We start from the raw sequence: 506599 nt of genomic DNA, 5'->3' as shown, positions 1-506599 counted from the left end.
ACACGTACTGCAGAAACTCAAAGAACGCCAAGCCTCACATGATCCACAAAGAGAATCGGCTCGTGAAGAGGCGCGACTAGGTGCAGCGTTGTAGGCGCTGCGATCTCAAGGAAGCAGGTCGTTTCGAGGAACAGGCCTAATACCTCCATGAAGAGCTGACGGTGCCGCCCCGGGATGTACATCGTATCTACAGAGCCTCCGATAAGGCGTGTGTCTCCATTGGTGAATGCGGCAAGGCGTTCTCTCAAGTGCAGGGGCACCTTCTGGAATGCCTTCATGCAGACTTCGACTCCCACATGCGGATCACTATAGATGTGCGATACACATCAGATAAGCATAAGGGAACACGCTGTGAATCGACTTACCCCCACCTGCCAACAGATGATCAGAAATAATGAGAGCTTATCAGATTACCACGTACCACCAGTCTGGTCCCCATCCCCTCCAGGTCTCCGTGAGATTGACGGATGGATCCGGTGATACGTTGGCAGGGGGCGCATGCAGGCTGAGGTCAAGGCTATGCGTTGAATTCGACTGTGCGGGGTTAAAGACTGGCAAAGCCCACGGAGAGTGGTACCAAAAGAATTCCTGATTGAACTTCTCCAACCGTGGAATATTTAGCAGAGTGTCGAACGGCACCCATAGGTAGCCATCATAACAGTCATGCTCCTGGAGAGCGGTGAACAACATATGATGAGCCATCTATGGCACCATATGTGACTGATGAGCAACGCAGCACGTGGATTGAAAGCCTCGGAGTACCCACACGTCCTGCCATCTTATAAAATAATGGATCCCTTAGGTCCTCGTCAGAATGGTACGAGTCCACGAGTACGTCGTAGGAATGATCAAAGCCTGCATCCTCGCGAGAGGAAGGTCCAATGTAGAGAATCTAGTATCCACGATGTGAACCTCTCCAAAAGACTTGATCGCGCAGCACTCACATTTGGAAAGTAATCAGAATACACTTCTCGGTGGTAATCTAGATTAGCGCCGTAACGCGCGTGGCTGAAGAATACTACTAGTAATACGTTGTCGAAGCGACCGTAATTTTCCAGCGTCTGCCTATGCGAATGAGGCGGTAAAGGTCGCCGGTGACAAATGCTTGGATTGGACTCTGGGGGGAATCCCCATTGCAATTTCAGGGTGCGCGACCTCCACACACTCTCATGCGTTATTGCAAATGACACGTAAAGCAGAAATCCAATTAATACCACTGTAAATGCCACCGGGTAGCGGGGCTAGGCGTTTTGTATGAGCTCAAGAATGGGTCATATGAGGCATTGGCCTACCCGTGTCATGCATTCGGACCCGACATCTTCCTCCGCGGTCCGTCTTATACTGGAGATATAGATGCCCGCTGTTGTTAATGCGAGAAGGCACCCGATGAATACACCCGGTTGATTGAGGAAACCTGCAGTCAGGAGAAAAAGAACGACCGTTGAGGCGAGTGCGGTCACAGTGCTTCCCAAAATGACGTTGTAATCTGTAATGGCCTAAGCACGAGACACACATGAAACGCATCATACTCACAGTAAATGACATAGAGGGCAGATACGTCTCGACCGGCATCCGATAAACATGATAGAGCAAGTGCAATCGGGTCCGCGCGCCACCCCAAAACATGACTTTTGGTGCCAAGAAACGTCACGCTGAAAATATAGAGCGATAAATTGGAAAGACAACCGAATGCGAAGATGAGCAGATTGATGACATCGAAAGATGATGAATTGCGTGATTTGTATATCTGTGTGCACAGCCGGCTCTACTTTGAACCGTTGTTCAAGTGTGAGATTCTATGACTTACAACGTCGACCAGGGTGTCCGAAAACGAGATGATGAGCGCAGACGCAAGCAACGAAAGGTATGGCAAGTCGCTCGAGGGGCCAATAAGATCACTCTGAATAAAATCAGAGAAGGTTCAACTGCTGGCAGGAGTTGCTTTACCCGAACGATGAATAAGCCACAAAACTAAGTCTTATTAGTGCTCAGGAAGATTTCTATCTAACCAAATTCCTGGGATTGCGTACCTGTAGAAGAGCAGCATGCCACAGTTGTGGAGCATACGTTCTGCAAAAGAATGCACGCAGCACAAATAGCGAACAGAGACTCGCCGCGGGGATTACAAGGTGTTGCGCTAGTGGATCAATGTGTTCTCTGCTTTTAGAAATCTATGAGAAATATGCACGAGAGTAGTTGAAATCTCCCTGAGATGAAAAAGGGCCGGACATACCGCATAGGCCCGTAGCGAGTACAGCGCGGAAATAACAAGAATAGAGAGACTCGATCGCGCGCTAAGACTCGACCAGGTAGGCCTTAACCGAGGATATATTTGCGCAAGCTCGCTAAGTCGAATGTTCCTGGAGATAAAAGACTCATGACTGTCCTCGAGTGAGAGATTTATATTGTTCAACGGTTGATCTTCGTTGTTATGTCTGGAAGCATCAAATGAAGGGGACCAATCGGGGCGGAAGTATCTTCGTCTCACGGAGTATAAACCCAATGCAATGAACAATTTTATAGCTTCAGTGAAGGCGAGCTGAATGTGGACATCCACAGGAGTTCCAGACTTGTGGTCAACCAGAATTTCTGATGAGACCCAGAGAACAAAGAACCCAATCTAGTAACATTAATGAGCTGGGACATGATGACTCAGTCAGGCGTAGTAACTGACTGGAAGGAGAGCTTGATTCCGCGAAAAATTGTAGTGAAACGAGAATGAATGCATGTGCGGCAAGCGGGGAAGGACCAGCATGGTCCGTGCTTGGAGTTCGGTGCGCTGTCGATTGGAATTATGTCTGATCAGCGGATACTAGTATTGTAGTAGACCAGAGTTGTCGTAGGGTATACTTATGCTATACTAGATAGTCCCACGAGTCCGTGTGTCCCCAGAGTTCGCGCATTGACTCTAGCACACGCAATTCTGCACGGAATCCTTATGTATGTTGCATTTAGGTTCCCCCCAACACAATACACAGTGTCATGTTTTTTTTTGAAGAAAATCGAAGTAGATCTCGTCCCGTGGCCAACTTATTGGTGCTGGAGGCTAGTTTTGTGCATAGAAGGCTCGCTCTAAAGGTCAGATCACCACATAAAATTCTGGGATGCGGTATGATGGTTATACACGATGAGAGAATACTAAAACAAATTTCTCTGGGGCCACATGCTTGTCAGGATCATCTGCAATGAAAGAAATATGCCTCAGACGTGACAATCTATCCAAAGCGTTACATCGAGACTCTGTAAATCGAAACTCCGCAATGCCGGAATGCGGCACAAAAACACCAATGCCAAATTGAAGTCCGAGCCCACCCCAACAGCTGCATGGTCAAGTCCAAATCGAAACAATCCTGAACGTGTTTCCTTGATTCAAGCGCAGCTTGATGGCCACCCACAGCTGAAGGATGATCCAAAATTCACTGGCCTTTATGGCCGTCTCCCTCGTGGGCAGAAATGCATACATGCAAGTGTGATTGATGAAAACGCTGCACCAGCAGAGTCACTTCAGGTTGAGCGTCCTGCAATCCGTCGTCGACTCAACGAGTTGCAACGTTCGACGGGCTTACCAGTGTCATCCTCATCCACTAATCCGCATCATGTTCCTGCGCTGTCAATGTCTGATCCCCCCCTCGACTGTTTATTCTGGCGTTGCACATACTTTACTTCCCCATGGACACCAGCATCACTATTCTCTCCCCAGCATAATTTATATCATGCACCTAGCAATACACACTATCCCATCATTCTTTTTACAATTATCATATGCCTGCATAAGCTCAACCGAGTCCACCTTAAGTATTATTCATATTAGTTACTCTAAGTCTCTAAGTCAAGAGTCGAGATATAATACTACATATCTTACGGTCACATAATCAGTTCAATAGCATAAAATGCATGCTTCTGCCGCTTCATACAGATTGTTTCGTGTGCCATAGCCTCTAAGTAAGTACACAGCGCATGGCTTCGCAACACACTGTACGAATGGTTGCGGGCACTGCAGTGTGAAAAGGCATTGCGGCAGACGTGTGACATGGTGTGACAAGGTGCGCGAACTCTAGGGAAAATGCACTTTTATGCGCGGTAACTCTCCGCCGGACTTAACACGTCGAGTTTTGAAAAAAAAAAAACTAGCAGATATTGTACTTTCGATGTCAGGCTATCAAACTGTCAAAGAATTAATTTTTTATGTTTGTGCGTTGTGGAGTAATAGACGTTACCCCAAAAATGCGCGAACACTAGTGGACATCTAGTATTAAGTTCAAAAGTTGTTTGCTGTGGTAATCACTGATATTTGGTTCATTGGAATGGTTCCCGAAATTAATTATGACATGTACGCTTCGCCACGTAAGGTCGGCGGACAGCTGGCTGCTGCACGCCGTGACCTAAGAGCTCCAACCTACAACTTCGGATCCTCTATGATCTCCACCGATTTCTGAAATTATTCATTCACGATGAAGCTCATGAAGGCGTGACAGATTGGCTAAAGATATCATGCGATATTCAGTGACTATGCTTGTGAGTCGCAAACATGACCTCAAGATCTGATAAAGAATACACTGCTGAAAGACCGAACAAAAAAGTAGTTGACTGTATATCTATGCAATTGATAATAAAAATAGTACACAATGTGACATGCGATAATGAACAATTTGGTACACAGTACACAACCCACACTACATTAGTGGCCGTCGACGCCATTGACACCGTTCGCACCGTTGAGCTTCAGTTCCTTCAGGCCGTTGGCTGGAAGATCCAAGCCTTTGGCTTTTCGAGAAACTAACTCTCGGCGACCACGGACAGCTTCACGCAAACGCTCAAGGGCAGGGATGGTCATGTCCCAGGATATGCAAGCATCGGTGACCGACTGGCCATACTTGAGGGCAGTAGGACCGCCCGACAATATATCTTGCCGTCCCTCAACGAGATTAGACTCGAGCATGACACCCATGAGAGACGCCGAGGTGTCTTCACTCTCCAGTTGTTGCGCCTGAGTAAACAGTAAATATCAATATCAAAAAAGTCGGGGAATGCTCACGATGTCTTCTACAACTTCGATCTGCTTACGATGTTGTTTTTGGCTGTTTCCGTGACTGCAGTCGACCTGATTTTGAACCATATCAGCGATAGTGAGGTCGTGGGTATAACATCGTAAACTTACCATGATTTTGCAAGGAAGACCAGCTTTGGTAAGCTTTGCGCCACAGTCACGGACGTATTCCGCAGCGTAATTCGGGCCTTTAGAGCCACCCCGCAAGATTACATGGGTATCTGGGTTGCCCTACCAAAAGTTACTCGCTGCGGAGCCGTTAAAGGTCGAGTGGCTTACCTCGGTTTCAATGATACTGCTAAGGCCTTCTTTGCCCACACTGAGGAAGACATGGCCACTTCGAGCGGCACGACATGCATCAATCGCAATGCCGACCGATCCGTCAGTTGAATTCTTGAATCCAGTAGGCATTGACAGTGCAGAGGTCAGCTCTCGGTGCACTTGAGATTCCGTCGTGCGGGCGCCAATAGCTCCCCAGGAGACTAGATCGGCGGTGTACTGGGGCGATATTGTATCAAGGAACTCGCAGCCGGAGGGAAGACCAAGTTTAGCGATATCCAAAAGGAGGGTGCGCGCGATGCGCAAGCCCTTGTTAATTTGGAAACTAGAATTCATATCGCTATTTGCTTATTATTAGCATCTCATTGGTTCTAAATAATTGAAATGAGACGTACGGATCGTTAATCAAACCTTTCCATCCAAGAGTCGTCCGCGGTTTCTCAAAATACACACGCATGACGATGTGCAAGTCATCTTTAGCCACGTCTGCGTAGGATTTGAGCAGCTTGGCGTACTCGATGGCAGCATTGACGTCATGTACAGAGCAGGGACTAATGTCGATGTGTCAGTCAATATTCAATTGCGCATGGATATTTCATACCCAACCACTACCATGAGCCGGTCATCATCACCCCTAAGTATATTTTCGGTTGCCCGACGTCCCTCAAGGACGGTGTTCGCAGCAAGAAAGGTCCTGCATGTGCGTTAGAACATATCATGAAAAAGTAAAAGTCCATACAAAGGAAGATCTTCCTGCAGGATCTGAGGTGGAATCAACGGACGTGTCGCTCTGACACGACCGTTCTCAAGCCGTTGAAGGGCATCTTTGAAAGAGAGAGCCATCGAGAGATCCACTTGAAAATAAGGTGAATTGGTATCTGTTGAAGATGATACAATTCTCCGAGACTGCAGTACTTACTTTCTGACATGAGACTATATAGGTTTTTGGATGAAGGCGATGAGCGGAATCAATATCACTTGTCAGGCTATCTTGTGAGAATCACGATAGGCTTGAAGGGGCAGGATGAGAGAAACTCTTTGGTGGGCGAATGGGAGTCTGCTGAAGAGATCTTGGTCGAGTCATCGTGATCTCTGCAAATCTGCAAGCTGAAATCAAAAAAAGTAAATTACCGAGTTCACACCGGTGCACGTGTCACGGGGACTGTCCGTCGATTTCTCTTTTAGAGTTACTTCGTACTTTCGTTCAACCAACCAACCATTTACACAGACGACTCCAACGTTCTTCTGTCATTTACCTCGCCGCTGTCTCCAGTCATGGATTTCTCACAGCTCAACTCTGCTGAACAGGCACACATGACAAAAATTATTGAAAAAAAACAGGTATTGGTCACCTCATGTGCGCTTTAACACCAGAGTCTGAATGTCATCTTACCTGTCAGATGCAAGACTTCCTACGTCTATACTCAGGCCTCGTGGAAAGATGCTTTAGCTCATGCTGTAATGACTTCACGAGCAAAGCATTGTCTTCGAAAGAAGTAATACCTTCATACCTATCTTCACACAGTTCAAATTTAATCTTGGAGCAGGAGCAATGTGTTCTGAATTGCGCAGACAAATTTTTGAAGCACTCTGAGCGCGTGGGGCAGCGATTTGCCGAGCTGAATGCAGGTACGCTTCATCTTTGTCCAGGTCTGAATGCAAATAAACTTCTGATCCATGTCTTCAGAGTCCATGGGTCCCAAGCCATGAGAATAAATACATGCAATTTAATTCGTATGCTATGTCGATGCTATCGAGGTGCTATCATATTTTTGTGTTTGATTAGCATGGCGACTTCGTCGCAGTTGCTTCGTAAACCCAATGTCCTGGTTCATCCTACCGATTTGTGGCCGTCGGCGCTCCTTCACAACGATACTCCCAACTGTTATCTATGTATCCACAAGGTAGTTCATGGTTTCCTCGGCATTGGTTTATCGTTTTGTCTAGATGTTGTGTCCTCTCCTGTCATTTGCGTGAATGCGATTATCAGCGTTGTGAGAACGTTACTTCGGTCTCTCATGCGTGCATACCCAAAGCCATTGACACGGATTTGTCCCCTCCTACAGTTTTGGCTTTATTCCTCGGCTATTATCTGATATGCTCTCGATCTCATTCTCAGGCGCTTTCGTGTGCAAGCCGAAACAAGTAAGTACTTTCGATAACGAACTTTAAGAGGATGGAATTGGTGTGGTCAAAACAACTACATTTTAGGCTCTCGAATCCAACCCTGACAACCACTTAGACTGCGATTGCTTATCTGCGCGAACAATCGGATGCTAACACAGGCAGCATGCTCGATTGATGCTAGGTGATGGGCCTCACCCTGACTTATTTTCAGTCCGTCGGTCACTTCATGCGCCTGCTGATATCTTAAATATTTTCCTGATAGCTCACCGTTAGTCCCCCACTGTCATTAGACTCAATGCACATGAGATATTGATGCTACCTGTCACGGCGATGGTCTGAAGTTTGCAAAACAAAAGCTCATCGAGATGTGTCTGGTCTCACAGTATCGGCTTGGCTTCCTTAGTTATTATCCTTCTGCTTTCAGCCCATCAAGGCACCCACGCAAATATGTTTCCTGTAGATAATTTCCGGAAACTCTATCACAGATTAGAGAACAGTATGTAGATTTCCTGTACATGTCGACCTTGGCTCGAGATATGGGGTTGCGTGGGATAGGTCTTCAGGGGCTGCCTAAATTTGTCACTACGAAACTCGCACCGTCACCTCGGAGCTCCACTGAGTCCTCGTCAATCGTCCTTGTGCTCATTTTGATTAATTATTATGACACTTCATCCTCTTATCAATAAGCCAGCGCCAGAGTTTTCTGTCCCCGATGCGAACGGACAAATGTTCAAGTTTCCCCCTGAAGAACAGGGGCGGCGAGTGAACAAGCCTATTGCATTATTCTTCTACCCCGAGTCAGGTAAGCGCTCGTCTATTCGCGTACATCGGTCCCGGCGGTCCGAAGTATTCGTGTTCTTGCACAGGGTCGCTTGCCTGCACCCAGGAGGCTTGCCAATTCCGCGATGCATTGGTTGGTATGTATTCTCACCTTCTTTAGGGCATAGTTGTGTATTGAGCGTGAATATGCAGAGAAAGAGATCTTCAAGCGGACTAACGTCCAGGTCATCGGGATAAGCCCCGATTCTGTGCCAAAGCAGAAGCAATTTGTTGAAAGTCATAACCTCACAGTGAGTTGCCCTGCCTGAGATATTGGAACGTCACGGAATAACTGAACTTATTGCGTGCACAGTATCCTGTCTTGAGCGACGAGAAGCACGTCGCCTACGGGGCTTTCCAAGTCGGCAAGAGCTTTCTCGGATTTACCGATGCGAGAACAACTTTTGTCATCGACAGAGATGGCATAATCAGGTAAAGTCACATACGCTCACCTGGCAGAATTCAAGTGGAAGTAACCGGAATTGTATAGGGATTCATTGTCTGCAACAATGATATACAGAGCCCACGTCAAATTCGTTGTTAAGGCCTTGGAAAAACTGGCGTCTCAAGTCGAACCTTCTCCTCAGTCCTCGGCAGAAAGGCATGACACCGATGCAGCACGGTCCGATGTCCCGTCTTCAGCTGAACTGGGTCGAGTTGCGTGCGTGGTTGGTGCATGATGACGTCGTCCCATACTCTTACGTTCATTGTGATTTCGGGCGACTGTCTGTGAGTACCTGAGCATCTTGTGCGATAACCCGTTATGAATTTTAATGTACAATATGGTCGGTAACATAAAAACTGGAATGTAATGAGACCCTCCGATGGCTATGGCTAGGCCCAGTTAATGAAGGACATGCCATTAGCAAAATCCGCGGAGGCCATATGCGCGCCATCTGGTATCGGCTTGCCTTTTTGGTAAGCACGAACCATATCTTTCAGTTGTTTTTGCTGCTTGCATGCTGCGATCACAGCAGTTAAGTCGCGCAAGACACCATATCAAACTACAACTCACTTGGTTTATGAGCTTTCCAGTGGCTCTTCTGGCATTCCTGGGTACAGTAAACCACCTATACTGCTTGTCAGTAGCGAGTCACGGGCTCTTATTGGCGCGCTTACTTCTTTGCATGCCGCACATCGCTTGAACTGCGTAACATTCTGTTCGACAGCATTGCAGTTAACATTTGAACAACTCCTCAGAAGTTCTTTCTTGGCGTCCATGTTATTATTTGCCCACTCCCATACCACCGGGTCCATCCACAGGTTCTGGGTCAGCCAAAGATAATCCTGAGCCTCCTCGGGACTATTGAATCCACGAGGGTTGTGATTCAGGCTGCCTGCGAATAACTAGTGAGAATTCGGAATGAGATATATTGCTAGGGCCATACGAGGCTTTTCTATTTTTGCCAGAATTTTGGTCAGGATAATGGGGTTGGCACGAGCAGCTATTCGAAGGTACTGTCGAGCAACAGGGCAATCACCCCACAATCTAAAGCAGGCCAAAGCTGCTGTGTGCAGCATCGATCCATCGGCGCGTTTCAGCAGTGCTTGCTCGTGCTCGGATGTCAGGCAATCCGAGGAAGGAGTTTGAAATACGGTTCCACCTCGTGGAGGTGTCTGTCGCCGATTATGGGCAAGCCACTGTTTTACGAACGACAAGGCATCAGATGTTCGACCTGCACATAGGAGCATAGATCCGAGCCACGTTCGTTGTGACGTGTTATCTCCCGGGCACAGACGCAGCATCTCAATCATAGTGTCACTTCATAAATCAACGAGACATCAGAACTTGGCGAAGAGCGCATAAGGCGAGGGAACACATACGAAGATTTACCAAACTGGCCGGCTTCAAAATAAAGTCGGACTTGAGCCTGTAGGACGCGCATGTACGGGCGCGTTTCAAGGATGCTATGGAACTTTCCAACTTCCTTGCTGCCATCATCGAAACAGGTTGCGCCCAAAAGCTGTTTCAAGCCTTCTTTGCCTGTCCCAGAACAATGGATGGTCTCCAAAGCCAACGATTCCACGAGCAGACTCACCCTTGGCCTCAGCATTCTCCAGTGCCTTCAGCGCTTCCGGCAGAGGAAAAAGGTAAGCAGCCTGGATGAAAGCATCCAAGTTGTTCCCATCCTCCATAGCCTTTAGAAGGAAAGGCAAAGCTTTCCGTGGCTTCTTTCTGCGGCATAAATCTTCGGCTCTATCGAGACTGCATCGGTCGCAGTTGGTCAGCGGTTTATCAGATGCAAACGTTTTCATGATGATGTCCATACTTGTTCTGAGCCTCTATGCTAACTGTGCCGCCACCGACCCCGAGCTTGCTCTCCATTCCATGTCGTCGATTCATACCTGAAAGAAGTGGTCGCAGACAGAGAAGTGTAACCACGTGTTATACATAGCCCCAGTCAGTATGTCGGACGCGTTAAACGACGTAACGCACATGTCACGTGCCTTAGTGCACTTATTGCGAATGCAAGTCTCTGCAAGAGCGTTCAAAATTGTATGTACCCGCAATCATGTTAGTACGCATTCTTTACCATGCATCACAGTAAAAAATGTGTGTTTTGAAGCATTGTTGCTACCTGTGGGCCTCTGCAGCCACCAAACATCTCGTGCCGATTACTTATGTCAAACTCTCAACACTCAAGTGAACGTCCCAACCCCAACCTCAATGACTATGCAGGCAAAAAGTTGTTTCTTTTTGTGCTCAGAGGACCACCATATAGATTAGTCTCAAGCATTTGGGTATGACGAGATCGAAGGAATGCCAGCTAGCGCCGTGGTGGATGGTGTCGACAGTTGTGCGATTGGCAGCTCAAGCCGGTGAGTGGATGGTTTATTCCGAAACCCACCTCATTTAACCTTCAAGTACTAATGTGCTTCATCAATTGGCAAGAAGCTCAGGCGTGAGGACCTCCTGCTCTGCCTTATGACCCTGATAGCTTGGTGAGTTTGACACGTTTATGTGGCGGGTCTTGTCCATGCGGTCGATTCGAATCGTCCAGAACGGGGACTATGCGCTGGGTTGGTACTATCCAATGCAATGCCAGCAGAGCACAGAACGAGGTAGCCTGGTAGGCGAAGCTTTCTCACATGGTACAACGTCGACTTATTACAGGATTTCTTTCTCTTGGAATCCAATAGGGGCTCTTCACCGCAATCGGAAAATCGGCAGTTGTTAACGCGCCACTGAATAAACCTCAGAATAGCACTTTGACATGGACGGAATCCGTCGGTGTATGGGCGCATCTCTTCTGTGGTATATATGTATGTATGCGGTATATCTGATAGGCCCTGAATCTCACCCCTGCAAGATTCTGATACCAGCCTTCCGTCAACCATTTGAGTCGCCGTCATGAACTACCATCCCACGATCACCGATCAGGGCGTGACACGCACTGATACTATGCAGCAATGCTGTAAACGTGACTGTCAGTCCCTACGGCCTGCCACACTGGCAGCAAAGGTACGCAGACACACCTCCTCACTTACATAGATATTCACTGATTTTTTAAACGATACTTGAAGATAGCACGTCCCCCCCAGTTCACCATCTCTTGCTTTCACATGCTCGTCACTGAACGTCTGATTCTCCGCTCTTACGTCGAGAGTGACCTCGATGACCTCCTTCGCCTCTGGAACGATCCACTCGTCCAGCCCCTTGTTACCAACGCCAACGTCACTCTTCTTGGTCCGAGGTTCAAGGAGTCACTCCGAGCTCAGATGGAGCAGGCGACCTTTGGTGCCATAATTGTGCTTAAGGAGACCGGGGAATTCATGGGTCAGGGATCAGTAACCATTCTCGAACCAAAGAATCGCGATGGCACGCTTGGGATCTGCTTGCTTCCAAAATTTTGGAGCAATGGATATGGGACCGAGGCGACAAAATTTATGATCGATCATTCGTTCAAGTGGTTCGGTTTGAATAGAATGTCCCTGGGAGTCTTTGCGCATAATGCACGAGCAATTGCGCTCTATGAGAAACTGTGAGTTGTGTTGTTTCATCTGATTGACTCTTATGATTGCATCTGCAAATGATGGTTGATTGATGTGTTCTCCATCAGTGGGTTCGTAATGGAGGGCAGGAAGCGACAGGCAGTTTGGATGGACAATCGGTGGGAAGATGCTTTGACTATGGGCATATTGCGAGACGAATGGGAAAAAAAGCAACAGTGATAAGGAGTGTATGACATACTCGCTCTCGTAGGTGGGCTTCATGACTATGTGCACCTCTATATTTATATGTTCGTGTTCATCCCACTCATCCCACTCATTTACGTCTAATTCCAATCTATAATGTACCAAAGTTAATCAATTTGACGGGAAGTCTGCATCATAAATACGCTTGTCGGCAAAGGGACTTTGCTGACTTGGCAAATGCACAAAAGACTGACTCTGCATCACGCGCAGCGCACTTTTGTTACGGAGGGGGTTACCGATAACACTGAAGAGTTATTCGTTATCGTGCTAAGCAATATCGCAATCAGAATGATGGTAATGTATAGTAAATGTCAAGGCTGCCGTACAGTATCAAACCGACTCAGAACCAAAGTCATACGACATCCGTGAAGTAATCAGCCAAACTCTCTTGCACCTCCTTCACCTTCCCAGCCACAGCAGCCAAAACGTTGTCTTTGCACCATGGCATTCCATCTAGCATCCCCTGCGTAGGTATCTCTCGCTCCACAAGGGCCTTCGTTACACTCTCCGCAAGCATCAATTTGCCCACCACGTCCGCGTATTGTAATGGCAGGACCTGACGGCCCATGTCCAATGTCGAGCGCCATAGTGCAGCCCATGCTTGATTACACCGTACTTGCGCGCCCCCGGTGCACCGTGGGCTATGCGCGATAACAGGTGGTTCGCTTGGTAGACGTTCCCATAGCCGGCCAAGAGCGTAATGCCCAGAAAGAAGGCGGATGCGCTGTGCTCGCGTGAGTAACACATCGTTGTCCCAGACTTCCCGGCCTTGGAGCATCATAGCATAATATGCGGAACCAAGCAGGATGCGTAGGTTAAGTCGTTCTGCGACTCCCATGGCAAGTCCAATGTCCTTTCCCGATAAGAGGAGCCGTTTCCATCGCAGCGTGGCAGCGTCAAGAAGATCCCGTTGCTCACAAAGAGATGCCAGCTCCGTAAGTTGCACAAGGCTGGGCCCTTCGACGTCTTCAACTTGAACGCTGGGGGAGTGCAATGGACGCGTGTATATCGTTGTAAGAGCCCCAAGGGCCCATCCTTCGATCGAGCGGAATTCATACTTATGCGTGATGCGAGCGAGATTGAACAACTGGGACGTATTCGCTTTAGGCGTTAGCGCGAGGGTGAGCTCATGTGGCCTGCGTATCAATTACTCTCAATACAACTCCGTTTGGGGAAAGAGGTCGTGCAAACGTACGTACAAAGCGTATAAAGCCCACAGGAGAGCGCGGAATTCCTGCGCTGTGTCTCCGTGGAGCCTAATCGGGTTGTCGTCGCTTTCACCTTCGGGTCCCGCCGTGACACTCGGCATGCTGGAGCTTGAGCGTAGGTCTGAGTCCAGGGAGAACATACTGTCAAAGGTGGATTTGTCCTTTGTCAGTGTCGACCTATGGACCTAAGAGTGATGGCATCGGCGTCAGTGGCGCACAATTCGCTGTACACAACAACGAACCCTAAAAAGTGTGTTCTCTACAAGCAGAACAGTGTTTCCGTCAGGTATATAGTATGTTGGATCATGGTGAGGTATAGAGAGCTGGAGCTGGAGCTTCGGAGTTGTTGGACTGACGTCTCCCGAGTGCATGAAGCTGGTTGTGAGATAAACGTCAGACGGTAGATGCGCCATCAAAGTATCGAAAATATAGCAGAGGCTGTTGGTGTTGGGAGGAATGGTGAGAACTGTTGCTGGGCGGTGGTGGTCAAGGTTCCAAGATAAGATAACTGTCATTCAAGAAAGGCAACCTCCTGTCTACTAGATATCTCACAATTGAGTTTTGATTGACTTCCTCAATGTGACCACGGTTTAACAGCATTGTATTCCTACAACGTGATGCGGAGATATATACAAGCCGTACCATCTGGTCACCTGGCTAATAACCCCTCCAACTTTGGAGGGGATGTGAAAGTAGCAGTAAGAGATAGAGAATGAAGAACCGAAAAAGAGAAAAGGATATGCGGGTTCACAGCTAAGATAGCGAAGCGAGCGTGTAGGATGCTAAAAGTGCGAATGCGAGGAGGGAAAGGCGAATGAAGGAGTCTAGAACGAGGAGTACATGGGAAGGCATAGCGTAGGCGTACATACAAGTTGAAGGCTTGGTTCGAGTCGCATACAAAGACGTGGTGGTGTGCAATGAAAGATGACTGCGCTGGCGAATACAGTGTGCCGATGAGTTGAAATATTGAAAGTCGAGTGGAGACATCATGACTCGAGGGCTTTGAGCTCTGCTACCAGGCGCTGAGGTATGAAGATTAACATTGGATCCTAGACGCATGATCGATGAAGACATACCTCTGCTTCTTTGGCGAGATATTCCTGATCTATCTCGCCATTTTGAGCCTGCTGGCCCAATTTAATGCCATACTCAAGCAACTGCTTCATGTAGTAGGGATTAATGATGGTCTCGTCTTGCGCCAGCCGGGGCTTCGCTGCCGGGACCTCAGCTATAGAAAATGAGGTCACCACAAATTTCAGATAGTGCTTCAATCCTCACGTTCTTTCATCGCCAACCATTCTTGGTCAAGCAACTCAGGAATCGTTGCCCGCTCCTTCGAATTCCGCATCAAGCAGCTCTTAATGCCCTTGATAACGTCCGCTCTGACAGGTCGTTTCAAATGCTCGAGCTTTTTCCGTTCACCTGCCTTGTTCACGACGGTGGGTATGCTGTAGTCCGGATACTCGATGATGTGCGCTAAGTCGGGGATGGCCTTCATCTTCTGATATACAGAAAGATGCTGGAACGGCGGGTGACCATAGACCATCTGGTAGAGAATGCACCCGAGAGACCAGACGTCACTGGCTCGACCGACTTTGAGCCGCCGCATGCCGTCAGGAAGTTCGATGGCTTCGGGGGACATGTAGTTGACGGTTCCGATCTATAGACAGAAAACGCAATCAATAATGAAGAAGTGTACCTGAGGGAGAACTTGCCTGATGATCTCGCTGGATATTAGTAGTGTCGTTGGCGATAGCATTTGCAATACCGAAGTCAATAAGCTTCAGTTGGCCCCTCACAAGAACGAAGTTTGCGGGCTTCAAATCGGAATGGACGATTTTTTCCTCGTGGATGACGTGAACGGCTTGCAGCATCTGGTCGCTCACGTTAGTAACAGGGATGAACAAAGTGGCCGTGTCCTGACTGACCTGCTGCCAATAATATGATATCCAAACCATATTCATCGGTTCCTTCTGCTGCTCCTGCAGCAACTTTGCTAGATCAACCTCTCCACATTCCATTACAAGCATCAAATGCCCTTTTGTCCCTCCAGGACCCGCCTTCACCTCACTATCAAACAGCTGAATGATCCGATTATTCCCCTCGAGCCGCTTGAGCAACCCGATCTCATTCATGTATCCGCTCATAGTCTCCGCGTCTGTCTTATCCAGCGACACGCGCTTGATAGCATAGATTTCATTGTTCGCGTTCATCACGCGGTATACGCGAGATGAGCCGCCCTTTCCGATCAGATCGAGCCGTGCATACACTTTCTTGTTCACAACAATGTTGTGATTCCGGACGGGAGCTGGAGCTGGCACTGGCAAGGGTGGAGGGGGTGCCTGACGCACTCGCGACGCAGTCTTGGCCTCTGGTTCACTATCCGCAGGCTCGTCCCCCGCAGCCCAGGTCTTCCCGTTCTTCGATTTGCCAGGACCGGGGGGTGGTGCTAGCGACCCACTCGTAGTTGGTGGTTCGGGTGCTGTGGGATTGCGCCGGTGATACGCTTGTCCCTGTCCCTGTGACGACGACACATTCCGCGCAGACGGAGACAGTCTGCCTGGATTATGTTCGACTACTGTGGGTGAGGACGCAGTGGGAGGGTTATTGAGCGCGATGGAGCGGAGAGTGTCAGAGTCGCGCCGATGGTGCGTCTGTGCACGTATGTGCGCATGAGACATATGTGTTGGGGAGGGCGACTGGCGGGGTTGGGGGAAAGGTTCAGGCGCCTCTTCCGCTGCACGGCGGGCGTATTCTGCTGCGTATTCTGTAATCGTAAGGTCAATGAAGAGGCGCAGGCAAGTATGAGGATGTCAACGCACCATCTTGCTCGGACGTCACGCGTCTGACGCGTGCTGAGTTGAGGCCCAAGCTGGACCCTGGGCGCGGGGCGTACTGCTGTTGGTTTTGGCTTGGGAGCAGGCGGGGGGACAGCCGGTCTTCTGTTGCGCATAGTTGTTAAATACCATGATGAACTGGATAGAATATGGGAACACACCTCCAGAGGCATCACTTAGACTTGCTGAACGGCGAGGCCGTGTGCCACTCGATAGTGTAAGAGAAGTGACATGACTGCGATGGCGAAGCATGCCATTCGTGGGTTGTGGTTCATCTGCGTCTTCATAAATGGGTTGGATTGTGAGACTAGGGAAGACAAAGAGATACGAACTGGGATCGGTCTCATCGCCTGCATAGTCGGTAGCAAATTCGTTCTCACTACCCTCATTCTCGTTGATCTTGTCGAATCCACCCGAACCCACACCGTACTTGACGCCCATCAATACCCGCCCCGCGCGATTGGGCCCGGGCATGATCTGCCGGCCGGGCTGAAGCGGCTGGCGTGCGCCCGTTGATGGCGCATATGCGCGTGTGGGTAGGCCAGAAATTGCCCGTCCGTCTAGTTGGCTCACAGAGGCTGAACGAGCAGCTAGGCGAGGGGATGTTCGTTTCGTGGCGGCTCCATCTGACGACAGACCGTCTGCGTCAGAAGTAGTCATTAGATTTTCCTTTTCCTCCTGTACCCGCATCTCCCACTCCCCTCGCACTCGCAGCTCCTCCCGTTCATCCAGCGTAAGTGGAGGTTGTTCACGGTACTCGTCTCGAGGCACGCGTTGGGGGCGCCCTATTTTTCGACCGGTCCCACCAAGGCCACTCGACATCGGTGCCCGTAATGCCGATTGAGAGGCAGCAGGCGTCAATGCAGCAGGTCCAGACGCGACCCGTTGGAATGAACGAGCCGGATTACCTGTTGCTAATGACTGAGTTCGGTGCTGAGCTGCAAGTGGCAGTGGCTCAAGAGCGCTCCCGCTTTGAAGCAGCGGATGAGCGCTCTCTGACCGCGAGAGGGAATTCCGTCGTGGTGGTACTGGAGAATTGAGTAGTATAGGTGAAGGAGGCTTAGCATACGCATAGGAAATAGAGGTGCCCTGTGGTGGTGAGGACGAAGAGGGCTTAACAGCGCCGTCAAGTAGAGGGTCATTTGGTGTCGGCGGGCTCGAATTAGTTGACCTGGATGAACCTTTGGATATGCGGACATAGTTGCCCGCAGAGTCGAGCTCGTAATCAAATGAGAGCTCGATAATAGATGACTCGTCAGACGGGGAAGTTGATGACTGGCGATTCAAGTTCTTTGGGTCATCAAATGCAGTCATTGGTGGTGTTCGTGGTGGCGAGACACGGTGCTCGCGATGGGTTGGCGATATGGTTCGTGGTGAAGTTGAAGGAACCATCGATGACGAGAAAAGCTATTACGCCGAGAACAGGAGGTAAGCGCCGACGAGAAGGGTGTCGTCGTCGTCGTCGTCGGCGGCGACGGTGTCGAACTTGAGGGGATGAACGAAAGTTACACAAAACTCTTTGTGAACTTTGAAGACTTGAACAACACGAGGCAGATACGCGGTCACGTGCAAGTTGTAATTTGACCGCAGACCGCGTTGTTACAACCGTAGACCGCAGGACCACCTTCCATACTTCCACTTCCACAGAAGCATGGATTTTGTCAACATATTAGGTCAGTTCAATTATTTACACCGCAAACGATCGCAGATATAAATTGTGTGACAGCTGCACTATGTACACTGCGATCGTTCAATCTCTGGTCACATCTCTCTTGAGTGCTCGGTGTGCAGCATAGAAGAGTCCTACTACCACTAGTGACGGAGCTCAAAACCCTAGTTGAATTAACGCGGGCACTTGCGGCGAGGGAGCGGTGAAGCCGTAACTTGGTCGGAACATCCTTTTAAAGTTTTGATCTCGATGCGGGCAGTCGCAGCATGACCCTTCAGGTTGTTCCGTAAGTGCTTCACCAGACATAGCAGGGTCCCTAACGAGCCCTAACATCTCATTAGGCATATACCCGCGGAATGGTCATCAAGCTGACAGACCGCACATAAGAGCTAGCGCTGGCACTGGCACATTAGGTCAACCCGTAGTATCGTAGCAAAGACATGGCATCTTTTCTCTCTTTTCCGCCTCTCAAATCATTGACTCCAGAGTTGTTGACCCAGCTCAAAGAGCGCAGTGGAAGGTTTCTATTCGAGATCATCAGCATGAACTGGAAGCGCAAATTCTGCCAAACCGCCCACGAGCTGACCATCCGAGTCCGACACGGTCAAACCCCTCCACGAGGATGAGCAAGGATTTTTGCGCAACTTCCGCAAGTTGGTTTCACTCACTGTATACGATACCTATCAACTATTCGTGAGTCGGGTCTTTGATACGCCTTGTCAGGAATCTGAGATCGTCGATCTCTTTGTACTTGATTCCCCTGCTTTCATGCACCCAAGAGTATAGAGGAACAACCTGGCTTGCGACAGGCTCTCAGATTCAGAGTGTACACACCTATCACTTAAGCTATAGGGAGGTCTTGAATATCAAGGCATCGTTCGCAAAATTGTTGTCACTCCGTCGAGTGGTGGGTTACTGAGCACTCAGATGGGATGGAACCCCAAGCAAGACGAAGACAGAATATCATATGAGGGTGAGTGCCGTTCGAATTGATATCAATTACTCAGGCTGATCATTATTTTCACCTAACACAGTCTTGTTCTGCAAGACAGTTGAGCGTATGCAACGTGCAGGGAAAAGTGAAGTATTATCATGGTGATTGTGGGGTCGAACAAATCAAGAACACGTTGCGTCAGCAACTTAAAGAGTCAACATATGATACGAAAAGTACAGAGGTTTAAGTTGGTAATACTAATTGTTCATGCAGGCACTGCCAAAATACGAATACACTACAATATCTCTAGTGTCCCGATTTTCATCTTTGAATAAACAGCAGTCATGTCCTTGTCCCCTGTCATGCCCTTGACCCTCGCCATGATTTTGCGATCTGAAGCGATTCTCTTATATTCCCCACCACGCTGCTGCGCTAGCAAAAGCGCGCCAAAAGGCTGTCCAAGGCGAACGATCAACCTTGACTCTCGCAATTGAGAATCGACTGGCTCAATGTCTCCAGGATACCTGCGCTCGGACGAATCATCCTTGCTCCGAGGTGCATCATCCGCAAAGTCAGGCAGCCCGAAGTCATAACGATTCCACGGACGGACGAGGACGAATTTCTGCTGCGTAGGCTGCGCAGGCGAAAATTCAACGAGTTTGTCTTTCGTCGTAATTAGCAGGTCTCGGAGCCCCTTTGCCTTGACATTATACCGAGTATAGCTCGTCTCCTGGCCCTCTGAGTCAGCGCTCCGTGTGACTTCTGTGAGACGAAACGCGATGCAGGGCAGGTGCAGTCTGTTCTGTGCGAAACGAGGAGCAGAGAGAATGTCAAGGTCGTTATACAGCGCTGAAGCTGACTTCGCAGTCACAGCACTTTGCAGCTTGGAGACTGATGCTTGCATGTCACTCTCAGATAGAGATGGTAACGTGGATGGCGCAGCGTTGTAAAAAGCAATGTCGGCTGGGAGACAGCTATTGAACCCAGATGGTTTCCCGACCCAATCCAGGGCAGTAATATCGCCCGACCGAGCGATGACCTCCTGTAAGAGTCGCCCGAGCGCGTTTTCTTTTGTCTCGCCATAAAGGATATGTAAATGGATCCCGAAGATGCCGAACAATGAGTATGCGACATCTTCCGCCAATGTGGTGATACGCTTCGATACCCATCGAAGTTTCTCTCGCGCATCTGTCATGCCCGGACGGAATGTGAGGAGGGATCGTGCATCTATGCCTGTTGAATTCGCTAACTCCTGCATGATGGTGGCTGACTTCTTGTGGTTGGGAGAACAGTCTCCGAGATACGGAGTCCAATCTGCTTGGTAAAAGATGACAACTCCCGGAGCGAGGAACTCCTGAACAGTCCATCCTCGCGTGTTCCAAGCGCTCTTCGCCAGCGCGCCAGACTTCGACGAAGGTGGGACGTCCGACAAGTAGACTATCGTAAGAGCCGAGTTATGATACCAGACGAACATGGAGTTAACCGATCGTGAGAGCTCGGCGTTGTTTTTCTGGTCGATGCAGCATGTATCGCTCCATGCCCAGCGATGCCCAGCATCACGAGCAACTTCGCAGAACATCTGCAACTTCACCACGGTTCCCACCGGATCCAACGTGTACACATCCTTCTCCTGAATGTCGTGCAGCCCGGGCTCCTTGGTATCCCACCTATGCGATAACATGGCCCAACTGAAGTACACCGCAACCGCTTCTTTGATTGGCTCTATTGGGAGAGGCGCATGCGTGATCGATAATGATTTAATCTCCTTGTACTCTGCGCTCTCCATGAAGGTATTTATTTGCGCCTCTCGATCACATACATGGCCAGTGAATGTGTTGAGTAGACGAAGCGGGGCATTTTCCAGTTGGGCATCAATGGCCTGTTTAATAGCGTCTTCTATCTGAGATGGACTGTCATATTGCTGACCTGGAGAATGTGTTAATCATCATCAGTGAGCACGTGAGTCGTTCAGGGCTTACGTCCTGTCAGTTTGTCGAGTGCATAGTCCACCTTCAAGAGTGCAGCTTCGAAGGCCTCGATTACTTTATCATAGCATTGTATGCCAAGAAGCGCCACATGCTTCAGTTCGTGCCCAAGAACAGACGACGGGCTGAGTTTGATTATCTATGCATTGGTAATATCAGCACAGTTGAGAAAACAATAACGGAGATCGTAAGCACCTTTTCTGCATAGTGAAGGGCCTGTTTATAGAGGTTTCTTTTTAAATTTTCCTTACAGCGGTCCACAAAGAGGGAGACTTTGTCAGGTTCCGAGGCTTTGACAGGTTCCAATGCTTCGTCAGGGTCCAAAGCTTCGTCAGGCTTACGTCGCGTCTGTGCGTTAAATGCCTTCAAAGCCTCGATTGCTTCATTATAGCGTCGTTCGCCACGAAGCGCTACAAGCTTTAGTTCGGGCCCAAGAGCCGACGAGGGGTAGAGTTCGATAACCTATACATTAGCATTATCAGCACAGTTGGGAGAACGATGATGGAGATCGTCCACACCTTTTCTGCGTCGTGAAGCGCCTGCGTATAGAGGTTTCGTTTTAAATTTTCCTTGCAGCGGTACACGTAAAGGGAGTCTTCACTTCCAGCTTCAGCAGTTTCTGAGGCTTTGGCAAGCTTGCGTCGTGTCTGCGCGTCGAATACCTTCAACGCCTCAATTGCTTCATTATAGCGTTGTGCGCCAAGAAGTGTTGCATCCTTAAGTTTGTACCCAAGAACAGTAGAATGGTAGAGATCGGTAACCTAGTATGTGTTATCAGCGCAGTTGCGAGAAAAATGGCAGATCATCCGCACCTCTTCTGTGTCATGAAGAGCCTGCTTGTAGAGGTTTCGTTTTAAATTTGCCTGATACTGGTGCACAAAGAGAGAGTCATTGTTGTCACCGCCATAGGCTTCAACAGTTTCTGAGGCTTCATCAGGCTCTGAAGCTTTGTCAGGTTGTGAGGCTTCGTTCAGGCTTACGTTGTGTCTGCGCAGTATTGAATGCCTTCAGAGCTTCCATTGCTTCATTATAGCGTTGTTCGTCGAGAAGTGTTATATCCTTTACTTTGTACCCAAGATCAGTCGAAGGGTATGGTAACCTATACATTGGCATTATCAGCACAGTCGCAAGAAGAATGATGACAGAGTTCGTCCACACCTTTTCTGTGTTGGGAAGAGCCTGCTTATGTTTATTTTGTTTTAAGTTTGCCTTAGGGCGATGCACGGGGAGGGGGCCTCCGCTACCACTGGCATAGGCCCCAACAGTTCCCGAGGCCCCGTCACCTCTTGCACCCTCAGGCTGGCTCTTGACGCCGATGAATTGACCGGTAACATAGTTCGCGTACTGAGGATGAGCCTGCTCAAAGATTCGACCAGAACTATCCAAAAGGCTGGACGGCTCGCTCGCAGAGACGATGATTCCTGGTGTAAAAGCATTGGCTCCTGAATGTACATCTCCTTGACCCCACGAAGCAACTGGCGTTGTACCACCAGCAGGGACTGTGGTTCCACCTACAACACCGACTGCGGTTGGAACATTGCTCAGATTGATATTGTTGAGCATGAGGGGACCGGCCAGTTGACCTCCAGGCCCACGACTGCTTCCGCCAGGCCCACGAGGCCCCACAGGCCTACGACTGCCTCCACCAGGCCCACCTCCACTAGGTCCAACTTCACCAGGCCCACCTAAACAAGGAACACGACTGCCTCCGCCAGGCGCACGACTTCCTCCACCAGGAGCACGACTGCTTCCGTCAGGCGCACGACTACTCCCGCCAGGTGCACGACTTCCTCCACCAGGTGTACGACTGCTCCCGCCAGGTGCACGACTTCCTCCACCAGGAGCACGGCTGCTCCCGCCAGGTGCACGACTTCCTCCAATAGGAGCACGACTGCTCCCGCCAGGTGCACGACTTCCTCCAATAGGAGCACGACTGCTCCCGCCAGGTGCACGACTTCCTCCAATAGGAGCACGACTGCTCTCGCCAGGTGCACGACTTCCTCCGCCAGGTGCACGACTACTTCCGCCAGGAGCACGACCTCCTCCGCCAGGAGCACGACTGCTTCCGCCAGGAGCACGACTGCTCACGCCAGGCGCACGATTGCCTCCGCCAGGCCCACCAGGTGTACGCTGTGTCTGCGCATCGGATGCCTTCAAGGGTTTGATTGCTTTATTATAGTGTTGTGCGCCGGGAGGTGTTGCATTCTTTGGTTTGTGCCTAGGATCAGCCGAAGGGTGAGGTTTAGTAACCTATGCATTGGCAGTATCAGCACAGTTGCGAGAACAATGACAGAGATGGTCCGCACCTTTTCTGTGTGGGGAAGGGCCTGCTTATATTTGTTTCGTTCGGAATTTGCCTCACGACGGTGCACAAAGAGGGAGCCTCCGCCGCCACTACCATAGGCTGCAATGGCTTCGTCAGATTCCGTGTTGTCATCCGCGTCGATCTCATAGGTCAGCAACTCTTCAGTGGTACGGAGGTCCTCAGAAATGTATCCGGTCTGCATGAAGCAAGCTCAATTTACGTGATAAGTAGACACATGGAATGTGAAAGCTCACGTCAAGCACTGAGTGTTCGTCGTCACTGCCATAGACTTCGTCATCTTCGAAAGCTTGAGCTTCTTCAGTTTCCCAGGGTGCATATGTCCCTTCGGCCCCTTCAGTTTCTGAGAGATAAGGACTTGGGCTCTCGTGATCCGAAGCGCCAGAGTTGGTGGGGGGGCCGTCATCATCAGAGTCATCATCATAGGGATCAAGTTCATTAGCGTCCCAGTTGTCAGCGGGCTCGCTGCCAGAGTTGCTATAGTCACCACGGAGACCGTCATCGTCAGAGGGATCAGCTTGCTCGCTGCCAGAGTTGCCAGAGCCATCATGAGGACCGTCATCATCAGAGGGATCAGCTTCCCCAGCAGGCTCGCTGCCAGAGTTGCTAGAGTCATCACGGGAACCGTCATCATCGGATGGATCATCAGAGGGATCGGCTTCAGCAGCGGGCTCGCTGCCAAAGTTGCTAGAGACGTTACGGGGACCGTCATCATCAGAGGGATCACCCCCTTCAGCATCCCAGGTGTCAGCGGGCTCGCTGCCAGAGTTGCTAGAGTTATCACGGGGACCGTCATCATCAGAGGGATTAGATTCCCCAGCGGGCTCGCTGCTAGAGTTGCTAGAATCATCACGGGAACCGTCATCATCAGATGGATCGCCCCCCTCAGCGTCCCAGTTGTCACCGGGCTCGCTGCCAGAGTTGCTAGAGTCATCACGGGGACCGTCATCATCAGAGGGATTAGATTCTCCAGCGGGCTCGCTGCCAGGGTTGCTAGAATTATCACGGGAACCACCATCATCAGATGGATCGCCCCCCTCAGCGTCCCAGTTGTCACCGGGCTCAGGCTCGCTGCCAGAGCCGTTAAAGTCATCAGGGGGATCATCAGAGGGATCGCCCTCAGCGTCCCAGTTGTCACCGGGCTCAGGCTCATCGCCATAGTTATCAGGGTCATCAGGGAGACCGCCATCATCATAGGGATCATCGTAGGGATCAGCCCCCTCAGTGTCCCAGTTGTCAGCAGGCTCAGGCTCGTCGCCAAAGTTGCTAGAGTCGTCAGGGGCTTCATAATCCTCCCACTCGCCAAATTCATTGTAAGGCATGTCAAGCTGACCTAGACAGAGAGATAGATAGTCAGTTGCATTCGAGTTGAAGTTGACGAGGAGCACACTTTAGGGATATTGCAATCTTGTGGATATTGTGTGTAGTGAGTAGCAGTAGATAAGGTTCTGACCACAATTTGGCTCGTGGAGTCTTCCGTAGGCAGATAGAGAAGGAAGACAGGAAGTCGTTCGTTCTTTAAAGACTCGCGGAGGCGCTCATCCATTCACCCCGACTTCGTACATCTGTATTTGAACTCGTCTTGAGAGACACTTGAGAGCGATACTTTTGGGATAGTTCAGGGACACTGTCGCCCAAGTACCTCTCCACCAATGAGAGCGCGCACTTATGGCTGAATAAAGTTTCAAATATGAACGTAAACTAGGCCGTCTCTCAGATGTACTACTTACACGCTGTTACGGCTTCGATCTCACGTTGCAATTGGCTTGCTCCACCATCAGATATTGCCCCTTTTCATAAGCGCTGCATATACTACTGGGAATAGCACCTTCATTCTGTGCTCAGTGAAAGCCGAAACAATGTATGTTTGGTGGTATCACGTACCGCAGGCAATTCTGCAAGTAGATATCTCTTCTACTTAGCTCGTCTTTCATCATCCGTCGTAACACACCCTACTTCGCCGAAATATTGACGCGGTGTTCATATCAGGCACTCGAGCGGTGAAAATACATGACATCGGTGTCTGTTGATATACCCCTGTGAGCCTGTTTCCCCACATGATAGTCATAATGACGCGTACCTCTTGGCCAAGCGTTCCACGTCACCATATTTTATCAATGCGGCGTTCATATCAGGCGCTCGAGCGGTGAAAATGCATATTGCCGGTGTCTGTCGATGGACCCTTGTGGGTCTGTTTCCCCATTTTAATTATAATGATGCGTACCTCTCAGACAAACGTTCCATGCCATCGTATTTTGCAGTTTCACGATGTCTCTCTTTGACAGTTAGCGGAAGCTAAAAGACATGAAATCTCGAGCATTGGCTTCTCCCGGTCGATACCGAGCTTCGCTGGCATTGTGACCATGAAGTCGTGGTTGAAAATGAACAGGGTTATCGTCCGGGCACCGAGGGATGACGGTGTGGGAGATCCTGCAGATGCGAAGGTGATTGGACCCAATCATGCGAGGGAGGCGACGGATATCGCACAGGCAGCTCTTACGATTCCGCGTTCACGGGGACGCTGATTTAACAGGACGTGTGTAATCTAGTTTCGGAGCATGAGGGTGAGGCTCTTGACTCTTGGGATCCGTGTCAGGTCGGCGGTGCGAAAAGTGATGCTTTACGATTGATTTCTCCTAGTGGATTTCAATATAGCGAAGGTGGCGGATGCGAGGGCACAGGAATATCGGATACTGAGTAGCAGGAAGGCAATTCTTCTCACTGACGTCAGAACCTGCATGGGAATCATGGAGCTGTCGGTTAATAGACTTGCTGTAGAGCCAATTACGATGCTGAGCGCTGAATGATCGGTGCGGTCTCAAGATCAGCAACGCGCTTGTTATTCGATTCCCCACGGACCTCCCAAGCTCCTGAGATCCCAAACATACAAGTAGCCACCCAGCAACTAATAGAGACTCGCCACCTCGGAGATCGATGACGGGCAGTGATGTGAAGATGAGGTTGTAAGTAACAGAAGATAGAGCCATAATTGCATAGATAAGTCGCGTCGAAGCTCTCAAAAGTATGCTCAGCCAGCGAATACAAACCATTGAATGTGTTGACACTCACCGGTAGAATAGCATCAATCAAAGCATGGCCAACGTCCAGATGACGTTCTGAAACATGACTGAGTAATCATTAAGGACCTGAAATCCTAAAGACTCTGATAGTTAGTTAACTTAGTTGTAGGGGTCAACATACTATATTAATGCTGCGAAAATACAATATTGAATAAAATTAATTCTCAGCTATAGGTGAGGGACTCTCGAGTGGTGACTGGCCCAGAGCTATCGCCAGGCAGCTTGAGACATCCGATCCTGGGCCAATCGAGAGGGAAACAACTTGGAAAAGACGAGACGAGCCTCGACGCTAAACGAACGCGACGTGTAAGTCACGTGTCACATGTCTTTACGTGCAGCGACGAGTAGCATCTCATAGGTGTCCTTACTTGACAAGTAATCTTAAGTGCATCATGATCTATTTGACTTATCCAATTAATATTGTGATCAATGTATCTTCGTCATTTGGAGCGATACCATCATTGGAATTTCTATATCACCTTTACCGTCAGTCCCATCGCCCCAGGAGCTACCTGTAAGCACGCTGGCTTACCTGAGTTCCCATACTCAGTATATATACTGTCGCTGATACTGAAAGCTAAGCTTTCAGTATTCTACCTTTTGGTGTAACGGTTATGCGCGTGCGGCAGTCTGACCTACTTACACTACCACGCTGATATTTTCTTTCGCTTGTGGACGGTGCGCGTGAGTTTTAGAAGGATGAGGGTTCTGAGGTTGAGGTGTTGCAGCATGGGCTAGTGGTATGTCTGTCCCCACCCCATTCCCTTCCCACTCCCCTCACGCTTTATTCCTGCTCACGCTCGTTACAGACAGATACTTACCCTATCGCACTCTCTGCACCACCTCACCGGTCGTTGCATACATTTCACCCAAAAGTCCGGCAGGTTTCTAAAGACTCTGAGCAATCTCCTTCGTCTTCAAAGTCTTCCTTGACTTCGCCGTCGTTCGTAGTTTATCGCAAGTGCAAGTGCCCCTACAAGTCTACAGTCGTCTACCGCAGGAACTTTGTTCTCAAGGCCTTACTTCCAAGCTCACAGAAGCCACCATCCACCAGTTCCTCTCGCCCCACCACCGTTATCTCTATTCTCGCATATTTCGCTCTAGATTCGACTTATCCGCCAATTCAAGTCTGGCGACGCGCCTCTTCTTCATGCACTATCGACATTCACTGCCACCGACCTCACTTTGTACTTTCACCGTAGACCGTGTTGGTGCATTATGACTCCGCCGTGGACAGCGGGACTTCTTCCACTGACACATCAATCCACCCACTCTACTCCTACGCAGTGCCAACCAAGTCCCCTAGAACCATGGATTCTATCAATCGATCAATTAGTGGACTGGCAAGTGCAGCCGCACTATGCATGATCAATGCACATATTATCACACGGCGATTGTTCAATCTCTAGTCATACCTCATGGGTCTGAGTCCTACTAGTAATAACACGGAGAACAGAACCCTAGTTGGATTCACGCGGGCACTTGTGAGGGAGTGGGGAAGCCGTAACACGGTCAGAATACCCCTTTGAGTTTCATCATCATGGGACAGTCACAGCCTCCCGCAATCAGATGTGACAAGCTATGAGAACAACCAAGTACGATTCCGTGAGTGCATCACCCACCATATCAGACATAGCAGGGTCCCTAACGTAAAATTAGGCCCCCTGAGGAACGGCCATCAAGCTGACAGACCGCACATCAGAGCTAGCACTGGTACATCAGGTCAACTCGTAGCAAAAAGATGGCATCTTTTCTCTCTTCCCCGCCTCTCAAATCATTGACTCTAGAGTTGTTTACCCAGCTCAAAGGGCGCAGTGAAAAGTTTCTATTCGAGATCATCAACACGAACTGGAAGTGCAAGTTCTGCCGAACCGCCAACGAGCTGACTGTCTTTCGACACGCTGTCGAATAACTCCACGAATATGAACAGGGATCTTTGCGGAACTTTCGCGAGTTGATTCCACTCACCGTGTACGATACTATCAACCATTCGTGGCTCGGTTCTTTGATGTGCCCTGTCAGGAATCTGAGGTCATTGCACCTGGTTTCCCTGCCTTCATAACAGTTTCTAGTGTGACCTCGGGCAAGGAACCCGAATTTTTCGCGAACTATAGAGGAACAACCTGGCGTGCGGGAGGCCCTCAGATTCAGAGTGTATACACCTATCACTTAAGCTACAGAGAGGTCTTGAATGTCTTCCGTGGAGATCAAGGCATCGTTCACAAGATTGTTGTCACCCCAGCGAGTGGCGGCCTGTTGAGGACTCAAATGGGATGGACCCCGAGCAAGACGAAGACAGAATGTCGTATAAGGGTGAGTGCCGTCCGAATTGATGATCATTAAATCTGGGCACTAAAATTCGCGATTTTAGTCCCAGGGGAGACTGCTCTGCTCGCAGTGGTCATAGTCACACATCACCCCTAATTTCTTCTTCTGCACGCGCTGTTCGCGCTGGCCGATCGTAGTGTGGAGACTCTTAAGGTCCTTTTCTCAACAACATTGCTCGACATGTTTATGTACATCGAGTGTGATTAGTTCAATCTTGTGGACGCCATCGATAAAGGGACAATACCGGATTTCGAACATATTGAATACGTGCGAGATCACCTGGAGGTAAGCACAAGTTGATATTTCTCCTGTGACTACCTGATCAAATGCATAGTAGCACTTGCCTGCGAACCCTGTCCGCGCGACCGAGCTTCGTGCCGTCGGACCGCCTTCCAATATCATCGGGTGGGCAAAATAGGTCTGGCCAAATCTGAAGATAGCATTGAGCACCGGAAGTGGCCCTCTCTCGTCTGCTGTGCCAAAAGTCGGCTGGTTGACTTCTGCGTTTGTTCTTCAGCATTATGCTCATCAGGAACTATCAGGTGAAGCATATTCTTGACCCTGATGTGATACTCCAAACACCAAGATATGGTAGTAGTGAATGCGTCATTGGCCCCCCTTATCAGCCTGGGGACCTGAACCGGTTCAGGGTTTTGTTGGACGACGCATTCATTAAGTACCTCGACGTGGATACAGAGGAGGTGTCCAACAATCTATGCGCGGCGGTGTGTCCTTTTTGTCGAGTTGCATGAGCGGTAGCCTTGATCCATAGTAGTGGGAGGCTGAACCAGGGAGACTCTATGAACTTGTTCTGACCACTTGCAACGGATTGTGGCGGTACCGACTTGGTGATGTAGCTGAGCTGTTGGGCTTTGCTCCAGACGATGGTTCTCCCGTAGTGAGATTCGTTGAACGGCGGAAGTAAGTCATAGACTATCTTCGAGTGCCTGGTTGAGCTGAGTGAACCTTGCAGTGCGGTGATAAAATTCGATACCACATTTCTCACGGAAGCCCAACTGGTCCAATCGATATCTTCTGCAACCCAAGACACGATCGGTCAAGTTTTGGAGTTCACTTGCTTCAAGGACACCCGATAACTTCCCTCAACCCTTGGATTCTTTGTGGAACCAGCTCAGGAGTCATGTAAGCCTCTCATTTTCACATTAATGGTTTCTACAACTGCAGGTTTGCTAGGCAACTCTCCCCATCCCCTAAAGCTATGACTGCTTGATGCCCTTTCAGGTGTGAACAAGAATATTAAGCGCGCCTATGATACTGGGGCGTTCGGTATGCCCACAATACGCATCGTCAAGCCTGGAACATTCACGCAATACAGAAAATGGAAGGGCGAAGCGGTTGTGATTGGCACCTGTCAAGTGAAAGTGCCTGTGGTGAAGTCCGACACCACAGCTCAGGAATGGATAATGAACAGAGTAGAATTGGAAATCCAAATGTCCCCGACGTAGTCCCCTTACAAATGCGTCAACAACGATCACCTAGCTAAGCTTCAAAGTATGAAATGATGGTCATCATTGATATTGTTTTGAAAACAATTCTCAGCAGGCGTTATGTACTATTTCCACTTACAACTGACATGTCAAAGACGACCTGACGTAGAATCATAACTGAGATCGACGTATAAGCACACTAAGAGGAGGGTAGTGAAAAACTCCAGGAATCGTATGCGCCAACTTGTGCGAGTTCCGCAAAAATCCCTGTTCATCTTCGTGGAGCATTTGACAGCGTGTCGGAAGATGCTCAGCCGGTCGGCGGTAAGGCAGAACTTCCACTTTGTGCTGATAATATCAAAAAGAACATTTTCACTGCGCTCTTTGAGCTGGGTCAACAACTCTAGAATCTGGTGGAGAAGATAAAGAAGATGCCACGTCTTTATTACGAGTTGGCTTGATGTACCAATGTATCCCTGACGCATTTGGATGCATACAACATAGCCAAGGGCTGATGTTCGGCCCTTGATAGCTCGTAAGGGACAGTGATATTCCTGCGAGAATACCCTAAGACGATCTGGAACCAAATATAGCCGTCTTCGAATGGCCAATGGCGGCATGGCCACAGATCTCCCTAGGCTCGATCCTATTAGCGGATAAATATCGATACACTGGCGGGAAGATAGGACGCGACGAACGCGCCTATGTAATGACTGAAAGTGACACGTACAGCAAGAAGGAAAAGCCCGCCCTCTACAGAACCTTATCTCAAAATCAGCTTACTTGATCTGGGTCCTACGATGAGAGCGCGTGATTAATGGAACCTTTCGACGACTTTCAAGGTCTCCTGAAAGTGGTACTCACACTTCAGCGCGCTGTACAATCTTCTGCGTGGCACTTTCCACTGTGCAAAACATTTACAAGCATTAGTATTTCCTCTGCAAACGAAAACAAAGATGACGGCCAACGTAGTTTACTCCGACCTGTTAATTTACACCATACCACTCCACGTCCGAAGGGGAACGGATTGCTTGTACAACGCTAAGGTCATAAAACAACCAATCATAGAATTACGCCTGAGCATCAGCGAAATTATCACGATAAGTATACTTGAACGCATCTATAAAAATACATGCGAGATGCATCAGCGCGTCACAATCTGATATTCGAGAGCGACTGAAGCCATGGCTTTAAGTAGGAGAGGTAGGCAAACGTCATAAAGATGCTTGAGAAAGAGGCAAGTTAGAACGGGACTTGTCCATTCTAGCAGTGCACACTGCACATGTGAACAGCACATACATGCAAGCACCTGCAGTCAATCATCCACTTCCTCCCATTCCGACTCCGAACCCTCGTGTTCCTCTTCGATATCTGCTAGTGGCTCGAATTCATCGTCGCTGCCCTCAAAGCGATCAAACGTCTCCAAATTTTCTTTCAACCATTGCAAATCACAATCCGAGATATCATCGTTCTCCTCCATATACACAGCTTTTAGAGGGACACCTGCGTCCCTTCGCTTGTGCACCAACTCGCGTATTTTGTGTCCAGGGACGTCGGTAGTCGACAAAGTGGTAAGCGATGGGAGCCAGGCGTGACAAACGTCTTGATGGCCAGATATTGAGCAAGGGTGATCAAGTAACTGAAGGAACACAGGAGAGAGGTACGTCATCGATAAGTTGAGCGCCTTGAGGTTGCCAAGCTCTGCGTACATGAGTTCTACGCTACGGTCTGAGCAGGGAAGACCGGATATTTTGAGGGTGTCAAGTCCGCTGAGTAAACTGCGCTTCTTCTCTCCGTCTTTGGGTGCCACCGGGACTGCGGTCGTTGCAGGAGCAGCAAGTTGAACTACAAGATCCGTAAAATCTCCGTCGTCCAAGTCGAGTGTGAGGCTTTTGAGTGCGGGAAATGCCAGACGGCGGAGTAACCCGCTGGCGTAGACTGGCAAATGGAATGCCAGGACAAGATCTGTCAGTGAGCGCAACTCGATGACTCCGGTAGAGTCATCGCCATAGCTTCCTGAAATTCCTTCGTGACACCAGTCACTAGGAGCACCGAGGGGACCAGAACTGCATAGAGAGAGTGTTTCTAGCTTCGGTGCACCGCGAAGGATGCCAACAAACTGTGTCCATGATGGTCGCACATCATCGGTATGGTAAGCGAGCTCCAAATCCAAGAGATTGGACCCGCAAGATAACCATTCTTGGCACCAGTCGACGTGTACACCCCAAAACGCTACGCTCTTGAGACGCGGAGCAATGCCTCCAAACAACTTGAAATGCTGTACCAGGTCAGGACGTGCGAACGCTGTGGTGCTTTCTGCGTCTTCATGGTGATACAATTGGAGAGCCTCGAGCTGGGGAGCACCTGCTATGGAAGGATCGGAGACTGCAGAGAGGAAAATAAACATGTGCTTGTAACATGCAACCGCCACTTCGATAGATCCCCAGCGTGATATATGTGGAATAAGAAGGGACATGAGATTATCGAGATCGGAAAAGGACATTGAACGCGGGGACTGATCAAGCTCCGAGTCTTCAGAGCCTGAGTAATCCTCTTCTTCTTCGTCATCGTCATCATCGTCATCGGGAGGTTCACAGTCTATGTGGATGTCGATAGGGAGGCTCTTGCTGCGTTCAAGCAAAATCTGAACTCGTTCAAATGGGGGTGATTCGAGAGGTGATACGTCGATCTTCGTCCAGAGAGACGGGGTATTAAGGGCTACTGTGCGCCAATGCTGGCAGACATGCGATATGAGTACTTCAAATGGTGGTGCGGCCTCGAATGTCGAGTCGCTAGCCATCGATGGTTCCGATCCTTCGTCATCAACACCATCGTTAACATTCCCCGTCCCTCTGCTTTGTTGTAAGTGTGTCGTATCGCTGACTTCGTCTACACCGTCTTCCGCGCCCGCTTCCAAATTCCAGAACGCCGCCATTGCCTCGTCTTCCTCATCCTCATCCTCATCTTCCTCCGAAATGGATTGGGCACCAACCTCGAAGATGAGAGAAAGGAGCTCCGGAGGGATGTCATTCACGGGACAATATGTACCCTTTGGTGGGACAAAAGGGTTGTCTTTTAGTAGAACTTCTACATTTTCCATTCTTTACAAGATGGTTGATTAGCTTGTGCTACTTGATTTTGAGCAAAGAACGCACTTGAAGCACCGATTTGATGTGGAACGGCTTATAGAAAAACGAAAGAAGATGATCTGCCGTGATAACTTGATATACCAAATATGGAAAGTCAGTAATTCTCCCCGATCCTGTGTTCATTGCGTGTACCATTACTTGTACCATTGCTTGTAGCTCAATAGCAGCTATACACCCTCCCACAGACGTTTGTGAATCTAGAATGTCCGCTCCAGTCAAGATTTACCTTTATGATCTCAGCAACGGTCTCGCCGGCCAGCTCTCCTTGCCGCTCACCGGTAAGCAAATAGATGGTATCTGGTTAGTATCATCTGGCATTGACAACAATTCATGTGCTCACTGATGCACTCTACGTATAGGCACACCTCAGTCGTGGTCTTCGGGAAGGAAATCTTTTATGGACGAGGCATTTGTGAGACTGAGCCTGGCCGGTCCCATGTAAGCTGCCACGGTTGTGGTTTAATTTAAATATGTTGACGTGGTGAACTAGCACGGGTCGCCTCTGAGGGACATTGATATGGGCGAGACGTCTATAGATGAGCAGACATTTGAAGAATACCTCAGCCAGATGAAGGAGAGTTACACTGCAGACAAAGTAAGTTACTGCTCTGACATGAGGTAATTGTCTTGCTCACCGAACTCAGTACCATCTGTTAGGTGAGATAGCGGTGCAAGCTACTTAGGATCGTCACTCATTGATTGACATTAGAATTCAACTGCAACTCCTTTACTAACGATTGTCTCGGATTTTTGACTGGAGGCTCGCTTCCATCGTATATCAAAGGTATTGACCCTTACTTCACCTTTGGTTGAATATCATTATGAGAGTGCCTACAGATCTACCATCCGATTTCCTATCGACACCATTTGGTGCTGCCTTACGACCAACTATTGATGCCATGTTTAGAGGCAGGGCTTCTACCGGTGTACTAACACCTCCCCCAGATATTGGACCAGCCACAACTACTTCGCCCAATCTGGAACTGACTTCGTCCCTGCTGATGGCTGTCGCAGCTGATGCGACATCCGACGGCTCTGGAGCCCCTTCCTCATCCAGGAACTACCTTCCGACACCTGCGCCAACATCGCCCCCTACACCGACCCAGAGCAACACGCTTACAACACCCGTGCACATTGCTACAAACCCCTCATCTTTCCATAATGAGCTGCGCACACACCGGGCGGTGGTTGCATTCTTCACGAGCGCAACATGTGGGCCTTGCAGGATGATTGAGCCTGTGTTCGAAGACCTCGCAAGCAACAAGAGTCGAGCCAATGATGTCGCGTTTGTCAAGATAGATTTGAGCGTCGGAATGAGCAATGCGGTGGGCGGCGAGTATGGTGTAAGAGTGACGCCGACGTTCATTCTCTTCTTGGACGGGAACAAAGTAAGAAGGGATCACATAGCGTTCTCGTGACGACTAATGTGCTTTCGTAGACATATGAGATGAAAGGTGTCAATGGACCTGAATTACGCACACAGGTCGACTTGCTTATTTATCAGGCGTTTCCTCGTGAGTATACAGATATTCATTTTCTAGCGACAGCGAGCTAATAGCCATGGTGATCAGCACATCCGCACACAGCGACATCCCTTCCCGCGGTTGAAGCTATATCTCTCAATGCCATCTTGTTCTCTCAGGTTCCGAACCTCGATACTGCGCTTGCGAAAGTGACGGGGTTCATAGATGCTGTTTCTTCATGGTCCGGTTCCACTACGAAAGAAGATACGAAGCAGATTCTTGCTAAGAATATCATCCCATACCTCAAAGCACGAGGGTCTTCAGCACCTCCTAATATTTCTTTCGAGCCTTGGAAAAGCGCGACGATAAGCCTTGCGATAAACCTTTCTGCAGGAGAATTATTCCCTGTGGCAGATATGTGGCGCGTTGCACTGCTCGACGCAGCCGTATGCGGTTGGATTGCAACAAAGCTCGGTCCTGAAAGCCCAATTGTCGTCTTGCTATCCAAGGCCGAAGGCGCACCGAGGAATTATACGCTCACGCTCCTGCGAATGATTTCAAATGCGTTTGGGAACGAGGTCATAGCGCGAGAGCTTCTTCTCTCATCTCGAAGTAGCATTACAACGGTTCTAGTGGCTGCCTTGTTGCACGAAGATCCAACCGTCCGGACGGCAGCAGCCAGTCTAGCATTTAACATGGTTGCACACCTTCAGAGACTGAGAGTAGAGAAGGTGCGCGGGAATGCTGAAGGGAATGATGTAGACGAGAATGAAGACTGGGACGTTGAGATGACGAGCGGTCTTCTGGAAGCTATAGAGCGGGAGAAGGCGGCTGAGGAAATAGGTACGCCTCTGATAAATTCAATACCATCCCAGAGCTTGGCCATTGATCTTTCGTGACAGTTCACCGCATGACGGCGTCACTGGCCTTGCTGATCCGATTATCGCCGTCTCTTGAACAGCTGACTCTCTTGCTAGAGGTTCTACAGGCTCGGAGAATACTCAAGGAGAAATTGGAGAGAGGCGGATGCGGGGAAGCGGGGGTCGTAAAGCAGGAGGTCCGTAAGCTAATTGGGGAGGTTGCTGAGAAACTTTGTCCTTGATCATGAAGTGTCTTTTCCTCACTGTACTGGTATCATGTGTACACGTATCATCTAAGAATATAGATCCTATATAGTGAAGGAGGGCTATTCATATTCCACATTTATGGAGAGGGAGCTGGAGAATGAGTGCCCTCTCAAGGGCTTCAGCGGACGGCATTTCGCGCAAAATATCACAAGCACAACGAATAACCGGCCGGAAAGCCGACGGAAGTTGCGCCTTCAAAAACATGTTATCTGGGACAACACTGATGTTGCAATTTCCTTTTGTTTTGCATCTGCTGGATCACTCTTAGACGCAGCTAGCGACTGATACCATCTGATCAAATCAATAGACTCTAGAGGCTCCGACGAACTACCCTCTCTATCTCCACCTCTTAAAGCACCTGAACCGGCAGTGGATGCGTGAAGGACGAACATCCTTCCATCCTTTGTCGCTCAATCATTTCCCGTCGTTTCAAGTCCATGCTGAAGTTCTCGAGCAGATTAGCCTCCCGGTCGTTGCGTTATCCGGTACGTAATTTGCCGATTAGTGGCGTCACGTACTTCACGTTAACCCGGTTCACCAGCTTGTTCCACAAATGGCCACCAAGCGCAATTTCAAGTCCTCTGCTCCAAAGAAGTCTGATATTCCAGAGGGATATGCTGTCGATTCGACTGCGGGGAACATGTTGCGGTTCCAGGCGTCACTTCCTCAGCTTCCCATTCCGACGCTGTCCTCAACCGTGCACAAGTATCTTGAGACCATTCGGCCTCTTCTGACGGATGCGGAGTATGCTAAATCTCAGGCTACTGCGCAAGAGTTTCTCAAGTCGCCTCAGGCTGCTGAGCTTCAGAAACGCCTAGAAGCCCGTGCTGCAGATCCCTCCATCAAGAATTGGCTAGCGGACTGGTGGAATGACGTTGCATACATGGGCTATCGCGATCCTGTCGTGGTCTATGTCAGCTACTTCTACGTGCATCTTGATGATCCACGCAGACGTCACCCTGCGAAGAGGGCTGCTAGCCTGATCAAAGCCATGCTGCCCTTTAGAGATCTCACGGAGTCGTCAGTGTGCTGCATGTCTTTGGCCTTGTTTCATCGCTAATGCCGGCACGGAGCAGGAAACAATTGGAACCCGAAAAGGTTCGTGGGATGCCATTGTGCATGAATTCGTACAAATGGCTGTAAGTGTTTATTCCGTTTGTCACGCATCGCATTGAATTAAATCCTCGCAGCTTCCATGCATCTCGATACCCCACCAAACCATCCGACACTGCCAAGAAGTTTGATCCGAAGGCACATAATCACGTCGTGTTTGTGAGAAAGAACAAGTTTTACGAAGTCTCGCTCACAACTCCGGAAGGACATGAACTAAGTGAGGCTGAGCTTGAAGTGTCAGTGCTGCGTGTTGATTACTCTAAATTCATCGAACTTAACTTAACTTAACTTTGGAACTTAGGCAAGTGGAACGAGTCATTAAGATCGCCGGAGAGGAGAAGGGCGCTCCGGTTGGCGCGCTGACAGCAGAGAACCGAGATATTTGGACTGATGTAAGTATTGGTGGTGCTTTCAATCGCGTATGGTCTCATACCTTGATCCGTTCAGGCACGTTCTGCTCTGATTGCAGGCTCACCGGTGAACCAACAATCTCTGGAGCGGATAGAATCCTCCGCGATCGTCGTCTGCCTTGATGACACTACGCCCGTCTTGCGCGAAGATATTTCTTGGGCTTGCTGGGTTGGAGACGGCCGGAACCGTTTCTACGACAAGCACCAATGTATGTTGCCATCGAGTCTCGCAGTTTTCCAGATATGCTGATGTACTTTACTCGTGTCAGTGCTCGTCTTCGATAATGGGCGATCGGGTTTCATCGGGGAGCATTCTTGCTTGGATGGCACACCCACGCTTCGCCTGAATGAATTCATTCTTGCTTATCTTGCCCACAACAAGGTCGATCTCGGTGCGCCTAGGTCTAGCTCGACCGGGGCAAATCTCCCGCAGCCCACTGAATTGAAATTCGAGCTCGACGCCACATGCAAGAAATATATTGATGAGGCATGTCATCATTTTGACGAGCTCGTGGGTCAGCATGACATGGAGGTGAGTCCAGGGTCCAGTAGGATCTATAAGCGCTCCAGATTAATCAGCACCGTTCCTAGGTGCTCCACTACGAGGGCTATGGGAAAAATCTCATGAAGAAGTTCAAGGCTTCTCCTGATGCATGGGCTCAGCTTGTGAAACAGCTGGCATTCCACAAGATGTTTAATCGGCCTGGTGTGACATATGAAAGCTGTCAGACACGCAAATTCCAGCAAGGCCGCACGGAGGTCATCCGTAGTGTCAGCTCAGAAAGCAAAGAATGGGCCGAAGCCATGCTTAATCCAGAAGAATCTGTAAGTCTTCGTGCGGAAATCGCGTAACACTTTCCCATTCCAAATAGAGGCTAAATGGCATGCGTAATTCGCGTCTAGGATGAATGCCGCGCCGTGCTTTTCCGCCGCGCCGTCGCGCGCCACCTGCAGTATGCTGCTTGGGCCGCGGATGGGCAAGGGGTGGATCGGCATTTATTCGGTTTAAAGAAGATGGTCCGAGATGGCGAGTCCGTTCCGGCTATCTATTCGGATCCAGCATTTTCCAAGTCCAACCATTGGGAGTTGTCAACGTCTCAACTCTCTTCGAAGTACCTAGATGGATGGGGATACGGAGAAGGTACGTCTTGTCGTTGAAATTGTTTTTGCAATTGAGAGTTGTTAATTATCACACGCAGTCGTCACGGACGGGTATGGACTCTCATATTCCATCGATGACCATTACATCCGCTGGACCATCACATCACTCAAACGGAATACTGCTGAACTGAAGCACTATCTTGCGGAGGCTGCAACGGAGACGAGGTTCATGATGGAGAGAGCTGCTGCTGCTGAACAGAAGGCGAAGTTGTGATCACGTTGTGGCGCAGTTCCGTGTGTTATTTTATGGCATACTTTATTTTGACAGTCAATTACATCAGGGATCGATCGTTCACTTGCGTAAGTTACTAACAGTGTGACTGGGGGTGAGAAGAAGACATGAAGATGATGATTCCCTCCTTCTGTTTCCACATCATGGAGAATCTTGCGTGCGGTCGCAAGGGGATCTCCGAAACCCGATTTCTACGGAACGAAGGAGCTCCTTTTAATATCATTTATTTCCTATGATTTGATCCCTGCGGCACAGCGTTCACACTGAAGTTGGAAGGGTACCGCCGCTCTTGAACCCTGGCCCTGTGGCAGGTCCGGTACCAGCAGTACCGTCGGCGTCAGGAGGCTATCGCATCCGCTACAATGATACTCTGTTTTAGACGTCGAGCCCCATCAGCCCCCACGGAGTCTGATTGAGTTGTTTTTCACGCGATGACATTGAGGGACCGGCTCCGCATTGAAGCCTGAAGACCGACCGCGCATCTCTATCGCCTTTTGCTAAAGCCTGGGAGTATCATCGTTTCAGAAGTGCATGGCGGTTTTCTCTATCACCATAGCGGGCTGTATACTGCTGTATGTCCCACGAAGTATCGTCATCATCGACGAATACTTCCCATCGGCTGGCCTCATGGAAGGTACTGACTTTCCCAGGCGACGAAGGATTTTGCCTAGCGCTGCGGCGGAAGCTGCGCGAGCGCCTGAGGAAGACCCTGAAACCTCCTGAAACCCAGAGACACAAGCGGCCGGTTGATTCCGCGAACAGCTTTGTGCGAACCGTAAATCATCTCGCTCGTTTTGGCAGAAACTTTGTGAACATGCGAACGGGTGCGGCGCGATGTTCAGCCTTCGCTGAGTGCAAGCTTAGTGCAAGCCAAGTAAGGTTCGTGCACTTCACATCACGTTCGATTTATCCCCACATATTTTTGCTTTAACTCCCCTATGAGTGGTGAAGACTGCCTTCCTTGTCTTTCGGACTGCATGCCTTTGCAGGATGGCTAAATTTTTGATGCGAAACTTACGGACTGCGAAGTAACCGTGAGTCCTTTTCTGATCAAGCAAACAAAGGAAACTCTCTCCCGGAGGATAGAATCGTGATAAGAGCACCTTTACATCAAGGATGATGCGGTAAAATACCGTGGTTTCTTGGCCATTTCAGGTCGTTGGAAATCCTGCGGCTTTGTCTTTGCTGGCAGTTAGTTCCGGAGTCCGTAGTTTCCTGAGTCCATTATGATTTCAAGTACCCGCCAATGTATCGTTCTACGAAGCTATGCGACTGGTGGCGTAGGCGATTGCTAACAGTCTAGAATCTCACTAGACCGCATCACGAATAGCTCATAACCGGAGAATCCGAGTACTGAAGCCAAGGGGATTCGAAGTGGAGTTGAACGGCGAGAACTCAGATGAAGATAGTAAGTCAGGAGACTCGTGGTTTGATGCCGTAACCTATGGTGTGCACTGTGCTACATATATCTATCCTTTGAAACAATGAGTCCGTTTAATTCGGGGTCTCTTTTAAGCCGCACAAGCTCGTACACAAACGTCGATCTCTAGTACTGATAACATGCTCGCAGACGGCAGTGAGCATAGACAAACATCCACGAGGAGCCTTTCAGATGCTAGCACCGACGCCCGTGCGTCCAAGCGTGCTCGCAACGCACCCGGTGGCTCGTCTTTGGACGCGCCTGGGACTCCCCCTGAAGGATTTACTCCGACAGCCAGGAAAACACACAACAAGAAGCAGCCTCTATCGTGCGCAGAGTGCCGAAGGTGCGTTTCAATCCTCTGACCTGAACGCCCTAATCATAAGTACATCCTCAAGATTGAAACTGAAAGTATGTCCATTTTTCCCTCCGAATCTGCATGACCTCAAACTGAATGCGCTAGTGCGATCGTGTCTTTCCATGTCAGTCGTGCTCAAAACGAGGCTGCGCTGAAATATGTCCAGATGGTATTTAGCTCGCCATGTTTTCGAACATTCGATCTCACCGTGCTTTGTATTACAGGTGCTCTCACGTCTGGAAAAGGCAGCAGGTAAGTAGTGGGTTCTCTGGTGAGCCTTCCCACTGACGACCGATCAAGGTTCATTCTTGCCAATACTGAGCAGCTCCATTCCAAAATCATTCAGATGAGCGATCGTATACGACAGCTCGAAGACGCCTTGGAGACCGTGCAAGCCAAATGTTCATCTGACCCTCATCCACTCTTACACCAAGACTCCTTACGTATAAAAAATTCACTCGAGCTCTATAGTTCTCACGCGACCAGTGGACGGCATGCCCAGACTGAAGGGACAAGCAAAGAAAATCACGCAAGCAATTTCCAACTCTCTGTTGCCTCATCTTCAACACGAGACGCAGACAAAGTTCGTGATAGCCGATCGGAGGTGTCTGCTTTGTGCCCAGTTCGGAGGGTGGTCGCTGATCAGCTTTTCTAGGAGAGGTATTCTTCAGCGGAAGCTTTAATTTCAGATGTACCCGGATTGTCTCCCGAGATCGAAAAACTCAGTCAAACATTTCCTTATCCTTGGTTGCCCAATAATCCTATGCGACAACGGATTTATGAGATGTTGCCGTCTCGGCAAGAGGCAGAGTACCTTTGCACGCAAGCTCGACTGAACGCTTTATGGCAGTAAGTTTTCTTGTCACTGTCAATTCGTGGCGTGTTTATGGCGTACACACAAGGTACAACCTCGATCCAAGCGAAACTTGGCTCCCGAATCTAGTTCATCACGTATACACCACGCCAGTGTCAAGCCTTTGTTTCCGCCGTCTCTCTCTGCTATTCATTATGATGGCTATCGGGCTACTCGTTGATCTCAACCAACAGAACGAGTCTCCAAGAGCTGAGGTGTTCCATCGGCTGGCGCGAGCCTCCTTATGTGAGATGAATCTGATGGACGAACCTAGTTTAGATCTACTGCAGACTTTGGTGGGTTGGTCAAATTATCCGTCATGCGGTCGTGCTGACGAGACTGCAGTTCTACATGATTTGGTATCTTCTTATTTTCTCAGACAAGAGTCAAGCTGTAGCATATGCATGGAGTATCATGGGACTTGCCGTGAAGCTTGCTCAAAGCGTGGGTTTTTCCGAAGTAGTAACTCTCCACTCACCTAAAACATCTGTTACTCTAGTTAGGCCTACGTACGTCGGGCATCCATTACCGCCCTGAGATTTCCTCGTGTTCATTCATTTTCATAGACCGCGATGGCAATAGATGGAAGGTAATTCCCGAAGAGTCTCAGCGGCGACGAATGCTTTTCTGGGAACTTCTGAATTTAGATGCACGCCTGGTTAGTTCTGACTTTCAACTGATTGTACATGTGATATGTGTACTGAACCCTGATTTCCAGTCTCTATCTCTTGGTCGACCACCTTCTCTTTGCTTACAGCATGTGGACTGTCGGCGACCATCTTATGCTGCAGAGGGGATGTACATCGTCCCCGGAGCTCAGTCATGTTAGATAACTTATTCATCTACCTTTGTACCGGAGAAGCTAATCACTCCACAGACCATGAGTGGAAGCACGGGTTCTTCCTGCACTGTCTTACACCGGTCCTAGTCACTGCAATATCTGCACAACCGCAAACCTATTCTGGCATTCTGGATGTCGACAAAAAAATCCGAGACTTCCACATCCCCCCCACACTAAATATATTCAACTCAGAGGGCATCACGAATATCCGACAATTGACTATGCAGCAAGTGCTAGTAGCTAGCGGGCGAGAAATCGGTGAGCTGTTGCCGGGAATATTGTGTCCCCGGATGCTGAAGCTAGACACCCATAAGTCCTGCTGCAGCTTCATAGGAATTTTTTTACTGAGGCACTTAGTGATTTTGATACTTTCACGTATCAACACAAATATGCGCCGTCAGTTCTTGCAACATACCTTAGTGCCTCCCGCCTCGTTGCCACGTTAGGGACCATGCTACGTCGTGAGCCCCAGCTGAGCAAGCGGTTCATGTGTTTCTGGTTTAACGCATTCTCTGGCGCGGTAAGTGACCCCTGAATTACCCACCTGTTACATGTTGACTGGGCATTTTGACTCAGGTTGCATTATCATTGATCGTTTCCAGAATACCCTTCATCAGTCTAGCACCATTTGCGCTGAAGGAGTTAGATACTATTTACCGCATTTTTGCGAACGTGGCCGAGGAATGTTCAAAGGTCGCTCAAGCACTGGTTAGTGATGAAGACAACTTTTGGGAGATCCTTACTAAACAGACATACAGCCTTTACTCACAAAAATGGCAGAGAAGTCACGTCGGACCTACATCCAATGGCTCAAAACGTCCAGAGATACCTCAACCATGGATATCGACGAAGCGTCTCAGGAGACACCTGTCAGATCAGCTGTGTGCAGTACTGCAGGGGATTGTGCGAACCCTTTTGACGCTGCACACTCGTACTTACAGCAAACGCTACGAGAGATTGAGATAACTACTCCTCCAGCCATCCAGGAACTTCCTGCTTATACGCCTCAGCAGCCCAAGCCAATGCCAAGTTCACACATAGAACAAGTAGAGCAACCTGAAGAGCTGGTCCATACCCCCGACTTGTCCACGGACATGCTTTCACTTGCTTTAGGTTTGAATGAGGATCTGGTTGCGGCAACTTTGAGACACAGTGCAGACCCTTCGACTCCTGCGGGCCATACAGCTCAGAGGGTTGGGAACCATACATTCAACTTTGATTTTGGTGCACTAGCTTCAAACGTCGAGAACCAGAACAATACATATATGTCATGGTTTTGATGATTTGTACTCGAGTAATTCAATAACCTGTAGCTAGATGTCCTGAGAATATTACTTTCGAGCTCTCTGAACCCGTCAACTACAATGATTGCGCTTACGTAATAGACTTTGTACCGATATCTGAGCAAGCGACATAGACTTAGCGCCCGCCTTGCTGTATCTCTGCTTGAAACTGTCCACCGCGCTGCTATATCAGAAAGCACGGATTTTTAGCTATGTCCCGGATACGGGAGGTATGGGCGCCAAATCTTGAGGTAGAAATGCGGAACATACGAGACATGATCGACCAATACCCTTACGTTGCAATTGTGCGCAGTCCGATATCTCTTGTAAATGGATGCTCACGATACAATAGGACACAGAATTTCCGGGCGTAGTTGCACGACCAATAGGCAACTTCAAAACGTCTTCAGACTATCACTACCAGACAATGCGATGTAATGTCGACCTGCTCAAGCTAATCCAGGCCGGTATCACACTCGCGGATGAAGAGGGTAATCTCCCCCAGGATGTCACAACTTGGCAATTCAATTTCAAGTTCAGTATAAGGTGTGTCTTGGAAGCCAAAGTTGTCAGGCGTCGCATGTTGAGAATGAAACCCTAGTGAAGATATGTACGCGCCAGAATCAATCGATCTATTACAGAAGTCAGGCCTCGATTTTCAGCGGCACCAGGAGATGGGAATATCGCCGAATGACTTTGCTGAACTTTTGATCACATCGGGTCTAGTCCTTGCACCCGAGGCCAAGTGGATATCATTCCATAGGTGAGTGGCGCCAAATGCTCTTGAATGTTTCTTTTTGTACTGTCATTCAGCTCCATCCGTCGCGAAAGCCCACTATTCTAGCTGTTCTCATTCACTTCACTTACTCATTTACTCATTTACTCCATATTTCAGTGGCTATGACTTCGGCTACTTGGTCAGGTTATTGACTGCGATGTCTTTGCCGACGTCTGAAGAGCAATTCTTTGACTTGCTGCGTACTTGGTTCCCTTATTGCTACGATATCAAGTTCATGATGCGTGCCTCCAAGTCCCTCAAAGGAGGGCTACAGGAAGTCGCGGATGATCTTGGTGTGCGTGATCTCCCCTGTGATTAGTTGATCACCAGCTTATTATTGATTCCTACAGGTGATGCGTATTGGAACATCACATCAGGCAGGATCAGATTCCCTCCTTACCGCATCCACCTTCTTCAAAATGCGAGAGCTCTACTTCAATGATCAAATAGACGACGCCGAATATAACTGCAAACTGTATGGTCTAGGACAGACCTTTGCAGCATCCAACGGTATCACTGATACCGGCCGAGGTGGGGCTACCATCGCCGAACGAGAAGATCGGGGGATACCAAGGGATTCACAAAATCAGACTCCTGCCTTGTCCGTTCCCCAGAATCAGGGTGTGGTAATGGGTATGGGAGTGCCTTTACCTACTCCAGCACTTGGCGGGGCCCTGCCTACGCCACTGCCGTCTGGCACTTCATATGGGCCTATGGGAGCGAATGGCCCATTCATTCGGACGGCAATTGGGGTAGGGAGATAGCCTGAGGCACTTCATTTTCTCCCTTTTTGTATAATCGTTTTATGTAATTATTTTGTTGTATTGGGTTTCTTTCTATTCATTTCTGGGATAAATCGTCACTCATCCGGAAGGCCATGGGTTTACATCGACGTGTGTATGTGAGTACTCTACTCATCTACTCGAACTTACAATCATCACTGGGTCTACAGTAAGAGCTAATTGCAAATGCACAAGTCAAGGATAAGCAATTGATTATACTAAGTATAGTGCGTCTACTACATCACCGCTATTTCGACAGACTCGTCATGCCGCCAATGCTTTGTCCGTGATGAGATAGGTGTGGCTCGCTGAAGGAGTTGTACAACAATCCACTTCCCATGGATCGACGTCGCAGTCATCCATCGCAAGAACACACAGCCAACCTCGCCATCATCAAACGAGGGTCAGCAAATGCAATCGTTGCGTGGAGCTACGACGTCGATGCAGGTGAGAGAATAAGTGAAACAGCCTTTGAGCTCACAGTTTCCAGGAATGTAGGTCTGGAGGTGACCAGTGGTTGGGGGTGTTGTTGGTGGTCAGTGACAATGGGTAAGCTCTTTATACAATTCGGAGCGGTACAGGTCTACTCCGTGTATCCGCTAATTTTGACTAGACCTCGATCAGATAAGTCACTGCAGTTTCCTTATGGCCAAGTAGAAGCAAAGTTATGGAACGTTCACCTCAAATGTAAGAACCACAAATCACCATCGAGGTATATTGAACCTACGGAGAGCATCCGCCTACACCTCACCGCGGAGCCAAATTGCATCCTGACTTGGGAACGTCCAACTGTGTATTGGTGCCCTTATTCTTTGTGAAACACATGATCCTTCCATCCAGTCCCAGGCATGGCATGTAGGTGTTCCGACTCCGGAATCCCATTTTTTGATATATTCGTGCAGAGACAGATCTACGCTGTCACCAACATCGAGATGACATGTTTTATTCGAAGCTCTAACATTAGTCTCCGAGGCAATTTATCCGTGCTGAGGGAAGAGAAACAATATCACAGAGAAGCAGAGTTAACAGCTCTTTTAGAAGACCTTCAAAGGTGAACATGAACAAGGTTGCGTATGTCAGGCACTTGCTGATTTCAACATCCTCAGCAGGATATACGCCCAGACCTACTATCTGTTCAGATATGTTAATCTCCGGTCGTTCAGCGAAATCAGTGGCTTGCTCCCGATGCCAGGGCTTTGGTAACTATCGTTTGTTTAGGCTTGTCCTATGATGGCACGGTCGGCCGCAAGCAATTCTTCTTTGGATTCCCTGCTCATTCGTCTATTAACAGAAGAATAAGCCTTCTGCACTAGGCTCAAGTTGTCCCCCTGAGAAGATCTAGAAGTTTTTTTTGATTCCACACCTCCACTAGCGTGCAGTCCCTGGTCATGTACCCTGGCGGACTACTGTTAAATGACAAATTCATCAAAACACCGTCTACCTACCATGGTGCTAGCCGAGATCATGGTTAGCTGTATTCGTTGTAAATTGTGATGAGGACTGTGAACCACAGCTAAATTTGTATGTATGGCTGTCATAACTTCATGTCGCTGGCACATTGTAACGTACAATAGGGTCCTTTGACGGCATTCGTGGTCCTCGGCTATAGCCGCCGTTCAGACCATACCAATCCTACGAGACAATATAATCCTACGATACTGATTTGCCTGCATATAAACCCAAATCGATGGAGGCGAATATCTGCTCTTTAAGACATCATCCTGGACAATTTTAAACTCCTCGATTTATTAGATGGCGGTCTGCCTCCTGGCAAACTACTATGAAACCAGAATGGACTCAGGGCTAGCAATTACGATCAGGTGCAAACACTCCACTGGAACGGAGAAGTGCGGTGTCGCTCCATACCTTAAATGAACGAGGTAGTGTAGCTGGTTCTGTACACAGAGATAGGATTTGGTGGTTATCATACGGTACTCAGGGTTTTTTCGAAATCGTGATTAATGTATTGTCAACTGACGGCAGCGATAGCACCGCTGCGAGACAATCAGGCTAACTCCACCTGACACATGTTCAGCAACTTTATATTCTTGATTTGACAACCAGGTCCACGTACATAATTACTGGGAAATATCCCCTTCTTCCGGTCTCTGGAAAACCCTAAAATTATAATCAGTTGATCGTCACTGAAATGAAGACCATACGGTCCAATACCTTCCCACCAACCCTCCGCATAATTCTGACCTCCGCTTGCTCCAGAGGATAACTCAACAAAGTCCCCCTCATGTATCGTGAGCTCTTCTGATTCTTGGGCTCGATAGTCGTAGAGAGCCCGTACTGTTTATTGGGTTGAAGTGAGAAATTGACTGATTGGCGTACCAGAAAATAGGCGGTACTCGTACCGTATATGCCTGACGCTTGCTGAGAATTTTGTTGGGAGGGTGCAGTTGTTTCCAGCGGCAGTCCGCCTGCATGTTCCAGATAGGTCGCAGGAACCAGCCCTTTCTCACCACTGGAGTCAGCCACCTTTACCCATCCGGAACCATCGTCTTCCTCTAGCACACGCACAACACTACCCTCTTGAAACTATATCAGCACGTGCAATACGGATACATGTTGCCATGCAGACCTGTCACATTCAATTCGAAGGACGAGGAGGCCGCGAACTCGAAGATAACACGAGCCAATCGATGGCTTTCTTCCACATGTGGTGAGTTATTTGGTGCCACAGAAGTAGACGGTATCGAAGATTCTCTGGGGCTAGTGGATACCGATGCTGTGGATATTCTGTAAGTCCTACACCTTTTAGAGCTTGTCATTCACCCACATCTACTCCCCGATCTAGACAACTCAGAAGAGAGAGATTGCAAACTTTCCGAGGCTTTGTAATCCCCGTGAACGTTACTGCACTCCGCGGGCACCTAACGATGTTCATCAGCAATGCCCTTACATGGTTTAAGTTGGAATGAATCACTTTTAACTCGCATTTAGAGTGCACAGATAAGCCACAACCTTTACAGGTCTTTCCCTGCTTACTTAGGCCCCAGATCGATACCTAGGCAGTTGTTGGTCAAACAGTACAGGCACTCATCCACCAGCTTCCTTGAACATACCTTGCAATATCCGCATGTCGTAGGGTATCGAAAAGGCCGAGCTCTTGAAAACGTGTGGGCTTGAACCACCCTCATCGCCTTGCGCGCGAACATTAATTGATATATTCGTTTAACGTGTTACTTACCCCCCAGGACATCCGCGATTGTATTTACTTCTGTGGTCAAGACACATGCTGAAGTCGAGAGGGAAGTGACCTCATGGGCAGTGACAAGGTAGCTCTGCATGAAAGTTAATAAATGACTCATTGTCGTCGCATAGTGACTACACACGTTCACGGCACCACCCACATCTCCGAGTATATTGTCAGTGGCGTATGCTGTCACCAAGCCACGATATTTCTCGACCTCGGTCCCTGTACTCACGAGGGTGAGCACGACCAGCAGTCCATGGCGCAACATCGCACTTACGTTTTTGTTCGAGCGCAGGTTTAAGTTCTCTCGATTTAGCTCGCGCGTGCGCGAGTTTATTTTGTAAGAATACCTTTGGGGCCGGATCAATGCAAATATCTCCCTGCGATTTACACGTTCCTTAACATCGCGCATAGAACTCGGGTCGGTCAGGCCCACCGTATCGTAATGGTTCGAGCATGGTTCAAAAACCCAGTCGTCGGGTATGCTGAACGGACGGATGTTGCAGTCTACGAAAAGTGCTTGGTCCTTACCGGGTTGGACTTCGATCAAAGCGGCGTTAACTGTCGCAAGACGGTCCTTCAAGATATCTTGGTGTGACAATTGGATTCTCTGGGCCTCTGTCACAACGGCAACGAAATCCATCACTAGACGAGTCTGTAACTCCTCTGCAGACAGTCAGCTGAAGCAAGTGCACAGCGGTACCTGCTCACGGAATAACTTGATCAGGTTCGTCAGCAAGACACTATACCAAATAGAATAATGTTATCTAACTCACATCCTCAAGACTTGGCAGGTCCTCAGTATAGAACTTCATCTTCACGCTGTTGGCGGTTGCAACTGAGATAATATAGGCACTGCTGAAATTTGTACGAGTGTTCCACGCTTTTTTTTGGCACGTACTTCTTACTATTGAGCATGTCAAGCCTTTGCTGATCATATTGTTTTGCTGAGCGTTCCGCGTGTCGATCGTGAACATGACCAGACTTGAGAGGGTTATGACCGTGAGAATATTCTTGAGGAGTTTCCTTACCTGCTTCTGACGGTAAATTTCAACCTCGGTGCAGTCGGCGTCATACTTGATGCATGCTGTGGTCAGAAACGTTGCGTTATGGCGCCCAAGATCTTACTTTTTGCTTGCTCTGTATCGTGAGTGTCAAACGTGCAACACACGGAACCAATTTATCACCTTGCCTTGATGCGTTCAGCATAGATCTTATCGCGTCCAGCCACAATCTTGTGATAGAACTGCATTTGCTACATATATCGTCAGTAAGCATAGGAATGATTTGCCACGACAATGCAAAACCTTTTTCTTGTAATCGTCGCTTGCGACGCTCAATAGCCTTCAGATGTTCCGTAACTTGAGATGTCAAAGCTTCTGCTAAGTTGATGTGATCCTGAGCAGAAGTTGACATGGAGGATAAGATTTCAGAGTATGCGTGATTCAGGGTGCTGTGATCGGAACCATTGATGAGTACCTGGTCTAAAATTGGGAAGAAATGACCTGCTTCTGTTGATTCATACTTTCCGTGCAAACCTTGGTGGGGTTGTCTCCGACGACTAGTAAAAGTGCATTCTTGTTCTTCCTTTCGTTTGCTTTCTTCGCCAACTGCTGCAACTTGACTGCGTACTCGCGTTCTAGCACTGCTCTATCGCGGTACAGTTCGTGGACCTGTATGAGTCGAGCAGGTGGGCTCAGCTGTCGGAAATTTCGAGACTCAGAAGACGCACATCGGCCAATAAAACAAGGTGGGCATCAAAAAGACTGGATATACGATCTACCTGATCCTGATCATGAAACAAATATCAGCGATGAATGCAATGCTTAACAGCAGATTCAGTAGTTTACAGGCAATAGTTGACCATAGCTGTTGCTTTGTGTCTGCATTTTCTTGGTTCGAGATTAGCACGCCGCCTTGAGTGGCCAGGTGAAGAGCAAGCGTAGTAGTGCCTGCGGAACGGACTCGGATCGATGTGAAGTTGATCACCGGTCTCGTGCCAGAAAAGGGTCGATGACATCAGTTTCATCTCGTATAATGGTAATTATATATTTAGCATGAAGAACATCACCGTCGCAGATACTGTTTTTCCCAAAGTCTCAGCGGCGGAGAAGTTGCGAAGAAGCAGCTCAAATGTGGAGGGGTGTCAAAAATTTCGGCTACCTCACCGCCATCGAGCATCATCCAGCAGCGAGGATGTCGACAATTTGACCCCTTAAATTTCCGCCACAGATCTTTTTGAAAAACACGTTATAATTCAAGCTCAAGTAAAATTTTGATTACAAGTGCTGTACAAACATTACTTATATGCTATATAAAATTATGGCAGGGACAATTAATCTTTACCTTCCGGTCCACCCAGTCCGAATCAGCTGAGCAAAAGTGGAACGTGGGGCGGTGATTAAGTTGGAGGATAAATTTGACGAAGAACATACGTCGGCGATTGATCGACGGGTGAAGGGACGGCAAACTGCAAGGTTTGAAGGACTGTCTCATACGTGTGTCCACGCGCCATCGAATATGTCATGGTACGCTGGTGAGGGAACGTCGTCTTTACGTCGATGCCGCCACAGAAAACCACGAACCTCAGAAATTGATTTGTCGATTGGGATGTGCCCGAGAAGCTCTTTTATGTTTTCACTGACTGAAACCGTTTTCACCGGTCCGTGAAGCACATGAGCTGTCATGGGGTAGGTACTCTAGTTGTTGCTTGGCCATGGACGTCCGCATGCAGGTTCCAGGCTGTGCGCACTGCGTAGCATATTCAGTAGTAGCGGGGTGCGCTCGTGTTTTTTAAGCGTCGATAAAAAGGACTTCCAGAAGCGAGAAAATCTTGGTACGCGGAACTCTATCAATGCTCAACGTTCAACCATGACTAGCCATCAATGTTTGCTGGCCTGAACGGACGATCTCTGAAAATGGGGATTGGTGTTGACACGAGCTCCAGTTTGCAAAAGAAAAAAATGATTGCATTGCTTGGAACCTGAACCGATACCGAGGAGCTGCCTCCGCATCGCTTATTGGCGGGTAATCCCCGCGGTGAGAGAACGGTATGTTGGAGACCGAGAGCACGACAGAAGTTAGACAGTGGTGAGAAACGAAGTAGAAAAGCAATAACATCAGGTGCGGGGAAGGTGGCCCGAATTGCGGAGCCAAGACGGAGTGGAAGTTAGATGCGTGGGACAGAAAATGAATACTTCAAGCAACATTCAAGTCTCTTGAATTTTGGGTGACTGGTACACGAGGGCCGGATCAGCTAAATAACAGCCTTCATATCATCCGAGATGGGTACACACCTTAGCCTGCTCGCACCGGACGGCATTACTTTTGTCATGTGTATGTGTACCTGTGCTCCAGATTGACGTGATTCTTGTCTGTCCTCGACTCGGAAACAATAATCTGCCCTCAACTTCCGATGTACGTTGTTTTCGAAGTACGTATAGCTGTACCCTCTTTCTCTCGTCTAGACAACGCGACTCCAGTGCGGGACAATAATCTAAAACTGGCACAGCAATCAAATTACCTGAAGAGCACGTCTTAAGTGTGAGGTAAAAGCCTGTCTCTAGGTATATAAGGGCCTGTGTATTATGCATTGAAGTAAGCGCGAGTAGTGCTCCATCCCCCTAACGTCCCCGTCTTCCCGCTTTTCATCTCGTTCCCTCACTGACCGCCAACATGTATAGACTGACAACTGTCTTGATCACGCTATGCGCGATTACCTTCACCGTTCTGGCTGCACCAATACGGCTCAGTGGAACTGCGACAGTATCACTTGAAAAGCGCGTCACACATACAGGCGAGGTGTGTTGATGAGAGATAGTTTTTAGCTGCTTGCTAATTTCTCCTCAACAAAGGGTACCTGGTTTGAAGTTGGCGACGGCGCCTGCGGAAATACGGATACGGATAGTGATCCTGTAGTTGCCATTTCTGCCCAGATCTATGGTAGTGGAGGAAACTGCAATCAGGTAGGCCATCTCCTATTCCCGCAATACGGACATTGAATACTTACCGCTCGTAGTGGATTGAGATCACCAATACCGATAACGGATACACCGCGTACGGCCAGACGCGTGATGAATGCGAGTCTTGCGGTTCAGGTAGCCTAGGTTCGTTGTCTTTTTTAGGGTTTAAATCGTGCACTCGTTGAATCCGTTTCGCAGACATGTCTCCTAGCCTATTTGAGAAACTAAGCACACTCGACACCGGTGAAATCCCAATTTCATGGCACTTTATGAGCAAGGGCTGGTCGCCAAGTTAATCACGCATTTCAATCCCTACTTCTATAGGGCATACGATTTTCTCACGATTCCCATCACGAATTTTTAGATGATCATTATAGACGACGGCGTATCCTCTTCGCCAGGAAGGGGATCAGGAAATATTCATCTTCTGTATCATTAATTTTATTTCTGTTGCGTTTTATCACCTACGACTATAAAGTAGATGCGGGGCTCTGGTAGTCTACCATCGCTTTCTTGACCATATGTACATCTGATACGCTTCATGTTGTTTCTAGTAATCTGATTGGCATCTGATCTACACGTCTTGCTTGTCATTTGCACCTACAAGTGGGACCAATTCCTCTGTCAACTCCTGAAGGGCATGCACGTTTGAGATATTCAAACAAAGTCACCAGGTTCCTCGTCCTTGCGACTCGAAGACGTGTGGTGAGTGCAATACAATTCCATTCTAAACGAAAACCCAACAGCGTGGCATCTTAGCAGTCCACTTCGCTTATTGTGGTATAGAATTATACAATCCTTAAGGTTCGCAAGATTGCCAAACGTCGGAATTAGACCATGATGTGTACAGAATGAGTGCTTGAACCTTGAACCTGCCCATCGCCGTACCTTCGCAATGCCGCGATGATGCGGCTGATAGCTGTTATCTACATTCATGATACGCGTGTAACGCACAGCCTCGTGTTCTCCGCCGACCTGAAACTAACGTTTTCCGTGAGTGTCGGAGGCTCGCCATGAATATACGACATGCTTATGCACCGCGGGGACATCACACGAGGATTGTACGCGATTACGAGGTTGCCATCAGGGATGTGACACCTGACACATGTTCGCTAAGACTTATGACTCGTTTTGGTCCTCACCGCCGCCACCCAGGCTCACCACCCACGACAAGGCTACCCTAGTTTGGCAGCATAGCAGCTGTTTCTCTGAAAAGCACGGCATATCTAACAGTCACACACCTCTCGAGTGGCTACGACCGAATAACGTACAAAATTCAGAGGAAGCTGGCGAAAGTTTGCGCCCCGAATATCAATCTGAGAAAAGAACATATGGAGGCCACGGAAATGAGGTTGAATATACCAGACATCAGACGCTCTCGAAAGTGCTGCGTCATCAGAAGGTATCTCTGTCCCTTGGCAGCCCAAGGCGTCCCGCGAACGATCAAATCCCGAACGGGAAGATACTTTATTCCCTGAATGGTCTCAGCTAGCCTGCTAGCGAATAGCGTTGCTGCGCGCGCCATGCGGAAAGCGACATCTCATCATTGTGAAATGTAATTAACACGCCAGTACACGCGTCAGTTTCTAGATGTAAGAGGACCTCACATTCTCCTCCCCCTTCCTTCTGTCCATCTTGATTCTTGGAAGCCCTCATACTAGCAGCACTGTATTCCAGATCTAAATTTGCGAATTTCATCGTCGACGATTTGGATAGATACATGACCTTCGACTTGAGCACCAGACCATGGTCTGGCCTTCTGCAAGAGACCATGCCCGATTTCATCTGATGCGCAGGCTAGTACGCAATCACGGGGACCAGAGCAGCTCTTGCGTTACATTTTGCATTTTGCACGCTTCGTAACGAAAGTCGAGACTCAAGGTCGGGTGAACCTGTCATTCAATACTGTCACTTCTTTATACCCCTTATAACATGTCCCTAAAATCAATAGAAAAGGTAGCGAAACAAGGGACTTCATTCCCTTTCGAGATTTTTGGAGCAGCCTCTGACTTCGAGGGCATGCATTGATCATCCGGCAGTTCTCGCCAGGTACTGCGACTCAACCAACAGGGGCGGTCTTCGAAGTTCCGAAACCAAGATTCATTGCATTGCATTGAAATGAAAATGGTGTTCTGATAATGGTGAGGAGCGCTTCTAGACAGCCGACTACTGAGTACGGAGTTATCCAATTCGAACTGAGTATGTATGTGCCATAGGGCCACCTTTGGAAGCATGATGTCCGTCCTCGAGTTGCTCAGGTACTGGACGATCAACCTGCCTCCCTTCTTCGAAGTGGAGGCGACCATGGGTGTTCCCCTGACTGCCACCATGCTGAGCCTCATCTAGTGCTGGTACGCAAATTCACGGCGACCAGAGCAATTCTTTTCCATAGCGAATCATTTCTCACTACCTTGAATATAACACACTTCGTGATGAATGATGTCTAAGTTCAAGTTGGGTGACCCTTCATACCTTGCCCAAAATTCATGCGAAAAAGGACCTCTTTCATCTTTGGTAACTTTGAAACATCTGACTTTAAACACACAGTCTAGCGATGAGACGGCGGGCAGCGAAGATCTGCGAGATAGGCAACGAACGCTAAGGTTGACGGACTCGCAGCAGGGAAAGTGACATCCATTGCAGGAGGTGATGCATGAGGAAGTGTGGCCACTGATCAAGAATCTGCCTCGCGGGTTGACCCGCAGGGGCGCTCTTTTATAACCAACATTAGCTACATTCAATTTCATGTAAGTCATGCAGTGTCCAATAACAATGGTATCGTGAGGGGTACTAAAGTAGAGTAATTGAATGCCAACCAAGTATGTGTCGTAGATCACCTTCGTCATCAAAGTCGTACAATGGAAAAATGAGTAAGCAAGAGTTCATGAACACTAAATCACAATCGTCATTAACATGTCCTCGTAGAAATGCGTTCGGCGTCCATGGATGCCAGTCAAAGCTCATTAGAACTAGAGGATGTAGACCAGCGATACCAGGGCGAACATAATTGACGCGCCTGACGCGTGGTTCCTCCATGCAGCACCCGTGAGTGTAGTTTGTGTTGGCGCTAGGGTAGGACGTGACAACTGATGTCGTTGGGATCACACTAGAACTTAAAGTAGGCGTGATTGCCCCAGATGTTACGCTAGAAGTTGTTGTGGGAGCTGTTGCAGGAGTCGTATTAACAGGAGTTAATGTCGGGCTTTGCGTGGGAGCTTGACTTGTAGGGGATGCGCTGCCCGTAGAAGTAGTCGACAAAACTGAAGAAGATGTGGATGACGCAGAGGCGGATGAAGATGAGCTATCGTTGATAATGGTGAACTGTGGACTGGCATTGCCAGAGTCACCAAACACTTAATCAAATTATTAGATCCATCCCTCGCATAGACACGCCGCACTACTTACAAACGACGATATAATCTTCTCGTGTGTCCACATTAGGGACGGTGATCTGAACTTGACCGACCGTATAATTGATGTTCGTTGCAAGTGGTGAATCTAATAATATGCTATTTAGTAACAATAGAGCAAAACACTACATGTCATGGTTAACTCACCCAACATCAAGTTCTCGCTGTTGTTGTACATGTATCCCAGAACCAGCATCCCAACCGGATTGGTCATATTGACAGGCAAAGCATTAGTGCTCCTGTGATAAATCATAAATGTCTTATTCTCGAGGACGGATTAAATCACACCAGGATGTACAAACTTACCAAGTCACCAGCTGCTTCTCTCCAACATGCCATACAGTACCCGCCGTTGGACTAGTAACGGGCGGATCCACAACATCCCTCAACTTCAATGGCAGTGAGAGTGCCAATAATGCCAGAGACGATATAGTGAATAAGAGGTTCGTGAACGCAAACATCTTGTTGTAATCTGAACCCAAAGCAAGGGCAGGCAACTGAAGCTGGGGGCCTGAGCAGCTTCACCAGGTTCTGGGTGGACATGTTAATAACATAGCGCTCGTGAGAAAAATAGTTAAGTAAGCGATAGCATCGTGCCTCAGGCCCTCAGGGTACCCGGTACAAGTATCTTTCCCTATCTTTCCTCAGGACCTTGTGATTCATTATGGCTGTTGTGTGTCACTCGTTTATGTCAAGCTAATGTTGATTTGACAGTGGTGGCAAACATTTTATGAAGCCTGGGGTGAACCCTCAGTGCTCACTGTGCCCATGCTTCCTCATGCAACGGTCCCGTAAAAACATGAATGACAGCACCTAATGCACAGACTGCGGCCCATCCTTCAACGTTGTGAAGCTTCTAGTTCAATGTTCAAACATTCACCTGGGAATGAATTCGTCAAAGATAAAGATAGTTTTAGGAGTCGCTTAAAACTGCTTGATTCCATTTACTTATATGCTCGAACGTGACTCTCAACGTTAAGACAACTCAGATATTACTACTTATTAGCGTGGGCATTATAGAAAGGTAGACACGAGGAGCGCGGAAGTGAAGAACAGGCTGATAATAATATATGACGGCATACACTAGTGCCATTTAATTAATCACGTGTTCAGGATCGCCTCACAATTCCCATATTTGGGGAATATTGTACTGGAAAATCATCGCTTAAGTCAAAAATAGTTCATGCACGTCATCCTGCCTCGTTGTTTCCACTCTAGAATGTTCTGCACACTTTCAAGTATATTATTATCAACCATGAGTTGTCTGGACTGCAACAGGGGATCGATCCTTGAAGGCCAGCCCACCGGTTCATTTACCGATATCGATGGCGTCAAGGTCTATTTGGCCTCTAGTACGGGCAACGGGCGTCAGGGTGGTCGCGCGGTCATCCTCCTCGGCGATGGTTTTGGCTTACCGCTCGTGAACTCACATCTAACTCTCGAAGGAGCTGGCTTGTGACGTCTGGATCCCGGATCTTTTCGATGATACTTAATTTCTATTTGTAGAGCGCCATACATCTCCTAACAGAACATGCGGCATTAAGGACAGCCGCTTTTGGACGTGAATGGGATGACAGACAACCTCCTGCCGAAGCGACCGCCCCTCTGGGACAAGATAAAATTCGTTGTCATGATTCTACTGCCGCGCAGTGGGCTTATGCGTCGGTTATTGATCCGAGAAATATTGCTGTTAGGATGTTGCGGTTTAAACTGGCAGGGCCGCCCTGATTTCTTCGCAATTCATCAAGAGAATTCGTGAACAGTGGAAATACGACAGAATTGGTGCTGTCGGGTAAGTGTCGCTGCTTTTGAACGAGGAATATCATATTACTCAGGGAACAATCAAGATACTGTTTTGGAGGACCTCTCGGTGTGAGGCTAGCCCCACTCGATATCTTTGATAGCTTAGTAGTTTGCCATCCCGGGTGGGTCTCTGAGGCTGAAGTGAAGGCAATCAATGTGGGAACCTCGGTTATTCCCTTTTCATGGTGAGGGCATACATGGATATTTCCAGGTCCCTACTTCCTGGGTGTGTGCGGAAGGTTGGTGCATGTTTGGATGAAGAGAGGCAACTTACGCTAATTCCGTGAATCATACTATGACAGAGGATATAACTTTTGGTCCTGCTATCCGTAACCAGGCTGAAGCACTGCTCGCAGCTCGTGAAGGGAAGGATGATTTCGTCGATTACGAGTTCGTGGATTATAAAGGTTTGTGCTATTCGATTTACGATTTCGTTGCAGTACTTTTCACCTTACTTTGTCAGGTACCGTTCACGGATTTGCCTGCCAGCCCCCTTTAGAATTCCCTGATGTCAAGGAGGCGTTTGAGAAATCTATCGATCAGACCCTGAAGTGGTTTGAGAAAACACTCCTGGTGACCTAGGAGGCTTCGACGGTGGTATGATGTTTATGAAATTCTATAATTTCCTGTTCTGAGTTTCGCATCTTCTGAATCCGAGTCATGTTAATATCTTAGCTTCTTTTCTTTAAGTTGCTGTTCAATCCTTTTTAACACAAGTCTCATTGGTCCAATGCGTTTGAACTTTCATGGCCTACCTTGGGACTAGTCCCTTTACCTTTCGCGCTCCGCTCTCGACTTGTCGATCATGCCGAGTGATCTTAATGATCCCGAACGGTTGAGCATTTAGGGGGTAGTGCCTGCTCGTTGTCGTGCCAGGTACGTCGCTTGCGTTAGCTTTTGTGGCATCTCTTCTCATCTACTGGCGGTCGTGTCAGTGTATAGCATTTTCGCCATTATGGAGGCCTGGTCTCTCGAACGTCTCAATCATGAGCGTTCAATCAATCTCGCAATGACCCTCAAACGTTCTACCAACCACTCGTACTCCTCAGCTCCCAACTCCTACATAACATTCTGTGTTCTACATCATTTCTCCTTGGAACCCACACCAGATACACACCCCTACTTTGTCACCTTCATGTCTGCTCATATCAGTCCACAGTTCGTTAATAACTATCTGTCGGAAGTTTGTAGCCAGTTCGAGGAGTACCACCCAAGTTTTCACGTTCGCGTTTGATTGCACGGACTTTAAAAGGCGCAAAAAGGCGTTATGCAGTACCAGTTAATCGCAAACTTCCTCTCACATGTGCGGACTTGCAGCTCGTTCAAAATTGTCTCTCTCATCCACTTTCTCATGACGACAAGCTGTTCCTTGCTCAGCTCCTGGATGAATTTCATGCACTTCTTCGCCTCGGGGAATTAATGTGACCTGACAGCAGAAGTCTCCAACGCCAGAGGAAATTCACGTTGCGAACGTCTGTCGTTGTTGAAGAACAGCATCATTCCTTTGTCCTTCGCACACATAAGACAGATTCTCACTTCGGAGGACCCACTATTGTTGTTCGTCACTCCGACCTCTCGCTAGATCCCCATCAGGCTTTCAGAAGGTTCCTAAACTCCCGCGACTCCCTTTTCCCATTCTATTCAATTCTTTGGCTTTGGATGGACGGCTCAGTTCCAACTCGCAGTTGGTTCATCCTGAAACTGCGTCAAATTTTCCCCTCTGCAATAGCAGGACACTCGAGAGCGGGAGGTGCTACATCGCTTGCAGCCGGAGGGGTCCCAGCGAGTCACATCCAAGCAATTGGGTGCTGGTCGTCAGAAGCCTTTTGGGTCTATACACGGAAGAATGCTACGTTGCTCCACAGTCTCATTTTCAATGGTCGGTTCGCACATGATGTTCGCGATCTGTTCGCGTGCATCCCTTAATTATTTGGCTTGCCTCGTTCTATGTGCGTGTTTCCCATCATCTACACTCAAATCTTCATTTTTACTTATCAGCCTCTACTACCTCTACTTCCTCAGTCATCAATCCACTTCCTCCCTCCCAAAAGTCAAATTTCATAGGGTTCTTCGTTGCCCTCTTGTTGGCTAATCCTCGCGGTTTGTGCTATCGCGAGGCTAAGTGAGACCAATTTGATGTAACTTGGCTGAAGTGAATATAATGGTGTGACGTGTTTTCCTAGGGGAATCTATACAAAAGGCTTCTACATGAGTCAGTACCGCTGCCAGCGTTGTCGCCTAGCTCTACAAAAATGATTGTTTTCCATCGAGGAGATCCTAGTAGAGTTCTAACGATATGAACCTGACTACTCCTGAATACTCCCGTCGGACGATTGGAATCAAGTTGAAGTGGTCAACTGTGGGTTCCCGCTTCCGTGACTCTTCGATTAGCCTGAGGTGCGTCTCTATTCTTAGTGTCAGGTCCAATTTGTTGATGCGCACAAGACCACAAGACCATGAGAAAGTTTCGTCTGCGCTCCCCCAGTACGATTTCTGCGTAAGGCTTTGCCAGGTACCATAATGGCGAGTCCAAATGGTACGGTAATACGCAACGTTCGACTACCATGCGCAGAACGATATTCGGAGACTCCAGCGTGGGACGTAACCTGCATTGATGGCCGAGTACAGAGCATAACATCTTCAGGATCATGCACACCTCACGATGAAGCTACAGTCATCGAAGCAAACGGCGGAGTACTAGTCCCATCGTACGTTTGGCTTTGTCCATCAGCCGCGAGGTCTGGAGACTCAACTTGTGTGTAGGCTGTGTCACTCGCACATTCACCTCGACAAGTGCTTCATACTCGGTCAGTGTGACCCGTTGATTACTGGGTGCGTTACATTAGATTTATAAACGTCCTCAACAACACGAAGTGTTAACCATATCCAAGGTCTTTACCTGAAGCTCTTCAGGTAACAAATAAAGCTAAAGCAGATTTTCCAAAGGATGTCGATAATCTTCATGCCAGGGCGACTTATCTCATCCGAGAGAGCGTGGAGTCTGGCGTCACTGCGATGCGAGCCTTCGTTGAGGTGGATACAACAGTAGGATTCACATGTTTAGATATGGGTCTTCAGTTAGCCAAAGAATGGGCTGAGGTCTGTCATATCCAGATAGTTGGTCTGCTAGCTTTACTTTCCTTGCCGCATAGCGCTGATATTTGCTTTTAGCTTTTGCACAGGAGGCGCTCTATGCGCTTGAGGCTTCAATAGAACCTGGTCTAAACTACAACCTTCTCTGTGATGCAGCTTCTCGCCCGGGCGTTTCTGTCGTCGGCTCTGCGCCTTGGGTTGAACCTGACCGCGCACATGCTCTAAAGAACGTCGAACTCATATTATCTCTTGCTGAAAAACACGGCCTACACGCAGACTTTCACCTGGATTACAATCTGGATCCGCGTGCCACACCAATGGTCTGGGATGTACTGCAGCAGATGCGTCAGCGATCCTGGTGCAGAAGTAGTGGAAAACGTGTTACGATTGGGCATGCAACCAGGTTGGGACTCTTTTCGCCCGAAGAGTGGGCCGAATTGAAACGCGCCATGGACATGTTACCGTTGGAGATCGTTGCACTACCGCAAAGTGATATCTACATGATGGGTCGCACGGATCCTAGCGGAAAAGTTCCTGTCCCACTTGCAGGGCGTACGCTCAATGCGCCGCAGGTTTACCGCGATCACGGAGTTCGTGTTGCGCTTTCTGTGAATAACGTCGAGAATGCCTTCACGCCTCAGGGGTCACTCGATCCCCTCACACTTGCCAGTCTCGGTGTTGCACTCTTTCAAGTGGGCACAGAACCAGACTGGAGAGTACTTTTGGTGGGCGAACTGGGTGAAATTGGTTGCTGCCATGATCTGACGATAATCACAGCGATCGGTGTCGACAACATCTAAAGAAGCCATTGGCATCATGCCCGGGGGGGAAGCTAGTGGGAAATCTGCGGATGAAGGCGATGGGCTGGTCCCCCGCGTCGGTGATCCCGCCGATTTCGTTGTATTGCATGGGGCGCGTCGATGGCAATCTGCAGTGCTAAGCCCGGGATTCGACCGCACAACATTCTACAAAGGCAACGTCGTGGCAAGACGGAGGGCTCAGACATGGAACGCAAACATGGGTGGAGAGATCACCAACTAGTCACAATAGATAAATACTTCAATTGGTTTACACCTCAAGTCAGGGGATGACGGTCGTAATTCATGCATAACGAAGAGAGCTGGATATAGATCATCAATAAGTACATGCATTAGAAGCACGTTGTATTTCTACAACTGTACGAAGATAAAACACATATTCAAGTCTCCATTTATAAAAACCCGCTTTCTTGCAGCAGTCGAGCCATCTTCTCATCTTCTCTCTCGCGAGGTTCGCGTTCCAGACTGAGGTTCCAAAAGTAATCGCCTACATCAACTTGCTCGCTGAACTTAGCAAGTGATTCCTCAAGGTAAGTTTGCACGCTCGTAATAGGATTGAAATTATGCGGGAATGTTTGCCAGCGCTGGATATCTTGGATCACCTCCGAAGCTTTCTGTCGTTTTCGGAAGTTCACCAAGTTACCTGGAAGAGTGTCCTTGCTTCCATCTTGGATGAAGGTCAGTGTAGTAAGGAAGACGCCTTTACAAGCGAATGAATACAGCAGCCACGAAGAATCGAAACAGAAAGCTCACCAATGAAAGGCACACAAGGGGGAGATACCTTTGCGAGCGTCGAACGATAGTTATTGAAGTTCTTGCCTGAATCGATGGTCATCTCGCAAGTGCCAAGTTGAGCCATATGTCGCGCATTCACTTGCTCCCATGAGCGCTTGAGACGCCTTATAGGGGGCGAGTTCAGCCCAGATACTATAGCAACCATGCTCGAGTAATTGTGCATCGAGCGACATCGCTGAGGGAAGTAAGCATCGTACAGACGAGTTCCGTAGCGCGCCACTCACGTCGGCCACGCTTATGAACTGCTTCAAAATAGCAGAACGCTTCCTGGAATCCTCGTGGGTGAGAACTGAGTCAGCCACCCAGTTAGCAATCTGGCAACGCTATGAGCATATGATGGCTATTGAAGGGCCGGACCATACCCGATTACTTGTTTGGATGACCCGAGCGATATTATCGTTGTGGTCTGTCTTTTGCTCCCGCGAACGCTGCAGACATTCCACTGGCCGTATCTTCTGGTATAAGTAACTCTCCATAATTGTCAACTGTCGTGCCAACTCCAAGGGGTCTATGTCCAAAAGTTTTAACTTCTTGTTGGGCTTGGGTAAGATCGAGGCCGGTGGACTGCCTAAAGTAGGAGTCAAGCCCTTCTTGACCTCTCCTCCACGCTGTGGCGCCGGAGTCAGACAACCTAGATCATAGTAAGGACGCTGAACTTACTGCACGTTCGACAAGTGAAAGTAGCTGCTTCGCAGCTAAAATCTTACTAACATCCTCGTTCTGCAAGAACTCTTTCATTCGATTCAAGATGTACATATCCTCTTTCTCAAGGAAATCTTCATCCGAAACCATGGCCTTGAGAGTATTTAGGACACTGAAAACAACATTAGGACAATGCGGAAGAATCCACAACGACGTACCGCATCTGAATAATGTGCTGCTTGAGCTTTCTCCACTCTTCCGACTCAGTGAGACTCAGCCCTTCAGGAGTTTGGATGCGGAAGCGACGGACGAGATGGTCGAAGAAGTCATCAAGGGTGGTGAATGATTTGTACGTCATCAAGAACGTTTTGATGAACGTAGGGTCTAATAGGTCCAATACTGAATATGATGCCGTAGATTGATAAGTTATGAAGTGCCCTTACCTGAAGGGTCATGCGATGTCAGACGCTCGACCAAAGCTTGAACAGTTCCTGCTCGCACGCTTCCATCCACATCGATGACCATGTCATTCTTCGTGTAGTCGGGGCGTAGATACCAGGGTTTGGTGCTGATGATATGTTCAGGAGCGTCATCACCAAAGATTTTTTTGATCTTCGTTGCTGTTCTCGTGGTCGCGGCTGTACAGATCATAAGCAGAGAAAGAGAGGGAAACGAACATATGACGCTTACAGTCGTCATCAAGGATTGAAGCCGAGTCGCTCATCGACTAGGACATCCTGCGGTTTCTCAAACGTCGAAGGGACCAGGGTGTGTACAGACATAGTAGGGTCGTAGTTTGAAGCTCCCGTCCTAAGTGACCGATCGGTAAGGGTAATGGTGGTGTCAGACAATTGCGATTGACTTCGGAATGCTGGTGTTCGGTCGCCGAGGATGGCCGCAGACTTTTTCATTCCAGACGCACCCAAAGCAACTTCGATATCAACAATGTCTTCGCTCTCTGGATCTGTGGGGTCGAGGACCGACATGGGACGGGCGTCAAAGTTGCTGTCAATGATGCTTAACCGTGACATGCGCCACTCTATTGCACCTGTATATTCCCCTTGTGCCATGTCTGCTTGATCATGGCCGAGGGAAAGCAGTGTATCAAGGGTTTGCATGAGGAATTGGAGATTTGACTTGAGAGAGACGGAGATCGCGTCTAGGTACTCGCACTGCAAGTCGCGATCTTGCCGTGAGGCTCTGCAGGTAAGATGACGAATTCGCTGCATGGTGAGAAGCAGTGTAGCTGCGTCATCGTACAAAGCTTGTACTACTGCTTCGAGTGTGCGTATAAGCAAGCGAGCTTTGTCGACGGTTTGAGTATACTGAGCTGCACGCTCGGCATGTGCCATATCGGAGTAGAAACCATCAATGTCGACGTGACGAGCGATGTGGATATTGGCAACGAATAACAAGAGTGATGCAAGGCCGGACACAAGCTCACAGCCTGAAATCCACACTCGTTGCTCTGAAAATGTGTCAACGAATAAATCATAGAATGAATACTCATACACTCACGAGTCTCATCTCCGATAGTCTTGAGCGTGTTGTGGAAAGTTCCGAACCTTGCCTGCATTGACACCATGTGCGTCTTGAACTCAGAGAAGACGTCGCTGTCTAAAATTCTCTGAGGGGCTTCGTCATTATCGTCTAGTGGTACCCAGCCAAAACCCTTCCAAGTCCCTGCACACCCCGCACCAACTAGCCCCAGCCCAAGGTAGACTGTGGAGAAGCAACCTTGAACTCGTTTTGCTCCTACGCCACCAAGTTGTTCATTTTGACACCGCTGAACTTCAACAACGAATGTCACGATGGCACGATCAAGCTCCGCCGCGTCACTTTCAACACGCGATGCCGTTTCATGTGCCCCAGGACCCGAGTCATACTCCATTGCTCGAGCGGAAAGAACGAGCTTGGATAACGTGGCGGTTACTTTGCGTTGGGCTGGTTTCAAAAGCGTTTGTGATGCAGTAGTTTCGCGACGTCCACGGGCATCGCGCGGTATGAGATTACCGGGTATGTGACCAGGTGGCGCGGATATGTAAAGTAAATTACGGACGGTGATGACAACAGCTCTAATGAGGCTGTCAAGCACCTGACCGTGTTCTACTCTGCGAGATACACCGACCAGCGACTGGTTTTTCTGGACAACGGCGGAGATAGCGTTATGTGCGACATGAGAGAGGTCGGAAATGAGGTCAGGGGGTGGTGGTGATAATGATTGCTGGAGTGATTGGGCAATTTTCTCGGCTGCGGTCAGCTCAACGGAAGGCTTCTGAGCCAGTTGATCCGCAAATAGGTCCTGACCACTTTGAGAACGCCCACTAGCTGAAGGTGAATCGCCATGGTCTGGAGAGTAGAGACAGGAATCTTCAGAATCACTAATAAGCTCCGACTTGCTGTGGCTCCTGTCTTGCCCATGTCGGGTTTGGGATGTCGCTGAATCAGATCGAAATCGTGTTGGTGCCGAATCCTCATCCGGACTGCTGAATAACTCCGATGAGGCAGTGGAGGAACTGGTGAGAGCGCGGACTCCTGCCCTTCTGCGCAGCAGCCTCTGTCTCCGGAATTGTCCAGCTCACTTGACCAGTAAGCTTATTCCAGTAATAGTAAGACATGCCATCATCGGCAAGTCGTCTCACCCAAGGCTCAGGCGTCCCGGAGCGCTTTAGAACGCCAAACCCTGGGATCGAAGATTCCGCCAATGCGCTGAGTCCTAACCCTGCGCTTGTGCCTAATCGTGAACTCGGTGAAGAGGCAGTCAGTCCAGCAAGTTCACCAGCTGATACATCATCAACTTCTTGCGGCAAGTCCCGCGAATGTTGTCCGGTTTGGGTATTGACGTAGTAAATCTGGAGAAGCAGAAGAGATTGGTCTGCTGTGTAAAGAATCACAACGAGAAAAATACTCTGCTCACCTGACCATCCTGTGTGACTTGGGGCATCCAGAAGTCGCTTGACAAAGTTGCGCCGTGGTTCACAGCACTGCGTGATTCGACAAGACTGTTCGATGGAGCAGACTGGTCACGTTTATTTCGCGACCATTCGCTGTCTGATAAGTGGAGGTCCTGTGTCCGGGAGTGGATGTCATTCGAATGGGTATCAGGAGCCGCCACTTCATGTATTTGCTGAAGAGGACCTTGTTGGGTTGTAGTGTCATGGTTGGAAAGAGCGATCTCTGCCTCCTCATCAGAAAGTACTGCTACATAATTGGATGGAAACCATCCCCGTTCATCTCCAAGGAGTCCATCCCACCACCCTGACTCGAGCTGGGTGAGAACCTCGATGATGTCATTCTTGTGAAAGGAGAGGGATGAAGCATCTTGTGTCTGGTAGTCATATAGCGCTCGACAGAAGAATGTGGATATGTATTGCTCCTCCGGAAGTTGTGAAATCTGCTGTTCCTGTTCCATAGTGATCGTTGTGGTTTGGGAGGGATAGCCGTTGACACCACCGTACATGGCGAGGCCAATGGCAGCCATGGAAGAACTGACGTAGACTGCAAGAAAACGAATTAATGGATTGGCGGAAGCGGAGGGAAGTCGACTCAAGTAAGATGAGCCGTATGCCTTCACAACAACTTATTACGTAATAGCACAGTTCGTTATCAAGGTACTACTTAGCGAAGCCCACCAATCTCACCGCTTCAGCGTCCTTTGCTTCTCCGCAAACTCCACAATTTTTCTGTCCACAAACATGCCTTTCCGCTCTCGCACGCTGTCCATGTAACCTTTCGCGATATTGTCTCGATCAGCTTTCTCACCCAGGTCTTCCAGCTCTTCCTCAGTCGTTGGTATCCAAAAAGGATCTTGATCGAGCAATTCATACCTTGTGCTCCATTTCAATGATTTGCGAAAGCCCAACAGGTTACATCGCTTACCCGCTGAAAATTAGCTGTGGACTTGCAGCACCAGATGTTCGTTTGCGTATATCTGCATCACGGCGTGAGACTACCCTATCGCAGCTTGTACATGAAAGCTCACCGTCTGCGAAACCAAAACTCTCCACAACAGGAAGAAGGGCAGATACTGTGAAGAACGTAGTCCCCTCCTTCATCTCCTCAGCCACAATTCGACCACGTCGTTTCGCAACCACTCCATAAACTTTCCCAAGGACATCCGCTGAAAGATAAACTCTGATGAGTACAGGTTCTGGAACTGACCAGTTGATTACCTACTTGAGGCTTGAATATCACACGAATACATTGCCAACATAAGCCGAGGGGACCAATCAAGCAGTCCATTTCTGCAGGCATCTCTCACCGCCGATATCACAGAGCCTGTCACTTGTGACAACCTATTCTGGACTATTCAAAATGTCCAGCCGTCATATCTTGAGGTCAAACACTTGTAAAGAACGTACCGATCTCCTTCTGGACGCCGTCGGCATCAACGTCGATAGACTCGACGAAATAGGCCATCCCTTCGATAGGCTCGGCACACAAAGGTCCTTGGAACGTGGCTAGCTGGAAGCCTGTCTCAACGTAGCCCGTGAAATCAATGTCATTGCCGGATGTATCCGTGGACTGAGCTGATTGATTCCGTGAGAGACGACGCTTCAGCCTGAATACAAAGTTAATGACACCGCAGGTGACAACACAAGGTAACGCACGACAACGGTGTCGTATCTTTTCGACAATCAATAAGAACACAGCCCCCCGCGTGGCGAGGACCAAATGCCCATATTCTGTCGCACATGTTCACCCATTCCCCGCCAGCTTCATTGCACTTTTCTTCTAGTGCATTCCAGAATTGGTCCGCTCTAACACTTGGAGTATGAAGTACATCGCCTTGGGCACCAACCAATTCGCTCTCAGAAACAATATCGATACTGCTGGAGGTATCTCTGTTCGTTTGACCGTCCTCTTGCAATGCCCTGAGAGTCGTTAGATTATGCAGCAAGAATTGCAAGATGACATCAGGGACAGGCGCCGAGCGGATCGAAAAAGTGACCAAGTTCTGTGAGCTTGCACCCTTGATGGTTCCGCGGGGAGCGTTCTGCGTCTTTGGGGGCGCCATATCTATCCTCAAAAAGTGAGTAGCGAGACGATGCATAGGAGAGGATACATACCTTGGGCTTTCACAGCAGTTTCACGGAAAGGAACTATCGGTTTAGACGCCTGAATCTCTACGCGAGCAAATCTCTCCCGCAAGTCTTTCAGACATCTCTGTGAACAGGGTGAATGAAACGAGGCGACAATGAGTGATCAAATTGTACCTCCAAGTGTAGCTCTCCTGCGGTCAGGATGACATGTTCTCCGGTTTGTTGCTGAAATGTTTCAACGCAAGGATCAGCTTGAGCGAGGAGCTTCATCCCAGAGACAAGTTTTCGCATATCAGAAGGGATGACTGGTTCAAGCGCTACTCGCACTATAGGCGACACCTACGATAAAAACGCTGAACATTAGTGACACAAACACTTGTGTGACGCTTACCGTGCGAGTGACACCACCGAGGTTAATGAGACAATCTTGCACTTGGACAGAATCCGCGCCCTCTGGAGCGCCTATGCTTTGCGGTGCACACAGCGTCGCATTCCTATACACCTTTCCTGCCAAACCCTTGATTGCAAAGGTGTTCCCGGCCCTGACGCTCTCCACAGGGATAAGCTCCCGGCCCATCATAACGTACAATCCTTCGACCTTGGCTGGGATAAGATGTGCAACATTGTATGAGTGATTTGGAGGAAGGGAGGCGTTGTACTTGGGCAGCACACAGTATATAGTGGAGTCCGTGCGTATCGTCCCTGAATATAGTCGTGCAAAGCCAAGGATAATTTCAGACTCCTCAGAAGCGTCCAACGTTTCTTCTAGACCTAAATCAGGAGGGGATTCTGAGGCTGCGCTGGGATGGACTGGAGTCTCTGAGACTGGAACGCTGTTATCCCGTGCTTCTGTAGCTTCTCGCGCCCGCTGACGCAGCTCGTCCGCTGTCATAGGCCGCTTCTTGTTTTCTGGAAGGTTTTTGGCCGCAACAGCGAACGTTTTGCTTACATACGCAACCACAACCGCGTCTGGCGCGAAGTTGGACGTGAACAAATCCTGCTCTAACTTGTTCTTAGGCTGTATGCTCTTGTCGAATATATTAGGGTAAAGCATTTTTGGGATGCGAATTGCTTGGGCAACAGGAGGGGAAGGAACGACATCGATGGTCGCCTGAATGATGCATGTAGACAGTGAAAGCCACTGTGTAAAAATCGTGGACAGTAACTGCCGACTGTCTTTTGACCTCAAATCGCGAGGTAAAATCTTCAAATTGAGAGCTGTTACAATCTTTGTCACTTTCTCTATGTTCCTGGAGGTCTATTAGTATATCACGTGGCATCATATAAAAAGATAACGATTACGGGTTCATCACAGCGGCATCGTAGACCGCCCAGATGTTCTCCAGCACAAATTGGACAAACAACGGCTTCAGTGAGCGTCCGCGTAGATGCTTGTGGCTGATGACTTTCTTGGTTTTGGGATCGATGTAGAAGTCGCCCCACAAGACGCGCCTTAGATTGGCTTCCTTGAAGCCGAGCTTCGCAGAACAAAGTTGGGCGAATTTCCCGACTCTGAAACCCCAACCATCAATAGCAGACGCAAAGACGACGTTACCCCGCTCCGGTGCGAAGTAGATATCTTCATCGTCTTTCTCCTTGAACTCATCTGCTTCATTGACGGCTGCTTCAGCTTCATCTGCAAGCTGATCCTTCTTTTCAGCAAGCCGTCGATCGCGCTCTTCCCTCCATCGGAGATCGTCCTCCATCATTTCACTTGCAAAAAAGCTGCCCATCACCGCATTTACTTGTTCAATCAACCGCGAAAGGTGCTGGTAAGCTTCGATGGGCGCCAACTTCAGCTCCGTAATGAGTCTATCCATCTTGTTGATGACAAGTATCGGGCGAAGGCTATCCTCCCATGCTTGTCTAAGTACAGCAATAGTCTACACAAATGAGATTAGATATACTCTGTGTCAAAAATTAACTTGCCCACCTGCGTGCATACACCCTCAACGACGTCAACAAGGACTAGTGCACCATCACACAGCCGAGACGCTGTAGAGACTTCGCTCGAGAAATCGACGTGTCCTGGGGTGTCGATCATATTCACGATATACGTCTTTGGGGAGTTTCCTGGGTATGTCCATTACTGCTCTTTGGCATGGACATCATGGTGAGATAGATACCTTCGTCGGGTCGCCCCATGACCTGAAACTTAAGCGATACGGCGCTGCTTTCCATGGTAATCCCGCGCTCCTGCTCGTCCTCTCTACTATCAAGAAACCTCAGTTTCCCCGCCATCCGCTGAGAAATAATGTTGTTCGCCGCAAGAAGGGCATCCGTCAGCGTAGTCTTTCCGTGATCGACATGCCCGAGAGTCGTGATTATTCGAACGTTAGCTGGATCTGGAGCCTCCATCGATGTACCTGTTGAACCCATATGTACGCCTGCGTGAGCAAGAAAGAGGGTAGGATACGTGAGGAATGTGTTCTCCGCAGAAATAATCGCTATGACTCAAATATCTATTAGTATATGTATGACTTGCACGGACCGGTGCATCTTCGGAAACGAGATGGTCAACTGAATAAGGAAATCGTGAAGCGCTCGCAATTTGGGATTCTGGGAATACAGATAACGGCAGGATAACAAGCTAAGCTAGCAATCGCTCGAGGCTCTGCCTAACCGACTCGTCTAGACCCTTCCCAATCAACACCAACTTCCCTGAATCGGGGATTCCTGTAACATCCCCTTCTACTAAGGATAGGTCATACATACTCTGCACGCCCTGCAGAACGTACTGCTCCCCAGACACCATCACGAAAAGACCCTTACAGCGAAGGATCTTGAGTTCCGATGTTCCAGTCTGAGGGACATTGTCTGGTATTCGGTTCTCCCACAGAACCGTACGTATCCATGCATCTAGTTCTTCGAGACGATGGCGGGTTAACGTGGGAACGGTGACCTGCAGACTAGAAATACCACGCAATTCGTAGTGCTTAGCGGATACGCCGTACTCCGCGTGGTCATGATTGTCGTCGTCGCCATGTTGGTGTTGTGCGGATCGCAACCCCTTTGTCCCGCCTGCGTATGCGTTGATGTTCATGATATGCGCAAGATCGATCTGACCGCGAATAGTTCGGTGAATTGGAGCAGAGGGGTTAACCCTTTGTATCAGTTCTTCAGTCGAGGACAATTGCTCCTCTGATACTAGATCGACTTTGTTCAACAGGATAACATCTGAGCATGCTATCTGTCTGGATATGGTGTAAGTGACGGGCCAGATTGCAGATATAATCCATGATTACCTGAGACTTTCGCCAATGCCGTCGACAGAATGGTCCTCTTCCATTTGCTTGGGTGTGATTTAGCGAAGAAACTATACAAGTCAGAAAAGTGTGAATGTACCTGTTGGCCAAAGACAGCATCGACAACGCAGACAACGCCATCCAGGGAAATCTGTCGACCTAAACCAGCGGCATACTCTTCATTCAGCCAGAACATGGACGCGATGGGGCCTAGGAGATATGAAAAGTTATAAAATACGTAACACATCGTAAGCGGGTCATGGACTGCTTACCAGGATCAGCAAGACCAGTCGTTTCTAATAAGATATGGTCAAAGGCACCTTTCCTTTGCATAAGTTTCTCAATGGCAGCTACACCCGCGTCTTTGATGGAACAGCAGAGGCATCCATTTGCCAGCTCAAGGAGCTCCTGTGACTTCTCTGCTGTTGGGTCATCTTCCGAGGAGATATTGATGGCTTTCGCTAGACTTAATATTAGCGAAGAACTTCACACCGTTAGGAGAGTAACGGAAACCTTCGATGCTCTTCCGATGAATGTTCAATATAAGCGCTTATGAGCAGATTAGATCATTGCTCACTGAAGTATCACCAAATTCGTTCATGATCACGGCTATCCGATAACCGTGACGCTCTGTTAGAATACGCCTAATGAATGATAAGTACACAGTGCACATGATGCTGAGTACCTCGCATACCTCAACAAGGTAGATTTCCCTGCACCAAGAAAGCCACTGATGATTGTACATGGTACTCGATGGGTTGAGGCAGAATCGGGGATTGGAAGTACTTGATCATCATGCTCGATCAACGTCCTTGCGTTCATAAGCAGGCATTAGCAATGCAAGCGAGCGATAAACTAAAACATACCGCGAACATACGGTATATCATCATCGAGGTCCATGTCTTTGATATCAACTTTCGGATTCGCTCTAAGTGACCGTGTATGAGCAACCACTGTACGGAGGTGACTGTACCGAGTCGAGCGGATCAAATGAGGTTGTGCTACTAGAACGAAGGCGGGAGCAAAGCTTTGGTGCCGATGAGTACTGCTTCCGAACATTACGGTATACCGTCTTACATAGTCTGTTCTTTACTCTCCGTTTTATGGCACGCTCATCCGTCTAAATGGCTTTTCCATCCACAATGTCAACTCTGCCTGATAATGCGTTTCCGCTGACAGATGAACCACTCAAGAACCTAATTCAAGGTCCAGGAGACGTGGAGTGGAGGTATGCGCTCCACAAAGCCGTTCTTCTGTCATGGCTATAAATGTGCTGCCACTTATCAGGTATGAAATGCGTCGGGAGTGTCAAGAGATCCTTCCTGGCCTTCTACTAGGCCCTTTTCAAGCATCCAAATCGCTTGAGGTGCTCCAATCGCTCGGCGTCACCCACATGTGAAGTTCCAAAGCCTCTTTGGATCGCTGGCCCAACTGATTAATCGACGCGTTTCCTACCTGATGTCCCTTTTATGCCTTCATATTTTATTCCCAGAGTCTGTATACGCGATAAGAAGGAAGCCTTCTCCGTGAAAGCACGTTTCCCAGATCATTTCCGGTACCTGGTGCTAGATGTGGAGGATAGCGAAGACCAGAACGTTATTCGTCTATTCCCAGAGTATGTATTTACTGCACGATATTCCATGAACCTGCTAACAGTCTCGGATAGAGCTAATACATTCATTACCCAATCGTTGAGCGCAGGAGGCAAGGTTCTAGTTCACTGCAATGGTGCGCTCTGCGTTTAATTGTTCGTAGTGCCTACTCAGTCCATATACCATAAAGGCGGTATTTCCCTATCACCGGCCTTTGTTGTCATGTTCGTCATGCGTCATTGTCAGTTGTCATGGGAAGATGCACTTCATCTGGTACAAAATCGTCGCTATTGTATCTCGCCAAACGGTGGCTTCTTGACGCAGATCAAGGTGGGTTTCGTGTGTCCCTGAGCTTGTTCACCGTTGCATTCCCGTGCTTCGCACCTTTGTGTTGAACTACGTTCCAGCGCAACGGAGCATTACATTAGAGGCTTTATATTCTAATGAATTGTGCCACAGGAATATGAATCGATATACAAGGCATCTGTCGCTGTCGCGGGATTTCCGCAAGGGCAGATACAGCGGGTTGTATCCCGGAGGAAGAGAGATGATGACGACGACGACGAGTTCAGGTACGCCCATTTCTCAAAACCACCCCTGTCGGTTGCATCCTCTAACAATTTATTAGAGAGGATGACCGTAAAAGAGCACTAGTCGATGGAGAAGGGGACGACGCAATGGCAACAGATTTATAACCATACTTTCCAGGAGTTTTCTTCATTTCCTTTAGGTCAATCCAGTTTAGTCTACTGTTACCGTATATTTGCTTTTAGAAGCGTTTTCTGTTCCCTCACGATGAATGGTATAACTTGTTTTGTCGGGGTCCAATGTGACCTAGTTTCCAACTGGGTATGATCTATAGTGATTTGATCTTTGCCTTCTCTTTCTCCTGTAAAACGCGCTTCGCATGGACCTCTGGAGCATGCACATCAGTCTCAAGGCACAGTGAGGCAGCTGGAGCAATAGCCTCTGACCTTTGCGTTTTACCCACGCCTCAACTGAGATCCCTCCAAACACGATGCCCGCGCCTGCCCACTGCCCGAGGGTGAGTTTGTGGTCGTAAACTACCACAGAGAGAACCATGGTGAACATCTTTCTTGTCAACGTGATCATTCTGCCAATTTGCGATAAGCACAAGGTGTAACAGAAACGCCAGAGAAGGACTACGAACACTAAAGTGAGTGATCCAAAATGCTGTAACGTCTCGAAGATGAAAAGTTGCCCAAGAGCTCCAGTCAAAGAAAACTGGATTAGGGGTACAACGACAGAAGGATGCGTCTTTATAAACCCAATTGCGTTTGCGAACTCTGATTGTAAACCGCTCGAGGGGTGAATCACAGGGATATGCGGCAAGGGAAGGGTTCCAAGCGCGGTGCTCAACAGGGTGCAAAAGATATTAATCCAGAGCATCATCTGTTGCCCGGTCACCTTGTATCGAACGAACACCTCATCTTGCGTCGAGTTTACCGCGCCGTCGAGGATAAGATTGATAACAAGGTATAGGATGCCAATCAGCTGACCATGAGGCGCCTGCTCGCCATTGGATGAGGCTTTTGACGGCTTTTCATTTCCGAAGCCCATGAAGACACTGATGCCAGCTGTGACCATTGCGACGACGACATATTTATGCGGGGCAAAGCGCCTCCGGTACATGACGAAATTCATGAGCATCACTGGGACGAGCTTGCAGGACTTTCCCAAGACCATTGTAGGATAGGTGATATACGAGAGGGCCGCGAAGCCGAAGGGGGCGGCGAGTGTGATGAAAGCTGAGACTTGAAGGTAGCGTAGTAGGAGACCTTTGGGGGTGGATGAAGGATTATGTGATGGTGCTTTTGAGGGACGGGCATGGCCGTTGATGGAGACTTTAGTGCTCGAGGATCCATTTGTTTTGGAATTGGATGAATCTTTTGCCTGTGACATAGAGGCGAAGTCCAGACCCAGTAGAGATGATAGTGATGACCCTGATTTGCCACGGATTAATATGTATGCGAGGGCAGATAGCGAGCTCAGGAAGCTCTGGCAGGTCCCAATGAAGAGAGCAGACTTAAACTTGTCTGTTGATTGACCATCTATGTGTTGGAATGGAACCGATACTAAGAGGCTGTCTCAGTTGCTGCATTCGATGTTTGTGTGTTGTACCTACATCGTTCCTGCGCCACGGCCCATAGCTGCCAAGCATAACGCTAGTGAGCAAGTGTCATTCGTCAGAAGTAGCGAAATTGACATACTAGAAACATGGAGTAGACTCCGAGGATACATAGACCAAGCCTGGCGTTCAAAGCTCATGAACTCGGACAGAAATTCTTATAGTGCAAGGGCTTACCGAAGGACCGACATCGTGAGGGCACGAAAGGCAAACGTGCTGAAATTTAAACAAGTTGAGTGCAGTGCTGACGTTTGTACAGACTACGTGTCGGAATTAAGACCTAACCCTAAACTAGGGTATGATATCCAAGCCCAGTTGACCACTGAGTGTCATAATACCCTCCCTCAAACGGACTACATCCTCTCTAGTTGGTCTACCCTGCGATGGTGTACTTGGACTTCCAGCGGTGAGCCTCTGTAGCATGTCTTCTAACCCCTCCATCTCTTTCTTCTGCAAAAGTTCCTCACTCTGTCCGATTGGAGCGTCATCAAGATGTTCTCTCGCATGCTGCTCGGCTTCCTGATCGGGAGGGGCGATATCGGAAAAGCGAACACTTGCAAGAGAAGATGATATTTCGCGTGCGGTTGCGAGTGCTATAGCAGATTCTTCTCGGCTTTTTGAGCTCAAGAATGATGCGATGGCAGATATTACGCCACGCATTGATCCCAATTCGCGACCTATGGGAACTCCTACGTCGGCGAAACCCATATCGAAACCCTCTTGGATTGCGGATTCTTTCCCTGCGACTATCCCTTCTCGGTACCCTGACTGTGGATGGAAATATCAATGAACCGGGAAGAATAGATTGTAGGTGCTCGTACGTTTGTGAACTGATTAGATAGTTTTGCCCAGTCTGCTTCAGGGGCATAATCTGGTCGTGGGTCTTCCTCCCAAGGTGAATCCATGCTATATTACGTTAAACTGGACTCAGATGCTGACGAGAAACATATTTGAATTGTCCTCGTACGATGTGATAGATGATAGAGTCTGAATAACCACGTCTGAACTATACATATACGGGAGATATCATATAAGATTTCCTTTTCGGGTACGTTACTTGTTTCAAACCTACCTCCGTTGCGAAGTGCCACGTCGTAAGTACTAGCCCGAATCCTCGTTAGCAGCGCATTCGAATTTGATTGATCGGACATCAAGACTCCAGTTCATTCTACGACGTTCCTTGCTAAAGTGTTCGCTGTGACTTGATCAGCTGTTCAGGCGGCTCGCTCAGAATTTAATGATTTGAACCGTCGGATGCTTGTGGGCCCATAAATTTGCCGCTTGAATTTGACCGGATATTATGATATTGCCGAACAGAACGAAATCGGACAACTTCGGAACAAAAAAAAGCAGCGATTGCGCTGCGCCAGCTTCAGACTACCAGCACAGGTGGGTATCGCACTCTGATAATTAACTAAGCTAGTACAATAGTAGCACGGTTTCTATCCCCGACCTCAAACACCAACATTTGCACCACTCGCCGATTTACATATTTGGTGTATTTTCGTCAAATTTCCGTGGGAAGCGGACGACACGTCGACACATTTTAGTTGTCTCCTTTATTTAATTTCTGCTCTCTTTTTAACTTTTCTCGACTGACCCTCCTTGTTCTCTCCGCCTGCTCCCCTCCCCTCGGTTCTGCAATCATTTACTCCCGGTTTCGTTCACTAATGGCTGTCGCGTCCTCTTCGGACGCTGCAATCCTTGCATTAGGCGTCGTCCTAGCTGCTGCCTATCTTTTTCGTGATTCAATATTCTCTTCCTCAACGCCCAAAGCTGTCCCGGTTGCTCCTTCTAAACTCGCAAATGGCCATGGAAACCCTCGAGATTTTGTCGCTAAAATGAAGCAAGGGGTAAGCCCATCCGCTTCCAATTTTTATAATGTGTCATATCTCTGACATTTTTGTCAGAACAAACGTCTTATCATATTCTATGGCTCTCAAACTGGTACTGCAGAGGAATATGCTATCCGCATTGCTAAGGAGGCAAAGACAAAGTTTGGGCTTACATCTCTGGTTTGCGACCCCGAGGAGTACGACTTTGAGAATCTCGATCAAGTGCCTGAGGATAGCTGTGTCATCTTTGTCATGGCTACTTATGGCGAGGGCGAACCCACCGATAACGCAGTTCAACTCATGGAAAACTTGGCCGATGATTCATTTGAATTCAGTAACGGTCAACATAGACTTGAGGGCCTCAAATATATTGTTTTTAGTTTGGGTAACAAGACTTACGAACACTACAATGCCATAGGACGCCAGGTAGATGCCCAATTAACCAAAATGGGCGCAGTCAGAATTGGCGAGCGCGGTGAGGGAGATGACGATAAGAGTATGGAGGAGGACTACTTGGAAGTGGAAGGACGGTTTGTGGGCTTCCTTCGCTGAAGCCATGGGTGTAGAGGAGGGTCAGGGTGGTGATACCCCAGATTTCACTGTTACAGAATTAGAATCGCACCCTCCGGAAAAGGTATATCTCGGTAAGCACCTGTTGTCTATTTTGGTACATCCTCTCATTCTGCTCTCTAGGCGAACTTTCTGCACGTGCCCTTACGAAGACCAAAGGCATCCACGATGCCAAGAACCCTTATGCCTCCCCTGTCAAGATTGCTCGCGAACTCTTCGAAGTTGGCGGAGATCGTAACTGTGTCCATGTCGAACTTGACATCGAAAGCTCTGGGATCACATATCAACACGGAGATCATGTCGGCGTCTGGCCTATCAACCCTGATGTTGAGGTTGATCGTCTACTTTGTGCACTTGGACTCTACGACAAGAAAGATACCGTTATAAACGTCGATTCCCTCGACCCTGCTCTTGCTAAGGTTCCATTCCCCGTCCCTTCAACCTACATCACCGTCCTGCGTCATTATATTGACATCAGTGCTGTCGCTGGTCGTCAGATTCTCGGTGCTCTCGCAAAGTTTGCACCCTCTCCGGAGGCTGAGGCATTCTTGCGTAACCTTACCGTCGAACAAGGAGGACTATGCGGCCGTTGTCGCGAACGGGTGTCTCAAGCTTGGCGAAGTCCTTCAACTAGCTGCAGCCAACGACATCCATGCTCACCCTACACCTAAGAACACTACTACATGGGCCATACCCTTCGATATCGTTATCTCATCAATCCCTCGTTTGCAACCCCGCTACTACTCTATCTCGAGCAGTCCCAAGCTTCACCCGACCTCCGTGCACGTAACGGCTGTTGTTCTCAAATACGAGTCCATTGCCAACAACCTCGTTGCTCCTCGTTTGGTATATGGTGTTGGCTCAAATTTATTGCTCAATATCAAGCACGCTGCAAATGGCGAGACCGCTGTCACTGCCTCGGCGTATGCTATCGAGGGTCCCCGCGGGGCTCACAAGGTTGAAGACATTTACAAGATCCCTGTCCACGTCCGTCGTTCCACGTTCAGGCTCCCGACAAATCCCAAAACCCCCGTCATCATGGTTGGACCGGGCACTGTAAGTCTAATTGTCAAGATTCTTTGTGGCTTCGCTCACAGATACGGCTCAGGGTGTTGCGCCATTCCGAGGGTTCGTCCAAGAACGTGTTGCTCTTGCTCGCCGAACAATTGAGAAGAACGGCCCTGATGCTTTGGCGGACTGGGGTCAAGTCTCTCTCTTTTATGGTTGCCGTAAATCAACGGAAGACTTCCTCTACAAAGACGAATGGCCACAATACACTGCCGAGCTGAAGGGCAAGTTCACGATGCACTGCGCATTCTCACGGGAGCCGCCGTACAAGCCGGATGGTAGCAAGATCTACGTGCAGGATCTGATTTGGGATGACCGTAAGAACATTGCCGACGCTATCCTTAATGGGAAGGGATACGTGTACATTTGTGGTGATGCCAAAGCGATGAGCAAGGCAGTGGAGGAGGTTCTTGCGCGGGTTTTGGGTGAGGCCAAGGGTGGGAGTGAGGCAGATGGTGCGGCTGAGATCAAGCTGATGAAGGAGCGCTCACGGCTGATGTTGGACGTCTGGAGTTAGAGGAGATGATATGTTTGCATATGTTACTTTTGCGCTAGCTCATGACATGTCGATGCCCGACACTTCGATATTATATTGCAATAGATATACATACCTTGGGTGGTAAAGTTTGTCTATAATAAACCCACTTCACGAATTTATCCATCGTTGAGTTTTACTCATTGCAGCCCAGTGTCTGATTTGAAGCGTTGTCGCTGTCGTGGTTGTCGGCGAGGCTCGGGATATTTGTCCTCTTCCACTCCACCATTTTGGTCCAGGCATAATCATGCTAAGGAGCAGGGCATGGAGACCAGCCAACAACCTACGGGCGTTCTCCCATTCATGTCTGCGCCCTAATGCGCAATCAACGGACCCTCTGTCTCCGCGTCGATCAAATGATGGTGTAGAGGGCTCGCAAGCTCAACACCGCCAGGAAACTCATGCCAACGTGTCCGAGGGCGTTAAAGAATCACCCGGAACTGCGTCAGCTGGTTCAAACCTCCAGTCCGCTGAATCTCCTCGACCGCTCAATTCCAAGACATCCACATATGATCTAGACACCGTCAAACAGCGCTTGGGAGATTGGATGATACTTGCCTCTGCTGTATTCAAACAGCAAACGGAAGAACTCCGTCAACGCACAGATGTGCTCACACAGAAAACGTCCACAAAGTTCTTTCAATTGGGTTCTCAACTCAATCGTGTAACGGGTTACGAGCAGATCGAAGCGCTAAAACAACGGGTGGTTGAACAAGGTGTGCATTTGCTGTGTTTGTACTAAATCTAGAAAACTGAGACTTGTGTTTGCCCAAGAGGCTAGAATCACAGCTACTCGACAAGCAGCTCGAGAGGCTAAGACATCGTATGACGATGCTGTTTTGCAGCGCTCTCTCTCTCAGCGCCAAGTGAATGAGCTGTTGCAGCGCAAATCTTCGTGGTCAGACAGCGACGTCAGCGCCTTCACTTCTCTCGTGCGTGCAGATCATCAACTGGAACAACACGAGGTCGCGACGAAGGCCAAGGTCTCCGAGAATGAAGATGCGTTGGATAGGGAGTTTGGAGAGCTCATGCGCGCCATTCTGGCTAGGTATCACGAGGAGCAAGTTTGGAGTGACAAGATCCGAAGCGCCAGCACCTATGGGAGTATGATGGTGCTTGGGGTCAACGTGGTGGTGTTCATACTGGCCATCATGGTGGTTGAGCCATGGAAGCGGCGTAAACTGGCGCAAACGTTCGAAAAGAAAGTGGAAGAAATGGGCACGGAGACCAAAGTTTTAATAGAGTCTGGGAGTGCACAATTGGATGAACGGCTAGTGAAGCAGGAGAGGTTGATCTCAGAGATTGTGGAAAGGGCGGCATACGATGCTCGACACCTGCCTGGCTTGATGCCGGTGCCAGCTGTGGCAGTGTCTGTTGCTGAGGAAAAAGTAGGCATTCAGTCAGAGTCCACCGCGCTGTCATCAATCTGGTCACATCCGATAACACGAACTCTCCAAGATCGGGAGGTACTGCTTGCTGTTGGCAGTGCTATTGCAGGTAGTGCAATTACCCTTGTGGCCCGATGTCTTTTCGGAAGTTAGTATCGATTAGATAGATACACAAGGCTACATATTTAATCATTACAATATTGTACGTTGTCTCTTCTCTCGATAGAAATTTCCTAGATGCTTCATCGCCTGGCCAAAAGTCTCACAGGTTGTCACATCGTCTCTTAGCCATTGTGGTAATTTCCTGCGAATCGCGGCCGACGTGAACCGTCGATCAATAAGTACGAGGGAAGCCCAGTCCCCGCGGTGTCGAATGGCTCGGCCTTGGACAGCGCTTAGCAAGTGTTCCAAATATACAACGATCGGACGTACCTATACTCTGATTGACTGCGTTCATGCACATATTCTCATACATTTCGGCTGCTGCGTCTTTGCCACCAGCATGGTTCTTTACCCCAGATCGTGACTCTACTTGATTTGCATACCGCATCCGCTCCTGCAGCTCTGGAGAATTTTTGTTGGCAAAAGGTAACCCAATCACAACAACAGCACGAGCGAGATCATCCGAGAAGTTCAGCCCTTCTGAGAGCTTGGCGCCGATAACTGCAAATAGTACCGCGCCAGTCTTCTTATCTAGAGGTGTCTCCAAAAAAAGTTGTCACGATGGCGAGATGTTGTAACTCGTCAGACCTACATGTGTTTTGGCAGCTATAGCATACTCTCGCAGAATCGTTTCAACTCCTGAGCTCTCCCGAGGTTCCAAGAAGACCTGAGCGCATATTTAACAAGTTACATCCTGATACTTATAGACACTTACTTTCTTCTTCACACCGAATTTATCCAGTAATCTACTTTGACTCCAAACCTCTCTTGCGAAATTCAATGATGCATAGGAAGGAAAGAAGACCACCATTCCTCCAGGCACGACGTTGCAGAAGTTCAATATGATCTGACCCAACTCGGAAACGACTTGCCGATCGCTCTGCTGCGCGAACTTGAACTCCAGATCCGAGCCCGAAGGCCCTCTCGTGAGCAGCAATGTCTGCACGTTAGATGCAGGAATGATATGACCGCAGGAGAAAGTCGAGAGCCTGTCTTGAGGCAAATAGGTAAAAAGCTCGGATACCACAGCAGATATCTATCTCCGAGTTATTGTATTGCAAGGAACTGTCAATAGAAGCTGCTTACTGGTGACATGGTCCCACCAGCAAGCACAACTGAGCGTGCCACCTCCACAACGTCGCGGAATAACGCCGATGGGTTCAGCAACTGGTATTTGATCTCGACAGCATCTCCGATAATTGAGAAGATCAGTCGACCGTCTATAAACAATGATGAGCAAAGAAACAATCTCGGGTGCAGCTGAGCCCACCTTCGCTTGCCCCCGCCAGTCCCAGCATCAATGCTTCAATCGTATGCAGCGGCGGCGTGCCCACACTCGATGGGTGTTTCCTGGGCTTCTCGTCTACAAAATCAGTGATAATATTGTACCCTTGTCAGGGTGTACAAACCCTCAGAAACATCAATAGCATAGCGCGAGATCTTCCGCGCTATCTGCAAGTAATCAGAAAGACTCCTGATCGAGTCTGTAGAACATACTTTGCTGCGCTTCAGATACGACTCGATCTCCAGGAGATTAATACCCTCGATCTTTCGCCCGAGCCTGTGGATGAAATCTGGTACGGTCACCACTTCAGTATCTTGTCTTCTGGATTTGGCATTCGATTTCTCGGCCATCCAATCCATTACTACCTTTCGAAATGCATCCAGGAATCCAATAAGCCTCTTCAGATGCAATGCATGCATCGCAGACAGTCGATTGCGAAATTTTTGATAGTACACTGAGACCTGTTTTAATGAGGTCAACAGGAGATCGGATGTCAGGCGGACACTTGAAAGTGATAATAGAGTTGGTATCAAGTCTGAGGGAAGCCTTCAGCCACTATAGCAAGGCGGTCTGGGTGAGATCCCTACTATGCGCTTCATCAATGATGACAACCTGGTTAGTTAAGTCGATGCCCAGGGCTTCTCGGGCAGTTTTCTGCAGCAGCAGGTTATAGGGCAGAGTAACAAGCTAAAGATCCACCATGAAATCAGTAAGGCACACCAGTGGGATAAATTGCTGACCTCTGCCTGAGGTATCGCTCGTCTAGATCCGTAATAAGGGCAAGTCTGCATATTCTGCCCAGCAGTCGCAAGATCTTCTATATCTTTCGGAAATGCCTTTAAGGGAATCCATCAGCACCCATTCGCTCGAATACATCACCTTCACCAACCAGAATCTGATCTCGCAGATCAAGCATGCGGGTATCATCACTCGCTGGTGGCAAATATTGACACCGTTTGTTTTGCTTCCCTGCGAGTGTATCCGCCAGAGGTCAATGAATGCATGAGTGCCGATTAGTCTGCTACCTTCCATTAATTCGCGACATTTCTCGTCGATATCACCTGACCTTGACTTTGCGTCCTCGTTGATACATAACTGTTTGCGAGATCCAAGGGATACGGTCCGCCACTGACGCTGATCCGTTTCGCACTGATCATCGCCTACATCCTCGATGTCCCGTTTCTTTAGGGAGCAATGATCGTGACTAGCTCGGGACAAGTTTCCTGCATCTGGAACAGCATTGCCCAAGGCGAGATGCTTGAACTTGAGTTTGCTTAATTCAGGCAGGACCTGTGAAAGTTGTGAATGCGTGCGAGAAGCATAGTATATCTTTGTGCAGGACGGCTCGTCTCCTTGAGAGGCTGGATCACGTTTATTATTCTTGTCAATTCTGTTCATATATGTTAGTTCTGTCTCATATCAGCAAAGCTTTGCCCTGACTTTGCCATTAGAGCTCGAACGGCGGGGGAGAAGTTATCTTGGCTGTCTTCACAGTCATCGTCCGGAAGATATGCGTCCTCTTGAAGGTGGTCATGAGTAAGATCGCCTGCCATCCGCTACTTAGACGGTGTAAACAACCAATGAGCTCAACCGCGAGTGTTGGCGCACGCACTTGCTTCTTGGTAACCCGAGCCCGAGCCAGCATACGGAAATGAGCCTCGGTCTTCCGAGCTTTGGTGAGGCGTTCCTCATATTCTTGATCCTCTGACTCCAGCTCGCGCTTCCGAATATCGAGAGCCTGAGCTGCCACCCATGATGGCTCTGATGCAACTTTAGGATATTACTTGCAGGACCTACAGGGACCTACCACTGACCGGCACTTGGGAGAGACTGCTGCAATAGCTGGCCTTCGCGTGCGCGGTCTTTCTCGTCCACGAGCCATGACAGGCTCGAGCAAAGTAGGCTTAGCGTCTTACCCTGTTATTCCGCGTCAGAAACCCGCTGAACAGCCTTTACAAACACTCACAGTGCCCGTAGGACTCTCCACAATGGTGACCTGCCTCTTCTCGATGGACGTATAGACGTGGCGCATCAAGTCTGTCTGTATCGAATACGGTGGATCGTATGGGAATGTAGGGAAACTGCTGGGAGTCGGGAGGACGAGGTCATCGTTGTCCATGCCGAACAGTAGGCGCGACGCGTGACCTCACGCCTCGTCACAAAGTTCGCGAATGACCTTCAATTCACTGCAACAATAGCTACAAAACAGTGATATCGAAAAAGTGGAGCGTAAAACACGAGACAAAGCTTGGGTGGTTTAAGATGATGTGAAGATGTAGTACACTGCGTCTGGAACTAGTGCATAGTGGAACAGTGCGGTAAGTGGATGAAAACAAAGGATGGGTGTAGCCAAGCGTAAAGGTGTGGCAGTTACTTAGTAGATGGGTAGCTAGAGTACAGTGAAAATCATACAATCTGGACTCTTGGGTATGGCGTTGAGCATACAGCTCAGTAGAGGGTGTAATTGATTGATCGTTATCACGGCGGACACTGAGCCTCCAGTAGCAGCCATCTCTTTGCCGCACCGTATTCCTCCTTAACGCGTTTTAGTAACGACGTCACTTCCTCAAGGGTCTTGTCCGTAGGTGTACCCTTGGACATGTTCTGTATCTTCTCGCAAGTCGCGGATACCCGCCTCACGCCCAGCGCCGCTGATGAGCCCTTCAGAAAGTGCCCTAGTTGTGATATTTGCTTCAAGTCTTTAGTTTCCCTGCGTAAGAAAGTCAGATTCCATGGTAGTCGGTCAAATCACAAAAGCCTACATAGCCTGATCCATCTCATTAAATGTGTCCTCGACCTGGCCAAGGTACTCAGTCACCATCGCCGATACAAACGAGCGGTCCCCATCATCCAGCTCAAGTATCTGGTTGAAGACTTCCTCATCGATTACATCTCCTTTACTGGGCTGGTGGTGCGATGAGTGATTATCATCACACGGCGTACAAGATGACGAGATAGGCAGGCCCTGGCGAAGTCCGGGGTTCCCGGCGCACACGCTCTGATTCCAAGTGCCGCATACAAACAATCCACTTTAAGGGTGGGGACATACCTCGCTATCCTTCTTCTCAACCTCCTTCAGGTCGCTCTTCTCCTTGGGTGTAATAACAGGCGAGCCTGCCTTCGGCGTTGGCTCCTCCGAGACAGGTCGCGATTTGATGTCTAGCTTCTTCTGTGGTGGGGCCTTGTCGGAAGGAGACGGCGGTGGACGCTTGACAATCTCGTCAATGACATTTGGTGAACGAGCACGTAGAGCAGGAGACATGAAGACAGTCCTGGCCTTGTTTACTGACAAGGGGCAGCTTTCAATCGGGGTAGCGGCTCTAGGACGTCAAGCTGTAGGGATTCGGGGCTATGCTTAAAGTAGTCTACTGATTATCTGTTGCCGCCGCAGTGCCGCTGCCAAATAAGTAGCACCATTGACATATTCATCGCGAATGCACCATGGCTAGATCGACATGCCATTTTCTACAAAACATTCCCCTAGCCGGCGGACCCGCGCCCAAAACCCAAACTCTGAATCACATCGGTAAATCTATGCCTCAGATAATTTTTCGAGCCCTCAACTTGGCGATCTCATTCTGAGAGTACCCTAGTTCCAGCATCACCTAAAACCAATCGACCATCAGAAACCAAAATGCACAATGCACAATGCAATAAGAGGGTGGCGAAATAAACAACCCCAAGATGTCATGCACATACCTCCTGTGTATGCTGTGACAGCCAGGGCGGGGGTCGTCTCACCGGCATCCTCCTTCCATTGTAAGTCACAGGTGGAGCCACCATCCTCACTTTCCCCGCTCGTGGATGCTATTGAATTAATTCGACACAATCAGATTGAAGTCTATCACACGAGGACGGGACGACACGTACATCAACCTCCACCGTAGCCTGCCGTGCGCCAACTTGTGGGTGCGCGAATGACTGTTCGATATTATTGATCGGCCCAAACGGTACCCTGCACGGACATGCGCGTGTGAATACCTTGGCAATGGAACATACATAAGTAGACTGCACACTCACCCTAATCCTGTGAAGCGTTTAATCCAATGATCCCTTTCATGTCTTTGGAGCACTTGAGTAATGATGTCCACCAATGCCTCCCTGTTTGCTACCCGCGTAGCATTAGTAGCAAACCTTACATCGTCCACCAGCTCGGGCTTTTCCAATATCCTTTCGGCAAGGAGTCGGAACTGTGTCACATGTACCTCGGAGTCAGGTCGCATGGAACTGCTTATCAGTGGTGCTACCCACCTGCTTGTCGTTGCCCGCGCCAATCATGAGAAAGCCATCTTTGCATGGGAAGACTTGGTAAGGAACAATGGATGGGTGGGCGGTTCCGTGCCGGGAGGCTTCCTTTCCGGCGATGAGATAATTCGACGCTATATTCGCAAGACCCGCAAGCTAAGTATATACGAGAAAAATTATATCGATGTCGTGAGGCAAAATTAGCTCATCAAAAAATCAAGAACATGCATGTACTGGTCACCGCACCTGCGTCTCGAATAAGTTACAGTCTATCCAAACGCCTTCTCCCGTGTGCTGTACGGAACGCAAACCAGCAAGGATAGCGCCATGTGCGTAAAGACCTGTCATCAAGTCTGTCACTGCAACGCCTACTTTAGACGGTGGACGATCAGGTTCGCCAGTGCTATAATCCATGAAAGGCAAAACATAAGACTCAAGATATCAGCTAGAAATGCCTACAACACAGCACACATACATGTGCATCAGCCCAGCTTCGGCTTCAATGATAACATCGTAACCTGCAGCTTCGCGGAACGGGCCTGTCTGCCCATACCCTAATCGGATTAGTTAAATTGGGTACTGGTAGCGGAGAAAGTTAAGCTCAGACGAACCAGTAATGGAAGCGTACACAAGCCGCGGATTAAGCATCTTGCAGTCCTCCCAACCAAGACCCATCCCTGAGAGCTTTCCCGCAATAAAATTCTCCACGAGAACATCCGAACTGCGGATGAGCCTCTGGATGACCTCTAGTCCCGCAGGATCCTTGAAATTGACGGTGATAGAACGCTTGTTTCTATTCACAGCGAGGAAGTATGCAGATTCAGGAGGGAGGTGGGATGATTCTTTCGGAGAATGCGGGGAGACGGGAGCAGAAGGAGGAAGCCACGAGCCTGGCTTTTTTTTAGATGGACTACGGATAGGCTAGCACAGCACACTCACGAGTGTCGTCGCCGCGAGTGACCTCCTCGACTTTGATGACATCCGCACCCATATCTGCAAGAAGCATGGTGCATGACGGGCCTGCAAGAACTCGAGTGAGGTCGAGGACTCTGACGCCCGCAAGTGGGGGAGGAATGCCCTGGTCTTTAGACTGAGTAGAGATGAAAGAACGTCTGATGAGACGACGCTCAAGTCGGGTAACGGTGCTGAGCCTTCTATAGGTTGACAATAGCATCTCAGTTGACCGTCACCAGTGAGCAGTGCACCTAGAAAATAAAATTAGCAATTAGTAACGGTCAAGGCAATGATTTTTGAAATTTACAGATAGTCGTAGGCTTAAGCAGCAAAGACTATGTGATACTACTTACTAGTAAGCTACTAGTACATACATTGTGAACAAGGTGGCAGAAGTCCAAGTCTATTGTCCAAATCTCGACAATGACATCGCACCTGGCACCGCTCTGCATCCGCAATGCGCTAACACTGACAAGAAAACATATAGCAGAAAACGAAAACTAAAACATATCAACTTGTTTCATCTAACGTTCCTTACGGTTATTAACAACCATGGGTTTTTTCTCGTCGCGCAGGGCAGCTGACGAGTCCCAGTCGTACGTCCATAACGACAGTTCCGTGTCCATGTCAATGGTCCAGGTCATCCGTTCCCGGTTGGTGCGTAGTTCCTATCACTGTTCCGTTCTCCTCATGAACACTGACCATGATACGGGCCGTGAACTCTGCAGTCTGGAAAGTACAAAGGCAAGGAGCGCGAGACGCATCTTCCTTCAATGATCAGGCACAGTGACCACAATCTCCACCGTCTCAGCGCTGGGCGCTCCCCTCTCGGTACCGAGCAGGTCTTACAAGACACTCCTCATATACATACGGACGTGATCACGTATGTATTTTGTCAACCGCCATTTGTACTTCTTGCTCATGTTCTCTTGCTTACAGGGCCACCCTCGCACAACGCCTCGATGAACTTGCTGCTGCAAATTTACAGGGCTTGCTCGAGTGAGTTTCGTTTTTGCATAATTTTACCCTTCGGCCAGGGACGTGACTCGTGCATTGTGGTAGTGATCGTTGCACCTAGATGGGTTGACGCAATGTTTCCTCACCGAATTTGGTCTCCCATGTTCACGTTAAACCTACCACCGTGCTAATTTCGCTCACAGTGACGATGAATACCGTCTTCTGCGGCAAAACATCTTCGAACGGCTTGCTTCAGGGAGCTCAGTCCCGCAGGAAGCATCCCTTGTCCCCCTTGTTTCACACCCACCGAGCGGTGAGCTTTACCCTGTATTCTTTTTTGCAGAGACTGATTTCCAACCTCGTTGTCTACATCAGCAGTCTACAACCCGGCTTCTGTCAAAGTTCGCTCCCCGTCTGTCCGCTCCAAATCCTCCATTTCCTCCGCCATGAGCAGTCTCTTTAAGCGCTCTTCTCGAATTTCAGCTACCACTTCCCTCACCGCAACAGACGATGCGTCCATCTTCTCCAGCGCTACATCCCGACGGCCAATTCCCCGACAAATGCGAAGTAATGTTTCTCTGACGACGGAGAACCCGTCACGTACGGGTGACACGCAGTATTTAGGCGTGAACGGGAGTACTAGCAGTATCAATGTCAGTGTAAATGGGGGAAGAAGCAGCCCGTACCGCTCCCTTCGTCGCCTTCAAACAGGACCAGGAGCCACCCCTCCCCCGTCCTCCTTTCGTCTCAACAGCACTTCCGGCTCGCCTTCCACACTCATTTCCTCAACATCAACGACACCTCGCACGTCCTCACACACTCCCTCGCATTCGCAGACCCCATCACTCTCGCCATCTACAAACCCAGCTGACCCCGATAACCCCTCCTCATCAGAGCTGAAGCGCCAAATTGCAGAGCTTGAAGCCGAGGGCGGTCGGCTACTTGATGCGTTCAATGGGCTTGAGCTCACCACGCTAACTCGACGTCATCCGCCGCGAACGCCTTCTGTGCGTCGTGTCCGCGTGGGAGTAGGGGGGAGTGATTATGGTAGTAGAGGTGGAGGAAGTGAATATGGTGGTAAAGGCGGGGTCAGTGAATATGGAGGCAGTGGGTACCTAAGCACCGGGAGAGGAACACCCTGCGATACCGATGCTCAATCCGTGTGCTCCGCATCAGCGGCCTCCAGCGTTAGCCAACCCCGGTCTCAGCCGCAGTCATACCGGAATCCCTCGTTACGTGCTCCACCATCAACATTATCTGCGTCAGCAAGGAAGCGCAGTATGTCATCTATATCATCTCGCGCACGCGTCCCCACGAATGGCTCCATGCATGCTTCGCTCTCCTCGCCTGGACTGACCCACAGCAAGCTGCGGGAACTAGGCAGCGTCTCCTCTGTGAATCTGGCGCGAGACTCCTCCGTCCACCTCCCATCGACGCCGGTGCGTGAAGTACCCGATGATGATGCATCCATCTTAGCTCTCGAGAGCGAGCTGAGTGATATTCGACGCCGGCGAGGAGAGGTGACGGCACGATATCAATCACGGCTGGAGTATTTGCGGGCGCAGCTCCGGGGGGCAGAGCTGCGGGAGAAGTTGATGAGGAGGTAAGACTAGGGTATCGCTAGAGTTGGCGGGTTGTTTTTAGGGAGCATCATTTATGATTGGGATGTCATTATATATACCTTTGACGCTACTATTCTGTATTATGTGTGGATCATGCTGGCGGTTCTTTTTTCCATTGCAAAGGTTTTCCTGTGCATTCAGTAAAATAAATTAGGACAGGTGATGCCAAATGTGGGATTGAAGGATGAGGTAGCGCGTCCAATGTTAGCGTCACTTTTGCTAGTGGGGCTTTCTTCTGTTCATACCACCAACTCGGATGTCTACGAACATCAATTCCCCAAGTGGTAGCAGTCACATGGACGACCACGACAACCAAGAGCTCTCCACGACGCCCACTCCAGCTAGTCACCTCAACCGCAGTCGGAGCCATAGTTCGCATTGGTCGCCCATTGAGACACCAACGCATCATCATATAGGGACATCCTACTTTCCTTCCTCGTCACCGACACCACGGGCACCGTATCCCCAGTCATCCATAAGCCGTAGTCTATCCAACAGTCGCGCTCGTAGCACTAGCATAGGCAGTTCCCATGGTGCTCGCCGTCCAACTCGGGACAATGAAGGCATGCTCAGCGAAGACGAAGAGGATGGCTACGAAGACCACGTTAATGACAGAGGTGTTTTGGGCAGCAGAAACCGTGGCAAAGGCATTGCACCCTTACAAGACCGGGAAGAAGGGGAAGAAGAAGAAGGGGACAGCGAGGAACGAGAGACTGGTTCTGAACACGACGACACAGGCAGTAGAGATGACGACGATCCCATTACAGTCAAAGATCGTCAGTCGCTCATAAATGTTCAGCATCCGTTTGGTCTGCGCATCTGGAAACCTGCATTGTACAAGAAGTCGCGCTCTGTTACTCGCCATGCGGATGCTGCGCTGCACTCCGTCCCTTCTGCTCAAGCAGAGCGTCACCTCCTCCCGGGAAATATTTTCTGGGTTGTCTGCTTTGGCTGGTGGCTTGCGCTCGCCTGCTTTGTTGTTTCTGCTGTGCTGTCTCTCGTTCCACTTGGGGGCAGACGCTACGCCGTGCTCATGTTCGGTTTGGGCTGGTACGTTGCATGGCCATTTGGCAAGTATGTTAAAGGGGACGCTGAGGACGAGGATGAAGAAAGCATACTCCCCCCGGAGGATGTTGAACCTTGTGGTAGCGCTAGTACCATCAATGGCAACACGTCCTTCTCTCGTACGCCCACCATCACCCCCAACACCACCAGCGAACGAACTCTCCTCCGCCCTCCAGCTCCCTGCAAATCCTACGGGGCTGCCCCAAGCCCGACCGACCGCACGCCGTATGAAAATATTTCCATTGACTGGTTGGGCAGGGCCGTCTTCTGGATCCTGTTCATAACGCTCATCGCTCCACTCCTTCTCCTCACTTGTATTGCCTGCTGGGCACTTATAATCACTGTCCCAATGGCTAAGCTCAACTGGGCTCTCATCAAATTCATCTTCGCATCTCCTACCCGTATACGCTTCTGCGCTGCGCCCCTCGTTCCCCCAAGTGCAACCAAGACACCCCGCCTCGCGGCTGGTCAGGCTGTCCCCTCTATGTCTGGCCAGAAGAGCACCGTACTTTTGTGTGTTTATCGGGCTGTCGGATGGAAATACTACAAATACACTGTCGGAGGTGTTAACATCATTTTTGTCAACCTCCTTCCGCTCGTCTTCTTCGTTATCCTCGATGGATTGGTGCTCATGCCTTTCGCAGAGGATCTAGAGAAAGCAGGCGAGCATGTCCCTCGCATCCTCGCCCTCGTTACCTCGCAGGCACTCATCTTCCTCATGAGCCTTGCGAGCGTCATTCCCCTCTCTTACTTCATAGGTATGGCTGTAGCGAGCATCAGCGCCCAAAGCTCGATCGGTATGGGCGCCGTTATCAATGCTACATTCGGAAGCGTCATCGAAGTCATCCTCTATTCTATCGCGTTGACCCAAGGCAAGGGGCGCCTTGTTGAAGGGTCTATCGTGGGATCTTTGTTGGCGGGCGTACTGTTGATGCCCGGTATGAGCATGTGTGCGGGAGCGCTAAAGAAGAAAGAGATGAAGTTCAATGCCAAGAGCGCAGGCGTAACGAGCATGATGTTAATCATGGCGTTTATTGGAACGCTAACACCGACGTTGTTCTATCAGACATATGGGAATGTGAGCCCTTCGTGTTCTTTTCCGAAGCAAGCGAACTCTGATACTGCTTGCAGTTCCAGCTAATCTGTAGCGGATGTCCTGACGACTCCACCCGTGGCTCGACCGAGTGGAGATGTGACCAGTGTTATTACCAGCACCCCGACCCTGTTGAAGATCCATTCTATCAGTCTACTGTGAAGAGCCTCATGTACTTCTGCGCTGCGATTTTACTGTTTGTGAGTCCCCTCTCCATTTGGATGTGCTCAGCATTTATAACCCTTATGCTTGCCATAGTCGTATTTGATAGGCCTGTGGTTTTCTCTCCGCACACATGCGACTCAGATATGGCAGAACCCGCAACCGCTCCTGCAGCCCCTCGAGCTTCCGACCACACAACCATCTCGTCTCTCGCTTTACAATCATCCACGGCCTCACTCTGTTGCAACCACAGCGCAATCTCCACCACAATCGCAGGCTCCGCCGACCATTCGCGAGCCACGTCCTCGTCCTGAGTCCCGTGACCGGACACGAGCAGAGGATGATCCTCGGTTTCAGACCCCGGCCCCACGCCCTACCACGGCAATGACAGCGAATACGATGTCTCCCATTTCCCCTTCGCTGGCCCGGCGTGTCTCCTATGCCCCTGCTCCCCAGAATGCCCAATCTCAAGCACAATACACACCCCTTCTTGAGTCTGTTGATCACGCTATCAAGTCTACCGGTGCCCTCCCCCTGCCCTCTACTATGTCCAGCGACGATTTCACGCGTGCCGTAGCAGTCGCGACCGTCAGTGCCCTCCGGCACCAGCATGCGCATACTCGGGCGGCCCGTGCGAGCGTGGCTGAGGAAGAACATGCAGCAGCACATGGGCACGAGGCACCAGAGTGGAGCCGTACGACAAGTGCGGGGGTGTTGCTAGGGTGTACAGCTTTGTATGCCCTCATCGCTGGTAAGTTCAGATGTTCATTCGTCATTTTAAAACACGTGTTTTCTGATTGATTGGGGCACTAGAACTCCTTGTGGAGGTTGTGGATGTCGTGCTGCAAGACTCCGGGATTGAGGAAAAGTTCTTGGGTATCACTTTGTTCGCCCTCGTGCCCAATACCACGGAATTCATGAATGCTATCTCGTTTGCTCTGAACGGAAATATCTCATTAAGGTACACTTTAGCCCAGTCGCCGCTCTTCATACCTGACCTCTACCTTTTCCCCCAGCGTTGAGATTGGCTCTGCCTATGCCCTGCAGGTCTGTCTGCTCCAGATTCCAGCCATGGTTGCATTCTCCGCATGGTATGCGCCTGACAAAATGGGCGAGGTCGCAAACGCGTTTACGTGCGTATCGAAACATATTCTGAATGCTGTCAATATTAAAGTCTATCGTTATCTTTCCCCAGGCTCGTATTCCCGCGGTGGGATGTCATCGCGATCATCCTGTCCGTCTTTCTGATGACCTACACCTATATCGAGGCCAAGAGTAACTACCATCGTGGAAGTATTCTCATTTTGAGGTGGGTATCTATCCTGGGTTATATTGTACGATGTATTAATAGTGTGTTACAGCTATGTTGTCCTTGTTTCTGGATTCTATTTTGCCCCACGCAACTCTAATGATCAGGAGGACATGGTTGTGCGTGGAGATGTGGGGACTCTTTCTATCTTCTCACAGCTGTACGCGGTCCTCTGGTCGTAGGACGAGTACATCCGTATGGCTACCTACTCAGTTTCCTGGTCTCACTTACCATCCGTTCATTTGATAAACATCGCTGCTAGTAGTCGCAGCTGATTCTTATCCTCATACAGGAATATTCGCATTCGCTAGATACCAATACTAGTATTGATACATTGTGGCATCTCTGTGATGCGATGTTTAATGCAGCTGCCTGGTGTTTAGTGTGATATTCTAACTCGCTCTATCAATGCATGCTTTGCATGCTCTCGAGCACCTTCTGAATCTTATCTGCTGATATTGTGAGTTTTTCAGGTTCACTCTGCCCATGCACTATCTGCCTGAGCGCCTGCGGATTCCCCACAAACTGCAAGAAGCGTTCGAGGAAGTCACCGTCTAGGAATCCAAAGGACGACGCATCCGCATCGCTGCGGCCCCGAACATTCTTCGGCGTGCGGTACCTATGTGCCAAGTCAACTGGGTAATTATTAAGGGACAGGTTCACGACGTACTTTGTGTGATTCGGCCCTTCCTGCTTCTCAATAAAGTTGGACAGGTTGCGTTGAAGGCCGGTGAGGTCCAAGGCAAGATCGTCAGCAAGATCAATGATAACACCGATAAGCCCAGATGATGTGAAAAACAACTGTTGAGGCTGCATCGGCCCATCAAGCGCAACCTCCTGGGACGACAATGTGCCTGATACATGTGAATATGGGGAAGTTGCGATCAAGCGTACGCGTACCAGGCAGGAACTTGTTGACCAAGTCCCCAAGGAAGTAATTGCCGTCTCTCTCCAGGAGCTGCCGCGTGCCCGTGTTCTGGAGACTGAATGTATAAAGGTTGTATTCACTCTGAGCACAAGAGGATGTGAATGAGTACGCAACGTCGCACAAGGAACCTTGGCTTACATTCGCACCAATCAAGGTCGAGTTGCTCATGAGCTCAACACAGGTGGGCCATAGCGCGCCATAGTCTCTGGCAATCAAGTGCAGTCGGTTGTCCTCAAGCCGCAACATCGAGATCGAGCTTATTGCGTCGCCTAGCAGAATCCTATCGCCGCGAGACGCGAGACTTGTCACTAAATAGTTGTGGTTCCAGGTTGCCATCCTCGCCAGTGTCGTATTTCCACTCGCTGTGTCCATCTTGAATACAATGACCTACGGGGCAGGTGAGTGGTTGCGTATACGGTGTATGAGTTGATTCGTCACCATGCTATTGACTGCCGCAGCGATCAAAGAATTCACCGAAACCAAAGCGTAGGGGCATCCTTTGACGTCATGCGAGGTTACGACAGACGTGTTTACCTGCGATGGGGTTGACGTCATTGCCAAAACAAAAATGCGTCCCTTGGAGGCTTCGGTCTCTTCATCTTCGAGCGTCACAGCTGCTACACACAGATACGATGCGGAACCCGTTGTAAAGGGTAGCAATGATGTTGACTCCTCGCCTTGCTCCAGATTGAAATGCCCGACCTCTGTGATATCGTCAAGAAACCTTTCTGCGCATTGGACTAGACTCACTATTAAACGATATGTCGTCAAATAATTGTATAGAGCCCGTGATCTCCTCGAAATCTCCAATACGAGCCGGGTTTATGCGGCGACATGCGACGGCAAAAACTCTAAGTGCAGGGATATGCGTGATGCGCAAGGGATTGTCGAGGCCTAGAGGTATCTGAAAACTGACAGTCAGCTGGACACCAACAGATGACAAGTTTTTCGACCCACAGAACGAATGTGCAATTTATCGAAATTGTTCACGTTCCCGAGGATCAGGTCGTCAGAGTTAGAGAGGATTACGGATGATGGGTAAGCCCTTGTACTAAATTCCGCGGCAGCCGTCACATCCTACGAGCTCGTTGGTCACGAGGCCATTATGCACGAAGTGTCACCGACCTTCAGTATAAGCGGCGAATACGTCAGCCTCTCTTTCTCCCAGAATAAGATCGCCGTTCGACTTCCACATGCAAGCACTGTTTGTCTCGTCCCGATCTTACACGAACGCATCAATACGGGCAAACTTCCAATAGATACCAGTTTCTGGTCAAGCAGTTGATCATTTCGATACACGAATGACGCGACGGAACCATCCGTAAGACCGACGAGTAGGTGTGGGTGTGCACTTGACAACTTGGAGTCATCTGATGTGAAATTGTATAACAGCAGTGAGCGAGGTGTGGAGGAGAGTGCAGGAGTCTTTGAAATTGTGGGCATGCTTCCATCCGTAGGTTTCACTGAGAGTATTTCAACGTGCTTAGATGTCCAGAATCCGACCACGATATTGAGCGTGTATTCTTTAGTTGGATCCTGCGGTAGACATGACACTGCTGAAATCTCCGCATCGCGGTTATTGTGCACGAAATTGCGCTCCCTGAAATAACGAACATCAATCCTACAACCTTCGCTTAATTGCTAACACTCACCTCATCTTGATAAACCGACTTCCATCCAATGTCACCACTACCACCCTCCCCCAGTTGAGCGCCAGCACAAGCTGGCTTGCGTTAAGACTCGCAGCTACGATCTCTCGTCCCTTCCACAGTCCCTCACCAGGATTTGCGAACTTTTCCAAGGTCCACGGTTCACCAACTCTCGTGTACTGTCGTAGGCCAGGGTCGTACTCAAGTAATAGCAGGGCCTTCGAAACGACCTGTACAACAAGCCCAGAATCTGCATAATCAGACTTTCCTTGGGTTTGCGTACGTCGAAGGATATTTGAGATTGTGATGGTAGGTAAATTGGTGATAAAACCAGAGTTCTTGTCGCCATCGATGCTGGAGATGGATGAAGCGTCGTCGAAACGAAAAACGTGTGTTTCTTGCAGAGTCGAGACCGCGACGTGGGCATAATCGCTTGACCTCATCGTCAGTGGTTCTAGGAGATGTCGGGACGAATGAAAACTTACGGCGCGCGGTAACTCTCTTTTAATGGCCATATATTGGTGATATTCCCAAGCCCCTGAACTTTCGCTCTCTCGGAAAAGTCAGCGCCACTTCGTACGACTTTGATACTGCCTGTGCTTCTGCCACCAGAGCATGTCACAATTTCGTTCTGCATCGCTTCAGCCTCCGAGTCAGAACACAGTCATTTGACATACCTGTCCACTGCCATCCGTGTCAACCAAAACAGCATCAAGTATTGGAGCGAGATTGTTGAAGGACTCGATCTCGGTAAGATAACTCCCCTTTCCAACAACAATATAACCTTGTACATCAACATTTCTACCCATACCTCTCACAAGGGAGTTGAGCGCGTTCGGGCTGACAGTCGATATCGACGGTGAAACAGGTAGTGTAGGAGTTTTGAGCGCGGAAGATGGTGTAGCAGTAATCTGGAGTAATTGCGAGCTACCAAAGTGTGAGCCAAGGTAGAAAACTTGATTAGCAAGGTAGGTTAATGTGGTTGGTGAAGATGTCTTAGTTAACACGATCAGTACAAGAACGACCAGCGGGGCTTGAGCAGACCTACCTCTCCGAGCGCCATCAATGTCAGCGTCGTTCTTTCCGTAAGGTTTATCGAAAGTAAGGCGAGCCTTCCATACCGGTCCCCGATCAAGTACTTCCGTCCATTGCCGTCAATATCACACCACCTAACGGTGGGTGAGCCCGGAGTATCGGACCTACGAACGGAACTCACGCAGTGACTTCTGCCCATGGCCATTCTACTGCAGCTCTAGCTTTCCTCTTCTTCCACTCCTTCGCCTTCTCTTTAGCAATTGCTTCTGCATTTCCAGTGGTCTTCTTTTTATCCGCGCGTTTCTTCTTGCTCTCTCTCCTGTCCTGCGTGTCTCTGCTAACAAAGTCATACAGCATAATGTTACGCCCTCCGATAATGAGGATACCACCTTGAAAGTCGTCGTCGTCTTCCTGGTAGGAAGGGATGTGTATGATAGTGGGGGTTCCATCGTCGTCCATGGCTGTACTAAATAGTTTACCTGGGACAGGAAGTGAGGGAAGGAGTGGTGAGGGTGATGGGGAAAGTTGGAGGTCATCGATAGAAAGGTCGCGAGTAAGAATCTGAAGGCGTTGTTGGTAGTCAACGTGCATCATTGCCAGGATATACACATCTGGAGACGTTGATACAAAGGTGATATCCAGGAGGTTGAGCTCAATGATCCTGACGATAACGGGTGAGCACAATAGCGCGAACAAGGTCATGACCTACGATGCATCGAAATCACGGGAATAACCTCCGCTTTGGTCAAGTACCACGACTTTGAGCTTTCCCGTGTGTACACTTACGACAGCCACACGTCCTAACGGATGGACTAGAAGAGTGTGGCAGAATTCTGCTGGTCGAGCGCTGCGCTCAGACAACGAGATATATTTTGTGGCCTTGATCCCCGTCGATCCTGCGCCATTCAGAGTGAAAGATAGGAATATAAGTTCTGGCTCTGGGTGATCGGTGAGTACGAGCAGGCTGAAACTGCTTGGGCGCTAGAACACGAGCCCAAAATGTCTCAATATAACATGACGGACATGTTATACGCAGGCCGTTGCTCACCGCGATCGGGACAGCCTTAATGACTCTAACTCTTCCCCAAATATCAAGACCCTGTTGATGACGGAGCCCTTCTGGAAGTAGCGCATAGATGTCGAGCCTGTTTGACTTTGCGACGACGAGAAATTCCGATTCATGGTCGTCCGATAATTTAAATTTGAGTGAATCTACGACAGATGAAGCCGGGTGAAAGGTGGTAACGACCTTCATGGTGAATTGCACCAAGTACTATTAGCACAGCCACTTATGTATATTACACTGTGTGACGACATGGGAAGCGTGACTCGTGACGCGTGTTGGTCGCCGGGAGTAGCTCCGGTGCGCGGCCAGAATCGGCGCATTCCGGGCGCTAGCTTACTAACATATTTGCAACCTCTTTAACCTTCCAAATGCAGTAATAGAGTGGGGGTCACTTTGACTACAGACGCGACGTGGTCACGACTTTCAGTGCTCCAGCTCATCAAGATGGTAAGCACTAATCAATTTCGACGATACAGACACTAGATCTAACGAAAAAGCAGGTTGTTCTAGCAGCATCAATATGTACCAAAGGCGGGAAAGGCAAGTCTACTTGCCAAAGCTCCAAATTGATCCAGATCTAATGCACACCACCCGCAGCGGTACTCTCGCGCCAATTCCACCCAATGACACGCACCCACATCGAATCCCTCCTCGCCTCCTTCCCAAAGCTCATCCCAACAAACTCCCAACACACTTCCGTAGAAACTGCCCAAGTCCGCTACGTCTACCAGCCCCTCGAAGACCTCTACATCCTCCTCATCACTAACAAGGCTTCAAATATTCTTCAGGACATCGATACCCTCCACCTCTTCGCACGCGTCGTGTCTGATATCTGCCGCACCGCCGACGAACGTGAAATTCAGAAACAGAGTTTTGAGCTGCTTGGCGCTTTTGACGAGATCGTGAGCATGGGTTATCGGGAACAGGTCAATCTCATACAGGTGAGGAGCATATTGGAGATGGAGAGTCATGAGGAGAAGATTCAAGATATCATCGCAAGGGTCAGTGTCCTCCAGTCAAACTACCCGATCCGCCGCTCATTTTATAACAGAACAAAGAAGCAGAGGCAAAAGAAGAGCTCAAGCGTCGTGCACGGCAACTTGAGCTTCAGCGCCGCGAGCAGCAGAAGCGTGCTGCAGTATCTGGCAGCGGTGGCAGCTCATATCTTGGTGGAGGCATGTCTGGATACTCTTCCGTTCCTCAGCGTTTCGATGCTCCAGAGGTCCCGGCAGCACGTACTGCATCACCTGCACCTGCGGCCAGCACCCGCACCCAGTTCAAGAGCAGCGGTATGAAGCTCGGAAGCAAAAAGACCAGGCAAGCAGAGCTCCTAGACGCTCTCGGCGGCGAGCTAGTCTCTGAGGAGCTCTCTGGCCCACCCACGCCTTCTATATCCGAACCACCCTCAGCGCCAGCTCCCACAAGAGGCAGCCTGCCCTCCATCACAGCTGAAAGGTAAGCCCTCGCACCCTACAAATTCAAATCTCACTAACTCATCTCTAGCGTACACATCGTAATCAAGGAACAAATCTCCGCCTCCCTCATGCACGAAGGCGGCGTACAATCGATGGAGGTCAAGGGAGACATGAACCTCCAAGTCACCGACCCCGCTTTCGCGCACATCAAGCTCGCACTCTCGTCCCCCAACACCGACTTTGGCTCTGCCCTCCAATTCAAGCAGCACCCCAATGTCGCCAAGTTTGCCCCCGGCCAGAACCGCATCGTCGCGCTCAAAGATCCCTCCCGCGCTTTCCCAGTAGGTCAAGCACTCGCTGTACTCAAATGGCGCTATGCAGGGCACGATGAGTCATTGGTACCACTGTCCAGTAAGCTCTTCACCCTTCTCTCATTCGCACCCACACTCACTCACCCCATAAGTCAACTGCTGGCCCTCCCCTTCAAATGACGGCACTTGTGAAGTCAACATCGAATACGAGCTTGAAAACGAAAACGTCACACTGCACGACGTCGTCATTTCCATTCCACTCCCGTAAGTTCACCCTCCCCTCCACTCCCCCTACCAATCCCCCACTAACGCACCTCTAGCACCGGCTCCTACCCCAACATCACCCAAAGCGACTGCACCGTCAACCCCGCCACGCACTCGCTCGACTGGTCCATCCCGCTCGTCTCCCCTGAAGCGCGTACCGGCACGCTCGAGTTCGCCGTCGGCGGCGACGACCCAAGCATGTTCTTCCCCGTACGCGTGTCGTTTGTGGGTCAGGGGAGTATTGCTGGCATTGGTGTAGATGCTGTGTCGAGGGTAGATGGTGCTGAGGACCCGGCATTTTCTGTGGATGCTGTCGTCACGACGGAGGATTATCTCGTTATTTGAGCGTTTTGTCGTGTCTACTTGACTACATAATCAAACAACTTGGGCTCCTGCTGCATCGGATATAATAGGGGAGCTCAAAGTTCGACGCTCACGTTTATGCTTATGCTTACACCCCCCCATCGCACACCAAAGCTGATTATGTAATCTTGAGCAAATTCTCGATCACTGTGCAGCCACAGTGCGAGGCCGCTAGTACCATGGCACGAGTTCCTTTACATGATCAGTATCTCCATGCATATCTGTTGTCCATGGTCCTCCGCATCCTCGCCAATCCAGAATTGACACCAGAAAATGCTGCTTTGCTCCTTGATTGTGATATTGCTTGTGTCCTCATGATTCAACAAACATGCTATCTACAGCCTGAGGGACAATCACCTGTCACTAAAGCCCCCAGTATTCACCTTGCTTGGGAGTTTGCCCAGAATCCATCTGACCACCCTCAATTTGTCAACATGCTTCGGGTGTCACCAGAAGTATTCCATGTGTTGCTCGATCTGATTGAGGACCATGTCATTTTCCAAAATAATTCCAACAATGCACAAGCTCCAGTTCAATTACAGCTTGCTGTCACACTCTATCAGATGGATTGCTATGGAAATGGTGCATCATTGGAGGATATTGCTCACCCTACGCTTCCGCTCAACCGCTCAACCGGTCCCCTTCCATAACCTCTCCATTCAACTGGATCTCTTTCCCCTTTTAGATATATACCTTCCCCATTGGTACATAGACCCTTACTTCTGGATGACCGGTAATTCCTATTACCGCTCGATCACTGATCCAATGCGTACATATTGATATCCGCCCCGACTTATGTCTTCGCCTATGTAAAATACTTACAAACTATATCCTTGGTACATAGCTTTACTGCATAGTTATCCTGATCACTGCCTCATACATAGTAGTATATAACATATCATGTACTTAGATATTTTTCCTCAGTCTTAATATTACTTGTCTTCTTGCAGTTATATCTTGTGAGAATTCTCAGTAGGACCTTGCCTCCTCTGGACACAAGTCTCAACTTGTTGTCACCTCCGACCCTCCGACCCTCTGCTCCGACTTAGAGCTGTGCTCTAAGTCTTCCCCTTATTACTCCGCCCCTATCACATATCCTCCTTTGCCCCTCTGCATTATCCTCCGCCTTTCCCGCCCCTACCAAAATTCCCCTGCTCCTATCCCCTCTCCGCATCACTCCCCGCCTTCTCCGCTCCGCTCCTAGCCGGCCCACTGCTAGTAGCTCTTACTCCCCGACCCTCAGAGCGGACCAAAGCAGTCCAATCATCCTACCATCGGACAACATCGGACCTGCTCCAAATTCGGGGCACGTACTCGGCTAAGGGCACAGCGCAAGAGCTGAAGCCAAGCCCCGACCCCTCTGCTTCCTGAGTCGGCACGGTACCTAACAGATTCGTTGGATGGAGCGAATGATACTTGCGGATCGGACGGGATGTAAATCAAAGTTGAAGGAAGTTCATTAAAGGTTGGATGGATAGTGGGTATAAGTCAAAGCAATTTTCTGGTAAGGTGCAGGAAAAGTGGGAGGAAGTTACATGAAGTAAGTATTTTCAAGGAACACTTGGTATAGGTAGCAAGTCTAGACTGTGCCATAAGCTATCCGGAAAATAGTGGAGTGTGAGAGGATATGTCTGTGTTCAGTCAGTAACAAGGAAATGCGTGTGAGTACGTACCAATGAGGTAGAATGGACGTGGACAGGATGGATGTGGCGGATGCGCGAGCTATAGGGGGAGATCTGAAGGTATCCGCTTGTCATCCGAAAAGCAGATGGGTATCGGATGGAATGGATAGGTATCGGATGGGTGCCTGATGCATTGGAAAAGTGGTGGATACAAGCCTAGCATAGGGATACTCCCTACACTGTCCACTTCATTCCTCCTTCCCTGACAATGCACAAAGTGCATCTCAGCAGGACTGACCCTGCTACCTCCACCCGGCTCCCCTCCGCTCCTCAGATGCTACCCCTATTCCCTCCGACACCATACCCTTTCCATCCGACCCTATCTGGAGTTCCACTCCTCTGCCCTATTGGTCCGCCTGATCCTACTTCCTCTGCTTTTCTGACCCACTCAGTTCCTTCAGTTCCGCTCATATTGCCCCACCTGACTATTAGTCCACCCGACCGCCTCACCGGTCCACTCCTAGACTAGGAACCACTCAACTGGTCCTATTTCCGTTTAGTATCATAGTTCCTCCTTTGAGATCACCAGTAATCCCATACCCAAGTGATTATTGATCCGTTGCATACATACTATTCTCTGAGCCTCTTTCTCGTATGTCTCAGTCATCTCTCTTGTAATCCTGTACACTCAGCACATAGCCTTCTGCTATGCTATGCTACTTACTTAGAGTATATAAACATATGTACATCTGTCTGTAGATACTCAGTCTGAATATTACCTTTCCTAAGCCCTGCTCTCTTGTCCTTGTTCTTGGGCAAAACCCTTGACAACTCCTGTTTGCCAGCCTAGGGGATTGACTCCCTAGGTCAGCCGCCTTTTCCGCTTGTCCGACTTCCTGCGCCTCCGCCGCCTTTCCTGTGTGTGGGACTTGTGGCCAATCCTCTTGTACCTCTATCCTCCGCGTTTCCATTCTGCTTCAGACTTCGTCCAAGCAGTCTCCCCTGCTCCATTCCTACTGTTAGCTCCGACTGCAGTAGCCCTCTGACTCTCCCCTGTAGGGTGGACCAATCTCCACCTGTCATTCCCACACTTACCTAGTAGTCTGTCGGTCCTCCTTCAGAGGACCTCCACTCCGACGTTCTGTCAGAGCTTGTAGAACTCGAGTCGGACTACAATCCGAAATTAGGGGCATGTACTCGGGTAAGGGGTGCAGCGTACAAGCTGAAGCCAAGCCCCTCAGACTCCGTCTACCCCTGAGCATGGTCTTAACAATGAGCCTTACACTGCAGAAGCCTTCTGGGACTTTCAAGTATGTATTCGAGCGGTTTCGACTATGTAATGTTTTCAAATGTCATGTTTACCAGTTGTGTTAAGACCGTGCTCAGGGGTAAAGCAGAGTCTGAGGGGCTTGGCTTCAGCTCGTATGCTGTGCCCCTTACCTGAGTACGTGCCCCTAATTTCGGAATGTAGTCCGACACGAGTTCTAGGAGTTCTGACAGGGTGTCGGAATGGGGGTCCTCTGAAGGAGGACCGACGGACTACTAGGTGAGTGCAGGAAAGTTGGGCGGGGGTTGTTCCGCCCGACAGGAGGGAGGTGGGAGATTACTGTGGTCGGAACCAACAGTAGAAGCAGAGCGGAAGGGACTGCTTGGATGAAGTTCGATGCAGCATGGAACGGAGGGGATGGATGCGAGAGTGCAGGGTTTAGTTCCGACGCACGGGAAGTCGGAGGAGCAGAGGAATGGAGGGAACGGGGGAACGGGGGAACGGGGGAACGGGGGAACGGGGGAACGGGGGGAACGGGGGAACGGGGGAACGGGGGAACGGGGGAACGGGGGAACGGGGGAACGGGGGGAACGGGGGAACGGGGGAACGGGGGAACTGGGGAACGGGGGAACGGGGGAACGGGGGAACGGGGGAATGGAGGAATGTAGGAATGGGGGAACAATAGAACAGAGGAACAGCGGAACAACGGAACAGCGGAACCAGTGGGACAGAGGAACGGGGAAGCAGGGAAGCGGAGGATCGGAGACAGCCAACCTAGGGAGTCAATCCCCTAGGCCGGGAAACAGGAGTTTGACTTGGGATAAGCTTTAAGTCAAAGGGCAGAAGAGCAGGGCTTAGAAAAGGTAATATTCAGACTGAGTATCTACAGACAAATGTACATATGTTTATATACTCTAAGTGATGAGCATAACATAGCAGAGGGCTATGTGCTGAGTGTACAGGATTACAATAGGATGACTGAGACATACGAGAATAAGGCTCGGGGAACAGTATGTACGCGATGGATCAGAATCGCTAGGGTATAGGGATTACCGGTGATCCGAAAAGTGGAACTATGATACTAAATGGGGATAGGACCAGTTGAGTGGTTCCTAGTCTAGGAGTGGACCGGTGAGGCGGTCGGACAGACTAACAGTCGGGTGGGGGAATACGAGTGGAACTGAAGGACCCCCATGGGTTGGAAAAGCAGAGGGAGTAGGAGTAGGATCGGGTGGACCAATAGGGCGGAGGAGCGGAACCCCAGATAGGGTCAGATGGAAGAGGTATGGGGTCGGGGGACATAGGGGTAGTGTTGGAAAAGTGGAATGGGGTCGGGCGGAGGTAGCAGGGCTAATCCTGCTGAGATGCACTTCATGCATTGTCGGGGAAGGAGGAATGGAGCGGATGGGGAAACAGGGGGTCAGACCAGCAGTAGGGATGCTTATAGGTGGTACTGGGGGTACTCGGATCCGGTATATGACAAGTTGCAACTGCCTGAAGGTGCTAAGCCACTGACTTTCATACTATATGCCGACAAGACTAAGTTGTCAAGTTCCGATGCTGCGAAAGCTTATCCTGTCATCGCTTGGTTAGCAAACGTGCCTACAAACATATGCAATGGAGAGGGTATAGGTGGTGGTTATGTTGTTGGCTGGCTACCTAATTAATTGTATGCCAGGATCTTTGCCACTGTAAGAATGTGCAACATTGTACTGACATTAGCTTATTTGTTAATAGGTGAAGGAGGACAAAGAATTTGCGAAAAAGCCTGGTTGGGTTAATTTTAAAAATAAAGTCTGGCATGAGGCGTTTTCAAGGATCCTCTCATCATTAATGTTGAAATCAAAAACGGGACAATGGTTTGAATGCTTAGACCATCTCTCACAGCTGGTTCTTCCCATCAATTCTTATTTTGTCAGCTGATTACGAGGAACAGTAGGTATCAATAACTATAGCTATTTCTTTGTCACTGATGGACCATGGTTACTAAAAATTATAGATTTGTGATGTCGTTGATTTGAGGAGTATGAAGTCTGTGGCCATGCCCTATTTGCCTGGTCCCTCGAGACGCGCTCTCGGATGCATCAAAGAGATATCCTCTTTGAACAAGCAAAGGCTCACAGGCAATCGTCAACTTAGCACGAACAAAGCACACTTTGGAGGAGAGAGAGAAAACACTAAAGGAGTATGGACTTCGTGATGTGGGTGTGAGCATTTCTTGACCTTCCTGAATCTTCCTTTTGACTACATATATTGACAGAACTCACTGTGGCTAATACACCGCACAGATGTTCACCAAGCACTGTCATATGATAAGCTTCATTTCTGTGATGGTGGCTTTTTGATGACCATCTTTGGGTTGAGTTCCAGAAGTTCCTGAATGGCCTTGGGAGAGACACCAGTTTCTCAAATTGACAAGAGGTTTGGAATTTGTTCTTGCAACTTATTAAAGCTGACACGTCTTGCAGGTTTAAAGAATTTCTGTGCTGGCAGAATCAGAAGCACCCCAATCAGGTCATGGACATTGCATTTACTGACAGCTCCATACCTGAGAACATTTCGAAGGTTTGTGATCTTATGACTGTTCTATTTGAATGGTGCTGATGACTAGCCAGATGATACCATATGCTGCGCATGATGTTGTGACAGAGGAGGACTGTCTGCTTGGTTACCTGCTTCTTCAGTGCATACGTCTGTATATTGAAGTTGACATGTATGCATCGTTAGAAGTTCACACATCAAATATGATTCATGAAGGGAGAAATGTAGTTGACGTATTCTCTGTGTTCTTAAAGGTATGTTTCTGGCATTCCAACATCACATATCATTGACATATATACAGCAATATATTGACAAAACAGCGGATATTGAGGATAAGGGTTGGAACTTCCCAAAACTCCATATGGACATGCATCTGTTTGATGACATTGAAGTGACAGGAGTCACATGGAACTACAACACGAAGCCAAATGAGAAGATGCAAGGACCATTGAAGGATTCATATTTGCTGTGGACTAACTTCCAAAATGTTGCTGAGCAGGTCATGCTATTTTTTCATTGTACAATGTAATACTCTCTGAACTTGTATTTAATTACAGATTCTGTGCATAAATCACTGGCAACTGGTCGTGGAGGATATTCATTGTTGTCTGTCAGACTTCGATGAATATCATTGCTCACAAGCACAAAATCAATCCACTGATGACATGCTTGACACTGCAGACAACATGTTTGATGCTGCAGATGACCCGATTCCACTGACAGGTGTTCTCCATGTGAAAGTTGGGTCGAAACAACCCCCACAGACTTTTGACTCGGTCGAGAACATTTACCAGTAGTGACAATGCATTTTCAAACTTCCGCACCAGACTCAATGACTTTTTGAATGACTTCTTACCTGCTTCCAATATACCTCTACCACAAGGGAAACAGATTTGCCTCTGAGCAAGTGACGAGGTACAATTGTTTCATTCAGCGCTGTTATTTGCTACACTGATTTATGGCAAAGATAACAGAATTTCGCTTTTTGAAAGTCAACTACGAATCAATGGTCGATTGGTGGCAGCACACTGATTGTCTTCGCTGCAGTCCACAATTCTTCAGCACACCACATTTTGACTGTGTTTTCATTCAGATGACTCCAAAGAAAGTGATTTTTGGCCGCCTTCTCTTTGTGTTCGAGTGTACAGTTGGGAAACATACTTTGCCTCTTGCCTTGGTGCCCCCATTTGATGCTCCCACTGGTGTATGCCTTCGCAAGGATAAGAACTTCAATTTATTCAGAGTTTGAGCATGTGCATGAGCACAGTCGCAATTTTTCTTGGTCAGGTCAATAATATGTGGAGTGCTTCTGGTTCCAGATGGACCATTTGACCATCTGGTGGTTGACACTGTGGACACTGATATGTTTGTTCATATGAGGGAGATGCACTTGGAGGCAGAGCATCTGGTGCATGCTTGATGGATTTTGATGATTGGAACAGTGAGGTGCGGCACCTTCACACCAATATCAGTATATTTTCATGTTGATTGATGTGACCTCTGTAGGGATCTGCCAATAGGTGCTATGAGGCTATGTGACTCCATGTTAAGACCGTGCTCGGGGTAAAGCGGAGTCTGAGGGGCTTGGCTTCAGCTCGTACGCTGCGCCCCTTACCCAAGTATGTGCCCCTAATTTCAGGGTGTAGTCTGACATGAGTTCTAGGAGTTCCGACAGGACGTCGGAATGGGGGTCCTCTGAAGGAGGACCGACGGACTACTAGGTGAGTGTGGGAACATCGGGCGGGGGTTGTTCTGCCTGACAGGAGGGAGGTGGGAGACTACTGTGGTCGGAACCAACAGTAGAAGCGGAGGGGAAGGAACTGCTTGGACAAAGTCTGAAGCAGAGCGGAACGGAGGGGATGGATGCGAGAGTGTGGGGTCTAGTTCCGATGCATGGGAAGTCGGAGGAGCAGAGGGATGGAGGAACGGGGGAACAGGGGAGTGGGGAGAACGGGGAAACAGGGGAAACGGGGGAATGGAGGATTGGAGGATTGGAGGATTGGAGGATTGGAGGATTGGAGGATTGGAGGATTGGAGGATTGGAGGATTGGAGGATTGGAGGGTGGCTGACCTAGGGAGTCAATCCCCTAGGCCGGCTTTAACAGGAGTTGACTAGGATCAGGCCCAAGTCAGAGAACAGAAGAGCAGGGCTTAGAAAAGGTAATATTCAGACTGAGTATCTACAGACAAGTGTACATAGGTTTATATACTCTAAGTGATGAGCATAGCATAGCAGAAGGCTATGTGCTGAGTGTACAGGATTACAATAGGATGACTGAGACATACGAGAAAAGGCTTGGAGGAAAGTATGTACGCGACGGATCAGAACTCGCTAGGGTATAGGGATTACTGGGAACCCGAAAAGCGGAACTATAATACTAAACGGGGATAGGACCAGTTGAGTGGTTCCTAGTCTAGGAGTGGACCAGTGAGGCGGTCGGACGGACTAATGGTCGGGTGGGTCAATACGAGCGGAACCAAAGGATTTGAGCGGGGCGGAAAAGTGGAGGGAGTAGGAATAGGATCAGGCGGACCGATAGGGCGGAGGAGCGGAACCCCAGATAGGGTCGGATGGAAGGGGTATGGGGTCAGAGGACATAGGGGTAATGTCGGAAGAGCGGAATGGAGTTGGGTGGAGGTAGCAGGGCTAATCCTGCTGAGATGCACTTCGTGCATTGTTGGGGAAGGAGGAATGAAGCGGACGGGGAAACAGGGGGTCAGGCCAGCAGTGGGGATGCTCATAGGAGGTACTGGGGGTACTTGGATCTGGTATATGACACTCCACCACACTTCTCCATCTGTATTCTGCATCATTGATTGGTGTTGGTTGTTCTCCTGACAAGCTCTGCCGACATATACCTTGCCATCAAACAATTCGGCAACATTCACATTGGTCCTCACCATCAAACAATTCAGCGACATTCATGCTGATCCCTGCCATCAAACAATTCAGCGGCATTCACACTGGTCCTTGCCATCAAACAATTTGGCGACATTCACGTACTCTTATGTGACTCCAGTGTGCTTCTCCACCCTCCAGTATTCTGCATTGTTGCTTGCCATTGCTGCTCCATTAGACACTACCCTCCAACTCTTCTCCATCCAACCTCCAGCACTTCACCACCCTCCAATGCTTCACTACCTCCAGTGCTTCTTCATCCAACTACACCCTTCAGCACTCCCCATCATGTGTTCGTGCTTTGGTGAACATTGATGTGTCAACAGTGGTCATGTAAGCAGGCCCACCTTAACTGCTTCATCTCAGCACTTACAACTGCATTCTCATCCTCTAGTGCTTCCCCATCAAACACAAAACACTCTGAGCACATGCAGTCACCAATGATACCCTTTACATGCGAAGGTTTGTGCCCATACCTCTCTTTTTGGTCTAGCTGCTTACTACCAGCATACCTCATTACATGTATGTGATCACTCAAGTTTACCACTGACATAATATGACTGATGGTGTTCGTTATTAGGTGGTGCTGGATTCTGTCATAAAAGTCATGTAGGTGGCTAAATTCTCCTTGCACTTGTCATATACCTGATCCGACTGCTCCAATATTAATATCTGCTCTGCTTTCCGACCATCTCCGCTCCATCTATCCTCTGCTCTGTCCAAACATCATCCACATCCGCCCCTACGTTTCTGCTCGACCGCCCAACTGGTTCCCTTCCATAAACATCACCATTCAACTGGGACCGCTTCCCCCTTTTAGATATATACTTTCCCTTTCGGTACATAGACCCTTACTCCCGGATCACCAGTAATTCCTCTTACCACTCAATCACTGATCCAATGCGTACATATTGATATCCACTCCAACTTATGTCTTCACCTGTGTAAGTACTTACAAATTATATCCTTGGTACATAGCTTTACAACATAGTTATCCTGATCACTGCCTCATACATAGAAGTATATAACATATCCTGTACTTAGATATTTTTCCTCAGTCTTAATATTACTTGTCTTCTTGCAGTTACTACTTGTGAGAATTCTCAGTAGGACCTTGCCTCCTCCAGACACAAGTTTCACCTTGTTGTCACCTCCGACCCTCCAATCCTCCGCTCCAACTTAGAGCTGTGCTCTAAGTCTTCTCCTTACTTCTCCGCCTCTATCAAGTATTACCCCTGCTCCTCTCCACCATCTACACTATCCCCTGCCTTCTCTGCTCCGCTCCTAGTTGGCCTGCCGCTAGTAGCTCTTACCCCCCGACCCTGTTAAGACCAGTGCTCAGGGGTGAAGTGGAGTCTGAGGGGCTTGGCTTCAGCTCATACGCTGCACCCCTTACCCGAGTACATGCCCCTAATTTTGGAATGTAGTCCTGACACTGAATTCTATGAGTTCCAACAGGACCTGTGCCATGGCTTTCCAGCGCAGGTGCACATAGTTATGGAGAGCTCTTATTTCGCTGAGCTGGTGAGTAGTTTTCTTTGCTGGACTTATGTGCCTTATCTATACTATGGTAGGTACTTAAAAGTATCATGGACGCCTGCTCAAGTGAGATCAAGAAGCTACAGGAACATTGCTGGCATGATCTTTGACCTTCCCTCAAAATATTTTACCAACATCAGTTACGACCATGCTGGTGTCCCTGAAATCCAAAAGTTGCTTGGAGTCATGCCTGCAACCAACCCGATGTATACTGACATTCCCACCAGTTCTGTTTCCCAACTTGATTGAAGACAAGTCTCTCAAGACTGTGTTCGGAAATTTGAAACTGTTAGCATAGGTAAGACAGTTGTTCTTTTCTCATTTGCATGTCTCACAACACACTCAGATATTGAAAGCGGCATTGTGTGGTGTTACATCACTCTACCAGGGTACCAGTCATGGCGGTGGCGCTCACACAAATTTGCAGAAGTGGGATATCCGCCAAGTCATGCCAGGATCAATTGCATGGGCAGCCATCATTGTATGACAGAGTTATCTTGTCCTTGCTGTTGGATTCTCTCACTGACATAATGACACAGACAATATTTTTTCTCTCACCTGACACTGAGTTTTCTGGTTCAGGTGTAGGAAAGAAATCCAACATCAACTACAAGGAGCTTTTCTACAACTATAAGAGAGTTCTTGTCACAAAGTGGAAGAGTAAGCGCATTGAGGAGATTGTGACTAAGATCAACAACTATGTTTTTGGCGCCACCAGCATGAACTTCAACCATCGATGCTGATCATGAAGATCATACCTGTTAGGTACCGTGCCGACTCAGGAAGCAGAGGGGTCGGGGCTTGGCTTCAACTCTTGCGCTGTGCCCTTAGCCGAGTATGTGCCCCGAATTTGGAGCAGGGTCCTGACGTTGTCTGACAGTTGGACAAATGGACCGCTTTGGTCTGCTTTGAGGGTCGGGGAGTAAGAGCTGCTAGCGGCGGGCCAACTAGGAGTGGAGCGGAGAAGGTGAGGGGTGATGCGGAGAGGGGATAGGAGCAGGGGAATGATGGTAGGGGCAGGGAAGGCTGGAGGATAATGCGGAGGGGCGAAGGAGGATATTTGATAGGGGCAGAGTAATAAAGAGAGGACTTAGAGCACGGCTCTAAGTCGGAGCGGAGGGTCGGAGGGTCGGAGATGACAACAAGTTGAGACTTGTGTCCAGAGGAGGCAAGGTCCTACTGAGAATCCTCACAAGATGTAACTGCGAGAAGACAAGTAATATTAAGACTGAGGAAAAATATCTAAGTACATGATATGTTATGTACTACTATGTATGAGGCAGTGATCAGGATAACTACATAGTAAAGCTATGTACCAAGGATATAGTTTGTAAGTATTTTACATAGGCAAAGACATAAGTCAGGGCAAATATCAATATGTACGCATTGGATCAGTGATCAAGCGGTAATAGGAATTACCGGTCATCCAGAAGTAAGGGTCTATGTACCAATGGGGAAGGTACAGTGGCTCAAAAAAGTGTCTCAATGTTTGCACATTTTCATATAATTGCATCATTGTGAGCCAGGGTGTGGGAATATAATAGGGCTATAGGGACATGTCTGAATCCCTCGTATCCAGGCTTGAATCTGAGATATGCAGCGTGGGAAAGTGATGTCATGGAGCGGAGATATGGCTATTCTAGTTTAGTGACTCATTGAGACACTTATTTGACTTTATATCAAAATCATAGAATTAGACCACCTACACATGATGTGATCAATGACACATGTCTTAGAATATCATATGGGATGTGAAAGTATAAAAATAATAAAAATAAAGCCAAACATCAACCTTTTTTGGCATCTTTTATCACTGACTACACAAAATCAATTCAACACTCTTTCTACACAATTCAACCAAATTTTTATAGAATATCTCACATTATACTTGTGTCCACTAAAGTATTATAAATAAAACTTACTGTAGACACTATACAAGCCTTCAGAAGTTTATTGGTGATCACCATTCTATGCTTTTTACCTCTACTATTTAGTATGCTATTTGCTTAAACAGTACTGACAAGCCTGCAAATGCTGCTCAAGTGACAAAAAGACTGTATAATATCTAGAAGCAGCTTATTACATCACAGACACCATGTTGTGACTTGGGGGTAAGTGATATCAAGGCTAGAATTATGTAAAAACATCCTTTTCTTATTTAGCACTATAGAAGTAAGAGTAAACACTGCTATGTATCACTAGTGCTGTACTATGAATAGCTGAACAAAAATTATACAATTAGCAGATAGAACTGGAATTAATCATCTGAGGCCAAATGGATGGCAATAGTGAAGCTTATAATCTCCTCTTCTGTAGTGCTAGAAGAGAAAGGAATGTTTTTGCCTAATTCTAGCCTTGATATCACTTACCCCCAAGTCACAACATGGTGTCTGTGATGTAATAAGCTGCTTCTAGATATTATACAGTCTTTTTGTCACTTGAGCAGCATTTGCAGGCTTGTCAGTACTGTTTAAGCAAATAGCATACTAAATAGTAGAGGTAAAAAGCATAGAATGGTGATCACCAATAAACTTCTGAAGGCTTGTATAGTGTCTACAGTAAGTTTTATTTATAATACTTTAGTGGACACAAGTATAATGTGAGATATTCTATAAAAATTTGGTTGAATTGTGTAGAAAGAGTGTTGAATTGATTTTGTGTAGTCAGTGATAAAAGATGCCAAAAAAGGTTGATGTTTGGCTTTATTTTTATTATTTTTATACTTTCACATCCCATATGATATTCTAAGACATGTGTCATTGATCACATCATGTGTAGGTGGTCTAATTCTATGATTTTGATATAAAGTCAAATAAGTGTCTCAATGAGTCACTAAACTAGAATAGCCATATCTCCGCTCCATGACATCACTTTCCCACGCTGCATATCTCAGATTCAAGCCTGGATACGAGGGATTAAGACATGTCCCTATAGCCCTATTATATTCCCACACCCTGGCTCACAATGATGCAATTATATGAAAATGTGCAAACATTGAGACACTTTTTTGAGCCACTGTATATACCTAAAAGGGGAAAGAGGTCCAGTTGAATGGAGAGGTTATGGAAGGGGACCGGTTGAGCGGTTGAGCGGAAGCGTAGGGCGAAATGTGGACTTGTGATTGGACGGAGCAGAGGATGGATGGAGTGGAGGGGTTAGAGAGCGGAGCAGATATTAGTATTGGAGCGGTCGGATCAGGTGTATGACAATACCAATGCTATCAATTGGGCCATGGCCGCACTTGATGTGGATAGTGATGACGAGTCAGTGGATGCACCCGCTCATGGCACACCCAATACAGTTGCAGCTGCAGAGCCTGCCTCCATACCACAGCTCATTGAGAGTATCTTGGGGATGTCTGCCCTTAGCAACATTGATGAGAGCGGAACTGATATTGTGCCAGACACAGAGACTGATCCTGTTGTTCAGGAATTACAGGCTGCGGGAAGAGGTGAAGGCAGGGGAAGGGGAAGGGGAAGAAAGAAGAAGGCTGCTGCTGCATCTTCTGGAATCACAGTGACTTGTGAGACTCATTCTCGCAAATAGTACTATTATATCAGTTTCATTTGAATTGTGTCTTGTAATTGTTCCATAGTTACTTTGATTACACCGCACTTTTGGTATTACAAGTATTATGACTCAATTGCTATTCATATACAACCAGGGTTTACCTATATACAAGGCCCTATTGTGTAACAGAAACTATGCTCAAGGTAAGTACCAAATGTCACTATAATAAGGAAATATTAATTTGAATAAGTCTTAGGCCTTGAGTTTGAACCTCGATGACAACAAAGTATAAATGGTTGCAATAGGTAAGGTAACAAGGTAAGCTAGCTAAGATAAGATAATGGTACCCAAGGTAAGATAAGATAATTGAAAGTTGACTCGCCTCCCGACAAGATAACAGCAGAAATTGCAATATTCTATTTTTGTTACAATGCTTGCAGGCTATTTCAAGCCATTTACATCAGCAACCCAAATGAGCAATTTGTTAGGTACCGTGCCGACTCAGGAAGCGGAGGGGTTGGGGCTTGGCTTCAGCTCTTGCACTGCACCCTTAGCCGAGTATGTGCCCCGAATTTGGAGCAGGATCCAATGTTGTCTGACGATAGGACGAGTGGGCCGCTTAGGTCTGCTTTGAGGGTCGGGAGGTAAGTGCTACTAGCAGCGGGCCAACTAGGAGCGGAGCAGAGAAGGCAGAGGATAGTGCGGAGGGTGGATAGGAGCAGAGGGGGATGACTTGATAGGGGTGGAGAAGTAAAGGGGGAGACTTAGAGCACAGCTTTAAGTTGGAGTGGAAAGGTCAGAGGTGACAACAAGATGAAACTTGTGTCCGGAGGAGGCAAGGTCCTACTGAGAATTCTCACAAGTAGAGACTGCAAGAAGACAAGTAATATTAAGACTGGGGAAAATATCTAAGTACAGGATATGTTATATACTTCTAAGTGTGAGGCAGTGACTAGGAGACTATGTTGTAAAGCTATGTACCAAGGATATAATTTGTAAGTACTTACACAGGCGAAGACATAAGTCGGAGCGGATATCAATATGTATGCTGTTGATCAGTGATCAAGCGGTAAGGAGAATTACTGGTGATCCAGAAGTAAGGGTCTATGTACCAAAGGGGAAAGTATATATCTAAAAGGGAAAAGAGGTTCCAGTTGAATGGAGACGTTATGGAAGGGAACCGGTTAGGCGGTCGAGCGGGAGCATAGGGGCGGATGCGGATGATGATTGGACTGGAGCAGAGGTGGTCAGAAAGTGGAGTGGATATTAATATTGGAGCAGGTCAGATCAGGTATATGACATGATCCCAAGATGACTAAGGTCAGTTGCAATGCATTGCAACCATTAGTAACTGTTATTTACACGAGCATTTCAAGGACAACCTCTGTTAATACAAGTCATTTAAAGGTTCGCTCCCACTTTAGATGTTGCAAGGCCCTGCAAGGCCCTGAAATCCAAATTAGGAATTTGCGACAAATACCTCCAACAATGTCCACCACAGTGACATAGCCGACCAGCCCCAATCCAACATCATGATGTCCATCAAGCATAGATGCATCAAAGAGGATGTGGGTAGATCAGTCCAGAGTGCTACACTGTCCAAGGTAAGATATTCAATCTGATAATCTTGATGTCAACATTATGATATAACACAACCCATGCAGGAACATGCACTGGACTTAGTGCCTCATAATAACGATGCCAGTGGGATACAGTGTCATATACCGGATCCGAGTACCCCTAGTACCACCTATAAGCATCCCCACCCCTGGTCCGACCCCCTGTTTCCCCGTCCACTCCATTCCTCCTTCCCCGACAATGCATGAAGTGCATCTCAGCAGGATTAGCCCTGCTACCTCCACCCGACCCCGTTCCTCCACTTCTCATTCCTCCGTGCATCAGATCACCTAGTAGTCCGTCGGTCCTCCTTCAGAGGACCCCCATTCCGACGCCCTGTTGGAACTCCTAGAACTCATGTCGGACTACATTCCAAAATTAGGGGCATGTACTCGGGTAAGGGGCGCAGCATACAAGCTGAAGCCAAGCCCCTCAAACTCCGCTTTACCCCTGAGCACGGTCTTAACAGAAACCCACCTCAAAAGGTCCTTAGTGTCAATGTGTTAGGTACCGTGCTGGGCTCAAGAAGTGGAGGGGTCGGGGCTTGACTTCAGCTCTTGCGCTGCACCCTTAGCCAAGTATGTGCCCCAAATTTGGAGCGGGTCCGACGTTGTCCAACAATAGGATGGGTGGACTGCTTGGGGGACTATTGGTAGAGGCGGAGAGGTAAGGGGGAAGACTTAGAGCATGGCTCTAAGTCGGAGTGGAAAGTTGGAGGTGACAACAAGATGAAACTTGTGTCCGGAGGAGGCAAGGTCCTACTGAGAATTCTCACAAGTAGAGACTGCAAGAAGACAAGTAATATTAAGACTGGGGAAAATATCTAAGTACAGGATATGTTATATACTTCTAAGTGTGAGGCAGTGATTAGGAGACTTATGTTGTAAAGCTATGTACTGTTAAGACTGTGCTCAGGGGTAAGACGGAGTCTGGGGGGCTTGGCTTCAGCTTGTACACTGCACCCCTTACCTGAGTACATGCCCCTAATTTTGGATTGTAGTCTGACTCAAGTTCTATGAGCTCCGACAGGACTGTCAGAGCGGAGGTCCTCTGAAGGAGGACCGACAGACTACTAGATGAGCGTGGGAACATCGGGCGGAGATTGGTCCACCCTACAGGGGAGAGTCAGAGGGCTACTGCAGTCGGAACTAACAGTAGGAACAGGAGCGGGGTAGACTGCTCGGATGAAGTCCAAAGCAGAACAGAAACATGGAGGATAGAGGTATGAGAGGATTGGCCACAAGTCCGACACACAGGAAAGGCAGCGGAGGCGCAGGAAGTTGGATGAGTGGAGAAGGCAGCCGACCTAGGGAGTCAATCCCCTACGCCAGCAAACAGGAGTTGACTTGGGTTGAGCCTAAGTCAAAGGACAGAAGAGCAGGGCTTAGGAAAGGTAATATTCAGACTGAGTATCTACAGACAAATGTACATAGGTTTATATACTCTAAGTAATGAGCATAGCATAGCAGAAGGCTATGTGCTGAGTGTACAGGATTACAGGAGGATGACTGAGACATATGAGAATAAGGCTTGGAGAACAGTATGTACGCAACAGATCAGTAATCACTCCGGTATAGGAATTACCAGTGATCCTAAAGGAGGAACTATGATACTAAACAGAGATAGGACCAGTTGAGTGGTACCTAGTCTAGGAGTGGACCGGTGAAGCAGTCGGGCGAACTAATAGTTGGGTGAGGCAATACAAGAGAAACTGGAGGAACCGAGTGGGTCGGAAAAGCGGAGATGGTGGAGGGAGTAGGAGTAGGATTGGTCGGACCAATGGAGCAGAGGAGCAGAGCTCCAGATAGTGTCAAATGGTAGGGATATGGTGTTGGAGGAAATAGGGGTAGTGTTGGAGGAGCGGAGCAGAGTCAGGCGGAGGTAGCAGGGCTAGTCCTGCTGAGATGCACTTTGTGCATTGTCAGAGAAGGAGGGATGGAGTGGACAGGGAAACAGGGGGTCGGACCAATAGTAGGGATGTTTATGAGTGGTGTTGGGAGTGGCTGAATTGGGTACATGACATGCACCAAGGATATAGTTTGTAAGTACTTACACAGGCAAAGACATAAGTCAGAGCAGATATCAATATGTATGCGTCGGATCAGTGATCGAGTGGTAAGAGGAGTTACTGGTGATCTGGAAGTAAGGGTCTATGTACCAAAGGAGAATGTATATATCTAAAAGGGGAAAGAGGTTCCAGTTGAGTGGAGACGTTCTAGAAGGTGACCGGTCAGGCAGTCAAGCAGAAGCGTAGGAGTGGATGCAGACTGTGATTGGATGGAGCGGAGGATGAATGGGGCAGAGGTGGTTGGAAGGTGGAGCAGATATTGACATTGGAGCGGTCAGATCAGGTATATGACACAATGACCCTGATGTACTCTTATCACTCAAACTGTTTCTTGCTGATACTACTGAAGCTGCATACAACTTGATACGTAATGCCATCATGGAGCGATTTCCTGATTCTGAAATCCTCTTCGCATTATTAGATTCGCCATTGTGTCGCTTTACTGGGTGGAATAGAGCCCATTGTGCATGACATGTGCATAGACTTGTGTATAGCATTTTGCAGCCCATGGTGACATCATGACAATTGTCTGAAATGTGGGAAGGATCACTACAACCAGAACATCTTACACAAGAGCCAAGGGAGGAAGAAAGTGCCCATCCAAGTCTTTGAGACTATCCCTGTTGCAGATCAGATTCAGGTGCTTTGGAGGGACCCTAGCAGTGTGCAAAAGATGCAATATCAGGATGATGCTACCAATGTGCTTCTTGAGAAACTCAGGATGAATGGTGGGGTTATTGATGCTTATGAAGACTTCTTTGATGGCATGGACTATCTTGATGCTGTCCAATGGGGCAAGATCAAAGAAGGCGACCCTATCCTTATGCTTTCAATTGATTGCACTCAGTTGTACAAAAGCAAGCAATCCAACTGTTGGATATACATATGGGTAGTATTTGACCACCACCCACAGGAGCGCTACAAGAAGAAGTATGTTCTCCCTGGAGGATTTATTCCTGGTCCCAACAAGCCAAAGAATGTAGACTCCTTATTTCCTGGGTTATATCACCTTGCAGTTGTTCAGCATGAAGGGCTCACCATCTGGGATGCATCGTGAAATCACATTTTTGAATCAACTCCCTTTCTCACTCTCACAACTGCAGATGGTCCGGTGTAGGGAGTATCCCTACGCTAGGCTTGTATCCACCACTTTTCCGATGCATCAGGCATCCATCCGACACCTATCCATTCCATCCGATACCCATCCACTTTTCGGATGACAAGCGGATACCTTCGGATCTCCCCCTATAGCTCACGCATCCGCCGCATCCGTCCTGTCCATGTCCATTCTACCTCATTGGTACGTACTCACATGCATTTCCTTGTTACTGACTGAACACAGACATATCCTTTCACACTCCACTATTTTCCGGATAGCTTATGGCACAGTCTAGACTTGCTACCTATACCAAGTGTTCCTTGAAAATACTGTACCCTATAAGCACAGAAGTTTTCAGAAAATACTTACTTCATGTAACTTCCTCCCACTTTTCCTGCACCTTACCAGAAAATTGCTTTGACTTATACCCACTATCCATCCAACCTTCAATGAACTTCCTTCGACTTTGATTCGCATCCCATCCAATCAGCAAGTATCATTCGCTCCATCCGACGAATCCAGTACATTTCGCATCCTATCCGTTTCATCTGCTTTTGCGGATCCTTCATCCTATAGGGTCGCTTTAGACAGAGACTAGTGTTTCCCCAGTAGCAATCCCCTTAAGGGTCGAACTGTGCTTGTCCTCAAGTGAGGCAGTAGGCAGCAAAGACCCAACTGTGTGGTAGATCGATTTCTCGCTGCTGCACTTGTTGTTCACACACCGGGTATGGTTTATCTCAATGGCCTAGTGGGCTCACACAGAGGCAATGGCTGTCAGCTCTACTGTGGTATGAGAGGGTGCCATAAACCAAGTGCTGGTGGACACTATTACCCTGCACTTCTCAAGCCAAACAACTACAATCACCTGGGTTCTGACCATCTTGATATTGATGTTGAGCACCTTCCTCCTGCATCTTCAGGAAACTACCTTGACAACCTCAAGTACCTGATGCAGTCCCACACTCAGACTCAGTACGAGCAGTGTCGCCTTGAAACGGGTATATCCAAACCCACTATCTTTCTCAGTATACAAACCAACAACATCCTTGGTGTTCCTGGCTGTTTTGGATTGGATATCATGCACATTGCTACAATCAACATTGCCAATGAACTGATTCCAATATGGTGTGGCTCTTTTCAATTTGAGTCTACTGATGATAAGGACACATGGTACTGGGCTGTTTTCAAGAGTTGTGTCTGGCAAGACCATGGTAAAGCTGTTGTGGACACAACCCCTTACCTTCCTGGATCATTTGATCATCCACCTTGTAACCCCACACAAAAAATCAACAGTGGATACAAGGCTTGGGAGTTTCTACTCTGTCTCTTTGGCCTCGGGCCTGCAATCCTCTATGGTGTACTCCCCAATGTCTACTGGAAAAACTTTTGCAAGCTTGTTTGTGGGATATGAATCATGCAGCAACACAAGATCCTTGCAGCTGATTTGTGTGAAGCTCATGAGATGCTTACGCAGTTTGAAAAGGAGTTTGAACTCCTGTACTATCAGTGCCATATCAATTGACTCCATTTCATGCGACCATGGGCACATTCACTTGGACATCTTGCACCCAAGACTGTTGCAAAGGGCCCCCCAATCTGCTCCTCACAATGGACTATGGAACACATGATCAGGAACCTTGGCTGTGAGATTTGTTCACACTCCAAGCCATATGCTAACCTATCCAAATGAGGTGTGTGCTGTTGTCAAGTCAACACATTAAAAGTCATGGTTCCTGGCCTCAATCCACCAACAGACACCCTCCTGTGCTGCTCAATTGACTTGGGCCATGGATATGTACTCCTCACCAGGTGTGAATGGACTCCCCATTGTCTGGATGAATGTGAAGCAACAGCCCTTATTTCCTATCTTGCCACTCATGGGATCAACATCACTGTAGATCAATGCCCCTGCATCATTTGATGGGTGCATTTACAAATTCCAAATGGGCAGGTGGCACAATTGAGTTGGAAGGAAAATACCATGACATGTATGCCACACATGGCACACAACATCAAAGTGAGTGACTGTATGTTGTTCACTTGTGCTACAGCTCAACTCAACGTACACACCAGCTTTGCCTGAATGAACAGATACAATTTGATGAAGTTCAGTTTTATTTTCAGATCAATTTTAACGACAGTATCAAGACTCTCGCCCTGATATCCCTCTGTTCTGTGCCTGACTATGAACTTCTCCATGAGTCTTACAACACATTATACTCATGCACATATGAAGGCAATGAAGTGCTTGTCCTCATTGGGGTCTCCACAATTCAAGCTGTGGTCGCAATAGTCCCCCACAAGCTCCCCAACCACCCAGAACTCTGTTTCTTTCTTGTCAAAAAACCTGGCCTTGATGTTGCTCAATTTGCAGGCCATGTGGACCATGATGATGAAGGTGATGATGAAGATGACGGCAACTAGCTACAATGAGGGACACAACAGATGGATGGCAAACTGTCCAGAGTCTATTACACCTGTACTCAATACCAGGAATTTAAAGTATGGGTACTACAACTGATCATTGTCATATACCAGATCCAAGCACCTCCAATACCACCTGTATTGTGAGCAATATGGGTGTGGTGAGTTGAAACACTACCTTTGAAAAAGCATTGGTTGGAGGGTACATCATTGGCTCTCAAATTGAGGATGCAGTCTGCAGTTGTGGTGATGATGTCTTCTGGTTCTCCTGTTAGGGGGTTGAGTGTGACACCATAATGGATAAGGGGGTATCTGGCTGACAGTGGCAATGTCATATACCTAATCCAACTGCTCTAATATCAATATCCGCTCCGCTTTCTGACCGCCTCCGTTCCATCCATCCTCCGCTCTGTCCAATCATCATCCTGCTTCCGCCCCTATGCTTCTGCTCGACTGCCCAACCGGTCCCCTTCCATAAACGCCTCCATTCAACTGGAACCACTTTCCCCTTTTAGATATATACTTTCCCCTTCGGTACATAGACCCTTACTCCCGGATCACCGGTAATTCCTCTTACCGCTCGATCACTGATCCGACGCATACATATTGATATCTGCTCTGACTTATGTCTTCACCTGTGTAAGTACTTACAAATTATATCCTTGGTACATAGCTTTACAACATAGTTGTCCTGATCACTGCCTCATACATAGAAGTATATAACATATCCTGTACTTATATATTTTCCTCAGTCTTAATATTACTTGTCTTCTTGCAGTTACTACTTGTGAGAATTCTCAGTAAGACCTTGCCTCCTCTGGACACAAGTCTCAACTTGTTGTCACCTCCAACCCTCTGACCCTCCACTCCGACTTAGAGCTGTGCTCTAAGTCTCCCCCTTATTTCTCTGCCCCTTTCAATACTCCCCTCTGACCCTTTTCCATCCCCCACATTATCCTCCACCTTCCCCACTCCTACCAAACATTCCCCCTGCTCCTACCCACCCTCTGCATCACTCCCTGCCTTCTCTGCTCCACTCCTAGTTGGCCTGCCGCTAGTAGCTCTTACCTCCCAACCCTCAAAGCGGACCTAAGCGGTCCACTCGTCCTATTGTCGGACAACATCGGACCCACTCCAAATTCAGGGCACGTACTCGGCTAAGGGCACAGTGCAAGAGCTGAAGCCAAGCCCTGACCCCTCTGCTTCCTGAGCCAGCATGGTACCTAACAGGCAACCCAAGTGAGAAGAGGATGGTACTTCCCCTCTTACAATGAGCTTCCCTGCTAGGGGATATAGCATGGCCTGTTGGGTTGGGGATTGATAGGGGTTTGCATTCAGGGGTTTTTGGAGTGGGTGGTGGGGAATAATGCATGATAGATGGTGTGGCGGTTCCTTCTTCCTCTAGGAAGTCTCCTTCATATTTGCTTTCTTTAGTGATGGGGATAGTGATTTTCTCAGTTTTGGTGATAGGGGTTATGGGGTTAGTTTCTCTTTCTTCGGTGGGGGCTTCTGTGGGTATGAAAGGTACAACTAATTTGACATCTTGTTCATCAAATGGGTTTGGTTGGATGGGGGATGGATTGTGTTGGTTGTGCAGTGAACTTGCCACTGTTGATCTTATTGACTAATCTGCCAAATTTCTTTATGGCTAGGAGCTTCATTATGGCATTTTTAATTTTGTTTTGCACATAGTGGAGGGATACTGTTCCAAAGGTCCTGCACTTGCATGTCAATGATGCATGTGGTCAGAGTGTCTGCTGTTCTCAATGTGGCAATGAGTTCAAAAAGGATGGGGTCATCTTGGGCAATGATCAGTTTGTTGATTTCTATGGCATAGTGACTGTCTAGGATAAGTGCCTCCCAGAGGGTTTTGTCTTCTGCTACCAGTGAAAGGTGGGGATGGATGAGAAGAAGTTCAAGTCATTAGATGAGTTGGACATGTTTGATTGAGTGGATTTTTATTACAAAGTTATTGTTTGTACTCCTCTTGTGATTGTTAGGTACCGTGCTGGCTCAGGAGGCAGAGGGGTTGGGGCTTGGCTTCAGCTCTTGCGCTGCTGCCCTTAGCCTGAGTATGTGCCCCAAATTTGGAGTGGGTCTGACGTTGTCCGACAATAGGACGAGTGGACCACTTAGGTCCGCTTTGAGGGTCGGGAAGTAAGAGCTACTAGCGGCGAGCCGACTAGGAGCAGAGAAGGCGGGGAGTGATGCGGAGGGTGGATAGGAGCAGGGGGAAGGTTTGGTAGGAGCAGAGAAGGCAGAGGATGGGAAAAGGGGCAAGGGGAATATTGATAGGGGTGGAGGAATCAGGGGAACACTTAGAGCACAGCTCTAAGTCGGAGCAGAGGGTCAGAGGGTCGGAGGTGACAACAAGTTGAGACTTGTGTCCAGAGGAGGCAAGGTCCTACTGAGAATTCTCACAAGAGGTAACTGTGAGAAGACAAGTAATATTAAGACTGAGGTAAATATCTAAGTACAGGATATGTTATATACTTCTATGTATGAGGCAGTGACCAGGATAACTATGTTGTAAAGCTATGTACCAAGGATATAATTTGTAAGTACTTACACAGGTGATGACATAAGTCAGAGCGGATATCAATATGTACATGTCGGATCAGCGATCAGGCGGTAATAGGAATTACCAGTGATCCGGAAGTAAGAGTCTATGTACCGAAGGGGAAAGTGTATGTCTAAAAGGGGAAAGGGATCCAGTTGAATGGAGAGGTTTATGGAAGGGGACCGGTTGAACGGTCGAGCAGAAGCGTAGGGTGGAATGCGGGTTTTGTGATAGAGCGGAGCGGAGGATGGAGGGGGCGGAGGGGGTCAGAAAGCGGGGCGGATATCAGTATCAGAGCGGTCGGATCTGGTATATGACACTGACTTGGACTGCTGCAAGTTATCCGATTTGGGGTATCCTTTCCATGACACAAGGTATCAGCGACATTTTCTGATGCCCTTGTGCACCAGGATTGCTTTTATTTCATATTGTTCTTCTCTGTTGATAACATCAGGGGGTGGTTCTTCAAAGTTCAGCCTGTGGATCTCTGTTTCATGATAGGTAGATAGTTCTGAAGCATGGAAGGTGGAGTGAACTTTCCAGCTATCTGGGAGTTTGATTTTGAATGTGATAGGTGATAAGACTTCTTTGATGGGAGTTTTGTTAATAGATGGGTTGCAGATAGCCAGACCTTATCTCCTTTCTTCCATGGAGTGTACTTCCTTCCCAACGTTCTTTCTCCCATTTGTTGTTGGGTGATAGCATGGCAAGCTAGTGCTTCTTCTTGTATTTTTCCAAGGTGTTTAATTCATTCCTCTATAGTGGGTAAGGAGGTTTCAGGAAATACCTGGGGAAGGCTTTTCAGCTCATATCCCTTCATTAGGGCAAAGGGGGAAGTATTCCTGGCAGAGTGTTTTCTAGAGTTGTGAACAAACTTGGCCATGGGCAGGTGTTGCGACCATTCTGTAGGTACAGTTTGACAGTAGATAGAGGAGGTTCTTGTGGTTGGTGAATACAATGACAGGGTGGGAGTTCCCTTCTAGAAAGTGTCTCCAACTTTTTAATGTGTGTATGACAGCCAACAATTCTCAGTCATATATTTGGTAATTGCATTCAGCAGCATTAAACAATTGTGGCAAGTTGTTAGATACCATGTGCCAACTCAGGAAGCAGAGGGGTTGGGGCTTGGCTTCAGCTCTTGTGCTGCACCCTTAGCTGAGTATGTGCCCTGAATTTGGAGCGGGTCCGACATTGTCCAATGGTAGGACAATTGGACCCCTTTGGTCTGCTCTGAGGGTCGGGGAGTAAGAGCTCCTAGTGGTGGGCTGACTAGGAGCGGAGCGGAGAAGGCGGGGAGTGATGCAGAGAGGGGATAGGAGCAGGGGAATGTTTGGTAGGGGCAGGGAAAGGCAGAGGATAATGCAGAGGGGTGAAGGAGGATATTTGATAGGGGTGGAGTAATAAGGGGAAGACTTAGAGCACGGCTCTAAGTTGGAGCAGAGGGTCGGAGGGTCGGAGGTGACAACAAGTTGAGACTTGTGTCCAGAGGAGGCAGGGTTCTACTGAGAATTCTCACAAGATATAACTGCAAGAAGACAAGTAATATTAAGACTGAGGAAAAATATCTAAGTACATGATATGTTATATACTACTATGTATGAGGCAGTGATCAGGATAACTATGCAGTAAAGCTATGTACCAAGGATATAAGTTTGTAAGTATTTTACATAGGCAAAGACATAAGTCGGGGTGGATATCAATATGTACGCGTCAGATCAGCGATTGAGCGGTAATAGGAATTACCGGCCATCCGGAAGTAAGGGTCTATGTACCAATAGGGAAGGCATATATCTAAAAGGGGAAAGAGCTCTAGTTGAATGGAGAGGTTATGGAAGGGGACCGGTTGAGCGGTTGAGCAGAAGCATAGGGCGGAATGCAGGACTTGTGATTGGATGGAGCGGAGGATGAATGGGGCGGAGGGGTCGGAAAGCGGAGTGGATATCAGTGTCAGAGCGGTCGGATCAGGTATATGACACAAGTATCCACAGGGGTGGTAAGAACCATTTTTATCAGTCTGTAGCAGCACAGCTCCAGTTGTGTGTAGGGATGTGTTGGTAGCAAGAGTGAATTGATCATTGGGATCAGGGTTTTGAAGCACCAGTTCTGTGAGGAAGCATTCTTTGAGTTTGTCAAAGGCATTTTGACATGGTTCAGTCCATGCAAATATTAAGTCTTTCTTTGTTAGGTCAATCAAGTGTCTGTAGAAATTGCAGAATCCAAGAAATGAGCGCACTTCTTTGACAGTGTGTGGTGTCTGCCATTTGCTGATACCCTCAAGTTTAGCTGTATCCATTGCTACTTGGCCTGATTGAATGATCATTCCAAGATATCAACCTCCCGACCCTCAAAGCGGACCAAAGTGGTCCACTCATCCTATCATCAGACAACATCGGACCCACTCCAATTCGGGGCATGTACTCGGCTAAGGGCGCAGCGCAAGAGCTGAAGCCAAGCCCCAACCCCTCTGCTTCTTGAGCCCAGCATGGTACCTAACATCTGGTGGCAGGAGCAAACATCTGTATGCCCTTGTCTATCCTGCATGGTGCTCGACTACTTGTCGATTCCCAGTGAGCTACTAACTTATACTATGGCAATGGTGTTGTCTTATTAATGACATCAGTGATGTCAACCGATGTTGAGCATGTTTTCAGTCAGGGCCACCTCATTTTGTCTCATGTTCATAACTGGTTATCTGCACAGTCAACATGTGCTCTCCTCTGTCTCGGAAACTGGAGTCTGCTTGGCTATGTGAAGAACAAGGACATTACTGCTATCACAATTCTACCAGAGGTTGCAGGGGATGACGAGGAGCTTGAAGAAGGCTGGGACATCATAGATTAAATTTTTCAATTTGTTTTATGCTAGTAGCAACTCAGATAACTACAGACTCATGCTTAGTGTTATTGGTGTACCCGCGGGTTACCTGCTGCGGGTACAGGTGTGGGTACACACAAGGGTATGAACATCTGACCCATGAAAAAACCCCTACCCCTGGTATGGGTATGGGTTTTCACGGGTAAGGGTATGGGTATAGTCAAAAATACCCATGCAGAACACTACAGATGGAAGGCCACATTCTCAAAATTGTTTGGTCTCTTTGAACCAAAAGTGATGTTTTTTGGCCTATGTAACTCCCTGGCTGACATTCCAGGCATATATGAATCAAACATTCAAAGCAGAAATTGATGCCAGTTGGCTAATCGTCTATATGGACGACATCCTCATCTTCTCCAGTACATTGGAAAAAAACCAAGAACAGACAAAAACTGTACTACAAAAATTAAGTAAAGAAACCCTTTTCCTCAAACCAGAGAAATGCACCTTCGACGTGCAAGAGGTAAGTGCTACTAGCAGCAGGCCGACTAGGAGCGGAGCAGAGAAGGCAGAGGATAGTGCGGAGGGTGGATAGGAGTAGAGGGGGATGATTGATAGGGGCGGAGAAGTAAAGGGGGAGACTTAGAGCACAGCTCTAAGTTGGAGTGGAAAGTCAGAGGTGACAACAAGATGAAACTTGTGTCCGGAGGAGGCAAGGTCCTACTGAGAATTCTCACAAGTAGAAACTGCAAGAAGACAAGTAATATTAAGACTGGGGAAAATATCTAAGTACAGGATATGTTATATACTTCTAAGTGTGAGACAGTGATTAGGAGACTTATGTTGTAAAGCTATGTACCAAGGATATAATTTGTAAGTACTTACACAGGCAAAGACATAAGTTGGAGCGGATATCAATATGTACGCATTGGATCAGCAATCAAGCGGTAAGAGGAGTTACCAGTGATCCAGAAGTAAGGGTCTTATGTACCAAAGGGGAAAGAGGTTCCAGTTGAGTGGAGACGTTCTAGAAGGTGACTGGTCAGGCAGTCGAGCAGAAGCATAGGAGCGATGCGGACTGTGATTGGATGGGGGATGGATGGGTGGAGGTGGTCAGAAGGCAGAGCAGATATTGATATCGGAGCGGTTGGATCAGGTATATGACACCAGAGAAGGACATCCCTGGCTTGCTCTGGATTGTGCTGAGGTAGCATGAAACTTTGTTGAGCATTTCTGCAGCACAGTGGCACAGCAAGGGAGGGCAGATCATCGAATATATTAAGTACCTAGTATAGAAGATCAGCTACACACCAGCAGTATGAAAAGTGTTTGAAACAAAATGTACCTTGGCCTGCTCGTTTATGGGTGCGTGTATATCCTCATGTATACCAGATGCATGTAGTGTGGAATAGGATGTTTGAAGACATTCCTCACAATCTCCTCTGCAGTATCAATTCAGGCATGCTCCCAGCCAGCACACTTGAAGTATTTAAGTTTGTGTCAGGGATGTAATACTGTCAATAGATAGCATTATTATATTAGTAGTAAATAACCATTCTGAAAGAAAAAGACTTAGTACCCATAGCAATACAATATACTTCAGATTGATCTGTAGCATTGTAATAGTGGTTGAGTGTTTTCTTGGCAATCCCTAGGGCAGCACAAATTGATAATTGATAATCATGATTAAGGGAGTGGTGGGTGAGCATTTCGTCAATGTGATCCATTGCAGGGATCACAGTCACAAGACTGGGAGTGGAACAAGAGAAAAATAATGTGGCATCTTTGAATATCTAAGTCATAATGAGAACGCGGCGCAAGATCAATCCTAAAAATAGAAATGCATGCACCTTCAACGTGCTGTGCAGCTGTCCAGCAATGATCCACTCATTCTTATCCAACTCAAACTTGCGCAGGTTTGCACTTTTGTCTGCTGTAACACTGTCAATGGCTAACTGATACTCTATTGCGAACACCAGCATGTCAAAGGTCGAGTTCCACCGTGTTGCTACATCACGCAGTATTTTCTGTTCTGGTAGGCCAAGCTTCTGGAGCGTTCAAAACCACAAGGGCAGGAGAAGTGTTGTTGAGTGGAGGAGTGCAAATGCAATCTAACATATCTATGGAAGCATTCAGGTAAGTACAACAACACCTATAAGACTTTGGTTTGGTGACTGACTTTAACCAACACCAGCTTGACAGGCCTTATGTTTTCCTCAAGTTCATTATGGTCAGCCATGGGGAGTCTAGCTACCTCATTGATCCAGCCATCTGCAGTATCACCTATATCATCATTGTCATCTTCCTTCCCCTCCCATTCACCTCTGGTCTGCTCATCTTTGATATCAAGATCCTCAGCAAGATCTCTCAACTCCCTCTCTGCTTCGTCCAGTGCTGCATCTGCCATGCCTTTAGGGACATCAAATTGATGTATTGAACTTTTTGCTACAAGTGTGTGTTAGAATAACCAAGTGAACCAAGCCACAAGTGAGTTAATGAGAGTGAACAGGACTATAGTCCAGTGTCAGTTGCTATTGTGTTGTGTAAACTAATGAGTGTACTATACCTATAGTCCAGTGTCAGTTGCTGAAGAGCAAGCAACACAGGACTTGCTACCTATGGGCGAGTCTATGTAAACAAGTGTAAACACTGCCTAAGTAAGTAAGGAATTCACATCACATGCTAAGTGAGAGTCCAATAGAGGAAGCAACATCATAACACAAATAACTCGCACCATAAGGTGCTCAATCACCACAACTAACAGTTTCCCAGAGTCAAGATTGATGATACTGGTGGCATCGAAACCTTCACCGTCAAAAGAATCTGCTTTACTTGAACTGTCTTCTGCTATATCCTCAGGGTCAGCAACATCCAAGTCCGAGTCGTTGTTATCCTCGTCAGGCCCCGCTTCAAGTTCATCTGTGAAATTGTCGTCCACATCAGAAGTTTCATCATCATCATCATTTTCATCTTCCTTCCCTCGCTTGCGCTTGCCACCAAAAATGGTTGATGACATATTTCGCCATTTGACAGTTGGTTTCTTTTTTGGAGGTGGTGCCTAATGTTGATGTCAGTGAGTTGCAGATAGTCAATGAAAATATTGATGTACATACACTGGGATTGTGTTTGTACCAACTATGGATTTGGACAGTCCTGACAAGTGTTTTCACCTGCTGTTGACTGTGAAGTGGTGAGTTGAGCCAAGTGAATGTCGAGCCAGTCCATTTATCAGCCATTGAATTGGGTACAAGCGCAAAGATTCAAACAGCAAGCCTCTGGTTAGATTATGATCAGCTTTGGGACAATGTAATTGTAGGTTTGACATACCGCGAGTGGCTGAGCATCGCCAGAATGATCTTTATCCAGATAACTCCACCATTCATATGCCAACTCATCAGTTCGAAGTTCACAATTGAAAGGGTAAACCTTTTTCAAGTATTTTTTTTTACGAGGTCTTTCAACCGAGTGTTGGCCTCTGAGATACTCAGGTTTGCAATGGGAACCTTTCACTTCTCGTATTCGATATGAAGCATTGAAAGCAAAAACTTTCCTATACAACGAACTGAATCTGGGAGTTCTTTGTCCTGGGGGTGATTCATTTGGCCTCCGATCTTGATACGAGCAATGGCCAGTGGGTTCAAGTCCAGGAGAATATCTGCCCCTCTGAATTCTTTGAATGATGTTCGAGTCAGTTAAACAGCGAGTAATGTAACACAACAGAAAACTCATAAGGATCAAGAAGAAAACCAGTTAAATACACATCACACAGTGCATCATTTACCATTTGATTGAAGCAAAAATTGACACCTCATCAAATCTTCTCAGTGACCTCAGTTGGCAAACCAGTGATATCCTTGGTGATAATTTGGTGTATTGTCACAGTGACAGCAAACCAGAAGAGATATACGTCTGACACAGTGGAGTGAGTAGACTCAAGGCATGTTATAGCCTTCGCAATTGGAGCAAGCACTGTGAGAAGTTGTCGAAGTTCAACTTCAAATTTTTCAGTAGTGAAATGACCTTTGATAAAGTAATTGTTGACTTCCTGCAGGGTCTTCTTAGCATTTCACAAAACCACAATCCACCACACATACTGGTATGTTGATAATCTTTTCGGTGCACAATTGTCGGATAGGCTTGAGGCAACAATGGAGTGACTCTCCAGAATGATAAATGGTTCCGAAGCGTGTTTTACCAACTGACACGAGTCCTCTCTTGATTTGTAGATCCTTACAGCGACAACGGAGATGAGCACTGGCAATGTTTGAATTCTTGAAGTACTTGATTGTTTAACGTATCTTCTTGATCACCTGGAGTGAAAAGTCAGTAATTCAAATCAAGGAGTCCAAAGATCAGCCTCAATATCTTACTGGTCAAAAGAATGCAATGCTACCAATATCCTTGCATAATGAACTCATGCGATGACACGAGTCAGGGAGAATAATGATCCAACTAAATTCATCCTGCAAGAGTGAACAAGCCAATGTCGTATTTCCAGTGTTGTCCGAAGCCACACCACTAAAATGTTTGGCTCCAACCTGTAACATGACCTGTAAGTGGTGTTAATCCAGAACCATCATTATGAGATACTAGTAGCTCACCTTTTTCAATACTTCATGTATCTTTGCTCCAGTATGTGATACTTCCGATGACTCGTCACCTTCCACCAAAAAGACCCAATGCACTGGAGTGATCACATGTATGGTATAAACAGACTCAGGCAATTTTGTGGTGTTTCCATCGAAAGTGATGGTAAGGTTGTCACAGGTATGAAGGTGTTGCAATTGCAAATCTTCAATGCGAGCTGCCTCGTTCGGGATTTGTGATTTGGTGAGTACTGCACAAGATGCTGGTTCATAGTCAGGATTTCCGTGTTTCCACATTGTCTTCCATTCTGTTGAATCAACTTTTGTTAGTGGAATACCACCAATACAGATGAGTTTCAAGACATCGAAGTCAAGTTGGTCTTTAAGTGCTGAAATGCGTGCTTTACGCTGTGATGGATATATTGATTTTTGTTTCAGTGGTGCACTAGGAGTTCCTCATAATGAAACTGCGGAAGATGTGGGTGCGATGACAGGACTCAGAGGTTCACATTCAGCACTTGGAACTAGCAGGCTCTGACCTTCAACACGATCACCTAAAGATTCCTTGGCCATAGCAGTGCGAACACGATCCCATAGTGTTAAATTGATCTTGTTCAGTTTTCCACATGGTAATGCATGTCCAAATACTCGGGTCTTCCAATGAGGTGCAGCCCATGTTGTGGCACATCCGTATTCAGCTCCAGCACACCAAACGATCATTTTCTGGGGGTCCTTTTTAGGTACATATTGACAGAGAGAAGATCCATCAGAGGATCAACTTTTGCACCACCTTTCCCCTTTGCAGGTATCTGTTTGGTATCTGTGTATAGGTGCATGACAGATGTGTCAGACTCAATGTTGCTCTTTTTCTTCTTTGATGCCTTCATTGACTGACTCGACACAAGCTCTATGTCTGGATGGACATTTGACTGATGCGAAGACTTTGGTAACTGTATCCAGGCGAGTCAGTGATTCAGTTTTTCCGGCAAAGTAAATCTAATTCACAGCTTTTCCGGCAGCGAGAATGGCACCTCATGCAGCTTTAAGGATGTCATGCACCCACTTCTCGAGGATGATGTCACCTGGACATTTTTCAATCCATGTTTCCAAAACATCCACGACAGCCTCTGTTTCAGGTCCTCGCTCCATGAGTTTCAGGTCGTCAACACAACTGCCAAACCTAACTTCTAATTCTCGATTGACAGCACCAGCCTCGCCAATGTTCACAGCCCATTCGGCATCTGTGCTGAAGTCGGAGAATTTGTACCTGGATTCTGCTGCTAGTGGAACGGGGATGTCCATTGGCAGCACTTTGAGACATAGTTGCAGCTCAACTAATTGATCTTGGAGTTGTTGCTTCATGTAAGTTTGGTAGATCATGGATCTCAAAGGCTGGGGGGATGAATATCTCAAAGATCACAATAATGCATTCATTTTTCGTGTTGATGTTCAACCAAACAAACATTGCTTGACATCGCATGAAGTTATGCCAAAACAAGTAAGCTTGTAGACTTGCAATGTTCAACAATTGAGTTTTTTAAGTGTATTTAATGTTATTTAATGTGACCCCGTGCATGTACACTGTTTTTTGAGTTATTCACATAATCCACCCTATTGATTTTGGCCTTGAGTTATCCACGGTACACTACTCCAGAAGGTGGTATGCATGGCTAGAGCCCATTTCATCTTGAATAAAACACTTGATAGTGCGGTGTGTGACCTCACTGGAGGAAGGAACTAGTTGTGATGAAAGGTCAACTTGTGATAACCCAGAACTTGGGGCGAACCTGCTCTCGAGATCTGCCACCTTGTCGAACCAAGCACATGCAGATTGATGGAATGACCCCCTCAAGGGCCCTGCAACTTTCGCTGGTTGCAAAAAGTGCCAAGCCTTGATGGGGCAAAGATTTGTCAAAGCCTGGGTATTGTTTTCATTGGCCGAGAACAATGCACGCGTCGCCTCCATCCAATCCTCTTCACAATATCAAGAACCCAGGTGTGAAACAAGTTTCACTTCCATTTGAGGCAAGTTCATGTCCAAGGTGAGGTACTCCTCTAGGATGTCCCATGCTGCTTCGTCTTGCAGAGGGTCTGACAATGCTGGTGTGTGACTATCCTCAGAAGCCTGGTCATTTATGAAGGAACCACCCTCTGTACAGGAAGATGAGACAACTGGAGATAGAGACAAGATACAAGACTTACCATCTTCATCCTCTATACCCTCGTCATCCGAGTCAACGTCTGCCTCTGTATCAAGGTACTTTCTGGCATTGACGTATTTGGTGCACTTGATGTGTGCTTCTGGAGCGATTTCAGAAGTCACTGGTCATTTAGACATTGATCCTACTAATAGTGATGTAGTAACGCTAAATGTCTACTGATTGTGTAGGTATCAATCCTAGTCTTTCTTGCCTAAGTCATTTCTAATACCTATCAAAAACTATCATATTCCATAGTATGTATTATCTAGTTATGCTAGAGTCGAGAGAGAGAAATCAGAAAGAAAAGTCCTTGCGTGCAATGAGCCTATTTGTAGTGAATCCCATTTTGAGCTATTGGGGTTAATACATAACGACGGGCTTGTCGTTTTCAAGGAGCAAAGACTACAATAACATTGAGATGCTACACAAACCATAAGTATATAACATTAAGACTACATTACAACATGGTGGAATAAGAAAGTCTGTGAAATAAGGTTTTGAGTCCTAAGTAGTGAATGGGAGAATCAGACTCTGCCAGAGGTACCTGAAGTAGCTGAGTGGCTGAGTGGTTGAGTGGCTGCCAGCAAGTTCCATCAGAGTTTCAACTGATTTGAATTCACTACTTAGGCAGTGAATCCCTGTTTCATTGCTTTCTTTCCTCCGATCACAGTCATATACAATCATTATGTTAATCTTTTTACTTATGCAGACTGTAGAATTGTAGACTCATAGACTTATATCTTAAATTTCAGTTTGGCTGTGTAGTAGTTTTGTAAACTTTTGTAGCGCTGGTTCCAGTCTCCAACTGCATTTCGAAATGTTGCATAAGTCTTGAAAGAGACTAAAGTTGCCGTTCAGTGATAAAGATAAATCAAAGTTCAAGATAGATCATGCAGACCAAAAGGAAATGTCGAAATCTCCTGTCAAGCCTCACAGAATGTCCCTCCCTCCTGGTACCAACCATATATTGACATGTTGTTACAGTCGTGCTCAAGGGAAAGGTTACTCAAAGGGCTTTGGCTTCAGCTCATGCGCTGCACCCCTTACCTGAGTACGTGCCCTTTAATTTCCAAGAGGCAGAGGGGAAGTCCAATGGAAGTCCAGGGAAGTCCGGAGGTCAGACATGGGGGGAGTTCGGCGGAACTCTGGAAGGCTAGCAGGGAATGGAGTAAGGATACTGCAGATAAGTCCGGAGTAGAAGCAGGACAGAGTTAGATTATCCTAAGGTAGAGCTGGAGGATTAGTCCTAAGGTTTAACCCCTAAGACTCGGAGGTGGACAAGAGACTAGACTCAAATCTGGAGAAGCAGGAATGAGCAGAACTAAGATGATATTCAAACTGAGGAGTTCCGGAGTATTACAGGGGTTTATATACTGTAGGTATCATATAAGTAAATCAGTCAGCAAGGTAGAAGCTATGTAGGAAGCATGTGGAAAGTATTAGTAAGTGCATAACAGATCAAAGCAGTGAAGTCGGAGATGAAGTACAAACGGAACAGATCAGTAAGCATAACTGGTAGCTGGAGAACAGTTATTCTAAAAGGAGATAGGAGTGAGCCCAGAGATGAAAGTGGAGCGCCGGATGGAGAATAGGGTGAGGGAAGTGGACTTTCGTAGGGGAGATCCAGAATTCTGGATCTGGAGGTATGGGATATGACACATGTATGTACTACATCCCTTGCCTCTATCGCTCTCCTTATCCAAAAATTTACAGGGTCCAAAGTCACTTAGTGACTCTGACACTATCAAACTAACCACATCCTGCCAGCAATTGATGCATGCAGCTGATTGGCGTCCGTGCACCGCTAAATATATGATCTCATGGTGGTAAGCTCATATTTACCCGCTGTGGGGAATTCCCCCACTGTAGGTGTAAAACCCCGTCCTTTCCACATCGTCTCACATCAGTTCCGCATATTCCGCACATTCCGCGTTTCCCGCGCATCGTCCGATGGGTTCTGCATTCCCACGCATCCTTCGGAACCCACCTGCACTATCCAATATTCCCACGCATCGTCGGACAACCTTCGCATGTCCTGTCCCCATCCTTCCAGGCTCATTGGTATGCTGTATCTCTCTTCCCGTTGCTTCTAATGTTACCCGGATCACACTGACACATGCCCTTATGGCACGGACCCCTATTCCGGAGTATTGCGCCCATGTGCACTGCCTGCCTTCACTTCTGCTTCCTGAGAGACTTACTACCTGTACCTCAGTGTACCTTGAAAATAATCTTCCCTTTAAGTAGTGGTACTCAGGGCTTAGGGGTATTTGATTGAATCCCATCTTTTACCTTCCCACTTTTCCTTCACCTTACTAGAGGACTGCTTTGACTTATGCCCACTATCAATCTAACCTTGTGATATACTTCCTTTGACTTTGCCTGCGAGTTCCGACGAATCAGTACATTCCGCGCTTTATCCATTTGAGTTCTGTTTCATTCCTTTCCATTCCGCTCAGGTTCCGCTTGTTCTGTGCTTGTTCCGCTTGTTCCGCTTGTTCCGCATTTTTGCGGATCCTCATCCTACCTGCGGGAGAGTTGATTAGGGTCGTTTAGACAGAGACTAGTACTTCCCAGTAGCAATCCCCTTTAGGGTCGAATGTGCTTGCTCTCAAGTGAGGCAGTAGGCAGCAAAGACCCAACTGTGTAGTAGATCAATTTCTCTCCACTGCACTTGTTGTACCCACACCGCTCAAGTTTGTCTAATGAGTTATGCCCGAACGCGCTAGGCCTATTTGACACACACTGCTTGACACTATTTTATCATTTATCATGCACTATCAGTGTACAGTCACGTTTACAGTGTGTACCAGATCTGAGTACCAACTTATCATGTGCCAAAGTCCTACCAGGTAAGTTAGTACAGTAACAATCATGAATTCGCCAACAGCTCACCCTGTTCATTGGTTTAAGTACCAATTCAGATGTTCCCCACTGCATTGACGCAGTGTGACAAAGTCCCCTTGTGCACACCAGAACGATATCCAACTGGCTATTATAAGCACTACTCCATATCTGCATGCCAAAGTTGCTGTAGGCTAGAAAGGGATCTTTGTACCCTGCAGGCACTGGTAAGTAACCTCAGATTGCAATGTAGTAAACCCGATCATGATCTTGCCCTACAATGAACATGTGTTCAATGACACCAGGCACCAGAACATGCAACTATCCAGAGCAGAATAGTTGCAGCTGCAATATTGCAACCCTCCTATGTTCAGCTGTTTATACTCCATGATGTGGTCGCTCCCACAGAGGTGAGTTGTCCCTGTCTTGTCCCAGGTGTGTTGGAGGGCATCAGACATAGGGGCCTTGATGATATTGGTGTTATTGTGTGAGACATATGAGATTGATTCTGTAGCTGTGCATAGGATGCCGGTGTCTGTAAGAAATATTCCTTCTGTGAAAGGAGCACAGCATCACTGCAGAATATCAGCTGCTTTGTTGATAACATCGGGTGCCCCAGGCTCTTGAAGCATTGCCTTCACACTTGCAGCGACGCAGAATGTCTCTAGCATAGTTCTTTCCATCTCCCCTGTAAAGCCTTGTTCAATGTTTCTCTTTGTATTTCCGTTCTATGCTCACCAGTTTTGTGACTCATAATGGTCTTCTGCAGGCCTCCAATTATCCTTTCGAAGGGAAACATCCACCAGCCATGCATGGGTCTGTATCTCAAAAGGAACTTGTATAGGTGGAGGCATGTGTGGTGGTTGGGATGGAAAGAATAGCCTGGAAAGATGTCTCGAATGCATTCCAGGTAGGCCTTCATGTATTTCCTGTATTGCTGAGCGTGGTGTGTCGATGTTATATGTGACATTCCCCATTGTATTGCTATCACCAGCAGCATAGTGCTGTGAGCTAACTTCTGCCTCTGTTCTTCTCCACCACCATATTCCGCCCCCCAAATTTTTACTAGAGTCACTGGTAAGTCGAATTCAATTGCCGACCACCATTGCTCTGTCTTGAGCTTGCCATGCTCTGCATCTCCAATGTTTTTTTGGCGGCCCCCGGTGCCATGAAGGTCGCTTGATGCCACTTAGTTCTGCTTGAATTGTATTAATCTCCTCATCTGTCAGGGCTTCAGTAAATATGCCTTTCTGGTCATTTTTTTCTTCTATGTCGGCCGCATACTCCTTCCCCAATTCCTCTGCAACAAATGGTTCGCTATCCACTTGCATCTGATCCTCATTGTTCATTGGGACATTGTGGGTGGGTTTGGCCTATTGACTTATCAATCAGGTTTCTGACTGGTAAAAATGGACAGCGCACCAAAAATGCTTCAACCATCTTCTTTTTAGTGGTATGCCCCTAGCTCAACAATGTTACCCCTGTCTCTCGGACGAGAGCTTGAAGGACAGGCAGCCGTAAGTGGGTCATGGCGGAGGTGGTGGCCTGTGTTCCTCGCACGTATGTCGTTCCCACATGTCATAGTCAAAGTTCACAATGTCTGACTTTTTCTGCCAGCAAAGTCCACACATCTGATTCACAGTGGGACCTGCACGTCCCACGAGGTTGCGAGCAGCTGGTAGATCATTGACAGCTACTGCAATAACAGACCTTGAAAGTCTCCCTTCAGGATGCTCAAGTGTCCTGGTAAACCACATCCTGTCTTTCCAAGATGGTAGGAAGAATTCAATTACTGGATGAAGGAAATGATTTATCTCTTTGAGAGCTGGTTCTCTAGGTCTGGGGATAACACCGACCAAGTACATGTTTTTGGGTCTATATTGCAGACTGGGTGGGAGGTTGAGTAGCCCCATCGCAATCGACCCAACTGATTTATTCTTGCCAGAGGTCTCATTTCCATGAGGGTTGAACCAATCCATCAAGAGACTCCACTGCTAATCTCAGGTCCCTTCTCTTCAACCCATCCATGAATGGTTTCCTGTCGGGACCTAATATATCCTGCATCACAGTGCCATCTTTGATATCTCACAGGTGATACTTTTCGTTCATCATCATTCCATGGTCCATGGCTTCTTCTATTCCAGGCTGACTAAGCAAGCTAGCAAGGAAGGCATTGAAATCTTGAACAATGTATGGGTGCACTGGGTGCCCATGATTTTCGCCCTTCGTCCTTCATACACTTCATCAACAACTGACCACATGGCATGCTAGGTACTTTGTATAGGTGCAGCATTCCAGGTATGGTTATTTTGTTCTTGTGGTTACAGCTGGATACATGCACGAACATCTTGTGCAAGTAGCAAACATCTGAGTAATTGGTTCTAGGTCGAATTTTTTGCAGACTGGTAGGGATATTGGAAGGGATGGCCGGACCACTGGACTTTCTGAGTGTGGTCTCAAGGAGAAGGTTCAAAAGCCCGAGAACTGCATTGCACCATGGCCTGGTAATGTGTCCGAAAACATTCAGGATTAAGGCAATAAGATGGTCAGGAGTATGGCGGGGTTGGCATTGTGGAATCTTCGTCTGACATTAGGATCTGGTTATGATTCAGTATGCATTCCCATTTATCCAATATCTCTCACCTGTGTTGATGGTTGTTGATGCACTATTCAGGTCTTCCTTCGTTCTATGACCCACCATGTCCACAATACTCCCCACTGCCTCTCTGATCTCATGCAATGATTGAAGAGATGCATGCCGCAATTGTTCATTACAAACATCATCATCTACTCGCATAGCTCTTACCTCCTCCTGTGCTTTCTCCATCCAATTATACTCATTGGTAGGCATCATTAGGACCTGTTGTCCGTCAGCTGAGTCAAGTTGATTCACAGTATCAGTCACACCCCAAAGACTGAGCATGCATCTGAATATCAAGGAGGTATAAATCCCGCAGTAATCTTCCAATGCTTGATCCTGAATTTCCTGCTGAATGCTCCCTTGCAGCTCTGGTGGTATCATCTAATGTGCATCGGCTGTCAACCTGGATTGCTTCAGTAATGTGCCCATCCTGTGTCCTGTCTTCCAGTGTTAATTGGAAGATGCTTCTGACAGGGCTCCTCATTGTCCTATTCCTCTACTTGTTAACTGAATGCATGCATTAGATTACATCGTGTTGTGTGACCTACCCCTGAATTTGGCCTTTCCGACATCATTGGGTTATCTTCCTGGCATCGAAGGTGGAGATATAATTTGGACACCTGAAGAAGATATCAATGATTCATTCTGTTTTGTAGTGAACACAAGGTCACCATTGATTGAGAATTCTTTTCATTCAATGCATCTCTAATGATCTATATGTCACACAACCAAAAAACCGGATCTCACTAAATTCTCTTGTAGTTGTTTTAATTCATACTTCAGATGACAACTGAAAACCTGGATCAGGTTTAGATGTTAATGTTAGCAATTTGGCTGTCTTAACAACTTTGTAAACCTATTGTGTTGTAGTGTGATTGATATTGTAAACTCAAAGGAGGAGGGAGTATGCCACATGTGTTCAAGTGCTGCAGGTGGCTGTGAGACTGGGAATAATGAGTAATGAGTTGAAACCAAAATGTGGTGCAGGGGACGACACTGAATGACTGCTACTAGTAGCATTGATATTAGATGCATTGATATTAGGTGCAGAGTCCTTGCTGAGTGGCGCCTGGTTGCATGATCCTGTAGAGTCTGGAAAGAAACCTAAACAAAAGATGTGGGATCTTATTAAATATGCTGATTCATCGAAGCACAGATTATCCCAAATCTCACCTGATGAGCCTCTGCTGCTGCCCTATAGCTCTTATATGTTCCTCCTTGAACTCCAGCAAGGGCTTCTTGAATCTGCGACTCATGCTGGATCATTTTTCTTGGAGTTGGGGTATGGGCACCCCTGCCCCGAGCATGCCCCATGTGCTGTTCCGAGTCAAGACGAGCACAAATGCTAATGGTGAATAGTTTGGCAGATCTGAAACTCTGCTACGGCAGACTTGGCTCAGTGACAAGCAGACATGGACAAAATATGATTTGAAGCAGAGCTAAGTGAGATATTGCAAAGTGTCTGAACCAGTGGTTGACCGAAGTTGTGATTCTTGAGGTGTTGGCCCTACCAAGAGATAATGCTACTTTGGTGCATACCTATGACATATCTCCAGCTGGGTCTTGACAAGTCATACTCTAACACTCGTCAAATTTGCATAACAGTAGGACTACTCTTACTACAAAGTGTGTAATTCTAGTCCTGTGATGACAGCAAAAGATTGTGAAGGTACGACTCATAGAATGAAAATATTGATGTATCAGACACACAGACTGGAGGGAGAGCAAAGGACGGTGGCAGCCTCACCACTGTCGGGTTTAACAAAACAAGAATATTGCAATCTTGCCATCAGAACCATGTTCCGGCTCATACAACCAAAATTTGACTCAGATGTCAATAATGAGGCTTGAAGAACTTCCTCCGGAGGATGGGGCTCATCAACTGCTGCATGAGACACCCATGTGTTGAGGAGCCCCTCGATCTCCTCATGAGTAACACCACCATGCATCTGATTGGCATCAACATCAAGAAATTTGTAGTGCCATGCCTGAACTAGATCCCTGACTCCACCAAAGTAAGTCATCATGCGATTCATCAGCTCCTTGTCGTGCCGCAGCACGAGCACCAACCCCGATTTATATGGAGTGGTGGTGGCACCCATGCCCTCAAGGACTTCACCCCACCAGTCCGCCTTCCTCGGGTCTGTTCTACTGCCCTTTGGCCCATCGAACGAGGTATCAAATTCAATGAAAATGTAAAATAGGGACTTGAGATCATCACTAGCAGTATGTTCGACCATCACATTTCCCCAACCCTTGGCTCTCGCAATTGCAGTATGGTGCCCTTCCAACAATGATATTAGCCACTTATATTATATTAAATGCTGAACTTTGACTCACGGTACCAGGTGAATGAATACTAGTGCTGCCTTGTGTGATAATCTGGGCATGGTCAAAATCAATGAAGAAGCCATGCCCTTCATGAATAATTAGGTTGTTGGGGCTAAGGTCTCTGTGTAGGACTTTCTTCCTGATCATTGCCTTATGCGCTAAAAAAAAGAAATCAATGTAAAGATCAAGCTTAATTTGAACAGTCAAAGAACAAACCCACCGACTACGAGGTCTCGAAAAGCGCTTATTAGCTCTCATTTAGTCGAAAATGTCAACAGCAGCTCTCCACCAGGGGTCAAAAGCATGTGTCAGTGATATATACAGCAAAATCCAGGACTGAATTTCCTGTGGTGGTTATGGATGTGCAATGTAGAGTCGGGCTCTCCCTCATACTTGACATCCCAAGGGGCAATGAGAGTAACTACATTAGGAATGCCCCAGACCATCTCAAGAACCTTTTCTTCATGATCTTTCTTTGCCTCATCCATCCAACAATCCTTCAGTGCATATTCAACTCCATCCTTATCCTGAACGCAATAACAAATAGTCCTGCAGGAGAGAATACCCTGGCTTCTCCACAAAATAGCAATGATCAATAATTTCTGCTTTTCCTTGTCCTCTATCCAGCCAATTGCCTGGTCCCCCACTTCACATTGTGTTTGCTTGCAGGACTCATTGCACATGCGCATGGTGGTATCCATGCCATGGGCTTTACTGTTCCCCAGTGACATGGTGTTTAGCATGTCGACAAGACACATTGGGTTTGCTGTGATTAAGATGGGATGTGTGATGATGAGGCCTGAGCAGTCCATATAATGGGTGCGAAGATGTTTTGCTGCTAGGCTGAATAAGACGATGCACCAACACCAGGGCTGTTCTCACATCATGAGATAACCTTTGGTGATCACCCCCTTGCACAACGGTATGTCATGGTTTGCACCAAGATCAGATTCAGTGATCTCAACGCATGTGAGGACGTGTACCCAGCTTTTCGGTTGAATGTCACAATGAAGGACTAAGCCAAGCCTTTGGATGTTGGTTGCATCCAAAATAGGAGCAAGGCAGAACTCCAGTGACCACTGTCAAGGCAGGTGTTCGAGATATTTGGGCTCAAAAGGGAAGATAGATGAACGTTGAGGGCAAGTTAGATATGAGATGTGCATGGCCATATAGATGGTGTTGAAAAGAAGCACCCATTTTGGTTCTTGTGTGCGCACCTGTGGAGGCAGTTTTCTTGCCGGACTTGTTGGGTAGAATTCTTGGGAGAAGGAGTAGTGGCAGGGAGATCGATTTCTTCCCATAGGACATTACCTTCAAGACCTTTGTCCAAGAGCTTGTCTATACGTGACTGGTGGGGGGGGGGGGGGGTGAGGTGAATGCACTTGATGAGTTGAATGTTGGCAAGATGACAGATGTTGAGGTACTCATCATGGTGGTGGGAAGATGAAGTGCAGTGCCTCATCATTAAGATCTATATGTAGATATCATTTTTTCTTCATGGTCGTAAAGTGTGTCATCATACCAGATATCAAGATATGCCAGATAAGAGCCTATGCTGTTTGAGGAAATAATAATATGTACAACTATATGTATAAGTTGATTATATTTAGTAACAGCAGAGTCCACATACACATATAGTGGGAGAAAAAGAAAGTACACCAAGTGTTGTATTCGATAAGTAGTGAATCAGAATCAGACTCAGCAAGCTCTGCCAGAATACGCAAAGTCTAACTAATAACTAATTATACAAATCTACACATTCTCAAATTCAACAATGCTAGCAATAAGTGCAAAAGCAATATGAAGTACATGATATGGCTATAGACAAGAAATGCATATGACGCCCAGCTTAATCTTAGGCTCCAGTCTAATGAAGCCAATGCAGATGCAACATTTCATTGGGGTGGATTATGATAGGAGAAAGAAAATCAACAAAACAAGGATTCACTGCCTAAGTAGTGAATTAGACTCAGTCGAAGCTCCAATGGAACTTGCCAGCAGCCGCTCAACCACTCAGCCACTTTGGATACCTCCAGTGGAGTTTGATTCTCCCATTCACTACTTAAGCCTCGAAACATTGTTACTCAAGCTTTCTCTTTTGATGATCATGTTTATTTTGTGTAGCATTAATGTTAATGTTAATGTAGTCCTTGTTCCTTGAAAACAACAAGGCCATCATTATGAATGTCATAACCAGTTACCAAAATTGTATGTAACTACAAGGTAGTGACTTTGACTGCAACTAACTGCATTCCATCAGCATCAGGATGTGCACATTGCCAAAATATATAATGTCCTTGTTAGAATAACCAAGTGAAGCAAGCCACAAGTGAGCTAATGAGAGTGAACAGGACTAGAGTCCAGTGTCAGTTGCTTATATATTGTGTAAACTATGAAGTGACTTTACCTAGAGTCCAGTGTCAGTTGCTGAGGAACAACTGACCACTAGACTCACTACCTACAGTCGAAGATATGTAAACATATGTAAACACAGCTTAATAAGGTGAGTAAGTCAAGTCTGGCAATACAGGCAAGTCTGGAGCAATAGGTTATGATATAAGGCAAATAACTCGCACCATAAGGTGCTCAATCACCACAACTAACAGTCCTATTGATCGTAATGGTAAGCTCATTGTTTCTGGCTCAACAAGTTTGTCTAACTGAGCTATGCCTAAAGCTTCTAAATGGCGGTACTGTCGCCACTTCAAGCCACTCACCATTCATTGTGAGTTCCCCCCTGAATGCAGCTACACCCCTCCCCCATTGACACAACATCAACTGTTTTCATGCGACACAGACTTGTCAACCTCTGATGCCGCACAACCAATTACACCAGTGGCTCAGTGACCCATCTCTCTGCCAGCGAAGATTCTGAAACCACGAGGAGATATCTCCCGTATCAATTGAGGAGGATATAATTTACAGGAGGCACTTGGCTGGCCTGCCTCCGAATATGAAGAAACTCATGTGCATGTTCTTGTAGCTGTTGTATCTTGTCTGTTTAATTTTTTCCATGCAGGCTTTTGTTTCACAACTAGCCCATGAATATCTAAAAGTCAACAAGTCCTGGAAGCTCCAAGCACAGCCCAGATTAGCCATTGTGTATGCAGAGGTAGGTATCAGTCTGGTCAACAGTATTGGTTACTCATCTCTGGTAGGCTCAGAAATGATATCCTATCCTTGAATGTTATGATGGAAGTTGGGTTGTTGGCAATATGCTCCATATATATTTGAAAATAGTTGTAGCCATGATACTTAGGCATGGGAAATATTTATGAACACTTGTCCAACATTACCAATACCTGACAATACCAAGCAATCTCCCCAGGTTGAAAGAATATATAAAGCAGGTTGGTAAGTCAATCAATTGCCATTGTCATTGATCTACTCTTACCAGATCAATAGATGAGATTTGATTGATGTGGAGCACATGTCTTGTAACAAACAAATGATAAGCCTTCATTCATTATTTGCAGCAACCATATTGACACACTATTGTACAGGGGTACCAGTAGACTTTTAGATGTTCAAATAATCAGTCTGGAAACTGTCCTGGCATTGTGGCAGGATAACCTTCCTTTACATTAGGAATGATGGCGTTCTGGAAGGTTCATGAACTCACCTGTCTTATGGATGATACCTGGAATGGATGACTTTGTAGTTAGTGCAGTTCCGATGGATACCAGGCCACATTTCACTCCGTGGGGGATGATAAAATTGACTCCATTGAGGAATCATCGTGCAACCTCATGTGAGATGAGGTAGCCCTGTTGAAGCTCCTATAACAACAACATTATTCATACAAATTAATATTGCCAATAATCCGCCTTACACTATGTTTTCCAGCTTGGGCTTGGTGCAAACCCGCATCAGGCACCATGATATTATCAACATCCACATCGTCCAGCAATGCAGCTTGGAGCGCAATGTACATGCACTTGCGTAACTGGTCAGTATTGGCATGCTCCCTCTTGCAGTGATGATTGATATACTTGTTAATGCCTTTGTGCAGGCCACGAACAAGTTTCCTTTTTTTTGGCGACTGGTACTGGTACCACTGGGTGTTATGCCAAGTGTAATGCAGGCAAACAATAATCAACAAGACAGTTGGACTTGTGTTACGTTCTAGACAAGTGTCTAAAGAACGCCCAAAGTTTCAAATAAAGACTAAGAACCGAAGAGGTATCTTAGAGTCAAGTCAGAGATGTCAAAGGAAAATCAGTGTAGGTTAAGCTGAAGAATCAGCATCACCTAGCTAGGGTTTATATAGTAGACAGGGTACAGGGTGTGACATAATAATAGGTATGTATCAGTAAGCACATGCATAAGCAATGAGGTGTATGAGTGATACTGAACTAAATATAGCATGATAAGAGACATGTGTAGTAAGCGTGGATCAAGGGAAAAGGAAGAAAAGAAGTTTGATAAGCACAGCCGTAACATCACCCCCTTCTTACATGGAAAGTCCCAGACTTTCACTAAAGACCATGGTGACGACCATCCTCTGTTCCACCAAGCCCATCTAGTACCTCAAAGAAGCCCCTCTCTTGCATGACGATCAACGTCAATTGTTGGAGCTTCTCTTTGATGTCTCGGATGCTATAGTTGAGAGAGAAGAGCTCGTCTTCTCTGTATTTGGCATTATGCCTTTCCAAGGTGTTTTTGAGACAATCTCCGAGACGATAGAGGTCATAGAGGGCATTGAGCGTGGGTTCAGTATCGATAGCATCCTTGATGGGATTCTTGAAGAGTTTGGACAACAACAAGATCCTACGGTGAAGTCTACGATCTTCAAGATCAGACAAGTAGGGGTCGGTCACTACTCTCCAAGGAGCTGCTCGTCGACAAGCTGCAACACACTCACAATTTCTGATTGTAATGGGGCTGGTGGGAGTGTTGATAAAAGTAGGAATAATAGGTTTGTTGAAAATACGATATGGTGAAGGCGATCTAGTTGCTGGTAAAGGGAATGAAGGATGAGGGGGCTCAGGAGAATTTCTTTGACTGATGGTCATATAGTGTGGATGGGGAGAGAAGACAGGGAAGTGAAGATTGGGGATAGGAACATTGGGGTTGCTGTTGTGCGTGATGATAGTTCAAGTTGAGAGGGGAATGAGTCGATGTGCCTGCTTATATCTGTTCAAGATTTCAGTGGAGTTGGCTAAATCAGACTCTGACAACCATTCATTATCGGCCAATGGGTAACCCTTCCATTTAACGAGGAAGTGTTGTTGTGAGAGAGTTCCTTTATGTCCGAGGATAGTGTCATATACCTGATTCGACCACTCCGCTTTCCGACCACCTCTGCTCCATCCATCCTCTGCTCCTGTCATATACTGGATCCGAGTACCCCCAGTACCACCTATAAACATCCCTACTGCTGGTCCGACCCCCTGTTTCCCCGTCTGCTCCATTCCTCCTTCCCCGACAATGCATGAAGTGCATCTCAGCAGGATTAGCCCTGCTACCTCCGCCTGACCCCGTTCCGCTTTTCTGACACTACCCCTATGTCCCCCGACCCCACACCCCTTCCATCCGACCCTATCTGGGGTTCCGCTCCTCCACCCTATCGGTCCGCCTGATCCTACTCCTACTCCCTCCGCTTTTCCGACCCACGGGGGTCCTTCAGTTCCGCTCGTATTCCCCCACCCGACTGTTAGTCTGTCTGACCACCTCACCGGTCCACTCCTAGACTAGGAACCACTCAACTGGTCCTATCCCCATTTAGTATCATAGTTCCACTTTTCAGATCACCGGTAATCCCTATACCCTAGCGATTCTGATCCGTCGTGTACATACTGTTCCTCAAGCCTTATTCTCATATGTCTCAGTCATCCTATTGTAATCCTGTACACTCAGCACATAGCCCTCTGCCATGCTATGCTCATCACTTAGAGTATATAAACATATGTACATTTGTCTGTAGATACTCAGTCTGAATATTACCTTTTCTAAGCCCTGCTCTTCTGTTCTTTGACTTGGGACTGATCCTAGTCAACTCCTGTTGAGCCGGCCTAGGGGATTGACTCCCTAGGTTGGCCATCCTCCAATCCTCCAATCCTCCAATCCTCCAATCCTCCAATCCTCCAATCCTCCGTTCCCCCATTCCTCCGTTCCCCCACTCCTCCATTCCCCTATTCCCCTGTTCCCCCGTCCCTCCGCTCATCTGACTTCCCATGCGTCGGAACTAGACCCCACACTCTCGCGTCCATCCCCTCCGTTCCGCTCTGCTTCGGACTTCATCCAAGCAGTTCCCTCTGCTCCGCTACTACTGTTGGTTCTGATCATAGTAATCTCCTGCCCCCCTCCTGTCAGGCGGAACAACCCCTGCCCAACTTTCCTGCGCTCACCTGGTAGTCCGTCGGTCCTCCTTCAGAGGACCCCTGTTCCGACGCCCTGTTGGAACCCATAGAATTCATGTCGGACTACATTCTGAAATTAGGGGCATGTACTCAGGTAAGGGGTGCAGCGTACGAGCTGAAGCCAAGCCCCTCAGACTCCACTTTACCCCTGAGCATGGTCTTAACACTGCCGCTAGTAGCTCTTACCTCCTGACCCTCAAAGCGGACCTAAGCAGTCCACTCATCCTATCGTCGGACAATGTTGGACCCGCTCCAAATTCAGGGCACGTACTCGGCTAAGGGCACAGCGCAAGAGCTGAAGCCAAGCCCCGACCCCTCTGCCTCTTGAGCCGGCATGGTACCTAACAGATAGCTTCTACCTCATGTTCTTCTTCTCCATCGATAAGGTCAGGAAGTGGCGATGGGAAATTGGGACTATGTTCTTCATTTTCGTGATAAGGAGTAAGAAGCGCTGCATGGAATACCGGATGAACACACCATTGGTTCGGGAGTTTTAGGCAGTATGTGACTGGTCCGAGAACTTCTGAGATAGTGAAAGATCCTTCTCGCTTGGGTGCTAATTTCCTATTGGGGTAATTGAGATGAAGGTTCTTTGCTTCTAGCCAAACCTTGTCGCCTTTATTGAATGGTGTGAACGATCGAGTGATTCTTTGCCTCATGGTTTGTCTAGCGAGTTCATGTGATGATAAGGCTTCCTCTCAAGCCTTCTGGAGTTCTGATATTCTTCCTTCAATGGCTGGGAGATCCAATTTCTCGGTAGCCAGTGGTAGCACTTGAGGGTGATATCCCATCATGAGATAGAAGGGTGAAGTGTTTTGTGCAGAGTGATGTCGGGAGTTATGTATGAATTCTGCCATAGGAAGTTTTTCTGACCAAGAAATTTGATCGTTCGCACAGAAGATGTGGAGATACACTTCTAGTTCTTGGTTTACTCATTCTGTTTCTCCATCTGTCTGAGGGTGGAATGTGGTGGAAAGGGCAATTTTGTATCCTAAGAGTCGTCCTAGTTCTTGTGCAAACTTGGCTGCGAATTGAGGTCCCCTGTCAGAGATGATTTTGTCATAGAGGCCAAATCGTGTATAGACACGGTTGAAGAATACATCGGCGACTCCTTCTGCATCAATCGTCTTGTTGCAAGGTGTGAGCACCACCCCCTTCATAAGCCCATGGTCTACCACAACCATGATAGAATCGAAGCCATTGGAGAGGGGTAAGTCAACAATGAGATCAATGAAGCATTGAGCAAAGGGGCAGGTAGAAGAGGGAGCGGGAATAGGGAAAAGTGGTGGGGCCGTAGGGTGAGTGTTGACTTTATTCTGTTGACAAACAGCACAACCTTCAACAAATTTGCATACAAAGGTTGGAAGACCTGGCCACCAGTAATTGCATGATAGGAGTTCCTGAGTCTTAAAATGGCCAGAATGACCAGCGGTCGGAGTGTTGTGGTGAAGGGAAATGAGCTCTTTACGCAGAGGTCCAGGTGGAACGTAAGCATGGCCTTTGAAGGTTAGAATATCACCAGAGAAGGTCCAGTCAGAAAGAGTAGTTTTCATAGGGAGGGGTAGAGCAGGATTGGAAAGAGTATCAATGGTTTTCTGAACCACGACATCAACTGATGAGGAGATGCAAAGTTTGTCATGCATAGCGGTGTCAATAAGGTTGATAAACAACCTGTCTGGTAGCACAGTAACATCCAAATTGTCTGTGGCGTCGACTGGGACGTGATCAGGCCTGTGGGAAAGGGAATCGGGAATGGAAAGATCTTTGCCGGGTACATGTTGTAGTTGTAGATCAAAGCGAGAGAGGAAGAGGAGCCAACAGGCTTGTCTACGGTTCAGTTGTTGGGCTTGGTGGAAATAGGTCAGGTTTTTATGGTCAGTCATGACTAGAACTGGAAAAGGAGATCCTTCCAAATAATGGTGCCAAGCTTCTAGAACACAGATGATGGCGAGGAGTTCCCGATCAAATATCTGGTAGTTTTGTTCAGCAGGGGAGAAAGTCTGAGAGAGATAAGAGCAAGAGTGCCAATCGCCATTGGAATCTTTCTGCAGGAGGGCCACCCCCAGTGGCATAAAGAGAGGCATTGACTGCTATTGCAAATGGCGTATCTTTGTCAGGGATGGAAAGGACAGGGCGGATAGAGCTCTTGGAGTGAGCAATTGTTTGAATATTCAGACATTCTGTTCTTGAGTGAGTGGTGAGCAAGGGGATAATTGCGTGAAGGACAATTGCAATCCAAGAATGATCGAGTTGTGTTAGATAGCCAACTGAACAGCCATGACTATGAAGTGAAAGACCAGTGTTGCTTTGTGTGTTAACTAATGAGTGTACATACCAAGTCCGTGTCAGTTGCTGAGAGCAACCACACAGGATGCTACCTATGGCAAGTCTATGTAAACAAGTGTAAGCCTAAGTAGAAGATTCACTCACATGCTAATGGAGTCAAATGGAAACTCAAACACAAATAACTCGACCATAAGAATAACACTGTTGACAGTGGTAGGTTGTTCCCATTTGACAACACCGTCTCAACTGACTTTGTCCATTCAGATTGGCTGGGGCGAATAAGGAAGGCCTAGATATTTCAACTTCACTCGGAAGTCAAAAGACACACTTTTTGGGTTTGAGGGAGAGTTGGTGGTCACGTAATCGTTGTAGAACTCTAGTGGTTCGTTTATGGTGGGATTCAATGTCTTTAGAGAAAATAAGAATGTCCGTCCATATATATGACCATCCAACCTTTGTCAATCATGTCAGAAAAGATGTCATTCATCATTGCTTGGAAGGTTGCAGGAGCATTGCAAAGACCAAAGAACATGACAGTGGGTTCAAAGAGTCCTTGTGACATCTTGAACACCTGCTTTCCATCTATCTGATCCGTGAATATGAACATTGTTGTATCCTGTGCGAACATCCATCTTTGTGAAGATAGTAGCGCCTTTTAGTTTGTTGATGAGGTCAGGGAATATGGGGAAGAGAGGTAAGCATCTTTTACAGTTGCAGTCGTTGAGTTTGCGATAGTCTTGACATGGTCAAAGAGATCCTGTCTTTCTTTCCTATGAAGAAGAATGGGGAGGCTTGTGGGGATTGAGACAGGTACAATAGTTCCTTTCGCTAGGTGTTCGTCAACAAATTTGTTCATGGCTTTTTCTTCTGGTGCAGACAATGGATAGATTTTGCACGACCTGTGGTTCAAAATCAGGTTTGAGTTTTATCTTGTGGTCGAAAGGTCAAGATGGGGGAATAGTATCCAATTGCCGCTTTCTCAAAAACATCTTTATACATATGAAAGACCTTGGGCACAAGTTCTTCAAACCTCTTCGGCTTTTCTTTAGCATATGCTTCTTGTGCTAGTTGTTGTGCAATGTTTGCAGCCTTTTGAACAGGGAGAGGAGTGAAGATGAATCAAGCAGAGTTGGGGACTTGAGAAATTCTGGTTGTTCGGGATATGTGTCATATACCTGATCTGACCGCTCCGATATTGATATCCACTCTGCTTTCCAACCCCCTCCGCTCCATCCATCCTCCGCTCCGTCCAATCACAAGTCCACATTCCGCCCTATGCTTCCGCTCAACCACTCAACCGGTCCCCTTCCATATCCTCTCCATTCAACTGGATCTCTTTCCCCTTTTAGATATATACTTTCCCCTTTGGTACATAGACCCTTACTTCCGGATCACCAGTAATTCCTATTACCGCCCGATCGCTGATCTGATGCGTACATATTGATATCCGCTCCGACTTATGTCTTTGCCTATGTAAAATACTTACAAACTATATCCTTGGTACATAGCTTTACTACATAGTTATCCTGATCACTGCCTCATACATAGTAGTATATAACATATCATGTACTTAGATATTTTCCTCAGTCTTAATATTACTTGTCTTCTCGCAGTTACATCTTGTGAGAATTCTCAGTATGGCCTTGCCTCCTCTGGACACAAGTCTCAACTTGTTGTCACCTCCGACCCTCCGACCCTCTGCTCCGACTTAGAGCCGTACTCTAAGTCTTTCCCTTATACTCCGCCCCTATCAAATATTCTTCCTTGTCCCTCTGCATTATCCTCTGCCTTCCCTGCCCCTACCAAACATTCCCCTGCTCCTATCCACCCTCCACATCACTCCCTGCCTTCTCCGCTCTGCTCCTAGTCAGCCTGCCACTAGTAGCTCTTACTCCCCGACCCTCAAAGCAGACCAAAGCGGTCCACTCATCCTATCATCGGATAAACGTCGGACCTGCTCCAAATTTTGGGCACGTACTCGGCTAAGGGCACAGCGCAAGAGCTGAAGCCAAGCCCCGACCCCTCTGCTTCCTGAGTCGGCATGGTACCTAACAATATGAATGAGAACGTAGGGGGAATGTGTTCTTGAGTGAGTGGTGTATCAAAGTTTGTTTTCTCATAGACCCCTACAAATTCTTCGCCCTTGACATAAGCGATAAGAACTTCATCATCATCTAGATCTTCAATGATTTCTTCAGTATCTTCTTCTTCTTCGGGTATGAGTTCTGGTTGTTCCTTGGAGATTTCTTCCGAGGAGGTATATGCTTCTTTGCCAGGGATTTCTTCTATTCTGGGTTGCATAGAGGTGTGTTTTGCTCTATCAACGATAAGGGTTTGAATCATGACTGGATCTTCTTCCAGTGAGATTACGCTCTTAGTCCAGTCTATTTGTGGGTTTTCGTTCTTGAGCCATGGAAGTCCGAGGATGATATCTTCCCCTCCAAGGGATGTAATAAGGAAGGTAGTGAACATGGTTTGACCTCCTGCTAAGAAGAATAGATTGCAGGCTTTGGTAATGGTTCCTGCTTTATTCTTTGTTCCATCTACATTTTGGACTTCAATTTGTGAAGAGAGATGGTGAGTTGAGAAGTTGTTCTTTCATACGTATTTCCAATCAATGAATGTTCCAGCTGCACCCGAATCTATAAGGGCAGCTACTTTGGCGGTTTTATTGGACTTGCAGGATTTGATTGAAATAGGAATGTGCATGGAATTCGAATCACCTACAGAAGATACAATGAGTCCAATAGAAGTACTAGGGGTTTCCGACGCCAGTCTGGTCTCCCCATTTAGAAATCATTCTTAGAAGAAGAAGGTGTCTTTGACGCTTTTCAAGCTTTCCAAGTGAGGAATTCCTGGTACTCTGCGTCTTGATCATCTGGTTCGATCTTAGTCTCATGGACTGGTCATCCAGCTGGCTTTTGCCAACCAGGAGCGGAGTGTCTGTGGTTTGGGCAATCCTTCATAATCCCTTTCTTTCCACACTTGAAACAGAGTCTCATTTTGCAATGTCTGTCTTGCTTGGATTGTGAAAGCCTGGTGTTGTGTACTGGAGTAGACTCTTCTTCGTCTACTTTAATTTTGTCGATATCCATTGCATATGGATCGTCTTTCTTGGAGTAACTCCTATCTCTGGAGTGAATGAGTTGTCTTCTGGATTTGTATTCTCTTGCTGCATCAATCCAATCGTTGATGTTCTCGGGTATCTTCTCCCATACTAGAATTGCTTCCTGTACTTCCTTCTTCAATCCTTGTCTGAAACAGGTTGTTTCAACGTTGGCATCGACGCAAACAGCTTCTGCTGCAATTTGTTTGAAGTAGGTAATGTATGCGGAGATGGTCGACGTCTGCCTTGCTTTCATAAGCATATTTATTGCAGCCAATGTATTATTCTTTGGGAAGAAGACTGTCTTGAATTCAGTGGCAAATTCTCCCCACTTTCCTAATGTATGCATAGAGGGGTGCTTCTTATTGAGCCAAGCTGTGGCCCATTGTTGTGCGTGTCCTTTGTGCATGAACGAGGTGGCAAATGCAATACATTTTGTGTCTGTGTCATATACTGCATCATTGATAGCAATGTAAGTGGTGACTGATGTCCACCACACCTTGGATTGTTTCTGTGATCCTGTCAAAGAGAGCTGGTTTGTTCAAATTAATTTCGCCCATTTTCTTCACAGATGGAGGAGTTGGTGTGTGTGGTGGAGGTTGAACGGGTTCAGATGGTCCTGGTTGATCTGGTCCGTATCCTTCAAAGTATTCGTTCTGATCTTGTTGGATAGGTGAGCCTGGTTCAGAGATATGTTCTTGTTCTTGGTCTGACTCCAAGGAGTAATGTCTCTGCTCTCGATAAGCCATGATGTTTTGCGACGACTACTAAGGTAGCATCTTCTTGTGATAGAGCTTAACCTTTTGTTACGCCAAGTGTAACACAGACAAACAATAATCAACAAGACAGTCGGTCTTGTGTTACGTTCTAGACAAGTGTCTAAAGAACGCCCAAAGTTTCAAATAAAGACTAAGAACCGAAGAGGTATCTTAGAGTCAAGTCAGAGATGTCAAAGGAAAATCAGTGTTGGTTAAGCTGAAGAATCAGTGCCACATAGCTAGGGTTTATATAGTAGACAGGGTACAGGGTGTGACATAATAATAGGTATGTATCAGTAAGCACATGCATAAGCAATGAGGCCTCTGAGTAATACTGAACTAAATATAGCATGATAAGAGACATGTGTAGTAAGCAGTGGATCAAGGGAAAAGGAAGAAAAGAAGTTTGATAAGCACAGCCATAACACTGGGCCTCACCACAGTTGATCATCAGAATGATGGCCAGGGGTCCAATCTCCTTTACTTTACAGTAAGTTGCAGTGTTGACAGGCGGTGAGGAGTTACTAACCTCATTATTTGACCTTGTGCTATCTACACAGCCATATGTTCCATTCCCTGCACTGATAGGCAGGTCGAGATCAAGATCCATAGCAGACCCCATCCACACGTCCTGGAAATGTTTAGCAGGCAGGAATTGTAGGTAATTAACTTACTTACTTTGTCGTCTTCACATTGTCAAAGCTCACACTCATAGGACTTTATTGATGCCTTGATACCCCATTCCATTTCCTGCATCTCATATGCATTGACGGTTCCCATAAGGGAGTGCGGTGTAGGTCTGCCATACAGGTTGAACCGTGTATTGATGGTGCTGTGTTTGCGAGAAGGTATTTTCGATGTCATGAGTTTCATGGCTTGAGTTACTTACTTCCTGATTTAAAAGTAGGCCGGGCAGTCTTTATCAAACAATTAACGATCTCATCACCGATCAAGTCAGAATCCCCCCTATCAAACTCTAAATCTGTAAGCTTCTCCCATTTCCATGGTGGTGAATGGACAATTGGCCAATTGTCGACAATGCTTTTTGTTTATGAACTTCATGATCACTTTGGCTGTCAGTGCTAGGCAGATGGTTAAATACCACCAATTTGTCTCCTGCATGTCTCAATATTTTATCATGGATGTAAGTCCTTCAACTTCAGTTAAGTTATATTTTTGTTGATGGCAAAGTAGTTTTCTAGCAAATATACTCTCACTCACCACACTAAGGCAGTCAATGTATTGGCTGTGAGTATACATGGAGCATTGCTCCTTACTGAAGGTAATCACTCTATCTCTCTCACTTAACTTGTACTAAGAGCAAGATAGGCAATGATAGTCACAGAGCTTGGTATCCAGTGAAATGATTCAAGAAATCTTTACACCAGCAGCAGGTTATATCAGTGCCATTATCTGGATGGACATTGACAATCACAGTGAAACAATATTTGCTTTCAGGGGCTTCAGATGGCAACATTCAAGTATATGAAAGGAGCAATGATGTAAGTGATAGGGGTATTGTTATTGCTCTCGCTGATGATGGTTGATCACCTCAGGCACTGTTCACATTCCAGAGCACCACCATGGGCCACTCAGGTGCAGTGGAGTCGCTAGCTTGGGATCCTGTTCATTGGTGTCTGGTGAGTGCCACTGGTGGTCACCCGCATCTTTGGAACCTAACACCAGACAGTGGGCTGCCTACCTGTCAGTTATTGCATGGTGTTGATTTTTTTTTGGTCAGAAACCCTCACAACCATCGCCTTGCAGCCTGACAAACAGTTGTATGTTGCCCGCACAGTTCACTTCTACTACAATGGTGCTTCCCTCCTAGTGTCATATCTGGAAAGTGGTGAAATGTCGGCTGCCCATTCCATTCTTGATTTCACTGTAACCCTTATATTCAGATTCTGCTATTCTATCGAACCTTGGGATCTAAAGTGGCGCAAGAAGGTGCAAGGAAGAATGTAAGTAGGGGTTTTGTTTCGCATAACACATTATTCATGTGTATGCTGCAGTGGCAATGCTGTTCTTGAGGGCAGTTTCCTGCTTGTGAGCAATCTCAAAGACAGGGTGGATAAATACACTGTTCCTACCACCCAGTGCATACAGTCCTTTAACCATGTGATCCTCTGCAATGTTCCTCTGCAAATCTCTGTTGCTCAGCAGGTGGGACTTCCGATTTGATCTTGCCCCTGTTCTCTCCCTTGTATCTTCAATCGCGATCACAGGTGTAATGCAGTTAGGCTTGATTTTACTTTTCATGCCAAGTGAAATAATTGTTATATATCAGGCACATTTACATGCAAGTTGCTGTTCGGCACCAAACACCAAGCAACCCATGATTTTTTTTCATAGACAGTTGTTTGGACTTGGTAGGAATAGGAGTTTGGACTGGTGAGTCGACACACATGATATTGAAGAGTCTAGACTGATGCACTGTCACCTTATCCAGGATAAACTATTGTTTGCTAGGATAGATGGGAGTTTAGACTCATGAGTCGACCCATATGATATCTTGTTTGGACTTATGCACTGTCACCTCGTCCAGGATAAACTATTGTTTGCTAGGATAGATAGGAGTTTTGACTTGTGAGTCAACCACAATAGTATTGTTTTGACTATTTGACTTTATATTTTTCAGCGATACCCTCATGACACGACACATTGCATCCATTTGCTCATTTGATTTTTTAGTTCATTTCAGTCAGCGTGGGGGTAGGCCTATTGTCTAGCTTGTGAGCAGGCAACCCACAACTTGCAATAAATATGTTGCATAATTCTGCGTCATTCCCCATCATCCTCTAGCCATGGTTGCCACACAGGCTCTCAGATCTGTTCACCTGTACATGTTGTTTCATATGCAAAAACTGAATCATTGTTAGCCCCCTGTAATTTCAAAATGGAAGGCCATTGATGATTCTCTCAAAAAATTCATACTGCCATGTGAGAAGAAGTGCAGATTCCCTGCAGTGCAAGTCGAAATGTAAATCGCAATGAAGGAAATCCACATGGCTCCACTCCCTCCCAGTCGCAAGAAGCAATTCTCTCCTCTCCCATTGCATATGCAATTGCTGGACCTGTACAGTGAGTTAAAACCTTTCCCTAAGTCTGCACACCTCATGCTCCTCAAGTTATGTGACCTGTGGAGCTGCCGGTAAAATTCTCAATGTTAAGACCATGCTCAAGGGTAAGACAGAGTCTGAGGGGCTTGGCTTCAGCTCATATGCTGCGCCCCTTACCCGAGTACATGCCCCTAATTTTGGATTGTAGTCTAACTCAAGTTCTACGAGCTCTAACAGAGTTGGAGCAGAGGACCTCCGAAGGAGGACTGATGGACTACTAGGTGAGTGCAGGAATGTCGGGTGGAGATTGGTCCGCCCTATAGGGGAGAGTCAGAGGGTTACTGCAGTCGGAGCTAACAGTAGGAATGGAGCAGAGGACAGAGTACAGAGTATTGGCCACAAGTCCAACATGGGAAAGGTGGCGGAGGCATGGGAAGTCGGACAAGCGGAGAAGGCGGCCGACCTAGGGAGTCAATCCCCTAGGCTGGCAAACAGGAGTTATCAAGGGTTTTGCCCAAGAATAGGGACAAGAGAGCAGGGCTTTAGAAAGGTAATATTCAGACTGAGTATCTACAGACAAATGTACATATGTTTATATACTCTAAGTAATGAGCATAGCATATCAGAAGGCTATGTGCTGAGTGTACAGTATTACAAGAGGATGACTGAGACATATGAGAATAAGGCTCGGAGAACAGTATGTACACAACAGATCAATAATCACTTGGGTATAGTGGTTACCAGTGATCCGAAAGGAGGAACTATGATACTAAATGGAGATAGGACCAGTTGAGTGGTTCCTAGTCTAGGAGTGGAGCGGTGAGGCGGTCGGGCACGACTAATAGTTGGGTGGGGCAACACAGCGGAACTGAAGGAACCGAGTGGGTCAGAAAGTGGAGGAAGTAGGAGTAGGATTGGTGAACCAATAGGGGAGGAGCGGAACTCCAGATAGGGTCGGATGGGAGGGGTATAGTGTTGGAAACAATAGGGGTAGTGTCGGAGGAGTGGAGCAGAGTCAGGGTGGAGGTAGCAGGGCTAGTCCTGCTGAGATGTACTTTGTGCATTGTCGGAGAAGGAGGGATGGAGTGGACGGGGAAACAGGGGTAGAGATGTTCACAGGTGGTGTTGGGGGTGCTCGGATCCGGTATATGACACTCAAGCATTTGAAACACAAAGCATATGGAGACATGCCAGATGGTTCCTTCCCTCCCAGTTTCAAGAGGTGTACCCTCTCCTGTTCATAGTGTTGCCGATCTCACTGTGAGTTTAATCATTGACCAGTCTTCCACGCATGCCTCATTCGTTTTCAAAGCTCACTCAGCAACTGAAGAGTGGCAGCGTAGATCCTGTCCTTTTTTTGCATGTAAGTCAATCTTGAATCTTGAGGTGTTTTTAAACAAAATACCTGTCTTTTGCAGGGGATGCCATCACCTGTAGCTTTGACTGGACAAATCACTTTTTTGTATTGGTCCTTCCAAACAAGCTTGTATTGATGATCTTCCAACATCTGCCTGCGACACACCTGTGGTCGATCATGCAGGTGTCCTGCCTCTCAAAGGACATTGCATGCACCCTTATATCTGCATTCCATAGGCTTACATGTCGAGCAAACATGGTTGCGCATCAATGCTCAGACTTGCCTAGCTCTTCCATTGTATACTAGAACAACTTCTTTCTGCGCTCCTCGGTTTTCTACATTACAACCTCCATGGTACTGGTGACCATGATCTGACAGCACTCAAGATCTTTCATGCAGTCCTTGAAAGGTGTTCAGATCAAACCTATGTCATTGATTATGTGCTTCAACGCCCCCCAGGAGTGTTACAGTAACATGAGCATTACGGGTTATTTCATTCTCTTCATTCTGTCAACCACTGACATGTGGATAGACTGTGCAGACTCGTCCAGACCGGACCATGGTTACAATTCTATTCTTATCTCTTTTCTTTTTGATCTCGTTGTTCTGAAATATGAGAAGCTCTCACTTCTACCCCTAGATCATAGAAGCTGCGGCTTCTACCAAACCCTATGCCTTTACCATTGTATTGGTTCTATCTTTGATGGGGATTCCCCATGCCCTTTGCCCTTTGCCCTTACCGTTCAACTGGTACTACTTACCCTTTTCAGTATGTGACTCATACATACCCTTGACCCTTACCGATGATTCGGTACTGCCTCCCCTTACCCTGTACCCTTACCACTCAACTGGTACAGACACTTACATATATATATCACTTGTCTTGTAGATAGATTCTCTAACCTGAATCTACTTGGTTCTCATCTGATACTTGTCTTTGGGTCTGAACTTCTCTTACCTAAGAGAACTCCCTCTGTGCAAAGAACCATCTTTTCTTGAGACAATACTCTTGAGTTGAACTCCACTCTCTCTTGGATCGTATCCTTGAGAAACTCCAATTGACTCTACACAAGTAAGGGCCTCAACCTTTACTCAAGACTGAGCGCAAGCAAGCTCCTTGCTGGGCTAGTGCTGAAGGCCATGCTTCAAACACCCCTTGCTGGGTTTAGCATTGCCAGATCTCATCTGAGAGGTTTTGCATAACAAGGAGTAGATCTGGCATCTTTATTCCAGCTCATCAAGGATTTAGATTGCTCCAGTTTCAGTTATTCAAGCAGTGATGCGGACCACCCATGTACGGTTGTACCTGCTCCTGTCTCTGGATCAGACCCAAGCGCAGTATCTAGTCTTCAGTGATTGTCGGTGGACTCGCTCATGTTTTTCTCCCCATGTGTCGCCTTGCTCACCCTCACAACCTTGCAGGACTCCCCATTAACCAACCTCTCACTCACTTACACTGGATTGAGCAGCATTCAGTGGACTGCATTGCTGCAGAACGTCCACCTCCTGCTGCTTCGAATGTTGACAGTTGACATTGAGTGCCCCCCTGATGTCCTCACTGAATTTTTGATCCACCATCAGAATGTTGGCCAATTGTGGATTCATTCGGGGTCGACTCTTTCCCTGAAACTACCAAATCATGCCTTACAGAAGGTATCAAGACAAAAATTGCAGCACATCCCCAATTCCCATCTACTACACCTAAATGTTCTTGGCGGCCCACCTTGGTATCTTGTTTCCCTGCTAGCCATAATTCATTCAGGCCCTTGTATTCGAAACCTGAGCCTTCAGTTCAGAGAAAATTTGACTTCTAACCACTTGTTGGCCATTCTAGACATTACTCAACATTTCACAAGTATCCAGGCACTGCAGTTGAGCTTTTTCGATGCTTCCCATACTGCCAGCTACTTTAACGTCCCATATGATGATCGCACTGTACCATCAAAACACCTAACAATTTCTGTGCGTGGCCCTTATCCAGATGCTCTCCTCATGAGTTCCCTTTAATGTACATATATTAGCACTCACACTCATGTAGTTCTGCTGCCATCCTTGGCTTGACGCCTTCCATGAGCTGGAAAGCATTGAACTTCAGGCCAAATGCATGAGTTCATTTGAGAAGCTCACAGAGCTCTTTTCTCGTACAGACAATCCTTTTCAGCTGAAAATTAGCAGTGACTGGTAATTCATACATCTACAATATAAAGCACAACTTACTGGCGGCTCAGTGGCTATTCCGTCTATATATGTTATCATATTGCATATACTATATACCCTCTGTCAATCATATATTGTGGTCAAAATCCCAAATGTCTACATTGATTCTGCATTTACAGTTATTTCCAAATTGATAGACCAGATTCCATTTTGCACGACTCACTGCCTTTGTTTACTTTCAGAGTGGTTAGTTAGAGCACAGCTTCAGTTATTCTTGAGCTACACAGTTTCTGGGCAGGTGTGGCAAACTGGCGAAGCTGCTGAGGGAGTAAACTTTGAGATGGGGCAGTGAATTCCAGCATGGTCCCTGAAAGTCGAAGGGCGATTACTAGAGGCACATCTATTGCAGCAAGCATCAATGGATTGCTTTGACGGCTATGAAGCTTCCAAATCAATGTGCATGAGACAGCATAAAACAAATGATTATGGTTATTGCATGAGCATCAGGAAAATGTGGTAAGGCTATATAGCCACCCATAGCACTATAGACTGCTATACAGACTCCATAGCCCTATAGCTCATATAGCCAAGTGCCCAATTGTGCAGGCTTACTACACCAGTGTATAGTGCTATATAGCTCTATTAAAGTTGCTATAGCTGGGTGGAACATACCACAACTATTGTAACTATTGTAGCTCTTATAGCTCAAAACACAAAGCAAAAATTTCTCTTAATAGCTGTTTGTTGCCATGATAGTGTTCTCAAAATTAAAAATTAAAAAAAAGCGAAAATTCCAAATTATATTTCAACTACTACAATACATGTAAACTAATAACTACAAAACAGGCAAAAATGCGAAAATTACAGGAGGAAGAGGCAAGAGAACTAGAAGGAAGAATCAGAGAGGAAAGAACTTACCAAATAGTGAAAATTGCGAAAATTCTTGAGGGAAGAGGAGGGAAGGGAGCTAGAAGGAGAGGATTAGACAGGAGGAAGTGAGAGTCAGAGAAAAGACTTGCCAAATGGTCAAAAATGCGAAAATAGTTGGGGGGAGGAGGAGCAGGAGGGAAGAGAGCTAGAAGGAGAGGGTTAGAAAAAAGATTAGTCAAATAGTCAAAAATGCGAAAATTATGGAGGGAGACTTACCAGAGTTCAAAGCACCAGCACCAGTACCAGCACCAACAACATCAACACCAAGAGAAGGATAGAGAAGCAAGAAGAAGAGAAGAGAGGCAAAAACTCGAAAATTGTAAGAGAAATATGGAAGATAATCTAATGAGGGGGCAGTGGGGGGGAAGGAAAGAATGGGAAAAGACTTGTTGGTTGACCGCATTTTTGCTTCCATAAGCAGTGCCAAACAAAGCCACAACACAAGACTTGGTGAATTTTCGAGTTTTTGCTTATTAGGACTAGGATTATGACAGTAAGAAAAAGACAATGAAATTGACTGTTAGCATTAGGATTTTGAATACACATAAGGTGAATTTTCGCATTTTTGCTTACATAAATAAGGTGTACCTTAACACTTTTGAACCCTTCAATTTCAAGTATTTTCCTTATAACTCACTAAGATCTTGACCTATTGAAGTCATTAGACTATGGATAGACCTCCCTTGACAAGGACTACAACTTTGATTTAATCGAAAAAGGTTCCCACGGTCAAGTTGCTTTCTTGAACCCTTCGATTTCGAGTATTTTCCTTGTAACTCACTAGGATCTTAACCTATTGAAGTCATTAGACTATGGATAGACTTCCCTTGACAAGGACTACAACTTTGGTTTTCATCAAAAAAAGTTCCCACAGTCTACTGGGGTCTATAGTTGTTGAAATGTTTTACTTCTAAATACACTTACCAAACTTTATGGTAATATAGACTTTCATGATGTCTATACTGGTCTATAGTGCTGTGATAGCTTGCGATAGACTGTATAGAGCTGTGGTGTGCTATCGGGGCTATATAGAGGATGGTCCTCTATATAGAGATACAGTTTTTCCTGATGAGGGTCAGCATGGATGTTGGTTTCTTGACTCTAGAGAATAATTGATAAATTGAAGGACAGGAGGAGCTTTGTGTGCACTTAATTAGGTGTCATTCAAATTGCCAATAGACAGGCTGATTTTGGGTCATCTTGAGTGAAGCTGCTCATATGGGGGCAGAGTTCACGAATAATGATGTACTTCATAGGTATGTGTCAACAGTTACTAGTTACTCAGGAGTTCAGGAGTCGGGAGAGAATCTAACCTTCTGCAGGCTCAGTGGGTCTCCTGGGAGTCAACCGCTCACATATGAATATTCTATGCAGACCAAATATTCCCAGAGTCTCTGCAGAATCTCCTCAACTGTCCTGTATGCTCTGTTATTAAGTACTTCCATTATACCTGATCCCACTGTGACATTATGGTGTTGCAGTAGTTCTTGCCAGCAGATCCAAGCTGGCATTAACCATGCTTCACAAGGTGATTGTTAGGTACTGTGCCGACTCAGAAAGCAGAGGGGTCGGGGCTTGGCTTCAGCTCTTGCGCTGCGCCCTTAGCCGAGTACGTGCCCTGAATTTGGAGTGGGTCCGATGTTGTCCGATGGTAGGACGATTGGACTGCTTTGGTCCGCTCTAAGGGTCGGGGAGTAAGAGCTCCTAGCGGTGGGCTGACTAGGAGCGGAGTGGAGAAGGCAGGGAGTGATGCGGAGAGGGGATAGGAGCAGGGGAATGTTGGTAGGGGTGGGAAAGGCGGAGGATAATGCAGAGGGGCAAAGGAGGATATTTGATAGGGGCAGAGTAATAAGGGGAAGACTTAGAGCACAGCTCTAAGTCGGAGCAGAGGGTCGGAGGTGACAACAAGTTGAGACTTGTGTCCAGAGGAGGCAAGGTCCTACTGAGAATTCTCACAAGATATAACTGCGAGAAGACAAGTAATATTAAGACTGAGGAAAAATATCTAAGTACATGATATGTTATATACTACTATGTATGAGGCAGTGATCAGGATAACTATGTAGTAAAGCTAGTCATCCAGAAGTAAGGGTCTATGTACCAATGGGGAAGGTATATATCTAAAAGGGGAAAGAGATCCAGTTGAATGGAGAGGTTATAGAAGGGGACCGGTTGAGTGGTTGAGCGGAAGCGTAGGGCGGAATGCGGACTTGTGATTGGATGGAGCAGAGGATGGATGGGGTGGAAGGGTCAGAAAGCGGAGCGGATATCAGTATCGGAGCGGTTGGATCAGGTATATGACAGTGATATTTGTTCCATGTCAAATTGTCATTCAGGGGCTGGAGAAGCAGTGTAGTGCTGGGATGATCACAATGGCAGGATGCGGGCTCAACCAACCTGGCAACCTCCAAGGCCGAGTGACCCATTTCACACTGCCATCTCAGAGTTAATGTAGACCATACCCCAGATCTTTTTCTACATGAGCTTCAGCATGCACTGTGGGAAGCAAGGGATGTCAACAAGTAGCAGGTAGTAGGAGGCATCACAATAGCAGACGCATAACTTGATACTATAAAACATACAAAGGCAAGTATTGACGACATTACGGTCTCTTCACCAAGACAGTCTTCCTATTTGAACGACGAGGAACTGGGAGGGGTAAGATGCTGACTGGACTCAATGACAAGGCTTGAGTAACTGGAAGGGGCTCATCAGGAGCCTCATGATATATCCATTTCATGAGGACCTCTTCGATATCCTCGTGATGAATGCCACTCTCACCACTTTCTTCAACTGCCTGAAGAAATTTGAGGCGCCACTCCTGAACGAGATACTTGAGTTTGCCAAAGTAAGCTGTTGTACAGTTCATCAACTCCTTGTTGCGCTTTACAAGTAATAGCCCCAACTTGTACAAAACAGCCTTGGAGCCTATGTCCTCCAATAGATCAGCCCACTGTTCTGTCTTCAGGTATATTATCTTACCATGCAGCCCATCATATGTAGTCACAAATTCAACAAAAATGTAGAAAAGAGACTTGAGATCATTGCTGGCAGTCTGTCCTGTCATGACAAGATCCTTATCTGTCAGTTTAGATGCTGAATGGAGATAACGGAGAAGGTGGATATACATGTACAGCAAGGTGCCCTTCGAACATTGGGATCAGCCACTTATACCAGATTAACCTTCGAACTTGAACTTACGGTACCCCATGCATGAACACTAGTGTTGCATTGCATGATGATCTGGGCATGGTCAAAATCAATGAAGAAGCCACATCCTTCATAGATGATCAAGTTGTTGGGACTAAGGTCTCCATGGAGGACTTTCTTCTCAGTCATTGCCTTCAGCACTAAAAATAATTGTCAGTACCAAAGCTTCAAATTCAAAGATTTAAAGAAGAAACCCACTGACTATGAGGTCTCGAAAAGCGCTTATTAGCTCTTCTTTAGTCGAAAATGTCAACAGTGGCTCTCCACAAGGGGTTAAAAGCATGTGTCAGTGATATTTACAGCAAAATCCAAGACTAAATTTCCCATGGCGGTTACGGATGCGCAATGTAGAGTTAGGCTCTCCCTTGTACTCGACATCCCAAGGGGCAATGAGAGTAACTACATTAGGAATGCCCCAGACCATCTCAAGAACCTTTTCTTCATGATCTTTCTTTGCCTCATCCACCCAACAATCCTTCAGTGCATATTCAACTCCATCCTTATCCCAAACACGATAGCAAATAGTCCCACAAGAGAAAAGACCCTGGCTTCTCCACAGAATAGCAATGATCAATAATTTTCCGCTTCTCCTTGTCTTCTATCCAGCCAATTGCCTGGTCCCCCACTTCACATTGTGTTTGCTTGCAGGACTCATTGCACATGCGCATGGTGGAATCCATGCCATGGGATTTATTGTTCCCCAGTGACATAGTGTTTAGCATGTCAACAAGATGCATTGGGTTTGCGGTGATTAGAATAGGACATGTGATGATGAGGCCTGAGCAGTCCATGTAATGGGCGTGAAGATGGTTTGCTGCCAAACTAAATAGCACAACAAACCGACACCAGCACTGTTCTCGCATCATGAGATAATCTTTGGTGCGGTGACCATTGCCGATGTGGGCATTTGTGATCTGCAGGTTCAAAAGGGTACATGGGCGAGCAATGAGGGAACATTGCCCTATATGTCATGCGCATGGCCATATAGACAGTATTGAAGAGACACACCCATTTTTGCTCTGGTGTCCGCTTTGGGGTCGGCTTTCTGTTTGGTTGTTTAGGGTCGTATTGTCAAGAGTCCCAGCCCTGATCACTGGCATCAGGCGCGGCTGATGTGGAGGAACCTTCCTGCCCTGACGCAATCAGTATCATCTGGCGCCTGCTTCTGTTTCTGTTTCAGCATCTGCTCGTTCCGATGTTTATTGAGTTCCCACTTGTGATCGATGAATATTGGCACTCCAGTCGCATAAGTAATGTTCTCAATAACTGATCTGCGGATACTCAATTTTGGGATGATGTGATCCATGAGAGAAGAAGTGGTGGCGGGGAGATCAGTTTCTTCCCACAGGACATTACCTACAAGATCGTGTTGCAAGAGATTATCCATGCATGGCTGGAGGTGATGTGTAGGAAATGCGTTGGATGAGCTGACAGTTGGCAAGATCCCAGATGTGGAGGTGCTCGTCATGGTGATACCACATAAGAGGCTTATCCCCTTCTTGTGTTGGGAGAGGGGAAAGAAAAAGAAAAAGTCAGCGAGATTTAGCACCATAAGTAGTGAATTGGACTGAGTCACTGATGCTCCAGAACTCACTGGGGTGTTCTGTTAAGACCGTGCTCAGGGGTAAAGTGGAGTCAGAGGGGCTTGGCTTCAGCTCGTACGCTGCGCCCCTTACCCGAGTACGTGCCCCTAATTTTGGGATGTAGTCTGATATGAATTCTATGAGTTCCAACGGGACATTGGAACGGGGGTCCTCTGAAGGAGGACCAACGGACTACTACGTGAGCGTGGGAAAGTCAGGCGTGGGGGTTGTTCCGCCCAACAGGAGGGAGGCAGGAGACTACTGTGGTCAGAACTGTCATATACCAGATCCGAGCACCTCCAATACCACCTGTGAACATCCCCACGCCTGGTCCGACCCCCTGTTTCCCCATCCACTCCATTCCTCCTTCTCCGACAATGCATGAAGTACATCTCAGCAGGATTAGCCCTGCTACCTCCGCCCGACTCCGTTCCACTTTTCCAACATTACCCCTATGTCCTCCAACCCCATACCCCTTCCATCCAACCCTATCTGGGGTTCTGCTCCTCCGCCCTATCAGTCCACCCGACCCTACTCCTACTCCCTCCGCTTTTTCCGACCCGTTCGGTTCCGCTTGTGTTGTCCCACCCGAATATTAATCCGTCCGACCGCCTCACCGGTCCGCCCCTAGACTAGGAACTACTCAACTGGTCCTATCCCTGTTTAGTATCATAGTGTTAGAATAACCAAGTGAACCAAGCCACAAGTGAGCTAATGAGAGTGAACAGGACTATAGTCCAGTGTCAGTTGCTGTTGTGTTGTGTAAACTAATGAGTGTACTATACCTATAGTCCAGTGTCAGTTGCTGAAGAGCAACCAACACAGGACTTGCTACCTATGGGCGAGTCTATGTAAACAAGTGTAAACACTGCCTGAGTAAGTAAGGAATTCACATCACATGCTAAGTGAGAGTCCAATAGAGGAAGCAACATCATAACACAAATAACTCGCACCATAAGGTGCTCAATCACCACAACTAACACATAGTTCTACTTTTCAGGTACCCGGTAATCCCTATACCCTAGCGATTATTGATCCATCACATACATACTTTTCTCCGAGCCTTATTCTTGTATGTCTCGGACATCTTCTTATCCTGTACACTCAGCACATAGCCTCCTGCTATGCTATGCTAATTACTTAGAGTATATAAACATATGTACATCTGTCTGTAGATACTCAGTCTGAATATTACCTTTTCTAAGCCCTGCTCTTCTGTTCTTTGACTTGGGCCTGATCCTAGTCAACTTCTGTTAAGCCGGCCTAGGTGATTAACTCCCTAGGTCGGCCATCCTCCGATCCTCTGATCCTCCGCTCCTCTGTTCCCCCGTTCCTCCATCCCTCCATTCCCCCATTCCCCTGTTCCCCCGTTCCTCTGCTCCCCTGACCTCCCGTGTGTCGGAACTAGACCCTGCACTCTCGCATCTGTCCCCTCTGTTCCGCTCTGCTTCAGACTTCGTCCAAGCAGTTCCTTCCGCTCCACTTCTACTATTGGTTCCAACCGCAGTAGTCTCCCACCTCCCTCCTGTCGGGTGGAACAACCCCTGCCTGACTTTCCCATACTCACCTAGTAGTCCGTTGGTCCTCCTTCAGAGGGCCCCCATTCCGATGTCCTGTCGGAACTCATAGAACTCGTATCGGACTACATTCCAAAATTAGGGGCATGTACTCAGGTAAGGGGCGCAGTGCACAAGCTGAAGCCAAGCCCCTCAGACTCCGCTTTACCCCTGAGCACGGTCTTAACAAGAACCAACAGTAGAAGCGGAGTGGAAGGAACTGCTTGGACAAAAGTCCGAAGCAGAGCGGAATGGAGGGGACGGATGTGACAGTGCAGGGTCTAGTTCTGATGCACGGGAAGTCGGAGGAGCAGAGGGACAGAGGAATGGGGGAATGGGGGAATGGGGGAGCAGAGGAGCAGAACCCCAGATAGGGTCGGATGGAAGGGGTATGGGGTTGGAGGACATAGGGTAGTGTTGGAAGAGTGGAATGGGGTCGGGCAGTGGTAGCAGGGCTAATCCTGCTGAGATGCACTTTGTGCATTGTCGGAGAAGGAGCAATGGAGCGGATGGGGAAACAGGGGGGACCCCTTAGGACTAATCCTCCAGCTCTACCTTAGGGTAGTCTAACCTCTGTTCTGTTTCTACTCCGGACTTCCGTAGTAGCCTTACTCCATCCCCATATAGTCTTCCGGAGTTCCGCCGAACTCCACCGACTTCTGTCCTCCAGAACTCCCCGGACTTCCATCAGACTTCCCCTCTGTCCCCCAGAAATTAAGGGCACGTACTCGGGTAAGGGGCGCAGTGCACGAGCTGAAGCCGAAGCCCTTTGAGTAACCTCTCCCTTGAGCACGACCTTAACAGTCCATTACATTGTGGTGGAGCCCACTACCTCAGTTCTAAGTTATTGCTTAGACAACAAATGGTGTTTAAAGTTAGCAAATGAGCACGCAGGAAAGAGGGGGACTAGAAAATTGGTAGTTGATGTAGTTATGCACATTCTGATCTATGACAATATGGGAAGCCAGTAGCCTGTTTTTGAATTGTGTCAATGACAATAGCCGTCAAGCAAACAAGGGCACACAACAACCGTGACATAACCTTCAGGGATAGGGACAGTGCTTTGACCTTAAGATAAGTATAAGGACGTGGTGGAATCAAAGCACAGAAACTTGCCTGCTGTATCCTATATGAAAAATGATATCAAGTCGATCTGACAAGGTATGTGAGGCTTGGCAGGAGTGTTCGATGTTTCAATTTGGTCTGTATGATGATTTAACTTTAACATTGCTTTAATGGATGAAACGAAACGACCTACACAACAGCATATGCAGGGTATGTGCTAGACTTCAGTCTTTTGCAAGACTCACATAACATTTCAAAATGCAATTGAAGATCAGAACTGCTACCATAAGTTTACAAAACTACTATGCAGCCAAACTGAAATTTAAGATATAAGTCTATGAGTCTACAATTCTACAGTCTGCATAAGTAAAAAGATTAACATAATGATTGTATATGACTGTAATAGGAGGAAAGAAAGCAATGAAACAGGGATTCGCTGCCTAAGTAGTGAATTTGAGTCAGTTGAAACTCCAACAGAACCTGCCGGCAGCAGCTCAACCACTGAGCCACTGAGCTGCTTCAGGTACCTCCAGCGGAGTCTGATTCTCCCATTCACTACTTAGGACTTGAAACCTTATTTCACAGACTAAATGCGAAAATAGAAAGATGGGATTGGCAGGTGCTCACTGGCCCTCCATTTTGCACAACAACAATGATTTTATATGTACTGCAACTGTGATACATGATGATAAATAGTAAAATTTGAAGGACAAAAAGGGATTTTGGGATTTTTTTGGGGAAAAGATAAGAGAACGCCAAGCCAGTAGAAAAATGTGAAAAATGGAAAAATGCCAAACTGTGAAAATACGAAAATATAAAGATGGCAAAAATTGGCAATGGGTAAACAGGAGAATGGGAAGATGGAGAATGGAGAAATGGTAGGCAACAGAAGGATGGGAGAACAATGGGAGAATGGGAGGACAGGACAATGGGACATGGGACAATGGGACACAGGACAATGGGACATGGGACACGGGACATTAAATGTAAGATGTAAGAAATTATTGATTTCACATAACTAAATAATATTAAATAGTCAGCCTGTGTTGAGGACACAGTAAGACAAGGCACTGAAGGTGCCTCCAGCAGAGCGCTTTGCGCTCTGCTTGCTTCCTGTGCCGAAGGCACAATGGGCTTGGACTAGTTATGTATTAACCCCCAATTGTGACTGCTGATTAGATGATTCACAGTGTGTTCTTATTAGGACTTGTTCCTCTTGGCCTATTGTTATCTATTCTTATTTGAACTTGTTTTGTTTCATTTAGTTGTCAGGCAGATGAAGCAAGTGGATGCCATACAATTGCGGACTTTGTTGTGAGTATATCATGATGCTACATCGTGTGAGACCAACCAACCTATTTCTCTACCTGTGGTTATGGCTCAATGTGGAGACAACTTTATTCTGTGTGATAATTCAGAGATCAATCCAAGTCCTCAAAACCTTGTCACAGCACTCGTTGTAATCGGGTGGACCACCTGCAAGTACGTGACTGAGCAGGATGCACATACTAGCACTGATTTTGAGGTTGCAATCTTTTCTAGTTTTATCACTCACAGGACTCCCATTTTGCAAGGCCCAACTGTGCCAGAATATCACGCTAATTTAGAGAACAGGCTTAATACTTCATTGGCATACAGGCCATACAGGCCATACACCTCTTTCACTCCACGTGAACAGCATTCCAGCCACTCTCTGCACTGTGTGTGTGAGTCTATCCCTCAATCCCACCCATTAAATATTGCCTCCCTCCAATCCACTAGACTCACCAGCTCTTCATGTGGCCCCACCGAGTCTTTGTCCCCGCCTCCTGCTACCGTTTCATTCATGTCCCCTGGCCCTTCATCCATTCCAATAGCATCTCTAGATATCTCTGCTACACTCGTTCATCCATCTTCTCTGACAACTGCCCAGATAACCATCACCAACACTCAACAAAAAGATACTCCCATGGACGATACTCCTATAAACAATGAGCCACCTTCCCATGCCAATTGTGAAATTCCAATGGATCAAGATGTGCCAGCAGCCACTCCGCTCCCGCTCATCAGCCCTATAACCCATTCAGAACCAGCATCCAGTATTCCTACAAGTTCTGGACGACACAGAGCACTGTCCTTGCCGCTCATCACAGAAAATTATCTGGGACAGTTGGTAAATCAGCAATTTGCTCAACTGTCCAACAAGGTAGTTGTGCCTGCTCTCAGGAGTGCAGTTGACACTATGATACCAACAATTATTGAATGGATAACTGGTGAAACTATGAGCATCCATTCTACCTGCTCTCACACCACTCCACCTGCTCTCACACACACCTGGAAACATTGTGGGTCATCTGAAGATGACGATGCTAGCGAGCCTGATTGTGACGATAATCTAACACCTTCTCCTTGCAGGAAGCACCTGGGGAAGTGGGGCATCAAGAATAAATTACATGTACATCTGGGGTGTTCCAAGTGAACAGCGGCTGATCAATATCAATCCTAGCGCTCATTTCGGATATATCTATGGGAGAAATGTCTTCTACAATCACCTCCATCACAAACAGTTCACACTTTTACTCATTACAATGAAAGCCCCCCAAGTTTGGGCAACATCACCATCAACTGGCAAGACTCTTTAAGATCCTCTCTATGGAATACAGAGGCGATCAACTTGATGGTGGTGGACTTTCAAGAAAAAATTCAGACAGGTAGTCATCCATTGGTAATTTTCAACGAAGATACAATGAACCTCAGCAACTTGCACCTACTCTGCATCGACAAACTTCATCAAACTCAGCAAGCCTATCGACAGTGCAGCAAGATAGAAGAATTCAGAGATGTTCAAGAGAGGGAGGAAGCTACTCATGAACTGTCTTCTTGTAGCACTTGGAGGCAACATCTGGATAGGCTTAACAATCACAAGCACAGGGTAAGTGGGTATTGCTATTTCCCTCATTTTGTGCCTCATGTGCTTCCAGACACTCAAAAGATGTCAAAAAATTGCTGAACAAAATTGCCACCACAATCCTCAAACCTGGGACACAATCAAGCGCATCATTGATCGGTTGGATGTTGATGGCATGAGCGAGGATGAAACAGACACTGCTATAGGTGCGAAACTGAAGATTGTGAGGCATGTGGCTCTCCCGTGGATCAGCCCAGCAATCACTGATCTACTTCACACGGTTGAGTCCTATGTGTCTGCAACATACAAGGAAAATATGTCAGTTCCAGTTGGTAATACTTGTTAGTTGTGGTGATTGAGCACCTTATGGTGCGAGTTATTTGTGTTATGATGTTGCTTCCTCTATTGGACTCTCACTTAGCATGTGATGTGAATTCCTTACTTACTTAGGCAGTGTTTACACTTGTTTACATAGACTCGCCCATAGGTAGCAAGTCCTGTGTTGGTTGCTCTTCAGCAACTGACACTGGACTATAGGTATAGTACACTCATTAGTTTATACAACACAATAGCAACTGACACTGGACTATAGTCCTGTTCACTCTCATTAGCTCACTTGTGGCTTGGTTCACTTGGTTATTCTAACAGGTTATGAGCCCTGCGCTTTAAGGACCTCAAGTCATTCATTCCTCATCCAACTGCTGCTCCACTCCTTCCCTAGTGTATTCCATCGCATTCTACGCCCCAGGAAACCCTTATCTTTGTGTCTGAGCACCATTTGGACTGTTGGAACACCCATTGTGTTGCTTTTGAGTAGTTCAACCAAGTGGCTTTGTTGAAATTTTCCATAGCCCCTTTTGGTCATCTACCCCCTGTTGCTCCCTGTCCTATCCATTGCTTTCCTGAACGTCCTGCATCATCCTAGAACGTTCTACTTGCCACCCAATCCCTTGCTATGTCGCCCATGACTATTGCTCAACTCAGCTCTTCCAACTATCTTATCTGGAGATCAGAGATGGAGTCTTACCTGCGCTCCAAGGGCTTGTGGCTGCTTGTCAGTGGCTCTGAGAAGCGTCCTGCAGACTCACAGCCTGAGGCACAGGCTCTATGGGACCTTAAGGCTGACCAAGCTGCTGGGGAACTCTATCTGGCTTGCCCATTGGAGATGAGGTCCCAGATTGATGCTATTGAAGATCATCCTGTGCTTATCTGGTCTACCCTTGCCTCCCTGTACTCTAGACAGCGTTGTAGCAGGAGGAACAAGACCAAGAAGCTCTCCAGGAAGACTCAGAGTCTCACAGGCCCCACTGTATCGCCCTCTCCCACTTCCTTTCCTATTCCTATCAACTCTACTATCATTGAGTTTGCTGGCACTGCTTGTCTTCGCTCTTTTGACCCTTCAAGCACCTATCTGTCCCCTTCAACTTGATGCTACTGTCGACTGGAATGCAGACACAGGTGCCACATCCCACATGACCCCTCATCGTCACTGGCTTCGCAATTACACTCCCAATCGCATCCCTATCAAGCTAGCTGACAACACCTTTGTCTACTCTGCTGGTGTTGGCACTGTGGTCTTCAACCCAGTCATTGATGGCAAGAGCGTTAGACCTGTCGAGTTTTCAAGAGTCTTGCATGTCCCTGACCTTTGCAACAACCTGCTCTCTGTCCTCTACCTCACTTGGCACAGTGGCTTCCATGTCACCATTGACTCCACCAAGATGTCATTTCAGCGTCCTGCAGGCACCACATTGTTTGTTGCACCCATCAGCAGCAGCAATGCAGCATTCTTAGATGGCTCCACCAGTCCCTCTCTCTGAATATGCCTCTGCAGCGACCACTCTACCTCTGGACTTGGACCTATGGCACAGGAGACTCGCCCACCATCACTTAGCAGGTGTCAAGAAGCTTATTGATCATGACATGGTCACTGGACTCAAGCTAGATTCAAAGAAAATGCCAGATCCCATCTGTGAGCCATGCTTAGCTGGCAAGATGCATGCAAACCCATTCCCCTCATCTCAATGGCGTGCTACTCGACCTCTGGAGCTTGTCCACACCGATGTCCATAAGGTCCCCTACCCCAGCTTCTCTGGCTATCGCTATTGGGTCACGTTCATCGACGACTTCTCTCGATTTCGCTTTGTGCTCCCTATTAAAGCTAAGTCTGATGTCTTTGAGGCTTTCAAGACATTCAAGGCCTATGCTGAGAACCAGTCAGAGCGAAAGCTAAAGATCCTCAGAGATGACAAGGGAGGGGAGTACATGAGCAATGCCTTCATTGAATTCACCACCCAGTGCGGCATTGAGAGGCAGCACACATGTTCGTGCTAGACCACAGCAGAATGGGGTTGCTGAGAGAGCTAACAGAGTCCTCTCTGAGCGACTCACTGCTATGCTGGACGAGTCTGGGCTTCCCAAGGCCTTCTGGGGCGAGTGTCTTGCTGCTCTGGTCCATGTCTGGAACAGATGCCCTACCGAAGCTGTAGACAGCGCTACACCCTATGAGCTGTGGCATGGTAACAAGCCTGATGTCTCACATCTTCGAGTTTGGGGATGCACTGCCTATGTGCACATCCAGAGGGACAAGAGAGATGGACTTGGCTCCCACATGGAAAAGTGCGTCTTCATTGGCTACCCTGCTGGCTACAAGGGCTGGAAGTTCTACAACCCCACCTCCAAGAAGACAATCATCTGTGAAAGGGCTGACTTTGATGAAAGATACTTCCCTCTGTCCAAGCGCCCATCCAGTCCATCCATTCCAGCCCCCATCGCTCCAGCACCTCCTGTCGACGCTCCCCATCCTCCCAGACAGTCGAAGACTACCTCTGAGCCCCCAGCAGCGCCCTCCTATTACTATCCTCCTCATTCAGATGACTCTGACTCTGATTCTGACTCTGACTATGATGAGTCCAGTTCTGATGAGTCACTGGATCAAGGGGGAGATGTGGTCCCTCCAGCAGTTCCTGATGTCCCTCCTGTCGTCCCTGTTCCTGATCCAGTCACTCCTCCTCCTGCAGCTCGTCCCAATCCACCTCCTAGACCACCATCTCCCATAGGCATTGGTGCCAGACTCCCTCGACGCAATAGGCAACCTCCCAGAGACTGGTGGAAGCTCTCTCCAGCTCAGCTGACTGATGTTGTTGATGATGAGACTGAGGATGCTGACTTTGCTCAAGGATTTGAGCTTGCCTTGTCTACCAGCTCTTCCACCGAGCCATTGTCTTATAGGGAGGCATTGACTCGAGTTGATTCAGAGCAGTGGAACCAAGCAGCTCTTGAGGAACTCAATGCTCATCGAAGCAATGGAACTTGGAAACTTGTCCCTAGACCAGCTGGGATCAAGGTCATTGGCTCCAAGTGGATATTCAAGGTGAAGCGCAATGCTGATGGCTCTATTGAGCGCTACAAGGGCAGACTTGTTGCCAAGGGCTACAACCAGCGTCCTGGATTTGACTATGTCGAAATATTTGCTCCCACTGTGCGTATGCCCACCATTCGTGTTGTCCTTGCTATGGCTGCCATCCATGACCTCCACCTTCGCTCCATCGACATCTCACATGCCTATCTCAATGGGGAGATGGACTGTGACGTCTACATGGAACAACCTGAAGGCTTTGCTGAAGGTGATCCAAAGAAGATGGTCTGCTTGTTGCAGAAGAGCATCTATGGCACCAAGCAAGGTGGCAATCGCTGGAACAAGAAAATGCGCTCTGTTCTGGAGTCTATTGGATTCACCCAGTCCTACTCTGATGCCAGCATCTATATCTATGTCAAGGGTGAAGTCAGGATCATCTTGCCTGTCTTTGTTGATGACATGACCTTTGCATCGAAATCTGCTTCTGCAATTGATCAGATCATCAAGGACTTGTCTCAGCACTTCAAGCTTCGAGACTTGGGCCCTACCACCCAGCTTCTAGGCATCAAGATTGACAGGGATCGCTCCAAGCACTCCATCACCATCTCCCAGCAGCCAGTACTGCCTTGACATCCTTGATCGCTTCAGCATGGCTGATTGCAAGCCTGTCTCCACTCCCATGCAGCCCAATCTTCGACTCACTCGTGCTCAGTGTCCCCAGACTGCTGATGAGACTCAGGACATGCGATCCACTCCTTACCTTGAAGCTGTGGGTGCTCTGATGTATCTTGCCACCACCACTCGCCCAGACATTGCCTACACTGTTGGCTGCCTTGCTCGATTCAACTCCAACCCTGGCCCTGCCCATTGGCAAGCTGTCAAGCACCTGCTCCGCTATCTGAAAGGCACTGCAGACTACTCCATCACCTATGCTCCTGATCCCAATTCCATCGAACTCTTCTCCACATTCTCTGATGCTGATCATGGTGGATGCAAAGACACTGGTCGCTCCACTGGTGGCTACCTGGTCAAGATTGGCCTTGGTGCTGTCTCCTGGTCGTCGAAGCTTCAAAGCATTGTGGCCTTGTCCACCACTGAAGCTGAGTACATGGCTGCAGTTGAGGCAGGCAAGGAGATCCGCTGGATGCGAAATCTCTTGTTTGAGATGGGCTTCCCTGCCACTGCACCCTCTGTCCTTAGGATCGACAACCAGAGCGCCATCTCTGTGGCCAAGCACCCAGAGCACCATGGTCGGATGAAGCAGCTTGATCTCAGCTGGTATTGGCTTCGAGATGTGGTGCACAAGGAGATTATTGCACCAGTGTTTGTGCCCACTGCTGACCAGCCAGCTGACATCTTGACCAAGGCATTGGCTCGACCCAAGGTGCAGTTGTTCTGCCAGATGATGGGACTGAGTATGTTGAGGGGGAGCTGAGATGTGTAGAGGTGCACAATCAGGGGGGAGTGTTAGTTGTGGTGATTGAGCACCTTATGGTGCGAGTTATTTGTGTTATGATGTTGCTTCCTCTATTGGACTCTCACTTAGCATGTGATGTGAATTCCTTACTTACTTAGGCAGTGTTTACACTTGTTTACATAGACTCGCCCATAGGTAGCAAGTCCTGTGTTGGTTGCTCTTTAGCAACTGACACTGGACTATAGGTATAGTACACTCATTAGTTTATACAACACAATAGCAACTGACACTGGACTATAGTCCTGTTCACTCTCATTAGCTCACTTGTGGCTTGGTTCACTTGGTTATTCTAACAGCGAGTTATTTGTGTTATGATGTTGCTTCCTCTATTGGACTCTCACTTAGCATGTGATGTGAATTCCTTACTTACTTAGGCAGTGTTTACACTTGTTTACATAGACTCGCCCATAGGTAGCAAGTCCTGTGTTGGTTGCTCTTCAGCAACTGACACTGGACTATAGGTATAGTACACTCATTAGTTTATACAACACAATAGCAACTGACACTGGACTATAGTCCTGTTCACTCTCATTAGCTCACTTGTGGCTTGCTTCACTTGGTTATTCTAACAATACTTTGCTCCCCCGCTCCATGGAGGCAAAATGCACCTCTAACAATTCTATCACAATCATGCGGCTCCCTCGTAATTGGTACAATGACATGTTAGTTGTGGTGATTGAGCACCTTATGGTGCGAGTTATTTGTGTTATGATGTTGCTTCCTCTATTGGACTCTCACTTAGCATGTGATGTGAAATCCATTACTTACTTAGGCAGTGTTTACACTTGTTTACATAGACTCGTCCATAGGTAGCAAGTCCTGTGTTGGTTGCTCTTCAGCAACTGACACTGGACTATAGGTATAGTACACTCATTAGTTTACACAACACAATAGCAACTGACACTGGACTATAGTCCTGTTCACTCTCATTAGCTCACTTGTGGCTTGCTTCACTTGGTTATTCTAACATGACATTTGGTACAAAGACAATTCAAGCAGTGCTTGGGCATTTATTGACACTCACAAGGACTTTGAAGTACCGTGCTTGGTTTGTAGTTGCATCTTTGAATTTAAGGTTTACTGACCACTTGGTAGGATGTTTATCATTGTGCCAATGTCTATCGATGAAACCCATGATATGCACAGGGAGAGTTACTTATCAGACACAGTAAATACTCGTATGTTGCACAATTGCAGCGCAACTTTTATCTGCTTTGTTCAAATCGTGATTCAATATATAGTTCTCACCATCTCAATCAAACACCCCTATTTTCTCAAGTTCCTTGGTTGAGACTCTCAGCAATGGAGATACCCAAAACTTTTATGAGTGGTATTCCACCCCAGTGGACCTTTTAGTGGGGTACTCAGAGGGCCCCACGAGTACATATCTTCACCATATTCATAATTTGTAAACACATTTGTCACATCAGCAAATAATGATTATTTTTAGATTTATTTTTGAGCTTATTGTGGAGGCAGACCTGAAGTCTGATATGTAATTTGATGTTAAGTCTTCCCTTGGAAATGTCACCCTTCTCATCTGCTCATTGTTGTGTCAGGTACATCGCTAGTGCCAGTTTTAGTAGCGGCTCTTCTCATCTGCTTGTCATTGTGTCAGTGTTTAGCATTTCAACTACTAATCATATCATCGAAACCAGTTTCTCACCAATGACTGATAATGCTGGAGAATCATCGCAAACTCATTGCTCCTTGCCAGGAAGCGACCACCATTCCAACAGATCTCAATCCTTTAATTCAGAAGTCATTGAACAATGTATCAAATCTGTTGTTAACTACTGAAAGCAACAAATTTCCAAGGGAGAGGCAATTCTCTGGATTCATTGAGAACTTGCAGTTGCCGCCGAGAATGAAGATAGTCCAACCTTTAAATCAGGATTCAATCACTATCTTGAACTCCTTGACAATGCATGAAGTGTTAGAATAACCAAGTGAAGCAAGCCACAAGTGAGCTAATGAGAGTGAACAGGACTATAGTCCAGTGTCAGTTGCTATTGTGTTGTGTAAACTAATGAGTGTACTATACCTATAGTCCAGTGTCAGTTGCTGAAGAGCAACCAACACAGGACTTGCTACCTATGGGCGAGTCTATGTAAACAAGTGTAAACACTGCCTAAGTAAGTAAGGAATTCACATCACATGCTAAGTGAGAGTCCAATAGAGGAAGCAACATCATAACACAAATAACTCGCACCATAAGGTGCTCAATCACCACAACTAACATGAAGAGATGATGAAATTGAGGAGAACACCCAACAACTTGGAAAGATACATTTGGAACATGGTGACAAAATCTCTGAAAAGGGGTCAAGATCTCAGTGGAGTGTTTGAAGAGGGATTGTCAGTTCAACAGAGACAGAGGATGATGAGAACTCAGACATTGAATCTGGAGAGGAGTTCGTGCAGCAGAGGAAGAGAAGAAAGGAATCCAGCGACCAATTCAACCTCTACCCCTGGCTCAATCCTGACAAGTTCCGACACTGTCACCAGGCAAGAGTCTCAAACTCACCCTTGAGTGTTATGAGGAATGGTTGGAAGACCCAAAGTTCTATCACACCAAAGTCACAACTACCCCGGGATGTCCAAGCCTACCATCATTGCAATGGCTCCTACTCCTCGAAGGGTGAGCACTTGACCTTGACAAAGTCTTCTCAGGTCATTACTCAACCACCATTGATTCCAAGCAAACCCAAGTACTTGGGAGTGGATTTGAACTCACTCTATCCCAACTGGCAAGTACTCAAAGTGTCAAAACCTTTGGAGATTGGAGTATTGCCCCTGATCTCTGGAGCGAAGCCCTTGTTTTCATTATGCCCTGGAGGGAGTGAGAACTCAGGGAATTTTGCAAGTTCATGTCAGACATTTTTGGGACTATCCATTACTCAGCCCACAAGCGAGTTCTCAACTTTGATTGAGCCATTTGTCTCCTCATTGAACAGCAGAAGTTCTTGCATTTCGACAGCTTCAGGCGCTTCAAGGGGTTCCAAGCTAGTCACCTCTCATCCTTTGGGATGGTTGCCATCAACCAGCTCTCTAAGTCAGGAGCTGGTGCATCCAAACGAGCTGGAAGGTCTCAAGGTGGATCTAAATGGCCCAGCGGAAACTCTAGGTTTGGTGAACTCTGCCATAAATGGAACAGAGGTCAATGTGAAAAAGAGGTGAGAGAGTGTCTCTACTACTATGTCTGCAACAGGGGAAATTGTAAAGGGGTGCATAGGTGAGCAGAGTGTCCATTGGCAAGAGGAACTCAATGAGTGTATCACTAAGGGGGAGCGGTTTAGGCGATGGATGGTGTGGGGAGAGAACTCACCTGTTTTCAGTCATACTGCTGTTTGGATCGAAACTGCACAACCCTGACTGCGTCCGCCTCAAAGGGAATATGAAAACGAACAGGTTTTGCACACTATCACCACTCATTCTGATTAGTTCCAAGTTTCTACTCTGATTCATGTTGATGTGTTTGAATCTTTGCTTATCTCTTCGGGTCACCCTAATTTGCCTTTTTATCAGTCGGTCTGTACAGGATTATGAGAGGGCTTCTGGCCCTGGGCAGACACACATTACGGAACTTATCTGACTACTTTGGAAGTTCGTATGCCAGTGCTGAAGTCGCACAAGGAATTCTCTTTCCTTCATGATCAGATCTTAAATGTTAGGTACCGTGCCGACTCAGGAAGCAGAGGGGTCGGGGCTTGGCTTCAGCTCTTGCACTGCACCCTTAGCTGAGTATGTGCCCCGAATTTGGAGCGGGTCTGATGTTGTCCAACGATAGAACAAGTGGTCCGCTTAGGTCCACTTTGAGGGTTGGGGGGTAAGAGCTACTAGTGGCGGACCAACTAGGAGTGGAGCAGAGAAGATGGAGGATAATGGGGAGGGTGGAGAGGAGCAGGGGGAATACTTGATAGGAGTGGAGAAGGCAGAGGATAATGTGGAGAAGTAAAGAGAAGACTTAGAGCACGGCTCTAAGTCAGAGCGGAGGGTCGGAGGTGACAACAAGTTGAGACTTGTGTCCAGAGGAGGCAAGGTCCTACTGAGAATTCTCACAAGTAGTAACTGTTAGTTGTGGTGATTGAACACCTTATGGTGCGAGTTATTTGCCTTATATCATAACCTATTGCTCCAGACTTGTCTGTATTGCCAGACTTTACTTACTTACCTTATTAAGCTGTGTTTACATATGTTTACATATCGTCGACTGTAGGTAGTGAGTCTAGTGGTCAGTTGTTCCTCAGCAACTGACACTGGACTCTAGGTAAAGTCACTTCATAGTTTACACAATATATTAGCAACTGACACTGGACTATAGTCCTGTTCACTCTCATTAGCTCACTTGTGGCTTGGTTCACTTGGTTATTCTAACATAATGTCATTGCCAATCATCTTTCTCATAATAGGTGCCGGGAGGCCCTGAAGTGTAATGAATGCCATCCAGAATGGGTTACAGCCCCAAGCCCACTCAGGCGCTCTAACATCCCAAATGGTGTCAACCAGCCAACTTTCTACCTGCCTGGTGAGCACAGACCAGCTGGCCTCACACAAGGGATTGAAAGACAGCGGAAGTGGCAAGAAGGGTATCTACATGAATGTAAGGTTCAATGTGTGTCAGTGCTATGCACCCTTTGAGACTTACCATGAGCTGTGGGAAAGACTGCGACTTGACATTTGAAACCAATTCTATCCAGGAAATATGGCAAATTACGGGCATCACCTGCCCTCCAAATTCACGTGGTAGTTGAATTGTGACCTGTAGTGGCTAGTAGACAGGGTGAAGGGTGTCAAGGAATTTGAATAAAAAGAGTACTTACAATGGTACTAAAATTCAACAGTGCTGACTGCGCTGTACTTCCTTGGAAAGATATGGAGAGAGAAATAGGCATGAAGCTAATGCCTTCATTGGCTGGGAGAGGCGAGGCATGGATGATACTGGTGACAACAGACATGTGTCCATGTGGTAAGAGTTGTTCAATTGTGTTCCAAGTCGTGTTGATTGAAGATAAGGTAATATTCCCATGGATGATGGTCATTGAAGCTTGAAGGCCCCTGTGATCAATCAAGCCCAATCAAACATGTTTGCAGCATGTCACCTGTTTTTTTAACTCTGGCCTTTGCTTCATGTGCTCTGAAACATACCATGGCCAGGACAGGTTGTCAGCAGTCAATTCCCCTTGATCCCCAAGGTATGTATTCTTTTTATGCCAGTAACAGACTTACAGTGATATTCTTCAGTATTTTCATTGCAGGTGGACGTGTGGTATGATGTAGATAGTGCATATGTCATGTGAGAAATGACTAATCGTGCTGCAGAGGATCGCATCAACAATCAACTATGCATGGATGATTCCACATACCCATGGCCATCGAAAGCGGTATGTTTCATTTCATTTTTATCTACCAATGAATTTACAGAACCCTGCTAGACCTTTATCACAGACCTCCTCTTTGGTTCAATGCACCTACGATTTTCAGAGGCACAGAAAAAAGCTGTGCTTAGTTGGGCACATGAAATGGGCACTCAAAATGTGCCTACCTTGTATGCACTTCGCAAAGCTCAAGATCATGTCCATAGTTGCATCGGAAATCCAACTTGCAAGGTTACAGCATCTTCCAGTAACATCTTTTATATAAACTCAATCGACTCTGCAATCACTAAGGTACATGCATTTGCTTTAGTGTTGACCCTGATTGATCTGCCTCACCAGGACTATTCCAATCCTCTCACTTGCTTCTGCATGCATGACTATCCTGAAGATGGGAGAGGGAATATGTCTCAAGTGCACCATGGATCGAAGATGCTGCATGAGCTTCCTGAAGAACTACTTGTCCCATCTGTTTGCATCAACAACAACATCTACTTCCAGAATGAGCTGCTTCAGTCGACAACCAGATTTTTTATTGCTACACATTTCTTTCAAGGCAATATTTCTAGTCACAATGCTGAGCGATTATCATTGCAGGTCCTTGCATTGGGACATCCAGTTGTATGGACAGAGGTACAATCACCATCTGAGTCTAAATTCCAACATCTTATCCCTTCCCGGGCAGGCTTTGCAGTAGATCCTGAGCGCATCATATTGGAAGTTTCATCATTTAAGCGGACCTACATAGACTTGCAGACCAATGTGCATTTGTGCAGGTTTACATGTAGGTAACTTCTACTTTTGTTTAGGTGACTACTCATAGGTTTCTAGCGACATCACAGTCCTTTGCTGCAGAAATGCCCAACCCCCTGCACGAAAAGTCAAATGGTTGACTCATCCTCACCGTTCCCCTCATAATCTTCATGGACAATGTCTCTGGGAATGTGTTGAAGCAATGGAACAAAATCACACAGTGTACATGTCTAATGCCTCCATACTGCATGAGATGCTTGAAAAGGAATTCTGTGTTCGTTTTGTGTCATCCTTGCCGCATGCTTCACCCATGGAGATCATCAAAGGCGGCAAAGAGTCAATCAGGTTTGTTTCTTTCAATTTCTTCAGTCAATTTGTCATGTTGATGTGTCCGTCAGGGCTGCCGTGGATGAGGGCATTGTTGTGTATGACTGCAAATACAGAGATGAGGTGATGCTAATCCCTTATGGTCTATTCGAAGCTGGAGATAACCCCATGCAGGTGGAAGAGTGTAGCAACGGCACTTTACACTGCAATTACTTCTGTCGCACATGCAAAGTAGGAGGGACGATGTCTATGAAATAGTCTGATGGAGGGTATCTTAAACTATTTGAGACAAACCTTTGTATTTGCTGGTGATCAATTTTTTGAAGCGGTGCATCAGATTGGAGAGCTTCATCAACCAGAAGAAACAATTCAGCAGATTCTCGAGCAGATTGAGCTTTTGAAGTTGTCTGGTGGGACTACAAATGTCCAGAATGCTGTCTTGTCGACTGGCACCCGTGACACTACCTCCACATCAATTGTGAACCACCTCCTGGAACTCAGGAAGTGTCTGCAGAAATGAGAACCTGGGAAACCAGCAACCAATGAATGAGAAGTCTGACAGACATTGGAGAGGGAGTTCAAGGAAATGCTGGGAGGTCTCTCTGTGGAAGATCATATCAACCCTTTGCTTAGCATGACAGGCCTCAACATCCATCAAGACACGCCAACAGAGATTCTCCATACCATTCTCCTTGGTGTCGTGAAGTACTTTTGGGGTCAGACTTTCTGGATCCTCGACAAAGTGCTGTTAGTTGTGGTGATTGAGCACCTTATGGTGCGAGTTATTTGTGTTATGATGTTGCTTCCTCTATTGGACTCTCACTTAGCATGTGATGTGAATTCCTTACTTACTTAGGCAGTGTTTACACTTGTTTACATAGACTCGCCCATAGGTAGCAAGTCCTGTGTTGGTTGCTCTTCAGCAACTGACACTGGACTATAGGTATAGTACACTCATTAGTTTACACAACACAATAGCAACTGACACTGGACTATAGTCCTGTTCACTCTCATTAGCTCACTTGTGGCTTGCTTCACTTGGTTATTCTAACAAGTGCACCTTGTCAAGATATTCCAAACCAGATTGGACAATATCAACAAAGACGGCCTTAATTCACCCACTCTTGGCACAGAGTATATCTGTTGGTACAGTGTTAGCCTGATCGGCAAACACTTCAAGAGTCTCACTCAGCTCATGCCTTTTCTTATATATGATCTTGTTCCATCTACTGTCCTGAATGGATGGACCGTCATTGGACAGCTGGTGGTCTTGCTGTGGCATATGAGAATTGATGATGTCGACAAATATCTGGTATGCTACCTTCCCCAACCCATTTTTGCGATACCAGGCTCGTCTTACATGCACTATTGACGATTTCCTCAATATCTCAGTTCAGTGTGCACCTAGCATTATCCTCACCAAATCAAAATTTCATTTTTTACTCCATATTCCGGCCTGTATCTGAAGGTTTAGGCCACCTATCTCGTTCTCAACTGAACACTTTGAGTCCTTCAACCATGTCTTCCAACTCAGCTGTGTTCATAGCAACCATCAAGCTCTGAGTCGCGACTCATGCAATGTGTTTGCATATAATGATAAGCATGTCACTACTGGGGGTTTTTGGATGGAGTCAAAAAGCAAGCAGTGGGTGCACACTGCTTCAGGTGCCCTCAACTATATTGCCAATCACCCAGAGCAATGCTTGGGTGTTCCCACAGTGCACGAGAATCATCCAGGTGAGTTTGTCGCAACATGTCCGTTCTTAATTCTAATGAATTTTTGAGGCATGGCAACAGTTCCAACTTCATCAAAGACCTCGCCTGTGCCATGGACATCAACACACTCGAGCATGCTCCAGCCAGACACAAAGTTAAACAATGCTGTATTTCAAACGTCTTCAGTCATTGCTGTGAATGGGGACAAGGTCACCATTGAAAAATATGCAATTTTGCATGGCAATGGACAGACTCACGAATGGTTCATAAGCATGCTGCTCATCAACAGCAGAGAGTGTGCTGCTGAATACGCCAGGAGTGAAGGCTGAAGTGAAGGTCAAAGTGTCATAATTGGGTATCTGTGAAGTTGGCAGGAACTCCTGGAGAAATTCCCCAGCTGGCATCGGGCCAACAACATGACCTTTCATCTCATAGCCCATGGCATTGAGAGTTTCGAGCCGGCATTGTGTATGAGTTGTGTAGGGCAACATTGTGGAACTACCAAATTTAAAGGGAGTGTCAAAGATAGAGGGATCTAGGGATGATGCAGGAGAAGGCAGAGGCCCTACTGGTCGTGCAGCAGGGGTGTCGGTCCCATCACCAGGTACCTCTATGATGTCAGGCACAAGGAGCATGATATTTGTAGATACAGTATTACAACTATAGTACAGTGAAATTGATATATAGAATGATGTAACAGTGGGTGGGGAAACCGGACTGTATGTCCCGAATTAGATGAGGGAAGAAAAGAGACAAAACTAGTCATCATTCGAGCTTATATAGTGAATGACTCGGTCAGTCAGATGTTCCCGAAATTGGGTGCAGGCACTGAAGTCTGATAGGCAAATGCCAGTGAGCTGGACTCTAAAGTTAGCACCAGTGGGAAGCATGCTTCAAGGACCTGATCATGAGGGACAATGACGATCACCTACAAAGAAACACTTTTCATAATAACACTAGTATAACCATAATGAGTCTGACTCCCAAGAACACGTCATGATCACGCCTGTTCTTCAAGCTTCAGGTCAGAATGACTTTAACAACAAGACACTACTTACTACGGAACACGATAATTTCACACCTTGACTATTGTCGCATCGTTATCGCTAACACATGAGTGACAAAAGATCAGAAGTAAGGAACAAGGTTTCAATGCTTAAGTAGTGAATGACAGATTTAGACTCCGCCAGAGACACCCGAAGTGATTACAATCTTGCACCTCAGGTGTGATATAATGCACGCGAACGTGTCAAAGGCCTTACTGACATTCTGAGCCAGGTTGCCTGCTCAGCCTCCATCCACCACCTCAAGTCTCTTCCAGAGGTACCATACCCTTGTCCGTCTTTCTGTCCTTCAAAAAGCTACTTAACCCTAATGCAAAATGACAAATGTCACCCAAGAACCTACTAGACATTGGTATGGTAGAATTTTTCGTACATAATTGGCTGGTCAAGGTCTGCGCTGGATTGGACAGATTCACCTGAAGTATTGAATCTGACAAGGCATCATTACTACGGTACGTGTTAATTTTCAAATGTTCCTATCCACTACTCAGTGACTTGGATGGGTAGGACACTAAAGGAATCCGCATCTTCATTTCCCCCTGAATTTGTCTCTTACCACATTCTCCCATGCCTTGCCTCAGCAGCAACCATCGTTCCTCTCGTCCTCCCATTTAGAAAGAACATCGCACCCAATGACTTGTTAGAATAACCAAGTGAACCAAGCCACAAGTGAGCTAATGAGAGTGAACAGGACTATAGTCCAGTGTCAGTTGCTATTGTGTTGTATAAACTAATGAGTGTACTATACCTATAGTCCAGTGTCAGTTGCTGAAGAGCAACCAACACAGGACTTGCTACCTATGGGCGAGTCTATGTAAACAAGTGTAAACACTGCCTAAGTAAGTAATGGATTCACATCACATGCTAAGTGAGAGTCCGATAGAGGAAGCAACATCATAACACAAATAACTCGCACCATAAGGTGCTCAATCACCACAACTAACACTCCCCCCTGATTGTGCACCTCTACACATCTCAGCTCCCCCTCAAGCTACTCAGTCCCATCATCTGGCAGAACAACTGCACCTTGGGTCGAGCCAATGCCTTGGTCAGGATGTCAGCTGGCTGGTCAGCAGTGGGCACAAACACTGGTGCAATAATCTCCTTGTGCACCACATCTCGAAGCCAATACCAGCTGAGATCAAGCTGCTTCATCCGACCATGGTGCTCTGGGTGCTTGGCCACAGAGATGGCGCTCTGGTTGTCGATCCTAAGGACAGAGGGTGCAGTGGCAGGGAAGCCCATCTCAAACAAGAGATTTCGCATCCAGCGGATCTCCTTGCCTGCCTCAACTGCAGCCATGTACTCAGCTTCAGTGGTGGACAAGGCCACAATGCTTTGAAGCTTCGACGACCAGGAGACAGCACCAAGGCCAATCTTGACCAGGTAGCCACCAGTGGAGCGACCAGTGTCTTTGCATCCACCATGATCAGCATCAGAGAATGTGGAGAAGAGTTCGATGGAATTGGGATCAGGAGCATAGGTGATGGAGTAGTCTGCAGTGCCCTTCAGATAGCGAAGCAGGTGCTTGACAGCTTGCCAATGGGCAGGGCCAGGGTTGGAGTTGAATCGAGCTAAAGCAGCCAACAGCGTAGGCAATGTCTGGTCTGGTGGTGGTGGCAAGATACATCAGAGCACCCACAGCTTCAAGGTAAGGAGTGGATCGCATGTCCTGAGTCTCATCAGCAGTCTGGGGACACTGAGCACGAGTGAGTCGAAGATTGGGCTGCATGGGAGTGGAGACAGGCTTGCAATCAGCCATGCTGAAGCGATCAAGGATGTCAAGGCAGTACTGGCTGCTGGGAGATGGTGATGGAGTGCTTGGAGCGATCCCTGTCAATCTTGATGCCTAGAAGCTGGGTGGTAGGGCCTAAGTCTCGAAGCTTGAAGTGCTGAGACAAGTCCTTGATGATCTGATCAATTGCAGAAGCGGACTTCGATGCAAAGGTCATGTCATCAACAAAGACAGGCAAGATGATCCTGACTTCACCCTTGACATAGATATAGATGCTGGCATCAGAGTAGGACTGGGTGAATCCAATGGACTCCGAGAACAGAGCGCATTTTCTTGTTCCAGCGATTGCCACCTTGCTTGGTTCCATAGATGCTCTTCTGAAGAAGGCAGACCATCTTCTTTGGATCACCTTCAGCAAAGCCTTCAGGTTGTTCCATGTAGACGTCACAGTCCATCTCCCCATTGAGGTAGGCATGCGAGATGTCGATGGAGCGAAGGTGGAGGTCATGGATGGCAGCCATAGCAAGGACAACACGAATGGTGGGCATACGCACAGTTGGAGCAAATATTCGACATAGTCAAAGCCCGGACGCTGGTTGTAGCCCTTGGCAACAAGTCTGCCCTTGTAGCGCTCAATGGAGCCATCAGCATTGCGCTTCACCTTGAATATCCACTTGGAGCCAATGACCTGTTAGTTTGTTGGTGATTGAGCACCTTATGGTGCGAGTTATTTGTGTTATGATGTTGCTTCCTCTATTGGACTCTCACTTAGCATGTGATGTGAATTCCTTACTTACTTAGGCAGTGTTTACACTTGTTTACATAGACTCGCCCATAGGTAGCAAGTCCTGTGTTGGTTGCTCTTCAGCAACTGACACTGGACTATAGGTATAGTACACTCATTAGTTTATACAACACAATAGCAACTGACACTGGACTATAGTCCTGTTAACTCTCATCAGCTCACTTGTGGCTTGGTTCACTTGGTTATTCTAACAGGTTATGAGCCCTGCACTTTAAGGACCTCAAGTCATTCATTCCTCATCCAACTACTGCTCCACTCCTTCCCTTGTGTATTCCATCGCATTCTACGCCCCAGGAAACCCTTATCTTTGTGTCTGAGCACCATTTGGACTGTTGGAACACCCATTGTGTTGCTTTTGAGTAGTTCAACCAAGTGGCTTTGTTGAAATTTTCCATAGCCCCTTTTGGTCATCTACCCCCTGTTGCTCCCTGTCCTATCCATTGCTTTCCTGAACGTCCTGCATCATCCTAGACCGTCCTACTTGCCACCCAATCCCTTGCTATGTCGCCCATGACTATTACTCAACTCAGCTCTTCCAACTATCTTATCTGGAGATCAGAGATGGAGTCTTACCTGCGCTCCAAGGGCTTGTGGCTGCTTGTCAGTGGCTCTGAGAAGCGTCCTGCAGACTCACAGCCTGAGGCACAGGCTCTATGGGACCTTAAGGCTGACCAAGCTGCTGGGGAACTCTATCTGGCTTGCCCATTGGAGATGAGGTCCCAGATTGATGCTATTGAAGATCATCCTGTGCTTATCTGGTCTACCCTTGCCTCCCTGTACTCTAGACAGCGTCGTAGCAGGAGGAACAAGACCAAGAAGCTCTCCAGGAAGACTCAGAGTCTCACAGGCCCCACTGTATCGCCCTCTCCCACTTCCTTTCCTATTCCTATCAACTCTACTATCATTGAGTTTGCTGGCACTGCTTGTCTTCGCTCTTTTGACCCTTCAAGCACCATCTGTCCCCTTCAACTTGATGCTACTGTCGACTGGAATGCAGACACAGGTGCCACATCCCACATGACCCCTCATCGTCACTGGCTTCGCAATTACACTCCCAATCGCATCCCTATCAAGCTAGCTGACAACACCTTTGTCTACTCTGCTGGTGTTGGCACTGTGGTCTTCAACCCAGTCATTGATGGCAAGAGCGTTAGACCTGTCGAGTTTTCAAAAGTCTTGCATGTCCCTGACCTTCGCAACAACCTGCTCTCTGTCCTCTACCTCACTTGGCCACAGTGGCTTCCATGTCACCATTGACTCCACCAAGATGTCATTTCAGCGTCCTGCAGGCACCACATTGTTTGTTGCACCCATCAGCAGCAGCAATGCAGCATTCTTAGATGGCTCCACCGTCCCTCTCTCTGAATATGCCTCTGCAGCGACCACTCTACCTCTGGACTTGGACCTATGGCACAGGAGACTCGCCCACCATCACTTAGCAGGTGTCAAGAAGCTTATTGATCATGACATGGTCACTGGACTCAAGCTAGATTCAAAGAAAATGCCAGATCCCATCTGTGAGCCATGCTTAGCTGGCAAGATGCATGCAAACCCATTCCCCTCATCTCAATGGCGTGCTACTCGACCTCTGGAGCTTGTCCACACCGATGTCCATAAGGTCCCCTACCCCAGCTTCTCTGGCTATCGCTATTGGGTCACGTTCATCGACGACTTCTCTCGATTTCGCTTTGTGCTCCCTATTAAAGCCAAGTCTGATGTCTTTGAGGCTTTCAAGACATTCAAGGCCTATGCTGAGAACCAGTCAGAGCGAAAGCTCAAGATCCTCAGAGATGACAAGGGAGGGGAGTACATGAGCAATGCCTTCATTGAATTCACCACCCAGTGTGGCATTGAGAGGCAGCACACAGTTCGTGCTAGACCACAGCAGAATGGGGTTGCTGAGAGAGCTAACAGAGTCCTCTCTGAGCGACTCACTGCTATGCTGGACGAGTCTGGGCTTCCCAAGGCCTTCTGGGGCGAGTGTCTTGCTGCTCTGGTCCATGTCTGGAACAGATGCCCTACCGAAGCTGTAGACAGCGCTACACCCTATGAGCTGTGGCATGGTAACAAGCCTGATGTCTCACATCTTCGAGTTTGGGGATGCACAGCCTATGTGCACGTCCAGAGGGACAAGAGAGATGGACTTGGCTCCCACATGGAAAAGTGCGTCTTCATTGGCTACCCTGCTGGCTACAAGGGCTGGAAGTTCTACAACCCCACCTCCAAGAAGACAATCATCTGTGAAAGGGCTGACTTTGATGAAAGATACTTCCCTCTGTCCAAGCGCCCATCCAGTCCATCCATTCCAGCTCCCATCGCTCCAGCACCTCCTGTCGACGCTCCCCATCCTCCCAGACAGTCGAAGACTACCTCTGAGCCCCCAGCAGCGCCCTCCTATTACTATCCTCCTCATTCAGATGACTCTGACTCTGACTCTGACTCTGACTATGATGAGTCCAGTTCTGATGAGTCACTGGATCAAGGGGGAGATGTGGTCCCTCCAGCAGTTCCTGATGTCCCTCCTGTCGTCCCTGTTCCTGATCCAGTCACTCCTCCTCCTGCAGCTCGTCCCAATCCACCTCCTAGACCACCATCTCCCATAGGCATTGGTGCCAGACTCCCTCGACGCAACAGGCAACCTCCCAGAGACTGGTGGAAGCTCTCTCCAGCTCAGCTGACTGATGTTGTTGATGATGAGACTGAGGATGCTGACTTTGCTCAAGGATTTGAGCTTGCCTTGTCTACCAGCTCTTCCACCGAGCCATTGTCTTATAGGGAGGCATTGACTCGACTTGATGCAGAGCAGTGGAATCAAGCAGCTCTTGAGGAACTCAATGCTCATCGCAGCAATGGGACTTGGAAACTCGTACCTAGACCAGCTGGAATCAAGGTCATTGGCTCCAAGTGGATATTCAAGGTGAAGCGCAATGCTGATGGCTCTATTGAGCGCTACAAGGGCAGACTTGTTGCCAAGGGCTACAACCAGCGTCCTGGCTTTGACTATGTCGAAATATTTGCTCCAACTGTGCGTATGCCCACCATTCGCGTTGTCCTTGCTATGGCTGCCATCCATGACCTCCACCTTCGCTCCATCGACATCTCACATGCCTATCTCAATGGGGAGATGGACTGTGACGTCTACATGGAACAGCCTGAAGGCTTTGCTGAAGGTGATCCCAAGAAGATGGTCTGCCTTCTTCAGAAGAGCATCTATGGAACCAAGCAAGGTGGCAATCGCTGGAACAAGAAAATGCGCTCTGTTCTGGAGTCTATTGGATTCACCCAGTCCTACTCTGATGCCAGCATCTATATCTATGTCAAGGGTGAAGTCAGGATCATCTTGCCTGTCTTTGTTGATGACATGACCTTTGCATCAAAATCTGCTTCTGCAATTGATCAGATCATCAAGGACTTGTCTCAGCACTTCAAGCTTCGAGACTTGGGCCCTACCACCCAGCTTCTAGGCATCAAGATTGACAGGGATCGCTCCAAGCACTCCATCACCATCTCCCAGCGCCAGTACTGCCTTGACATCCTTGATCGCTTCAGCATGGCTGATTGCAAGCCTGTCTCCACTCCCATGCAGCCCAATCTTCGACTCACTCGTGCTCAGTGTCCCCAGACTGCTGATGAGACTCAGGACATGCGATCCACTCCTTACCTTGAAGCTGTGGGTGCTCTGATGTATCTTGCCACCACCACTCGCCCAGACATTGCCTACACTGTTGGCTGCCTTGCTCGATTCAACTCCAACCCTGGCCCTGCCCATTGGCAAGCTGTCAAGCACCTGCTCCGCTATCTGAAAGGCACTGCAGACTACTCCATCACCTATGCTCCTGATCCCAATTCCATCGAACTCTTCTCCACATTCTCTGATGCTGATCATGGTGGATGCAAAGACACTGGTCGCTCCACTGGTGGCTACCTGGTCAAGATTGGCCTTGGTGCTGTCTCCTGGTCGTCGAAGCTTCAAAGCATTGTGGCCTTGTCCACCACTGAAGCTGAGTACATGGCTGCAGTTGAGGCAGGCAAGGAGATCCGCTGGATGCGAAATCTCTTGTTTGAGATGGGCTTCCCTGCCTCTGCACCCTCTGTCCTTAGGATCGACAACCAGAGCGCCATCTCTGTGGCCAAGCACCCAGAGCACCATGGTCGGATGAAGCAGCTTGATCTCAGCTGGTATTGGCTTCGAGATGTGGTGCACAAGGAGATTATTGCGCCAGTGTTTGTGCCCACTGCTGACCAGCCAGCTGACATCCTGACCAAGGCATTGGCTCGACCCAAGGTGCAGTTGTTCTGCCAGATGATGGGACTGAGTAGCTTGAGGGGGAGCTGAGATGTGTAGAGGTGCACAATCAGGGGGGAGTGTTAGTTGTGGTGATTGAGCATCTCATGGTGCGAGTTATTTGTGTTATGATGTTGCTTCCTCTATCGGACTCTCACTTAGCATGTGATGTGAAATCCATTACTTACTTAGGCAGTGTTTACACTTGTTTACATAGACTCGCCCATAGGTAGCAAGTCCTGTGTTGGTTGCTCTTCAGCAACTGACACTGGACTATAGGTATAGTACACTCATTAGTTTACACAACACAATAGCAACTGACACTGGACTATAGTCCTGTTCACTCTCATTAGCTCACTTGTGGCTTGCTTCACTTGGTTATTCTAACAACTTTTCCATGTGGGAGCCAAGTCCATCTCTCTTGTCCCTCTGGACGTGCACATAGGCAGTGCATCCCCAAACTCGAAGATGTGAGACATCAGGCTTATTACCATGCCACAGCTCATAGGGTGTAGCGCTGTCTACAGCTTCAGTAGGGCATCTGTTCCAGACATGGACCAGAGCAGCAAGGCATTCGCCCCAGAAGGCCTTGGGAAGCCCAGACTCATCCAGCATAGCAGTGAGTCGCTCAGAGAGGACTCTGTTAGCTCTCTCAGCAACCCCATTCTGCTGTGGTCTAGCACGAACTGTGTGCTGCCTCTCAATGCCGCACTGGGTGGTGAATTCAATGAAGGCATTGCTCATGTACTCCCCTCCCTTGTCATCTCTGAGGATCTTTAGCTTTCGCTCTGACTGGTTCTCAGCATAGGCCTTGAATGTCTTGAAAGCCTCAAAGAGATCAGACTTAGCTTTAATAGGGAGCACAAAGCGAAATTGAGAGAAGTCATCGATGAACGTGACCCAATAGCGATAGCCAGAGAAGCTGGGGTAGGGGACCTTATGGACATCGGTGTGGACAAGCTCCAGAGGTCGGGTAGCACGCCATTGAGATGAGGGGAATGGGTTTGCATGCATCTTGCCAGCTAAGCATGGCTCACAGATGGGATCTGGCATCTTCTTTGAATCTAGCTTGAGTCCAGTGACCATGTCATGATCAATTAGCTTCTTGACACCTGCTAAGTGATGGTGGGCGAGTCTCCTGTGCCATAGGTCCAAGTCCAGAGGTAGAGTGGTCGCTGCAGAGGCATATTCAGAGAGAGGGACAGTGGAGCCATCTAAGAATGCTGCATTGCTGCTGCTGATGGGTGCAACAAACAATGTGGTGCCTGCAGGACACTGAAATGACATCTTGGTGGAGTCAATGGTGACATGGAAGCCACTGTGGCGAGTGAGGTAGAGGACAGAGAGCAGGTTGTTGCGAAGGTCAGGGACATGCAAGACTCTTGAAAACTCGACAGGTCTAACGCTCTTGCCATCAATGACTGGGTTAAAGACCACAGTGCCAACACCAGCAGAGTAGACAAAGGTGTTGTCAGCTAGCTTGATAGGGATGCGATTGGGAGTGTAATTGCGAAGCCAGTGACGATGGGGGGTCATGTGGGATGTGGCACCTGTGTTTGCATTCCAGTCGACAGTAGCATCAAGTTGAAGGGGACAGATAGTGCTTGAAGGGTCAAAAGAGCGAAGACAAGCAGTGCCAGCAAACTCAATGATAGTAGAGTTGATAGGAATAGGAAAGGAAGTGGGAGAGGGCGATGCAGTGGGGACTGTGAGACTCTGAGTCTTCCTGGAGAGCTTCTTGGTCTTGTTCCTCCTGCTACGACGCTGTCTAGAGTACAGGGAGGCAAGGGTAGACCAGATGAGCACAGGATGATCTTCAATGGCATCAATCTGTGACCTCGTCTCCACTGGGCAAGCCAGATAGAGTTCCCCAGCAGCTTGGTCAGCCTTAAGGTCCCATACAGCCTGTGCCTCAGGCTGTGAGTCTGCAGGACGCTTCTCAGAGCCACTGACAAGCAGCCACAAGCCCTTGGAGCGCAGGTAAGACTCCATCTCTGATCTCCAGATAAGATAGTTGGAAGAGCTGAGTTGAGTGATAGTTATGGGTGACATAGCAAGGGATTGGGTGGCAAGTAGGACGGTCTAGGATGATGCAGGACGTTCAGGAAAGCAATGGATAGGACAGGGAGCAACAGGGGGTAGATGACCAAAAGGGGCTATGGAAAATTTCAACAAAGCCACTTGGTTGAACTGCTCAAAAGCAACACAATGGGTGTTCCAACAGTCCAAATGGTGCTCAGACACAAAGATAAGGGTTTCCTGGGGCGTAGAATGCGATGGAATACACTAGGGAAGGAGTGGAGCAGTAGTTGGATGAGGAATGAATGACTTGAGGTCCTTAAAGCGCAGGGCTCATAACCTGTTAGAATAACCAAGTGAAGCAAGCCAAAAGTGAGCTAATGAGAGTGAACAGGACTATAGTCCAGTGTCAGTTGCTATTGTGTTGTGTAAACTAATGAGTGTACTATACCTATAGTCCAGTGTCAGTTGCTAAAGAGCAACCAACACAGGACTTGCTACCTATGGGCGAGTCTATGTAAACAAGTGTAAACACTACCAAAGTAAGTAAGGAATTCACATCACACGCTAAGTGAGAGTCCAATAGAGGAAGCAACATCATAACACAAATAACTCGCACCATAAGGTGCTCAATCACCACAAATAACATAGATGGAGGGGATGACTTGACACTTCCAGCTTGGTCCACTGGGAAGCATCTCTGCACAGCTTCGCAATTCTCTAGCATTGCTGGAATGAAAGGTGTAATTTTTGGACCTAAACAGGAGGTAAACTACTCTCAATGATGCAGAGTGCAAAGACCAGTACTTACCAGAGGAAGCTTCAAAAACACATCAATCGCTGCCATGCTAAGGGGTGAACACAGAAGGAAATCACCAATTTCCCACTCTTCCTTGGATGCCTTCCTGCACTCAGCAAATTTATCAGCGTTGAATAGATCTAAAAAGGTCAGTCCATCCTTAGAGTAACACATCCTGGCACTCTTGTACTGCTCCTCCAATGACCCTTCAGCCGCTCCAAAGCCATCCTTGATGAAATTAAAGTCGCCATTGAAGTTGGCATGTTCCTGATCGTCTGAATTGTACATATCAGTAGTCGGAACCCCTGCATCAGCTTGAAGTGAGGTGTGACATGACGGCAGTTCTACTTCTGTGAACTGCAAGTTGTTGACAATGTCCCAGATGGAGCTATGACAGGATGTTCGGGGTTGGCTGAGATGGCGAGTGACGCTGCTGTCCTTTGCGAAGATCTTCCTACAATTTGGACATGTTGGTACTGACATGAAAGGTTATCACACGCTTCACACAGTCGTCACATGCCTCATACTCTTGTATATTGATCACTTACCACATAGTATTTGTCATATCCATCCCATGAATTCCCTCAGCTCTTCTCCATCTTTAAACTTGCCTACATACAGTCACAAATCATATACAAGTCCAAATTTCACAAATATTGAATGCGGCTCAGTCATACCATCTGGGAGAGGAAGATTTTCCTTCCACCATGCACCTTGTGAGATCCCCCTTCTATTTTTCTTCTCCATCTCATCCATCTTTGATAGAGGGTCAATTACCTGTCTGTCCAAAAACTCTTACCTCCAATCCCCTTAATCCTATCAGCCTCCAACTTACTTCTTCTGCCTCATCTGCCCACCTACTTATTGTTCTGCCACTAGTAGTTGTTACTTCCCCAACCCTCAAGCAGATCAAAGTGGTCCTCTTGTCCTATCATTGTACAACATTGGTCCTACTCCAAATTCAGGGCACATATTCAGCTAAAGGTGCAGTGAATTCTCACAAGTAGTAACTGCGGGAAGAGAAGTAATATTAAGACTGGGGAAAATATCTAAGTACAGGATATGTTATATACTTCTAAGTATGAGGCAGTGATCAGGATAACTATGTTGTAAAGCTATGTACCAAGGATATAATTTGTAAGTACTTACACAGGTGAAGACATAAGTCGGAGCGGATATCAATATGTACACGTCAGATCAGTGATCGAGCGGTAAGAGGAATTACCGGTGATCCGGAAGTAAGGATCTATGTACCAAAGGGGAAAGTATATATCTAAAAGGGGAAAGCGGTTCCAGTTGAATGGAGGCATTATGGAAGGGGACCGGTTGGGCGGTTGAGCAGAAGCGTAGGAGCAGAACAATGACTGTGATTGGACGGAGCGGATGACAGATGGAGTGGAGGATGGTCGGAGAGTGGAGCAGGATATTCAGTATCGGAGCGGTCGGATCAGGTATATGACAGAAAGACACAGAAGGAATGAACTGCGTCATCACTTCAGTGCGTGCCCACCAAGCACATATTGCCCATCATCCATAATCATGTGCACATCTCACCTGCTATCAATGACATGTTGTCTTATAGTAACAGCGCACCTTTCGAGAAACAAGGCCAAGGTCCCTCAGCCACTCAAGAGGACATATGCACTCTACATGGAGAATGACAAAGAATCAGACAATGACCAACCACTGCAAGGTATTGACAATGTCCTTGCAAGCATCCATGCCCGCTACCCAGCTATGGAGTTTCTGCAGTATGCGGATAAGCCTGAAGGATCGTGGCATACTTTATCTGGTGACAGCAGCACATTTCAGTATTCAATTTGATGAGGAGAAAATCAGGGATGCCAGAGGGTGCTGCATACATGTTTCACACTGGTATTTACAAAGCTCATATGAAGGAGGAGCGCGTGAAGACAAGGAGGAAGGTGAAAGGGAAAAGGAAGGCACAAGTACAGCCTGACAACAAAGATGAAGAAAACATTCATACTCTCAAGTAACAGAAGGTGCAGCGTCACATATATTTTCCTTGCACGAACTTTTATTCACCTGCTGATTGCATTAGGGATATGGAATGAGGCAAGCTGACAAGCTGGTGAGTGCGATCAGCATCAGTACCATCACTGTTAAAACAAAATACGCATGTGACCGCATTTACAGTCTTGCTGAAGCTTACCAGTCAATGAAAAAGCAGGATCAGCTTTAAGATATCTTGGAATGTTGTGAAAATGGTACAACCATCTATGCACATATACGACTTTTGTCATTCATATGCTGCCATTGAGGGATGCTATACTGTAACCAATGTAGATACCAACTCAGCGCCATTTGTTATTATATACCACTGTCTGGATGTTGCCTTCTGCAACTTTGAATATTAGTGTGCTTTTTTGTTGAAGAATCCTGTAGGCACCTTCTCATAGTCAGGGCCATCAGCACAGCATACATGGGTACATGAATGAGCTCAAACTGGATTTTGCTGGAGCCCTATACATTTCACTTTCAAAGGCCCATGTCAGTGCAATTACTGATAGTATCAGTAAAGCTATTCTGCAAGTTTTTGTCCATGTTTGCTGCATAAGTATAACCAGCATCCCCACTAGCCACTGAGTTGGTCTACTGAATCCACTAGGCAAGTCCACCAGGGCTGACTCGAACTATGTTGACCCATTGAATAACAGGAGTGTTGCATGCAGTTTGATTTGCACTAGGTCTTGTTGCCAAAATATTTTCATGTCTACTCTTGAGCTCAATAATTTTGTGGTGCATCACACATCATTTGGACTTCATCATGATCCAGAATAATCTGTGTTCCAACTGGAGGCCTGCAAATTCATGTGGATGGCAAACACTCCTCAACTAGGCTTGCCACTGGAGGACTGTGATGTCATTGGCATCTGCCAACTTTAATAGTGTTAGTTGGCTCATTAGTATTGGCTTGTGGCTCAGCACTTAGTGAGCACTGACAAACTGCTAACCTTTCGACAGAATAAACTTGATGGCTGAGCACTGATTATGAAACAGGCCAGAGACTCACCAAGCAATGAATACCACTACCATTTTAGCATATAAACACCCAGAATCATGCCAGTGCTGCATTGGCCAATATCCATGGATCAACCTTCTTCACCTTTCATCTTCATCAGTTATAACTGCACCCCTGCACAATGAAGACAACATTTAGAGGTTAGCCAAGCAAGCTATGCTATGGACTTTTTCCCTCCTGCACTATGATGCAAAGTCAAAAACAATGATTGATTGGGATTGATATGATATCTTGATTATGTGTGTATTCAAATATCTTACCTAGGACTTGATGTGATACAGGCCTGCTGACAACCAGAATAACATGATTCCTCCAGATCAGTTTGAGAACTATAGAAAAAAGCGCCATCTCAAATATCCTTGCTGTCTTTGTGCTGATGAAACTCAACAAACCTATGTTGAGTCAATTGTATATCCTTGGTGGAATGTGACAACAGGAACTTGGGTTTGGATCACTAGATGTGCTACAGATAGTTGCACATATGAAGGTTTGTTTTTTGCTGGATGTCATACATCTTTCTGACCCTGACAATCATTCAGTAAAAATTGACAGATATTTTCAGCTATGGTCACAAAGCACTCATGTATATTGACACAGAGGTTGGCCTTACTCTACTACATAGATTGAATGTAGTACTGACTAAGTCACAGAATGTAAACCCCCAGCTATCTTGCAGACATGGTCTTGTCAAAAACAAGATATTTTGTTTTCTAGGCTTAGCTCATTTACTAGCGGTGGAATCAGCAAAGAGGAGTTCCAGAAATTGTTCAAAACTTGTGAGTTGTGCAATAGAGTGGGGACTAGGTGTGCTATAAGGTTCCACTAGTGCTCCAAGACTACTTTCAAATAAGAGTATCATATTAGATGATGACTTCTATTTGCCGAGCTGCTTTATTGATGCAGTTGGTACATGGTTTCTTATCTCAAATGAGTTCAACTCAAAAGTAAACCATCACACAAATTCCCATGTCCAAGCAGACTACATTCTGTACCATCAGCTCTGTACCTACATAATGATATCAAATCTCAAGAACCATCTTTCATCTCTCCTTCCACTGTCTGTAATTTCATGCAAAGGAGCTCTTGCTCTGTCCTCCTTCACTGTACTCAGTTGTCAGTATTTGATTGTTGATGATCTGTGCATTGTACTGACTACACGGTCATGGTGCTCAATAATCAGTACTCTTGGTGGATTCGGCTGACTACAATGACATGGAGATTGACTGGAATACAAAATGTTGTATGATGCAATTACTTCCCTGCCCTCACTCTAATGACTCTCCTAGTACTATCCCTCCTCAGTCACAGCTTCGTCTTTATGGTCAACTCCTTGGTTTGCACAAGTTGACCCAGCCAGGAGATCTCCCATCTGTGACCCCAGCAGTGCACTAGCAGCCTGTTGCACTGGCTTTGCTGGCCTCACCGGGCAAGCTTCGGAAGCAGGTGTTGCACTCCTTGCCTGATGTTCTGAGCTGACAGCGGTCCTGGTGCTACTCGAGCCACCTGCTGCACAGTTCTAGCATCATCCACATCCATGTCAGAGTCATCACCCTTCAGATCATCATCCCCTGATGACACTTGATTGTCTTTGAAGAGCCTGTGAGAATTGGCAGTGAGGGCATGGTGCAGCCAACCATCGATCTCAGATTCAGTCAATGAATCCTGCAGCCTCCTGATCATGATGCCCCGATGAGGGATGAAATCTTGAGACTCATCTGATCCCCTGGTCAAGACTGGTTTCACCATGTCACCATCTTTGTTCCTCCATGCTTTGAACAGGAACATCGGATCTCTACCTTTCTCCTGGCAAGCATACCAGAAGTTCAGCAAGGCTGTCGCATCTGAGTTTTGCAACTTCAAAGGCTCCTTCAAATGCACCTCGCTCGGAAGATACATGGGTAATATGAAGTCATTGTATGATGGTGCTCCATGGACGACAGCCTTGTTGATGCCAGAACAGAGTCCTGGGCACATCCAGTCAACTGATTCTCACAGGATGTTGTCAATGCAGACTCATGATAGTGTGTTGTAAGAAATGCCCTCACTATTGCCTTCTTGTTCTCGAGCTTTGTTTGCACGGTCTCCAGAAGCAAAGGCATGCCTTCCCCACACATACTACACTGACCAAACTCAGTCTTAAATGGGCCAGCTGAGGGACATAATACACCGTCTTAGACAGGTTAGCGGACCATGGGCCAATGTAATAATATCCTCATTGAAGATGGTGGGCCGAGAGGCAAATTATTCCCAATGGAGATGGGTGGGCCCATCTAGGTAATATCTAGAGTAGAATACAGTAGATGAGTTAGCCAAGGGAGATGGATCATAAGGATGAGTGGGCTGAGGTATTAGTATATTATATAGACAGATGGGCTGAGGTGGATGTGAATCATATGGATGGATGTGCCAAGATAGATGTATTATATAGACAGATGGGCCAAGATAGTGGTATATCATATGGACAGATGGGCCAAGGTAGATGTATATCTTATAGATGGGTGGGCCGAGAGAGATGCATATCATATGGATGGATGGGCTGAGGTAGATGAATCTCATATGTATGGATCGGCCAAGATCAATGTATATTGTATATGGGTGGGCTAAGGTAAGACATATATCATATAGACAGATGGGCTAAGATAGATGGATCTCATATGTATATAAGATGAACAGGTGGGCCAAGGTGAATGAATATTATATACACCGGTAGGCTGAGGTGTACCGAGGACCAAACCAAGTACTGAGTACCGAGTATGAAGCACCGACTATCAAGTATCAAGATCCCAGCATTGAACATCGGGTATTGAGGTTGAAGGGCTGAGGATTGAGGATCGAAAGCCGAGAAGGAAAGACCGAGTACCGAGCACTGGGATGCTCAGGACTCAGTTCTTGGGACTCTTAGAGCTTTGCACAATGGTGGGTATGCTGTACTGATTGATGAATACTCTACATTTCTATGGTACAAATGATTCACAGTATAGACACTATAGTACAATGAATGGTGGTATATCTACATCTGCATCACAACATCCTGCTCATCACTGGAATCATATTCCAGCAGGAGGTTGAGGGGTGACCCACTCTCAACAATGTCAGCGGCGCTCGGGACATCCTTGGGAGTCTCCAAAGGGGTGGGGTATATCGCTAGGGGGGCTGGAAGTGCAAAGGTGGATGCAAAGGTGGATACACCATCATCAGCTGGGCTGTGAACAGCATCAATGGGAACTGTTGATGCAATGGCAGTAGGAGGGTCCAATGCCACTTCAGTCTGAGAGGGCAGGATTGTTGGCTCCATTACCAGGGCAACAATAGTGGAGCATTCCTTTCCTGTAGTCAATGCTAAAGTCGATGAGGGGCAACGGTCCCAAGTGGTCATGGGACTGTGACCCGGGAGTGGCTTGATTGAGGAGTAGAGACAAAGGTGTGGTGGGAGGAGAATCTGGGAGGGGGAATGACAGATGCCTTTGCACTATCTCATGTTGAAGGCTCTCATGCAGCCTTTGGAGAGTATCGATCATACTCCACTGAGCAAGGACATGAGCCTCCAGAGCTGTGATGCGAGTTGTGCTCTCACAAATCGCCATCGACATCGAGTGGAGGTCCGGGATTGGGAGGTCCATGGCTGTATGTGGGGCAGCTGAACTCAATGATGCAATCACTGGAATTCAATCAATAACAGTCAATGTAGCATCAATTGAACTGACTTACCAGCTGCAGGGGGGACGAGCATTATTGCTGAGCCTGTGGGCTTGCTTTGGCCCTGGGACCGTGCCTTGGGCAGGTTGCCCTGAGGCTTGCTCGGAGCTACTGACAGCCCCTGGGATTGGCTTCGGGTGCGAACCTTCGACTGGAAGGTTGACGGGCCTGTCAATGAGGCCCTTGACCACTCAGCAGACCATCCTCGAGAGGTGGTGGCAAGGGTCCCGAGATGTGCCAAGATGCACTTCATGTTAGTTATGGTGATTGAGCACCTTATGGTGTGAGTTATTTGTCTTATCATGTTGCTTCCTCTATTGGACTCTTACTTAGCATGTGATGTGAATTCATTACTTACTTAGGTAGTGTTTACACTTGTTTACATAGACTTGCCCATAGGTAGCAAGTCCTGTGTTGGTTGCTCTTTAGCAACTGACACTGGACTATAGGTATAGTACACTCATTAGTTTACACAACACAACAGCAACGGACACTGGACTATAGTCCTATTCACTCTCATTAGCTCACTTGTGGCTTGGTCTTCACAGTTATTCTAACACTTCACCTTTTTTGTTGTGCACAGGACACACAACATGAGGGCTGTGCCCTTCCGCTTATTGAATCTGGTGGTGCATGGCAGCTCATACTGCATGCAACACCTGCATGGGTTGTTCTGCAGGGGATGGTTAGTCAGTCGGGACAGCCAGGAATATCTCTGAGGTACTCACTGGTCTGGGGATGAGGATGTCCCTAGCATCCACAACTGGGGGCACATCCCTCGGGCTCTCAGAATGTCACGAATCCCAAATACGAACTATTTTTCATTTCTCGGTTTTCCTTCGGCTACTTCCAGTACCCGAGCTGGTCATGTGACTCCTCGTCATAGATCACCTGTTGCTTCTCCGATTGGCTCCCCTACTCCACGGGCTAGAACAATCTCGCTTCCTAAAGAAGAACCGGTCGGATCTTGGGTTTCTATTTAGTAACCGTCTTACTCATTTTGCTTATATACCATGATGTCATACTTACTCATCCGCAGTATTGTACGACTCTTTTCTCATTGGCTGATTTCTTTCAGACTCCTACTCAATGTTATGTATAAAAGTAGGGTAGTTAGCATAAGTGCTCCTTAGACTTAACCTCTTCGTTTCTTACTGTTGTAGTGACCTAGACATTTACGCTCAATCCTATTGTGTTTCTCATCATCTTTGACCGAGTCCTAGTGGTCGTGAACTCTCCTTCATCATTATTGGTGAATGTGGGTCATAACACAGAAGTCACTTCAGACAATTTGAGGACATCCGGGCACATGAGCGGAGGTGTCTGCTAAATGTTAGAATTAGGGTCCCAAGGTAATGAGTATAGCTTACCATGCCAGGGCCAAATGGGGCCTTCTTCAGCAAGCCATGTGATCGGGGAGGCCTGGAGGGTCTTGGTAGTTGGGCGGGGGAAACCTGCTAGGTCACAATCACAGAGGATGTGTCTGAACAGGGCTACACCATGGCATGAGTAAACATGAGCACAGAAAAGACAGACCATACCTTGGATAAGCCATCCTCTTCCTCCTTCTCATCCAAAAAATCCAACGACTCCCTCAATTTCCGTTCCTGCCTCGATGTCCCCCTCTTCTGAGTCTTTATTGCCGACTTCAGGAGTGGCTTTGACATCCATGGAACCTTCCACTTCCTGCTCTCTTGGCTTCTCCCTCGCTGGCTCCGGGTCCACTTCCCTAGCCTTCCCTTTCCCCTTCTCCAAAGCATCACCATCCATGCTTGTTGAGGGACTGGGAGCATTGTTGCTGGCACCACCATCGACCTCATGTGCAAGATCAAATAAGGGGTCTCCCAAGGCTTGCCAGGTGATGGCCTTGCTGCGCCAGCTGTGCCACATGAGTTGAGGGTCATTATGGCCGATGCTGTCTGACGTTGTCCGATGATAGGACAAGTGGACCGCTTAGGTCCACTTTGAGGGTCAGGAGGTAAGAGCTACTAGCGGCGGGCTGACTAGGAGCAGAGCGGAGGAGGTGGAGGATAATGTGGAGGGTGGAGAGGAGCAGGGGGAATGCTTGATAGGAGTGGAGAGGTAATGAGAAGACTTAGAGTGCGGCTCTAAGTTGGAGTGGAGGGTTGGAGGTGACAACAAGGTGAAACTTGTGTCCAGAGAAGGCAAGGTCCTACTGAGAATTCTCACAAGTAGTAACTGCGAGAAGACAAGTAATATTAAGACTGAGCAAAATATCTAAGTACAGGATATGTTATATACTTCTAAGTATGAGGCAGGGGTCAGGATAACTATATTGTAAAGCTATGTACCAAGGATATAATTTGTAAGTACTTACACAGGTGAAGACATAAGTCGGAGCGGATATCAATATGTACATGTCAGATCAGTGATAGAGCGGTAAGAAGAATTACCGGTGATCCAGAAGTAAGGGTCTACGTACCAAAGGGGAAAGTATATATCTAAAAGGGGAAAGCGGCTCCAGTTAAATGGAGACGTTTATGGAAGGGGACCGGTTGGGCGGTCGAGTGGAAGCGTAGAAGTGGAATGCGGACTGTGATTGGACAGAGCGGAGGATGGATGGAGTGGAGGTGGTCAGAAAGCGGAGCGGATATCAGTATCAGAGCGGTCGGATCAGGTATATGACAGCTTGATTGGACATTAAAGATGAATAGATCAATAATATAAGTTGTGAAATGGAATAACAGCTGGTAAGGAAGCAGTTTTACACAAACACAAGTCAATTGAACTTCAGTCAATAAATATTTCATTGTTGTGGATTATTTGCACAATGTTCACATTTTGGGAGTTTTCAAATAATCCACACATTTGAAGAATCAAATTGTGAGATCTGTGGATCAGTTAGACCATCAAGCCCAATGAATTCTTACCCCACAGTGCAATTTATGGAACCACCGGTGACTGAAATCATCGAAATGGATATTGATGACACTAGTCAAGCACAATCATTGACAAGCTCAACAGGTCCTTGGATGAGAGAGAAATGTCCGATGTTTGGTAAGATGTCTTCCTACATGCTTCTATTGGTTAACACATGCAATCAGATGACTTGTATCTTGGCCTGGACTATGATGTGGAGTATGAATCCATGCCCCTGCAGATCAGTCAGGAGCTATATCTCAGCCCAGAAGACAACTTCAATGGTGTGATTGGTGTGCCTGAGCCTTCCCACTGTGCGAGCAGTGATCCCCCAGGCCAAGTCATCAGTCCAGCACTGTACCTTGGGCCAGATGACATGTCCGATGAACCCATGCAATCTTGTAAGTGCTTCTCGACACTGAGCCATCCATATCTGATTCATTTTTCCAGTGAATCCAACAACTGCCAAATGCCTTCCAGCATGTCCGGCCCTTGACAATGAAGAGCTCTAAGCTATGGTTCAGGAGTTCCAGCCTGTTGGGTCATACCATGACATGGGATGTGAGTATTAATTGCAGGTCTATGTCATCGTGTCGTTCTCATTGTTATTGTAGTGCAGAATCTTCAGACCTGACTGACCGACTTCACAAATACTCACGGAAGCCTTCCAGACCCGTCCATACCGCAGCTCCTGGAGGCAGAGCAACCATTTCGATCTGCTTGGGTGGAGACATTCAACAAGCTGGCATGGGCTGATCGGGAGCTTCAAAGGATGCAGAGGGCTGAGCAGGCGAGCATCGAAATGCTCAATGTCATGGATTCACTGATTCAACACTCTGAGACCCAAATTCACCAGGGTCAAAGTAGGATACCTGACAATGTAGATAGCATACAACTGTTAGAGACCGTGCTTGGATGGAGAAGCGGAGGGGTCGGGGCTTGGCTTCAGCTCTTGCGCTGTGCCCTTAGCCGAGTATGTGCCCCAAATTTGGAGCGGATCCGACAATGTCCGACGATAGGATGAGTAGGCCGCTTAGGTCCGCTTTGGTGGGTCAGGAGGTAAGAGCTGCTAGTGGTAATTCAACTAGGAGCGGAGAAGGCGGAGGAAGATTATTGGAATGGAGGGAGCAAGGGGACAATGGGGGAAGTTGGAGAAGTAAGAGCAAACACTTTAGAGCACGGCTCTAAAGTTGGAGTGGAGGGTTGGAGGTGATGACAAGGTAAACTTGTGTCCAGAGAGAGCAAAGTCCTACGGAGAATTCCCACTAGTAGAGACTGTGGGAAGACAAGTAATATTAAGACTGGGGTGTAGCTAAGTACAGGATATGTTTTATATACTTCTAAGTAGGAGGAGGCAGTGACTGGTTAGTCCTTGGTGGGAGGCTATGTACCAAGCATACAATTTGTAAGTGAACATAGGTGAAAAACATAAGTTGGGGCGGATATCAATATGTACACGTCGGATCAGTTAGTCGAGTGGTTATAGGAAGTACTAAGTGCAAATGGGGAAAGTATATTCTCAAATGGGGCAAGAGGATTTACAGTAGAATGGATGATGCGGAAGGCAATCAACGAGGCAGGTCGAGCGGAGCCATAGGAGTGGATGCGGAAGCTGACTGGGTCGTGCTGGAGGGTGGACGGAGTGGAGGTGGTAGGATAACAGGGGAAGTAGGATGTCGGGCGGAGCGGATATTAATATTGGCGGAGTGGTCAGATCAGATATATGACAACAACCATGATCCTTACATTAGTGTACCATCATCATATGTGACTTTGACCAGACACATGGAATAGGAGATTCACATTGACTTCACAACCTGGCCCAATTGAATAGAAATTCTTTGACCAATGACTGAGGACTTGATTCCCTGTGCATCAGAGAGTGTTTGTCGAGCATTGGATAACAAGTACCAATGGCATGGCATCAGCCATTGAACCTCAATGGTTGAGTACCAAGGACTGAGGACCACACCGGTATCTCCTCCTCAGGACCTCAGGATCATGCGCCGAACACCGAGTAGATGACATCAACGCCCAAGCCCAAACCATCATACACGCAACTGTTGATGATAAAATCCTGTAGGGCCAATTGCCGAGTGCTGACCACCATCCACCTACCAGCATGGCATTTGGTGTTTGGCCCTATGGACTCGGGACTCGGGACTTGATCTTCAGTTCTTTACTGTCCAATATGTGGTGTTCAACGGTTTTGTGCCAATGAAATGTTACTTGGCAGTTGATCATTGGTATTTGGTCATCGGCAGTCGATCACCGGTCATCAATTGTCGGCAGTCGGTTGTCGGCAGTCGGTCCTTGGTCCTCGGTACTTGGTACTTGGTCATCGGCAGTCAATCATCAGTACTCAGTCATCGGCAGTCGGTCATCAGTAATTGGCCGTCGGTATTCGGTCGTCAGTCATCAGGCAATTGATCTTTGGTACTTGGTAATTGGCATTTGATCGTTGATGATCTGTGTATTGCACTGACTACACAGGTCATTGTGCTTGATAATCAGTACTCTTGGTGGATTCAGCTGACTACAATGACATGAAGATCAACTGGAATACAACATGTGGTATGATGCAATTACTTCCCTGCCCTCGCTCTAGTGACTCTCCTAGTACTGTCCAATGGCTTTTCCATCGTCTTACTTCGAGTTCTCCTCAGAGGTCCCACAATCACCTGTTTCTGTCGCTGGATTCCCTTTGGCACCAGGGATGTGTTTGTCTCCTCCTCAGTCACAGCTTCATCTTCATGGTCGACTGCTCGATTTGCATGAGTCAACCCAGCCAGGAGATCTCCCATCTGTGACCCCAGTAGCGCACCAGCAGCCTGTTGCACTGGCTTTGCCGGCCTCACTGGGCGAGCTTCGGAAGCGGGTGTCCCACTCCTTGCCTGATGTTCTGAGCTGACAGTGGTCCTGGCGCTACCCGAGCCACCTGCTGCACAGTTCTAGCATCATCCGCATCCTATGTCAGAGTCATCATGCCCTGGATCATCATCCCCCTGATGACACTTGGTTGTCTTCAGAGAGCCTGTGAACATTGGCAGCAAGGGCATGGTGCAGCCAACCATCAATCTTGGATTCAGTTGATGAATCCCTGTGGCCTCCTGATCATGATGCCCCAATGAGGGATGAAATCATGAGACTCATCAGATGATGACTCGTCCAATCCCCCAGTCAAGACTGGTTCCATGATATCACCATCTTTGTTCTTCCATGCTTTGAACAGGAACATCAGATCTTCACCATTCTTCTGGCGAGCATACCAGCAGTTCAGCAAGGCTGTTGCATCCAAGTTTTGCAACTTTGAGGGGTCCTGTTAAGACTGTGCTCAGGGGTAAGACAAAGTCTGAGGGGCTTGGCTTCAGCTCGTATGCTGCACCCCTTACCCAAGTATGTGCCCCTAATTTTCGGATTGTAGTCCAACTTGAGTTCTATGTGCTCTGACAGGATGTTGGAGCGGAGGTCCTCCGAAGGAGGACCATTGGACTACTAGGTAAGCGCGGGAATGTTGGGCGGAGATTAGTCCGCCCTACAGGGGAGAGTTGGAGGGCTACTGCAGTCGGAGCTAACAGTAGGAGTGGAGCGGAGAAGACTGCTCAGACGAAATCCAATGCAGGATGGAAATGCAGAGGAGAGAGGTACAAGAGCATTAGCCACATGTCTGACGTGCAGGAAAGGCAGCACAGGCACAGGAAGTCAGACAAGCGGAGAAAGTGGCCGACCTAGGGAGTCAATCCCCTAGGCCGGCAAACAGGAGTTGACTTGGGTTGAGCCTAAGTCAAAGGACAGAAGAACAGGGCTTAGGAAAGGTAATATTCAGACTGAGTATCTACAGACAGATGTACATATGTTTATATACTCTAAGTAAGTAGCATAGCATAGCAGAAGGCTATGTGCTGAGTGTACAGGATTACTGTCATATCCCATACCTCCGGATCCGGAATTCCAGATCTACTTCATTAAAGTCCGGTTCTCCGTCCTGCTATTCCACCCGACGCTCCGCCTTCATCTCCACACTCACCCCTAACTCCTTTTAGATTAGCTATTGCTCCTGGTTACCAGCTATGTCCTATTCTGCTATGCTTACTGATCCGTCCATTCTTACTTCATTTCTGACTTCACTGCTTTGATCTGTTACACTTACTAATAGACTTTCCATATGCTTTGTACATAGCCCTTACCTTTGCTGACTGATTTACTTACATGATACCTACAGTATATAAACCCCTGTAATACTCCGGAATTCCTCAGTTCGAATATCATCTTAGTTCTGCTCATTCCTGCAATCTCTGGACTTGAGTCTCACCTCTTGTTCACCTCCAAGTCTTAGGGGTTAAACCTTAGGACTAATCCTCTGGCTCTACCTTAGGGTAGTCTAACCTCTGTTCCATTTCTACTCCAGATTTCCGTAGTAGCCTTACTCTGTCCCCACATAGTCTTCCGGAGTTCCACTGAACTCCACTGACATTTGTCCTCCGGAACTCCCCGGACTTCCATTGGACTTCCCCTCTGCCCACCGGAAATTAAGGGCATGTACTCAGGTAAGGGGCGCAGCACACAAACTGAAGCCGAAGCCCTTTGAGTAACCTCTCCCTTGAGCACGACCTTAACAATTACAAGAGAGATGACTGAGACATATGAGAAAGAGGCTCGGAGAATAGTATGTACACGACGGATCAATAATCACTTGGGTATGGGATTACTGGTGATCCAAAATGAGGAACTATGATACTAAATGGAGATAGGACCAGTTGAGTGGTTCCTAGTCTAGGAGTGGACCAGTCAGGCAGTCAGGCGGACTAATAGTCAGGCAGGGCAATACAAGCAGAACTGAAGGAACTGAGTGGGTCGGAAAAGTGGAGGGAGTAGGATTGGGCAGACTGATAGGGCGGGGGAGTGGAACCCCAGATAGGGTCGGATGGAAAGGGAATAGCATCGGAGGGAATAGGGGTAGCATCGGAGGAGCAGATCGGAGTTGGGTGGAGGTAGCAGAGCTAGTCCTGCTAAGATGCACTTTGTGCATTGTTGGGGAAGGAGGAATGAAGCGGACGGGGAAACAGGGGGTCAGACCAGCAATAGGGATGCTCACGGGTGGTGTTGGAGGTTCTCAGATCTGGTATATGACAGGTCCTTCAAATGCACTCCACTCGGAAGATACATTGGTGATACAAAGTCATCCTCACATTCTACGATGGTGCTCCATGGGACGACAGCCTTGTTGATGCCAGAATAGAATCCTGGGCACAGCCAGTCAACTGATTCTCACAGGATGTTTCCAATACAAACTCACAATAGTGTGTTGTAAGAAACACCCTTACTATTACCTTCTTGTCCTCGAGCTTTGTTTGCACGGACTCCGGAAGTGAAGGGATGCCTTCCCTGTTCATGTTGAGTTCAAAGGCTGGTTTCCTCAGTCTTTTTCAATGTCCCTTCTCCTGTTGTTTGCCTATCCCTTGCCTCAGCACCTATCACCAGAACCGTCAATGACTCCCTCTACATCCCAACAGCTGAAACACTCACCAAACTGTGCTTGTGCATACTCCTGCCACATTGGTTTGATATCCTCCCAGTTCTTTGTCTTCATAAAGCTGTCTCCATCTCCCAATGCCTCATTATCATTATGCCTATGGGAAATGTGTTGAGATATCAGGTCTAGGATGATATTTGCAATGTACTCATGTTCCAAATAGCACCTGTCCCTGCTCATTCTTCCAGGCTGACAATACAAACACTCTCATCCTACATTGTCTCCACATCTCATTGGAGAAGTTCTTCATGTATGCAGGTCCCTTCTTACTGGGGACTTGCACTTGGATCTCGGGAGGAGGAATGTTGTTGGATCATTTGTCAGCTGTTTCTTTTGCCTTCTCTAACTCTTCATCCAACAATTCCACAATCACCTTCCGGACAGTCGCCTGGTAATACTTGAACATATCTGAAGCTCCTGGCTTCCCCCGTAGTCCACCTCAATCCTCTTGAGCACGTCATCTCTGTTCTGCTGATAGACCACCATCCTAGGGGTCCATTTCATCCCATACTTTATCATGTCCTTCCTGTCCTTCTTTTTCTTGTTGTTAAACAACCAGGTTTTATACATCTGAGAGACCAACAAACAATCAGTGATCAAAACATTGATGTTTCAACCTGCATGGATGCATCACCTGCTTCCTCTTTTTCCATTATCCATGGTCGAGCTTCAGAGCAAAGAACCTTGCCACTCAAGCTATGGCTGTGAATATTCCTGGTTTCTCGTGCCATTTTGCGGCAGTCCACTCAGGAAGGTAGTTCTTGAGTTCCAAGATCTCTTGTTCCGTGAGCTTTTGTCTCAGTTGTAAACATTGTCCGTGTCTTCTGTCCGAGAAGTGAATAGAATCCCCTGATCTAGCCATGGTAAAATGGAGTGCAGAATGCACGGATGGGAGCCAACATTGAAGAAATAATTGTCCTGAGTTCAAATTTGAGCAAACCTTACATCTTGGTTCATCAATGAATTTCAGACGCACTGCCTTGCATCCAAATGAATTCGTAATAAGCCTACAACAAGACTGGATGACCCCATAATGGAATCAACCTGCCTCAGTGAAACCTCAGCCAACGACATCAGAACTAAGATGAAGATCACTCAATTGATTCCAGTGCAGAAATCATACAGGGTGGAAGCAAGGGGTAGGAAAGGTAGGAAGACATGGGTCATGGTCCCACTGGCCAGTGTGAGGAAATGTGCCAGTAGGTGCATGCCTACCTCCCCCCTGGAATCACCAACACTTGATCCTGTTCAGGCTCCACCTCTTTGGGAAGACATTGCCAATGATGCATATGAGCTCAACCAAGGATCATTTGAGCCCTTGCACCTGCCAACAACCATGGCAAGTTCATTGAAGATGTTGCAGCATCATTCAAAAAATGGCTAAATATATGAAATGCAGAGTCAGAACGATTACCTTAGACAATGGCTGCCAAAGCAGGAATCATATCTCCATCACCTCCTGGATCTGTTAGGTACTGTGCTGGCTCAAGAGGCAGAGGGGTCAGAGCTTGGCTTCAGCTCTTGCGCTGCACCCTTAGCCGAGTACGTGCCCCGAATTTGGAGCGGGTCCGACGTTGTCCGATGGTAGGATGGGTGGACCGCTAGGGTCCGCTTTGGGGGTCGGGGAGTAAGAGCTGCTAGTGGCGGACCAACTAGGAGCGGAGTGGAGAAGGCGGGGAATGATGCGGGGGGTGAATAGGAGCAGGGGGAATGTCTGGTGGGAGCGGAGAAGGCGAAGGATAATGCGGAGGATGGAAAAGGGTCAGAGGGGAATATTGAAAGGGGCGGAGAAATAAGGGAGAGACTTAGAGCATGGCTCTAAGTCAGAGTGGAGGGTCAGAGGGTCAGAGGTGACAACAAGCTGAAGCTTGTGTCCAGAGGAGGTGAGGTCCTACTGAGAATTCTCACAAGTAGTAACTGCGAGAAGATAAGTAATATTAAGACTAAGGGAAAATATCTAAGTACATGATATGTTATATACTTCTATGTATGAGGCAGTGACCAGGATAACTATGTAGTAAAGCAATGTACCAAGGACATCATTTGTAAGTACTTTACATAGGAAAGACATAAGTCAGGGCGGATATCAATATGTACGCGTCAGATCAGTGATCGAGTGGTAATAGGAATTACTGGTGATCCGGAAGTAATGGTCTAAGTACCGAAAAGGAAAGGCATATATCTAAAAGGGGAAAGAGGTCCAGTTGAATGGAGAGGTTTATGGAAGGTTGAGCAGTCGAGCGGAAGTGTAGGGTGGAATGCGGACTTGTGATAGGACAGAGCGGAGGATGAATGGGGCGGAGGGGTTGGAAAGCGGAGTGGATATTAGTATCGGAGCAGTCGAATCAGGTATATGACAGGATCGAGAAGCTCCCCCAGAAAATAGGAGGTGCTCTATCTGTGACCAGGATGGGGTATACAAATGTCAAGATTGTCTTGGGGAGCCCCTGTATTGCACAGGCTGCTGCAGGAGTCAACATCGATGCAATCTTTTCCACTGGATCAGTCAATGGAATGGTCAGTTCTTTGAGCAAAGTTGTCTCGCTCATGTCAGACTCGTGATACACCTCTGTCATGATGGAAAGCAATGTCTGGTTCTCATGGATAAGTGGGATTTGTTTGAAGAAGATGAATCCGACGACCACATCAAACCAGAAGATTTACCATCTGTCTTGGGCCCCAAGTTCCAGCTGAAGGACAATACCATGGTCATTGTCGACAGGTCTGGAGTTCACTGGCTCAAGGCTTAATGCTGCGGCTGTCCCAATGCCATGAATCTGGACATTCAAATGTTTCAACATGGCTTGTTTCCTGTATCTTTCAACAGGCTGAAGACCTTGTTCACATTCAGTGTTCTTAATGACTTTCTGCTGGACAACCTTGAATGTAGCACCTTGGCAATGAATTATTACAACAAGCTTCAGCGAATGACCTTGAGCACATTTCCACACCTTGTGCTGGTAGGGGACCGTCTATACCTTTTAAGGATCTTTATACTCACGGGAGATGTGGGCAGGATTGATACCAAGAGCTCATGAGGGTCTCCCAGCAGTGGAAACACTTGAAGAACATGAAGTGGCATGGCTTCGGCCATTATTCCAACCACCGCGAGCCAGGGGACCTCACATTATTCTGCCCAGCATGTCCTCAGCCTCGCATTAATCTATTGCTGACAAGAGAAGAATCACTTGATGAGTGAGTTGTGTTGAATATGCAATCAAGGAAGAGGATATTAAGAACTCCAAGCTGGAAATACACCAGGTCATTTGTGATGGATGGGAACTTCAAAGCAGAACACCTGCATCCTATCAACCCAGATGATGAAGTATGGCTGTCTGATGGATTTGGATTCATGGTTGGAAAGGAAAGGTACCAGAAGCATCTTGCAGTAGCTACTGATACTTTGGACAGGTCAAGCTGCAACAACCATTGAGCTGTCAATCCAGCGAATGCAGCTCAAAGCTGGAGTCCACCGGGATCAGGGGGGTGGTCTGTGCCCAACACAGTTGCTTTGTTCCACACTCAATCGTAGATTTTCAGAAAGGAGAAAGGTCAGTAGAAATCACCATTCAATGGCCTGGAAGTAACCATGAATTGATCTCAGACAGATGAACATGGATTATGCCCTGTGCGAGGCTGCGGCATACAACATGAAAGGCATCACCAAGGCTGTCACCTTCTACTACATCAACTGTCAGTACAACAAGCATTTTTACGCTCAAGTGAATCAAGGTCCATTCTTGACAATGGTTCTGGAGCTGACCATTGTTCCCAGAATCGGGCTTTGGCATGTGCATGGACATCAGGACAGCTGCTATGTGAGATATGCATTGAACTTCATTGAAGGCATCAGTCACATTGATGGAAAGATCATGGAGACCCTGTGGGCCCCCTCAACCTTATATCTCCTTCCACTTGGGGAATGTCTTCGCCACATAGGAAAGAATGTCTTGATTTTCAGATGAATGATTCCAATTTCTGCAAGATGATTTGTGTTAAGGTTGTGCTCAAGGGAAAGGTAACTCAAAGGGCTTGGCTTCTTTGGACAAGTCCGGAGTAGAAACAGAACAGAGGTAGACTACCCTAAGGTAGAGATGGAGATATAGTCTTAAGGATTAACCCTAAGACTCGGAGGTGGACAGGAGATTAGACTCAAGTCTGGAGAAGCAGGAATGAGCAGAACTAAGATGATATTCCAATTAAGGAGTACTGGAGCTTTACAGGAGTTTTGTCATATACTGGATCCAAGCACCTCCAATAGCACCTATGAACATTCCCACTGCTGGTTTAATCCCCTGTTTCCCTGTCCACTCCATCCTTCCTTCTCCGACAATGCACGAAGTGCATCTCAGCAGGACAAGCCCTGCTACCTCCGCTCCTCCAACACTACCCCTATTTCCTCCGACACCACATCCCTACCATCCGACCCTATCTGGGGCTCCACACCTCCACTCTGTCAGTCCACCCGATCCTATTCCTACTTCCTCCACCATCTCCGCTTTTCCAACCCACTTGGTTCCTCCATTTTCTCTCATATCAGTCCACCTGACTATTAGTCCGCCCAACTGCCTCACTGGTCCACTTCTTGACTAGGAACCACTCAACTGGTCCTACCTCCTTTTGGTATCATAGCTCCTCCTTTTGGATCACTGGTAATCCCTATACCGAGTGATTATTGATCCGCCACATACATACTATTCTCCAAGCCTCTTTCTTGTATGTCTCAATCATCTTTCTAGTAATTCTGTACACTCAGCACATAGCCTTCTGCTATGCTATGCTACTTACTTAGAGTATATAAACATATGTACATCTGTCTGTAGATCTTTAGTCTGAATATTACCTTTTCTAAGCCCTGCTCTCTTGTCCTTGCTCTTGGGCAATACCCTTGACAAACTCCTGTTTGCTGGCCTAGGGGATTGACTCCCTAGGTCGGCCACCTTCTCTGCTTGTCCAACTTCCCGTGCCTCCGCTGCCTTTCCTGCACATTGTTAAGACCATGCTCAGGGGTAAAGCGGAGTCTGAGGGGCTTGGCTTCAGCTCGTACGCTGCGCCCCTTACCTGAGTACATGCCCCTAATTTTGGAGTGTAGTCCGACATGAGTTCTATGAGTTCCGACAGGATGTCAGAATGGGGGTCCTCTGAAGGAGGACCAACGGACTACTAGGTGAGCATGGGAAAGTTGGGCAGGGGTTGTTCCGCCCAACAGGAGGGAGGCGGGAGACTACTGTGGTCAGAACCAACAGTAGAAGCGGAGCGGAAGGAACTGCTTGGACGAAGTCTGAAGCAGAGCAGAATGGAGGGGACAGATGCGAGAGTGCGGGGTCTAGTTCCAATGCACAGGAAGTCGGAGGAGCGGAGGGACAGAGGATCAGAGGATCGGAGGATGGCTGACCTAGGGAGTCAATCCCCTAGGCCAGCTTTTAACAGGGGTTGACGAGGATCAGGCCCAAGTCAGAGAACAGAAGAGCAGGGCTTAGAAAAGGTAATATTCAGACTGAGTATCTACAGACAGATGTACATATGTTTATATACTCTAAGTAATTAGCATAGAATAGCAGGAGGTTATGTGCTGAGTGTACAGGATAAGAAGATGACTGAGACATACGAGAATAAGGCTCGGAGAAAAGTATGTACACAACGGATCAATAATTCCTAGGGTATAGGGATTACCGGGTACCCGAAAAGCAGAACTATGATACTAAACGGGGATAGGACCAGTTGAGTGGTTCCTAGTCTAGGGGTGGACTGGTGAGGCGGTGAGGCGGACTGATAGTCGGGCGGGGCAATACGAGCAGAACTGAAGGACCCCCGTGGGTCGGAAAAGCGGAGGGAGTAGGAGTAGGATCAGGTGGACCAATAGGGCGGAGGAGCGGAACCCCAGATAGGGTTGGATGGAAGGGGTATGGGGATGGAGGACATAGGGGTAATGTCGGAAAAGCAGAACGGAGTTGGGCAGAGGTAGCAGGGCTAATCCTGCTGAGATGCACTTTGTGCATTATCGAGGAAGGAGGAATGAAGCGGACGGGGAAACAGGGGGTCGGACCAGGGGTGGGGATGTTTGTGGGTGGTATTGGAGGTGCTCGGATCCGGTATATGACACACATCAGACTTATGGCTAAAACTCTAGTACCTCTGTCCTCCATGTTTCCATTCTGCTTTGGACTTCGTCTGAGCAGTCTCCTCCACTCCATTCCTACTGTTAGCTCTGACTACAGTAGCCCTCCAACTCTCCCCTGTAGGGTGGACCAATCTCCTTCTGATATTCCGGCACTCATCCAGTAGTCCAACCTCCATTCCGATGTCTCGTCAGGGCTTGTAGAAACTTGGGTTGGACTACAACCTGAAATTAGGGGCACATACTTGGGTAAGGGGCGCAGTGCACGAGCTGAAGCCAAGCCCCTCAGACTCTGTCTTACCCCTGAGCATGGTCTTAACAAGTTTATATACTGTAGGTATCATGTAAGTAATCAGTCAGCAAAGTAAAAGCTATGCTGAAAGCATATGGAAAGTCTATTAGTAAGAGTATAACAGATCAAAGCAATGAAGTTGGAAATGAAGTACAAACAGATGGATCAGTAAGCAAAGTGGAAAGGCATACAACCGGTAGCTGGAGAGCAGTATTCTAAAAGGAGATAGTCGTGAGTATGGAGATGAAGGTGGAGTGCCAGGCAGACAATAGGACGGAGACCCAGACTTTTGTAGGGGAGTTCCAGAGTTCTGGGTCCAGAGGTATGGGATATGACAATTTGCATGCAAAGGACTCTTTGCCAGAAATTCAAGGGGGTGAAACATAGCATCGCTGAAAATGGGAAGGCATTTGATAGACTCAATGAGGCAGCACCTGAAAGCTCAAAGACATTGTGGTTGGTGAGTGAGAGGGTTGTGCAGTCCAACAGAATACATGATCCTGCTGCAATGGACATATATGAAATCAATATCTGGAAGGGTGAGATTATTCGATGACAATCAAAGTGTTTGAACTCATGGTGCCTACAGCACTGAGCAAGAAGGAGATCAAGCTCAGATTACCAGAGGAGAATCATATTCATCATGCATCACCTTCCCACCGATTTGTTGCAACATGGATATTAATGGGGTTGGTGATCAAAGAGGCTCAGATTGCATTGCTCATCAAGGTTTGAAGACAAAGACAAAGACCTACTGAGATACAGAGATTAGACATTGCCCGTCAATGTGATCAGGTGCAAGGAAAGATCAATGGATTCCCTCGGTCCACTCATGTGCAGCTCAGAGATGGATTTGATGGTAATGAAGATCCGGAGGACTTGAATTGTGCAATTTTCAATGATCTCGATGATGATCGAAGACTTGGGCATGGTCCCAGGTCATGTCGGTGGAGCAGGTCATGTCTCTGAATGCCAGTATATACAACAGGACACGGAAGCAAATGATGAACCTTGGTCCAGGGCAACACCAGCTTCAGAAATACCAACCTCTGCTCCAAGAGCAGCTCAAAATCAGCACTGCAGTCAGTGATCCAAATGCCCAAGGCCAGCAGAATGAGTCCCTTGCCTTGTTCTGGTCTCTCGACATCAATCTATTGGGACCAAGTGAGTTGTGGAATGACGAATGTGAGTCCAGGGATGTTCCACAAATGACAAGATGATCTGACACAGCCAATGTGAAGTTTACTGAGTTCATTGGCTTCAGGCGAAGGCGATGGCTGCATCATGCATCTGAGCATGCATAGCTCAATATCAGAGAGAGGCAGCTGAAATGGATTTGCTGTCTGTGTGAATCACCTACTTCAAAACTGGGCTTCAATGGGAGATCTCGGTGAGTACAGTGAATGATGGCTATGTTTTAATCAATCCTGACATCACCAACAGATCTTTGTGATGCCAGTCCAGCAGCATTCAGCTGCACACAACATGATTTCAGTCATGCTGATCCTGGTTACTCATCTGCTGCTCATGATCCCCCAGCAAACCTGGACTGAGGTTCCAGACCATGTTTTCATAGCACACCTGGCTTGGCTTCAAGATAGTGCAGCTCCTAGCGATCCCTCACACATCATTCCAGACTATGATACTCCATAGTGGATGGGGCACACCACAATTCTGAATGAACCTTGGTGATGGAATTGGGTCATGGAGTATTGTGGATTCCACAATGAGCATTGGCTGGTAAGCACTGAGTATCATTAATGACAGTTGATGAATCAAGACATCCAGGGTGGTGTTGAGGATGATAGTCTGATTCATCTGGAGATGGTGGATCAAACCTTGATCTCATTGCTTATGGGACTTTGGTGGATTTGAGAACACTTGGTGACATTGATCAAAGAGCAGTGGGAGGGTATCAGAGATAAGATGGGTGAGATACAAATGTACACTGGTATCCTCACCCGACTGCAGAGAGCCAGGGAGGTGTGCAGCACTGGATTGCAGGACTGATTGGGATCCATAGGAAGGTTGTAATGCTTCAGCATGCCACCATGTATATACTGTAGACATATTCAAATTCAGAGAGTCACCGAGTCCCACATATTGAGTGGGCACTGAGGACCAACCCATCAGCACTGTTTACTCAGTACTGAAGACTTGGTGAACTCCTTGGTAGTCAGTTGTTGCTCGGTATTCGGTCCACGATCCTGGACATCCCAACCCTCAGTACAGAGCATCGACTATGTGATACTGCATGAAAATGCTGACTTTGTTGGTACTTCTTTGTACTGAATCACCAGTACTCGGTGCATCTTTGATACTCAATGTTCAGTATTTGGTCATTGGTGCTCCATACCAAGATCATACATCATGTCACCCTATTTGATCCTCGCAATCTCCGCCACACTTGATCTGATATCCCCCTTAAAGCCAAACTGTAGACATCATCTTATACTTGCCATCAGATTTCCCACCGTCAACTACATCCCTTCATCATGAATGTGTCCCCAGACTCCAAGATTGAGATATCCTTCTGGATCTCTTGGGCCCTGACCATCGCTCATGAGGCGAGTGAATATACAGAACAGAAATTCAATGCAAACAAGATGGGAGGGGACCCGTTCATACCTTCTCCTCACCTAGACACCAATCTGGTGATGGCTTGTGATTGATTGGTCAATTGCCTGATAAAAGCATATCACAATCCTAGTGAGTCGGAATGCAGATCTGGATCTTCCATTTCATCAGTCAGATTCCTCAATCACAGTTCAGATGCAGATCAATATTGCAAGATACAGCAAATTGATATCCCCAAAGGACACTGGCCATAATGAAGAGAGAGAGAAGAAGCTGCTTGACAGGTCTCCTCCTGGCCATGAGGGTACCAAGTTTGTTGACATGCCCGCCACAGTTCTTGATGTCACTGGTGCCATTATTGTGTGGTATCTTCCAGGTGCACTCATGGACACTACCCAGGTATTTCAGATCCTTTATCGCCTGATGGATCTGGAATACTGAATATATGTTAAGACCATGCTCAGGGGTAAGGTGGAGTCTGAGGGGGTTGGCTTCAGCTCATGCGCTGTACCCCTTACCTGAGTATGTGCCCCTAATTTTGGATTGTAGTCTGACTCAAGTTCTATGAGCTCTGACAGGGCATCGGAGCAGAGGCTCTCCAAAGGAGGGCTGACGGACTACCAGGTGAGCACAGGAACATCAGGCAGAGGTTGGTCTGCCTGACAGGGGAGAGTTGGAGGACTACTGCAGTTGGAGCTAACAGTAGAAGCAGAGTGGAGGAGACTGCTCAGATGAAGTCCGAAGCAGAATGGAAATAAGGAGGACAGATGTACAAGAGTGTTGTGTTACGGCTGTGCTTATCTTGCTTCTTTTTCCCTTGAGACATGCTTTCTAAGCATGTCTCTTATCATGCTATATTTAATTCGGTATTACTCAGACACCTCATTGCTTACACATGTGCTTACTGATACATACCTATTATTACATCAGACCCTGTACCTTCTGTACTATATAAACCCTGGCTAGGTGACGCTGATTCTTCAGCTTAACCTACGCTGGTTTTCCTTTGAACATCTGACTCGACTCTAAGTTACCTCTTCGGTACTTAGTCTTTACTTGAACTTGGGCGTTCCTTAGACATTTGTCTAGGACGTATCGACAGACCAGCTCTATCACAAGACGACGCTACCCTAGTAGTCGTCACGATACATTGTGGCTTATAGAGAACAAAGAAGGTACTCCTTGGAGTCAGACCGAGAAGAAGAAGAAGAACACTTTTCTGAACCAGGTTCTCCTATCCAAGAGGATAAGAATGAATACTTTGAAGGATACAGACCTGATCAACCAGGACCATCGAACCCGCCACCACCATCACCACCTAGATTCCCAACACCTCCTCCACCACAGATACCTAGACCACCACCTAAGAAAATGGGTGAAATCAATCTGAACAGACCGGCCATTTTTGATGGTTCGCAGAAACAGGCCAAAGCCTGGTGGACGTCCGTTTCCACATACATAACCGTGAACAAAGACATCTACGACAACCATGAAAAATGCATTGCATTTGCAATGTTGTTCATGCAGAAAGGACACGCTCAACAATGGGCTACAGGATGGATTAACAAGAAACATGATACTGCGACCCCTATGGGGAAATGGGACGAATTCATTAAGGAATTCAAGGCAGTATTCTTCCCAAAGAACGATACACTCACTGCCATCAACATGTTGATGAAAGCGAAGCAAACTTCCACCATTTCGGCATACATTGCCTATTTCAAATGAATCTCGGCAGAAGCTGAATGCATAGATGCAGATGTCGAAACAACGTGTTTCAGACAAGGACTCAGAAAAGAAGTTCAAGAAGCAATCCTCATCAGGGAGAAAATGCCCGCAGATATCAAAGAGTGGATTGAAGCCACCAGAGAATACGAATCTAGGAGGCAGCTCATAAACTCTGGAAGCTTCTCAAAGAAGAACGACCCATACACGATGGACATAGACAAAGTCGACATCGATGACGAAGAAGCAACTCCAGTCCGCAACACTCGACTTTCTCGGTCTGAGCAAGACAGACGTCGCAAGTTGGGACTCTGCTTTAAGTGTGGAAAGAAAGGGCTTATGAAGGATTGCCCCAACCACAGAGACTCCGCTCCGGGTTGGCAGAAACCGGTCGGACGACCGGTCCGTGAAACAAAGATCGAACAAGATGATCAAGATGCTGAGTATCAGGAATTCCTCGCTTGGAAAGCTTGGAAGGTGTCGAAAGTACCTTCTTCTTCTAAGAAGGATTTCTAAATGGGGAGACCGGACCGGCGTTGGAAACCCCTAGTACATCTATCGGACTCATTGTATCTTCTGTAGGCGATTCGAATTCTATGCGCATTCCTATTTCGATCGAATCCTGCAAGTCCGATAAAACCGCCGAAGCAGCTGCCCTAATTGACTCGGGCGCTGCTGGAACATTCATTGACTGGAAATACATACGAAAGAACAATTTCTCAACTCACAATCTCTCTTCACAAATTGAAGTCCGGAATGTGGATGGAACAAAGAATAAAGCAGGAACCATTAGCAAAGCCTGCAATCTATTCTTCTCAGCAGGAGGCCGAACCATGTTTGCAACCTTCCTTATCACCTCGCTGGGAGGCGAAGACATCATCCTCGGACTTCCCTGGCTCAAGAATGAAAATCCAACAATAGACTGGGCTAAAAGCGAAATCTCGCTAGAAGAAGACCCAATCATGATTCAAACCCCTATCACTGATAGAAACAAACACGCTTCTATGCAACCAAGAATAGAAGAAATCCTAGACGAAGAAGTGTACATATCCTCGGAAGAAATTCCTGAAGAACAACAGGAACTTTTACCCAAAGAAGAAGAAGATGAAGAAGAAATAATAGAAGAACTACAAGACGATGAAGTTCTTATCGCCTACGTCAAAGGCGAAGAATTTGTGGGAGTCTACAAGAAAATCAACTTTGACTCACCACTCACTCAAGAACACATTCCTCCCACTTTCTCCTTTGTGTCCAGAATGAACAGAATCTCTAAAATTCCTAACTCTGCTCGATTCATGTTCTCCCCTCTTCCTGTTAGAAAAGCTGCCAATGTCGCCCAACAACTAGCACAGGAAGCGTATGCTAAAGAAAAGCCTAAGACGTTTGAAGAACTTGTACCCGAAGTCTTTCATATGTACAAAGACGTCTTCGACAAGGCAGCCATGGACACATTACCCCCATCTCGACCCTTTGACCATAAAATAAAACTGAAACCCGACTTCGAACCACGCTCTTGCAAAATCTACCCTCTATCTGCACCAGAAGAAAAGGCGATGAACGAATTCGTGGACAAACACCTAGCGAAAGGAACCATTGTGCCATCACAGTCCCCTCAAGCATCTCCCTTCTTCTTTGTAGGAAAGAAAGATGGATCACTCCGACCATGTCAAGACTATAGAAGACTTAACGATGCAACCGTAAAAGATGCATACCCACTTCCTCGAATCCCTGACCTCATCGACAAGTTAAAAGGCGCAACGATCTTCACTAAAATGGATGTTCACGCAGGATACAATAACGTCAGGATTCATGGTCCGGATAGATGGAAAGCAGCATTCAAAACATCAAGAGGACTCTTCGAACCAACAGTCATGTTCTTCGGTCTATGCAATGCCCCCGCAACATTCCAAGCAATGATGAACGACATTTTCTCTGACATGATAGATGAAGGATGGATGGTCATCTATATGGACAATATCTTAATCTTCTTCAAAGACCTCGAATCCCACCATCAGCGAACAATGCGAGTATTACAATGACTTCACGATCACCAGCTCTCCCTTAAACCCGAAAAATGTATCTTTGACACCACTGAAGTCGAATACCTTGGCCTCCTCATCCGTCCTGGACAGATTTGCATGGATAAAGTCAAATTAGACGGGGTGGTCAAATGGGAACAACCCACAACCGTAAAACATGTTCACTCGTTCCTGGGATTCGCCAACTTCTACCGACGTTTCATTGCTGATTATTCAACCATCGCACATTCACTTATCAACCTTACAAAGAAAGATTCCATCTTTGATTGGTCACCTGCTTGCGAAAAAGCATTCGCCGACCTAAAGAACTGATTCCTCTCTGCTCCCATGCTTTCTATTCCAGACAAAGACACCCCGTTCACTATTGCCGTGGATGCATCTCTCTATGCTACCGGTGGAGTACTCCTTCAAAAGGACTCCAATGGTGACTGGCACCCTTGTTCCTACCTCTCCCAAACTTTTCCCCCTGCAGAACAGAACTATCAAATCTTTGACCGCGAATTACTAGCTATTATTCGTGCTTTGGAAGCTTGGTGCCATTACCTAGAAGGTTCCCCTTTTCCGGTTCTTGTCATGACTGACCATAAGAACTTGACCTATTTCCACCAAGCGCAACAACTGAATCGTCAACAAGCCCGTTGGCTTCTATTCCTCTCCCAATTCGATTTACAACTCCAACACGTACCCGGCAAAGATCTTTCCATCCCCGATTCCCTGTCCCACCAACCTGATCATATTCCTGCTGACGCCACAGACAACTCGAATGTCACTGTCCTACCTGACGGACTGTTCATTAACCTCATTGACAGCACTATGCAGGAGAAACTTCATATCTCGTCTTCAGTTGACCCCGTGGTTCAACAAACCATCGATGCTCTTTTGAATCCCACCCTACCCCTCCCTATGAAATCTGCACTATCTGATTGGACCTTTTCCGATGCAATTCTCACTTTCAAAGGTCGCAATTACGTTCCCCCCGGTCCTTTGTGCAAGGAACTGATTTCCCTTCATCATGACTCTCCCACTGCTGGTCATCCTGGTCATTTTAAAACCCAGGAAATCATATCCCGCGACTATTGGTGGCCCGATCTTCCTACCTTCGTTCGCAAGTATGTCGAAGGTTGCGCCATTTGCCAACAAAACAAGGTCAATACCCACCCGACAGCGCCACCTCTTTGCCCCATCCCCGCCCCCACTTCATCCCACCCCTTTGCCCAATGCTCCATCAATCTCATTGTTGACCTTCCACCATCCAATGGCTTTGACTCTATCATGGTCGTGGTAGACCATGGGCTTATGAAGGGGGTGGTGCTCACGCCTTGCAACAAGATGATCGATGCAGAAGGAGTCGCCGACGTGTTCTTTAACCGCGTCTATACACGCTTCGGACTCTATGACAAGATCATCTCGGACAGAGGACCTCAATTCGCAGCTAAGTTCGCACAAGAACTAGGAAGACTTCTCGGATACAAAATCGCACTCTCCACTGCCTTTCACCCTCAAACGGATGGAGAAACAGAACGAGTAAATCAAGAGCTAGAAGTGTACCTCCGCATCTTCTGGATGAACGATCAAACCTTGTGGTCAGAAAAACTTCCCATGGCAGAATTCGTACACAACTCCCAACTCCACTCCGCACGCAATGCTTCTCCCTTTTATCTCATGATGGGATACCACCCTCAAGCATTACCATTGGCTACCGAAAAATCGGATCTTCCAGCCGTCGAAGTGACAATATCAGAACTCCAGAAAGCTCGAGAAGAAGCTCTATCTTCACATGAACTCGCTAGACAAACCATGAGACAAAGAATCACTTCGATCGTTCACACCCTTTAAAAAAGGCGACAAGGTTTGGCTAGAAGCAAAGAACCTCCATCTCAATTACCCCAATAGGAAATTAGCACCCAAGCGAGAAGGACCTTTCACTATCTCGGAAGTTCTCAGACCAGTCACATACCGCCTAAAGCTCCCGAACCAATGGCATGTTCACCCGGTATTTCATGCGGCGCTTCTTACCCCTTATCATGAAAATGAAGAACACAGTCCTAACTTCCCATCACCACCTCCTGACCTAATTGACAGAGAAGAAGAACACGAGGTAGAAGCAATCCTCGGACATAAAGGAACTCTCTCACGACGACACTTCCTTGTCAAATGGAAAGGTTACCCATCGGCCGATAATGAATGGTTGTCGGAGTCTGATTTAGCCAACTCTGCTGAAATCTTGAACAGATATAAGCAGGCACATCGACTCATTCCTCTTTCAACTTGAACCATCATCACTAAACCATTCAAACCATGCCCTCTACCGGTGGACGTAACTACATCTCCTCCAACGACGAGGATATAAACCTCATTATCAGCACAACAGCACCCCAAACATTCCCATTCCCAACTTAAGATTCCCAGTATTCTCACCTCGTCCTCACTATATGACTATTAGTCAAAGGAATTCTCCTGAACCCCCTTGTCCGATGTCTCCCATACCTGATTCTGGAACGTCATCTCCATATCATATTTTCAATGAACCTGTCATTCCCACATTCATCGACACTCCAGCTAGCCCCACCACTATCCGTACCCGTGAGCGTATTGCAGCTCGTCGACGAGCAGCCCCTTGGAAAGTAGCGACTGACCCCTACTTGTCCGATCTTGAAGATTGTAGACTCCGTCGTAGGATTATGCTGTCGTCCAAACTTTTCAAGAACCCTATCAAGGACGCCATTAACACCGAGCCTGCGCTCAATGCCCTCTATGACCTCTATCGTCTCGGAGATTGTCTCGAAAATACCTTGGAAAGGCATAATGCTGAGTACAGAGAAGAAGAACTCTTCTCACTCGACTATAGCATTTGAGACATCAAGGAGAAGCTTCAACAACTGACGTTGATCCTTATGGAGGAAAGAGGTTTCTTTGAGGCCCTAGACGGGCTAGGAGGAACCGAGGACGATCAGTGTCATGGTCTTGAGTGAAAGTCTGGGACTTTCCACATAAGAAGGGGGTGATGTTACGGCTGTGCTTATCTTGCTTCTTTTTCCCTTGATACATGCTTTCCAAGCATGTCTCTTATCATGCTATATTTAGTTCGGTATTACTCAGACACCTCATTGCTTACACATGTGCTTACTGATACATACCTATTATTACGTCAGACCCTGTACCTTCTGTACTATATAAACCCTGGCTAGGTGACGCTGATTCTTCAGCTTAACCTATGCTGGTTTTCCTTTGAACATCTGACTCGACTCTAAGTTACCTCTTCGGTACTTAGTCTTTACTTGAACTTGGGCATTCCTTAGACATTTGTCTAGGACGTATTGACAGACCTTTGGTCTTATTGGTTATTGTTTGCCTGTGTTATACTTCGGCGTAACATTTTGGTCATAAGTCCAATGTGGGTACAACAAGTGCAGCAGTGAGAAATTGATCTACTACACAGTTGGGTCTTTGCTGCCTGCTGCCTCACTTGAGAACAAGCACATTCGACCCTAAAGGGGATTGCTACTGGGGAGTACTAGTCTCTGTCTAAACGACCCTAATCAACCCTACCGCAGGTAGGATGAGGATCCGCAAAAATGTGGAACAAGCAGAACTCAAGTGGACGCAAGCAGAATGGAACAAAATGAAGCGGAACTCAACTGGATACAATGTGGAACATACAGAGTAGTCGGAACTTGCAGATCAAGTCAAAGGAAGTATATCACAAGGTTAGATTGATAGTGGGCATAAGTCAAAGTGGTCCTCTAGTAAGGTGAAGGGAAAGTGGGAGAAAAGTCAGAAGGTAAAAGATGGGATTCAATAATAAAAAAACACCCAAGCCCTGAGTACCACTACTTATAGGGAACATTATTTTCAAGGAACACTGAGGTACAGGTAGTAAACTTCTCAGGAAGCGGAAGTGAAGGCAGGCAGTGCACATGGGCGCAATACTCCAGAATAGGGGTCCATGCTATAAGGGCATGTGTCAGTGTGATCCGGATAATGTTAGAAGCAACGGGAAGAGAGATACAGTGTGTCAATGGACCTGGAAGGATGGGGACAGGACATGCGAAGGTTGTCCGATGATGCGTGGGAGTATCAGATAGTGCAGGTGGGTTCTGAAGGATGCGTGGGAATGCAGAACCCATCAGATGATGCGTGGGAAACACAGAACGTGCGGAATATGCGGAACTGATGTGAGATGATGCAGAAAGGACAGGGTTTTACACCTACAGTGGGAGAATTCCCCACACCAACACGCGGGAAGTTGGACGAGCGGAGAAGGCAGCTGACCTAGGGAGTCAATCCCCTAGGCCAGCAAACAGGAGTTTGTCAAGGGTATTGCCCAAGAGCAAGGACAAGAGAGCAGGGCTTAGAAAAGGTAATATTCAGACTAAAGATCTACAGACAGATGTACATATGTTTATATACTCTAAGTAAGTAGCATAGCATAGCAGAAGGCTATGTGCTGAGTGTACAGAATTACTAGAAAGATGATTGAGACATACAAGAAAGAGGCTTAGAGAATAGTATGTACGTGGCGGATCAATAATCACTCGGTATAGGGATTACCAGTGATCCAAAAGGAGGAGCTATGATACCAAAAGGAGGTAGGACCAGTGAGGCGGTTGGGCGGACTAATAGTCAGGTGGACTGATATGAGAGAAAATGGAGGAACCAAGTGGGTTGGAAAAGCAGAGATGGTGGAGGAAGTAGGAATAGGATCGGGTGGACTGACAGAGTGGAGGTGTGGAGCCCCAGATAGGGTCGGATGGTAGGGATATGGTGTCGAAGGAAATAGGGGTAGTGTCAGAGGAGCAGAGTGGAGTCAGGCAGAGGTAGCAGGGTTAGTCCTGCTGAGATGTACTTCATGCATTGTCAGAGAAGGAGGGATGGAGTGGATGGGGAAACAGGGGGTTGGACTAGCGGTGGGGATGTTCACAGGTGGTATTGGAGGTGCTCAGATCCAGTATATGACCATATACTGCAGGAAGAAATTTGGAAGGCCTTGCAATTTCCGACTCCCACACTTGAAAAAAAGTGTAAAAGTTGGGGGCAGTTGGAGGACTAATGAAGAGTGGTTCAACCAAGGCTCCAGGAATGGTGACATCACTGCCAGATGCATCAATATAAGATGCCATGACATGTCAATGTTCCTTGGTAGTTAAAGTCACCAATCCTGTAGACTGTCTCAGACCCGGAGGTATCTGCTTCATTGAAGGGTCCAGTTTCCAAGGATATCCTCAAGGCTATTGTGAGGCCAGCAGCTATTGCCTCAGCAGTACTCAGGGTCATAATCACATTTTCAGGAAGAACAGTCAGACATGGGGTTCATGAAGTAGCAGGGGATTGGGTTGCTTGGGCATGGTATATGAGGGATTCTGTCCATATTTATGCAGGTGTTCCTTCATGTGGATGGGCCATGATGGATTTGGTAAAGATTCCATTTGGTGAAACATCGGCCAGGCCAGGTCATTAGTATATTCATGAATTTCATACCTCTGACGAAGTGATCAAGCCCTGAGTACTGTTAGGTACCGTGCCGGCTCAAGAAGCGGAGGGGTCGGGGCTTGGCCACATAATGCAGTAACATATACCCGTCTCAGACGGGCAGCCGGGTGTGACAATGTGCCAATAGAGACGGGCCACCCAGTGCAGGCCCATGGCAATAATTGTGCCATCATAGACGAGTGGGCTGAGAGTGTAGTGTATCTGAGGCAAACAGATGGGCTGGGGGGTATATAGTATAGATGGTAGTATAGGAATGCACTATATAGGAGATTATGAATAGTAGTGAATCCAGTGTGTGATAGATGATTGGGCCGGTAAATAAGGCACAATGGAGATGAGTGGGCTGGTATAGCAGGTGCAATGGAGATGGGTGGGCCAGTAAATAAGGTGCAATGGAGACAAGTGGGCTGGTAAATGAGGTGCAATGGAGACAAGTGGGCCAGTACATAAGGTGCAATGACGAGGGGGCCAGAGAATAGGGTGCAATTGAGACAAGTGGGCCGGTATAGCAGGTGCAATGGAGATGGGTGGGCCAGTAAATAAGGTGCAATGAAGACAAGTGGGCCAGTATAGCAGGTGCAATGGAGACAGGTGGGCCAGTAAAGGAGGTGCAATGAGGACAAGTCGGCTGGCGTTATTGGGTGCAATGAAGACGAGTCAGCCAGTGATATGGGGTGCAATGAAGATGGGTGGGCTGGCATGATAGGGTGCAATGGAGATGGGTGGGCCAGTATTATGGGGTGCAACAACAACCGGTATTTATGTAACCGGTTGCTTGTGGTAACATAGCACTCAATCCGGCGATTCCACTGGTGGTCTGATCATGTAAAATGGTTAATATTTGACAATGTTATGAGCCTTACAACAAGAGAAAGTCACAAATTCAGAGCATATGTGATATCTGGACCATTGTGACTGGTATTTTTCAACCGGTATTTATGTGACTGGTTGCTTGTGGTAACATAGCACTCAATCTAGCAATTCCACTGGTGGTCTGACCATGCAAAATGGTTTAGATCTGACAAAGTTATTGTCATATACTGGATCTGAGTACCCCCAGTACCTCCTATGAGCATCCCCACTGCTGGCCTGACCCCCTGTTTCCCCGTACACTTCATTTCTCCTTCCCTGACAATGCATGAAGTGCATCTCAGCAGGATTAGCCCTGCTACCTCCGCCCAACTCTGTTCCGCTCTTCCGACATTACCCCTATGTCCTCTGACCCCATACCCCTTCCATCCGACCCTATCTGGGGTTCCACTCCTCTGCCCTATTGATCCACTCAATCCTATTCCTACTCCCTCCGCTTTTCCGCCCCGCTCAGATCCTTCGGTTCCGCTCGTATTGACCCACCCGACCATTAGTCCGTCCGACCGCCTCACCGGTCCACTCCTAGACTAGGAACCACTCAACTGGTCCTATCCCCATTTAGTATTATAGTTCCGCTTTTCAGGTTCCCAGTAATCCCTATACCCTAGCAAGTTCTGATCCATCACGTACATACTTTCCTCCAAGCCTTTTCTCGTATGTCTCAGTCATCCTATTGTAATCCTGTACACTCAGCACATAGCCTTCTGTTATGCTATGCTCATCACTTAGAGTATATAAACCTATGTACACTTGTCTGTATATACTCAGTCTGAATATTACCTTTTCTAAGCCCTGCTCTTCTGTCCTTTGACTTAAAAGTCTTTCCCAAGTCAAAACTCCTGTTCCCCGGCCTAGGGGATTGACTCCCTAGGTCGGCTGTCCTCTGATCCTCCGACCCTTCACTTCCCCGCTTCCCCGTTCCTCTGTCCCACTGGTTCTGCTGGTTCTGCTATTCCGCGGGTTCCGCTATTCCGTGAGTTCTGCTATTCTGTGGGTTCTGCTATCCTGCGGGTTCCACTGTTCCACTGTTCCTCCGTCCCCCTGTTCCTCCACTCATCCGACTCCCCGTGCATCGGATCCGATCCCTGCACTCCCTCATATCTGCCCCCTCCATTCCACTCTGCCTCGGACTTCATCCAAGCAGTTCCTCCCGCTCTGTTCCTACTGTGGGTTCCAACCCCAGTAGTCCCCCACCCGACTTTCCCACGCTCACCTAGTAGTCCGACAGTCCTCCTTCAGAGGATCCCCATTCCAACGTCCTGTCGGAACCCATAGAACTCGCATTGGACTACATCCCAAAATTAGGGGCACATACTCGGGTAAGGGGTGCAGTGTACGAGCTGAAGCCAAGCCCCCCAGACTCCGCTTTACCCCGAGCACGGTCTTAACAGTTATGAGCATTACAAAAGAAAGTTGCAGATTCAGAGGATAAATCATGTCTAGACCATTGTAACCGGGATTTATGTGACTGGTTGCTTGTGGTAATGTAGTACTCAATCTGGTGATTCCACCAGTGGTCTGACCATGTAAAATGGTTAAGATTTGACAATTTTATGAGCCTTACAACAAGAGAAAGTCACAAATTCAGAGCATATGTGATATCTAGACCATTGTGACTGGTATTTTTCAACCAGTATTGATGTGACTGGTTGCTTGTGGTAACATAGTACTAAATCCAGCCATTCCACCGGTGGTCTGATCATGTAAAATGGTTAAGATCTGACAAAGTTATGAGCCCTACATGAGAAAGCCATAAATTTAGAGGATATATGATATCTACACCATTGTGACCAGTATCTTTCAACTGGTATTTATTCAACTGGTTGCTTGTGGTAACACAGCCCTCAATCTGGTGATTATACTGGTGGTGTTAAGACCGTGCTCAGGGGTAAAGCGGAGTCTGAGGGGCTTGGCTTCAGCTCATATGCTGCGCCCCTTACCCAAGTACGCACCCCTAATTTTGGAGTGTAGTCCGACACAAGTTCTATGAGTTCTGACAGAACGTCGGAACGGGGTCCTCTGAAGGAGGACCAATGGACTACTAGGTGAGCGCAGGAAAGTTGGGCAGGGGTTGTTCTGCCCGACAGGAGGGAGGTGGGAGACTACTGTGGTCGGAACCAACAGTAGAAGCGGGGTGGAAGGGACTGCTTGGATGAAGTCCAAAGCAGAGCGGAACGGAGGGGGCGGATGCGAGAGTGCAGGGTTTAGTTCTGATGCACGGGAAGTCAGATGAGCAGAGGAATGGGGGAATGGGGGAACGGGGGAATGGGGGAACGGAGGTGCAGAGGGTCGGAGGATTGGAGGATTGGAGGGTGGCCGACCTAGGGAGTCAATCTCCTAGGCCAGCTAACAGGAGTTGACTAGGATCAGGCCCAAGTCAAGGAACAGAAGAGCAGGGCTTAGAAAAGGTAATATTCAGACTGAGTATCTACAGACAAATGTACATATGTTTATATACTCTAAGTGGTGAGCATAGCATAGCAGAAGGCTATGTGCTGAGTGTACAGCATTACAATAGGGTGACTGAGACATACGAGAATAAGGCTCGGGGAACAGTATGTATGCAACGGATCAGAATCGCTTGAGTATAGGGATTACCGGTGATCCAAAAAGCAGAACTATGATACTAAATGGAGATAGGACCAGTTGAGTGGTTCCTAGTCTAGGAGTGGACCAGTGAGGCAGTTGGATGGACTAATAGTTGGGTGGGACAAGACGAACGGAACCGAGCTGGTCGGAAAAGCGGAGGGAGTATGAGTAGGATCAGGCAGACCGATAGGGTGGAGGAGCAGAACCCCAGATAGGGTCGGATGGAAGGGGTATGGTGTCGGAGAACATAGGGGTAGTGTCAGAAGAGTGGAACAGGGTCAGGCAGAGGTAGCGGGGCTAATCCTGCTGAGATGCACTTCGTGCATTGTCGGGGAAGGAGAAATGGAGTGGACGGGGAAACAGGGGGTCGGAACAGGGGTGGGGATGTTCATGGGTGGTATTTGAGGTGCTCAGATCTTGTATATGACAGGTGGTCTGACCATGTAAAATGGTTAAGGTTTGACAAAGTTATGAGCCTTACAAGAGAAAGCCACACATTCAGAGGATATTATGATATATTGTATCTAGACCATTGTAACTGGTATTTTTTGACTGGTATTTATGTGACCGGTTGCTTGTGGTAACATAGCACTCAATCCGGTGATTCCACCAGTGGTCTGACCATGCAAAATCATTAAGATCTGACAAAGTTATGAGCCTTACAAGATAAAGTTGCAGATTTAGAGGATGTTATATCTAGACCATTGTGACCGGTATTTTTGTGAACGGTTGCTTGCAGTAATATAGTACTCAATCTGGTGATTCCACCGGTAGTCTGATCATGTAAAATGGTTAAGATTTGACAAAGTTCTGAGCCTTACAAGACAAAGTCATAAATTCAAAGGATACAGTGTTGTATCAGCTTATATCTGGACCATTGTAATCAGTATTTTTGCAACCGGTTGCTTGTGGTAATGTACCACTCAATCAGGGGATTCCATTTTGCCCCTTTGATAGGAGAGTGTTCTAGCACTGTCAAAACATATTTAGGAGTATATATTAACATATTCCGCCACTTAGGTGACCCCCTGAAGGGCTACATCAAACAATATAGCATATATACATGAAAACACAACTGATAAGAACCCTCCAACACTATCAAGGATGTTATTGGTGATCAGACACTTGGGATATAAGATAAGCAAAACAACATAGGCTTGACATATGACAATTTACCCCTGTCACTGAAAGTCACTGACATATATCATACAGATCAAAGATTTCATTAAAAATGCAGTAGTATGTATAGTAGACTACATAATGAACCTAAAATACACATTGCCCTGAAGGTAAAGTCTTTGTAGAAGAGTGTGGTGAAGAAATATTAGGATTGGTAAGTAAAAGTCCAACCACTACATATACACCAAACTGGTGAGTTTCGATATTTTGGGCTTTTGGACTTTCCCACACTCTATTTCAGAGATATTTCACTGCCCTAGCTCTCAACTGTTAGTGGATCCTTTTATAAATCTGAGACCATGATAAATCTGAGACCATGATATTGACCATGCTTAGAATATATTGCAAGCATCTGATTACTAGATTGTGTCCATTGGAGAATGTAGGCCCCTTATCAGTACACATACCCCCTTTCCCTTAGATAACAATATTATACCATATTTCTAACTGATCCTTGGGATGAGAAGTAGGTATATATGTAGTAAGGATAATATATGAGTAGTCTGGATCATTTATGCAATGGTAAAGTAGGGGAAAACACCAAAAATGCGACAACTGCAATCTTAGAAGTTTTAGCCTGTATGGAAGGATTCTGTAGGTATCCTGATGTACCAACCTGGTGGACATACTCTAAATATGTCTAGGAATGGTCCCCATATCTTTCTGCAGCTGTGTTCCTGCAGGAAAACCTTTCCCAGAGGATGGACCACCAGGAGAGGGTGAGTACACAAGATCACAAGGTTTTGTCTGTGGATGTTAAGGTCGTGCTCAAAGGAAGGAGAACTCAAAGGGCTTGACTTCAGCTTGTGTGCTGCTCCCCTTACCCGAGTATGTGCCCTTAATTTCCAAGAGGCAGGAGGGAAGTCCGACAAAGTTCAGAGGTTTCTGGAGGTCAGACACTGGGGGAGTTCAGTGGAACTCCGGAGGTTCAAGGAAGCCCAGAGTAAGACTGCTGTGGACAAGTCCAGAGTAGAAATGGAACAGAGGTAAACTACCCTAAGGTAGAGCTGGAGACACACTGGTCTAGATATAACATATCCTCTGAATTTATGACTTTCTCTTGTAGGGCTCATGACTTTGTCAAGTCTTAACCATCTTATATGATCAGACCACTGGTGGAATCGCCGGATTGTTACCACAAGCAACCGGTCACATCAATACTGGTTGAAAAATACCAGTCACAATGGTCTAGATATCACATATGCTCTGGATTTGTGACTTTCTCTTGTTGTAAGGCTCATAAAATTGTCAAATCTTAACCATTTTACATGGTCAGACCACCGGTGGAATCACCGGACTGAGTGCTATGTTACCACAAGCAACTGGTCACATAACTACCGGTTGAAAAATCCCGGTCACAATGGTCTAGATATCATATATCCTCTGACTTTGTGACTTTCTCTTGTAAGGCTCCTAACTTCGTCAAATCTCAACCATTTTACATGATCAGACCACTGGTGGAATCACCAGATTGAGTGCTATGTTACCACAAGAAACCGGTTACATAAATACTGGTTGTTGTTGCACCCCATAATACCGGCCCGCCCATCTCCATTGCACCCTATCATGCTGGCCCACCCGTCTTCATTGCACCCCATATCACCAGCCCACCCATCTCCATTGCGCCCTATAATACCGGCCCACCCGTCTTCATTGCACCCCATATCACCAGCTGACTCGTCTTCATTGCACCCAATAACGCCAGCCGACTTGTCCTCATTGCACCTCCTTTACTGGCCCACCCGTCTCCATTGCACCTGCTATACCGGCCCACTTGTCTTCATTGCACCTTATTTACTGGCCCACCCATCTCCATTGCACCTGCTATACCGGCCCACTTGTCTCAATTGCACCCTATTCTCTGGCCCCCTCATCTTCATTGCACCTTATGTACTGGCCCACTTGTCTCCATTGCACCTCATTTACCAGCCCACTTGTCTCCATTGCACCTTATTTACTGGCCCACCCATCTCCATTGCACCTGCTATACCGGCCCACTCGTCTCCATTGCGCCTTATTTACCGGCCCAATCATCTATCACACACCGGATTCACTACTATTCATAATCTCCTATATAGTACATTCCTATACTACCATCTATACTATATACCCCCTGGCCCATCCGTTTGCCTCGGATACACTACACTCTCAGCCCACTCATCTATGACGGCACAATTATTGCCATGGGCCTGCACTGGGTGGCCCATCTCTATTGGCACATTGTCACGCCCAGCTGCCCGTCTGAGACGGGTATATGTTACTGCATTATGTGTACAGGGAGCATTTTTTGCACAACTCCCATTCTCTGGGTGGTCCATGATGGTCTGTACAGACATGGACAAAGGAAGCCAGCTGTTAGGTACCGTGCTGGCTCAAGAGGCAGAGGGGTCGGGGCTTGGCTTCAGCTCTTGCACTGCGCCCTTAGCCGAGTACGTGCCCCAAATTTGGAGCGGATCCGACATTGTCCGATGATAGGATGAGTGGACCGCTTAGGTCCACTTTGAGGGTCGGGAAGTAAGAGTTGCTAGCAGCGGACCAACTAGGAGCGGAGCGGAGAAGGCGGGGAACGATGCAGAGGGTGGGTAGAAACCAGGGGGATATTGATAGGAGTGGAGATGGTGGAGGATAATGTAGAGGATAGGAAAAGGGGTGATAGGGGCGGGGTAATAAGGGAAAGACTTAGAGCACGGCTCTAAGTCAGAGTGGAGGGTCGGAGGGTCGGAGGTGACAACAAGTTGAGACTTGTGTCCAGAGGAGGCAAGGTCCTACTGAGAATTCCTGCAAGAGGTAACTGCGAGAAGACAAGTAATATTAAGACTAAGGGAAAATATCTAAGTACATGATATGTTATATACTTCTATGTATGAGGCAGTGACCAGGATAACTATGTAGTAAAGCTATGTACCAAGGATATCATTTGTAAGTACTTTACATAGGAAAGACATAGGTCAGGGCGGATATCAATATGTACACGTCGGATCAGTGATCGAGCGGTAATAGGAATTTACCGGTGATCCGGAAGTAATGGTCTAAGTACCGAAAAGGAAAGCATATATCTAAAAGGGGAAAGGGGTCCAGTTGAATGGAGATGCTATGGAAGGGGACCAGTTGAGCGGTCGAGCAGAGCAGATACGAATGATGATCGGGCGGAGCAGGATGATGAATGGAGTGGATAGGGTCAGAAAGCGGGGTGGATATCAGTATTGGGGTGGTCAGATCTGGTATATGACACCAGCACTATTTGAGAGCTATTTGGTGCTCACTGGGCATGTCTGTGGGTGTCTGTACAGAGATTGATAGAAAGGTCTGTTACTGTAGCAAGCTAGGTGGTAGGGACCAAGCTAGGGAGCTGGGATACTGTACAACTCTGTACAGGCCATTTTAGTTTACTTGATGTTCCTGTGCCAAAGGCACAACAGGCTTGGACTAGATTATGGTAGTGGGGGAAATTTTGCAGGGAATCTCCTTTACAGTGTTTACATTAGGTGTTCGCATATTCTCACAGTTAAACAGACTTTTCTGAACAGCAGGGCGAAAAATGCCCCGCCAATGCCACTGTGACTTCCCCTATTATGGTTTATATAGGTTACAAGTTATGTCACACAGGTGCCATAACGCGCCCCATTTATCCCCTCCGGCTGGGTTCCTCACCGCCCATAACCCTTCGGACGTTGCCGACCACGACGAGCGTCTACTGTGTGGGATCAGCGGACAGGCACGCGCTTAATCAGCCCACCTGTCATAACCCATCCACGACGACATCGTATAAAAGGAAATCATGACATAACTTATCAATAGAGTAAGTTCAGGTTGGCAATGTCCAATAAGATACAGTAATGCGGAGGGAAGTTGCATGTCTAACAAGTAGTCCCATGAAGCGTCAGGATAGCGCAGTCATGACAGTAATTTGGCTCAAAAGAAACCACTGTCATGTAGCATCCTGGCAAGTTTCTCTCTCTCTTCTTCCTTTTCGCGCGGCTCCCTTTCTAAGCTCAGCTGCCAGAAGACATCACTGACATCTTTGTCGCCAAACTGCCCTAGTGCTTCGTCCAAGTAGACAAGAACAGATGGGAGGGGATGGAAGTTGTGCAGCTGAGTCTGCCAGCGTTGAAGATCTTGGATGACCTCTGAAGCCTTCTGGCGTTTTCGAAAGTTCACTAGGTTGTTTGGAAGGAAATCCTTACTGCCATCTTGAATGTGTGTCAGTGCAGTAAGAAATACGCCTGGTTGGGGATCACTTCTCTCGTGTTCGCAGATGCAACTTCAATTACGTACCGACGAAGGGAACGCAAGGTGGAGAAACCTTCGCAAGAGCAGATCGATAGACATTATAGGTCTTGTAAGAATTAATTGTTGTCTCGCATGTCTCCAACTGCGACATGTATCTGGTGCCCACTTGCTCCCAGGAACGCTTAAGCCGATGGATGGGTGACGAGTTTAGGCCAGATACAATGGCTAACATAGTCGAAAAATTCTGGATGTGCCTGCAGCGCTATAGGAAAGCGTTAATAGAGTACGGAAGTCTAAAGAAATAAACAAACATCAGCAACAGCGATGAAGTGTTTCATGATGGAAGCGCGTCTGCGAGGTTCGTCTTTGCAAAGGATGGCATACGCAACCCAGTTGGCTACCTATATAAGAGCATCTGTTAGTCGCGAACCATGCAGAAGGTAAAAAAAACTTGCCCTGTTGCTGCGGCGAATGAAGTTCGCGATGTTGTCGTGGTGATCAGTTTTCGATTCCTTGGATCGCAGAAGGCATTCAGAAGGTCGAATCTTCTGGTATAATTGGCTTTCTGTGATGGTCAATTGCCTTGCTAGCTCCAAGGCGTCAATGTCAAGTAGCTCCATCCGTTTAGGGACTATTGGTGGAGGTGGCGGTTCCAGAGCCATGTTAATTGTCACTTTGTTTGGATCACGCCCTCGCTGCTATTTCACAAGTCAGTTGCTGCAAATCGTGACGCTAACCGAAGACGCACAGCACGTTTAATGATCACCAAAAGCTGCTTTGCCGCTGGTAGAGTAATAACTTCATCTCGGGACACGAATTCCATCATGCGGTCAAGAATGTACGTGTCGTCTCTCTCTAACACATCGTCATCTTGAACTATTGACTTGACTGTGTTGAGAACCCTGAAATAGTTCAGCCACAAGGTCTGAATCGAACGGCGTCCCTCACCTCATACGAATTATGTGTTGTTTAAGCTTCCGCCACTCTTCCAAGTCCTGATACTGTAGCCCTTCTGGAGGCTGTATCCAGAAACGCTCCACCAACAACCTGAACAATTCATCGAGGGTAGTGAAAGTCTTGTAAGTCATCAGGAAAGCTTTGCTGAACTTTGGATCTATGATCGAGAGTTAAAATGATCGAGATGTACTAGTGGAATCTTGCTTACCAGCATATTCATGAGCGGTTAGACGCTCAACTAGGACCCACAACAGTTCCCCCTCGCATGGTTCCATCAGGGTCAACTAGTACCTCTTTGGGATCGTACGTCGGTCTCAGATACCAAGGTTTGGTTTCGGCATTGAGGGTGATGAGATAGTGGGAAGGCGCATCGTCACCAAAGAACGCCCTTATCTTGTCCGGACGAGGGGGAGTTCTTATCAGGTGAAGATCTGTGGTTTCCGTCAGAGTATGCCGGGGGTTGCAAAACAGCAGAAAACCTGCCTTCAAGTTCAGTTGTTGTCCACGGTATATCGGGTATCGGGGGTATTAAAGTAGGTTTTCCGCTTGGTACAGGCGGAGCCAGTGTTTCTCCTATAGGTGTGGTATTCTCGATACTTGCAACGTTCCTGAGAATATCATCTGCGTCGTCATTATTCGAATCGTAGAGCTCGTTATTCGAGCCATTAAGTGCCTCCTCGACCAACATTGCCGTAATGAGGCTTCGTTGTGACATACGCCACTCGACGTGGCTCTTGTTACTCTGCTCGAGAATATCAGTCTGTTCCTGTACGATTTTGAGGAGACTTTCGAGAGTCTGTCGCAGAACCTGAAGGTTGAAGTCCAGTGAAGAGTTGAGCGCTTCGAGGTCATCATAATTTTCATCCCGATCACGCCATGCTTCGCATTCTTGACGGATCCGCTGGGTAGTGGTGAGTAGTGCCGCACCGTCGTCGTATACAGCCTGAGTCGTGGCTTCGAATGACCGTACGAGGACTCTGGCTTTCTCAATGGTCCGGAGATATTGAGCACCATTATTAAGTTCTTCCTGATTCACAGGCTCGATATCGACGTGCCGAGCGACGTGCAGGTCACCAAGGTAGAGGAGGAGGGAAGACAACTGATTCATCATTCGTAAGCCAGCTGGTGTTACGACGTCGGCTGTGAAGGCAGTTTTAAACCGATATATACGAACTTCTAGGACGTATACTCACCAGGTGCCGAAGCCCGTAAGCCTTCAACGAACGTATTCGACTTCTCTTGCACCTGCAGTACAAGCTCCACGATGTCGTCTAAGACTATGCTGTCCAAGCTTCGCCGGGGGGCCTCCTCATTATCATCGATGCTGACCCAACCAAATCCTTTCCAAGCTCCAGCAGCCCCAGCCCCAGCCTTTCCAAGTCCTGCGTATGGTGCTGAGAAGTACCCCTGCAGGTGTCTCGGACCCCTATCGGGATCTACCTCGTCACTGCGACAACGTTGCACGATTGACACGAAATCGACAACAGAACGCTCAAGTTCTGTGGCATCGATCGCAAGGTTGCTGATGTTATCACTTGTACTCCAGGGACCATCATTCAGAATCGCTCTGGCAGAGAGCAGAAATTTGGAGAGTGTTGCAATAGCTCGACGCTGTGCAGGAACAAGTAGCGTGTGCGATGCTGTGCTGGTTTTCCTTTGATCTTGTAATTCTTCCGGAACAAGATGACTTGGGATTTGTCCGAAAGAGGGGCCAGAGACGTAGAGTAAATCACGAACTGAAGTGATAGCGACATTGATGAGGCTATCGACGATTGCTTCGTCCTCTGCAACGCGAGGGATTCCAAACTGCTGCAGATGCGTGATGACAGAGCGAATGGCTTGTTGAGATCGATGTAGTAATTCAGAAATGAGCTCTGGTGGACGAGGAGAAAGCACTTCCTCCAGAGACGGTGGTGCAGTCAGAAGTTGACAAGGGTCTTCTGGCGAAAGTTCCTGGACTTGGGGAAGCATGGATAATGTGCCAGCTTCCCTTAACCGAGAGCCCTTTCTGACGACCGGCGGACGGTAGGCGTATGGGAAGTGACGAGCGTCGTGATCCGTGGAAAACGACTTCTGATGACCGGTAGATAAGCTCTCCCGCGTAGTAAGATTCCTCTTTATTAATTGATCAGTCTGTGAACCGGAAAGGACACTGGAAACACGGTATGAATGACGATTCGAGGGAGATACAAAAGAGTCTGTCTGGGAACAAGCGCGACTTGGTGGAAGGTCTGCAAGAAGAAAAGGCGAGAGTGGCGTTGTGGAAGCTGTCAGAGACGGCGGTGCACTATCTAGGTGATGATGTGATGACGTGGGCTCCGCTTGATTCGATTGTGACTGAGGAGGATCATTTGCGACAGATAAAGTGTCAAGATCACCGGAGGAAGCAAACCCGAGCCCAGCACCGGTACCAGCACGAGAGCTCAATTGTGATGAAGTCAACCCTGCAAGTTCATAATCAAACGTTTCATCCTCCGTGTCGTTCGGTAGATCACGAGATAGCTGCCCGGTGACAGTGTTGACGTAGCAAATCTATATGTAAAAAGGGCTGTCATCTGAAACTGAACACTGAAATTACGAAACGATATACCTGACCATCCCCGGAAAGATGAGGAATCCAAAAGTCAGCTGAAGAAGAGGGAGATTCCGACTTGGGTGGGGTTGTAGGAATTGCAGGAAGCCCCCTTACGCTCATCCGTGCGCCGAGTCCTTTGGAGACTTCGGGAAGACGCAAAGATGGACTCTCCATGATAAGTAAATGCCTGAAAAGATCAATAACGGATAATATGAAGGAGAGTTGAGGCGTTCGCATCTATTTTAATAGGTTGCATTGCCCTTATGATGTGCATGCATGAGCGAGATGATCATACATGTGCATGACGCATTATTATTGACCCCCATCAACAGTTCCTTGATCAGGAAGGTAGTTGCACAGCATATACTGCATCGCAACGACCGGATTCTTCGGGTCCAGTGAGAACCTGTTGCTTACAGACTGGTGCTAACATTGGTGTAGAACATGACACGCACAACGGAGTAGCGAGATCCATCAACATCGACAACAACAGCTATTCAGAAAACAAAAAACCTTGACCTCGGGTATTAGTAAAAATGATTCTCAAAAAGCATGTCCAGACAGTACACAAAGAACATATACTGTATACTGCCTCAGAAGGTGCAAGCCAGCCCGTGACGAGCAGTAATTAGTTATCAAAAAGATCGCAGGCGCTTAAAAAAGGACGAGCACCATCACGAACTCACCGCAGCCAGAACTACACAAACAACTTCAAAACGAGCGTACATCCAAAATCGCGTATCTGATGTGACCACAGGACCCTATGTAACTGGAGGGAAAGCTTCCTCTTCACCAGTTCATACTGCTCTCTCGCAGGATAGGTGCGGAAATAGCTCCAGGGTTGAGGATACGGCGCTCTCTCATGGCAGGTGTGACACGGCGGTCGTAGGCTTCGTCATCACGCCGGACACCTTGGTATCCACGCAAACTATCTTCGGCGTAGTAAAAGCTCCGCCTACGTTGTCCTCCGATGCTGTCCCGGTCAAATTCCTGACCCTCGGGGCGTACTCCTGCGGCACCACCATCGGGTTCAGAGAGACGGCGATGGGCGACCTCTTGTCTGCGCTTGTAGTACCGGTAAACGACAACAGCAAGAATGATGAGCGCGATGGCACCGAGCGATGTCACGACGCCGATGATCGCATCTTGGCGGACTGTAGAAGAACTTGAACTACTGGAGCTACTCCCGCCTGGAGTGGGACCTGAAATGGACGACAGATCGAGAGTGGGATCGACGCATTCGGCGAGCGCTGTGGGTATACTGCCCTCTTGTCCAGTATAGAACGAGGACTTTTTATTGGAAATAAGCGAGGCGAGTGTGGAGACCTGGTTAGAAGGGATATAACCCTCCCAGATGGTACCAAGCTGGGAAGCATCTTGAGGGCCCGTGTACGTCGAGGGTTCGTAGACCATCAGTTGGTAGTTTAGTACCACAGAAACTGTAATATATTGTCAGGACGGATACATGCATACCATATTGGGGAGCACGTACCATCAATTCCAAGTGCTGTCGCGATTACCTGGGGGAAGTACTCGAATATTTGTCCAGGGGTATCTGAATTTGTTGCAACCCACACCCAGTTAAGGGACTGATTGAACAGCACGCTGACCATGACATCGCTGGTTGGCACATCTTGGGTATTTAGCGCAGTTTGTGGCACGATGAACTGCGGGAGATATGTCGGGAAAGGTGCGGCAGATGGCTGACTGGTCGGCGCAGCGGATGCAAGCGACAACGTCGTCGTTGGAACATCAGGATTTACATTAGTTGGAACGACTGTGGATGTGGATGTGGCGGTATTAACCAGCAGAGATGAAATCGTGGACAAGTATTGGTAGTCGGAGTTCGTGGTCGTAGGCATATGGGTACTTGGCAATGAAACCGTGGATGTCTCGTTAAGAATGCCAGTAGAGGTCGTGGTCGTGCTATTTCCTGGGAAGCTGATGATGGTCGATGAAGCCGACATTGTGAACGTGCCGTTGGTGGAGCTTGTATCAGTTGTGACAGCAGTGGTAGCAGTTCTACGACGCAGTATGATGAAACAGGCTCAAGCACGATAAGATTCAAACCTACATGGTACCAGAGGTAGAACCAGTCGTGACAGCCGTGGTAGTAGTTCTGCGACGCAGTGTGAGCAAACGGTTTCAAGCACGATAGGATTTGAACTTACGCAGTATCAGAGGAACAGCTGCCCGAAACACACGTTTGAGTCGACGTCATCGACGTAGAGGGCGCAGTGCAACCAATTCCAAGACCCAGGAGCCCGCTGCAGTCAGTGGTCGTCGATGAAGTTGAGTCCGATGATGCCGAAGTGGTATATGTTGCTGCAGAGCTTGTTGAAGTTGATGCAGGACAGCCAATTCCAAGACCTAATAACCCAGAACAACCTGTGCTCGTGCTCGTGGGTGCTGGCATGCTCGAAGTATCCGACTGACTTGTAGTCGCGAAAGAGCTTGACGTGGGAGACGACACAGAGGTAATCGGGCAACCGATCCCTAGTCCCAGCAATCCACTGCATTGACTCGTGGTCGAAGCTGCCGAACTAATGGTAGGAGAGCCAGAAGTTAAGGGCGCACTCGAAGCTGGCTGGCTTGAAGCCGGGCAACCAATCCCTAGTCCCAGCAACCCATTGCACTGAGTCGTGGTCGAAGCAGCCTGAACTAATGGTAGGAGAACCAGAAGATACAAGCGCGCTCGAAGCTGGTTGGCTCGAAGCTGGCTGGCTCGAAGCTGGCTGGCTTGAAGCGGGACAACCAATCCCTAGTCCCAACAACCCGCTGCACTGAGTCGTGGTGGAAGCTGCCGAACTAATGGTAAAAGAACTAGAAGATACAGGCGCGCTCGAAACTGGCTGGCTCGAAGCTGGCTGGCTTGAAGCGGGGCAACCAATCCCTAGTCCCAGCAACCCACTGCACTGAGTCGTGGTGGAAGCTGCCGAACTGATGGTAAAAGAACCAGAAGATACAGGCGCGCTCGAAACTGGCTGACTCGAAGCTGGCTGGCTTGAAGCGGGGCAACCAATCCCTAGTCCCAGCAACCCACTACATTGAGTCGTGGTCGAAGCTGCCGAACTAATGGTAGGAGAACCAGAAGATACAAGCGCGCTCGAAGCTGGCTGGCTCGAAGTTGGCTGACTTGAAGCGGGGCAACCAATCCCCAGTCCCAGCAACCCATTGCACTGAGTCGTGGTCGAAGCAGCCGAACTAATGGTAGGAGAACCAGAAGATACAAGCACGCTCGAAACTAGCTGGCTTGAAGCGGGAGATGACGAGGTGGGAAGTGGGCAACCAAGACCGAGACCAAGAAGTCCATTGCAAGATGAGGTAGAAGCAGCCGAACTGGGGGTAGAAGAAGTTATAGGTGCGCTTGAAGCTGGCTGACTTGAAGTGGGAGACGAAGAAGGAGGTGGGCAACCAAGACCAAGCAATCCATCACAAGATGACGTTGTGGTGGATGCTGGGTTGGAGTTGGATGATGTGGCAGTCGAGGTAGACGACGATGATGATGAGGAAGAGGTAGATGATGACGAGGTAGACGGAGGGGGACATCCGACACCTAGCCCCAAGAGCCCGTTACATTGAGAACTCGTCGGCGGCGCGGAGACTGAAGTGCTGGAGCTCGTAGTAAACGTGCTAGCGCCTGTAGACGAGATTGCGGCACTGGAGAGCGCAGAGGACGTTAGCCCGCTTCCAAGCCCACCTAGTACACTACCTGGAGAGAACGTTAGAACACGATCCAAACTAGATTAAAAAAGACGCACCAAGACCTCCTAGAATATCATCGGGTGCTCTTTGCTTCAATACCAAAGATCGCCTTGCATGAGAATAAGATGAAGACGAGTGTCGCGCATCGACTTGGGGGACAAAAAGAGAGGATATTGCGATGAGAAAATAGATAACTGAATACATAGAGATGATAGGATATTTGCTGGATAGCAGGGACAGCGCGACTTTCAAGGGTCCGCCTATAGTTTAGGCGATGGAATGAGTGTGCGTTTTTGCTCTCAAAGAGCAAAAGTAAGTTCTAATTTGTTTTCTAAGCACGAACGTTCTTGATTCCTGGAAGCCAGTTGGCGGGTATTGACAAGACGTCGCCGGCAGCGTCGCAGGAGGTGGAAAATTGAAAGAGCCAGAAATCTCGAAGGGGAATAAACAAGACAGAAACCACGACAGGCGCAGGTTTCGACCCAATCGTGATCACACGTATGTAACAACGAAATGATCTCCACTTTTAGTTTTCCCCATCCAATCTTTAGTGTACTGGAATCTTGTTGGGTTTTTTTTGTAACTATGCAACAAAAACATCACAACTAGGAGTAACCTAGGCGCATATGATATATCTTGCATTGTGGAATGAGAGACTATAGGCATACACAACGAAATAGTAGAAAATGCAACGTCAAAACCAGACTTAGATGAATCCAATCTACAGTCAGTAGAATTAATAAAAACGTCGACGATACATCGACGGTGAATATTCACCTTGTTTGCGACGTCCAATGCGTCATGGTCGGCCGTGAGCCGCACGTATGCCTTCTTCTTTCCATCAGGTCTATGGAATATCAGGTTATAATCTTGCGTTCATTGCACGGAAACGAACCGAATCAGAGTGTTGATTTTAGCAGCCTGGACGTCATATAGTTTCTTCACGGCGTCCTTGATTTGACGCTTATTCGACTTTATGTCAACAATAAAGACGAGGGTGTTGTGCTCCTCAATCTTCTTCATCGCTGACTCCGTATTAAGTGGCCTGTCATTAGAAATTAGTGAACAGTCTTTCTGTTATATAGCTTAAAAACGCACGAGACGATGGTACGGAACTGGTCCATTCTTGGTGCATGGGGAATGGATTTGCGGGGGTACTTGGGATTCCTGGGCAGGCGAAGGGTCTTGGGGCGGTGGAAGGTCACAGAGTACCGCTGCTTCCGCGATGAATGCGAGTGCACACCCTGCAGGGCGGCCTTTTTGGCGGCCTTGGCCTTGACGTTTGTTGGGGCCATTTGGGTTTGAAGTTTGTCGCCGTCGTCAATAACACTAGGAGGCCGATGATCAGAATAATCGCCAATCCCCGAACCACTATACAGTTGCAATCGGAAAATGCCGATCGACGCCGTAATATTTGTCACGGCTGTGACTGAGTCAGGTGATACGTGACAGGCAACGCGTCACTCGCGCCTTGACTAACGGGTGCATACAGCACGCGTACGTGCTGCAATGTATATCAAGACCCTGACAATTCAGGGATTCAAATCTTGTAAGCTTGTTCATCTTTCATCCGGTCATATTCAACGCTCTTTCTACCAGACCGTGATCAAACACAGATAGAGCCCTTCTCTCCTCGCCATAATGTCGTCGTAGGTCGGAATGGCTCGGGAAAGAGTAACTTCTTTGCAGGTACCTATCACCCCTGAAATCTATCTCCCAATCTCACTCCTATCCCCTAGCCATTCGCTTTGTATTGTCCGATGCATATACATCCATGTCCAGAGAGGAGCGTCAGGCCCTCCTGCACGAAGGTGTTTCAGTCACAACCACACTATCTGCATACGGTGCGTTTCCAACTATAATCTTCCAGTACCCTTTCTCTCATACTTGCAACCAGTCGAGATCGTTTTCGACAACTCAGACAACCGCTTTCCAACTGGTCGCGAAGACGTCATACTAAGACGTACCATCGGTCTCAAGAAGGATGAATACAGTCTCGACAAGAAAAGCGCTAGCAAAGCCGACGTCATGAATCTCCTCGAGAGTGCTGGTTTTTCAAAGTCCAATCCTTATTACATCGTGCCGCAAGGACGAGTACGTGCCACCTATTCTCTTTTGCTTTCCTAACAGAATTCTCCAGATTACCGCCCTTACAAATGCGAAGGACCACGAACGTCTCGCCCTGTTGAAAGAAGTTGCCGGAACCAAAGTCTATGAACAGCGTCGTGCCGAATCTCTCCGTATCATGGCCGAAACTGACGCCAAGCGCACAAAAATCAACGAACTCATTGACTACATCGATTCTCGTCTCACGGAGCTAGAAGAGGAGAAGGAAGAGTTGCGTGAGTTTCAGGACAAGGACAAGGAACGCCGGTGTCTTGAGTATGCACTGTATCAGAGGGAGTTGGAGGAGGTTGGAGAGGCCTTGGAAGAGATTGACGAAGAGAGGAGAGGCGAAGTACACGGTGCCAACATGAGAAGGGAACAGTATGATACCAGAGAGAAGGATATTCAGGTTCGTTGAATGCCTTGTTCCATTCATTCCACCCTTACACAGTCATAGCGCCTAGAGCAACAAATCTCGCAAGCAAAACACTCCCTTCAATCTCTCCAGATATCACGCAAAGATGCACACTCAGAGCTCAACGAATTCATCCGCGCTCGTACAGAACTCGAATGCATCGTCGCCGATCTCCGTGCAACAGGCGAGCGCGATGACAGCGCTATCAAGCAAGAACTTGCGTCCGTGCAGCAAGCAACGCGGGGAAAGGAGCGCGAACTTCGCGGTTTGATTCCACAGTGGGAACAAGCCCGCACAAAAGAAAGTGCAGAAAAGCGAAAGATGGAGGAAGCTCGTACTCAGCTTAACGCACTCTTTGCAAAGCAAGGCCGCGTCAACCGCTTCCGGACAAAGGCGGAGCGCGACACGTACCTCAAGCAGGAGATCGCGAGTATGGAGGCCTATCAACGGACTCGCACTGCAGCCCTCGACTCCACCCGAAAGGACGTCGCCCAGAAAAAGCAGGATGTTGCTGGAATGGAGCGGAGGGTCGATGACATTCAGGGGAGCTTGGAAGACGGTAGAACACGCGTGAAAGATATTGGGGAGCAGCTTGCAGCACTCAAAGAACAGCAGAACGAACTTACTGAGCGCAGGAAGGAGTTATGGCGTGAGGACACCAAGCTGGATGGGTTACTAGCCCATGCTAGTGACGAGCTGCGGGGCGCTGAGCGTAATCTCGCGGGAATGATGGACAAAGTGAGTATATACCTCCATTCAATAGATGAATCTTCATTTATTGCTGTAGGACACCGGCTCTGGTCTCCGCGCCGTTGACAGGATTAGAGAGCGACACAACCTGGAGGGCGTGTATGGCCCATTGTACCGTCTTTTCGAGATACCAGACTCGACATTTAGCACTGCTATCGAACTTACCGCTGGAAACAGGTACACACCTCCATTTACATTGTTCTTTACTTATGCTCACATCCCACAAGTCTCTTCCACGTCGTCGTCGATACCGATGCAACAGCACAGAAGGTCCTCGACATCATGCTACGAGAGAAAACCGGTCGTGTGACCTTCATGCCTCTCAACCGCCTCAAACCAAAGCAGTCCAATATTCCTCCAAATCAAGACGCCCTCCCTCTCCTCGAGAAGCTCACGTATGATTCTTCGCACGCTAAGGCGTTCCAGCAGGTATTCGGCAAGACTTGGGTATGCCGCGACCTCACAGTTGCTGCTGCATACGTCAAGAGCCATGGTGTTAACACCATCACTTTGGACGGTGACAAGGTTGATCGCAAGGGTGCGCTTACGGGTGGTTACCACGACGTGCGCCGTTCGCGCATCGAGGCCATCAAGAATGTCGCGACATGGCGCTCCAAGTTTGACGCAGAGGATAAGCGTGCCAAAGAGATTAAAGCTGCCATCACGACGCTCGAGCAGGAGATCACAAAGGTGACAGGGAAGATCCAGGTTCTTAGCGTCCAGCAGGCTCAAGCTCGGGAAGCACGCGAGGTGCACCTCTCGGACTCGATATCGCTTTCAAGGGAACGCGAGAGATTGAGCGAGCGCATTGTGGCTCTGGAGAGTGAGGCGGATGAATTGGAGACAGAGCTCAGCGGCATTGTACAGAGGCTGCAGGGATACCGCACTGAGCTTGCGAGCCCTCTCACGCGGACACTGACAGATGATGAAGCCAATCTGATCGATACTCTTGGTCAAGAAGTGGATCAGAGGCGCAAGCAAGTGCTCGAGCTGAGCAAATCGAGAACAGAAGTGGGTGCACTATCAGGGTGCATGCTGGAACACAAAGCTAATATCACGCATAGCTTGATAGCCGCAAAAACCTTTTGGAAATTGAACTCAATGAAAGCCTCCGGCGGAAGGAGAAAGAGTTGCAGGTGACATTGGAGTCGTTGGGTGACTTGGAGAATGGAGAGGTGTCATCTGCCGATAATCTGGATGCGCGATTGCGCGAACTCAAGTCCCTTGACGCTTCTATAGCCACTTCCACAAAGCGTGCACAAGGTTCGCTCTTCCCCATTTTTATGTCGGCGCGTAATCAAACACGTTTCCACAGAAGCAGAAAAGGACTTCGACAAATTGACGGCTGACCTCCAGGAGCTTCGATCCAACTTGGAGAAGGCTCAGAATCAACAATCTGAGGACAGTCGCAGCGTCAACAAACTCCAAAAGAACACCGAGCGATACTTGGCCAAGAAACAGATGCTTGTCGGTCGTAAGGAGGAGTGCAACCGCAATATCAGAGATCTCGGCGTACTCCCCGAAGAAGCCTTTGAGAAGTATACGAACGAAAAGCTTGATCGAGTATGGTTTTATCAGCTGCTCATCTCCAAACTGCGCTAACAATCCAACCACGTAGCTGGTGAAGAAACTACACACTGTCAACGAAGGGCTGAAGAAGTTCGCGCATGTGAACAAAAAAGCTTTCGAACAATATAATTCTTTCACAAAGCAGCGGGACCAACTCTTGCAGCGCAGGGAAGATCTAGATAAGTCAGCCACATCGATCGAGGAGCTCGTACAAGTGCTGGACCAGCGAAAAGATGAAGCCATCGAACGAACATTCAAACAGGTCGCCAGCAACTTTGAGGAGGTGTTCGACAAACTAGTTCCTGCTGGTCGTGGGCGTTTGATCATCCAACGTCGGATAGACCAAGTAAACAAGCTGTTTAAGCGCGTAATAGCTTATCTCAAACTTCTTACAGGATGAAGATGACGCTATGGACGAAGGAGACGACACACAGCAAAGTAGCATCGACAACTACACTGGCATATCGATAAAGGTATATCGCTTTGTGACGGCTGTGCTGTTATATTCATCGTACGGCAGGTATCCTTCAACTCCAAGGTTGATGAGGGACTTCGGATACAACAGCTGTCAGGAGGTCAAAAATCCCTCGTCGCACTCGCGACTGGTAATTTGTATTTTTACCAAAGATATTATTTGTTAAAATTTCGTTTTCTCCAGTTTTCGCCATCCAGAAATGTGATCCAGCTCCTTTCTACTTATTCGACGAGGTGCGTTGAAACGATTTTACTAGGTATGCTGTTGGGTCATGTTGTTTCGCGTAGATCGACGCAAACCTGGACGCACAATATCGAACTGCTGTTGCAAGTAGGTCCACTGTGTTACACCACAAACCGAGGCTGATCCCTGTCCAGACATGATCAAATCTCTTTCGCATTCGGCTCAATTCATCACAACTACCTTCAGGCCGGAAATGTTGGTTACTGCAGACAAGTTCTATGGTGTGCTCTTCAACAACCAGAAGGTCAGTTCCATCAGGAGTATCAAGCGAGAAGAGGCCATGGAATTTGTTGACCAGGTTCGTCTTTAAACTTCTAACTCTCCAACCTGGACTGATCACTATTTTTGTTCAGGAGGCCCAAGCTCAATAGTGATCCACTTGACTTGGCGTTCTCAACCCGTCCTTTTACCATATGTTGTCGGATATTTCTTCGCTTCTCGTGTTAATCGTTATTGCTATCATCCCGAATGTAAAATTTGTGTTTGTAGACAAGGGGCCGTTTTGATCTCCAATAACCTGAAGGCCATCGGGCGTCAGCTCTGTCTTGTGCAATGAGTGAAGGCAAGACGAACAGTTTTTGGCTCATATGTACTACTTCCATGGATCAAACAATATCCTTACCGCATTTCCCTTTGTCAAAATCATCATATATCTGCACCGCGTCATCAAAGCCTGCTACTCTCTCCACCAAACTCGTTTCCCCACCCACTGATCCCAGTACGTCTTGCCTTTTCAGGAGCAGCTCCAGTGCCATTGGGAACATGGCACGCACTGGGCACCGACCAAAATCAAGTGACACGTTCTTGTCATAAAGTTCGACGCCTTTATATGGTACAGCATGATCGCTGTGAACACCGACAGAATTGATACAACCAAACGGCCGTACAAGCTCGTAAGCTAGTCGAAGCGCACTGGTGTTACCAACAACCTTCGAGTGGTAATTAGAGTCAAGGTCTACAAACAGGTTGCATTGAGCTCACTTCAATAACAGCGTTGCAACCAACTCCCTTGGTCAATTTTGCGACAAGGTCTTTGACATTGCTGGTATCTGCTACCTGAAATTCACCAAATGGTTGGTTGTCGCTGATGATAGAGTAGATTGACACCATTTTTGCTCTCCTGGCTTCATTCGGGTCAATGGCTATCACATTGAACTTCAGCTTCCGCGTGACCAGCATGTCAAGGAGAGCGATACAAGTGCACTAGTAAGAGCACGGCAAGCATATCAAATCGTGGCAAGACGTTGGGCATATATAGTGGACTCACCACCCCCACGGGGCCTAGCCCTATCACCGCCATGGTTAATGATTTGTCCTCTTCCAAGAAGGGTAGAAATGAAACGTCTCCCGCTTGCGACAGACTGGTGCTAAGCGGGTAAGGTTGTCTGGTTATAAATGGTAGAGTTTTTGCGTGACTGAGTGCCTGGAATGCGGCAAAAACTCCAGTTGGAAGGATATCGCACAGCAACAGCAAAGAGGAGTCAGCGAGCAAAGACCCATCAGGAATATCCTTCAAACTGTACAAGGTACCTCCGGCCCTGCAAACGCGGACATATTGAGCTTGTCCCCCTGGAGTCATAGGAGTGCCAAATAGACGGGACTCAGCGCAACGGCACGTGAATCCCACTCGGCAGAAACTGTAGCACATGAGAATACTGGTTGGAGACGGTGAAACGAAAGTGACGCACTGGCACTCCCCACAAGAAACGGTAAATGGCGAGACAACTTTATCGCCGACACGAAGCGTGGAGTACAAGGACGGTCGACCGGTAGAGCCAGAATGAAAGCTCGCGCCGAGAGCAACAACTTCACCGATAAACTCGTGACCCATGATGCAACTGGAAAGTGTCTCTTTAGTTTAGAAGACACTGATAAGTATTAGATTTATTTACGGTTCTGTGAGCCCCGCTGTTCCACGGTACATGTGTAAATCGCTGCCGCATAGCCCAGCAAGCTGCGAGGTGCGTCAAGACTGAAGAACATGTGGGATCTACCACATCTGCGGACCTGAACCTTTATTATCGCATCGTCTGGCTGTTCGATCCTTACAAAAACACGAGTCAGTGTGATGTGGCACGTTTTGAATGAAGGATCAATATACTCAGGAATGGGAAGAGTTTCGACACGAATATTATAAGAGGGTGGATACCAACGCACTGCGCGCTGTGAGCTTAACATGTCTGCCGCAGGAGTCATGGAAGGGGCCTAAGATGGCTTGTGAACTCCTTTGCGAGTCAAGGCTGCTAGAGTTTGCCTCGAAGCTAGTGCTGGCTACTCGTGAACACTGCACAGACCAGCACGGCCCTGGTCTCCTTGCGTGAATTTGCCACGGCACACTCGGGCTCCCGGGTATGGCGCTGTAAATAACGCAAGTCCCAGAAACCATTTACAAGGAGAGGTCAGCAGGTGCAAAACAGGCATATTTTTAGCCCAGTGCTGAGTACCGTTCGCAGGACTCGGAGTCCCGAATATCACTCTCGCTGGTACAACGTAGCAATCCTGCTACTTTGCAACGCAAGTCATCGAAACTAGATTTAGTGATACTCATATGGTACCTGCTGGATTTTTGTATCACTCGACAGATGAGCTGTAACACCAACATTCCATCATCTCTGTAGCTGAAGTTTTCAAGTCGTGGAATCAGAACATCTATGGAGTCTGGATGAGTTTCGAGTGGATGAATTACTAGCTTTGTCTGCTCTAGAGTAAGTCAGAGAGGAATATATCCTGTGAAGATACCAAGCCGTCACGGTCTCGCATAACAACTGCGTCCAATGTCTTGAGGGATCGTGAACCATCTATCATATGTCACTACCGTGACTAGCTCGCGGGGAGCATATAATCGGCTCGGCCTCGTTCCTCGGCCAGCCGACATGCTACCCATAACTTTCACGAGCTGGGCTAAGTAGGGTCGTGAGTCCTGAGCCGCAACTTGGAGAAGGGAACGCACACCCATTCACCTGAAACTTAAAGGAATGAGTCGGAAAAAAATCTTTAAACACCACACCAGACGATTTACAGTGTCGCAGGCTCCGCCATAGAGATCGTACAAAACTCGGCTGTCGCCATTCGCAGTCGGTGCTTGCTATGGCCCATCAGCGAAGACTAAGACCAAGTGGTAGACACATATCAAGCGAGAAGTTCCGTCTATTGCGGCCAGTGCTCCCGCCATGTTGTGGGTTGTGTTACGCGGAGAACGCAAGGCCCGATCGTGCGCATCGACGGTTTGAACCTAGCCGGCCTGAGTTCAAGACTGTCGAGGCAAATTATCCTAAGTACATGTTGCGTTTGGAGAGCTTGTAGAGGGTGGAAAATTCGCACAGCTTTCTGCAAGCAATCTAGATTGTCTGTCTATATGAGGCGCTGTCGATAGACAAAGTCATCCTTGTGTGGGGTTAACGCTTTCAAGTTGGAAGGAACTCTACTATTTGAACATCCTAAACTACCCACGCGTACATCGTAATGGCTTCAGGCAGCCCAGATGACTCTAGTCGGCAAGCTGCCCTTCCCTGGACACCAGGCGACGTGTCTGAGACTGCAACCGAAGCTCTCCAAGCATTGGATACATACAAGAAGAAGGATCCATCCAAAGGTCAGCATTGGTGTTGATCAGCCCGCCTATATCCATAACACATCCAATATGCAGTGGTGGTTCGCTTTAAGGCCGTCGGTAACGCACCGATCATGAGGCAGAACTTCTACAAGATTACTGCCTCCAACCGTTTCCAGGCTGTCATACAGTTTTTGAGGAAGGAGTTGGGCTGGAAAGCTGGGGATCCACTGGTTAGGATTGATAGCCTGTCTTTATTGTTGAGCTAACTCTCGTTCTAGTTCACATATATCAACCTCGCATTTTCTCCCGCTCCTGATGATACAGTGTCTAATTTGTACAAGGTAACGTGCCTCACTCTTGTCAAGGAACATCTTCTGATCGCTGTCGAAGTCGTTCGCTACGGAAGGACATCTGATAGTCAATTACAGGTCAGTTTCTCGATAGTTGCGTGCATGATGCGTTGATACAACTGTATGCTTCAGCACGACGGCGGCATGGGGGTAACACTCTTGCTAATGAGCGACATCTTGTGTCTTCTGTTTTGCGCACAATTTTGTCATCACCAAACCCTACACTCGCCAAGGTTTATTCGAATTTCGCTACCTCTCTTCGAAGGCTATGCACCAATCTTATCGAAGGGTATAGTGACAATACAGGAAACTCTTCGTCGACATGCGCGATACTACAAATACTCTAATTTATACTTTCCCTGGGTGATAGGAAATAAAGTCCTGCTACCACTAACGTGGGAGTTGGGGACTCCGTCATGTGTTCACGAAGTCTATCCATCTACAACTTGAATTTGCCTACTTAATGCAGTTCTGGTGTAATGATCAAGGTGCTCCGAATTCCGGACAATTGAGGTACATCCTCGGATAAAATTATCTCCGTTTCCAAACAGCGGGTCGTTCTACATCCTGCCAGTGGATGCCACAGTCGAAATGCTGCACAAGATGATCGGGCTGCCTACTAGTCATGGTGCACCGGATTCAGTGTAGGCCGACGCCACACAACCCATATATTATGTCAAGATTAGTCTCCTTGAATCGTGCCTTCATGTATTTCTAGTTGCTTGGCCGATGGCGAGATCTTCCTTCCTTTATCTGTTGTACCCTTGAGGCACTCGTGACTCAGTGATGAAGCACCTGAAATACCAAGCCCTTCATCATTCACCAAGTTTCAGAACGTAGTGAATATATAACCACATGTATTCAAAATATCGCCTAGCACGGCGAGGTCGGCGATGTCTAGTCTTTCGCACTGTATGGTTGCAGTCAACAAGCGCTTATCTACAAAAGCCTCATACAACATTTCAGAAAGAAAGATGAGGAGCGCAAGACATGTACATATCATGACCAAGTAGTTTACTCAGCCGGGGCGTGAATGTTTGTAGCTATCGATAGGAAACGCTTGATGACCGCCTTTCCTCTAGATAAATTATCCAGAGAAATGCGCTCATTAGGCAAATGGGCTTGATCCTTTATTGCCGGTTGTCAGCGTTAAGGGAGAAAATGGTTAAGACTGGACGCACGGTGCTTTGTCCCAGTGGAAGGTGAAGTGCAGGGCAGCCAAATTCCTTCTCTAGACAAGGAATTGATGGGATGGACTCCACAGACAGTGAGTAATGGGAAGCCTGATCCACGCAGATCACTCACGCCACCCTCCCGGATGAGTAATGGTTCCACGTTCCACTCGTCGCGCACAGCAGTTTCGAGTGCTTTGAACCAGGGGCCATCCAAATTGCCGAGCCACCAATCAGCTTTGCGGTCAATGCTCACCTACGAGATAATTTGAGCTGCAGAATCATGATCAAGCATGAAGCACGCACAGAAAACTGATTGGGTGATCGGAACTTGTCGAAGGTCCTTGTGAGGTGATCAACCAAAGACTGAGCGACATTGTCCAACTCCTGGTCTGGAACTATGCGTAGGGACACTTTTGCGGTAACCTTTCCCGGTATTACAGTCGAGTCTTGACGTAATGAGTAACGCTTAGGTGTGAGTAGAATGCGACTTACTCCCTGGCCCAGACACGTCTATGTTATGTACAGTCAAGGATGGCTCACTCCAGCGCGAAGATAGCACAGAGCCAGGCTTTTTAGTTACCTTGGACAAAATGTCATACAGCTGCTTTTCGGCCTCGGTCTGAGTGCGAACACTGTCGTCTGTAGATGTCGCATCAGCCCGGCCAAACAAAAATCGACGTGATTGGATGTGAACGAACAAAAACTCGGTATGGCCACCTTTCCATCTCCATCCCTCAGAGTTGCAAGAAGGCGAATCCTGAGTTGGACGCGAGTCTAGATCTAGCCATTTGTGAGGGGTGTTGTTGACGTACATATCAAACATTGGCTCCGGAGCGGCACCTCCTTCGACACCAGAGTGCAAGTCCGGCACACCACTTGCTATCTGCACCGCACATATGTAAGTTCGAGTCGCCTCCATAGTGAAAACCAGTACCTCCAGTGTTGATTGTACAACGCCGCGGAGACCATACGTAATACAAGGAGGATACTCAGAAATCCAGGTCGAGTTGCTGACCGCAGATGAATAAGGGGAAAAGGATATGATCGGCACTAATTTACCTGAGTAAGATGACATCTATGTTCCCGATCAGGTGCTGAAAAAGAATGGAAATGAGTGTGGGGGCATGTGAGCGCAACATGACGGGATCCCACTTTGTGCTCTTTGATGGCATTAACAAACCCAGCACTCCCAGTCTCCTCCTCACCCTCGATAAGGAAGACAAGATCAACGCCAAGAGCGCGGTCTTGGAGGAGTTCCGCAGCAGCGCAAGCTACAGCCATGATAGGACCTTTATCATCCGTTACCCCTCGTCCATAAAGGTAACCATTACGGCCCGACACAGTGAATGGGTCAGTGCCCCACCCTTCCGGCGGAGCTGAGATCACGTCGTAGTGCCTGTTGTTGAAATGATGAGGGGATATAAGTCCTGCGAAACAGTTGTAGTACCCGTAAAATAGTATTCTTGGCTTTGGATGTTCGCCTTGAGTTCCATAGAAAGTCCCTAGAACAAGTGGACTTCCGGCTTCATGCGTAGGTAGCTAACGCGCTGTATGTGAACAAAAGGGTAGGGGCGAATCGAGTAAATTCACCAGAGCCGACTGAGCACCCAGCTGGTTCAGGCACTTCTTCAACCAAATTGCGGCTTGACGGCAATCTTCTCTATGGCTCGGGTCGCTACTTACACTCGGAATTGATACGAACTTGGAGAGTGCATAGGTCATTGTATCTCCTACAAAAGTGAGTGTCCGAGGGGCGTGGACAGAAACACGACATGCCTTGGGTGGCATCCGAATCAGATATCAACGTGACCTCACGCATCTGAGAAAGATTGTCCTCGTCTTTTGGAACGATCGCCCAAACCTGTGGGGTTTCAGGTAAGTGTTCACAAGCTATTGACAAACACCACGACACCTTAACGAAACCATCGTTAGCCCCAGTAATGAGACAATACGACTTGGTATCGGAAGAACATGAGATAACAGAGGAGAGCACAATACCATCGTGAGCTTGCCACGACGCTGTGCAATCAAATGAAGACGACCATCTCTGAGGGGTACAAAGATGATTCAGGCGGCGGCAAAAAAAAGTGATTCTACGCCTACGTGAATATAACCATTGGCAGAGCATGTGTAGAGATCAGACTGCATGATCGATAGCGAAAGGACATCGACATTCTGGTATTCAAATATGAGGTTCTCGCACTAAATCGTAAATCGATGCGCCTACTTCTTGAACGATGATCGATCTGACAAGGGTCCGAGTTTCTACGTCAAGCACCTTCACGTGTCCATCTTGACATCCAGCGTAGATTGTCTCCCCGGAAGCAGCGAGAGAGAGTACAGCACCATGCTGACAATCGAAAGAGTGCATCATGTTGAGACCAGATGGGATACAGCGCCAAATCTGTCAACGGTACGAAGTCAGATGACGTGTATCTTGACTTGATACGAGACTAACCTTGACGGTTTCATCACCACTTCCAGTGACGAGATAACAGTTATTGGCCGGCTTTTGCGCGATTTCCCCCGCGCCTTCCCTTGTCGAAGGCACAAGAGCCATGCAATATATGTAGCCGAAATGAGCAGAATCGATGACATTTGTTGCTGGGATGTTTATCAAGGATATGGTTTCTGCGATTGCATCCTGACTGATTGAGGGAGACAGACTGAAGTTGTTGGCTTGAAGATCCGCGGGGCGATGGGTGTATTGCGGATAACTATCGAAGAATTTGTGAACTTTGCGAGAGGGAGTTGATGTGCCTGAGTCGATTTGCTCGTGGGTATGCCGACCGAGCTGAAACTTGGAAAACCCTTGCCATTGAAGTGAAGTGTTCTGACAACCAATGTAGATGGCCTGCATTACTGGGTTCCAGACGAGAGAAAAAAGATCGCCTGCTCCGGTTTCAAGATAAGGATTCAAAATGCAAACTGGTCGCAAAGTCACTGTAGACCAAACCTAACTTCCATCAGCAGAAGCCGATCTACCGAGGGGGATAGACATACTCTGACAGTACTGTCACCTAGCCATGGACCTAAGAAGACGGCAAATGATAATACGAGCCGACCTACCTGAAGCACTGAACAGCCAGCCTTTCTCTTCTGCAATCTCAAGCGCTAGTATACTTCCAGTATGACCACGAAGGGAGGTCTTGAGTGTAAATGTGTGTTTGTCCCAGACCTTGGATAACATAGCCTATGAGAGCAGGTACGTTATTGTTAATGGCTAGCACATACTCCGATATCTTGACATTGTCCACCAGTAAAGATATGGTCGGCATTTGCCATTAAACTGAGGACAGATTTGTTTTCATGTCCAAGGGAGTGAAGCAAGCGAGGAGGTGGTGCAGCTGAGCGGATGGGACGGCTGACGGATGCTTGTTCGTAGCGTGGAAGGTCAGGATAAGTCGACAGGGACATGATGGGGTAAACGTACGATGGGGTACAACAACCGCATCGACCATTATAAGAGGTGCTTGAGCGGCAGTCTAGACGCGCTCTTCAAGCACTCCAAGAAGCAAGTAATGTATACAAGCGGAATGGAAGCTGTGGTGCACATGCTCAGACAACATAATGGAAGGCATTGTCCTTACGAAAATAACGAAGGTACGTACATGCCTCGTCTTCAACAAGTACTTTGTAAGCGCTTGGTCGTGTGCAAGCCTACTTAAGCTTTCTGAGGATGATATCGAGCTCGGGTGATCCAGTGTAATGTTTGGGGATATGATTTATCGTTTATGTAGCATCATGACATTGATATATAACGTTTTGCGATTGGATTTCTCGTGGCGCTTTCGTTCAACCAATAAACTTTCACCAGCAGCACTTTTGACGCAAAATTCCATGGCATCAAATAAAGCAAAGATAGCGAAAGATGAGGTGAGTGTCGTCAACATGCTCGATTCAGGCGTCATCATCTTACAGCTTCCACGTTGCAGGGCAATACAGCCTTCAAGTCGGGTGATTACCCAGCCGCGATCGGCCATTATACATCTGCGATTCTTGCAGATGCTAAGGACCCGACGTTTCCTCTCAACCGCGCAGCAGCGTACTTGAAACTAGGCAAGTACGTTTACTCTGTTATCTGTCGCTGATGTCTACCATCGATAACCAACTTCTGGGTTTGTAGGAACGAGGATGCAGAACGAGATTGCACAACTGTTCTGAAGCTGAGCCCTAACAATGCCAAAGCTTTATTTCGAAGAGGTCAGGCTCGAACGGGTCTAGGTTACTTGAGTAGAGCTCGTGAAGGGGAGTACAACATTATCTACGCAGAAATGATTCAATAACCATCATATAGATTTCGTCAGAGCATCCGAACTAGAGCCGTCAAATCAATCTGTGAAGCAGGAACTTTTAGAAGTCGATAGGTTAATTCGACAGCAGCAGCAGCAGAAGCGTGACAGTACAGTAGGTACTTCAAACATTACAGTGTCGTGATTGTTGAAGCAACCGTTGATCCACAGAGCCCTTCTCGTCCAATAACCGTACCGTCAGTGCCTGCTCCAGCGATAAGGCGGAGGCGTGTTCCAATAGAGATCGTTGAGGACGGTTCTAAAGTATTACATCGTCATGATGCAGCCGAAGATGTGGAAACGCAGCCCAAAGAACTTGGGGACAATGGGTTTCTGCAGCCGGTTTCTTCACGAGCGCTACCTCGGAGTGACGAACCTAGCTCATCAGGCGTCAAACCAAATCAGAGCACTACCCAACCTCTACCGAGGCGAACTACTTCAACAAGAACGCAAACCTTCAAAGACGCAAAGCAGTTACGAGACACTGAAAAATCCTCACGCGTTGGTGGGGGGATATTCCGATCATCTGGCGATCATACACTATTCGCTAGGGACGAAAAAATGCCTGGCGCAGCCCCAGCGACGACTTCGCATTCAGCCACGGTTAATGGTACTGTCCCGAAAGCTTCCGTGACTCTCTTCAACTTCACAAAGATGTGGGAGTCACACATGAAAGACGAAGATCGTTGGAACATTCTTTCTGTATGTGATTCAACCCTCTTCTTACCACATTTCTAAACTGCTTTGTTTCAGGGAATACCACCAGTGTCCCTTCCCAAGATGTTCCAGGCGTCGCTGGAGCCAGTTTTGCTCTCATCAATGCTTCAGCATTTTGAACGAGTCATAGATCAACACATCGCGGCTCCGGCTGATGTGCGTGAATATCTGGTATCGCTGTCAAAAGTCCAGCGCTTCGGCACGATCATGCTATTCATGAACAAGGACGAGAAAACACTTCTAAAAAGGCTTTGGGAGACGTGTGGAAAGCTCGATAGCACTTGATTTCTCGCGTAGGATGCAACGTCGTACATGCGTTTGGTATATCATGCGGCTTTGTGATGACGGGGATTGAATATTGGATGGGGAGCTACTTATGTGTAGTTCAGAAACTACCCGTTCGGTTATCTTAGATCCAATTCGAATCCCCGCCGGTATATGTAGCGCTCTCACGTCAGTCTTCTTTCACCTGTCGATTCAGCTCTAGGGCACAAGATGTCAGACATATCTCATAGTACCCCTGAGCAACTTGTGGCAGCTATACCCGTGAGCGACGATCGAGGACAATCACTTGAAGCGTTCAAGTCAAAGCTTCATAACGCGGGATTATACCAGCCTCCCTCCGACGACACACCTGCATCTCATGATGACACAACTCTGCTGTACGTTCCACTCTGATACACCGTGTCATTGAGTGCGATTTAGGCTTCGTGTCTCAGGCGTTTCCTACGAGCTCGGCGGTATGACATAGACAAAGCACAAAAACAGTTCTCAGACACAGAAACCTGGCGCAAACAACATAACGTCGACGAGCTGTTTCGTACCTTTGAGACTAACGAGATGGAATCATCCAGGAGGTTCTACCCTCGATGGACAGGTCGTCGTGACAAGGTCAGATGGAATCTACTTTGGACATCGACAATCCGATGATAACATTCTGTTCCACAGACTGGCCTGCCGGTCTATGTATACCGTCTGGCATCCTTGGATACCCCGCTCCGGAAGGAACTTGAGTCTGTTTCTGCTGAGCGCCGATACCAGCGAATGTCAGTATACATTTGAATCGCGACACACGCAGCTGAAGCCATAGCTTGTACGTAGCGTTGCGCTTTACGAGGCAATGACGCTCTTTGTGCTGCCGTTGTGCTCCCATCTTTCTGCACCAACATCGATATCATCAGTGACTACTATAATCGATTTGGAGCAGGTAACCTTATCTGCTATGTGGTCTCTACGAAGCCATCTTCAGGTAGCTTCTACAATGGCTACGGCGAATTATCCAGAGACCCTCCATACAATCGCCATCGTGAATTCGCCATCTTTCTTTCCCACAATATGGAATTGGATCAAGGTCTGGGTTTTCATCTACAAATATATATGTTAGTATACTTATATGCCGACCTGTCCCGCAGACCTGGTTCGACGAAGGTACTCGCAGCAAAATTCATATCTTGGGCAAGAATCCAGGTCCTACATTGAGATCGCTAATTGATGAGAAGGATATTCCGCAGTCCTATGGTGGACAGCTGCCATGGAAATTTGAAGATGACCCAGACCTAGATGACGCAATTAAAGAAACTATTGGTGATATGCCCAAGGGCCCAGTACTCTTTGTAGACGGTTCCATCGTAAAGCCCTGACGTCTTCACGAGATATCATCAGTAATTAAAGGTCTTCTGACGTTGTATGCTACATTACAAGTGGGGATGTGCAACTTGTGTACGATGATATATAAGATAAGTCGACAGTGAGTGGAAAAAAATCTGCGTGCAGGGAATATACATCTATACATCGTCATCTTCAGGTTCTGCAGTGACACCATCCTCATTCCAAACTTCAATAAACTAGACAACTGTCAGCCTTACGAGAGGATGAAGGGGAAGAAGACTCACTGTCAGCCTGTGAGCCGTCAGGTCGTGCGCCTGGATGAGAGAAGTGGTGGCATAAGGGAGACGTGTCCACGTAATTGGAAGTTGATGACGTTTGATAGCAGGTTTGTCACCGATAGCGCTCTTCTTGCCGAGCACGAATTTGGAGCATTTCCTGAGAGCAAAGCAAAGGTTAGTAGGATGGAAAAACCTGCACCCAAAAGACCCACTCTTCTGAAAGCCCGTAAAGAGATTTAAGATGGGCTTTGAGAAGCATGACGATCCCAATGGTTATTGAGCTTCTCATGACAGCAACGTCAATATGAGGCATTTCAAGAGGGGCAGAGGCAGGTGGGGGATTTAGGATTTCCTGATCAATTGAATGTGTAGGAAAGCCTGAAGGTGATAACTGGTGAGGTGCATTATCGGGGGGTTGAGTATCGTGGAGCTGCGCTAGGAGGTGAGAAGGCGAGAGAAGGTCGATCACTTGCATGCCAGCGGTTGATAAGACGGAAGTCAAGTGTTTGATAACAGTGATGACTTCCTCTTGTGTTCTGTAGTCAAGAGAGGCAAAGTTCTCTGCCATGTATCTTGCGAAGTCAACATCATCCTGATGTCTCGTGAGCATCATCATGCAACATAAAGTAGTACATTACCTGTGATGATCTCAAAGAAGGATTGATATCAAAAGACTTCAACAAAGCCCTCAGGAAGTCTTGACGAGATGCTCTTTTCTCCCGTACAAGAGAATACCACCTCTGGAGCAGTGCCGTCGGTTCTGGTTGCGTTCGATAGCCTACACTAGAGTTCAGAATATTTCTTAGTAGATTACGATGTCAAACCTTTGACGGCGTCCACGGAGATCTTTTTCTGGTAGTCGAACGACTGTCTTGCACTAATGATATATCTAGCATTCAACAAAGACGCGTGTTTACTCCAGAGTATCGCGTGTAGAGCATTGGCTCGTGTGCTGATGGCGGCATTTGGACTAGTTTCCAATGCGACAATGACAGGGAAGGACTACCAAAAACTAGGTTTAATGGAAAATCGGAAGAAGACCGAACCACTTACTTGCAGAGGATGGGCAAGACCCTGTTTGATGGTGAAGCTGAGAATGTCAACAGCAACATTCTGGATCTGAGAATTTTGAGACAGGGCGGCATCCAGAATGGAAGATATGTATCGTTGAACAACGGCTGAAGCTGACACTGTACCCTTATTAGCAGATCCTTGCGAAGTCGACTGTTGGACCCACCCGGAGTCAGCAAAACCATCTGTGTTCCCTACCAATTCCGCCATATCTACCACATCTCCCTGCTTGCCTTTGGTCCCTCCTGCAGACGATAAGTATAGCGCAAGGGCACGAGACATGTATCTCACCCTTCTGCTCCTCGTGCTGCTTCATAGATTCGGACACTAAGAAGTCGTGCATGATCCGTAGAAGTCGCCCTCGGCTTTCGAGATCAGAGGAATGAAAGATGTCATCCATGATAGAAGCGGACCGCCCAAGCGTCATTAGTGTTGGTTGTGCACGGAACAAGAAACCTTCATGGAGTTGAGAATTCCACGAACCAGGGACTGTGACGGGGCTTACCAAGACACTGAAGAATGCGTCCCTTGAGACCGTTGTCGTCGTACTTCTCGTATAACTCCAGTAAACTCTTGTAAATGTGCTCCACGATAGGTCCCTGGAAATATGTACAATAAGTTCGGAAGTCAAATAACTAAACTAAAGAATGTTACTGAAGACACCGAATTCAAATCTGAGACGAAGTCTTGAATCAATGCATCAACTACTGGATTTGCAGACAGGTGCGGCAGGTTTACCTAGATGCTCATCGCGGAGGCGATCAAAGTCACAGTGTTCACCGAGTAAAGCGACAATAAATATAAGAATGGATAATGTTCTATTTTCGACTGCCGTCATTTGGTAAGAGGTTGGGCGAGCGATGGCCTGCTGCAATCGAGCTAGTGCGTATGTGAGCAAGAATCTGTCTGTGAAAAATGTCCTCGTACCATTGCAAGACTTGACTAGAGCTACCAGTCGATTGAAATCATGCGTGAGATGCTGCACTGCTCCGCACATGCAAGCTACACTTTCTTGCAGGCTCTATAGTCACAATGGGTCAATAGACGGTATCAAATCATGAGGCAACTTACCACGACTCCGCCGATGTGTGATGGTTTAACAATCATCGGCTGCAAGACAAGCTGTAGTTCCTGGCCAAACTTTACTGCAGTCTTGGGCATGTGAGGTATTGATATACGAAAGATCTTCAACAGATAATCGGAAACAACAAGCTCTTCGGACTGGTGCAAATATTAGACTTTAGTGTGTTTGCGACGGTGGGTTCTTACCGAGGAGGGGTTCTTCAGATACGGGAGCAGAGTAGAGGCGTTCGCTCCCGAGAGGACAGAAGGGTATGCTGTAGTGAATAGATATATAGTCCTGACGCAGTTGTGTACGGTCTGCCAACACAAGATGTCAACAATGTCGTTACAATAAAGCACTGCACGTACGAATCCCGGCAAGTCCGAGGCATCTACCAATCCATCGATGAGGACTTCGCAGATTTCAGAGTAATTACCTCGCAAATAGGATGCACTAGCAGCTTCTTGGCTGGATATTATTTTATGCAGCATATCCTCCAGGGGTGATTGCCTATCCTTAAAATTGGCAGACACGCCCATGATAACCGAGACCTTGGAGAGAAGCGGACCCTTGTCTTGACCGGGACCAGATGGCGGCACTGACCGGGTTTTAGGAACCCCACTCTGCGATGCAGCCTGGAACCATAGTTCCTCAACCGTCTTGATAGCCAAATCCTTCACTGTATCATCCTCGTCTAGCATACGAAGGACTAACTTTGTCGCGATATCTATGCGGCGACAAATATCCTCTGTGCCAGCGTAATATTGCTTGAGGAGTTTGATCACACGTTTCCGAACTCCAAGTCCCGTATCCTGAAAGAGTTAGCGAAAGGGGTTCTCCAACTAATGATATGCTCTTACTGCGATGCGGTCGGCAATTTTCGCGTAATAGTCCCCGACAACCTCCGGTGACTCTATCATGTATTTCCCAATCAGTTCTACAGCGGCATCACGCACAGCTGGGGAACTATCGAGCAGATGACTCTCGATCGCGCGACGGACATTTGGCTGGTGGGTTGTCAGTAAGTGCTGATTCAACGAACTGTTCACGTACTGCTGCTAGGATGCTGGAGTCACTGTTCACGATTTGCCCGAGTGCTCGTAATGCCTTTGTGCGCATGAAAACAGCAGGCGCATCAAGTGCAAGCAAGACGATATTAAGGATTGGTCCGAAGGAATTTCTTAGGGTCTGGATAGTCCCAACCTCTTCAGCATAACAATCAACCCTATTTACTTCCTCCTGCGAGCTACGAGAGTGTGGTAAGTCGAGCGACTCAGAAGTATCGTAAAAGCTTACCCGACATCAAAAACATCATTTGACATATCCTTCCAAACCTCCCTGAGGGCAGACTTCAGCTTGGCGTAAAGCTTGGGATGTAGACCCTTGCCCTCCTGCTGCTCTGAATTGCTGAGCTGCATGAGTGCCACTGCTAACTCTTGGCCCCAAGTAGCTGCTGTCAGATCATTGGCACTCTTTTGCATTTCAGCAGGAATGCAACTGTGAGACCGAGGTCACTCACGTCATACGCCTGGTCTTCAGAAGATTTTTTATAAAGATGCGAGAATATTGACTGGTGTCGCGATATGAGCGTATCCAAGTGTTTAACATCGCCGGAAGAGATAACCTGTGGGGTATGAGCAAATGATTGCTGACAACCAGACTCGGATCAAATACAAACCTCATCAAGAGAGTGGAGACCGTGCTTGTCATGGTCGCGAGCTTTTACCTTCAAAGAGCTTGAGCGTATGCGTGCGGCAATGACACCGAGGTGATCGAGTGCAATGCTTTTTGCAGCATTTGTGTCCGTTTGGGTGCTCGTCTTCACGTCATCTAGAGAAGATACCTGCGACAAATTGAAGAAGGATTCACAGCCAAGGGCTAAAAACTCACCATGAATTTACAAACAATGCTGAGTAAGAGACTCGCAGCCGGCCATTCGGGCCAGTACAGAACGACAAGAAGGTCAGAAATAAGGTTGTCAAAAATGGTTCGGTATTCGGCCTCGTTGGAATTCTTGGTCAATTTCCCTTTTCCAGATCTAGCAAAACAATTTTAACAATACTGGTGCCAACGGCACTTTGCTCACCTTTGTGTCAAATACACGACTATCGTCTTTGCAGCATTCATCGCGGACTCGAGCCCCGTGATATAAAGCTGCATTTCCTGCAGAGGCGGTTAGGTATGAGATATAGCCAACACCAACACTGACCTCCGCGTCCAACTCATCCATCATAGGCTCACTCGACCTCTCATTGGCCATGCTGTCTTGTCGACGAAGAGCTTGGCGACTCTGGCGACGTTTGGCAATCTTGCGCGCGGCAACACGGACATCATGGGCAGACGTTTGTACGAGCTGGAATAGAAGTGCGGAGACTGTTCGAATGGAACGACCGTCGCGTAAGCTGAACACGGCACGTCAATGTTGCTTGCGCTCAACATCTACAAGACTTCACCGACCGGAATTGCCCAGCTTTCTTATGACTGTTAGACAACTTAATGAGCGACGACAGAATTTCTTCTATGATCCAGGATCGCTGTTCCTCGTGTTTGGCAAAGATCTAGACGAACAATGAGTGGTAAATTCAAACACGGAAGATCGGCGTACACTTCGAATGACTGAGAGTGCATCCAACCGAAGACCTCTCATCGCGCTGTTGCCAAGTGTATTCAATACAACATTATCTTTCTTGCCCTTGACATCTCCTTCGCCTGATTCCACCACAAAGAACGGCCCAATTGCGATATACACGGTCTGAATAATGATTGCATCTGACATCACAATATTTTCACCAGAGAACAACACGTTGATGCGAGGGAGTACAGCTGAGACCGCCTGGAAAAGTTCGCTGAGCAATCGTCGAAGATCACCAGAATCTGGATGAGTGTTGCTGTGTATGCATTGGAGTTGTAGTGATGACAATCCACCGACACCTGCGGCCTCGACGAATGGGTATAGAATTATCGTTAGCTGGTTCTTGACAGTGCTCAGACAAGACGTTATGAGCTCCTCGGAGTAAAGCTGTGGTGCGAAGGTGGTGAGGAAGGAGAGATTGTCCGAGTCAGATCAATCTCAATATTGACCAGAAAGGCAAACCTGTTTAGTCAAGCCTTCTCCGCTTAATAACGCAACGCAACATTCCACAGCGAGGATACTATCGCGCGCAACTTCTAGTTGCCTTGATAAGTCGTGGAGATGGGATTCTGTCAGTTCTTGAGGCACATCAGTACTCTCTGACTCTAGCTCGCGTGTATCTTCCTCTGGAACGTTCAGTGAAGTAGATCCCGTGAAATTCCGATCTTGGTGAGCCACTTTTTGCGCCCTTGGACTCTTCTTCGGTTTCCGTGGAGAAGTATTTTTATCCGCGTGAGGAACATGTGTGGAGGCATGCAAGGGATCGAGAGCTTCCCCGGCTTTAATGCTGCGCTCCAGAATTTTCAGAAGTCTTGCAAGGATAGCGTTATCTATGTCGCCTAGAGCCTTCCTCGCTTTCGGGGTGTCTATGCTATCTCGGGCAGACCGCCTAGATCGTTTTGTAGGTCGAGCAAGCTGACTAAGATATTTCGTCAGTTTCCTGATCACGTTGGGTTGCAAGTGAGGATGGGAGCAATCTGTGGTGAGAACAGAAAAAAAATCTTTCGGAAGCTCTGCAATGTCGATGTCCACGGCCAATGAGTCTTCAGCTTCGAATATGTCCTCAATGAGCGCAGAGAGTTTTTCCAAAGGTGCTGAAGGGAACATCAGTGATCGACGAAACACCATTGCAGATTTCCTACCCCGTTCATCTCTATCACCTGTACGACGCGCAGACATCTTCACGCTAGCGTGAATGCCAAGCTTGTACCGGGCGTCGTCCTCTTCGTCAGATCCTGACGCATCGATGTTATCCGGAGGAGTTGACATGGAAGTTGGCAGAGACTGCTTCTTGGAAGGAGTCCTCCATACGCTTGGTAGAGGAGGGACCTCTACATATGCCATCACCTGGCGTGGCGTAACTCTGGATGAGGGTGTACTACTTTGTAAGGAACGAGATTGCATATTCGACTCTTCCTGAGGTTCTACCGATAGAGTGTGTACACGCTTCAGTGGAGAACCTTTGTCTTCACCAGCATATTTTCGCTTCTTGGGAGTCACGGTGTTTTCTCCGGGTGTCGACAGGACGGGAAGGCGATGAAGGCGAGCAGTAGAGCGCGGAGTGAGCTGTTGGGATGCATGGGTGCTTGGGGGAACATGAATTGGCGGCGATGGAATAGCTGGCTGTACGACTGAAGGAGAGTTGGATTGCAGGGACCGAGGGGTCACCTGAGACGGAGGTTGGTTAGAACGTGGTGGCTCCTCTCCTTTGACATCATGTTCAACTGGTTTCGTTTCTATGCTTCGATTTTTCTGAGCAATGAAGTCATTAAATGCCGCAACAGGCTCTTTGCGCTTATGAACGGGTTCAGTTTGATGGTTTCGGTTGGTTAGGATACGTCAGCGGATGTCCTAATGCAAATGCGAGAGAGGATGACGTGCTTCGAATGCCAGGCGGAGGTGGGGTGGGGTAGGCGGCAGGTGGGTTCATGCGTTGAATTAACGAATGAGCAAACGGAAGGGGATGATAGATTGACTGAGGCTGAGATTGCAGCCACGGAGATGCGAACTGAGAAGAAGCAAATCTGTGTACGCAGACTTAGCTATTGAGTTATCACACCGATTCAGCATTGAAACGTACGAGCCGCCTTGCGACAGTAACCTCACAGATTCGTCCCTTGCATTGTGCCAGTAACGCGAATCACCTGTGGGCATTGAAGATGCTGAAAGGTAGGAAAGTTCATGAGAGTACTCTGAGAACGGGGGAGGTGCTGGAGCTGGCTGGTATTGCGACCCAGAGTTATAGTCGAGATAGGATGGTTGCAAGTAGGTGGGGTTAGGTGTAGACACAGATAAATTGTTCATGTGTCTTGCCACTAGATAAATTGTCAGAAGAATTAGCATGTTAACGCGTATAAAATTCTGACCGTGCGTTGAGGGCGTCGCAGAAGCTGTCGGGTACGCGGCAAAGAGCCTGTGAGCTTCATAGGTCGAGTTGGGGGCATGACCATGTGCTATAGGGTCTGGCGAGAGTTGGCTGCGGGTACCGTGACCAGCCTGCTGCTGCTGCCAATGATGGCCGTTCATGATGAACGAGCTGATTAAAAGGCAACCGCGAACAGGAGCAGAACAGCCTCGTGCCAGTGGCCTTTCGGAAGACTGGACTTCGCTTGTGACGTGATTCCGGTCACGGTCACAGCGCGTCAAACGCGCTCAAATAGTGTATCATGACGTAATCACTACTTTAAGCACATCGCTTAGATATCAAGTACTACTACTAGTCTTTCTTCGTTTCCTTGATCTCCCTTCCTCTATATCGGCTTCCCTCTTGCTCTTCATCCCTGCAGCTCTCATATACACCTTCTTCTTCTCCTTCTCCTTTTCTGTGTCTTTCGCCTCGTCCTTCGCAACCTTCTTGCGATGCGTCTCTTTGCGTTCTTGTTGCTTTTCGCGACGCCGTGCTACTTGATCTTTACGTAGTGCCCTGATCTGTTGAAGTAGTGCAATTGCTTTCTTCTCCTCAGGCTCTAGTACGACAGCGCGCTTTTGCATGTAGGTTTGCTTGCTCTGAGGCTTCATAAGTTTGGGTTTTGAGGCGTACGGAAGTGTAGCTTGCAGCTTCTTCGGGACTTTGAGCGTGTTGAATCGTCGGGCAGGGCGGTCTATCGGCTTGTAGGTGGAGTTGACAGCCAGCGGGGTTTTCAGTCCTTCATCTCGTCGGATCTGACCTGTTAAGCGCATGCCAGACCAGCGTGACTTGTCGGACAGAAGGAGGGACGTGACAGGGTTGTAGAATCTGCGAGGCTGTATCGAATACCATGCTCTTAGGAAGACGATATCTAGGATTCGTAATTCAGAGTGAATCCTGTCTAAGTCGGAGTCCACTTACCGCTCATCAGCACTTTGTCCTCAAATGTCGCACGGAAGGCACCCTCTGGCTTGTTCAGCGCTTTCTTCACCTGACCCCTGATGCCAGACACCGTTCGGATGCTTGCACCCTCAAACTTTGCCACCTCCAGAGCGCTAGTAAACATGTCCCTGATGAATGCTGTATTCTTGAAAATTTTGAATGGCACGCCCGTAAGCTTCAACTTCTTTACGATTTTTGTCGACCGGTCGATGTCCAGGACTACGCCAGTTGCGCTTACTCTGAATGCAACACTCTCACCTGACAGCGCATTGAATGCACAAAAACCTGTGTTCGGGAGCGCAACTGGGCCATAGAACGACGCGAAGCAATGCATGTGCTCTGGCGTATATTTCAACATGCGCATCCTGATGGAATGGTCGTCGAGTGAATATATGGGGACACTCTGGAAGCGCCTCCAGCCAAGGGAAAAGATAAGAGGGTCGTTCGTCTTCAACGTGCGTGCGAACCAGCGGTGGCGCTTGATGCGGACTTGAAGGTACCCCATGCGCTCTTCTGCAGCTAACAGTCCACCGACGATGATAGGGTAGCGTGGGTCGAAATGTTCAATGAATTCGCAAGGGACTGAAGCGAGTTCTATGCGCACATATGATCCAGGCCGGTAGCCTGCGACGAGGGCACGAGTCTCAGTGTCAATGCCCTCGAACTCAGCGGGAGCAGACTGAGCTTTCCCAGCTTCTTGATCAACGAAGTTACTGCCTTCCAAGTTTTCGTGGACGTTCGTGTCCTGGTCTGCCTCACCGCTGTCATGATCGCCTGTGATAAACAGCGTCCTTAGAGAATCCAGGACTTCCTCATCCTCCCACTCCCTCAACGCAGCAGGAGATAGCACCTCTTTTGTCATGTCCAAGTCATCTTCGTTCGCCGCACCAGAGGAGTTCACCCGGAAGAAGTCGTCATCTATTTCGTCCGATTCAACCCCAGTTGTGTCGGTGCCACCAACAATCTCTTCCGGACTGAGCGAACTGGAATAAATCATTGCCATCCAGTCTTTACGCTGTTTCCGACGGTTGAGCTCATTGAAGGCAGCGGTTGCTTTCGCAGCAAGTCCAGATTTCCACGCTGGCGCGTCATCCTCGTCTTCTCCGTTGGACTCTTCGTCGACATCGCTTGGAATCTCCTTTTCATCAGCGGCATACATGACTTCACCTGCTCTGACAGGTCCTTCATCATCAGACAACCCAAGCTCGGAGTCAGAATCAGCAAAAGCAATATCTCCCGAGTCTTTCTCCTTGCTGGGAAAACCATGGGTCGAGCGCACGATCGTGCGTGCTGCGTGACGGCCCGTATCTCCTTTTGAAGGGTCCACGCGAGGCCGCTCGTCCTCTTCGTCACTCCCTTCGTCGTCCTGTTCATCTTCTGAGAATACCTCCTCTCCCTCCTCAAACTCACTGCCGCCCTCTGAAGCGTCCTCATCATCATCATCAGAGTCGCCGCTGCTTTCTCCGTCATAATGTTGGACATCGACAGTCAGTGGGTTCGACGAAGACCCAAAAAGGCGGATTTTGCTCCGGGCAACCGTGTCTTCAAGCGTCTCGTCGACGTCTTGTAGGTCGATGACCATTCTCTCACCCTCACCCTGGGGAACTACTCACGATAGTCAATAAGATGTAATTATGCAAAACAATATGCTCACCATCAGTGGCCCCTCTTGTAAAGTTACCGGGAACATTGATCCACACAGCGTCCTTGTCGTACATAACGCCACCAACATCGCTCATGGGTGCATGCACAAGGAGTTTCTTCTTTTCGCTCAACTTTCTCCGCTTCTCGGAATCTGCGTCTGGCAAGGGACAAGGGTCGCCGAGCATCGTCACGGTTTTGATGTCCATATCGCCTACACCAGGAATATGCACCTTGGTGCTTTGCCGCAGATTCGTTCCCCGCAGATAACCATACAGCGTTACAATGCGATCGCAACGGCCTTTTGATGTTCTCACTTCCTCGCGCGGCGTCAAGTCTTCTATTCTGTCCGCAAGGAGATATGGGTGAGTGTTTCTGAAGATCAGAGGCCGGAACTTCATGACGCTGATGAAACGGGAAAGATTGAGGATCTCAGTGTCCGGATAGCGACCATTGAGAACACCAGAGAGATAGAAAAGCTTTGCGCCTTGGTATATCTCATTCCAGAAGCGTTTTTTGAGCAACTTTTTGGTAGCCCTGAGGGTGGCTTGTTTTTTAATGAGGTCGAGATGACTGAGGATACCGATGACTTTTGGAAACCCATGAGCCTGGAGGATATTAAGGAATTCAAAGGTTTCCTGTCATAGGTCAAAGATAGTTAGGGTACATAAATTTCAGGTTAAAACAAGCGCACCATTTCAAAGCCATAGGAGCCGTCAATCATCAGGAGAACGAGATCCGCAACCTTGCCGATGTCGATCATAGAATTGAGGTCGCTATTACACTCGATAAATGTGAGTCTCCTTTTCTTAGCAGCTACCACGGTGATTGGACCCTTGGCCTCGGACAATGTCTGCTTCGAGTATCTCCTTACGAGACTTTTGAGTAGAGTGGTCTTGCCTACACCTGCAGGGCCAACGATTGCGATGATGACGGGCGGGGGTTCGTCATCAGGTGTTCGGTTTACAAGAGGAACATGAAGACGAGCTTCATCACGCTCGACATTTCGCCGGGCCTGACGATCAGCACGTCGACCAGATTTTGGTGCAAATGCCTAACAGAGAGTTAACAAGGAAATGCTAGAAAGTGGTTCGCACCTAGCACCTTTTCATTGAAACCCGTTTTTTGCTTTCCCTTGCCTTTTTTTTCAGCCTTTGAGCCAGACTGGGCTGGCCGATGAGGCTTATGGGTCTGTGTCTCCATCGGGTATTACTAGAAAACTGTATGGCAGAGCATGACAGGCCGAGTTGTGTGCTCGCTCACGTGACTGGCGCGTCCGTGTTGTTTTTTTGTGGACCGTGTCCGAGTCTCATTGAATTGGGCTGCGACTTTCTTCAATCTCTTCCTTCATATAGCTTTTCATCTTTTATTGCATTTTTGTCTTTTATTTCTATATAACTTGCGCTGCGTAACTGATGGCGCGACGTTCATCAACCACCTTTGAATTCTCTATTCCTGGTGACGAGCTTGAACAGTATCGCATTCAGCTCGAACAGCAGATTCAAAACACGGATTTATCCCTCCATCTTTCGTCTTCTCAAGGGGACGACGAAAGCGTCGAATACCCGAGGCACAATTCTAACCATTCCCTAGGCTTTGCATCATTCGAACAACCCAGTCAGCACTTTGACTACGATGCCCCCAGTGGCTTGCATGCATGGTCCTTGCATGAAGACGAGGGCGTTAATCCTTATGCCGGTGAGACGGTCTCCACAATTGGCCACCATGCTAGCGCTGTCACAATCGGCGCGGGTCTCGGCGGTCGTGGCCAACGGAGAGAAGTCAGTCTCAGTGGTGCGGAGTACGACCCAGAACGCCCGCTGCAAGACATGATTGCTGGTCTGGACAGTCGCATCAGCATCTTGGAGCCTCAGTCCATCTCCAAGTCCAGACAGACGGTGTGGTTCATCGGGCTCTTTCTGACACATGAACTAACATGCTGTTCAGCCCTGCTCTCGTGGGCCCCTCGATGCATCAGCCGAGTACGATCTATCTCAGGTTTCACACCCTGCGGCACTTGCAGCAAGACTTCGTTCTCCACCTCTTGACCTTGAGTCAGCCGAGTCAGAGGCAGACCACTCGTTGAACATCTCCCGCCGCAAGCTCTCCGACAACTTGCAGCGTGTTGGTTTCTCTCCCCGACGGCCACGCAATTTACAAAGTCGTGCCGCGGCGCAACAGTCTCCCTCCCGTAGCCGTTCATATGCACACGATCCACAGGATCCCTAAATACATTCCATCCTATTCCCGAAAAGCAACAACTCCGAAAGCACGCAAGATATCTCATTCCGTATCTTTTGACGTGGATGCGACGCCCGTGCGGCGGCACTGTATCTCAGCCGCAGGTGAATATCCAGCCGCCCACACCATCCGCATCTAGCTCCAAGTTTACACGTATGGCGAGGGGCCTCGCAAAGGATGTGCATGATGCCCAGGCCGAGGACGCTGCACTATTCCAGAACCAATCACAGACTACTACTACTACTACCCCTCGTGTGGCGCCTGCGGGTTCTCGTCGCGTCTCGACGAAGCACCACGACGCACTGAAACAACCCCTTCATGACGTCGCAGATCACAGTGCCGTTGATGTTAATGTAGAGATCTCCCAAACAAATCGATCATTTAGGAAAGCGAGTAGAGGACGAGTAAATCTCCCAGACCTAACTGGCCTCACGAGTGCCGTTGTCTCTCCCGCGAAGGCCAACCTTGAACGTTATGGCATCAAGACCGCCAGTTCATCGAAAGAGGTTGAATGTTAGTATTTCATTTATATTTTCCTCAGTGGACTAAACTCCTGTACAGCCCGTCTCATAGCATCCCTCAATGCCCTTCATGCAAAACTAGCTCATCTCGAAACGGAGAACGGCATCGCTCGCCGCCGTGTTCGGGAACTCGAACATGAGCTCCAACAGTGTAAACGTGATGTTGCTCGTGAACGCTCGAGAATCATGGAACAAGATGCAGGCGAGCCATCCTGGAAGAGAGGCAAAGAGGATCAACGAGAGAGAGAGGAAGAGCAGTCAAAGTATTTCGAGGTTGTGGAAGAAAAGAAAGGTTTGCTACAAAAAAAATTCGATGAATCTCATTTGACCAGCTTGTATAGCGCTCGAGTCCTTGATATCTACTCTCCGCTTGCATCTCACCCGCGTCACTGCAGACTTGACAGTGCAGCAGCAGCTCCTGGAGGACCTTAAGAGGTTCAGGGAGGACGATGTCAAGATGCTTGCCCAGAAAACAGATGAAATCGGTGCCCTTCGGCTCGAGGTTGAGAGGCTTGCTGGTGAAATTGAGGTACTCAGGAATGTGGTAGAAGAGGGCCTTAATGAGAGAAGAATGGCGAGGGAGCAGCAATCACAACTTGTGGAAGAGGAAGACGAGGTTTCTGTGCCGGACCAGTCGAATCAGGAGCTAAACCAATCGCATCAGGACCCGGACCCGGTGAACACACGCGCTAGTTTTCAGTCAACGAGAAGGTTTATTGACGTGGACGAGCTCACGCGGATATCAGAAGATCTAGAGGAACGAAGATCTGAACGGTCATCTTCTTGTGGAAGCCCTTCCGTGTCGTCACGACGTAGCTCGCACTCGCATCCAGGTGACATGACTCGGCTCACTGACTCCGACAACGGCAGGCGTCACCCCACTCGAAGGGAGCCTTCGGGCGATGATGAAGCTGCCCCTTTGCCGCATATATCGGAAGACCTTGAAGAACAGCAGTCTGAGGGATCCTCTTGTGGAAGTCCTTCCCTGTCATCCCGACATGGCTCGCGTCCAGGTGACATGACACACGCTCGGCTCACTGAATCCGAAGATGGGAGGCGGCCCGCCACTCGGGGGAAGACTGTGAAGGATGATGAAGCCGCTCCTTTCCCTCGTATCCGTTCAGGTCGCCTCGAGAACTTATTCTTCTCCGCGCCGAAACACAACTCTGGGACATGCACTCGGTGTAATCACCGTTCAGCACGTACTACGAGCCATGCAAACCCCAAGAACAGACGCCAAAGTCAGGGATGCGCCCAGGGCTCCGACGAACAAGTCAAAGACGATCCTCTTCAGCACCGAGCCAATGCCTTTGAAGCCGAAGGGATTGATTCCTACGAAGCCATCTTCCAGGGCGACAGATTACCACCACAGACTGTGCTCGCCAGAGTATTGCGAGAACTCGAAGAGGAATTCACACATCACAAAGGGTCTGCGATTTACCGTGTCATCTATCGTTCATCCACTCATTTATTCTGCACAGGATCTATAGCGAGCTAGCTGACGAGTACAAGGCCATGGACTCGATGGCACAAGCAGCGAGGCGGCGCATTGTCGCCGATCATCTTCGAGACATTATTGATCTGATCGAGCGCAAGGTTGTACATCAAACTCAGTCTAACATCCAACATAGCTAACTGCTCCACAGGGCGATCAAATTCAGTCACTATATGATCTTTTGAAATTCGAAGATAAACCATCTTCACTAAATCGGCAACGAACATCTTGACAATTCCGTCGGCAACTTCTGGGTAGATTGAAATTAAGTGTCGGGCAGCGTCTGTTTTATTGTACACACAATTGTAGCTTTCCGATCCAATTGCATTAATATGTGTTGCCTACGGTGACTTGTGCGGCGTTCACATAGCCCAAAAGAATAACACAAAGGCCTGCCTGGACTACCCTTCCATTCCGCATGTGTCTTTGAACCTTGTCCATCCTCAAACCCGTATGCAGTGTTTGTTAGTGGCATGACTTGCAACCGCCTTTCCAGACGCTGTATGCTGAATCTTGCCCTGCTTATCTACAATATATGAGCACGAAGCTCCTTTGGCACATGTCAATCGCTTCAAAGTCACTCGGCATTCGATAGCAGGTTTGTTAAATCGGAAACATGGCTCATGCTGCATTCTTTAGGGACAAATACAAGTGCAAAACACAGCTAGCGCTGCCCCTTGTACTTGTAAATATGTAAGCACGTGGTGCACTCCGGTGCCTGCGCGGACTCATCCGCTCTATGTATCTGCAACCATTAGTGAGGGCTTACCTATTCGACTACGACTAAAGGGCAGACTGAAGTTATATTTCAAGGTGGTGAAGCTGTGCGAAATGAGGGTACCATGAGTACCATTTTGCAATATACCTATCTTCTCGATGGTTCACTTGCTGCCTGGACTGTCGGAGGCATGATGACGAGAACACTAGAGGGCGTCTAACCGATTCAAGTCATTGTCCTGCAGACCTTCAACCACGGACGATTGCTCAGCCAAAAGATTGGTGCAATCGCGAATCGTACTCCTATGATAAGATACACAGTGGATAGCGACGTCTTACAGTAATGAAACAAGGCGTGGGTGTAAAAGGGCTGCGCATGCCACAATCACCGCCCATATCTATCGCATTCGAACTATGAGCACAAGTGGACCACAAAGAAGACAAAAACGCACTTCTGGAGCTCCCATTCACGATTATCAAGCGGACATACATTGCGCGTTTTGAGCCAACGTGAGATACAGTGGAAATGGAATGCGTGCTACGAAAGGAGTGGCGGTGTTAAGATCTAAAGGAGTCATCGAGTAGAGATAGACTCACATTGCATATACCCCATGCAGCATTACATTCGTCTGTAGATGCCGATACCTGATTTGCTTGACAGTCAATGCCTACATGATAGCGTGCATTGAGTGACGTTGGGATGAGATGTAGAAAAGTAGACGCACAGAGATCCATGATATGATTTCTGCAGATAGCGCAGTTGTCGACGACGATATCTATAGATATTATTGAGACTTCAACCGATTTCTGGAACAGCCAGCGTACCCCATGCCCAAAGAGATACTGCATTCCACTGAGGAACTATCAATGGTGGGAACGAGAGTGCAAGACAGACAAGTTCGTACCTTCTTTACTTCGAATCGTTGCTTCCCGTCATCCTTTGCTTCCTTCTTGGAAGGCGCAGGAGTATCAACGTCCATGTCTGCCATCTTGATCTCAAATAACTTTACAGATGGTTAAACGTGAGCGTTTCTTGTCACTTGTATGGTAGTACCGCTATTGGTGTCCTGACCTTTTCGGGGAGTCGTCGCCAAATATAGTATTCAGATTCACACACTGTAAGTCAGTGATGTCATCCCAGGAGCCCATAATCAGCTGCGACTTGGCTGCGAGCGACTCATCCGAGTTTATCTCTAACCACGTACAACGTCAACATCAACCATGTCTGCAGTCACGGTATACTGTATCAGTAGCATCTGTATTCTCTTTCACTGACTTCAGCTTTTCAGATCTCAAACATCTCCTCAAACACCACCCAGGAGAAGCTCCATGAATTCTTCAGGTAATAACAACACATTAATGATTACTGTTAACATCTCCTAAGTTTATTGTGCTTTCAGTTTCTGCGGCAGGTGAGTGTCGCGTGAATCCATCGCCCTGATCTCGTGGTTGACATTAATCCAGCATCCAGTCAATTGATCTCAAATCCGAGGGGGATTCGAAACAATCCGCAGTCGTTACCTTTGAGAAACCTTCGTCTGTCGGCACAGCGCTCATGGTAGGACTGCGCATTGTAAATTCAAAACCCGATTAACCATCACCTCATCTTCAGCTCAAAGGCGGTACTCTAGATGGTGAACAACTCCACATCACCTCAGACGTGAAAAACCACAATCATCAGGAGGGATCGCACCACTCTAGCGCCCCTTTCGAACAATCGGACAAGCCTAGAGCTGGAAGTACGTACGGCCCATTCGTTATGGCATAATATTGACATCTAGTCATAGTTGCCGCTGAGTATCTGGCAAAAGGCTACAAGCTCTCCGACCACATCTTGCAGCGAGCCATCGAAGTTGACCGTTAGTTGATTCGTGTACCAAGTTTAACCTCGGCTCACGCGTCCTTCTTGTCAGACAAGCATGGGATCTCCAAACGGTTCATAGACTATATGCACGGCCTCGACAAATCAGTTGGCCAGAAAGCTCTCGGTCCTGACCAAACGGTATCCGGGAAAGTGCATTCGACGCTCAAGGGTGCGCATACCAGGGCAATGACCATTGACGAACAGAAAGGTTATTCCAAGGCTGCCCACGAGGTTAGTAAATCAACGTTGTTTATTGAATGATCATAACGCACGCGATTGCAGTACTACTCAAAGGCGATCTCGTCTCCCTTTGGAAAGTCTGTCCTCGAGTTTTACACTACTACTTCCAAGCAAGTTCTCGACATTCATGAGGAAGCTCGTCGTATGGTCGACCAACAGTCAGGTACGGCTTCCACTCCGGGCAATACCGCAACCACTAGTAGTGGCGCGGCCGGACCTGATGCACAAGCTGGTCCCACGTCCCAAGCCGCTCCCACTGTTGTTTGAAGGCTATCATGATGGACGATAAGGACATTGGTGTCAATATTCTTCCTTCCGTAGGGTAGCATATTATATCACTACGTATTTCCAACGACTGAATTGTAATGTTACTGTACCATATATGATCTGGCTGACTCCACTGTGTAGTAAACGGGAGTCTTGATAGATACGCCACACAAGGAAGATCGGTAATCCCCACACTCATAGCCTACTCAAACGCGATGTGAAGTTTCCGTTGGACATTGGGACGCCAATGCGGTCGCAGAAGATGCAAGTATTGTTGTATGCGCTCATGATGAATGAGGTAATGCTTGATGAAATATTAACGGCACCGACACGGGTATACGGTGACTACAGAAGTCCTATGGACGAGTTTGGTGCATCATGCCGGTGAGCAATGGAACAAGATCATAGTGGGCCTGTATGGGGCAGAGTGTGGGTTTCTGCAAACCCCTGCACGCTTACTTACGTTGGCGGTAGACATAAAAGGATTGGTTGAAACTGTAGGTTGCGACGGTGGGAAGTGAAAGTAAGGTGAGAGCACTAGAATCAATGGATTCTCGGTACCTGCGATACGATCTGATACGTTCATCGGCAGTCAGCCATTTTTCCTGCAGAGCCGACGAGTATTAAAATATAGACTGAATGGACATACGAGACTATCTGTGTGGTCGCCACAACTAGGCAGAGAGAAACACCTCAATTGGGGGGGGTCTAAATTATAATATTACTCGGTGGACGTAGGAAGTTTCTACGCGCTGACTCCTGAGGATGGCCAATCTCTCGGCTCCGGTATCACGATACCGTGCGCCGGAAACCTACGTTGACTCGGTCCCTGAAGGCGCCGCACTGAAGATCGACCAAAAAAAAGTTTATGTACATCAGAAAAGGTTTGGGATACAAGATAACCCGACCATAGTACTTATCTTGCAGCCAATTCCCGCAGTCGTGACACACAATAAAAATGTCCGCGGAAAGAGTAACAATTACTTATACCAACTTCGACGGTGCAGATTTCGTGTCGCGACTGGATGGTACTTGGTATGAATGAATGGTAAATTCATTAATGAACGTTAATGAACCGCGAAGCCAAAGCCGAAGTAAATATTGTGGTACTATGTACTGTCAAATATAAACTCAGCCACACCAAAATTCTTCTACTTCTAATACTTACGTACTACCGCGGAGCAGTCCGAAACTCAATATTCAACCAACCGGTATTCAAAGGATCGCCTGCAGCCTTCAGGATCCGCCACAATTCTTGGTTCTATCCTACGAAGATACCATCGCCATAGCTCATTAAATATTGATAATTCTGTCGCGAAGACTTCTCGACGTGTCAATCTCCACACGGCGAATGCCCCGGGCGAAGCATGAGCGTATGCTTGGCTGACTCGAGCCAATGACCGATAGTGGTTCAACATTTGTGTGCCGCTTTCGGCCCGAGTCCGAGCTACATATCTATCACAAACGACCCAAATATGAAATAAGCGTGTTCGTCACTCACATGAACAACGACGTCGACGTGTTTCTCTAGTCCCCGACCCCGCGGTGCCGTATTGCGACAATGTACGGTGTGTACGATTGCCTACCCGATTGTAATTCACTTCTTTTGGTTTATAGACATTCTCAATATTTATCGTGATGGAAAATCATTAAACACATCAATCAGAGACAAGTCAGAAAAACTACGAATGCACTGATCGCCGATTCGAGCGCTACGTACCGCCTTGCATGATCGGCGTTTCAGAACTATGCCATGTGATCATGTAGAGAAGCTGGTAGAGTTCTCCTTCAGAGTCTCACTGGTCGATCCACCACTCTAATATCTGATTACTAAGCGAATGCTACTATCTAGCCTAAGGTAGTGGTCTGACGTCTGAAAAAGGTGTGTACAGACCGCGTCACGTATCTGTGTAGGTAACTATTACTTACCTGTCCTTGGACAATTCGGCCGATCGGTGTAATGCCGAAACTCCCTGAGTACATACATAGCACGAACATGAATTCAGGTCTGTTCAATAAAGAACTCTTCACCCTTGTAGTTCTGCAGCTGGTCGAAGGCATGTCTTCCCAAGACCCTATGTCAAACTCGGACTACTCCGCATCGGACTACAACCAAACAGCATCATTTGTATATTCTGCTGAGTACACTGCGCCCGTATTATCGGCCCTGAAACCTTCTGTCGGCGAACGAATCGTTGACTTCGGATGCGGGACCGGAGAATTGACCTTGCAGATCCAAGAAGCTGTTGGTGCGACTGGGTTGACAGTTGGTATTGACTATAACAACGACATGGTAAGATCACAGGGGTTTGATATGAAGTGAGTTTAAACTTAAGCGGTGTCTTTGACAGGTTTCTAAAGCTTTGACGAATGGCGTAAAACACGCATTCGTGTCTGACCTTCAAGATCTTCGGATACCTGCACATTTGTTCGAGGAGAACTCCTTCGATGCCGTCTTCAGTAATGCCGCACTACATTGGTGTAAGGAACATCCACGCGGAGTTCTGAATGGAGCAAAGCGGCTGCTTAAAGATGGCGGGCGGTTTGTATGTGAGATGGGTGGATTCATGAATTGTACCGGTAAGTCTACACTCTTGGGTAGGTACCTGTTTAATGACGACTAATGCAGGCGTCCGATTCGGTCTTCACCGGGCTGTCAAAAAGCGCGGTTACGAGCCCGATAAAATGGATCCATGGTACTTTCCGTCAATTGCAGAATATCAAGGGGTGCGGCATGTGTTAGAAGGGCTGTCAACGTCGCACTTAATTTCTTCATCATTGTTTAGCTATTGCAAAGCGCAGGTTTCCGTGTCAATGCCATTAGTTTGGTCCCAAGGCTGACGCCGCTGCGGAACGGTGGCCTACACGGATGGTTGCAGCTTTTTGCGCGCCGAACGTTCCTGAAGGAATTCAGTGATGAGGAGGCCGCTGCCATAATAGATGAGGTTATAGATATGTGCGAGGTTGACATGAAGGACAAAGAGGGGAATTGGGCTATCATGTACGTTCGACTGCGATTCTTGGCAACCCTTGATAGCCCTTGATGGAACTGGAGCCAAAGAATGATGCACAAAGTTCAAGTTCGTAAAGGCATAGATAAATAATTACGACGAATATGATCCAATAACCCTATGCTAGGTACTTCTAGTACTTATCCCCTCTGGGCAAGAGCTCCTGAAGAGAATGCAAACAAGGCCAAATGAAGGGCCACTTGGACCAACAACAATGAGAACGGTCACGTGGTAAAAACACGCCGCGGTTGCACAGCGTGAAACTCGGCTAAGAGTCTGGCAAGTTTCAACGCTGCAACTAACGCTCTTACTTTTTTAATGCCATGGCAGACGACCGTCCAGCATGGATGACAGACGACCTCGACGAAGAATGGATAGATGAAGATGAAGCCTCTTCCATGGGCACACAGTCCATCTCTCTAACAACTCCGTTACCCGGTTACTTGCGAACCCCAAGTCAAGCTCAAGAGGAAACTGAGCCACTTCCACCAGCATCCGAACCAGTTGGTACGTTTCTGATCCGCGAGGATATAGCTCCATCTCTCTTGCCAAAAACTCCCGGCCGACAACCCAAGAGGGGCATCATCAAAGACTTCTTCAGTCCACTAGCACTCGAGAAAATGTTCGAGCCACCTTCACCACCTCCTTCGAAGTCAACTGCACTTACACTCCAATCTGCTCCGACGGTTCCCTCTCGCCTATGTCAGACATACACGCCAAATGACTCACAGGTAGACCTCGAGCTACCAGGCCAGCCCACGGCGGTACCCTCCCTCAATTCACTGGCTCCGCCAGCCTCTAGCATGGAATGCAGATTTACTTTTGCTGTTCCCCACACCAATGGTAGTGTTCCCCAGGCAGAAAGCACGCCAGGTGTTTACAGCATCGCACGACCTCCCATGACAGACCCACGCCTACGTCTTTTTCAGCTTCAATACGACACATTCACGCGTGATCACCTATCGGCGATGGTTGATTCAATAGCGCCTTCTGGTGAAAGCACAGAAGGCAATGGTTCTTCCAGGAGCATTCCACGCTTAGCATTGGTGAACATACAAGAGGCCACCGTCTCAGATGACACACCTATTCGCAGCATTAAACGGGTGAAACTCAGCCCTCCAAGCCATTATGGTGAAGGCGATGGCGCGGGTGCTACCATTGCGAGGCCAATGGTTTCAAGTTCGAGGGTGGATTATGTCGGCGAGTCTCGTTCCCTCATGCAACAAATCAAGGCCGCACGCGATTTCTCAACGATATCTACTGCGGCAGGTTCGCAGTCCCCCTCAAGTCCAGCAGATAATAGAGCCGAGGCTCTTAACACGCAATCAAAGTCACCAGGTATGCACACATTGGCACATGCGCGGATTAATTGTGAATATTAGCACAGGAACTGGTACCTCTTTCCTCCGTGTCGCTGACGATCGCAGTGCAGCTACCACAAGTTCATCGACAGCCGTAACTGCTCCCAGCAACCATTCCTCTTTGGCATACCGTTATCAAGCAGCGACGTTGATGGAGCAGATTAAAAACGATATCCGAGGTTCTAAGCGTCTTTTCTCGGGTGCCACCGACGTATCCCATGTCACCCACGCAGATGAGGTCTCGCGTATCGAACGCTCATGCAGCAGCGCATGGTCTGTATCCGAAGTTAAGGACAATGCAGGCAAGAAGAAGGCCAATAAGTTTGGGTCTCCCCGAAGGACGTCCTCTTCCTCCAGGAGCTACCGCAGTCCCCGGAAAACATCGCGCCATACCATCATTGAGGATGCTGACCGAACCCTGGAGCACGAAATGTCCAATATGTCGATCGAAGCACCCTGGCAAGAGCCAGTTGCATTGATGTCTGTTACGCCCACCGTAGGCCTCGATAACGTCCCACACATTCGAATAACTCCTTCGACAAGCCAGGAATCTATTGTGCATCTATCTGCACAGATCCCTCCTTCGTATCTCTCATCCTCGATTCGCTCTGGCTCCAACGAAGATATTAACAGGATGGTATCCTCCAGTACAGCTTCTGGAACCATAACCACCACGAGCAGTGCACCCTCGTTCGTCAAACATGCTGGTCCGGTTCAGATCACCCAGCATCGCACCGTCGGATATACCAGCTCTTCCAGAGAGGGTTGGCCGCATGGTCTACGACAAGGACCTCATGAAGTGGGTGAGGGCAGCTTCGCGTGTGGTCTCAGATGCCGAGGACCAGCGCGATCAGACAAGTGGCACAGGTACAGATGGAGACAGTGAGGATCCATTCAAAGACATAGAGAGCCTGAAGGAAGATGACTCCAGGGATACACATAGGAGTGCGCGCGTCGATGTTGAAGTGGAGGTCCCTGAACCTGGAGGAGAGCAGGATGAAGTGGAAATGAGTCGTATCGAGGAGGACGTGGAGTTGAATGATCAGGAAGAAGTAGACCTAACGTCCTTCTCCTTCGACGGGCCATCGGTCGCAGCTATTCGCATTGTGCCATCGGACGATTCAGAAGACGACGGAGTGCAGACAAGCGATTCTGAGTCAGACGACCAGGATGGAGCTATCCTTGGAAGTGAAGGCGAGCACGCTGCTGCCGTCTTCGAATCGGAAGACGAATGCTCGCCTGAGCCGCAAGGTCCTTCACCTATTCGGACCTGCTTCAACTTCTTCCCTGGTAGCGGTTACCCCGGTTGCGCCACACTGCCGGTCATCATCCCTCATTACCCCAATGCCCCGCTCGGCACTGAAGAGCACCAGCGTCACCCCCATGTCAGCATTGAAGGACCCGAACCGCGAGCGGCACCGTACCCCAGCTCAACGTCTTGGCCACCGCCGTTCCGTAAGCTTTTCTGATGGAAAAAGAGATGGGCCCATTCGGGGTCTGAACCCGAAAGGCCACGAGAGTGATGACGACGTTGCTAGTCTTGGTACGAGCGCCTCAGAGCAGGACCCCGCACAGGGGCTATTCATACCCTCGGCAAGGTCCAGGCGCATAGCGGAGATGATGCAGAACCTAGAAAGTCCTGGTAAGTTTGTTTACTTGTTGGGGTCAGAGTTTACGGCGGTATTGATCATCAGTATGGCAGGCTTTGATAACGTCTCCCCGACCAAATCGTCGAATTCGGGCCGTCCGCCGACCGAAGAACTTCAGCCTTTTGCTGTGCGGCCGAATAGCCAGATGGCCGCTGGCGATTGCAGCGGATCAACGCGTCGAGTTTTCTCAATGTCGCAGAAGAGTCGTTTAAGTGGAAAAGATCAGAAGACGAACGCTACTTTCTTGACTGAGTGCTCCTTTGGATTGGCGCACGACCGACTGGTGCAGGTGATCACGGATGTACAGCCTTTTGAGCCATACTGGGAAGAATTGCACACTATTGATCTTTCCCGTAAGTCGTTGGATGGGGTGAGTCGGCTGAAGGAATTCCTACCGAAGCTGGATTCTCTTGTATTGTGAGTCCGACGACATCTGCGGAAGTAAATGCGACAGCTGTTGACAACCTGCGACCAGAAATTATAACCAGCTGTCATGGCTGAGCGGCATTCCCAATTCCGTGCGGACGCTTTCTGTCTCTCACAACTTGTAAGCTTTCTATGATATTGAGGTTTATATCACTGACATCATATCTCTGAAGACTGACAGGTGTCACTTCATTTAGTCACTTGCAGAATATCGAAAGTCTCGACATAAGTCATAATGACATAGATTCCTTAACACGTGGGTGCGGAGGACCGTATCAAAAACGTGGCTGATAAGCCTCCAGAATTACAGTGTCTTCGGCACTTGAGGGAGCTACGAGCTGATGGCAATGCTATCGCCAGCATGGACGGCCTTCAGAAATTAGATGGGCTGACGAAACTCAGTTTGCAAGGCAACCAAATACGAGACGCGGATTTTGGCAAGTTCCGATGGTATGAATAATCTTTCTGAGCCTCCTATTTATCGCTGCCCTGGTGACCAACAATGTTTGCAGGCCACGTTTGGAGATGCTAAACCTGAGCGGGAACCATATATGCAAGGTCCTGAACTTGGCATCAAGCCTACCTGCATTAATTGCGCTGAATATCGGTGCGTAATTTTAACTCCATATCGTATGCCCTGGATAGCGAGCACAGGTCTTTGAAGACAATAATACAGTGGATAATATTGATTCTGGTGGCTTAATGCCGAGGCTGCGCATCCTACGAGCGAGTAGCAACCGACTCAAGCGCCTGAACGTTGCTCCATTCCCAAACCTCCGCACGCTCTACGTGGACAATAATTCGCTTGACTCTCTCGTAAAGGCGGAACGCCTAGGAAAACTGGAAAACCTTAGCATGCGAAATCAGACTTCCTGCGCTTTGTGAGTGCATAGCTTTTCGGGTTTTTTAGTTCACGTGAATGACGAAACCTTTCATATTGTTCCTGATCCTGATTCTTGATGATGGCGATGGTGATGTGTGATCTGCAGCTATCTTTCAACGCGCCAGTTCCGCGATGTGAAACGACTATACCTCTCTGGTCCGTATAGCAAAGCTTGGATCCCTTGGTCACCCATTCATTTGTTTTCTAGGTAACAAACTCAATGGCTGACTTCATTGTAGAGCCATGTTACAATCTGGTGTACCTTGAGGTAGCCGGTTGCAGGTTGACCACTCTCCCACACGATCTCGCGCGTCTAGCGCCAAACCTGAGAGTCCTGAATCTCAACTATAACTTTTTGAACGACGCTGTTCCCTTGGAGGGACTCACTAGACTTAAGAAGCTCACCATGATTGGTTCTCGCTTGAAGGGGACTAAACCGCTGATCCGCATATTACAGCAGATGCCTGATGTGGAAATGCTCGATTTTAGGTGAGAATTTGGACCCTGTAGGTTTATATGCTCTCGACTTGGGCATTAACGTTCTTTGCCACCAGGATGAACCCCTGTACGCTTGGGTGGTATCTCCCACTTCTGGTGAAAGACCTACCAGGGGCATTGCAACCATCTGAGAGGAACGGTACTAGGGAGGAAGAGGACGGTCAGTCCAGGGGTGAGAAGGGAAGCACAGAATATGGATGGCAAGAACTGGACTCGAAGTTCCGCCGGGACCTCCCGGATGATGCATATGTCGGCCGCCTTGCATACCGAGGTTTGGTCATGCGCGCATGTCCCCGAATTGGGATGTTAGACGGTGTCGAGGTGTCGGAGAAGGAACGGACGAAGGCTGATCAACTGCTGCAGGGTGTGATGGCGAAGAGTAAAATTAAGGGGGCCAAGGGGAAGTCAGGGACGGCAGTGATAATCGGCGCTGGTGGCACAAAATGATTCCTAGCGACTGACTTCACTGCATGATCGATTTGGGAAGTTTGCTTTGGGTAGTACTATTTGCGGTGCGGTGTTTGTAGATAATCTATCATACGCTTGGTATCCTCCATCTAGTATTCTCTTGCGGAGCTTTGTTACGTAGAGGGAACGAGTTCGGAATTGAAGAAGCGATGATGGGATTGAGGCAGAGAATCTTTGAGGCAAACTTTTTGTATTGAACTGAGACTTTTGTCGATCCCGAAGGTGGTGGGTGACGATGATTTTAAGTTTTGAAATGTGAGGTGGAGGGTGGAGTCTGGACGGCGACGTATCGATACGGAAGGCCGCATCGGAAGTATGGAGAAGAGAGGATGCCAATTGCGGAATCCTGCCGACCGTTTGGCAGTGCAGAAAAACGTAATTGAACCCTATTAGAACGGCCCAAGGGGAGAAATCTAAGTCCGCGCACAGAAAAGAGTGCCTGAAATAGGAGTAGCGGCAAAGGAAGATGTGAAACTTGGGCCCTCGAGGCGAATGAAGGATTGGAGATTGAATAATATAACTATAAGTGGAGGGATGGGGGGGATTTCGTTATGCTAAGTATTGTATCTATGATACATATTTGATAGGCTGGGTAATAGCTTGGATGATACGGGTTGCGAAGCAGGGAGAGGAGGCGTGGATAAGTAGCTTGATTGACGAGAGAGTGAGTGAGACTCCGCGTGTGTATATCTAGAGTTATCTTACGGTACCGTTTATGATGTCGAGAACAAGGTTAAAGACAGGTTTGACAGGTTGAAGACACACACGGCAGCAACGTGAGATCGAAGGGGAATAGTAAACGGGGAACGGGACCGAGGAGGTTGCAATGTGTTATAACGAAATAAAAAAGTAGAGCAAAAAAAAAAACAATAAAAGTAAAGGCAATGAAAAAGAAGTAATATTCTTATTGGGTAGTTGTGAGCCAAAGTTGATTAATTGAGGTTCGCACAGCCTATCTTTTTTTACCCCGACATCAACTCGACAAGAGAGATCATTTTGGTTGGAATTTACTATTTCCACACGACAAAAATACATGTACCGGGTAAGTCCTTGTAGAAGGTACGCGGATAGTTGAGGAATACTGTTTACGTTGAAATCGGCGATATGTAAGTTAAGAGACGCTCGGAGAAATGACCGCTGGTGCCGAAGTCGTTCTTATTCGCTACCGACAAGCGTTCGGCGCAGAGAAGGAATGAAGAAGGATTATTATGATGACGCGCTGATGTCGGGATGAATGGGAAATGACCGGTTAACGGAAGGGTTAACGGCTTTTATTACTAATTGAGATTCGTTTCTGTATTCTTTTGGAATGTTTCCCATTGTTGTGCCTTGAGATCTTAAGATCAAGATTTAATTCCAAAAAAAGACAGTATCGCCAAGAATCAGCTATCGGTTTTTTTCATAGCTTATTCTAGCTTAATAATTTCATCTTGCCCTTATTTCTCCCAAATCGGATTCCTTGCCCTCTTAAAATCCCGTCGCATCACTTGTAACAATTCACTCCCCCATCTACTACAACTCCCCAACTTTCAATCTGCCTAATTATTTGTTCAAATGATTGAGCAAAAGGCAAATTCTCCCCTCGCTATAAACTCATACAACGTCGCTCAATTACAATTATCCTTGTCAGTACTATTTCTTTTTTTTTCTTTTATATGTCTTGGTACTACTAATCGGATTTCATAATCCGCTTGTCATACGTCAAGATCATGTCTTACTATCTTTCCCTTTCCCTTCTTCCTTTACATCAATCATCGACTGTACTCAATCCCTACTACCTTCAGACTTGATCCAAAACTCGACCCTGTCTCCTTCTCGGACGATTTATCAAATTGTGCCTCCCCGGCTATTGTGTGGGTCATTCGTGCCTTGCTTTACCGCGCCCCGATCACCATATCTGACTTATTATATTTACTCTCTGTCAAGTCCAACTGACTCGGACTTTGATTATTCTACTCGTCGCATGTCAAGCTCTACAGTCTCCGCAGAGACAGACAGCAGTGCAGCCTCTCGTCCTGAAAAGCGTCCTCTATCTCCTTCTAGTTCCCCTCAACCTACTAGACAGCGTCCCTCTTTCTCCTCCGAGCACCCTTCTTGGCATTTCGATTCTACAAATCATAGCCCACAACAAGACGATAAATCTCTCGAGACTGGTCTCGAAAATTCAAAGGTACAACTACCATCTATATTTACTACCTTTGAGGGTCCATTTCGCCGCGCTTCTCTACCGGCTCTTTCACCTGAAACACAGTCTCGCTACCGATCGGCTCCATACCCCCCTACCAATCCCCGTCGGCAATCGCACGCACCCACTAACCAGTCTAATCTGGGTTCATACCATTTCCCTCCTTCGGATACCTCAGAGTTTCCAGATAAATCCACTAGTCGTCCGCGCTTGACTGCTGACACCCACCTCAACTATCCCTACCCAGACTCTTCCTCATACCTCTCAAGCACAACTACCTCTAGTTCCCATTTTTCCTCCACTTTCACATCCCCCCTCACCCCTGATATCAAATCACACGCCGCCCCTACTTCTGCATACGTAGAAACCGATACTTGGAACGAGTCCCCATCAGGTATTGTTCGCCCGAGCTCGACCGGCCAATTACCAGCCAACCTTAACAAGTACGACGACAGCATTAGACACTCCTCCTATTCCCTTCCTCAGTCACAGATGTTTACCGCTGCTCCCCGTCATCCTGCTCAGCAGGATCGTAGACTTTACCCCGCCTCAGGTCCACCCAAGGATGACTGGAATTTTCCTAACCAGGATTATCCCTTTTCCTCCAATAGTACATCATTAAATACGACGAGCAGCCCCGTACCCTCCGCCGCACCACCACCAGCAACAACTTCGTCTCCTACGCGCTCCCCTCCAGCGCCTGCCCCATCATCTACATTAGTTGACCGCCCAATGCGAAAGAGGGGCAAGTTACCCAAGGAAACGACAGATTATTTAAAGGCCTGGTTGCATCGTCATTCAGACCATCCATACCCAAGCGAGGAGGAGAAAAAGCAGCTTTGCCATGCCACTGGGTTGAGCATGAGCCAAGTGTCCAACTGGATGATTAATGTCCGTATTATTTACTTGCCCTCCCCGCCATTCAATTAATTAACATAATTATACAGGCTCGTCGCAGGATTTTAGCACCCGCTCATCGAGCAGCGCAGGGACCTACCACCTCTGCACCATATCCATCTGCCACTCGCACAGTGCCTGCTTCCTCCCTTTTAGACCCCGTCGCGCGCCGTGCTTCGTTGCCCGCAGAGAGTTTACAGTTGTATCACCCCATGTCCCTTCAATCGCTGCCGGGAGGTCACGGTCACCAGTCAGCGTCTACGGAATATAGTGGAACGGGTCGACAGCTCCTTGCGCGCCCATCGCACTATGGTGGTAGTGGCGTCGGTGGCGGCGGCAGTGGCCTAGATTACTCCCAGAATAGGCTTGGGCTGTCCACGTACCATATAGGACACAGCCATCATTCTGGGAGCAGTGGCCAGTCCGGTTACCTTCCTTCGGGCGTTCCGATGTCTGCGCCTCCGTCCCTTCCCCCATCCAACCCATATGCACCTCACAACATGCACAATCAATCCTCGTTGTATCCTGCACAGCATCACCATTCGTCGCTGTCTCCTAGCTTCATTCCGAGTCCGTCGCATAGCTCGCCAAGGCTGCCAGCTCACTCGGCTGACTCGCAGTCGCATAACTATTATAACGATGGTCAATTGCATCCGTCTGTAAATCCAGGGTCCGCCTATTCAGCCCCGCAGTGAACACGATCGCTTGTAACATTGAATCCTATCTGGATGCCTTTGTTTTTTCGAAAACCCGTTCGTGTGTAACAATATTATTATACTGACTACCTAAAGCACCTAATCACTTGTACCACTCGTATTCGCTTTCTTGAAAACCATACACTCCAACCTTGCCCAATCATTCCCTAAAATTGCACACACACTCCGTTTCAATAGACAAGGAGATTTCTGGTCACCGGTTTTCGGGCGCAGTCTGTTGCGACATATTTCTCCCACTGTGGCATTGCACATGATCCTGTGGAACCTCTGCACCTCGTGTCCTTCGCTTGCATCCGGTCTGATTCCTGTGTTCTGGGGTTCTATCTCGCAGCAGAATGCTTCTTATCCTGGGCCCGGACCTCCCTTTTCATAATGAAATCTAGGTACTTCGCAGTCCTGTTGTAATCGAGCCGTTACCTGCATTATTTGATTATAACACCCCTTTTCGGATAGCTTCCGGCCCGCCTGTGGGCAGTGCGAAACGATTAAGTTGAGAACCGAGCACATTAAAACGGCGGTTTCCTAATTCAGGAGACCCCCACTTCATTTTACCTGCTCAGGAATACACGATCCGATGGCTTGCAGAAGGTGCCGTGGATCATATCCGCATACTGGACCGCTGAGGTCGACTCATCGCCGCGATCAACATGACCTAATTCGAACTAACCGCAAACGGATTACTGCTCATATGTACGACACGGTCGCGGTACACCATGAGAATGGGGAGAAAGTGCGGAAGGCCCAGATCATCATCTATGCACCTCCTTCGATTCACTGACCGGATCGCTACGACGCGGGGCGCTTTAACTTTATCAACTTAGGAGGCAAGACGTGCACATGCGCACGTGAGGTACAAAGCCTAGAATAAGCTCTCAAATGTGGCCACCGCCTTGTTGGGATGACTACGCATCGCCTCAATATCCATTCGAGGCCCTTCAGGAACTTCAACTCCGCACACAATGAGTACGAGAGTGATGTAAGTGCAGGAACAGTGCGTCACTTTAACCTTAGAGTCTTACTCTGGTTCATTTGTGTGGAGGGAATGCAACCAGTGATACGTACACACCTTATTGGTATATTGATTGTACAGCTGTCTAGAATGGAAACTGGGGAAAATCAGTGATAACCCTGAAAACAATATTGAAGAGGAGTTTTACAAAAACACACACAAAAAACATACATAGCAAGGCACTTCTCCCATCCTTCGCTTAGAAGTCGAGAACGAAGATCAGACGAAGCGCATACGACGTGACTTCCCGCGGATCTCATACACGAACTGGCCGCCGGGAATTGTTGCCAAGAGAGGCAGCCCTCGAGAGACGAACTGGCGAAATAGACGGTGGGTAATGTCTCGCAACCCTGGCGTGAATTTATGATGCCGTAGTTGATACGCGTGCAATGACATGATCAATGTCATCTTTCGATGTAGGCCGAACGATAAGTAGCGTGTGGTTTCCCGACATGGCCTCTGATTTTACCACAGGGCGAGCGACGATACTGCAAGAGGGAGATAGCTACGGTGTCAGCCAAATATTGTAGCGATCAAAACGAAGAAGCGAAGGGAAAAAATAAGAGAATTAAAAAATAGAATGGCGGGGGATGCCTTCGATCGAAGCAAACATTGTTATCCGAGGGAATTAAGAGAAACAGACGGAAACTGCCAGAGCACGGCATAGATGACGAGAAGTTTCCGACATGGAGTCCCAAAGGACAATAATCTGATGTCAAAAAAAATGATACTTACTTGAAGGTCTTCTCACCGACTGTTGGGGGGTCTATAGAAAACTCCAGCTCGCAAACTAGCGAGAACAGAAATGCCTTGATCCTGGGGAGCCAAAAATATCAATACAAGGTGCAATTAGACAAACGGGATGACACAGAGCGGAGTATAATTCAAGTAGAGATCCAAGAAAGGCTCCACCTATCTTGCCACTGTGCCTGACAGGTCAAGTTCGCGTGCTTAACAACGCATAGGAGAGCTCATGTGTGCGACCGCATGTTCATGGGAAAGTAAAGTGCAGGGCCCGCAGGTGAGCAGCGGTCCGCCTCAAACTGAAAACCCCAGAGGGAAAAAGGCACCGGGGAACACTTACTCTGCAAGGGCGAACCTGAAGCCGATGCATCCATGGCTCTCGCTAAGGAACGTAAGCATGTCGGAATAAGTTTGACTTGCTCAGGAGGGTTCCGCCATCGTTCAGGTCTGTCTCAATCTGTCAGGGAAAGTCAGATGGACCACGAGGGAACGTGCCTGAAGGAGCAAATACCTTCCCCCGATATGTCCTTCTTGTTAATGGCCTGAATGGGTATGGTGAAAATGTCATGCTTTCTGATCTTGATAGAATTCCTGTACTGCCCACTCTTGTCTAGAAAGGGTTCCGCCACTGATATTTCGGCATCCTTAGTCGCGACTCTCATTGCCCAGGTGACTGGCGCGTGCAATCTAGGCGTCTCACGAACAACCCAATCGAGATACTCTAGCTTTCCGACACCATCGTCTAGAGTCGGTGAATTGATAGGAATTGTTCGAAGAGCCTTGCGAAGCGTTCTCCGACTGTCTGGAAATTTGGCCGAAGCGTACAGACACCATGACAGTGTAGAGGACGTGGTTTCCTAGCCTGCGGTCAGAAAAGTCGAAATCTGACAGAGGATTTCGTCTGTGCTCATATGCCGCGAATTGGTCCCACTGGATCGACAGTAAGTTCCAGCTTCCATATTTCCAATCGCTGAAACACACTAACAACGGTCAAGAGAACCCTCTGTCTTGGAACATTCTTTGTGCAACCGTGCTTGGAAGGCGATCCTCGATAAGCTGGAGCCCGATGCAATTGAGATGCGCATGCGCTTGTGCCATCGTTGTACTATGACGCCGCTGATGGAGCATGATTAACAGCCCCGCCACAGGGCAAGATTTGTTAGCAGCGGGAAAGATGGCCCGCTCACCAAATGTCTTAGCAGGGGTACCCAAGTCTCGAATATGCTTCTGAGCGCTAACTGCCGCGCAGTAGTGAAGATTGGACGGTAGGCATTAGCCAATTCGTCGGTTTCCCTCGCCAGGGCGTTGAACTGGTACCCAAACCCTGGTAATGTTTAAAATACTTGGCGCCACATGACAAGCTTATAGAAAGCTACTAGCAAGTCCAATGACGTCCAAAGTTGCTTTCGACAACCAAACAATAACATCAATGGGTTTAGAACCATGCTCTTGGACGGCCTGAATATCGCGCAGCTAGAAAAAATGTGCTATGATTACTCCGTCAACGAGTTAATCTCTTACCTGATTGGCTTTATCCCAGAACACTGGATTCAGAGTTTTAATGTGCGCAGCCGTGAATACCGGAGCCTAAAGTGCGGAAGCAATTGGGACACGATCAGTAAGCCTGCACGCTGCAGTGCAAAGTTCGAGGTTCATCGAATGGGGGCAAATGTTTCCCGCGTACAGGCGCACCCCGGGCGGACCACAACAATGCTGCAGCTAATTTGACATAGTATCGGATAATATCATGACTGACCAGTATTCTCCGCTACAATCGTAACGAACGAGCCTGACCTGCCTTTTGTGAGTCTCCCCTTCTGCTATCAGTACTCCGAGTTCGCCGGCACCCATGCTGGCCAGCTTGTTGTGAATGAAGTCGGGTTTATAGTAAATGTCAGACTTATCCAGTAATAGCGGTTAAGTCGGTCATCATCAGCCGATATCCTCCAAAAAAACTTCCGTATGCATAAATCATTCCGTACCGAGCCTTCCAGTCAGCAAGGAGACCGTTGTCTTCTTGGTGGTACATCTCCGCAAGATTACCAAAAAGTAGCGACGGGCAGGGTGAACTGCGAAGCTCGTTCAAGGGGGACTGGTAGAGCAAAGAGAATTACGTCCTTCAAGACATAACCTGACAGCAGGGTACCACAGATACCAAGCTGAACAACGCCGGGCCTCCGACGCGGGGCTTGCAGGGACTCGTCACGAGCGGACCGTGAGAGATATTTCCCAATCATGGTCTTGACTTAAATCAAGTATATGAGGGTATGAATACGTCTTCTTCGCCAATCCAGTGAATTAATGTCGAAGCTCGAACTGATATATCAGCAGCTGTGTTCTCCCCCAGCTTCCGAGCTTCTCTCGATCCATCCGAACGACCTGGCTGCTTCTGGCTTCGAGCTTCCTGCAGGTTGGGAGGGTTGGTGGGAATGGGCCACATCGATAGACGATGAATCTACAACGTGCTTCCCGAGGTGGATGTCGCTTCTCCATTACTACTCTGCGTCCGATGACCAGCCGACGGGGAACCAAGTCCCAAGTAATAAATCTTCAGTAGGCCTGATTTATGCTAATCAGTGCGTGCACCCAGCATGCTCATCCTGCAATAGATCCCGCCCGATTTGAAAACTCTCATCGATATAATTATTCGCCTCCAATTGAAGAGAAATCTTGTTCCCGTCGGGAACACCTCCGAGTCGGGTTAGTCACACTCCGGAGACCTTCCGGGCGCACTAGTACTAAACGGCTTCCTCACTTATTCGGCTCATCATGCTGCTTTGCATATCCAGGGAATGCTCATCGAGCTGCTTCTCGATCGTATGGCATGTCACCAAAGAAAGATCATGAGGTCTCCAGGATGTCAGACTACATCAACCGACTTTTATACCCAGGTTCTGCGGACACACTGAAACATGTTGTTGATGTTGGTTCAGGACAAGTTAGTATCTTCTTTTGTATATCTTCCAACCTTCAAGTCACAGGAATGCATTATCCAATGATCAATGATTTTCTTCTCAGGGATATTTGTCTCGTGCGCTCCAAAATTTGGGTCACCATGTGTTAGCTCTTGATTTCAATGACATCCAGACCTCCGGGGCTGAGCGCTGGAAAGCAAAAGAAGCAGCAAGAAGGCAGAAGCAGCTTAAAAAGGGAAAGGATGCCCAGAGCCCGCCCGACTTAAACCATCACTGCAACGATCCCCTTTTCCAACCACACGTGCCCACCTCTGTGCCTTCGGCTTCCACTGCCAGCAAAAACGGGCGCATCGTGCATAGCCGTATTGGTTCTCTTACCCACCAGACCATCTGCATCAATCCCCGTACACTCGAATCGTCGATTCATGATTGGCTTCTCTCCGGTGAAGCCAACCAAATCGCTGGTAGTATGATCGGGGATTTACTTGTCGGCGGGGGTGAGCGAGACACACCTCAGGAGAAGCCAGTTCCTGTAATGATGGTTGCCCTTCACGCGTGCGGATCGCTCACACCTGATGTCCTTCGCACCTTCCTGTCTAATCACCGTAGACCCTCACCCCCCGATGTTCGCATTTGGACGGCGCAGGCACTCGTTGTAGTGGGATGCTGTTACAACTTGATGGCGCCTGAGGGTGAGCATCAGTTTTTACGACTGTTTTAGTCAAGGATTGTTACAGCTACATTGTAGATTTTCCGTTGTCCAGGTCGCTCCGTGAGCGAACACCAGTAGCAACACTTCCCCTTGCCTCTCGCCACCTGGCTGCACAGATTCCATCTCAATGGCTCCGCAATGAAACGTGTGCTCGAGAAGCAACTCTGGCGATACGCAAAGTGGTTTTTCGAGCCCTCCTTCAGCCTGTCCTTCAAGTAATAGGTGCAGGGGAAGCCTCTGCAAATCACACTGCAGAAGAGCTCCGTGGCGCAGGCCAAACACCAGAAAATAGGCGGTTGGGCAAGCTCCCTAATGCTGCGTACAAGGATTGGGAAACATTCCTGGATGGTGCGACGTCGAAGATCGGCGTCCGACTCGACCAATCTGCAACACAGCTTCCTGTTTATATTCACAATGAGCGCGTCCGAAGGCAGCTGGAAAGTGCCTTGTCGGTATTGCACGTGTTAAGGTGCATCATGGGGCCTCTAATAGAATCTCTCATCCTTCTCGATAGGCATGAATGGATTCGAGAAGAGTTGAGTGAAAGCAGTGAATCACCGGAGTCAAACGTAATGGACGTTGACCTGATAAACCTGTTTGACCAAGCAACAGGAAGTGGAAGGAACGTAGCTATTGTTATCAAGCCTCGCGAGTGGCTCAATATGATTTAACATTCTATGACCAACCGGAAGGCACCCTCGGTCTTTCTGTGGATCATAGTTGAACGTACATTAAGGATCGACTTGATTGACATCAGAGCCTCGGAATGGCCACGAAAAGATGTCCTTTCCGATCTTCACTGCGATAGTATCCGCGCCGAACCCTCCGGTGTGAGCGGATGAGACTTTAGCACCAAATTGCTGGTTTAGCGTAGGGATCAACACAGATGGAAAGTGGGGAATACGCGGAAAACACTCGGTCTGGAATTCTTTATTGGATTGCCCGATGTCCCCGCTACTGGACAAATTGTTGCCCGATGTGCCTTCTGCTGGTATGGCACTTTCATAGGCGAGAGGTTGTCCTTTAACGTCGACATCTCCGTTCACTGACGTGTCAGGATCCAGAAGAGCCCATGCTATCGAAACGTGGAACTTTGGTTGGCTGTAAAAATCTCGTTGGCGTAGGGACTGAAGGGTTGGGGATAGTGCAGATAGCAAATTCCTCAGCTACAATAGGTCAGTTTGGAATCAATTGAGGTGGCTGAGGACAAGGACGAACTTCATGATGACCGGCTCCTATCTCGAGGGAAAGGAACGCCCTCGTTCGCTCATCGTTTGTAAGCTCCGAAAACGTTGCGAATGAAGCCTGGAATCTTCATACGGACGGTGAGAGACCATAATCTATGCAATGAATGAATTGTAGGCGCACGGAGTTTGGCGCGAAGCGATAAGTTTTATGGCTTGTTTGAACTCTTCTCGTTGGTGGGCACGAAGGAATATCGGTCGAGTTAACGACAAGTGCAGCTCCCGCGCCCTGCGAGAGCTACCTACTACCACGCCACCACTATTCCTACTACACGAGACAATTTCCCCTATGGCATGAGCGGCTGGGACCATTTCCTTGGTGACATCAAGCACCTCTTCGACCAACGAGTACAATGCAGTTTTGGGCTGCACCACGAGGGGAATGTAAACATATGCGGCATATTGGCCCTCTACGTGCGGAGTTGCACGAATTCGTCCTTGGTGAAGAGAAGGATCATCGACGGGTACTGGTACGATCAAGGATGATGCAAGAGACGGTAGCTTTCCTGTGCGTACATTAAGTAGCCTCATGCAAAGAGACGATGAAATGGCTAACTTCTTCTTTCTCTCTGGAGCATTGGTTGGAGCTTCGTCTTCAGAGCTAGAGTAAGCTACAAGGGCCCCTGATGTGCGCTTCATGCACGACTGGTGTTTTGATGTTATGAATCTGGTACAGAACCGCTTCCGTCTCACTGCACCCGCCGGCAGACTCCGAGTTTCATGATCTACTGAGCGCTGATCGATGATCCGAGTCGCAATACTAGCTTATCTTGATCATGAGTGTTCAATTCATCAATAACCTGAATTCTTCTACCAACCAGCCAAGTCAAGCTCACTCGCACGAGCTTGGTGGTGCGCCCCACGATCATGGCGAACATGGTCATACACACGAGCACCTAGATCACCCAGGTCGGTTTCGTTATTGAGCCTATCTGATTGATTGTTACATTTGCTTTCTTGCAGGTAAATTCTCTGAGCGGGACCTTCCCGACTACTCTTTACGAAACTTCCAAGAAAGGGGCTTTACGGTCGGAATTGGGGGGTAAGTTGACAAGCTTGCGATACTACTTTTGCATGATAGCGATCACTCTACACAGACCTGTTGGTTCCGGTAAAACAGCCTTGACCCTTGCGTTATGCAGGAAGCTTCGTAGTAAATATAACATCGGTGAGAAAATATGGCATGATCTTCTGCATTCTGTGAAACTTCAATACACTTAGCTACTGTGACGAATGACATCTTCACCCGCGAAGACCAAGAATTCCTTATCAAGAACAAGGCTCTCCCAACGCCGCGTATTCTAGCTATTGAGACCGGTGGCTGCCCTCACGCGGCGATCCGCGAGGATATCAGTGCCAACATGGGCGCTTTGGAGACACTTCAAGCGAAGTTTGGCTGCCAGCTCCTTTTCGTGGAAAGCGGAGGGGATAACCTAGCTGCCAATTATTCCCGTGAATTAGCGGACTACATTATATACGTCATAGACGTAGCGGTATGTCCGTCAGACGCTCGATGATTTTCTGTCTCATGTGCATTTCCAGGGAGGAGACAAGATTCCCCGTAAAGGCGGACCAGGCATTTCGCAGTCTGACCTTTTGGTAATTAACAAGGTCGGTCAAAATTTGTTCTACATTTATAGACCTCCTCACTGTCGAGGTTCAAGGTCGACATCGCGCAGTATGTTGGCGCGTCTCTTGATGTGATGAGACGTGATTCGAAACTCATGCGCGGAGACGGTCCAACTATTTTTACGAGCATCAAGAACGACCAAGGCGTGGATGACATCGTAGAGCTTATCTTAGCTGCTTGGCGAACAGCCGGTGAGCCCGGGACACAAGGTGCAGTGGGTGATGATGAGTGAGGAGGTAATAAAAGAATGCTTGAAAGAATTGTAAGATGATGATGAATAAGGAAGTGATAAGAGCTGTAAAGAATCGTAAGCAACTTCCCTTGTACTATGAGGCTGCGTTAAGTATGATACCTTTATTTTGAACTTTAAAGTGCCAGGATTGTATTCCAGACTTGTGTGCGACTTTCGCGACTCAGTTACCTGACCCTCCTGAAAGATACCCTAGAAAGGTTACTAGTATGACTTGTCTCCGACTGCACGGAGCTGCTTGCCTGCACTGGTCGTAAAATATGATACTACTTACGTCGAAGCTTTAAATAAAGTGTAGCAATATTTGCTCACACACATCTATTTATTTATTTTGGAAGTTACCGGTACGCCGGCCTTAAGTATTTCAAACAGCCATACTTAAGTTTGAATGAAAAGCTCGAAGCATCGAGTGCTTCTGTCACTATGAAGTAGCGTCATCCCTGACTAGGACTTGACAACCAAAATTCGATATGATGACGTAATCACAGGATGCTCCAGGCTTCATTAAGCACCTTAAGCCTTGTGCCACCGCGCACAGCATACAGTGCTCCTTCGTTGATATTTCTTCTCCATTCAAACTACGATGAACGCTCAGTCGAACAACAACCCGTACACGATTGTGCGCATCAAGCGTAAACGTACCGATGAACCACTCGACGTGCTTGGTGTGTTGCTCATGCCACCGTTCGCGAAGTCAACTTCTGACAATGACATCAGTCGTCGAGTCTCGGGTACGCAGAAAGAAGTCAAAAGGTGGTCGCGATGTTTTCCAGTTTGTTCAAACTGTCGAAGAGACCGTCTGGGAGGATAAGCAACTGCAGGTGACGCTGCAGGTGAGTTAGCTTTAAGACTTGTCGCGCTCGCGTTTCATACGAGTTCTTTCATCCCTCCAGAACCAAATCTCGAAATTATCGCAAAACCATCATGAAAATAATATGCAGCCCTCAGCGCCTGCGGATGTTACGAATCTGCCTGGGGCACAACGCAGTCGGCAATCAGCTGATGAGGGGAGACGCTACACGATCGTTCCTACACGCGAGTCTGCTGAAAACACCAAGTTTGCTACCAGTCCGTGAGTTTACTGGTGATGTTGCCACATACTTGTCTCATCTGCGGTAGTCCAAAGGTCATATCTGTGAAGGACGTTCAATCTCCAAGTGACTTCAGGATGTATGATGCCGTTCCTGCTGATCAGAAGCCTACGTCTCCTATCTTCGATTCCGAAATGGAGAAATTCCTACCCATGCTGCAAAACTACTTACGCAGTAGGCATCTCTTCTCTTGATACCTCGCATCCTCATACCCAACCCTTCCAGTGAATGATGAGCCCTCGCAAGTTCTCTCAGCTGCTCCCCCAGCAGAGGATTATGTTTGGGACGTGTTCTACAGGCGTCCTGGCACACTCAGCGAATGGAACTCAGTTGCTAATATCGGAACACTGTAAGTTGCCTGGTTGAATCAGTAATAAAATCCTTGGCTAGAATGTTGTTGCGTTTACAGTGAAGGCCTTCCTCCGTCACTGGATGACCCTTACTCCAGTGACTCGGAGTCCGAGGAGGAGGATGAAGCCGACGAAGATTCAAATGGTATTTGCACGTTTCGGCACTAGATCTTTCATCTGACACGGCATTTCCCAGCCGAGGAATACTACAAGAACGACTATCCAGATGAGGATGATTCAAACGACAGCGAAGGGAGCGGTATGTTTTTCGTGGCCTCATTCTAGAGTCAGTCTGAAATCCGCTTGTAGATATATTTCATGAAAGTTCTGAGGCAGAAGACGATCTTCGGTATAACAATCTGAATGATGAAGACAACTATTGGAGGTAAGGAATTCGGTCATAGAGCATGGTTCTAGAATTTGCATTTCATGGCTTATGGACACACGACTCACACCTTGTACTACCAACTTTTTTCTACATCTATACATCTCCCTTGCTTCGCGACTTACAACGGCATTCGCTCTTAGTTTCTTCTTAGATTCCTCAGCATCATCATCTTCACATCGCCGAATCATGAACTTTCGCCGTCTTTGAGTTCAAACTATCATTTGCATTAAATCAATCGGAGCAAGCGCATATAGAGATCACATACCACGCCAGCATGCCTTGACCGCCGCCTCCCAAGCCTACCAACCGTCAACAGTCCAAGGAAACCCAGAGTGACAGCCATCAATGCAACAACTACAAGAGTCACACCCGCGCCAAGAACACCAGCTCCAGCTGGACTGATCTTAGGTCGAGCAGCAGCTTCTCCTTGATCTGTCGCAAGAGCAAGAGCAGCGCAGCCCCTATCTTGGGTGTTGGCACAAATATCGCACCAAGCTGCTGTAGTATTTACTGCGACAGGCTGGTGCAGGTACAGTCAACGAGGCAAGGCTAGATGAAGCTACCTTCACTCACAGCCATCGCATCAATGAAAGCAGATAACGGGACATCTCCTGTGCGGTTGAGGAAGTTGTATGTCACGAAGGTTGCGTCACTCCCATTTTTGAAGTTGAAACGGATGACAGGTTCACCACCCGCAGAAGATTGACGCAATTCCAAAGCAACGGTAGCAGCGTAGTTGACTAGCTGTGTGTCAGTCAAGCTCGCGACAAACATAAAACCAGTATACTGACCAATACCTGCAAGACTCGGGTTTGCAGAAGTGACGCCTGTCATATTAAAGAGGGAGAGGAAAGGTTTGTATGCGATGGCAGTAATCGACAACTTCAGAGGGTTTGTGGAGTTCGCGATGTCTGCGAATCCATTGAGAATCGATGGCAGAAGAGTCAAACCGGCAACTGGGGACGATCGTCACGAATGAATCAAAATTTCTCCAGAACTACACGTACTGTTCCCGATGCCTCCAATGGCCCGGTCACTAAAGACATTGTACTCGTGCCAGTTAGCCAAATCTTGTGCTTGCGCTAGGTATGTGGGAGGGAGAGCCTGGGCAAAGGTGGCATTGTGAATATCGTTCATATTCATAAAATCGAATATCTGCTGGCGCATTTAGCCTAGCGCTGCATCAACAGCAGGTGAGCATACGTTCCACTACAAATTGGGGTTAGGAACACGGACGAAATGCTACTCGCTCGGAGCGTACCATATTCTGCAACTGAACCGATCTTCCATTCAGATAAGGAGGCAGAGAGTCCAAGAAAGATGCGCTTTGTACAGCCATCTCTTGAAAGTTGGATGAATCGTAAAACGCTGTCGTATGAGTGGTGAAGGTCTGAAAGGTACCATCATTAGGGAAAAACGTTCCAGGGATTTTGTTTTGACAAACATTGCAATCAGTGAAACCTTCCAATGATACACTCAGGTTGGGATCCACAGACTCGACTACCCTGTGTGAGCGTTGGTTGCTTGTTGAAGTGTCTACAAGAGCTCACTAGGTATATACTTTGCAACATGCCAGTCAGGGGAAGCGAGACCGGTATTACATTAAACACATACCTGATACCCTCCAAGGGGAGCCGTAATCGTCGTCCCATTAGCGAGGGTGATATTGTTGGAGGGCGTAACAGGCCAAAGTCCCTGCGTTAGTGATACACAAGAATCATAAATAACTCCATCTTCGCCTCCAAGGTCTGCTTGAATGTACACCTGGGACTGATTGAACAATCCTGTACTTATGCCATCGATGTACGATGGCGATGACTGATTCAAGTACAATGAACGCAGGTAGTCTCCAAGCAGAAACTCTTGTTGCTAAAAGAAATTGATGAAAGTGCACATGGCTGAAAATTACTGACGTACGCTGCCCAGGGGGGTTATCTGCGTGGCTGTTGCAGTATAGGTTTGAGGGTTTTGATAAAATCCTTGTCGATCCCCGTGACGAACAAGCAATACGACGCCCAACAGTTGGCTGTTAGTATCTTGTGACATGATTGGGAGAAGAAGAGTGCCAGGGAGCAAACAATGACACTGGTCTGCCATTCATTTATACCATCGTGATGTCGCATCGTGCCCTGAGGTGCCAGGTTCACGCGTACCAATATCGCCGACGTCAAATTCTGTCAATCGTGTACTATCGAATTGGCAGACGATAGTCCGGTACCATCATCGTCATTTCTCTGGTACCTAGCCTAACGGGAACTTGAAGTGCCAGCGATTTTTTCAACTGCAGCTCTGAGCGGCGCTCGGCTGCAGCTGAAGTGCCAGTACAGGTCAACCCTTGGCAAAGTACTTAGTGCGCGAACCACGGTACTAAGTTGTGCCAGTTACTTGCTGACTTGATCATGTGGGATACGGCTTGATCGATTGATCATGCGGGATACGACTTGAGCTTATATCCACCAAACATTCACGCGATTATATATATAACGGATCTAGCCGTCACTTATGATCTTCTCCGCACGGCGCGACAAGTCACAACCACCGAACGTCTTTCTACTTTTTTAAAAAGATCTATAGCGGTTCGGGGTTCGGTCACGGTTCGAACAGGTCCGCATACGGTTCTCATATTCTATTATTCTCCGAACCTCGAACCCAACCACCTCTGGACCCTCCCGAACCTAACCGTAACTGGACCGAACCGTGGTTCGGTTCGGGGTTCAAAACTGGCTCGGTGGGTTCAGAACCGGACAGCGGCAACATTACCCTGGACACCTTTCCCTTGCCCTTTGGGTCAAGAAGGGCTGTAATGAAGATGTGCATCATGGGTAGAAACTTGATTCGAAGCAAACATGATCTGTCACTAGTCGCGCAAATCATATTTATCTGATTGGGTCGGACTCGTTCGCGTTCTCATTGACGCCGCCGCCGCTTGGCAATGGCAACCTGATCATTGCGCTTAGCCTAATAATTGTGCAGAGAAACTTGTATTGGACGGGTAAGGAGACTCTGTTCATCACGAACATCCCGGAGACTCGCCCAAGACCAGTAGCCTTCGTCTCACTTCTCAGGCTGTCCCCGCGGTACAGCACAGGTCTCCTTATCTTTAATATCAAAATCTGATCTACACTTTTGATTGGAATTCTGTACCAGTACTTGGTAATTGCGTCTCGAGTCTCGACTATGTGGCACGGTTAGTGATGTGCAAGGCCCGGCTTGAAGCCCCGGGCCGGCCCAAGCCGGGCCCAGCCCAGGCCTAAGTCACGGCCTGAGCAGGGCTTAGGCCTGGGCTTGGATTTAGAAAAGCCTAAGCCGGCGGCCCAAGCCGCGGCTTTGGTACATGACCGCGAACCAGCCTGGTCACGTCGGTGGCCACGTTCGCCAAACCAGGGAAGCATCATGATGACCAGGCAAGTACGCAGCGAACTGCCGTGTGTACTGCCCGATTGGGCGCTCGGCTCGGGCTGATCTCGGTCCTCTCTGTGACGGTCTCTTGTTCTTCCGCCCATGCACCACAACTGACACGACCATGATCAGCGCCCTTGTTGCCTGCAACTCATTGCACTGACGCTAACGCCAATGAGCGACGACTGGTGGGCTCGAAAGCCCTGGTGCTTTTCTATTTTTCTGTCTACCCATTAACTTATTCCTGTAACTCGTACTCTCGACGACGCGCTGATCTTGACCGACCCTTCCTGCCTAAGCTAAAATCAACTCGATCGCGCCCACTTCCCTTCGTATTTTCATTTTTCACGTGTCCACAAGCGGTCGCCGTTGTGTGTTCAGCAATTTCTGTGAATTCTGTGGTCACTCGATCGCAAGTGATGTTGTTTATCGTTGCAGCAGGCAACTAAGAAGAGCAGAGCCGGCGGTCTCAAGATGCTAATTCGCGAAGTCTTCAGTGACTCTGATGATGATTTATTGATCAACTGCTCACTGCAACTGTCCCTGCGGCTCGTCTGCTTGTTTGCACTGCAAGCTAGGTGCGTCTTTTTTCACTTATATCTATCACTGACAACTATTTACATATCTGTTAGTCACTGCTTGTTGTGTGCGCTATTTTAGATTTACAACTATAACTGATCATGTATACAGTATCCTTGCTCCTTGCTTTACTTGTCTCCGCATGCTGCCGCTCATTTGTGCTTACCTGCATTGTTCCTGGCATATAGGTGCATTTATATATATATCTATGTACATTGCATTGTCATCGCAGCAATTCAGTGCATGGGCCGCGGCTTGCTTGGGCCCAAGCCCCGGCTTTGGGCCGGCTTGGGCTCACGGCTCAGGCTTGAAATCTGGTGGGCCTAAGCCGGGGCTTTGAGCCCAAGCCGGGCCGGAACATCACTAGGCACGGTGCTCTGGCGAAGCAAGAACTTCAGTGAGTCACTTACTCACATGTCTTAAGAAGAAGTCGGATCCGAGTGTGGTCGGCCTCAAGGTTAAGAGTCGGATAGCCTGATGCATAGTATGTATGCACCCATGAATCGACGAGCAGATCAGTAGTATGGTATTTAGAACAATGTATAACGACATTAATCTGCTGACCGGGTATGTTTATTTGCAAGCATATCAGCTAGTAAAAGGTGCGCCTTTGTTGGTCTGCTGGGGACTGCACGAACATGGGATCTCAATGTCGATAAAAAGAGCACTTCGCTCGCTCCTTTGGAAATGTATCTAATAACGCTTACATGCACGAGCGTTGACTACGGTGTTGCTCGTACCCAGCGCAAGCCTGGCGTAATCACACAAGCCCACAGCTCCGAGAATGTAAGCAACCTGCTGGAGTATGCGTGCGCACTCTCCCCCCTAGATCCTCTTGCAGGTACCACTGCACTACCCACTCGTGCCCCCGCCAGTTGGCTTTCATTCCTCCATGCGTCTAATACCCTAACTGATATGAAGTGAGAGCCAACGGACATATTTTATACATAGATGTAGACAATACAACGAACGCACATTGTGTGTGCTGTCAATATACGTTGGGCAATACCCTCACGATTGCAATACACGAGAATTTGGTGAATAACAGCACAGCACTTCAGAATCAAACACGAGAGCAATGGACAGGGTCAGAGAATCATAGTCAAGTCATTTATAGAGATCCGCCAACAGATTCCATCGTCTGAGTCGAGTAGATGAGCTTACGAATGAACATAAGAGCGATGAACTCACAAATGGAGAAGCAGTGGGACCATCGAGGATCGAAAGTTCCTCCTGCGTGAAGGGGAGTCTTGGAATTACGTAGGTTCGAAGAGGAACAAGAAGCAAGATTATGACCGGAAAACTGATAGCAGCTGCATGGAAAGTAAGCAAGATCGCGACCAATAGTTGACTAACGATGTACCAATGGACTGAGTGACCACGAACGTCGCTCCGAAGCCCACAAGTTGGACAGCCACGAACATTGATAGTCGTGATTTCCTGACTTTGTGCAGTGGATCATCAGGCGAGGCGAGGGTCTTGTCGCGTATAAGGTACATGAGCTTGATCGTGATTCCGTTGCCCTTGAGCGCATCCGCACCCATGAACCAGCTACGCTGTGGTTAGCGAAATCAAATGCCAGTGGATAACCTTACAATAGGCCAGCCAGTACGCCTCTTGGGACGAGACCCAGGATATGCAGGAACGGACCGGTGAGTAACACAAGGCATAGTGCACCTTGTGCGAGATTGGAGACCCGTTGTTCAACGACGGCGATAGGGACTTCTCGCCGGCTGATGGAAGAGTCAAATGATTTTTCCGTTTTTGTAACTACTCCGTTGGAATCATTGCCGGATTGCGGGGATGATCTGATGATCTGTTCTTCATCTAAATCTTTCTGGGTTTGTTTTCCCATAACGAGCAACGAGGCGGTATGAATAGGTGCTTGGGGTATAAGTCCGTTGGGCGCAGGCAACCCAATGAGTCCCGCTATGAATGTTGTAATACCGAGAAGGAAGAAATCGTAGTGGAAACCGGGTGGCTTCCGCAAAGGAAACTGTGAACCCTGAGCCATCAGAGACTATCGAGCAATGAGCCTGAGTGTTGGTATGCAAGTAGCAGTACATACCGAAACGTTGTGATCAAAGAAAAACAGGATCCAAAGAATGATGCCAAAAGGAAGTGCGAAACCAACCCATTTTCCATCTAGCTCCCAAAATTTGACGAGCCATGCTCTTCCATTCGCAGCCTGGAACGCACTGCCTACTGGTAGCGTAGTAGGATTAGAAGCGTTAAAGCGACCCCAGTATGCCATGCTTGATGCTGCAACGAGGGAGATGGGCATTCCATAATCCGAGAAGAAGCGACGGATATGACGGTGGAACAACGTAGTCTCCGAAAGGCGTTGGAACAAGAATGATGTGACAAGCATCAAGAGGGCGAGGATGATGCCCACCAAAGCACCTTCGAAGTCCCCACTGAACTGTCGAGTAATCACTTGAACTCCGTATTGGAGGTACACCCAGGAGACGTAGAAGCCGAACGTGTCACAAGAGAAAAGTGTGACATATTTCAGGAAATTACACCCTTGAGAGCCGAGATCAACTGAGCGACATTTTCTCGAAGAGGAAGGGTCACCTACAGTTCAAGATGGCCTGTTATCCAGTGGATGATTGCAGCCCAGAAGTAAACCCAACCCATAAAATGCAGATAATTCGGTGCATTAGGCTGTTTGATGATGATATCATATATCGTCTTGTTAAAGACGGTAATCGGCCCTAAATAGTGCACTATGAATAGCCCGTCGAAGACCGGGACATTATCACATTATGATTGACGCTGATATTTGCACACCAGTGACGCCCGCGATTGTAAGCGGCTGTGCTCCGAATACGGAAAACACAAATGCTGCCATGAAGGAAGATATGAGGACCTCGGCAACTCCGTATTGCTGGGTTGTTTCTATTAGGTCTAGCGAAAATGCTATTCCAGGCAAAACACTGTATGTATCTGTGAGAACGAAGGTCATGAATAACGTTCCCTGACATACTTTGCAAAGAAAATGAGGGCGGTCGCGGGTACGACTCGGTAATTCCATGCATCTGTCCAGTCACTCAAATACCAAGGAATGCGAGCGCGGGCGTCTAGTATGATGCCAGCCCCAAGCTCACGAATGAACGAATGAATTTGGCGACGACCTGTAGTGGCATCGTGAAGCGTTCTACTCGATGCACCTGCGGAAGAGATTCCAGGTGTCTCTCTTGCTTGTTCTTCTATAGGCTCAACTTCGATTGGCATTTCGTTGGTATTCAAAGCCATAGTATCAGAGGTAGAAATAAGAACTGCTGGACGCTGGAGGAATCAGGGAAATCATGAACTACCCAGACACAAGTGCTACTGAGTCACTAAATGGAACAAAAAATTTCAAATCGGGGTAGAACGGATTACAGGAAGGGTGAAGGGTCGATTTCATGAAGTACGTGCTATTAGTACGTGGCACGATAATTGGATCTACGATCACTGAATGGAACCTAGTCATTATACCAAGCTCTTGGCTAAGGGTTACGGCTGGGTCTTACCGTACAGAACTTAGAAGTTCAGTCTCCCTATTTCTCCAACTCGGGGACACTCTGCTCGCACGTATTGGACGGTGATTACTGGCATCATTATCAATCGTGGGATCTCAGATGGACCTACCTCCAATCTCGTTACCTCCTGGTCGGACAAGTGTTCGGAAAGAGCCGCCGCCTCCAAATTCGCGTTGCCTCTTCGAGAGTCGTACTCGACAAAGCACTCCGGAATCGAGTGGGCTGCTGTCGCAACTACGAATGGTCTGACTCCCACTTTCTGCCAAGCGTGTAGCTGCGCCCTAAGTCTCCTCCCGAGCAAGACAGGCGCTGGTGTGCGTGCCGCCACAAAGTGTCACACGCGTCGCGTGGTGAGAGGTTTGGGTTTCTTGTAGCCTCCGCGCTTAGGTGCAATAAAGGTCTCGAAGTGCGTTGCATTCTTATTCCAAGCTAGAATGCCTACACAAAAACCCCTACCTGATCATCAGCAACAATCCATTTCACAAGCATAAGTAGCTCCCGCTGTTGATCTTTATCAATCTGAGACACCTCGGCAGTATTCTTGAGTCGTAGTTTGAGTCATAACATCCTGGGCATCATCTGGATGGTCGTGGTGAAGGTGTCGCGAATCCGTTTGTTTCGTACGTTTCCATGCCCGATCAATGCCACTGCTCATAGGTAATCAGACATTTAGTCTAGTAGTACGAGTTCGAAGAATTACTTCTATGCACATTCCCTCCCACAACTGAACATTTTTCTTTGGTAGAAAAGCTGGCTTGAGTTTCGGGTGCCAACGGACGCATGAAATATGACAGCGCGTGTTGCGCGTGCATAGCGACGTAATCCAATCTTACGGAGACCAGGTGCGCCTCCCGTGAAGATAGAAGACATCGGCGCAGATCGCTCGATGGAGCTATTTTATGCGTCCGGATCTAGAAAGGGTAGTCGTGTCGCAAGAAAGGTATCAACGGTGTGACTGGTGTGATCATAGAAGGGAACACAAGAAGCTTACAGTTACACATAGCCAGAATGCATAGCCAGAATACATAGATAATGAGATAGACCATGATGGGACGGAGAAGCTTGCGCAGTAGAATTTAGCCGCCGACCACTTCCATGCAGTGCTAGACTGCGACAACGCGTTACGAAGTGATGATCAAGCGACCTCGTGGCCGAGTTGTAAAATCCTTCGCTAGGGTTCACTAATGGCCCCCTGGCTCGAGTGCGTGTTTCAGGGTGAGGTTTGCTATATCTAAGATATCCAGCAATGTCAGCCCATACTGTCATTTTGATACATCCATACTGGACTATAAGCCTGATACATTATCCTGTCTTGTCGTTCACTGTCCACCTGGATGTATTCTCGAGGAGATCAGCATCGTAACTTCTCGGCCGGCACTGTGGTCATGATCATGCACTTGCTCCGAGACCTTCATCGTGTCATACAGCATACTTTCTGCCCGAAAGACATTTTGGATATTGCAAAACTCGCCCTCTGGACTTATTTTCAATGCTGGAGACACTAAAATCGTCGTGAAGCAGAAAAGGTATTGACTTTGAGGGCATTAATATTGGGCTCACTGACGTGTGCGCCGGCACGATCGCCGGTCCAACCACTTGAAAATTTAAACGGTACCCCAAAAAATTCCATTGAGGAGTCGAGGGGTGAATGAATAACGTCTTCGGCAGATACAGGACAAGAAGATAGAGCGGTTCAACAGCGCAATTCGAATCTCAACGCTCTTCACCGAGGTGGAAGTATTAAGATAGGTGCTCATCTCCGCCCTGATATTATGTAATTGGTTTATGGAAGCACCTATTAGATAATAGGTAACTTCCTCTCATACCAAGCGGCATGTCCATGGTACAAGATAATGAAGGTTTCCTTGCACGGATTAGAAAGGTTTTTGCGGTCCTCGGGTTTGTTTACCTGTTGGCAGTCATCCTTCTTGCAGTGCCCTGGATTCAGTCCCAGTAAGTCCAATCATCATATCCGACTTGCGCATGTAGAGCTCGAGGCGTAATTCAGCATCCTGTACATGAACGCCTTGAAGCTACCTTGGAATGCAAATTTTGATGCACCGGAAAGGCATGGTCTTGCACGTGAGTCCTACTCCATCGCGTCTATCTCTTTCCTAGAATAACCGTGAATACGTTAGCTGGAAAAACGGCGAATATCAAGATTCAAACCCCAGATAATCACACTCTTGGGGCATGGTTCATCCTATCAGACGCGGTATATCACGAGCTGCCCTTTCCACCGCCTTCACACGCTGCGGAATTGCACATCTCAGAGGCCGTGGCACGACGCCCGACTGTGCTCTTTTTCCACGGCAACGCCGCGACGCGGGCTCTAAGCATGCGCATCCGCCTATATTCTGCGTTTACCGCGCGTCTGAACACGAATGTCCTGGCAATAGATTATCGTGGATTCGGGGATAGTCCAGGCACGCCTACAGAGGACGGTTTGTCGACAGATGCAAGAGCTGCATGGGATTGGCTGATTGCACAAGGTGCTTCACCGCAAGATGTTCTTATAGTCGGGCACAGCTTGGGAACTGCAGTGGCGTCGACCCTTTCTGTCAGCCTCTCCGAAGATGGCGTAAAGTTCAGAGGGACTGTTCTCATGTCTCCTTTCTCGTCGCTCTACACCTTACTAGATACCTACCATATTTTTGGTCTATTTCCTGTCATGTTACCCATCAACATGATACCTCGAGCCGCCAGTAAGTCCGCCAAAAGTCACAAACCGCCGACATACGCTGACTTATGTGTGTCCCAAAGATGTTTATAAGAGTTTTCTCGTCCACAAGTTCGACACTTTGTCGGTGATATCGGTATGTAATGTTCCCGGGTTATCTAGCACCACATCAATTAGCATCCAGAAAGTCAAGGTACCACTATTAATACTACACGCGGAGGATGATTGGGATATCTCGCACACGCACTCCGACGCTTTGTTTGATGCACTCCTGGAACCATATCTCCCTCCCGTCTATTCCCCGCCAGAAAGCCAAGAGTCGTGGTCGAAACAGCAGTGGAACGAGTACCATTCTCAACTGGTCACGCGGAGGGAAATGCGCGAGTCGTTACTGACCCGTACCGTCATCCCCAACTTCGGGTTGATGGATCAGTTCGAGGGCTTTGGGGAGCGAATAGTTCTCCTCAAAACTTCCACTGGTTCTCACAACGAAGTTGGTACTCTTGAGGGTGTTCAGGACGTGATACGCGTGACGTTCTTCACACCCGAAAACTTGCATTGACAGGAGGTAGCGTATTCACCTGCCGCCACATCGAAACGAATTGACGCGATTGTTGTCTCTACAGGTTTTCGAACGGTCCGCACCAAGCTCCAGCGCACAGAGGAGAGTGACTGATAGTCTATTACCTAAAGTCGTTGCAAAAACCTAGGGATGTGAGGTAGTCGCATCATAGCGTACCAGACAATGCTTGTCCGGTTATAAGTCAATCACTCAGGGGCTTCTTCAGATCAGGAAGCTTGTAGAGACTGCAGAAAGTCATACATAAATCATAGACATACGAGTTTAAGAACAACACGTTCTGAACACACAGCTGAACCCCTCGCAAACCGATGACTAGGTTTCTGCCTGGCTCAATACACGCTCAGCATCCAGTGCTAGATGCAGGTCGTGCTCTAATTCCTCCTAATCATGTATGGTCAACAGTGAGGAATTTGAATGTATTCAAGTGATACTTGCCTGTATATACGACGATCGCCTCGACAACTGATGCACAGCTGGCGCCGCCATCCCAGTAGGTACATCGTCTCTTGCAGACTGATCACTGCTTTCACGACTCTGAGTGCTTGTACGTCTGCTTTCGTCTGACATCCCCTGTCCAGGCTGTTAGTCAGGTCAGGGACAGAGCTGTCCTGAATTGCCTACCTGTAGGAAGATACTATCTCCAGCTGCCAAATCTACACTACGAGATCTCTCCAGCTCCAGTGCTTCCGCATGTCGTCGAGGTGTTGAATGAGGCAGCTCGGTGAGTGCGACATCCTTTATTTGTTTGGGTAGCGGAGGGACAATTGGGGTATTTAGGAGGAGATTGACGGTATCAGTGATTGATGAGAGGACTGATTTTGGCATTGGTGGAATAGTGTGATGCAAGTCACAGATCTAGGGGAGTAAATCTAATGCTAGGATTCAAAAGACCAAGTGTTTCATGTTGAGGCAGAAGCGCAGGTGGAACCGGCCCGCATCAGAGAGTCGGATCCGGATGACATCACCAAGTAAACCACTGACCAATCGCCAGCCAATTACATAAGATCATTCAACAATAAAGGATAAATTTCCTTTAACAGCTTGTCATTAATTCATTCCCCAGTCCCAGACATATGATTAAAATCGATGTAGACCAATTAACCACAATTCTTCCCTCAACCAGCCAGGCTTTCAAAATTCCTGGGTAGCAGAAGAACAGGTGATGGACAGTCAGTGGAACGACGGAGTCTTCCAGTTCTGCCTCCGCCAAGGACGTGCTATCCTTCTGGGGCGGTAGAGTTCGTGCGCCATAGACCGAGTGTGTACGTGATATAGGAAGCTCTAGTCTCCCGTTCCAGCAACTAGTACCCCAAAAACAATGCCAACAATGGCACCAAGGGAAAATGCCACAACGGTAACGGAGTTGCGTGCTACCGGGAAGAAGCCTCGCACGAGGGCTGCCTGGGTCATGAAGTAGCGTACGAGGCCTACAGTGCTTATGAGAATGCATGAAGGCACTAGTAGAATTGTAGGACTCGCCATAAATTAGGATGAACAAGCCCAATAGCACCACCGTAGCACCAAGTGGTCGAGCAAACCGCTGTGGGTCAATGCCTCCTTGTCGAACATTCACGTTCGTGGAACTGGAAAGCGTGAACAGCTGTACAAGGGCTGCAAATTTACCTCTGCTGTAAGCGATTGTCATAGGCTGAGATACAAAGACACAGTCTCACCAACTCCAGCACTTGCGCATGCGAGACTGGTGCGAACATAGGCAAGATAGGTTCGCTCTGATGCAAGATGATCGCGAGCAACATTACCCTTGTTCTCGAGCACTAGACTCAGGGCCAGGGGAGCAGTGAACTGGCTGATAATTTCACCGAATTTACGGGGTTCTGTTGAAGATCGTTTGCCGGCTGTCTGGTGAGCAATGTGCGATTGAGAGCCCGACGCAGGCTCGGTGTGCACAGAGTTAGACATAGTAGATTCCGGGGGGACAGAGCGAGATCGTCGACTGCACGTTTCTTCGTACAAAACCCGCGTACGAGCACCATCATCTGATGAAATTTGCTGTCCCATTTTATGGTAATTGGAGTATCAATATTGGGTCTCCAATCGCATTTGATGAGGTAAAAAGCGTGGGTCTGATGCTGTCAATTAGAAGCGGTCTACGGAGGTTGTGTGGAGGGCTTCGGAAGTTCGGAAGAAACGATGGAATGGGCGTTGTGCGCACAGAGATACGTATTACATAAGTCAGCTCAAGCCTCATGATTCAGGTGATCCAAAGTTCATACGTAAGTACCACTTTTACTATCCTATAACGAGCCAGCTTGAGGCCAGGCAAGCCCCCATGGAGGCCCCTGGAAATCAGATTTGCACGTAAGAAGGTATGATACCTGATATCCAATTTGAATTTGAAGAATTAAGCCTTATGTAGCAATCCGGGCCCTTCGAGCCTGAGGCCAAGGCAATGCTACCCTTCGACTCGGACTTCGGTCGGAACCTTGCTCCATGGAAGTACGTCCCTAAGTATGACTGGCGAGTGACCCTTTTGTTTGTAGGACTTGGAGAAAAAGCTACGGTCTCAAAAGTGATTTGAGAAAATTCTCCCGTTTTGTATGTGCATCAGGATGAACAAAAGCCGCAGTTGTCTCGATTCTCTAGGTCGCTTCAATTTCCTGGTCATTTGCCTGCATGTCGGGCACCGTACAAGTTGTCGTATCCAGAGGCAACCCTGCGCAGGGAAGAGAAGGGCGAGTCAAATGTCCCGACGGTGTACATGTGAGCAAAGCAAGAGCATAGCCATATTGATGTTCGTGATTACTTCGCAGTGCCCAGACTCGGACCTCTGGCAGAACATGGGTAGTCCGGCAGATATTGCTTGTCGACAATACAAAGCACAAAATAAAGCTTAAGGTAATGACGATGGTGTAGGCGCGAATTTGCATATCCAGCCTGTGCGGAAATGTCGACCCTTAACATACAAAAGATGATGCGTCTGGAATATAGCTCGATGAGTTCGATGTCAATTACGCTCTCCTAAGACCAGACTCTATGGCAACAAATCTACGCTCACCCGTACCATCCAACTTCTTGGAACCATTCCCTCGACCATGTTCTTGACCAAACTGGTCCGTCCCTTCCCCATACCGCTTCCGCCCTGGCTGGCCGTCATGTCTCAACTCCTTGCTCGACATTCCCTGGCCGGGATGACCGAGACCGTTGTGGACGTCAGGTGAGGTAGCTCCGGTCAGCGTATCTGAAACCCGAGTTACAGGGGGTGGTGACGATGGAGTAGCCGACGCATCCCTGTTGACATAAGTGTCAAGGGTCACTGGCGCTGTGCGTGGTTGCTGGCCTGCAAAATTCATACTGTCGTCAGCCATTTGAGTAGCGTAACAAATTATTAGCAGGAAACCTTCTGGTCTGTTGCCAACGATGCCTTGGTTCACCTGCGCCGCAGGGTCTGTATAGTTTGCGTTGTGCAATTTACTGTTCCCCTCGAGAGAATGTCTTTGCGAGCTTTGTGCGTTTGACATGGTCGAGTAACGCGGTGTAAAGAGAGAGATTGTTGTTAAAAACGTTTGTGTATCTTCCTCCGTGTAATCGACCTTTTATAGGATTTCGTGATGATTGTCTCGGGTTGAACTCGATGAAGTCATGATGATGCGACGATATATCACAGGGGCCACCACTTTTTACACTGTTCGTTCGCAGTCATCCACCATCCGGCATAACTTATCGAACAGGTACCTGGTATTGTAGCCACTGAAAGTAGACAATATATCGTTCTCTATGGCTAAATAAGTACCCCCGAAGGGATGTATCAGTGTAGACCAAGTCTCTCAGGATATTTTGATGGGTTGAGAACGAGTGTCCTGAGGGAAGTACTTCTGACGATTATATGTGCGCCCACAGGGCGTCCAGCGCTGGCTCTTGGAAAGCTCGACAGGTTAACGCCAGGTCGTGCATGATGGTCGGACACTGCTCTCCGTGACGTGTGTCACTTCAGCGAATATAGCTTTCACAATCTCTGAGATCAGCAGGCAGGCGTGCATTGCGCAAATCACGACTGAGCATTGGGTGAATAGTGGAGCATCCAGTGTTACTCACCGAGGGACTCCGTGAAGGTCAGAACTATTGTGATAGAATGAACATTAAATATTCAGGGCTGTCAAATCAAGGTTTTGAGGACACTTTGACACTCGAGACTGTCCGGGATGGTAGTACTGTGGAGTATTGTACTGATTGATCGGAGAATCTGAGCGCGCCGGCGGCCTACTGCTTATGTAAGAGTAGGATCTGCAAGGCTCGAAGAAGCGAATTATAGGACCGCTACACACAATACTATCTAATAATAAGTACTTGAAAGTTGATACCTACTTCAAATCTCAGTTACAACACCACCGAAATTCAAAGCATAATAGCATATACAGCATCACTGGCAGTTATCTTGTACCAAAAATACCTCATTCGCTTGAGTAGCTTGCATCACACATCGTTGGTACTACACTGACACGTGAGAGCACGACTGCATGGATCTAAAGCGCACTCACCATTGTTCTCCTGCAGTTGCCTCGTTCTCTGAGTGATGAAATCTTCGACCTCTTTCCAGTCGTCTACCGCTTGAACCCATTCATCATAAAGACCACTGTCAAGACCTTCTGATCATAGTGAGGAGACATGCGCGATCGATCTGGTAGAAGTTGGGGCACATCGCGGCTAGCAGGCTGCCAGTGGCCTCAACATTGATACACTCCCCATGCCCAACGCTCAGGGAAGTAACTTTCTCCCTGGTGATGCCAGTGTACCGGCGATCAACACATAAGCCATGGCGGGCCGAGGTGTCTAGGTTGACCCCCAGGGATCGCAGGTTTTGGCAGCGCTCGAGGATACCCGCAAGGCCGCGAAATGTCACGCCCAAGCGGGGAACTCCCCACCCATCTCGTGCCAAGGTAAAGATATTCCATTTACGGCCATGCGGAAACGAGGTCTAGGGCTTCACCGTCGGTGATAGAGATATGCATTGAACCGAGATTAAGTCTGGTGAGCTCTGCGAAGGCCCGTAGCATTCGGAAGGCGGAAGCGGTCAATGGAAATGGCGCGTGATTGATGAACTCAGCGCGGTTTGGGCGAGACGCCAGAACATCCTAGCCATTCTAAAACACTGGGTTTGAAATGCCCTGTAAGGAAGGAAAGGAAGTGATCGAGATAAACAGCGTTTAGGGGCGTTTAGGTCTCCGACTGTACGTTCTTCGCAGAAATTTGCAAGGGCGCTAAAAAAAGCGAGAAGCAAATCGCTCCTTGGAGCAATTATGCGGAACCTGTCCAACGAAAATATGACCGAAGCCGGTTCCAGGTTGTGACCCTCTGGCACGAGTATCTCCAGCTCTCTCAGCTGTGTTAGAGATGCAAGATACTGCAATGCACGTGCGTTCACTGCTCCCGTCGTCAAGATCTCCAAATCACCCCAGCAAGTGACAAGGTCAGAAAGCATGGCGCATAAACTAGCGGGTGGTGTCGAACAACGAAATTCTTTGATTTTAGGGCAGGCCTTGCCCAAGCCTGCCACGAGATCAACTATTACCGGTGGCAAATGCTCCGAATCAATGACTAGTCGAGCAAGCATGGCAGAAATGCAGCGCTGCAGGCAAGGGACAAGTATATCACGCTCGTCATACCAGATCAGCTCTTGGAGCCGAGGAAACAGTGGGGACAGCAAAGCATGAGAGTCCAGGAGAGCAAGCGCAGCGCTATCATGCAGCCCAGGACGTGACATATTATATGTTTCGAAAGGGAGCGAGCGCACGCGACGCGCATACTTTTGGAAAGTCGCCCAATCATCATCGACCAAGGGTCCGGGAAGCCTCTGGGAATCGATGCACCATGAACCACGTTTAAAAAAGGAGGATAACACCAAACTCACCACCCTGCATGCTGCATGCTGCAGCCATTGTGGAGGGTGTGTATTCGAACTTGGTGGCATTCTTCAAATACACTTTGACAGGTTGAGAACGAGCGTCCTGAGGTAGACGTATGGCAAGCACTGCTGACAATTGTATGTGCGTCCATAGGGCATCCAGCGCTAGCTCTCGAAAAGCTCGATACGTCAATCAGAGTGGTGCATGATGGTTGGACGCCGCCCCATGTGACTTGTGTCACTTCCACGAATATGGCTTTTAAAATCTCTGAGATCAACAGGCGTGCATTGTGTGCAAATCACGACTGAGCATCGGGTGGTTGATCTTCCAGTGTAGCAGTATGTCTGGGTGACGATCTAATGCTACTCACCTGATTCCGTGAAAACCAGAACTTGATTGTGATAGCACGAGCGTCCGCCGTTGAATGCTCAAAGTCAGGGCTGTGATATTAAATGACAGGGTTTTGAGGACACTTCGACAATGGCTTCGCTCGAGGTCATTCTGGATTGTAGTACTTATCGACTGGAGAATCTGAGCGCGAAGCCTACTGCTTAATTATTACTAGGTAACTTGACAGGAGGATGATCTGTAAGGCTCGAAGAAACAAACTATCACCAAAGCCAGGGTAAAATCACAATCTAATAATAGTTCACAAAACCACCGAAATTCTGGCAGTCATCTTGCATCTTGTACCAAAAAAATTCGTTCGCTCAAGTAAGTAGCGATGATTTTTTGCATCACACACCAAGTACTGGGACATGTGAAAACACGACTGGGTGGGTATAAAGCGCTCACCATCGTTCTGCTGCGGTTGCCCCATTCTCCTGGGCCTCTGCGTGATAATCTTCGACCTCTTTCCATTTTCGCTCCATTCATCATTGTCAACACCTTCGTAAATCATCCGTAGGAGAGGTGCACGACGGATATCGCTCAAGTTGGGACACATGGCAGATAGCAGGTTGTCAATGGCCTCAACGTCGTTGCACTCTCCATACCCAACGCTCAGGTGGGTAAATTTCTCCCCGGTGATGTCAGTGTATCAGTGATCGATATAGATAGGTAACTGGGGGCCGAGGTATCTAGGTTGACTCCTAGGGAGCACAGATGTGGGCAGCGCTCGGAGATTCCCGCAAGTCCACGGAGTGTCACGCCCGAGTGAGGAACTCCCCAGTCAATTTTCGAGCCAAGGGAAAGCTGTCCCATTTGCGGCCACGCAGAAACGAGGACCAGAACTTCGTCATCGGTGATAGAGATATGCAATAAACAGAGATCACCCGTTTTAGAGATGCAAGATGCAAGATGCAGGTGTGTTCACTCCTCCCGTCTCCAAGATCTCCAAATCACCCCAGCAAGTGACAAGGTCAGAAAGCATGGTGCATGAATAGCGGGCAGTGTCAAACAACGAAATTCTTTGATTTTAGGGCAAGCCTTGCCAAGGCCTGCCATGAGATCAACCATTGCTGTTGGCCAATGCTCCGAATGGATGATCAGTCGAGTAAGGGTGGCAGAAATGCAGCGCTGCAGGCAAGGGACAAGTATATCACGCTCGTCATGTCAGTTCAGCTCTTGGAGCCGAGGAGACAGTGGGTACGACGAAGCATGAGCGTCCGTCAGATCAAGCGCGGCGCTATCATGCAGTCTAGGATGTGACGGATAATTTTTCGCAAAAGTGAGCGAGCACACGCGGCGTGCATACTATTGGAAAGTCGCCCATCCATCATCGACCAAGGGTCTGAGAAGGCTCTGGAATCGATACATGACGAACTACGCCCCAAAGGGGAGCATACCACCAAACTCACCACCCTGCACGCTGCAGCCATTTTGGAGGGCGTGAGCTTGATGGGATTCTTCCAGGCCATTTTGACGGGTTGAGAACGAGTGTCCTCAGGCAGGCAAATGGCAAGCGCGTCTGACGATTGTATGCACGCTCATAGGGCGTCTAGCGCTGACTCTCAGAAAGCTCCACGGGTCAACGCCAGGTGGTACAGAGTGATACATGATGGTTGGACACTGCCCCATGATTTGTGTCACTTGAGCGAATGTGGCTTCCAAAATCTCTGAGATCAGCAGGCAGGCGTACATTGTGTGTAAACCTCGACTCTCCTGGCAGCGCGCACCTTGCTCTGACGTACCAACCCCCTCCTGCCGTTACGTTTCCCCCAAGTAGTACTTGACGTCGTCGAACTTGGAATCGGGATGGTACTGACCGTCATTGAACTTCGAATCAGGGTGATACTGGCCATTGTCCGAACGTTTGCCTCCAGCGGTACTGACGTGGGACTTGCCGCCATCGAACTTGGAATCGGGATGGTACTGGCCATCGTCGGAGCGTTTGCCACCCACTGTAGTGGCTACGGCGCGTATTGCAGTTTCGGTGGGGGCGACAGCTGTTTTTGTGGTAGTGGAAGTGGTTGTTTCCGTTGCAGAGGCGGCAGCAGTAGATATTGTGTTCGTTGCAGATGCGGAGGAGGCTGGAGCTGACGAACTCATGGTCGTGGTACCATCATCATACCTCTTCGCCTTGCCCTGAGTAGGACTAGTTATAGCAGCGCTGTTATGGGACTGCTTATGTAGATTCAAGTCAGCGAAAAGGTGCTTTTAACGACGTATCGGCGTGTCTTGACTCTGGCTGGGTTTGACTTGAGCGTTCTTGTCCACGACAGCGTCGTGTCGCACGCTGGGGGTGTTCTGCACGCCGGGAAATACCGGAACTCGTCCCTTAGACTTCAGATAATCGCAGACTGGGTCATAGACCGATGTCTGTGTGGGTATGGCGTAGTAATTGTTGGTGACAGCGACAGCCCTAACTGCGTGGTTGCCGAACGTCTGATGCTCCCTAGGCCCGAGACAGGGATTCATGTGTGCACTGAGATATCCGTACGTACGAGAAGGGTATTTGACGCCACGGTGAACAACAGGAAGTAGCGGATACCAGGAAACAACAGGCGGGGAGGGCGGCGAAGCAAGGAGCTAGTGGGACCATGATGCTAGATAGTATGTGGATATAGAAAATAAGGAGCGTCTTGTGATTCTGATAGTGATGGAGGAACAGAGAAGAGGGAGGCGGGAGTTCGTATGTCCTAGCTAAGGATCATTTTTCGACGCAGCGGGCGCATACGTCGAGATCGTACGGCGTTGACGTTATCAGTGACTTCTAGAGGTTGCCATTTCACCATTATTCGAGGAGCGCAGTACCAGTACTTATTGTGAAAGTCAGGGATCTGACCAAGTACTCTGGGGCTATTGGGATTCCACGCGTGATGAGCGCAAGCCTCTCTTGCACCTAGGAATATAAGCCGTTGGCCGAAGCGATTTGGTTGTCTGTCGCGGACTAGTAAACGAGATCATGTCTCTCTAGGCGGGCGCGTGTGTAGTTTCGCGTGTAAACTCTCTACCTGTCATTGGGAGGTGACGCCATTCCCGATATCTTTGCCATTATAATCGTGTTTGCGCCAGTACTTCCCGCGCTTCAAAACAGGCTCGCGATGTCCATACTGATAAATCGTTGCTGTTGGAACAGCCAGAGGCGAAAGGGGGGCGGGATTAAGTATTGCAATAAGCGGGCCACTTCAACGCTAGCTTGCTTGCCTAAATATATAGCCATTGCTGAAACTGCTATTCAATATTGAATATCTAATGCAGCAGCTCGATTTGCACTCACTTGATCAAGGAAAATAGTTGAGCACCTTTGTTAGGTTGTATGTCTCCACCATACATGTTCAACGATTACTAATTTCCTCCGAAGTTAGGTCCTGGGTACGACCCACACTGACTTTTGCAAAGGCGAAGTAAGTCGCTTCGTTCTTCGCCACAGAAACCATCCAAACATGAAAGCATATGTGTTTGTTACCCGATACACTGCTGGAATACAAGTACACAACCTCTGGTACACAACTGAACTACACTGGGACGTGTTAGAACACGACTGCGTGGGTATAAAGCACACTCACCATTGCTCTTCTGCAGTTGCCCCATTCTCCTCTGAGTGATGACACATTTGACCTCTTTCCAGTTGTCTACCGCTTTGGCCATTTATCATAAAAAACATCACTTTCATGAACTAAACTTAAGAGGCACGCACGATCGATCTGGCGCAAGTTGGGACACATCGCACCTAGTAGGTTGCCAATGGCCTCCACAACGTTGCACTCCGCATACCCGACGCCCAGGAAAGTAACTTTCTCCCTGGTGATGCCAATGTACCGGTGATCGACATAGACAGGTAAGTCATGGGGGGCAGAGGTGTCTAGGTTGACCCTCAGCAATCGAAGATTTGGGCAGCGCTCGAGGATACCCCCAAGGCCGCGAAATGTCACGCCGAAGCGCAGAGCTCCCCAGTCCCACGTCGTGCCAAGGTAAAACTCTTCTATTTGAGGCCACGTAGAAATGAGGCCTAGAACTTCGTCGTCGGTGATAGAAATATACATGGAACCGAGATTGAGTCTGGTGAGCCCTGTGAAGGCACGTAGCCTTTGGAAGGCGGAAGCAGTCAATGGGGAAAGGGCGTAATTGTGGAACTCAGCGCGTCCCGGGCGAGAATCCTGAACATCCAACGATTCTAAAACATTGGGCTTGAAATGCTCTGTGAGGGAGGAAAGGAGGTGGTCGAGATGAACTGCGTTCAGAGCTGTTTTGATCTCCAGCTGAACGCTCCTCGCAGAAATTTTCAATGGCGTCAAAAAGCGAGAAGCGAGTCGCATCTTCGAGTGATTACATTGAACTCGTCCAACGAAAATATAACGCTGGACGTCGATGCCTGTTCCAGGCTGTGTCCTTCTGGCACGATTATCTCCAGCTCCCTCAGCTTCAATGCAGGTGCGTTCACTGCTCCCATCTCCAAGATCTCCAAATCACCCCAGCAAGTGACGAGGTCGGGGAGTGTGGCGCATGAACTAGCGGGTGGTGTCGAACAACGAAATTCTTTGATTTTAGGGCAAGTCTTGCCAAGGCCTGCCACGAGATCAACCATTGCTGTTGGCCAATGCTCCGAATGGATGATCAGTCGAATAAGGGTCGCGGAAATGCAGCACTGCAGGCAAGGGAAAAGTACATCACGCTTGTCGTACCACCTCAGCTCTCGGAGCAGAGGAAATAGTGGGGATGGTAAATCATGAGAATCCAGGAGAGTAAGCGCGGCGCTATCATGGAGCCCAGGGTATGACACATAATATGTTTCAAAAGTGAGTGAGCGCACGCGGCGCGCATACTCCTGGAAAGTCGACAGATCATTGTCGACCAAGGGTCTGAGAAGCCTCTGGAATCAATATACCATGAACCACATTCAAAAGGGGAGCATAACGCCAAACTCACTACCTTGCATGCTGCAGCCATTTCGGAAAGCGTGTCTGACATTCTCCCAGGACACTTTGACGGGTTGAGAACGAGCGTCCTGAGACAGGCACACTGCAAGCACATCTGGCGATTGTATGTGCGCCAATAGGGCATCCAGTGCTAGCTCTCGGAAACCTCGACAGGTCAACGCCAGGTGGTACGGAGTGATGTATGATGGTCGGACGCCGCCCTTCGTGACTTGTGTCACTTCAGCGAATATGCTTTTAAAATCTCTGAGATCAGCAGGCAGGCGTGCATTGCGTGTAAATCACGACTGGACATCGGGTGGTTATTAAATATTAATCTTCCAGTGGAGCAGTGTGTCTGGTACGATGCTACTCACCGAGGGACTCCCTAAAAGCCAACACGAGCGTCTTGAAATGCTGTCAAACGGCAAGGTTTGGAGGAGGCTTTGACAACAACTTCGCTGTGGTCGTTCGCGATGGTAGCTAGCTAGCTAGCATGAGGAGAATCTGTCGCAAGGCTCGAAGAAACGAACTGCGACCGATCAAGCCACGTACGACACGAAGACCTTACTTACGATTTACAGAGGAAATCATGTTGTCTAATAATAGTAGCAATAATACGTACATACTTGTGCAAAGGGGTCTGGGGTCAGTAGTATAGTAATACATAGTAGAAGACAATCGTTCCTTTTGTATTCGGGGTAGGAGGATTGGGGTGAAAGCAGCTCGAAGCGCACACGCCCAATTTCAACAAATGTTGAAGCCCGCGCGCTGGTCCTCACTAATCGCACATGCATGAATCAAAGAGTTTGTGTGAAGGAGTGACATTTGCATCAATAGCGTCTACACTTTCCTAATGTAAAGCTCTTCTCCTGGCAGCGCGTACCTTGCCCTGATGCACCAACCCCCTCCTGCTGTTATGTTTCCCCGAGTGGTGCTGGTCATCATTGAACTTCGAATCAGGGTGATACTGGCCATTGTCCGAACGTTTGCCTCCAGCGGGGCTGATGTGGTACTTGCCGTCGTCAAATACGGCATTGGGATGGTACTGACCGTCGTCAAAGATCGCATCAGAATGGTACTGGCCATCATCGGAGCGTTTGCCACCCGCTGTAGCGGCTACGGCGCGTATTGCTGTCTCGGTAGGGGCGACGGCTGTCGTGGAAGTGGAAGTGATCGTCTCCGTTGCAGAGGTGGCAGCGGTAGAGGTGGTGTCCGTTGCAGACGCGGAAGAGGCTGTCGTCCCCGGAGCTGATGAACTCATGGTCGCGGCCCCTGTTGCAGTGACGGGTAAGGGCGCAGGCACAGGAAGGGTGGGGAGCGCAGGCACAGGAAGGGTGGGGAGCACAGGCACAGAGACAGGGAGCGCGGGGAGCACAGGCACAGGCACAGGGAGCGCGGGGACGGCGTTCGGAATGATAGCATCAGAGCCGAGACGGTACTGGCCATCGTCATAGGCTGCATCGTCGTACGCTGTCATGGGATGGTACAGTCCATTGTCATACGAGGGGTTGAGGTTTGGGTGGTACTGACCTTCATCATACCTCTTCGTCTTGCCTTGAGTAGGACTTGCTGTAGCGGCGCCGCTATGGGACTGTTTCTCAAGTCAGCAAAAAGATGGTGCTTGCCAAACGCAATAACGCACCGGCTTGTCTTGACTCTGGCTGGGTTGGGCTTGAACATTCTTCTCCAAGACAACGTCGTGTTGCATGCTGGGGGTGTTCTGCACGCCGGAGGTAATCTGCACCACCGATTCAACAACATGACAATTTCAACAAAGCAGGACGACATACCGGACCTTGTCGCCGAGCCTGTTCATGGGACTGTGATGGGTATTGTTCGACGACAGATACGGGGTGATTGTTGGTGACAGCGACAGCCCTAGCTGTGTGGTTGCCGTGAGCGTCCGAGGTGTCGACCATGCGGTCCAAGTCTACGCTGGGAGATCCTACGCTTATCGGTTCTACGCTGATAGATACGTGTGGATCAAGAGCGCCGACGCCACGGTGAACGACGGGAGTAGCGGATACCAGGAAACAAAAGGCGAGGATGGCGGCGAAGCGAGGAGCTAGTTGGACCATGATGCTAGATAATAGTATGTGAATATTAAAGAGCGTCTTATAATTCTGATAACGATGAAAGAGAAACAGAGAAGAGTGAGGCGGGAGTTCGTACGTCCTGGCTGAGGACCGCTATTTATCATTTTTCGATGCAGCGGGCGGGGACCAATCATACGTCGACGTCATTGGCGACTTCCAGAGGCTGACATTTCGCCTTTAGTTCCGAAAGCCTATCCGAGGAGCGCAGTATTCCTGTCAGGCTTTGGGGACGCTTTGGCAATGATTTCGCTCGTGGTCGTTCGGGATCGTAGCTTGCACGTATCGAGAACGCACGGTCTACAGGCAAGTTAAGGAGGGTCTGCAAGGCTTAAGGAAACAAATTAAGACCACATCGGTTTCAAGTTGCGGGGTAAGCTTAATAATAGTAATACGTCTTGAGCAATGTGGCTTGCGCAAAGCGGGGGGGGCAGTCACCGACCGTCTCCCCTAGCCTGATAGAAGAAAGACAGTCGTTCCTTCTGTATTCGGGGGATTTGGGTGAAAGCGACTGGAGGCCGACACGCCCAATTTGTTAAAGTCCGGTAGGCTCATGACCAGCCTGGCGTATGCTACCACGGATGCTCGCTAGTAGTGTAGCGCTCAAGCTGGTTGATCCCGGGTGATTTGGCGGGAGAAGCACGGAGTTTGAAATTTTGTAGTTGCCGATGCGGGTCAACATCTCAAAAAGCGCGTGTAGGCAGACTAGTTACGAGTCTAAAAGCCTCACGTTCCCTTATCGCACGTGCATGAATGAAAGAGAACGAAAGAGTGTGACATTTGCATCAAAGTCCAATGAGTAGCGCCCACAACTTCCCAATGCCTAGTACTGCAGAGCTCTCCTGGCAGCGCGCACCTTGCCCTGATGCGCCAATCCCCTCCTGACATTATGCTTCCCTGGGTGGTATTTGCCATCGTCGATCTTGGGATCGGGATGGTACTGACCGTCGTTGAACTTGGGATCAGGGTGGTACTTGCCGTCGTTCGAACGTTTGCCTCTGGTGGTTTTGACGTGGTACTTGCCGTCGTCGAACTTAGAATCAGGGTGGTGCTGACCGTCGTCGAACTTGGAATCAGAATAGTACTGGCCGTCGTCAAACTTGGAATCAGGGTGGTACTGGCCGTCGTCGAACTTGGAATCAGAATGGTACTGGCCGTTGTCAAACTTGGAATCAGGGTGGTACTGGCCGTCGTCAAACTTGGAATCAGGGTGGTACTGGCCGTCGTCGAACTTGGAATCGGGATGGTACTGGCCGTCGTCCGAGCGTTTGCCACCCGCTGGGATGGCTACAGCGTGCATTGCAGTCTCGGCGGGGGCGACAGCTGTGGTGGAAGTGGAAGTGGTCGTCTCCGTTGCAGAGGTGGCTGTCGTCCCCGCAGCTGATGAACTCATGGTCGCGGTGGCAGTGGAGTCCGTTTGGGAGGTCGTGGTCCCTGTTGTGGTGCCCGGTAAGGCTAACAGATTGACTACGGGACCAGCCACAGACGTGACTTGGGCTGTGTTAACAGGGAGAGTGGGGAGCCCAGCAGCATCATTCGCAGGGGGGTGGTACTGGCCATCGTCAGTACGTCGGGCTGGGAGTAGGAGTAGGGCTGGACGTATCCGTGGAGCTGGGAGTGTACAACCCATTGTTATACGTGGGATTGGGGTGGTACTGGCCGTCGTCGTACGAGGTGTTTGGGTGGTACTGACCATCATCATACCTCTTGGCCTTGCCTTGAGTAGGACTGGCTGCAGTCTGTGGAGTCAAATCAGCGAAAAGATGGCGCTTGTCGAACACAACGACGTACCGGCTCGTTTTGACTCTGGCTGGACTTGGCCTGAGCGTTCTTTCCCACGACAACGTCGTGTTGCATACTGGGGGCGTTCTGCACGCCGGCAATCTGCACGACCAATTCAGCAACATGACGTTCTCGACAAAGTGGAACGACGTACCGGACCTTGTCCCTGAGCCTGTTCATGGGACTGCGATGGGTGTTGTTCGATGACGGATACGGGGACAGCCCTAGCTGTGTGGTTGGAGGAAGGGGTCTGGGAGGGTGTGATCACTACGGCAACAGACGCGTACACTGGGAGAACTGAGGGCCCGGAGTCACGGTGAACGACGGGAGTAGCGGATACAAGGAAACAAAAGGCGAGGAGGGCGGCGAAGCGAGGAGCTAGTTGGACCATGATGCTAAATAGTATGTGGATATAGATAATAAGGAGCGTCTTGTAATTCTGATAGCGATGTGAGAGAAAGAGAGAAGAGGGACACTGGAGTTCGTCCTGGCTGAGGACCGCTATTTATCATTTTTCGACGCAGCGGGCGGGGACCAATCATACATCGGGAAAAAACATCGTATATCGTCGACGTCATCAGTAACTTCCAGAGGCTGCCATTTCACCATGCCGAAATCCTATTCGAGAAACGCGGTATTCCTGTTAGGCTGGCATCCTGGCTGGCATTCTGGCCGCCGCACTGTGCACATGCATTTATCCTTGGCTTGATTTCGATTTCAGCGCTGTAATATGATCTAAAACGCACCAAGCAGACCCTTAGGTGTCAATTATAGGTACAAGTAATGCACGTGAAGTAGACTTGAGCTTGAGGCGCGTGGCTATCATGACCTGGAAGCTTGAAAACTCGATCGTCTCGAAGTCTATAGAAACGCGCAGAATTTGAATAGCTTTAGGTTGGACGGTGATAGTTGGCTGCTGAGGGTACTTGCTTCCCAGTCTTTGCTTTGCCGGACGCGACCAGCGATGTGATCAGGCTACCGCGGAAGGGCCACAGTAGTCTCCCGTAGTCAGACGTTGAATAAGTCGTTCAGAGAAGGCCCAGGCTGGGTTCTTGTGGGATTCGTTGAAGTGCAGTGGTATATAAGATGCAGTCTAACAGTACTTGAAATGACTGCTTACTGAAGACTCGGAGACTAAGTCGAAGTAACTGAACGTTCGAACGCTGAGCATGAGTTCACGTAATTCGATGCTTCTCCCGCTTCGTCACTATGCTCGCTTAAACTTGAACTTAGACCTTACGAATCCTAAGAGGCTCTACTCGCACTTTGGCCTCGCCCGCCTCCATATTATTGTAATTGCAACTCAGAGATGTTTCGCATGCAGCCACTATCGCACGCGACCTGCCCAGTATGTCAGTTTCTTCTAGCTGATACGACGACACTATTAACTCACATCTCAGTCTCTTGAAAGAAGCTGAGATGCGCCCGTGCTACTGCTAGCGATCTTATAGTAAGTTGTATAGAAGCGAAAAATATATCAATCGAAAAGGTAACATATTGCAGGACACGGGCCGACGTCAACACATCGCTCGTGAATGTCCATTTTGGCTTGGGCTTGGACCTGTTACTCTGCTCTCTCAGCTATCTCGAATCGTTCGGTCTTCTTCGTCTCGGATCGTTCGGAGTCCAACACCCAGCCAGCCAGGCCTCTGCCCTGTTCACGTTGTTCCAACTTCCAGTCCACTACATTTGTAGGACATCGACCTTTAATTTATGGGTGACGCCTAGCCCAGTGTTGAAGATATCTACGGGTCGCTCACCGAATATCCCGCGCTCTCATCGGATTTCTCGTCGTTCAGACTGTGCCTGCATCAAAAGCCCAATGGGGCTCGTGCCAGTGAAAATGTAAAGGCATAGGCTATAGCTACCTCCTGGCTCTGTTGCTCAGTAAAGTAGCAATCTTTGACAAAATATTTCATATCTTGCACAGCTGATGATGGCGTCTATCGCACACTAGCCATAAGCATCATTGACTTCATTCGTCCATCCGCCATCAATGCATCATGCTGTACTCATTGTCATGTCAATTCAGGTCCGGGTAACAAGAGGCGGCCGAAGTACCCAAACTGCGCTGTCTTGCTTACGCGCACATGTACGATAGGTAATGTGAAACACTCTGCTACTGTACTAGCTTAGTCTCCATACCTCATCTTCAGAGGCTGCTATCACATGACCCTGCTGTTATGGCATAATAGGTAATGTGAAGCCTCTGCTACTGTACTAGCCTACTGAGATGGTGTCTCCATAACTCATCTCCATAGGCCGCCCTCACATGTTCCCATTCCCACCGCCCTGGTGATATTTCTCCGAGCTCGCCTTGATGTTAAATATAGAGATAGACACCGACCGCACGTTCTCTCCTGACGCCGGCCATCATTGCAGTTTGAATGGAAAGCATACATTGGGACCATCGTGCCTCATTATCATCAATTTTTTCAAGCAGGCCACATGCAACTTATGCCCAATGCAGGTTCGTATCCGTGATGCATCGTAGTGTTAGTATGCTGATGGGCTTATTTGTTGCCAAAGCAGATGTTCTAATGCAACCAGTGCATTAACGTTTGGGCTCCCGCGGATTCTGGCCCCCACTCTGAAAGTATAAATATGCTTGGTGTGTTCGCTATTCTCTTACAAACCCACCTCACAAACCCGCTTCCTGACGTATCAGTTCACCATGTTGACGTCCGCCAGACTCGCAGTTGTAGCCCTCTTCGCGACCACCGTTCTGGCTGGGAAGCGCGGCCTATGCTGGACTTACTGTGAGTCTCACCTCGCATTACGAGTACAAGCCCATTTATTCATCATAACTGAACAGTCGATGGATCGCTGTAGGCTCGCATTTCATGCTTCATTATGTTCACTAACTCGTCTCTTTCCAGTGATCCTGGTGTTTTTAACAACGGAGATGGAGAAGTTGTCGCAATGTATGTTGAATGAACATCCATGTTCAGAGTCTCGTTAACAATAAGTAGCTATGATTATGAGACGTATGCTCCGCCTTCCACCAATGGAAACGGAGGCCTCGGATTCATCGGCATGCAGCGCTGCCTCGACTGTTCATCCAGTCCTATCGCAGATCTGGCGTCACGTCAGGCATCACAAGGCTGGGCTAGTTCGTCGCTACTCGTTGCTGGATGGACATTAGACTGACCCCTCTCATCATAGCTGTGTTTACGTTGAACGAACCTGATATCAACAGCATCACCCCAAGTCAGGCCGCTTCTTGGTACATCCAATACATCAACCCATTGGTAAGGTGTTATCGCATCGACTCTTTCCCTATGACCTATCACATTCTTGTCTTGATTTTAGGCCATCAAGAAGGCTCTCCCTGCTGTTACCTCCAGCACAACGAGTGGACAGGGTCTTAGCTGGGTCTCTCAAATGATCAGCGCTTGCGCAGGACAGTGCTACTTCGACTATATCAACTTGGTATGTGGTTGTATGCGGTCCTGTTCTGTTTGACGTTAAGGTTTTATCTTGCAGCACTGGTATGGGTACGTAGCAAGAGCTTTGTTTGGTGCATCTCGTAACCTCACTCCAATTTTGAAATACAGACAGACCTTTGCAGCTTTCCAGAGCTACGTAGAATCGGCCCACAGTCAATTCCCGGTCAGTCTTGTTTGCGCATGCGGTAGCTATATCTCACAACAACAAATATCCAGAACTACCAACTTGTCATCACGGAGTTTGCTCTGCAGAACCCCGCAGGTGGTCAAGCAGATCAGTAAGCCGTGATGCAGCACCCTCAATCAACCTGCTAACGCGCTTCTATGTATCGTGTAGGGTGACCTTCTTCCAACAGGCGTTCGCTTTCCTTGACGGGGCGTCATACGTTGAGCTTTACTTCCCCTTCTTGGCAACTTCGCCAGCGCTCTTCCAAGCGAACAACCCGTCTGGTGCCTCTTATGTCGGAACTGGGTCGTGCCTCTACAACAACGACGGAACTCCGTCTGCAGTTGGAAACCTCATGTACTAGTTGTCTTATCACCCCTTCTTGTACATGCCTTGGTGTAAAGACTCAGACCGAAGGGCATGAAAGTTGTCGCTCGCTTCTTTATTATATCATATTTATTGGTTCAGTCAATCTTGGAAGTTCCTGGTGTGTGATCAAACTGTATCCAGAATTATTATACAGAAATTGCATCGTCTGTATGATCGGCGGTGTACTTCGACTTACATATCGATGAAAGTAAACGTCTGGATCGCATTACGACAACCCTTAGACAAGTCAAGCACCACTGGTACACTAAGTACGAGCTACAAAACTGGTGATTTTCACCATTCCAATCACTGCCCGCTGGTCAGGTGGAAACAACCGCATTTTGCGTTGAACATCACTGAGTACTTGACAGGTCGCCACATTTGCAGAATTCGCAGAATTAGCAACCTCACCTGTTTGGACCGTGACACGCGTTACGGTCGCCTCCATACACAAAGGGACAGTAATATTATTGCATGCTCTAGAGTAGTAAAACGCTACATTGTACGACGGTCAGCCCTCCAACTTAACCACTTCGAATATTGCGAGAGAGTGCAAGAAGGTGTCAAGCGGGTGTGAGAAGGTGCCAAGGGGGTATAGGATGCTAGATTACATGATAGGCTATTAGAAGAAAAGACGAACGAGAAGGGAAGGAAAGGATACTAGCCAGATCACCTGTGACCCCTACTTCTGGCCCCCCCTTGTAGATTTCGGAATGGTAGAGGAGCATGGCCCATGATTGTCACTATAGTGTCATCTGCTCTGACATGCTGGCCTCCCAAAGTACTCGCAAGGATTCAGACTACTTCTGCGATGGCTTCAAGTCTGCCATCGGGGTGGCCAGTACTCAGTTACGTTCTGGCTCGTTTGGTACGTGTCCCTCCAACTCCCAGCGGAGTTCACGTACTCTCAGCGATCATCAATTCACGGCCCCGATTAGCATGTGTGCTTCTGCCGCTTGTCCTGCTAGGCATTATTCATGCGTCTGAAGGCCTTGTCTCCGCTGTGCCAATGCTACGTCAGTCCCATGTCAAACCCCATCCCGTGTACAAGTCTGCAATGAGTCCCTCGAGCTTTGGCTATCATAGTGCCAGGAGCCACATGCAATGTATGATATGTAAGCCTCTTCCTTCTATGCTTTCTTTCTTTCTTCTCACTATCAATAGTACAACCTCAGCTACCCGTTTTCGTACTCCTGCACTCGCTACCTGCCATACCATACTATACCCTGCAGCCGCCCCCCTCTTGCACCCTGCTACCCTCATTACTCACCCTCACCTGCCGGCATCCTCCTACGCCCTTTCACACCTTCTCGCACATGGGCCATCTTGGGAGTGCAGGCAGAGACTCACCTACACCGCTCGGCAGCTCCTCGTCCACCACAAATATAAAGCGGGAGCCCTCAGGCTGGTCAGAATAAGGATGTCGAGGTCCATTCTTGCTCTTCACGAGCATGGTAATGAATTGTAGCCATCCGATGCGAAGACAGTTACTGTGGACAACAAAAGAATAAGTAATGTAATAACTCCTGACAAGTAAGGTGATTGGGGGTCTGGCTGGGGGAAAGCCAAACAAAACCCTTTTTGGGCGAAGCTGATCACTCTGGACTCTCTACTACCGTAACATAGTAGTACTCTGCTTTGATCACTCTCATTGAACTGATCACTCTCGCTTTCCATACAGCCTAGACTCGTGACCAGTCCTTCTACTTCATATATAGACGGACTGGTCACCAGCATAATCTTAGCGCCTGCAACACAATCCACATAACACCACATAGCAAGGAGTCGCATTCCTTTTTGCTTCTATACACTGCGGGTAGTAAGTAAATTTAAATACATTATTTAGTTGCTGTAATCTCCCCTAGGCAGACCCTAGACGAAGGAATTTTCCCTTCTATGCTAAGTGACCGATTGGGCGTAGAGTCCTTTAACTAGTCACTGCTCAATCGTGTCAGTCGCGTCGATCATAATCGCTATCACGTTCCTTCAGGAATCGATATGTACTCTACTTTTTGATCGTTACTGACACTAATAATTGTTACTCTCGCTACGTCAAAGGACCCGCTTAGGTCTTTGTTCGAACGCTCGAGTCATGGCGCCAGCCGCTCTGATCTAACATCTTGGCTGCGACGCCATTGAGCCACTCGTAAGTCATCTGGGCCTCTCAGTATTTAAGTAGATGATTCATACATCCATTTTTTATCAAATTCTAGTCCTATTGGAAATCCGTATCGCGAGTCTCTACAGCGCGGAGTCTCACATATTACCGCAGCAGTTCCAAGTACTTAGATCATCGTTCGCTGGGACAAGGCGGACCAGCTCGACGCTGATCAGAAGAACATGAAGCCCAAAGCAGAATTCCTGTCTCTTCCTGAAGAACTTCTGTCTTACATTCTAAGCTTCCTTCCTTGGCGAGATATTCTTCGCTGTACATCCGTGAGCCATTAATTTCTATGTAATCGACCTTGATCTTACCGGATGACTTACAATTATCTTGCAGGTATGCAAGGCCCTTCGTCTGACTTACATTTCGTCCTCCGAGCTTCAGTACCTCGTAGAACTCGGTGGCCAATGCTTGCTCCCTGTCCCCGTCACGGATTTTGACAACTGTATTTCTATTTATGAGCGCCTACAGCTCCTGAGGGACAAAGCCCACACATGGTTCAAGTTTGACCTCCATTCCTTCCAAACAGTCTCTATACCAGAACAAATTTTTCATAGGGGAACATCCCTCGCCGATGGGCATCTTTGTGTCTGGGAGAAAGATGAAGACTTCCGCCACTCGGCCAGGGTCTTTCCAATACTGCCAAAGCCCTCACGGAAAGCAATCGAGTATCATTGGTCCCCAGGATCGCTGTGTTCGGTTCCCAATGCATGCATCGTCGATGTGCTCATGGAACCAATGCAAAACTTGATGGCCATCGCGTATGTCATTGATCATGATACTCTCCTGGAGAGAAGATTCTACGTTGATCTGAGAGCCCTGGATGGAGATGGTATTCACCCTCGAGCCGCTGGACAGACACTGTTCGTGTCGGTGCTTACTACACAAGACAATCGCTCTGCAACCGAGAACTTGAAGCTCAAGTGTTTTGGGAAGCATATCGCTCTCCAATGCTCCCCGCTGGTTTATGATGGCAGCGGGGCCATGTGGTGGTTGCAACTTTGGAACTGGCGACACTCAACAACGTCTAATGTGAGCCGCTATCAGAAATAGTTGAAAGACTCGACAGTTAACACTCGATTCATGTAGAGCAACCTCAGGGACACAATACTGTTTGACCAGTCAATTGGTTTTTGTTTCGTTGGAAACGATAGATTGCTGATTGCCAGCGATCATTTGAAGCTCTATTCAATTGAGGATATGTCCCGGGAGCCTCAATTGCTGGCATCTTACTTGATGCCTGTATCAGTAATGGGAATACAGTGCCACCTTGATGATATTGCACATAGCTCACAAGACCGGCAAACAATGTGGACGTCAGACCCTGAGAATCGATTGTTATCCCTCGTCACATACAAACCACGTTTCATCTTGGTTATTTCCACCAGGATTTTTTTCGATCTCTCCAGATTTGGTGAAACGCCAATTACAATACCATGGACATCTTGGGGCCCTCCAAACGCTCGTGCGTTCCAGGACCCCTGGGACGCTATCGTTTGCGGGAATCGAGTTGTACAGCCATTTCGTGTAGTCGACGAGATGCGTGTCTCCAGGGGGTATAGTTTATACATGATGGACTTCAGCCCATTAGCTGTTGAGCGCCACCGCGGTCTAGGACGAGTGGTGAAAGAGTCGATTATGACAAAAATCCCTGAATCGGAGGAGATAATAACGACGTCTATGCCTTATGTCGAGGTCGCGTCGGATAGAGTTTTCCCTCCCAGTATGGATTTAACCGTGGTGTGGGTCGAAAAGGATAGAATTTATCTGGCCAAGTTGGTGCGACTGCCAGCGGACATGGTAGGTTCTACCCATTTTCGAAGAAGTCCGATGTACTGATACTGATTTTTATCCAGCTAAGAATAGACCAATTTGAAATCGTCGAGGTATGAAGCAGCTAGTCGTGAAGATTGTCTGATCGTGGTGTGGCCGCGGCCTCGAATCGCGTACTTCGGTATCATTTTGCTGGCAAGTACAGCGTTCAAAGTCTCTCATGCAAAGTCGACTGTACTGTAAATTCATCGGTTTGTCGATTCATATCCTATCAGTAACTCCGCGATACCCACAAGCATTCAATATTCAACGACCACGCTTCCCGAAGGCAATTTTCGTGCATCGATCGGCCGCAAATGTAATGATACGGTTAATTCTAGTGTGTATGTAGTAATATCTATGGTCATTCTAATGCCCCTCATCCCTGGTCGATCGGAATTATGATCGTCTACTGTTTACTTAGCATCCAGCTTCTGCTTCTCCCTCTCAACACTAGGCTTCTCTCCACTTCCTGCCTTTGTACAATACCAGAAGAATTATACATTCGGTGACGACCATCAGGCCTGCCCAGAGAGTATACAAACCCCCATCGCCAATCGAATCCTAAACGAACCTCAGATTCGATATTCTGCAAGCTATCATGGATCGACTCACTTGTAGAGGAACGGCAATCTCAGCGGCAACAAAAGCAGACAGACCGCGGAAAGAACTATTAGTCGCTACTGCTGTCGATGAGCGACCAGTGTTTGCATCGACAATGTATGCCAGCGTGCTCGTGTAGATCCATCTATCACGAATGAGAGCAAAAGACAGTGTAAAATGAAATGAACGCACATCGATAAAAATCCAGCGAGGAATAGCATCACACACATAGCGGCAACATTGACCCGTTCTTGGCACACCCAGGCGTATCCGATCACGGACAGAGGTAACCACAGCATGGCGACTTTCGTACTCTCGAGGCGCATCTGCATGAATTCGCGTCAGGAACGTGGAGACGGAGGCAGAGCTGAAGATAGTAGTTCACCTCTGGGTAACTGATCCCTCCGTTCGCGGCCTTCAGCCGAGCAAGCGTCCGATCGGACCAACGACCACCCAATATGCTGCCGATTACACTGCCTGGGATACATGCGTCAGGGAGGTGCTCGCGGTTTGTTGTAATTCGCTCACCGATGCCATAGGCGAGCAAAACAAGGCCAGTCTTCAAGGCATTATAATTATAATACATCGACAATGTTCTTGCGCATGTATATGTGATGCTAAAGCTAAATGCAAATATTAAACCTAGGGAAAGAGGGCATAGACGTCGTTGGAAACGTTTCCAGTATGAATTACTGAGGGCACTCACCTGATGATACTAAGATAGCAAAGTTGTTCTTCCGGCTGATAATTGATAGGTATGGAGGGAAAGGGTTGACATCTGCAATGGATAACTTCACTTCTTTGATGGCTGATGCTGGTATAACCGTCTGTTGTGCTTCAATATCTTTCGAACTTGTCTGGTTTTCTCCATTCACTTCCGATTCCTTCTCTGAAATCTTTTGCGACTCATCCTTTGCTTCTGACAACTGTTGCTCTCCGAGCCTCCTCTTCAATACGTTCTGGTAAGTCATACTCCTCTCCTTCCGGAAAGTGTCCTTGAACAAGAAAAGGAATGCCGAAAAGATAATGCCTCCCCAAATGACCAAGAACCAGAAAACCGCCCGCCATCCGAGGCCCTGTGTGAGTGCACCACCAATTATTGGCCCCAATGAAGGACCGAGGAGAGGTGCAGAATAGTAGACACCCATCATCGTACCTCGTTGATGCGGCTCGTATATGTCAGCCAGAGTGGCAGCTCCGATAGCGATAACCGCGCTTGAGCTAATCCAGGTGAGCATGGTCGTTAGGCATTGGGAAACTGTCTTACCCTGCGCCTTGCAGAATTCGCATGCCAATTACCAAACCAATGGTTTTCGACACAGCCACGATTGTAGATCCAAGTGCAAAAAGTGCGACGGAACAAAGGTACACGAGCTGAGCTCGGTCATATCAGCAAATGACGCTCTCAAGGCAGCTAGAAATACAAACTTTGCGACCCTTTATCTCGCTAACTGCACTCCAAATGACAGGAAAATTGCCTTGAACGAGAATGAACAGAGACAAACTCAGGCTGATGTCTCCGCTGCTGGTGTGTAGCTGCTGCTCAATTTGAGCATTGGCGGCTGTTCCCCGGCTGTTCAACCGACATTGGTTACTATAGCATCAAGGACGCGACCTACGATTTTGTATATTGGCCGACAAACCCGCAATCATCGATGCTCCAGATATGATACACAGTATGGCGTTCTGTAGGTGTGTTCAACCAACTCCTACTCACACGTGAAGATGAAAGGACGCACCTTCTTCGCGTTTGACCACAGTCGAGGATCATCCTCAACCACTGCATGTTCTATGTCGAGCTTGATGGGCTCATTGGACAATTTTGAGCTGGAGGAGTGCGTCTGTGTGTCATTAGTATCCTTGAATTCCACATTCTGGACCTCCGTAGGCGTCAAAGTCGTACACTGGCTTTCTGCCATGGGCGTAAAAGGTCTTCCGATGCGGGAGTTTGAAGATTGTATGACAACGTAGCAGTATGATTTTATAGATGGCTCAGTGATAAAGCGGGCGCCAGAAAGCGCACATGGGTTTACCAGTGCCGATGCTAACATCTCACTGAATGAAATAACCGCACCGGACGGAATAAACATAGCGCGTCGGACAAAGTGGCCGATCGAGTGGCGAGGCAATAGAACCTTGTCTTCATTCTGGCTATCAGATAGCTACCGATCGAGGAAGGCCTGCGAGTTACATTTTGGATTGTAATCACTGCCTTTCTACGGAATGTCGGATGCCCGGTCAGTGGGAGGTAAAAGTCGAACTAATAATAGGAAGAGCTGACCATCCAAGTGAACACAGTTATCCGTACATTCTGTTATCAACTTATTAAGCACTAGTCTCACGAACAAATCACATATTGTAATTTGTTCTGAGAGGGAGGAACTTGAAGCTACTTCGGCTCTACGAAGTCCGAGTCAGTTATCCCGGCTAAGTATAAGTCCTCCATCAAGAAGTGGACACTTACAGTTACCCGTGTAAACTAGGGACCGATTGCAGGTGGGCCAGCTGACTACGGCGTACGCAGACCAAGTTAGTAAGTAGTATCGTGTGTCGGCGCAGGCTTACGTTATAAATAGTTACCTTCATTTCCGAGTTCCGATAACAGTACTCGCTTGGCGGCTTCGATCATTTGATTCTTTTGACTTTTCAGCAAGCGTCGAGGACAAGTTGAGGATGAGGCCTTCTGCCGTGCGGTTGCTCAACATTTTAGTCCCTATAAAGAGGTATGCATGAATTCAGTTCTTATCCTGCCAGTTCTCAAGATGCGTTTGGAAGGGCGGTAGACTATGCCGTGAAGATCCGTGTAAATCCTGAGCAGACGGGCATCGACCTCAATGTTAAACATTCCATGGTATGGCAAGCTCACAATCATAAACCAATCTAGCTCACACGAACATTTACAGAATCCATTCGATGAGATTGGTACGTTTGACGTTAGCATTCGGCGGACACCGTCATCTGACTTTGCAGTGTAGCTGTGGAGGAAGCCGTTCGGATACGAGAACGCCTCAAGGACGCAGTGAAATCTATCAAGGTAGTCACCATTGGTCCACCAAAGTCCGCAGAGACACTCCGTACCGCACTCGCCATGGGTGCCGACTCTGCCATCCACGTCGAAATCCCCGAATCTGCTCCGGCTCCAGAACCTCTCGGTGTTGCGAAGACTTTGAAGGCCCTCATCGAACGACAGAAAGAGGGTGTGGACGTAGTCATCATGGGTAAACAAGCCATTGATGACGACGCTGGCCAAACTGGACAAATGCTCGCTGGCCTCATGGGCTGGTCACAAGCAACGTTTGCGAGCAAGGTCGTAGTGGACCCAGAGCAGAAGGTTGCGAACGTCACTCGCGAGATCGACGGAGGCCTTGAGGAGCTTAGGTGCAAGCTTCCTGTCATTATAACAACGGATCTTCGGCAAGTTCATTTACGTGGATTCACAAGGCTCTCAGTGACTGACGAATACATTTAAATGCAGGCTTAATGGTATGTTTCAGTTTCAAATACAATACTTCATCAATACAACTTAATTTGGACCTATTCCAAGAACCACGGTATGCCTCGTTGCCCAATATCATGAAAGCCAAGAAGAAACCTGTGGAGAAGTTGACGGCTACGGACCTTGGAATCGACCTCACCCCTAGACTAGAAACCATTAAAGTCACAGAACCTCCAAAGCGTGTTGGGGGTGGCAAGGTGATCCTTCATTTATTCATAGTATATTCAAGTGTTTACAATTGCATCCAGGTGGCAAATGTTGACGAGCTTCTCGCCAAGCTCAAAGAGGTTGGTATCACTGGGAAGCGTGCATAGTAGTAGCTTTTGTGCTCCCGCACTCACCTGCATCACGAGTTGTATATCGTGCTAAGTACTGAGGCTTCTCAGTAATAAATGTCATTTTCTATGTGTCGTACAGTACAAATGATAGCGGGTGATTTTGATAAGTTGTATGGACGGATGATACTCAGCAGCATTATAATAGGCTGGAAAAACAAGGATGAAAGGATGAAATTGCTACATGCATCGCAAGACAAGTTTGTGACGATCGAGATGAAGGGAAGATGGTGCAAGAGAAAATACCGCTTAATAAAGAATGCGCACCATCACGCAGCTGCTGGCTGGGGCATTGCGGTTGAACTCGAAGCGGACGGTTCGGCGGATGGGCTAGTCTCATTTTCGACGCCCTGAAACAGATCGTCAATAACTGGTTACTTGCTGCCGTTTAAAACAGACGTACCTTCGAACGGCATGCAGGGCAGTTATTCCTTCCTGTCTGGAGCCACTTATCTACACAACCTTGGTGGAATGCATGTTTACAGCTCAACACACGTAAGTCCTCGTCCGGCACATAGTCATCGAGACATATGAGACACTATATGCAAGGTAAGCTTGGAGCATGAGAAAGGCAGGGTTACATACCCGGTCAACGCAGTTGTTAGCGACACGTCCGTCCTTTGCATACTCCTCAAGTGAATCTGCCTTGATGACCTCAAGTCCAGACTTAGCGATCTCCTCCTTGGAGACAGTAGGTGGTTTTACTTGGCCGAGCAACTCGGCCAGTTCCCTGCATGAAAGTGAGCCCAGCATTATGTCATACTCGCATCATATACGTACCACAATGCTTCAAAGGAATCCAAGTTCCCGCCTGTGATGATTTGGTGATCGGGTGGGTAATAGCCTTGAAACAAATTGTCTACATCTGAAAACAGGGCACAAAGGGTGAACTCACCACCAATGACATAAATGAGGAACGTCCTTGAGCCAGGCACTTCTGTCGCGGGGTTTCTTGTCACAGTGGCTCTGCGACCAGGACGTAAATTACGAATGGCATCTGCCGCACGAGACTGCCACGAGCGACCTCGAGATTGTCGTGTATCCTCAGGTGAAAACTCTGATGGAGCAGTAGGGGCCGTAGTTGATGGGGACATCCCAGATTCACTGCCAAAGTCCAAATCCATCATATCTCCTTCTGTGTGATGCTCGTCCACGAAATCGGCTGGATGATGATGAACGTGAGGATGGTGAAGGTGGTGAGGAGGGTGTGGAGGCATAGGCGGTTGACGTTCTGCGTGTACTGATTGCAAGCCCACAACGATGACGGGAATAACGACATTGCGTTGCTCATTACCGTTAGCATTGCCGTCACTTGACTGTACTCCAGCGTTCAGGTTAGCGTCTAGCGTTGCGTGCGCAGTATCCGACATTTCTGAGGGAGTAGAAGAAAGAGAGGGAGCTGCTGGTGCAGCACCTGTATTTTGTCCCTCTTGGTCGTCCACGTGTGGTTGTGGTTGTGGGGCAGATCCTTGCTGTACGATCGTGGGCCCCTGCGTACTGCGACTTGCAGGCGCGGTGATAGCGGGGAAACGGTACAATCGCCACCAGTTGATAGGTGTGTGCTCAGTACGCGACGCAGAACCGGGGGAGAATCGTGGAAGGCGGAATGGCATGTCTGTCTCAGACTCTTGTGCGGCAGTTGAGGACTCAGTGAAAGAACTCACACCCGGGGGAGGTCCTGATGATAAAGAAGAAAGAGGGTCTGTTACAGCCCCTCCGTGGAAACCAGATGAAGCTTCTTGAGACCCTATGCCTGTACTCGCCTCTCCAGAAAGGGTATCAGCGTGGGCAACGTGAGGCAAGGTTGCTGTGGTATCACGGACTGCGGCGTTGCGAATTTCCAAATCAGGGTCACCGCCATTTCCTAAACCATCACCGTTGGTGCCTGGGCTCTCGCGGGCAGTGTGGGCGTCAGAGATAGTAGACGCCTCATCGGAAACGCTTTGAAGTTCAGGCATGTTATCATCGATGTCGGATGCGGCGGTGTCGAAAGACTCGTTGTCACTAGCGCCATCTGGTACGTCTCCAGTCTCCTCATGATGTTCGCCTTCATGGCCGTCTTCATCACCCACATCTTCGTTATCGCCCTCAGTGTCAGCATCAGCAGGCACACTTTCTTGCGCAAGCGCAACCCTTAGATCCGATTGAAGATCAATGAGGAAACGCTCAAAGCTGCCAGGTGGGGGCATAACGGGAACGTCACTGATCCCACCCCCATTGACGGCAGCTGCTTCGGCTGCGGGCGGGGCGGGGACCGCTGGCATTGGCCACACCAGAAACTACAGGTGGTCTTCCTAGACCAAGACCCAGATTGAAAGCCCGAGCCATCTCCGTAAGCAGGACCTCCCGATGCGTCACGGGGACTGGGTCTACCTGCACCCTCATCAGTCCCAGACGCTCCCATTCCAGGCGTGCGTAGACCAAGACGGTCGCGTAAACTGCTCCAGACATGACGCATCCGCCCAGCATCACCTGTGGGCGTAGGAGATAGGGGTCTGTCGGACACACTTTGAGGAGGAGGCTGATTTGGTGACTGAGATAAGGGCGCAAGCCCAGAAGAGAAGATAGGCTCAGAAGTGCCTGTGAGAAGGGAAGCAGCCGTTGCTGCTGCTGCTACACTGGGATTGAAAGAGTCAGCATCGTTGTATGCAATTCGCACGAACCAGCCAAATAGTATGATGGGGTAGAGCATGACACAGGCATGTTGTGGAGTGAGTTAAATGCACACCTGAGCAATGTTCCCAATACATCAATACTACTCGGGGAAAGTGAACCGGGGTTAGATATTTCAGAGGTTGCTGGACCACCTCCTGTGTTGGAGCCTGTCCCCCCGGCCAAAGTGGCCGTACTTGACTGCGTGTCAACGGGCGGTTGTTGAGGATAATCAGCAGCAGTGCGGTCAACAGCTGTACCGTCTTCTGACATAAGCGGTACAGATGGCAGCATGCTGGAGGGGCGCGGTAAGATTCCAGACAAGCGATTGCGCATGCGATCTCCGGGGGTCGAAGACGATCTTTGGCGTGAAATAAGTGACCTGCCAATGCCCGGAGGCTCCAAACCACCATCGATTACGGAATTCGGATTGTTCGAGTTATTGTTGGCAGAGTTTGCTTCCAAGGCGCGGGACACGTCAGTAGTGTGCACAACACCTTGTACGACAACAAGTGTTCCCGCGGGTGGAAACTGGCGAACTGAAGGGCTGTGCAGTTGTGCCCTACGGGAGGCTGAGATCCAGCGGGTGCAATCGGGGGCATGAACGGCGGACCTTCGCTCTGATTTAATGGCGGGACTACGTGTGTTTGGGGGGATGAATCAACCAACTCGGTACTTGGAGCAATGACCACTTCATCCTGATCTTCCTCCGAGCACTGTCGAGAAGCTGTGGAGATAGGTTGAAACGGGATATCAGAATCCGGTTCAACAAATCTTCCACCCGAAGTAATTGAGGCCACAGCTTCTATAGGTGGACTGAGGGATGTCGATGCTTCTGGGGCTGACGGGAAGTCATCCACAGCTTCATCTTCCCTCGCCTTGCCCTTCCCGCTCTCTACTTCCACAGGAGAATCTTGAGATCTGCTTTGTTCGTCTTGAGATTCTGCAACCTCACGAATAGGGATGTCATTGGCTATTGGAGGTTTAGAGATGCGTCGGGAAAGTCGCCATTTTTTGCGCTGGGAAGACTGAGTAGCCGAACTGGTTGTACGGGTGCGTGGAGTTTCAGAAGTCGAAGTCTTGGGAGCAAGCGATGAAAGGAGGCGGTGCGGCAGGGAAGCACGACGACTACGCTTTGCTTCTGCGATACTTGCAGCTTGAGGTTCTGATACAGATGACGACGAAGGATTGGGAACGGAAGTTGAAAGTTCGGACGACGACTGCGATTCAGAGGATGGCATGTCAGATCTCGCCTTTGCAAGACCATTGCGACGGATCTGCATCCTGGATGGAGTTTGACCCATTTTATTGGTTTGACTTCAGAGAAAAAGTAAAGGAGTGAGAGTAGGAAATTGACGGGATATAGCGCCCAGCCTCTGCAAGAAAAGCAAGAAAGCCAAGTTGGATGGCAGCGTTGTTTACTGTTATGCGAACAAGAATGAAACAAAGGATGAAACTAAGTTACAATCTAGAAATTTGTTTGGTACAGAGCTCGACGTTGTCTGCAATGTCCCGGCGACGGCAAAGACGACGAGGACGACGTTGAATGGTGGTAGACGGCAGTGGTGAGTAAGTTCAGCCGCGGTGACCCCCAACTCGTGTCCCATTCGGAGACTTCCGTTCAACTACCCTTTTCTGGACAGCCAATAGACGACCACCTCCGTACTTATCTGCGAAGCTGTGTGTGCTGTGCACTCCAACGTGAATTTATGGTTATCAATTCCACAGGAAAGATGCCTTATTATGTAAATAAATTTCACAAATACAGCATACCCTTCAAGAGCTACAATGGTTCCATATCTACCAATCTTCCATGACGCTACGATCTCGGTCGTTCATCATCACAATCCGAGACGAACACCTCGTCTAGAGCTCTTTCCTATCTTCCTCTTCCCTCCAAGGTGTACGTTCACGTACGTGGCGGGCATAATTTTCCTTCAACAACACATTGCCGCTGCAAGGGTCTTCGAAACATCTTACCTTCATCCTGTCACCGTCTGGGAATATCCTGTGGTTGATCTGTCTAACAGCTTTGGACCTGAAAGCTCTCCCGCTGTATCTCAGCCGGTGAGTTGCCGATCTGCTAGATTGGGAACCTGTGTGACTCGTCGAGGATGAACTGATGTTCACAGATAATTCGTCTCTCCCCATCTGACTGTACAGGAGATTTGGATCTGCGAATAGTGTAAGCGACATCGACGTAGGAGCAAATGACGATAGCGACCTGGAGTGTCCCGCTGTCCCTCACACATCCGAATGGCTTGGTTCATGGTAGCTTCCGTGCCGTATGTCTCGCGCCACTGGTGGCGATGATATGGAACAAAAAGAGCAGCCTCATCCTGTAACGAAGTACGCATAACACCACTGTCATAATAAGAGTGGGTTTTAGACAGGCCATCCAACTCTTTAGTAGATTTTCCGGGAAGAAGAAAAGCGTGATGAGCAGAGCCATGAGCGTAATTTTGCTCCATCAGGTTTAGAAGGTAATGGTTGTCACAGTATGCGAGGCTAAATAGTAGAAGTAGAAATCAATATTTGTCCCCAAGAAAAGATGAAACAAATATACCTTTGTGGAGATGTGAAATAACCCATGCCAGAGTTCAAGAAGCCTTGGCTTGCAGCGTTGGGGCCAGGGAACTCAGCGAATGGTTCCTCGTGGGGGTCAGCAGCGTGTGCTCGTCCGTATTCAGTCGTCAGCGTCACTGACGATGGAGCATGAGCTGCCATCAAAATGAATTGATCGGTAGGGCGATTTTGATCCATTAATGAGGGATGTGGGTGGTTAATTCTGCTGTATCACTTTTTGAATACTCGATTCTTTATAGCTTGGCTACTGCAGCGTCAACAGGCGATCGGAAACGTTTGCGTCCTAACCCGAATATGATCCGGGAAAAATTTGACTTTGAGCTTGCCAACTGTTGGACCGTGAACTATGGCACGGGCGTTGCGCCCCATCTCTAAACCTAGTGAGAAAGTCGGAATGACGTCAGGAGGTTACTATCAAGTGATTGCCTTTTTCACCCCCACAGTTTTTTGACCTGAATATCATACACGCAGAACCATGCCTACGGCCAAGAGCGCTGCATGAGCGGCAATAGATATATCGTACACGCTGCTTACCACCGTCAAAGTTAAGATTGGCCGTAGATCTCGAAGAAATTTCGTTATGTGTTGGGAAAAAAGCAGATCAAAATTTTATCAGGTTTCGAGAGGTTTATCCCAATCCTTTTACCAGTGCACATGAGGTATGGATGCGGTGGTCATGGTGAAGCCGCGCGGAGTGTGGGGAGGAGCGACTATGTTGCCGGGGTGTGACACGTACAATTCGAGACCCTGAAAAGTGGATAAGCCTTCGTTACTTGAGACGCCATTCCGCAGTTCCTTCAGAATACTCTATGCATTCCTGTCCCGAAGCGGGTATTCATTATTGTGCAATCAAGTTGCCAGCGACCTCGCGGCTAGATCATCAACGAAATGGTGGATTTCCACAGATTACGAGTCAATAAGAATCACTGCCTCGTTATTGGGTGGAAATCAGAAACGATTCAAGGGTGCCAGGTCAGGTTTCGCTCCATACGGAACCTCTTACTTTCCAATGAATAATGTGAGGAAGTGCTGCTCTTGGATTTCAAAGGGCTACATACCAGGACTGAGTTGGAGCGGTCCTTGACAATATTCATACATGAGAAAAATATCAACACCCTTGTGACACGAAGTTACTTATCTTGTAAGAATACGAGAATGGTTTACATCACTCACAAACTTGGAGGGGAAAGGGTCTTCCGCAGTTTTCGCAGGAATGATTATCTAAATGTCACGAGTCACAAAGCTGTAGTGATTTTAGTGATCACCAGACCGGTGTCAAACAGCTCCCAGCCTTCAAAAGCCTTCAAATCAGAAATGGGTCGACCTTGAACGCTTCCTTCGACAATCGCTAAATGGGGTTAAGGTGAAAGTGGTGGGCTCTATGAAAAAGCCTGTGAGAAAAGCGTACATGTTCTAACTTCTGACGACTTCCCGGGGTGATGATTGCACCGTGCTGGGGGATGTACTAGTGGTGAAGCGGAAAGGTGAACATGATATTTGACATATTCCATCGTTGGCATTCGCAACGCTGAGCCTCCCGAGAACTCGCTGCGCCATCGGGCCTTTCAAGATCTGGTAATTCCCCTGGCGATAGAGCTGAAGTTGCACGCCAGTTAGGATACTTTCTACTCGGGTCCGGTTGATCATCGATCCCACAGGACCGAGGCCCAGTACTCGATCGGTTTGCATTTCAAGCACTCGGGAACCGCTGACCGCGTCGGCAGAATTGCTTGCAGCGTCTTTTTGTTGTAACGTTCAAAAGTTGTGCTGTGTTCCCGCTCGTATCCGAATGTATTGCAGTAGTCAAATGTAACGTCTAATCCACATACTATCTGTCACGTACCACTGTATAGAATTTCAGGTCCGGATTCGTAGAGTACTTATGTATGCGTGGTCGGTGGCGCGCGTAAGGTTTAGAAGAACATGCCACATGCGGCAAAAACGTAAGTCGTACGGTAAGTTGTACGCGGTGATGATGCATTTGAGCACATCTAGCGGCTATCTGAAGCTCAGCTATAGTAATACATGAAGGCGCAAGGAAAAGTAACGAAGAAGCAAGTAATCCACGAATTAATCCACGAGATATATGTAACACAATGATAACACCAGGTGTGGAGGGTATATGCTGGCTTATGACATTGCCTTGGTCATGTGCCTTAATTTTCGGGGTACAAGATAGTCTCGAAGCACCGCTGGGATTAGAAGAACCCGTTGTGGACGTCTGTGTCGAGGCTAGGTTCAGGATACATTGCGGGCAGGGCGATACATGTCTTATGACATCTGACTGCAGTGTTGGTTCCGTCATTTTGACGATGGCCAGCGGAGTTCAAAAGACGAGTGAGAATATAGACAATGAATCCAATCAGGAGAAACGGCGATGAATGATAAATGGATTTTCATTGGTGATGGCGTTCTATAGCTAAAGCGCTAATGGATAATGTATTAAACATATATACTAATATTAATATAGTCATAAGAATTTCGTCAGTTCCTTGGGGTAGAAAATGACAACACAATGGATGCTAGGAAAAATCAAGGTATCAATTGAGAACATACCTGTTGCATGTTTCCGCGAAACGGTGATTCTCAACAAAGACTCGGTAGTGGACTTGCACCCGAGATGACACCGTGGATGAATTTCCCAGAATGGTGAAATAAAGAGTGCCAGTGTCCAGCTGTCTGAAGGCAGGCGTTGAGCGTATATGTCAACGGATATTGTGGGTATGAGTAGTTGGAAGCGGATGGCAGGCGGTTTCGAACTTGCGAAAGTTCTCATCGGGAAGGTACCGCTACCCCAGCCGCTTCCTCTTCTGGAGTTGTATAGAGTACACTACTACCAAGCCTATGCGATCAGTGAGAGTAAATGGTCTGACAAAAACGTGACTGCCTTGAGTCCAAACAGTCCAAAACCAGACTCATAACCCATGGCCACCAACGGGGTGGGTTACGGTTAGGGAGTTGTTGGCAGGAAGGAAGCCTCTTCCCCGGTATCCAACGAGCTGGAGAACGTGACACTGCCCTTTCGGAACGGGTCTCGAACTTCTTCGTGAAGATGCAGGTGGCAGGACTTTGAAGGCAACTAACCAAGCGTGTGATGTGGTGGCGTTATGATGACCCTTACGTTGTTAGATTAAGCCTCCGAAAGATAAGTTTTCTGCCCGTACTGCATCAATATTAATGACAATTCAATGTCTTGTATACGGGCGTCCGGACCACTGTTTCCAATTCGAGCGCTATGGAAGTGTCTGCGGTTTAAGACACATAGACTGTCGCCCGATATATTAATGAACCCAAAATGGCACGGACGCATTCAAAGTTCTTGCCTGCACCAAAACAGCATAGAAATCTGGAACTAATGATAACAGAATTGTACGCTGCACCTTGGTGGTATTGCACTGGAGCGCCTTGAAGCATAGCTGTTGTACGTTGCCAGAGGAACAAGGAAGGTGTTATCGATTGTTGCACTGATCATGTATCGATGTAGTCATGCTTCGCCTGAATAAAGGAAATCCAAGACGGGACAGGATGCCATGTTCGGATACCACAGCGACGCGTGGCTAGAGCCCCTGCATAGAACGACCGTAAGTCACACGGCCAAAATAAATTGAAAGCCTGATAAATTGATCGAGTATTGATGGCTGTGGCTTGTTCCGTGCCCATGGAAAGAGAGCTCCACTGCCAGGAAGCGTACAGGACCAACTTTCTTCTTTGGTACCCTTTCTCAGCGGAAATACATTCTAAGAAGGGCCAAACAATGAAATTTCCATCAATGACCAGGACGTCGTTGTCAGGCATTGGCGGCGAAGGTTCATCACCGATGGAGCCTAGATTGGTGATAGCCCGTCAATGAGGCAAGTCATCGATAGGATGGAGTCAGGTGTTGCAATAAACAAAACAGGTGAGTTTCCATGCGTTGACTCCAAGTCCAAGGCCACTTCAGAGGATCTGATGTTAGATAGTACATTCATTCAGATGAGAGGAGCCTATTCTCACGAGGGACTCCTGTGGTGACACACTCATTGCCCCAGGGCTCGTGATGTGTGATGATGTGTATTTGTTCAATTGAACCGGGTCCTTCGTACCTTGGCGTCACTCGCGATGTCAACATGAATTCCTTTGAAGACGGACATCGCGTCAAATACTGATTGCTTATCGCAGTAAAGTTTTGGACTGGTGCGTTGCCATCCCAGCAGTTCCCCGCCTGTATGCCAAGTTGAATTAATGTCTTATGGTCTTATAAAACATAAACTTACCTTTCAAAAGTGTGATACCCTACCCTCCAGCACCAAGCGCAAGATTTTCTCAGATCGCGAACGTTTTATTTGATACTGGCAAACATCCACCAGTGGCCTGCTGACTTACTGAAACGAGTTTTCATTTTCTTTAGCATTGAACGAGAATGAAAAGTTGCGACGGATGATACCTGAATAAAAACATCGTAACCTATGTCAGTGAATGAGGAAACCTTTTCGGCACCAGCGACGAGAATGCTCTCGTGCTGGGCACCTTTATCATTGCCGTTCTTGTGAAGGCGGATCACTTTGCCGAGCCGGTAGTGGCCTTAAGAGCGTCACATGATCAGAGCACCAGCAGGATATATTTGCAATTCTAGGAGAACCAATGCAGATGGGGAAAATTGTCTGTGAGGAATTGAGAGCGATCAACAACTACACAATCGCAAGCGATTCTTCGGGAAGCGAACCTTCAATTTCCCAGAAGGCAAAGTTCCGTCGTAGTGGGTATTATCCAGCTGGTATGACTCGATTCGACGCGTGAGTAGCCTCCACACCCTTTATGTAGTATGAGGAACTTCTAAGTGCAGATTTATGTCGTTAACTGTGATTCGCTTTGGAAGAACATCATTTGGAGACACCTGGTAAAAGTTCAATGGATTTCTGCACTGAAAATGATACTGTTGCCATTCAGCGGCCAGGACTAGATTTGTGACATCCCAGCAAGCTCATCAAGTGCTCCAAGCGGTCTGCAGCTGCCCCTTCAAGTGCTTGACCCGAGAATACTTTCCGATACTGGACCTTGAGCATGAATGCGAAGCTTCTTCAACTCGTCTAACAAACAGCCAGCATGCTTTACCAGGACATTTCTGAGCGGGTTTCACTGAGGCTCAGAGTGGAAAAGACGGGTTTTGTTCAACTTGTAACATGGGCTTGCACTGCGAACTCTATATCTTGACTGCATGCCATTGATGAGGTCTAAGTGGTAGGTCATTTTATTGAGTACTGAGTGCCTGTTTAGGGCTACACGAATGTCGGTTAACGTACAATCGAGGGTAAGCAAGTTCTCCAAGGCTTTTTGGGGCGTACCGTCGGACATGGCGTATCGTATGGCCCATGAACTCCGAGACGCAACTTTTAGGACCATAGGATGAGTGATTTGGAGGCTCCTTGCTACCGGTGGACATGCGATATAGGGAGCAGCGAGGGTCCTGTGGTTGTACATAAAGACAACATTAATGTTAAATGTAGCAAGGCATGATCATCACGAGCAGTAAAGTAACATAAGGGTACTCTGGATGTCAAGCTGGAATATTAGACTTGATCTCCTCTAGCAAATCGTGTGCAATCTTCGCGTTTGAAACCTGGGAGAGGGTCACTATAGACGTTGTAAAAATAACACAAATGAAAACGACTTACTCTGAGATTGTAATGTGTCGTGACCCCATCTTCGATAACGCCCAACCGGATATATCGTGGATCCTGTGCAATAAAGCATTTCATTCCGGAGAACAGTGTAACATTCAGTATAACTGTGTAGACCGCTTCTTTGCGCATCACTGATACCCAACGTTAGTGAGATAAGCGGTGAAGACGACGTGACTTCCGTACAAAGACGAGCACCTCCACCGTCCGACCGTCGGACGTTGAGCTTGAGGAGGCCAGTACCCCGCTCCTTCCACTGGTTCTGGGGGCATAGAGCATAGAGCTTGGCGCGCACGTGGTGTATTGTTTCCTCATCTTCTTCGCCAGTTACAACTGCCATAGATATAGATTTAGACTTCTGCACAAAAAGAATTTGAGACCCCGCACCATCTTGTTCTTGCAGCTTCTCCTTCTCCTTCTCATCCTCGGGCTCGTTCTCTTCATCATCCCTACCTGCACGCAGTATCTCACCAAACGTTGAAGGTGGTCTCTCACGCTCCTGCTCCTCATCATCATCTTCCTCCCCACTTCCGCTGCCGTCCGCACTTTCATTCCATGCTGAATCAAATAAGTTCACTCTAGTGCTGCTCGTCCGTTCAAGCGAACTGCGCGACGACCCCCCGTTGGGCGACTCTGCCCTAGCACGCTTGGGATGGGGCGCAGAAAATAGAGCTTGCACGCCACCACTAGCATATGATGAGAATGCGTTGCTCATGCTGAGAGGGGTACGTCTCGGTGACCTGCTCCTTCCGAGAGCGCTCTTTCCGCTGGCACGTAATGGTGACTTGGGTCGAGAAGGGAAGGGAGAAACTCCTGCTGTTGCGAAAGGAGAAGTAGAGCCCATGAAGGCTTCGAAGCCTGTACGCTTGGTTGCCGTGCTAGCCGGCGTCTGCTGTACCGACCACTGCGAGGAGGCGAAGCCCACAAATGGAGAAGGCGTAGGGGCATTGGTCGTTAGCGGGGGGGTGGGTGATGGCGATGGTGATGGTGAAACAGATAGCTTTTTGGACGTGCTAGAACTAGCTCCTGAGAAGATGTTCTGACCTTTGACGGCAGCAAACGGAGATGCTGCGGCAGCATAGGCCATAAACCCTCCCTGATAAGAGACTCATTAGTGAAAGGCTATCGAGTAATAATAAGCGACGCACAAGTTTGAGTGTCGATGTCTCTGCCGCGACAGGTTTCTGTTCGGGGGGAGGCGATGGTCTCTTTGATTCGCGAGGGTTATCATCTTTGTCGGTATCATCTCTAGGACGCTTGGCGGGCTCGGCAGAGGGTAAGGGCACCAGGTTCTCCGGCCCCTGACTCGTGCCACGGTCAGCAAGCTTGCGCTTCAAACCCTTGTCCGATTCTCCACTATCAGAATCTGAAGGGGGACGGGCTGGAAGACCATAAGCTGCATCATGAGTCTCGCCAGCGTCAGGCTCAGCGTCTTGACTAGAAGAGACAGAAGACGACGTTATTTCAATCTCGCCTGCAACATCCCCTTGTTGGATCGACTCCACCGCGTCCTCCTTATCTTCAGGTATTACCTCGAAGTCATCAGCGCCCCCCTCGGGATCGCTCTCTTGACCACCAAACGGCGGGGACGCCCTTGGATCGTTATTGGGAGCAGCGACGTCGTTGACGCTGTTTGACATTGACGTTGGTGGTCTGTGCGTTGAAAAGAGATTGTCGGGCTGAGGAAAGCACGAACAACAACACGGTATACCCGGCCAAAACGGGAATTCAAGTACTTGCTTGCGAGGCCACTTGGCCCACATCCTAATTGTGGATTCGACAACAAGGACAAACAAGGACCATTTCAAGTCATGGTGTAAATCCGGAGTTTGCCTTTTTCCTATTGTTTGCATGTCCATCTGGAATCCGGTAATGACCGTTTCTCGCGGGTCATCCAACCTGGGGAACTTAATGCCAACTGGCTTGCACATCAAAGGGGAAGCTATCATGGACAAAACAACACATGAGAAACATGGTAAAACCAATCGCCAAAAGAGAGAGAAGACCTGAATGAATCACGACGTATAACTATAGAACCACGAGTGGCTAGTTTCCCAGAAGAAATTGAAAGACTCCACAACAGCCGCAGCCTGTGTCATGTCCAATGCAAGCGAGCTCGTCCACCAGGCAGCTTGCAGGACCAGCTTTCTTCCTTAGCACCTCTTCTCAATGTAAACCCATTCTCAGACCCAGCAACAAAAATTCCGTCAATTACCAGGACGTCCGTGTCAAGGACTGGTGATGGAGGCTCGTCACCGATGCAGTCAGGTGTCGCAATGAAGGAAAGGGACGCGTTTCCATGTGTTGACTCCAAGTTCAAGGCTATTTCATCCCTCCGTGGCAAATAGAGCATCTGTCGGGATCTTAGGTATATTCATTCGAATGACAGAAGACCCACTCTCATGACGGAGCCCGGTGGTGGCGCACTCGTTGTCTCGAGGGCTATGGTGCCGCGTGAAGGATCACCTGAGGTTATACGGTGTAATCGTTCTACCTTCGCTCATGATAATGTGCATTTGTTCAATTGAAAGTGGGCACTTCATACCTTGCCGTGACTCATGACGCCAACATAAAACTCTTGATCCTTGAGCAAGACGTCACGGCCGTCAAGGCCGTGTTTATTCATTGCAGCAAGGAGGAGACGTGTAGGGTTTCCATTATCAACCGTGAGTATAAGATTTCCCCCAGAACTCAAACCAATCAGCATACGACGGAGTGCAGGAGGGAGGGATGATTACCTTGTTATTTGCAATTCCGGAGTCAGATCCACCAGACCAGGAAACTCGACTGTCAGTGAAGTATGGCCCAGAGAAGGCTGAAGGGCAATTCCGATTGCTCCATCTGAATAGACCTCGCCATCGTGGAAAAGCGTCACTGGTCGACCTGTGATGAAAGGAGTCGAGGACGCCAAAAAACCTAACTAATCGGGGAAAGAGCATTAATATCTCGCTGTCTCAGATGTATGATGCACCCGCCTCATTTGAATGCGGAAAAGTGACCTTCAATGCCTTCGCGATGCCCTCCGGGGCTTTATCCGAGAAATAGAGTATAGAAGACACATCGTCAGGTCTGGAGGATGCATGAAGCCAAGACGTCATAGAAACAGGGCAACCTCATGCCCACCTCGCCATTCTCAGCTCCACAGGCAGTTCCTGAGCAGATCCGGCGCTCCTATCCCATATGTCCTCCCAGTTAACTCGGCCCAGATCTCCACTAAATTCGCCAAAAACGTTTGATTGTGCTGCGGGTAGTGGTTGTTGACTTGAGCGCCTTGCAGCATGCCATCGGCCAACCTGAGGAACAGCGCGACCAGCAATCGTCGATCGGAATGTGATTCCATCTAGCAGAGCGACAGCACACATGATGTGCGAACGGTACGCCGGTAGTGGTGACGATAGACATCCAATGTGGCGAGGAAAATGAGAATTCAAATGAGAAGTTATCACAGACAGAGTGTCTGAGGGAGCGGAAAGGGCAAAGAGGAGCGTACTACCTTTCGCTTTGGAGAGCAAATGAAAACGGTCAAGAGAGGCGAGAAGCGCAGTTGGTGTACGTGCCACGATAGTTTGCGCTCTAATCATTACGGACGGCGTGATACTCGCAAGTACTATCCAAAGCTAGAGGATATCCTGAGGCAAGCTAGGGCAATTTTCTGAACTTGTTCTTGAAAATAGCGCACCACGGCACATAAGGCCGTGTCACATACGCGACGCGTCTTTCACAATCGATCACGTGCCATGCCGCGGGTATATAGATACATTGTTACATATTTCGTCTCATGTGGTATTATACAGCTTGATTCTATCGCTCTATAGCTATCTAGATGGGCCCGCCCTGCATGATCCATACCTTTTTAATGTGTCAGAAAATGTGAATATTCATTTACTTAATATTTCGCGCTCATTCTCGCTCATTCTCCTTGCTCCACGATTCCCCCTTGTGCAACACCAATAAAATCAGTAGCTCCGAAACAACCAAGACACCAGCCCACGCCGTGAACAATTTGCCATCTCCTAAAGAATCCTGCGGCGAGAGCGAGCTAGCATCAGGAATTGCGAGACACGCCAGATAACATAGAAACTCACTTGAAGCGGTACAGCAATCACAAGCGAAACAAAAGCCAGGGTTCCTCGGAACGAGCTATTCGCGGCCACCGCTGAGCCCGAGCGACCAGGGTTAGCATCAACGAGGTATGCCACTGTACTTGCGTACATCCATCTGGAAGTAGATGTCAGGGAAATCATAACTATGAATAACTGTTCTGCACACATGGAGGAGAATCCAATAAGTGCGAGCATGACGCAAATACCGGCGATATTGACGTGCTTCTCGCACATCCAAGCATAACCGAGGACAGCCGGAGGTAGCCACAGCATCGCCAGTTTCGAGGCCTCTAATCGCATCTTCGTAAGAAGTCAATCAAGAGTTCTGGTGCAGGAACATAAAAAAGTTCACTTCTGCATACCACTGTCCTCCGTTCGCTTTCTTCATCTTCGCAAGTACCCGGTCAGACCAGCGCCCACCAATTATACTCCCAGCGATACTTCCTTCATAGGAATTAGTGCTCTGCCACGATCCAGATGGTGGGGATCTCACCAACGCCCTGACAAAGCAGGACCAAGCCTACGCTCAGCGCGCCATAGCCATATGCATTGGTGAGAGTGCGGGCGCACGTGTATGAAAGACAGTAGTTAAAACCGAAGACAAGTCCTAGTGAAGTCATTAACGACGTGCAATACAGGAGGGCAGCGTTCACCCACCATTAGCGGTAAGAATGACAACATTGTTCTTTCGCGACAAAATTCGAAAGTACGGTGGCAGGGGGTTGATATCTATTATTGATAACTTGATATCGTCCAGCCCTGGTGTAGAAGTCACAGCTGGTGTGCCATCTGGAACAATCGGGAGTTGGAGCTGCTTCTCAGGGTCCTTGACATGAGTTTGGTCCTTGCTGGACTCATACCCGCCAATGGAAGACTCGCTGAGACGCTGAATTGGTTCCTGGGTGGCAAGACGTCGTTGTAGAGCGGAGCGATACGTGAGACTTCGTTCCCGTCGGTATGTATCCTTGAACAGGATGAGGAAGGAGAAAAAGACAACACTTCCACAGATCATCAGGAAGTAGAAACTTGCACGCCAGTTGAAGCTTTGTGATAATAACCCTCCGAATATAGGGCCGAGTGCGGGTCCCACAAGAGGTGCAGCAAAGAAGACGCCCATCATAGTCCCGCGTTCATGAGTCTCGTAAATATCGGCTAGGGTCGCAGCCGAAATAGCCATGTAAGCGCTTGATCTGCAGGACATCAATTCGCGCTCAAGTTTATTGGATAAGAGCTCACCCCGCCGCTTGAAGTACTCGCATGCCGATCATCACCTCAATGGTCTTTGAAAGTGCTGAGACAGCACCCCCTACCACGAATACAACCGAAGCCACCAAATAGACAACCTATGATGCTCGAGATCCGCATTCCTCAAACAGATCAAGAAAGGGGACCAACCTTGCGGCCTTTAATCTCAGCTGCGGCGCTCCATATTAATGGAAAGTTTCCTTGTATCACCATAAACGCCGCTAACGACCAGCTAATCTGACTGCTGGTGGCGTGTAGATCTTCCTCTATCAGAGAGTTCGAGGCTGTGAGACGATATGTCAAATTCAAAACCGCTCATTAGGCAAATACATGCGACGAACGATTTTGGATGTTAGACGCTAACGTGCCCACCATTGTAGCCAGTGACACAATGCACAAAGTTGTGGTCTACGGGTGGTACACTGTCAGCCCGGCCAACTGAGAATATTGTGTCTTAAACGCACTTTTCTGGCAAAACTCCACTGACGGGGGTCGTTGTCGACCTGGAACATGTTCTATATCGAATTTATTATGTGCGTCAGGGGACGGCTTCAAATCAGAGTTTTTGGGTAGAGATTCGGATTTGGACACAAGGGGCGCTTTTGCTACGGTTAGAGTAGCCATGAATTGCAGATTGAAAAGACGAAGCAGGGGAAGTTTGAAGTCTGACCCAAGACACATTGCTTCTTATACAGTCAAAGGAGTTCACTCACAAGTCATCTTACGCTCTCCGATGGATATTGGGATATCGGTATGACGAAACTGCTACCGAAAAATTCGCCGTATACGCGTACGCACCTTTGTGCGTGAAGGTGACCCTAGCCTAGCGACCCACCGCCGGAGATTGTTCCGACAAAATACCAGGCAAGTCTGTTCTGGATTTCGAAAGATGCTACCAATTTGGTCCTTCTGCCGTGCTCACGCATCGACGGCTACAATTTGCGTTTGCCTCGTGGAATTGATGTTTCAAGTTTCAAGTCCAATAGCACAAAAGCAATCCCTGTTCGAAGACCTCAGTATGGTGCCCCCTCACACGAGAACAGAAGTCACTGGTGTTGTCCGGACCACACATAGGAGCGACGTAGTATATGAACAACACCTGTTAGGATGTGAAGGCAAAATAGCCTTACAGATACAACGTTATTCGGATGGATCGAGGTCATCTAAACGTATGTGTTTTGTTACCACTCTTAACCTCGCGCATATCTCGCGGTGGTGCGCGAAAATTGCCATACTCTATGACTCCAGTACCTGTTAACAGACAGGTAAGCATGCAGCATGTCGGCCGAAAGCAAAAGGGGTGCGACGATAATCTGCCAAAGAAGTAATATGGCGACGAAGGAAGATTCCGCACAATTGAAACAAAGGTGATAGAGAGAACAATTGATAGCGTACTTTTGACGTCTTTTTGCTTCTTTTTCTTCCTCGTATCAAGCTCCTCGGGGGCAGGCGGGACATCATCAAGGAGGTTTGGCACTGTCGTATAATCAAATACCTCATCCTCACCCGTGTCTTCCTGATCTCCGATTGGGGGTTTGCCCGATACTGTGGGTTTGATCCGCTTGCGCTTCTTCTGCCTGACCTGACCCACGAATACAATGGTATCGTCTGAAACAGGGGCGAGACGGGACTGCCGCTGATCGGAAGGAATAAACGGAATTTCTACTTGTCCCAAGATAGTAGCTCCGTCAGGCGCTTCTGCTGAAGTCACGGCAGGGGCGGGCGTTGCTGGATGTGTTGAGCCAGAACCCGAGAAGACGCTGGATTCGAAGATTGTCTGAGAACGAACTTGAGTAATCTAGATATTGGGATGAAGATAAGAACTGTGCGCGAATACAGGGATTGACTTGCCTGAGGTTGCTTAGGCGCAATGACGAGGGTCCGATGTATCTGCATCACGAGGTCATGGAATTTCTTGCTACTGGACGATATAATTGGCGCTGAGCTCTGGAAAAGATCTTCAGCATCATGGAGGTGTCCAGGCGAGTGGGCTGACTTACGTGAGGCGTCCTGCGGAACGGCAATGTGGCGCCGAATAATGAACTTCGCGAAGCCGAATATGAACTTCCTTCGGCGGCCGCTGCGCTCCGAGGGCCGAAAAGAGATGAGGACGACGCACGCTGAACAACCGAGGAAGAAGAAACTTCCACTGAACCCCATAGTCTAGATTTTGCAGTTTCTTCGCCTACAACAACTCCAGCCAAGGCAGCTGAGTCAGCTGTTTTGGCACTTGTAGTAACCGTGACAGCCTCAACAGTGACTTCTGAAGACCCCACTTGTTCCATGGTGGACTTGATGGCTTCCGCAAGTTCACTTGCTCTTCGTCGTAGGACGGGCGGAACGCTGGCGTGTGAGAAGAGCGCAAGGAGCTGAGCAGCGTTGGAAGGTGACCGCTCGGCTACAGTGAAAAGTTGGTGGTTTGGGAGAACATATCTGTGCACCAAGTCAGTCAATATACGAGCAGAAGAGGCTCGACAACTCCGGGGAACCACACCACCATGGTCCCCTGGATATGAAGGGTGTTCACCTCGTACTCTCATCCTCCTCCCTTGCTACATCCTCCCTCCACCGATGCACTGTCCTGTACACATCTCCAGTTACGCCACCTCGTACGCCATTAATCTCGCTAGCACTGTTGGTCAATGCACTCTTGTTCCATTTCCGTGCAAGCGTATCCCAGCCGCCGGTACCAATGCCAAGCTCAGCGTCGTATGCCTCGCGGTCATACAACCTTAGCGCAGTCCGAGTCGAACGTGCCAAGACATCATTCAGCAGCGCGTGTGATGGCTTGTCAGATATGCTGCCCTTGATGATACTAGATACCGTGCTTGACAAAGATGCTTCTGGAGCAGGCACTATCTGTGCACGCTCGATAAGGGAGAGTCGAAGTCGATCATAGATATATAGCAGGAAATGAGTATCGGAGCGTGCATACGTGAGCATCTCGTCTGGCAATGGACTTCGTAAAAGTTAGTTGTACATCCTTAAGAGACGATGGATAAAAACGGAGCTGAATCAAATTCGACAACATATACAGAAACGAAATAACATAGAACTCCTATGACGTGGAGCTCGCGTACCGCGGACGCGAACTGGTTCCATAGAACCAACGTTCCATTCTTACAATACCTCCAAGAGAAAACAAATGAAGATAGAAGTGGAGGGGATTTGACATTATGACAGGGATAAACCGGCTGGAAGAATTTTAATAGATAAATTTCAATGAAAACAGGCACGCATGGAACCCGAGGGCGTCATCGCATGTGCAATCATCCTGGAAACGAAGGAAGAGACGAGAAGATAAAGATGATTTCGACGTACCGAATGCGCCAATCAGCAAGTTGATACCGCTTATCGGGTGTGAAGTCGCAGAACGCCTCTAACAAGTTCGCAAGACCATGCTTCTGAAAGTCTAGGGCCTTTGAGGCATGATATGTGTCGAACAGTCCAACAACAAAAATATTGAAGTCTTGCTGAAGCCACACAATATCACTCTCAGCGCCATGGAAGACCTGAAAGTCATAAGAATTAATAGAGCACGAAAGTACCGCCTGCAAATTATGCAAGCGCACCTTGACAATCTCTGGATCGGCAAAAACTTCACTTAGTGCATTGCTTATCGAATCTCGCACACTTGGTACCAACAAGTCGATTATGAAATCCTCCTCGCGTGTGCTAATCTGCATTAAACAAAGAAACCCTCTGTATGTGCGGTATGAGTGGTGTTCAAGGTCGACAGCAATTTCTTTCGCTGCTTTGAGCTTTGTAGCCATTGACGAAAGAGCAGATGGAGTCGAGACATATATGTGCTTCGAGACGTCGGTACCTGTGAGAGAAGCAGGTAGAATGGTGGTAGAGGGTGGACAGAAGAGATGAGTAGGGAATGGTGGATGGGTGAGCTCATAATAGTAGGGGTGCGCCGATCTGCGAGAATTAAGACAGCAGTCGTGAAAAAATTAGAAAGGACGAACAGCTTTTGTTTTTCTTCCTCGTCCATGCCCTCACTCTGGTCTTCGTCGTGGAATATGTATCCAAGCGGGACACGGGCACACCACTTGTGTTCAAGGGTACGAGTCGGGATGTACGGCGTCTCATTTCGGTTATCCACTTTTGTATTGAACAGCAGTTGAGGCTTTGGTAAATGAGAAGCATGCTGTAGCGCAGGGTGCAGGCGTCCTCTTGGGGCTGGGGTTTTCTATACGACAATGAATACTTAGTACTTAATGAATCTCAAACATTGCTGGATGCACCTTTGATAGATTGTTACTCTGGTTTGGTAGAGCGGGAACAGCGATAGCAGGCTCTTTCTTATGCCCCATATAATCATCCAAACACATATCTGTCCTCTCAAAAAGTCTATCCACTGGATCAACGATCAGGGATTTAAAACCGTCCAATACATCATCCTCATCATCCAATGTGCCGCGCCCAGTAGCACCGCTATCCACAGAGCCTGCAAGTCGCACAAGCTTGTTGGTAAGCTGGAGAACTCGTGTGGAAAGCGAGTCAAGCTCTGCAGCGAATGATGCATGTATAGAACGGTGAAACTCTATGTCTTGTGGTAGTGTAGTAGCAGCAATACGAGTTGTAGCCAGTGCAGCCGATTGCACAGAGGTCGTGTAATCGGAGAATGTGCCGGGCGAGATCATAGTACGGCGGGGGTCAGACGACCCAGCCACGGTGTTCGTGCTCGCCATGTGTTACACGCGCACCAATATCTGTGCCACTCACCTTCTGTGCGTCGAAGGACTGTGTGTACAATGAACTCGAGGAGACCTCGAGGAGACGCAGCAAAAAGTTGCAATAAGTCACGTGAGAGATCAAAATAGCATGTTTTGATTATCTGGTATATACCTGCAGTATTATCTTGAATCGCATATTCTAACACTCCGAGTCTTCTTTATTCAATTTCCCTTGTATCCTGTAAGTCACAGAAAAATTTCGTTTCAATTTTAAAGGTTTTGTCATCAATGCAGTTCAAGCTGATGACTCTATGCTACACTGGATGTGTCACCTGGAAACTAAGACATGCCTTTGATCGCCCAAGCTGCTCACCAAAGTAAACCGGAAGACAGCCTTCAGCTTCAATATACACTCATTTTATTGATTGATTGACCTTCGTTGTCACCTCGCGGGTCTGTGCTTTGGCAGAGCACATTGCTTGAATGGTGTACTCGAGCTACAACGGCCAAAGTCTACCTTTCAGATTCCCTCGTTATCCTGAGCTTACCGCCCAAGTCATATTCTGTCGGAAATAGTGAGGCCTCTGAGTGCCAGATATAGTGTCTAGGTGTCAATTAAGCGTTGCAACGACTCACAACGTGTATCAGACGGCGCAGCATCATGTCCACTTTCTTTGCTAATGAATACATTGCTTAAGGTATGTTGCTGTGGATCGGTCTCTCATTAACCATTGCCGGTGCATTGCGTATCTTACCACTGTTCCGTATAAATTTGAAGTTCTGAACGTCTCCCATTGTAAGTCACCCGCCATGAATTCAAAGAGTCGCACCTTGGAAGAGCTGACAGCGAACTTCGACAGCTGTCAGATTGATACCAATGCGACAGTTGATTTCTTCAGTCAAAATTATGTTGACAATCCTATTCGTCCATGGGATTTTTATAGAAATGAAAACGAGGTGCTGTGAGTACGCTTGATCTGGTTCAACTGATGCCTTCTGACTCCTACATCACGCTAGCAAAAGCATCGATCACGTTGCACCAGCCGTCTCGCCTGTAAAATTGACCTCGGCCGTGGACTCGTCTCCATCCAATAGTTTCACAGAGCATCAGTAAGTTCCATCTTCTCTGACTTAGGCTCCAGTACTTGACCACTCCTCACAGATCATGGGATAACTTTGTTTTGAATCAGATTACTCCTACGGTCAACACACGGATGGCATCTTCTGTTGAAGCCTACCTTGTCCGTCTTCAGGCGGTATGCGGTCAGCAGCTAACAGTTGACCAGGCAATCTTGATTCTGAGGCATTACATTTGGTTAGCCAATCCGGCCTTGCATGTTGTAAACTCCGGACATTCTGCATCTCCCTCGATGCCCTTTGTCCCTCCTGTCGAGGTTGCTCCCACGTCTCCAGACGTAGTGAACACAGAGCCAGGCGCCAGCGCAAGTATTTCTATGGAAATACCGGCTGCATTTGACGCCGAAAGCACTCTTGGAGCTTGCGACATGGGTTCTCTCCGTCGTATCTTTCTAGATGGAGACCGCATTAAAGTGGAGTGTTTATGGCCTAACTGCGGGAGGACACTGATGAAAGACAACCACCCCCGTCATGTACGGGAGTGTCATCTGCATGCCAGGAGAGGAACCCTGCGCACGAATAGTGGCTGACTGATAGAGCATTTCTCTTCCACCGCTTGGCAACATGTTTGATAGTAAGTACTAAGCAGAACATACACACAAAGGATGTCGTACGATACAACATAGATGGTCCCTTGAAGGACTTGATAGTTTTCCCTCATACACAAAAGAATCTCGTACGATACAACAGAGTACTCAATAGTTAACCCCCCTGTACTTAGGCTACCAGCTCAGGTGTGCGAAGCATTAGTAAGCAGACAAGATCTGATCATGTGATCGAACGCGTGAGCGGGGCTCGAAAAGTCGAACCAAGTACCTAACTGCACGGCCACGCGTTTTACCGCATCCCTTCCTCACCCGCACCCAAAGTCAACTCCCTTGGAAATGGCGTCAATAGGCGCGGTCACGAAGCAGATCGCTGCCCTCGAAATCTCCTCCAAGAAGCACCAATCTTCTCGTCCCGGCCATACCAAGCAGCCCTCCCAAACAAACGTAGCCAAACTCCTCACAAAATATGCCGCACCCCATCCTCCTACAGCGAAACCAACTCAACCGTCTGCTCTCCGTAACCAGACGAACACAAATGCACCTGGAACTGCTCGAACTAGTAGAGCGGTAACTCCTTCAGAACCCCAACCCCAGCTTGACATCGGCAAGTATGATGGTGGCCTCGAGCTAGACAACGAGAAGAGGGGTGAAAAAGTCTTTGGAGAGGCAGCCGAAGCGCTCGCTCTCGATTCCAGCGTCTCAAGGTAAGTAAAGACAACCCCAGTGGCATCTCATCATTAACATCCCATGCAGAACACGTCCCACCCGAGAGTGGAGCCTCCCCTCATTTGAGATCGGTCGCCCCCTCGGCAAGGGAAAATTCGGGCGCGTCTACATGGTTCGCACCAAATGCGAACCACAATATATCCTCGCACTCAAAACCCTCTACAAATCCGAAATCATTCAGTCCCGCGTCGAGAAACAAATCCGACGAGAAATAGAGATTCAACAAAATCTCCGCCACCCAAACGTACTTCGCTTGTACGGTTACTTCCACGACGAGAAACGCATCTTCCTCATGCTCGAGTTCGCTGGTAAAGGCGAGCTGTACAAGCAGCTCTCCAAGCATGGCAGCTTTTCAGAGAAACGGAGCTCGAGGTATATCGACCAGATGGCGGATGCCTTGACCTACTTGCATGGCAAGCACGTCATTCATCGAGATATCAAGCCGGAGAATTTGTTGTTGGGGATCAATGGTGAGCTGAAGATAGGCGACTTTGGATGGAGCGTACACGCACCTGGAAATAGACGCATGACGCTATGTGGGACGCTCGATTACCTGCCACCTGAGATGGTCGAGGGAAGGGAACATAATGAGAAGGTAGATTACTGGGCCCTGGGTGTACTAACATACGAGTTTTTGGTTGGGAATCCTCCTTTTGAAGATCGGAACAGCGTGAATGGTGAGCAGCATGCTATACTTGCGCTTCTCTTAAGCTGACGCTTGTGATTCAAGCCACTTACCGTCGAATAGCTAAAGTCGACCTCAGAATACCACCACTCGTCTCTCCCGAGGCCAGAGATCTAATAACCCAGGTATGCTCACGATGTTACTCTGTGCTCCAGACTCTAATCGCCCTTGCAGCTACTCAAATATAACCCTGAAGAGCGTATCCCATTAACTGATGTCTCACGACACCCATGGATAGTGAAGCATCGGCCCAAAGGGACATCGAGAGGCGGAAGTGAGGCGTAGATATCGTTGATCTTTAATGTGCTAGTTGTTGCCTCTGGTGGTGTGCCGGACACCGTGTTTTGACTTGGACTATTGTATAACTTACAAGCACCTGTAAAATTGTCGTCGCGCGTCCAGCTCGTGTCGTTGTCATTTTCGCCGAAATGTGTCGACTAGTGGATTGGTCGAGTACAACAGTTCAAGCTGGTGGAGCAACAAACCTGCATTGACGTGACTAGGGTTCGATGATGCCGACTATCACCTTGTTTACACAAATCAGCATCACACGTTTAGTACATTGGCCAACCGCTGTGGTCAGGGGTTCAAGATCAAGTGCAATCGTAAAGTACTTATACGTCAACTAGTTTACATGCACATCGAACAACACAACAGAAAAATCTGATGATGTTGCACCGGTCAGTGAAGAAACGGGAAAAATAGACCTCTTGATGAGTGCGCTACACGCGCACTGAAAAGTTTTGAACAACCCCCTTAATGATGTAATAAATTGGTCGAGTACAATAGTTCAAGCTGGTGGAGGAACAAACCATTGATATAATTATCGACTACAGAATTTTGATCGAAACCCGCAAAAACCTCAGTCCATTCACTCGCAAGAAATTATGGTGGTATTAAAAGTCATTTATTCCGTGGTCTATTCGGAACGAACAACAGCGAACAGCATATCGTCTAGCTAGCGTCCAAACAACAATCGCACCTGAGCATCCCGCGACCGTCAATATATCATCACCTCACGCAAACAAAACAAAACAAAACAGACCTTTAATATATCATGGATGACATAGTCTGAGCGAATGCGGTTGTAGTCGAGGAGACCCTCGAGCGGGCCAAGAGCAGCGATGGCAATCTACAAACGAGTGATTGAGTGAATATGCCCAAAATCAGGTCCGAGAAAAAGCTCTTACATCCTTGTCCCACAGGTATTTCTGTGCAACACGCTTGATCTCATCTGTAGTCACAGCATCGACAGCAGACTCGATCTGCTGAGGAGTGAGACGGTGACCAGTGGTAACAAGTTGCCTTCCAATATCCTCTGCAATAGCAGTCGTCCCGTCAAGAGAGAGCAACAAACCGGCTTTGAGCTGGCTCTTGGCCCGCTCAACCTCGACATCAGTGGGAGCCATGGACATGCGGCACCATTCCTTGAGAGTGAAATGAGCCATGTCGTCAAGGTTCATGAGGTTCTCGGACACAAGGTAAATGCCCCAGAGACCGGTGTCGGAGTAAGACGTGGAGAAGGACATGAAGGAGTTGGCAAGGTTGTTGGAGGAGATGACATGGGAAAGACGAGATGAGAGGAGAGGGGAAGCGCCGAGAGAACGGTCCCAGTTGCCCATGATGCTCTGCATTACTTGCATGGGGAAGTAGTCGGGTGAGCTCCAACCGACACCCTCAACAGCAATGGCGACGTGTGCACAGGGAATGGCATCATCACGGAGACGAACGTCCGAACCAACAAAGTTTGAACGGGAGTGAGCAAGACGGCCAAGAGGGATGGGGTTCTGGGAGACGGGAAGCGAAGAGAAATGCTTTTCAGCAAGGTTCACCAGCTCCTGGTGGTCAACACCTCCTGCGCCAACAAGAACCATGCGGTCGGCGGTGTAGTTGGTTTTGATGTAGGAATCCAGGTCGTCACGCTTGATGGAGAGAATGTTGGCTTTAGGGCCAAGAATGGTACGGCCAAGCGGTTGATCTACAAAAGATTATGAATAAGTGTTGGGTGCGGATGTAAAGCGAGTATGAGACGAAAGCGAAATACGCACGTTGGAAAGCAACAGCATGGAGATGATCGAAGACAACCTCCTCAAGCTGCTTGTCAACCTCCTGCTGCTCTCGAAGAATGACATCACGTTCCCTCTCAACAGCTGCAGTCTCCAATTTGGAATTCTGCAGAATATCGGAAATAATATCAACGGCAACCGGAACATCCTTTCGGAAGCTCTTTGCATAGTATACGGTCTGCTCGCGAGAGGTATACGCATTTAGGTGTGCGCCAATATTCTCGACCTCGAGCTCCAATGCGTGTTGGTTACGACGGCTGGTGCCCTTGAAGGCCATATGCTCGAGGAAGTGGGCGGTACCATTAGTTTTGTCGGTCTCGGCACGCGAACCGGCATCGATCCAGACACCAATTGTTGCGGTCTGAGCATGAGGATGAGACTCGGTGGCGACAGTCAAGCCATTGGAGAGTGTGGTGGTTTGGGTGATGGGAGACGGAATGTTCACAGCTGTCGCAAATGACCGTAAAGGCCGCTACAAGCGTATGAACATCAAAACAAACGGTCTAGTAAAACATAGCAAACTTACAGGATTGCGCGCAGTAGTTCTGAGTGAACGAGCTAGCGACGCCGACAGTGTTCTCGAGACCATTCCGAAGAAGACAAAGTGAACGAAAGGCGCTGCTTGACCAAAATTATTCACCTCTTCGGGAGTTCTCGGTATCACGGCTTATCCCGATATATTTCAATCTCCGCTACCAAGTTCATTATTGATCTCGATGTTGGGTCCCGACACCAGGCCATGGTTTGGGAAATGATGCTGAGTGTTGCAGAGTTTCACAAATCATGTGCGAGACTCGCACGTGAGGTTTGTCAATGATCGCGTTAGCGTCACGATTCATCTTGTTTCTCGCGCGTGACGTCTGTGTTGTTTGCGGTACGTTTTCCCCGTAGGCTTACCTCGCGATGCAACAGCATTCACTGCTGGTACCCAGTTCTCGTTGTGGCTTCATTAGGTTGGCAGCGGAATGGTGCCGGAGTGAGAACAGGGTAACGCACACTCAGTGGATGCAGACTAATCTACCACATCCTGGTCTCGATCACAGTAACTTCCCGCTCATAGTTCACTCGTAAAATCTGTGGCAGAAACATGTCCCACGCGTCAGACCCCTGCAATCTGGCTGCTTCTCTGTGGATGTGGATGGCCGATGATTTACCTCGAGAGATCTTTCACGCTTCGATATCAGTGGCTGCCCTGATACTGCGATTGATTCTTCCTTCAAGCTAGGGAACGCAGCCCAAGTAAGCAAACATATACAAGTCTCAAATGACATTCGTGAACCAGCCCCCTTCAGACATCTATCGGCCTTTCAGGTCTAGCAGCTGCGTATACCCATTTTTTGAGGACAGGAAACATGCAAGACGTGAGCGTTGATGTACGTCATGCTATCTTAGATACAGCAACACACCGTCATTTGAGTTCGCAAATTTAAAACATCTGCCGCAACACAACCAGGCAAAATATTGTCAATCGCTCTTGGCAATAGGTTTTATATACATTTAGTCTTCTGCATAACAAGTTTTTAAGAAAATCGGTTGAGAAGTTACCACACGATGAAAATTCTGTCACTGAATGTTATCGTGCGTTCACCAGAATCACCACCATTTGAGTCAGGTAAATACAAGACCCGGTTGGTTAGATAAGATATTCGACGACGGGAATCGCGTCGATCAAATTAGGTTTTTATCTTTCTGTTGGTTAGATCTGATATTGGACTGCTTCAGACACCCTTGACCGGCATAATATTGCTGTGGCACAAGGATATGATAGCTGGGGGTCATGAACGCATATTCCATTGGTCAAGGAGTGAGATGGAAGGCAGTATATCATTTGTCACACAGAACAGTGAAATTTTCGCAACATCTTGCATTCAAATGAAGTGTTTTTAGTCTACAGGTATAATACTAGTATGTAGTTGCGCATAAAACAAAAAAGATAAAAGTATGGCTGCGATCAAGTGCTATGCGACCCAAACTCAAATAACGGTGTATTAGAGGTTACTGATTCCGTTAGTGGGAGCCGCCGAGCGAATGGATATGGTAAAGGACTCGCGTGATTGTGAAGCTTATTCTTGGTTACCAGCATCTGAGAGACGGCCTAGTTTACGTTCACATTTGAAACTTTCTTCAGTCATAAGCGTGCGCTCTCATATTGGTAGAGAGGTACTTGGGCGACACTAGGCGCTCGGCCACATACAGGCTTCTGTTGAAAACTTGTTTTGACCAGTTTGACTTTTTTAGATGCACCAGTTCGTGCATCCCGACGTGACACCACCTGTCCGAACACAGGAGAGCAAATCTAGATATACGACAGTATTCGGGGAAAAGCTCCTCTGGCGAGGCTATCCCCAGATTTAGATGCTACTCGTAGTGTAGATAGCCACATCACCATCATGATTCATGATCAAGATATCAAAGAAGATCCATCCTATCAGTAGTAAGTACGCATACATAGATGCCGTGTTTACTTAGACTAAGCACATCCTTGTCCCCCCGTTCATAGCTCACTCGTACAATCTGCGGCAGAAACATGTCCTACACGCCAGACGTCGCAGACCCCTGTAATCAGGCTACTTCTCTGTGGCTCGCCAATGGTTTGCCTCAAGAGATGCTTTCACACCTCAAACTCGGTGACTGCCCTGATACTGCAGTCAACTCCTCCTTCAAGGTAGGGAGCGCAGCCCAGGTAAGCAAACATATTCAAGCCTCGAATGCTATCACCGATCCAGCCCCCTTCAGACATCCATCGGCCTGTCAGGCCTAGCAGCTGCGTATATCCATTTTTTGAGGACAGGAAACATGCAAGACGTGAGCGTCGATGCACGTCATGCCGTCTTGGATATCTCGAGGTTACCTATTCTCTTCGTTTTGAATTAATCTTACTGACATCAAATAGTCAAGCTTGGTACACCATAGATGACCAGAAACCCACTAGATCGTGGAGTGACCTGGAGGGAATTTATAGAACCAAGGACAACAGTTTCGTTCTTCTGAAAACCTACTTTCCGCAGTCAGTTCTCATCAAAATTCTGAGCACATGTTTTATAAGTAGCTAACGATCACCGAAGCCACGCAGAAGGTATCCTCAATATTTTGCAGTGTGAACCCACTCGCTGAAGCCGTTCAAGTTGCCTTACTGCAATGGACCGCGAAAGATTTTGAAGATGAAGCGGAAAAGCAGAACATGTGTGTCTCTGCCTATAGGTCATTCGAGGAATGGGATAAGCATCCCCAAGCAAGCTGCATTGCGGGGAACCCCTCCCATCCAGCTCATTAAGATTGGAGACGCTCCCAAACGGGAAATCAAGGTGTCCCCACCGTTCCCTCTCGACGGAATTAGAGTGTTGGATCTGTCCCGAGTGCTTGCAGGACCAGTGTGCGGCCGAACGCTCGCAGGTATGTGCCAACATTCCTATCTCAAATCGATGCTCACAATCGATAATCTGCAAACATGACAGCGTATGGAGCTGATGTACTCCTGGTTACGTCCCCAAAGCTTCCCGATTTACCTTATCTCTACGCTGATACATCTCGTGGCAAGCGCACGACGCAGCTCGATCTCACAGAGCCCACTCACCACGACCGCCTGAAAGAATTGGTGAAGGATGCTGACGTATTCCTGCAAGCATACCGACCAGGTGGCCTTCGCGACAAAGGTTTTGGTCCTCACGAGCTCGCCAAAATTCGCCCTGGTATTGTATGCGCCAATTTGACAGCGTATGGTTGGGAAGGGCCCTGGAAGAACAAGCGCGGCGTAATACATTTTGGTTCTTCATTACTATGCTTTCTGACAATAACATATTAGTTCGACTCGCTCGTTCAGACTGCCACAGGCTTCAATTGGGCGGAGGGTGAAGCTTTTGCTGAATTTAATGGGCAGCCCGTCCTGGATAAGCCAAACCCTCGACCACTCCCTGTGCAAGTCCTAGATCACGTTGCAGGTTACTTCCTCGCTTTTGGCATTCAGGCCGCAATCGCAAGAACGATCACTGTGAGTCCTCGGCGGTATCTTTCTTCCGTAGTCAAAGTTCTCACAAACATGGTGCTGGTCAGGAGGGCAGCTCTTGGGAAGTTCGCGTTTCCTTAGCAGCAGTTGCGCAGTGGTTGCGATCACTTGGACAAATTCCGCCAAAGCTTGCGTTCGGAGATGGGAAGCCTCTTCCAAAACAAAGGATTCCACAAGATCCTGAGGTAGCTGCATTGTCGGTCACACTCCACGAGGCGACAGGTGACAAAAGGCAGGTTGAAGGGCCTCTCAGGACTTTGACGGCCATCCGACATGCAGCACAGCTATCCGTCACACCTGTTAAGGGACGTGGAAGCTCCAATAGGCTTGGATCGGCATGAATCTGTATGGTTGCCCCGTGTATGAGATGCGAGGATAAGAGATTCGGGGTAACACAATGAATGAGAGTGGCTGCTGGCGACAACCATTGCCGTCTATTTAAGTGCAATACGACAATACCTATCAATACTCGTATTTGAAGTCAATCCACGCTAATGTACCAACAAACACTTCCTCCAGTGTGAAGTTTTTGTCCACCTCCTCGGAAGTCAACACATGGTCTTGTGGTACACGTTTCGACGTGCTCCCTCCAGGACCTGCAAACAATGTAAGCATCCGGCACTGGCAGCATGAGTACACGAGGCTTACCATATGAATCAAACTCGGCGTAGTAAGTGGTGCTCGGAATGGTGCCAGTGTTTCTGTCGTAAACAAGTCAGCAATTGGTGCCGGTCTCTTACAATTGTGCTTACTTTGAAGCCCAGGGTCTGAAACCTACGGGGTGAATACTCTCATCCATGTAAGTGCGTAAGTATACAGAAATGGCCAGGTCATTCCATGGACGTCCTACAGGAGTCGTTGACAACTCAGCGTTACAATTGGAGTATGTACTCCGCTCTTTAGCTTACCGAGGTAGCAATGGGCATCAGTCACAGTGGTCGCACTAGCATCCGGGGACTGAATTGGAGATAGTCATCGAAGACTTGAGCACCAGATCAAAAAAACTGACCCGAATGATTTTGGAATCGGCGATGTATACCCCATTCTTGGTGCCGCTTGTTCCTTGCCAGGCGGTGAGGCCGCCACCACAAGCTCGATTGGCGAAAGTCACATTTTGGAACCATCTGTTCAAAAAGTCACTCGATGGATTTAATGTATGCATCAAGACGCTCTTACGCAGTGCCAAATCCGAACAGATCTTGTCACGATGTCAGTAGTTGCAACGCGCATGGGTCAAGAAAACATGACTCACAATCAGTTGAACCGTATACTATGCTGTCGACGGCATACGTGTATGCACCACTGCCGGTGTACCATGTGTCTTGATAGCTAGCGAAGGACGCAGCCATAGAAGGAAGCATTTGTATAGGCGAGGGAAGTGACGAGAGCTCGAGAAATCGCGTAGTTGGCCTGATCGGATGAGATTGTACATATGTCCAAATGGAAGGAAGGAGGCAACGCTTACAGCGCGATTCTCGAAGTCAATATTATACGCTCTGAAGTTAGTGTTGCCGAAGGACTGTCCAGAGACAGGTGCGACGGTGAGGGTTGCGGTTTCCTCGTCGGTCAACCCATCGCGAACATATAGATTGTTCCAAATATGCACAAGGTTGCGCTGAGAAACCGCTGCATTGTAAGCCGTATCAGGATTAAGCTGACCCTATAAACAAAATGTCTCGGAAATCGAACTTCAAACACCTTAGAAAGTGACTGATACCAGAAGAGTGAGCGGTGCAGACCGCGCGACATTAACCATTTCATTGTATTCTCCTTCTCCGATCAGAATGATTGCGTCACCCGTCTCTGGCCTGGGCAAATATCAACAGAACAGACAAGAAAACAATTCTGGCTGCTACTCACAGAGACTTTATTGCATCTTGGACTTTTTTGAAACTTGCTCTGTCATCTGTGGGCGACACAAAGATCGTTCCTGCTGGGCACCCAGTCAACGGGGACGTAGCCACGCTCTTTTGCAATTGGCACGCGGTATATTCCGGAGAGAGCGCATGAATCTGCACGCCTAAGCTGGTTAGAAATGTAAAAAGGACTGTAAGGTGTATCAAATATGATCCCATCGGTGTCGCTTGGGGGGGGGAGTATAGGTCATCTTCCTACTATCGCCCGTCCGACGCGCTTTATACTGTGTGGAGTCTCGTCAGCAAAACCATTTCTATAGTGACGCTGGGATGAGAACGGGGCGGATAGGTGGCAATCACCATATTGCAGAACATCAGGTAGATACGTTGAAATTCGCGAACTTAAATCCGAGAGAATATGCCAGTGAAAACCTACACCGGCTCAGCGCGGGAGAGCCCAAGTCATGATCTAAGCAGTGGGCTCATCACCAACGGGTCGCCGGCGAGTTAGTCTCCCGGACCAGCCAAATCAATTGAAGCAAGGCAGTCGTTCCTTCGGAGGTTCGTATGAAGCCAATCGTCACTTGTGAATGTAGTTTCCCGTACTTAGTCAGACCATAATATTAATAGAAGGAAGACAGTGGTTCCTTCTTGATGATGAAGACATATCATGGTTTGCTATAGAGTGCTTTCGTTGGCGGAGTCGAGACGTAAGTCCAAAAACCTGAAGGCTTCTGCCTGATCAGGGTGCCGTTGAGTTCGAATTCTAAGAGTTAACCTGAACCATTGGAGTCGACAGATTTAAGTTAAATGTGAGAACCTTATTTCCGTCCTACATCTTCGTCATCTCCTCCGCGTCGTCAACGCCGGGCGAGTCAAAGACATACAATGAGAGCTGGTCTGTGATAGTGTCGTGACGGGTTTGAAGAGCCAGGGCCCAGAAATGGCATCGGGGGGTTGACGTCGCGATCGGTTCATCACGTTGGTGGGCGGTCAATTTAACTTGGTACTTCGACTCGACATTTCCACCCATTTTACATTGTGAAATTCTCAAAAAGTCCTTAGCAAAAACACCCTAACTTGTCTAAAACTTTAGGACGAAAGGTCACCTAGACTCGTAACCATTCTGCCTACGTGCGTTTTTGAGATGTGTGTGAACTCGAGCATCCGTGGTAGTATACGCCAGGCTGGTCACGAGCCTAAAGGTCACCGGTTCACAAGCTTTTGACAATTCAAAATCTTGCTTTCGTCGCTGGTGCCCCACCCACCCTCAAGAAGTGTTACAAATTTAGCTCCATCGCAGCCGCCCTCCTTTTTCAGGTTTACCCACAGTGTGTGCTTTGCACGCATCTTGTTTCTTATCGCTTCGGTCACTTGTCGTCGACCTGTCGTCTTTGATGTTGAGAATCCGACGCCCGTATTAATTTGATACATCGTATTCTGGCGCTTCGCGCGATCGAGAAACTGCACTCGTCTGACCGTCCTTTATCAATTCGGACATGTTCTACATCAGCAATTTGAAGAATATGGAGTGTCGTAGCAACTTTTGCGTCTCTGGACACACGTTGATCCAAGATAAGTCTCTCGTCGACATAATCATTTCATCGAGTGTTTCACCTTAACGAGTTGGGCGATCTACACTTTCGTTGTGCCTAGATTTGTACGGCCCTAGCGCCTTGGGTATTTATTCTTGCACTCCTCGGGACGAGCTGGGACCACTCATGGACCTTTGAACCACTTCAGTGGAGCGCATGTGACCGCGTTGTATGGGTGACACTTCTCTTCTTTGTCATGCGAGACCGTGGCCACATGCTTTTTCCCCCCCTGGTACAAAAGTTTGCCAAAGTTCGATAGTATGTGATCCTCATAACACCTTATTTTTACTACCTGTGTACCTGCCTGCGCCGCTAGGTTTTGTATCCATGTCACAACGAGTCATTCATCTTATGCTCATTAACAGCCTGGCCCACAATCTCGATCCAGTCGTGGATCTTCCTTATATCCCTCCCGTCGAGTTCCACCCTCCCATCAACTTTGAGTACGACGCAGTTCTCCAAGTCGCGCCTACAATGGAACCCACTCCCTCCTCTTCCTTTGTTCCTCAACCGGCTCCCCAGCATGGATTTGCTACAGTGAACTACTCCTTGCCGTCTATCCCGCGTTCCACTCGTTCCTTCTCAAAGCGCAACGTTTCTGCTGTGCTACATGATTTAGATGACAATGCCGACGGGCAGAGTGATGCAGAGGAGACGGACGATGAATATGTCCCTTCATCTTCGCGTAATCCGAAGAAACGTCGTTGTTCCACGCGTAATACCAATGCGCCTGCCTACGCTCTTAGCAATGCCGCGCCCCAATACGCGTCGCCTTCCGCAAAACGTTCTCGCCCTGCCCCCCCTCCCCGGAACACTCGAGCAATCCCTGGCACTAATCTCAGCTCTGCGAGTAAATCCAACCCTTGGGCTTGTCCCTATTGCAAGTGGGTTCAGCGCAACCATCGTACGCCTGACCTTAAACGACATATCCGCACGCATACGCGTTTCGAAAGACCTGCACAATGGGTCTGCTGCGCGAATCGGCTACAATCTACAACATTCCGCACGGCGCGACTCCATACATTCATAACGGAAAACAAATGATTGGAGGATGTGGGAGAGAGTTCAGTCGGCGGGACGCGCTGAAACGCCATCTGGGCAATGACCACATCTCTTGTGTTGGAGATATCGACGCGTTCGCTAACGTCTACGACGACTGAATCACGAATTTTGATGATGAAACGATCCCCTTTGTGATGACCGTCAAGATCATCTGATAGGTAAGCTCAATGCGAGTCTTTGTCGTGAAACAGTTCGCTCACGAGTTTCCACAGCATTTACTTATATGTATTATCAAGTATACCAGACTTCGACCCTAATCTCTCTCATTCGAAACACGCGTGCTTATGCATATGTATGTATCACCTCCTGCCAGCTGCTGCTGCACCGAACTATTCTGTACATTCCTTACTGCATTTTCGTCGTAGTCCTTGTATCACCATGCAACCCTCCGTAGAAAAATTCGCATTCAACTAAATCTGATTTTCTCCGAACGAGCTCGAGGTCACTGAAAAGTGTACGATACAACAAACTGAGTATTTCATAGAATATCAACCCCGTATCTGTCTCAAACGCGGCGGTCGCTAGACGTATGAGTCAATGGAAGGGTTTGTTACATTTCGGTTCGCTGCGTAGCATAGTACGAGTAGCATGACCGCGCTCTGTTGCGAGGATGGCCGAGGCCTGCAAAGTGCGGTAGGCCGCGAACCTAGATCACAAAATCAGACGCGCGCCGTCAATGGTCATTACCGTGGTCGCGGTCTAGTTCATGAAGGCACATAGTGCTCCCGCCCCCGATAGTCTTAATTATCTCGTCTGCTTTCTGCACTCAAGCGGAGGACCTTGAATGTTAGTAGATACATCCGTGCCAGAGAATAAGTGAGATGAGCTGAAACCGACAGACATGCGATGATCAATCAATCACCTGCGTGTCACGCTCGACAGAATCTTTGGGCGAGAGGAATGTTGACTTTGAGAGGATAGGTGTATGATGTATCCATACTAGGCCGCTGTATAAGGCGCGCATGAAACCAAGAAGTTCAGATAGACTTCTGAATTATTGTCTGGAGGACCTCAAAAATACTCTCGATAAGGTTAGTGCAACCTTATCAAGAGCATTCTTGATGTCCCTGCATACGTCACCATCACAACACCACCCACGACCGCCCAATGGGGTTGAAACCTAACCACAAATACGACCAGCGCAACGATGTCACCCAAGAGTGCAAGCGGCACCGATGAAGGAGCACGGACATGCTTCGGTCGGAATGTGCATGAATGGGATTCAGAGAGCATCACAAACTAAATGCGCGGAAGGAAACGACGGGATGTGAAATGCTTCTTCCTGGTTGTGGGACAGGTGTATGTCGACATGGTAGAGCGAAGGAGAAAAACGCGCGAGAAAGGACGGGAACCGCGAGCAATATAAGAGCGTTAAGAAAGCCTCGGGCGTTGAGCCCACGCAAAAGACGTTTTCGTCGCCCTAGACGGCGCTCGTTGTAAGTCGGGATCCATGGCGGCTCGAGGCAAGAAGGCGCGGTAAAAGCCGAGCCGCCGACTCGTGACCCAGAGAGAAGGGCCATGCCTCAGGCCTCAGATCTCGCACCTCAGAAGGATCACAGCGAGCCCCATCAGCAATGTGATTATCAGTATGGGTGGCTCAAAGGATGCTGTGTTCGCAGGAGCGTACACAGTGAGGAAGGAGTCGACTTTCGGAAGACTCAGTATTCGAATCATAATTGAATCAAGTTTTTTTTCAGGGGAAGGATCAATGACTATCGGGCTGTAACATACATAAACATACGTACGGAAAGCTGAAATAAACAGCATGGATATTCAAGGAAGGAACAGCAGCATCAATTTTAAGACCGCAACCAAGAAGCTCAGGATATCCATACCTGTCAATGTCATGCACGTTCCGTGCAAACATGATTCCTACCCCAACAACATTCGTGCGCTGGGATTCTATGCCCCGAGTTCGACAAATAACATTGTATTGCAGCAGTTATACGTAACCTGCCGCCGCGCACTTGTACTGGACTGACTTGATATGTCAAGTTCCGTCGGCGTACTGGTCTTGGCACTTCACCCACTAGATGCCCCTGTGGATACACGGCAAGCTCAACTCTGCAATACATCTCCATAGTTTTTCTCACACCTGTTGTCTTACTTCGGCACCGCATCAAGGGCACAGCAGTTACGCACAGGTCTAACCCGACCATGGCCTATTGAGCTCCGTCGAGTTGTGCTAGCGTTACTTCCCTTCGGCCTTTGTGTTATGCCCCAGGTTTTTGTTTTGGCGGCTCTGGTGTGTACACCAGACAGAGCACTAGTACTCCCGGAGAACTACTCGTTTGCATATTTGCGACCCTAGCATGACGCCATGCTGGTAGACACCTCTCCATCCATCAAGACAGATTCAAACACTCGCCGTAAAATTATCTCGCAGTGATCCGTTATCCAGTGTATACCATCAATTAGCTAGAACCCTGTACTCGCATTGGTTGTCCTTTGGCACCATCCTCACCACTGCTTGTCGCGGATTCGATGTCTACTATGGGTTGGGCAAAATAAAATGTTTGTCCATATCGTACACACTTCACATCGCGAGCACCACGCTTCGCCTCTCGTTCTTACACTCTGACCGATGCGTCCGCCATACCCTTCATGCTCGTATTTATGCTTCAACCCTTCATGGTTGCCCCTCGCGTTCTGATAGTCTCTTCAATATAAGCTCACATGTATCTCTCGTATCTTCCGTCAATAAATTCCCATCATCCGGATCCGTTGGTACCACTATGACAGTCAGTTCGAACGAACTCGTCTATCAGTGTTTGTCCTCCCTCAATCAAAGTCTTCGACTTCCCCTTCGAAATCTTTGACATTTCGAACAGTGTAGTTTCAAGCTGCCCCTTAGCCGCGTGTATGAGATGCGATGGGCGAATAGCCTCGGGGTCAAGTAAAACGAACGGCAACTAGTCTGACGATTTTCCATCGCCAGAGTCTTTTTAGTACAATACGACAACACCTATCAATACTCGTATTTGAAGTCAATCCACGCTGGTGTACCGACAAACACTTCCTCCAGTGTGAAGTTTTTGTCCACCTCCTCGGAAGTCAACCTATGGTCTTGTGCTACACGTTTCGACGTGCCCCCTCCAGGACCTGCAAATAATGTAAGCATCCGACACTGACAGCATAAGTACATGAAACTTACCATACGAATCAAACTCGGCGTAGTAAGTGGTGCTCGGAATGGTGCCAGTACTTCGGCCGTAAACAAGTCAGCAATTGGCGCCGGTCTCTTACAATTGTGCTTACCTTGAAGTCCAGGGTCTGAAACCTGCGGGGTGAATACTCTCGTCCATGTAGGTGCGTAAGTATACAGAAATGGCCAGGCTATTCCATGGACGTCCTACAGGAGTCGTGGACAACTCAGCGTTACAATTGAAGTATGTGCTCCGCTCTTTAGCTTACCGAGGTAGCATTGGGCATTAGTCACAGTGGTAGCATTAGCATCCGGGGACTGAATTGGAGATAGTCATCGAAGACTTGAGCACCAGACCAAAAAAACTGACCCGAATGATTTTGGAATCGGCGATGTATACCCCATTCTTGGTGCCGCTTGTTCCTTGCCAGGCGGCAAGGCCGCCGCCACAAGCTCGATTGGCGAAAGTCACATTTTGGAACCATCTGTTCAAAAAGTCACTCGATGTATTTAGTGTATGCATCGAGACACTCTTACGCAGTGCCATATCCGAACAGATCTTGTTCACGACGTCAATAGATGCAACCTGCATGAGGCGAGACAGCATGACTCACAATCAGTTGAACCGTATACTATGCTGTCGACGGCATATGTGTATGCACCACTGCCGGTGTACCACGTGTCTTGATAGCTAGCGAAGACGCAGCCATAGAAGGAAGCATTTGTATAGGTGAGGGAGGTGACGAGGGCTTGAGCAATCGTGTAGTTGGCCTGATCGGGTGAGATTGTACATATGTCCAAATAGAAGGAAGGAGGAAACGCTTACAGCGCGATTCTCGAAGTCGATATTATATGCTCTGAAGTTAGTGTTGCCGAAGGACTGTCCAGAGGTCGCTGCGACGGTGAGGGTTGCGGTCTCCTCGTCGGTCAACCCATCGTGAACGTATAGATTGTTCCAAATATGAACAAGGTTGCGCTGAGAAGCATTCCCCGCTGAATCGTAAGCCGTATCAGGATCAAGCTGACCCTATACAACAGATGTCTCGGTAATCGAACTTCAAACACCTCAGAAAGTGACTGATACCAGAAGAGTGAGCGGTGCGGACCGCGCGACATTAACCATTTCATTGTATTCTCCTTTTCCGATCAGAATTATTGCGTCGCCCGTCTCTGGTCTGGGCAAATTTCAACAAAACAGATAAGAAAATAATTCTGGCTGCTACTCACAGAGACTTTATTGCATCTTGGACTTTTTTGAAACTTGCTCTGTCATCTGTGGGCGACACAAAGATTGTTCCTGCTGGGCACCCAGTCAACGGGGACGTAGCCGCGCTCTTTTGCAATTGGCACGCGGTATATTCCGGAGAGAGCGCATGAATTTGCACGCCTAAGCTGGTTAGAAATGCAAAAAGGACTGTAAGGTGTATCGAATATGATCCCATCGGTGTGTCGTCTTGGGGGGAGTATAGGTCATCTTCCTACTATCGCCCGTCGCGCTTATATACTGTGGATTCTCGTCAGAAAAATCATCTCTATAGTGATGCTAGGATGAGAATGAGACGGATAGATGGCAATCACCATATTGCGGAACATCAGGTACTAGATATGCCGAATACGAGAAATTTGCGAACTTATATCCGACAGAATATCCTAGCGAAAACCTACACCGACTTAGCGCGGGAGAGCGCCCAAGTCGTGATCTAAGCTAGTGAACTTATCAGTGGCATCACCAACCGTGACCAACGGGTCGTCAACGAATTAGTCTATTGAAGGAATGCAGTCCGAGTCGTCCCTTCGTATGAAAACAATCGTGAGCGTAGTCGGATCCCATACCTACATGGTCAGACATTAATATCCATAGAAGGAAGACCGTAGTTCAACATTCAACGTTCAACAGTGGTTCCTTCTTGATGATTAACATATATCATGGTCTGAGTAGTAGAGTGCTTTCGTTGGTGCCCACAACCGGTTGCCCTATTTGGAATGCCAAAACCTTCAGAATCCCGATTCCCGAGCGGAGAAAAAATAATGCAAGCGCTCCAAATATAAAATTTTATACCACTAGCGAATAGCATACACTTACTATGCCTTTGTTCATAAAGTATGTGTATTTGAGGCGCAACAGTTTTCATGAGGGACTGCTCGTAAATTAATATTAGTGAATAGAATACTCAAATGTGTTTCGTCATTTGCCGCCAGTTGAGATGCCCTTAGTTTGAGTAGGGTTGAGCACGGGTGAACCCGCGGGTCTCTGAAGCTACACCGCACCCGCCACGGTACGGGTCAAGCGACCGACCCGCCAATTCAAGCGAAAATTGCTGGTCGTGTCGTGCAGTTGACGATCGACTTTCCGTTTGTTGTGCAGGATGGATTGCCGACCGATGTTGTTTTGGGATCGAGACTGACAGGTATACTATCGGGACTCGTTGGCCACTTTTTGGTGTGCATCATTTCCACTGCCCGTAGCAAGTGATGAAGGTGCGTGGTTGCCTCCTTCTGCGATTAGATATTATACTCAACGCTCAGGATTAAATGGAACGCTTCAAATAGTTGACGATTTTTCGGATGATGTTGCCGTTCAGCCCCAGAGTTCCACCATGCAGGTTTTTGATGCTACCCAAGCGGGCTGCTCCTCCATGAGTCCAGTGGAGTGATACTGCCGGTCATTTATGCGAGAATGACGCAAGCAAGATTCGTCAAGTTTTGTATAGCCTACTTATTGGTGGTCGGAATGTGTTCCAGTCAGATCTACGGGGGGTCTTCGACGTTTCGGCGTTGCACGGATGCGAATCTCCGTTTTCACGGGTTGATGAACAAAATGTCTGTTCTCCACTATCAATGTTTCTCCTCCCTCGATCGAAGTCTTCGACTTCCCCTTCGAGATCGTTGACACTTTGAACAGCGTAGTCTCTAGCTGCTCTACAGCCACGTGTGTGAGATTCGAGGGACGAAGAGATTCGGAGTAAAGTAAAACGAACGACAACTAGTTATTCACATACTGTGGAGTCTCGCGACTAACAAATACTCGCCTGAACAGTGAAAGTTAGCATGTTAACGATGGCTTGGAGGACTCCATGTTTCATAAGTAGCTGTTACATTTTGACCGGGAATTGCTCATGGCTGGGTTGACAACTTGAGAAAGAGGAGGATTGCTGATAATCACCATGAGTCACCATGCAGACAATCAGGTAGATACGTCAAATCCTCGCGAACTTTTATCCGAGAGAATATCATTCCAGTGAAAACCTATCCAGACTCAGCGTGGGAGAGCGTCCAAGTCATGATCTGAGTTGATTTGAACAACGGGTCGCCAACGGACAAGTCTCCCCGAGCCAAACCAATGGAATGAAGGCAGTCGTTCCCTCGTATGAAACCAATCATGACGGGCCACAAATAAGGGCCTGAATGGCCTCAACACTGAAATGCGATTTGGTTCATTAGATCTAGCATACTCGAAATTCGCATATCATACGTAAGGACGAAGATGGACGTTGTTAGCTTAGCTATCATCTCGATGGTAGAAGTCACTTGCTCAGTCGCGAGCGCAACCATAGAGGAAGAAACTGGACTCATCGATGATATAATTGCGGTTGCAGTACATTTGCGTTTCAAGCTTGAACTGTGCGGTACTATTTCCTTTGCAGAAAGGTCCCGGGAAGCTCCAGCCAAGGTACACCTGCCCGACCAGCTGAAAACGTGCCAAAGGCAGCAATATCAGGACTCGGAACGGCGCGTTTGATAGATTGATGGTCGAGCATTCGAGCTGAGATAACAATGGAGGCGCCAGCAAATGGATGTAGTAAAGGAGTCGCTGTGCGGATGCATGAGTCTGAAACTCAAATGAGTACACGAGAACAGCAGAGAGTCGGTGCCCACACCTGTCCGAATACAGTAGTTAGGCTGTTTCTAAGGGCAAACAGAGGGAATCGAGATCAAATCTAGATCACGACAAACACATCGGATGACTCACGGGTATGGTATACCCCCAGTACGACAACATAAATGACAAGTAAAAGCTCCTCTAGCTCCTCTAGATCAGGCTACTCGTAGCGTAGATGGCCACATCATCATCAAGATATCAAAAAAGATCCATGTTATTGGTACATATTGAATACCCTATCTACTAAGCACATCCTACCAGTCCCCCCGTTCAAAGTTTACTTATCTGCAGCAGAAACATGTCCGACATAGGCGCTTCAGAGCCTTGGGACCAGGCTACTTCTCTGTGGCTCGCCAATGATTTGCCTCAAGAGATGCTTTCACACCTCAAACTCGGTGGCTCCCCTGACACTGCAATCAATTCTTCCTTCAAGCTAGGGAGCGCAGCCCAGGTAAGCAAACATATTCAAGCCTCGAATATCATCCGTGAACCAGCCCCTTTCAGACATCGATTGGCCTATCAGGCCTAGCAGCTGCGTATATCCATTCTTTGAGGACAGGAAATATGCAAGACGTAAGCGTCGATGCACGTCATGCTATCCTGGATATCTCGAGGTTACGTATTCCGTTGGTGTTGAGTTTATCTTACTGACATCCAGTAGTGAATATTGGCACTCCGTAGATGACCAGAGGGCCACTCCATTCCCATGGATGCAACTGGCGGGAATTTATAGAACCAAGGACAACAGTTTCGTTTGTTTGCAAACCTACTTTCCGCAGTCAGTTCGCATCATATTTATAAGCACACGTTTGATACCTAGCTAATGATCACCGAAGCCACGCAGAAGCCATCCTCAATATTCTGCAGTGCGAATCCACTCGTAAAGCCATTCAAGCTGCCTTACTGCAATGGAACGCGAAAGATTTTGAAGAAGAAGCAGAAAAGCAGAACATGTGTGTTTCTGCCTATAGGTCATTCGAGGAATGGGATAAGCATCCCCAAGCAGCTGCATTACGAGGAACCCCTCCCATTCAGCTCATAAAGATCGGAGACGCTCCCAAACGGGAAATCAAGGGGTCCCCACCGTTCCCTCTTGACGGAATTAGAGTGTTGGATCTGTCCCGAGTGCTTGCAGGACCGGTGTGCGGCCGAACGCTCGCAGGTATGTGCCAACATTCCTCTCTCAATTAGATGCGCCACACCGATCTGCAAACCTGATAGCATATGGCGCTGATGTACTCCTGGTTTCGTCCCCAAAGCTTCCTGACTTACCCTTCATCGACTTTGATACATCTCGTGGCAAGCGCACGACGCAACTCGACCTCACGGAGCCCACTCACCACGACCGCCTGAAAGAATTAGTGAAGGATGCTGACGTATTCCTGCAAGCATACCGTCCAGGGCAGCCTTCGAGACAAAGGTTTCGGGGCCCATGAGCTTGCCAAAATTCGCCCTGGTATTGTATGCGCCAATTTGACAACGTATGGCTGGGAAGGGCCCTGGAAGAACAAGCGCGGTGTAACACATTTTCTCTCTTCATTACTACGCTTTCTGACAATAACATATCTAGTTCGACTCGCTCGTGCAGACCGCTATGGGCTTCAATTGGGCGGAGGCTGAAGCTTTTGCTGAATTTAATGGACAACCCGTCGTGGATAAGCCAGAACCTCGAGCACTCCACATGCATGCCTTAGATCATGTCGCAGGGTACTTCCTCGCTTTTGGCATTCAAGCTGCGATCGCAAAAACGATCACGGTGAGTCCATCCTCAGCACCATCTTTCGCGTAGTAGTCAAAGTCTCAAAACATGTTACCGGTTCAGGAGGGCAGCTCTTGGGAAGTCCGTGTTTCTTTAGCAGCAGTTGCGCAGTGGCTGCGATCACTTGGGCAAATTCAGCCAAAGATTGCGTTCGGGGATGGGAAACCTCTTCCAAAACGAACAGATGCTGAGGTAGCCGCATTGTCGGTCACACTCCACGAGGCGACAGGTGACAAAAGGCAAGTTGAAGGGACCCCAAGGACGATGGTAGCCATGCGACATGCAGTGCAGCTATCCGCCACACCTGCTAAGAATGTGGAAGCTCCCCTAGGCTTGGATCGGCATGAACCTGTGTGGCTACTGCGTGTATGAGATGCGAGGGGACAAAGGGATTCGGGGTAAAGTATAACGAATGACAACCAGTCTGACGGATTTTGGTCGTCAGAGTCTTTTTCAGTACAATACGGCAACACCTATCAATACTTGTACTTAAAATCAATCCACGCTGGTGTTTCAAAAAACACTTCCTCCAATGTGAAGTATTTGTCTACCTCCTCGGAAGTCATGATATGGTCTTGTGCTACACGTTTCGACGTGCCCCCTCCAGGACCTGCAAACAATGTAAGCATCCCGCTCTAGCAGCATAAGTACACGAAGCTTACCATACTGAATCAAACTCGGCGTAGTAAGTGGTGCGTGGAATAGTGCCAGTATTTCTGTCGTAAACAAGTCAGCAATTGGTGCCGTTCTTACGATTGTGCTTACTTTGAAGCCCAGGGTCTAAAACCTACGGGGTGGAATACTCTCGTCCATGTAAGTGCGTAAGTATACAGCAATGGCCAGGTCATTCCATGGACGTCCTACAGGAGTCGTGGACAACTCAGCGTTACAATTGAAGTATGTGCTCCGCTCTTTAGCTTACCGAGGTAGCATTGGGCATTAGTCACAGTGGTCGCACTAGCATCCGGTGACTGAATTGGAGATAATCATCGAGGGCTTGAGCATCAGACCAAAAAAACTGACCCGAATGATTTTGGAATCGGCGATGTATAGCCCCATTCCTGGTGCCGCGTGTACCCTGCCAGGCTGTGATGCCGCCGCCACAAGCTCGATTGGCCAAAATCACATTTTGGAACCATCTGTTCAAAAAGTTACTCGATGGATTTAGTATACGCGTGAAGACACTCTTACGCAGTGCCATATCCGAAAAGATCTTATCACAACCTCAGCAGGTGCAACCCGCGTGATCCAAGACAACATGACTCACAATCAGTTGAACCATATATTATACTGTCGACGGCATATGTATATGCACCACTGCCGGTGTACCACGTGTCTTGATAGCTAGCGAAGGTGCAGCCATAGAAGGAAGCATTTACATGGTTGAGGGAGGTGACGAGGGCCTGAGAAATCGCGTAGTTGGCCTGATCGGGTGAGATTGTGCATATCTTCAAATGAAAGGAAGGAGGCAACGCTTACAGCGCGATTTTCAAAGTCGATATTATACGCTCTGAAGTTAGTGTTGCCGAAGTGCTCTCCAGAGGCAGGCGCGACGGTGAGGGTTGCGGTCTCCTCGTCGGTCAACCCATCGTGAACATATAAATTGTTCCAAATATGAACAAGGTTGCGTTGAGAAGCATTCCCCGCTGAATCGTAAGCCGTGTAAGGATCAAGCTGACCCTATACAACAGATGTCTCGGCAATCGAACTTCAAACACCTCAGAAAGTGACGGATACCAGAAGAGTGAGCGGTGCAGCCCGCGCGACATTAACCATTTCATTGTATTCTCCTTCTCCGATTAGGATGATTGCGTCGCCCGTCTCTGGCCTGGGCAAATATCAATACAGGAGACAAGGACATAGTTCTAGCTGCTACTCACAGAGACTTTATTGCATCTTGGACTTTTTTGAAACTTGCTCTGTCATCTGTGGGCGACACAAAGATCGTTCCTTTTGGGCACCCAGTCAACGGGGATGCGACCACGCTCTTTTGCAATTGGCACGCGGTATATTCTGGAGAGAGTGCATGAATTTGCACGCCCAAGCTGGTTAAAAATGCAAAAAGGACTGTAAGGTGTATCGAATATGATCCCATCGGTGTGCCGCCTAGGGGGGAGTGTAGGTCATTTTCCTACTATCGCCTGTCGCGCTTATATACTGTGAAGTCTCGTCAGAAAAATCATTTCAATAGTGCTGCTGGGATGAGAAAGAGGCGGATATGTGGCAATCACCATGCAGAAAACAGGGTAGATACGTCGAATCCGATGAATTTGCGAACTTTTATCCGAGAAAATAACCTAGTGAAAACCCACACCGACTCAGCGCGGGAGTGTCCAAGTCATAATCTGAGTGGACGTCACCAAGGGATTGCCAGTGGGTCAGTCTTTCCAAGTCAAATCGATTGAAGCCAGGCAGTCATTCCTTCGTATGAAGCCAACCGTGACGGGCTCTAACGGACTCCCATTACGAGCCACGGATAATGCGATGCCGTTGTGGCAGACCATGACAATGGGGATCGCCGTCATATCTACATACTTACACCAGGCCACGCCTGACTGCGGCATATGCTAAGAAGAGGGAGGACGTGATACTACCAAGTGATTGATATTGGTATCACGATCAAATCCAGGAGGGCTATCACCGTAACGGTAATTACATTACACAGCTGCCGCCGCTGTCAAGCTGCTAGAGGCTGCCGGATATTAGGCAATGGGCCTATTGACTGTTTGTGCAACCATGGGGCAAATAGCCGCAAGCTACATGATTGATATCTCAGCAATGATCACAAAAGAACATTTGAAGGACTAAGAGCTTACATCATGCACGAATTTAAGTCGGTCGGTCAGCATACGCGGCAGGACTTTCGTGCGCCCGTCAGAAGTGACGAAACTAGAACTAAGAACACAGACGAAGTTTCACGTCAGCCCACCGTGGATTACCTTTAACCTTCGGGCTCCTTCTGCTCTTTGTGGCATCAATGATTGTGGACACGCATGAGCGGCATTTGTCTAGCCACTCGTACATGTCGAAGAGCCTCAGGCTCCTTCCCATCAATTGTTTCGAGTAACTGGCAATGACTGGCGGTAGGGTTTAGTGCTAAGTGAGAATTTTTTGAATTTTTAGGTCGCGCAAGTGTTAAATAATATGCCTGTTAATAACCCCCGCGAGTGACGTGTTATATGGCCATGTTAATAACAGCTTGGAGACTTTCGTCCGTACCCTAGCCTTGAGCTTGAGTACCTAAGTTAGCACGATGTCCCCCTCAATTACCATCTACATCGCATAGGAAAAAGTGACACGCCAAGGGGAAGGAAGCTCGCAGGCCGAGCATCGCCGTAGGAACAGAGATTGTGGAAGGACGGAGGAAGTAGGCTTTGGACTGGAACAATATAACAACCAGACTATCGACCATCAGACGCCCATTCGATGCAATGCACAAATATCACATTCACCTCATCCACCGCTCTTATACATCTCACACCACGGACATGCCCCTGTATCATCAGTGAACTGATGAGCCGCAGATAAAGTCTTATATGACGATATATCGTCATATATAGAACTTCTTTCCTTTATATTTAAAGTCATGTAAAACGCCGTAATCGACATAAAGTATCCTGGGTAGACTCACGAGTTCTTTGATGACGACGTTGGCGTCGGCTTTTGCCCGACATACGCTAACGCAGTACGCATTGCATCATACTCTGCCAGATACTTTACACCTTCTACGATAGACAGCCGGGAGTAAGCCTCCCGCGAAAAGGGTTGTGTCCGACATAGGGTCTACGACCCCAAAGGACAATAAATTTGAATTTTTTTAAAAAGAAAGTACGAGGGTCGAGGCATTTTTCGGAATCGGAACGACTACATTCGTAATGATTTGTAAGCGCTTTTTCGTTAACTCCTTTGGGTACTGACTGCGCGGCAGCGTGAGGACCACAACCTTGCCGCTATTGTCCTCCCTCAGCTCTTCTGTGCCATTATGAGCTTCCAGGACATTGAAACTGGCCTTGCGCGTCCGGGACAATCAAGTTCGACAGCGCTCCAGCCCCGTGAAGAGTCTGCGTTTCTCTCCTTGCAATCGTCACTTTCACTCCAAGTGTTCAAGATAAATTCGAATGTACAGGGTATCCTCAAGCTCGTTGACCAACTTGGCACTACAAAGGACTCTGCCACACTAAGGAAGTCTTTGTGCGTCATTACTTGCTAGTCACCACCACAGTTACTGATTATATTCGGGACAGACATGACCTCACCGAGACGACTAGGGCTATGGCCAAGCGAGGCTCCGAGGACTTGAAAAAGATTGCCTCGACAGCTGCGACCAGCGTAAATCCGTATTCTGAACCGTACCTTCTTGTCGACTGATCAAACGTACCAGCCTCAACACAAGACCTCGGTTCAGAAGATATCACATGACTTGCAGCTGTCTTTGGTAGCATTTCAAAGAGCACAACAAGTTAGCGCAGAGCGCCAGAGAACAGTGGTAGAAGGGGTGAAGATAGCAGTAGAAGACGAGCACCATGATGACACGTACGTGACTGCAGCCTCGTGAAGGTGCTATTCCCTCATATATGCTTAGGCTGCGCCAACGAGAGCCAAGCGCATCTCCCCGACAACGCCAGGCTCAACTTCTTCAGTCACAGCTTTCTCCACACGAACTTGCGTACCAGGAGTCTTTGATCCAAGAACGAGAAGCAGAGATTCAAGAGATTGAGTCCGGTATACACGAACTATCGGAGATATTCCGCGACCTTGGAACACTGGTCAACCAACAAGGCGGCATGCTTGGTGTGTGACATACTTTAGTTATCAACACTGGCTTACTGGCTTCTACTGTTCTTCTTTGCAGACAACATTGAATCGAACGTGTATTCCATCGCTGTAGATACCCAAGGGGCAGCCGAGGAGCTTTCGACTGCATCCGAGCACCAGCGTAAAGCTGGGCGACGTGCAGCGTGTCTCATGATTATCATTGTCATCGTCGTTGCAGTTGTGCTTCTTGCCGTACGTGAAATGCCTGCTACTGCAGATAGACTTGGCTAACCCATATCCAGATTTTGTCATAGACACGGTGTTCCCTATGTCATCGGCTCTTATACCTTTGCTAGTTTTTTGTTGCCTACGAATTTTGGACATTGCTTCACCGAAGCTTTCCTATCATGTTCATGTTTTTATTTTTAACGTCTATTTTTGATATCAATGCATTTTGATGCCGACGTCGGAGAAGGTCAGTGTCGAGAAACCTTTCTACTTTGCCCCAAATCGGTTCCGAACAGTATGGGTATACATCATTTTTAAGCTTTCGCTTATGAATGCGGACTTCCCTGCGATAGTGTTGCCGCGAATTGAACCAAATCGAAACGAGGTGGGAGTTCGTTCCAGGTTCGATGGTCGAGGTGGAACGAACCGAAGTGTAACGAATACGGCTCGAAGCTCTAGCCAATGAGAATTGTTTGTAAAGTGAAGTAGATATGAATTGGCTGTGTTTCATTCTACGTTATCGTCGTCGACATTTTGTAATAGGTTAGCAAGCTCGTCAAACTTCCCCGTAACTATCAATTCCTCTGCAGCTCTTCGTGTCACAGGCCCCGAAATCTTGTAGTCACCCTCTTTTGCAATCAAATCACTAGTGAAACATAATCTCTCCTGTCTGTAAGAATTAAGAGTCTGGAGTGCTTGCATTACTCGTGGTGAGAATCTGCTTCGACGGAGTGTGCAAAGGATTTGTGTATATATGCAAAGGAGGGGGAGGTAGCTCCGTAGTATCTGTGTGCGTCGGCGCAGTCGATGGGCCAACACAACATACAGTTGCTGTTTGAATGTTTGAAGTCGTGTCGTCGTTCTTGTGTTTCTTCGCGCGGGATTTTGGTCCTGTCGCAGCCGCGTTTTTGCGTTCTCGTAGTAGTAGTTGGAGCGGTATTATTGACAGCCGTAGGAGTGATGTCGGTAAGTGGATTTGACGGTGTAAAGCTTGCTGCAGCTGGTGAATAAGGGGCTTGCACAAAGTGATGCATGTTTGCCAATGTATTTGCGACAGGCAATGGATGTGGGAGATGTGGAGATGCAGAAGTGTTGCTTGGGAGCCCATATGGTGTGTGAGGGTAAAATGGTGGACGTGCATGAGCGGCGGACCATGCCAGACTTGTATAGCCTGGGTGAGGGTGATGATGCTGTTGCTGAGATGCCGAAGGGATAGCAGAAGCTGCAGAACTGTTCCACTGGTGAAAACTCATGTTTTGGGAATATAATACTAAACTCACAGTACGACGCACGAATTTATACGATGACCTATACATCCGTCGCCTAACCACGCTTGAGGATTGCTCAACATTTGTATTGTACAGTATTGCAGGCGCCTGTCCTCCGGCGCTAAAGCAGTACTACGGTCCGACGAAAATACGTTCTATACCAAAAGGTTCGAGGACGGACAACGGAGGAGCAGAGTACATTGAGGAAATGCTAGAGATGTGAGGTTGCTGGAGTACTACTAGCTCTAATGAATCACCAAGTCACAGGCCAGATTTAGCATTTCATTTGGCAGTTCGTTCCTAATTCGATGCTTATCTACAACGAGGCATAAACGAATCGAGTTGTATCGAACTGCCTCAATTTCGAACCGAACCGAAGTTACCTCGAGGTCACCTTGGTTCGACGGCAACACTACCCTGCGATCATGGTGGGCAGGCTGTGGCCATGGTGGGCAGGTTGTGGCCATGGTGGGCAGGCTGTGGCCTGATTGCCGACACTCCACACTATTCCACACTGCTTACATCAATTAGCCAAGATGCTGTTTCATCGCAATGAATTTGGCTAGTCTAACTGCCCATATTCCTTCTGTACCAGTACTTTATCACTTTGCACTCAGTAGTGCTGTCGGCCATTCTGTTCTGATTCTTGAAGCACTTGGTCTAATAGTGAAACGATGTCGACTTCATCGGAGGCCCAAATCATCAGTGACGCACTGGAAGTGTGAGTGCTGCGATCGATGTTGACTTCCTTGGTTTCCTCACCCCTCGTATCAGTTTTCAAACTGTTGTGGGTTGTCAAGTGCATATACAGTGGTCCGAGCTGAGGAGACTCATCTGAAGGCTGTTGGCTTCTTTGGGTTCACAATTCTCGTGTGGGATCATGTTATCACTTTTGCAGACGAGGTCCGTCTTTGCTCTTCTGCTGGTGCATTGGCTAACCCACCACAGGTGGAGATCATATGGGGTCGTCCGAAGAACTTTTGTAAGTTCGTCCATGCATTATGCACTTCTCTGGGGTGACATCAACTTCAAAGTGGCATACTTATTCTTGCTTGTACGTTGACGACCAGAAAACGACCCTTTCGACCTAACTTTGGTGTAGAATCGATATCTTACCCCCCTCGGATTTATACTGAATCTTGTCGGTAGGTTCTGAATGTCTGTCATGCCGATGTGTAACACTTAATTATCATGAAGCATACCTGCCTTCTTTGTCGTTCATAGTCAGTGCTTTTCATTTCTCTCTGATAAGTATAAGCTAAAGAGACATCTAGAAGTAAGGCATCCCTTTAAAGATTTTAATGTATCATGACAAGTGCACAGATGCGAGCATTTTGTTCGGTACGAGGGGGCCATGACAGCGATTGGGATCGAAGTCGTGGCGTTGATGATGTTCCTGCGGTGAGCTCTCAATCAAGACGCGTCAATTATCGTCTTGCACAGCTTCTGAATCCCATCCATCAGCGTTCGAGCAATGTACCGCGATAATATATACGTTGTGGGCCTCGTAGCATCATTGTGGTTTGCTTGGGTGGCAGTTGACGCTTGGCTGTTGACGCACGGCGAAGGTGAGTCCCAAAGCCAATTGGGGTCGGATCGAGTTAATCCGTTGGTCAGCTGTCCCTCACTCTCTGTATACCGAATGTAAAATCATCTATCTCCATGCTTCTTATCTCATCTGCTCACAGTTTTCACATAGCTTGTGGCATGGAGTTCTCTGTTTCTGTGTATGTAATCAATGCCTTTCAGTAAGTGGGACGGCTGACAATGTACTCAGAACGGCGCTCGCATCCGCATGGGCATGGGTTCCTCTTTGCTATGACACAGTTGTGTTCGCCTTGACTTTCAACCGCACATTTTCCGGGATAAAAAACAGGGAGGCAGGGCATATTGTCCGCGCCCTATTTGCAGATGGAGTTTTATTCTACAGGTATGCTCCTGAATCGAACAGTTGCATTCTTTTTTACGTCTTAACAGTGTGATGTGTGCTATAAACCTCATCTTTACGATCATGGTCGTGAGAGCTCCGCCAGGTTTGAAGTACATAACTGGACAGTAAGTTCTCAGTCATTCTCATATGGTATTAATTCATTGACTCCGAGCCTCCGAAAACCAAATCTTATCAGACTTGAACTTATGTGAGTGTAGCTGATTGCGGATTTAGGAGCTGATTGTCGATGAACAAGAAATCAGATTACCAGTGAGTCTGGTTGTAGATCACGAATTTCTAGCTTCATCATATGATTCTTATCCCCGAATGAATTTGTTTACAAGGTCACAATAATGTCACGCATTACTCTAAGCTTAAAGAAGGAGTGCCTTGGTGGTCCTACATCACTCACCACACATTCGCAAAGTAGATCTCCCCTCTGCTTTGATTGCGAAAGGTCTGTCCCAGATGTCTTGGAGCTACAGCCCCTAGGTTGCAGTTCCCAGAATTCGTCAGCGAGGTCACAATTGTCCCGAATGCGAGGTCATACAGAAGCACTCGAAGGTGCTGTCTCCTCTCAAGGACAGCGAGATGACCAAGTTCGCATCTGCTTCGCCTGCCCTGCAGCGGCTGATGTATTCGAGGTTTTGGACGATGAACACAGTCGGTACCAGGAGCCAATAACTTCAACAATGATTGATGTACATCGGAGTATCGAATAAAACAGACCTGTGGAAGGTGCGTCGTTCAGCCTGTCACTTTCAGATTTCCCTCAATAGAATCGAGATGTTTACACAGATTCCAGAGGTCGTCACGCGTAATACGTATACCAACTGTAACTGTTTTCTTACCTTCGACGAGAAAAATCATCGACAGAAGAGATTCTCGAATTCCGTATATTGGACAGGAAGCTGCCATCTAGTTTACTCATGGCATTATATCACTCGTAGCTGCATAGTTCTCAAGCTTCAAGCTCGAGTATGTCCGAGGAAAGCTAATTGGAGGAATTTACGATTAGGTAGCCTGTATGTAATTAAATTGTAATGATATGTCGTGGCACTCAGACAACTTTGTTCCTTTGCTCATTCAATCCCTTGAATCCCCGCTTCAATTAAATCAAAAACTTTTGGTACGCAAGTCCATGCGGAGAATGCTGTGATTGAGCCTGACATCAACCCGACATTGTCGGGGACTATCGGGGAGATGCGCTTGTATCTGCTTGGCGCACCCTGCGTAATGCGCATATGAAGTGATAACACCCTCATAAGGGGAAAGGAACGTATTTCGTCACCTTGGAACGTTGGTCAATATGGTTCAGTCAACAAGGCGGCATGCTTGATATGTGATAGTGCACACAGCTTCAGTGGGCTCACTAGTACCTCCTGTTCTTTTTTTACTTTTTTTTGCAGACAACATTGAATCGATCATGCATTCCGTACCACAAATTGATTCTGTAGACACACAAGGGGCATCCGAGTGGCAATGCACGGCAGCGTATCTCATGATCAGTTGTCATCGTTGAAGGTTCTGAAGTTGTGCTTCTGGCTGTACGTCTCCGAAACGCCCACCATTGGCGGACCATATTTTTATATTATGGATACGGTCCCCGTATCGTAGCCTCTCATACATCTGCTTATTTTTCGTCGACCAACGGATCATGGATCCACCTTGTATTACGGTACTAAGTAGTAGTAGAAATGCTTCACAGCTTCTTTCAGTTCTTTTATCATGTCCTCATTCATACCATCTATTTTGATATGCACTTTGATGCGGACGGGTCGGCTCGGCGCTCAGCGCTGTCAGCACCTGCCTTGCTCAATGCTCAGATCACGATATAGGAAAACCTCCATGTTCTGCCCCAGCTCGGTTCCAAACTTTGGGGCGGTCGTCGCCGGTTTCCAGGGTTCCAGACTTCCAGTGACAGAAAACAGGAGAGTCGCCGTGGACTTTCCTGGGATCCCATAAAGTACAGACGCTAGCAGGCTGTGGCAGCGGCACATGCACATCGACAGCTGTCGTTTGATCATGGTCCCTTGGCGCCTTTGCAAGGTCTACGTGCTGGTAATATCCGATTTGCGAATTCTTTTAGGACTTTGCAGGCACATATTAATGAACAGTGAATTTGTGCTGGTCTGACTCCCTTGTGCGCTACTTCATTCCCTTGGGTACCATTGGCCATTCTGCTCGCCGCCAACTATTCGCAAACTGAAGCGGTTGGTCTAACAGTGACGCTCAGGCTGACAATGTCGACCCCACTGAAGACCGAAATCATCAGTGATGCACTGGAAGCGTAAGTGCTGTGTTTCATGCTAAGTCCATCGGTTTCCTCACCCTTCGTACCAGTTCGCAAACTATTGTGGGTTGTCAAGTACATATACAGGGGTTCAGGCTGAGGAGACATCTGAAGGCTATTGGCTTTGTTGGTTTGACAATTCTGGTGTGGGATCATGCAATCACTTTTGCAGACGAGGTCTGTTTTTATTATTATTCTGGTACATTGGCTTAAGGCTAACCCACCACAGGTGGAGATCATATGGGGTCGTCCGAAGAACTTTTGTAAGCTCGTCCGTAAATTATGCACGTTTTCTTGGTATTGACATCGATTTCAAGTGACGTGCTTATTCTTGCTCGTACGTTGTGGCCAGATAACGACCTTTCCGTCCTGACTTTGCCTTAGAATCGGTACCTCACACCCATTGGATTTGTAGTGAACCTTGTTGGTGAGTTCTGAAATGCCATGCCAACGTGTGACATTTTATTGTCATGAAGCATACAGCCTGCCTTCTTGGTCGTTCATAGTGAGTGCCATTCGTTTCTCCGTAATATGTATAATCTAAAGAGACATGTAGAAGTAAGGCATCCCTTTAAAAAAACTTTCCTGCGTTGTGATAGGTACACAGGTGCGAGCATTTCGTTCGGTACGAGGGGGCCATGACAGCAATTGGGATCCAAGTCGTGGCGCTGATGATGTTCCTGCGGTGAGCTCTCAAGCCGGACGTGTCAATTATCATCATACACAGCTTCTTAATCCCATACATCAGCGTTCGAGCCATGTATCGTAATAACAGATATACTATAAGCCTCGTGGCATCACTGTTGTTTGGTTGGGTGGCAGTTAGCGCTTGGCTGTTGTGTCACGGCGAAGGTGAGCGTCAAAGTTGGCGTGCGGTTCGGGTCGAGCTAATCCATTGGTCAGCTGTCCCTCACCCTTCTTATGTCCACTGTGAAACCGTCTTTCTGGATGTTCCTTATCTCATCTGCTCACATTTCTCGCACAGCTTGTCGCATGGAGTTCTTTGTTTCTGCGTATGTAATACATACTTTCCAGCCAGCGGAAGGGCTAACAGAGTGCTTAGAAAGGGGCTCGCATCCGCATGGGCATGGGTTCCTCTCTGCTATGACACCGTTGTATTCGCCTTGACTTTGAACCGCACATTGCCCTCGATACAAAATAAGGAGGCAGGACATGTCGTCCGCGCGCTTTTTGCAGATGGAGTTTTATTCTACAGGTACGCTCCTGGATCGAACAGTTGCAGACTTTTTACATGATTTAACAGTGTGATGTGTGCTATAAACCTCATCTTTACGATCATGATTGTGAGAGCTCCACAAGGCTTGAAGAACATTACTGGACAGTGAGTCTCCGATCTGTTTAAGTGGCATAGTTAACTGACCTCATTTGAACACCAAAGACTTGAACTGATGTGAGTAGTCAATTGGCGGATATTGTCGATCACCAAGCGATCAATTTGCAGATTAACAGTGAGTCCGGTTTACATCATGAATTGCCTGCTTCATCTTATTGCGATTTTCATAAACAATGACACTCTTCGAATGTGTAAAAATATATATTTTCGGAATTGGTCACCTGTTGCGTGTGGCATACAGCAGCGTACAGCCTCAGCCAGCATCTCGTGAGTCACACATTACTCTTCTCCACGATGGGCAATAGACGGATCAGCGACGACCTCAAAGATGCTGCATTGCGAATGGCGAACAAAGGATATGCAACCAAAGAAATCCTCTCCATCACACAGATCTCAAAGTCAACCATCTACCGCACACAACGTCGTAAACGAGCCACTGGCAGTGTAGCCAAAATTCAGGCAATTGGCAGGGGCAGGCCTCGTACTTTCACCCAGCATGATATCCAGTTCCTCATTCGGCTTGCTCGCCATAACCCCACCCTATTCCTCGATGAATACCAGCTGAGACTTCAGGATGGCCGGTTTCTACAGACATCACTATCCACCATTCACCGATCTTTTGAGCGTGCTGGCATCAATCTCAAGCACATTGAGAAGATTGCAGCTGAACGTGACTCTCTATGTCGCGCAGACTTCGTTCGTTGTGTCTCGCAATACTCGCCAGCTTCATTACTCTGTTTGGATGAAGTTTCAAAAGATGACCGTACATACTCACGTCGCTGGGGACGTGCTCCGCGAGGTGCATGTGCTGAGCAGCATCAACCATTTGTTCGGAAACGTCGGTTTTCAATGGTAGCAGGATTGGCTCTCGATGAGGGCATCATTGCTGCAAAAGTTGTTGAAGGATCATTCAATCGCAAGACTTTCATCGATTTTTTGCAAAATGATGTGGTTCATTTTCAAACTGTCAGTGTCGTTGTGATGTATCAGTAACCTGTTATTATTAGCTTCCTATCACGACTCCATTTCCAGGGCCACGGAGTGTGTTGGTTATGGACAATGCTCGTATTCACCATGTGGAGGAAATCGAAGAGCTTGTTCATGCTTATGGTCAGTATAATAAAGCTTGTGATACGGAGTTGTCTCACTATTTTGTCAGGGTGCCGCATTGAATACTTACCACCATATTCCCCGGATCTCAATCCTATTGAGCAAGCATTCTCCGCAATCAAGTCACATCTCCGTCGCCAAGGGTTAGGGTTCTATGGGCCTAAGGCTCCTTACTATGAGCTGTACACTGCATGTTCTGTCATAACACCCGAGATGACTTGGGGCTTCTTTCGTCACTCGGGTTATCTTGCTTGACCATAGCATTGTTACAATACAGTAGCATAATATTATGAATGGGTGTCTGTGAATACTGCAGCCGAAAAATACACTTTGAAAGCTCGGAGCCATACAAACTAAGCATCAAGCATCCACCGTTCCTCGGCATCACAAATATCTGCAAGCTCACCAAGAGACAGTCCAGCACCAAGCAAGTCAGCATTCTGAAGGAACCGAAGACAGTGTGGGCCTGTCATGTCAATGTTGTCCAACTTCTCACGTAGCCATAGCGATAGGTTGAAGCGTTCACAAAAATCAATCAAACTCAACTTCAGACGAAGAGCAGCAGGCTGTGGGATGTTGGCAGCGTGATCGGGTCCACGTTTGCCATGCAGGAGGCCCACAATATCCTTGAAGTCATTGTTGATGACAATACTTGGTGCGGAGGATTGGGTTTGGGTAACTGTATTGAGACGTCGACGTGAGAGAGTAGCAATATCAGTCGGGTCTGCGTATGTAACATCGAAAATCTTCGTGTTTGGCAGATTGTCTAAGTCGACACCTGGCTGCTTGTTCGGACCAACCTATTGTGTAATAACCCTGTTAGTGACACATGCAGATTACATACTTCAGAACATCACGCAGACCATCGCAGCAGCCCACGTGTTGAGATGTAATGGTGTCAGGTTGACGTGTTTGGCGTCTGGTGGAGCTGGCCAGCAGATACGGAAACCACATGCTCGGTCTTCGCAGGTATACTGACGAGTCAGATTTGCAATTGCCTCGTTTTGCTCTATCTCCTCATCAGTTGGACCTGTTGCAGCCTTCGCAACATGAGTGACAAGAAGACAATCGAAACACATATATCCCACCCTCTTACCCGCAGGTTCAGCTTCAGCTTCTTCATCTTCTTCAGCTTCTTCGCCATCATCATACTACCATGTATTTAGCTTACTGCAAATCACATACAAACACCCAAAATACATACCTTGGTCTTGATGATAGTCAATTTGAAGGCTGGTGACCGGTGTTCTTTGACTTCCTCCATGATTGTGTCGAAATCACTGAGGTTTGCGAGAACAATATTCTTATAGTTCGTGCGAAGGATTGTGTACGTGATCGTGAAGTTGGTAGCCGAGAGAAGACCTGATCGATTCCCAATACCGTACATCATTTTCTCAGAGATGTCATAGTGTTCGAATGTTGTATCGAGAAGGTCGCGGAGGGTTGAATCTTCGTGGATGAAGAAGGCACGGTTTATGGGTGGTGATTTAGCATTCTTGCGGCGTTTTTCTCCAGTTGCTGGAGGTGGTAGAAGTGGGGTAAATGTCACGGAGACTGCGATACCCTTGCCATTGTTATATGCGCTCTCCAAAGGTCCTATAATGACAACATAAGGTCCCTGGTGTTCACTGTTCAGTACTGCGATAAAAACATACCATTTTCATTGAAACCATTGCCATGGACTCTAGCGTCGTCGCGAGTATCATCGTCGGACCCGAGTTGACTCATAGTCGCGCATATACTCAGTTGAATGTTGTTGTGTAACGCGCGTCGGGTACTACTTAGAGTACTACTCAGCCACACTCGTTTGAAACTTTTTTCTTTTTAGGTGAGTTTCATTATATTTGTAAATTGCAATAACCTCGGACCTCTTTCGTTATAAGGTCACGATGATGTCACGCATCACCCTCAGCTTAAAGAAAGTTGGTTCTGCACCGATTGACACATATCTGGGGAGCAAATTTCCGCTCTGCTTTGATTGCCAAAAGCCAGCCCTAGATGTCTTGAAGCTACAACTACCAGCTTCCAGCTCCCAGACTTCACCTGTGAGAACAGAATTGTTCGGAATGCGAAGTCATGCAGGAGCTCTCGATGATGGTGTCTGCTCTTGAGGACAGCGAGACCGTAAATTTCGCACCTGCTTCACCTGTCCTGCAGTGGTTGGTGCATTCGATGTTGTGGACGATGGACGCAGTCGGTATTGCAACCCAATGGTTTCAACAAGGATTGATGTACAAACTATCGTATAACATAGACCTGCAAAAGTACGTTATTCAACTTGTCACATAATACATTGATTTAGGATACTCAAACCAACTCCTGGCAGAGGTTGTACTGCTACCAATCGCATTTCGATCTTCGCACCCACCGGGTAGCACTTTAGATCTAGAGCTGATGAAGAAATAAATAGATGGACTCTCGAATTCTACTCCGTTCGACAGCAGGCTGTCATATATACACAGTACTCATAGCATTATATCACTAGTAGCTGTATACTTCGAGTACATCCAAGGAGAGTAATTAGTAGATTTGTTGCACAGCCACTGATACCTCATGCACGCGACAATGACAACTTCAATTGCAATTCGCGAACTGCGACGAGTTCAATGCCATTTTTTCTTAGCTCAATGAACCCATTACGCCCCTTTGCGATCGGAGCCGTTTCCGAATGAATTGCGCATGTACGAGCCGTTGGGCACAATTCCGTCCAATTCCGTCCCTGGCGCTTAAGGACTCGCAATACGTGTTTTTCTCCGAGAAGCTCATGGCCTTGCTTCCGCAGACGCTGATCCAGCATGCACATCGCCCCTTGACGTAAAGTATCTATTATGGGATCCGCTATCTATATAAGAGAATCTCCAGTGGCTTTCCCGACCAAAGATCGCAACTGCAGGTCTCGCCTTGTCCGTTGCACTTTGACCCCCCATCAAGAATGGATAGTCTGACCACACAATCTGCGACTTTAGACTCACTCCAGGCGTAAGTGCCTATGTTGTCGTATTGTTTCGCATGCCTTCATGAACCATCTCCTGTCACTAGTCAACAGGCTGTCGTACGTCTTATTCCAATGATCCACTGTCGCACCGTCTGACATATCATTGGATGTCAAGTTTGTAGCTGTTGCGAGTTTTACGGTTCTGTGCTGGGATCACATAATCACCTTTGCGGATGAGGTATGCTCCAGAGCATTTTACCTCAATAGCGTGAATGATGTTGATCCAGGTAGCCCTTATCTGGTGTAAACGTAAAGGACCTCGTGAGTATAGGTTACACTTTGACATCTTCGTGCGCTCACATTTGTTCTAGTTGGGTACCTCTTTCTGCTGGTACGTGAAACCACATTTGACCCATTCTTGAAATTATATGTGCCTTTGAATTTAAGAATCGATACATCACGCCCCTGGGGTTTATCGTCAAGATCGTTGGTTGGCTCTCTCTTCTTGCATGATAGATTACTCTTTGTTGAAACATATTGCCAGCCTTGACCCTCCCCACTTGGTCCACAGAAGTAGGTAACTGCTTCGTACATTATCTCAAAATCTAATCATATGTATTATCTTTAGAGGTTTGTGGCCTCTGATCTAGAATGACTGGCATCAAACTGTTGTTAAGCTGCAGAAAATTTATCAGATTCGAAGGGGCCATGGCGACCATTGGTGTCAGTATAGCGGAATTGATTATGCTGTTGCGGTGAGCCACTCCAAGCGGGACGGTGGTCGGCACCTCTTACGAATTTTCTAGGGTTTATGCTTTGTGTTTGTGGCGAAGTCGCAGGCTCGCCACTGCGATCCCTTGTCTCATCTTCTTAGTCTGGGTTGCACTCGAGGCGTGTTTGATGACTCGTGGCGAAAGTGAGCACACCTGTTATTTGTGCAGACAGCAGTGATATCATACTATTCTAGTAGTTTCCCATGCTCAACAAGTACACTGTGAGCATTGTTTCCAGATGTAGTGACTTCTCGCTGATTTCCCTGTTAGCCTGCCGTGAGGTTTATGACTTGCCGCCGTAGGAACTCATCGTCATGCTAGTTTCTTATTCTTACTCACCATATCGTGACATCAGGGGGCTCTCTGCTGCTCGAGCGTGGCTGCCTTTGGCATACAACACTGTCATTTTTGTCATGACCCTATGGTCCATCTTGCCCAGTATTCGGAATAGAGAAGCTGGATGTATCTTGCATATACTTCTGTCAGATGGTACATTATACTATACGTACGTATGTTTCTCCATTCAAGTCAACCCCCTAATCTGTTGGTTGAGTAGCGTCATTTGTCCTGCCAATCTAGTACTGACTGTGATGATTATACGAGCGCCCCCAGGTCTGAAGGGCGTTGCGGCTCAGTAAGTCCATCTAGCTTTGTGCCCGTGATTACAGTCGCTCATACATGTTCACTAGATTAGTGTTCTTGTGAGATTCTCAGTTAGTCATTCTGCTGCCATGCTGAATAGCTCAACAATCGTCTCGTCAGGTTGACGGTAAGTTGATGGACAGGCGAAAAATATCCTCGATTGACGTTTTCGCTTACTGTAGGTAGTCATGACGTCGCGCGTCACACTAAATTTTAGAAAACAAGTAGAGCTGATGGTTAATCCGTCTTGTGAGTCGTGACCATCATCGACCTTGCTCTATTCACTCCCCACGCTGTCAATGTTTGCATCAGTGTCCGGACACCGGCAAATGCTCTTCGCGAACAATCCACAGCTACGATCACAATGCTTGACAGTTCTCTCAAGTACCCCTACGCCATCCATCTCAATGGATACTGATCTCACGGACGATGCCCAATCTTTCGAGAGTAGTCTGTGGCTCAATAGGACTTGTGCTGATGTGGAGTCTGCACGATATGAGCATATCTTGTTTCAATAATCTTACGGGATTCCCCTAGCCAGGGTGACGCCCTCCCGTCCTGCGTGCTGTGGCGGGGCGTTCAGGAAGCCTTGCCGTTCCTCACACCAGATAGGTGGATAGTATATTTCTTTCGCTCCTGTCAAATTTGTTTTGACCAGTGGCAGGAACATGCGCCTTGCTGTCATGGCCTCTTTTCGTATCAGTGTCACCGCATTTTGGATGACTGAAGGCCTATTCACTACCTCTGGTTAGGGTTGTACGCGCAGCCACATACTCACATTCCCACCTGTCGCAATATGTCATTTGTTATTGGACCAAGAATACATAACTGACATGTGCAGGATGCATAGCAAGTAACCGCTCTAGGATGGGACCTATTGGTGTTGAATCCTGTGTGCCCTGCCCTCTCAGCGTCTCTCATGCCCATGTCACGAGCGGGGGCGACAATCTGCATTCCCATCCCTGTGTACTGAACGTAGGCGCTCCGTATTACGATGCTTTATCTTGAAAATGCACACTAGTATGCGACCACATACGGCTTCACAAGGTCGCACCTTTAAAAGCAGGACGGGCCAGCCACTGGTTGAATCCGAGCGGCTTTGATAAATTTAGACTAAACCTGTGCAGTATATGCCATGGCTTGATCGCTGTCTGGTGGCGACGTTAGGCGACGTTTTATTTGGACGTCACTTGCGTCAAAAGTGGAGAACATATCAACTGAGATCCCGAGCTGTGTCGCTACGACAGAAGCACATACGAACGCCCATGCAGTGCTGCTGCATATAAATGCGTTCATTCAAACGTGCTTTGAACGTGTCGACTGTTTTTAACCATCCCTCACTTTCCATTCCGACAACCTTCCGGGTTAATAACCCTTGAGCGCACCACTAAGTTACTGGTTTTGGACTGCTGTTTTCGTCTCACCAATGACGGAGATCAATGTTGGCCAGGACTTGATAGATACGTGAGTTGTGCTTGCCTGTGTATGTCTTTGCATACTTGATACCTTTGACTTTCCAGACGGCAAACGATTGTACATTGTTTCCGACTAGTCTGCTGTTGCAGTGACTGATGTTGATTTATCATATGGTCTTAGTATGTTGGGATCGCAGGTTTCACCATATTGGTTTGGGATCACCTGATCACCAGCGCAAATGAGGTGCGACATCAGACAAACCAGACTTGCGTGAAGCTCAAATTTATTAACATACTCAGATCGAATTAATCTGGCAAGGCCCTAAAGGAATTAGTGAGTGGTCCAATCTCTCATATGGATATGCACTTGCAACTGAGCCTGCCTAGATGGATACTTGTTTCTACTGGTATGCACATATCAATCTCTGCCATTTTTAAAGTAATTTAAAGGTCCCAGAACCGGTATCTTACTCCTCTTGGCTTTATTGTTAACCTGGTTGGTGAGTGCTTCACTTTTGAGTCACAGTTTCACCCATGACCTCTACCAGCATACAACCTACCTACATGGGGCTACACAGTAGGTTTCGATATGTTATATCTATGATCTGTGATGAATCATATGAACTTGATTGCAGAGGTCAGCATTGCACTGCACTACTGGACTTGGTTGACGTTGTCTAAGTTGTGGGCATTTCGTTCGATACGAAGGGGCCATGACAGCCATAGGTATAGAGATAGCCGGGGTAATGATGCTATTACGGTGAAATTTGTTCGCCATCTCAGCAGGCAATTATTAATGATGGTGAATACAGTGTCTATGCGATGTATAAATATCAACGGGCTGCCATTGCTGTGGCGGTGTTCTTACTGCTAGCCTGGATTGTAGTGACTGCATGGCTAGTGTATCATGGTCAACGTATGCCAATTTCAGCTTCGCCACACAATATATTGAAATTATGCTCACAGCCGTTTATCACCCAAGCAATGTACACTGTGAGATCCTCATTTTTCACACACGACAACCTTGTTCATGTTTTCACAGCATGTACTATGGTGTTCGAATCGTAGGTTCTCGCCGCTGATACAGATGCGAGTTCTGACACCCTTTCCAGCGGCAAGATTGCTTCGGCTTCAGCTTGGTTACCTCTTCTGTATGACACTTATGTGTTTGGGTTGACGTTGTACCGCACGCTTCCTTCGATCCGCTATAAAGAAGCAGGGTATATTGTTCGCAGTCTCTTCGCAGACGGGCTACTGTACTACAGGTACGCGAACCATGTTCTCCGGGTAGCAGAGCTCATCAAGCATACAGCGTCATCTGCACTATCAATTTGATATTGACAATCATGCTCATCAGAGCTCCAGAGGGGGTTCAAAATATCGCAGTACAGTACGTGCATCTTGATTACAACACTTACTCAGATTGCATTGCTTACCATATGATATACATATACATAGGCTTGAGCTTTGGTGAGTCTATGGTATTAAACCACGAATGTCAGTGATTGACTGAGATTATTCCGTCAGTCTCACTGTGAGCAAGGAGGCTTCATCCTATCCGTTGTACTCTGACCGCATTCCGGCCAATAGGTCACAATGATGTCAAGGATCACTCTACACATCAAGAAGCAAGCATTTCATGGACCTAGTCCTCACCACTCGCAGATTGACAGTATCATTATGTCCACACGCAATGCCATACCCACACCCTCAGGGGGAGTTGTCATTCCCAGCCGATTACGATCCCATTATGTCTCCTCTGCGCGCGCCTCGAGTACCCGCGTGCGATCTGGCTCTGCAATTGTCCCTCCTGTGCGAACCATCACTTTTGCAGAGAATCCATCACTCTACACCACCCGGCCTTACTTGAACACAATATTTTCGGCTGCCAATACCCCAAGTGGCAGTCTAGTTAGCGAACATGCCGACTGGCCAGTCTCAAATTTCGACCATCAAAAGACTGCTGACATTGTATGATTTGAATCTTATCGATTTTCTACCTCGTTTATTATAATTTATGAGCATGTCTTGTCTCAATAACGGGATTGCCCTAGCCATGGTGACGCAATTTTGTCCTGCGTGCTGTGGCGGGGTGCTCAGGAAGCCTGTGCTGTTCCTCACACCAGATAGCTGGATGGTCCGATGTAGTGGGGGCCCTAGGAGCAGAAGCAGCAATGGTGTTTGGCGGTGTTTGTAGCAGAGTCAGCCGGAAGGGGTTAGAATCTCTCGAGTTCCTTCAGTATGTTTTCTTTCGCTCCTGTCAAATTTATTTATTCAAGTAGTAAACATATGCACATTGTTGTCGTGACCTCTTTTCGTACCAGCGTCAACCCGCATTTTGGATGATTGAAGGCGTGTTACCTCAGATTGTGGTTGTGCGCGCAGCCACATAGTCACGTTCCCGCCTGTCGCACATAGGTCATTTGATCTTGCACCAAGATAACTTACACGCACAGGATACATGGCAAGGTACATGATTGCTGTAGGATGAACATGAAACGTATCGGTGCTAAATCCTGTATGCCCTGTCCTCTTATTATCTCCGCTTTTTAAGCGAGCGGGGCAGCAAGCCATATGCCAACATCCTATGTCAGTCCCGTCCCCACGCACTCAAGGTAGGCCCTCGGATTGTGAAAAGCACTGTTTCTCCCCTCGAAGCGATACATGTGTAGATTTGAAAATGTACACTAGTATGCGACCGCATACTGCTTCACAAGGCTGCAACTTCAATGGCTTGATGGCTCGATGGTGTGGTCGTCTGATTGCCGTCCGCTGGAGGAAGTTTCTTTGGACGGCACTTGGTTAAAAGTGGAGAAACATCGAGGGCATACTTATGACCAATGGTTACTTATGACAGACTGGCACATATATTCAGCCCGAAACTCCCATGCGGTGCTACTGCGCGTAAATGCTCCATTCAAACGTGGTCGACTGTTTTTTTACCATCCTCCACCTTCCATTCAGACAACCTTCACGTTTAATATTCTAAAACCTTCCCTGAAGTACACCACCTTACCGATTTTGGACTGCTGTCTTCGCAAATAAATGGTACACTCACCAATGACGGAAGCAATGCAGGAGATGGTTCGCCAGGACTTGACAGAAACGCGAGTCACGCTTTCCTCTATGTACTTATGTCTTTACATACTTGATATTCAGACGCCAAACGATTGTACAGTTGCTATGCCTAGTCTCCTGTTGCAGTGGTTAATATTTATCATATGGTTTTAGTATGTTGGGATCCTAGGTTTCACCATATTGGTCTGGGATCACGTTGTTACCATCGTAGATGAGGTGCGACATGAGTCAGATGCTACCGGACTTGCGTGCAGCTCAAATTTACTCAGATTGAATTAATTTGGCAAGGCCCTAAAGGAATACGTGAGTGGCATCTCCGATATGGATGTGCACTATCAACTGAGCCTGCTTACTAGTTGTATACTTGTTTCTACTGGTATGCATGTGTCTCTGCCAGTTGTACGATAGAAACCGACATGTTCGGGTTTATGTCCCAGAACCGATATCTTACTCCTCTCGGCTTTATTGTTAACCTGGTTGGTGAGTACCTTACTTTTGACTTACAGTTTCACCTATGACCTCCACCAGCGTACAACCTACCTACATGGGGCTACACAGTGAGTTTCGATGTGTTATATCTACTATTTTCCAGTGATGAATCTGTTACTGCAGAGGTCAGCATTTCACTGCACCATTGGACTCGGTTGATGTTGTCCTAAGTTGTCAGCATTTTGTTCGATACGAAGGGGCCATGACAGCTATCGGCATCGAGATAGTCGGGTTAATGATGCTGTTACGGTGACACCTGTTCGACCTCTCAACAGGCATCTATTAATAATGATGGGAAACACAGTGTATTTGCGATGTACAGACATCAACAGGTTGCCATTGCGCTAGCGGTATTCTTGCTGCTAGCTTGGATTGTAGTGACTGCGTGGCTGTTGAGTCATGGCCAAGGTATGGTTCCACCTTCGCCACACAACATACAAGTTTATGATGTTCCCAGCTGTTTATCACTCAGACAAAGTTCACTGTGAGATACTCATTTTCACACACGGCAAACCTTACTCATGTTTCTCACAGCTTGCACTATGGTGTTCAATTCGTAGGTTCTTGCGACTGATATGCAGATGTGAGTTCTGAAACCCTTTCCAGTGGCAGCTCTGCTTCGGCTTCAGCTTGGTTACCTCTCCTCTACGATACATATGTGTTTGGGCTAACGTTGTATCGCACCCTCCCTTCGATCCGTAATAAAGAAGCAGGACATGTCGTTCGTGCCCTCTTCGCAGACGGGCTGCTGTACTACAGGTACGCGGAGCAGACTCTCCGGGTAACAGAGCTCACCAAGCATACAGCGTCATTTGTACCATCAATCTAATATTGACAGTCATGATCATCAGAGCTCCAGAGGGGTTGAGAAATATCGCCGCACAGTACGTACATCTTGATTGCAACAATCTCCCAGATTGTATTGCTTACCATATGATATATGCGATGTGCAAAGGCTTGGGCTTCTGTGAGTTTTGATAGTAAACCCAGGACTGTCAGTGATTGACTGAAATTATTCTATCATAGTCCTCACCGTGAGCGGCTCATGGCATCCTATCCATGATACTCTGATCGCATCACGATCGACAGGTCACAATGATGTCGCGGATTACTCTGAACCTCAAGAAGCAAGCGTTCCATGGGCCTAGTCCCCACCACTCGGAAGTGGACAGTATTATTATGTCCACACGCAATGCCATATCCACGCCCTCGGGGGGAGTTGTCGTTCTCGGCCGGTTGCGATCTGGCTCTGCAAGTTCTGTTCCTCCTGTGCGAACCATCACTTTTGCAGAGAATCCATCATTGTCGACTACTCGCCCTCGCTTGAGCACGATATGTTCAGCTACAAATACTCCAACTATTCTAAGTCCTATAGATGGTAGTCCAGTTAGCGACCACGCTGACTGGCCCCCAGCCTCAAAATCCGACCAGCGAAATACTGCTGGCATTGTATGACTTGAATCTTATCCATTCTCTACCTGTTCCGGTACGACAGAGGTTATATGTACTATTAGTTTAGCGTGGAGTACTTATTGAGCAGGCAATAGCTATCACTATAATTTTATGTAAGGGAGACCTGGTCACTCAAGGAGTGACAGTGACAGCTGAACAGAGAGGCCTTCCAAATCGGACTGTCACTGAATTGACTGCTTTTGGCTGGTTTCTGCTCAGTGGTGTTGGATCACTGAGCATTTCCTCGTCAGCGCAGGACGCGACACTCAGACTTAGAGAATCATTTACGGGCTCTCTTTTTGTTTTCCTGGTTTAAACGCCTCAGATATACCATTTAAAGTCCTCTGGACTGGGACGCCAGGTCCATTCCACCATAGGCCATTATTCTATACCCGCCTTGATACCGACCATATCCCATCCAAGGCTATGGCAACTCCTTCATCGACTTCAACCAGTCCCGGAAAGCGCGCAAGCACAGTCAAAGCTTCTCAATGACTATGTTTGTTTGACCGATTGCACATCGTGTTATTGTGTTGAATATGTTTGCAGCAACTCGGGGACTCTCTTGGAAAGGGCGCGTTTGGTCAAGTCTACCGTGAGTAACGAGGGATTCTTTGGAAATTAACTCCATGCAAAGCATTGATGCATGCAGGGGCACTTAACTGGGCCACTGGTGAGACCGTGGCCGTGAAGGAGATACAACTCAGCAATATACCAAAGGGAGAGCTCGGGCAGATAATGGTGAGTCCAGGACTCCCTTAGCACGGCATAGGGTGCATTTTTCAAGACTTCATTTTAGTCCGAAATCGACTTACTCAAGAATTTGAACGTATGTGGCTGTTGAAACTTAAGTATACTCTGATCGCTTACTTGATCATTCATTAGCACCCTAATATCGTCAAGTACAAGGGCTTTGTCAAGACTAGGGAGTACTTATACATTATCCTTGAGTTAGTCCTCATTCCACCTCAACCGAGAAATTGACTGAGCATGCACACCGTCTCAGGTTCTGCGAAAATGGATCATTGCATAATATTTGCAAACGTTTCGGTAAATTTCCAGAGAACCTAGTAGCGGTCTACATCTGTCAAGTCCTGGAGGGGCTCGTATACCTGCACGATCAAGGTGTCATCCATCGCGATATCAAGGGCGCGAATATTTTGACTAACAAGGATGGCTGTGTAAAGCTTGCCGACTTTGGAGTCGCTAGCTCTACTACAACTGGTGCTATCAATGATGACGCTGTTGTGGGCAGTCCCTATTGGAGTGAGTTGTCCATGGTACATGTCCTCGCCTCGACTTAACAGCGTTCTACGCCAGTGGCACCTGAGGTCATCGAACAATCTGGCGCAACCACTGCATCAGACATCTGGTATGTATAATCGCTCTGGTTGCGAATCGACACAAGTGCTGATATATCATTCAGGAGCGTCGGTTGTGTAGTTATCGAACTTCTGGAAGGAAAGCCTCCATATCACTTCCTGGACCCCATGCCCGCGCTCTTTCGCATCGTTCAGGATGATTGCCCTCCCATTCCTGATGGTGCATCTCCGATCGTCAAGGATTTTCTACTTCACTGTTTTCAGAAGGACTGCAACCTCCGAATTTCGGCCAAGAAGCTGCTTCGTCATCCTTGGATGATATCTGCGAAGAAGCAAATGAATGCGGCTGCGGGAAAGAGGTCTCCAGAAGGCGGGCCGCACGCAATCACAGACAGCAAGAGACCCACAAGCAACTATAACTACGACGAGGCTGTCCTCAAGGTACAGGAGTGGAATGAAGCTCTCAAATGTGATTTATCATTTTTTCAATCAATGCTTCGCTCATGCCCCATTAGCACCTACACGACCTACGAAGAAGAATGGTCGTAATTCCGTCTCAGAAGGTCAACCTCCATCCCCAACTCGTGGTAGTCGAGATAAGCCCGCAGTATCGCTCCTCCAGCATTCAGTCCTCGGTCTCCAGGCTTCGACCTCTGGGAACTCCGCTCTCAAAGGACCCACTTCTGCCCCAGGAAAGCCCTCTGCCCCCGTCGCTCTTGTGGAGAAGATTCGGGAGCCACTAGCCTTTGTCCTCCAGCCTCCAGAAGAGCAGACAGATAACTGGGATGATGACTTTGAGGATGGACCCTCATTCACCAAATTACAAGGTTTGTGCGCAATTGAGTGATCTTCATGATCTTACTTTGTTTTGCTATGCAGCCTCTGCCCTGGAGAAGACGTCCATTGAAGATGAAAAACCCGAGGGCGACGATAATGCGCAGACTATCAGACCAACCCGTAGCCCAGCTGGCCCCGGGACAATACCACTCGCAAAGGCACCGTCTGCCGATATCGTACCCATCGTCGAAGACTATTCCGACATCGCAACCGAGGAGGACGAGCTCCTGCTTCAAGAGAAAGTGGCAGATTTCAAGGTTAGTGCATTCCCATTTTTTCCTTGTTGCTGACTGAGAGCTCTCGTAATGTCGAAGATGAAGAATTCGGTGCGCAGGGGGCTCTTCCATCCTGACGATATCAAAGTCCTCGGACTCCTTTCTAGTTCTCCTGGTCCCATGTCTGCACCTCTTCCTAGTCTGACGCGGAAAGCATCCCGCCCAACCCTGAGTCCAATTTCTGGCATGGGTCCACCACCCACAGGTTCGATGCGGTCGCATTCACGCTCATCTTCTTTTGTTGGATCTGGTTCAAGTGCTTCCGGCTCTTTTGGTCGCTCAGAGGCGAAACGTACCGCTAGCCAGGCTGAATTTGGCAAGTATGCCGAGGAGGACGATGAGGACTACGATGATATCTTTGGAAAGCCTGGCGGAACTAGTAAGTAGTTTTATGCCAATGTATGGATGATTTCGACCTTTAGCTCTGTAGCTCTGGAACAGCCGATGCAAACCTTGCAACTCAATACAAGGTTGTCGAACAAGTCATGGGTAAGGCCTACTGTTTTATTCAATTATTGTGATTGATGTAGCTGCAGCTGGGAGACGACTCGGATGAAGATGATCCTTTCGCAGAGGCAAGTTTCTGTATACCATCCACGATGACTGGCTAACCGAATCCCTGCAGATTGACGAGGGTTTTGCTGAAGATGACCTGGAGACTAATCTTCAACGCGACAAACATGCTCGGTTATGCAACATGGTCAACCAACTCATTGATGAACTGACACCTTCGGCGCCTGACTTCCAATTGCGCGATGCTTGCGATCAACTGGTCAGTCCATTTTTATTAAATGGTTTATAGTCTGATACATTACCGTATTTCTAGATCAATATCATGGTAGAAAATCCAGATATGCTCGTGCAGTTGGTGTCTTCACATGGTATGCTGGCAATCTTGGAAGTACTGGAAGGCAAGTGCTCCAGGGACGTCCTCATGAAGCTTCTTCACATCATCAACTTGGTAAGTGTAATCATACAAACTCCTTCGCGTCCATAAATTAACGCCGTTGGCTAGTTGGTCACGAGCGATCTCGGGTTCTTAGAGAGCTTCTGCCTTATCGGAGGGATTCCGGTCATGATGGGTATGTCTCGTAGCCCCCATGGATGTTGATCATGAAGGATTGAAACGCTTCGCAGGCTTCACCTCAAAGAAATACCCTTCTGAGTGTCGTGTGGAGGCTTCCAACTTCATCCGGTTGCTCTGCCACACATCCGTGCTGACCTTGCAGATGTTCATCTCGTGCGTGCTTGCCTAACTTCTCTGTATGTACGTCCTCATCCCCAACAGATGTCGTGGCCTGAAAGTTCTTGTTGAACTCTTGGACGAGGACTACACCGACCAAACTGAACTCGTCGTCGACGCTCTCAACGGCATAGGAAGCGTGTTCGAATTGCAAAGTCCCACGACCAAGAATGATTTCTGTCGCATGTTCATTCGCGAAGGCCTCCTCGACCCCCTCTCATCCGCTTTACTCAACGTGATGGGCAATTCCAGTCCCAATGCGGTCGAGATGAAGCATAAGATCATTCAGATCCTTCTTGTGTTCTCCCAAGTGACGCAAAGCGATATTCACGTGCGTAACGCGATGGGGACGCGGAAGATCGTCAGACGTGAGATTTTCGTGTTAATCTTCAGATTTGATGGTTCTAACCGTAATGATGATGATGGCAGGGCTCTTACGCGCGTGCGAGCTTTTGGAGATGGAATGCCTAGTTCAAATGTTGAAGGCTGTGAAGCATTTGTCCATGAATGCTAACCTGCTCGAGGTGCTTCAAAACGCAAACGCCATTGAGATACTCATCAAACTGCTGGATGAAGAGAAGACTGATCCTCACAGCACAGTAAGCAATTCAAGATTACGAGTAGAGTGTCACTTATGTCAAATGGCATTCCAGGAAGTGTCAAATCACATTTTCCAGACCTGTTTTAACCTCTGCCGGCTGAATAAGTCGCGGCAAGAAGAGGCTGCTCAAGCTGGCATTATTCCGTGCTTGAAGCGAGTGATCGAGACCAGCTCACCTCTCAAACAATTCGCGCTGCCCATTCTGTGCGACTTGGCGAGCGCCGGGAAGAGTTGTAGATACCTCCTTTGGCAGCATAATGGCCTTGCGCTTTACTTGAAACTTCTAGAGGACCCATACTTCCAAGTCAGCGCCTTGGAGGCGATCTTGTCATGGTAGGAGAATGTTCTACCGCATTGTATGCTACGACTAATGTGAACTCAGGTTACAAGATGAAACGGCCAAGATTGAAGATGAGCTAGTCAGATCCGAATGTCTCGAGGCGTTGCTCAAATGCTTCGTATCCGCGAAAGCCAACTCCTTCGAGAACCTCCTTGACCCCCTCCTCAAAATCTGTCGTATCTCCACCCCACTCACCATCGGCCTCGCCAAATCCCAGTTCTTCAAGCGCATCATTGACAGGCTTAGCCACAGCCGTGCAGTCGTTCGTCTCAACCTCTTGCGTATCCTTCGAACCGTCTGCGACGTGCATCCGAACCGCGCGATGTTGGTGGAGCGCTACGGGTTGCATGAAATTGTCTTCAAACTTAGCAAGGACGACGGTGCTGTCCTGGTGCGCGAGTTGGCGAGAGAAATTCTGCCGGCGCTAGCCCCTGCGCTTAAACCTGCGGGTAACAGGTCGCTGCTCAAGGGGTATGATACTCCAAAGAGCAGCGTGATAGCGCCCAGGAAAGCCAGGCGGACGGCATCTGAAACGTCTGCAATCATGGGACCAAACTCGTCCATGCTGGGTCTTAGCATGGGTCCCCCTCCAACGTCGCGGACGGGGATAGAGAGATCGCAATCGTCATCCAGGCATAGACTTGGTGATATATCCTGGCAATCTTATGGTGGACAAAGATGATCTATTTATTGTTTGGTCTGACAGTACAGTGTGCTTTTATTTTATTATTTTATTGTTCGCTCTTTATCGTCAGTTTGGCATCGTTATCACAGACAGAACTCTCATTTGCACGTACCGTACATCACTCACTAATGATGGCATGCAGAGAACAAACAAATTGATTAACCAACGTAATCGGGACGTGAAATGTGAGCAAATTACTTCACTGACGACAGAGTAAGGTAACGGAAAAGTACAAGTAATCTACTTGCGAGCAAAGGGTATCTGGAAACCAGAGACCAGTGCCCTTGCACGATTTTGTGCACCAAGGCCCACCGCGTTGGTAACAAAATGTATGTGCATACCGTAAGACTTGGGATACGAGTCCAAGTTCACCTCGATTTGAGGGAAATAACCCATGGCTTCTGGCGGCAAGCCAAATGAAACGACACCAGCCACGCCGCTCGGAGATTTCATTGTTGAGGACGCGGGAGGCATGACTATACCTGGGAACTCTCGAATTCTCGGAAGTACAAATTCCCCCAGGGTGCTCAAGAAGTCGTACATCTTGGGACCCTTCAATTCGACTTTTGCACCCACTGGAAGACCTGGGCGCATCCATCCACCGACGTTCTTTTTCCCCTTCACGATCTGGACTCCATCGCTCGAAGGACGACCTCCCCCACCCTCAGTGTCTCCCGACAATGCACGGAACGCGGCAATGAGACCAAGTAAATTACTCCGGTTGGTGAGAGCCTCTTTGACCATGGAATGAATGACGATTTTTTCCAAGCGTACGACATTGTCTGAAGTCGTTGGAGGAGCCGGTTTCTTTCCTGCCTGGGAACCACCGACAGGAGGGTTATGACGGTTTTTAGTGTATGGGTCATTGGGGTCGTAGGTGAGACGAATTTTGCGAGGTGAAGGTGGTGTGCCAGACTCGTGATTGTATGTCATGTACATCAAGTCGTCTTGGAGGGTTGTATGATAATGGTCCATGAGACGACACGGGTGTGTGTCGCGGACAATGAGGTTCCTGACGTGCGGAATGGGAAGACCATTCTCGTCACGCTTGAGGAATTTACGAATTTTTGGTGGTTTCCTGAATGAACGAACTGCCTGCGCGCTATGTTGCGCGACGCGAACTGCTGCTGCACTCATCTGAAAAATATAATTTCGTGAGACGAGTTTAAATACTTAGAGAGTTGGAAAACGAACAGCAACTTGAGCGAGGACGCGAGGGTCGAAGTGAGGAAACAAGCGTTGGACAAGTAAGGAAATATTTATTTGGTGAATTATTTTTGTACTTGTTCTCGTCAGCCACTAATTGATCTTCGGTGAGATTACTACGGGTCTTCTTCAACGTCGCAGACGACGTCGAGGTCGACTTTTGTTTCTTTTCTTTTCGTTTCTTTGTTTACTTCTTTCGCCCCATGGCTTTGACTGCGACGGCGCAATCTGCTCTCCCAACATGGGACGATACGATAGTGCCAACTCTGCGCAACAGTACGTATATTAACGTTCCTTTCCAGAAGAGTTCGAGCGGCAGATTAACCCGCCTTCTCTTCCTTTTTTTTTCAGGACTAGAAAGCGAAAGCCGCATTCTTGCTAAACGCCTATCAGTGGCCTCTTTTTCTTCTACGGACGACACTCCCAGGTCAAACGCTCCTTCATTTTCTGGCCATACTCTGCGAGACCTGGCTCCCAGTTCACTTTATTCTTTAGAACCTAAGAAATCTAGTGCTATACCCAGACCAAGCCTCCAACAATCAAGAAGTCCTGCAGAAGCTTCCCGCATAAACGGTACTTCCTCGCACAATCCTCCCTATACACGCGCTCGCACGGTTTCTCAACCATACTTGTACGATTCTTCTCCACCTAACGCCTACGCGAACGGACACGCTCTCCCAACCCCAGATCATTCTCGCCCTACTTCTCCCCGCACATCCGACGTGAAACCTACCCGAATACCGATGGTCGCACGAGGAAGAACTACAAGCACTTCTAGTCATGTTCCGAGTGTCGCACCGCGCGCAGAAAGCCGTAATGGTGTTCTTCCCCACCAGACACCTACTCCTGATACGTCTCCTGATCTCTGGATTACCGATGAGACTGATCCCACTTTGTCAAATGCCACTATTCGACATCAACGATCAAATATCATGAACGAGCCTGCTCCATTTGGTGCAAGTTCTCTCAGTTCTTCTATTCTCTCCAAGCAGTCTCACCATGACGCTATCTTTGCGCCTCCGCGACCTTCTAACGAATCAGAGGAGCGTCCATTTGAACATTGGTATAGAGGAGACGTACATAGAAACGGTGGCGTCGGGGAGTTGCGTGTTGGTAAACGCATGGAGATGTTGCGCATCGCCAACTTCGGACATGACATGAAACCAACCACGCATCGTTTTGCACCCCGGGACATCTCTGCCGCTTTGGAGTACAGCCGTAGACGGAAGAGAGCTGATAGTGCTTCGGGCCTAGGAGAAAGAGAGAGTTTATATATGGATGAACAGAGGGCAAAGGAGACGGATATGGTATTGGACGAGGGCCCGCTCACGGACATTGAGGGTGATCCTGACACTGAACCGGAGGATGCCTATAACGCATACACTGGCAAAGATGACGTTACCATTCATCCTTCATTCAGCGCGTCTACACCTGGTCCCAGATCCTCTACGGAGAATACTCGCAGTGAAGCACCCGCTACTAGTACCCAATTACCACCCACTCGGATACCCGTCGCACGTACAGCCTCGGAACCTCTCCGAGCCAACACCTCCATTGAAACGACACGCAGTTCAGAAACACTAATTCCTTCACCTCCTGATTCTATCACAAGTTCTCGCCGGCGGACATATTCAAGATCACAAAGTCAATCGCCTGATAATCCCTCGACTAACAAACGCCGCATCAAAAGACCGGTGTCGCCTTCCCCGTCAACACCGAAGAAGTCCAAGTCGAAAGCGAAAACGCCACCTCCTGCTGCACATCGGAAGGATGATACTCGCGGTTCGGTCGCATCATATCCGACTCCCGAAGGAGATGGTATGGTTGACGCCATACCCACGTGGACCCAACCAGTTCAGAAGTCGGGCACCTGGGACGAGGTGATAAGATAAGGATAACTATATTGACTTGTTTCGCTGATTGCTTTTCAGGTGGTTCTACCGGTCGTGGCACGTAAGAAAGGTCTGGATGGTCAGTACGAGCAAGCGGATGGTAGCCCTCGTCCCAGACCTCCGGATCCCGTTGCTCCGGTAAGTTCACTTTTGAATCTCGTATCTGATCAATGGTTGATGATCTGTATAAGGCGCCTGGCACTTTTGGTTACGATTACTCCAAGTATCGTGCGCCTCGGGGAGAGGAGATACCTATGGATGAATTCGGCAAGCTACCGAGTGCGATTGAGGTGGCATCAGCACCTGCACCTGAAAGTGCCGCTCCAACACTAGCACCCCTTACCGAAGAACCAGAACGACCCATCCGTCCGGATCGTCGGAAGGGGGCAGGGCGTCCTCCTGAATCTCCCGCACCGTTCTCGCAATACCGGCGCACAGATATCCCGACCATCAACGTTACGCGACCATCCACTGATCTCGAACCAGCACAGCAACTCCCTCACGATGAGGAAGACAGCGCAGGGTGCTGCAAGTGCATTGTTATGTGATTACGACGATTCCGATTCTCGAAGCATTTGCTCGTTCCCTTCATCTTGTCCCATGTTTTCGTCTCCCTCTTTCTCATCAACACTTGTACATATGTCATCTTCATTCCTCTCTTATCCGCGTCGTTCTGATTTCATTGCATATTGGGTGTTCCTACGTTTTTTCCTCTCCGCATACCTTAGCACTCAAGACAACTGGAATGTCATGCCTCTCGTTCACTTTCCGCTTCGTCTCGTCGTCTACTCATATCATCGCAGCCCTATCGCAGAACACATCCGTCACTCTTCTTATGCCGCTCGTTTTACCTTGTGTACTATGGATCATGGCCACTATTCATCCTCAAACTATTCTAGTGCTCCAGTATTCTGAGGTAGTTGATTCGATTATTACATATACATCATCAGTGATATTGTCGTCATATATTGTGACTCTAAGAGCGAGTCTCAGCGTCTGGCTAGGGGAAATTTCACTGACACTGCACGATCTGTCTGCATCTGTCGAGGTAAAACGAGAAAGTCTAGCGATACAAATATCTAGTATATGAATATAGTGATGTCGTGTGGTAATGTCAGTGCTTGGATATCGTCCGTTCATCAAACTGGCTTTAGCTCGAGGTCCTTCTTCCCATCCATCGGTGAACTGAAGGAAGAGCTTTCACTAGTACTGTTTGGCCACAAGCAGTAACTTCGGTTAGCAAGCAAAAGATGAAATTAAAGAGAAAACTTACATAGTATGGTGGCGGAGCTCCTTGCTCATCTCCTGGTCTCGTCACATCCTGGTCGCCGGTACCAGATAAGTGAGGTAACGCAAAATGAGAATTCAACGGAAGTAGGGGGGACTGAGGAGCACGCCGATCCGGGGACTCGATAAAAAGGAGGAGTCGTAGGCACCTGATGGCGAAGACACATGGAATTGCAATAAGCGACTGTATGAGCGTCGAACCAGAGATAGTAATCGTTCTCAGAAAGTTAATACCGGTGTTCACAACCTCCAAGGCAGACTCGACGGTCTCTTCTAACCCTAGAGGTCATTTTGTCAATAAGATGTCTTTCGAAGATAGAAGACTGACAAACCTTTGAAGACGTTCACTCAATCCAGGTTCAGAATACAAAATGACCTACTCCATAGGCCTCTGAACACCAACGAGCGCCCAGAAAGTCACCTCAAGGGTGGTGATTGTGTATAAGGAGAGAACGCAGTCAAGGAAAGCATTCGTGTAGAACGAGGATGAGACTAATATGATTGTTAGTGCTAAGACATTCCACTATGATATTGCTTACTCGGGGCTAGGAGTTGAATAAAAATGATGACCCAATTGAAGAATTGAGCCGCCGAACCTAAGTGATGTCCTAGCCAGGTCCCGTAAAGAATGGTATGGTATAAATTGGCAGATAGGACCGCCGTCAACAGCGCCCCTACGGCTAGAAAAATTTGATAATTCCTGACGAAGCGGAAGATGGCTGGTATATGATAAATTAAGTGGGGGATGATAAAAAGAATTATCAGAAGAATCGTTCTTGGAAGGATTGCCGATATAGTGGGGGGTGGAGGTATTGATTCATCTTTACGCTCGCTGGTGGGCGAAGTTGAACGTGATAACATGAATAGTAAGTACTATGAAAGGGATGCAAGATCAACTTGCGAAAATGCTGTTCAGGGGGTTTACTGTATATATCCGAAGACAACACAACGTCATAGAGAAATCCAGAAATTGCCGAGTGTACAACAGACTCTGCTCTGTGATGAACACAGGCGAGCGGACGCGAGAGAGAACAGGCTAGTAGAACAATATAAATCTCAGTCTCTAAAGGAACTCTTTATTCGAGTACTGTACCTAGTAGAACAATATAACTTCTGGTTCGTTAGCGTAAAGTAAAGCGTGAAAATCAACGGTACTCACATCTCAGTCTCTAAAGGAACTGAGATGCTCGTACGATACAACTCGTATCTTTATAGTAAGTTAGCGTAGAGATTGGAATAAGTATTAGCGTAACTTAGCAAATGACACTTTGCAATATAGGAGCTTCGGTCCGACGCCACAGCGTCGTCCTCTCATACCCCTTGGTTGTGCTCGTAACTCATTACTCGTCTGTCACTTCTGACGTCTCACCCGATGTCTCCGACGTTCCAGACTCCAACATGCTCTTGCTTCCGCGGCTTTACTCAGTGTTGTGTCTGCACAGCCATAAATTGCGACGCCAATACCTGTCGTTGTCATGATTCGCGAAGAGACCGAGATGAGCTGATCAGCACTCGGGAAGAAGCTCAACCTGAAGGAGCTGAGGTTGGCTGTTTGCAGTATACGCTCTAGTGTCCTCGAGTGCAACTATCTTCCTGTCTGGACAGGAATCACAGGATATCGTTTCCAAAGGAGATCTGCAGCCAATTTTCCCCGTAGGATGTCCCTAGCCAGTCTTCCCCATTGTGGGTCTGCAGTCAGTCTTGCCTACCCTGGGTCTCCAACCAGTCTTTCACCCCTTCAGTCTGCAGCCAAGCACACTCGTCCAGGTTTTTTAGCCAGAACTGTAGCTCTGGACTGCGAAGGAAAAACGGGTTAAGTTCTGGGGATCGTGGGACATAGCTGGGTTGTGCCTCGTCAATGCTGAGAACGCATCCATGAGGGCCATGCCTTCTGGAATCTCGCGCACCACCAAGTGGAGAGAGGAAAGAGCGATTAGGGAATGCGGAGATGTGATATATTCTACTTGACTGAGGCTGCAGTTGGAGCAGTGGGAAACATAGTCACAAACGGACGAGTGATAGATATTCACGGGGAGACTGCTATCGATAGAAACGTCAATGACAGACGCACCAGTACTGTCCCCAAGTCCCTTCCCTGACCAGGGCCAAGAAGTTCCGATATTTGTGAGATCGGTAGAGGGTCTGTAAGGGCAACAACAACGGACAAGTGTAGGTATACCAGCGTTGGGTCAGTGCATGTGGAGAGGATACAGTCGTATAGCTTGTACACCTCTGTTCCTGGAAGCAGTTCACTCGTTAGTTCGAGCATGAGTTATAGCCGGTCACGGGGATCGTTGTGTCGATCATCGATGAACTTCATCATTACAGACGCCACGAGGAAACGTCTTCCCGCTCGGCTCGCCAGGCGCGCGAGTTCACGCTCCGTTGGCTGCGGGAAAGCGGAACAGCGACTTCGCAGCTTTCTGAAGGAATGCTCCAAGGAAAGATAGATGTCTTCGTCGACATCTGCGCCATCTAGTGAGATGGTGGCAGCAACACCCTGCCCAAAAATCTTCACTGATATCTCGCACACAAGCGGGCGTACATCTTCGTTCTGCATGGCGTCACGAATATGCGGTTCCGAGCGACTTGTCACCAGAATGTGGGTCACGGGCAGTGCAGGATCGTCAAGAGGTTGGGCGAGGAGAAGATGAGTTCAGCAAGCTCGCTTTCGGATTTGTCGAGAGATTCAAATGTGGATTGATCGAGAGTTTCTGGTGTGCATTCATCATTCCAAACATTTCGGATGGGGTTGGTGTTCACGAGAGTCATGTTCAGCTCCCTTAACAGCGACCTGGGACAACTTCTCCCAAGTTCCTTCGGACATATCCAAGAACTGTTGATGAGGTCAGAGAACGAGAGCGGGGAAACGAAATGGGTGTACTGACATCGATTCCTTAACGAGGGGTGGTGATAAATCGTGACACAGAATGTGAAATGGGGTAGAATAACTCCACGAAGTACTAATCAAGTATTAGGACAGTGTCATTAGAAATCATAAGAGCGACGGTCACCTCGCGACGTACGATGACGCTAATGCAAGGATCAAATCCTAAACTTCCCTTGAAAGCGGGTGCCGAAGTTGTGAAACGATGTTTTGGTTTAAGTCTGTGGAACGGTGATGAGCTGGGCAACGAAACAATCAAACAACTCTGCCACTTACTGTGGAGTGATTGGAGTTGTAAGGTGTAAGAGCTACTCGAGATGGAATAGGCGGATGTTAGTTCCAGTGTTGTGGAAAGCTCGCGAATAATGGTAAAAAGCAGTTGAAAAACGACTGGGCACTCGTCTGCTTGCAGGGCACGGCACTGCCGCAGTGTGGCTTGCCCAGCGCCAAGCCAGAAGCCGTTGGTGTTTCTTAGTTGCAAATTCGAGTGGGATGTAGTCCATTAGGCCGACCGGGTCCCTCATAGCCAGAAGGAACTAATGGCCGATGGCGCGCGAGATGAATCATGTTGCAGCATCATTTGTCCCAGCCTGCCACCCACCTCCGAGAGTCGACATAGTTTCGGGGCTCTGAAAGGCTCCACGAATTCTCACTGTTAAGAAAATGACAGGGATCCTGGAGATTGAGAATGCGGGGATATATAGCGCTCGCAAAGCAACCTGCGTGCTTTCCTGGTGAGTTGGTGGTGAGACTTCCAGTAGACCATGCTTCGGAACCCAGCTGAAAGCTGAGGTGATATTCATATGAATCATATCGTTTCTTGCACCTTTTCTCTGCATCATTGATGTAATGTTACAAAATCAATAGTTACATAAAATCGTAAACTGGTTCTCAACTTGTATTCAACAAGTCGGCGGTTACGATCCTAAAGGTCCTAAAAGATGACCGCCGTCGCTAGCAGCGTTAAGTGCCCTCACAGTAAAGAAGTCCTTCTTCGAAGATGGGGTGCAGGAGAAAGGAAGACAGAATAAATATCTTAGAAATGTCTTCACATCGGTTGGCGAATGACATCGACATGACTGTGTAAGTAAAGATAGATAGACATCTTAATTTCGCAGCATCTTTCCCTTCCATACATCATACCAGTGATATTATCATTATGCATCGCAACTCAAGGGCAAGTCCGACTCGGTAACAGTGAACGACCTGCTAGCTCCAAGCAGTCCATCCTTGTCTACGCGCACTTCTTCCGTTGAGAAGTGAACATCCACACGGTACGTCCCGACCTCATCCCTCACGTCTATGTGCGTCATGTTCGCGAACTGTGGAAGGACTTCCCCGTCCTTCGACCATGTGATGCTGTAGCTTTCCTCACTAGAAACAGGAGTTTCTCTGAATTCAGCAAGCGGAACCAGATCGATTTCGAAGGTTCTGTGATCATGTCCGCACGTTGGCCTGAAGTCATCGATGAGATCGACGCGTTTGAGCAACGATAGCCAAAGGCCCTCCAAGCACACTTTGCAGAAGTTGGGCTTGGTGACGCTGCGCATGAGGCAATCGTCGTGTGTCGGCCGATAAGACGTTTCATTATCGATACTGAATCTGCACACCAGTCAACGGCCTAAAACACTCTTGACATAGGTGTCCACTCACGTCGGGAACATGCTATAGTGACCGGGTGTCATGTTAAATCTGTCCTTGGCGTTAGATCCCCCAGATAAAACAGACGGTAAAAACCATGACGCACTCAGCTTCTGTCCCGTATTCCAGAACTTCTACGCTGCATAGCTGCGCATTTCCTTCAAGAGCGCCGTTCTTCAGGACAAATGAGATTTCATGTGAACCAGCGCTCAATGACGTATTCTCGTAAACATCATAGTGCCATCTATCGACGCCGATATCTTTCCTTGGCGCCCATCGTAAATCAACCCCGTCGAATAAGATAGTCAAGTCATCTCGATCTGGGAGGCCAGATAGCGAGAACTTTATTAGATGACGCGCATAATTTCCTGATGACAGGAAAGAAATCGACCATGGTTGAGTTGTATTCAGCAGTGTCCATGGATACGCTTGCATCGGCATCACGGACCGTTCTGCGCGGAACATGCTGGCGTCATCTTCAAGCCAGTGGGTCCACGTCACGGCTGAGAGATCGTGGCCAGCGTTGACGCCGAAATAAGCAAATCCTCCGTCATATTCTTCGCCTACGTCGATGATGGAGTGTCCAATCTCATGTCTAAGGACCAATGCTCCGTTCGCGAGAGAGGCGGTTGTTGTCCTTCACCCTTTGTTAGCATTTTGAAGACACAATATTAACGCGGGTTGCAAACATACGTATACTCCCCGCCAATTCCTGGACATAAAAAAGTAGTCAGTGTGATACAGTGTTCAAGAGACGCTGGATGACATACCGCCATACAATGGATCGTTGCCTTTTTTGAGGAGGTCAAAAAATAGCTGCAGCATATATCGCCGATCAAAATTCCAAAAACACTCACCGAGGATAATAGCGTAGTTGCATTTATTTCCGAGAGACGCGCAGGCCATTAGAGCAACATCGGAGTTATTAGCGTACAGGCCTCTCAATTCCGTGCCATCACGGTACAACCCAAAGGGAGTCCTAGGCCAGAATGTTTATGAAGTAAATGATCATGATTATCATGATAAGCACCTCTTAGCTTTCCCATCAACACCAACGCCGCTCTAGAGGACCGATGAGTTAGCCTAGAGCCTCGTAGTAAATTTGGGGGAGCAATAACCTCTTGACTGGGTGAGAATACGGCCCAAAAGTTCAACAGAGGCTTGACAGTAGCGAACGTCTGATTTGCTGACAAGTCGGTGACCAGACGCATTGCGTCCTCGAGAAACTGGTCTCTTTCACGCATTGTGTCTGTATATTGCGGACTAAGAATGTGACATACAGAAAGATCAGATGCAAACGTACACCCGTCGGAGAAGAAAGCAAGATCAATACGATTGTCTGACGGCCCAGATTGCAAAAGACCGACGACTTCTAGCGGTGGGACGGGGGCATCTAATGTACCATACAATATGCCTTGATCTCCAAACGTCACTTGCGTCTCGAAGCCATTGCGTACACTTTGTCCAATAAACGATAAGTCATTTGAACACTCAAGCTGCGCGTGAAGCCCTAATTCGTTGGTGCTGTATGATAGAAAGTGTATTATCTCCTCGTTGCCAAGTGATCCAACAGATGGTACAGTATTCTGTTGCCTAATGACGTGCCCCGATGTCACAGTCACTGGCAGGAGACTCTTGTGCAACTGTGTCTCGCCGAAAGTCACGATGTCACATGAACTAGCGTTTGGTTGCCGTCGAAGAGTGAGTTGGTACGGTCGGGAGTTCCAGCGTGCACCAGCACCGGCTACGAGGGAAGATGCAAAAACAGTAGTTGCCAGCAGCGTCTTCAAAGCTTCATGCCTCATTGAACCGTGGTCGTGGTGATCAAGTTCAGAAGTCAGTCTTCCTGTGTTCACGTGACCAAGCGCCGCATCACTGAAGTCTGACGCGCAGCGCAACTCACGCTATCCCTCTCCACCATGGCCGTTAATCCGAACGAAGATACGGAATTGTGAGCACATATTCTTTACTTCATACAACTACCTATATACGTGCCCAGCAACGATGCCCTCCGCAAGTACGGCATCATCCCTCCCAAGGAAACCACTCCCCCTACCCCTTCACCTCCGAGTTCTCCAAAGCTACAAGACGTACTCGACGATCTTACTCCAGAAGAGCTCAGAGAACTTGGTGAAGAGGTCACGGATGATGACCTTGAGCGCAGTGTCGATTCATACCGGAGGCAACGATTAGCTGAGGACCGACTGCAGCAGAAACGCGCTCGCTTTGGGAGAGTCTATCCCATCGGACGCGATGATTATACCAGGGAAGTCACCGAGGCTAGTAAGATAAACGAAGAGGGCGATGAAGAAGAGAAAGGCACGGGCGTGATCTGCTTCTTGTACAAAGATGGGTCAGTTCTCCTCTGCTTCTAGCACCTCGGATACTCATTCGAATAAACGACCAGAATTCCTCGGAGCGACAGAACTTCTGAACATATACAAAATCTAGCAAGTCGATATCCACATTCAAAGTTCGTGTCAATCGTGGGCAACAAATGCATCGCAGACCTCCCAGATTCTCGAATTCCTATGTTGATTATATACCGCAAGGGGGAAATACGGAATCAACTTATTGCATGGGGCGCAGATCGTGAAAGGCAGCTTGAAGGCAAGCCCAGGGAATCCTGTGATGCCGTCGGATGTTCATTTCTGGAATTATTGCAGAACTCGAGGCACTTCTGATCTTATTTGGCGTCTTAGAGCCTCCCCTGCGTGGGCCACTCGGCGAGCAACGAGCGCACGATGGCGACGACTCTGAGCAAGAGGACGATGATCCATATTCTCGCATGCGGTCTGCTGCCACGAGTACGAATGCTCGGGCACCGAAAAATATACGGGGACAAACGAAGAAAGACGACTCGGACTCGGAATTTGAATTTGACATGTAGTGTAATGTTATGATGACAAGGTCGGGAGTTCCACCGTACACTAGCTACGAGGTCAGATGCGACGGCACCAGTAGCCAGCAAGGTCTTCATCCTCATTGACTTCGGTGAATTACTTTCATTGTGAGTCCATGCCAAACAAAACGACTCCCAACTCAGACTCAGAAGAACCCCTCTTTTATTCGACACGACTCACAAATACAACAAGTATACAACTCACAATTCCTTGCGTCCTCCTGCCTACTTTTCATGCCGCTGACTTTCTTGTTCCACCGTCTTTTAGAAGCCGAACCTATCCCAATGGCTTGCGTGGCCGTTGCCAGGGCTTGCGCCATTGTCTCCTCTTCTGAGTAATACATCTTTCCATCGTCGTTGCTTTCCCTCACATCCGAGGCACCTCCACGCCGTCAGTACATACTAGCTTCATATAAGCTGCCATAAGTCATACTTAGAACTCGATGATAAAGCATCCCTAGATGGATCACAGTATTGCCCTGGGCCACCTGTTTCCATTCTTCCGTTGAGCACTGCAGAACCGGTGCCGCGCGCTGCGCATGCATGCGGGGTGCCTCTCGCCCTTCTTGTTCCGCTGACAAACGGTCATTGCCCGTTCAAAGACGCAGCAAACTCGCATTACTCATCAGGAACGCCTCCTTGGGGTAAATTTGCTAGCTCGAATAGAGTAGTCAGCATCGCGGCGTCGATGTAATGGCACATTTTGGGGGATTGATTCCAGATGATCGATGAAGCAGTTGAAGTCAAACTTGAGTCGAAATTTGGTCGACGAAATACAACCCTTTATATAAGGGAGATGCCGGCGGCACGGAAGCAATCATCGTCAGATCGAAAAAACTGCCAGATTGCAACTTTCCAAACACACAAACTCCATGGCGAAAACCGAGTTAATCGACTCGCATGTTTCTGTCAAGCAATGTACAAAAGCTGTACATGCGCTGCACGCATATGCATCACAAAAACAGAAGGAGCAGGAGGAAAACGATCTTCTACCATCCAACGAGTTATATGTGTGGCTGCAAATCACAGTGAAGCGGATGCACCCCGAGCACAAGATCAAACCATTCAAAATGTAAGCTTTGCTTCTCCTAGATGGATCTGAAATTGTGACATCTTCAAGCCCACTCAAGCATCCCCTCGTCGATCCACGGGTTTCGCCTGTCTGTCTAATCACCAAAGACCCGCAACGAGAGTACAAAGACCTCCTCGAGTCACATAACATCAAATTTATATCAAGAGTTGTCGGCATCACAAAACTCAAGGGGAAATTCAAGTCCTATGAAGCCAGGCGAATGTTACTGAAAGAGAACGGAATGTTCTTGGCAGATGACCGTGTAATACCTCTATTGCCGGGCTTATTAGGAAAGAAGTGGTTTGATGCAAAAAAGTAAGATTCTTTAAACTAACTCTATCGCTAGCATTTCTGAATTTACCTTACAGACAGCCTATTCCGGTCTGCTTGACACGCAAAGACCTTAAGGGTGAATTAGAACGAGCCATCGAGTCAACTTACATGCATCAGAACAGAGGAACGTGCACGTATGTCTCTCTTTACCTGCCCTCTGAACGCAAGCTTGACACAACGCCGGTTGATAGGTCTGTCAAGATTGGACTACTGTCACACTCGCCAGAAAAAATCCTCGACAACCTCAAAATATCTCTCCCTGCTGTCGTGAAAAATATCAAGGGCAACTGGGACAACGTTCAGAGTCTTCAAATCAAGACAAATTCGAGTATCAGTTTACCGATATGGACATGCGAACTCGGAGATGCAAATGGTGGTCGCTGGGATGGTATGGTCAAATCTGAGGATGCACCTGTAGAGAGTGGGTCTGATGGAGACTCCGATTCCAATGAAATGGATTCGGAGGAACATGTGCCAGAAGTGCCAGCGAGCAAGGGCAAAAGCAAGAGCGCGGGGAAACCCTTGAATGAGAATTTCGAGACGTCGGTTACGCCGAAGGAGGTGAAACAAAAACGGAGCGCCGAAGGAGGAGAGAAGAAGAAAGCGAAGATCGTGAAAGGTGGCCCAGCGAAGAGTGCGAAGGGAGCTCTCATTGGCAAAAAGCCAGGTCGACCATGATTCGCTCCTGCATGTCGTTGCGCAGATAGTTATGTATTGCTGGTGTTTCGCGATTGGTTGTTCAGGTGCTGCAATGCTCCGAGATTTTGCCAATAGGCATACTGCCAGTTACCGAAACGCCGTCGTGTATTCTTTCTCAATAGGTATCTATGTGACTTGCAATAGCGTTTTAGCGGCTCTGTGGGGGTGAATATTACCTTCCTTTCTGGTCATCTCGTTCCGACCGGTACAGAGCTCCGGTACAGTTTTGCCGATGGGCCTGTCACACCCTACCTTTTCTCTTGCATCCACAATGGCCACCAGGAAGTCAACAAAACTTCGTATACCGCATCCTCAGGAAGACTGCGAGCTTGTTGGGATACTGGAACAGCTAACGCCTGAAGAGCCCACGCAAGGCAGAAAGATTGCCCTGGTATGATGCTGATCGTCATTCCGACCTTAACAAAATTGCTTGACACATTGTATCCTGTTAGATTCTCCATGGCACCATGGGGTACGTTCCTGCTACTTCCGTTCATTTCCTGTTCTCATCTCACTTCAGGCATAAAGACTACTTGTTCCAAAAGCGTCTTGCACTACATTTTCCGATGGACTCATTCAGATTTGATTTCCGGTCCGTCTACCCCTCGTCTTGGCTGTCAACTCCAATTCATATAGAGCAGCGGAAATCACGAAAGTGGGGGCCAACGGACACAAGGCGGATTTGCGAGAGACGTCGAGGACCTCGTGACGGTCGTTTCTTACCTCCGCAATGCATATGGGTATGAGATTGATGTAGTGGTGGGCCATTCTCGTGGTTCTGTAGTCGGGATGCATTGGCTATGCACGTCTGAAGAAGGCCAACGTGCTCATGCTATGATCAATGTGTCAGGTCGTTACCGAATGCATGTGAGAGAAATAGCCTCCTGCGCGCCAGAGAATGACTGAAAATAGCGCATGATTAGCGAATTTACGGTAGGCTTAGGGTTCTCGAATTTCTAGCGGGTCGGTCATCTTATCCTAGTTTCTAGACAACGCCGAGACCTACAAAGAGCAATGGGATACTAAAGGTTACTTCGAGCGGTCTTACACAGTTGCTCGACAAGCAGTTGTGGAAAGGATCTACCCACACGATCTAAAGGAGTTCTCTCAGTGGAATACAGAAATCGTTTGGGACAACTTTCCCGCCCATATCGATGTTCTAACATTGCACGGTCTCGTCGATAAGACAGTTCCTGTGTAAGTGTTCGCGAACCAATAGGGTGACATAAAAAAATAACATTACCTCAGATATGACGCGATTATTTACTCTCGAGCACTTGGTGCAAGAACCCCTGGAACCCATAGCCTCCATTTAAGTGAGGAGGCTGATCACAATTTTACAAATGTGAATCTCGGTTCTTATCGTCGTAGCTTCGCTAACAATACATTCAGCGCCAAGACGAGGTTGTAAACTGTATCCTGGAGTGGTGGGATGCTCTTAACCAGGGACGCTTGAAAACAGGCATATGGATGACAGGCGTACGTGGCAAACTGTAATTGCGAGCATCTAGCCCTTGGGAAAGATAATAGAATATACCCTTTTTTCCTGACACTAAGGAGTAGATTCAGTGAGTCCATTGCCCTTGGCTGCCCACGTCTGTCCCTATTGGACCATCTTGTGAATTTATGGGCGCAATAGGCTCTTACCCTTGATGTTCTTGCCCATTGGTTCATTTGCAATGAAGCATTTTAGTCTCGTTTTTCACAGCACGGAATATCAACGACTGTGCAATTTAATATACAGTGTAATTCCCTGCGAGCAAGTTCAAATACAATGGCAAGTTCAAACCAAGTTCAAACACAATAACGCATCATTGATCTTCCCGTGTGGGCCTGTCTCCACGCTCAGCACTGCATACAAGTCGGATGCGCACTGCGCACTGTAACACTTTAGCCAAACTTGATTCAGGCCATTGATGATCCCTAAAGAGTACAGGTTGTTGATCGGCATTCGGCAATCACGCTTGCTACCATGTATCATATTGTAGCCATCCATCATGGTGTTTCTCGGGCAGGATGGCAATCCAGGCCGGGCCTCCTCTCCGTTGATGCTACCAAATCAGCTAGGACAAATTCCTGCTTTCTTTCGCCAGGCCTAGCCACGCACCCCATGCACCAGTATTGACCCACGTTCGCCACTGCAGTGTAATGTCCCGCTGGGCACAATCAGATTAACCGCGGTAATTACTAGTAGCTACTGTAACCGAATAGCAAATCAAAGCCAAATAGATACATAGTAATAGGATCTTGTGGTGAATCAAAGCGTGGTCCGTATGATACATCCATTCGGCCTGGACTGAATGATCTTCCCCCTCCTATTCCTTCCCTGCAAATCCTCTCTTGCACATATTAAATTATGATTATGTGGCAACACGTTCCAGCGCATGCGTGTGCGGAGTCTGAAAGTTGCCGCGTATTATGATGGTGTTATGGTTATGAGGTTGTCGAAAAAGGGGAGCGTGCTCGGAGAGCGATTGGTATGGGACGATAGATGCCATGAGGCGTCATGTGAAGTTGGGTGCTTAGGCAACAAAGTGTCCCGCAGTATATCAGAAAAACACTGGTACGACTGTGCTAGCGCCAGCACGGATCGTGGTGCGCTGCGACGAGTATTGTGATGACTGCGCGTGTGATTGACCACGCGAGTCCGAATGGTTCGAAGGTGGTTGCGAGCTGGAATTGCTCGAGTAAGACTTCGACGAAGCATAAGCAGCTTGTGAGCTATTAGAGGTGTTGTATTGGCTGCTCATGACGCGTGATGTTATTTGACTCGAAAGAGTTCTGGTAGGCTGCTGGAGTGGTAGTAGGAATGCTTTTGTGAATAGCTCTGGTAGCATAGCAGGCTCTTTATAGGTAGCAGGTTCATCGCCTCCTGCTGTATTGAATTAAGAAAGGTTTCAAGATCTGGCTGCCGGGACCGACACAGGCCCGATGGAGAATAATGGAAGGGGTACTCTCACGGATACGCAATGGCTTGGGAAGGCACATCAAGCTTGTTCGCAAGCTCATTGGCGCTCATGTAAGGGTAGAGTTTTACCAACGCAGGAAAATCCCAATAAGCTAACGAGGTAGCACAGGCTGCCACTCGTTCCTCGCAACAGATCCGCTGTGTACGTAGACCGGCGTTTGCCGCCCCGCTCTCACACGCTACTTACCTCCGATGCTGTACCTCCGGTGTCTCTCAGATCAGGATGAGTCAGTACTTGACTTCTGACCCCCATTCTGGCGAATATGTCTAAAGGATGCGCGCTTTTATTGGGAATCCTTCTCTTCTCCAGCACTTGTCGGATCCTCGTGGTGCAACACGGCTTACTTTTTTTCCCCACAGCACTTGGCACATGAGGCTGTGGAGGTATACTTATGATTACCGTGGTGTTTGACTTCATCACAAGGGATTCGTCATCCGCGTATGTCAGATTCCAGTCATCCAGTGGCAAATCCAGTGGGATGTCTGATGTGACTAACGTTCCCCTTCTAGGCACGTTCTTTCTTCTGAAATGTGACCTGAAGCGCAGTTGTCTGGCCAAATCTGTGCCTGATACTTTGACTGAGTGGTATCATACATTGAGTCATGGGTGACCACTGAATATACCCTTCTTTGAATCTCGCTCAAATTCTGAACCACCTTGGCGACGAAACACAACTCGACACCGAGGTCCCGAGGATCCCCCGTCTTATGGCAATAGCAATGAAAAGGCAGCAAAATAAATGTTACAAGTAAGGGCACTCGTTCTATACTTACTGAGATTTGACCCTTGAAGAGCCAGATTCTGGGGAGCCAGCGCAGTATTCCTGTCATTGAGTTGATTTTGGGAAATTTGCATATCAGTGACCCTCGTATTGTTTATGGTAAGCGGAAGTTGAGCATCTTGAGTTAAAAACTGCTCCATCCACAGCACCTTCATGTTTAGTCAATAAATCCGACGGGCAGTAGCTATTGATTCCGTCGCGCGCTTATTGTCTTGTGGCCGTGGCAATTTTTTATCCATAAAAATAAGCGGTCAAATCTATGGAAGAAAGTTGGGGGATTCTTGATGGACTGCAATTTCGGCTGACACTGTTCGCGTTCTTACTGAATTTCAACAATGATCTTCCCGCTGATAATGAAGTCTCGGCCACCGCTTCTTCCTACGAAGACAGAATGCTCACCTATTCTTATTGTCAGCCATCTCATGATGAGCGCTCTGGATCTCTGTCCAAGGATATACCTGTGGAGTGGTATGTCCGTGTCTGACGGGATGAGAAGAGTACATAGAAGAATATACCCACTTTATGAATGTAAGTCCGTATCGGGCCACCTCCGTTAGCGCCAGTTAGCTTATCGACGAAATCGCGGAATCTTGAGCTATGATGAGCTAGTCTGGGAGGAAATCGTATCGGGCAACGTTTTGACAATACCTTGCGATGAGCTCGGTCTGGTACTCTGAACTACGCGAACGCAACGTAGAACCCTGAATGCGAAGACGCTTGTAAAGTATCTGGCCAAGGTTGACTGAGGGGACCTCGTTCCCTGCCAAACGTTTCAGTGACGAGTTTTCAGGCTTCTTGAAGGCAAAACAAATGCCTACCACTCAGAGTAGCCAACATTATCATCCGACCATCAATGGCGAGGGATTGGATGTTCTTTGCCCAATGACTTTGTCCAACAAAATCTATGACAATATCGACACCTCTTCCGTTGGTCGTTTTTCCGACTTCCGCGGCAAAGTCTTCGGTTCTGTAATTGACAGTATGTGTCGCCCCGTTAGGGATAGACCGGAGCCATTCTAGTTTTTCTGTGGTAGATGCCGTCGCAGTAACGGTTGCCCTGTGAACGCCGCGTGATACATATTCAGCAAGAACGCGCAGAAGGCACTGAAGACCGGGACGCTGAAGACCGGAACACTCACGCTCCTGATTCCCTTGCCATTTGGATAGCCGCCAAGCCTACACCAGAAGCGCCTGCATGAACGAGTACATGATCGCCCTTCTTGACTTCCCCGTACTTCACAAGAGCTTGATAGGCTAAGAATAGTCCCAGAGCAGTCAGAACCAAAAACAACCACTTACTTGGCTGGTCTGCCGTACTTACCTGTAATGTAGTTTTCTGGTATGCTAGCTGCCTCTACCCAAGATAAGTGACCGGGCTTCTTCAACAAGAGTCCTTCGTCGCAGTTTAGGAACTCCGCATAAGCCCCCTAGATGATACCCGTGACAATTTTAGTCAGTAAAGAACATACATACACTTTAACTTGACCAATTGACTAACGCCGCCCGCAAGACCAAAGACTTCATCACCAATAGCCCATCGCGTCACTCCTTCGCCGAGCTCAGTCACACGTCCAGAGAATTCCACACCAAGAATGGAGGATGCACCAGGGGGTACAGGATAACCGCCCTGTCGCTGTAAAAGGTCCATGCGATTGAGGCCAAATGCGACAATCTACCACGAGGATTCCATGCCGGACTCGATTGATTTATGTGGATCGATAAGATGGAGAGGCACGGACCTTTACCAAAACCTGTCCCTTCGTTGGGACTGGCTTATCTGTCTCCCCAAGATAGAGGTTCTCAATAGGACCTTGCCCGCCTTTGATCAACACAGCGCGCATTTTGGACATCTTCACGGTAGGGCTAGGTGTTATGGTTAGGACGATCGCTGTTCTATCTCTGAAGTGTGATTCGGTAGTCGTGACACAAATTCTATCAAAAGCTTGTGAGTATCGACATCCTGTAATACTGCTAGCGGCCCAATTTGGATTATCGACAGGCTAATTATAGGAGGTTTTGTATTCCACGAAAATTCAGCGACTATCCAACTGTTTCCGCAGATGTCGCAGGGAAGTCTGAGTTCAGAAGATGTCTGAAGGTCACCGCTCTCGAAGCAACGATATTTAGTCGGCGGTACGAGAGTGAAACTGAGATGGTCGATATGATTGCCTGATCGAAGGTGCGTGGCGAGCACCGTGAAATCCGTGAGAGTCAGATTTGAAACCGAAAAGCAGTCCCCGTCCTTCCCTGTTCTCAAATTCTTCTCGAACGCGCAGGATCATCGGCTAGACTGTCCCCCAATGTATAAATGCTCACCACTGGGGGATCACGAGGGGTGAACGAAGTAATACTCGGAAGAATAGGAATAGTATGCCGTAGGAGAACCTTCCTAGAGATACAGGTCTTGATCATTGTTTCAATATGGAATCAAGATGCTCATATGTTAGGAGTAGAAGGCTGTACTGTTCTGACAACAATCAGTTCTAGACATTCATTGAAGAAGGGAAAGTTCTCATGTCAATACGGGCCCACCATATCCGAGTACGCGGAAACGAATGAGGGACAGCTAGTCCTGCATGATCAACTTTAATCAACCTCATTATTAACCTCGACTTTGACCGCCAATATCGGTCGTACCGAGACAATGGTAAGACCACGCCTCAGTGCAAGAGCAAAACACCGGAGAATAAGTCAGCATGAGTATATCTTCGATTCTTGCGTGATTCAAGGATCAGGCTGCATGCATCATGGCCGAGTGCAACTAAACTCAAATTCTTGAGTTCAACCAAGACAACGCCTTGGCGCAAGAGCAACACATCAGTGAGTCAACAGAAGTTATCATGCTTGACTCAAGGGTGCCATATCATACATGTGGATCGCACGCAGATAAATTCCCTGGGACTAAGTTTTGGTCAGTAGTTGAACTAAAGTCACTGAATAAAATAATACCATCTCGCGACACCGTCGCATTGTCGTTATTAAAATATCGTAAATTTTAGCACCTACCAAGCTCGCTGTTACATACATTGAAGTTATCGTTCTCGATAAGTACTAGAATTTGTAGAGTGACTAGTACTAGAGGCTCGTTGACGGCGTAAGCAATGTCGGGGAGAACCGTGGTGCTCGGACGGAAGCGGCTGAGTAAGCACAGCGGGTGACCAAATATGCATCATTGATTTGACGACGAGCTCACACTCAGCAACTCACCGTTTCGCTTGTTCTTGACGTTACAAGTAGTTTGGAGGCGCAAAGGCCAATGGCTCAGTCTTACTTTTCCGCCCCAGCGCGGTCATCTTTACTTGCGAAGGAGCCTTTGCTTTCGAGTCACGGCGGTGAGAAACATTTGAAGGTGGAGGATGTCCAAGAAGCCTACATTGAGCAAAAGGATCGGTGCGTTTGGAAGATTTCCTTACTTTTTATGCAGTTCTGATGGTCAGGCAGTTTGGTTCTTGCCCTTGATTCTACCAAGTCTATTCTTGGAGAACTGCGTCAGTTCAACAAGGAGGAGTGGGTGGTGAGATATCCCACTCTTCACGAGCAACCCTCCGCAGAGCCTTCGTCAATATCAAAGGCAAAGCCCCGTCGCTCTCTTCGCCGTTCGCTTTCGTTCGCAGATGATCCAGACAACCAAACTGAGGTTCTTTACACTCCTGTACGAGAGGGCCTGACCCGGGCTGTCACCCTGGCGTCAATCGCTGACGCCCCAGAAGGTGCTGATGAAGGCACCAATCAGGGTGAGATGGACATGTGCGACGGAGAGAGGTTGATACCGTCGTCCAAGAACGGGGATTTCAACATTCTTCGTCTGGACCTTAAACTCGGCCCCCACGGCTCCGCCGTATCCCCTGCCGCTCTCGTATCACACCTCGAAAAGGGTTCCATTGCCAGTTTATTGGATGAGCGTATTGGTGCCTCTGTCAACCATATGGATAAGCTCCGCCTTCGCGTAGAAGATACTTCATCAAAGGTTCTTGTCACTGGCGACCTTAATTCTGGGAAGTCCACTTTTGTCAACGCCCTTCTCAGGCGTGAGGTGATGCCAATTGACCAGCAGCCCTGCACAACTGCCTTTTGCGAAGTGCATGATGCTGCTGAGAATGACGGCAAGGAGGAAGTTCATATTATCAAGGAAGGCGTGGTGTATAGCATCTCGGACGAGTCGACCTTCACGCGCGTTCAACTTGCCGATTTGGAGACGATTGTCTCAGACAACGAGGGTGTTCAGCCAGTCTTGAAGATTTACCTCGCCGACAGTCGGGCACCATCGGAATCATTACTCAATAATGGGGTTGTTGATATATCCCTTATTGATGCCCCCGGTCTTAACCGCGATAGCTTGAAGACAACCGCTCTCTTCGCTCGCCAAGAGGAGATCGACGTCGTTGTTTTTGTAGTTTCCGCGGAAAATCACTTCACCTTGTCCTCCAAGGAATTCCTATGGAACGCTAGCAACGAGAAGGCATACCTTTTCGTTGTCGTGAACAAGTTCGAGCAGATCAAAAACAAGGAGAAATGCAGGAGGTTAGTGTTGGAGCAAATCAAGCAGCTGAGCCCCAGGACGTACGAGGACGCTGAAGACCTTGTCCACTTCGTTGATTCCGCCGCTGCCCTTCGGCCATACACAGCCAATCCAGCATTCGACGACCTGGAATCTTCGCTTCGTTCGTTCGTTCTTGTCAAACGCTCCAAGTCTAAGCTCCAGCCCGTCTCAACATATCTCTCCAACCTCCTATCCGACGTTGATCTTTTGGTCGGGGCAAACGCTATCGTCGCCCAATCTGATCTTGACCGCGCCAAAGATGATTTGAAGCGTGTCAAGCCAGTTCTTGACAAGATGAAGGGTAGCCAAGATTTATTGGAAGAAAACCTGGAGTCTGTGGAGGAAATAGGCGCAGAGAAGACGAGTGCTAGAACAAAGGCCATCCTTTCCTCTGCCATTGAGCGCGTCGGGCAAGGCCAGCCTGGCGTGGATCATGCCACCATTTCCCTGCCAGCTTTCCCTGGATTCCTACGCATTTGGGATTATGCCAGAGATGTCAAGAAAGCTCTGTTGGTCAGCTTGGATGCGGCTGTGAAGCTCGCTGAGGATGAAGCGCGCGTCACTACTTCTGCAGGGGTGAAGAAGATCGGCGAGCTTGGCGATGCCAATCTTCCTGAAGGAGTCGAGAAGTCGCGTAGGGTATTCATGCCTGAGGCCATGTTCTCATTACGTGCAGGCAAGAAGGGAGTTCGCCGTCGTTCATCTTCAACAGCCACCGCCGTCGTGGCTGGAGGAGTCCACAATCTCGGCATTGGCTTCGCACAGCGCCAGGACATGCTTGACACTTCTGCCCTCGACATCTTTGACTTCCACCGACTCTGGCTTCACTTTGCCAGTGACAAGAAGGAAGTGGATGATGAAACCAGCCCTACCACTGCACTTAGCGTTGTCTCTGTTGGCGTCGGTGCGCTAACAATGGTTGGCGGGCAGACGTTCGGTGCCCGAGGCATCATCGATGGTATTGTACGCATTTCTGAGCTGTTCGGAAACGAAACCACTAGGAAGTGGGCGGCTCCTGTTCTGGGCGCTTTCGTGATCGGTGCAACTGCTTACTTCGTCCTTGAGCTACCCAACACAATCCCACGCACCGTCGGTCGTCGCATCCGTGCATCCCTGGTTGCCGTTGACGAGAACGCAACTGAGAACGAACTCTTCGTCAATGCCCATGCCGGCCGTGTTAGTAGGGAGACGCGCAAGGTTTTGCGTCTGGCGTCTTGGGATCTCAGGGAGCGCTTCAGATCTGCAATGGAAGAGAGATGCAAAGAGGTCAAGAACGCAGAAGATATGGAGAGGAAGGCCAAGAGAGCACTCGAGTACTTCCAGGAGGTGGAGACAAAGACAGGTTTGATTAGAGGCGATGCTGGCTTGGTCAGTTCGTTGTAAAAGTATCTTGCTTGTTTCTTTTCTTTTGCCTTTGCGATCTTGCTCTGTCATTTTCACTTCTGCCATGACGCCCTTGTGGTTGCCGCTCACTGTCGTTGATTCTTCTTTTTATTATTTTGTTCGTCTTCATGCACATGCCTCTAACGTAGAATAGCAACGAAATGTCCGTCACACTAGGTGATCGGAATGTGATATATTTCAGCACGGGTAACTGCGCACCGTAATTCAACCGTAATTTCTACAAAGAAAGACCCCTTGTTGCCTATGCGACTATAAGTCAGTATGACTCCTGGTGGTCAGATCAAGCTGCACAACATCGCCGGATTTGCACCAATAACATAGCTGCGTCTTCAATAGAATGGACTACAACAATTATGAAGTTACAACCCCTCGTCATACAACTTTCGGGACAATGCCACGTAGAATCTCTCCAGATCTAATTTGGAGGCGAGTTCGTTCTTGACAGCCTTCTTGACCTTCTGCTTCTGCGAAGTGTCTCCAGGGGACAACTTGTTGGCCGATGGGACCTGGTCGATGAACCAATCAAAGACGGCGGAGAGCTTATCCGTCGACGCTTTCACAACAGGATCACTTTCACCATCCTTACGCATCTCCTCCCTAATTCCTCGGGAGACTCTCGGGTCCGGTGGTGAAATCGACGATCCACCAGCACTAGCAAACTCAAACCCACCAGACGACCCCTTCTCTTGCTTCCTCCACGCCCGTGTAAACTTCGACCAATCACCCAACGCCCACCCATCCGCACCGACGCGACTCGCTATGCTCGTCAAGGGCACAGACGATAAGTCGACGTTGAACTCCAGCCCCCGCGCGCCTCTGATCTCCCAGTGGTCGCAGCCCTCCATTATCCCGAGAAATTCGCCCCATCTTGCGCTCTGCACGGTCACGAGGCCGTCGTTTCCCCACTGGTCATCTTGTTCCCATGTCAGGGGCGCACATACATCCCCTGTGTCAGCGTGTTGACGCTTGAGGCGTTCCCTGGCCGCTCGCTCCAACTCGTCAAGAACCATCTTTGGGAGACAAAGTGGGTGCCAAATGCTCATATCGGCAGTACGTCCTGTGATGCTAAAGTACTTGACGCGCGGGTCGTTGGGGGTGGCGGGGTTGAATACGTTGTTGAGGTAGGATGTTGTCAAGTTGGAATACGCAGGCGAGTCCAGGATGGACAACAAGAGTGTTGTGAAAGAGGAGGGTAAGGAAGCCAGAGACAAGGAGAATGAAGTCTCGCGCTTCTCAGTGGTTGTCTCTTTTTCTGGCATAGACTGCTGCTGCAACTCGGCCGTTTTCTTGTACAGTTGTTCCTGGGGCTGTCTTCCGAGGCCGATGTTTTCCTAGCATCGATGAAGTGAACGCACTGCAAAGCGAGGATAAAACTACGGGGACCTACCGCACACCAGTCCATGAATGGGCTTCCTCTGTGGGGAGTGCTGATTGTTGTCAGCGATAATGGGGTATATTCACTTGGCTGCACGTGTGTAATGAGATGGCGGCAATCAAGACCTCCCATGGAATGAGCCATGAGATTGACACCTCGCCCTCTGGCCTTCTCCTGGAGTATCCGATCGAGGTTTTCTGCCCTCGACGTAATTGAACCCGTTCTAAGTATGCGAAATCAGAGATGATCTACTATCAAGCTTGATGACCGTACGCGGGTACTGCTGTGACAATAACGTCTGCTCCGACCTTCTTTTTGAGGATGTTGAGAACATTGGACCAATAGTGCATTCGGAGACTGGGAAATGATGCAGGACCTCGCACGTCAAATCCGTATAGCCCTATAGATAAATGTGTGTGGTTCATTCCAATTAACCCGACTATACATCAACTAACCGTGACAGAGGACAATCGGAAACCTCGGAGCTCTAATTGGGTCATATAGTGCTGGGTTTCGCAGTAAGCGATGGATGATATCATTGGAATCACCCTCGGATGGTTCAGTTGGAGCCTTGGGTGGCAATTTACCCCGCGGTAATTCAGATTCGACAGAGAATGTGTCAAGAGCAGTAGTATGGGACTCAGATGATACTTTGGAGGCAGAAAGAGATAAAGGCCATGATTTGGTATCGTCCTTGAAGAAGCATCGGCCTGTTTATGGGTGACTACATGAGTCTGGTGAACGCTGGTGCACGCTATATGCAGGAACTTGCCTCCGGAGGTCCAATGAGGGTGTGTTGGAGTCAGCCGTTTGGTTGGTTGCTCCAAAACACTATTGACAAGTAACCCCACGCGAAGCCAGTCCCACTTGTTCGGAGACAGTGGGTTCCACCAAAAGTCATTGGAAGTGGTGGGAATGGCATGTTCTTCGGGTTTGATACGGGAGGTATCTTCGACTCTGACCCTCGTCATGAGGTACTGGCCAGATAATGAAAAGGTAGCCATGACATTGGCGAGGCGTCGAAGTAAAGCTACTACGCGGATTGGGAAGTAAACGTTGTTCATGATTTCGTTGGGGAAACATGCATATGGATGAGAGTAATAAATATATAAGTCACTTACTTTGTTAGGATGGCATGATTCAGATCAACTTTTTCGAGTCACCTGCTAAATCTGACCTCCTCACTAGAACCCTTGATCTCGCAAAATGTCAGACGAAGAGACTCTGCAAAAACACCACGAAGAATCAGACTCTGAAGAGGAGGAGGACCAGCTAGAAGATGTCCCAAAGATTGACATAGATATCACGAAGTTGACACCTCTTTCGCCTGAAGTAATATCAAAACAGGTGCGCAAGCAGTTCTCATTTATTTGAAACATCTCATCGACGGCGATCCTTCCAGGCTACAATTAACTTAGGTGCGCAGAGCTTTGCGAGTAGATACAGTTCAGCAGCCGAATTATCTCTGCAGGAACGATCGGTCATGTCGCACACGGAAAATCAACAGTTGTGAAGGCCATATCAGGCGTCATGACTGTGCGATTCAAAAATGAGCTCGTTCGTAACATCACGATTAAGCTAGGTTATGCAAATGCAAAAGTATGTTCCTTCCCTTTCGCATCTGATGCATTGATAATCGAGAACCACCATCGTAGATCTATAAGTGCGAGAACGAGGCATGCCCCCGCCCAGGCTGCTATCGATCGTACCGCTCGGACAAGGAGGATAATCCACCCTGCGAACGACCAGGTTGTGGTCACCGGATGAAACTCATTCGCCACGTTTCCTTCGTGGACTGTCCTGGTCACGACATTCTGATGGCTACCATGCTTAACGGTGCCGCAGTCATGGACGCTGCCCTTCTGCTAGTTGCAGGGAACGAGACATGTCCTCAACCGCAGACATCAGAACATTTGGCTGCGGTTGAAATCATGAAACTGGAAAACATCATTATTTTGCAGAACAAGGTCGACTTGATCAAGGAAGCCCAGGCGCTTGAGCATCAAAAATCAATCGCTGCATTTGTTAAGGGTGGGTCCCCAGTGGCATGGAGCGTCCAATAATGTACTCATTCCAATAACAGGCACGGTGGCCGAGTCATCACCCATCGTTCCGATATCTGCGCAATTGAAATACAACATCGACGCCGTCAATGAATACATTGTAAAGCGTATACCTATCCCAGTCCGTGACTTCACTTCCGATCCCCGCCTCATCGTCATCCGTTCTTTCGATGTCAACAAGCCTGGTGCGGAGGTCGATGACCTCAAAGGCGGTGTTGCTGGTGGTTCTATCCTTACTGGCGTCCTAAGGCTAGGGCAGGAAGTCGAGATCCGTCCGGGAATTGTAACAAAGGACACTCAAGGCCGCAACCGCTGCAAACCCATCTTCAGTAGGATCGTCTCTTTGCACGCTGAGAACAATCACTTGCAATTTGCTGTTCCGGGAGGTCTGATTGGTGTTGGGACTAAGATCGATCCTACGCTATGCAGAGCAGATCGTCTCGTTGGTCAAGTGCTGGGTGCCGTTGGGAAGCTGCCGAAGGTTTATACCGGTGAGCACCCTATTTTCAGTACCCAGGCGTGTTCTAAAGAGAAGCCAGAACTTGAAATCAGTTTGTTCCTCCTCCGTCGTTTGCTGGGCGTTCGTACAGAGGACAAGAAACAAACAAAAGTATCAAAACTTGCCAAAAACGAGCTCCTACTTATTAACATCGGATCAACATCGACTGGAGGGCGAGTAGTGAGCGTGAAAGGGGATCTTGCGAAGATTCAGTTGACTTCCCCCGCATGTACCGAGGTTGGGGAGAAGGTCGCCCTGTCAAGACGTATCGAGAAGCATTGGCGGCTTGTAGGCAAGTATTTTTGCCCACTCAGTTGTAGATTCATTTTTGCTGACTTTCATCAGGCTGGGGAAGTGTACAACGTGGAACAGTGTTGGAGTTAGACTGATTCGCTACCCATATTCTGGCACCTCATGTGATCGGGGCCAATCTACATCTGTATCATTTGTGCAGCATGCAAATGCAAGCGTTCTGATTGCACTGTACATGTTTATTGGGAAGACTCGCGAGGGTCACCTTTCCTAATCAGCGATCCCTCACGACTTGGTTCTAGACTTGGACGTGAAAAGGTATCATCGAACGGCCCAAAGGCTACCTTAATATGTAACTAACAGAGCGTGAAGCTGCCCCTCCCCAGCCAATTGCTCCCTGGAGGTAACCATCATCTCGCCAATGCTTGTTATCTGGTGCATAAGGGGTCCATTTGACTTTTATGTACCCCCAGTACTCGGGACACCACCCAGTACCCACCAATACTTTCCCAATCGCTAATACCAGTCACCGTCCCATCCTTTTTCACAAGCCTTGGCGCAAAGTTACCAGGCGTGGATCTGTTGGCATGGCGGTGGTGGCGTGTCGCAATGAACTCTGTTGCCCTCCAGCGTAGCGAAAGTAGTCAAGGAGAGGTCTACTCTAAGGAACTCCAAACGGTCCAAATCACTCAAGGTCTACCCTCGGCTGATGTCTCGCAGAGGCCTACCGTTAATGGAGACAACGACACCCTTATTCGGAGGGTGCAATGCCCGGGAGCTGCTGAAGGTAGTCTTTTAGTCCTATTTTTACAACTCGTCTGCGCCCACACACCGACGCTGACAAGCGTTTCGTTTCTGTCGGTGCTGTAGCTGACATTATGTCACCTGTCAGGGCTTTAGCTGCATTCCTACACATATTACTTAGGAATGGGTGACGTCCCCGGCTTCGTTGCTTTCATCCACTCTTGTAATAAGCAATGTTGTGACCTTGTATGCCGGCTCCCGATAGGTTCCCATCCAATAGTGGCTGCGACCTGCGCATGGACATCATTGGCAACACATCAGCTCGAGGGTCTGCAGCTATGGCTTAGAAGACCTCAGTTCCACATTCTGGTGTTACCCCTAGTGGTATCGTTCCACGCAGTGTAACCAGTGGAATATGAGAAAGGGTCTAGGAAGAGGGATCGTGATACATGCCGTCTGAATGATTCAGTATGGAAACGAACAGGCGGAATCAGGTTATGACCTTGCAGACAAGATGATGCTGCTCTCAGGCTCAAATTCCGCCTCTCGAATGTGACATGTCGCTTCCAGGAACACCCACCTCTGTCAATGACCCTGGAATCCCGTACATTTTCAAGCTGCAGGTTGAACCTATTTCCAATCGGATGCAAGTAACTCATGCGGCATCCGCATCAGTACCCGGCGTCTACGGTCTCACAGTGCCGTAGCGTGGAAGTCTTCACATATGTGCTATAAGTACTCGGGCTGTCGTTATGGAGGGCTAGAGTATCACTTGCCGCGATCGTCATGGGTAGTCACCTGTCAGTACTGGGGCAATCATTTCCGCCCAAGCCGAATTTTCGAGTGGATGATATCCCTGACTTGACGGGGAAGGTTATAATCGTTACTGGAGCCAACACTGGGATTGGTAAAGAGACAGTGAAGGTACGTTGCCAGAGATGCATAGTTGATACTTGCTGCTGACTATAGAGTAAAAGGCCTTATTGGCACACAATGCCAAGGTATATGTAGCTGCCAGAAGCGAAGAGAAGGCAGATGTAGCCATCAAGGATCTGAAAGGCAGCACTGGCAAGGAGGCCATCTTTCTGAAACTTGACCTCGGAGACTTGAAGTCTGTGAAATCTGCGGCAGAAGAATATCTCAGGTTTGTCTTCCGTCGCAATGCAGGGGTTTCTTTTGACTCTGTTAACAGCAAAGAGACCAAGTTGGACGTTCTGTTTAATAGCGCGTGAGTGTATTGCACTGAATTTTTTTGTCGTACTGATCATAGTGCATAAGTGGAGTCATGTTCCCTCCAAAGGACTTGTTAACGAATGACGGATATGACCTTCAATTCGGAACGAATGTCCTTGGTAGGACGATTATATTTCTGCCACAAGCCTCTAATACTTTATCTGCTAGGGCACTTCTACTTTACCAAGCTACTATTACCTACCCTCATTGCCACTGCGAAATCAGCACCGGATGGCAAAGCTCGTGTCATTACAACTTCATCGTCAGCACATGTCCTAAGCGGTCTTACGTTTTCCACATTCAAAGATGGTCCTGCACGCAAGAAGTTGTCTACTGCTGATCTCTATGGGCAAAGCAAAAACGCAAGTTAACTATCTTACTTACGTTGGCTGTTCCTGACTCGTCGACAGGGAAACGTCGTACAAGCACTCGAACTCGCAAGACGCTACGGTTCAGAAGGTATCGTTTCCATACCCCTGAACCCCGGTAACATCAAGACAGACCTGGCGCGCCACATGCCGTCCTTTTTGCGTAGTATTCTGGTTGGCCAATATTTCGCATGCAGTCATCTGCTGAATGCTGATAAGTGTTATATAGAACTTGTTTCTCTACGACGTCGAACATGGAGCACTAACCCAACTCTATGCCGGAACTGCTCCAGAAGCTGTAGAACTAAACGGCAAGGTGATTTCTCCATCAATAACGTTCGCGATAAGAGACGCTGAGGCCTCTTTTGTGTAGTATCTCGTTCCTTGGGCTAGGCTCGGTCCAACTCGAAAGGATGCCCGGGACCCCAAGATAGGGGAGGCTTTGTGGGAATGGCTTGAAGAACAGGTCAAGGATATTTAATAGTAATGACATCTTTTTCCGTGTTATACCAGGAAGTATCGTACATGTATTCCTCTTTCGATTTTGTCCTAATTGTTGCTTCAAGGGTATCGATGGATTGCAAGTGAGTGCAAGATATCCATAGTTGCGTATAGGTACTTCGTAGGATATTTACATTTTAAACCTGTGGTATAGGTTGCGCAAAGGTAGCCAGAGCAACGCTGGAACAGCGCGAGACTTTCCGAGTACTACATACCCCCGTCAAAAATCCTAGTATCATGCTGACTTCTGAGCGACAGAGATATACTTAACCTCGCATGATGTTTTTCCTCGCCTTCATAACAGCTAGATGTGATGCACATAGACACATCTGTATAATTGAGTAGGAGTGGACCGTCACTTACGCGGCGGCAGGATGCCCTATGGGCTCTTGCAGTTTGCATGTACGTGCATCCCTTGACTCACAGCATCCTTAGTCATCATCAACATCAAGGTCGCCCTCGACCCCTGCTCCCTCTCCCATGTCATCAAACTCCATTGCGTTTGCATCATATTCCCAAGTCTCTTGATCTGCTTCTTCATAGACCTCCACTGCAACTTCATTGCGCGTTCGTTTGTCTTCGAGTACAGCCATAGTCCCATTCGGAGGCTGAGGAGCCCTTTCATGTAACGACTTGGTTACTACAGCAAGAAGGTCATCCATTTGGTTCCCTAATCGATCTTCGAATTCCTCGACGATCTCAATGGCAGTGTTCAGCATTTTGAAACGATGCATACGCAACTGGCACTCACAACATATAGCTCGACTGGCTCAGTCGGAGCCAGGTTAACTATCTGAAGCTTTTCTGATTTTGACAATCTAAACGGCTCAAGACCACGAACAAGCTCCGTGATGCCCGCGTCTGATTGGTAAAGAGTCGGCTGGTAATCGGCAGATAGATATTGAATAGCTTCCAGTTCGACTGTGCGAAGGTTTTCGCTTATCTCTTCAGTTTGGGCCTCATGCGAGTTCTTTCCCGCAGCCTCTTCTTTTTTGACTCGGATGGCAGTTTTTGTGCGGGCGATGTGCTCCGCATCTAGCTCGCGAAGGAGGCTCAAGACCTCAAAGTTTGACAATAGGGCCGACCGAGCATTTACAACCTGTTAGGATACATAATGATTGTATGATAACGCACGAAATGTGGAAGACCTTCACGATACCTCCATAGACACGTTCCGTTCGTATGTTGCGAGAAGATACTAAAAAGTAACGAAAATGGACTGTCGGACGTATAAGGTATAGGGTTCACGTGATTCTCTGAAAGTTCAACCTGTCTTCCATAGCACATACTTAATCCGTCATCCATGCTGTTCTGACCCTCCGTAACCAGCTACGGTCATCCACCAACCTACCTATCGATGTTGAACCCGGACCTAGTAGAACACAGTCAGCTCCACGCCGCGCAGCCGGCCATCATCAATTCATCAAATCCGCAGTCGCGGCCAAACGAACTTCCGCTCGATTTCCATCCAGCTTCGTACAACGCCTTTGAGAAGCTCTGAGATCTGAGACTTCAACGCCAGTTAATCATGCATCACTGGTGTAATTTTTGAGTTCTTTTGACCCTTTTTGACCACGCAGCCAAAGATGATTAATGATTGCCGGAGCATACAGGCACTTAGTGTCAGCCGTAGTATTTCTGGATCTGTAAGTTAAAATTAGCAGAGAAAGAACCGCATGATTTTCGGCCCTGGCAATATGACTGAGGTCGTGGTGCAGCGATGGACTATTTATTATGAACCCGCGCAGTCGGGTCAACAAACTTTACCCCTTTTCCCTGGACTATCATGTTACCTGCTCATTCCATAACGGCGACGGTGCTGGCCTGCGCAGCGTTCTCAGTCGCGCCAGTGGCAGCCACAACGTACTCTATGGTCAAAGAGTATTATGGTTCCAGCTTCTTCAACGAGTGGACTTTCTATAATTATTGTTCGTGGCCGTGTTTCAAATCTGCAAAGACCCGAACTTACTTGCTTTCAGACGATAATCTGACGAACGGAGATGTTAAGTGAGTGCATGGATGCAATAGTGTCGCTTTTGCAATATAACATCTTCCTGGCAGCTATGTTTCTGCTCAGAACGCCACTGCATATCAATTGGCCTATGTAGATTCCTCAACGAATCATGCGATCATCAAAGTAGACAACACTTCCACTGTACGTCGTTCTATAAGATGTCTCGTTCTCTTCGCTGACAGTTTCTATCAGGTGGTTTACAACAACAAACGCAACTCCGTCAGGATCACAAGCAACGACTCATTCGCAGTGGGAAGCTTGTGGGTGGCTGATATGTATCATGTACCTTATGGCGTGCGTGCAATAATCGTGTGTCAAGGTGTGGGTGCGCTAAATTTAATCTCCGATTCAGTGTTCCGTGTGGCCGGCGTGGTGGAGGTGAGTCACCCTCGAGAACATCCCACTCTTTAGAGGTTACTTGAAGAGCTGACGTATCATGACAGTCAAGCACCTCTCTGGCCGCAGGGTGGCGAGATTGATACCTTTGAGGGCATCAATACCAATACCCAAAACCAAATGTCCTTGCACACGGAATCTGTTCGTGAACTTGTGTTGTTCTGAATTGCTTGTCGTCCAACACCAGTTTGTCGATTTCTACAGGGATGCATGGCGGTTTCCCAAAATCAAACTTCAACCCTGGTTACCAGCACGAACTGCTCGTATGCGTCGAATGAGGACCAGGGTTGTATTGTCACAGACCCGTCGACTTCTTCCTACGGCGCTGGTTTTGCGAGCAGTGGTGGGGGAGCTTTTGTGACTGAAATGGCTTCTACTGGTATAAGGTATGACGATTACCTTTTGATCTCTGTTGGACTGCATCAATTAACCTTTTGTGTCAATCAGCATTTGGTTTTTCCCAGTGAGTCCACTGTGCAAATGATGAGCATTGCCAAGTACTGAGCTATATTATTAGCGGGCCCAAATACCCAGCTCGCTGTCGAGTAACGGAAGCACGATTGATACCTCGACCTTTGGTATTCCTGTTGCTAACTGGCCTTCTACGGGTTGCAACGTTTCGCAGTACTTCCAACCCCAGAACTTGATTTTCGATATCACCCTTTGCGGAGGTACGTCTGTCATATATCAACTCGAAGATTGAACTAACATTCGTCTCGATGTACTTTTTCATCTTCCCAATTGATAGACTGGGGTGAGCGGATTTTTCTGCCAACGGGTGTTGCAGACTACTAAAGCTGGTTCACAGCCGATGGTGTTACATGGAACGCTACGTGCTCCGGAATTTGCTACAACAACTGGGTCATGGGCAGTGGTAGTGACTACAATGATGCCTACTTTGAAGTTGGCTATGTGAGGGTTTTCAGCACGCAAGGCACCAACACTGTCGTGCCTTCCGGTGGCACCACTGCTTCCTCTGGTTCGTCCCCAACGACTTCACCAACATCGAGTAACTCGGCTGTGGCCCTCCCGCATGATGGCGTTTGGATGGCTGCAACAGTACTCGCTCTCGTTGGATTTTTCAGCAGCGCTCTTTAGAGACTTGCTTGAATGGACAAAGGATGGTAACATTTATCATACTTAGACTTGTTTCGTATGATGACCAGTAGCTACGATATTGCTTTTACGTTTAGTGTTGGGACGATTTGGATAAATATTATAATACTAGCAGTAGTGAATCATGGTGGATCCAGAGCAGTAACTGAACTGCAAACCCTGGATGAGCATTTTCCCCTCGGAACCGCGTTCTTTAGGCCTCAGACTATGACGCTTTGTTTACGTAGAATATCATAGAACTCGACCTTGTCGACATCAGTCGCCGCGTAGCCGTAATCAACTCGCTTGTCCAAAAAAAACTGGATGAACCGCATCCACTGCCGCATCTGTTCACACCAGGCCAAGTCTGCCCGTTGCCCGGTCTGACCAGGAGATGCCCGAAATGCAAGTGAATGTGGTATCTAAGGACCGTCCAATATTATGCTTAAAGGGTCAGCGCATACAGCATGCAACAGCATCATTGTAGCGGCACGGACTCCGTAGGGCGGAAGTGATGGTAGTTACCTTTGCAACCATGCAGGGAGACAGCAAGGGCATGAGAATAGAGCATGTGTGGACTATGTGTGAATGAGCAAAGAAACAAGTCCAAGTCATCGAGCAGAATTGTACAGTCTAGGAGTAGTAGACTTACAGAATCAAATTCAGCAGCGGTCACTTTGATCTGCGGCAGTCAAAACGAACCAAAAATATTATTGTTCCACATTGGCATGCTTGGACCGTTTGACAAATAGTGACTTCCCTTCGATAGTCAAGTGTTCCAATACGTAGCGAACTGATAATCAATCGTGTTGCGTTGCACCAGACGCCTGAATCAGAACGGGGGTGCACGGAAAATCCCGGGGCGTATACTAGACGATCCGCGTCAATGTAATAGATTCCCACAACGCGAGAGGTATCGCATCCAGTGGCAGAGACGACGTGCCCTGTACACATCAGGTTGTGACCACTGCTAGGCTAGGACTCACAGACATAGAGCAAGGATGAAAAGGAGAAGGAAAGAATGTGATGTACTGATTGTACTGGGCCTGCGTTTGTAGAAACAGAGTCGGCAAGTCTCACTGCGTCAGCAACAATGACCACATGCAGTAGATAACGACACCTTTTCCATTCACACTATGTCATAATGTTGATTGAATTCGGCGCTTGATGATCTCAGAGGGTGATATTCAAGTTGAAGGATACCGTGACAAAGGGCAATTCAGTCCTGGCGCGGAAATTTTGTGTCTTGCGCACTTTTCGGGGCAGAGTAAGGTGCGGACTAAATGAACTATCAGAATGCAATTCGAAGTGAATAATCAAACATCGAGGAATTGCCTACCACGAATCTAATCACGATTTTCCCTCGCGTTTCGCCACGATCCGCCACGCCCACGGTGGCCCACCTGTATACTGTGGATCGAGCGTAGATACAGCGATCCGATACTCAAGTGTATTGCCTCGGAGGTTCGGGTGGAGGGCGTTATTGGATTCTTGAAATTTCGACTCCTTGGCTTTAGTCCATGGGCGACTGCTGCAGCGCTGCATAATTAATGAAACAGACGGAAACAGACGAAAATGTCTCAGACACGACCCGGCAAGTTGCATTTATTTCCGAACCGACCTCAATTTGTGGGTTTGCTTCTTACACCCGCCTCGAAGTGCTATCGCCTCGGCTTGACCTCGGCCCAAGCATCTACAGGATCCGATAGGCCGCGACTCCGCCATCGTTTGCATGAAGCAGGTTTCAAATTGGGACACCGAATAACCACTATGACTATATAATATCGGCCGCGGTATATGCTGATGCACCTCATCCCCGCCCGATATCACTATGATCAGTACAGGTGCATCCATCCATACAAATCCTGCCGCCTTGTTCGGCGTGGAGGGTCAGGTCGCTGTGGTCACAGGAGGCGGCACCGGTATAATCTTTTCTAGCCAAATCCTACTCATCATATAATGTTCGTATTTCCAGGTATTGGACTGATGATTGCTACGGCATTAGAGAGCAACGGTGCTACCGTGTACATCGTTGGACGGAGGCTTGAAGTTATAGAAAAGGCTGCCAAGGAGAACAACGTATGTAATATTGTCCTCATAGCGATGGTCCCTGACGTCTCAGCTCACAGAAATTCGGAAAGCTCATCCCGTTACAGGGTGACATCACATCTCGTCAGTCACTCACAAAACTCGCTGAAACTGTCAGAGCGCGCCACGGCTATATTGATCTCCTTGTCAATAATGCCGGCATCGCCCGCAACATTCTGCCCGTACGATTGCCATCCCCTCTAGATGGCCCTGCAGATGCCTCCCCATCCATCAAGGCGTTTCAAAATGTCCTTTGGGATACTGGGTCACCAGCGGGCTTCGCCGAGACATTTGATACGAACGTCACTGCCGTTTATTTCACTACTGTCGCCTTCCTTGAGTTGCTTCATCTTGGCAATCTAAGACGGGGTGATTTACCACCTGTCATGTCGTTGCGTCCACCGGTTAACAACAGAGAGCTCTGTGATAGTGATATTTCGAATGACTTAGACTCCGCGTCCTCCAGTCCATCAGCAGCCTATCATTCCTTGCCTCCAACTCCCCCCTCACCTTTTACGTCCCTTCCTGAAGAATTGTCCGCCTTTGATTCTGCTCATGCCCCGCAGAGTTGTCTTCGACAACCAACATCTCAAGTTATCACTATCTCCTCATCTGGTGCCTTTCGTATTGATGCGAGAATCGTATCTGTCTCTTACACATTGGCAAAGAATGCTTGCACACACCTCGGAAAACTTCTTGCCAACCTTCTGGCCGATTGGGGTATCCGTTCTAACGTCCTATGTCCAGGCGTTTTTCCAAGCGGTGAGCAATTACTCCTCTAGATGCTGATTGACTTGTTGATGTACCCCTGAAACAGAAATGACATCAACTCAACACCTCACACCTGCCCTTTTGGCTCAATCTGTCCCTCTAGGGCGCGCAGGTAGCCTTTCTGATATTTCTGGTCCTATTCTTTTCCTCGCTGGCCCTGCGGGAGCATATGTGAACGGTGCAGTATGGTTGGTTGATGGTGGACGAGTTGGATCTGTTGCCAGCTCCTACCAATGACCGCTTTCTCACTGATCCGACTCCTCGGCCACAAATAACGCCACGGGCCGATCGGCTCATGTATTTGTTTTGCCCTCGGACGTTGGTACTTTTTCTCGAGCGGCCCCTCGATCATTATTATCCATCTGTCATTCAGCTATCGAAAAAACATTCTGATCCGCGGCTTTCACGATTCCTCGATTGTTTTCTGATCTGCACCGAGGGCTGTTGACAGTATTTGTTATCTTATCATCAATGTTGTACTGATTTGAATTGATTCATCATCACGGCGTCGGATGCTCTCTGAAATGCCAACATCCATAGCCAATGCGGTATCGGCGATGTAACTTCGGCATAGTATTTCCTCAATAAATCCTCAGCTCATCTTACAGTGGGTGTTGGGTCGGTAACTCTCATTCCTAACTTCATCCCACCTGCACAAAACTTTCACTCAGAAAGCTCGGCAAACTATTCTCTCTAAATTTAGACTAACAATCACGAAGCCTCTCTTACTGAAGAAGATTTCATCCTTCACACCCACTAACTACGACCTCAGCCGTGGACTGGTTCCGACGAGTGAGTGGATTCTCAAATCTGACACCGGGCTCCGTAATGACATCTCAGTTATCCTGTCCCAGGTCACAATACCATTGATGTCGACACCGTCTGCGCTGAAACTTGACCCTTGTATATCACATGAGAGACCCGACGACGTGACATCGTGCGGACAGGTGCGGACTCATCAACTACAATGTAGGCATATTAATATTATTACGTTCGAATGGGCTCCACGATCAGATTATATGGCCCAAATAATTCTGTCCTCTTGTGTTTTCCCCCATGTTACAAGGTCTGAATAAAGCCCTCTAGCCTTTAGAAATACACAGGGTACAGCGTATGTTAATGCAATGGCGACTTCAAGGCTTGGTAACACTCACAACTTACCTTGCAAGAGCCAACTTGCCGGTGCCGCTGGTATGCATAAATAATAAGCTACTCGCTTCACCCCACGCACTCCGTGATCATATCATTTTCTAGGCTACCCCGAATTTCACGATCAATGAACACCCCGATAGCGCATCATAAAAGAAGCTTGTTCTCTCTCTGTCGGAAGCTGCCAGAAGCTACCCCTTTGATGTACACTACGCCGCCGCCGCCTCCCCCACCCCGGACTTGCCCGGACTTAAGTGGACTTACGTCGTTATGCCGTTAGTTCGTTTCCGTTCCCGTGCCACATCGGCGTCGAACGTTGAGTGCTTGCGTCTGTATACAGCTGCCCATTTGGGAAAACTTCTGATGCGGCAAGCACCAATTGCTGAAGCGCTAAATTGTGAGACCTTGGCAGTCCTGAATGGTCGTTGTGTACCACAATAGGAAAGGTGTCTGCTTGCATGTACTTCGACCTCGAAGTCATGCGGCAGACAGCGAGTTATTTTTGCTACGCACAGGTTTGCTGAAAATCGAATGCCAGGCTATCACTTACCAAATCTACTGTTTCACCTGCGATTTTGACGTTCCCTTGTGGTGGTTGTCAAGGGTCCCTGTTGGACTCCTCAGGTAAGACGGATGCTGACTATGCCGCCAAAGCACTTTACCCAAACATCGGACCGTGCGGCAACTCAGCAGCTATCGGATTGAATGCACGCGTCATCTTCACGCGTCACTGCTTCCTTGGCCGACGCTGCTTCTTTTGCTGAGACCCGCTTTCGAAGTAAAATCTGAGAAGGCCGCCAAATACCCACTACTGACGTAGTGGGAATGAAATTCCTTCGGATACGTGGGCTTGCGTCCCAGTAAAGTGAACTCTATTATTATTCAAAACACCCGAATGGCGATAACTAATGTAGCGGGTTTCGTCACCACAGGTACGCAAGCCATGTTAATTCGCGAAGGTTCGGAAACATGGACGTGGGCACCGAAGACAGGCTAGGATTAGCGAAGTACATAAGAACTTGATAGTTGCAAAGCGGCTACTAGGACTAAGTCCGCAATTGAAGTTGTGCGATAAAATTCTCGCTACCATTCATGGCAGCTTGCAAGGTCTTTGTGTAATTGAGTAGTCATGAAGTTCCAGTAGAGGTCGAGGTCTTAAATTGAAAGTCCAAAGACCCTCAGGCCTCAGTGACGGTGACCGTGCTCAATGACAAAAAATCATTTTATGTCATGGGGTGTTACACTACTTATTATCCGGCCACTGAATGACTTGAGGAGGTGCTGTGACTGATGCGGTCGGCCCGAAAACGTGTACATAGCAGTCCCTTACCAAATTTTAATTCGATTTGAACTTCGCACTCGTTACGGAAACAGCTGACGAGCACGGTGTTAGAGGTAAACTATCAGGCTACACCGTCGGCACTATCTTTCCCAAAACCTCGTCCGTTAATCCGTGAATGATTCACGCGAATGACAATCTAGGGAATAACGCACCTGTCCATCTGGCCAACTGGTCTCCGAGGCTGCATTACAGAGAAGATGTGGTCACAGATTACTACGCACATACTGCAGCGAATAGGAACGGTCCGTTCGCGACAGCTTGAAAGGACGACCGGAGGGAGCTGAGATATGATTCCTCTAGTTCATCCAAAGTAGTGAGATCCAATGTTGGAACAACGGCCTTTGCAGAGGCACGGATGACGTCCTCATTATAGCTGATCAGAATATCAATCCTAGATTTGCAATGCTCCGACGGTGTCTTGCTGCAGAATCACAAAACAACTAAGCATGAATTAGAGCTGCATCAGATAGATGTAGGATACGTTAATATACCTGAAAATTGGAGTAGGCAGCCACTCAAATTGATGGAGACATCGTGTAGTTAAAGGCGTACTCGGTATGGGCGCCACAGCCAATCTCTCTGCAAGTAGTTTGACCGCGCGCGCTAGGGGAAAACGATAAAAAAAACTTCAAGCCCCAAAACTGACCCCGTCGTCAGAAAAATCATCAACAGATTCAATGTAAGAACAAAAATTTACAGCGTTTGTCCCAGTTCGACTGCAGCATTGCTGGGAAGATAGGCATAGCCCAATTGTGATTTTATCGTATAGAAATCGCGAAACTTGCTAGTATGCAAGAACGTCCTTGCGAAGTCAAGGCAAACAATTGGGCCACACATTTGCGCCGGTCATGGTATCATCTCTTGCTTGACCTTCATAGCGGATGCCCTTTGGTTCCCAGACAATGCCAAACACATCGTTCTTTGAATTCATTAGCGTTATCACCCCAAAGGGGATTGTAGGTTGAGTGTAATAACCTTTGAAATTAAGACATCGACGGTTGTATAGGCAATCAAGTCCAGAAGATATTGCAATGATTCAAACCTTCACCTTTAAATTACCGGCGGAAGCTTCTTCCCAGTATCGATGGTCCTTGTGATATCAAGATATCTTGCAGTACCATTATCAATCAGGCCGTGTTATCCTACCAGTAAGAGCCAGGCGGAGATCAAGGTCAGCATCTATATATCAGGGAGTTAGTGCTACACCGTGCAATGATCGCTTGTGGATAGCTGTAGTTGCAAGATTAAGTCTCCGCTGTAATGTAATTGGAGGAAAATGACCGAATTATTCGGCATTGATTCGGCAACGGGAGCTGTTTTTTGTTTTTGTTTTCTTACGAAAGGGGAAGAACAACGTTTTGGAAGTGACACACACACGCAGTGACACAGCAGTAGAAGCTGTTCAACGTTCAACGTTGTTCAACGTCGTCCTCATTCGTCGCCCGCAGGTATCTTGAATTCTACCATTCTTGTCCTTCACAATTGCCTAGCAGGCTTTAACTTTCGCTAGACCGGCAGGCTCCGCTGGTCTCGTCTAGACCCAAAGCAGCGACACGCAACGGTGCTTGCAGTTCTGCTTAGCAGACTTTGCAATCGTGCTTTTGATTCTAGCATATACTACCCAGACTCGACGTCAGGGTTCTTTCTAAAGAGAACTAGCTCTCATCAAAGAGCAATCTCCATCTCATATCTACTCCCCTCCTTACTCAATCTCATCTTCTCATCGTTTCCTCGAGGACTAGGAACACATATCTACCCCCTTCCTATATCTTGCAAAAACGTGTTTAGCGACATAACTCTTACATTTCACCGCTAGCGGATCTTCACAAGCGTTGCATTTCAAAATTTTATCCTTCGATTCTCATATATTCGTCAAATTCAGTCGATACCGCCTATGTCTACTCTTCGTCCTCCTTCCAGTCCTTCGCCTTCCCCTCATAACACTGATCACAGTCGTTCTGCTCGCGCTTCCATGGGTCCTCGTCAAACCCTAGCACCAGCTTCCCCTCGTCCCGGTGGAGGAAGCGGTGCTCGTCCTACAAGCGAACTACTCGGTAGCGCGACCATGTTTCAAACCCCAGAATCAGAGGCAATCGACCAGTGGTTTGAGAATCTCCAAAATTACGAAGAGACTCTTGAAGAAATGGCCGCTGCGTCCCTGGATGCCAATTTTAAAGAAGAATTAAGCGCCATTGAGCTATGTAAGTGCCTCGCCCCATTTTTATCGCTCATAAATTAACGGGCTTTTTTTGAAGGGTTCAAGGTCCTTTCTGAAGCAGAGCGTACTGCCGCTCTTTACAGTCTTCTTCAACAATCTACTCAAGTTCAGATTCGATTTTTCATTACTGTTTTGCAGCAGATGGCGAAATCAGATCCGATGACTGCTCTCCTGAGCCCTGCGATTGGCGGTGAGCCCCTTTTATCGATGTTCGTTACCTCACGGACTTAATCATCGGATGCAGGTTCGATGCAGAGTCAGATGGAAGCCAAGTTGGCCCAGATGACCTTGAAGAGCCCCGCACTTAAGTCGCCTATGCCCGCCTCTCCCCGTGTATTCAGCGGCAGTCAGAACAGGCAGTCCCTTGCGCTCGATACCACTTCCTCTGGGTTTCTTTCCCCAGACTCAGCTGCAATGGGATCCAGCCATGACGCAGCTGCCACGCTGGCACACCAACGCGCTAAGCTAAAGGCAAGCAATGCAGCGCATAGGATTTCCGCACCCATTCTTGCCTCCGGCAGCAGTGACCCACGTACCTCCTGGGGATCCGCACTCAGCCAAGTCGCAGAACAGAACATCAACTCCCCTGCGCAGGAGATCGTCGTCCCTTCTGTTAGCAACAGCTCAAGGCCCAAAAGCACTGAGTTTAGCGGCTCTCTTGGCACGCCTCGCGCTGCAGTTGACGCGCTGTCCCCCATGGTGGGCGATAGCTGGGCCAGCAACGTCAATACGCCCTTGATCCCTATGTTCTCCAAGGACACGCATTCACAGAATCTCGACGCGGCGGCTGCCAAGCTCAATGACTGGAATGCTGGTGCACGTGTTCCTCTCATGGCTGATCCGAAGTCCTTCCGTCGGCCGTCGAGGGGTAACGCCAGCGCAAACGCTCCTGCTTCTGAGACCAACGTACAACCAAACAACAATATATACGATCATGATGGCAATCTCGTTTCCCAGCAGTCATTCGGCCAGCGCCGGAACGTTAGCCAGGGTTCCAATGCCAACAACGCGCAGCTCAATCTCGGCCAACAGCCAGGGAACTGGAACAACAGTAGGAGCCCCGCGTTGCCCCAGTCGAACAGGTTCGGCGGAGAAGACGTGAACGGTCCCTTGAACGGGCTGGGCATGCCCGGCTTCAACATTGGTGGACTTGGTAGCCCTGGTCTCGGGATGGGCATGCCGAGTGCGGGGCTGTTAGCAGGCATGAACCCCATGCAGATGAACATGTTGAACCTACAAGCTCAGATGAGCGCTATGGGGATGAGTTCGATGACGCCTGAGGCGCAGCTTCTTGCAGCGCAGATGGCCGCTGGATTCCCGCCGAACTGGCTAGGCCTTCAACAAGCTGCTGCTATGCAGCAGAGCAACAACAACAATAACAACAACAACAGGGGCCGTGGAGGAGGACGATCCCCTGGGCTTCCGAAGACCGGTTCTTCTGGTGGAAATAGCGCGGGTAGTGGAGCGAAGAAAGATGAGGAAGACGTTGACCCCGCGTTGCTTCACGATATCCCGGCTTGGCTCAGGAGCCTGAGGCTACACAAGTATACGCCTAACTTTGAGAAGATGAAGTGGCAGGACATGGTCGTGCTCGATGAGGCGGGCCTGGAGGCCAAAGGTGTTGCCGCTCTCGGTGCAAGGAGGAAGATGTTGAAGACATTCGAGATTGTTAGGAAGAATATGGGCATCGAAGCCCCTGCTGGTTCTTCCAGTACCTCAGGTGGAGAAGAGTCTTGAAATGGATGTCTTGGGTGTATGTATCTGCCGGGGCGGATCAAGGCATGCTACCCTGGCTGGTTAAATCTTCGCGATGTTGATTATGATTCTATCATTTTGTATGTGTTGATAATTCCGATTTACCCAATAGCCACCGCTCTATGGACGAAAATTGGCTAGTCGTTATGCTTTCTCGCTACTACTGTATTCGTTCTACTGTACTCGCGTAAAATCAACGATATGATTCGGCGGCCGTTTGTTCATGTGATGGATACACAATTGTTTCCGGTGATCCAACTTTGGTCGCACTTAAGTTCGTACGTGTCACAACAATATATATCACAATGTACATCGCATCCCTGAGAGCGAAGCTAAGGCTATGTACACCACTTGACTTAGTATAACTTATATAAGCCAGCCTGATAGCCACTCGCATTACTGTCTCGACGCAAGGATCGTTTCCGATTGGGTCAGCCTTGCAAGTCTTTGCTTGAGCGCTTTGTCTCGTATTTCTGTTTCGAATTTATTTCGGACGATGGCACCTACCTCCCATGTTATTGGCGTGTCTCCTGACTCTCCTCTCCCACACCCGGTTTAACCTCTCTCAGCCCTTGCTCACATGTAAGTGTTAACTGGGAGTCATGCGCGATTGTCTTTTGAACTCACGCAGACCGTGTGCAGAATTTACAAAAAAAATGGATCCAGGAAAGCTAAGCTGGGTCGGACTGGACGGGCTCAAAAAGGCATTTCTGACCCCTGGACACTAAGGGGGGATATACTACCCATCTCTTGTTTTCTGAAACCAGGGAGCTTGACCTATGACTATCCCCACTGTCAGCCAATTTGGTTTCTCGAGGTGAAGGTGCTGCTCAGAACGTGACAGAATGCCTCTAATGTTGAACCTGCCGTTCTAGGACTCACTTTTTGAAGTTCTACCCTGAGGGCCAGCTAGGGGAGATTCAGGATGAGACAAACTTGGATGGTTTACCAGTCATCGTGCCTCAACATGTCTTCACAATTTATCCCCACATCTGACCAGCATCCGCCAGTTCCACCACATGTAGGTTTTTGACTTGCTTACAGTGGTCGCAGAGTTGCCTGCAGACTGCCCGCCTATCGCGATGCCCAAGGGCAGCTGCGGAGATTAATAATAATATGTATTGCCAGGATGAAACAGAAGCTACGACGATTCGAGAATCGACGAACATATGGTCAGCGAGGACTCCGAGGGGAGTTGCTGGCAGCCAGCAAATCAAGGAAACACGCAATGGGCAACAATATTAATGATGGACCACCAAGGACAACAGGCTCCCAGTTCGAATATCACGTTGAAGGACGTTGCAGCTTGGCGTATAGCCGTAGACCCCGTACCTTTGCTTGTACTTGAGGTTTGTTAACTTCATCATTTATTTTATCACACAAGTCTAGACTCTATATTACATAATCGAATCTCGAATTTATTTATTTATTTATTTGATTAAGTAATTTTTCCTAGAACTTGTTTCTTGATCACCAGTCTGAGTTAAGGCCTTTGGTATATAAACATCGTGAACTTGTCCTTAACATCGAATGAGTGCTAGTTATTCTTCTGACTGTTCGACAAGACAGCACTCGCGAGTTCAGCGAGTCTACCAGGTTCACAGCCATTTAATTGTAATTTGTGGGTCATATTTGCTCCTGCGCTATGCACGACGGCCGCTGACATGTCTTTCTTTTCTGATAATAACCACCAATCGATCCCCAGTTATTTCTCAGGAATCGCATCGACCTGCTAGACCTGCAGATATGCCTCTTGATCGTGGCCCATCGCCTTTTACCCCCTCCTATAGACGTTTCGAAGCCATGTCTCCCCTTGACAGCGAAGTTCATCCAGTCTTCCATGGCGGGAGAGTAGCAGTGATCACTGGCGCTGCGAGCGGTATCGGTAAAGCTGCTGCCGTTGAATTGGCAAAGTGCGTGGATGCCGTCGCTCTTGACCCCGCGAGCGAGATACTCATGAAATGTGATATGTCTGTGCTGACGGTGTTGATCTGACTGACTGTTGCATTCGGTGCTTTGGTGATTCGTCCTGCTCCCAGGCTCGGTCTGAAGATTGCTATGGCGGATATTGCGGAAGATGACTTGGCTTTGACTGCCAAAGAGGTTATTGCCATCGCTGGAGAGGCTAATGTCCTCGTTATTCCGACCGACGTGTCGAACATCGACGACGTCGTGCGCTTGCGCGACAAGGTCTATGAGGCGTGGGGCGAGGTGAGCGAATTATGCCATTTTACATAGAGTCTCGTCTCAAATCACGCCATACTATGTCATCTCATGCTATCTCGGATCGGACGAACATCATGGTCTGACCAATACCGACAGGTTGCAGTTCTCCTCAACAACGCCGCAATAGGTCCCGACAGCAAATCCTGGAAGATGCTGGACAACTGGAAGAAGACTTTTGACGTCAATCTTTTCGGGTTCGTCATTTGTTCGACGGGAGTGTGAGCATAGTCCAACTGACAGCATTTAGGGTGGTCAATGTGCAGCAAACCTTTGTGCCGGTTGGTGTTTCCCTCTTACGTGTACGGTAAATCATGACACTGACGATGACGACATGATTGTTTCTATCACAGTCCATGTTGCACCAGGAGAACCAAGCTGTCGTCATCAACACTGGATCCAAACAAGGAATCACTAACCCACCGTAAGTCCGAGAAACACATCATTATTGGCCCGGTTACTCACCACGATATCCCCTTCGCGATGCCGCGTGGTTCAGTGGTAATCCAGCATACAACGCCACGAAGGCTGCAGTGAAGAGCCTGACGGAAGGACTCGCACATGAGCTTCGCGAAAGTCCAGCGTGCAACGTCACTGCGCATCTCTTCATGTGAGTCCTTTCCCGCTCTTTTGGATGTATCCGCATGAAAACTCACGTTGACCTTCACAGCCCCGGGTGGACCTTCACAGGTCTGACCGCCCGCAACGGTGGAGTGAAACCCGCCGGCGCCTGGACGGCCGAAGAGACAGTTCTCTTCATGCTCGACCACGTTCGTGCTGGCGAGTTCTACATCGTCTGCCCTGACAACGAGTCTCGCCGCCAACTTGATCAGTTACGCATCATGTGGGCTGCGGCGGATGTTGCTGAGGGCAGGCCTGCACTGAGTCGTTGGCACAAGGACTGGAAGTCCATCTTCGAAGAATACGTCCGTGACGGGCTGGCCAACATGGAGTGAGAGACGCAAGAATAAATTATACCGATCATGTCAGGAGGAATGCGGAAGAAAAAGACGCGTTCAAAGTGTTTGTTGTTCTCGTTGCTATCGCTTGGACTATGTGTAATTGTTGTTCCTATATATAAGTAAATGATAACAACTTTTTCTTCGGGTTTAGGTTCGCGCGTGGCAGATTACGGTCGTTCACTTTCATGCTGTCAGTGCTTGGCCAGTGCTATCAGTATTAGTCCCATGCACACACATGCACATGACTCGGAACTTTGGCGAGTCCTACTTAGAACCACATCAAACTTCCATCATCAAACTTGTTGATCGCAGGAATCGGTCTGTGTCTCTTGTGTCCGTACCTTTGTTAGTGTTATAGAACTGTTGCAAGCGCTCGAAACTGGTGAGAGGATCCTACCACTACCCCCTCAAAACGTCGCGAAACTAACCTATCAGGAACATTCCCGCCTCCTAGTGTGTTTGGTAGCTCCAATCAACTTCACCGTTTGAACTTACCTGGAATGCAGATCGCACCTGTCTGGAAGTAGCGCTTACTTTCCGTTGCACCGCGGGTAAAGTAGCACTCAACTTCCAAGCAAGGTTTCTGCCGATGCAGTCGGTGCTTCCCGAGTATCAAGCTATTCACCTGATTCTGCATTTGAATGGTGATGCAATTGAAGCCGCAATGCCACCTCAAGCTATGACAAATTGGTCGACCTTGACCTGAACTCCACGTCGGATGTGCGGCAAAATTGTCGTGGCAGACTTAGTTGACATGCAAGTGACAGTGGATGGTTGCAGTGCGCCAAATATGGTTCGTATAAATACGCTCTCTCACTTTCAATCCATCGTTCATCTTTCTGGACGCGACCTTCCTGTAGATCACAGACCCTCCATAATCACTGCTAGATAACGTGCTTGACGCCGTGCTGCTCCGTCCCAGAAGCGTTGACCGTGACCCTAACATGACTCTGCTCAATGGACACGACTCCGGCACAAGCGCTGAGCAATCCCCGCAGCGCGTTAGTAACCTGCCTGGCTATACTACCCCCATATTCAAAGGTAAAGATGAACAACGCGCCAAGGTGCAGGTTGATGTCATTGCCAAGGTACTGCGATTTGTATCTCTCGAGGTCAATGCTCCTTGCGCATCGTGTCATATTAACATGATAGTAGGGATTCATTCCCCGCGAGCTAGTCGCGAACGAGGTCAACTGGTTCTACTCTCAACTCGGCATCGATGACACCTACTTTCATAACGAATCGTCATCTGTGATATCTGATCACATCATTGCACTCTTCGGTGCCAAGATTCTCGCATACACGAAGCACGACCTCAGTAAGCTCGTCATCGATCTCGAGAAAGTCGACGAAACAGGAAATGGGGCAACATTCATTCATACCAGTTTGCCGGGCGTGACTTCTACCGAGGGCCCTGGCGCTACTTGCGAATCGAGGTATGTTTACACTTGATATCCCACAATCACCATGCCAATTCTGTTTGTAATGCAGAATTGACTCTTTATACCTCGACAATTCGACTCCGTCAGAATGTTACCGCCTTGAGACTTTCCGATCCACTGGATCTATATCAGTAACAGCATCCAAACAGTTGCGCTGTTACTTCATTTCCAAGTGCAATTTCATTTCCCCACCCCCGCCCCCGCCCTCAATTCGGACGGATGGACGTACCGATATCCGTACTGTCTCCGACAGTGCTTTCCTCGAACGAGCGAGCTCGCATACTCTTCGGGTATACCAGAAGATCATGTGGCAAGTCGAGAGTCGCTATGGTCCTGTCATGGAAGTATTTGAAGTTGAAGGCACTCGTGAAAGGCGTCTTGTCATCGGATACAAGATGGGCGGCACTTCCCGGTTCTTCAGGTGTGTTGACCAGCATATGTAACAGCGCAGTGGCCTAAACTCGTTTGCAGCGCACTCTCGAACCTCTATCACTTTTACCAGCTGTACTCGGCCCGAAAGTATGTGGAGCAGTTCTCCAATGGGATCACGATCATCTCTCTATACCTGAACCCGATGCATAATTCAACAGCCGCACCCATTGAGCACTCTATCTTCCAGGTGATGAAAGAGGCATCTCTGCTGTATTGTCTTCCCGACAACCCCTTTTTCCTTGATTCCGTCAACTCTGGGCATGCTGTGCAAGAGGCGACCTATGCTTGTATGTCCTATGTTTTTGGGACAGGAATTGAGTTAATTGTTCATTAGATTGTGGTTGGGTTTTCGCTCAACACTTCTGCAATCGCTTGGGTCCCGCATACCACCACCTCAAGAGTATCTTGGACGAATCGAATCCCTCGCACGCTGAGGTGCTCAATGATATCAAGAGACGTTTCAGAGAGGAAACTTTCACGCGGGAGAGTATTGCTCAAGTCATCCACGCACATGCAGAAATTGTGCGTTGTCAGTTTCGCTCGGGATCCCTCGTTAATATTTCTCCAACAGATTCGCCTTCTCTATGTCAACTTCGCCATGGTACACTATCCATCTGCTGATCAGGCGTCGCGGCTGCGGTGAGTATGATAATTTGTCTTGGGGTGTCCTTGATGAGCAGCACCCAGTCCTACTCTCTCCTACCAGCGTCTTCAAACCACGCAGCCCCTGTCTGACTCTGAACTGCATGATAAAATCAGACGTGCAGTTCCGAACAAGCAGGATCTACAAGTTCTCGAGAGCTTCCTCATTTTCAACAAGTGAATTCAAAAACAATTTGATTGACTGGTAACTGACCTTGCTGTAGGCACATTCTGAAGACGAATTTCTATCAACCAACCAAAGTCGCACTGTCGTTCCGTCTGTCCCCAAAATTTTTACCCCAGGGTGAATATCCGCAACCGCTTTTCGGAATGTTCCTCGTGATCGGAAACGAATTCCGTGGCTTTCACATTCGCTTTAGAGATGTTGCCCGCGGCGGTATTCGTATAGTCATGTCGAGGAACGAGGAGTATGTTCGCGTTTTTTGGAGGGAATCTTGCAATTGAGCACTGTGCGACTAGGAACTACATTATCAACAAGCGGATGCTATTCGACGAGAACTACGGATTAGCTGCCACACAATCTTTGAAGAACAAGGACATTCCCGAAGGAGGCGCCAAGGGTACTATTTTGCCTTCGTGCGTTGTTTTATGTTCTCACCCGAATGTGTTTTTACTTTTCACCCAGTCTTGGAGCGCCGCCCAGACGCTGCTTCGAGAAGTACATTGATGTAAACGTGCATTGCGCATGAGCTGATATATGTATTGATTAATTGTCTTTTCAGGCTATCATCGACCTACTTATCCCTAGTCAAAGTTCAGGGATTAAGGAACGCCAGGTTGACTTGTATGGCAAACCGGATTTATTATTCTTCGGGCCTGATGGTAAGATCCGTTTGTGATAACTCGTCGAGACGACCGACAATTCGTGTAGAGGGTACAGCAGACATGATGGACTGGGCGGCATTGCACGCTCGTGATCGTGGTGCCGAGACATGGTGGAAGACGTTCACCACTGGCAAGAGTGCTCAGCTTCTGGGCGGTGTTCCCCATGATATATATGCCATGACGTCGCTGTCCATTCGCCAATATGTGCTCGGCATTTACAAGCAACTTGGACTGAGGGAGAAGGATATTACCAAAGTTCAGACTGGTGGTCCTGGTATGTTTCCTTTTCACTCTTTGGGAGTCGTCCATGACGTAATGGTTTGCAGACGGAGATCTTGGTTCAAGTAAGTCGTGAGATGGTGCATCCGTGGACTGCATTGATCGATCACCCGGTAGATGAGATACTATTGAGTTCTGACAAGACCATTGCTGTTATTGATGGCAGCGGTGTCCTTGCCGACCCTGTAGGTATCAACAGGAATGAACTCATCCGCCTCGCCAAATTACGCGTACCCGTGTCTCACTTCGACAAGACCAAATTGAGCAAGGACGGATACCTTGTCAAGATCGAGGAACAGGACATCAAGCTACCCTGTCCGTTTGGCTTTCTTAACGTTCGATGGTATCTCACACTCTCTGTCCTTAGCCGGAGAAGTCGTTCTCGACGGTACCGACTTCAGGAACGGGGCTCACTTCCGTTTTAAGGCAGATCTTTTTGTGCCATGCGGTGGACGGTCAGTTTGCATCGACACCTACACCAAACACGAGCTGACAATCAATCAGTCCTGAAGCAGTGAACGTCTCCAATGTTGCTGCTTTGATGGATACGGAAGGAAAACCCCACTTTAAGTACATCGTCGAGGGTGCGAATTTGTTCTTCACTCAGCAGGCGCGGTTGCACTTGGAGAAACGCAGGGTTATCGTATTTAAAGACTCCAGTGCGAACAAGGGTAATTACTTTCCTATCACCTGTTAGACGGTGTTGACCTTGCTTCAGGTGGTGTTACCAGCTCTTCGCTTGAAGTACTCGCCGGTCTCGCCCTCACGACCCAGGAATACCTCGACCTCATGATTTTCAAGGACGGCAAGCCATCAGACTTCTACCAAACCTACGTTAAAGACATTCAAGCCAAGATTGCTGAGAACGCCGCAGCAGAATTCCACTGCATTTGGCAAGAACACGCCCGCTTACAAGGCGCTAAGCCCCGGACACAGATCTCGGACGAGCTCTCTATCATGCTCATCGAATTGCAAGATAAGCTTGAACATTCCGACTTGTTTGATGATGTCCCAAGCCGCAAGGGGGTCATGAGAATTGCCATTCCCAGAACTCTGGTGGACCAGGTCGGTCTAGACACCCTGCTGGAGAGGCTTCCCGAGCCATACCAGCGCGCTCTGTTCTCGAGCTGGGTTGCTTCACATTTCGTGAGTTTTAGCCCCTTTTCTTGTTGCCTGATCACCATCCTCACAATCATCTTGTAGCTTTATAAATACGGTGTTCACAGTTCCACTATAGATTTTTTCCATTTCGCTCGGGATCTTGCACGGGAATAACAATTTTAGAGGGCTGTTGGGGGGGAGGGTTTTGTTCTCAGAACCGCTCGCCCAAAGGAAAGATTAATAGATGCTGCTTGCTTGATTATGTAATGTATTACACACTGAAGCACTTAGAGCCCGTTCAGCAACCGACATTTGAACAAAAATTTACCAACTCGAAAGTTGTCAGTGGCACGAGTGTGACTGAGATGTAAGCTGAGTTTGAAAGCCCTCGGTAAGATTGACTGTTATCGATAACATACTAGCCATGGATCCAGTATTCAGGCAGCTGTTGACTAACCCTCTTATTCAACAGAGACCTCTCATAGCCCAGCTGACTCGACCACTAGCAGTACAGACTCACCCCAACCAGACTCGTTTACTGCAAGCTGCAGTTCGCCAGTGTATGCTTCATTACATTGCCCTCCTCCTCAATATTCTACTTGCCGCCACAGCGCATATCCTCCTACAGCAAGTCCAGGATGATCCTGAACCCTACCACACATCTGCCCTCACAGGGCAAGAGTGGGTGATGGAGTTGATTGTTGGCCACCCAGAGCGCATCCGCTGCGAGCTTGGTGTGTAACCTTCGAAACTTCGGTTACATGGATTCACACTTTGTATCACTCGAGGAGCAGTTGGTGATTTTTCTGTACACTTGTGTCACAGGTTTGACGGTCAGACATGTTGCAGAATGATTCCAGCATTCAAACACTACTATTTCCAAGTTTGTGATTTGATCTATGTTTCACGCCTGACACTAACTCCCTTGTAGGTATTTCCGCAAGATCTTAGAGATTTTTGCCTCCCACCCATTCTATACGACGCATGTACACCTTCCTGCTGACAATGCCCCTGTCTCCAGTGCTATTCGTGACAACCCAAAATGATGGCCATACTTCCAGGACGCTATTGGAGTGATTGACGGCAGTCACATCCATGCATTCCCTCCCTCCGCCACCTGCCACCTCTACTACAATTGAAAAGGTTCCGTCTCTCAAAATTGCCTCTTCATTTGCTATTTCGACCTCAATTTCACCTTTGCACTCACTGGATGGGAGGGATCCGCAACCGATGCACAGCTCTGGGATGTAGCTCGCAATGATGGGCTGAATCTTCCGGTGGGAAAATATCTTCTTGCAGACCTGGGGTTCCCCTCATGCCAACAACTTTTGGTCCCTTACCGCGGCGTTCGGTACCATCTGGCTGAATGGGGTTGTGCCAGCATCAGGTATGTCATAGGCTCTTTTTTTTGTTATTCGGCTCATCCAACACTGCTTCCAGACCCACTAACAAGGAAGAATTGTTTAATCTTTGCCATGCATCCACTTGCAACATTATCGAACATATTTTCGGTGTTCTGAAGTGGCGCTTTCGCATTCTTTTAGTATCCCTGGAGTATAAGATAGGGATTCAGGCACACATACCCACTGCGCTATGCGCTCTTCATAATTACATACACGCTCATGACCCATATGAAGAGCCTCCACCTCAGAGAGCCATCTTCAACGACAACCCCACCCATCAAGGATGACCTGGCGAAGCACGCAACGACCCACCCGAACCTGCAACCATCCGCAATGAAGCCAACATATTTTGTGATCGCATGGCGACTGAGATGTGGGAAGATTACCAGACAATTTTGCAGGAGCATGATCTGATCGACGTAGCTCATGTGTTGGATATTGATGAAGACTTAGAGAACGAGGACAACATAGACGAGTACTATGGGAGTGAGGATGATGGTAATGATGCATAAATTCACAATGTATAGTGTACATAGGACTACAACATGAAGATGCGCTGCATATCAATGAATGGAGGCTATGTAACATGATTTGTAAGATGCGATATGAAAGAGGATGAAGCAACAAGATGGCAATATGATTTTGATGAGCAAGAAGACAATTAGAATGCACCATACTCCCCCCTGTGAGCCTGCTGGATAACAGATTCTAAAAAGAGTAGATGATTCTTGGGCCTGTTGAGCAAGTAGGTGGAGCATACAACTGGGCTCCTCATGAACACGTTCATGAGGGTGATCTTGTCATCTCCCGACACACCATCTTCATCTTGCATCATGGACATGGCACTTGATCTTTCATCCGCTACCTGAGTTTCATCAGTACTGACCATCAATGCTGTGAGACTATCCATCAGGTGGTTGATGCAGCCTTGAAGGTTCATAAATGCAGCGGTGCTGGCAGTGTCCTTGGCAGCCTTTTTGCTGGAGCTGCTAGTGATGCACGACATGCCAGTGTTGTTGTTGCTGCTGCTGCTGCCGCCGCCGCATGCTGATAATCTAGGTTTTTTATCAGTGCTGCCGGTGGGAGACTCCAGAACAGAGGTTCTGGGGGTGGTGGCAGAAAGGATCATATTGGAGTGTGAGTGTTTTCCTGTGCTAGAAGCTGCCACTGAAGACGGGGGAGGGGGGAACATAGAACCTCCAGCCACAGGCCCAGGGCTTGGAAGAGTAGACATGATATGGCCCCATCCAAAGCCATCCAAGGCCTCTGCATTGGTGGCATCAACATCAGGTATGTTGCTAACACCACCAGTGGCAGCAGCATCAGCCATGCTCATATCAAGACCCAGAGCATCACCGCTTGCTTGTGGGTCAGCACTAGTAGCAGCAGCAGCCGCTGATGCTTGTGCAGTAAGTGAAGCTGGGTTATAGGCGGCCGCCCCAACAGCACTACTGCTGTGTGGCAGAATCTGCAACATCTTGGACCAAAATGGCCATCCGCTGTTTTTAAAAGGTTTCATAACCTCAAGACAAAATGTAAGCAGCAGACTGGAGGCCAAATGTATTTACATACCTTGTTGCCGCTGCTGGCATTGAGAAATTGCTCCCACATGAGCTCTGCTGATGGCCCCTGAATATTGGCCCCATTAATATTGTCCCAATGACATCCCGATTGACTGTTCCAATATCTGTCTATCACGCTGTGGATCTGTTTCAACTATAGGGGCAGTTGATGTTAGCAATGATCTGAGTGGGACAGATGTAACTCACAGTTGACCATTTCATCTTACACTGTGTCATGGTCTTGGGTTGGGCCTGAATCCCTGCTTCTTCAACCTTCTCTGTTATCTTCTTTGCAGCATCGGTAAATGTCTCCTCTTTGAATGTCGTCCCTGCTGTTATGAACTCAGTTGGTTCCGCACTAGATACCCACAAGGAGTACCGATCTAGTGTTGTGATGGGTTTTCAAGGTAAGACTACTAGATGGAAAGTCTAGTAGAAGATAGTGTAAATGTGATAGGAGCGGTGAGGCTTGCTATCTACCTTTCGTGCTATCCCTCTGTCCTGAGGCTTTAGGCGTGATGCTGAGTAGATTCAAGTTAAGGACTACTACAGTGTACGGAGTCCTTTATATACGAAAAGCAGGAGATACCGGTTGAACGGTAAGGGTCAAGGGTAGTACCGACAATGCAGTAAGGGCATAGGGTATGAGTCACAGATAACGGGTAAACCAGATAAGCAGTGCAAGAATGATCAGCCAGTATAGATAAGCCAAGAGAATGGAAAGATGGAAGTTGCTTTGACGACGGATAGCAGTGATGAAAGATAGGTAAAAGAGAATAAGCTGGTCCGAGGGGTTTACATAACGTCCCTGTAACATCACCTCCCGTTCTAAGGGTGAAGTCACCTGGCTTCATGCGTCAAGGCGGGCATCATCCAAGAAAACATCATCAACATCTAACCCTTCAATCTCGTTAACTTCAAGCCGGCGGTCATCTTCGTCGTCGCGGTCAGGGATAATACCCTGGTGGGCGTCATAAAAGCGTTCAAGACGCGTGAGTTGCACATGGAAGTTAGGGTCGGAGCGACCGCGACGAAGAATAGTTCGTCCATTAAGACGTGGGCAGTATGAAGTGAAATGTCCTGGGGTGAAGACCCCACAGATACGACAGAAGTACTGATGGCAGTGACAATGTCTATGGCCATATCATTTGCAGCAGCGGCAGATGAAGTTGGCAGGGTGGGTCTGCTCCATTTCAGTGGCTTCGAATTTGGCATGATGGATGCGATCTGCGGTAGTAGTCATGACTCTTTCTGGTTCCCCTGTTTCGACGTTGGGCGCTATGCCATGGAAGATGGGAGGATATTTAACCGATAATGGTAAACCAAGTGAAAGGAGCATGGTAGTTCCGCGGTTACGGCAATTTTGTTTACTAGGGGAGGTGGCACGGCCGGTTGGTTCGGGGATGTGTAACGGTTTTCGCTCGGGAGTCTTCGGAGTAGGAGGTGGGGAGTAATGCATGATGGACAGTGTAGCGGTTCCGTCTGCTTCTAAAAAATCTCCTTCAAACTTGCTTTCTTCAGCGATGAGATTGGGTAAGTTTTCTTCTTCGGCAGGGGGTTCCAGGGTTTCAGCACGGGGTTCTGCGGGTATGAATGGTACTAGCTCGATGTTTTCTTCATCGAGGATGCTCAGTTGGATGGGGGATGGCGTGGGTTGTGCTACAAATTCGCCATTGTTGATCTGATCAACAAGCTTGCTGAACTTCTTCATGGCTAAGAGTGTCATGACAGCGTTTTTGATTTTGGTTTGTGTGTAGTGGAGGGATACTGTCCCGAATGTTCCGCATTTGCATCCCTGCATGTCGATGATGCAGGTGGTGAGGGTATCTGTGGTTCTGAATGCTGCAATGAGTTCGAAGAGGATGGGGTCGTTGCAGGCGATGATGAGGTTATCAATTTCTATAGCATAACGGCTGTCTAGGATGAGTGCCTCCCAGAGGGCTTTGTCTTCGTTCATGGGTGTGAGATGGGGGTGGGAGGCGAAGAAGTTGGAGTCGTTTGATGAGTTGGACATGTCATTGGTTACAGAATTGTTTTCTTAGCTCCTTTGTTAGCGAGTTTTCTTTTATATGTTGTCAGGATGTTGGATGAATTAGTCAAATCTGACTCGGTTTGCCAGGAGTTTTCTGATTCGGGATATCCTTTCCACGATACAAGGTATCGGTGGCGATTACCCATTCCTTTATGGGCAAGTATTGCTTCTATTTCGTATTCTTCTTCGCCGTTGATTACATCAGGTGGTGGTTCTTCATAGTTCGGGCCGTGAACTTCAGTTTCGTGATAGGAGGATAGCTCGGAAGCATGGAATGTGGAGTGAACTCTCCAGCTTTCCGGAAGTTTGATCTTGAATGTGATTGGTGATAAAACTTCTTCTATGGTGAATGGTCCATATCTTTCCGGTGTGAGTTTCTTTGATGGGAGTTTTGTCAATAGATGAGCTGCGGAAAGCCAGACCTTGTCCCCCTTCTTCCATGGGGTGTACTTTCTTCCCTGTGTCCTTTCTCCCATTCGCTGTTGGGCAAGGGCGTGGCATGCCAGTGCTTCTTCTCGGATCTTTCCGAGGTGTTTCAGTCGCTCTTCTGCTGCTGGTACCGAAGTTGCAGGAAATGCCTGGGGTAGGCTTTTTGGTTCATACCCCATCATCAGGGCGAAGGGTGATGTATTTCTGGCGGAATGTTTCCTTGAGTTGTGGACAAATTCGGCCATTGGCAGATGTTGCGACCATTCAGCAGGGGTGGTGCGGCAGTAGATTCTGAGGTAAGTTTCTAGTTCTTGGTTAAGTCGTTCTGTTTGTCCGTCTGTCTGTGGGTGATAGGCTGTAGAGAGGGCTACTTGGTAGTCCAGGATCCATCCTAGTTCTTTGGCAAATTTCAAAGCGAATTGTGGTCCTCTGTCGGAGATGATTTTGTCATAGAGACCGAAGCGTGTGAATACCTTCTTAAAGAAGAGGTTGGTAACGCCTTCTGCAGTGATGGTTTTCTTGCATGGACACAGAATTGCCCCCTTCGTTAGGCCATGTCGACCACGACCATAACAGAGTCAAAGCCGCGGGACGGGGGAAGATCAGTGATGAGGTCAACAGAGACCTGCTCAAAGGGGTGGGTAGCAATGGAGGGGATCGGCATCAGGGGCAGGGTGACGGGGTGAGTGTCGGATTTCATTTGCTGGCAGATGGCGCAACCGGCAACATAGTGCCAGATGTAGGTGCCCATACCGGGCCACCAATAAGCCTTCTTGACATGCCACTCGGTGACAGTGTGGCCAGGATGGCCCGCAGTAAGGTGATCATGGTGGAGAGCCAGAACTTTCCGGCGAAGATCGGCTGGGATGTAGGCCTGGTCTTTATAAAACAGTACACCATCGGTGAAGGCCCAATTGGAGAGGGTGGACTTGATGGGTGGCGCGCAGATGCCGCTCAAGGCCTGGAGGGCGGTCTGAATGGTGGAGTCAGGCGCAGACTCGGTAAGGGATTTAAACTGATGCGCGAGCACGCCATCAACTAGGCGGATGAAGAGGGAGTCCGGGAGTAGGGTAACATTGGTGTTATCAGGGTTGCTGACGACATGGTCTGGTTGTTGCGACAGGGCGTCAGGGGTGGCAAACTTCGCGCCAGGGACGTGGTGGAAGGTGAGGTCAAATTCACCAAGAGTAAGCTGCCACCGGGCTTGGTGACATGTCAATTGCTGCGCTGAGCGGAAGTAGAGGAGATTCTTATGGTCGGTGAAGACAATAACAGGGTGGGGGTTGCCTTCCAAGAAGTGTCTCCAACTTTTGAGCGTGCGTATGACAGCTAAGAGCTTGCGGTCGTAAATCTGATAATTTCATTCGGCGGCATTGAATGATTGGGACAAGTACCCGCAAGGGTGGTAAGCACCATTTTCATCGGTTTGTAATAACACAGCACCAGTGGTGAAGAGTGATGCATCAGTGGCAAGGGCAAATTGTCTGGTTGCGTCGGGATTGTGGAGCACAGGTTCTGTGAGGAAACTGTGTTTGAGTTTGTCAAAGGCGTTTTGGCACTGATCTGTCCAGTGAAAGGGTTGATCTTTCTTTGTTAGATCAATCATGGGTCGCGCGATATCCGAGTAATGGGTGATGAAGTGTCTGTAGAAGTTGCAGAATCCGAGGAATGATCGTATGTCTTTGACAGTGGTTGGCGTCTGCCACTGGCTGATGCCTTCCAATTTGGCAGTGTCCATTGCAACTTTGCCCGGGTGGATGATCATACCGAGGTATTCTACTTCTTGGGCGTCGAATGTACATTTCTCCGGTTTGAGGAATAATGTTTCAGTGCATAGTTTTTGCAGGATGATTTTCGTTCGGCTTTGGTTCTCCTCTAGCGTGTCTGAAAAGATAAGTATGTCATCCATGTAGACAATCAGCCATCCAGCGTCGATTTCTTGTTTAAACATTTCATTCATGTAGGCCTGGAATGTTGCAGGTGAGTTGCATAATCCGAAGAACATGACTTTTGGCTCGAACAGACCAAATGATGTGGAGAAGGCGGCCTTCCATCAATCGTCAGGGTGAATCAGGATATTATTATATCCAGACCGAATGTCCATTTTGGTGAAGTATTTGGCGTCTTTGAGCTTTGCGATCAAGGGGGGAATCAGTGGAAGTGGGTAAGCATTTTTGACCATCCAGTCATTGAGGTAGCAATAATCCTGGCAGGGGCGGAGGGTTCCCCCTTTCTTTCCCACAAAGAAGAAGCTGCTTGATTGTGGTGATGTAGATGGTTGGATAAAGTCTTTTGCGAGGTGTTCATCGAGAAAGGTTTTTACTGCTTCGGTTTCTTTTGGGGAGAGGGGGTACATTCAGGTAGATTTTGGTACAAATCCGGGTTTTGTTTTGATATGATGATCCACGAGGTGTTGGCTTGGGGGAAGTTGGTTTAATCCATCTTTGGTGAAGATATCCCGAAATTTGCGGAGGTACTCGGGAACGAGTTCTTCAAAAGTTTTCTTGACTTTTTCCTGGACATCCTTCATAGTGAATTCTTGTGCTTTGTTACTGGTTTTCTGGGCTTCCTCAAGTTGTTCATGCAGGGATTGGGCAAGGACCCAGGTGTTCCACAATGGTACTGGTCTGCTGAGTTTTCTGATTTCTTGATCGGATGTTCCATCCCGTACCAGCGGGGAATCAGTGTCTAGGTTTTTGATCATTCGGATGGTTGTACCATCAAATGAATATTCGACTAGGACTTCATCATCTTCCAGCTGGTAGGTGGAAACATTGGTGACTGGTTCAGCAAGATCAACTCATCCGAGCCAGGTGTCCTCGAAGTTGTCGAATATGGGGTCGGCCGGTTTATTCTTTTCTGCGGTTGCCTTCTTCTTTCGTCACTGTTTTTCCGCTATCTCTTCTAAAGCGTATTTTGAACCCTTGGGTAATTTCTTTAAAGGAGAGAAATCTTCAGGGGGTTCGTCAGTTACAGTTGCTTTTCAAAGTGGGGGAAACCTGTAAGGTTCTGCTCCGTTCACCTTTCTTTCATCATTGATCATTTGTTCGACTTCTGTTGATCGTCTTGTCCGTGTTAAAGAGATGGTATCGTTTTTCCAATCGATCTCTGGTTGCATGGTGGAAAGCCATGGCTTGCCGAGGAGGATGTCATCATTCCTGGATAGTTTCGTGATGTTGAATTTTCTGAGCATACATCGTTGGTCAATTTTGACTGCGAGGGTGCAGTAATGCGTTACCCTTCCTGCAGAAGAGTTGCTTCCATCAACTGTTCATATGTGGAAGGGGTTGGTGAGAGGGTAGGTGCTGATTTTATTTTTTCGGACGAAGAGGTGATCAATGAATGATCCTCCTGCTCCTGAGTCGATTATGGCGGTGGTGGCAATGGTTTTTGCATACTTGGTAGAAAAAAGCATGATGGGAATGCGGAATTCATTGGATTTTCCAACAGCTTTAGTATACAGTACACAAGTAGAAGGTGCTGACATTGCGACAGTCCTTCAGTTTAAAAATCCATTCCTTTGGCCACTGAAATCTTCTTGGCCCATATCTTGGCTACGGGCATTTCTTCATCGTCATCTTCATCATCGAGCTGGGTAATCCCAGACTGTCCCTTTTCCTCCTTCTCAGGCATGGTCTGCCTGCTTTTCAACACTCCTCGCTTAGGGTGGAACCTAGGGTCGTTGGCCCTATGTCCTGCTTTCTTGCAAGTGAAGCAGAGTCCATCTCTGAAGCATTTCTGCCTTTCTTCTTCATCCATGCGGTCAACGTCCATTGTGTTTGGGTCTTTGGCTTCTCTTTTGGGAGGGGTGTATTGGGGGTTCCCATTTCTCTTTTGGAATCCTCCGTTGTTTCGTCCTTCCCTAGCGGTGATGGCCAACAGCTGTTGGTGGTTGTTGTCTAGGTCAACTGCTTTCTTCGAGAATTTCTCGAACGTTTCAATGTTGCTGCTGTTGATCAGGAGCCTCCAGTGGAGTTTCTTGTCTAGGCCATCTAAAAAGAATTGGCAGAGTGCACCGTTATCAGTGATCCCTCCTCTTGTGGTGAGTTGTCTGAATGAGGCAAGGTATTCTCCAAGAGAATGGGTCTGCCTGAGATTCCTCATTTCCATAAGGGCTGCTCCCACAGAGTCTACTTCTTCAAATGCCTTTTTGAAATCTTTAATGAAATCATCGAGTTTGCCGTATTTTGCCATATTGGTTGCATCTTGGGCGTGTTCCATGAAGTCGTCTGCCCAGGTGGCGGCTGCTCCTTTTGTCATGTATGACAGGTAGAGGATGATTTTTTTCTTATCATCATCGTAGATCTTCTCATTGACATCAATGTAGGCAGTGATGGATCTTAGCCATCGTCCGGAATCTTTCCTATCTCCAGAGAATTCGGTAGGAGTACCGATCCGTATTTCTACGGGTTTGGCAGCAGTTCCTGATCCAGACATTGCTGGGTGGATAAGTGGGGGAGCGGGTGGTCTAGGTGGGGGGTTTGTTTTTCATGGAGGGGGAAGTGGACGAAAGTCTTCATATTCTGATTCAGCGTCTTCTGATGTGGATGATGGGTCTGATGGTGTGGGTGCTCTTTCCCAAGCGTGACGAGGTCTTCTCGACGCTATCTTTTCTGGTCAATAGTACGCTCCCACGGTGGAGAGACATTCAGGGTAGAAACTTGAATCTTATGTTATGAACTCAGTTGGTTCCGCACTAGATACCCACAAGGAGTACCGATCTAGTGTTGTGACGGGTTTTCAAGGTAAGACTACTAGACGGAAAGTCTAGTAGAAGATAGTGTAAATGTGATAGGAGCGGTGAGGCTTGCTATCTACCTTTCGTGCTATCCCTCTGTCCTGAGGCTTTAGGCGTGATGCTGAGTAGATTCAAGTTAAGGACTACTACAGTGTACGGAGTCCTTTATATACGAAAAGCAGGAGATACCGGTTGAACGGTAAGGGTCAAGGGTAGTACCGACAATGCAGTAAGGGCATAGGGTATGAGTCACAGATAACAGGTAAACCAGATAAGCAGTGCAAGAATGATCAGCCAGTATAGATAAGCCAAGAGAACGGAAAGATGGAAGTTGCTTTGACGACGGATAGCAGTGATGAAAGATAGGTAAAAGAGAATAAGCTGGTCCAAGGGGTTTATGTAATGTCCCTGTAACACCTGCCATCTTGGATACCTGCATGATTAGATAATCCAAGAGAGCCTCAACCTCCAGGGTGGTCCACTGCACTTTTGGTACAGATGATTTGCTTTCATTCTTTCTGGTCATAGACAGGAGTTGAAACTGGGTACAGACAATGAGAACAGCTACAGTTGCAAAGATGCACTTTTGCTGCAGAGGATCATATCGATGGCTAATAGTAGTAGGAATCATCATCATAGTTGGAGGGCAAGTGAATTCAAACTCTGACATGTCAGCTTTTGTGCCGCTCATGCACAATTTGTTTGGTTGGCTAAATTTTGTTCAAATGTCGGTTGCTGAACAGGCTCTTACTAAGTTGGTGCTTGACTCAGCCATACTTAGTCTAGCCACACTCCTTTTTCTAGTTCAAACCGAACCACACTGCTATGCACCAATGGCGAATAATCAGTTCATTGCCACAAAGGAGTGCCTACTAGATCATCATCACGTTGTGCTGATGACGACTGGCAGCGTAATATCTATTAAAACTCCTCTCATTGTCATAGAGCTTCTCCAAGTATGTCCCCCTTGCTGAGACCTCTGCTACTGCTCACGCAACATGCAAACGTAGTACTACTGGAATGTCAAAGTAGAGGTGATTGCGACAAAAGAGTTGCTTGCATTTTACAACCCTTCAGATGTGGTCAAGGCAGGTGGACGTGTATGGACGGACAAGGATGAGTGGTTGGTGGCTATATGCAGTTTCCAGATGAATTTTAACGTCTCAATGTCCATGAAAGGGATCATACAAGATCAGCGATCCAATCCTACATATCCAGTTGAGGAGATGGGCTGACATTGTCCTTGTTGCTCCCTGCTCAGCAAATACACTCTCAAAGATTGCATACAGACTTTGTGACAACCTCGCTGTATGGTTTGTGGCGCGTTTACATCGTATTCGATGATAATTTTCTTTCTTAGACCCCTCTTCTTCGTGCACTGGCACCTTCGACGCTGACTTACATATTCCCAGCAATGAAAACACTCATGTACAAACATCTACTCACGGCAGAACACGTGTGCATTGCCAGGGATGTTGTGCAGTACCAAGCTGTTGGGCCAATTGGAATCTTGCATGCAGGGAGGTTGGTATGTTATTTCGACTTTCTGTTTCCTGCTTTTGTGGATGACTTGGCGCGTTCTTGAAGGACTAGGTGCCATGACAGAATGGCGTGATATTGTGAAGATAGTGGTGGATCAAATGGAACTCGTCACCTTGCTTGCAAGGTCATATGAATAGTGACGAAATCTTCTGCCAATAATAAACATCAATAAATAATAAACAAGAGCGGTATGAACACAAAAAGGAGTCCATGAAATCTTTGTACTTTGTAAATGAAAGCAACTATGATGTCTAACAAACTGGAATGTGCTCTGAAACATCTCACTGTGGACGACATTGTTGCAACAGTTGGGAACGATACATGAAACATTGCGCGAGTGTACCCAAAATGAGTGATTTTTGGACACTAAATCCAAGATCCACCCAGATCCCATTAACCTATCAACATAAGAACTCCAACATATGTGAAATACACCATTCTGAATCTACTCCAGGTGTTTCTATGTCAATAGAACACCACCACAGCGTGCTATTCACGATTCATGAGCAAAGCGTGACAGTCAGGCTAGATTGGGAAATCACACTCTCGGCTTGGTTGAGTCTCCGCTTTGTTTGCATTCGCCAACACTGGACTTTCATTCGCTTTGCGCGCTGTCGGACTTTGGATATCATTGTGTATTGGCCGAGGTGCCGCGCGTGACATGGTGTGACGAAATTGTGCATTTCTATTGTGTTTTCGACATCTCAACTTCCAGTGCTGCCGCTGCAACAAGCTCGCAATAAAATAAAATAATTCTTGTTGGGCCTAATGCGCAGAGACCTAAGGTACACACTCCAGTAGATCCGATACGAATATGTGTTGTCGTTGTGTTGCTATTCAGCAATAAGTGAAAATTGTGCATTTCCCATCGAATGATAGTATCTATCCACAAAACTTATCTTTGTCTCTCCTCGCTATTCGACTCTCCAACCCGGACATCTTTCAATCTGTCGTGGTCCCCGAACTCTACACCTTTGCATCAATCCAGCTTCCAAACAGCGCCGTGGTCATATTACTTCTCCATAAACTGATTGCAAGATTTCTATCGCCAAAAAATCCATTCGAGCATCTTTTGTCCTCTCACTTAATGTACGCGATGGACTAACGGACGCTACACAAATATAGCAACAAGTCACCCCTCAACAGCCCTAAGCAACATCGACTTTGAACCATTTCACGGCACGATGCATACCAACGTCTTCTATCTGTCTACCTTAACTGACGAGAAACACAATCGCATGGATCGTCTGCTGCAAGGTGCGGTGCATGCATTCATAGGAGTCTTGATGACTTCTTTTTCATCGCAGAGGATCAGTTTCTCGTCTCCGTTGCCTAAGGGACTGTGGACATATGTTCCATTGCTGATAAGTCAACGCCCCTTCAATGCACCGCGAAATTCTCCTTACTTGTTCTCACTTTATGCTCAACGGTGTTCATGAGTGGAAATCTAACTCTCCTCTCCAAGTTTATTGTCATGACTCATGACTTACATACGACCAATCAATGAATGATGCTTGGTCGCTGTGAGGGCTGCAGTATACGATGTGGTTCCATGTTCGAACGAACGAGGACTAGTCTTCGCTCTATGATTTCCGAGCTGAGGAATCTATCAACAAAGGTCCTTCTGATTGCCACGCGAACCCCGTTGGCTACATATCATAGATTTCGACACACATTGATGGTAATTATGGCGCGCAGATAAATCAGGCGCGGTCGAGCTGAGCTGACCAGGACGATCCCGCACCTGTTTACGGAATCTCTGGAATCTGCACTATCGTTTCATGAGATCGACAACGAGGAGCTGTTTTATGCAGAGGAGACGATGATGGTCGAAAGTAGGATTCTGATACTGACGTGAGTCGCAACTTATTCTTGGTCCCACTGCTTACAACGAATTATGAAGTTGCAAGAGATTGACGTGTTGGGAGTCACGGAGAGCCATGTATACAAGTACTCCTCGCCACTTCTCACATTTGTAAACAACAACTCAAGCCAACTTCCGGTGAGATGTAGGATAAGCAAACGTTAGTATTGCAATATCGAACACCCACCCGTCATCTCATCTACCCACTGCTCTACGTGCCGTCACTGCCGGGAAGAAGGAAAAGACTTCAGTAGAGAGGACCGTACCTTTCAAGAATCAATACAGTACCACCCAACGGATTAGAAAATCAGACACGCGTCAGAAAATACTGCCGGTCTGTCTCGTGCTTCCAAGTTCCAAGTTCCTACTTCCAATCTACTGACACTATCTTCCATCCGCAATCTTCCTTTTGTACTCGCCTGTTCACCCCATACAGTCGTAATATTAGACCAACAAAGCGGCAGCAGGCACCTAGTGTATGACACAGGTAAGGGTTACTTACTCAGGTGGGTACTACCGCGGATGACTCCATCGAATGATTGACGTTGTTGGCGCCGCTGTTCGAATGCTTCGCTTCGTCAGTCAATCCCGGACAGTTCAAACATCTTCAGCACAGTATGTACAGCTCACGCAAGGACCATCGGGTCTTGATCAGATCTCACGCCTCTCAAAAAGCAGTAGATCCTATTATGTGAAAGGAATAGTAACTTGAATCTTCTCGATAGTTCATCTTAAAAAGTCTCAAGTGATGAGCTGCACACGTGCTATGGACAACACGTTCTTCCAATACGTCATCATTTATATTGATCTCTAGGTAGATCTTATGTGAGAGCGGATCGAGTAAGTATAGCAACAGGGATCTCCTTGATAGTGTCATCATCTCGGAAAGTATCGACTGCAGGAGCTGCAGCGCGGTCGCGCTGGCCAAGCACACGCGCAAGTTGCGAGTGTCAGTGTTGGATGAGAGGCATTTCCACGCGAGCCAAGGCCGCTGAGATGTGAAACGGCCCGCCCGGGGAGGCTTTCCTGATCGGACGACTGTAATCATCGGTTCGACTGGCATGCAGGAGTCAGCCTCAGGCACGGTGTATAAGTATACCAACCAACACACCCAGATCTGCCTTCTAGCGCTCAGAATCGGGAACGCATACTCTTTTTCTGTTGATCTGGCCAGGGAGACTCCTTTGCAGAAATTTGCCAAATGCTGCTAACAAGTTTACCTCCGCTGCGCAAAGGTAGTCATGCAACGCACTGCAAAAGATGCTTGTCCGGCTTGCCATCTTCCCAAGTGGATATTGATCCAGCCAAGTCCACAATTCAATGCCGATCTACACGGCAGTCATTCTAACGCGATTCTTACAGGCTGGCCCTATCCTTTTACTGCTTAGGCTCTCTGGATGTTTCTGATGAACTCGAAAAGAAGGCTAAGGATTGGGAAAGAGAACAATGGAGAGAATGGATATGGAGCCAACAGACTCGTAAGCCAATCCTGGCATACAAATTTGTTGGAGAACTGAGCACACTCACTAGGCGGACCTTATGGAACCGGCTTCCGATCGAGCTCTTATATGACTGCAGCAAAGTACGCGGTGAGAATTGGTCATTGCTTACATAGACAATCCATTGATTTCCAGTCTGAAGACAGAGGAATATTCGGACCATGATACCCCTCAGATCATCATGACTTATACTGCCCTTCTCTCGCTGTCCATATTGCGCGACAACTTTTCGCGTCTTGACAGGAAGGGCCTCCTGGAATTTCTTAGATCCTGTCAGAACAGCGATGGAAGGTAATTCCTACATTATCTCCAGTACTCCCCAGGCATAAATCAAGTGTCCCAGTTTTTCTTCTGAGCCTTTAGGAGGCGACTCTGATCTACGCACAACGTTCTGTGCCTTTTCTATAAGCATAATGCTTGACGACTGGTCAGGGATGGATGTTACAAGTGCTCTCCAGTTTATTTCTACGTGCCGGGTAAGCATGCGACAACATTATATCGGGGGTTGTTCTCACAGTCGCTCTCAAGACATACGAAGGAGGCTATGGACAATCACCGTTTGGGGAAGCCCTGGGTAGTGCGCCACGCCTTCTAACATGACAAAATCTCATCCATCTACCCTCCTTAGGTGGCACTACGTATTGCGCACTTGCATCACTCCAATTAGCTCAACAGCTAGAAATTCTTTCCTCTCAAGATCGGCAGAAAACCGTACGGTGGCTTGTGCAAAATCAAGCGTCCAATGGCGGTTTTCGTGGACGGACCAACAAGGACGCTGATGCGTGTTATTGTTTCTGGTGCGGCGCATCGCTGCACGTAAGTCATAACAGCTCCATGGTGCCTTATCAGGTGGACGGTCGACTGACAAACTCCTGTTTTCCGTCTCATTGTACCAGGTGTTGGGTGCAAGCGATTTGGTTGACAAAGCAGCAATGTCTTCCTTTATAGCATCCTGTCAATTCAAGTACGGCGGGATTGCAAAGATTCCCGGCGAGCACCCTGGTACGTGGTTTACCATCACTTTGAGATACCTTTGCAGCGAACACCGTCGTAGATCCCTATCACACATATCTCTCATTGGCAGCGGTGGCCTTGCTCCCACCCGATTCGTCAGAAGGAGCCTCATGGGCTCTTTGCCCTCTAGATCCTCTATTGAATGCAACGTACCAGACGTCCTCGTGGGCTAGAGCTCATATTCCAGCACCCAAGGTTGATGGTGATAATGCTTTAGGTTGACGCGGGCATATAATGAGCAAAAATGTTATTTATTTATGTCGAAGAAATTAGACAGCTGGTCACCCGGTTAAGGTTTCACTATTGGTTAAAGCCATTCCTAGGCCCGGTACTGCCCAAGAAATGTGTATCATTAACAAAAGCACCTCTCCTCGACTTAATTCATTGTCAAGTGGGTCTGCTGAGATGAACCTCAAAATACGTCACATTCACGCTCGGCATCTGAATGAATTATCAGTGTGTATCTTATATCAATCTTGTATCACCCAAACTCCTATGTGCATGTAGTACTGCTTGAATCACCGCAGAACAATCGTAGTCACACCTTGACCTTCTTCATAATGCATATTTTTTTTCGCTCTTCATAAACATTAAGCTACGAAACGCATAGGACTGCATATTAAGCACCAACACATTATAAGTAGATCGAAATATTATAAGGAGTTAAACCCAAGTTACACCCAAACAGACTTTACCACGGGCGAAGGGCACTCGGACCGCTGCGCATGCCATTCACCCATCAGCCAAATAATATTATCATCCTGTGTAGTGAGCAATGAGTGTTAATTCTATACAGGCTGCTGTCGCACCCACCCGTATCGCTTTCTTGATGGAGTTTTCTAGTTCAGTCAGGATTTGCATTATCTGGCAATAAGCTGGTGCGCTCCAAGAAACGTGTGGTGAATTCCTGGAGGCGTTCATGACTATCGGCTGTTTGCCATAATGTCGGGCCGGCGCGTTTAACCATGGTTTGGACAGCGCGCACATGTTCCACGCTGACCATCTCGTGTAACAGAATCCCCAGGCACTCGTGCATGGTCGGTGCTTTGATGATGTCGAATGCGAACATGTCTGCTATGAAGCCAGACAAATCCAACGCGGCCTTCCATCGCTTGACGTCAGGTTTATTCCGCAGGGAGATAGCCCATGGGTTATCCTGTGTGATGGTGAGTACTCGTCGGAAGGAACAGTGAGGCTACGTACATGAGAACACCAGTATGGTTTGAAGTGCTCTAAGGCATACTTTTGCAGGTGGAATACGAAGCAGCTGGAGTCCCATTCGGAGTCATGGATCCTCAATGCATCACGGAATTCTACCGCAAAGATTGCGGCCTCCGGTCCAAGGTTCATAATGCTCGGTTTGTTCGCAACTGCCAAGTAGAAATGCCATGCAAGGTCGCACAGTGCATTGAACGTCCATGGACCCATATCAAACAATTGTCGCACCAGGCGAAGTCGGAAAGGGCGATCAGTTATCTGTGTGCCAAAGCGGAGGATATCCTGCCATGTCTGCGTAATGCCAATAGTTGAAGGAGCACGGCCAGACGCCAAAAGGCGGATGATGGGAGACGAAGGAATGAATACCGCGGCATTCGGGTTGAACTCGGCTTTCATCGCTTGAATGTGACGCGAGTGGATGCTTGACACGGTTTCCTGCACCAATGCCCCACTGAGCTGGTCATCCTTGAGTTTGTGAGCTTCTTCTTCGACTTCCTCACATAATGTTACACTGCTGCTGCAGGGGGATCCACTCAATGATCGATCGGGCGTGCCAGCGCTCGACTGCCCGGAGGAAGTTGGGTATCGAATCTCGTCGCGACAGAACGCTGACCCTGCAGGTTCAAAGAGTTGGTTCATTTGTGCCCTGAGTTCAGCATCAAAAGTAGCCATTGCTAGAGGATGAAGGGATAAGTCAATTTTTGTGATGAGGGAATGCGTTGGTTTTCTGTGATGAGTACGATTCAAATCCAATGGTCATTTATAAAGTGAACCAGGGCCACAGCGATGTGGAGCTTTGGCACTAAGACCTTGGTGGTGGTCCACACCTTCACCCAGGTCCTGAAGAAACCTGTCAAGGCGTTAGTACAATGCGGCATAATATCCACTTGATGTGCTGGTGCGAAGGTGGCGGGGGTTAACAACAAGGCTTGTGCACCACTGGTCTACATGTGAGGACCAAGCCATTTTATTGAGTACAGCCAATTGGGCCATGCACCGACAACATTGTCGCAACATTAACATTTTTCACAAAGGAGTAACTTACTGGCACCTACTTTGGTTTCAGATAAACTGGTGCTGGCATCCGACATTGTTGACGGGTTGCAGCATCATAGCACCTAGCTACTAGTGTCCACAGTAACAAACCGACGCTGGGCCAACCAAGCAATTTCGTTGTGTAGAAGCACAGCCACGAACACAATGTCAAGGAGCGGAATGTGGTATCAACTTTGGCTTCAAATGTCAAGTAAGAAGCATGAAACAGGTCTTTGAAGCGACCTTAGTATATAGTCCTGTGCCGTCCGCGTCAAGCATAGGAGTACGAAACAATCAGCTAATGACTAAACAATGGTCTGTTCGCTCACCTTGCAGGTATATTTATCTGCCCTAACAGGTCTCTGGTAGTATATCGGATAGTACACCCGCCTGTCACATCAAAAGTGCGCGGGAGAGCGGGGTTCGATTCCCCGCCAGAGAGTTTTTGCGCTGATTACTTGGAACTTGAAATTGACGTTATCTTTTAACCACAACTTTCTGCTTTTTTTAACTCGCAACTTCACGCAAATAGCAATGATGGGAGGGTGTTATAGGGCGGCGTTGAATTCAGTGCTATGTAGGTTACTTATCGCGGGTAGATCTGTGATGCCATCGTCCAACAAGAGGATATCGATATGGAGAAGGACTTATCGGAGAAAATTCAATGTTCCCCGGGCGCTCTGTAGCAATTACAGTTGTCTCCAATTGGATGATCAATCGATTTTCTGACCTGTAGACCTTTTTAAGATAGCAAAGTAACAAAGGTGGAGTCTACGTGGCATCGTCCAGAAATATATATACAACGTCTCGTCCCATTGGGTACAATATTATAATCCATCGTATTGAAAACGCTACTAGGCAAGAGAAGGCTTTCTTATCGATCCCGATCTGGTATAGGATCCATTATCGTTGTCTCCTTATGTACAGTACGTAGTGACCCCAAAGTCCCGAAACAATCATTACCGTGCGAGATCCCGAGCAAAATGGAAAAAGTCTACACTGGAGCTATTAACGCCGTATTTGTAGATCTGCAAGATGAAGGTGAGGATGGTCTTCACCCAAGAAAAGGAGATGGTGCTGAAAAACTCACGTAATGCGAAGCAACCCAGCTCGAGAACAAAGCACGCTGGTATGTTTCGGGAAGCCTCTCCAGCAGGGTGTCGAGACCGACCTGGTCTACAAGAGTGGTGGGTATAGCGCGTTTCATGACGCCCCTGCGGCTAGGTACATCGTCAAACAAATCAGAGAGTTCAAGCTCAGCCTGCAAGTTATTGAGCTTCATGGAGAGCTCGTCCGAGATCTGCGTCCGGGGCTTAGCGCCTTGAAGGCGGGCGTGCTCCCGCCAAATGCAGTGGAACTCTGCTGCGGCGTTCTCAGAAATTTTGGCTTGAATCTCTTTGACGTATTTTTCATAAAAGTCTGACGGCTTGCCGTCCTTGAAGATCATGAGGTCAAGGTATTCCTGGGTCGAGAGGGCGAGGCCAACGAGGACTTCAAGCGAAGAGCTGGTAACACCACCTGAAGCAAGGTCAACACCATCCAACAGATGACAGGAAAGTAATCACCCTTGTTCGCGCTGGAGTCCTTGAACAAGACAACCTTGCGTTTCTCCAAGTGCAACCGCGCCTGCTGAGTGAAGAACAAATTCGCACCCTCGACGATGTACTTGAAGTGGGGTTTGCCTTCCGTATCCGACAAAGCAGCAACATTCGAGACGTTCACAGCTTCAGGTCTGCATGATCATCAGCTCCTGTTTCCGTGCAGAAATGACGTAAACTGACCGTCCACCACAGGGCACGAACAGATCTGCCTTGAAACGGAGGTGAGCACCATTCCTGAAATCGGTACCGTCCAAAACGATTTCTCCGGCTACCGACAGAATGTGAGATATATAAAAAACCATTCATAAAGCCGAACGTACAGGGTAGCTTGATATCCTGTTCCTCGACCTTAACGATGTACCCATCCTTGCTCAACTTGGTCTTGTCGAAGTGAGCGACGGTCAAACGATGTTTAGCGAGGCGGATGAGCTCCTCCCTATTGATACCTGCAGGGTCGGCAAGAACACCGCTACCATCGATGATGGCAATGGTCTTGTCAGAACTCAAGAGTATCTCATCTATTGGGTGATTGATCGACGTAGTCCACGGATACACCATATCACGACTTACTTGAACCAAGATCTCCGTCTGCAAACCATTACGTCAAAGAGGACTCCCAAAGAGTGAAAAGGCAAACATACCAGGACCACCAGTCTGAACTTTGGTGATGTCCTTCTCCCTCAGTCCAAGCTGCTTGTAAATGCCGAGTACATATTGGCGAATGGATAGCGACGTCATTCCATATGTATCATGGGGAATACCGCCCAGAAGCTGAGCACTCTTGCCGGTAGTGAATGACTTCCACCATGTCTCAGCACCACGATCGCGAGCGTGCAACGCTGCCCAATCCATCATATCTGCTGTACCCTCTACACGAGAGGTCAGTCACCTCAACGAGTCATTGAACGCGGATCTTACCATCAGGGCCAAAGAACAGCAACTCTGGTTTGCCGTATAGGTCAATCAGACGTTCCTTGATTCCTGGGCTTTGGCCGGGAATAAGCAGGTCAATGACAGCCTAAAAGGATGATGAATATTTATCAAGCTATGCACAAATGCACACTTACATCAACGTACTTCTCGAAGCAGCGTCTGGGCGGTGCTCCAAGACTAGGTGAAAATTCAAAACACGTCAAGGTGGGAAGAGAACATCACGCACGAAGGTAAAATGGTACCCTTCGCGCCTCCTTCGGGAATGTCCTTGTTCTTCAAAGATTGCGTGGCAGCTAATCCGTAGTTCTCGTCGAACAACATCCTCTGGTTGATCGAGTAGTTCCTATTAGATAGAGCTTAATTGTACGATTCCGAGGTCAGAAAAGGCGAACATACTCCTTGTTCCTCGACATGACGATACGAATACCGCCTCGGGCAACATCTCTGAAACGGATGTGGAACCCACGGAATTCATTCCCGATGATGATAAACATTCCGAAGGGCTTGTTTGGATATTCAACCTCGGGCAAAAATTCAGGTGCGAGGCGGAAGGACAGTGCGACCTTGGTCGGTTGGTAGAAGTTCGTCTTCAAAATATGCCTACACCAAGGTCAGCTACCGATCAACCAAATCGTTCTGCAACTGACTTGTTGAAAATGAGGAAGCTCTCGAGAACTTGCAGATCTTGCTTGTTCAACACTGTACGTCTGATTTTATCATACAACTCAGAGTCCGTCAGGGGCTGCGTGGTTTGAAGACGCTGGTAGGAGAGAGTAGGACTGATTGCTTCTCGTTAAGTCACCTCAAGAAAAATACATTAGTAGACTCACCCGAGCTGCGATGCCTCGTCCGCAGCGGGATAATGTACCATGGCGAAGTTGACATAGAGAAGGTGAATCTGTCGGAGAAATGTTAATGCGGGATCCTGAACGAAATTGATAACGCACGATTTCTGAATGTGCGTGGATGACTTGAGCAATGCTCTCCCGCGTAAAAGTTTCCTCTCTGAAACGTCTTTTGATATCATTGAGCACCTCAGCATGTGCGGGGTTCGATTCGTCCAAGATATTCTTGAGGTGGAGGTATGCAGGACCCAAGCGATTGCAGAAGTGTTGAGCGAAAACCCAACCACAATCTAATGAACAATTAATTCAATTCCTGTCCCCAAGAATATTGGACATACAAGCATAGGTCGCCTCTTGCACAGCATGCCCAGAGTTGACAGAATCGAGGAAAAAGGGGTTGTCGGGAAGACAGTACAGCAGAGATGCCTCTTTCATCACCTGGAAGATAGAGTGCTCGATCGGGGCAGCCGTGGAGCCGGGCATCGGGTTCAGGTATAGAGAGATGATCGTGATCCCGTTGGAGAACTGCTCTACATACTTTCGGGCCGAGTACAGCTGGTAAAAGTGATAGAGGTTCGAGAGTGCGCTGCAAACGAGTTCAGGCCACTGCGTTGTTACGTATATTGGTCAACACACCTAAAGAATCGAGAAGTACCGCCCATCTTGTATCCTATGACAAGACGCCTCTCGCGAGTACCTTCAACTTCGAATACTTCCATGACAGGACCATAGCGGCTCTCGACCTGCCAGATTATTTTCTGGTACACTTCAAGAGTATGCGGGCTCGCTTTCTCAAGGAAAGCAGTGTCAGAGACCGTACGGATATCGGTACGTCCATCAGTCCGAGTTGAGGGAGGTGGAGCAGGAAAGTTGCACTTGGTAACGAAGTAACAACGCAGCTGTTGAGACGCTGTTGCTGATATAGATCCAGTGGATCGGAAAGTCTCAAGGCGGTAACAGTTCGATGGAGTTGAATTATCGAGGTATAAAGCGTCGATTCTGTGTCAGGCACAAAATCGGCATAGCGATTGTGAGATATGAGACATAAACATACCTCGATTCACAAGTCGCGCCGGGCCCCTCGGTAGAAGTGAGGCCCGGTAAACTTGTGTGAATGAAAGTGGCACCATTTCCTTTCTCGTCGATCTTCTCGAGGTCGATGACAAGCTTATTGAGGTCATGCTTGGTGTAAGCGAGCACCTTGGCACCAAAGAGTGCGATGATGTGATCTGATATAACAGAGGGTGATTCATTTTGAAAGTAGGTGTCATCGATGCCGAGTTGAGAGTAGAACCAGTTGACCTCGTTCGCAACAAGCTCGTGAGGGACAAATCCCTATGAATATGACGCAATGCAGTGAGTATTGAGCTCGAGATATGTAGATCGCAGTACCTTGGCAGCGACATCGGCTTGCACTTTGGCACGTTGCTCTTCCTTGCCTTTGAAGACTGGGGTAGTATAACCAGGCAGGTTCTTGATGCGTTGCAAGGATGCCTCGCTACTGGTCCTCGAGCTTACGGCGGACTGACTGTTGAGGTGAGTCATGTTTGGGTCAAGGAGAACACCTAGACTGGGACGAGGCTGGGACGGCGTCGAGGACATCGTCTAGCAATGATTATAGATGTCTATAGAAAATCTATAGGTAAGTCGCGTCTAATTATCAACCAAGATCGATGGATGCAGTGAATCGGGGGACAACAATGTTTTTTTGGTGGTAAGATTCAATCAGCGTATTTATACAGATTTATATACGGACCATGTTAACTCATCTTTTGAGCACTCATTCGAACGGATCTTGTACTGGCAACAAGGTTAATCCGATATACAATCCCAAACAAAGAGAAAAAATGGAACAATTCGGAAGGTACCATCTAGAAACACAATATACTTCAATGACGCCTTATGATATACTTCGAGGGCGCAATATTTTGCAACTTGGTCTTGTCCATAGTCGTTGAGTCTCGACCCGGTTCTGCAAGGTGCCCGGTAGCGACTGCGGCCTGCCCCTTCCATTTTCCTGTGCGGTCGGGGCTGTCAGATACGATCCCGCGCTCATCAAGGCTGTAATTTTGGAGCTCTGCGGCCGAAGCTGTCACCGCATAAGTCCCCGACCGTTCAGTCTGTGATCAATGCATGGAGACCACTTCAAGAATCCGGATTCAAATGAGTCTCACATGATGGGCCCGATGATCATAATCATTTCGAATTCAATGAGTAAAAAAGTAATTGCATTACATACTTGACCCGCGCATTATGGGGTTTTCGGACGCCAGATCCCGCTGATACCGGCAGCCGCCTCAGGGTCAACTGAACTCGTGCTCTACCAACCTGCTAAGTAGTAATAATCACCGTTACCTAGTGTTACTTGCGTACGTCTGCAAAACTGCGCCTGCCACGACACGATTCATAAATTTCCATTCTTTGTTACCTTTTTCAACTCATCAGCCGACTCGGAGACGCGATTAGAATTATTATCATCCAACCTCTCACCTAGAGCTATTTTAGTCCACGTGGAATTCATGTGTAATGCCACCTCAATGCGGCTTTAGTCGACCCCGCATTTCCTGTGCATGAGGTCTTGCTCCCCTCACTCAATTTACGTACCATTTCGACCTTGGCTTCGTCACCGTGAATTGCTAGCGACCGAACCTAATTTTTGTGATTTAAGTTGCGATATCTCGCGTCATTGTTCAAATTTAATGCTCATACACTTCGTAGCAAAACGTTGTTTCAAGTATCAGGCTTCCGATGGATGTTTGTGCCATGTACATTGTGACACGTTTGTGAACTCGATGTCGACAGTCTATCTGGAGATATGTGTTCCCTGAAAAATTTAACTTCTACTCCGACTAGTGCTGGGGCTGCGTGATTGGTATGGGCATCATACTGCATCATAGCTCTTGCTGAGACTTCAACTGAATAGGACGTTGCTACCGTGATCGCCCCTGTCATTCATAGTGTCAAGCAAGCGGCTTTTCTGAAGACCAATTTCGCCATTTGTATTGGGCCCTTGGCTATCCGCAAAGGATATCACATCCTGCTCCGCCTAAAGTGAATAGATCAATTCATCACGACGTGTGAGTGGATCCCTACTGTCGGGCTATACGACCAACCAAAATAATAATAATGAAAGATCAACAGATATCAACGCATCCATATCATCATACAGATCTGTACACTTCCACTGCGCTGATTTCCGAACGTCATTGGTATGTCCATGGCTAATACCAATCTAAATGCCCTCATACACGCATATCTTAGTCGCACGGCGGCAGCCGTGGCACGAATGATATGTAATGCTCACTTGGATTCAGCAAGTATGAGTACTCGGGAAGCGCCGGTGGAGTCCACAGAAACTTCCTTGCCTCCATTAATATTATCGCATCGTGAACTCCGCGGTAGGTATCTACTCCTAAATGACCGGTTGACCCTCCGACTGGTTCTGCGATGCTCCGGGCGCTGACGGACCTGAGCAAAGAAGATATTCGCCTTTACAAGGCTACGTCTGAAAGTGTGAAAACGTGCACGCAAACAGCTTCAATTATTGAAGGAGCAAGCCTTTCTCTGCAATCGAAAACTCTGGGGCTCGAACTTCTACTTTGCCATTATTGTGGGTAGAAATACTGGGTTCTGTCGACCAGTCTGGCAAAACTGGTTGTCCTTGGCAGACAGCAGAACTCGGGTACAGGGAGGCCAGAACTCCATGACTTCCAAGAAATGTAACCTAGAATAAATGCACTGGGTTCAGCATAAGTGTGAAATGTACCGGTGGTGTGAAAACTACCGGTTGTAACTCTGCCTCAATGACCCTTTTTCTCAATGAGTGGGAGGATCTGATCAGATGGTTAAGCTGCAGTCCAGGTCGTCCTGTAGATCGCAATATGACGGAGGAGGCGTCCTCAGAAAGTCACGAACCGTATGGAAATCCGCGGGGATCGTACCACCGCAGATCTCAGCTATTCCCCTAGATTCTTGTAAACACCATTGGAATTAGATTCCAACTTGATGGCAAGTTGTCATACTTAGGACATGTCGACTACGATGGCGAGGATGGCGTGTGGGCAGGACTCGGGAGCTGTCAATGAATATCGTACCATGACAGCAACCGGGCCGACCGGCAAAACAACTAGTTCAACCAGAACTTCAGAAGTACTCAAATCTTCAAGGTTCAGAGTTTCGAATTCGAATTTTTGTCGTTGCCTGGTACCATGCTTCTCTCGCGCCTCGTAACGACTGCAAAACTATTTTCCACTTCTGCCGTTGCGAGCTTTCCCAAACTCAAAACACACAGCGGTACGAAAAAACGGTGGAGGGCTCTCAGCAATGGCAAGTTCAAACGCGTACGTGCATCTCCCAAGCCCCTCCTTTGATTTCGTTCAGCTCAACGACACGCACAGGCACACGCAGCACACGCACATCTGAACGTCACCAAGAGACCTGGGCGCAAGAACACACTCTGCCAGACGGCATATTCCAGCGGAGCGCAGACACCAACCTTGAAAAAACTCATGCCTTACGCGTAGCCCTACTTATTCCATAGGTCGGTTCCTTGTTCCAAACTGGGGAGTATGACACTCATCACCTCCAGATACTGTATACTCTGTATTTCTCATAGACTCGACATCTATTTTGCCAAGAGTACACAGCTGCGATACATACATGAGACTTCTTGACGGCATTTGTTCGTCCAGTTCCAACTTTGACAACTGTTCCTCGGAATGCCGGGCTGGTCCAGGTGCACATGTGGTCACACTGCTGCGTTCATTTCTGATGAACAATTCGTTGTGGCCACTGCCAGCGGACAACCAAGATACAAAGGAAGCATATCATATTTCAACGTTATCTCAACAGTCAACTTAACTGGAGATGCAAGTTTGGCAAGAATATCATGAATGGCATTGGACGCAAGTCTCCGAAATCAAGCTTTTGTGGTGTTGGAACCTCTGGTCGTGTGACGTTGCTTTGCAGTTCTACGATAAACTCAGAAGTCTCGTTTGATGCAATCATGAGGTTCCACGTCCACAACACGATGCTTACTTCCGTCGATGAAGGCAAGAACGGATATTCACCTCATAATGCGCCTAGTTCGGCAATAATAGCGCTCGCTGGTGGAATCTCGCACGAACGCCATCATGATACATCCACCAAGTCCGTTGTACCCATCCCTCGGATATGACCCTAGTCGTTGGTGGCCGATAATCAATGCGGATGTTTTTACAGCTATTTTACAGGTTCGTGGAGATTCAGTCGGATGATGTCGGTGATGTCTCTATCTAACTATAACTCCAGGTTCGCAGTTGCTGCCTATGCCTGGGTGACGTATGATCATGGTGAGCAATGTAGAAATTAAGAATCGCTGATATATCCTTATGAAATTTCAGCATTGACATTCGGACAAGAGATAGGTTGATGCCATTACCCGAGCAGCCATCTCGCTAAGAATCGTGTCGTAGGTCGAACTAGTCTGGGTGGGCGGAACAACAAAACAACACGATGATACAACTGATTCGTGCAGAGGCAACGATGGTCCTGATGACCGTGTTATATCTCATCGTGCATAGCTCGTATTATGAGTGCAGTTGGCTAGTTGTGCTGACTTCAAAATATCCTAGGTGCGCTACATTGGAATACCATACGCTGCGTACGTTTACAAGGAGGTGCGCATGAGGCCATGGGCGCCTGAACGCTTGGGATGAGGAAGGCGGAATACTGGAGGGAGATCGAGGGGTGTGCTGGAAGGTGTTGCGGAGGCGGTTGAGATATTCGTTTGCTCCGTTTGAACCTGTTCTACTTTGATTTTCCAGTGTCATACAATGTGGCCCACGGCCAGGGCGTACGGGGCCTAATTGAGGATCATTGAGACGGCTGGTTTTAATGTTAGACCAATGTTAGAAGGATGGACCGCAGAGTGCTAGTGAAGACCGATAGTCACATTCACTGCGGAAACGACAATTTAGCCCCACCCATAACCCGAGACAGCTTTGATGTATAACCCGACGTAGGGCGTACCTAGTGCTTGAACCAGACTAAAATCCGACTTGGACGATTTTTGAGCTCCACAGAGCTACCAAAAGACTTAAGCTGAAGTTAACCAGACGTCGGTTTAGTCCCTAACAATTGTAAGCAAACTATAAACGGACGTTGGTTTTCTAGGCTCCGAGGCCAACACCTTCCCCGCACACAGCCTCGTACTTCGACCCCAAACCGACGTCTGGAAATACAATATTTGCATAACCCAACCCTGGAGTCTATGGTGGGATGGTTTTTAAGTAAATTCTCACTAAGTCAACGCTAAGTCCCTCATCTCAAGTACAAGGCAACGTCACACGTGATATCTGATTTGACGTCGAGTCGCAAGCGCTTGGGCCGCATCGCCAGCTGACCTTAGCTTTAACATATCATCTGTAAGCGCTTTTACCCTTGACACGGCTGACCAGCAGGACCCCTCCGTCAAAAAATGCGGCAAAAAAGGTGTACCTGCCAGGCTTACAGATGTAATGGAGTCCTCATACCTGAGCACACCGCACGCGCTCATGAACGGCGTGACCTGCGAGAAAAAACTGCTGCATCGCAGGCCCAATTTAAGCGGGTTGGTGAACGGTTCGTGCCGAGCGCTGCACAAGAAGCTGACCCAGTTCCTCGCGGATACTCTGTTCCCTTGCATGACCCGCAGCCCCTGTTATCTCCCGATGTTCAATTTCACGACCCACATCGTATTTCGGAATCCCCAGTCGAACAGGAGATGTTAGACTATGGTTTCCTAACCGGAGAAGATGTGGACCTCATGACCCATTGTTCCAATCTGCCCAATCTCGGGCCCAACTTCCATAGCCCTGAAGCGCTGCATGACGCTGTTGATCACTTTAGCGCATATAACGCAGCTAGCAGTTCAAGCTCACGTCCCCTCACCTCATACGAAGCCCATCACCTCCCGCATGACCCAGAACAGCGTGCATTAGATCGCGAGATCGAAAAAGCCATCGAAGCGATCCAAAATGAAGACAGTCAAGTTCTACAACAACACGAGGATGGTCTCGATGACCTAGACATCAATGTCAATGGAATATTCGATGATCAAGACGATGAAGACAATAACGTGATGCCATCCACGGATCCAAACGAGGACGACCCTGATCCATTTCTGCCAGAAGAAGGTTTCAACTCAACACGCGACAGGGACCTCACAGATACCCCCCCTCATCTGATCATGATATATGCGCTGATCTCATGGTTACATCTCCAGTTCCACCTTCCACGAGCAGCGTGTAATGCCTTACTGGCTATTTTGGGGTGTATCCTCGTGGCCCTATCTCCAGCGATCGACACTCCCTTCATCACACTGCAAGAGCGTCATCATGTTCATCAACACGCAAGGTGAGAGTTTCATGTGTACCAGTCAGCTTCTCGTGAACAACTGACATCTGTGCATTATCAAGGCAGATTCGTTGACTTATGTTCGACAAGTGTTCGTTCGACTCTGTCAGTACTAGTCTTGCGACTTCAGATACGAGGCATGCAACGGTCGCATTGAGATCCCGGACTTGATCTTCAAGGGTATTTGGAACGTGCTGGTAAGGATCCATTCGCAGTGGTGCTACTTGTTGAGGCTGACGAAATGAGTAGATATGCTGGTAGCTCCCCTCATGAGATCCACTCGGAGCCTGTGATTGTGACCGCGACGATGGGTTGCTGCCTGTGAATGGGGTGAGTGAGTTATGGCCATGGTACAGTGTATCATGTTGAGGGCCTCCCATCAGTGGCGCTGGTGTTTGTTGGCCTAAATCCTGTTGTAAACCGCCCAAAAAAAACTCGTCGACCTGTGGCAGCATGTGGTTACCAGGGAATAGTGGCGATGGGTGAGGTGCTGGTCTGCGGTAAGCTTCTGTGATTTGCTGTTGACCGCTATCCTGATCATAGCCCCCAGTATTTTCACCTGGAATCATGACAGCACCACTAGGGCGATGCTGAGAGCTATGTTGATTATTAGCAAACATTGGGCGCTAGAAGGAGGGGAAGGAGGGAAGGGATTCATTACCTGGGGTGGCCTGCGATGGGGAGCGCAGATCCCTAGGAAGTACCATAGAAGACGCGACTGTAACCCTACATTAATCAGACTTCTTTTTGCCTATCATTCAGAAGCAAAGCAGCCTTGCTTGCCCTAATAACCAGATGCAAAGCAGACAGCAGACCTGATATTTCAGATGTGATTTGTATGTCGGGTTAGATGTGGGGGCAGCTATCCAACACAAGCCCACATTGCCTAACCCACCTCGGGATTTGCTCTCAAACGGTCACCATTCTCCACTTTAACCAGTGGGGATTCACACATTTGCCATTCTCTGGTTATAGTATATTTATTGCCACTACTTCTACGTCAACCCTATCGGGTTATTTTGTCGTTTCCGCAGTGATTAGGCCTGCTTCTTAAATTCCCACGGATGCGTTTGCGGAGGATTACTGACTCTTTCTCCACTGCGTGGAGTCGGGGATACATAAAGCGTAGTATGGTGGTATATTTAGCACGGACATCACCATTTTATATTTCCCCCTCGTACCACCCCTCGAATATTCTCAAACGATCCCAGTTGGTGACCGACAATCAATTCGAATATTATTTACAGTTATTTTGTAGGTTCGTGGACATTCAGTCGGATGTTGGTGGTGTCTCGATCTAACCGTTCGCAGTTGCCTCATCTGTTGGAGTGATTTACGATTGGGGTGAGCGAGGCAGTACCCAAGAATCGTTAATATGCTCATGATATTTACAGCACTGACATTTGGACAAGAGGTAGGTCGATGACATTACCGGAGAAGCCACCTCACTAAGAATGGTGTTATAGGTCGAACTGGTCTGGGTGAGCAGAACAAAATGATAACATGAGGACACAACTAATTCGTGCAGAAGAAACGCTGGTCACTCATGACTGTGTTATGTCTCAGTGTGCGTAGCATGTATTACAAGTGCAATTGGCAAGTTGTGCTGAATATTCTAGGTTCGCTATAGTGGGAATACTCTACGCTGCGTATGTTCGCAAGGCTAGCAAATTGGCGCGGTACTAATAACCCATATTTCACTATCAGCATCAATATGCTGAGTATGTCTTCTTACACGCACTGCATTTATTTCTTCTGATCGGTGGCATACAGACAATCTTCCGTCACTCTCGCTGACAGATGTGGTGGGTATTCTGCAATGGATGCCTGCCATTCCCGTCTAATTAACTGGCGCTCATATGTAGGGGTAAGTCGGATTCTCCACACTTTGTTGGTTCAATACAATAACCACAACAGCTGTGAGTTAACTTGGATTGTCCGATCCTCCGAGGATTGTCGCTAAATGGTTTTCAGGTAGTCGTATAATCTACACAATAAACTGGATGCATGTGGTTGCAAATGCCATGCTGGGCGGTGAGCCACTCAGCCACAATACATCAGTGACGTAGACTTGACTGAAATGTGATACAAGTCATCATGATCGCTCGGTTACATGCCATGCATCAACGATCCAGAAAGATGTTCATCTTTCTCATCGTCATCTTCCTGGCTGTCAACATTCCCTGCGGGGTGATCGCCGGAATAGACACGATGTATGTTTCAGGAGGTAAGCTTCAATATTATGGACGAAAGACTCGAGTGCACCAGGCCCATTGGAACACTACTAGAAGTGCTGGTCCTCTCTGGCACCTACCTGTGCTCTTATCTGGGAGATGACCGACGCTTCAGGGTCATAATCTGGGCGCTCGCTGCTGCATGGGAGGTCCTTGTACTGTGTCTTGCAGTGCGGATTATGGTAAAACACTTCCGTGACATGCAACAACTCGAACCATCGACAGGACGGACCATCAGTGACTGTTTTATGGTATTAATACAGTCCCACGTGGCGTACTTTGCAAGGTGAGCCAGGTAATGTAAATGCGGCCTATCTTTTCCACTGAAATTCCACACGTGCTAGCTTTGCTTGCCGTCTCTTGCTTCAACATCGGTACTCTCTCTCCAAACATCTCAGTACGCCAATCTGCCACTAACATCTGTATGCGACCACTGTTTCATCATTCCTTTCTCTAGAACTCGAATTCCACGGGAACTCACATTTATGGTGGCATTCTTGAATTCCTCTTGGTCATGCAGTTGTTTGTGCTGGGACCACGCCTCATCCTTAGCGTCCGAGAATATAACGTTAAACTCGTATCTGACTCCGATGCAGGAACCACCATGACCACGATTGCTTTCGAAGAGCGCGTCCATATGTCAACTGGCAGTGATATGTAGGACGCACTTGCCGGGTATCCTGCAGGGGGCGGGAAAATCTTGTTTTAAATGTATACTATAATTGATATATCCAAGATCGCCCTTCGAGTAAAATCCAGGTACATTAGAGGAAATGACGGTGGAGGACAAAAAGGTCGGGCCTCGCCTACTCGCCGAAAGATAATTAGCGCGCAATGCCGCCAAGTAACACATGGGACCTTGACTCGGAGACCTAAGTATGTCATTCCCGTCGCTTGTACGGAACCGTATACAAACATCGAGCCAAGATTCTCAAGACAAACAAGCTGCTGCATTGATGAACGATGAACTAGTAACTGGACTCGCGGCAGAAGCCTGCCACTTATAATTAGCTCACTGTACAGTGCCTTGTTGATGTGATACGCACCGTTTAGCAGCATTTTCATGATGCCCGAAGGAAGGCCGTATGGCTGCGAATGATTAGCGCCGCATGTAATCTGTACCTGCGAAGTATATAAAACTCACTCACCTTGCCAACTTCCACCAGGCAAGAGACCAGGAACTGTTCGTCCCCATAATTGGTGCACAGACACCTTCAAAACGAGTCCGTATGACTTCTAAATCCCACATAAAGCCTACCCTCCAGGAAACTTCAACCGAGGAAGAAGCGTCATCCCTAGCGCGATCCAAAAAACCAACTCCGAAGCACGAATTTGAGGGACACGGTGACTACATATGGAGGTTCGTATTTTTGCACGATAACGTCCACATCGTGAGTCATTCGTGGGACGGCACGATTCGCAAGTGGAACTGCGACACAGGACTTCTTGTCGGAAAACCATGGAAAGGCGAAGGAGGGGAGATACATGCACTGGCGCTGTCACCGGACGGGAAGATAATTGCGTGCGGGAGGGCAGACGGAAGTGTTCAGAGGTGGAACACGGATGGGGAGATGATCAAAGATGTTTGGAGGGGTCAGACTAATGTGGTCTCGCTCTCGTGGTCTCCCAGCGGAGATCATATTGCCAGCGGATCCCAGGATGGAAAAATCCTAATTCGAAAAGCAGACAGTGGAAAAGTCGTGGTGGGTCCAATGGAAACAAGGCAGGGCGAGGTGCTTGCTCTTGCATATTCACCTTGGGGAGATAGAATTGTATCCGGTGGGGAGAACTGTACGATCTGCATATGGGACAGCAAGACAGGCAATCTTATTGCTGGCCCGCAAGCCCTGGGGTGCTTTGCTGTGACATCGTTGGTGTGGTCGATGGACAATAGCAGAATCTACTCTGCCTCCGACGAATCCGCACGTGTTTCGAAAGGCGACTTTGTGATATTTCCCCCTGATCAGTCGCACTCATGCGAACCACCGGCGGCACCACAAGTACTCAATCGCTACCAGCACAGCGATTTCGTGAATTGCGTTGCACTTTCAGCCCAATAACAATGTCCTGGCTTGCGTGGGCTGGGGAGGTATCGCACAGCTATGGGACATAAAGTCCAATCAGAAACTCGGCCAGCCATTTCACCGGAAGGATGACATTCGGCTTTTCTGTGTGTCATTCTCAAAAGACGGGAGATACCTGGCGTATAGCGCAGAGGACGGGAGACTCACTCTATGGGTGGTCAAAGACATGGCGCCTGAACTTGCAGCTCTCATGATCGAGTCACTGCCTGTCTTGCCTTGCTCGGAGCCTGCGACCATCACATCCACCCAAACAACACCAGAACAGAAGGTCAAACAGGGAAGGATAAAAGCGGCCAGGATGTTGATGTAGGTCCTTTCTGCAAGGCTCTCTGGCCCTATCATTATCTCAACACGATGGACCGTCAGTGTTCTGCGAATGACCCACAAGATGATAAGGGTAAGGGCAAAGAAAAAGTTGAACCTCCTGCTCTCGCTGCCAAGCTCGACAGGGAGGCAAAGAACAACATCTGGAAATGGTTTATGCGTGCTCGAGGGAAGGAAACAGACTTCCTTCACTGCACTAATGAAATATCCCAAGGGTCGTTGAGGTATATGCCGTGCGCGGGTTGCAGGTGAGCCAGCTCCATTTGTACACACTTTTGTTCTTATTAGAGATGGAAATAACAGGGATACGTCGCTCCAAGCGTAAAAAAAAGTCACCGGCCGTAATGTGCAGCGCTCCTCTCGCTGCTTGCTCATCACAGGCGGGTTCATCTTCGCTTGGTGTGCAGGTCGGTACGCAAGTGGTGTCCGGACAAGTCAGGCCATCACCGTGTGGCTAGACACGGAATTCAATATTCACGAGCTGCTGCAGGTCTACCGTCACATGGTGGTTCTTAGCGCCTCATTCTGTATACCTACTGGTGTCGTCGATACTTACTCAGGTTATCCATCCATTTACAGCCTCCCTGGCGTCTACATGTGCACTTATGGGATAGATGGCCAACTTCTGAGAACCATAGTTTGGGTACTCTTCGCTATATAGGAGGTTCTCGTACTGTGTCTTGCAACGCGGCTTCCTCTAAAACACTTGCGTGAACTGCAACGACTCGGACCCTCGACAGGACGCCCCATGAAAGACCGTTCATCATGATGTTAGTGGCGTATTGTACAAGGTGAGCTCATAATTTCAATGCGGTTATCTTTTCCCCTGAAATTCCGCGCGTCCTAACTTTGTTGCTGCCTCTTGCTTCAGCGTCGGTACTCTTTCTCAGAACATCTCGGTGCGATCATACGCTCACCTGTCACTGACGTCAGACATCTGCGTGTGACCACTATTCACATTTTCTTTCTATAGACCTCAAATTCAACGGGAACTGTCATTTATGATGGCATTCTTGGAATCATGACTGCCGTGCAGTCGTACTAGGACCACAGCTTATCCTTGGCGTTCGTGAATACTACACTAAGCTCGTATCCGACTCCGATGTACCAGTCAACTGGCAGTGATGCGTAGCACGGGAGGCGCTCCGAGCGATGGGCACTTGTCAGGATTTCTGCAGGATGGCGGAAATTTGTTTGGGGTATCCGAAATGCATATAGGTTATACATACAGGTAGCACCCATCCATATTTTATGCTGGCTTGACATGATTCTTCAACCTCCCAATTGACGCTGGCAGCATATGCCTCTACCAATATATGTGCACACCTACAATTTCTTCTGATTGCTCTCGGACATATGTCAGAGAAGGTTCTTGAAGTTGCCAGTTCGGTGCGGATACTTGAAGTTGAGTAACAGGTTGACGCACATAGGGGCGGAGTCACTGGATCATACATCGATTCAAATGAGCCTGACGTATCGATGACACAGATCTATTAGGGGTACGCATATAAGTAGCGGCTCAACACCCCAAGCCTAAAAGTCACATCTTCACCTGCACATCCAAAGCACACCCAAAGCGCATCCAATTTATTATCGGGATGGTGGGTCCGATCACTTGTATCTCAGACTCACAATTCTAACCCAAATCAAACAGACTGAATATCAGGTACGAAGAGATGCTGTTCTCCCCCATCGCCGTTCATGGACTCTTTTTCACAGCCAGGAGACAAAGTCAAGTATAGGCCCATAGGCGGGGCGACGTCAAAAGTCGCCGAGACCGTCGGAGAAATCGTGGACGTGAAGGGTTCTGGTGAGGTGAGTTCTGAAATGTTGTTCCAGATGGTGTCAGGTTAACAAGTTGGGCGCAGGACACTCAGTACTCCATCAAAAATGACCACACTGGGAAAACCACGACATATTATGTATGTGCCCTTGAGTTGACGATAGGTGATTGGAACTGATGCCCTTTCAGGCCCGGAACGTTGAGGGCAAGGTTCCAGAATCAGAGTAAATGTTTTGCAAGTAAAAGCTTTTGCGGAGGTGTCAATACATGATGAAAAATGACATTGCCTGCGTAGTGTTGCGCTGGCTTTGCCTTGAGTGATTGATAATTGGTATAGATTGCATACGATTGTATTGAGCTTTTGATAGCTCCTCTTCGTCCTACGGAGTTAATGAAGTTCAGATAACTAACAGTTCGGCCTCGGGACTGTCGGGGATTTGAACTCCCTTAGGCCCTCGAGGTGATATGTTTCAAAGGATAAGAGAATTAGCAAGCAAGACTCGGAATTGCGACCCGGGCAACTATGACTGCAGCTGTGTATGGCAGAAAGCCACTTTTAGTCAGCTGTGATATAAGCAATCGGAGGAGGTTCTTGAATGCCGGCGAAGTTTACCCCTCCAACTTGCCTCCAACAGGGATAATTCTAATGAGAAACCCCCTTACCTGCTTAGTCAGCAGACACCCTTCTGACTTTCAATATTGTGGCAGGGTTTCTCACGGCCGGAGCACACTGTGGTACCGCTACACGGTCGCCGAATAGGCGATTTTAAACGCAACGCCGCTGTGTCCTCCAACGTCTCAGGACAAGGAAAACCAAGTTCTACGAGGCTTTCGGCAAGAACTTGAAGTTCAGTATTCATGAAGATGCTTTGAACCACAGTAAGCTTGCTAAGTTCCTCCAGTTCTTCTCCATCAAGTTGCTCGAGGAACAGACTTTGAAGTTTGAACGAGGTGAGTTTTTGTGTCAGACTAATGATTTTTGATGTGTTTAAACGCCACGCGTTTTCGAAGTCATTCATTGGGCCCCCTCGTTCCAGACCGTTTGTGGCTGTCTGCGCCGATTTGCACCTGTGCTCTCGCCTGTGCATGTTTGTGCCATTCTCCGTGTCCTGTGAACATCTGTTCGTGTCCCTGCTGGTGTGCATGTTCCGCGATGTTTTTGCTTACATGTGCCTCTTCGTATTTGTTGGTCTGCATTCCTAGATTTTGTGCCTTACGTGTTGAAGGTTGGTGACTGGAGTCCTGGCCTGGCATGTAGTTTGATCTTTGCACGTACCTTATTCTTCGTAAGTTTGGGAACCGAAGTATTCCGGAACGGTAACAGGGCACTCGTTACTCAGGCCTACATTGTTATCGGGGTTTCTTTTCCACGGGGGGTTTCTCATTAGAATTATCCCTCCAACAGGGCTTAGTCTCCCCGCTGCCTTCGTTATTAGCGCTCAGATGCCTTATCTCACCAGCGCCCACCTCGCTATTAGTGCTCTGATCTCATCACTGCTTAGCCTTCCCACATCAGCAAATCACTTTGCTTCTGTGGTTCTGTACAGAACCCACAGAGTTCCATAATGCAGTGTTTTGCTGATGCAGTGTCGGAAGGTTTAGTTGTGCTCTACCTGAGTTTCCAAAAAGTTTTGAAACTTATTTTGAATACCACTATACAAGAAGACTCCGAGAAAAAGCCATCAGACCCTTTACCTTTGAAATTACATGGCGTCAAGGCCCAATAATGCATGTTTAACAGGCAACATCCATGAACCTGCTATCAGGAAAACTCGTGTTTCAAGACGCAGCGAATTTCCTTATCCCTGACTCGTCGAATTCATACGTCCGATTTCCTGTACAATTTATCCGGCATCTCCCGGGTAGCGCCATCCCTCGCCATCCTCAACTCTTGTCTATATTTCTCGACTCGGGCTCCATTGAATAGCCACGTCCATGCAGTTAGAAACCGAACGGCAGTTCAATGAATGCCATCATATCAAGCTACAGATAGATAGGAATATGGTCTTTGAATTTCGTGTACTTGGACCTCCCTAAGAGATATTCTTTCTACTACGTCATGTAGTGTAGGGCCTGGATGGCTGAACTAAAGTTCAATCACAATATACACGTAGTGTGAACTTCGTTGCAATTGAAGGCAACTTCAAGATTGAATGTTTCTCAAGTGTCCCTGTGTGTCAAATGAACCTAGGGATTGTAGCTCACCCAAAAATCAGTTGATACTATGTATCACTAATCTAATTGTAGCTTCAAATTTTTGCTCCAGACTTCAAGCGTATTTTCATCCCCTGTTAACAGTTACTACATAAGGAGATCTATCATCTCGGCAGCCTCATGTTCATATGTATGCGGGTTTCGTGACGACCAATGGCGAAACCCGGATACATATGAACATGAGGCTGCCGAGATGATAGCCTGAGTAAATCTCCTTATAAGTGTAGTAACTGTTAACAGGTGACGAAAATACGCTTAAACGATTAATATTGGTGACTGCACATCATAACTCTTGAGTATAAAACGTCTAGCATGTCAAGACGCACTAAATTATCCCCTGTGCTCTCTTTTCGTCATGGCCGGAGAGCAAACATTATCCGTTGCCCTTCGTAACACATCCACTTTTACCAGAGTACTCTGTTGTTTTGCTTTGGGGCGCCCCGATCTTGAAGACCACTGGGAGTCGCTACAATCAGCGGACACATTCGAAATCGTGAGGGGCAGGATGTACTCTATTCTGACTGTCAACGTCACTGCAGTAAGCTATTCAACTCCTGCGAGCTGTACCCGGCGCTGAAGTACTCCCACACAGGCGGGCCTGCTTCTTGCTACCAGTGGTGTTTTCGTAACCACAAGCTCTCCTGTACCAGATTTCGACTACACTATGCCTGGCTCCTATTTTCCACTTTTTATGTCACTCATGCTGGCCATGATTGCAATGTTGACATCTGGCCTGAGCATGATCCGCTGGCAACGCGCCAAGCGGCAGCGAACTCGAGAAGTAAGGGTTATTCTCGCATTTACTACCGATTACACCGACTGACCCATTATCAGCAATTCGAGTCAGGCGGCTACTTCCTCTTGTCCTACCTTTTGTCCATCGTTATGCCCATGTTCTTTGTTGTCGCGTCCCTGAATTGTTTCGTGGTTGGTGAGTTGCTCCCGCAATGTAGTGCTCACTCTGGGATCTTATTCCGTCCACAGCGATGGCGATAGCAGGCTTCTACTCCCAAAACATGGTCTGCCGCACCCTGACCGCGCTCTGGTTGGTTATGTACGTTGTCAGCATTGGGATGATATTGATGGGACTTGTGTGGAAGTATGTGAACAACTCAAGTGGCGCTCATCTTGATTCCCACCCTTTTTCACCATACTGAACTACATAATGTGTAGATCTATAGGAAGTTATAGCCAAGGATGATGGTTTTCTCTACGGATGCTACCGATGTTCCACTCATGCCCGTTACCCCCATGAACCTTACGATACTCGTTGTAAATGCGTTGTCTTTGTTTTGCATTGTACTTGCTATGTTTTCGCTATGTTTCACAGTTTTTGAATGCCAACTTTATTTATAAGAGTACTATTTATCAGTGGATGAATAGTGACTTCCCGCAGCGTTTGGGCCATTGTTCTAAATCTAAATCTATGTTCTAAAGTCCTCCTGCCGATGTGCCGTCATCAAACGTCTGTCTTAAACACCCAATCTATTTCTATGTAAATGAAAGTCCGAAGTTCGTTAAAGTAGAGCCCTCCATTTAGTCAGGTAAGAGGGTGACAAGTTGCCCGGGAGGTGCTTGCGTGTTTGGTGGATGCGCGTCCCGGAGGTCTCAATACTTGTACGGTGAGTCGATGTGGAGAACGCAAGGTTGGAACATATGACATTACAGCTATTTTCATATCGATAGACCAGAATCTGGAAAACTCATTTAGCCGCTTTTGTTTGTTGTTGGAGCGACACCAAACAGAGGCGCGCACGCTAGCTACTTTTATGAATCTTTAACGTTGTGGGGCTTATGTGGCACTGCGGGGAGACCCTGGAATCGTACCGCACGCACTGACCTGCGACCAGCCGCACATGGTGCACCGTGGTTATTACACACTGCAAGTGACCTTGTCAAGCAAACGAAGCCCTCGCCATGCAAGACACTAGTACTGCAATGTTGTCAAAGGTAAGTTTTGCTCATTATCAAATGGGCCCCACTTAGTTTCTGCAACCCTGGCATTCTAGCGAGATCGTCGTCTCTTCGTCTCCGTCAACAACAATGGTTTTTGGATCATCTGACAATGTTGATCCATTGCGCAAATATATTTTACATACATGCTTGTGAGTCAATCCATGCCTATGTAGTGTTCGTTCGATGGTGGCAAGAGACGCCTCAATATCCCTCACCTCCTGTAGAGCACTTTGTAGTTCAGATAGAAATGTGTCAGGAGCGCGCCCGACACATGAAATAAGGTACTGTCACAGTTAGGTATTAAATTCAAAATACTTTTGTGCCTTCCCTTACTGCAACATCCTGTGCTGTAAGTAGATGAGGACGACCAATTTCCAGAGGTTTTCGAACGAAAGAGCCTGTGAGTTGTGAGAGCCGAAGAACTCGATTGACTGTTCGATGGCTGTATCCTGTCACTTGTGCGATGGCCTTCGATGTCATGCCATGTGTGGACATAACAACCCACTGCTGCTTCGCAGCATCTGGTATATGTCGCCGGTTTCTGTGCATGATGATGATGGTCGGCAGTCGTTGTGCTAGTATTCCACAAGCAAGTTATAAAAGTAGCTAGCGTGCGCGCCTCTGTTTGGTGTCGCTCCAACAACAAATAAAAGCGGCTAAATGAGTTTTCCAGATTCTGGTCTATCGATATGAAAATAGCTGTAATGCCTACGTATGTTACACTATTGAAGGAGCATACGATTTTATCGAGACGGATCTGCCAGTTCCTCTTTGTTCCTCGTCCGAATCCTGATATTCTGACTATCCACACGTGCTGCAGGTTTCGATCGGAAGTCTAAGTCGCCACTGTGAAGTTCCTAACTCCGTAGCTAGACGCTATCAGTTGACGGAGCTGTGGATGACAGAGAGCTACTTTTAGTCAGCTGAATCGTTGTAAGAGGGTGACATAAGCAGATGGAGAAGGTTCTTGAAGTTGCCCGGGAGGTTGCTTGGGACGCGCGTCCGGTCTTTATAATCTCTAAAGTCGACCACCGCCAACAACACTGAAGATGACCACCAACGAGCAACTTCTCGGCCTTGGAACTCCCTGCTCATACCCGCATTGCTCACTCCTAGATTTCCTCCCCTTTAAATGTCCTCATTGTCCGGACTCTCCCTCTTTCTGCGCAGAGCACTTCCACCCACACTGTACAACAGCACACGCTAACCTAGACCGTGTAGCACCAAACTGCCCTCTATGCAGCGTTCCCGTTGCTATCCCGCCCGGCGAAGATCCGAACGTGCGCATGGAGAGACATATCAGCCGTTTCTGCGAGGCGATGAATGCTACTGGTAGACAGCGGGGCAAGGGCGGGAGCAAGATATGCGCTAGAGGAAAGTGCGGCAAGGTTCTCTTTGCCCCCATAGGGTGTGATGTGAGTCCAACGTTCGTTGGGTGCGCTGATACTAACGATGATCGTACAGAAATGTCAGAAGGAGTTCTGTCCCCAGCACCGTTTCCCAAAGGACCATACCTGTCCCTCTCTCACTTCTGCCTCGAAGCCATCTTTAAGACCCAGTCCTGTATCCGTCACTCCCAGTTCATCATCTGCCAAATCCGCACCTCTCCCTTCATCTAAACCAACACTGCCACTCTCCTCGAAGCTTTCCATCCCAGTCTCCCTCTCAGTCCCAAACGTATTCTCAAAGACTGACCGGTGAGTACACGTCCCCCTTCTCCTTCTCAGTATCCACTCATAACGCATCAGCATTTCTTCTGTACCTCCTCCTTCACCCACAACTAAACCACCCTCTCCCATCATCTCTTCCATCCGCAAATCCCCCCTCCTCGATCCAATGGCTTTCATCCCCCCACCTATCTTCGCATCTGCTTAATCCTACCACTACACCACATCTAATGTCACTGTATCAACCATCCATGTATCCTTATCTACAGACGCGCAAAGGAGGAACGCGAGAGCAGACGCAAAGCCATGACAGACCGCGCCAAGAGAGGTCTCCTCACAGAAGAAGAGAAACTCATCCTCGCTCAACAAGAAGCCGCACGCGCTCAGGAGCAGGAGCGCAGAAAGGGGGATAAGGAGTGTCTTGTCATGTAGCTTTACCCTGACTTTGGACCTTTTATACCACACGGATCTACCACACCACCGATCGTATATCGTAAACCCGTCTCTACTTGGATTGCCACAACTACTAATAACACACCTTGGTGCGTCTGCGACTAAGTCTTGGTGCTTGCCCTTGGCAAATTAAAGCGGAGTTAAAGAGCTCACTCTTCACTATAATTCTTACCCTCACCACTGCCCGCCGCGATATCAAAAGGAATATTAATGCTGATTTTGAGGCTGACATCTCCGGGTGGTTATAACCGGGCCATGTCAACCTCAACTTCCTCATCCCTTTCATCCGTTTTTATCCCCTTCGTGCGCTCGCTCATCTTTCTCGTTCGGTGCAATCAGGATCGTGGACAACAACAGGGTGGATATAGCACCCACTGCTTCTTTCACAAGAGGACACTAGCAAGCACTACTAAATACTGAAGGCTCACCAGACTTGTCTTCAGTGTCTGCAGAATCCAGATGTTTCTCCCGACCCCGATGCAGCTACGACTGATTTGTTGGATACCCTCATTTTCACCACACCTCCACCAGGTGAAGTCCTCGCAGAGGCCAGGGCTCTCTTCGATAAGATACCAACTTGACCTCATATCCTCTGTCTGACGTACCTTCCAGCCCCCGGGGCCTCGCTGGAAAATTCAAATTCAATATCGCACTTACACCATGTCTCTCCTACATATTTCGCACGCGAGTATTGAAACAGCCAAGCGCACGATCGAACTCCACCTCGGGGGACGTTGAACATTCTGTTTTTCGACTCGGAGCAGAAGGGGCTCAGAGTCATGCCAATGATACTCATGGTGGGCTATTCAGAAGAAACGACGTCATCCAGAGCTGCACTACGTGCAAACATGCCAAAGAGAGCTGACGACATCGAATAGCGCCAGTGACGGACCCGAGTGCTTCGCCTACACAGCAATTAACCTGTGAAGCGAACACGAGGATGACGCATGGGACGGACCTCAAAAAGTACCTGCAAATATCGCTTGAATTCTTGAATAACTTGGACTAACGCCTGCATACATATTCCCAAAGCCATCTTGTAGGTCAGGATCGACTTGTCGTGAGCAACTCGTGCGCTTCTAGTTGAAGACCATCCCGTCAACTCACCAACAATATTTGCCTTGGCAGATATCCCGTTCTACTTAAAAGTTCCCGACAGGCTTCTCTGATTCACGTACTTAGTCCACGACTCCAAGCGCCGATCATGTCTTCCTCGACCAGTAATAAGCAACAGACGCCAGGGATCGTACCCCGACAGACGATGCGAGGCCATACGGACTGGGTAACTGGTGTTGTACACCTGCCTGGCGGACAACGCATCATGACAGGTTCAAAGGACAGCTCG

At 48.1% G+C, this 506599-nt stretch overlaps 161 protein-coding genes and 1 non-coding gene across 162 annotated transcripts in view; 86 read left to right on the top strand and 76 right to left on the bottom strand.

The window, feature by feature from the left end:
• Window positions 1-2828, bottom strand: part of EDB91DRAFT_1126805 (uncharacterized protein) — a 3277-nt gene extending 449 nt beyond the window's left edge. The window contains exons 1-12 of the mRNA XM_041318453.1: window positions 2675-2828; window positions 2234-2620; window positions 2031-2171; window positions 1948-1971; window positions 1808-1900; window positions 1534-1747; window positions 1293-1486; window positions 945-1241; window positions 767-892; window positions 422-702; window positions 366-371; window positions 39-306 (exon numbers count right to left, since the gene is read on the bottom strand). Coding sequence (XP_041178397.1) covers window positions 39-306; window positions 366-371; window positions 422-702; window positions 767-892; window positions 945-1241; window positions 1293-1486; window positions 1534-1747; window positions 1808-1900; window positions 1948-1971; window positions 2031-2171; window positions 2234-2620; window positions 2675-2755 — 2112 coding nt within the window. The 5' untranslated portion in view covers window positions 2756-2828. The remainder of the gene's footprint in view (window positions 1-38; window positions 307-365; window positions 372-421; window positions 703-766; window positions 893-944; window positions 1242-1292; window positions 1487-1533; window positions 1748-1807; window positions 1901-1947; window positions 1972-2030; window positions 2172-2233; window positions 2621-2674) is intronic.
• Window positions 2829-4475: 1647 nt separating this feature from the next.
• EDB91DRAFT_240795 (uncharacterized protein) lies at window positions 4476-6428 on the bottom strand. The gene is made up of 8 exons (XM_041326574.1): window positions 6246-6428; window positions 6066-6180; window positions 5928-6020; window positions 5722-5877; window positions 5327-5666; window positions 5159-5278; window positions 5036-5101; window positions 4476-4987 (listed from the first exon to the last, which is right to left on the bottom strand). Exons 1-8 carry the CDS (start codon window positions 6253-6255, stop codon window positions 4679-4681), a joined length of 1209 nt encoding a protein of 402 aa, XP_041178396.1. The 5' UTR covers window positions 6256-6428; the 3' UTR covers window positions 4476-4678.
• Window positions 6429-6523: 95 nt separating this feature from the next.
• On the top strand, window positions 6524-7358 carry EDB91DRAFT_1126796 (Tim10/DDP family zinc finger protein). The gene is made up of 4 exons (XM_041318452.1): window positions 6524-6667; window positions 6727-6822; window positions 6874-6955; window positions 7014-7358. The coding sequence occupies exons 1-4, from the start codon at window positions 6602-6604 to the stop codon at window positions 7034-7036; spliced, it is 267 nt and encodes an 88-aa protein (XP_041178395.1). The 5' UTR covers window positions 6524-6601; the 3' UTR covers window positions 7037-7358.
• A 755-nt stretch (window positions 7359-8113) lies between these two features.
• Window positions 8114-8952, top strand: EDB91DRAFT_1051462 (thioredoxin-like protein; the record flags this gene model as incomplete). The annotated part of the gene is made up of 5 exons (XM_041313607.1): window positions 8114-8255; window positions 8320-8370; window positions 8426-8523; window positions 8586-8704; window positions 8763-8952. 5 exons carry the CDS (start codon window positions 8114-8116, stop codon window positions 8950-8952), a joined length of 600 nt encoding a protein of 199 aa, XP_041178394.1.
• EDB91DRAFT_240724 (uncharacterized protein) lies at window positions 8946-10693 on the bottom strand. Its single transcript, XM_041326573.1, has 7 exons — window positions 10543-10693; window positions 10312-10478; window positions 10097-10256; window positions 9661-10034; window positions 9392-9609; window positions 9288-9342; window positions 8946-9234 (listed from the first exon to the last, which is right to left on the bottom strand). Exons 1-7 carry the CDS (start codon window positions 10614-10616, stop codon window positions 9107-9109), a joined length of 1176 nt encoding a protein of 391 aa, XP_041178393.1. The 5' UTR covers window positions 10617-10693; the 3' UTR covers window positions 8946-9106.
• Window positions 10694-11254: 561 nt separating this feature from the next.
• Window positions 11255-12685, top strand: EDB91DRAFT_240649 (acyl-CoA N-acyltransferase). Its single transcript, XM_041326572.1, has 6 exons — window positions 11255-11343; window positions 11414-11536; window positions 11584-11735; window positions 11798-12255; window positions 12334-12472; window positions 12577-12685. Exons 3-5 carry the CDS (start codon window positions 11625-11627, stop codon window positions 12443-12445), a joined length of 681 nt encoding a protein of 226 aa, XP_041178392.1. The 5' UTR covers window positions 11255-11343; window positions 11414-11536; window positions 11584-11624; the 3' UTR covers window positions 12446-12472; window positions 12577-12685.
• Window positions 12686-12821: 136 nt separating this feature from the next.
• Window positions 12822-14090, bottom strand: EDB91DRAFT_1236800 (uncharacterized protein; the record flags this gene model as incomplete). The annotated part of the gene is made up of 3 exons (XM_041321506.1): window positions 12822-13605; window positions 13669-13862; window positions 13920-14090. The coding sequence occupies 3 exons, from the start codon at window positions 14088-14090 to the stop codon at window positions 12822-12824; spliced, it is 1149 nt and encodes a 382-aa protein (XP_041178391.1).
• A 573-nt stretch (window positions 14091-14663) lies between these two features.
• EDB91DRAFT_1236799 (kinase-like domain-containing protein) lies at window positions 14664-15890 on the bottom strand (the record flags this gene model as incomplete). The annotated part of the gene is made up of 5 exons (XM_041321505.1): window positions 14664-14699; window positions 14754-14890; window positions 14956-15337; window positions 15393-15551; window positions 15606-15890. The coding sequence occupies 5 exons, from the start codon at window positions 15888-15890 to the stop codon at window positions 14664-14666; spliced, it is 999 nt and encodes a 332-aa protein (XP_041178390.1).
• A 3498-nt stretch (window positions 15891-19388) lies between these two features.
• On the bottom strand, window positions 19389-21210 carry EDB91DRAFT_240595 (heterokaryon incompatibility protein-domain-containing protein). The gene is made up of 2 exons (XM_041326571.1): window positions 21097-21210; window positions 19389-21043 (listed from the first exon to the last, which is right to left on the bottom strand). The coding sequence occupies exon 2, from the start codon at window positions 20901-20903 to the stop codon at window positions 19413-19415; it is 1491 nt and encodes a 496-aa protein (XP_041178389.1). The 5' UTR covers window positions 20904-21043; window positions 21097-21210; the 3' UTR covers window positions 19389-19412.
• Window positions 21211-28246: 7036 nt separating this feature from the next.
• On the top strand, window positions 28247-30299 carry EDB91DRAFT_1081237 (GH3 auxin-responsive promoter-domain-containing protein; the record flags this gene model as incomplete). The annotated part of the gene is made up of 8 exons (XM_041315365.1): window positions 28247-28393; window positions 28528-28818; window positions 29041-29118; window positions 29171-29238; window positions 29351-29558; window positions 29609-29754; window positions 29807-29889; window positions 30076-30299. The coding sequence occupies 8 exons, from the start codon at window positions 28247-28249 to the stop codon at window positions 30297-30299; spliced, it is 1245 nt and encodes a 414-aa protein (XP_041178388.1).
• Window positions 30300-31580: 1281 nt separating this feature from the next.
• Window positions 31581-33486, bottom strand: EDB91DRAFT_1126758 (uncharacterized protein). The gene is made up of 3 exons (XM_041318451.1): window positions 33437-33486; window positions 31991-33382; window positions 31581-31920 (listed from the first exon to the last, which is right to left on the bottom strand). The coding sequence occupies exons 2-3, from the start codon at window positions 33379-33381 to the stop codon at window positions 31773-31775; spliced, it is 1539 nt and encodes a 512-aa protein (XP_041178387.1). The 5' UTR covers window position 33382; window positions 33437-33486; the 3' UTR covers window positions 31581-31772.
• EDB91DRAFT_1126755 (PPPDE putative peptidase domain-containing protein) lies at window positions 33487-36190 on the top strand. The gene is made up of 9 exons (XM_041318450.1): window positions 33487-33730; window positions 33790-33868; window positions 33921-34025; window positions 34075-34087; window positions 34140-34214; window positions 34268-34818; window positions 34869-34944; window positions 35002-35736; window positions 35796-36190. The coding sequence occupies exons 1-9, from the start codon at window positions 33633-33635 to the stop codon at window positions 35993-35995; spliced, it is 1932 nt and encodes a 643-aa protein (XP_041178386.1). The 5' UTR covers window positions 33487-33632; the 3' UTR covers window positions 35996-36190.
• Window positions 36191-36457: 267 nt separating this feature from the next.
• Window positions 36458-39214, top strand: EDB91DRAFT_1275407 (acyltransferase ChoActase/COT/CPT; the record flags this gene model as incomplete). The annotated part of the gene is made up of 10 exons (XM_041324647.1): window positions 36458-36529; window positions 36562-37040; window positions 37097-37159; window positions 37211-37369; window positions 37435-37525; window positions 37581-37752; window positions 37813-38075; window positions 38135-38368; window positions 38447-38684; window positions 38743-39214. The coding sequence occupies 10 exons, from the start codon at window positions 36458-36460 to the stop codon at window positions 38916-38918; spliced, it is 1947 nt and encodes a 648-aa protein (XP_041178385.1). The 3' UTR covers window positions 38919-39214.
• A 1173-nt stretch (window positions 39215-40387) lies between these two features.
• EDB91DRAFT_1126739 (fungal-specific transcription factor domain-containing protein) lies at window positions 40388-43762 on the top strand. The gene is made up of 15 exons (XM_041318449.1): window positions 40388-40702; window positions 40755-40767; window positions 40820-40883; window positions 40939-40966; window positions 41015-41318; window positions 41370-41563; window positions 41617-41863; window positions 41913-42011; window positions 42067-42076; window positions 42134-42225; window positions 42286-42391; window positions 42445-42666; window positions 42723-42928; window positions 42985-43116; window positions 43167-43762. The coding sequence occupies exons 1-15, from the start codon at window positions 40497-40499 to the stop codon at window positions 43686-43688; spliced, it is 2445 nt and encodes an 814-aa protein (XP_041178384.1). The 5' UTR covers window positions 40388-40496; the 3' UTR covers window positions 43689-43762.
• A 40-nt stretch (window positions 43763-43802) lies between these two features.
• EDB91DRAFT_1126736 (ribonuclease H-like domain-containing protein) lies at window positions 43803-45332 on the top strand. Its single transcript, XM_041318448.1, has 5 exons — window positions 43803-43996; window positions 44044-44237; window positions 44293-44454; window positions 44587-44764; window positions 44820-45332. The coding sequence occupies exons 1-5, from the start codon at window positions 43904-43906 to the stop codon at window positions 45231-45233; spliced, it is 1041 nt and encodes a 346-aa protein (XP_041178383.1). The 5' UTR covers window positions 43803-43903; the 3' UTR covers window positions 45234-45332.
• Window positions 45333-47029: 1697 nt separating this feature from the next.
• On the bottom strand, window positions 47030-50487 carry EDB91DRAFT_1328561 (uncharacterized protein; the record flags this gene model as incomplete). The annotated part of the gene is made up of 19 exons (XM_041325290.1): window positions 50304-50487; window positions 50186-50242; window positions 49959-50126; window positions 49761-49932; window positions 49641-49645; window positions 49355-49437; window positions 49230-49308; window positions 49165-49171; window positions 48890-49119; window positions 48731-48833; window positions 48593-48675; window positions 48448-48541; window positions 48375-48400; window positions 48184-48264; window positions 48037-48130; window positions 47839-47985; window positions 47612-47788; window positions 47326-47546; window positions 47030-47146 (listed from the first exon to the last, which is right to left on the bottom strand). The coding sequence occupies exons 1-19, from the start codon at window positions 50340-50342 to the stop codon at window positions 47030-47032; spliced, it is 1983 nt and encodes a 660-aa protein (XP_041178382.1). The 5' UTR covers window positions 50343-50487.
• Window positions 50488-52128: 1641 nt separating this feature from the next.
• On the top strand, window positions 52129-52711 carry EDB91DRAFT_1051356 (RlpA-like double-psi beta-barrel-protein domain-containing protein-containing protein; the record flags this gene model as incomplete). Its single annotated transcript, XM_041313600.1, has 4 exons — window positions 52129-52254; window positions 52308-52418; window positions 52472-52559; window positions 52614-52711. The coding sequence occupies 4 exons, from the start codon at window positions 52129-52131 to the stop codon at window positions 52709-52711; spliced, it is 423 nt and encodes a 140-aa protein (XP_041178381.1).
• A 3010-nt stretch (window positions 52712-55721) lies between these two features.
• On the bottom strand, window positions 55722-56286 carry EDB91DRAFT_1017322 (uncharacterized protein; the record flags this gene model as incomplete). Its single annotated transcript, XM_041312504.1, has 4 exons — window positions 55722-55768; window positions 55821-55924; window positions 56002-56064; window positions 56132-56286. Coding segments are annotated over 4 exons (369 nt in total), but the record flags the coding sequence as incomplete, so codon positions are not given.
• A 794-nt stretch (window positions 56287-57080) lies between these two features.
• EDB91DRAFT_1328558 (uncharacterized protein) lies at window positions 57081-58504 on the top strand (the record flags this gene model as incomplete). The annotated part of the gene is made up of 9 exons (XM_041325289.1): window positions 57081-57161; window positions 57198-57245; window positions 57271-57285; window positions 57375-57490; window positions 57543-57617; window positions 57673-57784; window positions 57840-57867; window positions 57931-58035; window positions 58092-58504. The coding sequence occupies 9 exons, from the start codon at window positions 57081-57083 to the stop codon at window positions 58208-58210; spliced, it is 699 nt and encodes a 232-aa protein (XP_041178379.1). The 3' UTR covers window positions 58211-58504.
• A 1484-nt stretch (window positions 58505-59988) lies between these two features.
• Window positions 59989-62251, top strand: EDB91DRAFT_239232 (uncharacterized protein). Its single transcript, XM_041326569.1, has 6 exons — window positions 59989-60025; window positions 60082-60336; window positions 60392-60460; window positions 60520-60749; window positions 60800-61446; window positions 61499-62251. Exons 2-6 carry the CDS (start codon window positions 60149-60151, stop codon window positions 61760-61762), a joined length of 1398 nt encoding a protein of 465 aa, XP_041178378.1. The 5' UTR covers window positions 59989-60025; window positions 60082-60148; the 3' UTR covers window positions 61763-62251.
• EDB91DRAFT_1126671 (ras guanine nucleotide exchange factor domain-containing protein) lies at window positions 61821-66511 on the bottom strand. Its single transcript, XM_041318447.1, has 12 exons — window positions 65894-66511; window positions 65494-65828; window positions 64495-65462; window positions 63730-64444; window positions 63667-63695; window positions 63420-63614; window positions 63195-63360; window positions 62995-63148; window positions 62697-62942; window positions 62559-62648; window positions 62293-62509; window positions 61821-62239 (listed from the first exon to the last, which is right to left on the bottom strand). Exons 1-12 carry the CDS (start codon window positions 66455-66457, stop codon window positions 61932-61934), a joined length of 3987 nt encoding a protein of 1328 aa, XP_041178377.1. The 5' UTR covers window positions 66458-66511; the 3' UTR covers window positions 61821-61931.
• On the bottom strand, window positions 66512-70536 carry EDB91DRAFT_1126664 (P-loop containing nucleoside triphosphate hydrolase protein). Its single transcript, XM_041318446.1, has 12 exons — window positions 70145-70536; window positions 69952-70091; window positions 69321-69901; window positions 68410-69268; window positions 68193-68357; window positions 68046-68142; window positions 67587-67995; window positions 67338-67537; window positions 67153-67281; window positions 66959-67096; window positions 66856-66907; window positions 66512-66803 (listed from the first exon to the last, which is right to left on the bottom strand). The coding sequence occupies exons 1-12, from the start codon at window positions 70395-70397 to the stop codon at window positions 66614-66616; spliced, it is 3213 nt and encodes a 1070-aa protein (XP_041178376.1). The 5' UTR covers window positions 70398-70536; the 3' UTR covers window positions 66512-66613.
• A 13-nt stretch (window positions 70537-70549) lies between these two features.
• Window positions 70550-72297, bottom strand: EDB91DRAFT_1126659 (CobW domain-containing protein). Its single transcript, XM_041318445.1, has 8 exons — window positions 72141-72297; window positions 71958-72074; window positions 71841-71907; window positions 71777-71786; window positions 71536-71724; window positions 71364-71473; window positions 71264-71310; window positions 70550-71212 (listed from the first exon to the last, which is right to left on the bottom strand). Exons 1-8 carry the CDS (start codon window positions 72161-72163, stop codon window positions 70609-70611), a joined length of 1167 nt encoding a protein of 388 aa, XP_041178375.1. The 5' UTR covers window positions 72164-72297; the 3' UTR covers window positions 70550-70608.
• A 108-nt stretch (window positions 72298-72405) lies between these two features.
• On the top strand, window positions 72406-73550 carry EDB91DRAFT_1236784 (phosphotyrosine protein; the record flags this gene model as incomplete). Its single annotated transcript, XM_041321504.1, has 7 exons — window positions 72406-72491; window positions 72551-72658; window positions 72756-72878; window positions 72930-72991; window positions 73046-73185; window positions 73315-73427; window positions 73484-73550. 7 exons carry the CDS (start codon window positions 72406-72408, stop codon window positions 73548-73550), a joined length of 699 nt encoding a protein of 232 aa, XP_041178374.1.
• Window positions 73551-73711: 161 nt separating this feature from the next.
• EDB91DRAFT_1247384 (UDP-galactose transporter) lies at window positions 73712-75195 on the bottom strand (the record flags this gene model as incomplete). The annotated part of the gene is made up of 5 exons (XM_041322806.1): window positions 73712-73770; window positions 73830-74951; window positions 75002-75026; window positions 75087-75126; window positions 75182-75195. 5 exons carry the CDS (start codon window positions 75193-75195, stop codon window positions 73712-73714), a joined length of 1260 nt encoding a protein of 419 aa, XP_041178373.1.
• On the bottom strand, window positions 75033-76127 carry EDB91DRAFT_238992 (uncharacterized protein). Its single transcript, XM_041326568.1, has 4 exons — window positions 75972-76127; window positions 75826-75910; window positions 75182-75772; window positions 75033-75126 (listed from the first exon to the last, which is right to left on the bottom strand). The coding sequence occupies exons 1-3, from the start codon at window positions 76016-76018 to the stop codon at window positions 75296-75298; spliced, it is 609 nt and encodes a 202-aa protein (XP_041178372.1). The 5' UTR covers window positions 76019-76127; the 3' UTR covers window positions 75033-75126; window positions 75182-75295.
• Window positions 76128-76401: 274 nt separating this feature from the next.
• On the top strand, window positions 76402-79144 carry EDB91DRAFT_1335900 (uncharacterized protein). The gene is given in 6 exon segments (XM_041325518.1): window positions 76402-76857; window positions 76915-77265; window positions 77297-77483; window positions 77533-77868; window positions 77888-78465; window positions 78518-79144. 6 exon segments carry the CDS (start codon window positions 76675-76677, stop codon window positions 78992-78994), a joined length of 2112 nt encoding a protein of 703 aa, XP_041178371.1. The 5' UTR covers window positions 76402-76674; the 3' UTR covers window positions 78995-79144.
• Window positions 79145-79259: 115 nt separating this feature from the next.
• On the top strand, window positions 79260-80553 carry EDB91DRAFT_1081226 (Mdm33 family-domain-containing protein; the record flags this gene model as incomplete). The annotated part of the gene is made up of 2 exons (XM_041315364.1): window positions 79260-79728; window positions 79787-80553. The coding sequence occupies 2 exons, from the start codon at window positions 79260-79262 to the stop codon at window positions 80551-80553; spliced, it is 1236 nt and encodes a 411-aa protein (XP_041178370.1).
• A 39-nt stretch (window positions 80554-80592) lies between these two features.
• EDB91DRAFT_1236779 (helicase C-terminal domain-containing protein) lies at window positions 80593-83966 on the bottom strand (the record flags this gene model as incomplete). The annotated part of the gene is given in 16 exon segments (XM_041321503.1): window positions 80593-80783; window positions 80833-81093; window positions 81151-81229; window positions 81278-81598; window positions 81649-81782; window positions 81833-81952; window positions 81972-82014; window positions 82060-82382; window positions 82435-82534; window positions 82588-82683; window positions 82737-82816; window positions 82873-83237; window positions 83288-83403; window positions 83460-83617; window positions 83662-83764; window positions 83814-83966. 16 exon segments carry the CDS (start codon window positions 83964-83966, stop codon window positions 80593-80595), a joined length of 2643 nt encoding a protein of 880 aa, XP_041178369.1.
• A 41-nt stretch (window positions 83967-84007) lies between these two features.
• Window positions 84008-85182, bottom strand: EDB91DRAFT_1126630 (histidine-phosphotransfer domain, HPT domain-containing protein). Its single transcript, XM_041318444.1, has 3 exons — window positions 84897-85182; window positions 84610-84752; window positions 84008-84557 (listed from the first exon to the last, which is right to left on the bottom strand). Exons 1-3 carry the CDS (start codon window positions 85107-85109, stop codon window positions 84326-84328), a joined length of 588 nt encoding a protein of 195 aa, XP_041178368.1. The 5' UTR covers window positions 85110-85182; the 3' UTR covers window positions 84008-84325.
• A 204-nt stretch (window positions 85183-85386) lies between these two features.
• EDB91DRAFT_1247378 (CAIB BAIF family enzyme) lies at window positions 85387-87266 on the bottom strand (the record flags this gene model as incomplete). Its single annotated transcript, XM_041322805.1, has 9 exons — window positions 85387-85452; window positions 85547-85654; window positions 85718-85802; window positions 85868-86037; window positions 86099-86248; window positions 86339-86524; window positions 86564-86646; window positions 86704-86982; window positions 87032-87266. 9 exons carry the CDS (start codon window positions 87264-87266, stop codon window positions 85387-85389), a joined length of 1362 nt encoding a protein of 453 aa, XP_041178367.1.
• Window positions 87267-87598: 332 nt separating this feature from the next.
• On the top strand, window positions 87599-89610 carry EDB91DRAFT_1247377 (uncharacterized protein; the record flags this gene model as incomplete). The annotated part of the gene is made up of 5 exons (XM_041322804.1): window positions 87599-87703; window positions 87775-87929; window positions 87986-88045; window positions 88207-88316; window positions 88382-89610. 5 exons carry the CDS (start codon window positions 87599-87601, stop codon window positions 89608-89610), a joined length of 1659 nt encoding a protein of 552 aa, XP_041178366.1.
• Window positions 89611-89805: 195 nt separating this feature from the next.
• Window positions 89806-93548, top strand: EDB91DRAFT_238183 (uncharacterized protein). The gene is made up of 7 exons (XM_041326567.1): window positions 89806-91768; window positions 91822-91983; window positions 92042-92696; window positions 92759-92906; window positions 92962-93078; window positions 93141-93254; window positions 93307-93548. Exons 1-7 carry the CDS (start codon window positions 89882-89884, stop codon window positions 93434-93436), a joined length of 3213 nt encoding a protein of 1070 aa, XP_041178365.1. The 5' UTR covers window positions 89806-89881; the 3' UTR covers window positions 93437-93548.
• A 111-nt stretch (window positions 93549-93659) lies between these two features.
• Window positions 93660-98144, bottom strand: EDB91DRAFT_1221433 (CPSF A subunit region-domain-containing protein; the record flags this gene model as incomplete). The annotated part of the gene is made up of 15 exons (XM_041320911.1): window positions 97915-98144; window positions 97576-97847; window positions 97048-97527; window positions 96880-97000; window positions 96509-96826; window positions 96317-96462; window positions 95835-96263; window positions 95308-95782; window positions 95140-95259; window positions 94933-95086; window positions 94621-94886; window positions 94321-94569; window positions 94155-94263; window positions 93925-94108; window positions 93660-93873 (listed from the first exon to the last, which is right to left on the bottom strand). Exons 1-15 carry the CDS (start codon window positions 98119-98121, stop codon window positions 93660-93662), a joined length of 3744 nt encoding a protein of 1247 aa, XP_041178364.1. The 5' UTR covers window positions 98122-98144.
• A 179-nt stretch (window positions 98145-98323) lies between these two features.
• Window positions 98324-100371, top strand: EDB91DRAFT_1221430 (uncharacterized protein). The gene is made up of 7 exons (XM_041320910.1): window positions 98324-98379; window positions 98433-98472; window positions 98530-98933; window positions 98984-99387; window positions 99436-99758; window positions 99811-99922; window positions 99979-100371. The coding sequence occupies exons 1-7, from the start codon at window positions 98377-98379 to the stop codon at window positions 100265-100267; spliced, it is 1575 nt and encodes a 524-aa protein (XP_041178363.1). The 5' UTR covers window positions 98324-98376; the 3' UTR covers window positions 100268-100371.
• Window positions 100372-105554: 5183 nt separating this feature from the next.
• On the top strand, window positions 105555-106512 carry EDB91DRAFT_1081221 (uncharacterized protein; the record flags this gene model as incomplete). Its single annotated transcript, XM_041315363.1, has 5 exons — window positions 105555-105595; window positions 105643-105739; window positions 105790-105969; window positions 106017-106214; window positions 106273-106512. 5 exons carry the CDS (start codon window positions 105555-105557, stop codon window positions 106510-106512), a joined length of 756 nt encoding a protein of 251 aa, XP_041178362.1.
• A 3984-nt stretch (window positions 106513-110496) lies between these two features.
• EDB91DRAFT_1012175 (uncharacterized protein) lies at window positions 110497-110866 on the top strand (the record flags this gene model as incomplete). The annotated part of the gene is made up of 2 exons (XM_041312437.1): window positions 110497-110634; window positions 110693-110866. Coding segments are annotated over 2 exons (312 nt in total), but the record flags the coding sequence as incomplete, so codon positions are not given.
• A 2518-nt stretch (window positions 110867-113384) lies between these two features.
• EDB91DRAFT_1081220 (uncharacterized protein) lies at window positions 113385-113849 on the top strand (the record flags this gene model as incomplete). The annotated part of the gene is made up of 2 exons (XM_041315362.1): window positions 113385-113676; window positions 113749-113849. 2 exons carry the CDS (start codon window positions 113385-113387, stop codon window positions 113847-113849), a joined length of 393 nt encoding a protein of 130 aa, XP_041178360.1.
• A 4172-nt stretch (window positions 113850-118021) lies between these two features.
• EDB91DRAFT_1081219 (uncharacterized protein) lies at window positions 118022-119858 on the top strand (the record flags this gene model as incomplete). Its single annotated transcript, XM_041315361.1, has 4 exons — window positions 118022-118278; window positions 118600-118648; window positions 119035-119095; window positions 119134-119858. 4 exons carry the CDS (start codon window positions 118022-118024, stop codon window positions 119856-119858), a joined length of 1092 nt encoding a protein of 363 aa, XP_041178359.1.
• Window positions 119859-120368: 510 nt separating this feature from the next.
• EDB91DRAFT_1051530 (uncharacterized protein) lies at window positions 120369-120871 on the top strand (the record flags this gene model as incomplete). Its single annotated transcript, XM_041313616.1, has 2 exons — window positions 120369-120464; window positions 120521-120871. Coding segments are annotated over 2 exons (447 nt in total), but the record flags the coding sequence as incomplete, so codon positions are not given.
• Window positions 120872-127783: 6912 nt separating this feature from the next.
• Window positions 127784-128227, bottom strand: EDB91DRAFT_1051468 (uncharacterized protein; the record flags this gene model as incomplete). The annotated part of the gene is made up of 2 exons (XM_041313608.1): window positions 127784-128038; window positions 128096-128227. 2 exons carry the CDS (start codon window positions 128225-128227, stop codon window positions 127784-127786), a joined length of 387 nt encoding a protein of 128 aa, XP_041178357.1.
• A 170-nt stretch (window positions 128228-128397) lies between these two features.
• EDB91DRAFT_1081218 (uncharacterized protein) lies at window positions 128398-132211 on the bottom strand (the record flags this gene model as incomplete). The annotated part of the gene is made up of 14 exons (XM_041315360.1): window positions 128398-128654; window positions 129057-129303; window positions 129359-129415; window positions 129573-129671; window positions 129809-129915; window positions 130089-130214; window positions 130266-130290; window positions 130340-130474; window positions 130527-130555; window positions 130639-130783; window positions 130847-131220; window positions 131371-131563; window positions 131584-131781; window positions 131891-132211. 14 exons carry the CDS (start codon window positions 132209-132211, stop codon window positions 128398-128400), a joined length of 2313 nt encoding a protein of 770 aa, XP_041178356.1.
• A 265-nt stretch (window positions 132212-132476) lies between these two features.
• Window positions 132477-133161, bottom strand: EDB91DRAFT_1081217 (uncharacterized protein; the record flags this gene model as incomplete). Its single annotated transcript, XM_041315359.1, has 5 exons — window positions 132477-132555; window positions 132619-132803; window positions 132846-132982; window positions 133034-133132; window positions 133155-133161. The coding sequence occupies 5 exons, from the start codon at window positions 133159-133161 to the stop codon at window positions 132477-132479; spliced, it is 507 nt and encodes a 168-aa protein (XP_041178355.1).
• Window positions 133162-136964: 3803 nt separating this feature from the next.
• On the bottom strand, window positions 136965-137406 carry EDB91DRAFT_1081216 (uncharacterized protein; the record flags this gene model as incomplete). The annotated part of the gene is made up of 2 exons (XM_041315358.1): window positions 136965-137249; window positions 137356-137406. 2 exons carry the CDS (start codon window positions 137404-137406, stop codon window positions 136965-136967), a joined length of 336 nt encoding a protein of 111 aa, XP_041178354.1.
• Window positions 137407-139436: 2030 nt separating this feature from the next.
• Window positions 139437-141579, bottom strand: EDB91DRAFT_1081215 (uncharacterized protein; the record flags this gene model as incomplete). Its single annotated transcript, XM_041315357.1, has 5 exons — window positions 139437-139586; window positions 139691-139862; window positions 140228-140823; window positions 140858-141006; window positions 141171-141579. 5 exons carry the CDS (start codon window positions 141577-141579, stop codon window positions 139437-139439), a joined length of 1476 nt encoding a protein of 491 aa, XP_041178353.1.
• A 2176-nt stretch (window positions 141580-143755) lies between these two features.
• EDB91DRAFT_1026622 (uncharacterized protein) lies at window positions 143756-143960 on the top strand (the record flags this gene model as incomplete). The annotated part of the gene is made up of 2 exons (XM_041312646.1): window positions 143756-143815; window positions 143868-143960. Coding segments are annotated over 2 exons (153 nt in total), but the record flags the coding sequence as incomplete, so codon positions are not given.
• A 9693-nt stretch (window positions 143961-153653) lies between these two features.
• On the bottom strand, window positions 153654-154233 carry EDB91DRAFT_1081214 (uncharacterized protein; the record flags this gene model as incomplete). The annotated part of the gene is made up of 4 exons (XM_041315356.1): window positions 153654-153694; window positions 153799-153991; window positions 154039-154046; window positions 154068-154233. 4 exons carry the CDS (start codon window positions 154231-154233, stop codon window positions 153654-153656), a joined length of 408 nt encoding a protein of 135 aa, XP_041178351.1.
• Window positions 154234-154498: 265 nt separating this feature from the next.
• EDB91DRAFT_1081213 (uncharacterized protein) lies at window positions 154499-156092 on the top strand (the record flags this gene model as incomplete). The annotated part of the gene is made up of 10 exons (XM_041315355.1): window positions 154499-154504; window positions 154555-154608; window positions 154700-154796; window positions 154819-154862; window positions 154917-155000; window positions 155128-155324; window positions 155376-155526; window positions 155743-155754; window positions 155909-155949; window positions 156002-156092. The coding sequence occupies 10 exons, from the start codon at window positions 154499-154501 to the stop codon at window positions 156090-156092; spliced, it is 777 nt and encodes a 258-aa protein (XP_041178350.1).
• Window positions 156093-159040: 2948 nt separating this feature from the next.
• Window positions 159041-161818, bottom strand: EDB91DRAFT_1335895 (uncharacterized protein; the record flags this gene model as incomplete). Its single annotated transcript, XM_041325517.1, has 11 exons — window positions 159041-159097; window positions 159235-159408; window positions 159503-159558; window positions 159808-159868; window positions 159997-160019; window positions 160160-160171; window positions 160220-160371; window positions 160855-161011; window positions 161083-161175; window positions 161504-161515; window positions 161791-161818. 11 exons carry the CDS (start codon window positions 161816-161818, stop codon window positions 159041-159043), a joined length of 825 nt encoding a protein of 274 aa, XP_041178349.1.
• Window positions 161819-163468: 1650 nt separating this feature from the next.
• EDB91DRAFT_1081211 (uncharacterized protein) lies at window positions 163469-164786 on the bottom strand (the record flags this gene model as incomplete). Its single annotated transcript, XM_041315354.1, has 4 exons — window positions 163469-164011; window positions 164068-164216; window positions 164377-164575; window positions 164634-164786. 4 exons carry the CDS (start codon window positions 164784-164786, stop codon window positions 163469-163471), a joined length of 1044 nt encoding a protein of 347 aa, XP_041178348.1.
• A 5319-nt stretch (window positions 164787-170105) lies between these two features.
• EDB91DRAFT_1247355 (uncharacterized protein) lies at window positions 170106-172596 on the top strand (the record flags this gene model as incomplete). Its single annotated transcript, XM_041322803.1, has 4 exons — window positions 170106-170714; window positions 170766-171191; window positions 171241-171495; window positions 172093-172596. The coding sequence occupies 4 exons, from the start codon at window positions 170106-170108 to the stop codon at window positions 172594-172596; spliced, it is 1794 nt and encodes a 597-aa protein (XP_041178347.1).
• Window positions 172597-181350: 8754 nt separating this feature from the next.
• Window positions 181351-182169, top strand: EDB91DRAFT_1051456 (uncharacterized protein; the record flags this gene model as incomplete). Its single annotated transcript, XM_041313606.1, has 4 exons — window positions 181351-181386; window positions 181438-181671; window positions 181720-181995; window positions 182029-182169. 4 exons carry the CDS (start codon window positions 181351-181353, stop codon window positions 182167-182169), a joined length of 687 nt encoding a protein of 228 aa, XP_041178346.1.
• A 163-nt stretch (window positions 182170-182332) lies between these two features.
• EDB91DRAFT_1236771 (uncharacterized protein) lies at window positions 182333-183829 on the top strand (the record flags this gene model as incomplete). The annotated part of the gene is made up of 5 exons (XM_041321502.1): window positions 182333-182475; window positions 182529-182688; window positions 182795-182935; window positions 183020-183199; window positions 183527-183829. The coding sequence occupies 5 exons, from the start codon at window positions 182333-182335 to the stop codon at window positions 183827-183829; spliced, it is 927 nt and encodes a 308-aa protein (XP_041178345.1).
• A 115-nt stretch (window positions 183830-183944) lies between these two features.
• EDB91DRAFT_1051521 (uncharacterized protein) lies at window positions 183945-184241 on the top strand (the record flags this gene model as incomplete). Its single annotated transcript, XM_041313615.1, has 1 exon — window positions 183945-184241. A coding segment is annotated over one exon (297 nt), but the record flags the coding sequence as incomplete, so codon positions are not given.
• Window positions 184242-184355: 114 nt separating this feature from the next.
• EDB91DRAFT_1081209 (uncharacterized protein) lies at window positions 184356-184808 on the bottom strand (the record flags this gene model as incomplete). Its single annotated transcript, XM_041315353.1, has 1 exon — window positions 184356-184808. The coding sequence occupies one exon, from the start codon at window positions 184806-184808 to the stop codon at window positions 184356-184358; it is 453 nt and encodes a 150-aa protein (XP_041178343.1).
• Window positions 184809-194859: 10051 nt separating this feature from the next.
• Window positions 194860-195636, bottom strand: EDB91DRAFT_1081208 (uncharacterized protein; the record flags this gene model as incomplete). The annotated part of the gene is made up of 3 exons (XM_041315352.1): window positions 194860-195334; window positions 195429-195479; window positions 195506-195636. 3 exons carry the CDS (start codon window positions 195634-195636, stop codon window positions 194860-194862), a joined length of 657 nt encoding a protein of 218 aa, XP_041178342.1.
• A 634-nt stretch (window positions 195637-196270) lies between these two features.
• EDB91DRAFT_1081207 (uncharacterized protein) lies at window positions 196271-196704 on the top strand (the record flags this gene model as incomplete). Its single annotated transcript, XM_041315351.1, has 2 exons — window positions 196271-196331; window positions 196463-196704. 2 exons carry the CDS (start codon window positions 196271-196273, stop codon window positions 196702-196704), a joined length of 303 nt encoding a protein of 100 aa, XP_041178341.1.
• A 2521-nt stretch (window positions 196705-199225) lies between these two features.
• Window positions 199226-199819, bottom strand: EDB91DRAFT_1247348 (uncharacterized protein; the record flags this gene model as incomplete). The annotated part of the gene is made up of 2 exons (XM_041322802.1): window positions 199226-199292; window positions 199347-199819. 2 exons carry the CDS (start codon window positions 199817-199819, stop codon window positions 199226-199228), a joined length of 540 nt encoding a protein of 179 aa, XP_041178340.1.
• Window positions 199820-200933: 1114 nt separating this feature from the next.
• EDB91DRAFT_1247347 (uncharacterized protein) lies at window positions 200934-201872 on the bottom strand (the record flags this gene model as incomplete). The annotated part of the gene is made up of 3 exons (XM_041322801.1): window positions 200934-201385; window positions 201444-201581; window positions 201632-201872. The coding sequence occupies 3 exons, from the start codon at window positions 201870-201872 to the stop codon at window positions 200934-200936; spliced, it is 831 nt and encodes a 276-aa protein (XP_041178339.1).
• A 1010-nt stretch (window positions 201873-202882) lies between these two features.
• EDB91DRAFT_1247346 (uncharacterized protein) lies at window positions 202883-203509 on the bottom strand (the record flags this gene model as incomplete). The annotated part of the gene is made up of 3 exons (XM_041322800.1): window positions 202883-202942; window positions 202990-203076; window positions 203207-203509. The coding sequence occupies 3 exons, from the start codon at window positions 203507-203509 to the stop codon at window positions 202883-202885; spliced, it is 450 nt and encodes a 149-aa protein (XP_041178338.1).
• Window positions 203510-204498: 989 nt separating this feature from the next.
• EDB91DRAFT_1247345 (uncharacterized protein) lies at window positions 204499-205011 on the top strand (the record flags this gene model as incomplete). Its single annotated transcript, XM_041322799.1, has 3 exons — window positions 204499-204637; window positions 204685-204900; window positions 204950-205011. The coding sequence occupies 3 exons, from the start codon at window positions 204499-204501 to the stop codon at window positions 205009-205011; spliced, it is 417 nt and encodes a 138-aa protein (XP_041178337.1).
• A 2073-nt stretch (window positions 205012-207084) lies between these two features.
• On the bottom strand, window positions 207085-207987 carry EDB91DRAFT_1081205 (uncharacterized protein; the record flags this gene model as incomplete). Its single annotated transcript, XM_041315350.1, has 3 exons — window positions 207085-207450; window positions 207769-207905; window positions 207951-207987. 3 exons carry the CDS (start codon window positions 207985-207987, stop codon window positions 207085-207087), a joined length of 540 nt encoding a protein of 179 aa, XP_041178336.1.
• Window positions 207988-209899: 1912 nt separating this feature from the next.
• On the bottom strand, window positions 209900-210763 carry EDB91DRAFT_1081204 (uncharacterized protein; the record flags this gene model as incomplete). The annotated part of the gene is made up of 4 exons (XM_041315349.1): window positions 209900-209970; window positions 210026-210129; window positions 210406-210602; window positions 210650-210763. 4 exons carry the CDS (start codon window positions 210761-210763, stop codon window positions 209900-209902), a joined length of 486 nt encoding a protein of 161 aa, XP_041178335.1.
• A 1686-nt stretch (window positions 210764-212449) lies between these two features.
• EDB91DRAFT_1029898 (uncharacterized protein) lies at window positions 212450-212617 on the top strand (the record flags this gene model as incomplete). Its single annotated transcript, XM_041312697.1, has 1 exon — window positions 212450-212617. A coding segment is annotated over one exon (168 nt), but the record flags the coding sequence as incomplete, so codon positions are not given.
• A 686-nt stretch (window positions 212618-213303) lies between these two features.
• EDB91DRAFT_1247343 (uncharacterized protein) lies at window positions 213304-213854 on the top strand (the record flags this gene model as incomplete). Its single annotated transcript, XM_041322798.1, has 5 exons — window positions 213304-213387; window positions 213444-213521; window positions 213573-213583; window positions 213637-213764; window positions 213808-213854. The coding sequence occupies 5 exons, from the start codon at window positions 213304-213306 to the stop codon at window positions 213852-213854; spliced, it is 348 nt and encodes a 115-aa protein (XP_041178333.1).
• Window positions 213855-217383: 3529 nt separating this feature from the next.
• Window positions 217384-217746, top strand: EDB91DRAFT_1247342 (uncharacterized protein; the record flags this gene model as incomplete). Its single annotated transcript, XM_041322797.1, has 2 exons — window positions 217384-217627; window positions 217673-217746. The coding sequence occupies 2 exons, from the start codon at window positions 217384-217386 to the stop codon at window positions 217744-217746; spliced, it is 318 nt and encodes a 105-aa protein (XP_041178332.1).
• A 1191-nt stretch (window positions 217747-218937) lies between these two features.
• Window positions 218938-219460, top strand: EDB91DRAFT_1081201 (uncharacterized protein; the record flags this gene model as incomplete). Its single annotated transcript, XM_041315348.1, has 2 exons — window positions 218938-219106; window positions 219153-219460. 2 exons carry the CDS (start codon window positions 218938-218940, stop codon window positions 219458-219460), a joined length of 477 nt encoding a protein of 158 aa, XP_041178331.1.
• A 17363-nt stretch (window positions 219461-236823) lies between these two features.
• Window positions 236824-240847, bottom strand: EDB91DRAFT_1247335 (ras GEF; the record flags this gene model as incomplete). The annotated part of the gene is made up of 11 exons (XM_041322796.1): window positions 236824-237134; window positions 237187-237403; window positions 237453-237538; window positions 237593-237839; window positions 237890-238043; window positions 238090-238255; window positions 238307-238358; window positions 238390-238513; window positions 238578-239238; window positions 239292-240630; window positions 240689-240847. The coding sequence occupies 11 exons, from the start codon at window positions 240845-240847 to the stop codon at window positions 236824-236826; spliced, it is 3516 nt and encodes a 1171-aa protein (XP_041178330.1).
• A 615-nt stretch (window positions 240848-241462) lies between these two features.
• On the bottom strand, window positions 241463-242640 carry EDB91DRAFT_1051499 (uncharacterized protein; the record flags this gene model as incomplete). Its single annotated transcript, XM_041313613.1, has 2 exons — window positions 241463-242112; window positions 242166-242640. The coding sequence occupies 2 exons, from the start codon at window positions 242638-242640 to the stop codon at window positions 241463-241465; spliced, it is 1125 nt and encodes a 374-aa protein (XP_041178329.1).
• Window positions 242641-243766: 1126 nt separating this feature from the next.
• EDB91DRAFT_237968 (uncharacterized protein) lies at window positions 243767-244726 on the bottom strand. The gene is made up of 3 exons (XM_041326566.1): window positions 244435-244726; window positions 244100-244385; window positions 243767-243972 (listed from the first exon to the last, which is right to left on the bottom strand). The coding sequence occupies exons 1-3, from the start codon at window positions 244580-244582 to the stop codon at window positions 243918-243920; spliced, it is 489 nt and encodes a 162-aa protein (XP_041178328.1). The 5' UTR covers window positions 244583-244726; the 3' UTR covers window positions 243767-243917.
• A 119-nt stretch (window positions 244727-244845) lies between these two features.
• On the bottom strand, window positions 244846-245713 carry EDB91DRAFT_1126569 (putative 60S ribosomal protein L25). Its single transcript, XM_041318443.1, has 4 exons — window positions 245477-245713; window positions 245274-245423; window positions 245156-245225; window positions 244846-245099 (listed from the first exon to the last, which is right to left on the bottom strand). The coding sequence occupies exons 1-4, from the start codon at window positions 245671-245673 to the stop codon at window positions 245085-245087; spliced, it is 432 nt and encodes a 143-aa protein (XP_041178327.1). The 5' UTR covers window positions 245674-245713; the 3' UTR covers window positions 244846-245084.
• Window positions 245714-245887: 174 nt separating this feature from the next.
• EDB91DRAFT_1051538 (RecF/RecN/SMC) lies at window positions 245888-250246 on the top strand (the record flags this gene model as incomplete). The annotated part of the gene is made up of 16 exons (XM_041313617.1): window positions 245888-245927; window positions 245978-246067; window positions 246118-246222; window positions 246276-246472; window positions 246519-246893; window positions 246942-247637; window positions 247687-247826; window positions 247877-248660; window positions 248714-248912; window positions 248965-249212; window positions 249268-249564; window positions 249614-249691; window positions 249739-249823; window positions 249877-249926; window positions 249981-250023; window positions 250071-250246. 16 exons carry the CDS (start codon window positions 245888-245890, stop codon window positions 250244-250246), a joined length of 3603 nt encoding a protein of 1200 aa, XP_041178326.1.
• Window positions 250247-250541: 295 nt separating this feature from the next.
• Window positions 250542-252132, bottom strand: EDB91DRAFT_1247332 (chaperonin 10-like protein; the record flags this gene model as incomplete). The annotated part of the gene is made up of 7 exons (XM_041322795.1): window positions 250542-250865; window positions 250918-251139; window positions 251204-251573; window positions 251625-251774; window positions 251829-251890; window positions 251944-251980; window positions 252038-252132. The coding sequence occupies 7 exons, from the start codon at window positions 252130-252132 to the stop codon at window positions 250542-250544; spliced, it is 1260 nt and encodes a 419-aa protein (XP_041178325.1).
• Window positions 252133-253274: 1142 nt separating this feature from the next.
• Window positions 253275-254380, top strand: EDB91DRAFT_1126533 (putative ubiquitin-like modifier). The gene is made up of 5 exons (XM_041318442.1): window positions 253275-253528; window positions 253583-253719; window positions 253768-253830; window positions 253880-253917; window positions 253972-254380. The coding sequence occupies exons 1-5, from the start codon at window positions 253399-253401 to the stop codon at window positions 253991-253993; spliced, it is 390 nt and encodes a 129-aa protein (XP_041178324.1). The 5' UTR covers window positions 253275-253398; the 3' UTR covers window positions 253994-254380.
• A 265-nt stretch (window positions 254381-254645) lies between these two features.
• Window positions 254646-258783, bottom strand: EDB91DRAFT_1126515 (glutathione degradosome). The gene is made up of 22 exons (XM_041318441.1): window positions 258626-258783; window positions 258448-258557; window positions 258249-258388; window positions 258084-258192; window positions 258018-258034; window positions 257473-257970; window positions 257242-257418; window positions 257118-257189; window positions 256927-257061; window positions 256791-256875; window positions 256605-256744; window positions 256462-256553; window positions 256167-256410; window positions 256074-256108; window positions 255949-256024; window positions 255827-255897; window positions 255713-255771; window positions 255507-255653; window positions 255318-255460; window positions 255145-255267; window positions 255021-255095; window positions 254646-254967 (listed from the first exon to the last, which is right to left on the bottom strand). The coding sequence occupies exons 2-22, from the start codon at window positions 258473-258475 to the stop codon at window positions 254854-254856; spliced, it is 2580 nt and encodes an 859-aa protein (XP_041178323.1). The 5' UTR covers window positions 258476-258557; window positions 258626-258783; the 3' UTR covers window positions 254646-254853.
• A 71-nt stretch (window positions 258784-258854) lies between these two features.
• Window positions 258855-260308, top strand: EDB91DRAFT_1247329 (uncharacterized protein; the record flags this gene model as incomplete). Its single annotated transcript, XM_041322794.1, has 6 exons — window positions 258855-258890; window positions 258950-259077; window positions 259141-259256; window positions 259312-259421; window positions 259478-260008; window positions 260060-260308. The coding sequence occupies 6 exons, from the start codon at window positions 258855-258857 to the stop codon at window positions 260306-260308; spliced, it is 1170 nt and encodes a 389-aa protein (XP_041178322.1).
• A 105-nt stretch (window positions 260309-260413) lies between these two features.
• EDB91DRAFT_237234 (CRAL/TRIO domain-containing protein) lies at window positions 260414-261867 on the top strand. The gene is made up of 5 exons (XM_041326565.1): window positions 260414-260685; window positions 260743-260914; window positions 260972-261069; window positions 261125-261374; window positions 261436-261867. Exons 1-5 carry the CDS (start codon window positions 260519-260521, stop codon window positions 261661-261663), a joined length of 915 nt encoding a protein of 304 aa, XP_041178321.1. The 5' UTR covers window positions 260414-260518; the 3' UTR covers window positions 261664-261867.
• Window positions 261696-269294, bottom strand: EDB91DRAFT_1126495 (uncharacterized protein). Its single transcript, XM_041318440.1, has 29 exons — window positions 269042-269294; window positions 268756-268990; window positions 268514-268699; window positions 267818-268416; window positions 267138-267769; window positions 266649-267062; window positions 266501-266601; window positions 266253-266445; window positions 266130-266206; window positions 265934-266081; window positions 265722-265886; window positions 265563-265667; window positions 265340-265515; window positions 265097-265289; window positions 264904-265050; window positions 264412-264855; window positions 264250-264360; window positions 264052-264201; window positions 263908-264001; window positions 263719-263859; window positions 263635-263666; window positions 263486-263579; window positions 263272-263436; window positions 262963-263225; window positions 262734-262911; window positions 262548-262687; window positions 262122-262501; window positions 261916-262066; window positions 261696-261867 (listed from the first exon to the last, which is right to left on the bottom strand). Exons 1-29 carry the CDS (start codon window positions 269199-269201, stop codon window positions 261808-261810), a joined length of 5934 nt encoding a protein of 1977 aa, XP_041178320.1. The 5' UTR covers window positions 269202-269294; the 3' UTR covers window positions 261696-261807.
• Window positions 269295-269297: 3 nt separating this feature from the next.
• On the bottom strand, window positions 269298-272917 carry EDB91DRAFT_1200809 (DUF663-domain-containing protein). Its single transcript, XM_041320657.1, has 5 exons — window positions 272770-272917; window positions 272360-272719; window positions 271679-272303; window positions 270004-271629; window positions 269298-269953 (listed from the first exon to the last, which is right to left on the bottom strand). Exons 1-5 carry the CDS (start codon window positions 272866-272868, stop codon window positions 269379-269381), a joined length of 3285 nt encoding a protein of 1094 aa, XP_041178319.1. The 5' UTR covers window positions 272869-272917; the 3' UTR covers window positions 269298-269378.
• Window positions 272918-272983: 66 nt separating this feature from the next.
• Window positions 272984-276308, top strand: EDB91DRAFT_1126491 (uncharacterized protein). The gene is made up of 8 exons (XM_041318439.1): window positions 272984-273563; window positions 273613-273845; window positions 273886-273982; window positions 274005-274419; window positions 274468-274719; window positions 274769-275855; window positions 275909-276023; window positions 276074-276308. Exons 1-8 carry the CDS (start codon window positions 273081-273083, stop codon window positions 276152-276154), a joined length of 2763 nt encoding a protein of 920 aa, XP_041178318.1. The 5' UTR covers window positions 272984-273080; the 3' UTR covers window positions 276155-276308.
• Window positions 276309-276626: 318 nt separating this feature from the next.
• Window positions 276627-277679, bottom strand: EDB91DRAFT_1126489 (uncharacterized protein). The gene is made up of 6 exons (XM_041318438.1): window positions 277545-277679; window positions 277465-277492; window positions 277365-277415; window positions 277237-277307; window positions 277092-277177; window positions 276627-277037 (listed from the first exon to the last, which is right to left on the bottom strand). The coding sequence occupies exons 1-6, from the start codon at window positions 277626-277628 to the stop codon at window positions 277025-277027; spliced, it is 333 nt and encodes a 110-aa protein (XP_041178317.1). The 5' UTR covers window positions 277629-277679; the 3' UTR covers window positions 276627-277024.
• Window positions 277680-277799: 120 nt separating this feature from the next.
• Window positions 277800-279222, top strand: EDB91DRAFT_1126487 (uncharacterized protein). Its single transcript, XM_041318437.1, has 8 exons — window positions 277800-277875; window positions 277929-277981; window positions 278040-278051; window positions 278104-278197; window positions 278252-278378; window positions 278427-278498; window positions 278553-278734; window positions 278786-279222. The coding sequence occupies exons 1-8, from the start codon at window positions 277861-277863 to the stop codon at window positions 279008-279010; spliced, it is 780 nt and encodes a 259-aa protein (XP_041178316.1). The 5' UTR covers window positions 277800-277860; the 3' UTR covers window positions 279011-279222.
• A 1405-nt stretch (window positions 279223-280627) lies between these two features.
• EDB91DRAFT_1126479 (S-adenosyl-L-methionine-dependent methyltransferase) lies at window positions 280628-282197 on the top strand. The gene is made up of 6 exons (XM_041318436.1): window positions 280628-280891; window positions 280957-281016; window positions 281068-281303; window positions 281362-281590; window positions 281640-281737; window positions 281797-282197. Exons 2-6 carry the CDS (start codon window positions 280971-280973, stop codon window positions 282052-282054), a joined length of 867 nt encoding a protein of 288 aa, XP_041178315.1. The 5' UTR covers window positions 280628-280891; window positions 280957-280970; the 3' UTR covers window positions 282055-282197.
• A 98-nt stretch (window positions 282198-282295) lies between these two features.
• Window positions 282296-287438, top strand: EDB91DRAFT_1126475 (uncharacterized protein). The gene is made up of 13 exons (XM_041318435.1): window positions 282296-283359; window positions 283409-284072; window positions 284110-284633; window positions 284677-285024; window positions 285085-285448; window positions 285507-285578; window positions 285631-285713; window positions 285760-285907; window positions 285970-286064; window positions 286122-286338; window positions 286447-286496; window positions 286580-286829; window positions 286895-287438. The coding sequence occupies exons 1-13, from the start codon at window positions 282345-282347 to the stop codon at window positions 287283-287285; spliced, it is 4221 nt and encodes a 1406-aa protein (XP_041178314.1). The 5' UTR covers window positions 282296-282344; the 3' UTR covers window positions 287286-287438.
• A 1831-nt stretch (window positions 287439-289269) lies between these two features.
• Window positions 289270-291083, top strand: EDB91DRAFT_1081187 (uncharacterized protein; the record flags this gene model as incomplete). Its single annotated transcript, XM_041315347.1, has 2 exons — window positions 289270-290382; window positions 290439-291083. The coding sequence occupies 2 exons, from the start codon at window positions 289270-289272 to the stop codon at window positions 291081-291083; spliced, it is 1758 nt and encodes a 585-aa protein (XP_041178313.1).
• Window positions 291084-292844: 1761 nt separating this feature from the next.
• Window positions 292845-295094, bottom strand: EDB91DRAFT_1236754 (cytochrome P450; the record flags this gene model as incomplete). The annotated part of the gene is made up of 11 exons (XM_041321501.1): window positions 292845-292929; window positions 293198-293235; window positions 293274-293304; window positions 293353-293714; window positions 293887-293973; window positions 294045-294181; window positions 294234-294315; window positions 294379-294444; window positions 294652-294709; window positions 294840-294949; window positions 294972-295094. 11 exons carry the CDS (start codon window positions 295092-295094, stop codon window positions 292845-292847), a joined length of 1179 nt encoding a protein of 392 aa, XP_041178312.1.
• Window positions 295095-295360: 266 nt separating this feature from the next.
• EDB91DRAFT_236433 (methyltransferase domain-containing protein) lies at window positions 295361-297490 on the top strand. The gene is made up of 4 exons (XM_041326562.1): window positions 295361-295410; window positions 295467-295795; window positions 295876-296464; window positions 296521-297490. Exons 2-4 carry the CDS (start codon window positions 295682-295684, stop codon window positions 297153-297155), a joined length of 1338 nt encoding a protein of 445 aa, XP_041178311.1. The 5' UTR covers window positions 295361-295410; window positions 295467-295681; the 3' UTR covers window positions 297156-297490.
• EDB91DRAFT_236691 (uncharacterized protein) lies at window positions 296764-298589 on the bottom strand. Its single transcript, XM_041326563.1, has 4 exons — window positions 298281-298589; window positions 297853-298229; window positions 297703-297796; window positions 296764-297650 (listed from the first exon to the last, which is right to left on the bottom strand). Exons 1-4 carry the CDS (start codon window positions 298365-298367, stop codon window positions 297216-297218), a joined length of 993 nt encoding a protein of 330 aa, XP_041178310.1. The 5' UTR covers window positions 298368-298589; the 3' UTR covers window positions 296764-297215.
• EDB91DRAFT_1126436 (urease accessory protein UreG) lies at window positions 298419-299949 on the top strand. Its single transcript, XM_041318434.1, has 6 exons — window positions 298419-298637; window positions 298692-298770; window positions 298826-298896; window positions 298950-299221; window positions 299271-299339; window positions 299393-299949. Exons 1-6 carry the CDS (start codon window positions 298505-298507, stop codon window positions 299588-299590), a joined length of 822 nt encoding a protein of 273 aa, XP_041178309.1. The 5' UTR covers window positions 298419-298504; the 3' UTR covers window positions 299591-299949.
• An 82-nt stretch (window positions 299950-300031) lies between these two features.
• On the top strand, window positions 300032-301691 carry EDB91DRAFT_236327 (uncharacterized protein). Its single transcript, XM_041326561.1, has 8 exons — window positions 300032-300273; window positions 300326-300441; window positions 300502-300680; window positions 300728-300873; window positions 300925-301048; window positions 301109-301194; window positions 301246-301308; window positions 301359-301691. Exons 1-8 carry the CDS (start codon window positions 300192-300194, stop codon window positions 301436-301438), a joined length of 876 nt encoding a protein of 291 aa, XP_041178308.1. The 5' UTR covers window positions 300032-300191; the 3' UTR covers window positions 301439-301691.
• EDB91DRAFT_1051369 (histidine phosphatase superfamily) lies at window positions 301664-303483 on the bottom strand (the record flags this gene model as incomplete). The annotated part of the gene is made up of 10 exons (XM_041313601.1): window positions 301664-301957; window positions 302011-302177; window positions 302229-302393; window positions 302445-302592; window positions 302641-302646; window positions 302699-302827; window positions 302882-302937; window positions 302988-302997; window positions 303052-303306; window positions 303355-303483. The coding sequence occupies 10 exons, from the start codon at window positions 303481-303483 to the stop codon at window positions 301664-301666; spliced, it is 1359 nt and encodes a 452-aa protein (XP_041178307.1).
• A 2704-nt stretch (window positions 303484-306187) lies between these two features.
• On the bottom strand, window positions 306188-309074 carry EDB91DRAFT_1126397 (HCO3 transporter family-domain-containing protein). Its single transcript, XM_041318433.1, has 8 exons — window positions 308405-309074; window positions 308209-308354; window positions 307997-308132; window positions 307484-307973; window positions 307011-307435; window positions 306779-306966; window positions 306607-306728; window positions 306188-306556 (listed from the first exon to the last, which is right to left on the bottom strand). Exons 1-8 carry the CDS (start codon window positions 308671-308673, stop codon window positions 306527-306529), a joined length of 1806 nt encoding a protein of 601 aa, XP_041178306.1. The 5' UTR covers window positions 308674-309074; the 3' UTR covers window positions 306188-306526.
• A 1418-nt stretch (window positions 309075-310492) lies between these two features.
• On the top strand, window positions 310493-312612 carry EDB91DRAFT_236085 (Alpha/Beta hydrolase protein). The gene is made up of 6 exons (XM_041326559.1): window positions 310493-310895; window positions 310951-311024; window positions 311081-311647; window positions 311706-311758; window positions 311807-312190; window positions 312249-312612. The coding sequence occupies exons 1-5, from the start codon at window positions 310777-310779 to the stop codon at window positions 312182-312184; spliced, it is 1191 nt and encodes a 396-aa protein (XP_041178305.1). The 5' UTR covers window positions 310493-310776; the 3' UTR covers window positions 312185-312190; window positions 312249-312612.
• Window positions 312518-313030, bottom strand: EDB91DRAFT_1247311 (uncharacterized protein; the record flags this gene model as incomplete). The annotated part of the gene is made up of 3 exons (XM_041322793.1): window positions 312518-312586; window positions 312677-312775; window positions 312827-313030. The coding sequence occupies 3 exons, from the start codon at window positions 313028-313030 to the stop codon at window positions 312518-312520; spliced, it is 372 nt and encodes a 123-aa protein (XP_041178304.1).
• A 281-nt stretch (window positions 313031-313311) lies between these two features.
• On the bottom strand, window positions 313312-314375 carry EDB91DRAFT_236106 (uncharacterized protein). The gene is made up of 3 exons (XM_041326560.1): window positions 313879-314375; window positions 313685-313816; window positions 313312-313632 (listed from the first exon to the last, which is right to left on the bottom strand). Exons 1-3 carry the CDS (start codon window positions 314222-314224, stop codon window positions 313487-313489), a joined length of 624 nt encoding a protein of 207 aa, XP_041178303.1. The 5' UTR covers window positions 314225-314375; the 3' UTR covers window positions 313312-313486.
• Window positions 314376-315090: 715 nt separating this feature from the next.
• Window positions 315091-315978, bottom strand: EDB91DRAFT_236038 (uncharacterized protein). Its single transcript, XM_041326558.1, has 4 exons — window positions 315899-315978; window positions 315564-315848; window positions 315222-315503; window positions 315091-315143 (listed from the first exon to the last, which is right to left on the bottom strand). Exons 2-4 carry the CDS (start codon window positions 315682-315684, stop codon window positions 315121-315123), a joined length of 426 nt encoding a protein of 141 aa, XP_041178302.1. The 5' UTR covers window positions 315685-315848; window positions 315899-315978; the 3' UTR covers window positions 315091-315120.
• Window positions 315979-316891: 913 nt separating this feature from the next.
• EDB91DRAFT_235943 (uncharacterized protein) lies at window positions 316892-318423 on the bottom strand. The gene is made up of 2 exons (XM_041326557.1): window positions 318072-318423; window positions 316892-318014 (listed from the first exon to the last, which is right to left on the bottom strand). Exons 1-2 carry the CDS (start codon window positions 318129-318131, stop codon window positions 317235-317237), a joined length of 840 nt encoding a protein of 279 aa, XP_041178301.1. The 5' UTR covers window positions 318132-318423; the 3' UTR covers window positions 316892-317234.
• Window positions 318424-318632: 209 nt separating this feature from the next.
• On the bottom strand, window positions 318633-319806 carry EDB91DRAFT_1126364 (uncharacterized protein). The gene is made up of 3 exons (XM_041318432.1): window positions 319427-319806; window positions 319126-319371; window positions 318633-319072 (listed from the first exon to the last, which is right to left on the bottom strand). Exons 1-3 carry the CDS (start codon window positions 319436-319438, stop codon window positions 318716-318718), a joined length of 615 nt encoding a protein of 204 aa, XP_041178300.1. The 5' UTR covers window positions 319439-319806; the 3' UTR covers window positions 318633-318715.
• Window positions 319807-321890: 2084 nt separating this feature from the next.
• Window positions 321891-323095, bottom strand: EDB91DRAFT_235904 (uncharacterized protein). Its single transcript, XM_041326556.1, has 2 exons — window positions 322017-323095; window positions 321891-321970 (listed from the first exon to the last, which is right to left on the bottom strand). Exon 1 carries the CDS (start codon window positions 322764-322766, stop codon window positions 322083-322085), a length of 684 nt encoding a protein of 227 aa, XP_041178299.1. The 5' UTR covers window positions 322767-323095; the 3' UTR covers window positions 321891-321970; window positions 322017-322082.
• Window positions 323096-323974: 879 nt separating this feature from the next.
• On the bottom strand, window positions 323975-325252 carry EDB91DRAFT_235893 (uncharacterized protein). Its single transcript, XM_041326555.1, has 3 exons — window positions 325009-325252; window positions 324897-324957; window positions 323975-324836 (listed from the first exon to the last, which is right to left on the bottom strand). The coding sequence occupies exons 1-3, from the start codon at window positions 325072-325074 to the stop codon at window positions 324217-324219; spliced, it is 747 nt and encodes a 248-aa protein (XP_041178298.1). The 5' UTR covers window positions 325075-325252; the 3' UTR covers window positions 323975-324216.
• Window positions 325253-326213: 961 nt separating this feature from the next.
• Window positions 326214-327528, bottom strand: EDB91DRAFT_235853 (uncharacterized protein). Its single transcript, XM_041326554.1, has 3 exons — window positions 327396-327528; window positions 327251-327343; window positions 326214-327198 (listed from the first exon to the last, which is right to left on the bottom strand). The coding sequence occupies exons 1-3, from the start codon at window positions 327419-327421 to the stop codon at window positions 326283-326285; spliced, it is 1035 nt and encodes a 344-aa protein (XP_041178297.1). The 5' UTR covers window positions 327422-327528; the 3' UTR covers window positions 326214-326282.
• A 2334-nt stretch (window positions 327529-329862) lies between these two features.
• On the top strand, window positions 329863-331261 carry EDB91DRAFT_235762 (uncharacterized protein). Its single transcript, XM_041326553.1, has 10 exons — window positions 329863-330000; window positions 330057-330069; window positions 330121-330165; window positions 330214-330353; window positions 330407-330492; window positions 330554-330673; window positions 330728-330738; window positions 330799-330853; window positions 330907-330968; window positions 331028-331261. The coding sequence occupies exons 1-10, from the start codon at window positions 329916-329918 to the stop codon at window positions 331218-331220; spliced, it is 810 nt and encodes a 269-aa protein (XP_041178296.1). The 5' UTR covers window positions 329863-329915; the 3' UTR covers window positions 331221-331261.
• Window positions 331262-331789: 528 nt separating this feature from the next.
• EDB91DRAFT_235535 (uncharacterized protein) lies at window positions 331790-333019 on the top strand. Its single transcript, XM_041326552.1, has 3 exons — window positions 331790-332093; window positions 332164-332340; window positions 332401-333019. The coding sequence occupies exons 1-3, from the start codon at window positions 331952-331954 to the stop codon at window positions 332691-332693; spliced, it is 612 nt and encodes a 203-aa protein (XP_041178295.1). The 5' UTR covers window positions 331790-331951; the 3' UTR covers window positions 332694-333019.
• A 261-nt stretch (window positions 333020-333280) lies between these two features.
• EDB91DRAFT_235469 (uncharacterized protein) lies at window positions 333281-335492 on the top strand. Its single transcript, XM_041326551.1, has 5 exons — window positions 333281-333371; window positions 333439-333661; window positions 333726-334421; window positions 334479-335189; window positions 335246-335492. Exons 2-5 carry the CDS (start codon window positions 333566-333568, stop codon window positions 335279-335281), a joined length of 1539 nt encoding a protein of 512 aa, XP_041178294.1. The 5' UTR covers window positions 333281-333371; window positions 333439-333565; the 3' UTR covers window positions 335282-335492.
• A 125-nt stretch (window positions 335493-335617) lies between these two features.
• EDB91DRAFT_1126303 (vacuolar DHA amino acid exporter) lies at window positions 335618-337479 on the bottom strand. The gene is made up of 9 exons (XM_041318431.1): window positions 337424-337479; window positions 337233-337366; window positions 337072-337178; window positions 336511-337025; window positions 336333-336446; window positions 336190-336281; window positions 335997-336130; window positions 335817-335949; window positions 335618-335765 (listed from the first exon to the last, which is right to left on the bottom strand). The coding sequence occupies exons 1-9, from the start codon at window positions 337455-337457 to the stop codon at window positions 335655-335657; spliced, it is 1374 nt and encodes a 457-aa protein (XP_041178293.1). The 5' UTR covers window positions 337458-337479; the 3' UTR covers window positions 335618-335654.
• A 998-nt stretch (window positions 337480-338477) lies between these two features.
• Window positions 338478-339985, top strand: EDB91DRAFT_1275132 (uncharacterized protein; the record flags this gene model as incomplete). Its single annotated transcript, XM_041324645.1, has 6 exons — window positions 338478-338527; window positions 338580-338655; window positions 338708-338726; window positions 338780-339232; window positions 339349-339497; window positions 339549-339985. 6 exons carry the CDS (start codon window positions 338478-338480, stop codon window positions 339612-339614), a joined length of 813 nt encoding a protein of 270 aa, XP_041178292.1. The 3' UTR covers window positions 339615-339985.
• On the bottom strand, window positions 339708-343970 carry EDB91DRAFT_1126291 (uncharacterized protein). The gene is given in 9 exon segments (XM_041318430.1): window positions 339708-339985; window positions 340039-340173; window positions 340221-340365; window positions 340416-340479; window positions 340531-341871; window positions 341891-341929; window positions 341979-342253; window positions 342364-342818; window positions 342854-343970. 9 exon segments carry the CDS (start codon window positions 343589-343591, stop codon window positions 339905-339907), a joined length of 3273 nt encoding a protein of 1090 aa, XP_041178291.1. The 5' UTR covers window positions 343592-343970; the 3' UTR covers window positions 339708-339904.
• Window positions 343971-344008: 38 nt separating this feature from the next.
• EDB91DRAFT_1126289 (uncharacterized protein) lies at window positions 344009-345535 on the bottom strand. The gene is given in 8 exon segments (XM_041318429.1): window positions 344009-344161; window positions 344201-344241; window positions 344268-344461; window positions 344512-344795; window positions 344854-345250; window positions 345315-345349; window positions 345398-345441; window positions 345457-345535. The coding sequence occupies 5 exon segments, from the start codon at window positions 345048-345050 to the stop codon at window positions 344107-344109; spliced, it is 771 nt and encodes a 256-aa protein (XP_041178290.1). The 5' UTR covers window positions 345051-345250; window positions 345315-345349; window positions 345398-345441; window positions 345457-345535; the 3' UTR covers window positions 344009-344106.
• A 4384-nt stretch (window positions 345536-349919) lies between these two features.
• Window positions 349920-352258, bottom strand: EDB91DRAFT_235324 (uncharacterized protein). The gene is made up of 5 exons (XM_041326550.1): window positions 351679-352258; window positions 350918-351626; window positions 350717-350863; window positions 350525-350664; window positions 349920-350469 (listed from the first exon to the last, which is right to left on the bottom strand). The coding sequence occupies exons 1-5, from the start codon at window positions 352168-352170 to the stop codon at window positions 350407-350409; spliced, it is 1551 nt and encodes a 516-aa protein (XP_041178289.1). The 5' UTR covers window positions 352171-352258; the 3' UTR covers window positions 349920-350406.
• Window positions 352259-352433: 175 nt separating this feature from the next.
• EDB91DRAFT_1126270 (uncharacterized protein) lies at window positions 352434-354227 on the bottom strand. The gene is made up of 6 exons (XM_041318428.1): window positions 353654-354227; window positions 353506-353599; window positions 353269-353450; window positions 353076-353220; window positions 352929-353024; window positions 352434-352883 (listed from the first exon to the last, which is right to left on the bottom strand). The coding sequence occupies exons 1-6, from the start codon at window positions 354109-354111 to the stop codon at window positions 352626-352628; spliced, it is 1233 nt and encodes a 410-aa protein (XP_041178288.1). The 5' UTR covers window positions 354112-354227; the 3' UTR covers window positions 352434-352625.
• Window positions 354228-354287: 60 nt separating this feature from the next.
• EDB91DRAFT_1126267 (vacuolar DHA amino acid exporter) lies at window positions 354288-356644 on the bottom strand. Its single transcript, XM_041318427.1, has 11 exons — window positions 356592-356644; window positions 356362-356477; window positions 356220-356286; window positions 356029-356162; window positions 355870-355976; window positions 355291-355823; window positions 355127-355240; window positions 354986-355077; window positions 354800-354933; window positions 354616-354748; window positions 354288-354553 (listed from the first exon to the last, which is right to left on the bottom strand). Exons 1-11 carry the CDS (start codon window positions 356596-356598, stop codon window positions 354431-354433), a joined length of 1560 nt encoding a protein of 519 aa, XP_041178287.1. The 5' UTR covers window positions 356599-356644; the 3' UTR covers window positions 354288-354430.
• Window positions 356645-356678: 34 nt separating this feature from the next.
• Window positions 356679-360697, bottom strand: EDB91DRAFT_1126262 (ribonuclease H-like domain-containing protein). The gene is made up of 9 exons (XM_041318426.1): window positions 360129-360697; window positions 359850-360073; window positions 359451-359802; window positions 359200-359390; window positions 358406-358837; window positions 357879-358311; window positions 357730-357825; window positions 357274-357676; window positions 356679-357129 (listed from the first exon to the last, which is right to left on the bottom strand). The coding sequence occupies exons 1-9, from the start codon at window positions 360573-360575 to the stop codon at window positions 357038-357040; spliced, it is 2670 nt and encodes an 889-aa protein (XP_041178286.1). The 5' UTR covers window positions 360576-360697; the 3' UTR covers window positions 356679-357037.
• A 491-nt stretch (window positions 360698-361188) lies between these two features.
• On the top strand, window positions 361189-362438 carry EDB91DRAFT_1126254 (uncharacterized protein). Its single transcript, XM_041318425.1, has 4 exons — window positions 361189-361258; window positions 361428-361522; window positions 361578-361670; window positions 361723-362438. The coding sequence occupies exons 1-4, from the start codon at window positions 361241-361243 to the stop codon at window positions 362225-362227; spliced, it is 711 nt and encodes a 236-aa protein (XP_041178285.1). The 5' UTR covers window positions 361189-361240; the 3' UTR covers window positions 362228-362438.
• A 71-nt stretch (window positions 362439-362509) lies between these two features.
• Window positions 362510-364277, top strand: EDB91DRAFT_1200752 (kinase-like protein). Its single transcript, XM_041320656.1, has 4 exons — window positions 362510-362949; window positions 362999-363648; window positions 363702-363781; window positions 363831-364277. The coding sequence occupies exons 1-4, from the start codon at window positions 362582-362584 to the stop codon at window positions 363939-363941; spliced, it is 1209 nt and encodes a 402-aa protein (XP_041178284.1). The 5' UTR covers window positions 362510-362581; the 3' UTR covers window positions 363942-364277.
• A 379-nt stretch (window positions 364278-364656) lies between these two features.
• Window positions 364657-366311, bottom strand: EDB91DRAFT_1051370 (Metalloenzyme, LuxS/M16 peptidase-like protein; the record flags this gene model as incomplete). The annotated part of the gene is made up of 4 exons (XM_041313602.1): window positions 364657-364788; window positions 364847-365634; window positions 365705-366194; window positions 366249-366311. The coding sequence occupies 4 exons, from the start codon at window positions 366309-366311 to the stop codon at window positions 364657-364659; spliced, it is 1473 nt and encodes a 490-aa protein (XP_041178283.1).
• A 1533-nt stretch (window positions 366312-367844) lies between these two features.
• On the top strand, window positions 367845-370516 carry EDB91DRAFT_1328516 (CoA-transferase family III). Its single transcript, XM_041325288.1, is given in 13 exon segments — window positions 367845-367882; window positions 367947-368156; window positions 368223-368405; window positions 368459-368568; window positions 368616-368729; window positions 368788-368819; window positions 368839-368923; window positions 368946-369115; window positions 369178-369473; window positions 369525-369710; window positions 369773-370321; window positions 370374-370426; window positions 370478-370516. 9 exon segments carry the CDS (start codon window positions 368250-368252, stop codon window positions 370064-370066), a joined length of 1443 nt encoding a protein of 480 aa, XP_041178282.1. The 5' UTR covers window positions 367845-367882; window positions 367947-368156; window positions 368223-368249; the 3' UTR covers window positions 370067-370321; window positions 370374-370426; window positions 370478-370516.
• On the bottom strand, window positions 370188-371800 carry EDB91DRAFT_1247295 (carbohydrate esterase family 8 protein; the record flags this gene model as incomplete). The annotated part of the gene is made up of 10 exons (XM_041322792.1): window positions 370188-370321; window positions 370374-370426; window positions 370478-370571; window positions 370634-370682; window positions 370735-370849; window positions 370902-370923; window positions 370978-371113; window positions 371191-371385; window positions 371443-371533; window positions 371586-371800. 10 exons carry the CDS (start codon window positions 371798-371800, stop codon window positions 370188-370190), a joined length of 1104 nt encoding a protein of 367 aa, XP_041178281.1.
• A 1572-nt stretch (window positions 371801-373372) lies between these two features.
• EDB91DRAFT_1335859 (uncharacterized protein) lies at window positions 373373-374694 on the top strand (the record flags this gene model as incomplete). The annotated part of the gene is made up of 3 exons (XM_041325516.1): window positions 373373-373434; window positions 373542-374396; window positions 374451-374694. The coding sequence occupies 2 exons, from the start codon at window positions 373373-373375 to the stop codon at window positions 374218-374220; spliced, it is 741 nt and encodes a 246-aa protein (XP_041178280.1). The 3' UTR covers window positions 374221-374396; window positions 374451-374694.
• Window positions 374695-377195: 2501 nt separating this feature from the next.
• EDB91DRAFT_1221340 (carbohydrate esterase family 8 protein) lies at window positions 377196-378825 on the bottom strand (the record flags this gene model as incomplete). Its single annotated transcript, XM_041320909.1, has 10 exons — window positions 377196-377340; window positions 377393-377445; window positions 377497-377590; window positions 377653-377701; window positions 377754-377868; window positions 377921-377942; window positions 377998-378154; window positions 378210-378410; window positions 378468-378558; window positions 378611-378825. 10 exons carry the CDS (start codon window positions 378823-378825, stop codon window positions 377207-377209), a joined length of 1131 nt encoding a protein of 376 aa, XP_041178279.1. The 3' UTR covers window positions 377196-377206.
• A 2736-nt stretch (window positions 378826-381561) lies between these two features.
• Window positions 381562-383394, top strand: EDB91DRAFT_1236737 (CoA-transferase family III; the record flags this gene model as incomplete). The annotated part of the gene is made up of 8 exons (XM_041321500.1): window positions 381562-381714; window positions 381768-381877; window positions 381925-382041; window positions 382100-382425; window positions 382485-382639; window positions 382665-382781; window positions 382834-383019; window positions 383086-383394. 8 exons carry the CDS (start codon window positions 381562-381564, stop codon window positions 383392-383394), a joined length of 1473 nt encoding a protein of 490 aa, XP_041178278.1.
• A 104-nt stretch (window positions 383395-383498) lies between these two features.
• Window positions 383499-385166, bottom strand: EDB91DRAFT_1275066 (carbohydrate esterase family 8 protein; the record flags this gene model as incomplete). Its single annotated transcript, XM_041324643.1, has 10 exons — window positions 384903-385166; window positions 384760-384850; window positions 384502-384702; window positions 384290-384446; window positions 384214-384235; window positions 384046-384100; window positions 383945-383993; window positions 383814-383882; window positions 383685-383738; window positions 383499-383632 (listed from the first exon to the last, which is right to left on the bottom strand). Exons 1-10 carry the CDS (start codon window positions 385115-385117, stop codon window positions 383499-383501), a joined length of 1047 nt encoding a protein of 348 aa, XP_041178277.1. The 5' UTR covers window positions 385118-385166.
• Window positions 385167-386938: 1772 nt separating this feature from the next.
• On the top strand, window positions 386939-388328 carry EDB91DRAFT_1126199 (t-SNARE). The gene is made up of 6 exons (XM_041318424.1): window positions 386939-387213; window positions 387267-387351; window positions 387404-387555; window positions 387605-387813; window positions 387875-388029; window positions 388080-388328. Exons 1-6 carry the CDS (start codon window positions 387005-387007, stop codon window positions 388089-388091), a joined length of 822 nt encoding a protein of 273 aa, XP_041178276.1. The 5' UTR covers window positions 386939-387004; the 3' UTR covers window positions 388092-388328.
• A 154-nt stretch (window positions 388329-388482) lies between these two features.
• On the bottom strand, window positions 388483-389438 carry EDB91DRAFT_234720 (uncharacterized protein). The gene has a single exon (XM_041326549.1). It carries the CDS (start codon window positions 389319-389321, stop codon window positions 388707-388709), a length of 615 nt encoding a protein of 204 aa, XP_041178275.1. The 5' UTR covers window positions 389322-389438; the 3' UTR covers window positions 388483-388706.
• A 176-nt stretch (window positions 389439-389614) lies between these two features.
• Window positions 389615-392293, top strand: EDB91DRAFT_1346297 (uncharacterized protein). The gene is made up of 16 exons (XM_041325887.1): window positions 389615-389994; window positions 390048-390060; window positions 390114-390255; window positions 390308-390327; window positions 390376-390418; window positions 390471-390496; window positions 390595-390674; window positions 390738-390841; window positions 390891-390917; window positions 390973-391000; window positions 391051-391203; window positions 391251-391328; window positions 391400-391411; window positions 391467-391473; window positions 391548-391941; window positions 391990-392293. The coding sequence occupies exons 1-15, from the start codon at window positions 389948-389950 to the stop codon at window positions 391923-391925; spliced, it is 1158 nt and encodes a 385-aa protein (XP_041178274.1). The 5' UTR covers window positions 389615-389947; the 3' UTR covers window positions 391926-391941; window positions 391990-392293.
• Window positions 392294-393446: 1153 nt separating this feature from the next.
• On the top strand, window positions 393447-394911 carry EDB91DRAFT_1081158 (uncharacterized protein; the record flags this gene model as incomplete). The annotated part of the gene is made up of 12 exons (XM_041315346.1): window positions 393447-393493; window positions 393592-393673; window positions 393726-393759; window positions 393814-393833; window positions 393881-393923; window positions 393973-394001; window positions 394104-394181; window positions 394319-394348; window positions 394482-394509; window positions 394532-394712; window positions 394761-394838; window positions 394896-394911. The coding sequence occupies 12 exons, from the start codon at window positions 393447-393449 to the stop codon at window positions 394909-394911; spliced, it is 666 nt and encodes a 221-aa protein (XP_041178273.1).
• A 3606-nt stretch (window positions 394912-398517) lies between these two features.
• Window positions 398518-400258, top strand: EDB91DRAFT_1126139 (uncharacterized protein). The gene is given in 13 exon segments (XM_041318423.1): window positions 398518-398658; window positions 398669-398896; window positions 398990-398994; window positions 399071-399133; window positions 399183-399216; window positions 399267-399286; window positions 399343-399385; window positions 399440-399467; window positions 399570-399650; window positions 399702-399811; window positions 399863-399889; window positions 399939-400173; window positions 400225-400258. 11 exon segments carry the CDS (start codon window positions 398893-398895, stop codon window positions 399968-399970), a joined length of 447 nt encoding a protein of 148 aa, XP_041178272.1. The 5' UTR covers window positions 398518-398658; window positions 398669-398892; the 3' UTR covers window positions 399971-400173; window positions 400225-400258.
• Window positions 399860-400956, top strand: EDB91DRAFT_234437 (uncharacterized protein). The gene is made up of 6 exons (XM_041326548.1): window positions 399860-399889; window positions 399939-400302; window positions 400358-400369; window positions 400431-400437; window positions 400493-400559; window positions 400623-400956. Exons 2-6 carry the CDS (start codon window positions 399983-399985, stop codon window positions 400826-400828), a joined length of 612 nt encoding a protein of 203 aa, XP_041178271.1. The 5' UTR covers window positions 399860-399889; window positions 399939-399982; the 3' UTR covers window positions 400829-400956.
• A 689-nt stretch (window positions 400957-401645) lies between these two features.
• Window positions 401646-403702, top strand: EDB91DRAFT_1346294 (uncharacterized protein; the record flags this gene model as incomplete). Its single annotated transcript, XM_041325886.1, has 16 exons — window positions 401646-401774; window positions 401831-401843; window positions 401907-401969; window positions 402026-402059; window positions 402113-402132; window positions 402183-402225; window positions 402274-402302; window positions 402406-402485; window positions 402538-402641; window positions 402692-402718; window positions 402768-402789; window positions 402838-402990; window positions 403038-403115; window positions 403184-403195; window positions 403253-403259; window positions 403316-403702. The coding sequence occupies exons 1-16, from the start codon at window positions 401737-401739 to the stop codon at window positions 403700-403702; spliced, it is 1110 nt and encodes a 369-aa protein (XP_041178270.1). The 5' UTR covers window positions 401646-401736.
• Window positions 403703-404956: 1254 nt separating this feature from the next.
• On the top strand, window positions 404957-406747 carry EDB91DRAFT_1051487 (uncharacterized protein; the record flags this gene model as incomplete). The annotated part of the gene is made up of 10 exons (XM_041313610.1): window positions 404957-405019; window positions 405073-405106; window positions 405160-405179; window positions 405241-405283; window positions 405332-405374; window positions 405464-405541; window positions 405597-405776; window positions 405899-406051; window positions 406099-406180; window positions 406382-406747. Coding segments are annotated over 10 exons (1062 nt in total), but the record flags the coding sequence as incomplete, so codon positions are not given.
• A 423-nt stretch (window positions 406748-407170) lies between these two features.
• EDB91DRAFT_1328512 (uncharacterized protein) lies at window positions 407171-412216 on the top strand (the record flags this gene model as incomplete). Its single annotated transcript, XM_041325287.1, is given in 22 exon segments — window positions 407171-407198; window positions 407218-407243; window positions 407294-407339; window positions 407397-407485; window positions 407544-407573; window positions 407630-407694; window positions 407751-408010; window positions 408065-408116; window positions 408171-408535; window positions 408582-408893; window positions 408946-409160; window positions 409218-409557; window positions 409609-409667; window positions 409715-409753; window positions 409804-409950; window positions 410005-410139; window positions 410194-410260; window positions 410316-410418; window positions 410467-410789; window positions 410851-411020; window positions 411075-411355; window positions 411405-412216. The coding sequence occupies 22 exon segments, from the start codon at window positions 407171-407173 to the stop codon at window positions 412042-412044; spliced, it is 3792 nt and encodes a 1263-aa protein (XP_041178268.1). The 3' UTR covers window positions 412045-412216.
• Window positions 412217-413286, bottom strand: EDB91DRAFT_1200737 (ribosomal protein L5 domain-containing protein). Its single transcript, XM_041320655.1, has 2 exons — window positions 413242-413286; window positions 412217-413184 (listed from the first exon to the last, which is right to left on the bottom strand). The coding sequence occupies exon 2, from the start codon at window positions 413182-413184 to the stop codon at window positions 412288-412290; it is 897 nt and encodes a 298-aa protein (XP_041178267.1). The 5' UTR covers window positions 413242-413286; the 3' UTR covers window positions 412217-412287.
• A 52-nt stretch (window positions 413287-413338) lies between these two features.
• EDB91DRAFT_1126083 (uncharacterized protein) lies at window positions 413339-416109 on the top strand. Its single transcript, XM_041318422.1, has 4 exons — window positions 413339-413529; window positions 413605-415133; window positions 415185-415283; window positions 415337-416109. The coding sequence occupies exons 1-4, from the start codon at window positions 413457-413459 to the stop codon at window positions 415691-415693; spliced, it is 2058 nt and encodes a 685-aa protein (XP_041178266.1). The 5' UTR covers window positions 413339-413456; the 3' UTR covers window positions 415694-416109.
• EDB91DRAFT_233258 (uncharacterized protein) lies at window positions 415793-416440 on the top strand. The gene is made up of 2 exons (XM_041326546.1): window positions 415793-416361; window positions 416423-416440. The coding sequence occupies exon 1, from the start codon at window positions 415891-415893 to the stop codon at window positions 416233-416235; it is 345 nt and encodes a 114-aa protein (XP_041178265.1). The 5' UTR covers window positions 415793-415890; the 3' UTR covers window positions 416236-416361; window positions 416423-416440.
• Window positions 416441-416621: 181 nt separating this feature from the next.
• On the bottom strand, window positions 416622-417492 carry EDB91DRAFT_233270 (uncharacterized protein). The gene is made up of 3 exons (XM_041326547.1): window positions 416972-417492; window positions 416765-416924; window positions 416622-416711 (listed from the first exon to the last, which is right to left on the bottom strand). Exons 1-2 carry the CDS (start codon window positions 417291-417293, stop codon window positions 416809-416811), a joined length of 438 nt encoding a protein of 145 aa, XP_041178264.1. The 5' UTR covers window positions 417294-417492; the 3' UTR covers window positions 416622-416711; window positions 416765-416808.
• A 2698-nt stretch (window positions 417493-420190) lies between these two features.
• On the bottom strand, window positions 420191-422796 carry EDB91DRAFT_1126073 (IgA peptidase M64-domain-containing protein). Its single transcript, XM_041318421.1, has 9 exons — window positions 422264-422796; window positions 422079-422209; window positions 421991-422022; window positions 421818-421939; window positions 421731-421751; window positions 421654-421672; window positions 421067-421597; window positions 420973-421011; window positions 420191-420921 (listed from the first exon to the last, which is right to left on the bottom strand). Exons 1-9 carry the CDS (start codon window positions 422763-422765, stop codon window positions 420477-420479), a joined length of 1842 nt encoding a protein of 613 aa, XP_041178263.1. The 5' UTR covers window positions 422766-422796; the 3' UTR covers window positions 420191-420476.
• Window positions 422797-422854: 58 nt separating this feature from the next.
• On the top strand, window positions 422855-424244 carry EDB91DRAFT_1126069 (thioredoxin-like protein). The gene is made up of 5 exons (XM_041318420.1): window positions 422855-422911; window positions 422960-423313; window positions 423368-423570; window positions 423627-423970; window positions 424056-424244. The coding sequence occupies exons 1-4, from the start codon at window positions 422880-422882 to the stop codon at window positions 423848-423850; spliced, it is 813 nt and encodes a 270-aa protein (XP_041178262.1). The 5' UTR covers window positions 422855-422879; the 3' UTR covers window positions 423851-423970; window positions 424056-424244.
• A 436-nt stretch (window positions 424245-424680) lies between these two features.
• On the top strand, window positions 424681-426143 carry EDB91DRAFT_232076 (ribosomal protein L1p/L10e family-domain-containing protein). The gene is made up of 4 exons (XM_041326544.1): window positions 424681-424934; window positions 424983-425249; window positions 425303-425401; window positions 425459-426143. The coding sequence occupies exons 1-4, from the start codon at window positions 424735-424737 to the stop codon at window positions 425943-425945; spliced, it is 1053 nt and encodes a 350-aa protein (XP_041178261.1). The 5' UTR covers window positions 424681-424734; the 3' UTR covers window positions 425946-426143.
• A 94-nt stretch (window positions 426144-426237) lies between these two features.
• EDB91DRAFT_1247277 (ectomycorrhiza-regulated esterase) lies at window positions 426238-427463 on the top strand (the record flags this gene model as incomplete). The annotated part of the gene is made up of 8 exons (XM_041322791.1): window positions 426238-426357; window positions 426419-426438; window positions 426487-426558; window positions 426608-426833; window positions 426879-426899; window positions 426949-427163; window positions 427215-427311; window positions 427359-427463. The coding sequence occupies 8 exons, from the start codon at window positions 426238-426240 to the stop codon at window positions 427461-427463; spliced, it is 876 nt and encodes a 291-aa protein (XP_041178260.1).
• A 2572-nt stretch (window positions 427464-430035) lies between these two features.
• EDB91DRAFT_1051496 (quinone oxidoreductase putative) lies at window positions 430036-431566 on the bottom strand (the record flags this gene model as incomplete). Its single annotated transcript, XM_041313612.1, has 9 exons — window positions 430036-430063; window positions 430116-430174; window positions 430236-430305; window positions 430365-430476; window positions 430535-430773; window positions 430856-430970; window positions 431038-431143; window positions 431215-431388; window positions 431456-431566. The coding sequence occupies 9 exons, from the start codon at window positions 431564-431566 to the stop codon at window positions 430036-430038; spliced, it is 1014 nt and encodes a 337-aa protein (XP_041178259.1).
• A 1251-nt stretch (window positions 431567-432817) lies between these two features.
• Window positions 432818-435639, top strand: EDB91DRAFT_1346285 (uncharacterized protein; the record flags this gene model as incomplete). Its single annotated transcript, XM_041325885.1, has 3 exons — window positions 432818-432857; window positions 432905-433106; window positions 433158-435639. 3 exons carry the CDS (start codon window positions 432818-432820, stop codon window positions 435637-435639), a joined length of 2724 nt encoding a protein of 907 aa, XP_041178258.1.
• Window positions 435640-436019: 380 nt separating this feature from the next.
• Window positions 436020-438099, bottom strand: EDB91DRAFT_1247274 (alpha beta-hydrolase; the record flags this gene model as incomplete). Its single annotated transcript, XM_041322790.1, has 5 exons — window positions 436020-436991; window positions 437048-437258; window positions 437309-437435; window positions 437491-437745; window positions 437868-438099. The coding sequence occupies 5 exons, from the start codon at window positions 438097-438099 to the stop codon at window positions 436020-436022; spliced, it is 1797 nt and encodes a 598-aa protein (XP_041178257.1).
• On the top strand, window positions 437777-440249 carry EDB91DRAFT_231622 (uncharacterized protein). Its single transcript, XM_041326543.1, has 8 exons — window positions 437777-438382; window positions 438438-438453; window positions 438507-438634; window positions 438691-439066; window positions 439119-439589; window positions 439638-439889; window positions 439943-440167; window positions 440222-440249. Exons 1-7 carry the CDS (start codon window positions 438242-438244, stop codon window positions 439984-439986), a joined length of 1428 nt encoding a protein of 475 aa, XP_041178256.1. The 5' UTR covers window positions 437777-438241; the 3' UTR covers window positions 439987-440167; window positions 440222-440249.
• Window positions 440250-441379: 1130 nt separating this feature from the next.
• Window positions 441380-442675, top strand: EDB91DRAFT_1236724 (uncharacterized protein; the record flags this gene model as incomplete). Its single annotated transcript, XM_041321499.1, has 8 exons — window positions 441380-441517; window positions 441571-441737; window positions 441786-441821; window positions 441872-441945; window positions 441995-442188; window positions 442237-442368; window positions 442424-442510; window positions 442568-442675. 8 exons carry the CDS (start codon window positions 441380-441382, stop codon window positions 442673-442675), a joined length of 936 nt encoding a protein of 311 aa, XP_041178255.1.
• On the bottom strand, window positions 442658-443916 carry EDB91DRAFT_1126021 (HRDC-like protein). The gene is made up of 4 exons (XM_041318419.1): window positions 443855-443916; window positions 443447-443794; window positions 442763-443393; window positions 442658-442708 (listed from the first exon to the last, which is right to left on the bottom strand). Exons 1-3 carry the CDS (start codon window positions 443858-443860, stop codon window positions 443127-443129), a joined length of 621 nt encoding a protein of 206 aa, XP_041178254.1. The 5' UTR covers window positions 443861-443916; the 3' UTR covers window positions 442658-442708; window positions 442763-443126.
• Window positions 443917-444481: 565 nt separating this feature from the next.
• EDB91DRAFT_1051484 (glycoside hydrolase family 16 protein) lies at window positions 444482-446203 on the top strand (the record flags this gene model as incomplete). Its single annotated transcript, XM_041313609.1, has 10 exons — window positions 444482-444623; window positions 444675-444702; window positions 444757-444850; window positions 444902-445003; window positions 445062-445087; window positions 445153-445246; window positions 445310-445491; window positions 445553-445568; window positions 445623-445780; window positions 445903-446203. The coding sequence occupies 10 exons, from the start codon at window positions 444482-444484 to the stop codon at window positions 446201-446203; spliced, it is 1143 nt and encodes a 380-aa protein (XP_041178253.1).
• A 218-nt stretch (window positions 446204-446421) lies between these two features.
• Window positions 446422-447745, bottom strand: EDB91DRAFT_1081143 (uncharacterized protein; the record flags this gene model as incomplete). Its single annotated transcript, XM_041315345.1, has 5 exons — window positions 446422-446622; window positions 446853-446882; window positions 446903-447144; window positions 447187-447279; window positions 447604-447745. The coding sequence occupies 5 exons, from the start codon at window positions 447743-447745 to the stop codon at window positions 446422-446424; spliced, it is 708 nt and encodes a 235-aa protein (XP_041178252.1).
• Window positions 447746-448031: 286 nt separating this feature from the next.
• EDB91DRAFT_1051444 (NAD(P)-binding protein) lies at window positions 448032-449296 on the top strand (the record flags this gene model as incomplete). The annotated part of the gene is made up of 4 exons (XM_041313605.1): window positions 448032-448122; window positions 448176-448279; window positions 448330-449050; window positions 449106-449296. The coding sequence occupies 4 exons, from the start codon at window positions 448032-448034 to the stop codon at window positions 449294-449296; spliced, it is 1107 nt and encodes a 368-aa protein (XP_041178251.1).
• Window positions 449297-453444: 4148 nt separating this feature from the next.
• Window positions 453445-455505, top strand: EDB91DRAFT_1236720 (uncharacterized protein; the record flags this gene model as incomplete). Its single annotated transcript, XM_041321498.1, has 3 exons — window positions 453445-453751; window positions 453806-453958; window positions 454013-455505. The coding sequence occupies 3 exons, from the start codon at window positions 453445-453447 to the stop codon at window positions 455503-455505; spliced, it is 1953 nt and encodes a 650-aa protein (XP_041178250.1).
• Window positions 455506-456990: 1485 nt separating this feature from the next.
• EDB91DRAFT_1125958 (uncharacterized protein) lies at window positions 456991-458858 on the top strand. The gene is made up of 7 exons (XM_041318418.1): window positions 456991-457436; window positions 457563-457734; window positions 457846-457943; window positions 457997-458027; window positions 458100-458170; window positions 458246-458356; window positions 458417-458858. Exons 1-7 carry the CDS (start codon window positions 457270-457272, stop codon window positions 458700-458702), a joined length of 936 nt encoding a protein of 311 aa, XP_041178249.1. The 5' UTR covers window positions 456991-457269; the 3' UTR covers window positions 458703-458858.
• Window positions 458859-459652: 794 nt separating this feature from the next.
• On the top strand, window positions 459653-463624 carry EDB91DRAFT_1051492 (NADH-dependent glutamate dehydrogenase; the record flags this gene model as incomplete). The annotated part of the gene is made up of 18 exons (XM_041313611.1): window positions 459653-459796; window positions 459864-460144; window positions 460200-460571; window positions 460622-460869; window positions 460917-461104; window positions 461154-461221; window positions 461270-461401; window positions 461449-461652; window positions 461705-461821; window positions 461871-461913; window positions 461968-462067; window positions 462117-462344; window positions 462397-462414; window positions 462467-462664; window positions 462717-462804; window positions 462854-463020; window positions 463068-463495; window positions 463553-463624. 18 exons carry the CDS (start codon window positions 459653-459655, stop codon window positions 463622-463624), a joined length of 3096 nt encoding a protein of 1031 aa, XP_041178248.1.
• A 10823-nt stretch (window positions 463625-474447) lies between these two features.
• EDB91DRAFT_1236717 (flavoprotein-domain-containing protein) lies at window positions 474448-475293 on the top strand (the record flags this gene model as incomplete). Its single annotated transcript, XM_041321497.1, has 6 exons — window positions 474448-474570; window positions 474625-474741; window positions 474794-474922; window positions 474975-475106; window positions 475139-475142; window positions 475202-475293. The coding sequence occupies 6 exons, from the start codon at window positions 474448-474450 to the stop codon at window positions 475291-475293; spliced, it is 597 nt and encodes a 198-aa protein (XP_041178247.1).
• A 2557-nt stretch (window positions 475294-477850) lies between these two features.
• Window positions 477851-479929, top strand: EDB91DRAFT_1328494 (terpenoid cyclases/protein prenyltransferase alpha-alpha toroid). The gene is made up of 9 exons (XM_041325286.1): window positions 477851-478328; window positions 478383-478498; window positions 478551-478609; window positions 478662-478810; window positions 478863-478995; window positions 479048-479093; window positions 479148-479335; window positions 479416-479521; window positions 479574-479929. The coding sequence occupies exons 1-9, from the start codon at window positions 478222-478224 to the stop codon at window positions 479753-479755; spliced, it is 1086 nt and encodes a 361-aa protein (XP_041178246.1). The 5' UTR covers window positions 477851-478221; the 3' UTR covers window positions 479756-479929.
• A 215-nt stretch (window positions 479930-480144) lies between these two features.
• Window positions 480145-481517, bottom strand: EDB91DRAFT_231067 (uncharacterized protein). Its single transcript, XM_041326539.1, has 3 exons — window positions 480737-481517; window positions 480347-480689; window positions 480145-480294 (listed from the first exon to the last, which is right to left on the bottom strand). The coding sequence occupies exons 1-2, from the start codon at window positions 481421-481423 to the stop codon at window positions 480378-480380; spliced, it is 999 nt and encodes a 332-aa protein (XP_041178245.1). The 5' UTR covers window positions 481424-481517; the 3' UTR covers window positions 480145-480294; window positions 480347-480377.
• Window positions 481518-482145: 628 nt separating this feature from the next.
• Window positions 482146-482228, top strand: EDB91DRAFT_t59. The gene has a single exon. It is a non-coding gene; the product is annotated as a tRNA-Asp (tRNA).
• Window positions 482229-482365: 137 nt separating this feature from the next.
• Window positions 482366-486986, bottom strand: EDB91DRAFT_1125916 (NADH-dependent glutamate dehydrogenase). Its single transcript, XM_041318417.1, has 18 exons — window positions 486558-486986; window positions 486220-486500; window positions 485802-486164; window positions 485504-485751; window positions 485268-485455; window positions 485151-485218; window positions 484968-485099; window positions 484717-484920; window positions 484547-484663; window positions 484455-484497; window positions 484306-484405; window positions 484029-484256; window positions 483958-483975; window positions 483708-483905; window positions 483568-483655; window positions 483352-483518; window positions 482877-483304; window positions 482366-482814 (listed from the first exon to the last, which is right to left on the bottom strand). The coding sequence occupies exons 1-18, from the start codon at window positions 486765-486767 to the stop codon at window positions 482746-482748; spliced, it is 3150 nt and encodes a 1049-aa protein (XP_041178244.1). The 5' UTR covers window positions 486768-486986; the 3' UTR covers window positions 482366-482745.
• Window positions 486987-487054: 68 nt separating this feature from the next.
• EDB91DRAFT_1335834 (uncharacterized protein) lies at window positions 487055-488384 on the bottom strand (the record flags this gene model as incomplete). The annotated part of the gene is made up of 6 exons (XM_041325515.1): window positions 487055-487285; window positions 487401-487493; window positions 487770-487814; window positions 487935-488026; window positions 488100-488211; window positions 488343-488384. 6 exons carry the CDS (start codon window positions 488382-488384, stop codon window positions 487055-487057), a joined length of 615 nt encoding a protein of 204 aa, XP_041178243.1.
• Window positions 488385-489373: 989 nt separating this feature from the next.
• Window positions 489374-489688, top strand: EDB91DRAFT_1051403 (uncharacterized protein; the record flags this gene model as incomplete). The annotated part of the gene is made up of 2 exons (XM_041313604.1): window positions 489374-489505; window positions 489563-489688. The coding sequence occupies 2 exons, from the start codon at window positions 489374-489376 to the stop codon at window positions 489686-489688; spliced, it is 258 nt and encodes an 85-aa protein (XP_041178242.1).
• A 1688-nt stretch (window positions 489689-491376) lies between these two features.
• On the top strand, window positions 491377-492845 carry EDB91DRAFT_230405 (uncharacterized protein). The gene is made up of 5 exons (XM_041326537.1): window positions 491377-491434; window positions 491482-491754; window positions 491839-492539; window positions 492602-492736; window positions 492789-492845. The coding sequence occupies exons 2-4, from the start codon at window positions 491623-491625 to the stop codon at window positions 492612-492614; spliced, it is 846 nt and encodes a 281-aa protein (XP_041178241.1). The 5' UTR covers window positions 491377-491434; window positions 491482-491622; the 3' UTR covers window positions 492615-492736; window positions 492789-492845.
• A 620-nt stretch (window positions 492846-493465) lies between these two features.
• EDB91DRAFT_230449 (uncharacterized protein) lies at window positions 493466-495718 on the top strand. The gene is made up of 11 exons (XM_041326538.1): window positions 493466-493793; window positions 493851-493883; window positions 493934-493953; window positions 494006-494020; window positions 494068-494106; window positions 494159-494188; window positions 494247-494260; window positions 494313-494341; window positions 494514-494573; window positions 494632-494766; window positions 495370-495718. Exons 1-11 carry the CDS (start codon window positions 493604-493606, stop codon window positions 495432-495434), a joined length of 630 nt encoding a protein of 209 aa, XP_041178240.1. The 5' UTR covers window positions 493466-493603; the 3' UTR covers window positions 495435-495718.
• A 284-nt stretch (window positions 495719-496002) lies between these two features.
• Window positions 496003-499192, top strand: EDB91DRAFT_1247257 (WD40-repeat-containing domain protein; the record flags this gene model as incomplete). The annotated part of the gene is made up of 8 exons (XM_041322789.1): window positions 496003-496773; window positions 496826-497125; window positions 497182-497333; window positions 497396-497429; window positions 498836-498847; window positions 498901-498996; window positions 499050-499103; window positions 499154-499192. 8 exons carry the CDS (start codon window positions 496003-496005, stop codon window positions 499190-499192), a joined length of 1458 nt encoding a protein of 485 aa, XP_041178239.1.
• Window positions 499193-501409: 2217 nt separating this feature from the next.
• EDB91DRAFT_1125847 (uncharacterized protein) lies at window positions 501410-502667 on the top strand. The gene is made up of 4 exons (XM_041318416.1): window positions 501410-501716; window positions 501771-501959; window positions 502013-502109; window positions 502163-502667. Exons 1-4 carry the CDS (start codon window positions 501534-501536, stop codon window positions 502333-502335), a joined length of 642 nt encoding a protein of 213 aa, XP_041178238.1. The 5' UTR covers window positions 501410-501533; the 3' UTR covers window positions 502336-502667.
• A 1181-nt stretch (window positions 502668-503848) lies between these two features.
• Window positions 503849-505233, top strand: EDB91DRAFT_1328492 (uncharacterized protein; the record flags this gene model as incomplete). The annotated part of the gene is made up of 3 exons (XM_041325285.1): window positions 503849-504549; window positions 504599-504831; window positions 505071-505233. Exons 1-3 carry the CDS (start codon window positions 504184-504186, stop codon window positions 505231-505233), a joined length of 762 nt encoding a protein of 253 aa, XP_041178237.1. The 5' UTR covers window positions 503849-504183.
• Between the last annotated feature and the right edge of the window lie 1366 nt (window positions 505234-506599).

Source organism: Suillus paluster (genome assembly GCF_016628075.1).
Source record: "Suillus paluster strain FC165 chromosome Unknown EDB91scaffold_19, whole genome shotgun sequence".
Taxonomy (NCBI): domain Eukaryota; kingdom Fungi; phylum Basidiomycota; class Agaricomycetes; order Boletales; family Suillaceae; genus Suillus; species Suillus paluster.
The sequence above is the reverse complement of the archived record's forward strand: the minus strand, read 5'-3'. Positions and strand labels throughout refer to the sequence as shown.

What these genes read in the sequence shown, in the direction of transcription:
- EDB91DRAFT_240795 (XM_041326574.1), bottom strand. An exon ending in CTGCAGGAAGATCTTCCTTT is followed by an intron (nt 6,021 to 6,065) that starts GTATGGACTTTT and finishes ACGCACATGCAG; the next exon opens with GACCTTTCTTGCTGCGAACA. An exon ending in GTCTTCCTTGCAAAATCATG is followed by an intron (nt 5,102 to 5,158) that starts GTAAGTTTACGA and finishes GTTCAAAATCAG; the next exon opens with GTCGACTGCAGTCACGGAAA.
- EDB91DRAFT_1126796 (XM_041318452.1), top strand. Translation starts at nt 6,602, where the DNA reads ATGGATTTCTCACAGCTCAACTCTGCTGAACAGGCACACATGACAAAA. An exon ending in AAGCATTGTCTTCGAAAGAA is followed by an intron (nt 6,823 to 6,873) that starts GTAATACCTTCA and finishes ATCTTGGAGCAG; the next exon opens with GAGCAATGTGTTCTGAATTG. An exon ending in ATTTGCCGAGCTGAATGCAG is followed by an intron (nt 6,956 to 7,013) that starts GTACGCTTCATC and finishes CCATGTCTTCAG; the next exon opens with AGTCCATGGGTCCCAAGCCA.
- EDB91DRAFT_240724 (XM_041326573.1), bottom strand. Translation starts at nt 10,616, where the DNA reads ATGAATCGACGACATGGAATGGAGAGCAAGCTCGGGGTCGGTGGCGGC. An exon ending in AGCATAGAGGCTCAGAACAA is followed by an intron (nt 10,479 to 10,542) that starts GTATGGACATCA and finishes CGACCGATGCAG; the next exon opens with TCTCGATAGAGCCGAAGATT. An exon ending in GGCAAAAATAGAAAAGCCTC is followed by an intron (nt 9,610 to 9,660) that starts GTATGGCCCTAG and finishes AGTTATTCGCAG; the next exon opens with GCAGCCTGAATCACAACCCT.
- EDB91DRAFT_240649 (XM_041326572.1), top strand. Translation starts at nt 11,625, where the DNA reads ATGAACTACCATCCCACGATCACCGATCAGGGCGTGACACGCACTGAT. An exon ending in CTGCCACACTGGCAGCAAAG is followed by an intron (nt 11,736 to 11,797) that starts GTACGCAGACAC and finishes CGATACTTGAAG; the next exon opens with ATAGCACGTCCCCCCCAGTT. An exon ending in ATTGCGCTCTATGAGAAACT is followed by an intron (nt 12,256 to 12,333) that starts GTGAGTTGTGTT and finishes GTTCTCCATCAG; the next exon opens with TGGGTTCGTAATGGAGGGCA.
- EDB91DRAFT_240595 (XM_041326571.1), bottom strand. Translation starts at nt 20,903, where the DNA reads ATGGAGAGCGCAGAGTACAAGGAGATTAAATCATTATCGATCACGCAT.
- EDB91DRAFT_1126758 (XM_041318451.1), bottom strand. Translation starts at nt 33,381, where the DNA reads ATGGAAAATGTAGAAGTTCTACTAAAAGACAACCCTTTTGTCCCACCA. An exon ending in GACCGTAGCGTAGAACTCAT is followed by an intron (nt 31,921 to 31,990) that starts GTACGCAGAGCT and finishes GTGTTCCTTCAG; the next exon opens with TTACTTGATCACCCTTGCTC.
- EDB91DRAFT_1126755 (XM_041318450.1), top strand. Translation starts at nt 33,633, where the DNA reads ATGTCCGCTCCAGTCAAGATTTACCTTTATGATCTCAGCAACGGTCTC. An exon ending in TCTTCTTGGACGGGAACAAA is followed by an intron (nt 34,819 to 34,868) that starts GTAAGAAGGGAT and finishes GTGCTTTCGTAG; the next exon opens with ACATATGAGATGAAAGGTGT. An exon ending in GAAGGCGGCTGAGGAAATAG is followed by an intron (nt 35,737 to 35,795) that starts GTACGCCTCTGA and finishes CTTTCGTGACAG; the next exon opens with TTCACCGCATGACGGCGTCA.
- EDB91DRAFT_1126739 (XM_041318449.1), top strand. Translation starts at nt 40,497, where the DNA reads ATGCTCGCAGACGGCAGTGAGCATAGACAAACATCCACGAGGAGCCTT. An exon ending in CGACTGAACGCTTTATGGCA is followed by an intron (nt 41,564 to 41,616) that starts GTAAGTTTTCTT and finishes CGTACACACAAG; the next exon opens with GTACAACCTCGATCCAAGCG. An exon ending in CAAAGGTCGCTCAAGCACTG is followed by an intron (nt 43,117 to 43,166) that starts GTTAGTGATGAA and finishes ACAGACATACAG; the next exon opens with CCTTTACTCACAAAAATGGC.
- EDB91DRAFT_1126736 (XM_041318448.1), top strand. Translation starts at nt 43,904, where the DNA reads ATGTCCCGGATACGGGAGGTATGGGCGCCAAATCTTGAGGTAGAAATG. An exon ending in AATACCCTTACGTTGCAATT is followed by an intron (nt 43,997 to 44,043) that starts GTGCGCAGTCCG and finishes ACGATACAATAG; the next exon opens with GACACAGAATTTCCGGGCGT. An exon ending in AAGTGGATATCATTCCATAG is followed by an intron (nt 44,455 to 44,586) that starts GTGAGTGGCGCC and finishes TCCATATTTCAG; the next exon opens with TGGCTATGACTTCGGCTACT.
- EDB91DRAFT_239232 (XM_041326569.1), top strand. Translation starts at nt 60,149, where the DNA reads ATGGCGAGTCCAAATGGTACGGTAATACGCAACGTTCGACTACCATGC. An exon ending in GGCGGAGTACTAGTCCCATC is followed by an intron (nt 60,337 to 60,391) that starts GTACGTTTGGCT and finishes ACTTGTGTGTAG; the next exon opens with GCTGTGTCACTCGCACATTC. An exon ending in TGTGACCCGTTGATTACTGG is followed by an intron (nt 60,461 to 60,519) that starts GTGCGTTACATT and finishes ACCATATCCAAG; the next exon opens with GTCTTTACCTGAAGCTCTTC.
- EDB91DRAFT_1126671 (XM_041318447.1), bottom strand. Translation starts at nt 66,457, where the DNA reads ATGGCTGCCATTGGCCTCGCCATGTACGGTGGTGTCAACGGCTATCCC. An exon ending in CACACCCTGGTCCCTTCGAC is followed by an intron (nt 63,696 to 63,729) that starts GTTTGAGAAACC and finishes CTAGTCGATGAG; the next exon opens with CGACTCGGCTTCAATCCTTG. An exon ending in CCCTTGTGTGCCTTTCATTG is followed by an intron (nt 62,240 to 62,292) that starts GTGAGCTTTCTG and finishes TCGCTTGTAAAG; the next exon opens with GCGTCTTCCTTACTACACTG.
- EDB91DRAFT_1126664 (XM_041318446.1), bottom strand. Translation starts at nt 70,397, where the DNA reads ATGGGTTCAACAGGTACATCGATGGAGGCTCCAGATCCAGCTAACGTT. An exon ending in CGGCGTCCAGAAGGAGATCG is followed by an intron (nt 67,282 to 67,337) that starts GTACGTTCTTTA and finishes CATTTTGAATAG; the next exon opens with TCCAGAATAGGTTGTCACAA. An exon ending in CCACAGCTAATTTTCAGCGG is followed by an intron (nt 66,804 to 66,855) that starts GTAAGCGATGTA and finishes ATGGAGCACAAG; the next exon opens with GTATGAATTGCTCGATCAAG.
- EDB91DRAFT_1126659 (XM_041318445.1), bottom strand. Translation starts at nt 72,163, where the DNA reads ATGGACCTCGATGATGATATACC. An exon ending in ATGCTGTCTTTGGCCAACAG is followed by an intron (nt 71,311 to 71,363) that starts GTACATTCACAC and finishes ATCACACCCAAG; the next exon opens with CAAATGGAAGAGGACCATTC. An exon ending in GGCATTGGCGAAAGTCTCAG is followed by an intron (nt 71,213 to 71,263) that starts GTAATCATGGAT and finishes CACCATATCCAG; the next exon opens with ACAGATAGCATGCTCAGATG.
- EDB91DRAFT_238992 (XM_041326568.1), bottom strand. Translation starts at nt 76,018, where the DNA reads ATGTATAGTTCAGACGTGGTTATTCAGACTCTATCATCTATCACATC. An exon ending in ACTCTATCATCTATCACATC is followed by an intron (nt 75,911 to 75,971) that starts GTACGAGGACAA and finishes AACGTAATATAG; the next exon opens with CATGGATTCACCTTGGGAGG. An exon ending in TATCTAATCAGTTCACAAAC is followed by an intron (nt 75,773 to 75,825) that starts GTACGAGCACCT and finishes TTCCATCCACAG; the next exon opens with TCAGGGTACCGAGAAGGGAT.
- EDB91DRAFT_1335900 (XM_041325518.1), top strand. Translation starts at nt 76,675, where the DNA reads ATGGCTGTCGCGTCCTCTTCGGACGCTGCAATCCTTGCATTAGGCGTC. An exon ending in TCCGGAAAAGGTATATCTCG is followed by an intron (nt 77,484 to 77,532) that starts GTAAGCACCTGT and finishes TCTGCTCTCTAG; the next exon opens with GCGAACTTTCTGCACGTGCC. An exon ending in TCATGGTTGGACCGGGCACT is followed by an intron (nt 78,466 to 78,517) that starts GTAAGTCTAATT and finishes GATACGGCTCAG; the next exon opens with GGTGTTGCGCCATTCCGAGG.
- EDB91DRAFT_1126630 (XM_041318444.1), bottom strand. Translation starts at nt 85,109, where the DNA reads ATGTCTCCTGCTCTACGTGCTCGTTCACCAAATGTCATTGACGAGATT. An exon ending in TTGAGAAGAAGGATAGCGAG is followed by an intron (nt 84,753 to 84,896) that starts GTATGTCCCCAC and finishes TCGCACCACCAG; the next exon opens with CCCAGTAAAGGAGATGTAAT. An exon ending in AATGAGATGGATCAGGCTAT is followed by an intron (nt 84,558 to 84,609) that starts GTAGGCTTTTGT and finishes TTTCTTACGCAG; the next exon opens with GGAAACTAAAGACTTGAAGC.
- EDB91DRAFT_238183 (XM_041326567.1), top strand. Translation starts at nt 89,882, where the DNA reads ATGTCTACGAACATCAATTCCCCAAGTGGTAGCAGTCACATGGACGAC. An exon ending in GAGGTCGCAAACGCGTTTAC is followed by an intron (nt 93,079 to 93,140) that starts GTGCGTATCGAA and finishes ATCTTTCCCCAG; the next exon opens with GCTCGTATTCCCGCGGTGGG. An exon ending in GGAAGTATTCTCATTTTGAG is followed by an intron (nt 93,255 to 93,306) that starts GTGGGTATCTAT and finishes AGTGTGTTACAG; the next exon opens with CTATGTTGTCCTTGTTTCTG.
- EDB91DRAFT_1221430 (XM_041320910.1), top strand. An exon ending in ATGTACCAAAGGCGGGAAAG is followed by an intron (nt 98,473 to 98,529) that starts GCAAGTCTACTT and finishes CACCACCCGCAG; the next exon opens with CGGTACTCTCGCGCCAATTC. An exon ending in CCCTCCATCACAGCTGAAAG is followed by an intron (nt 99,388 to 99,435) that starts GTAAGCCCTCGC and finishes ACTCATCTCTAG; the next exon opens with CGTACACATCGTAATCAAGG.
- EDB91DRAFT_237968 (XM_041326566.1), bottom strand. Translation starts at nt 244,582, where the DNA reads ATGTATTCAGTTATCTATTTTCTCATCGCAATATCCTCTCTTTTTGTC. An exon ending in TGATATTCTAGGAGGTCTTG is followed by an intron (nt 244,386 to 244,434) that starts GTGCGTCTTTTT and finishes CGTTCTCTCCAG; the next exon opens with GTAGTGTACTAGGTGGGCTT. An exon ending in ACGTCATCTTGTGATGGATT is followed by an intron (nt 243,973 to 244,099) that starts GCTTGGTCTTGG and finishes GGACTTCTTGGT; the next exon opens with CTCGGTCTTGGTTGCCCACT.
- EDB91DRAFT_1126569 (XM_041318443.1), bottom strand. Translation starts at nt 245,673, where the DNA reads ATGGCCCCAACAAACGTCAAGGCCAAGGCCGCCAAAAAGGCCGCCCTG. An exon ending in CAGTTCCGTACCATCGTCTC is followed by an intron (nt 245,424 to 245,476) that starts GTGCGTTTTTAA and finishes TTCTAATGACAG; the next exon opens with GCCACTTAATACGGAGTCAG. An exon ending in AAAATCAACACTCTGATTCG is followed by an intron (nt 245,226 to 245,273) that starts GTTCGTTTCCGT and finishes GATATTCCATAG; the next exon opens with ACCTGATGGAAAGAAGAAGG.
- EDB91DRAFT_1126533 (XM_041318442.1), top strand. Translation starts at nt 253,399, where the DNA reads ATGGCTTCAGGCAGCCCAGATGACTCTAGTCGGCAAGCTGCCCTTCCC. An exon ending in GAAGAAGGATCCATCCAAAG is followed by an intron (nt 253,529 to 253,582) that starts GTCAGCATTGGT and finishes TCCAATATGCAG; the next exon opens with TGGTGGTTCGCTTTAAGGCC. An exon ending in CATCTGATAGTCAATTACAG is followed by an intron (nt 253,918 to 253,971) that starts GTCAGTTTCTCG and finishes TGTATGCTTCAG; the next exon opens with CACGACGGCGGCATGGGGGT.
- EDB91DRAFT_1126515 (XM_041318441.1), bottom strand. Translation starts at nt 258,475, where the DNA reads ATGGTCGATGCGGTTGTTGTACCCCATC. An exon ending in ATAGATGTCATCTTACTCAG is followed by an intron (nt 256,025 to 256,073) that starts GTAAATTAGTGC and finishes ATCTGCGGTCAG; the next exon opens with CAACTCGACCTGGATTTCTG. An exon ending in TTCCACTGGGACAAAGCACC is followed by an intron (nt 254,968 to 255,020) that starts GTGCGTCCAGTC and finishes CCGGCAATAAAG; the next exon opens with GATCAAGCCCATTTGCCTAA.
- EDB91DRAFT_237234 (XM_041326565.1), top strand. Translation starts at nt 260,519, where the DNA reads ATGTCAGACATATCTCATAGTACCCCTGAGCAACTTGTGGCAGCTATA. An exon ending in CATGATGACACAACTCTGCT is followed by an intron (nt 260,686 to 260,742) that starts GTACGTTCCACT and finishes TTCGTGTCTCAG; the next exon opens with GCGTTTCCTACGAGCTCGGC. An exon ending in GAGCGCCGATACCAGCGAAT is followed by an intron (nt 261,070 to 261,124) that starts GTCAGTATACAT and finishes GCTTGTACGTAG; the next exon opens with CGTTGCGCTTTACGAGGCAA.
- EDB91DRAFT_1126495 (XM_041318440.1), bottom strand. Translation starts at nt 269,201, where the DNA reads ATGAACGGCCATCATTGGCAGCAGCAGCAGGCTGGTCACGGTACCCGC. An exon ending in AAATTGCCGACCGCATCGCA is followed by an intron (nt 264,856 to 264,903) that starts GTAAGAGCATAT and finishes TAACTCTTTCAG; the next exon opens with GATACGGGACTTGGAGTTCG. An exon ending in CCTCCGCGATGAGCATCTAG is followed by an intron (nt 263,667 to 263,718) that starts GTAAACCTGCCG and finishes CATTGATTCAAG; the next exon opens with ACTTCGTCTCAGATTTGAAT.
- EDB91DRAFT_1200809 (XM_041320657.1), bottom strand. Translation starts at nt 272,868, where the DNA reads ATGGAGACACAGACCCATAAGCCTCATCGGCCAGCCCAGTCTGGCTCA. An exon ending in AAACGGGTTTCAATGAAAAG is followed by an intron (nt 272,720 to 272,769) that starts GTGCTAGGTGCG and finishes ACTCTCTGTTAG; the next exon opens with GCATTTGCACCAAAATCTGG. An exon ending in TACAAGAGGGGCCACTGATG is followed by an intron (nt 271,630 to 271,678) that starts GTGAGCATATTG and finishes TATCGTGAGTAG; the next exon opens with TTCCCCAGGGTGAGGGTGAG.
- EDB91DRAFT_1126491 (XM_041318439.1), top strand. Translation starts at nt 273,081, where the DNA reads ATGGCGCGACGTTCATCAACCACCTTTGAATTCTCTATTCCTGGTGAC. An exon ending in GAATTCACACATCACAAAGG is followed by an intron (nt 275,856 to 275,908) that starts GTCTGCGATTTA and finishes TATTCTGCACAG; the next exon opens with GATCTATAGCGAGCTAGCTG. An exon ending in TTGATCTGATCGAGCGCAAG is followed by an intron (nt 276,024 to 276,073) that starts GTTGTACATCAA and finishes ACTGCTCCACAG; the next exon opens with GGCGATCAAATTCAGTCACT.
- EDB91DRAFT_1126489 (XM_041318438.1), bottom strand. Translation starts at nt 277,628, where the DNA reads ATGGCAGACATGGACGTTGATACTCCTGCGCCTTCCAAGAAGGAAGCA. An exon ending in AACGATTCGAAGTAAAGAAG is followed by an intron (nt 277,493 to 277,544) that starts GTACGAACTTGT and finishes ATAGTTCCTCAG; the next exon opens with TGGAATGCAGTATCTCTTTG. An exon ending in AGTATCTCTTTGGGCATGGG is followed by an intron (nt 277,416 to 277,464) that starts GTACGCTGGCTG and finishes TAATATCTATAG; the next exon opens with ATATCGTCGTCGACAACTGC.
- EDB91DRAFT_1126487 (XM_041318437.1), top strand. An exon ending in CTGTCGGCACAGCGCTCATG is followed by an intron (nt 278,198 to 278,251) that starts GTAGGACTGCGC and finishes CCTCATCTTCAG; the next exon opens with CTCAAAGGCGGTACTCTAGA. An exon ending in GCGAGCCATCGAAGTTGACC is followed by an intron (nt 278,499 to 278,552) that starts GTTAGTTGATTC and finishes CCTTCTTGTCAG; the next exon opens with ACAAGCATGGGATCTCCAAA.
- EDB91DRAFT_1126479 (XM_041318436.1), top strand. Translation starts at nt 280,971, where the DNA reads ATGCCGAAACTCCCTGAGTACATACATAGCACGAACATGAATTCAG. An exon ending in TTGACTATAACAACGACATG is followed by an intron (nt 281,304 to 281,361) that starts GTAAGATCACAG and finishes TGTCTTTGACAG; the next exon opens with GTTTCTAAAGCTTTGACGAA. An exon ending in TGGATTCATGAATTGTACCG is followed by an intron (nt 281,591 to 281,639) that starts GTAAGTCTACAC and finishes CGACTAATGCAG; the next exon opens with GCGTCCGATTCGGTCTTCAC.
- EDB91DRAFT_1126475 (XM_041318435.1), top strand. Translation starts at nt 282,345, where the DNA reads ATGGCAGACGACCGTCCAGCATGGATGACAGACGACCTCGACGAAGAA. An exon ending in ACCACGAGCAGTGCACCCTC is followed by an intron (nt 284,073 to 284,109) that starts GTTCGTCAAACA and finishes CAGATCACCCAG; the next exon opens with CATCGCACCGTCGGATATAC. An exon ending in CTTTCTGTCTCTCACAACTT is followed by an intron (nt 285,579 to 285,630) that starts GTAAGCTTTCTA and finishes ATATCTCTGAAG; the next exon opens with ACTGACAGGTGTCACTTCAT.
- EDB91DRAFT_236433 (XM_041326562.1), top strand. Translation starts at nt 295,682, where the DNA reads ATGTCACCAAAGAAAGATCATGAGGTCTCCAGGATGTCAGACTACATC. An exon ending in TTGATGTTGGTTCAGGACAA is followed by an intron (nt 295,796 to 295,875) that starts GTTAGTATCTTC and finishes TTTTCTTCTCAG; the next exon opens with GGATATTTGTCTCGTGCGCT. An exon ending in CAACTTGATGGCGCCTGAGG is followed by an intron (nt 296,465 to 296,520) that starts GTGAGCATCAGT and finishes GCTACATTGTAG; the next exon opens with ATTTTCCGTTGTCCAGGTCG.
- EDB91DRAFT_236691 (XM_041326563.1), bottom strand. Translation starts at nt 298,367, where the DNA reads ATGAAGCGCACATCAGGGGCCCTTGTAGCTTACTCTAGCTCTGAAGAC. An exon ending in CAGAGAGAAAGAAGAAGTTA is followed by an intron (nt 298,230 to 298,280) that starts GCCATTTCATCG and finishes CGCACAGGAAAG; the next exon opens with CTACCGTCTCTTGCATCATC. An exon ending in ATCGCTTCGCGCCAAACTCC is followed by an intron (nt 297,797 to 297,852) that starts GTGCGCCTACAA and finishes GTCCGTATGAAG; the next exon opens with ATTCCAGGCTTCATTCGCAA.
- EDB91DRAFT_1126436 (XM_041318434.1), top strand. Translation starts at nt 298,505, where the DNA reads ATGAGTGTTCAATTCATCAATAACCTGAATTCTTCTACCAACCAGCCA. An exon ending in CGAGCACCTAGATCACCCAG is followed by an intron (nt 298,638 to 298,691) that starts GTCGGTTTCGTT and finishes GCTTTCTTGCAG; the next exon opens with GTAAATTCTCTGAGCGGGAC. An exon ending in TCGTAGTAAATATAACATCG is followed by an intron (nt 298,897 to 298,949) that starts GTGAGAAAATAT and finishes CAATACACTTAG; the next exon opens with CTACTGTGACGAATGACATC.
- EDB91DRAFT_236327 (XM_041326561.1), top strand. Translation starts at nt 300,192, where the DNA reads ATGAACGCTCAGTCGAACAACAACCCGTACACGATTGTGCGCATCAAG. An exon ending in ACCAAGTTTGCTACCAGTCC is followed by an intron (nt 300,681 to 300,727) that starts GTGAGTTTACTG and finishes CATCTGCGGTAG; the next exon opens with TCCAAAGGTCATATCTGTGA. An exon ending in AAACGACAGCGAAGGGAGCG is followed by an intron (nt 301,309 to 301,358) that starts GTATGTTTTTCG and finishes ATCCGCTTGTAG; the next exon opens with ATATATTTCATGAAAGTTCT.
- EDB91DRAFT_1126397 (XM_041318433.1), bottom strand. Translation starts at nt 308,673, where the DNA reads ATGGCTTTGAATACCAACGAAATGCCAATCGAAGTTGAGCCTATAGAA. An exon ending in TCTTTGATCACAACGTTTCG is followed by an intron (nt 307,436 to 307,483) that starts GTATGTACTGCT and finishes ATTGCTCGATAG; the next exon opens with TCTCTGATGGCTCAGGGTTC. An exon ending in CGTGGTCACTCAGTCCATTG is followed by an intron (nt 306,729 to 306,778) that starts GTACATCGTTAG and finishes CTTTCCATGCAG; the next exon opens with CTGCTATCAGTTTTCCGGTC.
- EDB91DRAFT_236085 (XM_041326559.1), top strand. Translation starts at nt 310,777, where the DNA reads ATGTCCATGGTACAAGATAATGAAGGTTTCCTTGCACGGATTAGAAAG. An exon ending in GGAAAGGCATGGTCTTGCAC is followed by an intron (nt 311,025 to 311,080) that starts GTGAGTCCTACT and finishes TGAATACGTTAG; the next exon opens with CTGGAAAAACGGCGAATATC. An exon ending in ACACTTTGTCGGTGATATCG is followed by an intron (nt 311,759 to 311,806) that starts GTATGTAATGTT and finishes ATTAGCATCCAG; the next exon opens with AAAGTCAAGGTACCACTATT.
- EDB91DRAFT_236106 (XM_041326560.1), bottom strand. Translation starts at nt 314,224, where the DNA reads ATGGGACAGCAAATTTCATCAGATGATGGTGCTCGTACGCGGGTTTTG. An exon ending in ATGCGCAAGTGCTGGAGTTG is followed by an intron (nt 313,817 to 313,878) that starts GTGAGACTGTGT and finishes GTAAATTTGCAG; the next exon opens with CCCTTGTACAGCTGTTCACG. An exon ending in CTTGTTCATCCTAATTTATG is followed by an intron (nt 313,633 to 313,684) that starts GCGAGTCCTACA and finishes TAAGCACTGTAG; the next exon opens with GCCTCGTACGCTACTTCATG.
- EDB91DRAFT_236038 (XM_041326558.1), bottom strand. Translation starts at nt 315,684, where the DNA reads ATGTCAAACGCACAAAGCTCGCAAAGACATTCTCTCGAGGGGAACAGT. An exon ending in CGTTGGCAACAGACCAGAAG is followed by an intron (nt 315,504 to 315,563) that starts GTTTCCTGCTAA and finishes TGAATTTTGCAG; the next exon opens with GCCAGCAACCACGCACAGCG. An exon ending in CAAGAAGTTGGATGGTACGG is followed by an intron (nt 315,144 to 315,221) that starts GTGAGCGTAGAT and finishes GCTATATTCCAG; the next exon opens with ACGCATCATCTTTTGTATGT.
- EDB91DRAFT_235943 (XM_041326557.1), bottom strand. Translation starts at nt 318,131, where the DNA reads ATGCCACCAAGTTCGAATACACACCCTCCACAATGGCTGCAGCATGCA. An exon ending in AGCATGCAGCATGCAGGGTG is followed by an intron (nt 318,015 to 318,071) that starts GTGAGTTTGGTG and finishes ATCGATTCCCAG; the next exon opens with AGGCTTCCCGGACCCTTGGT.
- EDB91DRAFT_1126364 (XM_041318432.1), bottom strand. An exon ending in ATACCTCGGCCCCCAGTTAC is followed by an intron (nt 319,073 to 319,125) that starts CTATCTATATCG and finishes AAATTTACCCAC; the next exon opens with CTGAGCGTTGGGTATGGAGA.
- EDB91DRAFT_235904 (XM_041326556.1), bottom strand. Translation starts at nt 322,766, where the DNA reads ATGCGACTCGCTTCTCGCTTTTTGACGCCATTGAAAATTTCTGCGAGG.
- EDB91DRAFT_235893 (XM_041326555.1), bottom strand. Translation starts at nt 325,074, where the DNA reads ATGCAACACGACGTTGTCTTGGAGAAGAATGTTCAAGCCCAACCCAGC. An exon ending in GCCAGAGTCAAGACAAGCCG is followed by an intron (nt 324,958 to 325,008) that starts GTGCGTTATTGC and finishes CTTGAGAAACAG; the next exon opens with TCCCATAGCGGCGCCGCTAC. An exon ending in GACGAAGAGGTATGATGAAG is followed by an intron (nt 324,837 to 324,896) that starts GTCAGTACCACC and finishes ATCCCATGACAG; the next exon opens with CGTACGACGATGCAGCCTAT.
- EDB91DRAFT_235853 (XM_041326554.1), bottom strand. Translation starts at nt 327,421, where the DNA reads ATGAACAGGCTCAGGGACAAGGTCCG. An exon ending in AGGCTCAGGGACAAGGTCCG is followed by an intron (nt 327,344 to 327,395) that starts GTACGTCGTTCC and finishes TTGGTCGTGCAG; the next exon opens with ATTGCCGGCGTGCAGAACGC. An exon ending in GCCAGAGTCAAAACGAGCCG is followed by an intron (nt 327,199 to 327,250) that starts GTACGTCGTTGT and finishes TTGACTCCACAG; the next exon opens with ACTGCAGCCAGTCCTACTCA.
- EDB91DRAFT_235762 (XM_041326553.1), top strand. Translation starts at nt 329,916, where the DNA reads ATGTTGACGTCCGCCAGACTCGCAGTTGTAGCCCTCTTCGCGACCACC. An exon ending in GATGGAGAAGTTGTCGCAAT is followed by an intron (nt 330,166 to 330,213) that starts GTATGTTGAATG and finishes AACAATAAGTAG; the next exon opens with CTATGATTATGAGACGTATG. An exon ending in TCCAATACATCAACCCATTG is followed by an intron (nt 330,493 to 330,553) that starts GTAAGGTGTTAT and finishes TCTTGATTTTAG; the next exon opens with GCCATCAAGAAGGCTCTCCC.
- EDB91DRAFT_235535 (XM_041326552.1), top strand. Translation starts at nt 331,952, where the DNA reads ATGGCCCATGATTGTCACTATAGTGTCATCTGCTCTGACATGCTGGCC. An exon ending in GTTACGTTCTGGCTCGTTTG is followed by an intron (nt 332,094 to 332,163) that starts GTACGTGTCCCT and finishes GGCCCCGATTAG; the next exon opens with CATGTGTGCTTCTGCCGCTT. An exon ending in CCACATGCAATGTATGATAT is followed by an intron (nt 332,341 to 332,400) that starts GTAAGCCTCTTC and finishes GTACAACCTCAG; the next exon opens with CTACCCGTTTTCGTACTCCT.
- EDB91DRAFT_235469 (XM_041326551.1), top strand. Translation starts at nt 333,566, where the DNA reads ATGAAGCCCAAAGCAGAATTCCTGTCTCTTCCTGAAGAACTTCTGTCT. An exon ending in ATATTCTTCGCTGTACATCC is followed by an intron (nt 333,662 to 333,725) that starts GTGAGCCATTAA and finishes ATTATCTTGCAG; the next exon opens with GTATGCAAGGCCCTTCGTCT. An exon ending in GACACTCAACAACGTCTAAT is followed by an intron (nt 334,422 to 334,478) that starts GTGAGCCGCTAT and finishes CGATTCATGTAG; the next exon opens with AGCAACCTCAGGGACACAAT.
- EDB91DRAFT_1126303 (XM_041318431.1), bottom strand. Translation starts at nt 337,457, where the DNA reads ATGATTGCGGGTTTGTCGGCCAATATACAAAATC. An exon ending in CGAATTCTGCAAGGCGCAGG is followed by an intron (nt 337,026 to 337,071) that starts GTAAGACAGTTT and finishes CACCTGGATTAG; the next exon opens with CTCAAGCGCGGTTATCGCTA. An exon ending in CTCGCTGGATTTTTATCGAT is followed by an intron (nt 335,950 to 335,996) that starts GTGCGTTCATTT and finishes CATTCGTGATAG; the next exon opens with ATGGATCTACACGAGCACGC.
- EDB91DRAFT_1126291 (XM_041318430.1), bottom strand. Translation starts at nt 343,591, where the DNA reads ATGGGTCAAACTCCATCCAGGATGCAGATCCGTCGCAATGGTCTTGCA. An exon ending in CCTCATTTATGTCATTGGTG is followed by an intron (nt 340,480 to 340,530) that starts GTGAGTTCACCC and finishes ATTTGTTTCAAG; the next exon opens with GCTATTACCCACCCGATCAC. An exon ending in GATTCCTTTGAAGCATTGTG is followed by an intron (nt 340,366 to 340,415) that starts GTACGTATATGA and finishes ACTTTCATGCAG; the next exon opens with GGAACTGGCCGAGTTGCTCG.
- EDB91DRAFT_1126289 (XM_041318429.1), bottom strand. Translation starts at nt 345,050, where the DNA reads ATGGATCAAAATCGCCCTACCGATCAATTCATTTTGATGGCAGCTCAT. An exon ending in TATTTCACATCTCCACAAAG is followed by an intron (nt 344,796 to 344,853) that starts GTATATTTGTTT and finishes TCTACTATTTAG; the next exon opens with CCTCGCATACTGTGACAACC. An exon ending in GGGACAGCGGGACACTCCAG is followed by an intron (nt 344,462 to 344,511) that starts GTCGCTATCGTC and finishes CACTATTCGCAG; the next exon opens with ATCCAAATCTCCTGTACAGT.
- EDB91DRAFT_235324 (XM_041326550.1), bottom strand. Translation starts at nt 352,170, where the DNA reads ATGTCAAACAGCGTCAACGACGTCGCTGCTCCCAATAACGATCCAAGG. An exon ending in AGACATCGACACTCAAACTT is followed by an intron (nt 351,627 to 351,678) that starts GTGCGTCGCTTA and finishes GTCTCTTATCAG; the next exon opens with GGAGGGTTTATGGCCTATGC. An exon ending in GAAGCTGCAAGAACAAGATG is followed by an intron (nt 350,864 to 350,917) that starts GTGCGGGGTCTC and finishes TATCTATGGCAG; the next exon opens with TTGTAACTGGCGAAGAAGAT.
- EDB91DRAFT_1126270 (XM_041318428.1), bottom strand. Translation starts at nt 354,111, where the DNA reads ATGATTAGAGCGCAAACTATCGTGGCACGTACACCAACTGCGCTTCTC. An exon ending in CCGGAATTGCAAATAACAAG is followed by an intron (nt 353,221 to 353,268) that starts GTAATCATCCCT and finishes GATTGGTTTGAG; the next exon opens with TTCTGGGGGAAATCTTATAC. An exon ending in GCGTCATGAGTCACGGCAAG is followed by an intron (nt 353,025 to 353,075) that starts GTATGAAGTGCC and finishes TCATGAGCGAAG; the next exon opens with GTAGAACGATTACACCGTAT.
- EDB91DRAFT_1126267 (XM_041318427.1), bottom strand. An exon ending in GAGGACAGTGGTATGCAGAA is followed by an intron (nt 354,934 to 354,985) that starts GTGAACTTTTTT and finishes CTTCTTACGAAG; the next exon opens with ATGCGATTAGAGGCCTCGAA. An exon ending in TGATTGCTGTACCGCTTCAA is followed by an intron (nt 354,554 to 354,615) that starts GTGAGTTTCTAT and finishes CTCTCGCCGCAG; the next exon opens with GATTCTTTAGGAGATGGCAA.
- EDB91DRAFT_1126262 (XM_041318426.1), bottom strand. Translation starts at nt 360,575, where the DNA reads ATGGCGAGCACGAACACCGTGGCTGGGTCGTCTGACCCCCGCCGTACT. An exon ending in GAGGAGGATGAGAGTACGAG is followed by an intron (nt 358,312 to 358,405) that starts GTGAACACCCTT and finishes CTTGGTGCACAG; the next exon opens with ATATGTTCTCCCAAACCACC. An exon ending in GAAGCAAAAAGACGTCAAAA is followed by an intron (nt 357,130 to 357,273) that starts GTACGCTATCAA and finishes GTCTGTTAACAG; the next exon opens with GTACTGGAGTCATAGAGTAT.
- EDB91DRAFT_1126254 (XM_041318425.1), top strand. An exon ending in AGAAATGAAAACGAGGTGCT is followed by an intron (nt 361,523 to 361,577) that starts GTGAGTACGCTT and finishes ACATCACGCTAG; the next exon opens with CAAAAGCATCGATCACGTTG. An exon ending in AATAGTTTCACAGAGCATCA is followed by an intron (nt 361,671 to 361,722) that starts GTAAGTTCCATC and finishes CACTCCTCACAG; the next exon opens with ATCATGGGATAACTTTGTTT.
- EDB91DRAFT_1200752 (XM_041320656.1), top strand. Translation starts at nt 362,582, where the DNA reads ATGGCGTCAATAGGCGCGGTCACGAAGCAGATCGCTGCCCTCGAAATC. An exon ending in CTCGATTCCAGCGTCTCAAG is followed by an intron (nt 362,950 to 362,998) that starts GTAAGTAAAGAC and finishes CATCCCATGCAG; the next exon opens with AACACGTCCCACCCGAGAGT. An exon ending in AGATCGGAACAGCGTGAATG is followed by an intron (nt 363,649 to 363,701) that starts GTGAGCAGCATG and finishes TTGTGATTCAAG; the next exon opens with CCACTTACCGTCGAATAGCT.
- EDB91DRAFT_1328516 (XM_041325288.1), top strand. Translation starts at nt 368,250, where the DNA reads ATGTCCTACACGCCAGACGTCGCAGACCCCTGTAATCAGGCTACTTCT. An exon ending in AGGTAGGGAGCGCAGCCCAG is followed by an intron (nt 368,406 to 368,458) that starts GTAAGCAAACAT and finishes AGCCCCCTTCAG; the next exon opens with ACATCCATCGGCCTGTCAGG. An exon ending in CAATCGCAAGAACGATCACT is followed by an intron (nt 369,711 to 369,772) that starts GTGAGTCCTCGG and finishes GGTGCTGGTCAG; the next exon opens with GAGGGCAGCTCTTGGGAAGT.
- EDB91DRAFT_1126199 (XM_041318424.1), top strand. Translation starts at nt 387,005, where the DNA reads ATGAGCTTCCAGGACATTGAAACTGGCCTTGCGCGTCCGGGACAATCA. An exon ending in GACGAGCACCATGATGACAC is followed by an intron (nt 387,556 to 387,604) that starts GTACGTGACTGC and finishes ATATATGCTTAG; the next exon opens with GCTGCGCCAACGAGAGCCAA. An exon ending in CCAACAAGGCGGCATGCTTG is followed by an intron (nt 387,814 to 387,874) that starts GTGTGTGACATA and finishes TCTTCTTTGCAG; the next exon opens with ACAACATTGAATCGAACGTG.
- EDB91DRAFT_234720 (XM_041326549.1), bottom strand. Translation starts at nt 389,321, where the DNA reads ATGTATAGGTCATCGTATAAATTCGTGCGTCGTACTGTGAGTTTAGTA.
- EDB91DRAFT_1346297 (XM_041325887.1), top strand. Translation starts at nt 389,948, where the DNA reads ATGTCGACTTCATCGGAGGCCCAAATCATCAGTGACGCACTGGAAGT. An exon ending in TGCCTTCTTTGTCGTTCATA is followed by an intron (nt 390,497 to 390,594) that starts GTCAGTGCTTTT and finishes TGACAAGTGCAC; the next exon opens with AGATGCGAGCATTTTGTTCG. An exon ending in TCACTCTCTGTATACCGAAT is followed by an intron (nt 390,918 to 390,972) that starts GTAAAATCATCT and finishes GTTTTCACATAG; the next exon opens with CTTGTGGCATGGAGTTCTCT.
- EDB91DRAFT_1126139 (XM_041318423.1), top strand. An exon ending in GTGTAAACGTAAAGGACCTC is followed by an intron (nt 399,217 to 399,266) that starts GTGAGTATAGGT and finishes CATTTGTTCTAG; the next exon opens with TTGGGTACCTCTTTCTGCTG. An exon ending in GAATTGATTATGCTGTTGCG is followed by an intron (nt 399,651 to 399,701) that starts GTGAGCCACTCC and finishes CGAATTTTCTAG; the next exon opens with GGTTTATGCTTTGTGTTTGT.
- EDB91DRAFT_234437 (XM_041326548.1), top strand. Translation starts at nt 399,983, where the DNA reads ATGCTAGTTTCTTATTCTTACTCACCATATCGTGACATCAGGGGGCTC. An exon ending in GCTGATGGTTAATCCGTCTT is followed by an intron (nt 400,560 to 400,622) that starts GTGAGTCGTGAC and finishes TGTTTGCATCAG; the next exon opens with TGTCCGGACACCGGCAAATG.
- EDB91DRAFT_1200737 (XM_041320655.1), bottom strand. Translation starts at nt 413,184, where the DNA reads ATGAGTGCAGCAGCAGTTCGCGTCGCGCAACATAGCGCGCAGGCAGTT.
- EDB91DRAFT_1126083 (XM_041318422.1), top strand. Translation starts at nt 413,457, where the DNA reads ATGGCTTTGACTGCGACGGCGCAATCTGCTCTCCCAACATGGGACGAT. An exon ending in AGTGCCAACTCTGCGCAACA is followed by an intron (nt 413,530 to 413,604) that starts GTACGTATATTA and finishes TTTTTTTTTCAG; the next exon opens with GACTAGAAAGCGAAAGCCGC. An exon ending in AGTCGGGCACCTGGGACGAG is followed by an intron (nt 415,134 to 415,184) that starts GTGATAAGATAA and finishes ATTGCTTTTCAG; the next exon opens with GTGGTTCTACCGGTCGTGGC.
- EDB91DRAFT_233258 (XM_041326546.1), top strand. Translation starts at nt 415,891, where the DNA reads ATGTCATGCCTCTCGTTCACTTTCCGCTTCGTCTCGTCGTCTACTCAT.
- EDB91DRAFT_233270 (XM_041326547.1), bottom strand. Translation starts at nt 417,293, where the DNA reads ATGTTATCACGTTCAACTTCGCCCACCAGCGAGCGTAAAGATGAATCA. An exon ending in TATTCAACTCCTAGCCCCGA is followed by an intron (nt 416,925 to 416,971) that starts GTAAGCAATATC and finishes CAATCATATTAG; the next exon opens with TCTCATCCTCGTTCTACACG.
- EDB91DRAFT_1126073 (XM_041318421.1), bottom strand. Translation starts at nt 422,765, where the DNA reads ATGAGGCATGAAGCTTTGAAGACGCTGCTGGCAACTACTGTTTTTGCA. An exon ending in TATTCTCACCCAGTCAAGAG is followed by an intron (nt 422,023 to 422,078) that starts GTTATTGCTCCC and finishes TCGGTCCTCTAG; the next exon opens with AGCGGCGTTGGTGTTGATGG. An exon ending in GAATACGGGACAGAAGCTGA is followed by an intron (nt 421,012 to 421,066) that starts GTGCGTCATGGT and finishes CGCCAAGGACAG; the next exon opens with ATTTAACATGACACCCGGTC.
- EDB91DRAFT_1126069 (XM_041318420.1), top strand. Translation starts at nt 422,880, where the DNA reads ATGGCCGTTAATCCGAACGAAGATACGGAATT. An exon ending in TGCTTCTTGTACAAAGATGG is followed by an intron (nt 423,314 to 423,367) that starts GTCAGTTCTCCT and finishes ATAAACGACCAG; the next exon opens with AATTCCTCGGAGCGACAGAA. An exon ending in TCGTGAAAGGCAGCTTGAAG is followed by an intron (nt 423,571 to 423,626) that starts GCAAGCCCAGGG and finishes GAATTATTGCAG; the next exon opens with AACTCGAGGCACTTCTGATC.
- EDB91DRAFT_232076 (XM_041326544.1), top strand. Translation starts at nt 424,735, where the DNA reads ATGGCGAAAACCGAGTTAATCGACTCGCATGTTTCTGTCAAGCAATGT. An exon ending in AAGTGGTTTGATGCAAAAAA is followed by an intron (nt 425,250 to 425,302) that starts GTAAGATTCTTT and finishes TTTACCTTACAG; the next exon opens with ACAGCCTATTCCGGTCTGCT. An exon ending in CAGAACAGAGGAACGTGCAC is followed by an intron (nt 425,402 to 425,458) that starts GTATGTCTCTCT and finishes GCCGGTTGATAG; the next exon opens with GTCTGTCAAGATTGGACTAC.
- EDB91DRAFT_231622 (XM_041326543.1), top strand. Translation starts at nt 438,242, where the DNA reads ATGTCAGACGAAGAGACTCTGCAAAAACACCACGAAGAATCAGACTCT. An exon ending in TAGGTTATGCAAATGCAAAA is followed by an intron (nt 438,635 to 438,690) that starts GTATGTTCCTTC and finishes CCACCATCGTAG; the next exon opens with ATCTATAAGTGCGAGAACGA. An exon ending in AATCGCTGCATTTGTTAAGG is followed by an intron (nt 439,067 to 439,118) that starts GTGGGTCCCCAG and finishes TTCCAATAACAG; the next exon opens with GCACGGTGGCCGAGTCATCA.
- EDB91DRAFT_1126021 (XM_041318419.1), bottom strand. An exon ending in AGCCAGTCGAGCTATATGTT is followed by an intron (nt 443,394 to 443,446) that starts GTGAGTGCCAGT and finishes ACTGCCATTGAG; the next exon opens with ATCGTCGAGGAATTCGAAGA.
- EDB91DRAFT_1125958 (XM_041318418.1), top strand. Translation starts at nt 457,270, where the DNA reads ATGCCTCTTGATCGTGGCCCATCGCCTTTTACCCCCTCCTATAGACGT. An exon ending in CAAGGAATCACTAACCCACC is followed by an intron (nt 458,171 to 458,245) that starts GTAAGTCCGAGA and finishes CGCGTGGTTCAG; the next exon opens with TGGTAATCCAGCATACAACG. An exon ending in GTCACTGCGCATCTCTTCAT is followed by an intron (nt 458,357 to 458,416) that starts GTGAGTCCTTTC and finishes TGACCTTCACAG; the next exon opens with CCCCGGGTGGACCTTCACAG.
- EDB91DRAFT_1328494 (XM_041325286.1), top strand. Translation starts at nt 478,222, where the DNA reads ATGCTGCTAACAAGTTTACCTCCGCTGCGCAAAGGTAGTCATGCAACG. An exon ending in TGTCAGAACAGCGATGGAAG is followed by an intron (nt 478,811 to 478,862) that starts GTAATTCCTACA and finishes CAAGTGTCCCAG; the next exon opens with TTTTTCTTCTGAGCCTTTAG. An exon ending in ACCGTTTGGGGAAGCCCTGG is followed by an intron (nt 479,094 to 479,147) that starts GTAGTGCGCCAC and finishes TACCCTCCTTAG; the next exon opens with GTGGCACTACGTATTGCGCA.
- EDB91DRAFT_231067 (XM_041326539.1), bottom strand. Translation starts at nt 481,423, where the DNA reads ATGGCTACTTTTGATGCTGAACTCAGGGCACAAATGAACCAACTCTTT. An exon ending in AACCATACTGGTGTTCTCAT is followed by an intron (nt 480,690 to 480,736) that starts GTACGTAGCCTC and finishes ACCATCACACAG; the next exon opens with GATAACCCATGGGCTATCTC.
- EDB91DRAFT_1125916 (XM_041318417.1), bottom strand. Translation starts at nt 486,767, where the DNA reads ATGTCCTCGACGCCGTCCCAGCCTCGTCCCAGTCTAGGTGTTCTCCTT. An exon ending in GTCATGTCGAGGAACAAGGA is followed by an intron (nt 484,664 to 484,716) that starts GTATGTTCGCCT and finishes TCTATCTAATAG; the next exon opens with GAACTACTCGATCAACCAGA. An exon ending in ACAGGATATCAAGCTACCCT is followed by an intron (nt 483,656 to 483,707) that starts GTACGTTCGGCT and finishes TTCTGTCGGTAG; the next exon opens with CCGGAGAAATCGTTTTGGAC.
- EDB91DRAFT_230405 (XM_041326537.1), top strand. Translation starts at nt 491,623, where the DNA reads ATGCGGCAAAAAAGGTGTACCTGCCAGGCTTACAGATGTAATGGAGTC. An exon ending in CGCAGGCCCAATTTAAGCGG is followed by an intron (nt 491,755 to 491,838) that starts GTTGGTGAACGG and finishes CATGACCCGCAG; the next exon opens with CCCCTGTTATCTCCCGATGT.
- EDB91DRAFT_230449 (XM_041326538.1), top strand. Translation starts at nt 493,604, where the DNA reads ATGCGTTTGCGGAGGATTACTGACTCTTTCTCCACTGCGTGGAGTCGG. An exon ending in CGTCACTCTCGCTGACAGAT is followed by an intron (nt 494,342 to 494,513) that starts GTGGTGGGTATT and finishes AATGGTTTTCAG; the next exon opens with GTAGTCGTATAATCTACACA. An exon ending in TGCAAATGCCATGCTGGGCG is followed by an intron (nt 494,574 to 494,631) that starts GTGAGCCACTCA and finishes ATGTGATACAAG; the next exon opens with TCATCATGATCGCTCGGTTA.
- EDB91DRAFT_1125847 (XM_041318416.1), top strand. Translation starts at nt 501,534, where the DNA reads ATGGCCGGAGAGCAAACATTATCCGTTGCCCTTCGTAACACATCCACT. An exon ending in TGACTGTCAACGTCACTGCA is followed by an intron (nt 501,717 to 501,770) that starts GTAAGCTATTCA and finishes ACTCCCACACAG; the next exon opens with GCGGGCCTGCTTCTTGCTAC. An exon ending in CCTGAATTGTTTCGTGGTTG is followed by an intron (nt 502,110 to 502,162) that starts GTGAGTTGCTCC and finishes TTCCGTCCACAG; the next exon opens with CGATGGCGATAGCAGGCTTC.